The sequence below is a fragment of the Phascolarctos cinereus genome, unplaced genomic scaffold (assembly GCF_003287225.1).
Source record: "Phascolarctos cinereus isolate Bilbo 61053 unplaced genomic scaffold, phaCin_HiC Scaffold_5;HRSCAF=322, whole genome shotgun sequence".
NCBI classification, from domain to species: domain Eukaryota; kingdom Metazoa; phylum Chordata; class Mammalia; order Diprotodontia; family Phascolarctidae; genus Phascolarctos; species Phascolarctos cinereus.
The window spans coordinates 223,586,713-224,163,428 of NW_027555958.1; the positions used below are offsets into that span (position 1 = coordinate 223,586,713).

At 37.8% G+C, this 576,716-nt stretch overlaps 4 protein-coding genes and 1 pseudogene across 6 annotated transcripts in view; all 5 read right to left on the reverse strand.

Annotated features, from left to right (window-relative positions):
* OPN5 (opsin 5) overlaps window positions 1-18,456 on the reverse strand; it is a 66,187-nt gene extending 47,731 nt beyond the window's left edge. Inside the window, exon 1 of the mRNA XM_020993950.2 lies at window positions 18,285-18,456. The gene's annotated coding sequence lies outside the window, so the exon portion shown is untranslated. The remainder of the gene's footprint in view (window positions 1-18,284) is intronic.
* Window positions 18,457-101,131: 82,675 nt separating this feature from the next.
* On the reverse strand, window positions 101,132-119,503 carry ADGRF4 (adhesion G protein-coupled receptor F4). The gene is made up of 8 exons (XM_078156774.1): window positions 119,420-119,503; window positions 117,516-117,570; window positions 113,432-113,583; window positions 108,758-109,021; window positions 105,939-107,315; window positions 102,867-102,908; window positions 102,364-102,423; window positions 101,132-101,224 (listed from the first exon to the last, which is right to left on the reverse strand). The coding sequence occupies exons 1-8, from the start codon at window positions 119,501-119,503 to the stop codon at window positions 101,132-101,134; spliced, it is 2,127 nt and encodes a 708-aa protein (XP_078012900.1).
* A 25,069-nt stretch (window positions 119,504-144,572) lies between these two features.
* On the reverse strand, window positions 144,573-211,549 carry LOC110213481 (adhesion G-protein coupled receptor F2). 3 transcript variants are annotated; one of them, XM_020993841.2, is made up of 11 exons: window positions 211,478-211,549; window positions 202,101-202,247; window positions 186,703-186,802; window positions 172,488-172,530; window positions 170,784-170,932; window positions 158,532-158,759; window positions 154,213-155,574; window positions 150,919-150,960; window positions 148,607-148,666; window positions 147,996-148,060; window positions 144,573-144,956 (listed from the first exon to the last, which is right to left on the reverse strand). In XM_020993841.2, exons 3-10 carry the CDS (start codon window positions 186,772-186,774, stop codon window positions 148,013-148,015), a joined length of 2,004 nt encoding a protein of 667 aa, XP_020849500.1. In that variant the 5' UTR covers window positions 186,775-186,802; window positions 202,101-202,247; window positions 211,478-211,549; the 3' UTR covers window positions 144,573-144,956; window positions 147,996-148,012. The 3 variants fall into 3 exon arrangements, with proteins under 3 accessions (XP_020849500.1, XP_020849502.1, XP_020849498.1); XM_020993843.2 differs by having other exon boundaries at window positions 144,573-144,959; XM_020993839.2 differs by lacking the exon at window positions 144,573-144,956 and adding an exon at window positions 146,543-146,988.
* A 15,970-nt stretch (window positions 211,550-227,519) lies between these two features.
* CD2AP (CD2 associated protein) lies at window positions 227,520-392,907 on the reverse strand. The gene is given in 21 exon segments (XM_020993897.2): window positions 227,520-231,150; window positions 233,876-233,939; window positions 236,878-237,050; window positions 261,726-261,789; window positions 263,820-263,995; window positions 268,885-268,968; window positions 270,825-270,937; window positions 278,882-279,024; window positions 279,486-279,654; window positions 286,766-286,828; window positions 290,805-290,841; window positions 303,824-303,928; window positions 317,854-317,948; window positions 318,257-318,344; window positions 325,980-326,167; window positions 328,928-329,048; window positions 337,819-337,919; window positions 345,953-346,072; window positions 346,075-346,105; window positions 359,404-359,564; window positions 392,244-392,907. Coding segments are annotated over 21 exon segments (2,142 nt in total). The 5' UTR covers window positions 392,248-392,907; the 3' UTR covers window positions 227,520-231,108.
* Window positions 392,908-544,509: 151,602 nt separating this feature from the next.
* On the reverse strand, window positions 544,510-545,433 carry LOC110213609 (transcriptional enhancer factor TEF-3 pseudogene; annotated as a pseudogene).
* Window positions 545,434-576,716: the final 31,283 nt, after the last annotated feature.

A 576,716-nucleotide genomic window follows, 5' to 3' on the forward strand; every position in this document is an offset into this window, starting at 1 on the left:
GATGGAAGGAAGGACAAAAGGGAGGGAGAAGGAAATGGAAGGAGGGACAGAGGGAGGAAGGGAGATTCCTTGCAGATCAAGGCCATAGAATATCAGAATTGGAAGGGACCTTAGAGTTTATCTAGTGCAACTTATTGCTGAACAGAAATTTCCTTTCCAACATCCCCAGCAAATGGCAAAGCATAAAGCATTCAATAAATGTGACCTACCAATGGTGCTTGTAGATCTCCAGTAATGTGAAACTATCTCCAGACCTGGTAGTTCTATATTTAAATGACTCTATTTGTTAGGAAGTTTTCCCTTATATCAAGTCAAAAATCAATCTCTCAGTAACATCTACATATTTTTCCTAGTTCTAGCTCCAAACAAATCAAATTTAATCTCTCTTCCTCCTGGCAACTTTTCAAATACATGAAGATAAGTTGAAAGATCTTCCCTGCCTTAGCCCCCATTCCGTTGCTCACCAATCCCAAGTCTTCTCTTCTCAGAAGAGCACTCCCCTCTTCCTTCAACCAATCATCATGCTATGTTTTCCACCTCCTCCATTAGCTTCTCCACTCTCTTTTGTATATCCTCCAGTTTGCCTACATCCTTTCTAAAAGGTGACACCCAGATATGGACTAGACCTGTGATTTAATTGGCCAAGGAAACAGCTAGATGAGAGACCTTTTACTATGAATTCAAGTCAGCACCTTCTCTTCAATGTGTACTATTAGAGAGCTTTCTAAATGTGCCTAAAATGAAGGAGTTGGACTCAAAGTCTCCAGGTTCCTTCTACATATGATCCCGTAGCATTTAATCGAATCAATTAATCCTTCGATTAACAAATGTGAATAAAACATCTACTCTGTGCTTAGATAGTGTGCTAGGTACAAGAAATAAGAGGACAAAATGAAAGTCTCTGCCCCAAAGGATCCTTTTCTTCTCCAAATATCTTACAATTCCAAACAAGAAGCTAATTGTACTAAATTGATTAGCATAACCCGAGCCACAAGGGGCTAACAATCTAGACAAGAAAAGTAAAAATATACATAAGGAAAAACTACAATGCTACATTAGAACACTTTTAAAGAAAACAATAGAAATTAATAGAGAACATGAAAGCTGTAGGAAGAAAAAAAAATTGAACTTAAAATCAGGGAACCCGGTTTTCTCCACCACTAATTATGCCATATAACTTTGAACACATCTTTTCAACCTTCTGAACCTCAGTTCTCTCTTTATAAAATGAAGTGGTTGCTTAGAGGAGAAATGTGATGTAGTGGATAAAATCATTAGTTACGAGTCAAAGGACCTTGCTTTGAACACCAGCTCTTCCACTGGCTACCTATGTGATTTTGAATAAGTTATATAACCCTTTTGGATCTGAATTTCCTCATCTTCAAAGGAGAGTCAGAATAGGAGACCTCCAAATGACTAGCAGGGGTGGGGAACCTGCAGCCTTGAGGTTCTCAAGTGCAGCCCTTTGATATTTGTTCTGTGAAGTTCGAATTCAGTCAAAGGGCCAAACTTGAGGACCTAGAGGGTTACTTGCGGCCTTGAGACCACAGGTCCCCTACTCCCACAAGTCATTTCTAAAATTCCTTCTGACTTCAACATCCTATGATTCTACAAGTACAAATACTGCACAGATGTCCTGGGGATATGTGTCCTAATTGAATAGAAGTGGCAAGATCCCAGGCGGGCAATGTGAAGCCCATACTGAATCTCAAGTTAGCAATTTGCCTTCCAGATTTCTTTTGAGGTTTGATTGAAAAGTGAAACACAAAATACTTCTTGATGCAAAGTTTGATGCATTGTGTTCCGATGGTGATAAAGAACTCTGCTGGTATCACAGGATGCCTTGAGAGAATTCTTACAAACAAGGAGGGGACAGGCGAAGCAGTGTTGGAGAAACGTTTGACACTATTGAATTTCCTTGATTTAAAAGGTATCACTAGATGGAGCTGTCCAAGCCTCTCAGAGATGAATAAGATGTGATCTATGATTTTGACAGCAGATGGAACCATTGAGTTTTCTAGAAAATCATTTTGCAGCTGGTAGTGGTTAGGCAATTAAATGTTTATTTCATCTGAAAGAAACTATTTGAACTTGCCAACATAGAACCACTGACTCAGACAATGTTAGACCTAGAAATTTTGCCATCGGTGCTTGTGTGTGTGTGTGTGTGTGTGTGTGTGTGTGTGTGTGTGTGTGTGTGTGAATACATACATGTGTATATGTCAAAATCATGCTTTTCTCAGTCACCATCAAGAAAAATGGTCTCCCCTAGTGGATATGGCATATTTTGGCTGGGTGAGACAGGAGTATAGCAGTTGGAGTAGCAAGCTAGTAGGAAAGTGCAGTTTAAGGAAATTTTAAATCTGTCTCTTTCATAAATAATAAATTCTTGGATACCTGTTAAAAGTATAAGACATGGTACCAAAGAGGAGGTTAGCAAAGTTTTAGAGAGGTTGAACTTATAAGATTACAAAATTGAGAACTAGGAGGGGCCTTAGATAATATCATTTAGTATTCTTACAGATGAGAAAAAGAAGGTCCAGGTAGGTCCTAGGTCAGGGGTGGGGAACCTGCAGGCTTGAGGCCACATGTGGCCCTGTAGGCCTTCAAGTGTGGTCCTTTGAGTCCAAGTTTTACAGAACAAATCCTTTTATTAAGGGGATTTGTTCTGTGAGGTTTGGATTCAGTCAAAGGGCCACACTTCAGGACCTAGAGGAATACATGTGGCCTTGAGGTCGCATGCAATAAGTTACAGAGGTCACAGTACTCTAATTCCAAAGGCACGAGCCTTTTCATCTAGCATGCTTTAAACTAAAGTTTAATTAAATTAATTAAATTATATTATCCTCAATTTAAATTAAATAGAACATCATGTAACGGGATGCTGAATTGTACAGTAAAGACAGCAAGTAGAATGGGAATGAAGAAAAGGGAAATATGGACCTGTGCTACAGCAAACGGGGTTGCCTTTACAAAGAACAACTAGATTGCATTGGCTCTTGAGGGGAAGGACTCTGCTTCTAGTCATTCAACAAGTATTTATTGAATGTCTACTATATGCTAAACACTGTGCTAAGCCCTAGGGATACAAAGAAAGGCAAAAAACTGTCTCTGATCTAAGGAACTTACAATTTACCTATAGGGCAGTACTCTGCACAAAAGGCCATCCCTTAAGAGTTCAAAGGTGATCATGTCCAGCCCCTTCATTTTACAGGTGAGGAAACTGAGACCCAGAGAGGGCAAATGACTTCCCTAAGGCCATTCAGGTAGCAAGCATCAGAGTCAGAACTTGTACTCAAGTTCTCTGATTCCAGATCTAATGTTCTTTCTACTGTACCATACTGCTTCCTTAGGACAAAAAAAAAAAAGTTCTATGATGATTAATGATGATAAAGATGATGATGATGATGATGATGATGATGATGATGATGATGATGATGATGATGATGATGATGATGGACTGCAGATAGGGGTTAGGCAATGTTGTAGAGGCTACTCTTATTCAGGTACAGAATCAATTGGCTAACCTCTAAAGTTCCTTCTGAGACTGTGTTTTCTTTTCTTCACATTTGCTTTCCTTCTGTAATCCCTCAGCAGTTCACAGCACACACTCAACTCACACACACACACACACACACACACACACACACACACACACACACATATACACACACCCCAACTGCCCATAGTCTGACTTTAATATCTCACTCATAATTGTCTTTCAAAGAGCAAAAATGTCTTGTGTTCCAAACTGTTTCTGATTTTCTACTCCTTAACTCCTGAACCCTATCTATCAAACTTATTTGTACTCCTCTACCCCATCACCTCAAAATATTGCTCTCAGCTAAGTGGCAAGTGACTAATCTGATAAGCAAATCCCTTGTCATGCTTTAAAGGGCTTATATTTTCACTTTCCTAGAAACATGTTTGCATTTTAATAGAAGTCCTCAGGAGTCAATGCCTTAACCCCAAATGTGGTGTGACAGTAAGAGCCCTGGGATTATAGTCAAAAGAGCTGGCTCGAGGCAGCTCCACAACTTAGACATCTGTGACTTAAAATCTCTAAGCCTCAGTTCTGCCATCTAGAAAAGTTACAATAGCTGCTTCACAAGGTCCTTGTGAGTATTATATGAAACCATATATATATAAAGCACTTTCTACCTTTGAATTTGCATTCCTTCTCCATACTAAGGAAGGATAAAGCTCCTTAATCCAGTATTTAAGGCTGTCTACAATCTGGCATCACTCTACCTGGTGATACTTGATATCTCTATCTTCCATCCATTGCCACTGCTTTTTGGAACTTAAAATGTAAGCTCCTGGAGGGCAGGGACTATTTTTGTCCTTCTCCGTATCCACAATGCCTGGCATGTAGTAAGTTCTTGTTGATGAACTGATTGTTTGATTTGTAAAGAAGAAGCATCTAGCCAATAATGCCAACAAACAATAGGCATTTATGATAGGAGTGTTTTACCTTACACGTGAGGTGCTTGAAAGACCCCTGAAAGGAATGAAGAAGAGAGGCAAGAAAAGGATAAGAATATGTCAGTGTCCCAGACACCTGAAAGACGAGGTGATGTCAGGATCTTCAGGCAGGAAGGAGATCTAGTCAATTCAGTCTGGGACTTGGATGAGACAACCTTGAGGCCACAGCAAGAGAAAGAAGGGATCAATGACTACTCAAGAGGCTCCCAGCAGACTCCACAACCAAATAATACCAGACTCTTTCTACTTTCCCTTGGTCAGCGAAGGCTCCCCTTGTGTCTTGCACATGGCAAAGCAGATTTGCAATGCAGAAGAGGAGCAAGTGTTCTGTGAAGGGCAGTGCCTCACTTAGGAACATATGATTAATTTTCCATCTGATGTCACAGACAAGTAGTTGCCAATTTGTAAGGAAACTGAATGATTCCGGCAAGGTAGATTCATTCCATATAAGGTGGAGGAATGGGGAATCTGAAGAAGGAGCAAGGCTGAGATTAATAGGTAGGGGGAAAGGAGTGTCTACTGAACTGAGATAGTCTATTGAAAGAAAGGCCAGTCCCAGAGAACCAGAGCGGTTTTTTTTCCTTTTTCGTTTTTTGCTTTTTTTCTGGGCTACCTGATTCTCAATGTGACATAGTAGCTAGACGGCCACTCTCAAAGCCAAGGAGACTTGGATTCAAATGAGACCCCTGAAACATGCTGGTTTTGTGACCTAGGACAAGTCATTTCACTCATCTAGGCAGTTGTCACAGACACTAAGTTGCAAAGATGTTGACCACCATTGGCAGAAGGAGTTTCCTCTCCTCAGAGTTCATAATAGCAATGAAATAGCAGGTCCAGTCTCACATTTCTCTATTCCATACAGTCTATGTTTCATGGGCAGCTAGATGGCCATATAGTGCACAGAGTGCTGAGCCTGAAGTCAGGAAGACATCTTTCTGAGTTCAAATCCAGCCTCAGATACTTACTAGCTGTGTAACCCTGGGCAAATCACTTAACCCTGTATATGTAAGATGGGCTGGAGAAAAAAGTGGCAAACCATTTTAGTATCTCTGCCAAGAAAACCCCAAATGAGTCACAAAGAGGCAGACATGACTGCAAACAACTAAATAACAACATGCTTCAAACAAACTAGACTTATCATCTCTCCCCCCTAAACACTCTCTGTACTTTCTCAACTCCATGCTTTTGTTCACCCGGTTCCTTTCACCTGGAAAATTCTCTCCTTTTCTCCGACATATTCAATTCCTATCCAATATAAACACTATTTCTTCTGCAAACTCTGCTCTGATCTTCATAGTCAATAAGTACAGGGCCCCACTCCTCAATACTGACCATCTCACCTAACACTTTGTATTCTTCTTAGGCACTTAACATTTATTATTATAAATTACTGGTTTATGTGTTTGTGACTATAGAGGTGGGAAATTAATCAAAGGTGTTGAAGCGAGACATTGACTCTTCCACCACCACCACCCCCAAGCTCCACGAGAGCAGGGACTATTTTTTTAAATCTAAATATTGTATCTCTTCCAGCACTTAGAACAGTTCTATACATACAATAAGTACTCAATAAATGTTTGGGTTTTTTTACAATCCCATTTTTGTCTGAAATTAGAATTGAGCTAGTGAAAGGATTTCGCTTGTGTCAACATAACTAACTCTTGGCAAGATTGGGGGAGACAGTGAATATAGTACCCTACCCAGTTTTCCTTTTTGTACCCTTTCTTTGCCATGTCCTGTCTCTCCTTACTCTGTAACTGTCCTAGATCTGCTCTCCTAAATATCTAAGCCAATTCTCAAATAAGGATTGACTTAATAGTCAATGCAGCACCTTTCCTAGTGATACCTGAATTAGCAGGGCAGATGAGCTGAGGGAATGGGAAGTCAACAAAGGTTTCCCAAAACCCTAAAGAGGATGCATGAGCCTCTGCCCTGCTCTGAGGCTGCATAAAAGCAGCATATAAAGAGAGTATGAACCTTTAAATTGATTATTAAGCTAGTCAGTCATAATATGGTAGCTATGTTAGGTTTGGAAAGGCAGAAAAGCAAGGGGGCCAGATGGAACTCTTCATGACAGAGCAATGTAGCCTGGCTGGGGAGGGGGAGGGCTTTCGTCATGTGTCTGTGTTCCTCTGTGTTGTGTCCTTAGGTAGGCTTGATCATTGTGCCATAAAAAAAAAGTATGTGTCATACAATTTCAAGCTGGAAAGCACATCAGAGGACATGTAGCCTAACGTCATCATTTTACAGCAGAGTAAAATGAGGACCAGAGAAGGTAAATGGCTTACCCAAGGCGAGGATCTTAATGAAGCTCCTCTGATGACAGAAGCAATGAGCACCGATTAAGCACCTACTACATGCCAGTCACTGTTCTAGGCATAGGGGACATAAGAAGAAGAAGAAGTTCAGTCATTTCAGATTCTTTGTGACCCCATTTGGGATTTCTTGGCAAAGATGCTGGAGTGGTTTGCCATTTCCTTCTCCAACTCATTTTACAAATGAGGAAACTGAGGCAAACAGGATTAATTGATTTGCCCAGGGTCACAGGGCTAGAAAGTGTCTGAGGCCAGATTTGAACTCAGGAAGATGAGTTTCACTTTATCCACTGCACCACCCAGCTGCCCCATGGAGGACATAAAGAGGAGCTCCCTCAAGGAGCTTGCATTCTATTGGAGCCTAACAATATGTCCACAGATAATTAAATATAAAACATATATAAAGTTTGAGGAAAGAGCAGTACTAAATAAGGACATCAGACTTCAGGGCTTTTTCCTCTACACCTTGCTGTTTTGTATTTGTATTTATTTTGTATTTATATTTGTTGAGGCTGAGGAGCATAGTGGATAGAGTGTTGGACAAAAGATCTGAGTTCAAATCCCATCTAAACATGTATTAGCTGTCTGACCCTGGACAAATCATTTAACCTCTTTCTGTAATAACATTTACCTTCCAGGGTTGTTACGAGTATCAGATGAAATAATGTATGCTAAGTGCTTTGCAATCCTTAGAAAATCTAGCTATTAACAGTAATAGCATGCACCAAAGAGCTGGAACAAAGATGACTGTCATTATATCGCTGGAAGCTGGGCTTTTGACACCTTCTAAGCTCTCCTCTTTTTTCCCAATTAATTCCCAAGCAAGAAATCTCAGACTCCTGAAAGTCAATAGATGCAGGCCAATGTCTAACTGTAAAAGAAAGTTTATCACCTATAAAGGAATTTCAAGAAGATAGGAGAGGTTTGTTGTTGTTGGGGTTTTTTTTTTCCAGGGGTGGGGACAGCAAAGCCTTCTTGGTATACCAATCCAATTTGTTAAGCATTTACTAAGCACCTACTATGTATAAAAATATTTCTATGTATTGGGGATAGAAAGACAAAAATCAAAGCAACCTCTCACTTCATGATTTTGCTGGAAAGATATACTATTTTTACTATCTATGTCTAATGCTGCCCCTGACTTGCTTCCCATATACTGAGCCCTTTCAAACATTATGGCTCAGAACCAAGCTATAAATCCAGGGCCCTGGTGCTGCAAGTCTTTTATAAGCCCTTTTAGAAAATCACCAGATGCTCCCATTTTTTTTTTCCAAAGGGCCTTACAAATACTGATTAAAATCATCCAGCCAACCGCTCTGGGGGAAAATAATGTTGCTACAGATAGAGCTGTTTTCGAAAAGCTTCTTTTGAATTATAGTGTTATAGTGAAGACTGTTTTTCTTTTCCCCAGTGGAAAGGATAAATCCTTCTTTATGTCAACGTAAACCTGGAGGAAGAACAACTTGTGGGCACACCAATCACAAGCTAGACTTACACATTCAATGCTGCAGCTCTAGCTAAAACACAAGCCAATTCCCATATAACAAGATTTGTATTTAATCTCACTCTCTTTTCTTAATATGTATAAGACTGTTATTGCTCATGAATAAAGCATCAGATGTAGAGGGTAGAAGAAATTTAAAGGATCTGGAATTAATATGGCACTCTATGGGAGTTCTTGCTTTATGTTGTAACTGAGGATATTTAGCTTTAAGTTAAAATGATCCCTTCGGAACCTTCCATCTCTCCTTCCCTCTGGCCTTCCTTTCCTCTGACTTTGCTTCCTTTGGATAAATATTAGTGAAGCACCCTGTTATAGGTGACAGATACCAAGTTTAAATGAGAAATGGGTCCCTGTCCTCTTTAGATCATACCACATCTTACAGAATAACTATAATCAACAACAAAACATCAAGGCATAAAAGAGGTGAGGTCTGGGGAGAGTTGTAGTAGTTGTTCAGCCATTTCAGTCATGTCCAACTCTTTGTTGACCCCATTTGGGGTTTTCTTGGCAAAAATAATGGAGTGGTTTACCAATTCTTTCTCCAGCTCATTTTTACAGATAAGAAATGAAGGCAAACAGGGTTAAGTGACTTGCTCAGGGCCATATAGCTAAGAAGTATCTGAGATCAGTTTTGAACTAATGAAAATGAGTCTTCTTGATTCTAAGCTTAGCGCTCTATTCACTGTACCACCTAATTGGAAAATCATCATTGACTCATAGGATCAGGTAAGTTTTCACAGAGGAGATATTCTTTGAATTGAGCATTAAGAGATAGGTAGGATTTCAATCATTTAGGCTGAGGTAGGGAGACATTCCATGAACAAGAAACATTATAAGCAAAGTCACACATGGAAAAGAGTAAGACCGGTATGGAGAACAGTGAGAATTAGAATTTCGTGGAACGTAGAGAATGTGTAGAGGAGTAGTATGAGTAAAGACTGGAAAGATAGAGTGACATCATATTACAGAGGATCCTGAACATCAAACTGAGTGCCTTGAATGTTGTATTCAACTGCAATAGGGAACCTACAAATTTTGAGCAGAGTAGCATGAGTAGGTTCCTGAATAAGAAAAATTAATCTGACGGCAATGTGAAAGATAGCTTGTGTTAGAGACATAGAGACTCCCAGACAGATTAAGAGGCTATTGTAATAGCACATGTGGAAACTGATGAAGGCTTGTCTCCTCCATTGCTGGCATTAGGAATAAAGAGAAGACAGATGAGGAAGAGATTGCAGAGGTGGAAACGATAGGACGTGGCAAGTGACTAGATATAAGAAATGGAAAAAAAAGAACAATCAACTCTAAAAGGCTTGGGAACTCTGATTAATACAGTGACCAATCACAACTCCAAAGGAAACATGATTAAAATATGCTATCCACCTCTAGATAGAGGAGTGATGACTAGAATGTAAAGCAAAGAACATTTTTCTTTTCCTTTTTTTCTTTTTTGAAGGGGTGGGTAAGGGGGAAATGGTTAATGTGGGAATCTGTTTTGCATAACTATACATATTTGAATAGGTTTTGTTTTTCTTATCTTCTCAATGGATGGGGAAAGGGGAAGTGGAGGGTAATAATTAGGAATCAAAAACAAAAAATAAAGTTGATTTAAAAAATAGAAGTAAGGGAGAAGGAAGAGACAGAGAACACCATGGTTTCAAGCTAGGCAACTGAGTGAGGACTAATGCTGTGAACACTGAATGAAATCAAAAGGGGCAGCAGAAAGTTATAAACTGATTTTAACTTATTAGGAGAGATATGAGATTTGTTTCTCAAATGCAGTTAAATCATTTATTTGAAACTGGAAGAGACTTTAAAGGTCATTGAATACAATGCCCCCATTTTCCAGGTGAGAAAACAGGTCCAGAGAAGAAAAGTGACTTTCCCAGGGTCATTCAGAGAATAACTGAGGGAAAAATTTAAATTTAGGTCTTTCTGACTAGGTCCATCATTATATTCACTATACTAATCTTCCTGCATTAGATGATTTTTCAAGATATCCCCTGAGTTTGCGATTTGAGCTATAGTGTGTCTCAAGAGTAATTTCTATGGGAACAGCACTGAGTGAGCCCCAGTATCCCCTAATATCTGTCGACTGTCCAGAATGAGGGACACAATAGTTCTTCTGTATTCTGCCCTCATCTGGCCATATCTGGAAGCCACATTTTAGGAAGGAAATTGACATGCTTGAAGGCAACCAGAATGGTAAAGGGTCTGTAGGATATGTCATATTAGCATTGGCTGAAGGAACTAGGGATACATAGCCTAGAGAAAACTCAGGGGAAGGTAGGGTATATGATAATCTCTTCAAGTATTTGAAATACTATTAGTTGAATAGGAATTAGATTTCTTCTGCTTATTCTTGCTATTCTCCACACGTAACACTCTATGTCCCATCTCTGTGTCTTTGCACTGGTGGTCCCCTATACCTGGAATGCCTTACCTCCACCTCTTGGAATTCTGAGTTTTCTTCAAGCTTAGCTCAAACACCATCTTCTAAGCCTTTCTTGATCCCCCATGGTTTGAGTGTGTCTCTCCATCACCAAATTACTTTGTATCTATTTTATATATACATAAATACATGATAGATAGATAGATATGTAGGTACGTAAATAGATAGGCAGATAGATAGACAAAATGTTTATCTCAAGAACAGGGATGGTTTCATTTTTGTATTGTATTTGTAGAGCACAGCATAGCGCATAATGCTTTATTGGAGTTCAATCAATATTTACGAGTTGATTGATTTCTTGGCCTTAGAGTGCTAGACTAGGAGCAACTGGGTAGAAGTAGCTGAGAAGTAGGTTCTTACTTGTTTTAAGGGGCAACTTCCTAGCAATTAGAAATCCCCAAAATAGGAAGAAACACCCTAGGAATTTGGTGTGTCCCTCTTAAGGAAGTCTAAATGGCATTCATTGGGAATGTTGTAGAAGGTATTCCTGTTCTGATATGAGTTGGAGGAGATAGTCTTTAAGGACCCTTCTAATTTTGAGATAATATGAATTCCAGTGTTCCTAAATACAGCATTCTATTCAAAGGTCTGCTAATCCCTGAAAAAAAAATTCCTAAAAATCTCAGCATCCTTTGTATCAGAGTAAGCTGCAAACCAAGTCTAATAGTTTGGAATCTCTCCTGGTTCTGAAATCAAGGCAACAAAAAAAAAAACTAAACTAAAAACTCACTTTTGAGTTATGAGAATTAATCTAAAAACATAATTTTCTGGGATTGGAGAATGAAGTAAAATTAACAAAATCTCATACATGAACCAATTTCTTTAACAAAATTGAATGTTCCTTTGAATTAAATATTTAATAAATGTAGAAAAGAGACAAATAATTAGTCTACTCCCAAGGGGAATTACAATGGTAAGATCAAGTAAGGAAAATAGTCTAGATTCTGTTCCACTTTTTAGTTTTCAAACAATTGCTAGGATGCAGTTTCCTCATTTACAAAATAATGGGATTGAACTAGATGTCTCTTCCAACTCCGACAATCCATGATTCTATAAGATTTACCACTCACTGCCTAGCAAAAAGCTATTTCTTGAGGTGGGTAGGACATGGGAAAGGTTAGTTTGGATGGAGAAGCAGAGGTTGGGAAAACTGTGGGACATGAGGAGCTACCCAGAGCAAGCAAGACCAGTTTTGGGGACCTGGGAGTAACAAGAGGTCACCGTGGACATCATCTAAAAAGGGGGAGAGAAGAACCATCAAGGTAGGTAGATTCTCTGCCTCATAATCATCCCCACCCCCACCTCCAATAAAAATAAATTTTTTACTTACGCCTAGGACTGGCTATTTCTACAGAAGATGAGGGATCTCCTTCCCTATCTCCCTTGAAGCTTGGTGGTATATTCCTCCCCCTTTCCTATGCCCTTTTCTGTGTTGTCTTCTATTAGAACATAAGATTTTTTGAGGCCAGGAACTATCTTACATGCTTGTATTTGTATCCTCAGGGGTTGTACATGGCACATAGTAAGAACTTAATAGACCCTTTATCTAGCTATTTAGCTAGGCATTTTTTATCAGAGAAGTTGGACTCAAATCTCACCTCTGTTTTTATTACCTATATGACCAAAGACATACTATTTCACCTCTCCAGGCCTTACGTCCTTCATTTGTAAAATAAGAGAACTTGTTTCCCTCGTTAGATGACTGCTAAACTGCCCATAAATCTATGATCTCACGATTTATCCCTATTAAACTTGATTTTATTAGACTTGACCTAATGTTGTAGCCTCTCAGATCTTTCGGAATCCTAACTATCATTGCTCCAAGATGTTAGATCTCTTTCCCAAGCCAATGGGAATTGGCTATATCCCTAGACAACTTGAGAATGTTTCCTTGGTTGGGGAAAACCTATCTCTGGAATCAAAGGCAGAAGACACAAGGCTCTTTGGTACCCTAACTGATATCTTGGGGACTTTCATGAGGCATCCCTGGAGAGTCAAGAGCTTCAGTAAGATATAAATAGAAGCCATGAAGCAAATACAGACTTATTAAGCATCTCCTATGTGCAAAGCACTGTGGTAGAGGCCAAGGAAAACAATGGTAAAACATCCCCTCCCCTCAAGGAGCTAACATTCTAATGTGAGAAACAACACACACATATTTAGGCATAAATAAAACATATAGAAAACATATAGAAAACAACCTTGAAGGGAAAACACTAGCAACCAAGATAGTGGGAAGCTCTTGAGCTGAGTCTTAAAATAAGGTAAATATTGAGTCAAGTCTTAAACAAAATCAAGAATTCTGGAATACAGAAATAAGGAGGAAGACCATTCCAAATATGATGGACAATCAGTCAGTCGACAAGTACTTACTTAGTCAATAAATATTTAATAATAGTCAATAAATAAATATTGTTAAATTTGCCTCCTGCTTGCCAGTCACCGTACTAAGCAATGGAGATACAAAGAAAGGCAAGGCAAGCATTGCCCCCAAGAAGTTTACATTCTGATTGGGGAGACAACATGTAAACAACTATGCATGAATGAGATATATACAGGATAAAATGGCAATATCAGTAGAGGAAAAGTACAAGCATTAAGGAGGATTGATAAAGATAAGATTTTACCTGAGGTGTGAAGGAATCCAGTGAAGCTAGGAGGCAGAGATGAGGAAGGAGAGCCTTCCAGGCATGGGAGACAGCCAGTGAAAATACTCTGGTGGAGTGTCCAGTTTGAGGAGCAGCACTGAGGTCAGCGTCACTGGATTGAAGAATAGGGATTGGTAGTGGGGGTGAAGGGGTGGGGATGGGGGAAGAGTAAAGTGACAGACAGTGCAAAGATGTGGAGAGTGGAGGTGGAGTGTCATGTGTGAACGACAACAGTATGTCTTGACCTAAGAGATAGTAATATATAATAAAGCTGGAAAGGTGGGAAGGAAAGAGCTTTTAAATATCTTTAAATGAAAGAAGAATTTATGTTTGCTTTTAGAGGTAATAGATACTGGAGTTTAGGATAGGGACTGTAAGGACAGAGTATCATGGAGCCAGAATGTCATGGAAAATGCTAATGGATGGGCAACTTAGAATGTGTGTGTGTTTGTGTGTGTGTGTTTATAATTGGCTTTGCCTATGGTAGTTCCATTTGGTTAGAAGCTTTTAGTACTTCTAGCACTATTGGACAAGGAAGTGTTTTTAAGTGTGAGTTGGTTAATAAAGTGGGAATATTTCCTATTTAGTATTACTTAATTTACTGAGCTTGATTTATCTTTTTTCGGCCTTCCTTTTATTTTTTTTTAAATTTGGAAACAATCAGCATTAAGTGACCTGCTGAGGGTCACACAGCTACTAAGGGTCTGAGGCTGGATTTGACCTCAGATCCTCCTGACTCCAGGGCTGGTGCTCTGTCCACTGTACCACCTACCTGTCCCCCTTTATGTTTAAAAAAAAAAAACCTTTTATTGATACCTTTGCCTTTATCCCAGATTCATTTATAGAAAATCCTTCCTATTACCACCACCCCTACTACTATTAAATTGTCCCTTTAAGCAAAGAAAAAAAATTAAGCAAAATCATACAAAATAGTAACCACATCATGCTGCCCTAGTAGCCTCCAACTCTTTGAGGTGAATAGTGTGTGTCTTAATCCATTCTTTGTTGGTTTTTAAATTCCTCCCTCTGGCAATTTTCTAGCAATTTTTTAAAAAATTTACAGGGTTTTAATCATTACATATATATATATATATATATATATATATACATATGTGTGTGTGTGTGTGTGTGTACGTGTGTGTATTAACTATACATACATATATATGCATCTATACACATACATATATGTTGTTTTTGGGGGTCTGATCACTTTACACAAATCTTCTGTTTCTTGGGATTCCTCATATTTCCTCAGAATTACAGCACAATAATGTTCTAAGGTATTCAGGGTTCAGCCATTTCCCAATCAATAAGCACCCACTTTGTTTCCAGTTCTTTGCTACTACAAAGAGTGTATAATACACTCTTAAATCATCCAATTTGCAAAACCAGCATTCTTTTCATTTAACCATAGGTATCAAACACATGGTCCCAGGTCACATTCAGCCCACAATACTCCTAAGTGAAGTCTGGACCAGATTAAAAAATAATTGGGAAATATTTGACAACAACAACAACAAAATTTAAATACAATAAAACATAGATAATCTCAATATGTGGTTTTCTAAGTCAATATGAGCCCACAGGGATCTTTATGCACAGTTTAGTGGTCTGTGTTTCTATTTGAGTTTGTTACCACTGCATTAGAACACGTTATCTTCTCTGGACAAAACTTTCTTCAATGCGTTATAAATTATATACATGCAAGCTTGGAATTAGTGCCGTCAAACTAGACTATCCAATTAAAACATTTCCCCAGGTTTTCTGGGTGGAACAATGTGTTACCTCCTAACAATAATTCTGGTCCTCTGTGTTAAAGGCACCCTTGCCAAAAGGGTTACAGAAACCAACGGAGTGGGAAAGATCCTGTATCTGAAGTCAGAAAATCTGGATTCAGGTCCCTGCTTACTTAGCTACCTATATGGCCCTAGTCCAGTCACTTCTTCTCTTTGGCCTTACTTTCCTCATCTAAAAAATAAGGGTGTTGTGGTAAATTACCTTTGAAGTCCTTTTCAGCTCTAAATCCATAGGGATCCTATGATCCCTGGAGTCTAATCAAGCAAAATCAGAAAATAAATTCATTATGACACTCTCTTTGAAGTTGAATGAACACCATTTGAAAAATTGTTTTTAGATACAAGGTACTCTGAACCAGGACTCTGAAGAGGTTGGATAGCCTTTATCTCTCACTTTATTGCAAGGAAAAAAATATGTCATTACACACAAAGAGTACCCATCCACACCATATGCTAGCAACAAGAGGTATAGATGACTTAAGCCATAAATGGAAATGCATGTACTGTAAGGGCAGCGTCATTTTCCCCCCAAGAACCAAATGGGAAAGACAACTACCAATTAAATTTGCCAAATTTTCCTAAATCATGCATAAGGAGGGCAGAGCCATTAGTAAGGAAAACATTCAATACCAATGTATAACTGGTATGTGCTGCTTGAAGAAAATGGGAAGAACAGAACATGGCAAACTTGCAGTCAGAGCTTTGGTATCCTTGGGCTCTTGTTTTTAAGTTAAGCATAATGTAATTCACTACTCTTTCAAACCTTGTTTAACCCCTCAGGAACTTCCAAAGAGAGATTTTTAAATTAAATCCCTTTTCTCTCCAGTTTACTTATCAGACAAAAGGAAGACCTGCTGCTTTAGCTTCCAGCCTTCAGGAAAAGGATATACTTCTCTCTTACATTGTATATAAGTACAAGGTGACAGCTGGAGAATACAATCATAGATTTTGGAAGGATTTTTGAGTTGATCCAATCCAAACCTTCATTTCATGGATGAGGAAATTAAGGTCAGAAAAGGGAAATGATTTGGCCAAAATTTATCTATTCCTTTAGGCCCATCTATGTAAGATTTCCACCACCTTCTTCTTCTTTTTTACCTCTTCTTCTTCCTCCTCCTCCTCCTTTTTTTTCTTCTTCTTCTTCTTCTTCTTCTTCTACTACTACTACTACTACTACTACTACTACTACTACTACTACTATTACTACTACTGATACTACTAATCATTGTTAATAATGAATAATATCTAATTATGTATGTATATATAATATATATGTGTATGTATCTATCATCTCATTTGACCATTCAAGATTACCAAATGCCAGGACAGATAACAAATGATACTAAGCCCCAGAATTAAAACCAAGACTCCAGAACCCCTTATTGCTATGGAAAAAAGCCACTGTATCTAGAGTCTCTGCTTAAGCTAGAAGTAGTCTTTGGTTGGGCATATGCTATGGTAATTATACCTCCTTCATCTCTCAAATTTTGGCTACAAAATGAGGTTGGACAAAGCTGAAACCCTTGAAATAAGTTCCATAACTTTGACCTTACATGGGCCTGGCTCAGCTATGAGACTTTCCACAATATTTATTTTTGGCTCATGCCCTCATCCAGAGTTGTTCCTGGGAAACTCAGAATTTGGCTTGTTTTGACCCTACTCAGGCTTCTATAGAATATATTTTCCATCAAGGATCATAGATTTAGAGCTCGAAGTGGCCTTAAAGGCTATCTAGTCCTCATCATTTTACTGATGAGGAAACTGAGGTCCAGAAAGATAAGTGTCACAGCTAAGGTCACACAGATAGAGAAACAGCATGGCACAGTGGATTGATCTGACCTTGATGCCAAAGACACTTGGGTTCAAATCTTACCTTTTACTTATGCTGTCTGACTCAGGGCATCATGCCACCTCTCAGTACTCAGCCTACTGTGCTCAGTACAGTAGGCAACTCACTACATCTATAAGTGGCAAATAAAGTACTAACAAACATACATTGGTAAAGGAAATTACTGGAAGCACTCAATGCCACTAAAATTGGTTGTCCCATCCCTATCTCTATTCACACAGATAAAAATGGTGGCCAGGATTTGAACCCAGTTCCTCTGACTTGAGAGCCAAGTACTTTTTTTTATTGTCCCACACTGCCCTTCTCAATAGATAATGGATAAAAGTATGCAAGCCAACAATACTGGATATTTCAATGAATATCAGAGCAGTTCCCTTGTTTCACTGTCTTCCAAATTTGAATTCAAATTCCAAAACTGAATGATGCCCTCTGCCCTAGCAGTTTTTCACAGGTGATCAGGATGATGCCCTGGGTAAGGATGGTCATCATGAAATACTTTGAAGGATTTGGAGCCACCAAGTTTCCTTGTTTCTTCTCCTAAGGAATAATAACAACCTTTCTCTGCAAAGATAAAACAAGCTACTGAGCCAGGAACAAACTGACTGTAGAAATTGACAAATATACTTTGGCAGGAAAATGGAAACCCTCCAGGAAGATGACTTCTGACATTTTGATAGCCTGACACTTTGCTATTGCCTTACTCTCAATCTGAAAGGGAAAAAAAAGAAAAAGTCATCACTGCCTTAAAGTTGATTGCTAGAAGCAAATCCACCCCAAATCTAGCATTCAGGCAACAGGAAAAATACTTAATTCATTAGTCAGTGACACACTGTTATTTTGAGTTTCAATCCACAAAAACTATACCTACATAGGATCATACGTAGACTTAGAGCTAGAAAGGAGCTCAGAGGGCATCAAATACAAATTTCTCATTTTATAGTTGAACAGAGAAGTTAAGTAATATGCCCAGGATCACACAGGTAGTGAGTGACAGAGACAGAATATAAACCCAGATCTCTGGATTTTAAAACTAGTGCTTTTCCTACTCCTGAATCCTCTTACAAGGATACAAAGTTAAATATGATATAAGAAAGTAATTTCCAGGCCCTTAGACATGCTTCCTGCCTATATCACAATGTTGGCCATCCATACAAAATTAATCCTCCCAAAATTTTAAATCCAAGCATTCTGTTCCTCTTAGTTTCCTTCAACTCTCCCCCCCAGTTTAAACTTACCAGTATAAAGGGCTCTCAAAACAGAAGTTTCTTTCTCTGGGTTTCTAACTTCATTTGTTCAAGATTCATCAGGTTTGCTTTATTGGGTCTTCATTTCACAGATCAATGTTAGAAGTTGTCTGAGCATCAGCTAGTCCTAGACTTTATCACACCAAAGATTTTCATTTTCTCATCTTTGCTCTCTCCTCCCTTCCCCTGGCAGACTTATGAACAGCCAATCACATCTTCAGAAAAAAAAAATCTAATCTCAATGAATTATGGAAAGGGATGCAATTTTTGGAAAGCGAACGAATCAATGATAAACACACACACACACACACACACACACACACACACACACACACACACCCATGTGTTCATTTCAGCCATCAGAAAATATGTGTAATGCTGCTTATTTTGGCAAAAAAAAAAAAGAAAAACCACTAAATATACTTCTAATGACTCAAAGTGTAAGGGTTTTTTAATCCACGAATTTCAAATAATTGAAAATTGAAGCCTAAGAGTACTTGTGGGGTTTTTTTTAATTTCTTGGGGTTTCTTTAAAGTTCCAAGATACTCTCTTCAATTAGTCAACACAAAGGCTTTTGAAGACTCACTTTCAACATGAAAAAAGACAAGTCCACAAAGATTTTTTAAATTTCAAATCAAATGTCCATTTGTTACTTACACCCAACCCTAACCATTTCTCAGAATCCATTATAAGTTGCTACTTCTCTCCTCAGCACAAGTATTGTACTGTTTTTAGAAGTAAAGTTAGCCAGGCTAAGGGAGAGAAAAATAGGAACTGAAAAGGATTTTGTAATGTTTCCTTAAGAAATATTATTTTCTTTTTCTTCTCTTTAGTTGTGACTATTTATTAATAAATTTAGGAAAACTAATCAAAAGTTAACTGGGTTGTTTCAGGCCTTCCTGAAAAGAGGTGGTATAGCATATGTCTTCTAATATGGACCTAAATCCCCATCCAATGATTATTCTAAGTTCCCAACCTCTCAAAGTAGGCAACAGGAGTCCCTTTTTTCCCTAGTGTTTAAATTAAATCTTTTCTATCAACATCTGTTAAAAGTTCTATAATGAGGCAAAAGATGAGACAATAAGGAAAATGATATGGTAGAACATCTACTTCTTTAGCTCATTGAGAGGTAAAAATATGATTTCTGTCAATTCTCCATCAAACACAAATACAGTATACTACAGTAGAAAGATTAGGAGACATAAGTCCAGGGTTCCAGTCTTGCTGCCACCATTCACTAGACACGTGAACTCAGCAAGTCGATCCACCTCTCTGAGCCTCAGAGTTCTCTTCTGTAAAAGAGACAAGAAATAAAGACAGTGTGTTGATAGAATGCTAAGCTTAAATTCAGGAAAAGCTGAGTTCATATCCTTTCTCTGTTACTCACTCCAGTAGAATAAAAACTCCTTGAAAGGAGCTATCTCACTTTTCTATTAATAGCACCTAGTGCACATTACCTGATATTTAGTATGAACTTAATGACTAACTAGCAGCTATCTGACCTGCGCAAGTCATTTGGTATCTATAAGCCTCAAGTGTCTCCCTAGGATTTTTCCACTAATTCATAAGTTGGCATCTACTTTGGTGGAAAGAATTCCCACATCCTGAATTCCCAACAACTCCACTGAAATCCTAGGTCTTTTGTACATTTAAAATACTAGCAACCTCACAAGATTGTTGCAAGGCTTGAATATGGGTCTAAGTCCTTTACAAATTTTAAAGCCTTACACAAAAATAAAGTTCCTCTTTGACCAATCAAGCTCATTTCAAAAATGTGAATCTTAATCCAAGATCTACTTATAATTTTAAAGTCACCCCAGGACTAGACCCGGTGAGAACAGAAATCACCTGCTGATTTGTGCAGTGAATAGACCTTGAAGACTGCCTAAATCAAGAAATAGCTTGACTCAATAGGATAGGTAAAGAATCTCAATCTCTCTCTCTCTCTCTCTCTCTCTCTCTCTCTCTCTCTCTCTCTCTCTCTCTCTCTCTCTCTCTCCCCCTCTCATCCCCCCCTTTCTCCCCTCCCCCCATCTTGTTGCCTCTGTCTGTCTGTCTGAATAGAAATTAAGTCAAGCCATCCTAGTATTTAGGTTTTTAGTCTTCTCTGTTTCTGCCTATTACTTTGAAAAAAAAAATTATTCTGAGGATACCAAAAATCCTCACATTGAAGATGCCTTGTTGGATTGGCATCCCATCCTCCTTCCAAAAATCAAGCTCAGCAATATCTGGTTAACAGTAAACTCTGAGTGGGGCAGCTAGGTGGTGCAGTGAATAGAGCACCAGCCCTGGATTCAGGAGGACCTGAGTTCAAATCCGGCCTCAGACACATAACACTTACTAGCTGTGTGACCTTGGGCAAGTCACTTAACCCCATTGTCTAGCCAAAAAAACAAACAAAAACAGTAAACTCTGAGCATGTGATTGGATTTGATGAACATTATCATTGCTTTTTACAAAGAAAGAAAACAAGAGCACAAGTGTACTACATATGCACAAGGGCACCATTCATTCATTTAGCACTCACAACATAAAGAACAGTCTGTGTCAGCCACCAGGTGGCACTAGAGGCTTGAACTACACCAGCTCACTCCAAGCTGACTGTACACTCTCCTGCTCCATGTATCTATACACTCCTTATGCTGTTTGATTTCATATTTAAATCTAAGTTTATTAATTAATTCCCTAAAAAAAATTTATTGTAGGTCAGCCCTTACCCATTTGGGGTCCCTAGTTTTGTTTCCTTTCTCAGCATAAAAATTTGATGGATATGTTATAATAAAGATTGCTTTCATGGGTTGAACTAAATGTCTAGTAAGGTCACTTCCAATTCTCAAATTCTGTGATTCTGTGACTGTAATCCTATGATAGCCCCAAAGAATTCATTCATTAAATACTTAGAATAAGTAATTTACTGAAACAAGACTGAAAGTAAATTATAATCACATTAACATCCAAAGCAGCTTAAGTAGTCACTTTAAGAGAATCTGATTTTCCAATTCATCTACCCTCTCTTTTGTCTTACCCTTTGTCTTTGCAATGAAGAAAACTATACCCTAGAGAAAGTTGTCTTTCTAGGTAGGGTTATCCATCATTTTTGGTCTCAGAAATCAAGGAAGGGATGGGGAGTAAAAATATCAGCTTGCCACATTTGGTTAACATTTCAGCAGCCCAACCTTACCAGATGAATTAACATTAACAGGCTGGCCCTAGGAAAGCCTTCCGAAGAACTTGCTAAGTCAATCTCTCTTTTTTTTTTTAAATTACTACCTCCTAATGAAAAATAGATGCACTCTGGATAATAGTGAAATCAGGACCAAGAATAAAAGAGAAAGAGTAAGAGACAACCAGGCCCTATCTCTGGACCTTTAAAAATAAAAATCCCACCACATGTCTCCCAAGGAGTTCAAAGGGAGAAAGAAAGTACACTGAAATATTTATAGCAGCAATTTTTGTAGTAGCAAAAAAAAAAAAGTAAACAAAGCAAGTACTCAACTACTGGGGAATGTCTAAACAAACGAGTTCATGAATGTTAATGGATAATTAATGTGTCATGGGAAAAGACAAATATAAAGAATTCAGAAAAGCAATACAAGTCATGAGATAGTAGAAAAAGAATTGGCTCTGGAGTCAGAGAACTTGGCTTCAAATTTTGCCTCTGATGTTGAGTAAGTTACTCAATCTGTCCTTAACCTCAGTTATCTCAGTTATAAAATGTGGGGGTCAGACTACATGGCCTAAGGTCTCTTCCAGCTGTAAATCTATGATCCTATAATATAGAATAAAGTAAGCAGAAGGGCAGCCAGGTGGCACAGTGGATAGAGTGCCAGGCCTGAATTTAGGAAGACTCATCTTCCTGAGTTCAAATCCAGCCTCAGACACTTACCAGCTGTGTGACCCTGGGCAAGTCACTTAATCCTGTTGCCCTGTTTCCTCATCTATAAAATGAGTTGAAGAAGGAAAGGGCAAACCACTCCAGTATCTTTGCCAAGAAAACTCCAATGGAGTCACACAAAGTCAGAAACAACTGAATAACAACAAAATAAGCAGAACCAAGAAAATATACATCATGAATAAAACAATGTAAAAAACAATAAAAAAAATTGGGATGCTGCTTAATGGCCAGACTCAGCCCAGATGAAAAACTGAGGAAATGTATCTCTTCTCTTTATTGAAGAGGCAGTAGATTATGAATGTGGAGTATTTCATATATTGTCAGGAACAATTGATGTATTGGTTGGTGTTGCTAAACTACTTTTTTTCTTTCATTTTTTTTTAATCTTTGTTATGGAGGTCAGCTACTGTTCCTGATTTTAGAGTAGAGGAAGAAGGAGGAGGTAATTCTGAAAAAAAAAAAGATATAATAAGAAGCATCCTATCCCAAATAATAATTTTTTTAGACTTCTCAGTTTCATCAGGGCCCAACTTCTGATACCTACCTCATTTGGGGAGTTACTCCCTTCCAGTCTTTACAACTCTGTATTTTCAATTTTCCTTAGCACCTACGATCCAAAAGGTACAGAGGAAGGGTATGTACCCATTAAACATCTGGAAGCTCTTTCGGTTGATTGATTTACCTAATAATAACAATAACAATAATAATAATAATTTTCAGTTGATTGCTTTAAGGTATGAAAAGCACTTTACCTAATAATAACAATAACAATAATAATACTAATTTTCAGTTGATTGCTTTAAGGTATGAAAAGCACTTTACCTAATAACAGCAACAACAATAATAATAATAACTTTCAGCGGATTGCTTTAAGGTATGAAAAGCACTTTACCTAATAATAACAATAACAATAATAATAATAATTTTCAGTTGATTGCTTTGAGGTATGAAAAGTACTTTACCTAATAATAGCAACAACAATAATAATAACTTTCAGCTGATTGCTTTAAAGTATGAAAAACACTTTACCTAATAATAACAATAACAATAATAATAATAACTTTCAGTTGATTGCTTTAAGGCATGAAAAGCACTTTACCTAATAATAGCAACAACAACCATAATAATAACTTTCAGCTGATTGCTTTAAGGTATGAAAAACACTTTACCTAATAATAACAATAACAATAATAATAATAACTTTCAGTTGACTGCTTTAAGGTGTGAAAAGTACTTTACCTAACAATAATAACTTTTATATAGTGCTTACAATGTACCAGACACAGGCACCAATTATTTCATTTGATCCTCACAACCCTGGGAGATAGATGTTATTATTATCTTCATTTTACAGATGAAGAAACTGAGGCAGAAAACAGTTAACTGACTTGCCCAGGGTTACATAGGTATAAGTATCTGAGGCCAAATTTGAAAGTAGGTTTTCCTGACTCCAGTTCCGGCACTCTGAATCTCCTAAGCAAATTGGGAGGATCCCTTTCTTTGTGAAGCTTAGTCTGTTTCACAGACTATTGAACTACCCTTCATTTCCTATCCCAAAGAATCATAGAGTTAGGATCATATATTTATAGATTTAAAACTGAAAGAGGCCTCAGAAGTCATCTAGTCCAACCTCTCATTTTACAGATTGGCTCTGGAGGAGAAAGTGAGGCTGATGACCTTGCACAGCCCTCCCTCCCTCAAAACAAAGTCATTTGCAAGTCCCGCCAACATCTACCTGATGTCATGGTCCTCTTGGAGAATGAAGGACAAACAACCTGTGAGTAGTTCGAGTTGCCTAAATAGGGACTCAGCTGGCCAGTTTCAGTTGGGGAACTCAGCTCGTCGTCCCCTGTCCCTCTCCCCCTTACCCTCCTCATCTCCCTCTCCTCTCCCAGGTTTACTGGCTAGATGTCTTTCTCAAAGACTAAGCCTTAAACCCAATTTACTCTGGAGCTCATAGATTGGACAATAGGTCCCTGCCCAAGCTCCACTTAATGGTTAGTTTTGGGGCCCTCCTTGCTCAGAGTGAATGTAAATAGTATTTCTCTTTTCGCCAGCAATGCAGAGGGTCTTATCTTCCCAGTTTGATTTTTTTTTTTCAGTTAAAGAGGCCCTCCCTTGACTCACTTCTTAAAGAGCCCTTTTCACTGAACGGGCGTTACCCCACTCAAAGTAAGAATTTGAAAAGACCTTAGCTTAAAAGGTCAGGGGTCTCCCATTGTATCCTGGGCCATCTCCAGTCATCCTGATGAATATCTGGCCACTGGACCTAGCTGGCTCTGGAGTAGAAAGTGAGGCTGATGACTTTGCATAGCCCTCCCTCACTCAAATCAAAGTGAAGTCATGTCATCAGCTGCCTGATGTCATGGGCCTCTTTGAGAATGAAGGACAAACACAACAACAGCAAAGGTTGCACAGGTATTAAGTAGCTAAATCAAGACTTGAACCCCACTACCCCTCTGTCTTCAAATTCCACACAATTTCTATTGTACCACTCTGCAAATAATAGGTCCAAATGTTAAATCCTACAAATTAAGTTCCTACTGTGTGCTTAGCACTATGTGTTGGATATAAAAGAAGCATCAGTTATCATCCCCTCCCCTGAACTTGGCACATACCATCTCTACACTAACTTGGACCTTACCTCATGACACTTTGTGGCCCCCACCCTGCCCACTGTCCCAACTCTGGGCATAGCCCAGTTGGGCTTGGGAATTCCAGGGTTCCATAATTCTTACTTCTTTGGGAAGCATGAGGAGATATGGAGTCAGGATATCTCAATTCAAAGCCCATCTCTAACACTTAGATCGAAGGTTTTGTTGTGTTTTGTTTTTAGCAAGATGGTAGCAGGGCCAGACTTGTACATTATGACAATTATTTTGGCGTCTTTGTAAAAGGGTAACCAGTTGGGCTTGGGAATTCCAGGGTTCCGTAATTCTTACTTCTTTGGGAAGCATGAGGAGATATGGAGTCAGGATATCTCAATTCAAAGCCCATCTCTAACACTTAGATCGAAGGTTTTGTTGTGTTTTGTTTTTAGCAAGATGGTAGCAGGGCCAGACTTGTACATTATAACAATTATTTTGGCGTCTTTGTAAAAGGGTAACCTGGAGAAGGGGAGACAAGAGTCAAAGAGACCAGTCAGGAGACTCTTAGAATAGTCAAGGCAAGATGGGAGCAGGCCCTGAGCTAAGCAAACCAATTAGACAACACAAGGTAAGATATGATAAAATGTTCAGTTGAAACTATGTCCTGTAGTCAAGTGAAGAGGGAGAACAGTTGTGGGCTGGATTCAGGGAAGGTTTCAAGTGGAAATCAGGATTGGAGATAGAAGCAACCACTATAATTATTAACTAAGACATTCTTGGCAGTTTACAGTGACACAGTGAGACACTTCAACTCCATATCCTTAAATGGTTGTTCCCTTTCATAATTCTTGTAGAGACGTACAGGACTAGGGACAGTGCCTGGAACTGTGATTTCATTGGTATAGTGAATTCTTCGGCAAGAAAACACCAATGTAGACCAGTCCTCTTCCTGAAGTGCAGAGTTGTCAGAAGCACTGAAAGGTTGTGACTTTCCCAGGGTCACACAGAATGTGTCATAAACAGGACTCAAACTCATATCTTCCTGGCTCTCTGTCCGCTACACCATGATTGCCTTTATGGGTGCACATATATTCACAAATTGGATTATCTCTTTTTTTTTCCAAATTCACTCCAAAGATCATAAACTTCAAACCCAGACCTTGTGTGTACTGAACGACTATCTCCTAGCCCATTAGCTCACCACTTATTTTTCTGTGGCTTCACTATCTAACACAAATTATCATTGTTAAAGCCCAAATCAATGAAGTTTTTTAATTGCCCTAGATTTAAAAGCATTAATAACAAACACAAGACAATCAGGAGGAAAGTGGGAAAGAAAGAAGGTTGCTTGTGGCTATCAGATCTGTGACTTTAATGGAATATAGTACATTTTAATTTGGTCTTCTCTCATTCTACAAACGTATCATAAAATAGTGAACCTAAAGATGAACATGTGGTAAGTAACTCAAAACAGAGGGGAAATAAAGAAACCAAGATGTTTCTGTTCTTCAGTTATTTTTCAGTCACATCTGACTCTTTGTGAATCCATTTGGGGTTTTCTTGGCAGAGATGCTGGAGTGGTTTGCCATTTCCTTCTCCAGCTCATTTTACAGATGAGGAACTGAGGCAAAGAGGGTTAAGTGACTTGTCCAGGGTCAAACATCTAGTAAGTGCCTGAGACCAGATTTGAACTCAGGGAGATGAGTCCAGCTGCCTGTCCACATATTCTAAAGCTCACAATCCTAAACTCTGGTCAGGCCAACTAAAATATAATAATGTTGGCTTCATAGGGAAAAAGGAGACAACTGCAACCTCAGTTCCAGTGGCTTCAACTCTGAGACAGTGTCCTTCATCAACCACAGAAGAATAGTCTGGTTCTATCATCTAAGTTCAACTGAGATTGTATTTCCACTCCTGAAGCCAATCACACATCCAGAGCAAGATGATGTACCCCCAAAGTCCATGGAGCTTGATAACCAGAGATAAATCAGTCAGGAATACTACCCACCTTGGAAGCTAGAGGCTACTTGCATGTTATAGAACAGAGGACTCACCAGGGAATGGCTTCTGGTCACTGAACTGGCCCCACCCTCAAACCCCAGGAGCAAAGAGCTTAAATCAGTAGGAGTATGAATAATAAAAGTATAGATTTAGAGCTAGAAGAAACCTCAAAAGTCCAGAAAAATGAAGTGATTTACCCGAGGACACACAGGTAGTAAATGGCAGACCCATGATTGAAACCAGCATCCATCCATCTACTCTAAGTCTGGGAAGGAAGGACGGAAGAAGAAAAGAAGGGAGGGAGGGAAAGAAACAACAATTTATTACATGACTGCTATGTTAAATGCTTTACAAACCTAATCTCATTTAATCCTCACAACAACTCTGGGAGGGAAATCCATCTCCTTGTGGGAGAAGTAAAGTTATTCACTTGAATATTAGCACCCAAGGTAAAGCTTCAATAGCCCAACCCTAGTTTTTCTGCCCAGAACCACTTAAATCCAAAAGACTATCTCTAAAGGGGTGCCTTTTTCTAGGCCAACACACATGTTCTCTATCACCTGTAAATATGCCTGTGGATTATTATGGGTTAATATTTCTTGTTACCCAGTCAAGCAACTTCTTGATTCTCAGTCAAGAGACATAAACAGAAATGTCCCAAAACTACTCAAGGGAGAAAATTTCAGTGTGGCAGTACATTTGCAGCTGATCTTCCACTTGAAGAAGCTTCATGCCCAAATGAGGCAGTGTGGAAGACAGCCTGATGGGGAGAATCCAAAGCAGCTGAAGTGTTACTAGATCTTTACACTAGTTGGAGAGCAATCCCCTGGAAAATTAAAAAATTCTGCATTTCATGGTTAACCGAATAACAAGTCATGTGGAAGCAGAAAAATCGGGGGGAGGGGGGGAAGCTATATTGGCATCCACTTTGAAGAGAATTTCATAAAGATTTTCACAGAAGCTGGTTCCCTGAGGATTTACAAGGAATGAGGCAAGAGGATACTTTCATGCAAAACAGATTTCTCTAAAAGCACAGAGAAGTGCAGGGCTGGGGGTGATGTTTGGTACTTGATTCCTTTGGTAAAAAGGGTAGTTCTTTTCATAATGTGGACTCTTCATTCACTGCCTCAGTATGGTACCAAGAGAGAGTATTTTAAACCTACCTACCCACAGAATTGGTGTGGGGGGGTACTTTTTGAGGAATTCCCTCGCTTCTCTCTTAATCTAGCCAAGATTCGGGTGGTTAACTGTAAAACTGTTGGAAGTGAACTTTAAGAACATGACGAGTTAGTGGGGTACAGTGGAAAGGGTATTAGATCTAGAGACGGAGGATTCAGATTCAAATCCCCCCTTAGTACATATATACAATGTATATATATACACACACACATATATACACACATACATACACATATATATATACGTTTATATACATATATACACATACACATATACATACATATGTATGTATGTATGCATGTATGTGTGTATATGTATATATCAGTTAGGCAATAATCACTTATTAAGTGCCTACTGTTTATTAGGCACTGTGCTAAATACTGGGATACAAAGTTAACTTAGACAAATCATTTGACCCCTCCCCTCTAGGTCACCTCCTCATCCATAAAGTAAGGGCATGGATTAGAAGGCTCCTAAGGTATCTCCCAGTTCAACCTCTATGATCCTATAAACTATGGTAATACGGGGAGAAATAGAACTCAGTTCAACAAATATTCACTAAAAGTTGACTACGTACAACAGGCTACGAAGACAGAATAAGCATCTTTAGAGTATGATGTACTGCCAGGGGTGGGGAACCTGCAGCCTTGAGGCCACACATGACCCTCTAGGTCCTCAAGTGTGGCCCTTTGACTGAATCCTAACTTCACAGAGCAAATCCCCTTAATAAAAGGATTTGTCCTGTAAAACTTGGACTCAGTCCAAAGGACCTAGAAGGCCACATGTGACCTCAAGGCCACAGGTTCCGACCCCTGGAATAAAAAAATAAATAAATAAAATCTATGACCTTAGCCTCCTCAAGCCACAACTCCAACCAAATGGACTAATCAGCCACAAAAGCCGACCACCATATAAGCCTGGTTTCAAATGTTTTCAGTATGTATCATTTGAAATGGACATAGTCCAGTGGAGGAAAGATGAGAAAAGAAGCAAGAACTGGCAAGAAATATATGAAAAGGGAAATAACAGGTTGGGGGAGGGGGAGTACAAAACCTTACTGAAAAAAAAATAACTCCCTGAGAATTAGAATTGGCCAAATCGAAGCTAACAACTCCACAAGACATCAAGACATTATAAAAGAGTATGATATCAAAGATACATAAATAATTAATAAATATATATGTGTATATATATATATATACACACATATGACTAATAACCATTCTCCAATAGATGAATGGTCAAAAAATAAAAACAAACCATTCTCAAACAGAGAACTACAAAATATTCACAACCACATGAGAAAAATCCTCCAAATCATTAATAATAAGAAATGCAAATCTAAACAACCCTAAGGTTCAGCCTCACATGCCACAAATTTCCCACCAGACTGCACTCCTTTGAACTTTTCATCACGCCTCCATGATAGCTACCTAACCTCAAACCCACCCCAATTCACACGGTCAAGATATCACCTTGTGATATCATTGGTCCTCTTCAAAAATAAACGACAAACAACAATGCATTATTACTCCTCACCCTCCATTACATTATAACTTTAATGGGAGGGAATATCTTTCTCCTTATTATTTCTGTGGCTAGTGCTTAGCACAATGTTAGGTACATAGTAGGCATTTAATAAATGCTTATTGAATTATTGAATTGATCAAGTCTATGCCTCTGGAACTTCTGACCCACATTGTAGACCTTCGGATAGTTAAAGATAGTTAAAATATTCCACATTAAGCTTTCTCTTCTCCAAGTTAGACATTCCCAACTCCTTCAAATGATTCTCACATCCCATGATTATAGGGTCCTCCACCAATCTGGTCACATTCATTTAGACACCTTCTAGCTTTATCATTGTTTTTTCTAAACTCAAAACCATGTCCAGATGTTATCTGACCAAGGTAGAAAAGAATTTAATGATTACCCTCTTTCTGGACATTTTGCCTTTCTCATCATAATTTAATATTACATTAGTTTTTGAGGGCTTCTATATGCTACTTTTGACTCATAGAGACGGTAGTCCACTAAAACCTTAGATCTTTTCAAGCCTAATTTCTATCTAGCCATACTTCCACCATCTTGTACTTACTCGGTTATTTTTTTTAACCTAAGTGGAGCACTTTATTCCTTTTAAATGTTGTCTTATCTTATATTTTAAGGATGAGGAAACTTCCTCATTTTATAGATGAAGAAACTGAAAACCAGATAAAACAAGTAATAACCAAATCAATGCAATTAGTTAGTGCAAAACTACAAATTGAACCCCAGGCCAGAAGTCCAGAACTCCAGACTAGCAGGCCAGTGCTTTTTCTACCATATCACACTGCTTCAAAAATATTAAGAGCTTACAAATGTGGAAACACAGACTCAGAGAAGTTGTGACTTGTCCATACTATGTTAAAGCCAGAATTCAAATCCAACATTCCTGATTGCATGTCCAGTGTTCTACCCACTATACAACACTGTCCCCCATGCAACCTCAATTCTTACATCCCCTGTAGACCCTAGTAAAAAAAAAAAAGCTATCCTAAGAAATCTAAGCATCTAAGCCCTAACAGCGATATTTTCAATTCCCATTAAAATTATTTTTGGAATATACCATGAATATCTTTAAATCCCTCTAATCTACTTCATACTTTAGAATAATTTGTATAAACAGCCCCAAATTTAGAGTTAGAAGACATAGTTCTAAGTCCCAGATCTACCACTTACTGGCTTTGTGACCTTTCTAGGCCTCATTTTCCTCATCTGTACAATGGAGAATGTAATAATACTTGCATCACATGTCTTAATCATAGCTTGCTGTGAGGAAAATGTCTTACAAATCATGAAGCACTATATAGGGAGTGTCCAAAGTCTTAATGTCATTTTGAACTTAAAAGAGCACTAAGGCTTTTAGGACACCCTATCTAAATGTGAATTATTACCTTTTGGAGCTATGGATAAGGCACATATTCTTGACCAAACAAGGGAGAGGGGAAATTACAAAAGATAAAATAGATAATTTGGATTTATGTGAAACTGAAAAATTTCTGTGCAAAGTTAATGTAACTTGGATAAGAAGGGAAGTAGTTGAATTGGAGAAAAACTTTGTATCAAATTTTTCAAATATGAACTATATATCCGATTTATAGATAGACAACTAACCGGAATGTATTCTGTTTCGGGAAATGCCAAAAGCAATTCTCCAAAAGATAAGTAGTCAAAGGATATGAATAAATAATTCTCAAAAAGAGAATTGCAAAGTATTAACAACCATATGATTGTTTTTTAATTTTCCAAATGAAAAATAATGAGAAAAATAAAAATCAATATGACCCTAAAATTTCACCTCATACTCAGCAAATTGACAAAAATAACAGAAGAATAACCAATGTTGGAGGAGTTGTGGAAAGATAGGTACTGCACTGTTGTCAGAGCTACGAATTAATACAACCATTTTAGAAACTGATTTGGAATTATACAAATATAGTGGCTAAAATTCCCATACCCTTAGACCCAGAGATTACACTACTTGACATATGCCCTAAGGAGGTCATCGATATAAAAAAAAAAGTCCCCATGCATGCCAAAATATTTATAGCAATACTTTCTATGACAGCAGAGAAATAGGAACAAAGTAGATGCCCACTGGTTGGGAAATGGCTTAATAAAATGTGTTGCATGGATGTAATGGATGTATTGTGTTGTAACAAATAATGAATATGACAAATACAAAGAAACATAGAAAGAATTCTTTGAACCAATACAAAGTGAAGAAAACAGAGCCAAAAAGATACACGACTATAACTATGTAAATTGAAAAAACAATAATCACAAACAAATGAAAATGAATATTACAAAATTGCAAAGAACAAGTATGACTCCAAAGAAGAGACATGAGAAGACACTGCCCTCAACTCCTTTGTAGAGATGGATAGTCCACAGGTATGGAACATTTCATACACTTGAAGATTTTTTTTCAAAATAGTGATCAATGTCACTGATTTTTTTTTCCTCTTCTTCCTCTTTTTCTTGTTTTTCCTTTTTAAAAATGCATTGTTATGTGGCATAGCTTTCTGAGGAAGGATATAGGGGAAATGTAAAAACAAAACATAGTAAAATTTATTCAAAAAATAAAAAGTATAATTTAATTTTACTTTATTCCAATAGTAATTCATTCATCTGCAAAGTCATTTATCCAATAATTTCAATTATCTACAACCAGGAAGGAAACCAAAAGAGCCCTCTGAGAAACCAAAATTTGTTACACACACACACAAAACATTCAATTTAAGTTCGTGCATTTGACTTAGAGGAGAGATCTTCAATACCTCACTCAAATTCTTACTCTTTTTATCTCATACAGATGGAGCATGGTAATAAATGCTGGTTAATTCAAATTCTGATAGGTGAGGCACTAGTTTTACTGTCATACTTTCCTGATCAGTAAAAATTTGCAGTGAAAAGCTTAGTAACATCCTCCAACTAATGGACCCTTATTCACTGAAAACCGTTAGAGACCATTGACCTGTGAATATAATCTAAAGGAAATGAAATTCTTGGAAATTACTATTACTCGTGCTCATTAGCACTCTACATGGAAAGGTCAATGTAAAGCTCATCTTCAGTCAGGGAGACAATAACCCTGAGAGGAGTGTCACCTCAGAATGCTAATGACGTCAAAATCCTTACACCCCTGGGGAATCAATCACAAGATTTTAGAAGCAACTAAGGTCACTTACAGTTCAATGATGAATCAGTACTTTTTGAGAATATTTATGAGGAGTGGTAAAACATGAAGACTTCATGTTTCTATCTAAGCTCATATAAAGGCTTGATCACTAGCCTAAGTTTAAAGCCAGGCTCTCAAATACTCTTTTCATTATTCTTTTCTCCAAATGACTTGGCAAAACATGAAGGAATATATGTCATAGTACTACAGAATGTTGTAGGGAGTGTAAGACTGTTTTGGAGAGCAATGGAGTTAAAGTAGGCCTTTTGTTTCAGTCTAACTCTTCAGTTTACCACCACAGCATGCAAGTGAGGAAGTCAATTAATTGCTCTGAGCTCAATTTCCTTATCTGCAAAATGGATATAACAATAGCTGTCTCAAAGGGGTCATGTGAGGAAAGCATTTTGTAAATTCTGAAGTGCTCCATAAATGTAAGCAATGGTCATCATGATAATGACAAAGGAAGATCTTCTAAGCAAACCTTGTACAATCATAAAATTTTACTGCAAGGTAAGAGGAAGAAAGTGAGCGGTATGGATGAAAATGGAAATAGCTTCTAGGAACTTGTTCCGTCACTTGGATATTTTCTGTGGCAAAGCAAAACAAAACAAAACAAAACAAGCATGTTTTTTAATTCATTCCCCCATAGGGAATGGGTAGGAAAGGGGAAGAAAAAGGAATAAACATTTACTGAGTATCTACTATGGGCCAGGCACAGGGTCAAGCATTTTATAAAAACCATCTTATTTGACTTCCTACTAGGAACTACAAGGAAGAGTATAAGAATCAGTAACACTACAAGCAACCTGAATGGCAGCTAATGCCTAATAGCTAACATTAAAATAGCAGCTCTGTGTGTGTTTGTGTGTGTTATTTTATTTTATCCTCACAATAACCCTTGAATCTAGGTACTATTATGATCCCAATTTAACAGATGAGGAAACCGAAACAGAGAGATTAACTGATTTGTCCAAAGTCACATGGTCAACAGTCATCAAACATGTATTAAGCACCTACCACATGGCCAAGCATTACATTAAGCCCTGGGGATATGAATTGCCAATTAATTTATGAAATTATTATTTGATTTATTAAAACCCAGGGAAAAAAGGAGGATATATGCTGGAAAGGGCATAAAGTTCAACTATCTACTCCGGCTTTCTACCCATGAATTCGTTGGGTGGCTGCGAATAGATTATAATCTAATTCCTGTTGCTCCCATGGAGGCAAGCATGCCTGGTTTTTTGGGATACGCTCTGGAAAAGACCACAATGATGGCAAAGGGGAATTAATTCTTCAATCACAATTTAATAAGGCACAGAGATTACACAGAGATTACAGAGGCAAACTGTACAGGAAGGACATAGGCAAATGGTACATGGTAGATACAGAGGCAGATGGTGAAGAGAGAGGAGATGGTGTGGTGGAGGAAGGCAGGCATCACGGAGAAGAGAATGGCAAAGGGGAGAGGGCCAGAAAGTGGAAAGTCACTTACATAACCTCAGACTGGAGTTGAGAACACTCAGGCATTATGGACCCATAACATATAAAAATGAAACTGCTAGGCAGAGGGAGGAGAGGGTATGGGAATGGAAGAGCAGAAGTTTGGACCCTCATTTTTATAGAGTTGGGAGGAGGGGACAGACTAACTCTTGTCCATTTTACCTCAGGATTAGTTCGTTAACATATCCCCATCATCTCAAAATTATCAGCAACATCTTAGGATTCATTCACTAGCATAACATTTGCTGGTGTTCTCCTGACCTTATTGCTCCTGTCTTGAGCTTGCAGACACTGAGACTTGCATGGGCAGTTAGCAGAACTAAAGGGCCCTTGCAGTAAGCTGGCTTCCCCTAATTTAGCACGTAGTCTCAGGATGTGGCCTAAGTTAATTTATGAGACAGTTTCCAGTGGTTCCTATACTCCCCTAATTTATGACAGTTTACAATTAACTGTCATGCTCATTTATTTTATTGGACAGTCTGTAAATCTCTTTGCAATAGTACTTCCTACTATTGTTACCTTATACTAACTACTTATAAATTTATTTACTACAGTAGCTAAAAAGTCAGGGGAAAAGGGGGCGACAAGAACAAGATATAATTTTAACACAGGCTACAAAGAAAGGAAAAAAAGAAAGAAGGAAGGAAGGAAGGAAGGGAAAAGAAAAGAAGAGATAGTCCTTGCTTACAATCTAATGGGGAAAACAATACATAAAAACAAGCTGAAAGGTAAGTTGTATTGGTGAAAGAGTACATAACATTAGTGAGTCAAAATCAAATAGAGCAATTAGTGTTTGAAATAGGATTCAAACTCAGGTCTTTCTGAATCCAAGTCTAGCCATTCTATCTACTACATCACTTAGTTGCCTTTAGTAAATTTTATGGCACTCAGAATCAGAAATAAATTTTTGAAGATGAAACAGACAATCAGAATATAAAGATACTAGGGGATATTTGTACAGTACTTTTAAGGTTTGCAAGCTACTGTACATATAGCATCTTGTTTATTCTTCACAACAACATTTATGTGGTAGGTACTACAGGTATTTTTACTCCATTTTACAGATCTAAAGAAGCCGAAGTTCAAAGAGATTCAAGTATTCTAAGTTGGTCATACAAATGGTTGAGTCTGAGATAGGAGTCAAACTCCCATCTCCCTGATTCCAGAACTTAGGAAGTCTTCCTGACTCCAAGACCCACACTCTATCCACTCTGTCAACTAGTTGTCCCGTTCTATTTGCTTAGGGCCAAGGAAAGGAGAAAGGCAAGAAACCAGATAGAATTTTCTTTAAATAAAAATGTTAATAGCTAAAATTAAAGGTTAGCTATCAATTATCCTGCTAGAAGTTTCAAGCAGTTGAATATAAACCATAACAAAAGCAAATGAAAAACAAATGAACACCAAGAAAACAGATTGAGAAGGAAAGAATACTTATCACATAGCACGTAGTAGGTATTCAATAAATATCCGGACATGAGGAGGATAATGAGAAGGATGTCACCCTATTACCCACCTTATGGGGAGACCCAGATAAGAGCCATACCTAAACTTGTTTTAGATGTTTCCTTGGAATTTTACTGTGGAGTGGGGGCATGATGATCCAAAGAAAGAAATCAACATATTTGCCTCAGCTCTCCAAGATAAAAAGACCTAGTCCATGTGAGTCTAGAGCAAGGGTGGGGAACCTGCGGCCTCAAGAATACATGTGGCCCTCTAGGTCCTCAAGTCCAGCCCTTTGACTAAATCGAAACTTCACAGAACCAAGCCCCTATATAAAAGGATTTGTTCTGTAAAATTTGAACTCCGTCAAAAGTCTGCACCCAAGGACTTAGAGAGATTCATGGGACCTCAAGGCCACAGGTTCACCACTCCTGGTCTAGAGCCTCAGGGAGCCCTGTGTCACCTAACAATGAAATCATTCTGTGTCTTTTTATGTATTGTAAGCACTAGATGTCGATTCAAAGGACCTAGAAGCAATTCTTACTTCTACTACTACTAGATTCATGACCTTAGAAAAGTCTTTTTAATGCCTCTAAGCCTCATTTTCTTCCTCTGTAAAATATATGTCTTACCTATCTCCCACAGCCTTTGTGAAGAAAGTGCTTTGTGAACCCAGGTACTTAGAGAAGATGTGTAAAGCCTCAAGATTCAAGAGACATTTAACTATTAAATTAACTAATCACATTAACTCTCCAAAGCAAAAGGTAACCACTATAAGTATATAATTTGAAAAAGTAGGTGCTGGATCCCTTTGAATCCAAAATGCTACCAAACACTTTCATAATATATTCTGATCACTCGCGATCCTTCTCATTGTGATGAACACTGTTTTGAGATATTACAAAGCTCTGAGAACTTTACCCTCTGTCCATATCCTTGCTTGTACAGAATGTTGTTTCTCTTGAATTTAGTCATTGCTGTGACTGAGCCTAATTGCCCTTGAATTGATGTCTTCATTTTATGCTTTAAATACTAAATGAGAGGCAGCTAGGTGGCACAGTGGATAGAGCATCAGCCTGGAGTCAGGAGGACCTGAGTTCAAATGTAGCCTCAGACACTTGATACTAGCTATATGACCCTAGGCAAGTCATTTAACCCCAACTGCCTCACCAAAAAAAGAAGGAAAAAAATACTAAATGATACTAAATGAGATTGTTTGAAATCAGAGCTCCAGGATGGCCAGATTGAAATTGTCAGGCAATGATTCTTCGGACAATTGCTTACCATACAACAGGAGTGTCTCTGCACACTTTGGTCATTAAATACAGTGAAGCTTGTTCCTTCCACAGAAATTTGAACTGGTATTACTTTGTGGGGGGAAAAAAGTTCTCATACTTCCCCCTCTCACTGCTATCTTGTAGATAAGCATAGACTCTTACAAAGGACCTTAGGCAAAATCTAGTTCTAGTGTTCTTAACCTAGGGTCTGTGAACTTGGGTTCATATTCATGTATGACATACATACATACGTATATGCATATATATACACATTGTGCACATACATAAAATACACATGCATGTATAGATGCATATACCTACATATATTCACATGTATGTATAAAATATCTATATTATAGAGAGAATGTGTACTCTATATTTATATTCTAAAATATTTTATAAGATTTATTTTCTATATAATTTATGTAAAATGTTATTTATAATATATCATGTGTTGTTGTTTTAGCTGATTAATTGTGCCTGACTCTTCATGACCCCATTTGGCAAAGATACTGGAGTGATTTGCCATTTCCTTCTCCAGCTCATTTTATTGTTGTTGTTATTCAGTCATTTCACTTGTGTTCAACTCTTCATGATCCCATTTGGGGTTTTCTTGGCAAAGATACTGAAGTGGTTTGCCATTTCCTCCTTCAAATCATTTTACAAATGAGGAAACTGAGGCAAATGGGTGAAGTGACTTTCCCAGGGTCACCCAGCTAGTAAGTATCTGAGGCCAGATTTGAACTCAGGTCTTCCTGATTCCAGGCCTGACATTATATTCACCGTACCACCTAGCTGCCAATGTCATGTATGTGTGTGTGTGTGTGTGTGTGTGTGTGTGTGTGTATGGAAAGATGGAGATGTATCTATAGATAGAGATATATAGATATGTATATATATGTATATATATATATATATATATATATATAGAGAGAGAGAGAGAGAGAGAGAGAGAGAGAGAGAGTGATGTATATGTATGTGTGTGTACAACCTCATCTTACAGATGTAGAAACTCTGGTTCAGAGAAAATTAACTTGACTGCATCAGCATGATATAGCATATCGCAATAGAAAGAGCACTGGATTTGGACAGAGGACCTCATTGCCACTTGCTAACTGTATGACCTTGGGCAAGTCATTTTACCTCTTTAGGCCTCAGTTTCCTCATCTGTAAAATAATGAGTTAGATGAGATGAACTCTGAGGTATCTTCAAGCTCTAAATCTGTTATCTTATCAATGGTTTATTGCATTCTCTATATGCCACAAATGAGGAAGGAAAGGAGATCTTTGCTCCTACCCCATCCTTTAGAAATACTTTAAGAAAGCAACATACTAAAAATAACTGATCAATAAACAGACAGGAAATCATTTTGCTTATTTATTTTAACCACTATAAGTAAGTACTGCCTGTGGAGAGAGATTTGGTGGAAAAAATAAAATAGAAGTTACTTTTAAAAATATATTAACAGCTCACAGGTTCATTCAGGTTCAATACACAGAGTTTCATCAGAAAAAAGCCATTACAGAAAATGACATTTTCCATTATATTTACTCTTTTAGTAACTGTCTAGCAAAGAGCAAAAATGTGTGAATGCGGTTCTCCAGTTGACTGATTTATAAAAGCTGCCTTTTTCCAAGGTCACAAGTAGCCTAAACTTTTAATTGCGCAGACTTCACTTAAGAAATAGAGTTTCTAGCGAACAACAACAAAACCTCAATATAAAAATTAATAGCAAGAGCAGCTTGAGAGATCTACATTCATTTCAGTAGGATATGCTCAAGTTGGTATAGCTGGGAAAATAAATTACCAGTAAACCCCAGTAGACCATAGCCCCTGCCCATCCTCAAATTCTCACCACCACCCCCTACAAAAAAAATGCACTAAATGAGATTAGATTGCCAAACTGAAAGCATTAATTTAGAGGTGAGAGGTACCTCAGAGTTCAACAACCTCTTCATTTACCATCATTATTATTATTATTATTATTATTATCATTACCATAATTATTATTAGTGTTAGCATTAACATTAGCATTAGAGTTTACACAGTTTTTTAAGCAGGGGTGTGCTAGAACCCGCTCAGACTAGTTTGCAGCTTGCTAGAGCCGATTGTTAAAAGTTCAGTTTGAGCACTAATACCTCAGAAATCAGCAAATACTATAAATCAGGCCTTTTTTTGTTGATTGCCTAAACTTAAGAAAATTGGGGAGAAAATGTTAGTAATGCAGATTAACCTTTAACTTACCGGGATTTGGGGGAGGAGTGGAAAGCCAGTTGTAAAACATTTACCTGCACATCCTTGATTTTAATGCTTCTAAATCACTTTACAGATATTATCTCATTTGATCCTCCTAATAACCCTGGAGGATAGGTGCCTTTATTATCCAACATTATACAGATAAGGGAATTGTGGCAGAAATTGAGACCTCCTTAGGGTCAACTACTTTGTAAGGGTCTGAAACCAGATTTGAACTCAGGTCTTCCTGACTCCAGGTCCAGTGCTCTCACCATTTTGCCACCAAACTTTCTCTCATTTTATAGATGTGGAAACTGAGGATCAGACAGTTTAGGTGATTTGTCAAAGGTCATCCATGTACAGCTAGAGTTCAAACCCAGGTCTTCTGACAACAGAGCCAGGCCTTATGGAAGAATTCACTAGTAGAACCATGATAGGATTTAATTTTTCTAATCTTTACCTTATTTCCTCATGCTTATTAAATTCATACCTAACACTTCTCATTGGATTGGCCTAATTTTGGCCATTTCACAGCCCCTTGCTGTTAAATTAGCTCTTGGCTCCTGTAAGTACTCAACACTTCTTGTCCTTTTCTTCAGCTGGGAACTGTGACTGACCCTCTCCAGGCTGCACTCCAGACTTTCTCTACAATGCCCCTCAGATCTCTTCATTCTGGAAACTTGATTCCAGTCCCTGAATTCACACCTGTGATACTCTCCTTCCCAGGGCTTCTATCTCTTTGACTAAATAGCTTCTCCCAAAATTTCCATTTAAGGAGAGCCCCCAGACCAGCCTTGTCTTTATTCCTCTCTAGGCTGCAGGCTAGATTTTCTCCATCATGCCCCACACCCCAGACTTGCGCAGAGTAAGGGCTTAATGAATACTTGTTGACTGACTCCATAACTGCTAACCTTTCTAATCCTTCTCTTTCCAATCATCCAAAGTAACTTAATAAAAACTCTACTGATCAATAAGTAGTAGGAGCTCAAGACTAGCTTTCTAATAGTCAGCACTACGTAATCCACTTTCAGTCACTTTTTATATCTCCCCTTAATTTTCCTTTTAACAATTTTACCCTAATCTGGTTTCATCTCCTCACCCCACCCCCTTCAAAATCATTGTTGAAGCTGAATTGAACTTGTCCCTACTGTTGACTAAGTAGCTTATGAGTACAAATGGAAGAAAGAAGAAATACTTATTAGAAGTAATAAGATGCTATCCTATTGCTGCAAAGATGGCACTGCTGTCCTAAGTTCAAAGTGCTAATTTCAGAAGCTAGAGAGGTGATCACTTTCTACCTTCCCATTCCATAATATTTAGCAACAAATGCTTTCTAAATGGACAGTTTTACATTAAGAATTACCGATACAACAATTAAAGAAATCAAGCAGAGTCCAGTAAATAAGTTATGCATACAAGGGTTTTTACTAAAGGAAAGAGCACACCCAACTATATTCCAAGACAATGAAAAGAGACGTAGGAACGGACCTGTGATCAGAAGTCATATTTCCATGGTGATGGTGAGCTTCCACATCTGTAGAGGGTGGGCAGTGGTGAATCTTCAGCAGCAGTATTTAATCAGCAACTGTACAATTTGAGTCTGGATTGTTCTTGAGAGAAGATCTCAACACTAAAATGATCAATAACAAAGATTCATTTTTGATAATGCCTTGAATATGGGGGGAGAGGGAGGAGTTTGGAGAGGAGACTAATGAGGTGCAAATGAATGAATGCATGAGCTCATGATTCCATCATTTGTATAGCTAGACCTTGGCACATTTAACTACTTTGGGAGTCAGCTATTAATTCAGAGTGGGCAGCCTAACTGTTGTACATTCTAATAATTATTCTAGAAATTACCTCATTGAATTCTGATCAAAGCACTGACTAACTATGTCTCCAGAGGCCCTCTGATGAAGCATGTCACCTACTTCTTAACAGAGAGGTGATAGACACCAGCTACAGAGACACATATTTTTGGACATGTCTACTGTATTGATGCATTTAGCTTGATTATGCTTATTTATTATAAAAGTGTGTGTGTTTGTTTCTTACTCAGGTTACTTAGGAGGTTGGTAATGAGGCTAGCAAAAGTAATGCCAAAAAAGGGGGTGTGTCATTATATCAGCTTTTTTTATAAATTTCGACAAAAAAAACACAGAAAGAAGCAATACAGTTTTGCAAGTAATATGTAAAATTTATTATATATTTTTTAAAATTTTGAAATACTCAGTTTCACAAAGAATTATTTTTGTGTTCTGTTGTATTTATCCTTGAAATGTTATTTTCTTTGGTTTTTAAGTTCAAGTTAATTTTTTTTTAATTTAAAAAATAAAAGAAAAAAGGTGATGAATAAATCCTTGGGTGGGGTTGGAGATATTCATTGTACACTGAAATTATTAGGAAAATGTCTACTTAGAGAGATTCTTTTCTTTCACAAATTAAACACTTGTACACATGTATTAATTGTAGTGTATCATAGCTCTTCCAGCAGTTTTCTGAGAAGTATACCAAGCCACTAGCAATCTCTTAACTTTCCTGTTAAATGTCCAAGTTTTTTTTTTATTTTCTTTCTGGTTTTCTCCTCTGTAATATTGGTAAGAATCTATACAGGAAATTTTTTGCCCCTTGTATTAAGATAATAATCAGTCAGTTAACAAGAATATTCTATTACATTCATATATAATTTGTTCAGTTACCTGTTGTTCAGTCACCCAGTCATCTAAGAGGCATACCATCTCTCAACTCCGAAGGTACTCCCTGGCTGTCCCTCCATGTCTGGGATAGTCTCCCATTTCATCTTCACCTCCCAAGTTCCCTGATTTCCTTTAAATTTCAGCTAAAGCCCCAGCTTCAGTAAGAAACATTTGCCAGTGCTCTGAGACTATTCCCAATTTATCCTGCATATTTCATGTTTGTGCATAGTTCCTTGCATGTTGTCTCCCCCATGAGACTATGAGCTTCTTGAGAGCAGGGAATGTTTTTTGCCTTTCTTTGTACTCCCAGCACTTAGCACTTAGTATTTGCTTAATAAATTTACTTCACAAACTGAGGAAACTGATGGCAATTGATGACAGATGAGGAAACTGAGGCAAACAGGGTCAAGTGCTTGAACAGGATCACACAGCTAGTGTCTAAGGCCAGATTTGAACCCAAAAAAATGAGTCTTCCTGATTCCAGGCCTGGCACTCTATCCACTGCACCACCCAGCTGCTCAACAAAAGTTGACAAATTTATGAAATTGACAAACTGAAGAAATTGACACTAAATGACTTGCCCTGGGTCACACAGTCAGTAAGTTTCTGGGGCAGAACTTGAACTCAGATTTTCTTGACTATATCTAGCACTATATCCACTGTGCCACCTAACTGCTTCATTTAAAGGAGTTGCCAATGCTTGGCCAGACATCTTTCTGATATAGTGAATATGGAGGCAGAGGGAAACAGAATCCAGTTCAATTATTAATTACATAATTCTAAAATCTTTTATTGCAAGCAAATTTATTTTATTGCATTTTACAGTTCATGAATAATTAATTTTATTTCAATCACTGGAACTAGGCCTGGCTTGTATAGTACAAAAGATGATTTTTGAAAGGAATAAAATTAGCCCCAGATTACTTTTACTAATAACAACAATTTATATATAACTTGATGTTTACAATATCCCTGGAACAACTCTCACAAAGACAGGTAGTACAAGTATTATTATTCTTATTCTATATATATGAGAAAACTGAAGCTTAAAGAGATTTTTGCCTATGGTGCACAGCTAGCAAATATCAGAACTGGGACTCAAATCCACAGCTTCTGACTCCAAGACAAATTGCCTTAACACTGTACCATGCTTCCTTTCAAATTAAATGTTGAATCAAGCCATTTGTTTTTTTTAAATACAACTTAGTATTAAAAAGTCTTTATGGGGACAATGGACAGAACTTCTTTATGATGTCACCCTACGTGACTGATGTTAAGATTTCACCCTGTCTGGGATTAGCTGTCTATATATAACACTGGAAGTAACAAGTCCTGCAATGTGATATGGACACAACCAACTGATTTAAAATTAAGATATCCCCTAATGACATCAATTCATTTATTAATTCAATAAATGTTTGTTAAATATCTATTATTTTCCCTAGTACAAAACTATATTAGTCACCTGGGATACACATACAAAAATTAAGTGGTTCCTGCCCACAAGGAGCTTATTATTTATTGGGGAAAATAGACAACCTAAAATGCAACCAATAAAATATAACATGTTACTTGAATAATTGTAATATTTTATGCAAATAAAATAAACTATTTAGTTCAAAAAGAAAATCTTAAAGGCTATCTAATCAAACCCCCTCATTTCACTAATGAAAAAAGTAAAGTCCAGAGAACTTAAGTCATTTCAATTCAAATCAGTAAACGTTTATTAAACTCCTACAAATGCCAAGGACTGTGCTAAATGCAAAGGCAATCACTGTCCTAAAGAAGTTTACAATTTAATGGAGGAAAACAACACACAAAGGGAAGCTAAAAGAGGGGAAGGGACCACCAGGTGGTATCTGGCACAGTAGCATTATATTTCCTATGTGACTTGCCGAAGGTCACACAGGTAGTAAGTGGCAGAACTGGAATTTGAAACTAGGATCTCAGACTCCTAATACAGAACATGTCTCACTATATCTCATTGTCTCTAATTCTGAGGAATGAGACTACCTACATATGTGCCTTTTCCAAAGAACTAAAATTATCCCTAGAAGTATTCATTTTAGAAGTCTTTCTAAAGATCGATTTGCATAACTTACTGCCTTTGATGAAAGGACACACTCAAAATCTCAATTAAAGGCCTCCTCTGATATCTCCTCATGCTGCAAATGGGATTCTGGGATCTCAACAATTATATTATTTCCTTTTTCAATAGTATTTTTCCTAATTACATGTCAAAACAATTTTAGCATTCATTTTTACATGATTTTGAGTTCCAAATTTTTCTCCCTCCATCCCTCCCCTCTCCTTTTCTTAAAATTATAGGCAATTTTATACAAGTTATAAAATAAATCAGATTTCCATATCAGTCACAGTTGTGAAAGAAGGAACAGATCAAAAGAAAAGAAAAACATGAAAAAGAATAAAGTAAATGGAAAAATTATGCTTCAATTTGCATTCAGAGTCCATCAGTTCTTTATCTGGATGTGGATAGCATTCTCCTTCAGGAGTCCTTTGTACTTGTCTTGGATCATTGTGTTTTTGAGAAGAGCTGAGTTATCCATAATGTTGCTGATACTGTGTACAATGTTTTCCTGGTTCTATCCATTTCACTTTTCATCAGTTCATACAAGTCTTTCTAAGTTTTTCAGAAATCAGCCTGCTCATCATTTTTTTACATTTTTTTATTTTTTTATAAAAAAATTTTATTAATTTATTTTGATTTATCAACAATCACTTCCATATGCTTTTGAGTTAAAAATTTTTCTCCCCCTTCCTTCCCGCCCCCCTCCCCAAGATGGCACACAATCCGATATAGGCTTTACATTTACATATCCATTAAACATATTTTCACATTAGTGAAGTTGTAAGTAAAAATTAAAACCAATAGGAGGAACCATCAGAAAGATGAAACAAAACTCAGCAGAAGGTAAAACTAAGTGATTAGCAATTTGACTTCCATGGTTCTTTCTTTGGATGTGGACAGCATTTTCCATCACGATGCCTCTGGAGATGTCTTAGATCCTTGTAATACTGAGAAGGGTTCAGTTTAACAATATTAGTCATTGCATAACATGGCTGTTATTGTGTACAAAGTCCTCTTGGTTCTACTCACTTCATTCAACATCAGACCATATAAGTCTTTCCAGGTTTTTCTGAAGTCAGCCTGTTCATCACTTCTTATAGCACAATAGTATTCCATTACATTTATATACCACAACTTGCTCAGCCATTCCCCAGTTGATGGGCATCCTCTCAATTTCCAATTCTTTGCCACCACAAAAAGCTGCTCATCATTTCTTATGGAACAATAGTATTCCATTTCATTCATATATCACAGCTTATACAGCCATTCCTCCAACTGATAAGCATCCCCTCAATTTCCAATATTCTGCCTCCACAAAAAGAGCTACTATAAATATTTTTCACACATATATTGGATCTTTTCCTTTTTTATGATCTTTTTGTGAAACTAACCTTGTAGTGGAATTGCTGGATCAAAAGGTATGCGCAGTTTGGTGGCCCTTTGGGCATAATTCCAAATTGCTCTACAGAATGGTTTAATCAGTTCACAATTCCACCAACATGTTGTACATTAGTGATACCAGTTTTCCCACATCTTCTCCAACACTTATCATTTTTTTATTCATATTAGCCAATCTGATAGGTGTGAGATGGTACCTCAGAGTTGTTTTAATTTCTCTTCTTCATATGCCTACAGGGCACTTCTTCATATGCCTACAGACAGCTTTGATTTCCTCATCTGAAAACTGCCTATTCATAGCCTTTGACCATTTCCCAATTGAGGACTCGTTTATATTCTTATACGTTTGACAGTTCTCTATGTATTTGAAAAATGAGGCCTTTATCAGAGAGATGTAAAGATTGTTTCCTGGCTTTCTGCTTTCTGCCTAATCTTGGTTGCATTGGTTTTGAGTGTGCAAAAGTTTTTTTTTAATTTAATATAATCAACATTATCTATTTTACATTTTATAGTGCTCTCTATCTCTTGTTTGGTCTTCCCTTCTCCATAGATCTAACAGGTAGACTATTTCTTGCTGTTCTAATTTGCTTATGATGGCACCCTTTGTATCTAAATCACCTTTATACCTAAATCTAAATTGACCTTATCTTGGTATATGGTGTGAGATGTTGATCTATAGCTAGTTTATGTCCTATCGTTTTGCAGTTTTCCCAGCAGTTTTTCTCCTTTCTGTTTCTATTCTGTTTTCTCCAAAGGTCCATCATATCTAACTTTTCTAATATTCTGTTTACCACATTAAAGTCTCTCTTTATTATTTGGTTAGATTCATCAAGTTCTGAGAGGGGACAGTTGAGGTCCCACACTAGTATAGTTTTGCTGTCTGTTTCTTCCTGTAATTCATTTAACTTATCCTTTAAGAATTTGGATGCTATACTACTTGGTGCATATATGTTTAGTATTGATATTACTTCATTGTCTATGGTACCTTTTGGTAAGATGTAGTTTTCTTCCTTATCTCTTTTAATTAGGTTTATTTTTGCTTTTGCTTTGTCTGATATCGGGATTGCTGCCCCTACTTTTTTTTTAACTTCAGCTGAAGTATAATAGATTCTGCTCTAGCCCCTTATCTTTACTCTGTGTGTGTGTGTGTGTGTGTGTGTGTCTGCTCCAAGTGTGTTTTTTCTTATAAACAACATATTGTGGGATACTAGTTTTTAATCCACTCTGCTATCCATTTCCATATTATGGGAGAGTTCATCCCATTCATATTCATAGTTATGATTACTAACTATGTATTTCTCTTCATCCTATTTTTCCTCCTGTTTGTCCTCTGTCTCCTTTCACCCTTTCCCTCCTCGACAATATTTTGCTTCTGTCTACTGCCTTCCCTAATCTGCCCTCTCTTCTGTCAATCCCCCCCAACTTACTTAATCTCCTCCCTTTCTATAATATTCTATATTCTACTTGTTTCTAATATTTCTATATTTAGTTGATTGTGTATATTTGAGGCAATACTGATAAGAGTAATATTCAAGCAATGCCCATCACCCACCCTCTCATCTTTCCCTCCTCTGTAAGAGGTTTCTTGCAGCTCTTCATGTGAAATAATTTACCCCATTTTACCTCTCCCTTCCTTCTGCACCCAGCATACTCCTCTTTCTTATCCCTTAATTATTTTTATCTCATGCCGTCAAGTTCACCGTATACCCATCCCCTCTATCTATGTGTTTTCCTTCTAATTATAGTAGTAGTAATGCAATTTTTAATTACAAGTATCATCTTCCCATGTAGGGATGCAAACAGTTTGGTTCCATTGAATCTCTTATGCTTTCTTTTTTCTTTTTTTCCCTTTTTCCCTTCTTAGGCTTCTCTTGGGTCTTGATATTGGAGATCAAGTTTTTTGTTCAGTTCTGGTCTTAAGAAAGCTTGATTGAATGACCGTTTTTCCTCTTGAAGCATTATGCTTGATTTTGCCAGGTAGGTGATTCTTGATTATGGTCCTAGCTCCTTTGCCTTCCAGAATATCATGTTCCATGATCGCAGATCCTTTAATGTTGCAGCTGCTAAGTCCTATGTAATCCTGATTGTGGCTCCCCAATATTTGAATTGTTTCTTTCTGACCATTTGCAGTATTTTTTCCTTGACTTGACAGTTCTGAAACTTGGCTATAATGTTCCTTGAAGTTTTTATTTTATTTTATTATTTTTATTTATTTTATTTTGGGATCTCTTTCCTGAGGTGATTGGTGAATTCTTTCAATGCCTATTTTGCCCTCCAGTTCTAGGATATCAAGGCAGTTTTCCTTGATATTTCATATATAGGGCAAGGCAATTGGGGTTGAGTTAAGTTACTTGCCCAGAGTCACACAGTAGGCGTTATGTGTCTGAGGCTGTGTTTGAACTCAGGTCCTCCTGACTCCAGGGCAGGTGCTCTATCCACTGCGTCACCTAGCTGCCCCTTCCTTGATAATTTCTTGAAACATGCTGTCCAGGTCCTCCTTTTGATCATGGCTTTCAGGTAGTCCAGTGACTCTGTCACTGTTTTCCCTAGATCTACTTACCAAGTCAATTGTTTTTCAATGAGGTATTTTACATTTTCTTCCATTTGCTTCATTCATTTGAATTTGTTTGGTTGATGCTTGATGTCTCATTGAGTCATTAGCTTCCACTTGACCAATTCTAATTTTTAACCAGTTGTTTTTCTCAGTTAGCTTTTATACTTCTTTTTCCATTTAGCCAATTGTACTTTTTTTAAAATTTATTTTCAAATTAAATACTAAAATTTAAATACACAATAAGAAAGGAGAAAGAAATATTATAAATTTAAAATACTAAAACATAAATACAAAATAAAAAAAACATTTAAAAAAAGCAGTTTGTTCCTTCTTACTTATTTAGGATGGGTAATCAGATGACTTTTTTGAGCTTGTCAGAACTATGTCTAAAGTGTAAAGAGGATCCTAATAAAAAGCCTGAAGTATTCTCCTGTAAATGTATGAACTTTTGTCCATGGATTGTGTCTCACCTGTTTTAGGTACTCATCTTCTTTTTTTTTTTTTGCTTCCTTCACTAACACTAAATTGTACTCACTTTCGTACACTATATTGTACACTTAATTGCAATGACACTTCTACCATACTTTCCCTACCAATGCTCTGGCAAGTCCCACCTCCCCAACACTCGTATACCTACTTTTCAGTTTACTTTTATGTGCTTTCTCCCACTAGAATGTAAGCCACTTACAGGCAAGAAATGCCTTTATTTCTGGTTATATGTGTATTCCTAGCACTTAGCATAGTTCCTAGAACACAGTAAGCACTTAATAAATACTTATTGACTTGATTTGACTTGCTCCATATAGTTGAACTTATAGGATAAAGGATCTCCTCCAAAAAGAAATGTTCTCTATATGTTAAAATACAGAATATTGATGTTGTTATTGACAAATAGACAGTAGTTTCTTATGTAGTATAGGAAAAGTAGAGTTAGATAATCAGAATTTGTCCTTCTGTCTCCTTCCAGAAGAGTGGACGCTCAGACAAGTACACATAAGCAAGCCAGTCTGCAGTACAGATATATCCCTACAGTGAATGGAGAAAGATGACTCACCAGGTTAGCACAGAGCTTGATGATATCCTTAAAGCCATCCATTTCCTTTGCTTTGAAATTCCAAATTCACAAAACAGCCATCTGAAAAACTTGTTGCATTGCCTATGTGACCCAGTCAGAGGATATGAATGTATTATTGCAGATATATTTCATTGTGTAAATAATATATCAGAGACAGGCAGCATGATATAGTAGCTAGAAAGGCAGTATTGGAATTAAGAAGATGTGGGTTCTCAACTCACCCTTGACATATACTGTGATGCTGAGCAAACTACCACCTCTCAGTGATCCCAGGCAACTCACTAAGACTTTAAGTTACAGAGAAGGTGACAAACAGCAATGATAGCAAGAGTTTCTTCACTTTGAGTTCCATATACTAATGGAATCACAGGCCCATTTTAAAAATAAATTAAATATTATAACAACTTTCTGGTTTATAAGCCAACCTTTTATGAGGAGGTAATATATTACATGGAGGAGAGGGGAAGAGAGAAACTTTTAAGTTTGACACTGTAATGGAAATTTTATTTTATTTTATTTTTTTCTTCCTGCAACTTTTGGTTAACTGAAAACCTGTCTTCTGTTAATATTAATCTCACCTGACCAAAACCTATCCCATGGGATTTGAAAATGTATTTAAAGCCTGAAACATTCATTACATAAGAAGCCAAAGGAAGTATCTCAACTATCCCTGACTCCTCAGCAACATGTAAATCTTCTTCCTTAATCAACCTATTTGTGAACTCTCTAAATGTAGTTTAATTTGTAACCTGACTTAGTTTACTATAGAGTTTGTTTGACAAGATTTGTTTCCTTAGGGGATATATGAGATCAGGACTCTAACTAAGTTTGTGCATCTTTTATAACATTGAAGCACGTGTGCTATTATTAATCTGTCTTTTCTTTAACTTTTATGGACTAAGGAATATACAAGATTGCAATATGTAAAAGAATTATTTCTCTATGGCTAATATGAAAATAAGTTTTGCATGATTTTACATGTATAATTGATGTCATATCGCTTGCCTTCTCAGTGGGTAGGGGAGGTGTGGAAGCCAGGGAGACGATTTGGAATTCAAATTTTTAAAAGAAAAGAATATTAAAAAGAATTATTTTTCTGCCACTCTGACATAATTTTGCCCATAAGAGGGCTTGTTATAATCCTAATAGCTCTTTGGGCTTATTGTTTTCTCTGAGACCTCTCTGATTTCTCTGATGTTTGACCATAATAATGAAACCTAGGTTTTTACCTCTATAATTTCTGCATTATTGTAAATATATTTGGCAGCAAACACCTACCATATGAACTCAGAGAAGAGATATTTCTCACATAACAACACTAATGGTTACCATCCTGCTTTGGCAAAAGCAAAAAAATTTCATCTGAAGTTCCCCATATCAATAAAATCACAAGTCCAATGAAAATAATAGCTCATATTTAAATAGTTCTTTAAGGTCTTCAAGGCACTTTATTCACATTGTCCCTAAAAGGTGGTTTATGTAATTATTACTATTCTCACTTTACAAATTAAAAAACTAGGTCTCAGAGAGGTTAAATGACTTGCCTAGGATCACACAGCATCTGAGGCAGAATTTAAATCCGGGTCTTCTGATTCTGAGCCCAGAATTCTTCCCACTCTGATTAGTGTTACATTTACTCTTTTTTGCCCCAAGCCCCATGATGCTGTTCCTAGTCCTTCTCCAAATATCAAGTAAAGGATTAACTTCTATCTTTGTCTTTGATTGTACCAGTGTAATTCCCTCCTGTGGGACAACGCATCTGCTACTGAACTGGAAGAAGAAAGGACCCAGTTCTGGGAAGAGAAGCTAGAGGAAAGAGGACACAAACCCTGACACCTCAGGGCTATGTAATTTGGATCTTCTGAGTCACTCTGGTTCACACAGGTAGAAATTTAAAGTTTTAAATTAGAAGAAATCCTGCTGGGCCTGATTCATTGCTCCTAAAATGGGCTGTGGCAAAGTAAGGTGTGAGAATCCTGTAAAATGACTCATGTCCAGCCACAATTACTATTTTTCAATCACCTACCAGGTGGCGGATATTTTTTTTATCAGTCGTGGGCTTCAGTCTGTGCACCCTTTGTTATAGGTTTGCTTGACTTCTGGTAATCTTCCTTAGTTACTGAAAACTATTGATCTTCTTTTCCACACTTTTCAGTTTGTTAATAAGCTCCTTGTTATAAGTGTCCCCACAGGCATCAGAGACCAGCTTGACCTGTTAAATGAACAAAGTTGGCTCCTATTAGCATGTTCTTTATTCTAAGTTGAAACCAGGAAGCTACAAAATGAGCCAAGTCTGAATTTTAATATCTCCAGAACAAAGTTTTTTTTTTTTCCAGTGGCCCAGTTATATGAATTTGGTTGTCCATCTATGGCAGAGGGTCATCTGTACAACATGGAGCCAGGATGAGACCACAGAATGTCTGGACGAAAAGACCAGTGATCAATCAATCAATAAAAAAAATTATTCATTTTATATCTACAATGTGCCAGATACTCTACATGGCAGTGGGCATACAAAGACAAAAATGAAATAGTACTTGCCCTCAAAGAGCTTACATTCTCTTGGGAGATACAATATGTAGACATATAAGTAAATCCAAAATTTATGAAAAATAAAATACAAAGAATTTTAGGGAGGAAGAGGAAAAGGGGTAAGTCAGTATGGCTACTTAGCCTATGATTGCAGCTTCCTGTGAAAGTGGAAGCATAAAATGTAAAGAATTAGCCACCAATCAGACAATCCATCAACTAGCATTTCTTAAGCACCTCCTATGTAGCAGCTAGATGGTTCAGTGAATAGAGCTGTGGGCCTGGATTCAGGAAGACCTGAGTTAAAATCCAACCTCAGACACTCACTAGTTGTGTGACTTTGGGCAAGTGACTTAGCTTCTTTTTGCCTAGGAAGCAGCTAGATGCTCAGTGAATAGAACTCTGGGCCTGGATGCAGGAAAACCTAAGTTCAAATCTGTCCTCAGACTCTTACTAGCTATGTGACCCTGGACAGGTCACCTAACCTCTGTTTGCCTTAATCTACCAGAAAAGGAAATGGCAAACCACTCCAGAAAACCCCATGGAAAGTGTGGTCCATGGGATTGTGAAGAATCTGACATGACTGAATGACTAAACAACTAATGTGGCAGACGCTGTGCTAAGCAAGAAAAAAAAAGGATTATCCGGGTCTAAAGGCTGACATGGGACAATAGAGCTGTGGAGTAAAATAATAACAATAACAACATTTCTATAGCCTATTAACATTTTGCGAAGTACTCAATAAACACCTCACTTGAGCCTCATAACAACCCTATGAGGTAGATATTAGCATTCCTATTTTATAGATGTGAAAATTGAGGTTCAAAGAGTTTAAATAATTTGCCTAGGATCATATAGCTGGTAAGCATCACAGATGGCATTTGAAGCCAGGTCTTCCTGATTCCAAATCCAACATTAGTCTAGCCATCTTGTCGTGCTTCCCCTTTTTTTTTAAACCATACATTCTTTTTATTGTTAAGTCATAAAGAGGTATCAAAATTAAAAGAGCAAAATTACAGGAGACTTAATATAACTACTAGGAGAATTGAAGGAAGAGCCCCACTGTCCACCGTTGGAATTAAAGCTACTTTTGCCTCTGCAGGAAGTGTTTCCTGACACACGTTGACTTTTGGAGGGCACCACTGCGTGAACAACGGGAGGAGAAAGTGGTACACGTGCTGGGTAGCTGTACATCCTGTCATAATAATCTTGTTGACAATCATAATCTAACTAGGTTCAGGGCAGAATTAATGAACATGGGAGGGATAAAGTTGGGTACAACAGTTTCCATCCCTCAAAGGTTAGGCTTATGGTTTATTCTTCTCTTGTATCCCTTCTCTTCTATCCCTCTTGTATCCCTTGGATTCTCTTGTAGTCTAGTAGAATGCTAGCCACAACAAGTGTTTGATAAATATAGGTCTTAGCTATAATTCTGGGTTGATAGTCAAGGATGATATTGCTGATGTTATCAATGCTACTTGAGACATTCATGTAACCTTTGTCTCCTTTCTTTCCTTTACCTCTCAAATTGTTTATTTATTTATTATAGAGCTGGAAGGAACCTTAGAGCTTACCTAGTCCAATTCCTTCATTTTATTTAAATAGCTTTTTTCATCTCAGAGGCTCAAAGGATCATGGATTTAGAGTTGGAAGGAACCAGAGAGCCCATGAAATCCAACCTTCTCATTTTGAAGATGAGACAACTGAAGCCAAGAGAGGTTAAGTGACCTGACCAAGGCCACAGAGCTAGTGTTTGAGGCACTCCCTCCACTAGCATGCCATTCAGTCCTACTATTTATTCTCATCCGTTGGGATTTTCATATGTATCTGGATATGGATATTCATATCTGACCTGAATTTTAATCTTGCCTTAGACCAGGGGTGGGGAACCTGCAGCCTTGAGGCCACATGTGGCCTTCTAGGTCCTCAAGTGCAGCCCTTTGACTGAATCTAAACTTCACCGAACAAATCCCTTTAATAAAAGAATTTGTTCTGTAAAACTTGGACTCAGTCAAAGACCACATTCAAAGACCTAGAAGGCCTAGGAAATAACATCAACTTGTCTAATGCCCTGGAGGGTAACATCACTGGAGTTAAGATAGTGGAGAGAAAAGGATATAATACAAAAGATATGAAAGTAGACACATCAAGATTTGGTGATGGTTTATACATGTGAGGTGAGTGATGATGTGATGTCAAGAATGATCCAAAATTACAGCTGAGAGAATTTTAGTCCCTTTGACAGGAATAGAAAAGCTGGGAAGAGAAGAGGGTTTGGGGGGAAATATATAATGAGTTCTTTTTTAGATGTATTGAATTTGACACACCAGTGAGACATGTTTGTTCCTCTTTCCCCCAGAAGACAATCGGCCCCAGCAATTACTCAAAGGGCATTAGACAAGTTTATGGTGTCTCCTATTCCTTTTTTATGGTAGAAGGACCCACCATCTGTAATCCTTTTCCTTCTTTTGGGATCTTCCCCAATTTGAGTTATTTCAAATTTAATTCATCAATACCTTTAAAATTATATCAGCTTTGTTTGTATTCCACTGGGTCTAACTGCTCTTCTTGCCTTCACCTTCTTGATTTCCATTGCTGCCTCCTTAACCTTAGGTACAGAGATGGTGACTGTGTACAATGTGGCCATCTTGCTATCCTCACTTAGGAGAATGAAGATAACAAGAAAAATGGAAGCTGTGACTTTACTGGCATCGAAAACTCCTAAATAAGGAAACTTTCTCTATTAATTCAGGTCTGCACATTTTCTGCAGCCAACCTAGAGTCTTATAAAGTTGCCTGGAACAGTGGAATCAAACTCAAGTAGATATGGGAACCACTTGTCTGATCATAAGGATCCATGAAGGCCACATATTGAATTAGTTTTAAAATGTAATGTTATCTAGGTTTTACTGTATTTTTTAAATTCATTTTGTTAAATATTTCTCAATTATACTTTAATTTGGTTTGGGCCACACTCAGGAGGGTTGTGGGGAGTGTTTTTGACACTTCTTATCTAGACATGTACAGACTCATACAGCCAATATATTTCAGAGCTGGGACTTGTCTGATTGGCTGTCTAACCACTGCCCCATGTGGCCTCTCATAATCCAAGGGAATAGATCACTATAAAAATGTCAACAAATCTTTTCCATTTCATATCTCTTATCCTCTTCTCAGCCAAGCTTCTTCCAAACTTAATTTTTCCTCAATTGCTTTTAATTATCTTAGAGACAATTATGCTATTCACTGTCTTAGAGAAGTAATTATGCTTATAATCATTGAATCTCAGATGTAAAGTAGGCTTTAGAGATTATCTAGTCCAACCTCATAATTTTATAGATGGTGAAAGTGAAGTGATAAAGTAACTCATCCACGATTAGTAACATGAATGCGGCTTGAATCCAGGTCATATGTCTCTCAATCCAACTTTCCTTACGCTACATGACACTTCCCTCCACTGCTCCACTCTCCCACCATGCCACTCTTGGCTTTAATAATCCACCCTTAATGTTTTGTAAATGAGGTTGCATTTGAAACCAGTGTTACTCATGACTATCATGTCTTTATGTTTGGCAAGGAAATTAAATAATGCTGACTAAGGCAGTTTCTAAGCTATTAAGGCTTCCTCATCGTGACATTTGTATATCAGTTAAACTCTGCAAAAGGGTCATATTCACAGTCAGTGTCTTTATTTTTGTCCATTTCTCACTTTTTTGGAGTTATGCTTATTTAAAAAGTTTAGATTGTATCTGTTGTAATGGCACATAGCATCTTCCTCTTGTTTTCTCGCATTTCTTTTAATTTGTTAAGTTAAAATCTGGTTAAGAAGCTGATACTTAAGGACAGAATTTGAATTTCTCAACCATGACAAAATAAAGGAAAGACTGTTGACCAAGAGTTCACCTATCAAGGCTAGTAAAAGTATATATATTTGCCTGGAATCTTGTGAATCTAAACCAGGTGCCTTGTAGATGAAAAGGTATGGGGAAGGGAAAAGCTACCCACAAAGATCTGCCACAAGAAATAACAGTTACAACATAGAGAGAAGCAAAGACAGGAAAAGGGAGGAGGAACAAGCATTTATTAAGCACCTATTATGTGCCAGGCACTGTGCTAAGCACTTTACAAATATTATCTCATTTAATCAAATAGAATACCAATTGAAAGAACTAGTAATTCACAGAATTGTATCCAAGGAGAGAATCAGAAATAAAACCTCAGATATCTCCACAAAAATGCATAAAATATGGATGAACTAAAGATCCTAAAGAAAAGAAATAAATTTAATCTCATAGTTATCACTGAGACTCGGTGGGATAAGATCTGTGTCTAGAATATGACTATTAAAATGTATATTTAAAAGGAACAGAATTTATAAAAGGAATAATGGGGTAGGATTGTAGCATCATAAATTCAGACCTGGGAGAGACCTTAGAGGCTATCTATGCCAATGTCTTCATTTTACAGATGAGGAAACTGAGGTCCAGAGAGCTTAAGTGGCCTGCCTAGGATTATTTATGAATAAAATATACCCATTTGACAAAATCCAAGGATTAGAAATGATAGGTGTGACAGAAAACATTTGGGTAAGTTTCAATGGAAGGAGCAACAGAAGCAATATTGTTTAGGGGAGTATACTGGAGAACACCTGAATAGAAAAGAGATGAGAAGTTCCAGAAGGAGATCACACACCTGGAATGGAGGAGTTACATTGTAACTAGGAGAGTCTTCAACTATCTGCCATAGAAGTTATGAGAAATTTTTGTTTTGTCTTATTAAATTTTACTATTTAAGGCTCAGAAGCTTTTCTCAGGGTGTTTTCTGGATATTTTCCTGATTGAAGCCTGTCTTCTCTTAATATTAACCTCTACCTGGCTAAAACATGACTCATAAAATGACAGTAATAAGAGAAGACTTTATATTCCTGATACAAAAAGCCAAAAAGGAGTTTGAGCTTCCCAAAGTAGTTTAACTTGCCTTATTTGTAGAAGGATTTCCCTGGCTCTGACCCTTTGGTTGTCATTGTTACATGTAAATCTCCTCCTCTTAATTAACCCATTTTTTTAAATGTAGCCTTGTAACATTATAGCATTTTTGCAAACTCCATGTTTAAATCTGCAACTTAGTTTCTTTCCTAGATAAGTCTAACTCAGTTTATTTAATCTTAATGACGTTGGAGAAACCATGAAATCTTAATTATTTTTTTGACTAGGATTGTGTGACCTTTATAGCCTAGAAGACCATAAAGATTCTCTATGTTAAAAAAAAAAATTTCTCTATCTTTCTTACATAATTTTTCTCCATAAAAAGCTTTGTCTAAACCCCAATCTTGATTCAAGATAAATTTTCTGAATCCTGAACCTGTGTTTAAGCAACCCTAAACCCTAACCCTAAATGTTAACCTCTGGAATTTTTCCATTGTTATAGAGATATTCAGAAGCAGTCACTTATCACCTGAACTCATGAAGGGAAATACTTCTCCCTTAACAAATTTGGTGACCCACAAAGAAACAGGTGGTAAGATTGGGAAAACTGGGACTTTCACTTGAAAATCTCTCCTGTGGGCATGAGACTATGTGTGCCTCAGAGACTTTGAAGATCCAGCTGGCATAAAAATCAGAATCAAAATAGCTAAGTCTGTCTTCTATATGCATTCTGTGTATTTCTATGTCTTGCTGTGAATTTTGTTTTTGTTTTTTGTCTTTTGCATTTGAATAGGCAGCACACTTTTAGTATATCTGGTAGTTGCCCAGACAGTCTGATGAGCATGGTGTTATGATTCTTCAGCCTAAAAACAAGAGCTAGACTGAGAATTTGGGTTTTAAAAGGCAGAACAAGGCATTTTTTCCCCCTCTAAACCTTGTGCCTTTTTTGCCCCAATATTTTTTTCTGTAGGCACATAAACAAGACATCTGTGTGTTGGGCCATTGTCTCTGAGTCTCAGGTAGAACACCTGAAAGTGGTCTAAATTGATCACTTGGAGTTGGTCTGACATTTTAGAAGTGTCTCTGTGGCTTGCCTGATTATAAACACTTCAGTGGTTAATCAGAAATTCCCTTTCTGGTCTGGTTGTGTTGTGTTGCAAAAATACGTCTGCCATATAACTCATTTTCATATTGATAGTAGATCAGACATGACCTGGACATCTCATTCTTTCTGGTCACTATCTCAATTATGTATTTTAAAGTATTGTTGCCACCACAAATTATAATTATTTTCTGTGGGCTGCCACAAAAATTTATTTTAAGGGATTTCCTGAACTGGTTTCAGTAAATTGGTATCAGAGAGTCTTATAAGATAGAAGAATTTGGTTCCAAAATCATTTTTTCTTCTGAGTCCCTCAGATTCTGTTCTAAATATTCCTGCTAATGATGGGGTGTGGCCCAAGCCGAGGTCTTTGCCCCTTGCCCTAAAGGGAATCTGGCTCCCCTTTTGTCTACAGGCCCCAGCCCCTCATCTCCTTTTGAAAGCCTTAGCCTACCTTTTAATTTCATTCAGATACCTTTCAGTTCCTTCATTATCTATTCCCATTGTCTATTCAATCTCTTAGACATTCCAGTCTCTGGGAATTCTCACCCAGACCTTTTTCCCAGACCCGTCCCTGGTCACCCAAAGTATATAAGATCTACCCTGGCTCTCATTTGGGGCTGAGGATCTCAGACCCATAAGGCTGAGAACCGCTCATGCCCGCTCATCCTTACGGGTGTCACCCGGCCTATGTGTTTTACCACTAATAAACTTTTCCTCTGGCTGAAGATCTGAGTTGAATTCTTCCAAGCAGGGCCCAGTACCGTGATCTAGGGGTCCCAGCACCCCAAAACCTCTAGACCTCTTCACTAAAACATTATTCCAAAGTATAGGATCTAGTCATTCCGTTTCTACTCAAGCCACCTTTTTGGGTTGTCTCTTGGCTAATTTAGGCTAAATTGTCTAAAGATCAATTTCAAAATCTTTGTGAAAATGTTTGAACAGTATTAACTTCAGTGGATAGATATCCTTGGCCTTGAGAAGGATCCTTTAGTTTTAACACCCTGCATGAACTTAGATTGGCTATAGAAAATCAATACCTTTAGCAAATGTCCTATTGGCACATTTGGGCAGACCATGAGAATTGAAAAACAGGCTGTCCTAAAATAAGCTTTGATACTCATCTCTACATTTCTAGATAATGTCTACTGACTTTGATAATCAGAAGAAAAATTTTAAAACAGGATCTCCTTATGAAACCACCTCTGCAGGTGAAGAGTTAGGAACTGACCCCCAACTCCCAGAACTGTTCATTCCCCTAACTCTTCCTACGAAAAGATGGAAGAGAGCACTAAATTTGAGTAAGTTTAGGGAGTTTAGATGAGGTGCAAATAGACACCTTGTAAAATGGTGGGAAGGAGTATACCAGTACAACTCATTTGGTATTAGCCTCTTCTAAGTTGCCAGCATTGTGAAAGGGTAATTGTTTTTGGTTTTGGTTATTGTTTTCTCTTTTTTTTTTTTATTAAAATCTTGCATGAGATTAAAGTTGACTAGTGAAATTTCATACCTAAATCAGCTCTCCCTGATGTCTGTAATTACTGCAATTCTGATGCTAAATTCCCCTTCCCAATAAAGGGGGACTTATTTCCAATGGCACTTTGATTAGACTTTTCAGTGGGAGATAAGATTTTAGAATAGGCTGGAAAATCTAAGTGTTCCAAGACTTTCAAAAGACATAATCTCTTCTCTATCTTTCCAATCCCAGCCAGTTGATATTGCAGAGATAAAAGCAGACAAGAGAGAGAATCTTTTTTTTTCCCAGTTTGCAGAAATTTTAGGCATAGTCAACTAATTAGAGACTAAGTTTGTAACTAAAATGTAATATCTTTATCTTAAATTTCCAAATTATGACTTGAATGTTTTTGTAAATGCTAAAATATCCTAGTAAGATTGGTGGGGGGTGGGTTGCAGCCCCCTAGGAGTAAGATTAAATGTAAACAGCATTAGGACCCTTTTTATCACTCTTTTCTCCCGTGAGCCACCCCCCCCATAGACTCATTGTTTTAGTGGAAAAAAGTGATTTCATCACCTAGAGAACACTAAGAAAGCCTTGAAGCAAGGTGGGGGGTGGAGGGGAAGAGGGAGGACTGGTTTCCAGTCTACAACCTTTAAGCATTATCAAATAATTAAAGAATTACTAGTTATTAACTCCTTTCTCCACCTTGGGGGGGGGGGAAGAGGCTAATTTAACTCAGAACTGGAAAATAAGCACAAAATAATTTTGAGAGGATGTTTTATCTTACCACTATATTTTCTTCTATATATGACTTAACAGAACTTAATTTTTTAGGTTAATTAGGGAAAAAAAATTCACTTAATAGAAATTGGAATAGACTACGCAACCTGAAATGTAAACTTTTTGTAACTAATTGATACAATACAAGAAAATTTGTAGAAAAGAGATGCAATAGAGTGTTTGGCTGGGACGGGATTGGGAGATAAAGAAAAGATGAACAAAGAAAGTAGCAAAGGTACATGAAGTTAGATCAGAGTGTAAAAAAAGTGATGCAGTTTGAAGTTTGTGCAGTCTACAAAAAAATAAAATTAAATTAAAAAAAGAGGAGGTTTAGGCAAGTAGAGATAAGAGAATGGAAAGAAAGTCAATGAAAGTCCATTTGTACTGACAATGTCAATAAAGGGTTTGAAAACAGGTTTAGGAGTTATGAAAAAAGCATTGAAGACTTTTTGTTGTTTTGTTTTGTTTTGTTTTTAATCTCATTGAGATCAGAAAGACATGAGAAATTTTCTGTGCCTATAAATTTGTGAATACTATTTGGAAAAATGTTGGTTAGAATCAGTTTTGAGATTTCTCATGATCTCTGAGCTTTATTTCATTAATTTGGATGTTCTTTTTTACATAGAAAAATAGTTAAAATTGTGGAGTACAATTTGACATTGAGAGTATTCTATCAAGTTACAACATTTACCCAATGGAAAATATAGAAATAAATTTGCAGCATGAAATTATTTGAGTATGGCATACTAAAAGTCTGTCCTTTAAGGAACATTAGAAGGGTATATTCTTATCTTTACATGGGGAATATCTATTCATTATATCATTACTAGGTAACAGAGGTTATATTCGCAATTTCCATATTTCAAGAGAGCTTCATAGGCCCCAAAAGAGGGAGAAGAGAATGCAAGACTGCCACTGCAAATCTTTGAAAGTAAGCTAACTGAAAGCAGAGTATCTCATAATTTGAAGTGCTGGCAGCTAATGGCCCTTGGGAAATTTGAGATTTGCATGATACCTTTTGTAATTGTAAATCCAGATTTTATTTGATTGGATTGATCCTAAACTAATTTATAATGTGGTTTCACTTAAAGTGAGACATGTGCTCCTATCAGGATATATGTGATATTTAACCCTCTGTTGGTAGATCAGGTCTTAATGCAAAAATACACTTAATATTTTAGATTAATGCACTATGTTTAAAAATTATAAGAGTAAGAATTAAAAGTGTAATTGCATCAAAATTACTCTCTACTGGTCTCTGAATGCAAAATTGATAGAAGGATAAAGTGATTTTCTATGAAAGATAATTCAGAAACGCATTCAACTGAACTGTTATTATTTGACTAGCAATATGTTTTGTTTTATGTTTAAAAATTCAAATTCTGTTTATGTTGTTGTTAGGCTATTAGTTTTTCTTGGGGAAATCATTGAATAAGAAATGCTTTAATCTGAAAAATGATACCTAGAATGTGATGTAATTATATCCTTAGAAAATTAGCTTTTGATCTGACTGCTGCTGAATTTTGAATTGAAGTGTTAAGAGTATGTGGTCACAGTGTGTGTCGTTGTTGGGTATTTCAGCTGTGTCTAACTCTTCATGACCCCATAACCCCATTCTTGGCAAAGATACTAGAGTCATTTGCCATTTTCTTCTCCAGATCATTTTACAGATGAGGAAACTGAAACAAACAGGGTTAAATGACTTGCCCAAGGTCACACAGCTAGTAAGTATCTGAGGCTGGGTTTGAACTCAGGTGTTCCTGACACCAGGCCTGGAACTCTATCCACTGTGTCACCTAACTACTGGTCATAATGTTTAAAAACTATCAAATATTGAATTGGGTATATTTTGCTTTAAAATAAATCATTATAATAGCTTATCTTTGGGAAAAGTACAAAATACTTCGCAAATTCTCATTTGTACAGTTCTTTGGGGACTTACTAGGTTCCTATTTGGGCAAGGTCAGAAAATCTGAACAGCCCTGGAGAAGAGAAGTTGCTGTAAAAATGTGAAATTCTAAAGAAATGAACTGGCTTAATGAGAAACTAGGACCTCTGGCAAACTAAATAGGGGTGTGGGGGTAACTTACAAGTTGTTGGGGGAGTTTTCATAAGAAATGACTTTTTTTTTAATCTAATGGTTTGTATCATAATCAGGCCACCAATTGTGCAAATTATAAAATTGTGCCGGGAGTAGTATGCATTAAATTATTTCTCAAGAACATGACTCAATAGAGAAAGATTAGAAGGAGAGAGCAGGCATGCAAAATGAAGATGGAACAGCACAGAATGCGGAAAGGGCACAGAAAGAATTTTCCCAGGTGTTGAGGCAAAGTGAAACTATTTATATGGAAAGTATGATGGATTTGGAGTCGGAGGACACAGATGCAAATCCTGGTTCTGCTGTGTACTACCTGTGTGAACTCACTCAACCACTTTATGCTTGTTTCCTCACTTGTAAAATGAAGGGATGGGTTTAGCTGAATTTTAAGATCCTGTTCAGTTTATGAATTCTCAATGCTTAAAAATATTTGGGACAAATATTTGTCCTTCCCTAAAAAAAAAGGGGGGGGGCAGCTAGGTGGCGAAGTGAATAGAGCTCCAGCCTTGGAGTCAGGAGGACCTGAGTTCAAATGTGACCTCAGACACTTGACACTTACTAGCTGTGTGACCCTGGGCAAGTCACTTAACCCCAATTGCCTCACAAAAAGCCAAAACAAACACAAAAAAAGTCAACTTAATCTCAACAGACCCAAGACTCAAAGATTTTATTTTTGCCTTAGTGGTTAACATGCAATACTTATAAGATACAGGTATCTGTTAGCCTGAAAGGTTACAGTGGCCAATGTTTTTCAAGGTTTTAAGTAAACTATCATGTATTCCCTATATGTGTGTAATTACACAATGTGGTTATTTTCTTAATTTCTAATGATTCATTTTATTTTGCTCCAGAATAGATTTAAACTAGGAGGAAAAGGAAGATGAAACCTTGTCTGAACTTATTGTTAACTAATTGGTATTTTAACAACACAAGAAAAATGAAAATGGGGGAACTATGATGAGTAGTTTTTGTTTCCTTTTATTAAATTTTGTCATTTGAAGCTCAGGGTCATTTCTCCTGGATATTTGGCTTACTGAAGCCTGTCTCCTCATATTAATCTCATCTAGGTAAATGTGATACATGGAATGAAAATATTAAGGGAAGGTTTTTTGGTTATTATTTTGTTTTGTTTTTTATTCCTGAAGTGAAAAGCCAAAAGGGAGTTTGAGCTTCCCACAGTAACTTAACTTGCTTTATTCATAGAAGGGTTCCCTTTGCTCTGGCCCTTTGGTAATCTTTGTGATGTGTAAATCCCTCCCACTCTCAATGAGCCCATTATGAATTTATTTTCAATACAGCCTTGGAGAATTATAGTGTAGATTTTTACAAATTCAATGTTTAAATCTGTAACTTAGTTTGTTTACTAGACTGGTCTAACTCAGTTTGCGTAACCTTAATGACATTGGAGGAAGCATGATATCATGATTCTATTTTACTAGACCTACATGACCTTTAGGCCATAAAGATTTCTCCATGTTAAAAAAAAATTATTTCTCTGCTATCTGTATCCAAAGAAAGAACTACTGAGTTTGAATACAGATCAAAGCATACTATTTTATATTTTTTTTCTTCTGTTGTGCTTTGTTTCCTCTTTCTGGTGGTTCCTCCTATTGGTTCTAATTCACTAATTTCACTAATGTGAAAATATGGTTAATAGGAATGTATATGTATAGCCTATATCAGGTTGTGTGCCATCTTGGGGAGAGAGGTGGGAAGGGAGGGGGAGAAAAATTTAAAACTCAAAAGCTTATGGAAGTGATTGTTGATAAAACAAAATAAATTAATTTTTAAAAAATTATTTCTCTGTCTCTCTGATGTAATTTTTCTCTATAAAAAGTTCTGTCCAAACCTCAATCTTAGTTCAGAATTATTTTTCTAAATATTGAATCTATGCTTAAGCATAATCAAACCTAGGTTTTAACCTCTGAAATTTCTGCATTATGACAGTTACTTGGGAGCAGTTACCTATCACATGAACTCGATAGGAAATATTAATATTTTTCCCCTAACAGTGATAGATTTCATCCATATATTTGTTGGAGTTCTCTCTGCCAAAAGCAAGGCAGTTGATAAATTCTTGGTTTGCCTTAATAATGACTTTATCTTTGAAAAGGGGAGGGGAGTGGAGGGTGGCGAAGATGAAAGGGCAAAGAAAAGGAAAACTATTCCTCTGTACTCGATTCTGATCTGTAAGTGTGGAGGATTCAGATAAACCTGTGTATTATGAGTCTGGGGAAAACATCTTCCCAGAAAAAGGTTACCTTAGAGGCCAAGAAAACAGAAGTATTACGTTGGATAAAATTGAGTCCCTTGAGTTGGCAAGAACCAGATAAACCAGATTGATTCTTTCCTGAAGGACACCTCTACCATCTTAGAGATTTCCTGACCAAGTAGAATATTCTAATAAGATTAGCTATAGAGCAAACATTATCCACCAAAACAAGCTGATCTTTGGCAGCACCTGCAGCTCCAATGTGAACTCGTTCTTCCCAAATTTTCCAACATCCTGTATCTCTTACTCAACCACACAAATAAGGTGTCTGAGCAGCCTCACCTGATTGAGCTTTCTCTTTGTCATGTAATGTCACCCTAATACTGTCAAACCCTATTTATGTGAGCATCTCCCTTTTGTCCAGGGCTATTACTATTTACTTGTCAACTACCTATCAGCTGATGCTAATGAAAATTTTTATCTTCTAGTCTTGCTTCCTGATTTATTAATCTCCAGTCAAACAGACCTGATATTAGTTAGACTAGATAAGCTTTGAGTTACTCCCAACTCTGAGATTCATTGATATTGACTTCATCTTAGGGTCTAATTAGTCAACAACTTGACTGAGTCTGTTGATTCTGAATGACTGCACTGTCTTTAATTAATCCTCTTTTAAAAATATCGAGTCTTTTTTCATTTTGTAATATCATTCAGACCTTGGTATATCTAGCCCTTTCCAACTGTCTTCCCATAGAAAGTATTCATGTTGTACTAGCATGAGATAGCTGAGCAATCTCTAAGCCTTTGGCTTCATTTATTTATTGGCTACAAACTTTATTTTCCAAAATAGTTTCTATTGTCCTGATTCTGTGTTCAATATCACTTCTGATTTAACTGAATATCAAGACATATGATTAACTTATTTTGGAGAATCCTGTCAAATTTTCAACAGAATTTGTATATCTCTTCATCCTCTACAATGGATACTACGGCAAAAAGTACATATATTTTTTTCCTGGTGTTCTGTTTGCTTAAACATTGCGAAGCAAGATGGCCTAATTATCACCTGAATTAATGTTTCTAATACTTTGGGATACAGGAGAAAACAAATTTTGCTAACAAGGACAGAGTGAAAACACTGAACTTAGAGTCAGATAACCTCATTCTACCACTTACATAGGGCATGCACTTTATGCATTTTCCTCTCTGGGCTTCAGTCTTCCCATCTGTAAAAGGAGAGGATTAGATAAGCCCTCTAAAGCAATTCCCAGCTCTGAGGCTTTAATCTTTCATTTGTCTCTCTAAGGAGAGTCTATGGGTAATCCTTTCATATTTGTCTGCAACATCTTTGTATCTTTTCTTTTCAGTTACAGAGAGAATATCGATATGGAAGTGGTCCAGTTCCTGCAATGAGTATGTCACCTCCTTGGTAATTGGACAAAGGTCACACATTAAGAATGCCCACACTTAAATTAATGCTTGTAGACAGGCTAAGAACCGTGATATTTGTAATACTCTCTGACCCTTTTCTCATAATTCTACCACAATCACTATGGAAGCATTAGGAAGCCACAAAGAACTAAAGGGAAAACAACTTTTTAACCATTTCATTGATCACCTCTCATGAGTTTGAAAGCTCTCTTGAAATGTCTCTTGAATGTTCTTTTCAACTTTCCCTCATAGTACTGTTAACTATAGTCTCTTACCAAAGCCTATCATGCTTCCTCTGCCCTAGCTGAAAATTCCTACCTATTCTCTTTTTCATACAATAAAAGCAAGGACATTGTCTCCATTAAAAACATATGTTGATATTAAACCTTAGATGAGATTTACCACCCACTTTGGGGGGCATTCTCAAACATCCCAGCTCAGAGAAGACCTGGTTCAGCTGGTAGAAAAGCTACTGTCTGCTTCACACTATCAAATAGTATATAATTATGATAGAAATGTGCCCATTAGTGGCCAGGCCCACCCAGGGGTGCTACCCTGTTGACCCCACCCACAAATCCAGTTTCTTTCTTCATCCCATGGATCACCATGGTCAAAAAAAATAACACCTAGTGGTCAACCTTTTAATGATCAGTCTTTCTATACTTGGCTAGGCTAGTCAAACAACCAAACCATTTTGTTGTTGAATTCATATTAAAAAAAAAAACCATTCCAACTTTGTAAGACTTGCTCAAATTTGTATTCTGTTAACAAGGATTTCTTTCCAGCTGTCAACCTATGTCCTGACACTCATTTAAATAAAATGTGATATTAGGCACAAAAGAAGAATAATAGAACCCATGCTAGAAAATATGATTTGTAATCAAGAAATAAAAGAGTCCAAAGGTTTATAGGCTACTCAGCTGTCTCCTGCAGGTACATCATACTTTCTTGACGAAGACGGTTGAAAGGCGCTGGGCATGCCAAAGTCTGACCAACATCCTAAAGGTGGCACTACGTCTTAACATATAGAAAAGTACTGATTGCAGAAATAGCAGTCATTTCAGAATCAGCTATACTGTGCGGTCAGATCCTTGAATGATTACAGCCTGGATCAAAGTTGATATAACAGAATTGAAGGATTGAAAAGAACCTCAGAGGTCATCTAGCCAACTTGTACAAGAATAGAAAACCTTACTGCTAAAATGTTGAAACTCTTCAAGAACCCAGAGCCATCTCCATATAAGTATGAATCAGTAGAGTAAGACTTGTATAGATGATCCCCTTTATTTTACAAAGGAGAAAACTGAAGCCCAAAGAGATGAAATCACATTCCCAAGGTCCTATAGTTAGTAATTGGCAGATCAAGGATGTGAACTCCTTCAGCTCCAAGGTCAGTGAAGCTAGAGGAAACTATGTAACATGGTGGATAGTGCACTGGGATTGGAATTAGGAAAAGTTTAATTTAGATATAGCCTCAGGCACTGTGCAACTTTAACTTCTTTTTGCCTCTGTTTCCTCAATTGTAAAATGAGGGTGATAATGGCATATACCTCCCAGGGTTGTTGTGAGGATCAAATGAGATAATATTTTAAAGCATTTAACACAGTGCTTGGCACACAGTAGGCACTTAATAAGTGATTGTTTCCTTTCTTCCTTCCTCTTGCCATTATATCATACCAGCTCCCTTGGTAGTCATTACCACTGTATCTATGGCCTACTGTTGTTCAAACTTCCCGGTTTGGATTTCCGTCAAATGAATCAAATGCATTCAACACAGACTTCATTCTCCAGCCAAAAACTTGCACCAAAGTCCACAGGCATGTTTAGTTAGAAAGAAGTAAATCTAAACCTGAACTTGCCTTTCCCTCTCATGGGACAAACATCAAGAGACTATCTTCAGTCTCACAGAAAGAATGATTTCATTAGATATCTGTGCAGTTCGGACCTACTTTTTTTTTTTCCCATGGCATCAGCCAAATGTTTATGAAACCACTAGCATCATTTAATCATCTATCTTCCTACTGAAATACTGATCACGTTAGTCAGCTACTACCCAGCTCCTGGTAGTATGGTGAGAAACTATACCTTCCCAAGGCATGCCAGTGCTGTTTTCTAACCACAGGGAGCAACTCCAAGAGTTTGAAAACAGCTCACAAATTAAGCTTCATCTCCACCTTGGAATATATAGGTGATCGCCCTAGTTTTTTAACTAACTGAAGTCTGGAGGCAGATAGATGGTAGAATGGATAGACTTGGAGTCAGAAAAACCTGAATTCAAATCTGGCCTCAGACATTTAGTAGCTGTGTGGCCCCCAGACAAGTCACAACATTTTAGAGCCTCAGTTTCTCATCTGTAAAATGGGAAAAATATCACTTACCTCTCAGGTTTGTTGTAAGGATCAAATGAGATAATATTTGTAAAGTATTTTGCAAGACTTAAAGTGACATATATCTACATCTATACATCTATGTCTATATAGATATAACATATACATATAATTATTAGTACGTAGCTATTTTAAAAAGACATGGACATCAAATATGGCCATGGAAAACCATAGAACCATCCAATGCAAGACTCACTGATGGCTTCATTCAGTGGGCTTTGGGGATAGGTAATGAGCCTTCTCCCCCTGGCCCCTCCTAGTAATACATTATCATGCTTTCCTTTCTTTATCAGATTAATTTATTTACTCCACCTTCAAACCTAGTCAAATCAGCCTTGTGCCACCATCAGCAAATTCCCATGCCAGTTCTCACTTCTGTGCCTTTACTGTCTTTCCTCCTCGTCTAGAAAGCTCATCCCTTTCTCTGATCAAATCCTACCCATTCTTCAAGAACTACCTTCTGCTGCCTCCTCCATAAAGCTTTCAGTGACTAATCATGGTTTTTGAGAGTTGGAAGGGATCTCAGTGACCATCTAACCTAATTCCAGACCTCAAAGATCTTCCTTTCCTCTTAGCACTTACAGTCTATCCCACATCTGTCAGCATTTAATAATCTGCATTTAACAATATGTGTTTGCTGTTCTTTCCTCAGAATTTTATATCTATCCCAACTAAATAGCTAGCTTATACTTTTGTCCATCCCCCAAAACGCTGGGCACATATTAGATCTCTGTTGATTAAGTGATTGACTGATGTCTTAGCTGTTACCCTGGATGCTTAAGAAATAAAAGAGGGCAAGCTCTAAGATGCATTGATTTCAGTGGAGTGAGACTAAAAGGAGAATGGCAAAATATGGCCCCAGAATCACTTGAGGACTATGGGATTTTGCCTTCATCCTTTCTCTTTGAACAGGTCCTCAGCTTCCCTGCTCCCATACCCTTTATCTCCTAATTAAAAATACCATTGACAATATGCAAGACAAACCTATTTTGGTGTAGGGGAAAGGGCTAGAATCATATGACCATAGATCTAGATGCTGGTAAGGACCTTAGAAGCCATCAAGTCCCAATCTCTTATTTTTCAGATGAGGAAACTGAGGTCTCAGGAAGGTTCAATGACTTATTCATTAAATTCAGGTCCTTTAACATCAGATTCAGTGCTCTTCCCTCTGTACCACACCTAGGGAACCTCTTGTGGGTCCTGAGTGTAGAAAAAGCTGGAAGACTGTTGCTCTAAGCCTTCATTCAGATCACACCTTTATAAGACCACACCTTCATAGAAAGTATAATCAAAGAGCTGTTTTACAGGGAGAGTGTACCTTACACCTGCAACCACCTGATGTGCCAAGTTTGATACTTTCATGTTTTCATCAGATTATGCCTCACCAAACCCCTTTGATTGTTGGTATTTTTCTGGCCTTCTGATTCTGTCAGAACAGAAATTCTAGGGCGGTACACCTGTTACTGGGAAAGGCACTGCCTCAGCAATATGGCAGTTTGGAAGAATGAATGAAAATATGTAACCACTAGGCGGCAGCAAAGAATTTAATTTAATTTAATTTTCTCAAGCCAAAAAAATCTACCTACCTTCAGTTGAATAGAAATTTTATCGGAAGAAATTGATGAATTAGGTATGACCATATAGCTTTTGTAAGCATGGGCTTTGGGAACATTATGAAATGAACAAAATTATTTTTTCTTCTTTGCCTCCCACTCACTGTCTCTATCACCTAGTATCTTTTTCAATCTAACAAACATATAAGTACCTGCTGTGTTCAAGGAGCTCTGTCAGGCACTGGTGATACAAAGACAAAAATGAAAAAAAAATAGTTCTTGCCCTCAAAGAACTTACATTTTACTACTGTCCTTTGACTACCAACCTCTCTCTCCCAGTCTACCTCCCCAAAGATCCCTGCGCTCAAAAAAGATGACTCTCTCCCTTCTGACCCAAGTCAAAACTGTTTCTTTCATGATCTTCAACAAATAATTAGTTCAACTATCACTAATAAGTCAATTCTAATCATTTTTTTTAAACTAATGGGGCACTAAGAGATAATTCCATTATTACTTTTCCCAAGGGCATCTATACTTTAAAAAGGTTGTCCAATGCTTAAATAAATTGAGGTACATGAATGTGTGTAGGAAATTATGAACTTGATAAATACAGAAAAACATTGAAGGACTTACATGAGCTCATATAGAGTGAAGCAGAACTAGAAAAACAATATACTCAATAACTTCAACAGTATGATAGAAAGAACCACAACCACAAAATAATCAAAACTGAATGTTGTGAAAGGTTGGTCCTGAGGAATGAGAAGATATCTCCACACCCTTGACATCCCTCTTTTGTCAGTCAATAAACATTCATTAAGTACCTGCTACATACCACAATCTGTGCTAAGAGCTGGGAATACAAGGAAAGGCAAAAGACAATCCTTACCCTCAAGGTGTTCACAATCTAATCATTTTATTTTGCAGAGGTCCAGGTCCACAGCTGTGGAACATTGCATAAAAAGTCAACTTTTTTCTGTGTATTATTAATTTTAGTGAACTTTTTTTCTCTTCCTCTTTTTCCTTATTTTTTCTTCTAGAAAATTTCTTTGTTATAAGGAATAGCTCTCTCTCAGAGCAAGGAATGAGAGGGATACAGGAGTAAAAAAGAACAATAATGTTCCAAGGAGTCAACAGTTTAGTCAAGGAGTGAATAGCTAATAATGAATTTCCCAGTACGGGGGAAAAACCATAGAGGGAATATTCTTGTAAAACAAGGATTCCTAACCTTTTTTGTGTGTATCACAGACTGCTTTGACAGGGTCTAGTGAAGCCTAAGGACCCCTTCTACTAATACTGTTTTAAAATGAATAAAAGAAAATATATAAGATGACAAAGGAAATCAATTACATTGAAATGTATTGAAATATTAAAAATAAAATCTTAACCCAAGGTTAAGAACTCTAATTTTGTTCAACCCCTTCATTTTGCAGAAGAGGCAAATAGATCTGGAGCCATAGAGTGACCCTCAAATTATAGCATAGCAGCAATTAACTACTCCTTTGGATTCTCTCTGCATGTTAACATATTTTAAGAAAGGTAAGATGCAGTATATTTTTTTTAATTCAACGGAATATGTAAAAAAAAAAGCAACGTCTTGATAAACTTGCTCACTCAGACACATCCCCTCCTCCTCTTTCCTCACTGCCAAAATCTACTTTTCTTTTCATTGTTTGACTTCTTTGATTGAAAGAGAGTGAAGTTAGTTTCATAGTCTCTATATGAAAATGTAGAACTGTTATCAATGGTTGTCCACACACATATCAAAATTATTACTGGTCTTTGGGGGGGAAAATTTCTGGGGGGAGTTTGTTTCTACATACAATCTCTTATTTCCAATTTAGCTCAGTTAAGCAAACATTTGTTAAGCACCCAAGAGTAGGCCGCTGCATTAGGACCTTCCAGTTTGCCAAAAAAGATACAACCTTTCCACAAATACATCTGATACAATGTAGAGTGTGACAAGGACAAATGAAAGATGGAGACAAGCTGTTCTATAAAGATTGGAAGAGGGAAGGAATCCATTCATGTGAGAGAATCATGGATGTTTTCATGGAGATGGCAACTCTTGAACTGATTCTTAGAGGATAAGGCATTCTACAAGAGACAATAAAGGAGGAAGTGGGCTGGGGAAGGTCTGAAGCTTATATAAATTCAGTGTTAATTGAAGGGAGTCAAAAAAGGATACTCTGGAGTATTATCCTCTGAAAATACACATAAGGGTGGGAAATACATGGCATCACCAGGAAGGCCAAAGCCAATGTAATACAGTGGAAAGAGTATTGGCTATATTATACCCTCAAAGAGCTCAAAGAAAAAGGAAAAGGACCCTCATGTACAAATCTATTTATAGTAGCTCCTTTTGTGATGGCGAAGAACTAGAAACTAGGAGAGTACCCACCAATTGAGGAATGTTTAAGCAAATTATGATATGTGAACATAATGGATTATTGTTGTATATTAAGAAATGATGAAAGAGATTATTTTAAAGATACTTGAGAAGACTTGTATGAGCTGATGCAGAGTGAAGTGAGCAGCGCCAGAAGAACAATTTATTCAATAAGATCATAAAGATACAAATCATTTCAAAAGATTTAAGACCTTTGATCAACACAAGAGCCAACCACAAATCCATAGTACTCATGATGAAAAATGCTACCCATCTCCTGACAGAGAGATGATAGACTCAATATGCAGAATGAGAAATAAATTTTTTGGACATGGCTAATGAGAGAATTGGTTTTGTTTGACTATATACATCTGTTACAAGTTTGGGGGGGATGGGGATCATGAGGAGAAAGGAAAATGAGAGAAAGAAAAGAGATTTTAGTTGAAAAAATGAAATAAGATTTTAAAAAAAGAAAAACTACTGACTTTAAAGTTAAAGAATCTGTGTTCAAATCCTGCCTCTATAACTTTGGACAACTCACTTAATCTTTCTTGACTCAGTTTTTTCAACTGCAATATAAAAGGATTGGATTAAATGATGCCTGAGGTCCCTCGTAGCTCTAAATCTATGATCCGTGAGAAAGAAGATTGTATCTAATGGTACCAGTAGCACACCAACACTTTTAGTAGTCTGCTTCCTAATACCATGCTAACATCGCCAGCCTCACATCTACCTTAGTCCTGTTTGAAATTAATCTAGTTTAGAATGCTCTTGTGGTGACTAGGAAATATGCATATTATTTGGAATTATATAGATAAATAATTTAGGCTGGGGAGATTTGGAGTTCATTCTTTCTTTCCCCTCTTAAGTATTTCCTTTACGAAATGGTTTGTCTGTTCATTTTTGGATTCTTGAGTAAAAAGCATTATACCTCCAATAACAGAGTCTCTGCCCTTGGTGTCTTTAGACACAGAGCAGAGTCCTCTTGGCCAGTAAATGCCTTAAGAACAAGGGTGTTTAGAGGCTCAAATGAGATAATGGAGAGGAAGCACTTGACAAAATCTTAAAGCACCATATAAATACCAGTGATTATTGTTTTTATTTTTATTATTATCATTGTTATTAGCCTACAGTCACCTGGACTCCAGATGGTGATGACTTCAATCCTTATGTCTTCTGTTGCACTCCTGCTAAACTGAAGCAATGTTTACAATGCAGTACAGGAGTATGCTAATAAATGTTTAACAACCAACTGTGCAGGGGAAAATGTACTTCTAAGTTTAATCTGCGTTATTAACACTTTCTTAAATCATGACAACAAAACAATAAACCAAGCCTTGCTTCGTAGCAATTGCCATTTCTGAGGTGTAAATGCTCACACTGAAAATTTAGCAGTGGACTCTCAAATGCCCATTAAAGCTGGTTCCAACGCACCTCTGCTTCATAATTAATCTTTTCTTTGGACTAAACTTCCCGGCTCATGGGGCATAGTTCTTTCTAGAGCTCTCGCCTTATCTGATGATGTGCATTCCATCTACTATCTAATTTTAATTTATGAAGACTAGATTATATTTGCTCATTAACTATGAGAGTGTTTATTTATCCAATAACTACCAAATGCTTTGTAGTTGAGTGCCCCAGTTTTTTTTCTACTACAAACCCCTGATATTCTTCCAAGTGAATGAGTAGGTAGGAAAAGGCACTGAGATAATATTAAGCCTAGCCTGCCTGCCTAAACACATTTCTAGCTTTTGACATGCATATATAACATTGAACTTACCTTTACATTATCTACTCCCTTAATATCACTTCTTTAAACTTATCTTCATAAGACATGGTCTTCAGTCCTCTCATCATCCTCATCTCCCTCTATAAGATGTGCTCCATTTTAATAATGTCCTTCATAAAATAATGACAAGAATGGAAGAGGACACAAAAGATGTCATCTGACCAGGGCCAAGTATAATAGTAGTATCATTTCCCTTGTTCTAAACACCATGCCTCTATTAATTCTAGCATAAGCTTACATTAGCTTTTTTTGGATGCCACATAACACAGGTTCATATTGAACTTTCAGTCCACTTTTTATATGTAAACCATTGTACAACCAAGTGTTCACCATCTTGCATTTGTATAACTGAGTACTTTCTTAAGCCAAAGAAAGAAACTTGCATTTATCTAAATTAAATTTTATCTTATTGAAAGCTATCTATCTATCTATTCAAAATATTTTTGGATCCTGCCTCTGACATCCCATATCTCAGCTAGAGATCTCCTATTTGTTCCATTTTCAAGTTCTATAAATAAGTATGCTGTTATCTATGCTTCCATCAGAGTCGAAGGTAAAAATGTTGAACTTTACAAGGCCAAGGACAGATTCCTGGGGCAGTCTGCTACAGATCCTTCTCCAAGCTGATATCAAGGACTACTCTTTCTGTGTAATCACTCAGCCAATTCCAAATTCACTGAATTGTTGTTCTATGATTTCCACCACTACTTCCTATTTTGTCTACTAGGATAGCAAAAAACAAAACAAAATGGTTTATCTGATGATTTGCTGAAATACAGGTTATATTTACAATATTATTATATATAATATCTTATTGATCTACCAATCTAGTATTTGTCAAAAAGAAATGAGTTTTGTCTTATATAACGTGTTCCCAAAGAAGCCATACCAGTTCCTAGTGATTATAACTTCCTTTCCTAAATGTTTGTGAACTATTCCTCTAGAATTTTGACTGGAATGGAAGTTAGGCTCATGGATTTACACGTTAAAGTCTTCATGTTCTTTCTTTTTTGAAAACTGCTACATTCTCCTCTCTCCCCCTTCCTGATGCTTTGGTGAATCAATAAAACTTTGCACTACCCTTTTTCTTTAATTACCTTGATCCCTTATGTTGTTTCTGATCTTATGTGCTGATGGGGTCTACTACAAATTTATGTTAAATAATCTCATTTGAGATCTCACTCCCACAAGGCAATCCTTTTATGCTTCTCTAATCCATGTGCTAACCCACTCACCAAGAAGCTTTTCCAAATTTTTTTATCCTTCCTAGAACCTCCAATGGTTCCCCCTGCTCTAGCAGATTACTCCTTCTACCATCTCCACTCTCACTAAGCTTCAATCTCTCCTCAGCTATAGAATTCTTCCCTACTACATACAAACATGCTCCTCCCAACCTCAAAAACCTTCACTTGATTCGTTTATCCTTACTAGCTGTAATCCTTTATCTCTCCTCCCATTTGTGACTAATTCCTTGATCATCTTGATAATCAAGGGCAGCTAGGTGGTTCAGTGAATAGAGCACTGGGCTTGGAAGACTCATCTTGCTGAATTCAAATCTGACCTTAGATACCTACTAGCTGTGTGACCCAAGGCATGTCACTTAACCCAGTTGCTTCAGTTCCTCATCTGCAAAATGGACTGGAGAAGAAAATGGCAAACCACTTCAACATCTTTGCAAGAAAACACCAAACGGGATCATGAAGAGTCAGACATATCTGAAACAAGGAAACAACAACCTTGATAATCTACAATTGATAGTTTCGTTTCATTTCCTCTCACTATCTGTAATTCTTTAACTCAGACTAACTCTCTGTAGTCTGTCTTCTGACTTCATCATTCACTTGAAACTCCTCTCTCCAAAGTTACCAATGATCTCTTCCTTAACAAATCTAATTGCCTTTTCACAATTTTTCATTCTTCTTGACTTCTCTGCAGTCTTTGAAACTTTCAATCACCCTTTTCTCCTTGATACTCTCTTCTCTTTGGATTTTCACTGTGTTCTTCTCTCCTGGTTCTTTTCTTACCTGCACAACTGCTTTTCTCAGTCTCTTTTATTTCATTTTCAGCCAGGTCTTATCTTTTAACCATAGGTGTCCCCAAGGCCATGTCCTGGGTCCTGTTCTCTTCTCCCTCTATACTATTGCATTTGGTGATTTTATAAGCTTCCATAGATTCTATTATCATCTATACAGTGATAATCAGTTGCCAGAAACTCTCTCTTGATCTCTATCATTGGATCTCCAGCTGCCTATTGGTTATATTGAACCTGATGTTCCATAGACATCTTAAGCTCAGCATGCCCAAAATGGAACTCATTATGTTTCCCCAAAAAGCATCCCATCTTTCTAACTTCCCTATTAGTTTTGAGGTCACTGCCATCTTCCTAGTCATCTAGGTGTCATTTTGTTAGTCACTCAGTCAATAAGCAGTCAATAAATATTTTTAAGCACTTATTATACGCCAGTCACTGTGTTAAGCTCTAGGGATATAAAAAGAGGCAAAAGACTGCCCCCACTCTCAAGGAGTTCACAATCTAATAGGGAAGACAACAAGCCAATAAGCACAAACAAGCTACATAGAAGATAAATAGGATTTATCTAGATTATCTCTAATTTATCTTGTCCATATCTTATTTGTACATAGTTCTTTATATATCATTTCTTCCATTATACTGTGAGTTTCTTGAGAGCAGAGACTCTTAGTCCAACTCTTAGTATAATTTTGGGTATGTAGTAGGTGCTTAAACGCCTGTTGACTTGTCTCTCCATCCTAGCTATAATGTTCCCATTCTCCCCAAGTTTTCAAATATCACCTGAAAATATATAGCTCCACAATTACATCTACCAGGTCTTTCAGTACTATGACATGCACTTTGTCTGGGCCTAGTTACTTGAGTTCATCAAGACCAGCTGGGTGCTTTCTTACAATCTCAACAAGTATCCTAGGTTTCATTTTCCTGTTAGCCATTCCGGTTTTTTTTTTTCCTTTTCCATTGCAACTCTACCTTCTCTCCACTGCCATCCCTTTAACACAGGTTCTATGCCTTACTGAAATTTCTCATGCCAAACATAGCTTAATAATCCATTACTATTGTCCTTAGCATTCATCATTTAGGCTTAGGTGGTTTGGGGACTTTGGTCCATCTGGCACTATTCTTACAGAACTTTTTCATTCTTTCATGTTCATCATCCATCACCTGCCTTTGCTTCTACCTTCTGTACATGTCCAATCCATTTGCCAATGAGTTTCCTACACACACACACACCCACACACACACACCAGTCTCTTTAAACATCTTTCCTATTTCTTCCTCCTGAGAATCCTTTGATTTTGTGTCTTTTTAGGGTTCTCTTATCATATCTGAGGCCAAGTGTTGTTACCTTTCCTGTTCCAGAATCCTTCAAAGTCTGCTGTCTCAAAATCTAAGGCATGTATCAGGTTATCTATCCCTCAGTGTTCCTCTCTTCTCACAAATACAAAATGAAGTAGTCACTTGCTCCCATATTCTTTCAATTTGATATTAACAACCACTTCTTCCTTGTTAGTCAAAATCCAATCAAGTCTTGTTCTCCCTCATTGCTTCCTTTAACTTATGAAAAAATGAAATGATCCTAAAGACAAGTCAAGAATGTTTGAACTGCTCTGCTTTTGATACAGAGAAAGTTTGAGCAGTGACTAACTAGCTTGTTGAAGCCCCACATCACTACTTTATATCTTTATACCAAGTTTGTGAACGCTTATTTCCTTTCTCTGACCTAATGCTCCGTATGTTTATTTGAATGACAATATGGCTTGTGTGTAGATCTTCATTGCTCCTCATCCAAATACTCTCCACCATTCTTCCCCAATATGGCTCCTAGGTTTCTTCAGGTGGCTGTATCTTATTTATTGTACCACCATTTTATCTTTTTTCATTGTTTGTTTTTGAATAAGGTATTCTCCTTTGTCGTGCCCATCCCACTGAATGCTGTAATATCTATGAGTTTGAATTTGCCTCCCCAATTGATAAATGGTCAAAGGATATGAATAAGCAGTTCTCGGATGAGGAAATTAAAGCCATCTATAGTCATATGAAAAAAATGCTCTAAGTCCCTATTGATTAGAGAAATGCAAATCAAAACAACTCTGAGATACCACATCACACCTATCAGATTGGCCAACATGACAAACAGGAAAATGATAAATGTTGGAGAAGATGTGGGAAAATTGGAATACTAATGCATTGTTGGTGGAGTTGTGAAATGATCCAACCGTTTTGGAGAGCAGTTCGAAACTATGCCCAAAGAGCTATAAAAATGTGCATACCCTTTGACCCAGCAATAGCACTTCTAGGCTTGTATCCCAAAGAGATCATAAAAATGGGAAAAGGACCCACATGTACAAAAATATTTATAGCAGCTCTTTTTGTGGTAGAAAAGAACTGGAAATTGAGGGGATGCCTACCAATTGGGGAATGGCTGAACAAGTTGTGGTATATGAATGTAATGGAATACTATTGTGCTATAAGAAATGATGAACAGGTAGACTCCAAAAAAACCTGGAAAGACTTGTATGGACCGTTGCTGAGTGAAGTGAGTAGAACCAGATCGTTGCACACAGTAACAGCCACATTGTGCGATGACTAACTTTGATAGATTTAGCTCTTCTCAGCAATGCAAGGATTTAAGACATCTCCAAAAGTCTCATGATAGAAAATGCTATCCACATCCAGAGAAAGAACTATGGAGTCTGAATGCAGATTGAAGCATAGAATTTGCTATTTTTTCCTTCTGTTGTATTTTGTTTCCTCTTTCTTGTGGTTCCTCCTATTGTCTCTAATTCTTCCTTACAACATGACTAATGTGAAAATACATTTAATAGGAATGTATATGTATAGCCTATATCAGATTGCATGCCGTCTTGGGAAGCAAGGGGGAGAAAAATTTTAAATTCAAAAGCTAATGGAAGTGATTTCTGATAAATCAAAATAAATTAATAAAATTTTTAAAAAAGAATTTGAATTTGCCTCCTTGCATTACCATTTTTATGAGACTGTATTGCATAATGGATAGAGTTCTGAAATCAGGAAGACTTGGCCTAGTGTAATCTCCTCATTTTACAGATGAGAAAATTGAGGCATAGAGAGATAAATTGCCCAAGGTCTCATGCATAGTAAATAATAGAGCCAGCATTCAATCCAGCACTTCTTCTATTATGTACAACACAGCCTCCTCTTAAGGACCTCCTGGAGCTATGAGAATTTTAACTGGACTAGCCTCAGAACAACCTACATGTTAACTAGCGGCATTTTAGTAGAATTCATTGATCTCATTAACCCATTAAGCCTGACTCTCCTATAGCAGAGAACCAGACCCTAAGAGAGAAACACACTTGAATTGGATAAAAAATTCAGTGAATTGATCTAACTCCAATGCTGCCTCATCCAGGAAGCTTTCCATGATTCCTCTTAGGCTGAAAAAAATCTCTCCATCTTCAAACCTCTTTGTTCTTGTTTATCCATTTTTTGCAATGTATTTTGTATTGTAATTATTTTTTTCATATTTTATCTCCCCTACTATACTACAAATTTCAGTATGTGTGTGTGTGTGTATGTGTGTGTGTGTGTGTGTGTGTGTGTGTAGGCAATTGGAGTTAAATGACTTGCTAGTAAGTATCTAAGGTCACATTTGAACTCAGGGCCTCTTGATTCCAGGCCTAGTGTTCTGGCCACTGCAACACCTACCTGCCCCCATACTACAAATTTCTTGAGGAAATTGTATTATACTATACATTATATTATGTCGATACTCACATCCTTTTTCAGCACCTAGAATGATTACTTGAGCATAGCAGATGATGAATAAATGTTGAATTGGACTCTGAAGAACTGAATGAGATGGAAAGAGAAAAAGTTTAAGGGTTGAGGTATCACCTGGCCTCCAAGGACAGCTAGAGTTAGTAAGGGCACTAAGCAGCTTTGAGAAGGAAGGGTACTGAACAGAGGAAAAGGACATTGAAAGGAAGGCTTAACCCTGGACCTTGGCATTAAGAAATGATCCATTTCGGTCTAGACAGTATGACATAATTAGAAAAAATGAGTACATTTCTTCCTGACAAAATGGGAGATTTGAAGTTCCTTCTTCCAGAGAATGGAGACTTTCCCATAGAAAAACTTCAACTCTAAATCAGATGATGTGCCCTTAATTAATTTATTTAGAATGCAAATTCAGATCACAGATTTACAGCAGACAGAGACCCTAAAGATCATCTATTCTCAACCTTCCCCCTCACTTTCCAAATGAAAAAGCTGAGGCTTAGACAGGCTAAGTGACTGATACAAGATCACACAGGTAGGAAGTAGCAGGACCATGAATAGAACCAAGTCCTTTTAGTGAATATTTTGATGTTAATTTCACCCATATTAACTATTAATTTTAGAGACTTACTATGTGACTCTGGACAGGTGCCTCAGTTTCCTCATATGTAAAATGAAAAGACTGGACTAAATAACCATTGAAGTGTCTTTCTGCTTTCAATCTATGTTGGTTTCATATCTGTCACATTATTCCAAGAAATACAACCAGGGATTTGGTAACAAGGACAATTGATTCATAGGGAAGTGTTAACTGAGATGTGGTGGTGTTTGTAGTTATTGTTGCTTGCAAAAAGAAAGGAAGAAAGAAAAGTCATTGGAAAAAATCTTTATATGTGTGTAAAATTCTAGGTACATCTGGCTCTGGCTGTTTCATAAGATGTTTCTGTGGTGCTGTCAGTGTGCCTAGTAATGCAGAATCAAAACAAACCAATACTAACAAGGAATCACTGAGCCATGATGAATGGAATGAAACTCTGGAACTGATGAGTCAAGGTGCACAGGCCTTACACTGTCTATTCAGATCTACTTCTCCCTCTTGCTTTCCAGAACCCCTCCCATCCACACACTTACCAGATGCCACTGTGTAAAAGTACTCACAGAATCACAAAGCTGAAGGGACCTCAGAGAAGATCACCCTCCTTATATTCCAGAGGAGAAAGCTTAAATTAATAGGATCACAGATCTAGAGTTGGAAGATATAATTTAATCCAACCCTTTCATTTTATAGATAAGTAAATTTGGGCCAGGGAAGTTAAACGACTTGCCCAAGGTCTCACAGCTAGTATGTCAGAGATGAGATTGGAACCCAGGACCTTTGACTCCAGAGAAAGAAGGAAAACAGCTCGGCCAAGATTACCTATCTGGTTATTGGCAGAGCCAGGAAACTTCAGGTCTCCTAACTCCTGATCCAGTTCTCTTTCCCTCATACTATGGAAATAAGAACAATCAATTAATAAAACAATTAATAAGCATTTGTTATATGCATGCTATGTGCCACGAACTACACTAGGCACCAGGGATACAAATATGATGAAACAACCCTTTCTCACAAGGAGTTTCCATTCTGAGGAGAAGGTGGGCAAAAAAGCTTCAGTAGGGTCCAAGCCTCCCTAGAATCTAAAGTTCTCTGAGAAAGGAAGAGGAAATGGCAGTACTCATTGGAAAGAACCCCTCCTCACACACATACAACATGAAAAACTATTGTTAAGCTCCACAACCTCATTCTACCCTGACCATCCAACTTTATCTCCTAGTACTCCCTGGTAAACACCTCTGCTCTAGTCAAGCCCACCCCATTCAATTCTATCCTTGAGGCTTTGCTCAAGCCGCCTTTGTAGCTTAGAATGTATACTCCCCTTTACATATCCATTATGGTTCAGCTAAAGACTTTTTCACTCCCCTCTTAAAAGCTTTTCTGACAATTCTGATTGCCAATGCCCTGATACACTCTCTTATACTATTTTTTAAAAATGAATGTAGCAGAGGGTTCCTCATCTGTAATGAACTGGAGGAGGAAATGGCAAACCACTCCAGTATTTTTGCCAAGAAAGTCCCAATGGGGTCACAAAGAGTCAGACATAACTGAAATGATTGAACAACATCAAAAACTGAGGGGTTCAAGTCTGAGCATTAGAAAAAGACTTCTCATTGGTGAAAAATAAAATTACCCTATGTTCTGTGCCTGTGTAAGGATAGAGTTGGCAGGAGACTTCTGGCTCCTGACTATAAGAGAGGACATTCACAGTTCCAAATTCTCTTCAGTGAGAAAGGTCCCTGGAGAGAAAAACTCGGGAGAAATCCACGTGTAGAAGAGCTAAGCATGTCCCAGATTTCCAGCTTACTGCAGTAGAGACTTTGGAGAATTTCCCCTTGGATGAGCTTGGGAACTGTATCTCTTGGTTAAGTTGAGATATCTTGATTGCAATGGGAGCTCTCATTCACTCTGGATGTTGTCTGATATATTCTAACCTGTATAGCTTTTTCTCATAAGTTTGCTAACACCTTGGATAAAATGGGTATATTTGCTATTCACTATTCACTATTTGTGAGGATCTTTATTTAACTAGCATTTGGTGGAAAGGGAGTTGAGCCTTTGGAAAGAACTTGGGAAACCCTTTCTTAGTTAAGGAGTAGCAACCAGGAAAATGGCTTGAACCTGAAAATAATTCCCCCCAGACTAACAATCTTTAGGGGGTCAGTTAGATACAATTTTATTCCAGTGTCTCTTCCTGGAGAAGAACAGAGTAGCCCAGCCTCCTAGCCTCAATCTCCTGCCCCACTCCAGGCATTACTCAAAGTCTCTCTTGGAGATGAATAGACAAGACACCACAGACTCACACCTCCCTCTGAGCTGTATTTAAACAAACTCACATGGACTTACACTTAACCTACATAGGGAACACACACATACACCTTACATTTAAATACCACAAATATGGTATTTCATTGCTATGGACCATCCCTTCCACTGATTTATTTTAAAACTCACATGCCTCACATGTTAGTTCTCAAAATTATTTAGAAAAAAAAAGAGAGAGAGAGAGAGAGAAAGAATAGAATCTGTGAAGTAGAAAGAGTGCTATGACCCCAATTCAAATCCAGAATGCTGGTTACTGCCTCATTACTTTGGGCCAGTCACTTAACCTCTCCAAGTCTCAGTTTCTTCATATGTAAAATGAGGGGTTTAGACTTCCCTTCCATTGCCAGAGCAAAACTAAAATCATCCTACAATCTTGTTTCAGCTCGTGGCAAAACTCTCTTTTTCTGTTAAAGAGGTTGTCAGGGAACATCTAGAAAACAGTACAGTGATTGCAAAGTCTGCATGTCTCCATTAAGAACAAGTCATAACAAACTTTTTTTTTTTGACAGTTACTAGACCTGTAGATCAAGAAATACAGAGGATACCCAGGGGTGTTGTAAGGCTCAAATGAGATGACTATAAAGAACTTTGCAAATCTTAAAGTACCATATAAATGTCTATTATTATTAGTTATCATCATCATCATTATTAGTCTACAATCTCCAGGCCTTCAGGCTTGTGATGACTTAATTCTCTGAGCTTTCTCCTACCCTTATGCTAAGCTCCAGCAGTATTTATAGAACAAAATTTATAGAACAACATAGGGGTGTTTAGTAAACAGGGTCTCAAAAATAAAAACATGTGCACCTAATTTAATGTTTAATCTGGATTATTAATTCTTTCTTAAAGAATTAATCAACAAATTAATAAATAAAGCCCTATTTGTAGTGCTACCTATTTCGGAGATATAAATGCACACAATGAAAATTTAGCAAATAGTTCCCAAACCTAGTTAGAGCTGGCTCCAATACACCCCTGAAGATACAATTTACCTAGATTTTAGAAAAGCATTTGAGCTGAATGTGGTGGCATATGACTGTGAATATCTGCTACCTTAGAGACTGAAGTAGCTGGATCACAGAACTCAGGAGTTCTGAGCTGTAACAGAACTAAAGCTGATTGGGTATGCACTAAGTCCTGAACAAATGTGGTGAACCCCTTGGATCAGAGGGCCACCAGGCTGCTTCCTAAAGAGGGGTAAACTGACATCGGAAATGGAGCAGGTCAAAAGTTCTGTGCAGATCAGAAATGGCGCCAAGCCTATGAGGAAGGAGTCACTATACTGGGAGAGATAGGAAGGCACCATCTCAAAAAACAGAAAAGAGGAAAGTATTTGATCATCTTTCACACTATTGAGGAAAAGGTAGAGAGATGTAGGTGTAGGTGATAGCACAAGTAGGGGGGATACAGACTTTGTGGGATATCTGCCCCAAAGTATACTCATTTCACGTCAGTTTGTTTGGAATTATTTTAAATAGGATTTTTGTTTGTTGGCAATATATAGAAGTGCTGATTATTTGTGTGGGTTTATTTACATCCCTGGTTAAAACTATGAATTATTTCAATCAGTTTTTCAGTTGATTCCCTGGGGTTCTCTAAGTACACCATCATATCATCTGTAAAAAGTGATGGTTTTGTTTCCTCATTGCCTATGCTTACTTTCCATTTGTTTTTCTTCTCTTATTGCTACACAACTAGTATTTCCAATACAATATTAAATAATAATGTTTGATGATGAGCACCTTGCTTCACCCCTGGTCTTACTGGAAAGGCTTCTAGCCTATCCCCATTATGTATAATGCTTGCTATTGGTTTTAGACATATACTATTTATCATTTTAAAGAAAGCTTTACTTATCCCTATGCTTTGTAGTGTTTTTAATAGGAATGGGTACTGTATTTTATCAAAAGGTTTTTTTTCTGAATCTATTAAGGTAATCATATGATTTTTATTGTTTTTGTTATTGATAAGGTCAATTATGCTGATAGTTTTCCTAATATTAAACCAACCCTGCATTCCTGGTAAAAATCCAGTCCAGTCACAGAGTATGATCTTCAAGATTTTTTGCTGTCATCTGTTTGCTAGTATTTTACATTTTTGCATTAATAATCACCGAGGAAATTAGGCTCTAGTTTTCTTTCTCTGTTTTTGATCTCCCTGGTTTTATTAAAATCATATTTTGTCAAAGAAGGAATTCTGTAGAACTCTTTTGTTTATTTTTTCAAACAGTTTACATAATATTGGAATTCATTGTGCTTTAAATGTTTGGTAGAATTCACTTATAAATCCATCTGGTCCTGAATGTCCCCCCTCTTAAGGAGCTCATTTATGACTTGTTCAATTTATTTTTCCTAAGATAAGGTTATTTAAGTATTTTAATTCCTTTTTTGTTAATCTGGGCAATTTGTATTTTTGTAACTATTCAGCAATTTATTTAAATTGTCAGTTTTATTGGCATATAGATGGGCAAAATGGCTTCTAATGATTGCTTTAATTTCATCTTTACTGGTTGTAAATTTACTCTTCACTTTTGATACTGATAATTTTGTTTTCTTCTTTCTTTTTTATAAGCAAGTTAGCCAACAGTTTCTTTGTTTATCTTATGTTTGTTGTGTTGTTGGTATTGTTTTTCCTAAAATCAGCTTTTAATTAGTTCAATGGGTTTTTTTACTTTAAATTTTATTATTTTCTCCTTTGATTTTCAGTATTTCCACTAATGTGTTTAATTGGGGATTTTTAACTTGTATTTTTCTAGTTGTTTTTTTTTTAGTTGCATGCCCAATTCATTGATCTACTCTTTCCGGTTTTTTATTGCTATGTGTTTAGGGAAATACATTTTTCCCCAAGTACTGCATTAGCTGCATCCCACAAATTTTGGTATATTGTGTCATGTCAGTTTGGGAAGAAGTTCTCCAATGGACTGACAAAGATGGACCTCTGTTCTGCCCTGTGCCATTTAATATTTTTATCAGTGATTATCTATAATTTTTAATATAACTGTTGGTGATCTTAACATGAAAGCAGTAAAATTAAGCGGAGAGGGCCAACCTTAGAGTGAGAAAGATAGTGGTTAAAGTCTTGTCTGATAAATACTGACTGTGTAATCCTGGGTAAGTCACTTAACCTCTGATTCCCCCCAGCAGTTCTCTAACATTATAAATCGGAGAGCTGCAGATCAGCAGTTCTACAATTTATTACTGAGAGTTCCCTGCACCAATGAAATAAAAGGTCTAGATAAAAACAACAACAACAAATCTTAACATTGTTCAAACACTCAATACGTTGACTTTCTATTAGGGGAACTAAACCATAAACCTGAGAAAACCTCTTGCCTGTAGGATAGATCCTCTATGAAAGATTTATAGAAAGATGACAAAAAGAATTTTGCAGGTCATCAGGCCTCCTTTCACTATGTTCTTAAGAAAGGTCAATCAAGGTTAATCTTGATTTTGTTTTCTGTACAAATATTTACAGCTGCTCTGAAGACCAAGAAAAGACCCGTTTTCTCTAGTAGTTAAAAACTGGTTTCCCACTCCCTGGGTAGACTGTGGCACCAATTTTTATTTTTGTGCTCAGCACCTAGCACCGTGCCTTGCATGTTTAAAATATTTAATAAATGTTGAATGAAATGAAATCCAATTTTTAAAATATTGGTTTGGAAGGCCCTTAAGGGAAAAAATGGTAAATCACAGAATTTTAGATTTGGAAAGGACTTTGGGGATCATATATTTCAAATAGCTCATTTTCAGATACCTAAGTTCACACTGATAGTAAATGGCAGAAGCACCTCTCATCCATTCCAGTGTTCTTTCCACCATAACACACTTCTTCCTTATATTTTCTGTTGGTTATAATACCAATAGTCAATTAATTAATTTCATTAATGGCGATGATATGTTGCCTGGGGCACTGATAAGGTAAGTGACTTGTCCAGAGTAACACAGATAATGTGGTTCAGAAATAGATAAAGAGCAGGCCTTTCTACCCATAATGGTTTCTCTTTCTTTTTTTTTGTGAGGCAATTGGGGTTAAGTGACTTGCCCAGAGTCACACAGCTAGTAAGTGTTATGTGTCTGAGACCAGATTTGAACTCAGGTCCTCCTGACTCCAGGGCCAGTGCTCTATCCACTGTGCCACCTAGCTGCCCCCCCCATAATGATTTCTTTGACCCTTGGAAAGTCACTGCTCCCAGACTATTCTCTAAGGTAATATATTTTTAAAGAGTTTGCAGATCTGCCATGGTAAAGGGTAATTTGCTCATCAGGAGTTCTCTACCAATCATGGGTTGGTTCAAAAATAATAATACTGACACATATAATGCTTAAAGATTTGCAAGGCCCTTTCTCTAAACAGAAATTCTATGAAGTAAAGTTGTTGGTGAGCTATTTGAAACAAATAATAATTTTGATATAATTTCCTTTTGTGACTGCAATAGTCATGCATGAGTGCTTTTACTCACTAAGATGAATCAAAACACTTGACCTTGACTGGAAAAAAACAGGATTGAGCTGACATTCCCATGTCTGCTTAACTAACTAGTTCAAGCACTGGATTTTCTGCAATAAACACATGGTTCATTACTCTTTTGTGTTATGTTTTTAAATCTGTCATTTTTAATAATGGATATTACTCCAAGGAAATATGTGAAAGTATAGCTTTTAAAGAGCACACTTCAATGACTGTTGGAAATATTGCAGTGGTTCTTGGTGTGGGGAAATCAAAATGTCAAAGATTATTCAAGTCCACAATGAAACTGAATCACTTATACTGAAACCAAAAAACAAACAAGTGAACTCCAAGAACTGACAAACGATTGCTGCAAAACAGTCTAATTAATCTTCAGAAAACAAGGCCATTCAGAAGCATCTGACAGTTGGAGTGATTTTTATTGATTTCTCTATAGCGTGAGTATAGGCCTCTGGGAGTTGAAGGAGTACAAACACAATTGATAATTTTTGCATTGAAGAGAAAATGCTCATCATGGCCAAGACAATACAAAGACTTAGAGTATGGATTTTTTAAAAAGTAACTTTCACCAGCAAAACTCATTTTTCCATTCACACTATACCAAAACCATTGTCAGAAAAAGTTTAAGTGAGCCTGTGAGATCTGGACATCATCAGACTGTAAAATGTGCACCCCAAAAAGTGTTTGGGGGTGTTTTTTTTTTTGCTTCCAGTGGACTTAGAAGTCTTACACTCATTAAGGGAATGAAAACCTCTTTAACAAATATACTGTTATATCAAGAAGCAGAATTTTCCCAAAATTATAAATATTTCTAAATGGACACGAAATACTACAAAATTGCCTTGAATGATGCTACACATCCGATAAGGTTAAGGTATTTATCAAAGATATGGAGATTAAACATACTTTAATATCCTGAGAACTTACCAGATTTAAACCCCATCGAAAATTCATGAGCAATAATCCAGGCTAGATTTGGAAAAATAGACTGTTTATCAAAGTTATGCTTAATGTCAAATGTGATAATAGTGTGGTTTCATTATGAATTAAATCATGTATATCAAAAAAATTTTAACTCAATGCTAAATCATATAAATAAGTGATTGTAGTAAAATTAGGACATATTACAAGTTAAAAAATATTTTAATGTTATTAAAAGTTGTATGCTGTACTGGACAAGTCAACATATTTATTTGAGAGGTTAAGCAAATTGCCCAGGTTCACACAGCCAGTATATGTCAAAAGTTGGACTTGAACCAAGGCCTTACTAACGCTGAAAATGGCTTTCTATCCGCTGTGCCACGCCACTATGTGATTTTTTAAAAAGATGTATATTTTTGGAGGAAAGGCAATCATGGTTAAGTGACTTGCCCAGGGTCATATAGTGAGTAAGAGTCAAATGTATAAGGCTAGATTTGAACTCAGATACTCTTGACTCCCAGGCTGGTGTGTTATCTACTACACCACCTAGCTGCCCCAGTGATTTTAACAATACAATGATGGTAGTGGTTGTGATGGTGGTGATGGTGGTGGTGATGATGATGATGATGATGATGATGATAGTATTGCTACAAAATGTCTGGGTTTGGTTTTGTTTTCAAAGAAATCAAGCCGCTTTCACAAGAATCATCTCATCGGCCCTAATATGATTCCTGTGAGAAAAGGAAGGGTGAATATTGGATCCATTTTACAAAAAGGAAAATGGCGATGGAGAGTAGTGAAGAAGCTTTCTCTGGATCACCCAGTGGGAAGGTGGGACTAGGACCTGACTCTTGGAATTTCTGTTCCAATACTCCTGGAAGTAGAAATGCTGGTGAAGAAAAGTTTTTCCCTACAGAACACTCTGCCTTGAATGTCATCCCTTTCTGTCAAAACAGTCATAGACCACCACCATCATTTGGTTTATTTGAGTTTGGCAGCTATATGGATGGACCACTGGACCTGGAGTCAGGAAGACCTGAGTTCGAATCTGGCCTCAGACACTACCAACTGTGTGGCCTTGGGCAAGTCATTTCACCTCTGTTTCCTCATTGTACAAAGGAAATAATAACAGCACCTGCCTCCTAGGGTTGTTTTAGAGAATAAATGAGTTAATAATTGTAAAGCACTTAACACAGGGCCAGGCATATAATAAATACTATTGAAATATTATTATTATTATTATTATTATTATTATTATTGAAGAACTTTAGCTAAGACAAGTTAAGGGTAAACCGTTACAATTCTTTCATGCCAGTTGCAATTATTCTAAAAATTAGGTGAGAGGGGGCCTAGTTTTGTCTTTCAGTGATGATTTTCCCTCTATCTCCCATCTCTGTAACTATGCATCTTCTAGCCCTGATGTCCGGAATGCACTCCAACCTCTCCTCTGACACTTAGGATGTCTAACTTCCTTCAAAACTCAACTCAAGTCCTACCTTCTACATGAAGCCTTTCCAGATCGTCCCCAGGAGCTAGTACATTCCCCTGCCTCACCCCCCAAATCCCCTGACATCTATCTTGTGTGCATGTATGTGTGTGTGTGTGTGTGTGTATGTGTATATATATATATATATATGTGTGTATATATATATACACATATATATGTATAGATATAGATATAGATATAGATATAGATATAGATATAGATATAGATATAGATATAGATATAGATATAGATATAGATATAGATATAGATATAGATATAGATATAGATATAGATATAGATATAGATATAGTATAGATATTGGTAATTGGGGGTTAAGTGACTTGCCCAGGGTCACATAGCTAGTAAGTGTCAATTGTTTGGTCTGAGGTCACATTTGAACTCAGGTCCTGCTGACTTCAAGGCTGGTGCTCTATCCATTGCGTCATCTACCTGCCCCACCTGTATATATTTTCAATATACATATTAGCTCCTCTGATGGAAAGTAGGCTCCTCAAAGGCAGGAACTGTTTCACTTCTTTTCCTTTGTTTTGTCACTGTGCTTTGCCTAGCCCAGCCTAGCAAATAGTAGGCACTTAATAAATGCTTGTTCATTGACCAATTGATAGATCAATTCCTCTATACTGACTACTTTCCCAGTGACTTCCTCACTCCTTGGCAACTGGCTCTCTCCACCCCTTCCCCCCACTCCCCTTCAAAGAGACTGGGCAGATTGCTGCATCCTGAGGAGCTGGGCTGGGAAGACAAGTACTGCCACAAAGCCACTCCTTCATTGGAGTAACTCTGGATTTCCACCACACCTGTCAAAGGAATGAGTGGGGAAAACAATGACCAGCTATTACCTCACTGCCATCTGCAGGGAAGGGATGAGTTCTCATATAAGGTACACTTTTTGATGTTTGGAGGCCTGTAGTGGGAGCACATTTGGACCCTAAGACAGCAAGTGTGGTTGGAGCATAGCGGTGCATAATAAACGCTTTTTGATTGATTGATAAAGGGTGGGGGGAGGTTTTGAGACAAAAGTTAACCCCTTAGCCAAACAGCCTGAGGATCAAGGCATTTCTTTTCCTTGTTCCTATTGAAATAGTCTTCCTCCCACTTTGGGCAAGCCCAGTTCCCTCAGCTGGAGTGCCACACATTTCTTCTCCCTGGCCCCTACTCCAATAATTAGTCCTTCTCATGCCAAATTACTTTGTATATAATAGATACTTGCTATGCATACATACAAATACGTAATAATTATAATAATAATCTTGTTTAGTCATATCTGACTCTTTGTGACCCAATTTGGGGTTTTCTTGGCCAAGATACTGGAATGGTTTGCCATTTCCTTCTGCAACTCATTTTAAAGATGAGGAAACTAAGGCAAACTGGGTTGTGACTTGCTCAGGGTCACACAGCTAGTAAGTATCTGAGGCTGGATTTGAACTCAGTAAGTTGAGTCTTCTTGACTCCAGACCTGGCACACTATCAACTATCCCACCTAGCTGCCCTTGTGACTCATGAAGAGTTGGAATAACAATAATGATAATAATAATAGCTCCCATTTATTTCGTACCTACTACGTGCCAGGCACTAGGCTAAGCTCTTTAGAGATATTATCTCATTTGATACTTTGGATGTATCAGGTATATCAGACCACAGATTTAGAGGTGGAAGGGACCGCAAGGCCATCTAGCCCAGCCTTCTCATTTGACTGATAGGGACCCCAGCCTCAGAGAGATTAAGTGATTTGTCCAAAGTCACATGGGTTGTAAATAGAAGTGCAACTCAAACCTAGATCCCCTGACTCCAGGTACAATGTTATTTTCATTGCATCATAGAGATTCTTCTTATATATACTGATAAAGACAGAGAATCCCACTCCCTCACTTTCTCACTCTCTTCCACCTAGTTTCATCTTTGTTCCAAACCAAAACTACAGTATCTTTTACAGAAGGTGACTGCCTCTATACCTTTGTACAGGCTGATCCCCATTCCTGGAACGCACTCCCTCCCTCCTCACCTCTGCATCCTATGATCCTTAGCTTCTTTCAAGGCTCATCTCAGGTGTTACCTCTCATAGGAAATCTCACAGGAAACCCCTTGGTTGTTAGTGTTTTCCTCCTTTCTCAAATTCTTTTATACTTATCTGTTTGATAAACAGTCTATTTTTTCCAAATCTAGCCTGGATTATAGCTCATAACTTTTCAATGGGTTTAAATCAGGTAAGTTTTCAGAATATTGAAGTATGTTAAATCTCCATATCTTTGATAAATAACCTTAGCCTTATCTGACATGTGGCATCATTCAAGGCAATTTTACAGTATTTCATGTCCATTTGGAAATATTTGTAATATTGGGAAAATTCTGCTTCTTGATATAATATAGCATAATAATAATTGCATCTCCTGTATAAGGTAAGCCTCTCGGAACAAAACTTGTGTTTTGCTTTGTTTTCATAGCCACAGAGCCTGCCAAATAGTCAGTACTTGCTAAGGATTCGTTGAATGAACTAGTGTTCACAGAAAACAGCTTAGAAAACTCTGGCCAGTCTGTTCCTGCCCCTGGAACCAATCAATCATCAAGCATTTGTTAAGCACCTTCTGTGTGCCAGGAATTCTGTTACATTCTGAGATACAAAGACAAAGATAAAAGACCCTGCCCTCAATGAGCTTACATTCTATAGATCTATGTGAATTAAAGAGCCAGCCCAGAATTTTATGAAAGTGAAATATACACACAGGGAAGGGAGGCTCATTTATTCTTAATACAGAACAAACATCGATGTCATTTTTATACACACTGCATACATTGATTTATACATATGTACATACACACGTAGGCCCCCATGAGCACCTTCTAATATTATTTTCCCCGTTTCACAAGTGAGGAAACCATGATCCCAATAGTGCCTTCTTCAAAGGTTCAAAATTGAACAAAACAACTAGGGCTTTTCAATTATACCATCCTTATAAGAAACCACCTCAGGCTTACTTACCCCAAAGTATGTTCTGTGTCCCTCAACTGATGTTATGCAACCCAGGAGAGCTAAGGACCCATACAGAGGAAGGAAGGCCCTATTTCCTTAAAAGAAATATCAAACTTTGATAAGAGAAGCCAGGCTGAGAGGGTTCTTCCTCTCCTAAGGAGAGCATAGCAACTTTCAGGCAGATTCATAACCTCTACGAAGTCCAAACAGGCTTCAACATGCCATAGACAGGTCATAGGCTCAGGTGAGAATCCTTTAGGCAGCAGTCTTCCTGATCTTATCTCATATTGTTGGCCCTGGTTTCAGTTCAGTGGGGGAAATGGGATCGAAAGCAAAATCATAAGCCCCAGTTTCTCTTCAATCTTCTTTCCAAACACTTCTTCCCTGGAAGCAAATCTGTAAGTCACAGGAAACCAAGATTTGATATTTAAGACAAGCCACTTGACAGTCAAGAAAAGAGTCAGCCTGGAGCAAAAAGATGCTATAGACATTTATTCTTTTATGTCCCCCTACCCCAGTTTCTCCTTTTCATCCATTCCTTCTCTGTATGGCAATTCTCCCATTCCCCCCACCCACCCACTGCTTTAAATATCTAATGGCCTCTCTATCTTCATTCCTATCAAACCTGTTCTGGGGACAGGAAGTGGCATCACTCACACCAAAGTACAGTGATGAATGGCATTGAAAGAGTCCTGGATATTCAGTCATAAAACCAGAGTTCCTATCCTGGTTCTGTCATTTACTATCTCTGTATCCTTGGTTACCTTGACCAAGTCACTTCATAGTAGATCGTCAGCTTCTTGAAGGCAGAGACTATCTTTTGCCTCTTTTCTGTATCCCTAAAGCTTAGCATCGTGCATTTGTTTTTCAATGGTTTTTCAGTCATCTGACTCTTTGTGACCACATTTGGAGTTTTCTTAGCAAAGATTCTGGAGTGGTTTGCCACTTCCTTCTCTAGCTCATTGCACAGATGAGGAAACTGAGGCAAACAGGGTTTTATTTGTCCAGGATCACATGGCTAGTAAGTGTCTAAGGCCAGATTGAACTCAGGAACATGAGTTTTCCTGACTCCAGGCCAGCATTCCATCCACTGTGCCACCTAGCTGCCCATGTCTCAAATAAAAAGGTTCCATTTCTCCAAAATCCTTTCCATCTTAAAATCTGTGATCCACCCAAAACACTCTTATGATTCTCTATACACTAGAAGGTTGGTGAACCAGTGGACAGCAGCTGTGGGACTTGCCTTTAAAGAGGGTCTCATACTTGAGGGTAAAGCATATGACTGGGCATGGTAAGCTTTCCCTATGTTAAGAAATGCATTTCTGAGTTAAGATGTTTTCACTATTTAGGGTCTAGGACTTATTCTGTGAGAAGACAAATTTGGAAGTTACATCTTCAGTGTGATCAGCAGAGATGCTCCAAGCTCTGCCTGCTCGAAAAATATTGCCTTCTGGCTATTATGGCATTAGCCTCCCTACCAATCTCACCTGATATTTCCTTTAAGTTAGATAACAAAGGCTAAGCTAGTATCTCCAGAAGGCCACTTAAAATGAACAGCATATAATCAGGATGTGACAAAAGGACTCTTTCCTATGAATACCATTTAATTTGTTATAGAGGTTCTTAACCTGGGGTTTATAGGTAGCTTTTAGAGGGTTCATGAACTTGTTGGGGGGGGGGCATTACATCTTTATTTTCACTAACTTCTAACTGAAATTTAGTGCTTCAATTATGGATGTAGCCACAGGAGTGTGGTGGTGTTTAACAACCAGCTCTCCAGGTGAAGAGGGAGGAATGTAAACATAATACATTTTTCAGTCTAATCCACATTACTAATATTTTCCCCATAGTTTGCTAAAGTCTAGACAATCAAAAAAACAGTAAGACATTTTTGTAGACTGCTGATTTCCAAAGTGTAAATGTTCACACTGAAAAATTTAACAATCAGCTCTCTCCATTTGAGCTGGCTCCAGCACACTCCTGGACGGAGGCACCAAACATTATTCTGAGAAAGATGATAATACATACTTATAGACCAGCAGACTCCCAAAGGAGTCCATAACCAAAAAACAAACAAACAAAAAAAAAACTTTAAGAACTCTGGGTTTATTAAGTTAGTTAATTGAATCCTTAGAAGACAGAGAAAGGGCTTATATTACAGGATGAGATACAGACAGAGTAAATTTCAATACAGAGGAAAGGAAAAACATAGGCACCATGAGCCTTCAGTTGATGGAGGACAAGAGAATCCCAAAAGCATTCATAATAATAATTATATCTATTGTGTACATGTGCTTTAATGTTTGTAAAACTCTTTACATGTTGTTGTTCTGTCATGTCCAATTCCCATTTGGGTTTTCTTGGAAAAGATATTGGAATAGTTTGTCATTTCCTTCTCCAGCTCATTTTTTACACATGAGGAAACTGAGGCAAATAGACTTAAGTGACTTGCCCAGAGTCACATAACTAGTAAGTGTCTGAGGCTAGATTTGAACTCAGGAAGATGAGTCTTTCTGACTCCAGGCCCGGGTGCTCTAACCATAGAGCCACATAGCTGCCTTCTCTACAATGTGTTATTTCATTGGATCTTCACATCTAAGGTGGAGGTCATTATTATTCTCAATTTATAGATAAGAAAGCAGTCTGAGAGAGGTTCAATATCTTGCCCAGGATGACGCAGCTAGGAAGAGTCCCATGTAGAACGCTAACATATACTTCCAGACCCAAAGTCTTCATTTCCTATGTCACATGGAAGCCTAGAGGGATTTGCACGTGAGTACCAAGTCAAGTATGATAACAGAAGGCACACCCAGGGCGGCCACCTAGGAAGAAGGCTGAAAGGGTGGAGAAGGGAAAAGGTAAAGATAAACTTTTCCTACTCCGAAACTTGTGTCTTGGCTCCACCCAATTGTTAACTAATAACAAATATCACTTTTGAGTTATGTTACTGGGTCAGATCTGAGAGGTAAAAGAATAAGGGGGTAGGATGCCACATATTGTTTAGAGTAGAGAGGCCCTGCTGAATCTCTTTAGGGAAGAGGTTCATTCCTCTCAGCGTTGCCACAAAAGCCAGAACTGAGAATGATTTCTAAAAGATAGTCTTGTTATGGTGGTATTCAAGACCAGCTTTTCAGAACTAAAGGAGGTAAGCATAAAATATTTTTCAGTTTAATTTACAATACTAAGGTTTTCTAGATTTCTATATAATCAACAAAACAATAAATCATCTATGTAGATTTTGCTGATTTTTTAAGGCATAGATGCTGGCACTCAAAGTTTAACAATCAGCTCTCCCCATCTGGGCCCCAGTATACCCCTGGATGGAGACAACGAACATTATTCTTCCATACCCGAAATGATCATTTCTGGGTCCCTATGTACATGTATCAATATCATGTGTATAGAGAGCCCATCCCTGGGTTCTACATACATCCCTTAACTCCAGGATGCTACAAATGCTACCAACTGAGCCCACAAAGCTCTACACCTTGGCATTCTAATCACACTTGAGCTCCTCTCCCCCCACTTTGCCCCATGGCAACTGCCAATCCTGACCCCCATTCTTTTTGCTGTTGTTGTACAGTTGTGTCTGACTCTTCATGACCCCATTTGGGGCTTTCTTGGCAAAGATACTGGAATGGTTTGTCATTTCCTTCTCCAACTCATTTTACAGATGAGGAAACTGAGGCAAAAAGGAGGACATGACTAGGGTCACACAGCTACTAAATGTCTAAGGTCAGATTTGAACTTAGGAAAATGAGTCTTTCTGATTCCAGGCCTGACACTCAATCCACTGTGCCTGATCCATATCTATATTATACCTTTTATGTAGAATCTTCCTCATTCCTGGAGTGCTTTCCCTATTCTGATTCACTTCTACCTTTTGTAATCACTGACTCCATTGAAGGTTTAGCTCAACCACAATCTCCTATAGAAGGCCTTTGCTGATCTCCTCCTCCACTGTAACTCTGAATTTACCTAGTATATGTTTTGTATTTACTTATCAGTGTACTCATTGTTTTCCTGCGGTAGAACGTAAATTGGGATTACTGAGGACGAAAACTGTTATGATTTTTTCTCTTTGTTGTTCAGTTTTTTGTTTTTTTCAGTTTTATTTTTGACTCTTCATGACTCCATTTGGGGTTTTCTTGGCACTGATGCTGGAGTAGCCAAAGAACTAGAGTCTCCAGTACATTTTACAGATGAGGAAACTGAGGCAAAAGGGATTAAGGGACTTGCCTGGGGTCACATAGCTAGTAAGTGTTAGAGGCAGGATTTGAACTCTGCAAGATGAATCTTCCTGACCCCCAGGCCTGGCACCCTATCCACAGTGCCACCTAGCTGCCCATTGTGCAAAAGAGGATAATGTATGCTTAAGAAATGCTTGTTGAATTAAATTAAATTAAATTGGAGAGAGTAGGGAGAGAATCTTTAAAACAGTAAAGGGATGAGCTAGCTTTCAATATGACATTCATTTATCGCCATAAAACTGCTCTGCACTAACCACAATTCTCAAAAATACAACCACCAGGAATCCAAAGAGACAAAATTCTAACTTGAACACAAAAGAGTAAAAGCAGTAACATTCCAACGTGGGAGAGATGGAGGGGGAGGAGTGATAACACCAAACAGCAGCAGAGTATAGGGAGGAGAGCACTGGAATTGGTGTTCAAGGACTTGGGTTCGAATACTCCCCTGCTACTTAATACTGTCATGACCTTGGGCGAGTCACCTTCACTTACCTGAGCCTTGTTTTCTTCATCTATAAAATAAGGATGTTGGACTGGGTAACCCTTTCCAGTTTTAAAGCCTACAAGTTTTAATGCAGTCCAATTTCTCTTTCTACCTAGGCAAGCAGACAGCACAAGAAAGGAGTTGATTCTAGCCAGACTCTTCTATATATAAAATCAGCCCCTAACATAAATGACAATTTCTATCTCAAGGCCAGGTTCTCCCCATCTCTCCCACATCCTTCATGTTCTAGCTTGTTCCTTTGTGGCTTTTTTCCCCCCTTTTAAGTCTGATTTTCAAAGTCATTTTATTCTAATTTTACCTGTGCAAAATTATATGGATCCAGAGGTTTTATTGAAAAGGAAGAGAAGCACCCTTTAGAATAATATACTCATCTCCCATGCCACTAGGGATATCCTTAGATCTTAGCCCAATCCCCCTTCTAGAGAGAACTCTACTTGTCTCAACTTCACCTTAGTCATTTTTTTCTAATTATATCAGAAGGATATATTCCATATCTTACCACCTTGGGAGAAGATAAAAATTAAAATACAAGGGACATAGGAGGAGAAGGAGTCTATGAGTGTGGAATATTGGACACACTGTCAGACAAATACATTATGTTTTGCTTAAATCATCTTTTTGTATTTTTTATGGAGAAGGGCTTATTAAATGGGTGGGGGAGCATGTCTTGAGTTTACTGGGATGTAAAAACAAAAGACAATAAGATTTATTTTTAAAATTAAAGTAAGTTGAGGCTCCAGAGCTCTGTGAACAGAAAATCATATTGCCTATATGAGAACAAAATGAAACCTCACTGTATTCTTCCTCTCACTGTGGTCAAGAGACAACAGAGTGCTGAAGGTTTAATCACCTAAAAACTGCTAATTACTTCAACATATGGGTTGGAACTAGGATGAAATTTTTTTTCAAACATTTATTTATTTCATAAGAATAATAACAACACATTCTTATAGCATATTTATCAGATGTTTTCTTCATAATAAACCCATAAAGTAGATGGTATGAGTATTGTTATCCCCATTTGACATATGGGGAAACTGAGTCAAAGAATCAAAGCTTAGTCTGAAGTCACTCCTGTCACAGGTAGGACTCAGACTCAGTTGTCCTTTTTCCAAGGTCAGTATTTATATCTCTACACCAAGCTATCCCACAAACTGTGCTTGGATTGTAAAATGGGTCACTCAATCATTTAGAAATTTTTCAAGTCTCAAAGTAAATGTTAATTGCTCAAAGGATATGCAGGCTGATTGTCTCGGTAGATAGACTGATGGCTATTACTCATTCATGCATTAATTTTTCATTCATTCATTAATTCAACATGGACATATCAGGAAGCAAAAATTGAGTTCAAATCAAAATCTCCTCATTCCAGGTTTAGCATTCTACCACACCAGAACTTTAAACTCCCAGAAAAAGACCAGCTTTGTCACCCAGTTCCAAGTAACAGGCAAAATCTTAACCAAGTAAGTTATTAAGTGATTTTTTTTTTATTATAGAAAAGGGGAAACTTTCAGTTCAGGTTTTAATACTCACTTCTCATCGTGAACGAGCCACTAATTTAGATCCATTGTTAGGATTATATGTTGAATTCTAAATAAGAGAGAAAATAACAGCAGTGTCATGAATCCCCCCCCCAAAAAAATAGCTTTCATGGTGCTTTACAGTTTACAAAAATCTTCCCTCACTTCAACTCTTTAAGGTTGGTTACTAGCTTTATAATCATGAGTAAGTCAAATCAAGCCTCAGTCTTAGTTCTATTTTCTCCAAAATGGGTGTTATCAACCTCATGTTGTGAATAAAGTGTTTTGTTGAAAGCCCTCTAGACAAAATGAGCCATTACCATTATTAAATTCCTTTTGCAGATAAGGGAACTAAAGCTCACAAAGTGGTACTTATTCAAAATCACATGCACAGCAAATAAGTAGTTGAAATGAGACTTGATCTCAAGTCTTCTGACGCCAAATCCAGTCTTCTTTTCACTATACCTGTCTACTTTCCAAAATGTACCCATTGATACTGAAACCTTCCCTGGTTGATCACTACATCCCAGATGAACAGACTTTTCCTCCTCCAGCTATCCCATCCCATCCCATCCCCCCGCCTCAACCCCATCTCCTTTCTGCCATGCCAGCATTCTTGTTGAAGAGAGGAATATAACTTCCACACTCCAAAGCCAGTCCATTAATATACTTCACTCCTACACCACACCTCTGCCACTTACTAGTTACTAGAGCTTAGGCAAGTCACTTTGCCTTAATTTTCCCATCCATAAAATAGGAATAGTAATTAATACATATGGGATCATAAGATTTAGAACTGAAAGGACTTTTAGAAATCATTTTATCCAACTCTCTCATTTTAAAGATGAGGAAAATGAGGCCAAGAAGGGGGAAATGATTTGACTTAGGTCAAACAATAAATAATGACTAGAGTACAAACCCTAGCCCCAACTCCAAACTAGGGCTCTCCCTGCTATACCCCACTACCTGCATAGGGATATTATCCAAAAGACATCAAGTGCTATGCATAAATGTCAGCAGCTGTTATGAATATCTCCTATTTCTGACTTTGCTGTTAGCAATCTCCCTGTTGTACCCAATCATGGTGATCCTCAGGCTTTGGGACAATAATGTGTCTTTTTTCCCTTACACTTTCATTGTGAATCGCTGGTTTATTGGAAAGAAATAGAGAGATTTTTTTTTAAAGAAAGGAAAGAAAAACTGTATGCACGTATATACATATATATAGTTATACTCATAAATCTGTGTATATATCTATATTGTATACATGTATGTTTACATATGTATATACAGTTGTACATATGGAATAGGGCATTGCCTATGTGAGAGAAAATGGAAATTATATATGTATATGTAGAATGTGTGTATTTTTGTAGAATATATGTATACACACATATACCCAAGAATACTTACACATGTTTTTAAGGGCTTAACATTGCACTAAGACTTTTGGGACACTTTGTGCATACATGTGCATACACATAGGTACATGTCCACACTCATATAAATGCATGTACCTGTATATATACATACACATATGTATACATACATTTCTCTATATTTCTATACATACAAACATATAGTCCGTGGACTATATTAGGTGGACAATTACAGCACTGGGCCTGAAATCAGGAAAACTCAAATTCAAACCCAGCCTCAAACACTTACTTGCTATGTGGCCCTAGGCAAGTCACTTAATCTTTTTTTGTTTCAGTACTATAAAATGATGATAACAATAGTACCTAACTCTCAGGGTTCTTATGAGAATCAAATGAGATAATATTTGTAAAATACTTAGCACAGTATTTAGTATATAGTTAGCACCATATAAATGTTAGCTATTATTATTATATTTGCCTATATATACATGTGTACATATGTACATGTATGCATATGTGTATGTACAGTATAAATGTGTGTTGTATGTATGCACAAACACACAGGATGTCCTCAAAGTCTTAGTGCCATAATAAGCTTTAATAGCTTAGTTTCCACATTGGGAGTTTTCTACCCTGGAGGAATTATAGATCTGGACTAAATACATACAGCACGTCCCTACACCATAGTGTCTCTCCAGATATTTATATCATCGTATGTTTATTACAATAGTCACCATTATTCTTTTTATGACCAATATCTATTAACCATACTTGCAGAGTGGCTAAGTACTATCCTTTCCTTGACTTTCTGCATGGCGACTCCTCTAAGTCCTTCCAGTGCAGTCTAATCAATGGGAGTTCTGCTATTCTAATAGACGCCTCAGCTGTCTAATTCATCTCAGTTCAGTCTAATTCAATAAGTGTCTACTCAACGAATAAACTAGTATTTATTAAGTGCTTACTAGGTACCAGTCACTGTGCTAGTCATTGTAGACACCAAGATATAAAAGCATACACCTATATATAAATGAATATAGGATAAACTAATAGGAGAATTTTGTTGTTATTTAGTCAATTAGTCAAGCCCTGCACATTCTGACCTTTTGGGGGGTTTTCTTGACAAAGATACTAGAGTGGTTTGCTATTTCCTTCTGCAGCTCATTTTGCAGATGAGGAAACTGAGGCAAGCAGGGTTGAATGACTTGCCCAGTGTCACACAGCTAGTCCACGTCAGAGGCTGGATTTGAACTCAAGTCTTCCTGACTCCAAGTCCAGCACTCTATCCACTGTGCCACCTAGCTGCCCCTATAAGGGAAAGCTCTAGAAACCAGAGTGATTAGGAAAGGCTTGATGTAGATGGTGGCACTAATGTTGAGTTTTGAAGGAAACTGTTATTCTAAAAGACAAAGGCAAGGAAAAAGTATTCCAAGCATGGTGATACATTCCAGTTCAAAGGCATGGAGAAAGTCATATGTAAGAAACAGCAAGAAAGTCAATTTGCCTGGACCTTTGAGTAAATAAAGAGGAGTAATAGATAATAAGTCTGCAAAGACAGATTGGAGCCAGGTTCTAAAGAGCTTAAATGCCCAGAAAAGGTATTTGTATATGATCCTAGAGTTAACAATGAGCCACCATCGGAGTTCATTAGGTGATATTGTCAGAACATTGTTTCAGTAAAACCACTTTAGCAGTTGTGTTTAGAGTGGCCTGGAGAGTGAAGAGAATTGAGACAGGGAAACTAGTTAGGAGGCTATTATAATAATAAAAATGATAAGTGATGAGGGCCTGAAATAGTATGGCAGCCATGTAGACAAAGAGAACTTGAGTACATGAGATATTGTAAAGGTAGAAATAGCAGGGTTTGGCTTTGGATTGAAAATAAGAGGATGAGGGATGGAGAACTGAGGGTGCAAACCTAGGGGACTAGAAAGAGGTTCAAAAGAGGGGTGAGTTTCAGGGAAAAGATAAGCTCTATTTCTAATATATTGAGTTTGAGATGCCTATAAGACATCCAAATAGATATTTCTTATTTGCTTTTTTTGGTAAGGTAATTGGGGGTTAAGTGACTTGCCCAGGGTCACATAGCTAGTAAGGGTCAAGTGTCTGAGGCTAGATTTGAACTCTGGTCCTCCTGACTCCAAGGCTGGAGTTCTACCCAGATAGATATTTCTAGTGAGCAGTCTGGAACTGAAACTCGGGAGAGAGACTATGGCTGAGAGTCATATGTGAACAGGGATGAGTACTGGGGTGGGTGGAGGGGAGGATGGGGGTAAGATTCTCTTTGCTGAGCACTGAATGCATTCAGTTTGAGATCCAATCAATTTGGAGTTGGAAGGAATGATTCTGAGAGAAACAGGATTCATGCATAAAAAGATGAAAGAAGTCTTCAAACACTAAAGATTCTGTTCTCCAGCAAAATCTGAGCATTAAACTAGTCTACTTAATACAGTGGCTGCCTTCTATTTTTCTGTCCCACAGGTCCACAGACTCCATGATGTTATGAAGAAAAGACAGGAGGCTTACTTACCTCTTCTGTCCTTGATGTCCCCTTCAGGGAAGACATCCTCACTTTCAAGGCTTCTCTTGTCTAAAACCAAAGGAAAAATCAATTGCTGGCAGTAATAGTCTATTGGAAAGCTTAGGGAAGAGTAAAACCCACAAGACCCAAATATGCCCTGCTTCAACTTGAGTATAAGAACTCTAGATCTCTAATCCAATGATTTGTTCCAAATCCAATTCATCATTTAATAACCCTGTCAAAAGCACAAGTAACCTGCATACACTGGTTACATGTCGTTTCTCACTTTGTCCTTACCTATATTCACATGCAGTTAGTGGTTGTTTGAGTAAAAATCAAAAAGAATTTTCCTCTCTCCCCTAACTCCCTCCCATTCTCCCAATTCCCACCCCCAAACGATATACTCAGGCTTTTGTCCACTCACCCCTGAACTTTAATTAGGTCTCTGTAAGATTTGCTGCAATCCCCAAGCAAGGAAATTAAGTCCACTGTATGAAGTAGACAAAGTTTACCTTTTGATCCAGAATGGTTCCAAACAGTAAGATGAAGAACCCCTAGGACAACAATCAATGTATGTAAGAACAAGGGAAAAGATCTCCCAGACCATGTCCCCTTCTGATGCCTCCCAGAATCATAACTAGGGCAAAGCAACTGGAGCTTTGGTCCAGGGCACAAAAATGTAGAGGGTTCAAATAACTCAAATAACAACATTAAAAGAATGCACAATTTAATTTGTTACATTTACATGTCAGCACCACCTGCAGTCCCTCAACAGCATACAGACAACGGTGTTTAACTCTTAACTAGCAAGAAAAATAGAAAGCCAACAGATAACAAGCATTGTTAATAATACTCATCTGTGAGCTATTATTGCAACTAACTCCCCTCCCACTCAACTAAATTTGTTTTAATTGCCTCTTGTATTATTTTCATATCATGAATTACAGTTGATTTATGGGTATGCATTTAATGCTACTGGCCCCAGGCATCGAAATTTCTGAATTTATGGTTCTGGGGTTAAGATTCATAGGACTCTTTTTTTAAAAAATTATATTCAAGGAAAATAGTAGTCAGATTTTGATATACCATTTGCTAAATTTAAAAAAAGTGGGATTTTTTTTTCCTTTGAGGCTACCTTTATTCCTGTAATAGAGTAACTTCTTCCCTGGCTATAATTGTCTTATTATATTATATCATATATATCATATCATGTTATATTATGATATATCCCATTATATTATGTTATGTTATATATTATGATTTGGTTATATGTTTTAATTTATGTGATTTTATTTTGTATGACTTCATATGTATATGAATTTGAATATTGAATTGAATGTGTATGTGTATATACACATACACACACACACACATATATATATACATATACATATACACAAACACACACACATATAGTTTACAAGATTTTGAGGGAAATGCCAATATTATTAAATGTGGGGGAGGGGGGTATGCATCTGTTTTTTCTCCAAAAGCTGACAATGATTTTTAGTCACTAAGTCAAGAATTAGGAGCTGTATCTTATGTTGAAAGGTTACGCAGGCTCCAATGAGAGTTGACATACTTCATCCTTTCATTCATAGTACCTAGCGGCACTGTGCTAGATGCTGGGAAATAAAGTAATAGTCCTTGCCCTCAAGAAGCTTATATTCTATTGGGAGGAATTAGCATATGTTGTGAGGACAGAGCATATTTCCATTCCATACTTTAGGGACAGACTATACAAAGGTATGGAGATGGTAGATAGAAAGTCATGTTTATATAAAACAAAGTGTGTGAAGGAAAGTAATGTGAAATAAGTTTGGAAAGGTAGGGTGGATACATACTGCAAAAGGCTTTGAAAGCCAAATGGAGTAGTTTATATTTTATCCTATAGACGTAAGGGAGCTAGTGAAGCTTCTGAAGGAGAGGAATGACATGGTCAGAACTGGGCTTTAGAAATGAAAATATGATAACTATGTATAAAATGGATTAGATAGGAGAGAAACCATTAGCTGTAAGTTACCAGCCTCACTTTCTTCTCCAGAGCCATCTGGGTCCAGTGGCCAGATATCAGTCAGGACAACTGGAGATGGCCCAGGATGCAGTGGGAGACCTATGCATTGCACAGGCAAGGGTACAATTATTTAACCTCCCAGGTCCCTTCTAACTGAGAACTGTGAACCATACATTCAAAGTGATAGTGACAGAGATCTGGTGGAAGATGGAAAGATTTTAAAAGATGGAATGAGAAGAAAAGAGAATCAGGTTGAGGAAAATCTTGGAAGAGGATAGTAACACAGAAGGCATTCTGGAAAAATATGGATGTAATGTCTTTTTTTATTTTTTTGCCGAATCACTTGGAAGGAAAATAGATAGCTCTGAAAATAAAAAAAAAACAAAACCCTCTAGTAAATTAATGTTTTAGATAAAGAAGGGAAAATCCAAGATAACAGATAGCTACCGCAATGAATATGGTAGCAAGGGATTTTTAACTCCAAGGGCTAATAAACAATTTACAAGGCTTATAACACCTGAAGTATATTAAGTAAGAGAAGATTGTAGCAAAAGGGAAAAGAATACCTTCAAAATGGTTAAGGAGCAATGAGTAAAGTAATAAACTTTATTTTATCTGGGTGTTGATATATCTTTTGATATTACTCTTGAGGGGACTAAGCTTAATTTAATTAATTTATTATAGCCTTAATTATTAACATTAATTAAATAATTAAATTATACATTTAATTAATTTAAGTAACAGCTTGCAACCGCACTAAGACTTTTGGGATATCTTGTATTACTTTTGTCTAGTTACTAATTCAGAATTTTAGTGCTGATAATACTTTGCCACTTTAGTAAAAGTTATATGTCTTTCAAAGCAGAGTTGGATAAAAAGATACACTCAATTCTTTCTATATCTTATCCATAATTATTAGAGATCCCTTTGTATGGACCCCCAAGCTGTAATTCAGGTATCACTATATCCCTGGTGTCAGCAAACTGAATAACAGGCATAGTACCTAGGAGATAATAAGAATCCTAGAGGGTTGGCTTTATAAATCCAAATCATAACATAACAACAAACCCCCCAGGCTAGTAATAAAAAGCTTTATGCAGCATTCAGCAAAATACATTTGTAAAGATTTCTTGTATAGATTACTCAGAAGGGAATAAGCATTTATGTAACAACTACTATGTAACAGGCACTTTTTAGAATTATTATTATCTCATTTGATGCTCACAACAACCCTGAGAGGAAGATCCTATTAATATCCCTGTATAACAGATGAGGAAACTGGGGCAAACAGAGGTCAGGTGACTTGCCCAGGGTCATACAGTTATTTGAGTTTCTGAGGATAGATTTAAACTCAAGTCTTCCTGACTCCAGGCCCAGAGTTCTACACACTGAGCCACCAGCTGCATCTGTAGCTACAACACTAGAGAGAAATAATGACTACAGTAGAAAATGGAAGGTCAGAACCAAGTGGGAGAAGGAAGGAGATGAACAAAGACACCTAGCAGTTATCAAACACCCATAATTGCAACTCAGAGTAGTAGAAATATATTCCCTGGTTTGTGTTACTTACCTGGAAAGCATTGAGTAAGGCGAAGATAATGTGCAACAATAAGGAGCTGCCGTCTATTAGGGTGGCTATTCCGAAACCCCAAGTCAGTCCCAGCAATGGGGTGAGGATAGCAACATTCTTACTGATCCTCATAATGGTCACCATATCCTGAGACTTGGAACTTCCAATAGAAGGCCTTCGAGTGTTGACAGCCACAACAAAAACCACAATGAGATTTACTGCCACAATGGTCAGTGCTGGGATGACAAAGGCGAGAAGAGCTTTGGAGTTGTCCCAGTTGAGCCAGCAGGCCTGGGGCCGCACATAAGCTTTTCTTGGTTCTGTGACAGCAACCGTAATGGCAGCAATGACCAGAGGGCACCCATAGCCAACCGAAAAGGCTGTGGCCATCATAGCAGACTTCATCATCCGGCGGAACACAATCAGTATTCCATAGAGGATGAGGAGGGCTTTGATCAGCATCCAGAAGAACAGAGAAAGGTAGAAGTAGTGACTAAAAAATGTCACTGCTACACACCAGTTGTAACTTCGTGCCGTGCCATCAAAGAAGGACGCAATGATGAACCACACATTGGCAATCAGCAGTGATGTGGCTATGTTTACAATGCACACATGGCGCATGTATGAGATCTCTGTCACTGTCACCTGGGACCACACTGTGATTTCAATGATCAGGCACAGAATAAGGCTTAAGATGGAGATGCTGAGGCCAATGCAGGTAATGTAATCCAGGGTTTTATTGGCTAAGGTCTTAGGAGACATTAGAATGGAGAAGGACATCAGGAAATTGGTGTAGTTGCAGCGGCACATGGCTTTGTCCATAACATCCACTGTTGTTTCACAGGCCTCCTTGACCCACCTCCTATTCCGGGAGTGCCAGCCTACACATTGAGCTTTGGCATTGTTGGATTTATTGATCTTCTCAAAAGTGAGTAAGACTTGCTTCAGGTTTTCTGGCAGGATCACTGAGAGAACCAGCCCATTCACCTGTCTGGGAAAACTCTCATTCTGCAAATGAGCTTCTTCTAAAATTTCTCCCAGGGTTGAGAAAGCAATGCTAATGGCCTGAGAAGGAGCTGGGAGCTTCTGTAGCTCTTTCCAGGGGATGAACACTACCCCTTGGACATCCTCCTGACCATCAGTCACCCTCATAGAGAAATTAAAACTCTTCCCTTGGGTATTGTGGCTGACTCTAAAGGCTTTGGTCTGAAGGAAGGGCTCATCTGCAATATTCTCAGGCTCATCACCGATGGTGAGATTCTTGGCAAATGAATTCACTGACTGTAACAAAACAGAACTAGTGCTCCTCTCAGGAATGAAGGCCCAATTGGAGATGACTGATCTGTCCAGGACATGGTTAGCCATTGTGCTGAAACTCTGCCAATAGAGACAAGAGATAATTAATAATTATAATAAATCGTACTTGTTCAGCACCTTTTTACACTTTACCCATCAACTTCACAGAGATTATATCTTTGAGTTTCACAATAACCCTGTGAGATGTGTGTTATTGTCATTCATCCCCATTTTATTTATTTATCTATCTATATCTATTTATTTATTTATTTTCCTTTTTGGTGAGGCAATCACGGTTAAGTAGCTTAACTCTGGGTCACACAGTTAGTAAGTGTCAAGTGTCTGAGGCTGGATTGGAACTCAGGTCCTCCTGACTCCAAGGTTGGAGTTCTGTCCACTACACCACCTAGTTGCCCCTTATTCATCCCCATTTTAAAGATAACTTAGCTAACTGAGGCCTGCTGGTTTTATGTGACCTTACCATAATCACATGCCCAGTAAGGATTGAACATTGGACTAAATCTGACTCATTTTAAGTTCATAAGATGACAGCTCTAGAAGTAAAAGATCAGAGGACACCCTGTCCAACTCTGTTATTTTAAAACTAAGGAAACCAAGGCCCAGAGAGGTTGTTATTTGCCCAAGGTCACATAGGTAGAAGGAAGACTCAAACTCAGGTCCTCTGACCCCTAATTCAGCAATCTCTTTCCACTGTCTCTTAGTCCAGGGTTCTTTCCCCCAAATAAGTTCATATTTAAAAGCAAAACAATGGCATACCTCCCTGCTAAACCTGGTCAGTAATTCTTAGTACTGCTCATGGCAATAGAGGAAGATAAGCACAAGTCTCCCACAGTATGGGTGGCAGTTTGCTTCTTTGGAGGGAATACCAACCTTAAGAGATCATGAATCCCTGGAGAATTGGGATAATCCTTTCAACTAGCCAAATTTTACTAGGGAGTGATTCACCGGACTTGAAGACCTTTTGGTCTATGAATCCCCTATTAAAATATAAACATTCTTGGGAGAAGTTATAACTTAAGCAGTCATCAATGAATACCTTATTGGGGCTTTCTTTCCAAATATGACAGAGGACTGAGAGAGCAAGGCCTAATGGAATACAAAATAGAACCCCTCCCCTGGGGGCAGTGAGCAAGCTTGAGTCTAAGTTAGGTGCTAAAAGGAGAAGGATAAAAGGCTACTAAAGGCCAACCTACTTAGTTTTTATTGTTGTTCGGTCCTCTCAGTCCTGACAGACTCTTCATGACCAGATCTCGGTTTTTTGGAAAAGGAACTGGAGTGGTTTGCCATTTTCTTCTCCAGCTCATTTTACAGATGAGGAACTAAGGCAAACAGGGTGATGTAACTTGCCCAGGGTCATGCAGCTGGGAAGTTATCTGAAGCCAGATTTGAACTCAGGAAGTGGAGTCTTCCTGACTCCAGGCCCAGCACTCTATCCACGGTGCCACCTACTTGCCCTTCTGAGAAATACAGCTGATAACATTTTACCATAAAGAAAGCTATACCTGCATCTTCCTCCGGTTGACATTTGCAGACAGTTGCATGGATATGTTTTTCAGCAACTGAACTACGAAGGCAATATTTCCAGATGTAGGTTCTGAAGACTTCACACCATTGATTATACAGGCATAATCATCTGGACACTTCTTCCGGATGCCTTGAGCTGCTGATTCAATGAGCTCTTCATTAGCTGGATTTAGTAACATAGTTGAAGAAAACCGTGAGCCACCAGCTAAGCTCGGTTCATATACTGAAACTCCACTGGTCTCCTATGGGAAAACAAAAACAAAAACCAAAAATAGTCATTGCCTTCTGCAGAAAAGAGATCTTACTGGTATCTGGTTATTATTATCATATACCCACAAAGTATAAAATCATCTTTTTGCTGGGACAGAGAATTAGGCCCAGATTAGGCAATATTTCAATGACTGCCCAAAATTCTTAATTCTCAAAATGAAATTAATTAATTCAAATTAATGTAATAGTTTTTAAACCATGATTCTTTTTAGGTGAAGAAAAGAAAATACGGAGCATGTAAAATATAATACATAATGATAGGCTGTTATGACTTCCAAAAAATTGGGAATTTAACCTGATTCACCTTTTCTCTGAGATTATCTCCAATCTATCCTGAATAGATAGATAGATAGATAGATAGATAGATAGATAGATAGATAGATATCTTGTTTGTACATAGATGTTTGCGTTGTCTCTCCCTTTAGACTATGAGTTTAACAGCCTGGACTCTTTCCTTTTATTTGTTTATTTGGTCTTTGTATTCCCAACACCAAGCACAGTGCCTGGCACATACTTAGAAGTTAAAAGCTTATTCACTTGTTAATTTGCTATCTCACTTCAATACTTTCTAGATATACAATTTCATTGTTGTGGGTGCTCCCTCCACCACTCCATCCTGTTTCAGGGGTTGCTGTAGCCAAAATAAGTCATCATACTGTGGCCAACCCTGTGGTAATGACTCTCTGACATCAAATTTCAAAAAAACAATGTATATTGTTTCTCCATTCACTTGTGGATAGTAGTAGTACCAAAGAACTTTTAAAAATTCTCTATGCCCTTTACATTCCAGCATGGAAAGATGATATTTATAACTCATGAGACCTTTGTCAGTATCAGGGTAGTTGGAGGAAAAAAATTATCTGTATGTATATGTAGATAGATAGATGGAGGGCACAGGGTGAGCTGAAGATTAAGGGGTCATATCTGGAGAATAAAATTAAGGAATGAGAGAGGATAATACTCAGAGAAGAAGAAAGGGAGAGGTAGAATGGGGTAAATTATCTCACAAAAAAAAACCAGAAAAGTCTCTTACAGTGGAAGGGGAAAGAGGGGAAGGTGAGAGGGAATGAGTGAATCTTATTCTCATAGGATTTGGCTTAAGGAGGGAATAACATACACATTCAATTGGGTATGGAAATATGTCTTACCCTACAGGAAAATAGGGAGGAAAGGGGACAAGAGAGCAGGGGGATGTTAGAGAGGAGGGCAGATTGGGAAAGGGGTTAATCAGAAATAAATACTTCTGAGGAGAGACAGGGTCAAAAGAAAGAACAGAATAAATGGGAGGGCAGGATAGGATTAAGGGAAATAGAGTTAGTTTTTCACAACATGTCTACTGTGGACATGTTTTGCATAACTGCACATGTACCACCTATATTGAGTTGCTTGCCTTTTCAATGAGGGTGGGTGGGGAGGGAGGAAGAGAGAAAATTTGAAACCTAAAGTTTTAAAAACATATGTTTAAAAAAATGTTTTCACATGCTACTGGGAAATAAATATAGGAAATGGGGTACAGAAGTCTATCCTGCCCTACATGAAAATAGAAGGGGAAGGGGATAAGAGAAGGGGAGAGAGATAGAAGAGAGGACAGAGTAGGGGAAGGGATATTCAGAATGCATGACATCTTGGGGTGGGGGGCCGGGGGAGATGGGGTGAAAATTTGGAACTCAAAAACTTGTGGAAGGGAATGTTGAAAACTAAAAATAAATAAATTTATATTCCTGAAAAAAAAATTCTCTATGCCCTGTGCCTTGTAATTGCGACATATTCATATCCAGCACCAATCCTCACTGTAATATCAGAAAATGAAGTAGGAGAGTCCGTGCTTCAGCAGGATAAGCAGAGGCTGGGGTGGAGGTGGGGAGTGGGAGGAAGGGGCTGACTGCTGAGAACTGGCTATAAGGATATAAAGTAGGTCTTAACTTTCTGCATCCCTCTGAGGCATCAGTCTCTCGTTCCATGCTCAAATGACTAATAAAGAGATCATACCCTACCAATCCTAGTAAGTCTGTACATATATATAATAATACCTGCATGTATGAAAGGTAGAATTAAATATTAGCTATAACTACTACTACTACTGCTGCTGCTGCTGCTACTACTACTACTACTACTACTATCACTACTGTTGTATTCTCTTGTGTCTACTCAGCTCGCCAATATCAACATACTTCTTAAGCCTCCCTGGAAATATTTTGTCTAGTTCCCTGTAGGTAAAGTTTGGTGGCTTCTGCTAGGAAAGACATGGTCAGACTAATTCAGGCCAACTTGACTAATGGGTAAAGTAGACATGCAACTGCTTTGGGAAGTGGGATCAGGAGTAAAAAAGAAGATCCTCCTGGCCCAAAGTTCCACATTGCCTCCCACCCAACTGGTACCTGAAATAAAGGGACTTCATTCCTTTAGCTGAAGACTTTGATCAATCTATCTATCTATCTATCTATCTATCTATCTATCTGATGGGGTGCTTGGGTACTTGTGTTTGGGTGCTTGTACTTGGACCCCAATTTCTCCCTAGCCTCAGAAACGCTATCCCTGACAGTTTCTCCCCAGCCCAAGGATGTTGTGCTTAGCAATTACTCATGAGTGTGCCCCAGCAAGACTGTTGTTATCTCTTTCCCTGGTGCAGTTCCAAACAGCACCTGAAGGAGTTATTAGTTTAAACTGGCTTTGCACTGGGTCATAAAGACATTTTTACCCACTACTATACTATTCTACTGCCCTACCTCATTATCTACATCCTGGGCTCCTCATTAACTGTATTCTAGACTTAAGACATATGTATACTCCCTACATCTATCTTGTCAAACAAGACATTGATTGGTGGCAGACTGGACAACTCTCAGTTACCCTGAACTCTGGTTGACTTAATGACATAGCAGGCCTAAAACCACACCTCCTTGTGGTTCCCCTTGTGGACTTTTCCTAGTGAACTCTGGGTAAAACGCTTGCACAGTAGGTACAAGAAGTGCATGTTTCTTTAAGAACTAATCACTCCCTAATCCCACCCTGAATCCCCTAGTTAGCATATTTGGCACACGTTTTATTGTATTTTATCCTATATAAACTTTAACTGTACCTCTCTAAGGTTGCAGGAATCCTTAAGAATCCTTGCCCACTGAAAAACGTAACAATAAACTTTGCCACCTTGACTTAAAGAATGCTTGAGTCAGTGAATTCATTCCAGACGACCCGTCATGTAATTCAGTCTTTGAGGGGTCACAACCTCTCAACCTCTCAGCCCACAACATACCTATCCATTTATCTAATGTAATATGTACATTATATATAAATGTAATGCAAATTATCCACGTTTGTATGTGTGTATGTGTATATATATATATGTATACATACATACATACATACATATACACACACACACACATATATACATATGTATGTGTGTGTGGGTATATATGTGGGCATTGTTGTTCAGTCATGTCTGACTCTTTCTTGGCAAAGATACTAGAGTGGCTTGCTGTTTCTTTCTCCAGCTCATTTTACAGGTGAGGAAACTGAGGCAAATAGGGTTAAGTGACTTGCCCAGGATCGCATAGCTAGGAAATATCTGAGGCCAGATTTGAACCCAGGAAGATGAGTCTTCCTGACTCCAAGCCCAGTACTCTATCTACTGAGCCACCTAGCTGCTCCAGGAAGAAACAACTCTTTACACTTCTGCCATTTTCAGATTCTTTTTTGAAAGCAAATTTTGATAGCAAGAGATTAAAGATATTGAATGGCAGAAGGGTGGAGAAGAAGCCTGATCAAGAAGGAAAGAAAGAAGAATGTGGAGATTTAGGGCTAGCTGTAGGATAAGACTGGGAGTATTGGTGTATGACAAACTTTATTTTAAGATTTTTCGTAAAGAATAATTGTATCACTTAACCCTAATTGCTTCACCAAAAAATAATAATAATAATAATAATTGTAACTAACATGTACATAGGACTTTAAGATTTGCAAAGTGCTTTACATATATTTTCTTATTTGGTTCTCACAAGTCCTTTATAACTATAAAAAGTAGGTGCTATTAATATTCACACTTTACAGATAAGAAAGCTGAGGATGAGAGAAGTCAAATTAATTGCCCTTGGTCACATGGCTAATAAATACCTGAGGAAGGATTCAAACTCAGGACATTCTAGCTTAATGTCCAATACCATATTCACTATGCCAAGTAGCCTCCCAGTGCAGTACTAGACTGAGCCCATCAGAAATATCTCTATTATGGCATCAAAGGTTACCTATGCTTCACAAAAGCTTAATAATGAAGCTTGGGGTGTAATTATTCTCCAGACTGATAAGGTCAGCTTCCTCCCACCAACTTCTTACCATTACCTTTCGTTGGCCCATACCCAATAACGTAAGAAACATGCCATCACCTGAAAAAGCGTTTGGACGGTAAGACTTGTGCATGTCTCAATGGATTTTTGCCACCTTTTGTTATTACATGTGAATCCTATTTCTCCACGGAAAGGCTTCTCACAGGACTGTTTGCAGCCGGAGCCATTCATACAGATGCCTTGGCACTGCCCTGAGGAGAAAGAAGAGACGCCCAACCAGCATTACCAAAAGCCAGGCAGCTAGCTATTTTTGCCTGATCTCCAAGGCATTGTAAGATACAAGTCAGAAGACCCCTGTTCAAGTTCAACTGTCGCAGATAGCCAGCTCATAATAGCTCTCACTCACATAGCTTTCTGAGAGTTCTACAGTCTTTTACTACATACATCATCTCACTCAGGCCTCCTAACAACCAACCTTTTCAGGTAGGTGTTAACAGGTATTATTCTCCCCATACTACAGATGAGAAAACTGATTCTCAGAGAGGTTGGGATGTCCATAGGCACATGCTAGTAAGGTCAGAGGTGGAATTTGAACAAAGGTTTTTCTGACTGTAAGGCCAGCACTTTATCTTCTTAATGAAATTGCTCTAGCTGAAAAGGCCCTGCCTTTCTTACTCTGCATACCAACTTGCTAGGTGGCTGAGGACACGCAGAAGCAAGGGAAAAAAATAACAAAGCAAAACAAACACCATGCCATCATGGTACTTCTGCCACTAAAACAGTGGTTCTTTCTACCATCTCAGAGTTAGAAGACACCTCGGAGATCATATAAGAATCCTTTGTACAAAGTCCACAACAATTGGTCATTCAGCTTCTGCCTGAAAACCTCCACAGAGAGGGTATTTACTACCCTATTAATAATGATAATCATAATAGCTAACATTTATGTAATGCTTAGTATGTGCTAGATAATATGCTAAGCACTTTATAACCATCATCTCATTTTATCCTTAAAACAACCCTGGGAGGTAGGTGCTATTATTATCCCCATCTTACAAATGAGGAAACTGAGGCAAACAGAGGTTAAATGAGTTTGCCTAGAAAAGTGTCCAAGGTCAGATTTGAATTCAGGTCTTCCTGATTCTAGGACCAGCACTCTATCCATTGTGCCACCTAGCTGCCCCAATTATTCTACTTCTGGACAGCTCTGATTGTCAGAAAAGTTTTCCTTTGAGCTAGCTGAAACCTGTCTCTATAATTGGCAACCTCTGTGGCTAAGTTATAAGAAAACAACATATATTATGGTCTGCAAAGCACTTTTCCTCAAAACAAACCTGGGAAATAGAACAAGTCTAATCCTTTTATCTGGGAGCGCTTCAAATGCTTACAAACAGTAATGATGCCCCTACCAAGTCTTCTTTTCTGCAGGCTACATTCCCAATTCCAACAACTGATCCAAATACGATACAGTCTCTAGTCTTCTCATAGTCTCAGTCACCCTCCTCAGAGATGGGGATCCTGCAGCCTCGAGGTCACATGTTACCCTCTAGGTCCTCAAATACAGCCCTTTGACTGAATCCAAACTTCACAGAACAAATCCTCTTAATAAAAGGTTTATTCTGTAAAACTTGGACTCAGTCAAAAGGCTGCACCCGAGGACCTAGAAGCCTACAAGTGTCCTCAAGGCCCCAGGTTCTCCCACCTTTGGCCCTGATACCTTATACTCCCCTCAACATATTCTGTGATCTAGTGATTCTAGTCGTCTTGCTGATCCTCTCACAAGACACTAAATCTCCTGACTCCATGCATTTTTACTGGCTATCCCACATGTCTGTAATTCTCTCCTTCTTCATCTTCACATTCTGCCTTCTCTCAGTTCAGTTCAGTTCAGTCTTTTATCAGTCATGTTCAACTCTCCATGACCCCATTTGGGGTTTTCTTGTCAAAGATACTGGAGTGATTTGCCATTTCATTCTCCAGTTCATTTTACAGATGAGGAAACTGAGGCAAATAGTGTTAAGTGACTTGCCTAGGGTCACACAGCTAGTCAGTGTCTAAGACCAGATTTGAACTCAGGAAGATGAGTCTTCTTGATTCCAGGCCTGGCACTCTATCCTCTGGGCCACCTAGCTTCCTTAAAGTCTCAATTAAAAATCCTATTTTCTTCAAGAAGCCTTTTCTAATCCTTCTTAATTTTAGTACCTTCCCTCTTAGAATATCTCCACTTGTGCACAAACATATTTTGTTTGTACACAATTGTTTGCATGTTATCTCTTCTATAGACAGTGAGTTCCTTGAGGGTAAGGACTGGGTTTTGTTTTGTTTTGGTTTTTTGTATCTTTAGTGCTTAGCACAATGACTGGTACTTAATAACCACTTAATAAATACTTCTTGGGGCAGCTAGGTGGCACAGTGGATAGAGTACCAGAACTGGAGTCAGGAGGACCTGAGTTCAAATCCAGCCTCAGACACTTGACACTTACTAGCTGTGTGACCCTGGGCAAGTCATTTATCCCCATCTCCTAGCCAAAAACAAACAAATACTTCTTGACTTGATTTTTTCAGATTTTGACTCTAACATCCAATATACCAATTCTGACTCTGGGCTTTGAGATATCTGTAAATCTGAGAAACAAAGAAAAAAACATGGTCTCTGTATCTCCCTCCAGGTCAGACATGAAAATGTCAAACAGCACTGGTCCAAAGACAGATCATTTGATCAATTCACTAACCTCTCTCCTGGTTGACAATGATCTATATCTATCTATCTATCTATCTATCTATCTATCTATCTATCTATCTATCTATCTATCTATCTATCTGTCTGTCTGTCTGTCTATCCATCTATCTACCTATTTATCCACAAATGCATACGTATACAAACGTGTATATATATATATTATATATATATAATCTGTATATGTGCATACATACATATATATACACATGTGTATGTTTATGCATATGCATGTATATGTATGTACTATAATTATATATAATATGACATAATATATTTTGTAAACATTTGTATAAATTTATATTTTATAAACTATAATTTAAATTTTATAAAGTTATATATAAAATATGTGCACATATATAATTTTACAAAATTAAAATAGTAGCTATTATGTTAACTAATATAAACTATTACCTATTAGGTTGCATGGTACAGTGGAAGCAATGCTGGACTTGGAGTCAATAAGACCAGGGTTCAATTGGTGCCTTAGACGATTACTAGTGTAATGACCCTGGGCTTCACCACACTGTGCCTCAGTGTTATCATCTGTAAATTTGAGGATAATAATTTTCTAAAGGCACTTTGTGCTTATCTCATAAAGTTATTGCGAGAAACACATGAGATAACATGTTTTTGTAAAACAAAGCACTATATAAATGCTAGCTATCATTTTATTATTAGTATTATTAATTACTATTATTATTCCCCTGGGTCTAGACAGCTCACTACTTTAGCATCCTTGGTAATAGTCATTTGTCTCATTCCCTAAAGTATATTTTAACCCATGATGATGATAGTGATGATGACAATAACAGCAACAACTACCACATAGATTCACATAACTAGAGTTTACAAAGTATTTTCATAGACCATTGAAAAAGAAAAAGAGGTTTGAAGCCAAAGGATGAAGGTTCAAGTCTCCATGATGACACTACCAGTGTGACCTCAGGCAAGTCACTTAACTTCCCCTGGGTCTCAGTTTCCTTATCTATAAAATTATTCCTGCAGCCTCTCCTCACTCTAAAAAGATGCTATACACTATTTTATTGTGCCCCTTTCAAGCTCATGTTAAACCTATAAGGTAGGTAGCACAAATATTATTACATTCATTTTATGGGTGAAAGAACTGAGGCTCAGAAAAGTTAGAGTAAATCTGTCAGGGTTATATGGGTAAAAAGTGTCAGAGCCCAAATTAAGACTCACTGACTCCAAACCGTGTTCTCTTTCCACTCAACATGACTTCACTCATTTCACTGACTACTCTGCAAAAGAAGGCAGAATGCTAAGAATAAATATTTTACTAATAAATTCAGGAAAAATACTTTCAATTTGCTCTAAAAACCCAGATACTTTTGTTCCCCAACTGAAGGGTGTCAGGGACCTGCTTTGCTTTCCCACATCCTTCTTGATTTCTGGAATGGTAAAGAATGTTCCCCAATTACATACCTTGGAAGCCCCTGGTCTTTGATTTTTCTTTCAGACCTTGAGTTATGTCACCAACCTGAAAAACACAAATTCCCAAATGTGCTCTTTATTATGTTCTCCTACCTTGCCTCTGTTTGTCACTGAGGTAAGAAAGATTGTTTTTGGTGCTGGGAATACTATATAATATACTTCTTCCACAGGGCTGCTTAGGAAACAACATAGCTTTGGATCATAAAACCATAGGTGTAAAGCTAGAAGGGACCCTGAGAACCACCTAGTTCATTTCCTTCATTTTACAGGTGGGGAAACTGAGAACAAGGTCAACAAATATAATAGACAGAACCAGAATGGACTTTGGAGAGCATCTAGCCCAACTTCCCTCATTTTAGAGATGGGGAAACTGAAGACAGGGAGGACAATAATAACAGAATAATAGTTAGAGCTAGAAGGGACCTCAGAGGGCATCTCGTACAACTCACTTATTTTACAGATTACAAAACTGAGGCGAGGAAGATCAGTAATAATAAGATGAAAGTGACTAAATGATTATATATTTTACATGATTGGACATACATAACCTAGATCAAATTGCTTGCCATTTAACGGAGGGGGAAGAGGAGGGAAAGAGGGAGAAAATTTGAAACTCAAAATTTTATAAAATACAAATGTATAAAATACTTTTACATGTAATTGGGGGAAATTTTTTTAAACCATTTTTTAAAAAAGAGGTTCAAACAAAAAAAAAGATGAAATATCTAAAGCTAGAAGAGACCTCAGAAGGCATCTAGCTTGAGCCCTTCATTTCATAGCTAAGGAAACTGAAACCAAGTAACATTAGAATAATTGCATTGGAACTGGGAGAGAGCTCACAAGGTACCTGGTCCAAACCTCTCATTTCACAGATGAAGAAACGAGCCCCAGAGAGGGTAAATAACTTAACCTGAAGTCATCCAGGTAAGCATCAGAGGTGAGTTTCGAACCCAGATGTTCAGATTCCAGAGGGTATGCCCGCATCATTGCACCATACTACCTCCTTGACTAGGAGTTAGAAGGCCTCCCTCCTAACCATGTGACATTAGACAAGTCTTTGGATAAATTCACCTGTCAGAATCCCAGCTTCCTCACCTATAAAATGTGTATAATAAAACTTGCACCACTGACCCTACAGGAAAGCACTTCCTAAACAATAAATCTCAAAAGTGTAATAAACTATAGGAGATGTGTATATGATCATGATTTACAAACAAATTGCTCCTTCATATGGGCTGGGATCTCTAAGTGTCCAATTAGTACAAATAGCACTTTGGTGGACATTGTCTCCCTGGGAAAGCATAGTCATGATACTATGACCAATGAGCCTCTCCCTGAACAATACAAAGTTAATTTTGCCTACAAAATATCACAGAATATGCCTTCGATTCCTCAGAATGATGAATGAACACAAAGGGTAAAGAGACTTTAGTGGTCAGCCAGGCCTACCCCTCATTATAGAGGAGGAGACTAAGGCCCAGAGAAGTAAATTAACTTGCCAAATGTCACATAGCTTGTAAATATCAACACCACACCTGGAATCCGGATCTCTTGACCCCCTAGTCCACTGGCACTTCCATTATATCACACACTTCCCTGTGGGCTTCTTAGCTGGCAGCATTCCACTTGCTGTTTATTGCATTGCCATGTTGGCCCTCTGTCATATGGTTTGGTTTTTTGTTTTGTTTTGTTTCCCCTCTCTCAGCTCAACTTTCCCTTGTTTACTTCCTGATAATGTTTAAAACTTAAGTGAATTTCTAATCCCCAGAAAACTTTCTGAAAACATGCAATGGATTCATGAGCAACCCTGCCATCTATTTATTGACCCCAGCTTTAGGATTTGCTAGAGGACTGGGCCAGTGAAGAGTTTTCATGGTTCTTGTTTACAAGCTTACTTTCAGATGGAGCTTTGGTCTCTGGTGGCAGCACTCTGTGGCCAAAAATAGCAAACAGCAGAACGTGATCACTGCAGATACCATTTTCAGGCATGAATCTCTTCACCTGGAGGGAAGAAAAGATGAATCCAGGTGAAGGTATTAATATCATTTAATTGGCACAGACAAGTGGTTGTGGTAGAGCTCTGCAGACTGTGCTTATTTTACAAACCTTATAGCTCTAAACAAATGTGAGCTGTCATCTTTTTTTAACCAGAACTATAATTTCTTTGGTATAGAGAACTCCCAAAGAAAAAAAAAAGTTCCCTCTACCAAGGCAGACTGGCACCAGCTCTGAAACTTACAGAATTGCCTGGGTTAATGAGACTTTAAATGACTTACTTGCTCAGGGTCATATAACCTGTATGTATCTGAGATAAGACTTAAACCCAGATAACTTTTACTTCAAGCATAGACACCATTACATTTTAAAACTAAGTCAACATGTATTGGCCAGATCCTTCCGAGTGAGACAATGTGAGATCTCTCAGATGGACTGAGTGTAACAGTTTGTAGACTGTTACAAACTCAACGTCGGTTACGCTAGCCTGAATAGGCCCAAGTTTCAAGTTCCTAGAAAAACACATGATCTGTACTGTTACATTAGTATTAGGTAATGGCTAGTGCTAAATAAGGATAAAATAGCTAGGATTGGTAGTATTATAATGAGATTCCTTGTTTCTGGGGTAGATTTTCACGTTTTAGATTGTAAGGCTGAAATTCCTGTCCAATGGGAGTTTGCAGCCAGTGGTGGGTGGGTGTCTCTGCGTTAGGACTATGTAACCTTTGTTATGACCTTGTGCCTCGCCTCGCTCGGACTGCTGGACAAAGCAGACCCCCGCTTCTCACGAGAACGTAATAAATCTTTCACTTTATACCTAGAAAATCTCCGAGTGTTATTTTTGAGTAACTGTAGCACACACTTCTGTCCGATGGAGTGGCCCCATTTCTATGTGGTTTTGACACAGCTGCATACATCATTCTTCTGAGCTTATGTTCAACGAAATTCAGATAGAAACCACCCTGTGATAAGTTTCTAACCTTGTTTTTTAATCTTTAATGTTCAGAGGACTGACTATTGCACAGGTGGATAAATGTTGGATATAAGATTATTGTTATTTTTGGCTGGAAACTTATGAATTCCTTTTTGATTATTTGGACTTGGGGCCATTTCTCCTGCAAACCTTGGTTAATTTTAGCCTCACCTGACCAAAAGCTGTCCCCATGGAATGTAAATACTTACAGCCTTAAGCATTCTTTGGTAAAAAGCCAGAGGAAGAATCTCAACTTTCCCCACTCCTTGGAAATGTGTAAATCCTCCTTCTCAATCAATCTATTTGTAATCCTCTAAATATAGTTTAATCTGTAAACTGACTTAGTTTGCCTGTGGAGTTTGTTTCCTTAGGAAATGTATGAGGTTATGATTCTGTTTCAGTTTGTTCAACTTTTATGACATTGAAATAAGCATGGGATTATGGATCCATCTTTTAAACTCTTATCGCATAAGAGGAAGGAAGGCATAAGATTGCAATATGCAAATGAATTCTTTCTTTGTCACTCTGACATGATTTTTTCTGTAAGAAACCTTGTTAGAATCCTAATGATTATTCAGGTTTTCTCTGAGGCCTGAACCTATGCTTGAGCACAATAATAACACCTAATTTTTTTTCCTCCATAATTTCTGCACTGTGGTAAATATATATTTGGTAGCAATTACCCACCACATGAACTCGGAGAGGAAATATTTCTCCCATAACCTTTTTGAAAAGTCAGGGAAATGGAAGACGTACACTGAGCCAAGAGAAGTGTGTGAAAAGTTGTTGGGGGGGAAGTGACTGAATCACCCAAATCCTCTACAATTTAGAGAATACTGATTTAAAATGTAGAGCAGATGAGCAGCATACCTCCAAAGAATGGAACCCTATTGGCACTTCCTGGAGAATTTTCAGAGCAGAATAGCTGTGTAAATGCCTGATGTTTTTTCTTAGTATTTGGTTAATGTCTGTGCTCCAAGGAGCTCAAAACAAATTATGCCTATGACCCAACTAATCGCTTTGTCCAATGTTCAAAGTACAAGTTCAAGTACTTCCTTTTTGAGGTGAAGACATTAAGGTACAGAGGCACTCAATCCTGTGCCCCAACGACAGGTATGGTGCTAGAATAGAATTCAAGCATCCTGCCCGAAATCACCACTTCTCCCACTTCTGGTACATTTGAGACACCGTCTTTGTGGAAACTCTTTTCATCAGTACAATTACTACATCACCATGGTTATGTCATCATCATCATCTCCTTCACAGGGGATGATGACACGAATTAAGCACTTTCCATTTCCCTGATTGCCTCAATGGTTAGTGCTAACTTTCATCTCAAATTACTTTGTATTTACTTCTCTGTATGGTTCCTGGATGATAGAGGCTGGTTTTTTGCTTTGTATCAGTGATAGGATCAGTATTTTTCTAAAGCAACTCTTCCCTTCATTTCCAGTTTCTTGGGATAAGGCTTTACCTAAAAGAAGACAAAGTTGACTGACCCCCAGGAGCCTGATTGACCTACAAAGTCCCCTTCCCTGCCGTCCACCTGTTACTATCCTAGATAACATTGGGTAGGCTCTAGACCAAGCTGCCTTCAGGAAAAAAGGAGCCTCATTGGCCCCGGCTTCCCTGATGCAGCATCTTGGTTACCTAGGGACACACAAACTCCCAGCTGCATGGAGTTTGAACCTCTCAGAATTGCTATGTATCTAAAATCACCTAAATTACTCTATCCTGATGACATACTGACGACTAGATGCATTTCCAGAGGGAGACAAGGCTTCTAGAGAAGCTAAGTGCCTCTTAATCCTTGTGCATATTCTTGCTGGGTTAAAGCAAAGTAAACCTCTTTTGTTAAATATTCATTGCCTTATTTCATCCTCCTTTCCTCTCAACATCTAATCTGAACTAAGAGAATGCAGTAACTCCAGAAATATCCCTAGAACCTAGAAAAAATAAATATTTGTTGATTTAAATTGAATGGCCCTAGCCAGTTGGCCATTCACTTTAATTAGTCTTTCAGACACAGGAAGAGATTTGTCTAATCCAGCCTCTTATTTTTATGACAAAAAAAATAGACATATACAAGACCACGATGCAATTAACTACTACATAGACTGTGGCCACTGGTGAGTTTACTGGACTATATACCATACTATGAGTATGAATTGATTAGGACAGTGCTATGTTTAATTGTCATACATATCTAATTAAAGTAGGGTTTTTTGTTTACTTTCAGATTTTCCACCTCTGTAAGACTCCTTATCACCAGGTGGGAGAAAGTACATTGAACTGATCAGTGTATTATAGAAGAGGTCTGAGCAAGGCAAATATGAAAAAAATCCATGAAAACATTGAAATGACGAGCTAGGTCTTGCTCTGAATTTTCACAGAAATTTAGGGAAAGGGTCCAGAATTCATTTCTTCTTGGATAAGGGTTATCAGTGTATGATCTTAAAATACATGGAAGAAAGAGGGAGAGTTAAAAATAAGTTCCTGGAATACATAGTACAATAAAATAACTGACTGAGATCCATATAGCAGCGTAAGATTTGAAAGAAGCGTTATGTTCATTATCTAGCTGACTGATATCTGGAACCAATGAATAATCAGCATTTTTAGTGGCATGAAGTCATAAAATTGTAGATTTAGAACTGGAAGAGAGTCCCACTAATCCAAACTAAACCAACCTCCTCTTTTTACAAATGAGGAAATCGAGGTGCAAAGAAGGGAAATTACTCCCCATCTTGAGAGATCACTCAAACCCTGGAATTCATGCCTGGGAAGAACCCTCAAACCCTTTGACTTGTCCCTCTGATTGGAGGGCTCCTCCCAGAATCTCCATAGGAGAAAGGTGCACAAGCCAGCCATCCCTTCATTTTTATCAGACTATGGTCCCTGGTATCCCCCCCACACACACCTTTTCTGCTTCCGTTTATGTACTGTCTTCCCCCTTTAGAATGCAAGCTTCCTAAGAGCAGAGCCTGTCTTTCTTCTTTTACCTATATTTTGGGAGCTTAGCACAGTATCCAGCGCATAGTAAATATTTAGTAAAAGCTTGTTGAATTTTCCGTGCTCACCTCACACAAGTAGTTGGTAAAAAAAAAAAGTGAGGACGTGAACTCTGACCCCAAATCCATTGTTTTCTCCACTATGACACTATAATCACCTAAAACTATGGCCCGCTCCAGAATTTTCTCTAGGGTCAGGCATATAATGGTATAAAAACCATGCATGTACACAGGTTATGAGATCCATTTTTTAGTTATCTAGATTTTATTCTCCACCTGTTGAATCCTGCCCTTCATCTAAATTCTAACTCACTGTGATGTCCTTGGTCCTCTTTGAGAATGAAAAGACATCAGCAGCAATGACAAGAACAGCTCATGTACTACCTTCTCCATGAAGCCTTCTTTGATCCTACCTATTTTCTTATCAGGTCTCATGTTGCATATTATAGTCTTCATCATAGGCTTTAGAGTTGCACAGGCCCTTAGAGATCATCTAATTCCTTTGTATTATAGATTAGGATACCAAGGCCCGGAGAAGAGTAACCTGTCCAAGGCACACTACGAGGAAATAGAAGAAGCAGGATTCAAACCCAAGACCTCTGACTTCAAATCTAATTCTCTTTCCACTATATGACAATGTCTTATTTCCTCCCATGTTACCAACTGCCTAGTGAACATTTTCTACTGGATGTCAGGAAGGCATTACAAACTAAACGCGTTCAAAAGAATATTCATTATCTTTCCCCAAAAAGCCTGTCACCCTACTTCTGAACTTCTCTATTTCTAGTGAGAGGACCACCATCCTTTCAGCCACCCAGGTTTAGAACATCAGTATCATCATCAACTCCTGACTATATTTCAACCTGCATGCTTCTCCATCACCAAATCTTGATATTTGTATATTTGTACCTCCATAATGCTTCCTGCAATACATCCTCTTCTTTCCACTCATGTAGCCATTACTCTGGTTCAGTCCATCCTCACCTCTCATCAGGACTATTATAATAGCCTCCTACTTGGTCTCCCTAACTCAATCTCTCTGCATTCCAATCCATCCTCCAAAAGTCCCACGAAGTGATTCTCCTAAAGCAAAGCTCTTACTATGTCACCTTCCTACTCAATAAACTCCAATGGTTCCCCATTGCCTCTGAGATTTGGCAGTTTAAAAACTCTTCACAATTTAGCCTCTTCCTACCTTTCTAGATTTATGCATTATTCCCTTTCCTGCACTTTGTGGTCCAACTATACTATTCCTCATACACGTTCCAATTCCCATCTCTGTGCCTCTGCACTGAACTGTCCTCCATGCTTGGAATGCTTTCCTTCCTCACTTCTACCTCTTCCAATGCTTGTTTTCTTTCACAGCTCAGTTCAAGACCATTTTTGCAGGATGCTTCTTCATCCAGGTGCCCAAATCTTGATCTCTGAGGTTATTGTCCATCTGCTTTATTTATTGTATATGTCAACATGTCACACTTGAGAAGTATAATCGAGGGAATTTAATGGAATTGTGGATAGCACAATGAATAATCAGTACAGTTAAGGGAATTTTTGTTCTGCATATTCCCAGTATCTAGCACAGTGTCTGCATAGAATAGGTAACTAATAAATACTTATTGATTTATGATTTTTTGATCTAACAATGGTTATTTTGTAATCATGTTATTATGTAGCAATACAAGTTTATATATTTGCCATATCCTTCCTACTAGATTATAAACTTTTAAAAGAAAGAACTATATCTTAATTACCTTTATATCTCCCTCAGCGTGAGCATGGGGTTTAGAACAACAGCAGGCGTTTAATTTATGGTGTTTGATTCATTGGTCGGATGAATACATAGATTCATGAATGAATAAATGAATGATCGGGTTGAAATAATTTGACTGTCCCCCCAAAATTGGCTGTTTATAAAGTTTTTGCTTCACTACGCACAAACCTACTCAAGGTATACATTAGGGAGACAAAACACACACCAAACCAAGAGGAAGGTTAGGAGAGGAATGGTGACAGGCACCCAAATTCTTCTACAAATGAGAGAACATTCATCTAAATATAAGCAGATGACCAATAGATCTCCAAGAATGGAAATCCTATGTCTTCTGAACTCTGAAGGAAGAGCAGAACCACATCTAAGCATGTTATCTCTCAGGAAAAAGATGTTAGGAGAATGCAGCACAAAACAGACTGTCACGATCAGGTGCAATAGTGCTAGAGGATGAGGATGGTCCATCCCCCAGTGAATTTGGAGTCAATTTTTAAAATGCTCAATGACCTCTAAGCCCTCAAAATTTGTAAGAAAGTAAGGTAGAGGAAAGGTTGCAAGTAGGATAAATGTAGGCCCTGAGAGAAGGGTAGGACGCTTGCCAATAGTGCAATATGATATGGGGCCAACAAGTCAAAGGACAGCCATATGACCTGATCATATGTTAGAGCCTTGGAGCAAACCCTACGGGTTCTACTTTACTTACAGCGCTAGGGATATGTCATCACATAGAATCAACATTATCAGAACTCTGCTTTGGAATTAATAAGCAAAAGTCACTGATGTGGCATAATTTGAGAGAAAGGTTCTCCCTGATCAAAAATATCTTTCCCTCTGGTGTTTAGCTTTATCTTTAGATTGGAACAATGAAAGCTCCTATAAAAATGGAAATGTTTTACTATTAAGCAAAAAGCATTTGTTAAGCACCTGCTATATATTACCAGGCACTGCACTAGTCATTGTAGATGCAAAGACAAAAATAACAGAGTCTCTGACCTCAAGGTGCTCACATTCTGTCAGAGGAGACAGCATGTGCATAAATAACAACAAAATAGATATTAAAAAAAATGTAAAGTGAGGATGGTAGTGCTAGGACCTTGAGGCTTCATGTAGAGGTGATGCTTGAATTGAGCTTTTTTTTTTTTGCTTTGGCATTGAATTGGTTTATCAGAAATTAGTCAACACAATGGGGTTCTGAAGGAATGCGAGAGAGAACAGGTTTGGTAGGGGAAGAAAAGGTCAGGAACAGTCTGGAGCAAAGAGCAGGGAAGCTAGGGAAAGGGACAAAAAGGGACTGAGTACTGGGTGGGAGTGGAAAATATACTGAAAGGAAGAAGAAAGGTATTTAAAGTGGGTGGAGGGCCACCAAGAAAGAGCTTCACAACCTTGCCTCTGGTGGTGACACAAAAAATTAACTGGCTGACTGGGCTTTGACACAATGGAAGCCAGGATGAATGGAAGCTGACACACCTCATTACCAGTAGCCTGCTGTCCAGTCTCCTTCAAGGGCATAAGCACCCAGTCATCTGGAATGGCAGCTTCTTCTCCAAGGGCTGGAATTGAACCAACACCTTTTTCTACAAAGGAATTGGGAACTGTGCCAAGTACCAGCCTCCTTTCTCTTAACTATCTCCACTAAACACACACACACACACGTACACATGTATACACATGCATACACACACACACACACACACACACACACACACACACAAATGAGTACTTCTCCCTCCTATTTTCTGATTACTAGTCTGCACATGGTAATTATGGACAGCTAGACTAAATGCAAGACACTCTGCTTTAAAATAACAATGATTCGCTTCCCGCAGAGAGGGTAAAAGAACATTTCATTGATCCATAGGGATAAAGTCATCATGGGCAAGCACAGACACATCAAGCAGAGGGAAGAGAGGAAAGCTCCAAGGCTGATTCTCCCCTTACAATATTGGGATCATAGCTTTTGAGCTAGAAGGGACCTCAGAGACTGACCAACCCAACACGGTTTTTTTTTAGATGAGGAAACTGAAGCCCAGGGAGATGAAGTGACTTGACTCACAATGGTATTGTCAGAAGTAGAATTTGAAATTAGGTCCCTTGACTTCTGAGTGAGTGTATTTTCCACTGTACAATACTGCCTATTTATTTACAATACTGTTCCTATTTTCTATTAACCCCAATACCACTCCAGTCCTATCTTCTAGCAATGATTATAATGATTCAAATGGAACAGAAGTAAGAACCTGCTTGGTCCCTCAAGTTCAGGGCCTGAGGGAAATTAGGGCTGGCCTAGTAGAAGAGAAGGCTACAAGAAGGTGACAACCATCCCTCCCTATGTTCAGCCCCCAGTTACAGGGCTACACCAGCTTCTAATGCTCTTGCAATGAAGGATGCCATTATAGTGGCTCTAATCAGTGTGGAAAAGTCTAGTGAGCATGTTTGGTAGGCTATCAGATCAGTCCATGACATCTGGCTGTCGACATCACAAGTGTCAAACTTGTGGCCAGCAGAAGTCCCCAATGCTAGACTGAACCAGATTAAAACATAATTGGGAAATGTTGAACAAAATAAATTTTAAAATACAATACAACATAGATAATGTTCATCTGTGATTTTCTAAGCCAATATGCAGTCTACAGGAATCCCTTACTATTTCACAAGTCTAGGTTCATCCTAAGTAAGATCACAAACTGTGCTAATAATCACCTGAGAAATTGAGTGGTATATTGGAGTCAAGTAGACCTGGGTTCAAACCTTGCCTTCAACACATATTAGCTGTCCATCCATAGGTAAATCACTTAAGATGTGTGTGGTGGCTTACACCTGTAATTACAACTGGGGGGGGGAGGTAGAGATATGGGGATGTTGAGGCTGGTGGATTTCTTGAATTCCAAAATTCTGAGCTTCAGTGGATCTTGCCATTCTGGTGTCTACACTAAGTTTAGCACCAATGTGAAGAGTCTCCAGAAACTTGGGAAGGCGAAGAATGAAAACTGGAGGGTGGAAAACCAGGTTGCCTAAGGAAGGGTGAACCACCTGAAAATGGAACAGGTCAAAGCACTCATGCCAATAGTAGTGGGATCAGGCCTATGAATAGCTCTGTAACTTTCCAGCCTAAGTGAAATGGGTAGAGTCAATTTTGTTTAGGTTTTTTTTTTTCCTTAAGTAGGTCACAACCTCTGTGTACTCTTGGGCAACTCTCTAAAAAGTTGTAAGTGTGTATGTATCTATGAAGGAAGTTTCCACACTGGGAGATAATAAACTCATGGGTTCAGATGCTATCAAAATCGCTCCCCCAAAATTAATTAATGATCAGCTACTCCATTTATTTTCTACTTTTCTAATTTTTAAGTGGAAGGACTGAATGATTCAGAGTACCAAACCCCCAAAGTGATTGGTGTCTTAGACAAAGGTATAATATCCCAGCATCTCCCCTTCTACAAGTTTTTTTCTTCCTTCCTTCCTTCTGTGTGGACTTGCCTGCTTTTTCCTATACCTTGAGTTTACTTTCTGTGGCTTCACTGGCATCTAGAATAGGATCAGTGGACCTATGATCTGGGGAGGTAACTTGCTGGTTTCTCTTCCCTATCCTAATGAATTGCATGCACTGTGTGACTCATTCTGAAGCCGGTTCAGTCGTCCTGTCTGAGCATGCCGAACGAGGCTTGGCCCTCAGGGAGACTTCCCCCAAAATAAATGAAAGTGATAGTAGGAGCTATAATGTAGTAAACAAGATGATAATGCATCTTAAAATATAATAATTGCTGTCTCTTGGGTCTCAACATAAAATAACCTGAAGGGAGGGAGGTCCAGAAGGTTTTTGTTGTTGTTGTTACGTTTGTTTTTCTTTCACCATTTACAAACCAAGCAAACGCTTTTACTGAATCATATTTCAATGGTCCCCTGTATCCTTCCATGATGGAGTTTATGGCCCCTACCTTTATAATACAAGCTAAGGTTTTGGGTGTTAATTCATTTCAGCCTCTTTGGTCAACCCTAGTGTCTTCTGGGATTTGCATAAAGTTACCTGGAGGTTAAGAAAGGTGCTTTTTTGTTGCCCATTTGTATGTGTGTGTGTGTACACACACAAGCCTGTTTGTGTCTTTCTTCAACCTAGCTATTCTAGGTGTAATTATAAGCTAACCACAAAAAATGCTGCAAGAAAAAAAGGGAGGGAAGGAGGAAAAGAAAGAAAGGAAAAGGAAAGAAGTGAAAAAGGAAGGAAGGAAGGAAGGAAGGAAGGAAGGAAGGAAGGAAGGAAGGAAGGAAGGAAGGAAGGAAGGAAGGAAAGAAAATGAAGGGATGGAGGGAAGGAGGGAGAAAGAACAAAAGCACAAATGAATGAATTATACAACGATGTTTTTAATGTAACAAAATTTACACATCCAAATGGGTGCAGTTTCATTCCGGTCTTTGGAATTTGTGCATTCACTTCAATTGTTCAAAACTTTTCTGGAGTTTCTCTTTGGGAATCACCTTCAGAGTCATTTTGTGAGCCATACAAGAAAACTAATCTCATTATTTTATATTTCACTCCCTGTTTTTGGATTAACTAGTAGTGCAAGATTATTTATAGGACCTTAGAGGTCACTTAGTCCAACCTTTCCATGTTCTAGAGGAGGAAACTGAGGCTCAGAGAAGTTATATGACTTGTCCAAAGTAACAAAGGTTCTAAGTCACAGAGCATGGATTTGAACACAAGTCCTCTGACTCCAAATCTAGGACTCTTTCTGCTTCACTACACTGCCTTACTCACATCACTTGGGTTCGAAAGACTGTTTCCCAAAACCAAGTCCACCCTCAAAGAAGGACAAGACTTGCCATCACTGGGGAACCATAGGCACTGAAAGCAGTTCTCAAACAGGATCCTAGGATCATAGATTTAGACCTGGAAGGGATCTTAAATACCATCTAATTCGAACTACTCGTTCTAACAGATGAGGAAATTGAGGCCCAAGGAAGGTAAGTGATTCACAAAAGTGATTCACAGAGGTAGTATTGGAGACACAATTTCAATCTTTTTTTTGTTGTTATTCAGTGGATTTTCAGTCATATCTCACTCTCTGTGACCCCATTAGGGGTATTCTTGGGAAAGATACTGGAGTGATTTGCCATTTCCTTCTCCAGCTCATTTTACAGATGAGGCAACTGAGCCAAATAGGGTGAAGTGACTTATCCAGGGTCACACAGCTAGTCAGTGTCCAAAGCTAGATTTGAACTCAGGAAAATGAGCCTTTCTTACTTCTATCCACTGTGCCACCTAGCTGCCCCTCAATCCCTTTGCTTAGGCCAATGAAACAGGAGACACAATCTTTGGAAGTGCTCAGAGGTCTGGCCTCAGAACTTGGGCTCCAAAGATTGTGAGCTATTTGCCACCCAAAGCAGCGAGAGATTCCACTGAAAGAGATATGACAGTGGCTGGATTAAGGCAATGTAGAGAAAGATGAAGGAAGGGTGAATAGAGTTTCTGCTTTTGAATCGAGTTGAGCAAGTCCATCAGCTCCACTGCAACTTTCAGAGTAATACTGGTGTGCATTTAGAAAAAGTAGTGGCTTTGGATTCAGACACCTTACTTCCAGATCCCACCTTTCACACTACACAGGTGACTTTGGACAAGTCATTTAAACTCTGTGACCTCAGTTACCTCATATGTAAAAAGAGGAAGTTGTACTAGATGGCCTTACTGGCCATATGACCCTGGGCAAGTCACTTAACCTCTTTCTGTCTTAGTTTCCTCAACTGTAAAATGGGGATGATAAGAGCACCTACTTTCTAGGGTTGTTATGAGGATTAAATTAGATATTTGTAAAAGCATTTGGCACAGTGCCTGGTGCACAGCAGGCATTTAATATATGTTTGTTTCCTTTCTTCCTTCTTTTGAGGTTCCTTCCAACTCTAATGGTCTTGTGATGCTATGATTAAATGACTCTCAACTAGAAAAGATCCTAGTCTCACCTTCCAGACCAAAAGGAGAGAGGTAAACAGTGACTGGCTAATCCAATTTGTCAAGTAAAAGGAGATGGGGGATGATAGAAAGCCTAACTCCCTGACAAGGCATTTTGAATTTTTACTCCGAAAAGCTAGCAATTGAAGGTTGGAGAAAAAAAAAAATTGAAACAAAAATAAGTGTGAAAAAAGCCTTGGAAAACGTACCACCCTGACCTTGAAGTAGTAGAAGGGAGGGTGCCTGCACAACTGGGTGTTCCAAAGGATGTTCTAATATCCCAGGCATTTCACTAATTATTCATCAGAGACCCATGTTTTCAAAAGTAAAAAAAAAAAATGGCCAAAAAAACCAAGTACTCACAACATCCAGGAGAATCAGCAGGCCAACAGATCACCCAGCAAGATGGTCAGCCCTGAATTCCCTATCACATTCCCGCAACCATCCTGTTCCACCATCATGGGGGTCTGAATCAGCTCTGCCCTCAGTCTGTCACTTTGGAAGGCTGTGACCCATTCTCTCCATTCTCCAAAGGTCGTGTCAGTGGCCCTGGTGTACTCCTTCTGATTTCCAAAGACAATCTGAGAATTGTGGAGCAGCCTGGAGTTTAGAGGCTTGGGCAAGTCTGTGATTCACACCACAATGGGACAATCAAACACGCCTAAGAGAAATTACAGGTTATCCTCCTCTGAAAAGGAATCCATTAAAATGAGTCACTTGTTTGTTCTTTGCATTCGTAGACTTTATCTTTCAGAAGATCACAGGAGACTGTCTACTCCATCTACTGGCTTAATAAAATTAGAACTCCATGGCTTGATAATGTTATATGATGGTAATGGTGGTTGAGAAAGAAATTCTATAAGATTTTCCCTGCTCTGAGACTGAACCTGAAGGGAATTGCCTGGAAATTCTATGAATTCATCTTGATTTAGCCTCTTCCTCAACATTTAAAGCAATTTCATCTTTCAACAAAACATCTTCTAGGTCTGGAATCAACATTGCGGGACCATGGATAGGAGTTTGAAACCACTATCTGTCCAGGTCTAGGAATTAGACCATGTACATAGCCTCTTCCACATCAAAGAGCCTATGAGTCATATTAGGTGCTCCATATTAAGTGCTCAATGCTGCTAGTTGCTCTGATAGGGGACATGATACCTGCCCTCTAGAACCTTATAGTCTGGTCAATCCAGAAGTCAAGACAATTCACAAAAAAGCAGACGATTCTGATTTTAAGTCAGAATATTAGCAAGGAAGCATAGCATAGTGGATAGAGAGCTAACCTTGGAACCAGGAAGATCTGTATTCAAGTCCTGGCTCTTACTGTGAGACTCTGGGCAGGTTATAACATCTCAGTGCTCTAAGCAACTTTCTAAGGCTGTTAAGTTAGGGACAACATGTTGACCTGTGTTGGTAAAAGGAGTTTCCTTGTGTTTTCTGGAAGTTCACAGAAATCATAAATTAAGTCCTTGTCCTATTACCAAGGTGGGTACCACACATCTCCTATCTGGTTCCCTTATTTCCCACCCTTACTCCCATCCTCTCCCAAAAAATAGAACATCATACTTTCATTTTAATAAACATTTATTGAATGTTATAATATAAAATAATTCCTGTTGTTGTTCAGTTATTTTTCAATTGTGTCTGACTCTTTGTGATCGCATTTGGGTTTTCTTGGCAAAGATACTGGAGCGGTTTGCCATTTCCTTCTCCAGCTCATTGCACAGATGAGGAAACTGAGGTAAACATGGTTACATGACTTGCCCAGGGTCACACAGCCAGTAAGTGTCTGAGGCCAGATTTGAACTCAGGAAGACGAGTCTTCCTGACTGTAGGCCTGGCACTCTATACACTGTGCCATCTAGCTGCCCTAAAATAATTCCTACTCTCAAAGAATTTACATTCTTAGTTTCTTATGTCAGTTCAATCAATATGCATAGGAATACTTTATCATGGTGAAATATGATCTCGTTACCTCTTAATAGCTAGCATTTAGATAGTGCTTTAAGGTTTGCAAAGCATGTTACAAATATGAACTCATTTTATCTATACAATCACCCAGGTAGGTGCTATTATTATGTCCATTTTATAAATGAGGAAACTCATTAAGGTTAAGAGACTTGCCCAGGGTCACACAGCTAGTAGGTATCTGAGATTGGATTAGAACTGGGGTCTTCCTGACTCCAGGTGCAGAGTTCCATTATGTCACCCAGGTGCCTCTTCATAACTGTGGAAGGACTACCACCATTAGTTTTGTCTGGTCTCCTGAAAGTGGAGAAAGTAATGCCTGAGGACATGAGGTTTGCTCAACTCCATTTGTTATTTGCATTCTGGTTCATTTTTGAATGTGAAAAAGCATTTTCATTAAATGCCTCCCCCCCAAAAAAGGACTTCAGATGAAATCAGTCATTCAACAAATATTTATTGAGTGCCTCCTACATTCAAGGTGCTGTGGGAGATAAAAATATTAATTAGATACAGTCGCTGCCCTCAAGGAGCTTACAGTCTAATCAAAGTAACAAGACATATGCTAACAGTGAATGATACAGGTGTGCAATTTAGCACTTTTATCAGTGATTAGGATAAAGGCATAAATGCAGGGGGTTTTTGTTTGTTTTGTTTTTGGCTAGGCAATGGGGTTAAGTGACTTGCCCAGGGTGACACAGCTAGTGAGTGTTATGTGTCTGAGGCCGAATTTGAAGTCAGGTCCTCCTAACTCCAGAGCCGGTACTCTATCCACTGAGCCACCTAGCTGTCCCACATACGTGTGGTTTTAACAAATTTGCAGGTGACCCAAAGATGAGTGGCACAGCTGGCATGTTGGATGACCATTAAGATACAAAATATCTCTATGAGCCAGAATAACAGGTTGTATTTAAAGAGGAAATTTTTAAAAGAAAAATGAAAAAATTCTACCCATGGATATCTCATCTGAAAAAAAATCTGAGTGTTATGAGTGGCTTTCAAGCTCAATAGTATTCAAAAGTATGATATGGTAGCTCAAAAAACTAATGCAATATTAAAATGGTGAAATCCTAGATACAGAGCTGGAAGGGACCTAAGAGGCCATCTAAGATTTTAAAAAAAGAAAGAAAACCCATTAAGGCTGAATTGAAAGGCAGAGCATCCAGCATAAGGAAAGTAGTAGTCCCACTGCACTCTCCCCAGTTAGACCAAATCTGGAGGGCTGGGTTCCATTCTGGGTGTTACATTTTAAGAAGGACATTGGTAAGCTTGAGATTATCCACAGGAAAGTGACCAGGATGAGAAAGGGTCTTCCCTTGCCTCCATAAGAGGGAAAATTGAAAGAACTGGAGATGTCTAGCCTGGAGAAGAGAAGACTGCAGGTGGAGAGAAATGACAGCTTCAAGTATTTGAGAAACCACATAGAAGAGGGATCAGGCTGGACCACAGAGAGCAGAGCTAGGAGAAAGGGGTAGAAGATACAGAGAGGTACATTTAGTTCAATAAAGGGAAAAACTTCCCAACAATTAGCACTCTCTGACTGTGGAATAGGTTGTCATGGTGGGTTTCCTCTCACTTAAGGTCGTTTTTTTTTTCATAGAACTTTATCCTTTTAAATTTTATTTATTTTATTTTTAATTTATGGAATAAAACAAGCATTTCCGTGACATGGTATAATAAAATAAAATGATTGCTCATGAAACTACAAGTCTATTATGTATAATTTGCTTTTCCTTTTCAATATATAATAAAATTACCATGTAAATTTCTTTTGGGGGGCAGCTAGGTAACACAGTGGATAGAGCACCAGCCCTGGAGTCAGGAGGACCTGAGTTCAAATCCAGCCTCAGACCAAACACTTGACACTTACTAGGTGTGTGGCCCTAGGCAAGTCACTTAACCCTGATTGCCTTACCAAAAAAAAAAATTTCTTTTTCTTCCTTTTCCCTTCTCTGCCCCTCCTTCCCCCCAGCCTAGAGATGGTTACCATTAGACATATATATATATATATATATATATATATATATATATATATATATATATACATATATATATGGATATATATGGATATATATATCCATATATATGTATATATATGTATAAATGTACACACACATATGTATGTGCATTATGTATGTATATATATACACATATATACATATATACACATATATATGTAAAATCATTCCATACATATTTCTATTTATCAGCTCTTTCTCTGGATGCAGATGGTGTCTTCTTTCATAGGTCCTTTGTAGTTAACTTGGGTATTTATAATAGTCAAAATGACTTATTCACTCAAAGTTGTTCTTAAAGCAATATTGCTTTTACTGTATACAGTGTTCTCTTGGTTCTGCTCATTTTGCTCTTTATTATTTCCTGAAAGTCTTTCCATGGTTTTCTTAAATCACTGAGTTCATCATTTCTTATAGCACAGTTATATTCCATCACAACTATATACTACAACTTGTTCAACCATTCCCCAATTGATGGGCATCCCTGCAATTTCCAATTCTTTGCCACCACAAAGAGAGCTGCTATAAACATTAGAACACATAGATTCTTTTCCTTTTTCCTTAATCATCTTCGGAAATAAACGTAGTAGCAATATTGCTGAGTCAAAGGGTTTAAGCAGTTTTATAACTCTTGGGGCATAATTCTAGATTGCTCTCCAAAATGGCAATCAGTTCACAATTCTATCAACAATAAATTAGTGTCTCAATTTTTCCACATCCCCTCCAAAATTTGTTGCTTTCCCCTTAAATCATTTTAGTCAATCTGATAGATGTGAAATGATATCTCAGGATTGCTTTAATTCGCATTTTTCTAATCAATAATGATTTAGAGTATTTCCTCATATGACTATAAATTTTTTGATTTCTTCAACGGAAAACTGCCTGTTCATATCCTTTAACTACTTATCAATTGGGGAATGACTCGTATCGATTTTATGAAGTTCTTTATATATTTGAGATAGAGACCTTTATCTAAGAAACTATCTATAAATTTTCCCTAAAATTTTCTGCTTTTCTTCTGACCTTGGCTACATTTGTTTAAAACCTTAGGTCTTTTACTGAAGACTGGAGGTTGATTTGTTTGGGACATTATGAAGGGATTTCTTATTCAAATACAGGTTGGATTAGATAGCCTCTGAGGTCCCTTCTAAGGTTCTCTGAGACAATAAACACCATTAATATTAGGAGGAGGGAGATAGTGTCAAAGATTTTGGGCTAGAAGAGACCTCAGAGATCACTTAATTCAACTTCCTCACTTTACAGGTAAGGAAATGGAGGCCCAGAGAGTTTCAACAATTTGGCCAAGCTCATAGAGACAGTACACAGCTCACATTCAAACTCAAGTCCTCTGATTCCAAAAACCCACAGTATTTTCATGTGTGTTAAACTTTTACCTTGTTCTGGTCCCCCTGACCACCACTCCCCTGCCCCTTCTAGTTAGCATAGGAAGTTTAAAAGTAGCCAGTATAAAGGAAGTCATGTACAAACTATCCTAAAGATCAAAGGAGCATAATTTACAAATTGTATTAGTATTAACCAAAATTTAATCCTGGTAACAAGGGCCAAATCAGCAGAGGACATCCAGGTGCTGCTGTCAGGATCTGGTCCTTTGATATACATATATATGTATACAAATCTCAGACAAGTTTCAGATATTCTCAGTAAGATCAGCAGAACACCAAAAGGTGATGATAATTTTGAGATGATGTAGACATGTTAACTTTAAAGCTTCACTGACAATTCTGAAATGATTTGGATATGTTTAATGAGCTAACCCCATGGTGGTACAGATAGAACTCAGTCCATTTCCTTGATGGGACCTCAAAGTCTTGCCCTCTGATCCCTCTAAGGTCTAAGCTGCCAGTGATCTCAATTCTATCGGGTACAGATAGAACTCAGTCCATTTCCTTGATGGGACCTCAAAGTCTTGCCCTCTGATCCCTCTAAGGTCTAAGCTGCCAGTGATCTCAATTCTATCTAATCCATGGTAATGTGATTATCTGTGCCTCTCCCCCTCACCATCTTCTTCCCCATACAGCCTGCCTGCCTTTACTATCCCATCCCTTGTCCCCACACCGACTGCTTCTGTAACACTCCCCCCACCCTTGCTGCTTATCTCTGCCTTTATGGGCTTTTTGTCTCCATACCTCCTGTGCTTAATTCAAATGTGATTGCCACGTTGTTTCCTGATGTTTCCTTTCTGGCCTTTCCTGGTGAGTACCCAAAGAACCAAGTATACCTGTCCCCACTTCACAATCTCATAAATTATAGATTGCATTTGTTATTAAACTGCCTCCCCCAAGATACCACAAGGAACTGGGCTAACTAGGGAAGGCCTCATTGAAGAGATGGAATACATTTCAGGGTTAGATAGATTTTTTGAATAGCATACTTATTCTCCTAGACAGGAAAATTAATTTCAGATCTAGGGGGCAGAATAATGAGAGTAGCATCCAGCAAAAAGACTCTGCTAGCCATTGCCCCTAAACTTGAGCAGACTGAACCATAGCTTGAAGAACACTAAATTGTATGCCTAACCCCGTGAACAGTGCCTGTTTATGTGTGCATAATACCATCACACCACAACTTGCCTAATGCTATTTTAACCACTTGGACTGAGATGCTGAAATCTCAGCAAAGCATTCTCCCCACCTACCTACTCACCCACCTGACCATGAGCCCTCAGGCCTCTCCCACACTGAGCTGATGAGTGACATACATACAGGCAGTGTAATATGGAGGAATGAAGGCTGTAATTGGACTCAGAAGATCCAGGATCAGCACTGATACTACTTATGCAACTTTGGGCAAATGACTCTGAGCTTTGGTTTCCCTTTCTATACCATGGAAGAAATAGTACATTCCCTACCTCACAAGGTTGTACCTCCCATTACAAGGAAAGCATTTTCTTAAAGAACTTTAGAAATGTGTTATTATTGTATGGAAACTTCTTTTGCAGAGTCATTCATTCACCCAACGTCTTACCTAAGCAAACCTCATTTTGCATCACTAGTGGGATTACTTCTATACTGGAGCTCCCAGAGAAATCAGATACCCTGATGCTTAATTATAAGGGCAGGGCCATAACCACACTGGGCCTTTTGAGGCCACTACCCCATTTTAGTACAATTAGGGCTTATGCAAAACATCCCCAAACACATACAAATGCACACACACACACACACACACACACACACACACACACACACCACCATCACCACCCATACTTATGCAAGAGGCAGTTGAGAGAGATATTATACAGTATTCTGAGGATTCAAAATATCTACTGTTATAGCTGCAGAAGGCCCAAGGCTCTCAACCATCTTCTTGTACTGAATCAATGGGTGGAGGAAAATACATCCAAGTATTCTCTAGTATGCCCTTATCCCGTCTTTTCCTAGTCATGCTATCAATTAACATCAGTCTAAGTTATAGACTCAGAGAAAATGGTAGCTTGGCACCTCAGAGGATATAAGTATTAGATTTGGAGTCAAGAAGAACTGAGTTTGAATCCTACCTCAGAGACTTCCTAACTGTGTGACCCTAAGTAGAGGGGTCTTAACCTCTCTCAGCTTCAGTTTCCTCATTGTAAAAAATTGAGATGATAATACTTGAAGGCTTGTTGTGAGAATAAAATGAGATGATATACATAAAGCACTTTGCACACCTTACAGCTATATATAAATATTAGCTATAGAGATTGTTATTGGCTGAATTTTGTTAAAAAATAGTATAGTCATCCAGTGATATTAGTGTGCCTCATTACTGCTTGTAGGGCCTTACAAAATCCCTACATACAGCACCATAAGAGCTTGTTATTTTTTCCCTCCCATTTGGTATCAGTCTCCAAAGTTCCTGATGAATGGCTATAGGTCAGATATATTTGCTCATGGTATAATAGCAATGAAAAGTAAGACACCTCCATAGTGCTCAGAGTTTTAGACTCTGAGTCCCAAGACCTATAGTTCCATTCTTAGCTCAGACAGCGGTTCACTTTTATTCTTAGGCCAACAATTTCCCCTGGCTCTGCCTAGGTTTTCCCATTGGCAAATAGAGACAATGCCTATCCCATCATTGCCTTCCCCATCCTGTGCAAGTTCTTAAAGGTATGGTGAAATGGAGCAGTAATTCTATTATGGAGAGATCTAGCATTCTCCAAGATAGTTGCAGCTATCTCTAAGATACGTTTTCTAAAAACAGCTTGTCTTACTAGTCAATCCCTTTCACCCTTTTTTGATAATCACTTGCCTAGGCTTTTTGCGGGTCCACATGTCTATCACAGGAGAAGATAGCTTCATAGTTGGAAGACTGAAATAGTCTTGTCCAAGTCCCAGTGATTCACAGAGTGGACAGAGGCAACCACTCAGGCAAACACTTTCCCCTTCCCCATTTGTACATAAAATCAGTGACACTGGATAGGTTCAGGATACACATCAAAACTCCTCCCCCTCCCGTTTCCTGATTAACAAACTCTATTTCCTATTCCTACTCAGTTCTCTGACTCACAAAGTGCTCTTTTTTTCTTTAGAGCAGCACCTGCCTATTACCTAATCCTCTCTCTAGGATGGTTCCCATTTTAAAAGGGATTTGCTTACACACAAAGTTAAGGAAATGAGCTGATGCCCACCTGAAAAGTGATCTCTCTCCATCTCCACTCCTCTGAAGATCCTCTTTTAAGGATTAATAGTGCACTGCCAGACTAGTCCAAAGAACATTCTTAGAGGTAGTGTGGCAGGTAGGTGGCTCACTGGGCCTGGAGTCAGCAAGATTTGATTTCAAATCTAGCCTCAGACATTTACTAGATGTGTGACCTTGGGCAAGTTACTCGTCCTTCATTTGCCTTAATCTACGGGAGAAGGAAATGGCAAATTACTCCAGTATCTTTGCCAAGAAAAGGGTCACAAGGGGTCACACAAGAGTTGGGTCACAACGGGGTCACAAAGAGTTGAACACAACTGAATGACTGAACAACGAAGTGTAGTCTAGTGAAAATACACTGTCCTGGGAATTAGGAGACCTGGGTTCTAGTTCCATCTCTTATACACACTTGCTCTGTGACCTCAGGCAAACTCACTTACCTTCCCTGAGGCTCAGTGTCATCACCTGTGAAAATAAAGCAATTGAAATAGGTGATTTTTAAGGGCCCTCCCAGCTCTGACATTCTGCAAATCTACAATTTGCACTTTAAGCACAGAGAATTTGGGGAATGTCACTGCCTTTATTACACAGAAGCATAACATCCAGTGAAAACCAGACTGACCACCTAAGCCATCCAAATTTGAAGAGATTTTAAAAAATTACATGACATTTTCATTCTTCCTAATGAGACAAAGATGGCCTAGTTGGATACAGTACAATTCTCAGGGATTATACATGAGTTGAGGTGTCTAGGGAAGACTTGGCCTCAGCTACTCAACAGAATCTACGTAGGCTGAGATTTCAGGCAAAACTTTTGCTCAGATGAACTGGAATTAACTGCAGAAAGCTCTTAACATCGTTAATAAATGCAACAAAGGTGGCAGGGACAGGCCAATGAGAAGTTTTCCAATATTCTGGTCAAAAGTCATTGTGTGTTCACTGGTTATTTCCTATGACTATTTAAGGAAGCATGACTGATTCCAGCAGAGCAAAATAGAGCAAACTAATTGCTAATAAGAGCAACTAGGTGGTGCAGTGGATAGAGTGCTGGGCCTGGAGTCAGGAAGCTATCTCCCTGAGATCAAATATGGCTTCAGACATTTACTAACTGTGTGGTCCTGGGTGAGTCATTTAGCCCTATTTGCCTCTGTTTCCTCATCTGCAAAATGAGCTGGAAAAGGAATGGCAAACCACTCTAGTATCTCTGCCAAGAGAACCCCAAATGGGGTCATGAAGCATCAGCCATGATTGAAATATAACTAATTGATAACAATTGCTAATAACTGAAAAGATTGAGAAGCTGCAGATAAAAAGAAGGAAAAGAGCAAGCTCACTCAAAAGCAAGCGTGTTTTGATGAATGTTTAACAACCTGTCTCTTCAGGAAAAAGAAAATGTACAAGCAACATACTTTTAAGTTTAATCTGCATTATTAACATTTTTTCTATAACTATATTAAGTCTAGAAAATCAACAAATCAATAAAACAAGCTCTGCTTTGTAGCATTTACCAAATTCTGAAGTGTTAATGCTCACAGTGGTAATACCACCATCACCTTCATGAGCCTGTACCCGGGGGCTTTAGCACATTCCTGCCTCAGTGCAATGAGCCATGACCCTTCAATAGCTGGAAGCCCAGTGGTGTGGTGAAGAGGCAGTTTGTCACAGCAGAGGGCAAAAGAAACTTTCAGGAGAAGCTTCCCAAGAACTGTGCATCTGCTAGAAATACCCCATGACAATGAGCGAACTATTTCAGTGATTGGCCTGATGTGTGCTATGTTAGTCTTCCCATCGATGGCATTCACTAACTACACATGTGTTAATTGCTCATTTATCTCCTTTTTTAGAAAAATGGAAGGACTTAAGGAACACTATGCTATTTTTCAGTTTATAAGAGAAAATTAAAATGGTTTGGGGATCTATTCACGGTCCTGCTGACGACTTTAAATCACTTAGTTTCTTTGGGCCTTAGATTCCTCATTTATACAAAATAAAATGATAATGAGCATTTAGGACTAGATGATCCCTAAAGTCACTTCTGCCTCTGATATTCTACAAATCTATAAGTTTTTAGAAAACAATAAATAATATTTGAAATAATATAGGAAGAAAGAAGATACTGAGGAAGCAGAGAAGAATCAAAACCAGAATCAAGAGTTCAGCAAATATAAGAACACGACATAAAATAGAAAGAAAAAGAAAAAAAATCTGAACTACTAGAACTAGGTAATGAGCATGAGGTGAATCCAGATCTTCTGAAGAAAGTATACTATGGTCTAGGAACACTAAGAGGATTCATGGTTCAAGTAAACCAGCCAGTGATCACAATAAGATTATTGTATCACGATCATCAGTTAAGGGGTACAAGGATAGCGAAGTGGCACAGTGGATAGAGTGTTGGGCCTGGAATCAGTAGGACCTGAGTTCAAATCCGCCCTCAGACACTTACTAGCTGTATGACCCTGGGCAAGTCACTTAACCCTGTTTGCCTAAGTTTCCTCATCTGTAAAATGTGCTCTAGAAGGAAATGGCGAACCACTCTAGTAGCTTTGTCAAGAAAACCCTAAATGGTTAGGGGCAGCTAGGCGGCGCAATGGATAGAGCAAACACCAGCCCTGGAGTCAGGAGGACCTGAGTTCAAATTCAGCCTCAGACATATAACAGTCCTGTGTGACCTTAGGCAAGTCACTTAACCCCAACTGCCTCACCAAAAAAACAAACAAACAAAAAACCCTAAATGGTACCATGAGGAGTCAGACATGCCTGAAAAACAATGGAAATGATTTTCAGACAGTTAATATTGTAGACATATTGTATCTGAACTTTGTGAAAACATTCAATAGCTTTTAACCTGATATTCCTGTAAGACAAATGGAGAAATGTGGGCTCAACGACAGTAAATTTGAGGAGTCTCGACAGTAAATTTGAGGAGTCTCATAGCTGGTTGAGGAGTCTCATAGCTGGTTGAACCCAAATAATACTAATCAATGGACTGATGTCAAACTAGAGAAAGTTCTCTACTGAAGAGCCATAGGGTATTGGCCCTTTCCATGTTTTTATTAACGATTTGATTGAAGAAACCAATGCTCTTTTTATCACATTAGCAATGACAAAAAGCTAGAGGGGTAACTATACCTTTAGGTGAGAGAATAAAGACCTAAAACAATCTCCATGGTGTGAAATGAGCTGCCTTGTGAGTTAGTGAGCTCCTTATTAGCTGTGTGACCCTGAGCAAGTCACTTAACAATTTGCCTCAGTTGCCTCATCTGTCAAGTGGGGATAATAATAGCACCTACTTCCAGGGGTTGCTGTGAGCATCAAATGAGAATAATTGTAAAGCATTTAGCACAGTGCCTCATACATATTACTGCTCAGTCATTCAGTCGCGTCCCCAAAGACCAGAGCACACCAATACTGTCTATGAAGTTTTCTTGGCAAAGATACTGGAGTGTTCTGCCATTTCCTTCTCCAATGGATTAAGGTAAACGGAGGTTAAGTGACTTGCCCAGGGTCACACAGCTAGTAAGTGTCTGAGGCTGGATTAGAATTCGAGTCTTGCTGACTCAAGTCCCAGCGCTCTATCCACTGAGCCATCTAGCTACCTCCACCTAGGACATAGTAAGGGTTTGATAAATTCTTATTTCCTTCCTTATCCATGTGAACTTCCACCCATAATTCCCAGTTATCCTCTCTAGAACCAGAGAGAGAAAGTTTGATCCCTCTTGCACATGACAGATTCCCAAATATTTGAAGACTACTATCCCACCCCCCTCAGCCTTTTTTTCCCCCTCCAAGCTAAAGTTTTCAAATTCCTTCAACTGATCCTTAAAGGACCATTGTTCAAGGCCTTTTAACATCCTGGTTGTCCTTCAGCTTATCACTGTACTTCCTAAAATATGTCACCCAGGATTGAACACAATAAACCAGCTAAAAGTAGAGCAGGATGAATACCTTATCATTATCGGAAATGAAGCCTTTCAATGCAACCCAAGTTCACATTAACTTTTTACCAATGCATACCTTACACTTTGAACTCACGTTGAGCTTGTAGTCCACTAAAATCACTGAGATCTTTTTCAGACTTATTGCTGTCTAGTATTGCCTTCCCCATCTTATACTTATGAAATCTGTTTCTTGAACCCAAGTGTAAAACTGGGTCCAAAGGTGTGCTAAAGTAAGCTCAAACAAACTTGTGAGCACCAAATATTAAATTTTCACTATGGGCACTTACATCTCAGAAATTGGCAAGTGCTACAAATCAGAGTATATTACTGTTGTGTTGATCGTCAAGACTTAAGAAAGTAATAAGGAAAATGTTAATAATGCAGATTAAGCTTAAAAATGACCTGTGTGCATTTTTTTTCAGAGAGCTGGTTGTTAAACATTTACTAGCACACCCCTGCATTTATCCCTATTACATTTGGTCTTATTGGCTTCAGCCCAATGTTCTAGTGTATCAAGATTTTTTTCTTCTGCCTGGACTCTGTCATCTAGTTATGTTAGCTCATACTCCCAGTTTTCTTTCATCTGAAAATTGAGTAAGCATGCCATCTAGCCCTTTTCCCAAAGTACTGATGAAAATGTTTAAATGGCAGAGACAAGCATGGATTCCTGGGACACTCCACTGGAGACTTGACATGGCATCATTAAGTCTTTGAGCCTGTTCATTCAACCAGCTCTGAATCTATCTAATTGGACTATCTAATTGGGGATTCTGTGTTTTCTATCATCTGAGCCCACATCTCCCTATTTTCCCTCCACAAAATCCCTTTCCATTCCAAGATTCTTTGAATGTGGCCAAGATGGCAAATCTGATTCTTTGCAGAAGAGCAGAAAAATCTAAAACAACTGGTAGTCCCACTGTCCATAACAATCCTTTCCAGTATAACATAAAGATATTCAGACACCACGTGTTTTGGACATAAAAATTGTTGATTGGAGGGGGAAACACTTAGCCCTGAAAAGCAGGGACAGAGACAGTGCTCAGCAGCCTGACTCTCCCTCTAGTTACTGCCTCCCCCCCAAAAAAATGCATGTAAATTAGAAGTTTCCTTCATATTTCCAAATGCAAAGAAGGCAAGATGAAGTCTGTTTCCTCTCTCGAAATCTTCTCCTCCAGAAGTAAGAATGCCCTGCTAGGAAAGATGAACAAATAGTCAGTTATGAGCAATAAAATACAAAGTTCTCCACCCAACACCACACTCAACAATAGTTATGGAATTATAGAATCCAAGAATATCAGACTCACAAAGGACCTTGAGGATTATCTCCAGAGCTATAAAATTCAAGGCCAGATAGGGCCAAACTGCCTATGAAACTCTTCCTGCAGTCTCAACCAATTAAAGTATTATTGGGAAATTTTTCACAAAATGAAAAAAAATACAATACAACATAGATAATGTTAATTTGTGGTTTTCTGGGTCAATACAGGGTACAGGGATAGGATAACATTTGATTTTGACACCATTACTTAGTCCAGCCCCATTATTTTATAGGTGAAGAAAGTGAGGCACGATATTGGCGTTGGCACAACTAGATCCTTGAATTCTTGATTCTTCTCAGGTGATGACCATTGGATTGTAGTATCACAGATTTAGAACTGGAAGGGACTTTAAAAGTCCCCTAGTCCAATTCTCTTGTTTTACAGATGGGGAAACTGAGACCCAGAGAAACAAAACAACTTTCCCAAGGTCACATAGGATCTTAATAGCCCAGTTATTTTAACAATCTTCCTTCCTTTCATTTTCACTCTCCCTGAGAAATGCCAAATGATATTAGTTAATTCTATTTGACTGCAAAGCATTGGTACTAAAGATTGCCTTTCTCCAAATTTATTAATGACTCTCTCCAGTAAAGAATAACTCCTTTGCATAATTAGCACTTTCTTTGTCAAAGGTCTAGGTTGCTTAGTGATGCCTAAAAACCTGCCAGACTTTCAAAAGAATGAATACAGGCCAGGTTGACCCTAAGTCAGAGATTTCACTGTCTCCTAGGACTTGTCCTCATACATGGCAGCATGGATTTAGCCATCAAACTACAGTTATTGCTTATTGTTGTTCAGTCATTTCAGTCCTGTCTGACTCTTCATGACTCCATTTGGGGTTTTCTTGGCAAGAATGCTGGAGTGATTTGCCACTTCTCCAGCTCATTTTACAGATGAGAAAACTGAGGCAAACAGGAGTAAATGACTTATCCAGGGTCACACAACTACAAAGTGTATGAGGACAGATTTGAATTCATGAAGATGAATATTCCTGACTCCAGGCCTGGCACTCTATCGACTGAGCTCTCTAGCTGCTATCAGTCATCATCCTACCCACGTCAAAAAGTTTAACAAAATTCATTCAGATAATGCCTCGCACTTGCTATATTCAGAGCACTTTGGTAGACGCTAAGGGACATACAATGGTCATCATCAGCCTTGTTATACTTTGTGACTTTCTGCCACAACAAAAACCTTAAGGACCTGATGTTTCACACTTGATGCTGACACTTACTGTGTGACCTTGGGCAAGTCATTCAGTCATCAGTATCACCACCACTATCATCAACAAGCTTTCATTATTATGTGCCAGGCATTGTGCTAAGCCTCACATATACAAATAAAGGGGGAAATACAATCTCTGTTCTCAAGGAGCTCACGTGGGGAGAAACAACATGCAAACAACTGTAAATACAATGTAAATAGAAGGTGATCTCAAAGGGAAGACACCAGTAGTGGCAGTTTCAAATCTTGTATTCAAATCTTGCCCCCTAAGCATTGTTCCAGTTACTCAGTCGATGAAGGGCCTTGGAAATTGAACTGGGCCCATGGCAGAGAATACCAACTGTTTTCTCTCTGTTATATTTTAGCTATTTCTTCAAAGAGAAGTTTCCATCAAGGTCTTCCAATAAAAAGTCTAGAATCCTGTGCTTGATACTTTTCACCAATTATTTTCTGTATTCCATCTGTCTGATGGAGATGCAGCTCAGCTGAATGCTCGTATAGTCAGGCTGGTTCTCCTGCCAAAGCTTGTTACACAGCATATAAGGACTAGATGTCCCAGCACACTCAGGTGAAATACAGTCTTCTGAGCTTGTATGGTTTCCAGTCATCCAGCAATGGGTTGATTGATGCAAAAGGAGTCACTCTAGGGTCTTTTCTTGGGGTCTCAACTTCTTCATCTGTAAAACGAAGAAGCTGGACTAGGTGACCTTTAAAAATCCCTTCCAGTTCTAAAAGTATGATGCTAAGATCCTAGGGACATCATCTGAGAAGAATGAGATTATAACAATTGACTTTATGTGCTTTGCTAATTGCAACATACCATACATATGCTGTCATGAATGGATTTATAATTTATGAGATGTCACCAACACAGATGCACAGTCTACCTTCAAGTTGCAGCTCTGCCACTTTGCCTGTGTGATCATAGGCAAATCATTTTGTCCCTAAGGGCCCCCATTTTCTCATCTGTAGCATGAGACGGTTGGACTAGAAGACATTTAAGGTGCCATCTAGGTGCAGCTAGGGTGGCACAGTGGGTAGGGTACCGGGTTGGGAGTTGAAAACACTCATCTCCCTGAGTTCAAATATGGTTTCAGACACTTACTACCTGTGTGACCCTGGGTAAGTTACTCAACCCTGTTTGCCTCATTTTCCTTATCTGCAAAAATAGCTGGAGAAGGAAATGGCAAATGACTTTAGGATCTTTGCCAGGAAAATACTAAATGGGGTCACAAAGAGTCAAGACACAACTGAAAAACAACTTAACAAGAAGGTGCTATCTAGTTCTGACCGTATATGAGATTGATGCAGCCTCAAGTTTTGGAGATGGAATGGCTAAATTGGGCTGCTTCCAGCAAATGCTACAGTCCTGGGAGGTTTGGGGCTAGAAAGAAAGGAGAATTCAGTAGATGGACACTTCCCCACACACACACACACACACACAAAACAAAGAAACTAGTCTAATTCCTAGGCTGTTAGGAAAATTCTGGTGTGCCTACCTTGGGATTTGCATAATGTGTATATTGGTGACTTAGAAGTTTATATACATTCCTGCTACTAAGCGAAAATGTTTTCAGTATGGAAATGCCTTTTACATGAGTAAAAATAGTCTTTATGGTATAGCTTTTCAAAGAAATTGCTTATGGGAGATACTCCAGCTTGGGTGTCCTTCCTTTGTACTCACCTCCAGTGGTAAACAAGTTAGTGTGACCCTTTGGTGGGATGATGTGCCGATTCAGAAGAAAAATGCTATTGGGGAAGAAAACACAATTAGAGTCCCCAAGATTATCACTCAAGCAAAAATTAATGGTGAACAATTAATCATCTTAATTATATGTGACTACCAAGGACAGCAATGGCATAGAAAACTGAAATCCTCAGCTAATGGTTTTGGCTTTCACTCACAGCCCTTTCCCTTTATTATCAGAACTGCTGACAAATAACAAAAGGGGCTTATTTAAGTGTTCTCTCCTGCCCCGACCTTGGCTATTCTCTGGAAAGGATATAAATTGTATGAGTGAGGGGCACTTAAAAGTCCCAGATCTCAAAATATCTTACCTCTCCCAACTGGTCTCTCCTTTATGATGCCTCCTTTACTTTTTTTTTTAAATTTACATGGAAGATTTCCCAGAGATTTCCAGTTTTCACGTCTTAGGACATTTTATTTCTTATATCTCATCCAAATCCCTCTTTTAGCCTATTTTTTTTTTACTCAATGGCCAACTGCTTAAACATGATTAAAACTGGAGAAACAATAACTAAGTGTTATAAACATAAACAGGGTGAGATTTCTACCTCTGATAGTCTAGACAGCCATTTTACAGAAGACATTCTGACCTTTAAGGCATCTCTTATCTGTAAATTAAAAAAAAAATCATTAGCACTCTCTCCATTAAATTATTTGGCACATATGTGTATTCGTTGTTCCTCACCCTCATGGGGCACAGGCACAGAGACATTTATAAATCCTCCCCACAGTTTGTCAGTTGGTATTCATTAAAGCGCCATATTCAACACGCTCAGTACTGATGTGAAAAAGAAAACTAGAAAAACCACACCAGGGATACTGTCCCTATTTCATAGGATAAGTAGCAAGGGGCCTGTGAAACAATGGGGTCCTGGCCTGCCATGCAAAAGCAGTGGAACTTTGGGCCTCTGAGAACACTTTTAGTTTTAGATCTTCAATACTAACGATTGGTCTTCTCACTTGCTTCTCGTGGTCCACCAACCCCTGCTTCTTACTTGTTATACAAATTAACCCACCCTTCTGGGCTCCACTCAAGCCCTATTTCCTTAATAAAGGAGGAAACCTGGACCACTTTGGCCTCATCTCACCCTTTCCTAAAGGACAGAATCTCTACACTAGAAGGACCTTCAAAGGTCATATAGTCCAACCTCTACTTGAAGCAAGAATAAAGAAAGGGAAACTATGTCCAATGGAGCTGAAAAGAATGACTGGGACCAGGTTAGATAAAACTTTAAAAGCTAAATAGAGGAGCCTCGTAGTGGGAAACCACTGGAATTTATTGAGTAGGAGAATGACATGATTAATCCATGCTTAAGGAGAAATTACTTTGCTCACTGTATGCACGAAGGACTGGAGTACCAGAGGTCTGAGGGAAGGAACACAATTAGGAAGCCATTACAATAATCTAAGTCAGAGGTGATGAAGGCCTCAACTAAAGTGGCAGTTGCATGGGTGGAGAAAAGAGGTCATATATGAGAGATGTAAAAGTGGAAATGGCAAGATGTGACAGCTGATTGGTTAGGGAGAATGAGAAGTCCGACATAATGCCAAAATTATGGACCTGGGAAACTGGAATGGTGGTGCCTTCCATAGAGATAGGGTAGTTTGGAAGAAGAAATTTGGGTAGAAAGATGAGTTCAGTTTTAGACCTGTTGAGTTTAAAATATCTGCAGGACTTCCAGTTTGAAATGTCAGATAGGCAGTTGATGATGTAGGACTGAAGTTCAGGAAAGAGATTGAGACAGACAGACAGACAGATAGATAGATAGATAGATAAAGATGGATGGATGGATGGATGGATGGATGGATGGATGGATGGATGGATAGATGGATAATCAGTTGGTTGGCCAGGGGAACCAAATGAAAAGACAGATCATAGTATTTCAGATCTAGAGCTAAAAGATTAGATAAATAGATGATAGATAGACATATTAATATATTTATTATATATGCATATATTTATATGTGTGTGCATGTGTGTGTATATATACATGTATACGTACATATATATACATACATACACACACACATATATATAGATAGTTAAATCCACAGGAGCTAACAAGGTTATCAAGAAAGAGAGTATAATAGAGAGAAAAGGGCCTAAGGCAAACACTGAGAAATATCTATGGTTAGGAGACATGATTTAAATGATAAACTAGCAAACGATACTGAGGACAATCTGAAATGCCAGGCAAGAGAGTTTGGATATTCTGTCAATAATAGAGAGTCATGGAGGGTTTTGGGGGTTTTTTTTGTTGGGTTTTTTTTTTAAGGCACAGGAGTGACATGATCAGGCCTATACATAAGACATATTATTTTAACAGTTGTGTGTGGAATAGATTGTAGGAGAGTAAACTGGAGGTAAGGAGGACCATTGTGAAATAGTTTGCATGCAGGATAACAAAGTCATGTATTAGAGTTTTGGCAGTCAGGATGAAAAGAAGAAGAGCAGATATGACAGATTTTATTGAGGTAGAATAGTCAGAACTGCTTGGATGTAGGGAGCGAAGTGGAAGAATAAGTAAAAGGTAACACTGAATCTTCTACTCTGGGTGACTAGAAGGATGAAAGTGACACAAATAGAAAAAGTAAAGTTAGGGAGAAAAAGACTTTTTAAAAAATCTTTTAAATATATATGTATATATATGTACATATATATATTTAAATTTATACCAAAAGTCCCTGTATGCTAGTTAACTCTAACATTAGAGAAGTGCTTTATGCTGTGTTTTCCTTTATCATCATTGTATATATGATAGCATGGACATATTTACAAAAGAATGACTGAAATGAGGAGATAGACAGACTTTCAGTGCCATAAATTTAAAAAAACAAAAACAAAAACTAGCTACAGTACCTTCTGATCCAGGAACGTTCCAAACACTAAGATAAAGAAGCCCTTGGAAACAGGAAAGGAAAAGAAGTATTTATAAAAACAAAACAAAAAAGAAAACAATAAATACAAAATTCAACACTGTCTTCTTTTGGAAAACAAAATCATATTTAGATGAAATATTATTAAATCTTTGAAACGCTCTAAAATGGCACATGCCAGAGATCAAAGTATTCTCAGCTGTCTTTTTAAAGAGAGGCAAAGAACTGGTATGTTGTACCAGTACCACAGTTTGCCCAGTCCCAATTTTGTCTATGTCTGAAAGAATGTTGGATATGGGCTCAACAAAGGCTTGAGTTTGAGAACTTACAAAAGAAATCAAAGCCATGTGGGAACAGGGCAAGTTACATGCTATCCTTGTTTTCCTGCCCGTAGCTTAGCATAGGCCTGATACATAGTAGGCATTGTATAAATGCTGATTTTCCCTTCTTCCTCCTCCCATAGCTACACAGTGAGCACACCTAGTAGGAAAAAAGGAAGGAAGAAGAAAAGAAGGAAGGAAAGATGGATGGAAGGAAGGAGGGAGGGAGAGAGGAAGGAAATAAAGAAAAAAGAAGGGACAAAGGAAGGAAGGGAGGGAGGGAGTAAACAAGCATTTATCAAGCTCTTTTTGCCAGACACCAGGCTAAGCACTTAATAAATATTATTTCATTTGATCATCTCAACAACCTTGGGAGATAAGTGCTATTATTATCTTCATTTTATGGAATCTCAAGCAGACAGAGTTTAAATGACTCGTCCAGGGTTACACACTAATCTGAGGCCAGATTTAAACTCGTCTCCCTGACTCCAGAACCCATTACTCTACCCAATGAGCCACCTAGCTGCCTCTGTGGACCTATCTGCTACTGGAGTTGTCCTGATGATGCTTTAAGCAGGTCTACAAATGATGAGATTGCATCCCCAACATACTTATTGATTTACAAAAAGAGTCATTTTATCCACCTGTACAATAGACTGCTGAACATTAAATATAAACTAATAACAGCAGAATTGTTTCAGGACCATTTCTATGTTAACGCCATCCAAAAAAAATGAAGAGATAACAGTGATAATGATGATGACAATAATAATAGCTTGTATTTATATAGTGATTTATCATTTGGACAATGCTTTATATAAATCATCTAAGTGGAATAATTATAGATAACTTCAAACAAGAGAGATGATATGGCACAGCAAGCACAAGGGCAGACTGGGAGACAAAAAGACCTTTTTTCAAGTGTTGTCTCTGACACACACTAGCTGGATGACCTTGAGCAAGTCACTTAACCACTCATATCAGGCAGCTCTCTAGGACTAGCAGTTACAAGAGAAACATCAATCTGCATTAATAGGAACAGTTTCCACATGAGGGTTCCCTACACCAATGAAATTAACAGTTTCAGACAAAACAAACAAGCAAACAAAAAACAAAAGCAAAAACCAAAGTTCCAATATGGTTCTGGATTCATGAATCAAAATTAAAGTGAACATGAATGGAGATGAAGTAGGTATTAGAGAAGCCTGTTGTGCCCACTTTCAGTCAAAGTATTGCAGATATTCTAGAAGTGATTAGCCATCAAAGTTTGACACTAAAGCCTATAATGATCAGCATGAGTGGAGTGCCACCAATGATTGTCAATACAATAATTAGATGTCCCTGACCTGATCCATTGTCTGAAAGGGTTGAAACTGGAGTTAGCAAAAGATTTGGGTTTAAATCCTACCACTGACATTTACCAGAATGCTCTTGGTTCATTTTCCTCATCTGTAAAATGGGGATAATATTACCTAGAGTACCTATGTCACAGAGCTTAAGAATCAATAAATCAGCAAGTGTTTATTAAGCACTATGCTAGGTGCTAAGAATGCTAAGACAATAAATGAAACAATCCTTGCTTCTAAGCAGCTACACAAAAATAAACAGAATAAATACAAATAAATAGGAAATGGTTGATGATAAGGTAGCTTGGGGGAAATATGATAGCAGCTACGGGATCAGGACTGAGATTTTTGGGGAAAAAAAACTTTGAAAACTTTTAAGTGCTGTAGAAATATCAGTAACTAGTTTTATTATTCTCCACAACATATCTTTTCCAAGAAGCTTTCTACCTGTCACATCACAAATACAAACTTGAAAATATCATTTAAAATTCAACCCAACTGGGCTAGAGCCAGACCTACAAGACAGACCAAACTTACCCACAATTACTCAGATACAACTTTGACCAATAAAAACCTAAGAACAACTTGGGGGCAGCTAGGATGGCACAGTAGATAGAGCACCAGCCCTGAAGTCAGGAGGACCTGAGTTCAAATCCGGCCTCAGACCAAACACTTGACACTTACTAGCTGTGTGAACCTGGGTAAGTCACTTAACCTCAATTGCCAAAAAAAAAAAAACCCAAAAAAAATTTTTAGTAGATGTCACCATCCCAAATATTCATAACCAATAAGCTACATACAATTTCAGAGATCTGGCTGAGATCAAAGTCATGTAGGGAAAAAATGAGGTACATGTCATCTCTATGGTCCTATCTACGACTGTAGTTATGCCAACGATGCTTTCAGTGAATTCTACAGACTACAAGCTTAAATTTTAATTTTTTCATTTAACTACAAAAAGCAGTTATTTTATCCACCAGTGTAGTAGTCCACAGAACACAGAATATAAAAAAATAATAGCAAGATCACAGCTTGTCCCAGGATTGTTTCTTTCTGTACCTCACAAAAATATGAGAATAAAATAATAATAATAATAATAAATAATAATATCAGCCTAAAGTATAGGAATGTTTTTTAATATATGTTTTTTAATATATGTCACCATATCAAATACCCATAGCTTCCAAATACATGGAAGAAAAAGGATGAGATCAGAACCCAACTCTTCCTGACTCTAGGTCTAACATTCTATTGACTAAGCTGTGATACCTCCACACTACTAATAACATTATAAAATATTAACTTTACAATACTTCAATGGGTTTTAAGTAGTGAACTGTCCAGTAGTATATCTGACCCAACAAACTTCCTTCCATAAAACTCCTTAGGATAGTTTAATTAGAGCCAGAAGTTTTGAGTTCATATGATCAACATACAAATGCGGAAACTGAGGCCAAGGTTATGCATATATAGAAAGTGGCAGAACCAGAATTTAAACCCAGGGTCCTCTGACTAAAAATCCAGCCCTCTTTCCACATCACTATAACTCCTTTCATCTCCTGTGCTTTCTCACTCTCCCCACTAAAATATATCAATAGAATTTATACGTACCTGGAAAGCATTAAGTAATGAGAAGATTATATGGAATGCAAGGGAATTCTTTTCTATGACTATGGCTATTCCAAAGCCCCAGGTCAGTCCCAGCAATGGTGTGAGGATGGCAACATTCTTACTTATTCTCACTATGGTAGCCATTTCTTGAGCTATTGGGCTGCCAATGGAAGGTCGCTGAGTCTTTACTATGACCATTCCTATTGTGATCAAGTTCATCACCACGATGGCCAGGGCTGGGACAACAAAGGCAAGTAGGGCTTTGGTATTATCCCAGTTGAGCCAACAGGTCATGGGTCGCACATAGCCTTGGCTCGGTTCAGTGGCAGCAACCGTAATGACAGCAATTATCAAAGGACACCCATATCCTATGGAGAAGGCAGAAGTCATTACAACAGACTTTGGGATGGTATGAAAAACGATCACAATTCCATAAAGGATGAGGAGTGCCATCACGAACATCCAGAAAAAAACAGAGAGGTAAAAGAAGTGAATAAAAAAGGTAACAACCACACAACCATTATGGTGTTGCACTAGATTGCTAAAGAGGGAAGATACAATGAAGCCCATATCTGCCATCAGAAGTGTGGCAGCAATGTTCACAATGCAAATGTGGCGTAAGTATGAGATCTCTGTCTTCGTTACCTGGCGCCAAACCATGGCCTCAATGATTAAGCAAAGAATTAAACTACCAATTGAGATGCCCAGGCCAATATACATGATATAAAGCAGAACTGGGCTCTCAGGGACATGAGGCGACATAAGAATTGAGAAAGAAGTAAATCTCTTGTTTGATTGACAACTACAAAGAGTCTGGTCCATGCCATCCAGGGCCATTTCACAGGCTTCCTCATCCCACTTATTCTCTGTCGGGTGCCAGCCAACACACTGTGTTCTGCCATCTCTAAATTTGGTGATCTTCTCAAAAACCAGTGAGATCCTTTGGAGCTCCTTGGGCAAGATGACAGACAGAATGAGACCATTCACAGTGACATTCTCAAAGAAGCTGGCTTCCAAGATGGCCCCTAGTGTGGGGAAGGCAATGCTGATGGCTTGGGAAGGCAAAGGCAGCTTCTGAAGCTCTTCCTGTGGGAGAAGCACCAGACCGGTGATTTCATTCTCAGTGTCATTCACCTTCATGGAAAAACTCAAACTTTCTTGGCCGCTGTCTTTTGATATGTTGATGCCGAGGATGTGAATGAATTCCTCTGAGATGTCAAGGGAATGCTCATGTAGTAAAAAGTTCTTCACAAAAGAAATCATTGACTGCAACAAGATAGAGCTACTGCTTCTTTCAGGCACAAAGGTCCAGTGTGGGATGCTTCTGCTGTCCAGAATATGATTTGCTATGATGCTGTAGCTCTACAAAGGAACATTATGTGTTAACAAGATAGTGATGATAATGACAGCAACAATAATGGATGTTTCTAAAGCACTTGAATGTTCCCCAAAATGCCTTGCGTCTATTGTCTCAGCTGAGCCCAACAACAAGCCTGGAAAAATAATACAAGTATTATTTATTACACCCATTTTACAGATGAGGAAATTGAAATGCAGAGAAGTGACTTGCACAAAACCAGTTACATATTTGAGCCAAAATTGAAATCTAGTCTTCATTTTATTTTATTTTATATTTGGTGAGGCAAGTGTGGTTAAGTGACTTGCCCAGGGTCACACAGCTAGTAAGTGTGAAGTGTCTGAGACCAGATTTTAATTCAGGGCCTCCTGACTCCAAGGCTGGAGCTCTATCCGCTGCACCCCCTAGCTGCCCCCAAATTTAGTCTTTCTTACTCCAAGTCCAGCACCATATTCTTTACATGTTTCTTCAAGGCCAGTGTTCTCCCCAGTGAACCAGCTAGGTACAAGTAGAGAGCCCTGGACCCAGAATCAGGAAAACCTAAGTTCAAATCCAGCTTACGACATTTACTCACTGTGTGACCCTGGAAATATCACTTGCCTTCTGTCTTCCTCAATTTCCTCACCTGTGAAATAGGGATGATGCAAATAGCACCTACCCCCCAGGGTTGTTGTGAGGATGAAATGAGATAATATTTTTAAAGCATTTTGTGAATGTTAAAGTACCATGTAATTGCTAACTGTTGTTACTGCTATTGTTACTCTACTACCTCTCCCGTGATTGCACAGCTAATGCGTCCCAGGCATGATTTTAACCCAAGTGTTCCTGGCTTCAAATATAGCATTCTACCCACACAATACTCTGCCTCCAGCTATAGGACAACTGTGTAAGTTACAGGATCGCAGACTTAGAACTGGAAGGAGCCTTTGTGGTCATCTAGGTCACCCCTTCATTTTACAAGTAGGGACCAGGTGAATTAACTTCAGAGAATCATAGCATCACAGGCTTAGAATCATAAAGGACTTTGGAGACTTTCTAATTCAGCCATCTCATTTAACGGATAAGGAAACTCAAGCCCAGCAACGTTAAGAGTCTCATCAAAGATCCCAAAGATATTAAGTGTTGGTAGTAGGATTTGAACCCAGGCCATAGGATCATAGATGCAAAGCTAAAATGGACCTCAAAGGTCATCTAGACAATTCCTTCATTACACAGATGAGGAAACTGAAGCCAAGAGAAGAGAGATATAGTGACTTCTTTTTCCATTTGTTTTGTTTTTTACTAGGCAATGGGGTTAAGTGACTTGCCCAGGGTCACACAGCTAGTGTCAAATGTCAAGTGTCTGAGGCCATATTTGAACTCAGGTCCTCCTAACTCCAGAGCTCTATCTACTGCACCACCTAGCTGCCCCCTATGTAGTGACTTCTTAAGATCATATAAGCAGTCAGTGACAGGCTGCATTTGTATTCAGGTCTTCCGACTCCAAAGTTACCTCTCTTTCCACTGTACCATGATGATCTAGGAAGATCCATATACAATTGCCATTTGCTTTGTATATATCTTGTTTTTAATTTTCTCTGTGAATATTGTTTCACCCCAAATAAAATATAAACTCCTCAATGATGGAGGTGTTTCATTTTTACCTTTGCATCCCTAGCACCTAGCACAGAGCCTGGCACACAGTAGGCTCTTAATAAATGCTGGCTGACTTGACTTAGGTGTTTAATAATTGCTTCCTTCATTGACTTGAATTTAAGGGAACACCTGCCAAGGTGACTAACTAACCATCATATACTATTATCATTCTGAAATGTATATAATCATCTTGTACTGTATATGAGCCTCATGTCTTTGAGCCTTAGTTTCCTCTTCTGTAAAACTGGAATATTTATACTTGAACTTCCTTTTTCACAAAGTTATTCTGGAGAAAGTCTTTTAAAAACCTTAAAGCAATATACAGACATACAGAATTGTAATTAGTGATTCTGGCATCCAGGGCAAGGACAACAAAATTTTCAGTATGACAAATTCAGTTAGAAAAGAATACCTTAGGGAGTGACCTTAGACCTCAGTACACAATGATTTATGGGGGAAAGACTCTAGGCATCACCATGTTGGGAAACGGAGATCTTGGAGACACTTATCCCGAAGAACAGATGCCCCAAAACAATTACCAGACCCACTTTCTAATTAAAGGGAAGCCAGACTTGCTTAAGATCACAGAAAAAAAAAATCAACTAGTCATTTCATCAGTCCACAAGCATTAATTAAATGTGTCAGGGCTGCACTCAATCTCAACGTGAGCCTAGAAATCAAATCTTATTACCTATTCACTTCTCTTCTCCCCTGTACCTCACTTCCACCCTTACCACCTCCAACCTTTCTTCAAGTACTCTATCATTTACTAGTTGCATGACTTCAAGCAAGGTCCCTAACCTTTCTAGATCTCAGTTTCCTAATCTATAAAATGGGAACATCTCTAGAGACCTTTTCAATTTAGTTTATGATTCTAGAAATCATCTCCACTCAATTTCAAACTTTAGCTTTTGCTAACTATGGTCTTGAGCTTTGCCAGAGGTCCCTTCCTGCCCTAATGCTCTACAATTCTGATTCTTTTCCACACGGAGAGTCTTTTTGTTTTGTTTTTGCTTGTTTGTTCTTGTGAAGCAATCGGGGTTAAGTGACTTGCCCAGGGTCATGCAAGTAGTAAGTGTTAAGTGTCTGAGGCAGGATTTGAACTCAGATCCTCCTGACTCCAGGGCCAGTGTTCTATCTACTGAACCTTCTATCTACCATTTTGTTCCCACCACATGGAAAATATTTCTCAACCTTAGCAAGTTGTCATGAAGAAGAGGCATATAAGAGGCAACATGGGCCAGTTCTCCTCTCTCTATCTCACAGATACCTCTCATTCCAGTTGTACGACATCCAAATCTTTTGGAAAATATGCAAGGTGACTCACCTGTATCTTAACTTCATCAACATCTTCAGATAACACTCTTGAAATATTATGCAACAGCTCCACAATGACCTCAATGTTTCCTGGTATTTGTGGAGACTTTTGAATGCCTTTAAGTATGCAAGATAAATCCTTTGGACATCTTTGCATCAAAACGTCTGTAATCGTTGCATGTTTTCCTATTTTTGAAGGCACAGCTGCAAAGATGTTGGGAATTATCTTTGATGCATCCTAAGAAACAGGAAGAGGGGGAAAAGCACAACACATACGTTTATGGTTAGATGATTAAAAAACATTCCTGTTTATTGTTGTCATTTTAGCTTCGTTTCTACTGTTCCAGGGGCATACTAAAAAGCTGGGTTACTTGAAGAAAAGAGTGAGATAAGCAAAAGGAAATTCTGAAGAAGGTCTAGGAGAGTTCAACTGGGACATTGATTGAGAAGAATACTAGAGAGAAGAGAGATGGTAGCTCTGCATTGGGACTTTGGCACACATGGACACTAATTTGATGCTGATTGAGCTATCCTATCTAATCACCATGTCTGTGACTCCCTATACCAGAGGTTTCCAAACTTATTTGGCCTCCTGTCCTCTTTTTTAAAAAAAAAATTTTTGTTAATTTATTTTGATTTATCAACAGTCACTTCCATAAGGTTTTGAGTTTTAAATTTTTCTTTCCCTTCCTTCCCCCCTGCCCAAGACAGCACAAAATAAATCTGATATAGGCTATACATACACATTCCTATTAAACATATTTTCACATTAGTCATGTTGTAAGGAAGAATTAGAATCAATAGGAGGAACCACCAGAAAGAGGAAACAAAACAAAACAGAAGGAAAAAAATAGCAAATAGTATGCTTTGATCTGCATTCTAACTCCATAGTTCTTTCTTTGGATGTGAATAGCATTTTCCATCATGAGACCTTTGGAGATGTCTTAAATCCTTTCATTGCTGAGAAGGGCTAAGTCTATCAAAGTTAGCCACAAAGTGGCTGTTATTGTGTGCAACATTCTCCTGGTTCTGCTCACTTCACTCAGCATCAGTTCATGTAAGTCCTCCAGGTTTTTCTGAAGTTTGCCTGCTCATCATTCCATTACATTCATATACTACAACTTGTTCGGCCATTCCCCAATTGATGGGCATCCTCTCAATTTCCAATTCTTTGCCACCACAAAAAGAGCTGCTATAAATATTTTTGTACATGTGGGTCTTTTTCCCATTTTTATGATGTCTTTGGGATACAGGCCTAGAAGTGCTATTGCTGAGGGGCAGCTAGGTGGTACAGCACCAGCCCTGAATTCAGGAGTACCTGAGTTCAAATCCGGCCTCAGACCAACCACTTCACACTTGCTAGCTATGTGACCCTGGGTAAGTCACTTAACCCCAATTGCCTTTAAAAAAAGTGCTATTGCTGGGTCAAAGAGTATGCACATTTTTATAGCCCTTTGGGCATAGTTCCAAATTGCTCTCCAAAATGGTTGAATCATTTCACAACTCCACCAACAATGCATTAGTGTTCCAATTTTCCCACATCTTCTCCAACATTTATCATTTTCCTTTTTTGTCATGGTGGCCAATCTAATAGGAGTGATGTGGTATCTCAGAGTTGTTTTGATTTACATCTCTCTAATCAATAATGATTTAGAGCATTTTTTCATATGACTATAGGTCACTTTAATTTCTTCATCTGAGAACTGCCTGTTCATATCCTTTGACCATTTATCAATTGGGTAATGACTTATATTCTTATAAATTTGACTTAATCCTTTATATATTTTAGAAATGAGGCCCTTATCAGAGACACTGGTTGTAAAAATTCTTTCCCAGTTTTCTACTTCCCTCCTAATCTTGGTTGCATTGGCTTTGTTTGTGCAAAAACTTTTCAATTTAATGCAATCAAAATTATGCATTTTGCATTTTGTAATGTTCTCTATCTCCTGTTTGGTCATGAATTCTGTTCTCCATAAATCTGACAGGTAAACTATTCTTTGTTCTCCCAGTCTGCTTATAGCATCAGTCTTTATATCTAAATCATGAACTCATTTTGACTCTATTTTGGTACATGTTGTGAGATTTTGGTCTATGCCATACTCTTTTTCAGTTTTCCCAGCAGTTTTTGTCAAATAGTGATTCCTTATCCCAGAAGCTGGGGTCTTTGGGTTTATCAAATAGTAGATTACTATAGTCATTGACTACTATGTCTTACATACCTAACCTATTTCACTGATCCACCACTCTATTTCTTATCCAGTACCAAGTAGTTTTGAATGATTGCTGCTTTATAATACAATTGAAGATCTGATATGGCTAGGCCACCTTCCCCTTTGTTTCTTTTCATTAGTTCTCTTGATATTCTGGACGTTTTGCTATTCCAAATGAATCTTGTTATTATTTTTTCTAGCTCTATAATTTGTGGTAGTTTGATTGGTATGGTACTGAATAAGTAAATTAGCTTAAGTAGAATTGTCATTTTTATTATATTAGCTAGACCTACCCATGAGCAACTAATGTTTTTCCAATAATTTAGATCTGACTTTATTTGTGTGAAAAGTGGTTTGTAATTGTGTTCATATAGTTCCAGGGTTTGTTTTGGTAGGTAGACTCCTAAATGTTTTATAATGTCTACGGTAACTTGAAATAGAACTTCTCTTTCTATCTCTTGCTGTTGGGCTTTTTGGTAATATATAGAAATGCCAGTGATTTATGTGGGTGTATTTTATAGCCTGCAACTTTGCTAAAGTTTTTTATTATTTCAAGTAGTTTTTTACTTGATTCTCTAAGTATATCATCATCTCATCTGCAAAGAGTGATAGCTTTGTTTCTTCTTTGCCTATTCTAATACCTTCTATTTCTTTTTCTTCTTTTATTGCTAAAGCTAACATTTCCAGCATGACATTGAACAACAGTGGTGATAATGGACATCCTTGTTTCATCCCTGATCTTATTGGAAATCATTCTAGCTTGTCCCAATTACATATGATGCTTGCTGAAGGTTTTAAGTAGATGCTACTTATTATTTTAAGGAAAACTCCATATATTCCTACGCTCTCTAGTGTTTTTAATAGGAATGGGTGTTGTATTTTGTCAAAAGCTTTTTCTGCATTTATTGAGATGATCATGTGGTTTCTGTTAGTTTTGTTGTCGATTTGATCAATTATGCTGATAGCTTTCCTAATATTGAACCAACCCTGCATTCCTGGTATAAATCCTACCTGGTCATAGTGTATTATTCTTGTAATAAGTTGCTGTAATCTATTAGCTAATATTTTATTTAAAATTTTTGCATCTATATTTATTAGGGAAAGTGGCCTATAATTTTCTTTGCTTGTTGTGACTCTTCCTGGTTTAGACATCAGCACTATATTTATATCATAAAAAGAATTTGGTAAGACTCCTTCTTCACCTATTTTCCCAAATAGTCTATGTAGTATTGGAATTAATTGTTCTTTAAATGTTTGATAGAATTCGCTACCGTCCTCTTTTCAAAAATAAAATTACTCAACACTGCTCCCCAACCCCAGAAATCTACTTTCTTTAACCCTTTAACTTTTTTTAAAATCTGCTTCATTTAAAAAAAAGAAGATGCATCTTAAATTTAATAATTTATTGTAAATTGTGGGAATATTTCCTGCATTGAAATTTTGATGACATAATATTGTATCATGTAACCATATAGTATCATATTGTAAACAAGTCTTTACATGCACATATTCCTGCTGCAGATGAATGCTAGACTTTCTGACAATGCAGGACAGGCTGGCCTGCCAACACTCACTTGTTAACCCCCGTCCTCAGACTTGACCAGTGATTGGTTATAACTTGTATTTTGTGTTTATTTGGAAAAGAACGTAATCATTATGACTTTAACTCTGTTACACAAGAGATGAAACATGTACAAATGGTTTTTCAAAATTTTCTTCTCTTCTCTTCTTTTCCTTATACTTCCACCACCCCATTATTTTTGTTCAACACCCCCTAATTGCACCTGAGGCTACTACCACCCTCCCTAGATCGTTCCAGCAGCCCCCAGGGGGCAGTATCACCCACTTTGGGAACCTTACCTGGCCACCACTGGCTACGTGCATTGTCTCCCTCATTAGGATATAAGTTAAGAGATTTTTCACTATCTCTCATCACCACCTCCTCCCACAGCCAATACGCTGTTAAGGCCTGTCAATTCCATCTTTGCAATGCCCCCTTCTCTCTTCTGATACTACCACCACTGTAGTGCAGACTCTCATCACCTGATGCCTAGACTATTTATTAAAATAGCCTGCTGGTGGGTCTGAAGACCTCAACTCTCCTCCCATTCCAATCCATCTTCCAATTAACCCTTAAAGTGATTTTCCTGAAGGACAGTTCTGATGAGATCACCGCCCCTACTCAATAAACTCCAGGGGCTCTCTGTTGCCCCCAGGACCAAATACAAAATCCTCTGTTTGGTATTCAAAGCTCTTTATAACCTAGCCCCCTCCTACCTTGCCAATCTTCTTATATCTTACTATCTGACATGTACTCTTTGATCCAGAGACATTGGCCTGTTGGCTGTTCCCCAGATAAGACACTCCACCTCACAGCTCCAGACATTCTCTCTGGCTGTTCCCCATTCCAGTAAGTCCCTACTAACATCCCACCTTCTAGAGGAAACCTTCCTCAGCCTTTAATTCCAGTGCCTTCCCTCTGTTAATTATTTCCTATTTATCGTGTACATAGCTTTTCTCATGTATTTTTGTTTGTAAATTGTCTCCCCCATTAGACTGTAAACTCCTTAAGGGCAGGATTATGTCTTTTGCCTCTTTTTGTATCCACAGCACTTAGCACAGTGCCTGGCATACAGTAGTCACTTAATAAGTATTTAATGACTGATTGATTAAGGGCAATGACAGTCTCACTTTTGTATTTGTATCCTCAGGACTTGGAACAATGCCTGGCACACAGTAAGCACTTAATAAAAGCTTTCTCATTCATTTGTTCACAGTCAAAGCATTAGCATTATTCACAGAGCAGAGAAATTCTGCCTACTGTAAAATGCATAGTTAATCAAGCAAGAGGAAATGAAAAAGGGAAGTGTTTAAGAAAACCAAAAATGAAAATCAAAAAGATTTAGATTAGAGAGAAATACAACCATGGCAGAACAAGGAGCAGTTCTCATAAATCTTATGCTGGACAAAATTTAGGTTCTACATGAAGAGAAGGCCATTTTTACATGTAGGCAAAGACTTGTCCAGCAGGACCTGAGGCTTTCCACTGGAAAGACTCAAAGACATGAGAGCTACAAAGGGTACATGGAAACTACCTAGTGATGGGAGCATAAATCTGAGTCTAGAAGGAAGCTTGGAGGTCATCCAGTTCAACTCCCTCATTGAAGAAATAAACTGAGGCCCAGAAAAGTTAAGCAATAAGTGACACCTGCAAGATTTGAACACAAATCCTTTGATTCTAAATCTAACATCCTATCCTCTATACTATAGTCTATACCTCCCCTCATTTTAGAGATGGCAAAACTAAGGCCTAGAAAGGAAAAGGGATTTGTCTAATCTATTGCATCAAGATCACAGCATAATTGCGACTAATATCTGGTTCTCCTGAATTCCACTTCTGTGACTAATGTGTCTAGTGAAGATCTCATTGAAGGTCTTTAAGCAGACGCCAGACTACTATTTGTTATATATGTAAATGGGAATTCCTTTTAGATATAGGTTGAATTAAATTTCAAATTTTTAAATTTTAATTAAATTGAAAAATTAAATTAATTTTTAAATTTAAATTCTTCAGTTCTGTGATTGGAACTCCTGGCTCCCCAAAGGTGTTCCCAACCCTGGAATCATCGTGCCAAAAATTCACCCTTACGGCATAATTCTTTTGTGTTAAACTTAGTCTCTCTGAGGATTCTTACTTCAAAATGTAACCATCTCAGGCAAAATTGACCTAAAAAGTCATTAAAATCTTGATGTGTAACTTAAACTGATTGTTTTCCCTGACTGTTAAGAGGACCTCAGAACAGTATAAGAATATCCTGGGCTTAGCTTGTGTGGGGAAAGTTGGGAAAGGAGAGGGACTGAGGAGATCCATAAGCCAACGGTTTTCTACTTTGCAATTTTGCCCAAGACAGACCCTAGAAATAATAAATCACATTTGTATAGTGTTTTAAGTTTTATGATGGATTTTCTTTATAATATTAAGAAGTTAAAGTCAGCCCACCATAGCACAGAGAGACCCCCACCTCAGAGTCAGAAAGATCTAGATTTCAAATCCCGTCTTTAACATATATACTAGCTATGTGACCCTAAACGAATCATAGCCCCTCAATGAGCCATGTGACTCTCTAACACTACAGATTGTGGAGTAGTTGCCAACCTGTATCGGTAAAAGGGAGCCTCCTCACCAGGAGCACTCTATATCAATAAAACCACAAGTCTGGTCAAAAAAAAAAAACAAACCAAAAAGGTAGCTAATGCAAACTTTTTTTTTAACTTCTTTTTACTGTGATCTCATGTATAGTCAGTTAGATATCACAAAGGACAGAGTGCTAGGCTTGGAGTTAGGAAGACCTGAGTTCAAATCTGTCCTCAGATACTATGTAACCTTGGGTAAGTCAATTAACCTGTCTGCCTCAGTTTCCTCAACTGTAACTACTTCTTTCCAACTACTTTCCAAGGTTGTTGTGAGGATCAAATGAGATAATTTTGTAAAGTGTCTGGAACGTAGTAGTTGCTTTATAAATACTAGCTATTGTTCCTACAATTATCATATGTGTACTCCAACGGTTTATGTAGTTCACAACCCATCCATGGCTTCTCATCCTATGCAACATCTCTCCACCTCTTCTTTTCAGTCCATCCAGCTTACTAGGGGCCTCCCTGTACTTTTCTCTCTCTCTCTCTCTCTGTCTGTCTGTCTGTCTGTCTGTCTGTCTCTCTCTCTCTCTCTCTCTCTCTCTCTCTCTCTCTCTCTCTCTCTCTCTTTTATTTTGGAGGCAATGGGGGTTAAGTGGCTTGCCCAGGGTCACCCAGCTAGCTAGTAAGCATCTGAGGCCAGATTTGAACTCAGATCCTCCTGACTCCAGGGCCTGTGCTGTATCCACAGTACCACCTAGCTGTCCACCTTCCTGTACTTCTCTTGAATTTGTGTGAAACATGAAGACAACATGGAGCCTCTCAGTAATTCCTCACTTTTATTGATTGGATGACCCACCCATGAATGGCCCCCTATATCTCTGTGATGACTTCCTTTATGCCCATATCTCTTACACAGTTTTCAGTTGGTAATTTGTTGCAGTCTATTCACTGCTTCTTAAAGTTCTTCATTGCCCTTCGTTTGGACTTTAATTCTTCAGAGGCTGTAGTATGCCTCATAGACATACAGTATCACTGGAATAACAGTGATGTGGTGCTTGGGTGCTTATGTTTGGGTGCTTGTGCTTGGACCCCAATTTCTCCCTAGCCTCAGAAACTGTCCCTGACAGTTTCTCCCCAGCCCAAGGACCCTGTGCTTAGCAATTACTTGTGAGTGGGCCCCAGCAAGACCCTTATCTCTCTCCCTGGTGGACTTCCAAACAGCACCTGAAGGATTTATTAGTTTAAACTGACTTTGCACTGGGTCATAAAGACATTTTTACCCACTACTATACTATCCTACCACCCTACCTTATTATCTACATCCTGGGCTCCTCATTAACTGTATTCTAGACTTAAGACATATGTATAACTCCCTACATCTATCTTGTCTAACAAGACATTGACTGGTGGCAGACTGGACAACTCTCAGTTACCCCGAACTCTAGTTGACTTAGTGATATAGCAGGCCTAAAACCACACCTCCATGTGGCCCTCCTTGTGGGCTTTTCCCAGTGAACTCTGGGTAAAACGCTTGTACAGTAGGTACAAGAAGTGCATGTTCTTTTAAGAACTGACCACTCCTTAACCACTCGCTAATCCCACCCTGAATCACCTAGTTAGCATATTTGGCACATGCTTTATTGTGTTTTATCCTATATAAACTTTAACTGTACTTCTCTAAGGTTGCAGGATCCTTTAAGAATCCTTGCCCGCTGAAAAGCGTAACAATAAACTTTGCCACCTTGGCTTAAGGAATGCTTGAGTCTGTGAATTCATTCCAGATGACCCATCGTGTAATTCAGTCTTTGAGGGGTCACAACCTCTCAACCTCTCAGCCCGCAACAACAGTGTTATTTAAAAAAAAAAAAAAGAATAGATATGTCTCCAGGAAAAAAAAATTGGGGATCATTGAAAGTATTACAGTTTTCCAAAGGTAATCCAGCCCACTTTCCTTCTCTTCTTCAATTCTGGACCTAAATCATGTCAGTGTGCAATATCTGTCCAATATGTAAGCAATTATTACTTCTCCACACTCCTCCAAAAAAAAACCCTCATTTTTCTCCTTGGATTCCCTTTTTCTGTCAAGAGCACAACCTAGGAGTTATCCTTGATACTTTCCTCTTACTTATCCCTTGTAGCCAATCAATTACCAAATGTAATCATTTTTGTTTCCACATTGTTTTTTGTACCCGTGTCCTTCTTGCTACTTACAGAGCCCCCACTTGTGGTTCAGACTTTCATGATCTATTGCCTAAACTAGTGCATTTGTATACTATTTGGTCTCCATATTTCATCTCTTCCCTGTCCAATCCATCTTCCACACAATGTTGTTCGGTCATTTCATTCATGTCCAACTCTTTTTGATCCTGTTTGGTGTTTTTTTGGCAGATACTGGAGGGATTCACTGTTTCCTTCTCCAGCTCATTTGACAGATGAGGAAACTGAGGTAAACAGGGTTAAAAGTGTTTTGTCCAAAGTCACATAGCTAGCAAAGATACTGGAGGGGTTTGCCTTTTTCTTCTCCATCCACACAGTTATATCCTAAAAAGCACATCTCTGACCAATTCATATCCCTATTCAATAAACTCCAGTACCTCCTTATAACATCTAGAATCAAATACAAATTCCTGTTTGACTTTCACAACCCTTCACAGCCTAGCTCCAACCTACCTCTACAGCCTGGCACATTACTCCCCTACCTGCACTCTTTAGTCGAGTGAAACTGTCCTCCTTTTTTTTTCTCACATATAATAGTTTTATCTCTCATCTCTATGGCTTTGTACACATCTTTCTTAATGCCTAGAATGCCTCTTTTCCTCTCTTGTTCCTTTCAAAATTCCACTAAAATATTTACTATGTAAGACCCTTCCTCATTCTTCCAGATCCTAGTACTTTCTCTCCCATTAAATTTATTCAAATTTGTTTGGTATATGGAGGCAGTTAGGTCATAAAGTGGGTAAAGCTCCAGGCCTGGGGTCAGGAAGACCTGACCTCAAATCTGGCCTCAGACTCTTACCAGCTGTGTGACCCTGGGCAAGCCACTTAACCCTGTTTGCCTCCTTTTCCTCATCTGTAAAATGAGCTGGAGAAGGAGATGGCAAACCACTCCAGTATCTTTGCCAAGAAAACCCCAAATGGGGTCATGAAGAACCAGACACAGCTGAACAACAACAACAAAACTTATAGCATTTGAAATTTCAAAGAGACTTTCACAATTCATGTTATTTGGCATGCTAGACCTAAGAAGGCCTCTCATGAGTACAGGGCAATTCTGGGAGGCAGCTAAGTGGCTCAGTGGATAGAGTTTGGGGCCTGGAACCAGGAAGACCTGAGTTCAAATCTGGCCTCAGACACTTAGTAGCTTTATGATCCTGGCCAAGCCACTTAACCTCTCTTTGCCTTAATCTGCTGGAGAAGGAAATAGCAAACCATTCCGGTATCTTTGCCAAGAAATCCCCAGTGGGATCAGAAAGAGTTGGACTCAGTTGAAACAATTCAACAACAACAAAACTAGAGCATTATCACAGAAAGAAAAAAAAATTATTTTCCACAATCTACTGGACAGAACCTAAATATGCAATTGGACTTGTGATTTCATAAATTTGGAAGTTCCTTTCAATGAGATCATACACAACCAACCCACGCCTACCCATTGGTGCAACTTTTGTGTATGTTGTCCCATAAACTTGCTACAGGGAAAATGGAAGCCCTTCTACGTTTTGTCCAGGCATTTCAAAGTTACCAGTGGAACACTCAGGGTGTCCACCTATACCACCCTTTGTATATAACCAGCTCATTTTCTCTTCTTGTACTTTTCCTTGATGACACTTTGTATTTCTGATCTTTATAATTCCTCAAATTATGTGCTGCCTTTTCAGCATTTGTTCATTCACAATGCTGTGTGATGTTCATTTTTTTGATTCTTCAGAGACTACATCAAATTGGGACCCATAAAAATTTAAAACAACATTTTGGATAGGTGTTGCCATACCAAATGCTCACAATCTCCAAAGTACGCAGAACGAAGAGCTCTTAAAATTCTTCTGCTAGAAAAATAATCAAAACCATGTGGGAACAGGAGGAAGCACATGTTATCCTTTTCATCCTTTCTATGGCTCAAGTCCTCCCAAAGGTGATTTCAATGAGCCTAGAGAAGATGGATTTACATCCCAAAACTTTTAATCAATTACAAAAGATCATTCTATTTGCCTGCACAATTGTCCACAGAACATGAAATATAAAAGAACAATGTCAGGAGAGTGACTTGGGATAAGACCATTTCTCTCTGAACTCCATTGAAAAAGATGAAATGAATGAGAGAATAATAATCACTGACATTTATATGGCGAAAGTTTTCAAAGTACTCTATATACATTGTGTCATTGATTCCAGAGGGGCATTCAAATCTATGTCTCCTACCTCTATGCCCACTGGAATGGCCATTAGAACATGTACTTGAAAGAAGGTATGTAATCTTACTGGGACAGTCAGGAGAGGAACTTGTCTAAGACTATAGCAAATAAAGTGCAGGCGAGTAAGGAAGGGAAGAGAAAGAGGAGGGAACAAATAATTATTAGGTGCCTACTATGTGCCAAGTGGAGGCAGCAAAGTGGCTCAGTGGATAGAGTGTTGGGCCTGGAATCAGGAAGACCTGAGTTCAAATCTGGAATCAGACACTTACTAGCTATATGACCCTGGGCAATTCACTTAACCTCTGTTTGCCTTAATCCACTGGAGAAAGAAATGGCAAAACACTCTGGTATCTTTGCCAAGAAAACCCCAAGAGTAGTATTGGCATGATCATTGGGTCACAGAGAGTCAGACAGGACTGAACAGCTAAGCAACAAATGTGCCAAGCACTATGCTAAGAGCTTAATATCTCATTTGATCCTCCCAGCTCTGGGAGTTAAGTACCATTATTATCACCATTTTACAATGGAAGAGATTGAGGCAGATAGAGGTCACACTGCTACTAAGTATCTGAGGCTGTATTTTAACTGAGATCTTCCCAAGAGCACACTATCTAGTTCATACACCTAGGGGATGTGGCTATCATACAACAAAAAATGAACAACATCTTAGTGAAGAAATCATGTGAGGCAACCATCTTCTTGCCATCACTTCCTGCTTCCCTTTGTGTGTTCTCCCTGACTTTGGACCACCATTACAAACTCCTTTGATTTCAACGCTTGCCTAACCCTTGAGTTTGGTTGGTTACCCTGTGCATTCTTCTTGATTTGGCCAAGCTTTCTGTTAAGTCTTTCTGAGCATGAATTATATCCTAACCTTCCCCCTCAGGAGAGTTCTTTCCCTTATGACCCCTCATCACCGACCAGCTAAACTTCATCTTCTCCCTAGGGGTCAGAGACAGACATTCAACAAAACTAGGTAAAACATTTGTGGGAAAGAGGCGGGTAAAACAAGAAAAGAGAAAATAATGAAAATTTGAGTTTATAATACTTATACAGAATGTTGGTGGAAATACAGGGTGTCCCAAAAGCCTTAGTGGAGTATTAAACTGTATTTTGCTTTGTGGGGGAACAGATTCTTTCCCTGTAGCTCATTCAAAGCCCAGACTGTCTTTTACTGCTAAAACAACACAGGTATCTTTCTGGAGAAATAAAGGAAGGGATATAAGCCCCTTTCATGACTATTATTCTATTCTATTCACCTCCACAAAACTTTGGTTACATGGAGGAGGGAAAATTGTTTGTTATCTAAAAAGTTAACCAAAATTGTTAACCAGGTAAACTGTGTGAAAAGACAAAGGCTAATCTTAAGTATTATGAGTCAAGGCCATTCAGGCTCTTTCCCTCTTATTCAGACAATACCATGTGACTCATTTAGGGAGGGTACTCATCACAGCCAACCTGTAATTAAAAAAAAAACCTATTCCACAAGAGCAAGAATATTACCTCAAAAATAGTGAGGACGTTAAGTGTTCGGCAAGTATCTGTGGATTTCCTCCATTCTTTATTCCTGCATAGAAACCCTATGTTCCCCTCCAGCCCTGAAGCACAGGCCTGAAAGCAGCATGAATTTTCAACACAGGGAACTTCACAATCTGTTGGGACAAGAAAAGGGAAGAGTGTCATCAAGAAGAGACCAAAGATTTAGATCTACTTACAAATAGGGAATAAACATATATATATATAGGCCTACTACCTATCAGGCACTGTGCTAAGCACTTTTACAATTGTTTCTTCAGTTAATCCTCAAAACAACCCGGAAGGTAGAAGCAATTATTATCCCCATTTTATAGGTGAGGAAACTGATGCAGAGAAAGGATAAGTGACTTGTCCAGGGTCACACAGCTAATAAGTATCTCAGGCCAGATTTGAACTTAGGTCTTCCTGACTCCAGTTCTACTGTCTACTTTGCCACTAGCTGCCTAAGTTATGTGACCTTGGATGAGACACTTCATTTCTCTGGGTCTCTAAAATGAGGAGATGGGACTAAGGTCTCTTCCAGCTCTGAAATTCTATATTGGGCTATAAAGAGAGAGTTACAATTCTTACCTGTTGTATTTCATTCATTTGGACTCTGATCATTCATGATGAAGAAATGACTCCTGATGAAGAGTGGATGAGCAAAGGAGGAGGAAGAAGCAGCCTGGGGCCATAAAAGAGGAGTCTGGGTATGCATACTCAAGGATATGACCACCCTTAGGCATCATTGGATATTATATCCACTAAAGTGTGTAGGATACAGCAAGGCACCCCAGTAAAGTACAGAAGATCTATATTCAAAGGAATGGAACTTCCAGACACTTCCAGCTGCCCTTATAGGGTACATTGATTGCTTGGATGGGTAGGAGAATGAAAAAGTTGAGAACTCCACGTAGTCATGGAAGTAGAGTTCCAGCCGGTGTCATGATGGTAAATGTTTATCAGCCAACTCTCAGAAAATATATACGTACAACACACTTTTAAGCTGAATCTATGTTAGTAACATTTTCTCCAATACTTTCTTAAGTCTAGATAATCTACAATATAATAGAGCAAGCCCTGATCTGTATCATTCGAGATCTCCAAGACATAAATACTCATACTAAAAATGCAACAATTGGCTCTCATGAACTGGTTGGCTCCAGCACATCTCTGGTCCTAGCTGAGGGGATGCCCCAAATCATAGAGTTTGGAGCTCAAAGGGACTTCACCAGGTATGACTCCCTCATTTTATAGATAAGGAAACTGAGAGCCAGAGAGACAAAAATGATTCTCTCAGGTCACATAGGTAGTAGCATTGCCAAGATTCTCACCCACACTTTCTAATTTAAAAACCTAGTTCATACCTTCTCCAGCCTGCCTGTCACCCAGAGTCCACCAGATACTTCAAGGGCCAAGCAGGAGCAGATGCTACAGGAAGTACTTCCCTGCCTTCAACCTTCCTGACAGTTCCCCATTCCCTTTTTCCCCTCCTGGCTAGACATTGGCTCTTCCACGAGAGGAAATCCTAAGTGTTTCTCTCTACTCTGACCTTGGGAGCTGGAGGGTACCTCAAGTCTATATGCCCACTCATATCACTTGGATGAACCAGGAGGCATCAACTACAAGCCTTTCAGCAAAATGGACTTACTATCTGCCTTGACAATTAATCAATAATTTCAGTTAGCATACCTTGTGTTCTGCCAGTCACCTGTACCCTGTCTTTATTGACACCCTAAAGGAAAAAAAGAAATCAGAGATAGAGTTAAAATCACATTATTTTAAAAGGCAACTGGATGTTTAACTCTAGGCATAAAGCAAAATTACTTCTAACTGCTGTTAGTTTTATGGAGTGGTCTTCCATGGCACTGAAAAAATGAGACGTGGCCACTGTGACCAGATGCTCTTTCTTTCCTTTCTAAAATCCACTGCTTTCCAACGCAGAATAGTGTGGTGGAATGGACATTGGTCTTGGAGTCATAGAATCCCAGAATCAAAGGAGCCAAAAAGTGGAATGAAACTGAGAAGCCACCTAGTCCAATTCCTTCTACAACTTCCTCTGACAAGTGGTGGCCATGCCTCTGCATCAATGCCTCTAATGAAAATAATATAGCTAATATTAGTAGCTAGTTAGCATTTATATAGTACTTTCAGGTTTGCAAAGTACTTCACAAATATCTTATTTTATCTTCATGACAACCCTGGGAAGTAAGTATCACCATCATTATCATCATTATCATCATCATCATCATCATCATCATCATCATCATCTCCATTTTCCAGATGAAGAAACTGAGACAGAGACTAAGTGACTTGCCACTGGTAGATCATACATCAAGTATGTACGTGTCTGAAGCTAGATTTGAACTCAAGCCATCCTGATTCCAGGTCCAGTACTTTATCCACTGTGACACCTGACTGCCATAATGAAAGGGAACTCATTAACTCCTAGGCAGCATATTCCATTTGGGGTAGCTCTATTTGTTAGAAGTTTTTGTTTTCATTTTTTTCTGGACAGCCAGCTTAAATCTGCCCCTCCACAACTTTCAACCATTGTTTCCAGTTCTGCCCTGTGGGACCAAGTAGAACTAATGTAATTTCTCTCTCACATGAATACATCCTTTTGAGTCTTCCCCTTTGCTCCGGGACCAAGTAGAACTAATATAATTTCTCTCTCACATGAATACATCCTTTTGAGTCTTCTCTTCCCCTTTGCTCCTCTCTTCCCTTTTACCTTCTCTTTATATCCCTAGTTTCTTCAACTAATCTCCCAGCTGATAGTATGGTTGTTGTTCAGTTGTTTTTCAGTCATGTCCAACTCTTTGTGATCCCATCTGGGGTTTTCTTGGCAATGATAATGGAATGATTTGTCATTTCCTTCTCCACCAGCTGATAGTGCCTCCCACTTAAAAATACCTTGTATTTAGTTGATATATATTCTATATATGTGTATATGTTGTACACTTCTATCTGTATGTGTTGTTTCCCCGATAGAGTGTAAGATCCACGAAGACAAGGACCATTTAATCCACTTTTTTTTATACCTAGTATATAGCTTTCAGTACTGTAAGTATTTTAAAAATGCTTAATTGATTAATTGATTGATTGATTAGTTATGGAATATCCTTGATTGTTTTCTTGTCATCTTGGTTACTGAACATGCCTCAGTTCATCTGTATGTTTCCTGATGTATAATGTTGAACACAGTAGCCCAAATGTGGTCCACTGATGGCAGCAGACAGCAGAATTCTTAAGTCCAACATTCTTCCCTTTACATCTCTCATCATGGCCAAGGACAACATTAGCTATTTTGGCCTGTCATATCATACTGTTGACATATGTTGAACTTGCAAAATACTAAGCTCATAGGTTATTTTCAGAATTCTTGTCAAAAATATACTTATCCATAAGAGTTGATACTTGGAAAACAAGTATAGAACTTGACATTCATCCCTATTCATTTTCATTTTATTGGACTTATTCTCCCACTCTATCCTCTTGAAATCCTTTTGGAACCAGACTGCTACCTAATTATATTAACTATACCACTAATACTTTGTGTTACTCTCAACTTTCATACACATACCTTCTATGTTTTTATAGGTCATTGATTAAAATTCTGGACAACATGGGTCCAAGGAGAGGTCCCTAAAGTACCCCTCAAGAGAAAGAACTTCTTCCACATTGACAATGACTGAATAATAGCTACTATTCTGTTCTGGTCTTTCAACTAGTTCCTAAATCACTTATTATGATCTATCTGGACCATTTCTCTCCATCTTTTCAACAAACACAGCACATGAGATTTTTGTCAAATGCTTTACTAAAATTTTAGTATGCTACATATGCAGCAGTTCCTTCATCTACCCATCTACTCACTATGCCAAAAAAAAAAAATCAGATTGGTTTGAGATGACCTATTCATAATGAAGTCATGCTGGCTTTTAATGCTTACCATTTCATATACTGTTCCGTTAATGATGTGTTTTATAGTTTTACCACAATTAGAAGCCAAACTCACTGGTCCATAATTTGCAGGATCTATTTTATTCCCTTTTTGAAAATGGAACAGTATTTGCCTTTCTCCAGTCCTGAGGAACCTCTCCCATTCTCCATAATCTTCCAAAGTTCGATGACACCATCTCAGCAATCACACCTGCCAGTTTTTCAGTCACCTTGGAAAGTGGTCTATAAAATTTTTTTGAACACATACCCCTATTATAAAACATTTTGGAGAACACATTGCAAATAAATGTATATTTATTCATTTATAAATTATGTTCATGTGCTATTGATCTGCTATATTATATACATTAAAACATATATTAAAATGAGCATTTTAAAAGAATAATATGTTGTTTGTCCTTCATGTTCAAAGAGACCAATGACATCATGGGTGATGTTCTGATTTGTACATTAATTGGATTTAAGTGATGTAGAGTTGCACAAAGTCATCAGCCTCACTCTCTCTTCCTGAGGCATTGAAGTCCAGTGGTAAGGCAAAAAACAGGATGACTGGACTGGAGATGGCTAAGTGGATGACCTTGGCATCTTCAATGTCTGATCAAGCTCTAAGTTCTCCACAGCACCTGCTTCAAGACTCCTTCACAGCCATTGGAAGAAATTGTTCTCATCCACCATTCCTCTGATGCTTGGGGTAGTTTTCCTATCTCACTGACAAGTTTGAGGCCTATGGTTACCTTCAACCTGGTTTAGCCCATCTGCTGAGACAGTTTACCAGGGTGTAGCCACTGTTCATGCTACAGCTTTTTGAGAGAGTTGGGTGAAATCAGGTGAACATCAAAGGTAGATAAGGAGCCATGAGAAGGGCTCAGCCACCCCTCACACCTGAGGTGCTAGTCCTCCTAAACACCCGAAACATGCCAAAAGAATAAGATAAAGATGAAATGAATGATAGTTTTTCACTAATTCTATTTTGGCAACCAAAAGGAGGACCTGGGTTTAAATCCCAACTCTGATACTTATTAGTTGTGCAACCCTGGATAAATCCCTCAAGCCTCAGTTTCCTTACCTATAAAATGGGGATTGGGGCAGCTAGGTGGCACAGTGCGATAGAGCACCAGCCCTGAAGTCAGGAGGAACTCAGTTCAAATAGGGCCTCAGACCAAACACTTGACACTTACTAGCTGTGTGACCCTGGGCAAATCACTTAACTCTAATTGCCTAAAAAAAAAAAATGAGGATAAAAATACTTATGGTGTCTAACTCACAAGATTGCTGTGATGGAAATGCTTTGTAAATCTTAAAGCCTCATAGAAATGTAAACAGTTGCTATTATTCAATTCAACTATTTGTTTTCAACAAACTGGTCCACTCTGTGTTTTCAACATACTGTATTCATTCCATCTTCTATATTTTTGCTTATAACATTTTCCCTCCTTTAATACCTTTCATTGACATCTGTTCTTACTGTTTCCACACTTTCTGCTAATTTCTTAACCCTTTGTATTCTGGCTTCTAGCCCCACAACTCAGCTGAAACTCTTCTGTCCAAGGTTCCTAATCTACTCATTAACTTCTGAATCTAATGGGTTTTTTTGATTTACCAGTCTTCATTGTCCTCCATATCTTAACACTACTGATCACCCTCTTCTCCAGGACACTTCATTTTTTCCCCCTCTCCTGTGCTACTGCCCTCTACTAGTTCACCTCCTATAAATCTGTCTACTTTGCCCAATCATCAACTTCTCTCCACCCTGCAAACTCTGCCCTGTGACCTCTTCTCTTCTCTATTTGCTCTCTTCAGGACAGCGGCAGCAGACACAGATTCAAGTATAGTATCTGGCTATATGATTCATATTTCTACATATCTAGCCCTTACCTCTCTCCTAAACATTAGTTTTGTGTTGTCAACTACTTGCTGGACAGCTCTGCCTCAATGTGCTGTCACCATCACAAAATTAATATATCCAAAATGGAGTTCATTATCTTCCCCATCAAACCCACCTCTCCTCCAGACTTCCCATTTCAAATGAATGCATTGAATGTCAGTCTCTGTAACTTCCACATAATCTCTAGCTCTTATCCCCTTCATCCCTCATCAAATCAGGTGCCAGGTCTCTTGATTTTACTTCTATAACAAATCTCACATCCATCCCTGCTCTCCATTCATGAGGACACTATTGTAATAGGCTCTTATTTAGTCATCCTGCTTCCAATCCCTCAAACCAACTTCCGTGCAGCTACCAAAATCATCTTCCTGGGGGCAGCTAGGTGGTGCAGTAGATAGAGCACCAGCCCTGGATTCAGGAGGACCTGAGTTCAAATCCGGCCTCAGATACAACACTTACTAGCTGTGTGACCCTAGGCAAGTCACTTAACCCCATTGCCTAGCCAAAAATAAATAAATAAATGAAACAAAATCATCTTCCTAAGATACAAGACTGCCCAAGCCACTTTGCTCTTCAAAAATCTTCCATGGTTTCCCATTGTCTCCAGGATAAAATGAAAACTTCTTAGCCTGTGGCATTGAAACCTTTCCATAATCTGGTACCTATCTACCTTTTTATATTTATTTCTTATTACTCCCTTCCAAAAATTTGGCGTTCCAGCCAAACTGAGCTACAAGCTCTTTTTCCCAAACTTGGAATCCCATCTTCCATCTTCATGATTAAACAAGTGTTTGGAGTGGACCCTCTGCCTCTCAGACACCTCACCTTCACTCAAGACTATGCTTAGATGTCATCTCCTACACGAAACCTTCCCAGATAGCCCCAGCTGTTAGTGCTCTCTCCTTCCTTCAAATTATCTTCTATTTAATTATCTCTATATGTGATGTAATTTTATTTTTTGTATCCTGAACTTAACAAACACCACATAAATGAAAATTTCCACATATAAAGTAGAACAGAAAAGGAGGATAGTATGTGTGCTCCATTAGGGTATGAACTTCTTGAGGAGAAACTTTTTTTGCCTTCTTAATCCCAACACTTTGCACAATGTCTGTCACATAGCATTTAATAAATAAGTGAATATATACAATTACATATAAATATAATTATATATTAAACACATACTTACATATGAATATAAATATATTAAATATATAAATATAGTATTATATGTAAGTATATTAAACAATTAATACATAAATATATTAAATATAAATATAAAATAAATAAGTCATTAATAAGTGACTGATTAACATACAAATCACTTTTTCTTTTAAGTATATATATATATGTATACATATATATATATATAATCAGTCAACAAACATTTATTAAAAACCTACTGTGTGTCAGGCACTGTGCTAAGTGCTGGGGATATAAAAAAAAAGACAAAACATAGTCCCTGCCCTCAAAGAGCTCACAGTCTAATGGGGGAAACAACAAGCAAATACATACATGAAAACAAGTCATATGGTCGTATGCAGGATAAATAGAAAATAATTAAAAGATAGAGGTACTAGAATTAAGAGGAGTTGAGAAAGACTTCTTATAGAATACAAGATTTTAGGAAGCCAAGGAAATCAGTAAGTAGAGATGAAGTGGGAGAGTGTTCCATGGAATACGAGGACAGCCAGGGAAAATGCCTGTAGTCAAGAGATGGAATGTCTTATTCTTGGAACAGAAAGGAGACCAGTATCACTGGATTGAAGAGTACATGGCAGGAAGTAAGGTATAAGATAACTGGAAAGGTGGAAGGAGCTAGGTTGTGAAGGATTTTCAATGCCAAACAACAAATATTGTTTTTGATGATAGAGGCAATGAGGGGCCATAGGAGTTTATTGAGTAGGAACCTGAACTTTAGGCAAATCAGTTTGGTGGATGAATGGAAGATGAATTGGGATGAGAAAGACTTGAAACAGTCAGACCCACCAGGTGTATGTATGTATGTACATGTGTATGCATGAGCGCATGTATATATATGCACACATATATACATATACATATACATATATATATATATATATATGTATATGCATACATATAGATATTTCTAGTGTCCCAAAAGTCTTAGTCCAGTTTTAAGCTTTAATGACTTCAGAAGTATAAATACTACAAAATAACAAAAAAAAAAAGCTTGAAAGGTTAATTAAATTTCTAAGATATTGCTATATTTCTCATCAAAATTTAACCTAAACACTATCTTAGGCTAGTCGTCACTCTAGTTGATTTCTAAACTTTATGAAAACTTTCATCAGCTGCTGCTCAGAGACTTAAAAGAATTGCATCTGTAATCCTACTCTTGAGATCATCCAAAGAATGAGGTTTTAATGCATACATCAGAGTTCTTAATGTGGCTTCACAAGAAAAAGTCTAATAGAGATAGATCTGGTGAACAAAGTGACCAGGAAAAAGGACATCCTCTACCAAGTGTCTTACATAAAATGTCACAGATGTAATACATAAACATACAAGAAATTTAAATGAATTGCATTTACATTCCTGAAGTTATTAATTCTTTAAACTGTACTAAGGACTTTTGGGATACTTACAAAGCTGTCTTGTTTTTCTGAGTTTCTTTTTGGCCACCCTCTGTTGTCTTCTGTATATTTCTAAAATTCTTCAATGATTCTCTTTTTTTTTTTTTGCCTATCCTCTCAGTCCCTCTTCCTGCTCCAAAATGAAAGGGAAGTGGGGGGAGGGAGGGAAGGAGGAAGGAAGGAAGGAATAGAGGGAGGGAGGAAAACAAAATTTTTGTAACAAATATTTACAGTTAAATCAAATTCCCACATTGACCGTGCCCGAAAATACATATGAAGTATGTGGTATAAAGGATGTCATCAAAGAAATGTAGGATCAAAAAAAATGGACCCATTCCATGGTGGGATCAAGGGATAGCCTGACTGCTTCATTGATAATCTTATTGTATCAAGACAATGGAAAAAAGGCCTACAGAAATAGTGGGTAGACTACCTGTAATGAATTCTAGAAGAGATATCCAGAAGAGTAGCACTAGATACACAGGCATGGAGGGTTATAATCAGCATCACTGGAGAGAATATTTGACATGGTCAGACTTGCACTTTCAGAAAATCCCTTTGGCAGATGAGTGGAAGATGAATTGGAGTAGGGAAACACTTAAGGCTGGGAACTAATTAGGAGGCTATTGCAATTATGGCAGATGAGAGATGACCAGGGCCTAAATCAGGGTAGTAACCCTATAAGTAGAAGGAACAGGACAGGTGCAAGAGATATTATAGATACAGAAATTACAAGACTTGACAAATTGTGAGTAGAGGATGATTTGAGGGTGACTGAAAAGGTAGTGTTGCCCTCTAATAAATATGTCTGCAAGAGGGGTGGGTGTTAAGGGAAAGATAACATAATGAGATCTGTCATATAGATCACTGCAAATCATAATGAGTTCATCATTGCTTTTCCTGGATGACTCTCTCTGTTCCAGAAAAAAAAAAATAATGAAAAGGGAGAGAGTAGCTCTTAACTAGCCACTGCTCTTAACTAGCCACTGGTCTTGAGCAAGGTGACAGAATCCAGGTGTCTGCCACATGTGACACTAGGAAGTGGGAGGAGGGAGGAGAAGAAAGAATTATGTCTTCTTGATTCATGGTCAGGCAGGATTAGGTTATAACCATATTGATGGGCCCACAAATGGTAAAGCTAGAGGTGGGAGAGGGTAAAGTGGGGAGTATTGAATAATTATGGGTGAAATGGATAGTGCAGTTATTTTGGAGACAAGCTTATAATTGACTATTATGAAAGAAAGGTGAGATATAATCCATCTTTCTACTCTCCTATTAGCTGACCATGCACCTCTAGGGGTCATACCACAGCCGCCTGGGGATCAGGTTATGACCCTTTAGGGATACGTGGTCTCTACTTTGGAGAACACTGTTTAATCAGACACCAGTCTGTATTGTTATTTAAACATCTAGCTATGGAATATCCAATATAGTGTGCTTTTTAAAAAAATCAAATTAACCAAAGGTTTATCTATTTTATTGTTTATTTCAAAGTTTTCTTACTTTCAATTTTATTAATATCTCCTTTGATTTTCAGAATTTCTAATTTGGTGTTTAATTGGGGATTTTTATTTTGTTCTTTTTCTAGCTTTCTTAGTTGCATGCCCAATTCATTGATCTGCTCTTTCTCTATTTTATTCACGTAAGCATTTAAACTATTCTTTAATTCTATTTTATTTTATTGTTTATTATATATTTATAAATATAAAAAGGTATCTGTCTATTTTATTCATGTAAGCATTTTAAAAAAATTTATTCATGTAAGCATTGCTTTGGCTGCATCCCACAAATTTTGGCATGCATCTAATAGAGTCTGACATGAGATAGCATCAGGAAAAACAACTGTGTATGCTCTGAGTACTGGGCCCTTTTTGGCCAGATCCCACCCCCATTTTACAAACAATATTTTAAACTTCTTGAGGATAATATCATCCTTTCCAACTTCTTTATCTTACCTTCTGGCCCCCTAAAGGCATAAGGCACAACAGAAGCCAGAGCCACAAAACAGAACCCCTAATATTGTTTGTTACTGTTGAATGAATGAATGAATCCTAATTTCTGTGTATATGATTAGGGTCCACCAGGGGCTGAGGGAGGCATTTATGTATATGGCTACTTCACACTTCACCCTCTCCCCATTTCTCTTGGAGGTAAGACTAAGCATTCCAAATGTTTCTTCTTCCTAATGAGGGCTTGAGGATCTTCCCTAAGCCCTGAAATATTATGTTCAGGATCTGGCATCATATTTCAAAAAGGATAATGTCAAGCTGGACTGCATCACAAAGATGATGACCAAGGCGATGAGGAGACCAGAGACCATGCTAAATGAGGATCTTCTGAAGAACCTGTGATATTTAGTCTGGAGAGAAGGCCTAGATGGAACATGATAGCTTGTCACATGTAAAAATAATTAGACTTGTTCCATCTGATTCCAGAGCAGCAACAAGTATAAGTTGTGTGTTGCTGGGAGGCAGATTTAGGCTTTCTATAAGGAAAAATTTCCTAATAATTAGAGCTTTCCAAATGCAGAATGGGGTATCTTAGGAGGTAGAGGGGTCTTCCTCAATGGAAATTTTTTGATCAGAAGTTGAGTGATCCATGCCAGGGATATTATAGATGTTATACCCTGTTGAAGTACTGGTTGGACTGGATGACCTCTAAGATGCCTTTTAGCTCTCTATTAAGTATTTGGGGTCTGCAACAGATTGACAAAGTTGACTTTTTTTTAAAAGGAAAAAGACAAATGCTGGAGGGGCTATGGGAAAACAGGCACATTAATGCACTGTTGGAGCTATGAATTGGTCCAGCTATTCTAGAAAACAAACTGGAACTATTCCTAAAATTTACTGAACTGTGCATATCCTTAGACCAAGTGATGGATCTGAGAAAAAGGAAAAGCACCTATATGTATAAAATTATTTATAGCAGCTCTTTCTGTTTTAACAAGGAACTGGAAACAAAGGGTGCCCATCAAATTGGGTAATGACTGAACAAATTATGGTATTTGTAATGGAATGGAATATTATTGTAATGAAAGAATTGGCAAAAGAGACAATTTCAGAGTAACCTGGGTCAACAGGTATAAACTGATGCAGAGTCAAAGGAGCAGAACCAGGAGAACAATTTGTATAATAACTGCATCATTGCAAAGACAAAACAATTTGAAAGGTCTACAAATTCAGATCAACGCAATGACCAGTCACAATTCCAAGGCTGATGATTAAGCAAGCTAATTACCTTCTGACAGAAAAGTGATGAAGACAGGGTACAAAATAAGATATATATTTTTGGATGGGCAACATGAAGATTTTTTTTCTTTTTTTGATCCTGTTACAAAGGTTTTGTTTTTCTCTTTTTTTCCAGTGGAGGTAGAGTTAGGAAGGCAAGAAAATAACTTTTTCTTAATTGGAAAATAAAATGAAATTTGAAATTAGTGTAGTTATAACCTAACCATGCCTGACCATGAACTGAGAAGACAAAACTCTGTCATCCTCACCACCCCCCATCCCCACCCCTCCCACACCCATATAGATCACTTCACACATGTAGCAGACACCTGGGTTCTAGGATCCTGCTTGAGAGCAATGGTTAGGAAGAGCTCCCCTTCCCCTTTTCATTTTTTTTTTCTGGGACAGAGAAAGTCATCCAGAATGAACAAACCACATTTTGCCGTGATCTGTATGACAGATCTCATTATATTATCTTTCCTTCAAGACCTACCAAAAAAATAAAATAAGTTTCAGGATCTATCCAGAACTAAGAGGGTATTACATAAATGCTTAATTACAGTTGTACTCACTGTCTTCAGGTTGCTAATTTTAGGCCCCATTTATTTATCCATCTTACTAACATTTTAATGGTGAAAACATTGTGGACATAAAAGGTCAGGAAAGAGCTGGAATTCTGGACCCCACACTGATGACTGCTCTGAAAACACCAAAGCTCCAGCATTCCAAAATGTCAGCTTGGTAAACCTCCACGGGAGCTGCTGGTTTAGATGTGGCAGGAAAAGCAGAGCTTTGGGAGAACAAGAAGGAAGACTGGAAATGGTAGGAGATGGGATCTCAGTAAGATCAGCTATCACAACACTAGTTAAGAACTTGTCAAAGTGTCAACACCTTGAATTATACTTGGAATTGAATTAGCATCTGGGATGGTTTATTTAAACAGGTCCCAGGAAGATCACATTGCATAAATCAGGTTCAGTTGTCAGTGGGTGGAGGAAATATGTTGTTTACATATTGATACATAGGAATAGTATCTCATTTAAGGAAGGGGCCTATACTACACCTTTGCCCAGTATGAATACTAGTTTGCTACAGTGGACCACAAGGAAGTCATTACAGATTCTCCCTCCACAATCTAAGCATTATGTTGCCTGATGCTTGTTGTGCTTACAGACTCTTAAACCTTGTTAAACCAGCTGAGCTGCTTTCAGGTAGGGGAGGGAAACTGGTCAGCATCCAGAATCCCTTCTAGTGGAAGGCAAACAACTAGTCCTACCTGGGAATGAGATCTGAAAATTCTCTATGAAAACAACTTCCCACATTTCTACCTTCTTAATGTGAGGTTTTTAGAGATGATTTTACCTCTCCTCCAACCTCTGTGCCAGGATTGGTGACCATAGGTGTAGTTGGTTGAAAGATAATGGTATTAAAGGTGGAAGCAGGGGCTATACCACAGCCACCAGAAGTCAGGAACCATCTATGGTGCATCAAAAAGAAAAGGATGGCTTGGAGGCCAAGGCTCTGGGTTCTAATCCTTGACTAGAGAATTTCTGGGGAAATCATGAGGAATTGCTTTCTAAAACCACTTTTACCACTAGGTGACTTTGGGCAAGTCACTTCCCCTCAATGAGATACTTGGATTGGGTCATCTAGAAAAGTCCTTCCCAGGTCTAAAATGCTATAACTATTATCTCTAATGTGGTTTGGTTTTGTTACCTAAATGAGAAATTATTATTTCTGTTAATAAAAAAATGTTATAGTTAACTAAAATAACTTTCACTCCTGAAGCAGCTGTCAGTAATTTATTGACTATCTCCTGGATCACCTGCACCCTTATGAATAGTTAAAGAGGTGTGATTATCCCTAATTTGCCTAATGAGGGCCTGGCTAAGAAAGAATACAATAAAACGGCTAATAATAGAAAAAAAATGTGTTCCCTCAACCGAAAACAGAACCAAGGTTGTGAATGGGGGAGCTGGAATGAGGGATACGTGGGAAATAAATGTGATATAAAAACAAAAGGACTATAAAAATATATTTAAAAAATAGAATTCAGGGAATCTGGCTTCTCTGTATACATTCTGGCTTCCATAAGTCTCACTACTTGATGAAAATTACAAGTTTCAAAATACGTTCCTATAAGGGAAAACGCTCATAGTCAACTCTCAATTAACCAAAGATTTATACTCTAGTTTGTGAATCATCTGTGTTTTGAGTTTATCCTTTCACTACATCTTTTAATCATTTGACTGCTTATTATTTCTCCATCAGAAGATGGAGGAAAGAAAGGAGTAGAGATGCGCCTCCCCCAACTAAACACTTCTCAGGTATGTATATATATGTGTGTACATATAGATATACATATGTGTGTGTGTGTGTGTATATATATATATATGTGTGTATATATATATATATATATATATATATATATATGTTATACCGAGAAATTAGCGAGTTGATCATCCAGGCTAATTTTAAATTGTGGACTTTATTAGTGCGTGGCTGCCAGGGGTATTCACATCCAAATCAAGCAGCCCCCATCAGGGGTCGAGCTAGGGTTTATATAGGGAGTATACAGGACAGGGAGGGGGATGGATCTTTGAAGTCTGGCAAGAGGAAGAGGTTTTTCTGGGGGTTGGTCAAGGACACCCTTCTCCCTCTGTGTAGATATGATAATGCTCTGCAAACTTTCTTACAATGGAGTTTTCCAGAGATATGATCTGAGGGCTAGGACCTGAGCAGCCAGATAAGGATCTTACTGAGGCCCATGCATGAAGACTGCTAGGCACAGCGTCCTTGGGCTGGGGAGTGTTTGTTAGAGATAGTGTTTCTGAGACTACGGAGGCATTTTTGGGGCAAAAGCATAAGCACAAGTATCCAAGCATCCCATCATTACAGGTCAGGGATCACACCAACCAGACCAGGTGTCCTGGTTTCTGGTATAAACATAATTATCTAAAGCCATTGTATTGCAAGTTTTCTTATCCATTTGCTTTGGAGGTATGGGCTGTGCTTAAGCTATGCAGGAGTACATTTCACTATTGTTTAGATTTAGGAGGAAAGAGGTCTGGGGCAAGATTAAGCAGCAACTTCTGCTTTCCATTGCCTAAAGGGTCCTATTACCTAAATGGTAAAATAATGTTCTGCATTACATATATATGCATATACTTATACATACACATATATATATATATATATATATACATATATATATATATATATATGTTTCCTTTGGTTTTGGGTATTTGTTTGAAACATGGATTTCATTTATCTACACTGATTTCCTTAGTGTATGGATAGAACTGAGAACTACCTATGGATGCAAAAGCTTAGATTTGATTTAATAATAGTTTACCTATTTGGGGGATATGAAGATGGGGAGGGGTAAAGTGAGGGAAAGGAACAAGCATTTATTAAGCACCTACTATATACAAGGCACTGTGCTAAGTGCTTTACAAATATTATGTCCTTTGATCTAAGCAAGTGCTTTACAGTAACAAAACAACTTCATACACATTTGAATCTCACAACAACCTGAGAGTTAGGTAACAGAAATATAATTATAATCCCCATATCAGCTGCCTGAAGTTTAGCTGATAGGCCATAAGGGTAGATCTTAAGGCTCAGGGTAGTATAATGGCTTATCCGAGATCACAAAGCTAAGGAATGGAGACAAATAGTGAGCATTTATAGAGTACTTTAAGATCTGCAAAGTGTTTTGCACTTGTTATCTCATTTGACTCTCAGAATAATCCTGGCTATAATTACCACCATTTTATAGATGAGGAAACTAAGGCAATGAATAGTTAAGTGAATTGCCCAGGGCCACATAGCTAGTAAATGTCAGGCTGCTTTCCAACCAGGGTCTTCCTGATTCCAAGTCCAACACTCCTAGACAGAAATAGAAATAGTAGCACACTAGCAAATGTTTAACAACCAGATCTTCCCCCCAAAAAAAAAGGTAAGTACATACTTTTGAGTTTAATCTGCATTATTAACATTTTCTCTATCATCTTCTTTTGCCTAGACAATCACAGTATCAAGCCTTTATCTGTAGCATTTGACTATATCTAATGTATAAATGCTTTCACTGAAAATTTAACAATAGGCTGTCAAGAGCTGTCCAGCTGGCTCCATCGCACCATCTAAAAGAACCCAGGTTTTTGACTATTAATCCCATATTCTGCTACTGTATTTCTCACCCTCTCTTCTCCTCTCAGGCTTTGACTGACCTGGCAATGAGTTTTGCAGGATTCTGTGGATTGGAGAAACACCAAGCAGGAAAGAAGAATTGCTAAGGACATTGTTTCCACCCAGCTGACTTTCTTGTTTCTGTTAAAAAAAAAAAAAGTCTCTGAGTCACTGCTTTCTGAGCTCTATGCATCTGTGGAAGGAGAGGTTTGTCAAGAACAGATTCTAAACTTCAATGATCCTCCTATTCCCGCCCTCCAAAAAAAGGAATAGAAAAAAAAAAAAGACAGACCAAGCCTAGTTCTTCAGTTCCTCTGGGAGTCTCACTTCAGGAGGAGGCTATATAGAGTTATGTTGGATCAGAAAAACTGACTTCTGCTGGGGATGAGGCAGCCCCCACCCTCACAGCCCTCTGGTGTTTACTCCTGCATGATATCTAAAGCTGGAAACCCTCCAAGGGCAGCTGTTAAGTTGACTGTACTTCAGCTGCCAACCAATTATTAAAAATACCTCAGATTTGGGGGGTGTAAATGACAGTATGTAGGTGAGGATGGGACAGGGAGTATAGCCATATGTAAGTGTCTATCTGCATATGAGTGTTTAGCTAGACTGTGTCTTCTAGACTAAGGCTTCTTAAGCTCAGGTACAGGAGTCCAAGAATTCAGATGCAGAAAAAATTAAATCTTTATTTTCATTAACTTCTAATTGAAATTTAGCATTTCCTTCGATTACGAATGTAAACAAAAAAACATTATTGTGAGAAAGAGTTTATGGGATTCACCAAATTGCCAAAGGGGTCCATGTCATAATAAAGATTGAAGATCTTTGCCCTAATCCAGAGGTTTCCCAAGTGGGTGATACCACCCCCTTTTGGGGGTGCTAGAACAATCCATGGGGGTGATAGTAGCCTCAGGTGCAATTGGGAGGCATTGAATAAAAATAAAGGGGACAGTGGATGCACAAGGAAAGAAGAAAAGATAAGAAAATTTTGAAAAACCATTCATACATGTTTCATCTGCTGTGTAACAGAGTTTCAGGGATGGGAAACCTATGGCCTTAAGGCCACGTGTGGCCCTCTAGGTCCTCAAGTGTGACCCTCTGCCTGAATCCAAACTTCACAGAACAAATGTTCCCCACTCCTGGTTAAAGTCATAATGATTACATTATTTTACAAACAAACACACAAAATACAAGTTCTATCTGATCAGTGGTCAAGTCTGCTGATAGGTCTTAACAAGAAAGTGTTGGCAGGTGAGCATGTCTCTGATTGTTGGGAAGTCCATCATGCATTGGCAGGAATATGTGCATGTAATGACTTGTTTGCAATACGATACTATGCAGTTACATGATGCAATATTGCATCATCAAAATTTCAATGCAGGAAAAAAACACAAATTTACAATAAATTATTAAATGTAACAGGTATCATTTTTTTAAAAAAATGTATGTATTTTTGAAATGACACAAATTTCAAAAAAAAAATTAAAGTGTTAAAGAAAGTAGATTTATAGGGGGCACTGAGTAATTTTTTTTAAAAGGGGGTGGCAGGCCAAATAAGTTTGGGAACTTCTGCTCTATTCTAAATGGCTTTAAGAGCCCATTTTGAACAAAAGGGAAATGGTAACTGCCATTTAACCATTATCCCAGTTTGTGCCTAATTTACTATTTCCTATAAAAAAGAAACGACTAAAGGAAAAAAGACATGATCGCTATTTTCAAACACTTAAAAGGCCAACATTGGAAATAATAAAAGTAACAATGACTAATTACATTCCTATAGCACTTTCAATGTTGTGTGTGTGTCTGTGTGTGTTTTGGTTTTGTTTTGAGACTAGGTCTCCCTATCTTGCCCAGACTGGAAGGATAGCATCCATTCATGGGCCTAGTCCCAACACTGATTGACTTGAATGCTTTAACCTGCTCTGTTTTTTCCAGCTTGGGCTCCTGGGGATCCATCATATTATTGAAGGACTTAATGCAGAATCCAATCTGCTTTAGACCTACTGTAGCTCAGAACTCCCAAATTCAAGCAATCCTTCAGTAGGGAATACAGGCATGAAACACCATGCAAACCAGTGGCTGGTACTTAGTTTTCCAAAACATTTTGTCCATGGAAACCTATGAAGTTGATTCTGAAAATATTATTATCTTCACTTTACAAATGACCGAACTGAGACTCAAAGAGGTTATATCACTTGCCCACACTCACACAGTGAAGAGTACCAGAGGTGGGGCACAAATCCAGGTCTTCAGATTCTAAGACTAATGCTGGCTGACAGAATCATTGGACTTGCTGTTCTTGACCCATGAAAGTAGAACTAGTAATCAGCAGGTAGAGGTTACAAGGCCATAAATTTTAGCTCAGTAGCACAAATTTTAGCTCAAGAAAGAACTTCTTAATAATTACAGCTATCCAAAAGTAGAATGGGCCATGTTCTCGTGAGATAGTGGCTTCCCCATCACCCATATGGATGCTATTGAGAGTATTGATGCTTTAAGAAGAGGTGGGTAGGGGCAGCTAGATGGCACAATGGATAGAGCATCGGCCCTGGAGTCAGGAGGACCTGAGTTCAAATCTGGCCTCAGATACATAATACTCACTAGCTGTGTGACCCTGGGCAAGTCACTTAACCCTGATTGCCTCGCCTAAAAAGGGGAGAGAGAGAGAGAGAGAGAGAGAGAGAGAGAGAGAGATCTTCAGGGTTCCTTCCAATGCTAAGGTTCTGTGCAAATACCTGGAAGTGTCTCCAAGCAAAGCCATATCCTTACAGATAGGTCAAAAAATTTCCTCAGATAATACTGGAAAAACTGGTAATGTGAATGCTGTACCACTGACAATGATATTTCATAGATCATGGATAGAGAAAGGTGTTGCAGGCTCTTTATTTATTATATCATCTATTATATAAAATGCCCCAACTTTCAAAAAAAATGGAAAAGAATAGAATCCACAAACTTTAGACCAGTGAACTTGATTCTAATGGCTGACACAATTCTAGGGCAAATTCTTAAAAATTATTTTGAAAATTATTAATGATAGTATAGAAAAGGAAGCCATAATCACCTAGAGAAGTGTGACTTCATCAAGATCAGGTCATGACAAACTAACTTAATTTCCTTTTTTGACAGAGTTACTAAATTGATCAATTAGAAGAATGCTGTAAATATGGTTTCCCTTGATTTCAGCAAGTATCTGATAAAGTGTTTCATGCTATTCTTGGAGAAAGGATAAAGAGATAGGTACCCAAGGATAGTATGATTGATTAGCCACAATCAAAGAGCAGTTATTAATGGTTCAATGTCAACTTAGAAAGAGGTCTCCAGTGGAGGACCCCAGGGATTCATCATTTTCCCTGTATTGCTTAATAGTTCTATCAATGACTTAGATAAAGTCATAGGTGATGTACTTATTAAAATTGTAGATAACACAAAGCTAAGAAGGATAGCTATCAAAAAGGATGACAGAGTCAGGATCTGAAATGAAATTAACAAGCTAGACCAGGGGTGGAGAACCTGTGGCCTCGAGGCCATGTGTTAATTTCTAGGTCCTCACGTGCGGTCTTTCGACTGAGTCCAATTTTTACAGAACAAATCCTTTTATTAAGGGGATTTATTCTGTGGAGTTTGGATTCAGTCAAAGGGCCTCACTTGAGGACCTAGAGGGCCACATGTGGCCTTGAGGCCTCAGCTTCCCGCCCCTGGGCTAGACTATTAGACAGAATATGATAAGATGAAAAGTAATCAGAATAAAAGGACAGCTAGTGGATAGAGTGCCAGGCCTGGAGTGAGGAAGACTCATCTTCATGAGTTCAAATCTGGCCTCAGACACTTACTAGCTGTGTGACCCTGGGTAAGTCACTTAACTCTGTTTGCCTCAGTTTTCTCATCTATAAAATCAGCTGCAGAAGGAAATGGCAAACCACTCCAGTATCTCTGGCAAGAAAACCCCAAATGGGATCACAGAGAGTGAAACACAACTGCACAACCACCACAAATCGGAATAAATGTGAAATCTTACTTTGTGCTCTAAAATTTGACTGCACAAGTACAAGAGAGGCAAGGTTAGGCAATGGTTCATGTGGGGGAAAAAATCAGGAATAAGAGTGGTTTAGTGTCCTGTAATCTCAACATGAGTCAAAAGAGTGATTTATCAGCCAAAAAACTAAAGGGATCTTAGGCTTTACCAAGAAAAAAACCTAGTTTCTAGAAATAAGGGAATGCTACTTCCATCACCCTCTACCCTCTCAGAACACATCTGGAGAATCACGTTTACTTATTGGTACCATAGTTTAGAAGAGACACAGAGAAGCTAGAAAGTATCCAGAGAAGGGCAACCTAAATGATGAAGGGTGTCTATTTCATGCTATATGAAGAGTGGTTCAAGGAACAATGGATGTTTTGCTTGGATAAAAATTTGATAGTTTTGTTCAAATTTCTGAAGTATTGTCATGTGGAAGAATTTTTTACTATTTCTTCTTGGCCCTAGGGCGCAGAACCAGTAACAATGGGCAGAAGTTGTAAAAAGATATATTTAGGAACTACAATCAGAGCTATTAAAAAAAAAAAGTAGGATGGGTTGCCTCAAGAGATAGTCAATTCCCCTTCACTGGACATCTTCAAGTACAGACTGAATAACCACTTGTCAGGTATTTTATAGGATTCTTTCCTGAGAAGAAATAGGATTAAATGGCTATTGGGATGCCTTCTAACTTTAAAATTCTATGATTCTTGAAGAACTGAAGCCAAGAACCTAAAAAGAAGACTAAAGAAACCTCTATGATCAATTGCATTCATTGGCTGGCTTCTAATTTTTTTTTAACAGGCTGATTTGGGGAGTGGGAATGACAGTTCCATACCCAGAAGAGGACAGCATTGAGAGTATATCCATAGACAGGTTCTCAGGCACAAATTTTTATCATAATTTCTTGCTTGAGATACCAAACCTTTAAGAAAAAAAAATTATTCACCTTTTAGTTGCAAAAGCACTGTATTGGGAATGAAAAAAAAGCCTGTCTTTAAATATGGCCTTTGTTACTATCTTATATGATCTTGGGCAAATCACTTGCCCTCCCTGGGTTTATTTCCTCATTTATAAAGTAAGGAGGCTTGGATTAATAATAATAATAGCTAACATTTATGTAGTGTCTACTATGTGCCAGGCACTGTTCTAAGTTATTATCATCTCATTTGATATATATCATTTGATCCTCAAAACAACCATGAGGGGCAGCTAAGTGGCACAGTGGATAGAGCTCCGGCCTTGGAGTCAGGAGGAAATGAGTTCAAATCCAGCCTCAGACACATAACACTTACTAGCTGTGTGATCCTGGGCAACGCACTTAACCCTATTGCCTAACCAAAAAAAAAAAAACCAACTGTGAGAGGTAGGTGTTATTATTCCCATTTTACATATGAGGAAACTAAGGCAAACAAAGGTTACAAGTTGCCCAGGGTCACAAAGCTAGTAAGTGTCTGAGGACAAATTTGAAGTCAGTTCTTCCTGACTCCAGTCCAGGTGCTCTTTCCACTGCTCCAGGTTTAGATGGTCCTCTGCATCCCTGAAGTCCTTTCCAATTCTAGATCTAAATAAATCAATCAATTAACCAAGCATTTATCACGTGCCTCCCATGTCAAACAATGCACTGGGAATATACATAAAAATTAAAAAAATACTCCCTTCTCTCAAGGAACTTACATTCTAATAGGAGAGAAAGCACGTCACACACAAAATACATACAGAATAGAGAGAAGGTAGTTTTAGAACAAGGGATTTTAACTTTGTATGCTAGGGATCTCTTTGGCAGTCTGGTAAAGCCCACAGACCCCTTCTCAGAATAATGTTTTTAAATAATTGAAGGAAGGGCCAAACTTCAGTTAGAACTTGGAAAAACTAAGATGTATTTTTTTTTCCCATCCAAGTTTACGGACCCATGAAATCACTCTATAGACTCTTTAGGGGCTTATGGAACCCAGGTTAAGAACCTCAGCTTCAGAGGAAAAGGAAGTAGCAGTAGAGAACAGGGACTGGCAAAGTCTTCCAACAGCAGGTCTCTCAAGTTAAGAGATAAGCCTTGAAAATCAATACCTCCACATTTTCAAAATTGGGTTGTCCCCCCGCATAGAATTCTTTGCCTGATTTAGTCATCTTAAATGTCCTTTCCACCACCTCACCTGAGAAATTGTGTTCAAAAGCTTCACTGTCTTCAATGATGAGAACTGATGATTCTAGATATCTATCTAGATTCTAGATACAACTGATATTCTAGATATATGCTCAAACCCATTGCATTTTGCATATATTCATTCTCCTTCCAGTTTTATATAGTAAATATACTAAATTATATGTATGTTAAATAATTTAAAATTATACTTCTTATAATATTTAATATTACTATGATTATAAAATATATTGTGTGATATTTGTGAATAACATAAAAATTAAACTTAATATTAAAAGTACTCTTGAGATGATCCAGCTTGAGATCACGCACACAACCTTCTGCATTTTTGTTTTCACCTTCACTGCTCTTCACTATTTTAAGAGGTAATATTATTCACAATTTACTACTATCCTTCTGCATAATAATTGGAAAACAAGTTTATCTTTTTAACCAGTGTTGCTCTTGTTTGCCATGCCTTTTCTTTTTGCAAGGAAATCAAGTGCTTGGTTTATAGGCTTTTGGGGTATCCTCATTGTGGTGACTGTTTTCCATTAGTTAAACTTCTCTAAGAAATGGTGATAATCAGACTCAATGTTTTTACTTGCATCCATTTCCTATTTTTCATTCAGTAATTTATTTAAATTAACGCAATGGACTTACAAAAGCACACCAAATTTTCTTTCCTTCATCCTTTTTTCAAATATAGTATATAGTTAACTTTGACTCTAAGCAATCAATAGTGTGTCTGCACATAGACAACTGATTCAAAAATGACTCCTGCCTCGGTAACCAGGAGTTTCTTATCTGTTAAGATGCGGTCAATTTCATTTTTTGTGATGTTCTTCAGTATTTCTCATGTCCAGTACTTTCAGACTCTCTTCTTAAAGAAAGCATTCATGTTATACGGATGTGAAGTATCCATGAAATCTAAAAGCATTTGGCCTCTTTCATTTCTTAGTCCCAAACCACATTTTCTAATATATTTTTCACTATTGACCTCTATACCTAATTTAGCATTGAAGTAGCAGAGTATCAAGAAAGAGGTATACATGATATTGTTTGAAGGATCCTGACATGTTCTTCATGGAATTTCTCTATTTCTTTATCCTCTGAAATGGTTATTGATTGACACATAAGCTCCAATTATGTCCATAGTGATCTTTTTTACTTAGACCCATCATAAGCATGACAAAATGACTAAATAGACCATGAACTGATGTTTCTTGCTGCCTTTGGTCACCCAACTTTCCCCACTCTACTAACACCTTTATTCATTTTTGCTCTGCAGAGAACCCATGAGTCATCTTTCCATTTACCTGAAAGCTCTTCATGTTTTCTAATTTCAGTTATGGTAAGAATATCAACCTGAACATTGTTCAGTTCCTCCAACCTTATTAGTTCTTTGATCATTGGACATCTTGCATTTAGAGAGCCAATGGTTAAATTGATGCTTATATATGACTTTACAAAGCATGATCCTTAATACCTTGTGTTTGCTCCCTTTTCTACCACTCAGTCCTTGGGACCACAAAAGCTTAAAGGGGCTACAAAGGGCTTGTTGCTCAGTCATTTCAGTCATGTCCAATTCTTCATGACTTCATTTGGGTTTTTTTTTTTTGGCAGATAATGGAGTGGTTTGCCATCTTCTTCTCCAGTTCATTTTATAGATGAGGAACTGAGACAAACAGGATTAAGTGACTTACCCACAGTCACCCAGCTAGTAAGTGTCTGAGGCCAGATTTGACTTTGCTAAGAGAGTTTTCCAGGCCTAGCATTCTATCTACTGTGCCACCTAGCTGCCCTACATAGGGCTAAGGGCCAATTAAAATCTTTCTTTCTTTTCTTGCTTTGTCATGACCAAAGAATGCATTGCTGAGTGACACGGTGGTGATGTCCCTGTCTGTACCCACTAGGCTGATCTCAAAAAAAAAAATGAGAGAAAGTTTGTCAGCAACAGAATTGTGCTGGAAATCTTTCCAGCATGGTAGAATCTGCCACAAATTGCCTGTGCTCCAAGCAGATTTCAAGAACCTAACGTCACCTCCCTGTCATAATGAAGCATTGAAGACTTTGTAAAAATTATCTAATAATTTATTAAGTGAGTATTGTCTCCTAGACACTATACCAGCCACTGAGAAGATAAAGATGAAATAAGGCTTAGTCCCTTGCCCTCTAGGAGCTTACATTCTAACAGGGAAACATAAGAGATGTATAAAGATAACTATAATAGTGTAACAGAATGTCATCATTTCAAAGGAGAGATCTAGATAAAAGTGCTTTGAAAAATTTGAAGAGAGAAACATTACATCCAGCTAGGAAGATCAGAAATACTTTTATGGCAAGGGGTGACATTTGAGTTAGACTTCAAAAAGGCAAAAATCTGCATGTTTCTGTAGTTCAGAGTGCCCTAATCATAAGATGACAGAACTTGGAGCTAGAAAGGACACTAGAGATCATCTACTCCAACCCTCTCATTTTACAGAGGAGAAAACCAAGACCCAAAGGGTTGAAATGACTTGTCCAAAATCACACAAGTAGCTGTGATCACACATTCTGTCCTGGTCAAACCCCGTATGAGATAATGTGTTGAGTTCTGGGCAACACATTGTAGGAAGAATATCAACAAGCCGGAGAGCCACCCAAAGAGTGCAACCAGAAGGGCAAGAGAACTAGGAACCTTCCTACATGATAATCGGTTGAAGAAATAGCAGAGAGTTGCAGAAGGGATGATAGCCATCTTCAAATATCTGAAAAGTTGTTATACCAAAGAAGGATTAAAATTATTTTGATTATCTCTGAAGAACAAAGCTGGGCACAATATAGGTGGAAGCTGTAGAGAGGTAGGCTTCAACTTGATACAAAAAAAATTTCTTTTTTTAATTTAATATTTTATTTTCCCTAATTACACATAAGAACAATTTAATTTTTTTTTAAATTTTGAGTTCCAAATTTTCTCCCTCTCTCACCTCCTTCCCTCATTGAGAAGGCAAGCAATTTGACACAAGTTATACACATGTAGTCATGCAAAATACATTTCCATATAAGTCATGCTGTAAAAGAAAATGCAGGCAAAAAAAAAATCCAAAAAAATAAAGTAAAGGAAAAATATCTTCAATCTGCATTCAGGCTTTACCATTTCTTTATCTGGAGATGGGCAGCACCTTTCATCATAAGTCCTTCAGAATTGTCTTGGATCATTGTATTGCTGAGAATTGCTAAATTTTTCACAGTAGCTCATCGCACAACATTGTTGTTATTGTGTACAATGTTTTCCTGGTTCTGCTCATTTCACTTTGTATCAGTTTATATAAATTTTTCCAGTTTTTTCTGAGAGCATCCTGCTTGTCATTTTTTATAGCACAATAGTATTCCATCATAATCACATATAACAGCTTGTCCAGCCATTTCCCAGATGATGGACCTCTCCATCAGTTTCAATTCTTTGCCACCACTAAAAGAGCTACCATAAATATTTTTGTACATATAGGACCTTTTCTTGTTTGTTTGTTTTTTATCTCTTTGAAATATAGACCTAGGAGAGGTATGTGTTGGTCAAAGGGTATGGATGATAGAAAAATTTCTTGACAACTAAAACTATCTCCACAATCCATATGTAGTCAAAGGATATAAATGAACCAGCTGTCTTCAGAGGAAGAAATCCAAACTATCAATAGCCATACGAAAAAATTATTTAAAGCAGAGGTATCAAACATCAGCTTTCCACAGCTAGAACCAGATTACAACATAATTAGAAAACATTTAACAAAATAAATAAAAATGCAATAAAGCACAGATGATGTTATTGTGTGGTTTTCTAAATCAATATGCAGCCTACAAAGATTCTTATGTATGGTTTAGTTGTCCTTCTTTATATTTGTTCTAAAACACAAGATTAGGTTGCTGCAAAAGAAAACAATTCTGAGATTCCACCTTATACCTGTCAGATTGGCAAAGCTGATGAAGAAGGAAAATGAAAAATGCTAGAAAAGCTGTGGGAAAACAGGAACATAAATGCACTGTTAGTAAAAGTGAAGTGGTCTAACCATTCTGGAGAGTATGTTGGAACTGCGCCCACCCAATAAGCTACTACATGTGCATACTCTTTGACCCAGCGGTATCATACTAGGTCTATAACTGAAAAAGATCAAAGTAACAGGACCCAAATGTACAAAAAAAATTTATAGTTGCTTTTTTGTGATGGCAAAGAATTGAAAATTGAGGGTGTGTTCATCAATTAAGGAATGGCTGAACAAGTTATGATATACAAATGTGATAGAATAATACTGTGCTATTAGAAATATGAAGGGGACAGCTTCAGTCAAACCTAGGATGATTTATATGAACTGAAACAAAACAAAGTGACCAGCACTAAAACAAATTAATATAATAAAATAATATAAAGACAAACAACTTTGAAAGACTTAGTAACTCTAATCAAACCAATGACCAATCAAAATTCCAGAGGACTCATGAAGAAAAATGTCATCCACCTCCAGACAGAGAGATTTAGAGTGCAGACTGAAACTTTTTTTTTTTTTGCCATTTGGCCATGCAAGAATTTGTTTTGCTCAGCCATACTTGTTTGTAATGGTGATTTTGTTTTCTTGTTTTCTTGTAAGGTTTGGAAGTAGGGAAGTGGGAGGAAGAAAGGCAGATTTCTACTGATTTAAAAAAGAAAATTTAATTACAACAAAATTAATAATTAGAACCAAGGGACCAAGTAAGCAAGGATAACCCCACCATATTCAAAGTTGTGGTTTCTTCCTGGCACATCACCTCTGGCTTTTGAGTCAGAAATTCTAGCTAGCTGTTTTGCATTAAAGCAGGTCACCCCAGCCAAGTTTCAAGCTGATGGTTTCAAAGACAGATGGCGTTCTGGCATGAAAGGACAGGTGGAACTGGAATACACTTTAGAAAAAGGCAATTAAAGATAAAAAATTGGTATCTTTTGGACACCCCCTCCCCCCAGGCCCAGAACCCCCTATCGTATCATCCCATTAGCCCATAGAAACACCCCCAAGATTTGGGCAACTTGCCCTTCAAGACTTAGAAGGAGATACAGAGCTAAGGAAGTGTTGGGGAATTCTTCATTCTGGCTTGACCTAGAGCAGCTGCTTCAACCAAACCCTCCTTACTTCCTTACCTCAGTAGCAGGGGGGGACTCATAAGCAAGTGCCTTCCTGGAGCTGACAAGAAGACTGTCTCTCCCATTCTCCCAAAGAAGGGCTCAGACATCTACCCTATAAATGGCAACCCTTAAGATTTTATAGTCTTCTAGGAGACAATGAGAAGGAAAGGATTATCAGAAATAGACTGTTTAAGTGTTAAGGTGATACCTTAACCTTAATCCTCTTACACTCCATTTTTTAAAAAATCCTTTAAAAGCAGATTCTAGGAATTTCAGGCACCCCAACAGGGCAGTGGTAAAGATAGCTTGGTTGAAGAGAAGGCAGAGGGCTTTTCAATTTCTTACAGGCTCATAGGCAGCTATCCACTAGATCTATGGGTCACCAGAATAATAATAAAGATAGCTAGCATTTATGTAGTGTTTTAAGGTTTGCAAAGCACTTTAATAATACTATTAATAACAGCACCAGGCATTATGCTTAGTACTTTACAATTATTATCTCACTTGATTCAACAACCCTGGAAGGTTTGGGGGGTTTTCCCTGATTTTATTATCCCCATTTTACACATAAGGAAAACTAAAGCACCCAAAGGTTAGGTGACTTGCTCAGAGTCATATAGCAAATGTCCATGTCTAGATTTGAACTCAGATCTTCTTGACTCTAGGTCTATCATTCTATCCACTATATCACCCTCAAAAGGTATGGGCAAAGCCATCCCTAATAGTATCACTAATTATGCATAAGTCATCTTGTATAAGCCACCTCCCTTCCATAAACATACACACACACACACACACACACACACACACACACACAGAGCCACACAGCCCTGCCTCCACCATTTTTCCTCAGGTGAAAATGGGCTTAGATTCCTCATCTGTAAAATCAGGAGTCTGGTGATATCCAAGGTTTCTCCAGATCTATAGCCTATGATTCCATAATCACAGTTCCTGAGAGACAGCTATAGTTGTGGGACCTTTGGAGAAATGGGGCAGAGTGACTTATATACTGACATTCCTAAATACTGTCTTCGTTTTTTTGTTTGTTGTTTTTTTAAAAAAAAATTTGTAGGCAATTGGGTTTAAGTGACTTGCCCAGGCTCACACAGCTTTTTGTTTGTTTTTAAACTGCAATGGAATGACTAGGGTCTTTTTTGGCCTTTCACACAAACAGATGATAAATTATGGCTTGATATCAATCAAGTATGGAAACCCAACCTACTACAAGACAGGTTTATGATGACACTATATTTGCTTTAAGCAATAGACAGACAATAGGCTTAATCGAGAACAATATTCTCTTGTCACATTCTTTTGAAGTAGTCACCACTTGAGAAATTGACACCATAAGCAATGATGGCCTTCAGTATCACCACACTTGGATGTCACTAATTTAGCTTTTTGGAACATATTCTATATTTGTGAACAGGGAAGGCACTAGATTTCCAACTCTGTATGGCTCATTAAAAAGCAAGGTGTAAACAAAATAGGACTTCATCTATTGCTGAATGGATGAATAAATTGTGGTAAATTAATGTAATGGAATATTATTAACCCATAAAAAATAATGAATATAAGAATTCAGAGAAACACAGAAAAACTTATAGGTACCAATGCAGAATGAAGAAAACAAAACCAAGACTATATTACATAATGACAGCAACAATGTAAATAAAAACAGAACTAAAAGGCTATCAAATTCATATTAATTGTGTTGCCCAATCTTGGTCTCAGAGAACAGATAATGGATGGATGATTGTCTCTTTCCAGCAAAAAGGTAGGGAGCTTTAAGGTGGGATTGATACATATGCTGTCAGATAAGGTCATCTGTTGATTGATTATTGCTTTATTATTTCTTAGAGGAGAGGATTCAATGGGTAGAAATGATGAGAAATTACTAAAATGTAAAAAAAAAAGAAAAAGAGAATAAAAAAATTCTAACTTCTAGAAATGTTGCTTGCTTCATGGAGGATAAAAACTGAGTTCATTAGACACTAACTGCCTTGACTACTGGGGATGCTAAGGTAAACTATGACAAAGATTCTGCCTCCAAGTAGCTCATACTCTAATGGATGAAATGACATAAATAATTATGATAGAAGGCAGAATGTGATAAGTGCACAAAGGTACAATTATGAACTGTGCCAAAGGTAAGGTACAGTCCTGCAGGGGTGGGGAGTCTGCAGCCTCGAGGCCACATGTGACCTTCTAGGCCCTCAAGTGAGGCCCTTTGACAAATCCAAACTTCACAGAACAAATCTCTTAATAAAAGGACTTGGACTCAGTCAAAAGGCCATAGCCAAGGACCTAGAAGGCCACAGGTTCCCCACCCCTGGCTCAGAAATATAATTATTTAGAGAGATAGTGAGTATGGATATAACAAGCAATTGATGAAGAAGATTTTTGACTCAAGTTGGTCTGAAATGGAAAACTTGGCAATCTTCCAAACCTAAATTTTAATGTTTGGACATATTCCACTGAAAAAATGCCCACATTGGTCTTCCATAAACTAAGGGAAAACAAAAGCTACTAAGATGAGATTCTGAGCAAGTCCTTTAATCTGTGCCTCGTTTTCTCCATTCATAAAATAAGACGTTGGATTCAATGGCCTCTAAGGCCATTTCTAGCTCCAAATCTTTGATCCTAGAGAATTTTATCCTTTTCTTAATTCAAACATTTACTGTAAGAGAAGGAAGGGGGTATTTCATTAAACCACTGGGCAACAACTCAGTTTGACAAAAAGGCTAGCCTTCTGATATGGAAAGACTACAAAAGGCGGACAACATGATACTTTGAACAAAGGCAGGGTTATGCTTGGACTTCCACATATTCAGGAGCAAACAAGAGTTTAAGGGATTTATTGAGTGAAATTAACCTGAGATATAGACTCATATAATGGTAGTGCTAGTAGGGGCCTTAGAATTCTTCCAATCCCCTCACTCCACAGATGAGGAAACTTAAGTTCATTTACATCACTTAAGCATTTTGTTTCACATCACACAATGAATTCATGAAGGCTAGAACTAGACTAAACCCAAAACTAGGCTCCAGATCTCTTAACTGAGTAGAATCCAGAACTCTATCCCAGTAAACCACACTGCCTCTAAGTTAGATTCTCCTAAAATAAATAGATTGTGAAGCCAGGCTTATAAACCGAGGGGAATGGAGGTCTCTGGTGTTAACTATCTGTGTGGCTTTGGGTAAATCCAATGACTTCTCTGGGCCTCATTTTCCTAATCTGCAAAATGAGAGCATTAGACTGATAGCTCCCTGTTCTAGATTTATGGTCCTATCCGTTAGGTCCCAACTTCATTTTTGGGGAAAATCTGAATAGAGGAAAGATTTCCTGAAAGCAAGGGTTGGAAGGACCACAGGCTGCTAAGGAGCAATGTGGACTAACTACCCTGCTGATCTTTAAAAGGGAGAGGGGAGAGGGAAGATGGGGGACAGAAAGAGGGAAGGAAGAATGGAGGGGGAGGGAGAGGGAGAGGGAGGGGAAGAAGAAGAGGGAGACAGAGAGAGAGAGAGAGAGAGAGACACACACACACACACACACACACACACACACACAGAGACACAAAGAGACAGAGAGAGACAGAGAGAGACAGATTTTCATCTGTTCTATTTGGGGGTAGTTTGCATAATCTTGTCCAAAGGTTAATCTGTTGATATCCCATCACTTCTCAATGTGTCTTTTAGCCTTAGGATTCTCTGATAATGAGTTAAAATTTGGTGGCCTATTTGGAGCAAAGTAACAAACCATGCTGATTATCTTGTCTATTTGCACTTTGTCACTTGGTGGTCATCAAAAATATTTCACATCCTTCCACAGCCTCAATTCTCTTAGCTGTGGAATTTGGAGGAGGGGAGACAGTAGATGAAAGAAAAGAAAATGGAGTAATAGAACTCTTGAGCTCTAATGAGGGAGGGGAAGGACAGAGGATCTTACAGGATGCTCAGTCCTTAGAAGCTGCTTCAAAGTGTTCCAATTCTCTATTAATGTTTGTGGACAGATATGATTTTATGCATATAATTAAATACCAATTTCTCAAAGTTGTACCATAATGATATCAAATAATTAGCTGCTCATTGTACTCATTTTCATCCAAAAAAGGCATTGAGGCAAGAAAAGTAAAGGGATGCTACTCACAGTCTGGGAAAAGACAGAGAAGTTCAGCAGTCAGTTGCTTCCTTCCCCTTCACCTCTTATCACCTCTTGTTTGGAGTGAACAACCAGAAATTTTGTTTCTTGAAGCCATCTCTCCTGCTCTGAAGGCAGTTCCTGGTCTGATCTGAGCTGTCCAGACAAAAGTACTACACCAGGTCAAGCAGGCACACACATGTGGGCATACACAGCTGTATCTTGATGGACTGGTATTCCTTGGGAATGATTCTAGTAGCAGGGGAATGAGGAAGGCGGGGCCTGGGGTGTCAAATAGTGGGTGACTCACACACTAGGTGATGAACACAGACTCTCACAGAAATTACAGGTTTCCTTCTTTGGCAAGGGGCCCAGAAGTGGTAGTGACAGGATCCATAATATTTGGCAAGCTGTCATCAGCCCTGGCAGAAATTGTCATCAGCCTAAGAAGAGTGGTTAAGTGTCTGAGCAGGAGTCAGAAGTTCCAAATTTCTCCAGAGTGGTTCTGTCTAGCGTTTATGCATTCAATACTTATTAAGCACCTACTCTGTACCAGGCCCTGTGTTAGGTACTGGGAAAGTCCTTGACCTTAAGGAACTGCCTTGATTGAGGACAGAGTGAATGCAGACTTACCTACTATACTATATCTAACTGGTCCCATACACCTAGATGGGACTTTCAGATTCTCATCCCATCCATCTATCCCACCCAGGCCTTTCCCTCTGCCTCACTCCCCACCTCCACCTAGGCCAATGTCCTCCCCATCTTTTCTACTTTTTGCTCAGGACATAGTAAGCAAATCAGTTGGTTCTGGTGAGAACATATCAACTAACTGCCCTGTGGATCAACCCACCATAGCTAAGGCTCTTCCAGACACTCCCTTTGTCTGGCTACCACATCTCCTTATCCTGTTAGAATATAAGCTCCTTGAGGGTAGGACTATAGCACCCTTCTCTGTTTGTATCCCCAGTGCTTAGCACAGTGTCTGGCATAATATACATTAAATGTATATGTAATGCACACTTTTGCATTCAAAATTGTTACTGGAAAAGCAGTCTTAGTATTATTCTTGACTCTTTACTCTCTCTCATCCCACACATTCAACAGGTCGCCAAATCTTGTCATTTCTATCTCCACAGTATATTTTGCAACCATCTCTTCTCTACACTCATAACTGAGACATGGGAAAGACGTTAGCTTAAAAAGGCCAAGGTCTCCCACTGCAACCAGGGCCATTACCAGTTGTCCTAACCTCTGTCTTGCCACAAGAGCCCAATGACTTTGGAAGAGAGTGTAAGACTGACGATTTGCAGAGCTCTGCCTTACTTAAATCCAAATCACTTGCAAATCAATACATCACCCTCTTGATATTATTGGTCCTCTTCAACAATAACGACAAACAATACTTACGTAGCTACAGTCCAAATTCAGGCCCTAATCACCTCACCCCTGAATTTCAACAACCTATTAATGGGTCGCCCTGCTTAACACTCAAGGATGGCTGCAGACCAAAGGAGATTCTTTGGGTTTATGCTGTATTCCTAAAGATCCTTCCTTGTACTCCATGGTTTCTGATGGAGGCAGCTTCAGTAGCCCATACTTAATAGTGAATTTTTTGGTAACATAGTGGAACAAGCACTGGTTATGAATATGAGTTCAAATCTGGCTTTAGGCACTTTCTAGCAGTATGGCCATAGGCCAGTCACTTAAACTCTGTTTGCCTCAGTTTCCTCAACTATAAAATGGGGACAATAATAGCACCAACCTTCCAGAATTGTTTTATGAGGACCAAATGAGATAATATTAGTAAAGTGGTTAGCAACAGTGTCTGGCTAGCTGTAATAATAATAATAATAATAATAATAGTTACAATAATGATTATTATCATTATCAAAGCAAGCTTCTTTACCTGAGGAGCCTGTAAATTTATTTTTAATATATTTTGATAACTATTTCAATGACATTAGTTTCTATTTTAATTTGTGCATTTACAAATATTATTCTGAGGAGAGGTCCATAGATTTCACCAGATTGCCAAAGGGAGTTCTGATACTAGCTGTATGATCTTAGATAAATTACTTTCCCTCTCTGGTCTTCTTTGTCCTAATTTGAAGGATGGGGATGATAACAATATCTTTTCTACTTTCCTCATACGGGCAGCTAGATGGCATAATGGTTAGAATGCCAGTCCTGGAGTCAGAAAGACATGACTTACTAGCTGTGTGATCTTGGGCAAGTCACTTAACCCAATTTGCCTCAGTTTCTTCATCTGTAAAATGATCTGGAGAAGGAAATGGCAAACCACTCCAGTATCTTTGCCAAGGAAATCCCAAATTGGGTCACAAAGAGTTGGACACAATTGAACAATAACAAAAACAACCTTCCTCATAGGATTTTTTTTTGAGGAAAAAGCCAAGTAAATCTTAAAATACCATTGAAACATGACTTGTAGCTTCACTCTGTAGTCAGTTCTGCCCTTAAAAGGATTAGTTTCTAGTAAGCAGTTGAAATCTGCTCCTCTGTTTTCAAGATTCTTGTTCGTCACCTCTCTTTTTAATACCTTGACCCCTTGGAATAAATCTAAATTTCTCTTTAGTTCAGCCTTAATGACTAAATGGACTTTTAGACTCTAAGATATGATCTTCAATAGGTCTACTATTATCTTTTTCTTAGAATGTTATAATCTGTCAGAAAATTAGACACCCTGATTCCTTTAAAAAGCCCATTTATTGCATTTAACTTTGATAGTGAATTCCTTTGGGGAGAGGGGTGGAATATTTCCTCTTAATTGTTCTAATTGCTCTAATTGTATCCACCAGCTCCACTTAAGCCAATCATTTCTTTTCTGTTTTAAGGGATTAACCCGTTCCCTGGACCCTCTGATGATTTTACTACTGACTTTCCCTTTTCCGCTTCTGAAAAATGCTACCGTTTTCTTTGTCTGTTCTTGTCACTACCTTATGTAAGGACTTTTTTTCAATATTCAAATGGAAGCAAAAGAACACCTACCTAGAAGTCAAGTGATATGATTTGTAGCCTTATATTTCCACCAATAACTTGTTGAATTATTTCAGTCAAATTGTTTTCCCTCTCTGGGACTTAGTTTCCTCATCTGACAAATGAGAGGGTTGGCCTAAATTATAACAATAATAGCTACCATTTATATAGAACTTTAAAGTTTGCAAAGCTCTTTACAAATATTATCTCATTTTATTCTCTTGGTAAAGTGGAGGAAAGAACGACTTTCAATTTCCTTCAATTTAACAGGCACTTAGGCAGCTTACCAACTGGGCCTATGGGCCACAAGAATAATAACAGCTAGCATCTACAGAGCACTTTGAGGTTTACAAAGCACCTTGCAAATGTTATCTTATTTGATCCTTACCACAACCCTCGGAATCAGGTGCTATTATTACCCCCATTTTACAAATGAGGAAACTGAGACAGACACAAGTTAAGTGACTTGCCCAGGGTCACATAGCTAGTAAGTGTCTGAGGCAGGATTTGAATTCAGGTCTTCCTGACTCCAGGTCTAAGATTCTATTTGTTGTGCCACCCAGCTGCCTCTAGCTTTTTATATTCTACCTCCTTCCCAGACCTAAAATTCCTATGATTCTGACTTGATTTTCTGCCCATCTTCCTGAGGTAATGTGAACCGCACAAGCTAGTATGGACCGAGATATTACCTAATCCAATTCCTCTTGGCAAATTTCCCCCTATTTAACATACGAGGCCAATGAGGATTTATAATCAGGTCTTCAGATTCCAGACCTAACATTTTTTCTATGGTACCTGTCCACAATCAGTTCTAATGCCAGCATTGCCCAAGGATCACTACATGAGCTTGGCACAATACTGAATAGACTGTTAATCCTCTCACATGCTCACACAAGACACATTTTCTGTCAAAAAGAAGACTTGAGATGGTTTTTATTTAGAAGGGAGGCAATGCTTCTGGGGGCACTCACACTTCGTTGTACATACAACCTCAAGGAGACAGAAAGACTATAAGTCTATAATCAGCTATTCACTGGTTACCAGGGCCTCCCGCAGCTTCAGTTATCCAGCCCCCAAAACAATAATAATCATAGTAGTAATAATAATAATGTAGTGGTGGTGGGTGGTGGTGGTGGTGATAGTAGTGGTATTAGCAGCAGCAGCAGCAGCAGCAGCAGCAGTAGTAGTAGTAGTAGTAGTAGTAGTAGTAGTAGTAGTAGTAGTAGTAATAGTAGTAGTGACGGGGTACTTGTGTTTGGGTGCTTGTACTTGGACCCCAATTTCTCCCTAGGCTCAGAAACACTGTCCCTTGATAATCATTTAAGATCAATTGAGCCCCAGTAAGGGCTAAAAAACCTAAATTAAGCTTTTTCTCTCTGAGTGAACTAAAAACACCCCTTCCTGTGTCAGCAAATTCCAGGACCAGATAGAGCTGATCAGTATTCTTCCTGTTTGCTATCACTGGGCCCAGGATGTCTGGGACCAGATACTCTCTTGAATAATGGGACTTTTCTTATCTTGAGTTTCAATTGAGAACTGACCACTCCTTAACCACTCCCGAATCCCACCCTGAATCCCCTAGTTAGCATATTTGACATATGTTTTATTGCATTTTATCCTATATAAACTTTACGTGTACCTCTCTAAGTTTGCAGGATTCTTTAAGAATCCTTGCCCGCTGAAAATAAATCTTTGCCACCTTGAATTAAAGAATGCTTGAGTCCGTGAATTCATTCCAAACAACCCGTCCTGTACTCTGGTCTTTCAGGGGTCACAACCTCTCAATCTCTTAGCCCGCAACAGTAGTAGTAGTAGTAGTAGTAGTAGTAGTAGTAGTAGTAGTAGTAGTAGTAGTAGTAGTAGTAGTAGTGGTGGTGGTGGTGGTGGTAGTAGTAGTAGTAGTAGTGGCAGTAGTAGTAGTAGTGATGGGGTGTGGCCCAAGCCAAGGTCTTCGCCCCTTGACCCAAAGGGAATCTGGCTCCCCTTTGTCTACAGGCCCCAGCCCCTCATCTCCCTTTGAAAGCCTTAGCCTACCTTTTAATCTTATTCAGATGCGCCTTTGCCCCTGCCCTAAAAAGGAATCTGGCTCCCATTTTAGTTCCTGATCAACTCCCCTCATCAACTCCCCTTATTTCCCTTTGAAAGCCCTAGCCCCACCCTTTTCATCTCATTCAGATGCCTTTCAGTTCCTTCATTATCTATTCCCATTGTCTATTCAATCTCTTAGACAATCCAATTGAATTCTCACCCAGAACCTCCTCTGGTCCCCATTCAGATGCTGAGAATCTCATGCCCAAAAGTCTGAGACTTTCTCATGCACGCTCATCCTCATGGGCATTACCTGGCCTATGTGATTTATCATTAATAAACTTTTCCTCTGGCTGGAAGAAGATTTGAGTTGAATTCTTTCAGACAGGGCCTGGTGTTGCAATCTTGGGGGTCCCAGCACCCCAAAACTCCTAGACCTCTTCAGTAGTAGTGTCAGATTGTGACATATCAGGGATAAAAGCTGGGTTCAAATCCTACCTTTGATATATACTGGCTATGTAACCCTAGGCTTAATATTTAATCTCTCAATTCTCAGAGGCAAGGGTATCCTACCTTTCTGTGTCCTAGACCCCTTTGGCAATGTGATGAAGGCTATGGATCCTTTTTCAGAATATTTTTTTTAAATTCACAGTTAAAGTTGATACTAAATTTCCATTAAAGTTTGCAGGGGTGTGTCGGAGCCAGTTTATCTGGGCTCCTGAGAGCAGATTGTTAAATTTTCAGTGTGAGCATTTACACTCCAGAAATCTACAAATGTTAAAAATTGGGGTTTGGTTTATTGTTTTGTTGATTATCTAAATTTAAGAAAGTTGTGAAGGAAATGCTACTAATGCAGATTAAATTTTAAAGTGTGTCACACAGTTTCAGAGAGATGGTTGTTAAACATCTATTCCCCTGGAGGTTCGTGAAAAGTCAAATGTAATTTTTTTTTCCACCCAAGTTCATAGATCCTTCAAAATTTATCCAGAAACCCCTTAGGAGTCCATGCACTCCAAGTTAAGGACCCCTACTCTAAGACTACAAGTTTCAGAGAAAAGGCTGATCTGTATTGGTGGAGTTAGTTTCAACAAGCAGAAATTTCCCAAACCAATGAAATAATAAGTCTAGTACCTATCTCCTAATAATATCTCACATTTCTATAACTGCAAAACATAATGAATTGTCCTTTATAAATCCTCATTCTTCTGGACCACTCTGCAAGCACCCGATACCCTTTACTCCTATATGGACTCTCCTTGCTGGGTTTTCCTGACACTACTTCCACTCTCTTACCTGTCTGGTTGCTCCTCCTCAGTCTCCTTTGTGGGACCATCACCCATGCCCTGCCCCTAATTATAACCCAAAGCTGTGTCCTGGGGCCTCTTCTTTTCTCTTTCTAGATTTCCCCTCTCTGTGACATCATCAGCTCCCATGGGTTCAATTATCAACTCTATGTAGATGATGTTCCCAGATCTATATTTGCAGCCCTCATCTCTTCCCCCAACTTTAGTCTCACATTGCCAACACCACACTGGAAAACTTTACCTAGATGATCAGTAGACATCTCAAACTCAACATGCCCAAAACATAATTGATTATCTTTCTGCAAAATCCACCCCTAAATTACCCAGGGTTATGTGATATATTGGAAAGAAGTTTGGCTCTGGAGTTACAGGACCTGAATTCAAATTATGCCTCAGAGGCTTACTACTTTTATGACTTTGAATATGTCAATTAATCACCAGGGCCCTCAGTTTCCTCAAGGGTAAAAAACAGGAGGTTGGACCAGCTTCTGGGGAGCTTTCCATCTCGCTCTAGGATTGATCCTATGAGCTATAAAATTTATGTTGGAGGAAAACCATTAGCTGCACTGCCATCTAGTGGTAACTCTACAGATTTAAAGAACACCATTCTCTTGCTCCAATTGTCTCAGCTGGAAAAATCTTTTGTAAATGCAATTACTTTTTACAGAAGCAATTAAGAGGGAGCAGTGTTTTCTTTAGATATTGGGCTATACCATAAAAGATTATGCTAAATTGAATATAATAAGAACTAAAAAAAAAATCCAAGGCAAACACTGGCTAGAAAGAAATGCTTAAAGTGAATGGCAGAGAAAGTAGAATGCAGGTTTTCTGTTTACATTCAATTAATAATGAATATTAACAATAATTACTAACTACATTAATTAATATATTTATAATTAATTGTAATTAGTAATAATTCTATTATTACAAGCTTTCGTGCTAGTACACTACTAAACCAACAAGTTTTAAAGGAAGAATGGTATGATGGAAAGTATGTCTGATTTGGAGTCATGAAGGACCTGGGCCCAAACCTTGCTTCTGATGCTTTTTGTATTGTGTGTCCCTAGACAAGTCACTTAACTGCTGGATCTGTTTCTTCACCTGTGAATGGAGCTAACTCACAAAAAGCCTATCAGATAATTTACATTTAATTTATGCAATCAGATAATTAGTGTAAATGATTTTGTAAACTTTAAAATGTTATAGAAATGTCAGCTATCAATCTGCATCTTGGGCACAGTAACCTAAAGCGATGGAAGGAAGGTAGAGTAGTCCAAGCCCCTTAAGCTGCCACTTGGTGGCTACCTCTATGGACTTGGACAAATACTTTTACTTCCTTGGACCTCAGTTTCCTCATCTATAAAATGGAGTAGATTCTAAATCACCTCTGAGGTCCCTTTCAGCTCTAAATTCTATGCCCCAACTTGCAAGTTGTAATTTGCAAGATGCTTTGCAGTAATAATCTAAATAATTATTAGTTGCTACGTTATTAGTCAGCTATTACATTTATCATGGGAATGAACAGAAAGAAGGATAAAACAAATTAGAAAAGAAAGGTCTTGAAAGGAGACCTGAACAGGGTCAAAGGCAAGTTTTGCCTACTTCATATTTTGGTTAGGGGAAAAGCAGACCCTGACATTCATCCTCCTTGGTCCTCATTTCCTCATCTGTAAAATGAGAGGGTTGGGCTAGACGTCCTCTGAGGTGTCTTTCCAACTCTATCTCTATGGTCCTTTCAGAAGATGTATAGGGAGAGGCACCTTGACATAATGAATAGCGAGCTGATTTCAGACTCAGGAAGACCCAGATTCAAGAGTCACTTCTAATATACACTGGTCATATGACCCTGTGCAATTCTGTACCATATTTTACAACTTATCATCAAAAGAGAGTTGCCTGGGACACTGAAAAGGTGGGATTTGCTTATGGTCACACACAGCTGGGTACATTTCAGGGGGAGGACTTAAACTAACCATAAACATATCTTGAGGGTCTTCTGGATTCCAAGATTCGCCGTCTATCCACAACACGATACTCCCACTCAATGGACATTAATAAAACTTTTTTTTTTTGGTGAGGCAATCAGGGTTAAGTGACTTGCCCAAGGTCACACAGCTAGTAATGTCAAGTGTCTGAGGCCAGATTTGAACTCAGACCCTCCTGATTCCAAGACTGGAGCTCTATTCACTGTACCACCTAGCTGCCCAATTAATAAAACATCTTACAAAGAGGCTTTTATTTTTGAGTCAGTCATCTGCATTAGATGATAATCAATAAAACCTGAGTCCCTTTCAGGCAACAACTATTCCATTTCTTTTGTCTGTATTCCCTAGTACAGTCTTTATGTCCCCAGTGTGCCTATGGCACATAGAGGACACTTATAAATGTTTTGAATAAATAATAATGATGCCAATGTATTAAAATTATACAATCAAGCATATTTTAAAATAATTTAGTAATTTAACCATTTTAGTGTTTTTGTTATTGTCCTCAAGCTATTTTTTCATTCATTTCGGTCATGTCTGACTCTTCTGGACCCCATTTGGGGTTTTCTTAACTTAGCAAAGATACTGGGGTAGTTTACCATTTCTTTCTCCAACTCATTTTATGGATGAGGAAACTGAGGCAAACAGGGTTAAGTGACTTGCCCAGGGTCACACAACTACTAAGTGTCTGAGATCCTATTTGAACGCAGGCCTGGCACTCTATCGACTGTGCCATCTAGCTGCCCACCTCAAACTATTAGCCTATGCTGTATTTCTCATTCCTTTCACAATCAAAATTTTAGAAAAAGCTGGCTACACTATCTACCTCCATTCTATTCTGAATCATTTTTAGTCCTTCTGCCATGTGGTTTCCAACTTCATCCTTCAACTAAAACTGCTCTCCCTAAAGTTACCAATGATCTCTTAACTGCCAAATCAAATGGCCATTTCTAAATCCCTATCATTCTTGACCCTTCTGAAGCACTGACAGTGTTGACCACCCTCTATCCTCCTGGATACTCAATCCTTTCTGAGTTGTCATGGCACTGATCTCCCTTGGGATTCCTCTTACCTCTCTGCTTGCTCCTTCTCAGTCTCCTCTGCAGGATCATTATCTACATCCTGCCCCACACTGTGGGTAAACTCAGAGATTCTACCCTGGTCCCCCCTTTCTTTTCTCATTATACTCTCTCTTTGTGACCTCATCAGCTTCTGAGAGTTCAATTATTACCTCTTTGCAGGTGATTCCCATATTCCATATTTATCTGAGCCTTACACCTTCTTTTGAGCTTCAGTTCTATATCAGTAACTGCCTACTGGAAATCTCCATGATTCTCTCCCCAGCATCTCTTGTATCAGTTCCCTTTTCTTTAACAACATAGCCACTGCCCCAGTAAGGCCCCTCATCACCTCTTGCCCGGACTATTGCACTAGCCTTCTAACTGGTCTCAAATCTCTTCCCTTTGTCAATCCATCCTTCACACAGCTGCCAAAGAGATATTCCTAAAGTGACCATGTCACTCCCCTGTTTCAGTACCTCCCTATTTCCCGAATAAAACTGTTCACAACCTGGCTCCAACCTAACTCCAATCTGATTAATAACCTAATTCTCCTTTATCCACTCTTCAGCCTAACCAAGATATTTCTCACACATAATATGCCATCTTCCATCTCTGGACCCGCAAAAACATAATACACCATCTTCCATCTCTGGACCTTTTCATAAACTGTCCATGTTCCCCCTCCTCACCTCAGCTTTTTAGAATCCCTAGTTTTTTTCAGAGCTCAACTTAAGTACTATCTTCTACATAGACCTTTCTTGATCTCCCACACACTAGTAAGTCCTACTTCCAAAATTGCCTCGCATTTATCTTGTATTTATTATGTATATACTTCTGTCTGCCCATGTTATCTCTTACGAGAGGATGTAAGCTCCTGAAGATATGGACTCTATTTTTTTCTTTGTATTCTAATGCCTGGCTCTCAGTAAGGGCTTAGTAAATGGTTTGTTTTTGTTTTTGGTTTTGTTTTTGTTTATGATTGGTAGTTCAAAGTAAGAGGAAGAAGGGACTATAACTATTTGAGAAATAAAAATTAATTTATTGATGCTATAGAAAACTGAACCATCTTACACCCCCTACTTCTTTTAGCATTTTGATTTTTACTTTCTCATGTCAGTACCAGAGAAATGTAGTTTTTTCCAAGGGAATTACTTTAAGAGGGCCAGTATAATAAATACAAATTAGTGTGTAGATTAAGAGGAAAACAGATTTGCTCACCACTGATAGTATGCTCAGCAGTGGCTAGCAAGCACTGAGTTAGAACTGAATAAATGGTATTTTGCAACGGTGCCTAGGGATCATTTTTATAATTAGAATTATCTGTTCTCACAAATGTGTTCATGAAATAAAGATATAAAATGTTGAATTGACAAGTATAACAAGGTCTAAGACATTATGTTCAACTTTGGCAACCAGCCGAGAAGAGATATTTTCGAAAAGAAAGCATTTTAGTAAAAACAGATTACTCTGTATTACTTGATCTTTACTTATTAAAACCTGCCTTTTCAGAAGAACTCACTCTGAGTCCTCCACAGGTGAGAATCTTTAGCAGCTTCCTGAAGCGTTCAATCTGTTTACAAGTCTTCCCTTATATGGAGACTGCAACTGCCCCTCTTCACCCCTGTTATGTTCAGCCTTTTTCCCCTAAAGGGATCTTGCTTCATGCAGACTCATGGGAACTGACCTGAACAACAGAAGAGTCAAACTTTTCCTTGCATTCTCTGGCTTCTTATTCTTTCACCCCAGAATAGAACTCTAAGGAACATCTCTCACACACAAAGCTTTGACTTGGCTCATGTCTTAGACTTCTCCAAAAGGGGTTAACACAGTCCTATCTACAAAAGTTACTCTGTGTCCCAAGATATCACCTATAGAACAGCTACTTACTTCCTTCACCACAAAATATTGAAAACACAAAAGACTGTTTAAGTATGTACTGGCAAATCCCTAAAATGTGAAACAGTAACTTATCAAAAAGGACTATGGTAGTCCATAGATAGATTCAGAAATACGCAAGGTGCTCAAAAAACTCAAGAAAATCCAATAAACAGATAATAAAGCACATGTTCCCCAACATCTCTATTATGCTATCCCAGAAAGTAAAGGCTCACAAAAGATTTGTAAGACTACTGAACAGAATTCACTTTCAACTCGGATACGCTGCCTAAGCAGAACCTCAAGGTCCAGATCTTCTGAACAACAGGGACACAGTTTGGATTTTCAGGTTCTAGCATGATCCCGAACATTACAATGGTCATTCCTTCTGCAAGAAACAGTGCAGTTGTAGAAAGTACCTCTTGCTGCCAGACAGGCACCTGGATTGCATAATTCCTGGTCTCTCAAGTTGACAAGGTAGCCATCGAGACTAGAACATGCATTCTGGTATTAATGTTTGGTCACCTATGCTCAGGGAATTAAATGCAGAGCCAATAAGACAGGTAAGGACTTGAGATCCAATGTTAGGCTTGCCTAGGCAAGGACATGTACTGACAGCCATGTGCATATAGCCACCATAACTGCCACTATAGAAGAGAAGGAGCAGAGAAATCCCCTCTCCTTCCCTTTCTAGAAGCTAAAGGGAGAGCAGAGTCCCTCCAAACACATGCAATAAGAGGGGAAGAAAGAGCAGAAGATATTTCTCCATTGAAGCCCAATGGTGGAGTCTTCATCTTGCTCAGTCACCAGTTGTCTGCATCACAGCCCTCATAATGGGGACCAATAAGAAGTTCTTCATTCCAAAGTGCAAATACTTCAATCCTGCATTCATGGCTCTTCCCAATAGTGGTAGAGTGTGTACTGTCCAGTATAATGGAAATGCACTGACACCTCGAGGGAGCCAGGTCTCTGAGGGTACAAGTGGATACAAAAAGTATGAGAAGAGGAACGAAGGGGAGTTTGCTCATTAATTGGATCTTCCCAAGGCATGCAGACAGGAAGCACTCAATGATTTTGATTAAGATATGAGAGCTAGAAATTCATAATAAATGTAAGTTATTTGATGAAATGGAACTCAATAGATAATAGCAGTTTGTATTTATAGCTTTATGATTACAAATCCATACACACACACACACACACACACACACACACACACACATATATATATATATGAATACTTTTTGACACTTGCAATATCATTCCTACTTCACAGATATGGAAACAAACTCAGAGAGGTTAAGTATGTTACCTAAGGTAACACAGCCATTAATTAACAGAGACAGCATTCAAACTCACTTAGTTTGTCTGACTCTCTTATTTGCTATTTTTCCCCTAACCCCACATTAATTCTCCAACAATCCATTAACAACAATAACAACTAGTATTTAAATAGTGCGTTAAGGTTTGCAAAGCACTTTTTAAACATGATCTCATTTGATCTTTCCAAGAGCTCTAAGAGGTGTTGTTCAGTCATTTTCCAGTCACGTCTAACTCTCCCTAACTCATTTGGGATTTTCTTGGCAAAGATACTGAAGTGGTTTGCGATTTCCTTCTCATTTTACAGATAGGGAAACTGAGGCAAGTAGGGTTAAGTGACTTGTCCACGGTCACACAGCTAGTAAGTGTCTGAGGTTAGATTTGAACTCAGGAAGATGAGTCTTTCAGACTCAAGGCCCAGCATTCTACCTATTGTGCCACCTAGCTGCATGTATTATTATCCCCATTCTATATATGAGGAAACTGAGTTAGGCAGAGATTAAGTGACTTGTTTGGTGTCACACAGCTAGTAAGTATCTGAGGGAGGATTTGAATTTCCTTAATTCATGTTCATAACTCCTTGTACCACCTCTCCATCTTGCAGTGATATGTCACAGATAAACCCTATGACCCCATTTTCCTTTTCCCTACTATCCTGCCTTTACTGTACGGTATAGTTTTGGTTTCTTTCAGCCCCCTTTTCTAAAAATTATTGATAGCTGAAGATTAAAAGGTTTAGTAGAAGAAAGTTTAAACAATTGATTTTTAAACGTTTGAGGATGTAGCCCATGAATTTTCTTCAATGATTCTACTCCTATATACAGTGGAAAGAGCACCACATCTGGAGTGAGAAGAGCCAGGTTCATTTCCCAATTCTGACCTTTACAATCTGCAGGGCCTTGAGCAATTTGCTTGCCTTTCGTGGGCCTCAGTTTCCTCAATTGTAAAATTAAGGTTTTGGAGTAGATGGCCTCTGAGGTCCCTTTCAACACTTTAGAACTAAAATCCTATGGTCTACCCCAGAGGTGTCAAACACCCTGACCTCCAACACTGCCAACGTGGCCTAAACCACATTAAAATGAAATTGGGAAATATGTAACAACATAAATAAAAATATAATACAACATGGATGATGTTAATGTATGGTTTTCTAAGTCAATCATCTTCCCACGGGATCTTTGGGTATGGTTTAGAGGCCTCCTTTTCTATTTGACTTTGATACCACTGCTCTAAGTCTAGTCATCTCATTTTATAGATGACAAACCAAGGCCAAGGAAGTCAGGCGACTGGCCCCAAATCACACAGATAAGCAAGTAGCAGAGCCTGGAATGGAACCCAAGTCTTCTGAATTCAAATCTGGCTCATTTTTCCACTCTCGCACTGGTTTCCCACATCACCTTCCACTAGATGTTTGACTTAACAAATGCATATTGAATGAATAGTTCTAATTGCCGCATTGATTTCTCAAGAGCCAGAACCAACAAACCTGTATTGCAAATTTGTCTAAACAGTTCATTTATTAGGTAATGGATTTTGTGAGCAATCTTTCAACTATATTTATGCTTCTGAATTCTTTGGTAGCAGCATCAGAGTACAATTTGCTTGTCCATCACAATCATGAAGTACATTCATGTTCAAACAAAGTCAGATTTGCAAATGATACAGCTAAAGCAGTCTAATTGGACTTAGCCCCTTTTTCCATGTGGGAAAGAGAAACATATACAAAAACCTAGGGCTCTGCTTATCTAGCTTACCTCTGACTCGCATAGTCCTAAGACTGCAATGGTAAGAGTACCTGGCTTTGAAATCAACAATGGTAAGAGGTCTGGCTCTGCCACTGTGGGACTTTGGGTAAGCCCCTTAAATCTTTTGGCATTCTATTTCCTGCTCTGTAAAACAAGGGGGTTGAATTAGATTCACCCCAAAGAAATTATCCGGCTCAAAGTCTTTGATCTTATGCTCTTTAATGCTCAGTTCACACAAAATCATAACGAGACATTTTTTTTCAGGAGGCAGGAAAGCTAGAGGTTGGGGAGATAGAGAGGCCCAGGTGCACCTCAGCAAGGAGTTCATACTTTCAGTCATCTAGTAGTTCGTTGTGTAATTAATTATTCTTGCTTACTAGGTCCTGGTTAAGTGTGGCCCTAAGGTGTTTGACATGGGGAAGAGAGATTTCATAGTTAATTAATTCATTGATTCCTTCAATAAGCATTTATTAAAGCATCCACTGGGTGCTGGGGATACAAAGATGAAAACAAGAACAATCACAAGGAGCCTTCATCCTCCAATCCCCTCCCTACCTCTCTCTTCCACCACTACCATTCCTGTCCTCATGCTGTCTCAACCCTAAGCACCTCACCTTAAGATTGATGATGAATGGGATACAGCCCCAGTTAGGAGTTGTCAAAAGGCTGAGACCTCCAATGAGACATGGAGGAGGTATGAAGGAGCTTCCAGCAGCAATGTCCCCAACCTGACCTGGGAGAGCAGGTGCCCAGGTAGTCTCAACTCTTGTGTTTGTATATTATTGAGTAGGTGGTCAATAAAACCGTAACTGGGAATTCTGGTACCTGGGAGCAACATATAAGGGAAGGAGAGAAAGTCTAAGGTATAATAATAATTCCTATAAGTGAGTTATTCTTTTTTGTTTGTTTGTTTTGTTTTGTTTTTAGGCAATTGGGGTTAAGTGACTTGCCCAGAGTCACACAGCTAGTAAATGTCAAGTGTTTGGTCTGAGGCCAGATTTGAACTCAGGTCCTCCTGACTTCAGGGCCGGTGCTCTATCTATTACGCCACCTAGCTGCCCTTAAGTCAGTTATTCTTAACCTTTTTTGTGGCATGGACTCCTTTGGCAGTCTGGGGAAGCCTATAAGAACCTTTCTCAGAATAACGTTTTTAAATAATTAAAGAAAAATTTAATTTTAGTTCGAGGATAGTGAAAACAAAGAAGATAGATTGATAGATCATAGATAGATAGATCTTCCCATCCAAATTCAATGACCCCCTGAAATTTACCTATGGACCCATTGGTGGTCCACAGACTCTAGGTTAAGAATTCCTGCTATAAGTAGTTGAAGTAATTTGGAGAGTTTATAGAAACAGAAAAGTTAAGGTTCTGAAAGGGTATTCAAAGGGCTCAGAGGTTAAGTTGGAGGAGAAGAAGACTAGATCAGGTCATAAATATATTGGGGAGAATGGAGAGTGGCCTGGAAGATCCATAAATGACAAGCAACAAGCATTACCTGATAAAGTAAACTTTAAAAGAGATGGTTACTGAGGGAAGGTCAGAAGGTGGCAGTGAAGAACAAGGAGTAAGCTAATTCTCCCTTTGTGTGTCAGGGAATGTGAGAAAAGGAATAGCCAGCTTTGGAGAGGGTGCCAAGAAATGTGCTATCTTCAGGAAAGAGGCAGGTTTCAGTGAGTACCTGAAGATGGAAGGCAGGGAGAAGATGAGATTTAAGATGAAGGGGGATTTTAATAGTAGAAAAGACTTCCAGAGGACATGATAGAAAGGAAGGGAAGAGAAAGATGGTGAATGAAGAGGGCTAGGGCTGAGCTGACTATGGGGAAAACAGGAGGGGGACTTAACCATCTTCACCCCCAATTCTGCTTGCTACCATTCCCAAGCCATGTTAAGAGAGTGTTGTGATTTGGAGCATGGGATTGTGAGTAGAGCTAGCATGGTGCCTGACCCTTACTAGGAAATTAATAAATAATTATTGACTGATTGATCTGCAAAACTGATCTCCAGTGCTTATTCAGGCGCAGAGAGCCTGGAGTTTTCTTTCTTGGTGCATCTGTAAAGAGGTCTGACTAGTTTGTTTACTCTCACATAGAAAGGAATGTTGCCCTTCACCCTCCCTTGCTGTTGGGTTGGGCAGCGAGCCAGTTGGGCTTCACAGGTACCCAACATTAAGACAAAAGGAGCAAGCAGGCACATGTCTTGACTAGTATCCTTTGTTTAAATATCTATAAAAGACTACTAGGTGAGTTCTTGGACTATGAGCTTGTGTGCCTCTCTACCTGAAATTCAGAAATTAACCGCTAAATTCTAGCAACAAAGAGGGGAATTCAAGAAAGAGACTTCATTGTTTCACTATGATTAGAAAGAAGTTGAAGTGAGGACCAAGTAACCTGGGCTTGATCAAACTCCAGTTCAGTTGTATTACAATGGTGAGCCCATGGAACATGTCCTCTGATTCTTTGGAAATAAATATGGGCACTGACCTCTTGCTGAGGGATAGGTGCTTCCCTTTGCTAATGTAACACATATTCTAAGGCAACTATCCCAACTCCCACTCTCATTGAGAAGTTGGGACCCTAGAGTATGGCTACTATACCCCTTCAGAGCTCTATGGTTAGCCTTGAGGAATTGGGAAGGTACCATTTTAGTTCTGTAGTTCATGAACCATCAGTGTGTTTCTCTCATTGATTATCAGTTGAGAATCCATCAATCAGACTCAATTTGCTTTTAGAAAAGAGTATTTATTTACTAAAGTGGTATTGATGCAGTGTGGGGTGCTGGGAATCCCGAAATGTCAGAGTACAGGGTGAGTCTGCCTGGAAGGAATTCAAGCACTGAAGCCTTCTTTCAGTCAAGTGACAAGGTTTATTGTAACTCCAATAGCAATGGGTGAGATTCTTTGTGAATCTGCAATTTGATGAGGATGAGACTGATGCTTATATATAAAAAGGATAATGAAACAACCTAGACAGGAGTCTGGGGTGGGCCTGGTACAACAGTGAAAGAACTGTCAAGTAAGCTAATTAAGTGATCTAGGTGGGCTGGGGTAGGCCAGATGCCTTGGGGGGAGGCACCAGTGATCTGGCTACTGAAATATATGGGAAAATTCAGGGACTGGGTTGCTTTCAAAGACATGGTCTTTTCCTTTGAGCAGCCTGGGTCCTGTAACTCTGTCATCTCCATGACTAGGGGTTGCATAAATGAGGATCGGTTAATGAGCATCATGAAGGATATTTTCATGTGGAGGAAACTCCCATCTCAAAAAGTTATTATAAGAGCCTAAATGAAAGAAAAGCTTCATTCTTTCACTCTCTCTTGGGTGGTCTTCTCTTGGGGCAGGAACACAACCAGCTCTCTTTTGGATTTCCAGCAAAGATAGGGAGATGTCTCTTCTTTCTCCTCCAGTATCAATGATAGGTCCAAATTGAGCCTATGGCAATGAGGAGAAACGTGTTAAACCATCTAGACTCAAAAATGCTAGAAGAAAGGAGCTTCTGGGTACAGAGCTGTGTGTCAGGGGAATGTGAGAAAAGCAATAGCCAGCTTTGGAGAGGGTGCCAAGAAATGTGCTATCTTCAGGAAAGAGGCAGGTTTCAGTGAGTACCTGAAGATGGAAGGCGGGGAGAAGATGAGATCTAAGATGAGATTTAAAATGAAGGGGGATTTTAATAGTAGAAGAGACTTCCAGAGAACATGATAGAAAGGAAGGGAGCTGTGGGCTTAATAACGAGGAAGACATGTGGTCAGAACCTGAGTTTGGGAAGAAGTGGAGGTGGGGGGTGGGGCTGGTGGCAGATGGAAGTTCTATAATTTAGAATCATTTCACAGAGAAGGAGTCAGAGAAGAGACAGGGAATAAATAGGCAGCAGCCCTCTCATTCCCACACCCACTTCCTGGACTATGGAGGAGGGGGCAGGGTAAAACATCGGGAAAGCAAAAAACGAATCCAGGGAAAGACAACCTGGCGCAGATCCAGGGCAATCAGCTAAATTTGGCTTGGCTTGTCCAATGTTGAAGAACCTGCCATTATCCTCCAGGAAAACAAGTGTTTTAAAACTTTTTTTTTAATGTTTTCAAATTTGCAAGTGAGGAGAGTAGAAAGGCAAGTGAATCCATAGTTTAAAATCCTGTATTTATTATTCTGAGGCAGCAGGTAAAGATATTTTTCATTGAGATCAAGGGAAAATCCTGCATGAGCTTTTGAGGAATTCAGGAAAAAGTGGTGAAGGAAATCACTATGAATTTGAAGTGGGAAGATTGTTGGCTCTGGAGTCAGGGAATCCGGGTTCAAATTCTTCCTCTGATTCTTATTACCTGGGTGAATGTGGTAACGTCACTGAGCTAGAATTACTCTGGGCTTGAGTTTCCTTCTCTATAAAATGAGACACTTGGACCAGATGGCCCTGTCCAGCTTTAAATATATGATCCTATGATCCTTTTGGGCAGCTAGGTGGTGCAGTGAATAGTGCACCAGACCTGGAATCAGGAAGATCTGAGTTCCAATCGAGTCTCAGACACTTAACTCGCTGTGTGACCTGGCAAGTCAATCTCTATTTGCTTCAGTTCCTTATCTGCAAAATGGGGACACACTGGAGAAGGAAATGGCAAACTGAACAACAACAATGGTCCTTACTGGTCCTCTAAATCTGGTAATTAAGAAACTGGTTTAGGGATTTTAAAGTTTCAATTGATTTATAATTTTACTCTAATATCCCACATAGGTAAACATTCTGACTCTGGAGGAGTCCTATGTGAAAGTGACAAGTTCTGTATTTTCAGCCTCATTAATTGGAATTCTTCATAGGAATAATTTAATTTAGTTGTGTAGATTTAAAATTATAATAAACTGGAAACTCTGATGGAATGATTCTAAACGAATAGGTTTTATTATTTGAGGACTCAACTACTAATCAATGACATTGAGAGAGAGAGGGAGACAGAAAGAGACAGACAGACAGAGAGTGCATCTTTGAAAATGTAGTTCATATTGTAATTCAAAATTCTCTTCAGGCTGGGCTTCTGAATAATGAGTTTGGAGGCAGAACCATTCCATGTGAATGATTTGAAGATTTGCATCCTGAATACAGTGGAACTTTGCATCCATTGACTATAGAGAAAACATCCTAGAATGGGAGCTGAAACTAATATCATTAAAAAGATAAATTTGTCTCTTATTTGTCCCTTAAGGGTTGCCCCCCTAGAAAATTAGAGGTGAATCCAAATACATATTATTATAGCAAAGTAGTTCCTTTATTCCTAGTTTGAAGAACCATTTTTATGATTGTACTTGTGCTGGAAGCTATGAAGTTAAAATCTATGGACCTTCCAGATCACTGGACACATTGGCAAGTAGTCCTGTGATGCGCAGGGTAACAAGGGGCCCAATAATGATGGATATTGCCAACCAAGGTCAGTCCAGGACACCATTCATTACCAATTGTGCCAGGTAAAGCAAGGCCTGCTCACATATCAATGAGGATTCACCACAGGGGAGGCTCACATCTTCCACCCAATGCCAGGGTGAGGGGCATCATGGTTCGGTGGCTAGAACAAAGAAAAAGGTACCAAGAAGACCTGAGTCTGAATGCTGCTTCAGACATTTATGAGCTATGTGACACTGGCCAAATGTCCTAACCTCTCTGTGCCTCTTGTTTCCTCATCTCTAATATGGAGATAATAATTACTTCTTCCTTGCAGGATCTTGCGAGGATCAAATAAGAAAACGTACAGTATGTAAAATGCTTGGAAAACCTTAGAGATCTATATAATGTCGTGTATTATTATCAGCTGAGTCAGCTTCTTTATCCTTTTGAGGCTAAAGTATGCCCTCATATGCTTTGATACTCACCTTGTTCCAGAGTCCCTGTTTCTGTAAAGGACATCACCATTCGTGTAATCACTCAGGTTCACTACCTAGGAGTCATCTTCAAGCCCTTCACAATCTGGCTTTAGCCTATTTTTTTAGACTAATTGTGTCACACTGTGCCTCTCTTGGCATGCTATGCTCCAATCAATCTGGCTGTGTTAAAATTATATCTTGTTTTGGTCCCCTGGAATACCACCACCCCCACTCCTAATCAGTATAGTAAATTTATAAGTGAACAGTAGAAAGATGCAATAGCAGACAGTAGGATTGCAAAGGGAGACCTGGAAGTCACATACAAACCATCCCAAAGATAAAAGGAGCATAATTTACAAAGCGTACATATATTAATCAAAATGCACATCCTGGTAATATGTGCTGAATTAGCAGAAAACGTCTAGGTTCAGCTGTCAGGGCCTTTTGGTTCTATGATGTATAAATCTCAGACAAATTTCAGAGCTCCACAGTAAAGACCAACAGATCATGAAATGGACATATTAACTTTAAAATTTTAATGACAACTTTGAGATGATTTGGATTTGTTAATGAGCTAATCCCCCTGGTGGCACTGATAAGAATTCATCTGTTTACCCCCAAAACTCTATAAAAATGAGACCTCAAACTCTGCAGTTTTCCATCTCTATTGGATCCATTCTGCCTAGTACTCCCAAATCTAATCCATAGTTATATCAACTCTGTCTCTCCCCTTCCCCATCCTCTTCCTCATGCTACCTACCTCTGAGGCTGAGATGTAACAAAGTATGGATTGATTCGCTCCTGTTTGTGCTAATTTTGGCCTAACACCACCAAGAAAACAGAGGTTCTCTACCAGCCAGTGACACCATCTATATATGGAACCGCTGGTTACAGCAAATGGAGAAATTTTGAATGCTGTGGATAAGTTCACTTACCTTGGCAATATACTTTCCAGGGATGTCTGCATAGATGATGAAGTTGATGCACACATTGCCAGAGCTGACTCAGTGTTTGGGAGAGAAGAGGTATTAGATTGCCCACCAAACTGAAGGTCTATAGAGCCATTATGATGACCTCATTATTGTAAGCCCATGAAACCTGGACAATTCATCGGTGCCATGCTAGGAAACTGAATTGCTTCCATTTTAATTGTCTTAGGAAGATTCCAAAGATCGCCTGACAAGATAAGGTGCTGGACATTGAGGCCCTTTCTTGAGCTGAAATTCCAAGCATTAAAACTCTGCTGCAGAGGGTGCAACTCCAATGGTCTGGCCACATTGTTCAAATGCCAAAAGTATGTTTGCCTAAAAGAGTATTTTATGGAGAACACACACAAGGCAGGTGCTCACGTGGAGGTCAGCAGAAGTGATCCAAGGACACTCTCAAGGACTCTCTGAAGAACTTTGGAATTGATTATGTGACACTGGCAAAGTGTGCCTGCATCAAAGAAGGTGCTGTGCTCCACGAGCAAAGCAGAATTGCAGTAGCTCAAAAGAAACGTGAGATGTGCAAATTTAGAGCCATCTTCACTCCAAATGCCCATATGGACTGTTTGTGCCCGACCTGTCGTAGAGCCTTCCGAGCTCCTATTGGCCTGATTACCCACAGTCAGACCCATTGTACCTTGACCCCAACATAGTGATATCATTTTGGATCCCCTTTGAGAACAAAGGACAACAACCACGAGAAGACCACTGTTCTCTTTTCACTCCTCTCTTTTTACTATTAGGGACATCCTGTTTTCCAGAGCTAAGGCCCAACAAGGAAGCTGTGCCCTGAGCCTGGCATAACAACAATCTTTGTGCTCACTCCCTGGATGAACTCTACTGCAGATAGATCACAGAACTGGCCAGCCCCAGGTGGCCCCTGAGCTTAGACAAGCGCCTGCAGGAACCACATTCTGGTCATGAAGCTCTGCTATGAATAGACTTTTTTTCACTAGGCAAACTTGATTCATTGCTGCTGTTACTCCTCACTGCTACGGCAGCACCTCATTGCTCGGTTCTTTGTCTAGCCATGACTAAATGTATCAGGCTTAGCCTCACTGCCTTGGGTCTCCTCCTTAAGGAGACCCCAACATGTATCTAGTTTCTTTCCTCCAATAAAGGCTTTTTGCCTATAACCTCTGCCAGTGCTTTGGTTTTGTTTTATTTTATTTTTTGGAGTTAACAGTTGGTGTATAACCTCTGTGGCTCTCTGGTCAGAGTTGATAATGTAATAACCTCTGTGGCTCTTCGGTTTATTTATTTTTATTTTTCAGAGTTAACAGTTGGTATACAATCCTTGCGAGCTCTTTGGTCATTTATTTTCAGGGTTTGACACAGATTTCCTTCACTATCCTGTCCCCTGAACCAACTGTACCTCTTTCACCACTTGTTTCTATATTTTCTATGCTTTTTTGCCCCATACACCTATTGTGGTTACTATAGTGTGATTATAGCTCTGTTTCTTGCTGCCATCCTGGTCTTTCCTGGTGAGGCACAGTTGGTAGAGCACTGAACCTGGAGTCAGAAAGAGCGAAGTTCAAATCTGATCTCAGACACTTATTACTTGTGTGATGCTGGGTAAGTAACATAACCTCTGCTTGCCTTAATCCACTGGAGAAAGAAATGGCAAACCATGCCAGTATCTTTGCCAAGAAAACCCCATGGACAGTTGATCTATGAGGTCATGAAGAGTCAGACACTATTGACTGACTGAACAACAACAACCCAAAGAACTAGACATGCCTGCCCCCACTTCATAATTTCATAAATTAATTATCAATTCATGGGCCAACTTGCTGTTCCTTCTATACTACATTCTATCTCTTACCACCATGTCTTTGCAAAGGCTTTTCCCATTCCTGGAGTAATCTCTCTCTTCACTCTGCCTCTTCCAATTCCTAGCTTCCATGACGTCTCAGCTCAAGCTCTGCCTCCATCTAAAGGCTTTTCTTGACTCGCCCAGTTGTTAGCGATTCCTTCCCCTATCCAAACCACTGTGTGTTTATTTTGTACATATCCTGTTTTTATTTACTGCTTCTAAGAATGTTGTATCCATATAACAAAATGTAAGCAGCTGGGGGTGGGGAGGGGGCTTTGTTACTTTTGTCTGTGTCTCTACAGTGTCACATAGTAAGGACATGTAATTAATGCTTATTGATTATCTGGTTCTCATAGTGGCTATGGCTTCGCCTGACCAAGTCTCTACAATTGAGGGTCTTGAACCTAAATTAGTGATTCTCTGTGAGGTGTCATGTCATATCATGATACCTCATGTTATGATCAAGAATGATTTAAGCATATTAACTAAGGCAGTAAGGTGGTGTTATACATAGAGTGCTAGCCTTGGGAATCAAGAAGACTTGAGTTCCAATCCAGACATATGCTAGCTGTATGAACCAGGGCAAGTCACTTAACCCATCTACCACAGCTTCCTTCTCATCTGTAAAATGAGGGTAATAATAGCACATACCTCCTGGGGTTGTTGTGAAAATCAAATGAGACATACTTTGCAAACCTTCACAGACTATATAAATGCTAGCTCTACCTATCTAGTTCTTTCTAATGCTAGCTCAACTCCACTAACACTAAGAAGCCATAGGTCTCAGGAAGTTGGGGCAATTGCAGAAGCACTGCTAACTTTACCTGTTGACCTCCACTTCCCTAGCTAAAAACTGTAACTTGATCCTTCCATCACTGCTACTGTCATCCTATATCTCTTCCGCCCTTTGCAGTTAACCTTCTTGAAAGGGCCATCTACAATAGCTGCCTCCACTTTCTCTTCTCTCTCTCTCTCTCTCCTTAACCCCTTACAATCTGGCTTCTGACCTCATCATTCTAATGAAACTGCTCTCTCCAAAGTTACCAAAGATCTAATTGCCAAATCCAGCGGGCTTTTCTCAATCCTCATTCTCCTAGACTTCTCTGCAGGCTCCAACACTGTTGATCACCCTCTTCTCCTTGATACTTTCTTCCCTCTAGGTTTTCAGAACACCACTCTCCCCTGGTTCTCCTCCTATCTGATCACCCCTTTTTAGTCTCCTTTTTGTGGATCTTCATCCAGATCAAGCCTTCTAACCATAGGTGTCCTACAGGGTTCTGCCCTGGGCTCTCTTCTCTTCTCCCTCTGTACTACTTCATTTGGTGATCTCATCAGCTCCCATGAATTTAATTACCATCTTTATGCTGATGATTCTCAAATCTACCTTTCCTGTCCAAATCTCTCTTTTGACCTCAAATCTCACTTCTCCAACTGCCTTTCAGATATCTTGAATTGAATACCCAGTAGACAACTGAAATGAAACATGTCCAGAACTGAACTCATTATCTTTGCCCCTAAACGTTCCCTATTACTGTAGAGGGCAACACAAATCCTCCAAGTCTCAGGCTCACAACCTAGGAGTCATCCTGGACTCCTCACTAGCTCTTATCCTCCTCCCCCCCATCCAAGTTGTTTCCAAGGCCTGTTTCACCATCGAAACATCTCTCAAATATACTCCCTTCTCTCCTCTGACACTGCCACCACTCCGGTGCAGGTCCTCATCATGCCATGCCTTGATTATTACAATAACCTGCCAGTGGGTCTGCCTGTCTTCAGTCTCTCCCCATGCCAATCCATCCTCCAGACACAAAGAGATTTTTGTAAAACTCAGGTCTGCTCATATCATACACACACACACACACACACACACAAACTTGATAAACTTCATGGGCTCCCTATTGCCTCCTGGAGCAACACAAAATGGTCTATTAGGCATCCAAAGCCCTTCATAACCTAGTCTTCTCCTACCTTTCCAGTCTTCTTATACCTTACCAACATGTAAGGTATAAGATCTTCGATTCAGTGACGTTGGCATTCTGGCTATCCTACAGATAAGACACTCCCTCTCTCAGCTCTGGGCATTTTCTCTGGTTATCCCCCATACCTGGAAAGCACTCCTGCCTCCACACCAACTACTGGCCTCCCTGGCTTCCTTTAAGTCCTAACTAAAATACCTCCTTCTATGGGGCACTTTCCCCAGCCCTTCTTATTTCCAATACTTTCCTGTGTTAATTATTTTATATTTATCCCATATATAACTTACTTTGTATATATGTGTTTGCATGTTGTCTTCCCCTTTGGACTGTAAGCTCCTTGAGGACAAGGTATACCTTTTGCCTATTTTTTTTTTTTATCCCCAGTGCTCATCTCTGGTGCCACAATACCTAGCCCATAATAGGTACTTAATAAATGTTTATTGATTGATTAAAAATACTCATAGAAGTCCCTTTCAAAAGATGAGTTCATTAAATTGAGTCATTATACTCGGTTATTTTATTCTTACAGCAAAACAAGGCCATTCAATTATTGCAACCTTTCATTTCTGAGTTTAACTGATTATCTTATTCTGTTCATCCATTGTAAGTTTTCATATGGACAAGATTTTTCAAAATAACCTGGTGCACATTTCTTTCTTCTATGATCACAGTGAGAAATATAGAAAGTACATTTCTATGACACCATGCCTACTTTTCTATTTGCACCATCAAATACATCTTAAAAGGTAATACTTTTAATTAAAAAAAGAAATTTTACAGACACAACAAATATTCTTAAAATTGGAAGTGTTCAATTTTTGATGCTTTTAGGAAATTAAATTAAAATGAAATCAATGCATTACACTGTTATTTGGACATGCAGTACATTCTCAGATAATTCAAGATTTTAATGGCTACTATAGATATCATGCAGTTGACTCAAAGCTTTATGCTTATGTGCACACCTTTTAAAAGTATTTAATCAATGCATGAGAATTGTACCTCTCTCTGAATTCAAATTCCACATTCCTACATACAGTATTTCTACATACAGTAATGTGATAATATAGTTCTCATGAATAGGAATTTCTGGTGACATCCTGTTATTTACCAAAACTGTACCGATGAATTGCTATATTGAAAGAATATTTTTCTTCTTTAAATGGAGTCAAATAAGTTGAGGCCACTTAATGCAGTTGATTTTCTTTTCCTTATCTGTTGAAAAAGGAGTTAGGAGTAGGAGAGCTAAAGAATACCAGAGACTTTCACATATATATATAGCAAATCTATTTTTAAACATGTTAGTTTTCTTGATATGTTTCAATCAACATATGAATGACCTTGATATTAAATACAACCTATTCAAGGAAAGAATTTGTAATTTCTCAACGTCTTTTAAGGCATGAGGAGGAAAAACTTCCTTAAATATGCTTTCTGGAGAGAAAGCTAGAAGATCATTTCTGGTATACACAGATCTATTTTTTTTTTCTTTAACACCGTCATTCAAAATAAGGGAAAGGTTCTCAAGAGGTGGAGGATAAATGGGAGGGAGGGAGAGAATGTGGAACTCAAAATTTTAAAAAATGAATGTTAAAAACATTTTACATGCAATTAAGAAATATTTAATGAAATAAAATATTTTTAAAAAGAAAAAAAGAGGGCAAGGGATTGCAAATAAATAAATAAATAAATAAAAATAATCATTCACTTGCTTAGTCTTCTTTTTTTTTTTTTTTGGTGAGGCAACTGGAGTTAAGTGACTTGCCCAGAGTCATACAGCTAAGTGTTAAGTGTCTGAGGCTGAATTTGAACTCAGGTTCTCCTGACCCAGGGCCAGTGCCCTATCCACTGTGCCACCTAGCTGCCCCCTCAGTCATTTTTAAAATGCAACCGGAATACCGATAGTCAATTCTGTTTAGTGGTGATGTCATTAGGACAGAAATATGTGACCTTCATAAAGAAGAAACACAAATATTTAACTCAAGATCAGCTACCCCAAAAGCAATATTATGTATTATTTCAACATTTTCTGTTAATCAGTATTTTTATTATCCTCTACTAAAAACAAAACATTTTAGTTGTACAAAATTAAATTTTAAAGCAAAATCCTGTAGTGAGTTTTAAGTTTAAAGAACAGAAAATAAAAATGGAAACACTCTGGCATATTGCCATTTTATCATCCTGCAAGTCTTGTACTTACATAAACTGAGAATCCATAGGCCATTTTTTATTTTGTTATTTGTTGTTGTTCAGTCAGTTCAGTCGTGTCCAACTCTGTGATCCCATTTGGGGTTCCCTTCGCAAAGATACTGGAATGGCTTGTCTCTTCCTTCTCCAGTTCACTTTGCAGAGGAGGAAACTGAGGCAAACCAGGGTTAAGTGACTTGCCCAGGGTCAAATCATTAGTATTTGAGACCAAATTAGAACTCAAGTCTTCCTGATTCCAGCCCTGGTGCTCTATCCATCATTTTCTATAGTCAACCTTAAATCCTAAACTGCCTCTTTTTGCGAAAAGACATTAGTTACCAGTAAACTGTTTCAATAAATCCTAGGTAGGACTATATCTATATTTGTGGGTTTTGACATATTATAAAGATAACAGGGAGCTAGTTCACTAAGTGGATACAGCACTGGGCCTGGGGTCAGGAACACCTGAGCTCAAATTAGGCCTTAGATACTCACTAACTATGTGACTCTAAACAAGTCACTTAACCTCTCTGTGCCTATTGTGAAAATCAAATGAGATAGTAATTATAAGGTGCTTAGCATATAGCAAGTGCTATATAAATGTTAGATATTATTATTATATGTTTTTAAACTGTGTCAATATTCACAAATTTAAAAGAATTGCTGACCACGTTATTTATGAAAATGTAAGTTTGATAAAGGATAATATTATGTTTAATAACAAATGTGATACTATGGTCTGTGAAGTAAAATACCATTCTTATAAAGTTAGTTTCTACACAACAATTCAAAACAACTCTAAAAAGTTACTTAGTTTAATTAGGTAAATATTTCCTAAATTGAATATTTACATGATGAATTGACTGCTCTGAAATTATGAACTCATGACAAATTTCCTAAATATTTGCACTTTTTTGTTAATAGGTGGGGATGATTAAATTATAAGACCACAGGCTAGGTAATATTTGAATCTACAAAATAAGCAGAGAAATACAGCATAAGGCTGGTGTTTGCATGTTAAATGTGTTGCAGTTTCTAGGCACACTGAATTGAAGGACAGCTTTCTGGCCTCTTAGCTCTGACTGATTTAAGAAAATCTTATTCTTTAAAAAATAGATTTAATGACTGAAATATGGTTTAATAAATTCCTTTTATGATTATATATGTATGTAATTTATATTATGATATATATTTGTCTGCATAAGTGATTAAGGATCTGCTTTATAGCTGACATATTTCTGTTTCATCACCCAAATGATAAATAGCACTGAAGACATATAGGCACAACAGTGTAATCTTGGGTAGGAAAGCTAAAAAAAATACACACACACATATTTATCTTTGTGTATGTCTATGTATATATATATATGTATGTGTGTGTATGTATATATATATGTGTGTATATGTGTGTGTGTGTGTGTGTATACACAAATACCCTATTGTACTTTTTGTATTATGGGAAAAGTAATTACTATACGTTGATGATTATTAAGCTAATGTGTCCCTCCCACAGTCCATTTTAATAGGTTACCTGCAGATAATATCAATCTATTAATAGTATAGACCTCTTTAAAAAATTATACTGTCAGTATTCAATAAAAATCTGTTACCAACTTCCTCTCCTTTTTATACAGATTCAGTAATACTTTTAAGCAAACCAGGAAAAAAAGACTTTGCATAGGAAATAACGTCTCTTTTTCATTTTGGCCAATAAAATAAAATACACTATTTTCATTTTTCCCCTTCTATAAGATATTAAAACTCATGTACTTATTTTTTTTTCTATAGCACACCAAAAATCCTTTGTTACTGGGAAGTAAACAAGTCAGTTTTCAGTTCATATTCTCGTTTATGAATCCCTGGCCAAAGAAGAACACTGAGTCTATCACACCTCCCTCAAACAGACAGGACTAGTTTTTTCAGCTTTTCAATCTCCACCTAAAAAAGAAAAACAGAGCATAAGTAACAGTGGCATCTTGGCTGTATTAAAGCTTCTCTGTCATATCCCTAAGTCTTACATCTTAATCTTTTTACATTTTCAACAATGAAAAAATCAGTCATCAGGTCACATTATCTTAAAACACCTGAAGTTTAATTCCCATGAACATGATAAGAAATAGACACATGAACCAGTACTATGGTAAGGAGGCACTGAAAACTTGTACAAAGATTTCACACTTACAGAAGGTAAATGTTATCCTAGTTCAATAAAGAAAGAAGCTTGGAGTCAACAGTCAGTCAAGAAGCAATAAAAAAGCTCCTACTCTGTGTAATGGAATCAACATGTGATTTCGGATTAATCCCCTGAAACTTTTTGAGTTAGCCATTTCCTGCAGAGAGTGTGAGTTGATTAGGGAAGGAAAAAATATTCACCTTGCTTCACTGAGAGCCCAGTTGAGGTTATATAACTAATTTATACAGAATCTAGTCTACACAGTTTCTTAATTTCCTTCAACTCTATTCTATAAATAGAAGCCAAAGAAAGAGAAAAGTGAAGTGATCAATCGCTGGGGTTTGGTAAGATGTAGTGGCAACATGATGAGGGGCCTACGGTTTTGAGAGGAGAGGGGAGAGCTGAGATGGTTAACCAAAGGCTCAATATATGGAAGGGAGAAAATAGGGTAGGATGATGGCCTGGGTAAGAAATGACTAATGGAAGGAATAGTGAAGATGGTGAAGCCATGGTGAAGATGAAGAAGAGGGTAAGGGGTTGTATAGTTGAGGGAAAGGCCTAGTGATCAAAAGTTATGCACAAATAAAGGAATTGTAGAATTCATGCTGTTGAAGTAGAACCCTGGTAGGTAACATTCACATCAAAGGATAGGATCAAGTCTGTGGGAGTAGAATGAGAAACTGGGAAGAGTCAGTGTATAGGTCACCAGGAAAGAAAGACTATGAATTGGGCACAGAATTCAATGAGGAAGAATGCAAAATGTCTGGGGGTAGGGTGTCAAAATAAGGCTCATTGGTCTGTGGATTGGGTGATAAATCTGAAGTGTGAATGTCACAAAAGGAAAGGTTACTTAACCTAGTAGAGGGAGAGACTGGAAATGAGACTGAAGAATAATGAGTATTCTGATTCCCAGACAGATCAGTGAGATTGGGAGAGGGAGGGCATTATGGGAAAGAAAAATAGCCAAACTGGAAAAGGTAGGGAGGGAAGCAATGTTTTTAGGAGGGAGCGGAGTCTTGGTGAGGGCCAGAAGATGATAAAAGGAAGTCAGGTAACCCTTGTAATAAGACATTGAAGGAATAGCTGAAGAGCAAATATTAGACATTTAAGTGTTTATCTGTAGATGCTATCTCCTCTCACAGATGCCTAGAAATCATGTGTGTGGACTTATACACTGTGTTTATATGTTATTATACATGTATGGTACTTTGTATGTAAAGTTAGAAAATCTTAAGATGGTTGGTGCTAAAACACGTAGCACAATTCAATAGTGTCTTTACCGTGTGAGGAAAATGATCATATGGGTTTTCTGGTTCTCTATTTTAATTTTCAATTCTCTCTCTGTCTCTGTCTCTCTGTGTTAGTCATATAATTATTTATTTATCATCTATAGAGACTTATACTCTAAGCTGCTTAAGAAACAGGCACTAGGACTTATTCAAAATTTCTTTTTTGTTGTTTCACTCATGGCATAGTATGTGTTTGATAAGGTTGTTTAACTGAATAGATATAATAAGTAAAAACTAATTAAGCTTCAGATCTTTTTGTGAGATAATGGAAAAACATGGACTGTGGAATTCACAGCCAAAGGAGATCCATGCTGACATCTGACTTGGGCTTGAAAGGATAGGCAGAAATTTGGGGAGTTTAAGGAAAGGACTTCAGAAAAATATGAAATTTATGTATGAGAAGGCAAATAGTCCAGTTTGGCTGAAGTAGACAGTAAGAGAAGGGGATTCATTATGAAATAAGGCTGCAAAGTTCATTAGACTCCACACTGTGGAAGACTGAATGCCAAGATAAGTTTCTAGAACTTTACTTGGCAAGCAATAGGGAACCACCGAAAGGTTTCTAGCAAAGGAATAATGACCAGATACATGTACAAGGAAGATTAGTTTAGCAACACTGGGAAGGATAAATTGGATGGGAAGAGAGTGGAGGAAAGAACTAAAACCTATTGCAAATGTCCATCACTTTGTAATGAAGGAAAATATGCCAGGACTTAGCACTTGAAAACATGATGAGATAAATGCATAGAAAACAATTTTTTTCATATTCTGTTTCCCAACTAGGATACAATTTGCTGGAGGACAGAACCAAACTTCAATAATATTTTTTTTTCCTCTCCTCCCTCTCCCACGTGATTTTACTGGTATAGTGGATTCCCAATCAAGAAATTCCCTCCACCAATTCTAATAGGCAACTTTATTTACAGTCTTAAGACAGATGCCTGAAGCACTGAGAAGTTAAATGACTTGCTCAGGGTCACATAGTCAGTAAATGTCAAAGATGGGCCTTGAACTGAGGTCTTCCTGACTGACACTAACTTTCTATCCACTATGCCAAGCTGCCTGCTTCTCTCTCCTTTAAAAATTTAAAAACAAAACAAAAACCCATCTTTCAACAGTATAAAGTACGATACTCAGCATGTTTGTTTAGCACTCACTAATATCCTCATTTTGATGACAAAATACTGCAAAATTGAATTACCTCTAGGATACTCCTCATTCCCTTCTCCTCTTCCAATTCCCTTCTTAGTTTTTCCAGTTCCTTCCTAAAAAAAGTAATAATAACTTTATATGTGTGTGTAGAACTGAAAATAGCCATCTGTTGATATGTGCACAGTTTAAATTTCTAGTCCAAATTCTTAAATATTAATTGAAAGTTTTTTTAAAACAAAAAAATCCTAAAAACCTACAATGTGACCAGACTTTTTAATAACAAAATTAAAGAAAAGTAAAAAAAAAAATTCTTAGGAAGCTTTGAATGAAGTTTATAAATTCAGCTAATATGGTCTTCTTCAGTTGATCTGTCAGACCTAACGCATAATTCATTGGGTAAAATCAGTGCTGGGAAAGGTCAGTGATATTCCTACTTGTATACATTCAGCATAGATCAAATATTTTCTGTTTCATAAGATTGTAAATATCTAATAGAATTTAGTGCAAAGTTCAAGAAAACCTCATGCCATCAATCCACCTACCACACTAGGGCAGATTTTTAACTAGGAGAAAGAAACTTTTAGTGGTCTAAACTAAGTACTCCTTTACAGTACTCACATAACTAAAACTGATCATCTTGAAAAGACAAAATATGATAAATTTCTGGTTGAGATCCCCATAAACTTTATAACTCAAATGTACCTAAATATATAACAAAGTAAAAAGGCAAGACTATATTGATCAAAACATAATTGTAGTCTTAACTACATAAAGGAAAAGTCTATACAACTGCCAATTCAACAACCAATTATATACATGTGTATATATATATGTGTGTCCATATATATCTATATATATGTGTGTGTGTGTGTGTGTGTGTGTGTGTGTGTGTCTCTCTCTCTATGTGTGTGGGTGTGTGGGTGTATGTATGTATATATATATAGACACATATACGGATTTACCTTCCCCTCAAGTCTGATACCTCAATTCAGTGTGGATTAAGACTGGGTTTTTGAAAGCCATGCCTTCAGGATATAAACTCTGGCATATTACAACAAGCTTGGAAGCCTTTGAAGACAGAATAGTGATGGACTAGATGCTTGTCCTTCAAAGGCCGGCCCAGCTAAGTTGGAAGAGGCTTATCATCAGGTGAACAATGTTTTCCATTACTGAAACTAATTATGAGCATCTTTTAAGGTACCGAGGTTACAAACTACATTGGTGAAAGACAACTAAAGGCATACAGGTGAAATTACAGATCCTTGAAGTATGATAAGTACATATATATGTTGGCTGTTCCTGAGATAATAAAAACAGACTGAATTTACTGATTTAAAGCTCCTTCTCCTTATCTCACCTAGGCTGAGAGCTCAGCAGCCACTCACAGAAGCTTTGATCTACTTGGTCTCTGACTTGATCCCATTTGCTACTCCTAAGTAGCCTGCTAGCCCTCCATTCATAAGAGCTTACCATATTGGCGCTAGATTTACTACAGACAGCTGATCGGCCTTAATTTTAGGGCAGCTTAGAACTCCTGAACTCAAGAGATGCGCCATCCTCAACCTACCCAGGACCACGACTCCAAGCATGTGTCACCAGGCCTAGCCAAATTTTATCAACAAAAAATGTTGAGAAATCCAAATCTACAAACCAGGGGTTCCTAAACTTTTAAAATTACCATATACTTATATATTTATTTTTGTAATAACGTATAAAATCTAGGATTTCTGCCTCAAAGAGCCAAATAAGCTCAAAAAAGATATACTTTACTTCAAGTAGGAAATATTTCCTATAAGTACCAGCTGTTGTTGTTTAGTCATTTTTCAGTCATGTCTGACTCTTCGTGACCCCATTTGGGGATTTCTTGGCAAAGATACTGGAGCAGTTTGCCATTTCCTTCTCCAGCTCATTTTATAGATAAGGAAACTGAGGCAAACAGGATTAAGTGACTTGGCCAGGGCCACACAGCTAGAAGTGTCTAAGGCTAGATTTGAAATCAGAAAAATGAGTCTTCTTGACTTCAGACTCTATTCACTGTGCAACCTAACTGTCCCATCATTCACCTAGCAAGCATTTATTAGCATTTATTAAACTACTATATGCTTAGCCTGGTTTATGCATTAGCATTGCATAGCTTATACTTCAAATTTTGTGGCTCCTTAAATATGCTATTTTAAAACTACATAGTCCTTCTTCCTTCCATAGTAGAACACATAAAAAATTATCAAGAAAAATCAATGTGACATTTTGGGATAATTTTTACAATGTACACTAGAAGAGAATGTTCTCAACATGCCTTATGAAAAATATAATGAGTAAGAAACTTTTAGTAAGTACAGGGTTTGCATTATTTTAACTGTAAGGGAAAGTAACTCTTCTAAATAAATAACACTTCCTAAATTTTATACTGGAGCAGCTAGGTGGTAGAGTGAATAAGGCACTAGGCTTGGAGTTGGGAAGACTCATCTTCATGAGTTCAAATCCAGACTGAGACATTTACTAACTGCGTGACCCTGGACAAGTCACTTAACCTTGTTTGCTTCGGTTCCTCATCTGTAAAATGAGCTGGAGAAGGAAATGGCAAACCATTCCAGTATCTTTACTAAGGAAATCCCAAAATGGGTCACAAAGAGTTTGACATGACTAAAACAACTGAACAATAATAACAAATTTTATACAGAACACAGCCTGAAGGTATAGATAAATATATCTCCTTTCTAATAAAAGACTATTGAGAACCATTTTCCCAAAAGGACTGTAGTTTTACACAGCAGGAGACAATCATTGTTTAAATTTTCCATTACCTGCAAAAGCACATTTTACTTGTTAATTAGAGAGAGATAACCTACAACAAAATTATGTTGATATGGAGTAGTATTTCAGACAAGTGGTTTGAGTATGCACTGAATTATATGTATATGTTCTCTTACAGGGATAAAATATCCTAACCTATTTTTAGAAGCTATTTAAGTAAGGGCAATAGATTATATGTTTTTCTGGCTCTGACAGAGCAGAAATCTTAATACCCATAGAGAAAAAAGCAAGACTTACCCATGTTCCCTTTTGATTACTTCTACGACATTCAATAAGTCAAAAACCAGTAACCTGAGGTCATCTATCAAGCTTTTCTTCCCCTCGTCAATTTCTCCTTTTGATTTATTATTTGCTGAATTCAAGGAATTTTTTCTAGATGAAGCTGAAGCTGTTGAAGTGTACACAGATGTCTGAAAAGGAAAAATACAAATTTAGCAAAACCTTATCATACAATAACTAGTTTAAAAACCAGGTGGAAAGTAATAAGCTATATGTGAAAAGGAGGAGTTGTCTAAAGAAATGATGGGAAATTTCTGAGGGTGAAGCCATGTACAGGAAGCACTATAGTCGAGTTCTCTCAACACTCCCTTCCAAACAATTTTAAAATGAAGCCTCAAATTGAATTCTGGAGCAGCAAAGCCAGCAAAAGAATGAGGTGAAACATTTTTGAAGATAAGTCAGAAGGGCAAAAAGAGAGGTCTGTGACACTGGTGTAGGGGCTAGTCCAGAGGCCATAAGGCAGCAACACCAGCTCTAGGTCTTGGAGGCAGCATTAGCAACAGCAGCTGTTTCGGGAGCTCCCAAGCCAGACGTGGTAAGGGGATTAGGCAGTTGGTAAGAAAGAGATTACATGGGATATCTGTGCTAGGTCCAGGCACAGGACCAGTGCTGTTTGGCAACTCCATTGCCTGTATCAACTTCTGCATCACAATTCCAGGCCAGAGGAGAATGCTTTGGGTCATAAGGGAGCAGGGGCCTTGAGGAATAACATCACAGGGTACAGGGGAAAGAGGCGCTAAGGAGTAGTATGTTGTGTGCCTTGTAATGGAGCAGGGGCCCTTCCCGGGTAAGGACCAGAGAGCATTCCAGCAGAGCAACGACCACACCTCTCCCCAGATCCGACCACCTTAAAAAACACTGAAAACCTTGAAGCCACAGAACTGGCTCTGAAAACAGAAGTGTGAAAAAGCCTGAAACAGGACAATGCTCCTGCACCTTCACCCCAGAAACAGAGTCCAATTTTAAAATAAAGTTCAAAGTCCAGAAATAGGGTAAAAAAATAAGCAAGCAGCAATAACAAAAAATAGCGTTACCATAAGAAACTACTATAGCAACAGGGAAGATCAAGACACAAACTCAGGAGAAAATGATGTCAAAACAGCTACAAGCAACTCCCTCCCCCTCCCCAAGAAAAATGTGAATTGGATACACGCCCAACAAGAATCCCTGGAAGAGCTAAAAATTATTTTCAAAATAAAATAAAATAAACACATAGACACCTACATTATAAAATAAACCCACATGAATCAATCAGCATTTCTACATATCACCGACAAAACCATGCAAGAAGAGACACTAAGATATACCCCATTTAAAACAATTGTAGACTGTATAAAATACCTGGGAGTAAAGTTGCCAAGACAAACACAGGAACTACATGCACATAATTATGAAACATTTTTAATACAAATAAAGGTATATTTAAATAAATTATTAGAGAAATATTAATTGTTCATGGTGGGTAGAGCCAATATAATAAAAATAAGTTTTACCTAAATCAATCTATTTATTCAATGCCACCCCAACTAAACTACCAAAAAATTATTTTATTGAGCTAGAAAAAGTAATAATAAAATTCGTTTGGAAAAACAAAAGGTCAAGAATATCAAAGGAATTAATAAAAAAAAAAGTAAAGGAAGGAGATTTAACAGTATCAGATCTTAAACTATATTATAAGGCAGTAACTATCAAAACTATCTGGCTAAGAAATAAAAAGGTGGATCAGCAGAACAGAGTAGAAATATAACATATAGTAGTAAATGATTATTGTAACTTTATGTTTGGCAAATGTAAAGATTTAGGCCTTGGGGATAAGAATACACTATTTGGTAAAAAAAAAAAGTTGAGAAAACTGGAAAGCAGTCTGACAAAAATTGGATATAGATCAGTGTCTTGCATCATTTAACAAGATAAGGTCAAAATGGATACATGAGCCAGCTATAAAGGGAGATATCATAAGAAGACTAGAAAAACATGAAACACATCTATCAGACTTATGGAGAAGAGAAGAATTTGTGAATAAACAAGAGATGGATAATTTTAATTACATTAAATTAAAAAGCTTTTAGAAGGAAAGCAGAAAACTTGGAGAAAAAAATTACAGTCTCTTGGACAAAAGTATCATATCTCAAAATATATAGAGAACTTGTCAAGTTTATAAGAATATGAGTCATTCCCCAATTGATAAATGGTCAAAGGATATGAAAAGGCAGGTGCTTTTTTTTTTTAATAAAGAAGTCAAAGCTATGCATAATCATATAAAAATGCTCTATTTATTACAGAAATGCATATTAAAACAACTTTGAGATATCTCACACCTATTAGATTGGCTAAAATGATAGAAGGGGAAAATGACAAATATTGAAGGGGATATGGAAAAATTGGGACATGAATACAATATTAGTAGAACTGTGAAATGACCCAACCATTTTGGAGAGCAATCTGGAATTATGCCCAAAGAGTCATAAAATTGGGGATACCCCTTGACCTAGAAAGACTACTGTTAGGTGTCTTTCCCAAGGTGATCAGGGAAAAAGTAAAAGAACTTATATGATCTAAAATATTTATAGCAGCTCTCTTTGTGACAGCAAAGAATTGGAAATTTAGAGGATGCCTATCAATTGAGGAATGACTAAACAAGTTGTGGTATATAATTGTGATGGAATACTACTATGATGTAAGAAACGATGAACTGGTTGATTTTAGAAAAAAACATGGAAAGATTTTCATGACATAATGAAAAGCGAAATGAGCAGAACCAAGAGAACATTGTATACATTAACAGCAATATTGTTTGAATAATAATTGTGAACAACCAAGTTATTCTAAGTACTATAAATACTCAAATCCACAATAAAGGAAATGTGAAAGAAGATGCTATCCACCTCCAGAGAAATAACTGATAAATAAAAGTACACTTAGTGTTATTTTACATGTGTTTATTAATCTGTGTTAAATGGTGGCCTTCTCCAGTATGGGAAAGAGGGAGACAGAGGAAGACAGTTCAAAACTTAAAGTGTAACAAAAAATAAAGAAAATTAAATTTTAAAAAATCAGATAAGAATGGTAGAGGAAAAATTTGGAAAATAAATGAGGCAAAAAAATTATGAAAAGACAATAGCTTGGTAAAAGAGGCACAAAAAATACTGAAAAAAGACTCCTTAAAAAACAGAACTGGTCAAATAGTAAGAGAAATACAAAACTTCACTGATGAAAAAACTCCTTAAAAAGCAGAATTGGCCAAATGGAAAAAGAAATAAAAAAGCTCACTGAGGAAAATCATTTCTTAAAAATTAGAATTGGGCAAGAGGAAGCTGGTGGCCTTACAAGATATCAAGAAACAATAAAGCAAAAACAAAATAATACAGAAATAGGAAAAAAATGTGAAATAGCTCATTGGAAAAATAACTATCCTGGAAAATAGATCAAGGAGAGATAATCTGAGAATGATTTAACTACCTGAAATCCATGATCAAAGAAAGAGCCGAGACATAATATTTCAAGAAATTATAAAGAAAAATAGCTTTAAATATCCTAGTACCAGAGCATAAAATAGAAATTGAAAAAAATCCATTGATCACCACCTGAAATAGATCCCAAAATGAAAACTCCTAGGAATATTGTAGCCAAATTTCAGAGCTCCCAGGTCAAAGAGAAAATACTTCAAGTAGCCAAAAAGAAAAAAAAAATTAATACCATTAAGTCACAGTCAAGATCACACAGATTTAGCAGCTACCACATTAAAGAAGCAGAGGGCTTGGAATATGATGTTCTAGAAGGCAAAAGAACTAGGATTAGAACCAAGAATAACCTACCCAGCAAAACTAAGTATAATCCTTCAGGGAGGAAAAATGAATATTTAATGAAATAGAGAACTTTTGAGCATTCCTGATGAAAAGACAAGAGTTGAATAGAAAATTTGACTTTGAAATAGAAGACTCAAGAGAAGCAAAAGGAGGTAAACATGAAAGAGAAATTATAATGGACTCAATAAGGTAAAACTGTTTACATTTCTATATGAGAAGATGATACATGTAACTTCTAAGAACTTATTGTTATTAGAGCAGTTAAAAGGGCTGAACATAAACAAAGGACATAGGAGTGAGTCAATTATTTAGGCATGATCTAAAAAAATGCATGGGCTAGAAAGAGGGATCCACTGGGAGAAGGGGGAAGAAAGAGGAAGAATGGGGGAAATTATCTTACATAAAAAAATGCATGCAAAGAAGAGCTTCACAGCAGAGGAGAAAATATTGGGAGGAGGATGAGCAATGCTTGAACCTCACTCTCATCTGAATTGTTTTAAAGAGGGAAGAATATGTATGTATACATATACATACATACACTCAGTTGGGTACAGAAATCTCTCTTACCCAACAGGAAAGGAAGAAAGAAAGGGGAAAAGGTACAAGTGAGAGGGGGGTAGTGGTCATTCTGAGTAGGAACAGGATAAAAGAGAGAGAGAGAGAGAGAGAGAGAGAGAGAGAGAGAGAGAGAGGAAGAGAGATGGATAAACAAAAGAAAATAGGATGGAGGGATATCCATAGTTAGTAATCATAGTAATTCACAGTTAGTAACTGTGAATGTGAATGGGATGAACTCACCCATAAAATGGAAGCAGATAGCAGAATGTATTAGAAAACAGAATCCAACGATATGTTATTCACAAGAAACAAACTTGAAACAAAAAGACACAGACAGTGTTAAAATAAGGGCCTAGAGCAGAATCTATTATGCTTCAGCTGAAGTAAAAAAGGCAGCAGTAGAAATCATGCTCTCAAACAAAGCAAAAGTAAAAATAGACCTAATTAAAAGAGATAATCAGGGAAACTACATCTTACTAAAAAGTACCATAGATAATGAAGTAATGCTAATATGAAACATATGCACCAAATGGCATAGCATCCAAATTCTAAAAGGAAAAGTTAAATGAGTTAGAGGAGGAAATCAACAGTAAAACTATACTCATGTAAGACCTCAACTTTCCTTTCTCAGAGCTAGATAAATTTAACCATAAATTAAATAAGAAAGAATTTAAGGAGATGAATAGAATCTTAGAAAATTTCGATATAATAGATCTCTGAAGAAAAGTGAATGGGAATAGAAAGAGAATACCTTTTTCTGAGCTATACATAGCACCTCCACAGAAACTGACCACAGGCTTAGATTCTTAAAATCTAGCCACTGCTCAGATTCTTAGAATCTGGCCAATACCTCCCATGTGCTCAGATTCCTTAAGAATCTGGCTAATATGGCGGATCTTTAATAAACCTGACCATGTATTATAGCATAAAAAGCTCACAATCAAATGCAGAAATGTAGAAATATTAAATGCATCCTTTTCAGAGCATAATGTAATAAAAATTATATTAAAGGGCTGTGCAAGCATAAATTAAAAATTAATTGGAAGCTAATCTCATTTTAAAAAATGACTGTCAAAGAAAAAAATCACCAATCAATAATTTCATTAAAGAGAATAACAACAATGAGACAACATACCAAAATCTGAGGGATGCAATGAAAGCAGTACTTAGGGGAAAATTTAAATCTCTAAATGCATATATAAATAAAAAATAAAAGACAGAAAGAGCAGATTAATAAAATAGGCATGCAATTAAAAAACCTGATAAAGAACAAATTAAAAATCCCCAATTAAACACCAAAATGGAAATAGTGAAAAATCAAAGGAGAAATTAATAAGATTGAAAGTTTAAAAAATTTAACTAATCAGTAAAACTAGGAACTAGTTTTATGAAAAAAATCCAACAAAATAAACAAAACATTGGTTAATTTGGTTAAAAACAGGAAGAAAAACAAACTACCACAATCCAAAATTAAAAAGGTAAATGCACCACTAATAAAGAAGAAATTAAAGCAATTATTAGGAACATTTTACTCAATTATATGCTAGTAAAACTGACAATTTAAGCGAAATATATAGGTATTTAAAAATATAAATTGCCCAGATTAACAGAAGAGGAAATAGAATACTTAAATAACCCTATTTTCAAAAAAGAAATTGAACAAGCCACGAATGAGCTCCCTCAGAAAAAAATCACTAGGACAAGATGGATTCATAAATGAATTCTATCAAACATTTAAGGAACAATTAATCACAATACTATATAAACTATTTGAAAAATTAGGCGAAAGAGCCTTATTAAATTCATTTTATTACATAAATATGGTTTTGATACCTAAAACAGGGTTAGAGCAAAAATAGAAAAAGGAAACTCCAGATCAATTGTCCCTAATTAATATTTATGCAAAAATTTTAAATAAAATACTAGCAAGGAGATTATAGCATTATATCACAAAGATCATACACTATTACCAGAAGGGATTTATATCAGCAATGTAGGCTGATTCAATAATAGGAAAACTATAATCTCAATAATCATATCAATAGCAAAAATAACAAAAATCATATGACTATATCAATAGATGCAGAAAAAAGCTTTTGATAACATACAACACTCATTCCTATTAAAAACATTTTTTTTTAAAGCAGGAGTAAATGGAGTTTTTTTAAAAAGGATAAGTAGTATTCATCTAAAACATATTTCTATATTGTTGTTAACACGACTAATATAGAAATATGTTTTATGACCTCAAATGTTGTAATTGATGTCATATTACTTGCTTTCTCAATGGATAGGAGAAAAGCTAGAGGAAGAGAGAAAATTTGTGATCTCTGGCTACATTAAGAGAAGCAGAGTGTCCAAAATGAAAATCTTGCTATAATGGACCTCATCAAAGCATACGGAATACTGTTAAGTTCTGTGTACCAAATTTTAGGACTGTTGGCTCTCTTGGTTAATTTTACTTTGATTTTTTCTATTATAAGGGCAGGTTCAATGAGTGGTGGTGAAGTTAGATCTGGAAATAAACGTGATATAAAATCAAAAGGCATCTATAAAACATTAATATAAAGGGAGGAAAAGAAAAATATCTCTGAAAATCTGGATAGTTAATAAATTTTCTAGGACAAAGTTCCTTGCAGACAAGTACGGGATAACATCATTTTAAATGTCATAATTGGGTAGTTTAATATTTTGAGTTATTTCAATTAAAATGTTTTTACAAATTATATTAGCTAGCATGAATGTAGTGTTTTAAGGTTTGCAAAACACTTTACAAATATTATCTCATTTCACTCTTTTTTTTTGGGCAGGGGGTGAGGCAATTGGGGTTAAGTAACTTGCCAAGAGTCATGCAGCTAGTAAGTACTGCCACCTAGCTGCTCCTCATTTCACTCTTACTACAATCCCAGGAGGTAGGTGCTATTATTAGACCCGTTCTACAGAATAGGAAACTCAGGCAGAGGCTAAGTGACCCAAGCTAATAAGTGTCTGAGGCCAGATTTGAACTCAGATCTTTTTAACTCCAGGTCCAACACTCTACCCACAATATCACTTAACTGTCTCATACCTTAAATAAAACTGAGAATAAATTCAGTTAAGTTTGAAGAAGAAATTCAAAGATCATTAAAGGGATTAAAAAGCCGATTACATGAAGAAAAAGGTTTTTTAAGGAAAAAAAAGATATTTTTTATAACATTTAAAATGATGCTACTTACAAACAGCTTTCTAATAATATCACTTGTGAAAAACAGGATATGCTTATCATATGAAAATAATCTTCAGCAGCAGAGATCAAAGGACATTCTTTATATGTGGTATAGCTTAGCTCTCATTCTTGCTTTTATCTTTGCAAATAATTCCCTGCTTCAATCTATTTAAATACAGCTAAGTGGCTCAGTGGATAAAGTGCTGGAACTGGATTTGGAAAGACCTAAGTTCAAATATAGCCTCTGGTACTTACAAGCGGAATGACTCTGGGAATGTCACTGAACCTGTTTTCCTCAGTTTCTCTCATTTGTAAAACAGGTATAATATCTGTAAGCACTATATAAATACTAGCTATTATTATTTAGCAGAGCATTTCCCTATCAGAATTAATAAATTTTATAATTTCCTTGTGTTCTAATTATTTAGACATATAAACCTCCATGATTTAGAAAGAGTACACTAAATATTAGCATCAACTAGCACATAACAATACTACATGGTGAGGGCATATACATTTGCAGTGAGACTACTAATGAATATTCTTCTATTTTATATTTGTAGTATAAACCTAAAGAGGATGAATTGGTTAAATATTTCCTTAAACTGTGGGTCATTATCTCAGTTAGTTTACATTTAAAAGTCCATAGAACTCTTCATCCTATACAATATACTATAATCAATCAAATCATAAACATTTATTAAGTACCTACTGTATGCCAGGTACTATACTGTTAACTAGCTGCATTGGTGCAAATAAGAGGTTAAGGCAGGAAATGAAGTGGTTGAGGGAGATAATAACAATCAAATCATCATGAGAACCAGAATCCATACGATGCTCTGCATGGATCTGGGTTAAAGCCCCTGTTCCACTCAGGTATTAGGTATGAATTATGAATACAGTAGGTTTAATTTAGAACCCTAGAGAATCACTGGGCTGGCTGTTAAGTGATCCTGATTTTTGAGGGAAAGATGATAGTATTTTCATACTACGCACTGTACTGTTTTAGCAATAAGCAGAACACTGCATTTCTCTGCTCAGAGTCTCTTCATTAAATGTTAGGGAGTTGTGACATCACAAATCAGAGCCTAGATTAGGCAAGAGTGGGATCAAGATAAAAATCAACACAGCAAGCTCAGATTAGAACAAATGAATGGCAGAAAGAGAAAAGAAACTTTTGACAATCATTTTACTGTGGTTAGATCTCTTCCTCCTTTCCAGAGATATTTGGGAGTATCACGGGCCAATATCCCATAAAACAGCCCTAAGTGGGAGAGATCTTCCTGGGAGTTTATGAAACAATCCCATTTGAGTAGCAAACCCAGATATTTTTGCCCTGATCCCATCAGTGAGTGCTCCTATATTTTGATCTGTGGATGTTATTCAGTCCTTCAGTCATGTCTGACTCTTCGTGACCCCACATGGGGTTTTCTTGGCAAAGATACTACAGTGGTTTGCCATTTCCTTCTCCAGGATCTGTGGAGAGCCCTCAGGTAAAAGTCACAATTTGATCCATGACTTGGAGACCCACCCAACGGTGTATCCAGATTGTAGAGAGGAATATAGCCAGGTGGAAGGAGGCTCAGAACACCAGGCAAGTTGTTACATTCATGGCTACCTCAGTCTGGCCAAATTGCTTCTGGGCAGCAGACTGGGCTAAATAAGAGTGAGAATGCCTGAAAAGGGGGAAAGAATTTTTTCCAGGATTTTCTAAATACAGTCTAAGGATCTTGGGACTAATCCAGCTGTGCTAATCCAAAATGGAACGAATGAGCTGAGGCATATATAATTTGTCCATTTTGGGCCGACATAATAAATGCCTTTCATAGGTCTGGCTGAGGTATGCCCCACAGGAATGAGGAAATAGGATGGCAAGTCCTATGAGTGGCCAGAAAGGGTCTAATACAGTGGCTCAGCAGCTGACAAAATGTTTCTCCAAAGAGGACACTAGGACGTGGGGCTCCAGGTTACTCAAGTTCACCTTCAGGAATGAATTTGGCTCTACAAACTAAATCCAGTGTGATGAAAGATCCTACCTCTTTCCTCTGAGTTCAAGAGGGCATGGTTGATAACCACCTCAGGTAAGTGAATGATTGGGAAATCATTTATTGACTGCTAAGCATTGTGCAAAGAGCTGGAACCCATAGAGGGTTACGCTCCTCTGGGATAAAAACCAACAGCGGTCATATCCTCAAAAAAGAACACAAGCAGACGTAAGGGAAGAATAGCATCAACGTAAAGAGATGAGAACGTGGCAACTAGTTAATATCATTTGCTAGTTATCTCCTAACCAGGAAGATAACAATATAAAAACCAAAAGTTCACCTAGCTTTCAATGAACCTCCCCGAAATGAGGGATTTCCATTAATGTCTGAAATACAGAAGGAATGAATGGGAACATAAAGCCATTGGTCCTTTACTAGGGATATTACCATTTGTCCACAGTTATTTTGGGATAGTTGCTCCAGCCAATAGCAGAAACAAAATCATGGCCTAAGAATGGACCTTGGCACCTGAAATGAACAATAGCTTCAAACTCTTGCTTCTGGTAGGCCTGGTCCTTGTAATAAAATAAGGAAAAGGACTTAACCATACCTTGAGAATATTTCCCATATTTTTGTTTTGGATTTTTTTTTCTCTGATAATCATAGTTTTATACTTGGTGGTCAGGTAGATTATATAAGGCATATAACGTATCTGAAAGGAAGCCTAAGGGCCATAACAATGTGTATTACTGGTAAGGAGTAAAATAATAGTTTGTTCAGACTTCATCTCACTTACAATGGGATGGGAGATGGACACAACAATAATAGGCAGAGTAACTGAATTAATAGGTGCGACCAATAAAAACGTATGAAACAATATGCACCAACTTGCATGCATATTCATATATATTCATATTCGTACATATTTGGCTAACTCCTATTTGGCATATTCATGTATACATTAGGTTTTCTTCCTTTGCATTGGTGATTTTGCTATAAGTGCCTGAGTAGTTAGTCAACTGTTGAATATGTAAGAAATGTAACCCCAGTCAGATGTCTCATAGAGTGGGCAATGGTTATTCTGCAGTCTTAGCAGAAATGGCCAGCTCAAGGTAGAACGCAGGTTGTGGTATGTACTAGATTCAGAACAAAAGGGATGGAGGGTGATACAAGTTGTTTCCTTTGTTTAGATACCAATAAATTACAGCTAGGTAAATTCCCTGAAAGTGAGCTTGTGTCTCACTCCTTTGAACCCCAAAATGACCTGTTACACTACAAATACTCTGAAAATAATTTGGTTTCCTAGATGATGGCGTGAGAATGTCAAAGAATCTTTGAGCTGGCATGAAATTTAGAATTATCAAAGTCTAATCTCATTTTACAGATGATCAAATGAGTGAAAAGCATTGATTAAACACTTGCTGTGCGCAAAGCACTCACTGATGACACAAAAAGAAAACGACATTCCCGATCTAGAACTTTAACCTAACCTAGTTCCTGATCTAGTTCCAGATTCAGTTGAGAAGTGAGACTGGAAGCTAGATTGCAGAGGCTTAGAAGAGAGCAATAGGAAAGGGAGTATTCTATAGAAGGCTTTTTTCATGGAAGTTGGTTGAGAAAGGGAAGAGACACAATAACTAGCAAGGATGGTAGGATCTAATGAAGTTTTTGTTTGTTAAAGAATGGGGGAGACAGGCATGTTTGTAGACAGCAAGGAAGGAAGGATCCAATCTGTAAGGAGAAATTGGATATTATAAGAATAAGAAAGAGAAAATAGTGGGGACAATCTGCTGGATACGACAGGTGAGGGTGGGATTAAAGGATCTGTATACGTAGAAAGATTGGCCTTGGCAAAAAACCCCCAAAAAAACCCATACACAAACACACACATACACACACACACACACACACACACACACACACACACAAAAGACAACTAAAAAGGAGGAAATCTGTAGGGGGTAATGTCAAGGGATTTTGAGATAAAACAGGAAAGAACAGGGAGCTAAGATATCTAGTAACTAAGCTAGAATCAGAGGTGGGTGTGATATATACTTCAAGTCTAGCATCCTCTACATCATTTTGCCCCACTAAATGAGGATGCTGGATTAGGTTCCCTTCTCTTTTAACTCGAAATTCTAAAATGTCCTAAAATTAGACTAGAGAAATGATGCAATTTGCTCAAAGTCACCCAAACTAGTTAGTAGCAGAGTAGGGATTAGAATCCAGGTCTCTGAATGCCCACCAGTTGCCTGCCGTGTAGAAATTATCTATTTCTTTTCAAGTCAAAGTTATATTATCTTTTACTTGTTTTTTTAATCTATTGGTTTTGAAACAAAAGGCTTTTAGACACATGAAAATGTGAATTTCTTTCCTTGAGATCATATGTGTACAAAAGATGCAGATTTTAAAAAACAAGTTTAATTCCAGGAGTAGTTTGGCTATAGTCAAGGAGATTTAGTGGAGGAATGTGGGCCACACAGTCTCATAGACCAAAGGCTTAACATTTTAAACTTTAAGTGTTTTCCTAACCACAGTATTCTATGTCCAGTCTTAGGTGCAGCAGGTATTTGCTCTTATATGGTATAATTTCAGACACTATAAAATTACTTTTGCCACCCAAAGGAACTATTTCACACAGTTTGCCAATATCTGAAATTCTACAATTAGAACTGATCACATCCTTAATCTTGTTATCACCCACAATTGTACCACCTCCATGTTAAAGAATTCCAAAATAACCTTTTCTGATCCTAATCTACTGGCTTTCCATCTCTTCCTCTGACTTCTCTTACCAAAGACTACTCTTTGCCCACACCATGACCTCCAATCCCTTGGTCCCCTAAATTGTCTCCCAGGCTGTCTCTCCTGTACTAGCCACGTTCTCCTCTTCTTCCCATCTTGACCCCCAACCAATTCAATTCTATACCGTCTTCTTCTCTTGAGTCCCTTAGCTCCCTTATCATTTAACTGATTGTACTCTGCCAATCTTCAGCCTTGAATCAATTCCATCATCTGCCGCCTTCACTCTTATCCACGTGCTGCTAAAGAAAACCACACAATTGTGCTGTACATTACAAATTATGTTGTGGACCTTCACCGCTGCTTAGGCAATCCTACTATCCCTGCTATCTCACTCTTCCACACCCCACAGTAGCCCTTCAGAATCTTTTCGTCTCTCCTCAACCCTCTCATGGCTTCCTTCCCCACTTTCCTCCCAGCTAGGAACCTCAGTTCATATTTTACAGAAAAAAAAAATAAATTGAGGCCATTCATCACGAGCTCCCTCTTCTCTTCACTTCATCTACTTACCAAAGTTAATCCCTCTACTTGCTGAGCTATCCCACCACATTCCATTTCCACCAATGGATTGCCCTCTCTGTCATCCCCACTCTATCATTTATTTTCAATTTCTCTCTATCTACTGGCTTATTCCCTACTACCCACAAACATGTTCATATCAATCAATCAAATAAACATTTATTAAGTACCTACAGTGTCTCTGGCACCGTATTAAGTGCTGGGGATACTAAAAGAGGCAAAAGATAGTTCCTGCCCTCAAGAAGCTAACAATCTAATGGAGGAGGTAACATGCAAAACAAATATAAATAAATAATCTATGTACAGAATAAATAAAAAATAATTAATGAAGGGAAGGCACTAGAATTGAGAGCTTGAAAAGGGTTTCCTATAAAGATGGGATTTTGGTTGGTACTTAAAGGAAGCCATGGAAGTCGGCAGGTGGAGTTGAGGGATGGAGAGAATTCCAAGCATGGGGGCTTCTGTCATGGAAAAGCTTGTTCTTTAAATAGCCAGAAAGCCAGTGTCACTGGAAGAGTTATGTGTTGCGGAGGAAGGTCTAAGAAGACTGGAAAGGAGGAGGCTAGGTTATGAAGGGCTAAGAATACCCAACAGAGGATTTTGTATTGGATCCTGGAGGCAATAAGGAGCCCCTGGAGGGGTGTGTGTGTGTGTGTGTGTGTGTGTGTGTGTGTGTGTGTGTGTGTGTGTGTGGTTGAACCTACAATCTAGGAAAATCACTGATGGATGAACGGATGAATTGGAGTGGGTAGTAATAAGGTAGGCAGACCCAGCAGGTATGAAGTGAAGAGGGCCTGCCCTAGTGTGGTGGCACTGTTAGAGAAGGAGGCATATTTGAGAGATGTTGCAAAGTATGTCTTCCACATCCTATAAAGAACCATCACTTGATCCTGCTATCCCCACTATCATCCTACATTTCTTTTGCCCTTTGTGGCTAACCTCTTTGAAAAAGCTATCTGTAATAGCTGTCTCCACCTTCTCTACCCTCATTCTCTTCTTAACCCCTCACAATCTGGTTTCTGACCTCATCTTTCCACTGAAACTGCTCTCTGCAGTTACCAATGAGCTAACTGCCAAATCCAAAGAGCTTTTCTCAATGCTCATTCTCCCAAGCTTCTCTGCAGCCTCTGACCTTGTTGGTCACCCTCTCCTCCTTGATGCTCTCTTCACTCTAGGTTTTCCAGATACCACTTGGTTCCCAGTTTTCTTCCAACCTTTCTGACCTCCTTCTCAGTCTCCTTTCCTGGATCTTCATCAGATCAAGCTCTCTAACCATAGATGTCCCACAGGGCTCTGTCCTGGGTTCTCTTCTGTTCTCTCTCTACACTTCTTTACTTGGTGATCTCACCAGCTCCCAAGGATGGAAATACCATCTCTATGCTGATGATTCTCAAATCTGCCTATCCTGTCCCAATTTCTCTTGCCAACCTCCAATATTGCATCTCCAAATGCTTTTCTGACATTTCAACTGAGCTAGATGTCCAGTGGGCATCTTAAACTCATCATATGCAAAAACCAAACATTATCTTTTCCCCTTAAGTCCTCTCCATCTCTTAACTTTACTATTACTGTAGAGGGTAACCACTCCCAATCCCACAGGCTTGCAACCCAGGTATCATTCTTGACTCTTCACTGTCTTTCTATATCCAATCTGTTGCCAAGATCTATCAATTCCACCTTTGCAACATCTCTCAAATTGGCTCCTTTCTCTCCACTTACACTGTCAGCATGCTAATGCAAGTCCCTCATCACCTTATGCCGGGACTACTACAATAGCCTGCTGGTGATTCAGCCTGCTTCAAGTCTCTCCCCACTCCAATCTATCCTCTATTTAGCTACTGAAACGAGTTTTCTAAAGCACAGGTCTGACTATGTTACCCCTTACTCAGTATTAACTCCAGTGGCTCTCTATCACCACCAAGATAAAAAACTAAATGCTCTATTTAGCATTCAAAGTCCTCCATAACCTAACCTTCTCCAACCTTTCCAGTTTCCTTATACCACACTCACTACCATATATTCTTTCATCCAGTGACACTGGTCTCCTTGATTGTTTCAAGAACAAGACACTCCATATCTTGGCTCGGGGCATTTTTTTCCTGGCTGTCCCCCATGTCTGAAATGCTCCCCTTTCTCATCTCTATCTATAAGCTTCCTTTACATACCAACAAAAATCCCATCTTCTACAGGAAGCCTTCTCCAACCAATCTTAATTCTAGTGCTTTCCTTCTCTCTCTTTTTTTTTTTTCTATTTATCCTGTACAAAGCTTGGTTGCACCATATGCTTGTTGTCTCCATTAGACAGTGAAATCCTTGAGGCCAGGGACTGCCTTTTCTCTTTTTTGTATTCCCAGAGTTCAGCACAGTGCTTTATTTAGCATGAAGTCTTAAATGTTTATTGACTATTCGACTATTGACTCTTTTAAAACGCAAATAGTCCTGGAAGAGGTTTAATGCAAACCTTTATTAAATGCCGTTTCTGTGCAGGGAATCTGTGCTAGACACCAGGGAAAGCAAAGGATTTAGATAAAACATGGAGTTTATAATTTTGTAATTGTATGATTGTAAATATAATAGTTCTGTAAAACAAGTAAAGTAGTTTAGATCTAGGTACAAAAACCTGAAAAAAAAAACAGAAAAGAGAAAAAAAAAGTCTTCGGCCTCTATATTTATCTCCACTTCTCATGTGGAGAGACACTTTAGTTCATTACTCTAATAGGAAACCATACTTGTAAATTAACCCATTTGCCTGACAATCCTATTTTAACAATAGCTAGCATTTATATAGTACCTACTACATGCTTTCTGGTTTCCAGGTCTGTAACCTTGGAGTCATCCCTGACTATTCCACACATCATATCTGATCAATTGAGTTTTGTTTTTTCTATTCCCACAATATCTTACATGCATCTCCTTCTCTCCACTGACAAAGCCACTACTGAATTCAGGCCATAACCTCTAAACTAGATTCTTACAATAACTTCTTACTGTTCTCTATCTCAACTCTTTCCCTCTAATCCATACTCCACACAGATACTAACATAATTTACTTAAAGTGCAGTTCTGACTATATCACTCCCATTTTAATAAACCCTAGTGGCTCCCAATTACTCTTAGGTCAACAAAAACTTCCATTTAGCATCTAAAATCCTTCACAATCCCTCTTTTAAGTTACCTTTCCAGGCTTATTTTTTTTTAAGGCAATTAGGGTTAAGTGACTTGCCTAGGGTCACACAGCTAGTAAGTGTCAAGTGTTTGATCTGAAGCCAAATTTGAACTCAGGTTCCTCCTGACTTCAGGGGCAGTGCTCTATCCACTGCGCCACCTAGCTGCTCCCCAGACTTATTATATATTACTGTGCCTTCATCTACTTTTTGGTCCAACCAAATGGATCTTCCTGTTTTTCTTCACCTGACATCCCATTCTACTTTGCCAGATTATATTCTATACCTGGAAGGTACTTAATTCTTCAGCTCTGCCTCTTAGAAACTCTAGTTTCTATTAAAGTTCAACTCAAGCACCCCCTTCTACATGAAATCTTTCCTGATCTCTATTGTGTTTGTGCCTCTTCCTGCAAAAAAAAATTAACTTGTAATTTCATACATTTATGTGCATATTTACTAAAAAAAAAGACAAGCTTTAATAATTAATAGCAGCTAACATTTATATACAGCACTTACTAAGTTCCAAGCACTGTGCTAAGCACTTATCAATTATTTCATTTCATCTTCATGACAACTCTGAGCAGCAGGTGCTACCATTATCATCATTTTACAGATAAGAAAATTGAGCAAACACAGGCATAGTGACTAGCCTGGGGTCACAAAAGCTAAGTGTCTGAAGCTAAACTAGAACTCAGATATTCCTAACTCTAGGCCTAGAGCTCTATCCACTACACCACTTATCAACTTAGGGGAATGCATTCATGGGTAAACCCAATGGACTGTTAATAGTGGGCAAGTATTGCAGATAGTGAACTGGCCAGTAACTGAGGGGGCGCTAAATTCAATTTGGGAAATTGTGTAGCATTTTAAAAGAAAATCTGGTGAACAGTGGTTGATAATGAACCTTTTATAAGTTATTTACTTCCTTTCTTGATTAACCAAGTCTCAACATTGTGAGTGACTTACAGAAGCTTTTAAAGGCATGGAATATTGTCTTTTGTTTAAATAAATGAGAGCTCATGCTGTTACAAAACAAAGACTTAACATTCTGCGTTAACATAATAGCTGTACATCATTTCACTGAGTGAATAGATCATCATCATCATCAAAAAGATCTTAATTATTAAAGAAATCCGTAGGAACTGCCTTTTCTTGATTTGGCTGCCAACTCCATTAGAAGTCCTAGGCTGCCCCCTGACTCTTCTAGGACCATTCAGAGCCCTGCTCCCTGTCATGTCCAGCTGGCTTTATGCTCTGGTCAGTCTGTCCAACTGTCTCATCCCAGGCTGTAGAGCTCACCTCATACTGAAATGTCCTGTCTCCTTTCCGGTGTACTCTACATTAAAACCCATTTTTCAAGACTAATATTGTTCTGGGTGTGTGTGTGTGTGTGTGTGTGTGTGTGTGTTGTGGAATATCAATCAGAATCAAAATTACAAGTGATTGAAAAAAACAAGGTTCAAGTGCATGGTAGGTCTATCGATGCGCAGCAAATGATACCAATGATATAAAAAAAGCATAAAAGACATCAAAGATATGCATGTCTGGAAAGTTGGAGGGCTGGTCATCTAGAGGGAATGATGGATAACAGATGTTTGGTCCAAGTGTGGCCGTACTATCCAGATCCCTCTATGGAGGGATTTTATAAGAAAGTCATGGACAATCAAGTATCACAAAGGATGAAAAGACATTGATGGACTACGATCTTCAAGGACAGAGGAGTACTCACGCTGAGATCATGGACCAATGGAAGAAGGGTATATGTGCAATTAAGATTGTAACACTTAAATCCAAAATTAGGTATAAAGCTGTGGGTAACATGTCTTCTAATTCAATAATTCAGCTTCTATGGGCCTAGATACTGTTTAAGGCCTTATGATTGCACTACTTGCAAACTTAGAACCACCAAATATTATTTACCATTTAAAGCTATAAATTATATTGATATTCAATCATTTCCTGAAACAAAAGCAAATATAATGGTGTTAGTAGAAAATATCTCAAATAACAAAGAAACACACATAGTAAGCAGCAGTACTTTCATTTTATTTGAATTTTTTTCTTTCCAGGGAAAACATGCATTTTACAGTATCTGTAAACACATCAATATGTTTACACTGATCTATGAACTCGGTACATTTTGGAATGTTGGAATACTCATCAGACCCAATGGAATATGCAACAACAGCAAAAAAGAGAGGAATACATTAGATTAGGACATTTTATGGTTAAAAATACTCATAGCAGCAGCTTTTGAAAGATGATTTTATTAAATCAAGTCATTGCACTTGGTCATTTTATTGCTACAGCAAAACAAGGCAATTTCATTATTAACACCTTTTATTTCTAATTTTAACTGATTGTCTTATTCTGCTCATTCATTGTAAGTTTTCATGTGGACAAAATGTTTAAAAATAATTTGGAGCACATTTCTTTGTGCTACAATCATAGTGAGAAATATAGAAAATAAATTTGTATGACATCAGGCCTACTTTTCTATTTTCATCATGAGAGAAATTTTAATACTTCTAAAGAAAAAAAATTTACAGACACAACAAATATTTTTAAAATTGGGAGTGTTCGTTTTTGATGCCTTTAGGAAGGAAAGTAAATACTGAATCAATGCATTACATTTCAAAAACTGTGGCATACCTTATATGCAGTACATTCTCAGATAATTCAGCATTTTAATGGCCACTCCAGATATCACACAGCTGACTCAAAGCTTTGTGCTTATGGGCACATTAAAAAAAAAATCAATGCATGAAAACTGCACCCCTTTCAAAATGTAAATTCCACATTCCTACATACAGTACTTCTACAGACAATAATATGATGATATAGTTCTCATGAATAGGAATTTTTAGTGACATCCTGTTATTTACCAAAACTGACTGGTGAACTGCCATACTTAAGGAATATTTTTCTTCTTTAAATGGAGATAGATAAGTTGAGACCATTTACTGCAATTACTTTTCCTTATCTATTCAAGAAGGAAGTTAGGGAAAGGGCAGCTAAGAGATACCAAGGACTTTCCTATATATTTTTTGCGAATCTCATATTTAAAAAAAAGTTTGTTGCCCTGATGCATTACAATCAACATAAGAATGATCTTAACTACTAGCAAACCAAGGAAAGAATATTTAATTTCTCAACTTCTTCCCAAGAAGGAAAAGGAAAAAGTTCCTTAAATATACTTTCTAATGAAGATGATTCCTAGAATACAAGGAGCTTAAAAATTTCCCCTTTAACACTGTCATTAAAACTAGGTTGGGGAGAAGGGGTGTGTCGGGGAAAGGTTTGGGTACAAAATGAATAAAAAATCTCCATTTGCTTGGTCATTTTAAAAATGAACATGGAACACTGGTAGCTAATTTTGATTACTGGTGATTTCACTGGGACAGAAATCTATGACCTTCATAATGAGGGAACACATATTTAACCAAAGATCAGCTATCCCAAATGCAGTATTATACATTATTTCACATCTATATGAATCAGTATATTGATTATCCTGTACTGAAAAAAATGTTTCAGTTGTACAAAATTAAATTGTAAAGCAAAAAACTGTATTGAGTTTTAAGTTGAAATAACAGAAAAAAAAATTAAAACATTCTGGCACACTGCCACCCCAACCTGTAAATTCCATAATTTCATACATTGGAACACTGGCAATTTATTATAATGGAGCTAAGCCCTAAACTGCGGCATTGTTTGTTAAAAGACATTAGTTACCAGTAAAATCCATAAATCCAAAGTAGAGCTATGTCCACATTTGAAGGTTTTGACAAATTACTGAGATACATTTTAAAACTGTGTTGAAGTTAACAAATTTAAAAGGAGCTACTGACCATGTGATTTATGAAAATGCAACTTTGAAAAGGAGTCTTATTTGATATAATAACAAATGTGATACTATGGTCTGTGAAGTAAAATAGCATTCTTTATAAAGTTAGTATCTACCCAACAATTCAAAATAATAACTCCAAAAAGTTATTTAGTTTAATTAGGTAAATAATATTTCTTAAATTGAATATTTACATGATGAGTTGACTGCTCTGAAAGAATGATCTCATGACAAATTTCCTAAAGATTTGCATTTTGTTTTATTAATGGTATTTTAAAAGAGGGAGGATTAAATTACAAGACCATAGACTAGGTAATATTTGAATCTACAAAATAAGCAGAGAAATTCAGCAATAAGGCTGGTGTTTGCATGTTAAATGGGCTGCAGTTTCTAGGCACAATGAAGTGAAAGACAGCTTTCTGGCCTCTTAGCTCTGACAGATTTAAGAAAATCTTACTCATTTAAAAATATATTTAATGATTGAAGTATGGTTTAATAAATTTCTTTTATGAACCCTATAGTGCAAGTGGCATGAAATATTTCAGCTATCAAATTTATTCTATTTCATAAGCTATTTTTAATTTGCACATGTGATTGATTCACCTGTTTCATAGAGAATGCATTCCTATTTTGTTACCCAAATGATAAACAGCACTGCAGACATATAGGCACAACAGTGTAATCTTGGGTAGGAAAGCTAAAAATAAAATATATATATTTATATATATATATATATACATACAAATATCCTATGTCCCTTTTGCATTAGGGGAAAAGTAATTACTACAAGTTACTGATTATTAAGCTAATGTGTCCCTCCCACAGTCTATTTTACAGGTTACCAGGAGATATATCAACCTATTTATAGTATAGACTCTTAAAATTACACTGTCAGTATTCAATAAAAATCTATTACCAACTTTCTCTCCTTTTTATACAGATTCAGTAGTATTTTAAAGCAAACCAGAAAAAAAAAAAGAGGTTTGCGATTCCAGCACAGTAAGAAATAAGGCCTCGTTTTCATATTGGCAAATAAAATAAAATAAAATATACAATTTTCATTTTTCCCCTTCTGTAAGATATGAAAACTCATGTACTCATTTTTTTCCTATAGCACACGAAAAATCTTTTGTTACTTGGAAGTAAACAAATCAGTTTTCAGTTCATATTCTCGTTTATGAATCCCTGGCCAAAGAAGAACACTGAGTCTACGCCACACCTCCCTCAAGTAGACAGGGCTAGTTTTTTCAGCTTTTCTATTTCCACCTAAAAAGGAAAAACAGAGCATAAGCAACAGTGGTATCTTGGCTGTATTAAAGCTTCTCTGTCATATCCCTAAGTCTTATATCTTGATCTTTTTACATTTTCGACAATGAAAACACCAGCATAGACCATAGTACTTATCAGGTCCCATTATCTTAAAACACCTGAAGTTTAATTCCCATGAATATAATAAGAAATATATTTGAACCAGTGCTATGGTAAGAAGGCAGTGAAAACTTGTACAAAGATTTCACACTTAGGGTAAATGTTGTCCTACTTCAATAAAGAAGGAAGCTTGGAGTCAACAGTCAGTCAAGAAGCAATAAAAAAGCTCCTACTCTGTGTGATGGAATAAGCATGTGATCCCCTCTAACTTTCTGAGTTACCACTTCCTACAGAAAGTGTGAGTTGATTAGGGAAGGTAAAAATATTCAGTTCACCTTGCTTCACTGAGAGTCCAGTTGAGGTTATGTAACTAATTTATATAGAACCTAGTCTACACAGTTCCTTAATTTCCTTCAACTCCATTCCATGAATAGAAGCCAAAAAGGCAGAAAAGTGAAGTCATCAATGGCTAGGGTTTGGTAAGATGTGGTGGCAACATGACAAGGGGCCCACAATTTTAAGAGGAGAGGGGAGAGCTAAGATGGTTAACCAAAGGTTCAATATATGGAAGGGAAAAAACAGGGTAGGATGACGGCTTGGATAAGAAATGACAAATGGAAGGAATAGTGAAGATGGTGAAGCCATGGTGAAGATGAAGAAGAGTAAGGGGTTGTATGGCTGAGGGAAAGGCCTAGTGCTCAAAAGTTATGAATGGATAAAAAGAATGGTAGAATTCATGCAGTTGAAGTAGAACCCTGGTAGGTAATATTCAGATCAAAGGACAGGATGAACTGTGTCACAGTAGAACGAAAAACTAGGAAATCAGTGTATAGGTCACCAGAAAAGAAAGACTATGAACCGGGCACAGAATTCAATGAGGAAGAATGCAAAATGTCTGAGGGGTAGGGTGTCAAAATAAGGCTCACTGGTCTGTGGATTGAGTGATAAATTTGAATAGTGTGAATGTCAAAAGAGGAAAGGTTACTTTTGTTAAGTTGGTAGAGAGAGTCTGTGAGCTACACTCTAGAGTAAAGGGTATTCTGACTTCCTGGACATGATCAGAGAGACACAAGGGTATTTGGGGAAAGAAACGTAGCACAGACCAGAAAGGTGGGGAGGGAAGCAATATTGTTAGGAGGAAGCAGAGTCTTGGTGAGTGCCAGAAAATGATGAAAGGAAATTGGATAAGTATTTTAAATAAAGACATTGAAATAAGAGCTAACAGGCAAATGTAAGACATTTAAGTATTTATCTTTACATGCTATCTCCTCTCTTGGGTTTCAATTTTTAAAACACTATTAGGATTCCTAGAAAACACTGCATGTGTGCTGATAGAATGTTTACATGTTATCATATATTACTTTGTAAGTTAGAAAATCTTAAAAGTGGTTGAAGCTAAAACACGTAGCACAACTGTTAAAATTTTAAGGCCTGCTATCTAGGTAGTGTCTTTATTATGTGAGGCAAATGATCATATGGACTTTTTGGTTTTAATTTAATATTCAGTGCTTTTTGTCTTTTTTTTTAAGTAATTCACCATCTTATTATTTAGTATTTTCTTGGCCACTTTAATAAATCACCATATTAGCATCTGGTAGGCAGTGCAGTGTATAGAATACCTTAAAGAGAAGAAGACTACCTCAGACACTTGCTGTGGGACAGTAGGCAAGTGACTTAACCTCCCAGAACCTCAGTTTTATGAACTATGAAATAATGATCCTAACACCTATCTTACCAGGTTGTTGTAAGGATCAAACGAGATAACATATGTAAAACACTTTACAAATCTTAAAGCATTATATAAATGTGAGCGATTCAGTATATTTATACTAGTCAGAAAAGATCACTCCTTCATCTGGATATCTATGGCACTATTATTTCACCTAAGGTATTTATCACACTCTTTACTGAATTACAATCATTTAAATGCGTCATTTTTCACTTATAAAACTAGAAGTCTTATGAGAACAGTGCCCTAAAATCTGCTGAATTGAATTATTTTTACATTAAAAACTTAAAATTTTTTTTAAGTTCATGATTTTAAAAGTCTCATATTAATCAATAAGAACTGAGTGAGGTACCTCTTATGACCAGGGCACTATGCTAAGTATTGAGGATACAAATAAAAAGAATGGAATAATCTCTATTCTTGAAGTTTATATTCTATTAAGGAAGAAAACAAATACCTATAAGTATAAACATAAATATAAAAAGAACAAAATATTAGCAGTTGGGGGATCAGGAAAGGATTATATCACTTATTAATATATTTATATTTTCCTCACAACTGACTTTGCTAAAAACAGCTGCTCAGGTAAAGGAAAAATGGATGTTAAGAAAATTAATACATATGAAGCAAGTACCTAAGGACCCCATGAACCTGCTAATGCTTTTACTCCACAGTCCATGTTTTTCGATTGTTTCACAAAAAGATCTGAAGCTAAATTAGTTTTTACTTACTTATATCTATTCAGTTAAATAAACTTATCAAGCACATATTATGCCCTGAGTGAAACAACAAAAAAGAAATTTTAGGTTAAGTCCCAGTGCCTGTTTCTTAAGCAGTTTACAGTATAGCATATAGTTTCTATAGATGATAAACAGAAAATTATATGACTAACAAAAAATAATACACAAGTGTGTAACAGGTACAACCAAAGGACCATGTGAGATCCATGCTGATATCTGAGTTGGGCTTGAAAGGACAGATAGAAATGTGGGGAGTTTAAGGAAAGGACTTCAGAAAAATATGAGATTTATGTATAAGAAGGCAAATAGTCCAGTTTGGCTGAAGTAGACAGTATGAGAAGGGGATTCATTATGAAATAAGGCTGCAAAGTTGATTAGACTCCTGTGAATGCTAAGATAAGTTTCTAGAACTTTACTTGGCAAGAAACAGGGAACCACTGAAAGGTTTTTAGCAAAAGAATAATGACCAGATACATGTACAAGGAAGACTAGTTTAGCAACACCGGGAAGGATAAATTGTATGGGAAGAGAGTGGAGAAAAGAACTAAAACCTATTGCAAATTTCCATCACTTTGAAATGAAGGAAAATATGCCAGGACTTAGCACTTAAAAACATGATGAGATAAATATACAGAGAACAATTTTTCCCCCATACATATATTCTGTTTCCTAACTAGGATATAATTTACTGGAAGACAGAACCACCTTAATGACATTTTTTTCTCTTCTCTCCTCCTCCCACATGATTTTACTAGTATAGTGGTTTCCCAATCAAAAAATTGCCTCCACCAATTCAAACAGGCAACTATTTTTCAATTTATAGTCTTGAGAGATGTCTGAAGCATTTGGAAATAACTTGTCCAGGGTCACACAGCCAATAAGTATCAAAGGTGGGCTCTCTATCCACTATGCCAAATTGCCTCTGCCTCTCTCCCTTTAAAATTTTAAAAACAAGACAAGAACCCCTCTCTAAACGGTACAATTACCACATTCTACACAATGTAGATACTCATTATGTTTAGCACCCACTAATATTTTCATTTTGATGCTTTATGATGACAAAATACTGCAGAACTGAATTACCTCTAGGTTACTTCTAATTGCCTTCTCCTCTTCCAATTCTTTTCTTAGTTTTTCCAGTTCCTTCCTAAAAAACAAAAATAATTTTTTAGGTGTATGTAGAAGTAGAAATGGCCATATGGTTGATATGCACACATTTTAAATTTCTAGTTCAAATAGTTAAACATCAGCAAAATTACCACCAAAAAAAACCCCTAAAAAATGTGAACAAACTTTTTAATAACAAAATTAAATTTTAAAAAATAAAAAAAAAAGTCTTAGGAAGCTTTAAATGAAGTCTACAAATTCAACTAATATAGTCTTCTTGGACTGACCTGCCAGACTTAACTCTGTAAATATTAGTAGGATTTAATGCAGAGTTTAATAAAACCTCATGCTGTCAATCCATCCACCATGCTAAGGCAGATTTTTAACTAAGAGGAAGTTACTTCTGGAGGTCTAAAATAAGTACTTCTTTACAGTAGTAATACATCTAACATTAATCATTTTTTAAAGAGAAAAATACAACTCAAATGGACTTAAATACAGTACAGTAAAAAGAACATGTTGCTCAAAACATAATTGTAGCTTCAACTAAGTTGCATAAAGGAAAATCTCATACAACTACCAATCCTTACACATTTATGGATTCACCCTGCCACCTTCCACTCAAGTTTTAATACCTCAGTTCAGTGTAAGCTAACACTGGGTTTTTGAAAGCTATGTTATCAGCACACAAACTTGGCACATTACAACAAACTGGAAAGTCTTTGAAGGCAGAATAGTGATGGACTCGATGTTTGTCTTACCAGGGCCTGCCTAGCTCAGATGGAAGAGGCTCATCATCAGGTGGGAACTTTTTTCAGTTACCAAAACTAATTATAAATATCTTTTAAAGTGTTGGGATGACAAACTGTTGGTAGAGGACAAATATCCATACAGATGAAACTACAGATCCCTGAAGTATGATGAGTACATACATATATGTTGGTTGTTTATTAGATAATAAAAACGGCCTGAATTTACTGATTTAAAGCTGGCTCTCCTTATCTCACCTAGGCTGAGAGCTCAGCAGCCACTCACAGGCCTGTCCCTCCTGCTGGTTTGCACAGACGCTTTGATCTACTGCTATTCCTAAGTAGCCTAGTGGTCACTGATTCATGTGAGCTTACCACATCTAGTACCACATTGGTACTAGATTTACTGTAGACACCTGATTGGCTTTAACCTAGGGAAACTCAGAACTCCTGAACCCAAGAGATCCACCATCCTCAACTTGCCACACGTGTCATCAGGCCTGGCCAGATTTTATCAAGAACAAAGATTTTTGCCTCAAGAAGCCAAATAGGTAAAAAATTATATATACTTTTGCTACTCTAGGTAAGAAATATTTCCTATGAGTATTAGCCAGCAAGGAGCAAGCATTTATTAAACTACTGCATGTCTAGCCCAGTTTACAAATTGGTAGTGCATGGTTTATACTACAAATGTTGTGGCTTTTTAAACACGCTGTTTTTCAACTACACAGTCTTTCCTTTGAGAGTAGGACAATTAAAAATTATCACGAAGAATCAATATTACATTTTGAGGTAGTTTTACAATGCACATCAGAAGAGAAAGCTCTCAATATGTCTTATGAAAAGTAATGAGTAAGAAACTTCAGCAAGTATAGGAGTTGCATTATTTTAACTCCAGAGGAAAGTAAGACCTCTAAATCTATAATTAACATTTACTAAATGTTATATAGAGAACACAGTCTAAACTGATGGATAAACATGTCTCCTGTCTATAAAAAGACTATGGAAAACTATTTTCCCAAAAGGATTATAGCTATCCACAGAAATAAGTTATCATTGTTTAAATTTTCTATTCCCTACAAAAGCACATTTAATCACTGATTCTTTGATACATTTGTATCAAACCTACAGATAATCAAAACAAGTTTTGTTTTAAAGTTCTGTTGCTATAAAGTAGCATTAGAAAGAAATGAATATGTAATGAATTATATGTATATGTTCTCTTAAAATTAGGAGAATAGATCATTAATTCTCTAATATCCCTTCTAGCTCTGATACACCATGAATTAAGTAATACTCAAAGCGAAAAAGCAAGACTTACCCATGTTCCTTTTTGATTGCTTCTACAACACACAACAACTCAACAACTTGTGTTCTGAGGTCATCTAGGATGATTTTCTTCCCATCATCAATTTCTCCTTTTGTTTTGGCATCTACTGAATTGAGGAAAGTTGTTCTAGGAGATGCAGCTGAAGATGCTGTGCTGTACACAGATGCCTGAAAAGGAAAAAGATATACAGCAAAACCATATTGTACAGTAACGAGTTTAAAAACAATGTAGAAAGCAGTAAGCTAACTCTGAAAGGAGGGAGTTGTTTAAAGAAATGATGGGGGTCCACAGGAAGCTTACTGATAAAACTAAGATATTAAAAAGCTGTTTACAGATGGAAATAAGAGCAAGTAACAAAAGGAACACAAAAATTATACCACGACCTTGTATGAATAGTAACGGGAGTGTTAAAGCTCAGAATTCAATTCAACAAACATATTAAGGGCTTACTGTACATATTATATTATATTAAGTGACAGTGATTCAAAGATAGTTTCTGCCCTCAGTAAGCCTATGATTGGGATGATAGATATATGCAGCAAAGTAAATGCAAAAATATATCAATTTCAAGAGGGAGAAAGGACTAACAACTGGGGAAGATCAGGAAAGATGAATTGAAGAAGTCATACCTAAACTGTGTTTTGAAGGAAGCTAGGGATTCATAGACATAAAAGTGAGAAGAAAGAGAGCATTCCAGAATGGAGGGAAAAGGTGGCTGTTGGGAGCCTATGTAAATAAAGGCAAGGAGGGAAGAGATGGGTTATTGTACCTGCGGAATGCTAAAATATCAATTTGACTGGAAAAGAGAGTTGTGTTCATAGGAATAATATAAAAGAAAACACGAAGTCAAATTGTAGAGGGTTTTAAATGGAAGGCAGAATGAGCTGAGGCTGGTAAAGATAATAACAAGTTTTTGTTTGGGGGTGGGGTAGTTGTTTTGTTTTCTTTTGTTTTCAACCATGGAAAAAAATTAACTGTCTAATTTTTAAAAAGGGAGAGGACTCCTGCTGAAGGTGAATGAGAAGAAAAAAAGATAATGAAGAGAACTCTAGAAGAAAAGGCTAATTACATTTTCTTTTATGACAGTTAGAAATAGTTTACGTTGATTTCAGCAAAGCATTGGCTAAGTCCATCATGGTATTTTTATAGATGAGATAGGAGATATCAGCTAGGCAACAGTACAACTGGATGATTTGCGAAACGGCTGAATGATTGGTTAACACAAAGATTAGTCATTACTAGATCCATGTTAACATGCAAAATGGTCTCTAGAGGAATGTCCTAGTTATTTATCCTTGGCGTTGTAGAGTTTAACATTTTTGTCACTGGTTTGGATAAGTACAAAATAATATCTTTATTAATTTAGTCACCCAGCTAGGAGAGATAAGTAACACACTGGACAGTCAGTACAAACAGGATCCAAAAAGAACCCAAAGGAGAATGCTGAACTGACTCTAATAATACAACATTTATAGTGGGGAAATGCCAAGCCCTATAATAGATTTCAAATAATCACCTTCACAAATACGAAATAAGGAAGGTATGGATACAGAGCTATTTGTATGAAAAAGATAAGAGGGTTTTAGTATATGGTAAGCTCAATGAGTCAACAGTACAACATGGCAATTCAAAAAAGCTCCTGTGAGCAGTGGTTATATTAAGAAAAGCACAGTGACCAAAATTAAAATCTTGTTATAATATGGCCTCATGAGAGCACATGTGGAATCCTGTTAAGTTCTATGTACTAAATTTTAGGACTGTTGGCTCTGTTGGCTGATTTTACCTTGATTTTTTTCTATTATAAGAGAAGGTTCAATGAGTGGTAGCGCAGTTAGATCTGGAAATGACTGCAATGTAAAATCAAAAAGCATCTATAAAACACTGTTATAAAGGAGGAAAAGGAAAATATCTCTGAAAAGCTGGATAGTTAATACATTTTCTACGATAAAGTTCCTTGCAAATAATTGTAGGATAACATTGTTATAAATGAGTAATTTAATATTCTGAGTTATTTCAGTAAAAATATTTTCACAAATGGAAGGTATGTATTCTGGCTAATAATATTTGCTAGCATTAATATGATGCTTTAAGGCTTCAGTTTCTTTTATTTTTTCCACTTAATAGTATTTTATTTTTTTCCAATTACACATAAAGATAGTTTTCAACATTTACTTTTATAAGATTCCGAGTTCCAAATTTTTTTCTCCCTCTTTCCCTCTCCTTCTCCTCCCAAAGATGGCAAGCAATCTGATATAAGCTATACATGTTCAATCATATTAAACATAGTTCCATATTGTGCTTTAAGGTTTGCAAAGCATTATCTCATTTCAACTTTACTACAATTCTGGGAGGTAGGTACAATTATTAGATCCATTTTACATTAGAGGAAACTGAGGCAGACAAAGGTTACGTGGCTTGTCTAAAGTCACATAGCTAGTAAGTGTCTAAGGTCAGATTTGAACTCAGATCTCAGTTAACTCCAGGTCCAGCACTCTTTCACTTAGCTGTCTCTTAACTGATTATAATACTTAAGACAGAGAATAAATAGTGTGGGCTGGAAGAAGAAAATCAAAGACCATTAAAGGGACTAAAAAGCTAATTACATGAAGAAAAGGTTTCTGTTTTTTAAAAAGATGTTTTTATAGCACTCAAAATGATTCTCCTCACAAAAAAAACTTTCTAGTAATATCATCAATTATGAAAAACAAGATATACCTATCATGAAAAAATTTTTCAGCAGCAGAGGTCAAAGGTCACCCTTTATAGATCATATAGCTCAGTCCTCATTCTTGCTTTTCTCTTTGCAAATGACTCCCTGCTTTGATTTATTTAGATACAGCTAAGTGGCTCAGTGGATAAAGTGCTGGAACTGGATTTGGAAAGACTTAAGTTCAAACACAGCCTCTGAGACTTACTAGCTGAATGACCCTGGGAATGTCACTGATCCTCTGTCTTCCCCGGTTTCCCCATTTGTAAAATAGGGATAGTAACAGTACCTACACCCCACAGAGCTATTGTGAGGATCAAATGAGATAACATTTGTAAGCACTATATAAACACCAGATATTATTATTATTGTTATTATTTATCAGAACATTTCCCTATCAGAATTAGTAAGTTTTACAATTTCCTTATGTTCTTGTATCTGAACATGTAAACCTCCATGATTTAGAAAGTATACAAAATATTCATAATATCAATTAGTGAATAACAATACTATATAATGAAGGCATATACATATGTAGTGTGACTACTAATTAATACTATTCTATCTTTGCAGTATTATGAGAATGAACTGGTAATATATTTCCTTAGACCTTTAGTTATTAAGTCACTTAATTTATATTTAAGCTACTTCACCCTATACAATGCACTACAGGGCAATCAATCAATAAACTGATCAACCATAAACATTTATTAAGTGCCTACTATGTGTCAGGAGCTGTGCTTAGAGGTCAGGGATACGAAAAGTGGCAAAAGACAGTCACTATTCTTCAAGGAGCTTACAATCTAATGGAGACAACATGTAAATAAATATATCCAAAGCAAGTTATACATATGATAAATATGAAATAATTAATAGAGGGAAAACATTAGAATTAAGAGGGGTGGGGGAAAGCTTCTAATAAAAGACGGGATTTTAGTTGGCATATAAAGAAAGTTAGGGAAGTCAGTTGGATTGGAGGAGGGAGAGCATATCAGACATGGGAGACAGTCAGAGAAAATACCCAGAGCTGCAAGGTAGTTTCCTGTTCATGGAACAACCAGGAAGCCAGTGTCACTGGATCAAAAAGTAGATGTGAAGACTGGAAAGGTAGGGGGCTAGTCTATGAAAGGCTCTGAATGCCAATTACAGTATTTTGTATTTGCTCCTCTGGACAATAGGAGCCACTGGAGTTTACTGAGTAAACACGATCAGCCTTGTGTTTTATGAAAATCTCTTAGTAGCTGAATGGAGGATGGACTGGAATGGCGAGAAACTTTAGGCAGGGGCCAGCCTACCAGGTGGCTACTGCAATAATCCAGGCATGAGGTGATAAAGGCCTATACTAAAGTGGTGGCAGTGCTAGAGGAGAGAAGGGAGTGTATTCAAGAGATATCACAAAGGCAAAATCCACAAGCCTTGACAATAGCTTGGATATTGGTGGTGCGGGGGTGAGAAGAAGAGAAATAGTGAAGAATTCAGAATGACTTCTAGGTTGGGAGCCTCAGGGTAGTTTATGCTATCCTCTACAAGAGGTTTAGTGGGAAAGATGATGAGTTCCATTTTGGACATCTTGAGTTTACATATCTATTTGGCATGGAGTTCAAGATGTCTGAAAGGCAGTTAAAGACATGAGATGAAGTCAGCTGAGTTTGAATCAGGATAGGTAAATGAGAATCATTACATAGAGATGGTAATTAAATCCATAAGAACTAATGAGATCACCAAGTGTTGTAGTATAAAGGGAGAAAAGAAGAGGGCCGGCCTAGGAAAAAATCCTGAGAAATACCTACAGTTAGATGTTGTGATCTGGAAGAGAATCCAAAAAAAGAGACAGAGAAAGAGTAGTTAGAGAGGCAGGAGGAGAACCAGAAGAGAGTGGTGTCCTAAAAGCCTAGAGAGGATAGGGACCAAAGAGGTAGCAAGGTACAGGTACAGGTACAGGTACAGATTAGCCTTGGTATCAAGATAATCTGGTTTCAAGTCCTGTTTCTGATACATAATAGCTCTGTGACTCTCAACACTCAATCACATTCTCAGTACTCCAGGTAACCTCAAGACTAGAGGCTACAGCTGTCAACATGCACTGGAAGAGAGTTTCTTACTTGAAGCCCCCTCCTACACTGATGAAATCATAGATGGGGACACCCCTCACCAAAGGTAAGATATAGGAGCGTAAAAACAGGGGCTGATGAGGAAGATGAGAGGGAATAATTTTCTTTAAAAGGTTAAGGCTCTATTTTTCAGCCTTCAGATTCTATAATTGTCCTGACTTACCCTGCTACCAAATCCCAGAAACTATGACAATGTTGATCTAGCATAACGACTACCTTTTAAACAATAGCAGCTTACCTTTTTAACTTCATTTGTCTTTAATTTGGCACTTTCTTCCTCACCTTTCTGAAACTTCAAGGTTTTTTCTGGACTTTGAATTGGCTACAGAATTAAAAGGAAACTTGATTATAGGAGCATAAAAGGAGAGAAAAGGTCAACAGGCCCTCGAACAACTCCACCATTCCCCCAAGAAGAACATTTGTTCTCAACTTAATTGTTACAATCTTATTTCATTGGTGTTAAATGAATAAACTAGCTATACTAAACCAATTACGTATCTATCTTGAAGCTAAAAATAAACTGGTTCCTGATTACAATGAGGTTTTCCAACTACACAAAAGCAAATACAGTGATAAAGAACATATGTGTGTGTGTGTGTGTGTGTGTGTGTGTGTGTGTGTGTGTACACAAACAAACAAGATAGCAGCCTAAAAATAGGTTAGTATAAAGCCAGCCGGACATGAGATGTTTCCCGAAGGAGCAGGACTCTAAATGGTCCTAGAAGAGGCAGGGGGCAGCCTGGGACTTTTAATGGACTTAGCAGCCAAATCAAGAAAAGGCAGTTTATACAGATTTCTTTAATGATTAAGATCTTTTTGATGATGATGATGATGACAATGATGATGACAATGATGATGTATTCACTCAGTGAAATGATGTGCAGCTATTATGTTAACCCAAGTGTAGTGGAGAGAATAATGGACTAAAAATTGGGAGATGTAGATTTGAATCCAATTTTCAATACTTTCTAGATGTCTAATGTTGTGCAAGTCATTTTACTATTACCCTCAGTTTTCTTATCTGTAAAATGGGGTAACAGTAGCACCACTTACCTCATAGGGTTGTTTAGTAAAGTGATTATATCATGTATTAAAATGTATAAAGGAGCTATAAAAATGTAAGCTATTATTATATGAAATGGGTAGGTTATTTTCAAATGATCATAAGATTCAGAACTATAAGGAAACAGCAAAGAAATGGCACCTTAACATTAAAGCTACACCCCACATACATATTATGGAAGTTTTTAGGAATAGTGCTTCTCTCTCACTTTGTTCTGAGGGAACAAAGTTGAAGTGACTGTTTTTAAAGCTCAAAACAAAATGGGTATTATGCATATTACCAGAAGTTCTGAATCAGAAAGAATACTCTTATAAATGTACAGAGCAGACTTCTTATTCCTTTTTCCCAGTCCTGAGACTTTCTGATGTTATAAGAATTATGGATATATTCACCTTTAGGAAAGCTTCCCCAACTCTGAGTTCATTCTACACTATTGGAAATGGAATGACAATCATGATGATCATGATGACAATAATGCCACATAAATGCTGCTGGAGAAGTCTCTCGAAAATGAATTGATATTTCAATACTTTTATTCAACTACACAAAGCAGCTGCCAAACCTATGTGCACAGTCTGCCAAACCTATGTGCATGATGTTTAATATAAAGGAAAAACAGAATGACGGCAACATGAAAAATAAGAAAAATGAAATAACAAGATTCATCTATTTGGTGCTTTAAGGCTTACAAAGTGCCTTACACATATTATATTATTGAATCCTCACAATAAACTTGTGAAAGTAAGTAGTGCATGCATTATTTCCATTTTAACAATAAGGAAACTGAGGAAAAAGTAACTAAAAAGTTTGGCAACTTAACCTAAGTCATAATTACTTCATAAGATTTATATTCAAATTTCGATATCCTGACTCCAAAACTAGTGCTTTACTCATTATACTACAGCTAGATCACTTCTTATTTTTGCTTTGCTTCCTTCTACCCACAAGTTTCTGGGACCCATTGCTCACATGGGTATAACTGGCTCAGGGATTTTTTTTGGGGTGGGGGGTAAATGCTGAGGGCAAGACTACAGCAGAAGGAATTCTTTCTGATCGCTTTTGTCCCTTTCACATTTTCTAAGCAACCTGCTGTTTAAACTCAGTAAATAACTCACACTATGACCTCCATTGAAGCGACCAGGTAACCTCCTTCCAGGCATCTTTGGTCTATTTGCAGTAAGATGCAAAAGGTTTTCGGAGGAAGCTATGTCATCAAAATTTACCATATCTAGAGGATGAAAATAAATATGTAGATCATTTATCTTACTAGACACAAAATCAAATTAGTAAACAGCAAATGAAATGTTTTCCAAAACTATAAACTAAAAGTATATTACATGTAATGACTCACAAAGTTGTACTATATTTTTCATATACATTTGGAAAACAAAATAATCTCTAAAAACAAGTTTAATCTCTGATATAATTAAACCCAAACACAGATTTTTCTAATTAAGATAGCATAAAGTTCATGTACAGAAGCAGTCTTCAAAAAAGTACTTTTTGGGAAAAAGATAGATACAGAACAAGTCATGTAAATATGGAACCATAGCTACTTAGAAATAGTAGCATAAAAAAATCTGGAACATATTAAATCCTTATTTTGTAAAAACAAAAGACAAATACAAAAACAAAAATACACGCAAAAAAATCATGGGCTATTTTTTAAAGTGAAGCATTAACTACTATATATCTCAAAACAAAGGAAAATATGGATACATGAAACCCATTTAAGATACCAAGTCATAACTTTATGATGACACTTATGAATTCAGTTATGTATAACAGTATACTTTCACATAAAATTGTTTGTCAGTACAAAGAAAAAGCCTAAGTTGTTCTGTTCTGCTCAGTCTGATACAGCTAGGGTTATAACTAAACTCTCAACTCAGATTATAAGTTCATTGAGCAATTGCTTAAAAGTATTATTAGTTTTACTTACTGCTCTATTTGCTGTATTACTATCCCCAAGGGTCTGAAATCCCAAGACAAGGAGAATATGGAAAAGGCAATATAGAGAACATCATCTTATTTGTCATTGTTAAAGCTGGTGAAGCTTAACCTCATTCTGTAGGTGCCTTTTTTCCCTATGGTTCACCCCTGATAAGGAAGACTTTACTCATGCTTCATGCTAAAGTTGGGAGAAGATCCTGAGGGAACACTGGGTCATTCTAGTATGGATTACTTTGTATATCCTTCTAGACTTTCCCTACCCACATGACTCAGAGCTAAGCTGTCTCATAATGCAATAGATAGCTTTGGATTCTCTCAGATCTAGATCTATGCCCTCTCTCCTTAGCCCCACCCCAAACCCCAGGTAACATTTACCACAAACTTTGGTAATTTTTTTTTATTAGTTGCTTCATTTGTTCTATATATTTAATTTCATTTTTCTAAAGTATTCTAATAATTTATTACATTTTAACCCAATATCCACGGCCCACTTCAGCTCTCAACATTTTTTGTGTGTCTGGGAGGAATGGAGAATGTAGAAGGGTTGAGGGAAGCACCCTATCTAACAATGCCAGTTTTATAGTAACAGTAATACTTTTCATTTGAATAATATTTATCACTTTTCCAACCTCATATTCTGATTATTTTGTGTTTTCCATCTTGGGTACCTCACTCTGCTACATTAATATTACAAAATAGGCACTTTAATATCTCCTTATATTTTTGATAACTGTCTGCATTCAGATGTAAGAAATCACATGCCATAAGACTATACATACTGTAAAAAAACAAATAATAATTTATAAGGGTATTTATCATCAAATTTTTTTTAATCTCCAATCAAGATGTACATACAAGCATTTATATTTATAAATTTCATTGCCAAATAGAGATGCTACATGTAAAAAGAAAGTATTTTCTCTATTTTGAATGTAGAAGTCTGCTTTTGCTGCTGCTAAACATTTTTTGTTAAGTAAAACCACAGTAACTACTACAATCAGTCATTTTGGATTTGTAGGTATTATTTTTTAATGTATATTTAAGCGATTAACAGAAACAAAAAAGAAAAAAAATTAATGATAAACGATAAAGTAGGGAAAAATGGAAGGACAAACAAAACATAAGATGAATTTAACATTGCATACCATACTCATGAAAAAACATTTTCACATAACCAACAACTAATAATAACAATAATACTCTTGAGCTCTCTCTATAGCTGAACAGTCTTAACTTAGCAACTTCCTTGTTCTTAGGTTAGTTTTTTTTTTAAAGTACACCCTAAACTCATGAAATACTTAATGAGAGCACACTATCATATACTTAAATCCTTAAACATATCATTTAAATAAAATCCTTTTTAAAAAATCCTTTAAAATATTTAAATCTTTGAATTTTGTTTATGAGTAACAACAGCTTGAATTAGGTTGCCCATTAATATAGCTAATATCAATCATTCAATTACTTTCAAATAACCTAAATTTCTGTTTGGCTGCTCAGGAAGACAAGGCAAGAAGTAAGTCAAAACACAACAAACAATGTTTAAGGAACACTGACTAGAAACTTTCTATGATTTCAAGATTGTAAATTCTACCGAGTATACCATTTTTTTTAATAGAATAGCATCTTACCAAAATGGAGAAGGGTAGGGTAATTTCCTGACACGTAAGAAGGGAAACATGGCAAACAGGATAGGAAACAAAATCTGGAAAGAAAAGTCAAGGATAGGAATGTCTAGAAAAAAGATTCTGAACCCAAAAATTATTTTACAAAGCAGGAAAAAGAAACATTGGTAGAAGGAACAGCATAGCTTCAATATTCAGCATATTGATTATATATGGTTATTACATATTAGGCTTAAATAAGAACTGTTTTTTTATTTGAGCTCTATCCTTTTAATTATTAAATGAGCCTGCTTCAATAAACTATAGCTACAGGTTCAGAAGTATATAAATTTAGAAAGAGAATAAAGATGGCCTCAAAACACTGATTTTGTTTAAGAATACAATCTGATACAAATGTTTGATGGCTATAACTAGATTATGTATGATCAATTTCTTGGCATATGATACCAATAAGCATTGACTCTGAGATTTCACAACATTAGAAAGTATGACTAATGCTATATATTTCTTTTTTCTTAAAGGTTACAGATGTCAAGAGATCTAAAAACCTGAACAGAAAAATGGACTATGTCAGTTATATATTTTCAATGAAAATATGCTCATGTCCCATTTGATAATCTCAATAATAGAAAACTCACAAATATAAAGTCAAAAGAAACAGGAAATTTAGTGTTACAATGTCTGCTCATGCATATCTGTCATGGTTTAAGTCCTGTGAGGTTATATACAGTGTTCCTTTTTACGTATTAAAAAATTTACATGGTGCCTACTGTCTTAGTAATACGATCATATGGGGGGGATTACAGTAAATGAACAAATAAGATTGAACAGGAGATTGATTTATTTTCCTTACCACAGAAATACTGTAAATAAAATGTCTGTCCTTTCAAAGCTATCTTTTAAATTTGGAAGACTTTTTTCGAGGGAAAAACTATGAAGTACTGCCAATTATGAAAAAATATATCCAATGCAACCAATACCAGCATCATCATTTTAACTTCTAAGGATTAATATTAGATTTTCCTTCTGATTTTAAGGTCACTAGAAAGCAATACTACTATTCAGTAAAAAATATAACCTCTTAGTAATATCTGAGCTGTGACATCTCTCTAACAAACTTCCAAAAATGATATATTCTATATGTTTGAAAAGGAAGTGGGAACTGCGTGTTTAAATAGATTTATGTGTTCTCAGCATCATATAAAATGGGAATAAATAAGAGAGGGATCTGTGATTTCATCAGTGTGAGGAATTCTAGGTGTGGAAAGCCATCTATAATTGGAGAGTTGACTGGGACACAGGGAATTTTAGCAAGCATAGCTAAACTAGCTAGCAAGCATCAGACACAGGATGTGAACCCAGATCTTCAAGACCAGTATACTACATACTAAGCCAAGCTGTCTCTATATACTTCACAATACCCAAAGAAAAATACTGTAATTCGGGGGGGGGGGGATGAGAAAAACTAAGCATGGTACTTTTCCTAGGATGAAATGAAGAAAAAAAAGCATCATGGAGTAGTGGACTTTGCTTAGAGTCAGTGAAACCTGGGTCCTTGGTATGCCACTAAACTTTTGCCTGAAGACAAACTCCCTAGGATTTTACCTATAAAGTCACAGATTTCCTTTGGTACAGGGAGTTCACACAAATAGGTTGTTATCTGGGAAATCAAAAAGTGTGTGTGTGTGTGTGTGTGTGTGTGTGTGTGTGTGTTCTTTCATATAGTTGCTAACAGTATTCAATTTCACTTTTAAGAACTCTTTGTTCACATCCTTTGACCGTTTTTCTACTGGGGATTGGTCTTTGGTCATATAACTGTCACTTTTTATAATCCTGTACACCAGACTTTTACCTGAGAAATTTGATAAAAATATATCTTTCACATATAACTGTTTGCCTTCTTATTCTTGAAGTAATTTTTTTTAATATAGAAGCTTTTCAATTTTATGTAATCAAAATTATCTGTCTTTTGTACCTTTGTTTGGTTAAGAATACATCTTCTATCTACAATTGGGAAAAGTACATTGTCTGCTTCTTTTCTAACTTTTTTATACTATGATCCTTAATATTAAGGTCACATATACATTTAGAACTTACTGTGGAATAGGGCATAAGGGGTTGATGTAAGCCTAATTTCTGTTGGAGAACTCTCCAGTTTTCCCAGTAGTATTGAATCAAATAAGGAATCTTTTTCCTAAGTAATTTATACTTTCTAGTTCCTCAAACACTGGATTATCTGGTTCCATTGTTTCTGATTCCCCATGTTCTATTCTGTTTTGTTACACTTCTTTATTTTTTTTTAACCAATAGCTTAATAATTAAGCTTGAAGTCTGGAAGTGCTATTCTATATTCATCCCTGTCTTCATTTCCTTTTAGCTTTTCTAAATAAATTCTGTAAAGTATTCCATTGATAGTTTGGTAAAGCATTAAAATTTTAGTCATTTTAGTTGTGTCTATCTCTTTGTGACCTGATTAGGGGTTTTCTTGGCAAAGATTCTGGAGTGGTTTGCCATTTCCTTCTCCAGCTCATTTTACAGAAGAGGAACTGAGGTAAACAGAGTTCACACAGCTAGTAAGTGTCTGAGGACAGGTTTGAACTCAGAAAGAAAATTTTTCCTGATTTCAGGTTCAGAACTCAATCCGCTGTACCATCTAGCTGACCATAAACTAAGTTGTTATTTATTTTTTCTATTATGTTAATGTATGTTTTTAGAGATACAATTTTTCCCTGAAGACTGCTTTAGTTGCATCGCAGAAATTTTATTTCTTGTTTCATTATTGTAATTTTCCTTTCCATATGGGTTATTTCTATGATACGTTCTTTAACTCATTAATTATTATAGGCTTTCATTGCTGACTAAGGCTCCATTTGGGTATGTACATGGGACGGTGCTTTTCAAAATGTCAACATGTCACAAAAAGGGCAAAATAAATAGAAATTAAGAGCATTACTAAATAAAACTGCCATTAAGTTCCCCTCTAGTTTTAAATATAATAACCCTATAACCTAAATGAAAAACAGAAACAAGCAGAACCTAAGATACTTGGAAAAGGTAAAATTACACTTAAGCAGTTTTTGTATCCCATTATGCCTGTACATGTGCGTGCATGTGTTTTGTGTGCAATAACTATTTGTAGACTTAATTGTATGTTAATCAACTCTCCAATATTTACATGTATTATAAGAGTTGTTTCCTTAATTCCATGGCCTTAAGTTATGGGGTGACTGAACTAAAGCAAATCAACTTACTTTAATAATTACAATTGCTGCGTTTTGTTATCAGTAAACCCCTATCTGCATTCTGTATTGTGGCCACATTAATTAAAGTAAGGATTTAGTCATCTGCTATTCTATATCGCTTGCATATTTATTTCTATTCTAAATTTTAGTTAGTGAAGAGATGCCCCAGTAAAGTTCAAATGGCTTAATAACCACTCAAAATGGTACCCTTATTATCCATCTAGATATTAAGGTAGAGTGGGAAAGGATTTCTTAAAAAGTTAAGAATAAAGTTTTTTCTCCTACTACTTATTAATTTGGTTCATACGGTATTAAGTATATGTTTTATTTCTGCTAGAAATTTCTCAAAAACAAATCACACTATATTATACATTAATATTAAAAAAAAGGTTTAAAGGCAAAAATGTAATGACAAGAGATGTCTGAAAAGCTAAGGTCATTTAAAGAGACAGAAATACAGACAGAGAGGAAAATGAATTACTGCCTTGAAAAACAGATGTTCACATTCTCAACAGAGAGGTAATCGAATTAAAAAGCAAAGGCACTGTAGATTAAGTATATTGTGAAATATTTTGGTAGAATCAATCAGGAAATCTTACATGGGCCCTGAACACTTTCCCCAAACAAGTGTCATCAGAATCTGAGAAGAGTAATAGAAAAAAAATTGTAAATTAGAAATAAGGATGCGCTCAACGACAACATTAACGCACTTCCAAGAACCAGAAGCAAATAAAATCCCTTAACCTATTATTACCTACTTCCTTGACTTTTAAAGGCAGATTATGACTTTGGTACCAAAACTCTAAAAACAAATTTTTCAATGCACTTCAAAATTATAAATGATTAAGGTTTGCTTACATAAAAAAAACCATAAAAGCCAAGGTAAAAATATTTATAAAAAGGAAAAAAAATGAAAGCAGCTCTTTTTATTTAAATCAATAGCTAGTAGGCAAGGAAATTATTTTGTTAGAAAACACCCCAAGTTTCAGTCTCTAAAATCTGGGTGTCCTAGGTAATTCTCTAAAGATTATAAATTGCAGAGACCAGGCCAATCTTTATTGGTAGATGCAGTTTCCTTATTCAAGTTCCCTACATTAGCGAAATCATGTAAAGTCCCTGTTCTTAATATGTCTTGTCTAGTGCTTGTTGGGAAAGATTCAAACTTGGTAGTATTCAAAAGTTTCAAACATTTAACACATTATAGGGCATAGTTAATATAAGGGACAAGGATATTGTTTGAGAATAGTCTAAGAATTTAGAAAGTCAAAAAGAAACGATGATAGTACAGCATGATATTAACTTAAAAAGGAAAATTAAAGTGCAAAAATTCCCAAACAAAACAGTAATATATCATGATAGTTTTTTTAAAAAACATATAATACTAAGACCCCTAAAAACATAAAGGCTGGTAAAGGAGTAGTGGAAAAGCACTGAGTAGGGTTGTAGGCTATTCTAAATCACTACTGTATGACGCTAATTAAGTCACTAAATCAACCTGTACCTTTCCTGTATTATGCGAAAAATAAAAGCATCATCACTTTAAATTGTAATGAAGAAAAAAGTCTATTATCTGTAAAAATGTTTTAAAAAGTAAATAGCAGTATACAAGTGCAAAGTGCTATAAAAAGTGGCAATAGTGATATTACCAACAGAATTATAAAGTAATCTTCACAAGATACTGTATACTAGTGAAACACAAATCCCAGAGTTCACTTTTCAATTCTGCACCTCACAACTAAAAGGAATGGAAGGGAATCGGAAAAGGTACAGAGCATAATCACAAAGATGAACAAGGGTTGAAGATCTGTGTCTAAAATGAATAGAGTATCAGTCAGCTTATCAGAAAAGGTTATGAAACGTTATTCAAATATATAAAAAGCCTTTACACAGAGTCTATTTAATCAAAGCTAGAGTGCAAAAATAAAAAAGAAAACTACCTTAAAATAAAGCAGAGAGGAATCAAAATAGTATTTCTTAAACCTAATATTGCTGTTCAGCAATGAAAGAAATAAAAGCTGTGGAATTTCTGTGGGCGAATTTTAAAACAGCATGAATTCTATTCTGTCTCGGACAGTTTGGGAGGTTTAAGACAGATGTTCTCTCAAAATCTCTTGCAGCCTTATGATTAATTAGAAATATAGTATATCATTTAAAATCATTGAGATCAATCACCTGCAGTTTAGTTTAACTTGTTCAATCAGACCACATATAATAAGAATATGTGTAAAGCCTTCATTCCACTTTACTTTTTATACTAACGTCACATGTAAAGATCTACATGTTAGGACTTTAATGAGAATATACATTCACAGATTTAAAAATTATAACAGATTATTGTATTTCTTAACTTACCTATCTCTTTAGAGCTCCTTATTACAAATGAATCTAGGTCTACTGATTTTGGTCTAGAAGGTACTTGTTCAGAATCTAACTTTGGTTTCAATACTGGCTCATTTTCTGTCTTTGACGGGAAGACAGGAACTTCCCCATTGAACCTAAAATAAAAAACCAAAGAGACAGAGTGATCATTTAACATGTGCAAAATTAAAAAAAAAAAAAAATTAAACAAATACTATTTTCATAAAGTTAATATGAACCTTTAAAAAGTAAATAATATGGAACTGTTGAGTAATGATTTGGTTTTTTTGATGCCTAAGTTTAAAAATAAGAAAAAATAATTTAAAGATACTGGCAATTTATAAAAATTTTTAAAAATTGAGATTTAATTTTATTCTTTCTATTCTATAAAACCAACAAGTATAAATCTGGTACATAATATCACAAAAGCAATAACATTTCCATTATAATTTGGGAGATAAGCACAGAAAGATTAGCATTTTGCCAAAAAATAAACAGAAAACAAGGTCAGTACGGTTACTTTTAAAAACATAATATTCTTAGTGATGCAATTAATTTTTTGATGGCAGAAAAATTAATATAAAATGAAGTGACTTACTTAGAGATAGGAGGTGGTGGTGGAGGAATTGGTTTTTCCGGTCGCTTTGGATACATCATCCCTGAGGATCTTAATAAATTGTTGGCTTTGTTAGGAGGAGTAGGTTTCTTGGGTGGTACCTGGGGAGCCGCTGGCTTTGAAGGTTTCTGTTCTAAAGCTGATTTTTCATCTACACAAAATTTTTTTTAAAAAAGAAAGCATAATCAAAACTATTTAGGTTTTCTGAGAGCGTGCGTGCACGCGCGTGTGTCTGTGTATGTTTATGTCATTGGTCTTCTAAATAAAGGACAAATAATATATGTTTATCTATATATCTAAATTATCTATATGAGTATGTAGGTGTTCATATATACACATACATATAACTTATGTGATATACAAATTATACACAATTTACCCATTTTATATATACACATACATACACACATATAATTTTTCTTGGGACAACAGTCCAAATTCTTTAGACTGATCATGAATTTAATTTGGGAGGCTCTGCAATGTCTTAAGTGCTTGATATTATACTATCAAAATGATTTCGTCTGCTAAGAGGAGTATCTGGAAGACCTCACCTTATTGTGCTTTATGTGCAGTTATCCCCAATTAGAATGTGAGCTCTCCCACAATAAGAATTAGCTATTTATATACCCAGAACTCAACAAACTTGGCACACTGGCACTCCAGTCTTATGTTCTGACATACTCCTTATCAAAATTTAACTATGGAACATTTTTTGTCATCTGCAAATAAAAAATAATGCTAAATAAATATGAATCAAATATCTAATCCCTACCGTGAAGTGTTGATTTCATTCCTGAAACAAATATATGTCAATGTGATTAAAATCTTAACTCATTTTACAACTATAGAAACACTAGAGGCAGCATGATACAGTAGATAGTTAACCTTGAAACCAGTAAGAACAGGATTCAAATCTCACTTGTGACACCTACTGGTTGTATGACATTGGTCAAAGTTACTAAACTGCTGGGTGGCCTAAGAGAGGGCCAGTAGTTCTAAGCCTGTAAGTGGCAAATCTCTTTAGTGGCTGTAAAGAGAATGTGTTAGAGTTGGGACAGACTTGAGGCAGGAAATGCAGATGATTTATTGATCTAGGTAAGAGGTGATCACAATCTGAACTTCAGTGGTAGCTGCAGGAGTGGGTAAATGGAAACATACAGCAGATATTCTGGAACAGAAATGCCTACAAAGCCTTTGGTGACTGGATATGTCGAGTGAGAATAAGAAGTTTGGAATGACGCCAAGGTTATGATCCTGAGTGACTAGAAAGAAGGTGGTGCCTTCAACAACAATTGGGAAGTTTAAAAGAAGGGTAGGTTTTAAGGGAAAAGGAGAATGAATTGTTTTGAATAGGATGGGTTTGAGATGACTCTGAAAAGGCAGTTATATGATGTGGGACTGGAAATCAGAAGAGAACCTAGGACTGGTTATCAGGGTCTAGAAGTTATCTGCCTCTTCTTGTTGTTCAGTCATTTTTCAGGCATGTGCTAATTTTCATCACCCTATTTCGGGTTTTCTTGGCAAGGATACTATGGTTGTTTGCCATTTCTTTCTCCGGCTCATTTTACAGATAAGGACTGAGGTTAAGTGACATGGCCAGGATCATACATCTATTTAGTGTCTAAGGCCAGATCTGAACTCAGGAAGACCAGTCTTCCTGACTCCAGGCCCAGCACTCTAACCACTGTGCCGTCTAGTTGCAACACCTTATCTGCTTAGAAATAATCGAAGCTATGGGAGGTGATAAGATCAGCAAGCACAACCCCTTCCACATCACGGAGATCCCCATAATCTGAAAAATCAGAATAAAATTTTTTGGCCCTCTATTTGTACCAGAAGTCTGAATTTTTTAATGGGGTTTTGATATTATTATACAAAAATATACATATATTTTATGCATTTCTGATTTTCTAAACTTTTCTAAACTTCTAAACTTTGTGGTTTCTGCAGAACTCCTCAAAAAATTCCCATTTAATTTCTTATTGCAGATACACAATACATTGAAACTGTGATGGAGAAAGTCACTATGCGTAAAGTATAACTATATAGTAAGAACAACATCTACTACATGGAGGTAAGGCTGGTTTCTCCCTCAAAAGGCAAGGAAACCATTTTAGAGACTTAGCTGCTTCACAGATAAGGCCTGAATCATTGATGTAGTTTACTGTGCACCTAAGATATAAAAAATCCAGCTTATTAGGAGTTAAGTGTTCCTCAGGCTTCATGGAATCCTATTGGCTAATTGAGACAACACATGACTATGATTCCTGACCAGGTCTAACTTCCAATGGAGACAAAAAGAACTGACTCTATCTGAATCCATGCTATAACTTTACTGAATATCCCTTTCATGATATCAATTCCTTTAAATAACGTTACTTGTTTTGGAAATTTTCATTTAATTCTAATCCTGAGCCTTAACCATTAGACTAGCCTGAATCTGGCCTGACCAAGAATATTCATAGTAGCCAGGATGACTGGTATGGAAGGACTGAAGTGGAGAAAGACCCAGGAGGAGAAGAGGGAATCCTGGTGATTAGTACTACAGGGAGCCTGGCACTGTGCTTCTCATTGTAGACAGCACATGGTGTTGATAGAATAGGGAGAGTAAAGATGCTACTAACATTCCCTGGATGTTGGTAACAGTCCTGGACAGCTAATATCGTCATCATATAAAGAACAAAAATGAACTGTCAACAGGAGCTGAACATGCTCTGGTCTTTACAAGTCATACCATTAGGGCAAAGGGGCAAATAATGGACATAAGTTGTTGGCTGAAATTGCATAATTTTGTATTTAGATGTGATATCTCCAGGCTGTATTTGTAAGCCTGGCCCTCTCTAAAAACTTATCAATTTGGAGACTGTCTGACTGTGCTGAATGGTCTGTATAAGACTTTATATGGCATTTAGGAGGGAATTTTACATGAACTTTATTGAAAGTCTTTAGTAAAATATAAAGGCAGAAGTACTTTGAAGGGACAATGACTGAGGTTCCAGAATTGGGGATATGGACAAAGGTGTCAAATGTACCATTTGGCTTACTGAAGATAGATCACTAAGGAGATGAGGTATAGCTAAGTCAGTTTATAAGGAAAGACAGCTTCCACTCTCACTCCAGAAGGTGTGACATGTCAATAACAACTAACATTTATATAGCACTTCAACAAATTTGCAAAGTGCTTTAAAATATTAGCTCATTTAAACCCACAACAACCCTTAGGAGGCAGATGCTGTTATTGGATGCTATTATTACACCCATTTTACAGAAGAGGAAACTGAACCAGACAGAAGTTAATTGCTATTAAAGTGTCTGAGGTCAAATTTAAACTCGAGTCTTCCTAACTCCAGGTCCAGTTCTCTATACACTTACTGTACTACTTAGCTGCCTACTACACTCTGTCACTGGAATCTCCTATGAGAGACTGAGAGAAAGTAATTCTCTTCTCCAATATGCAGCAGTTAAAGTAGCTTCAAACTTATAAGCTGCCTAGGCAAATTAGGCCTTTAGTTCTCTGGCTACCTCTTCTTTGTTCCTTTGCTTGAGCAGAGGTAAATGAATGGTAATCTTACAATGGATGTTTCTAACCTTGAAGTAAGAACTTGTGAGCTGGGACAATGGGAGATCCTCAGGTGATACTGGCTACACTACACAGCTATTTTAGCTATATGAGATGATGATCACAACAGAAAAAGGAAACTAAGCCCTGGCCTGGCTTGACCAAAACTAGTTACCTCAAGGGACATATTCAAGTAGTGCACATATACCGTGTGGCCAATGGGGAAAGGCAACTGACACCTGGCAGCTTAAAGTGGACTACAGGGAGAAAGGTTGTCACACTGACTGCTAAGGCCATTTCTGATGATGGTTTGCCCTGCAGCAACCTCATGGGCAATGGTTGAGGGGGGCAATATCAAAAAAGTACTTGTAGTGATACAAGCAGGCTAATCATAACCCGCTGATTTATTATATCCTCAATAGAAATGATAAAACCTCCACACTGCTGGAGTTAGGACCACAGGATATAATTTCTGCACCTTCCCTTTAGCCATGGTTGAATTGTTGGGAAATGCCTTGCTTTCTAACAAGAAGGAGGAGATGAAATCATCTCTATATAACTAGACAGAGGCTGTGGCAGAAGAAGTGGCAAATATGTCAGTAGAAGCCTGTAAAGGGGCAAAGATATGTTATCACTCTCCTTTTTCCAATGGGACTCCCAGGGGAAATGAGGAGCAGACTGAGAAGGAGGAGTTTCTGGCCAGTAAGCTAGAGAGGTACAAAGTGTGTCTTGGTAATGACCCTGGCCCTAGATACACAAGCAAAAGGGTAATGACCTCTTGGTAACTATAGCTGACCCCATGATAATGATCAGTGAGTATGCAGGAAACTGTGCTGTGACTCTGACATTTCACATGAACCAAATGACGAGGCAGAAATATTTAGTTCTTTCCAAACTGGGGGGGGCAAACACAAGGAATTCTGGTCATGATCTTCCATATTCACTTAAGCCATATCTTCAGGAGCCTATATGGAAGGGGGATAGGAGGGAGGAGAAGGCAGAAAGCTATTTCTGTTTTTTTTTCTTCTACCTATACCAATTCTTCTCTAGTGTTGCCTATACTAGTTTTGTTATATTTTGTCTTGGTATGATTCTGTTTTGGTTTTTCTTTTCTACCTCCAATGCTTCCCATTCCAGGTTTCTTGCTTGCCCAAGGCCATGGTTGCCTAGAAAAGGCCCTAAGACCATTTAAGAAACAGAAAGTCTCCTAGGAGACTTTTAGGACCTTATCATCTAGGGGGTAGGATGTGATAAGAGGCACACACCTTCATGTAGGTTAGGATAGTTTTTCCCTTAAAAAAATCAAGAAGGCCATTTTAGAGACATAGGTCCAGAGAAATAAAGCTGAATTATTGATGTAGGTTCCCCATTGCCTAAGGTCATAAAAAGATGACACACCCTAGAAGTGATGAACTCCTTCTGTCATGGAGGAATACACCCTTCTAATCTCACTATCCCTTTATGACAAGGGCAGCTGTGTCCACCTAAACTAGCTGTGTCTTTGCTGAATATCTTTCCCACACTATCATTAAGAAAACTTAAAAAAAAAAGTATGTGGCCTAGGAATATCTCACTTTGTTCCAGTCATAAGCCTAAAATACTGTACTCGCTAACCTACGTGAAACTTAAGCCCAGAGCAACAAGGGAGAGAGTACGTACCAGACAGAGGCCTGGTAGATATCTAGGTTAGTGGGCATGCCATGGACAAAGATCCAGCAGCGAAGAAATAAAAGGGAGAACCAAGAGAGAAGCTTGCCATAAAAAATATAGAGAGGAGATAGTATTCAAAAGGACAGGTGATCGGCGGTGTCAAACACTACAGAGAGATCGGGAGATCAGTAGTAACTTGTGAGAAAGTACTTCCAGTTGAATAAAATTAGGGTCAAAGACACTACAGACGTTCTAAAAGAAAGAGTAGGGGAAGTTTAACTAAGAAGAGGAAGAGATATAAGATGACAATGACTAGGATGGTAAGATCTAATGAGGGCTTTTTCAAGGAATGGAGGAAAATAGAGTGTGTTGCAGGCAGCAAGGAAAAGAACCAGAACATAAGGAAAGAAATGACAGTACGTGCAATCTGAAAAAGACAGAAAGGGATAGGATCAAGGATTAAGCCATCTCCTCATCAGAGATTAAGGTAAGGAAGAGAGAGAGAGAAAATGATTTTAATGAGAAGAGGTGGAGAAAGAAGAACTCAGGATGAAAGGCTTCAATTTTTTCGGTGAGGTATTACAAAAGGTATTCTGGGGACAGGGTGGGAAGGGAGGGTGTGCTATGGGAGGCATAAGAAGGTTTGATACTGCTATGGTGCATAGAATAGAGATGAAATTAGGGAACAGAAGAACTATCTCATTTAAGGCAAGGCCCAACTAAGATGCAGTACCATAATTTTGTAGTGGACTCAAGCAGGGCAGGTTTGCGACTTCTTCCAGTTCCATTCAACAGCATCCAAATTCAAACAGCAGTAAAGGAGGCAAAGTAATCCAGAGTTAGGGTTCAGACAAGAGAACAAGAAATTCAAGAGCAAAGGATAGAATCAGTGTTGAACTGGTTCAACATAGGGAATCAAAGGGAGTATAGTCAAAGCAAGGGTGATGGCCCAGGAAAGCACTGAAGAGTGGAGAAACTGTAGATCACAGTGAAGATGAAGAACAAATTCAGGAGTACTAAGGCCAAGGGAGAGATGAAAAGATGACCAGAAAAAGGAATTTCAGAGTTTTTAACACAGAAGTGAATACTTGTAGATGACAGCAAGATCAAGGGTACAACCATCCTTGTGTGTAGTTGAAGTAGAATAGAGAAGCAGATCATGACAGTTGAGCAGACTAAGGAACTGGGAAGTTATAACTTGAGGGAACATCGATATGTATGATGAAGTTGCCTAATATGAAGAGAAGAGTTTTAGAGTAAAAGGGAGATTATGAGACATACACTAAGAAAGGAAGAGAAATATGCTGGGCACCAACATACACCAGGTCCAAAGACATGGACTGGGTCCTGCTGAATAATGGCAATAGTGGGAGCACCTGGGAAATGGCAACAGGAATAAAGGAGTATTTCAACTTCCCCGAGACCAGAGATTTAGGGTGTATGAAAGAAGGTATAAATAATAAACAGAAAGCACGGTGAGAGATATTGTGCCACCCAGGGGGATCCAAGTCTCACTGACTGCCAGAAGACAGGAAGACCAAGAAAGGAAGAGGTCCTTAAAGAACAAGAAATTTATTAATTGTAGAGCGAACACAGTACAACAGGCAGGCTGATATGGAATGTGATAATAACCTGGGGAATCAGGGTGGGTATTAGCATTAAAATGGATGGAACTTAGAGAGCCAACAGCTGAGGCTGGGAAATGGGTTTTTTTATCAGAGATTTGGAATCACAAGGATAGGAAGAATAAAAGGAATATGCTAACCACTGGGAAATGAATCTAGGCAGAGTTTTAGTGGCTAGGAAGAATGGTTAGGCAAGTAACACAGGTGGCAACAACAGTCTAAGTTGTCTGACTATTTTTTTTTTGCTATAACAATCATCAAAAAAGAGATTCTACCAAATCATAGGAGGTATCACAACTTAGATCAGTGTTTTATTCTCTTAAATTAGTTTAAGCTTTCCTAATCATCACAAAAATTCCCACATTAATTATATTAAAACATTCTTGAAGAAGTAATTTTGCCAAAAAAACAAACAAACAAAATCTTACCCTTTTCTTCAAGCCTAGAAGAAAAATACTTCTTCTCTAAAACTGTAGGATCAGGCTTGGGAGCTAAAAGAAAAAACAAAAGCACCTGACATTTTGCTGGCTTTTATAACTGTAAAACATAATAACAATTCTTTCTATACTTTGTAATGAAAAATGAAAGTTGAACTTTTAAGTAACGAAGGATAGACAGAGGGTATAAGGTAATATCACTGGACCAACAAGCCAGAATACCTGGGTTCTATCTAGTATTGGCTCTATCATTTAACAAGTCATTTTCCTCTCTGGGTCTTAATATCCTAATACATATAATAAAATCATTGGACTAGCTGATCACTAAACCCTCTTCTAGTTTTTTAGCACTCTGTTTCTATGAAAGTGATTTTGAATTCAAAACTTGTTCTTCGAAAGTGACTTTCACTATTCATATATATTATTAGAGGTTCACATAGAGGGAACATAAGGAATGATATTTCTTAAACAGTATATCCCATCGAGAAATAAACTATATACAACAATTATAAGAAACATTCATTTGAAGGCAGAACTTAATTAGGGCACACAAGAACCTTCTGAAGAGTTCATCTCTATGCACTCAGTTTTTTTAACTGTAAATTAATGGGTTAACTTTGGTCTTATTAATCATTGCTATAAAGAAGATCAGATGTAGCTGCCCTGAGACAATGTGATTGAAAAGGTAGAATAACCAATATTCATATAATGTATCAAAGATTTCCAGAATATGGCTTGCATTCAAAACCAACTATGGCAATCATTTCTATTTCCTTAGACTCTAGAAGCCTAGTTTATAAAACCATTTCTCCCCTTTTTAACTAGTTCATAGTATTACAGGATTAGGTGACTCAAAGACCATCTAGTCTAAATACCTTGTTTTAGAAACAAAGTACCTAATTTTATACTGTAAATTAATAAGTTAGCATTCTGACTTATACATGAATTTCTATTAAGTTTGGTAATTGTGCTTAGTTCTACAGAGCCTCGTCAGCTCTGGATAAACAACTACTAAAATCAAGTTTTTAAGCACACAAACTGAGGATGGGATCTAAAATTTATGCCAGCTATATTAAGAAAAAATACATAGGGAGGAAGAGTCTAAATAAACAGCCAAGTGGTCTTGATCTGTCTCTTTTTCTTTGCCAGTTCTTAACTATAAACTCTAGGCCCTCTATCTTAAATTCAGGTGCTTTCTCTACAATGTCACCAAATAGCTTGTTTGTTGCATGAGAAAACAAATCCTAAAGATTGAGAAAAATAGAAACTAAAGAGAATGACGTGTGTGTTTTAAGGCAGGCTCATCTTTAGTTGTAACTTCATGTTCCTCTTCACCTTATATGACTCGGAGCTGAGATTTCCTATCTTCTGCCTGTGCGTCATATCATTAGTTCTTTCCCTTTTCTATTCTGACTTTCCTTATTTCCTGGATTTCTCTTTTCTGACTGGCATCCTCCCCAATACTTGTTAACTACCCAGGTCTTACTTTCTCTATACCTTCTCTGTTCTTGGCTTTATTCAAGCCTATCTTCCCATACCTCCCATGCCCCTCATGAGAACCAACAAGCCCATCCAAGTTTATCATTAGCTTAGGCTTCATCACCAATGCTACAAGGATGATAGCTAGTGGAGACAGATCCAGGCTAAAAGTAGTGATGGAACAAAGAACACAAAGACTGGACTACATATAATTGGCAAATGGAAGTCTTAGTGCAAGGCTGAAGGAAAAGACTTGAGAGTCTAGAAGATCTATGTTTAAGCTTGATGAGGATTTCCAAGTTCCTACGCTGCAACATTTACTCCTCATTCCCATTAACTCTTAAGAAATGGGATACAACAAGAGTTCCTCTTCCACAAAGAAATGTCTTGGCATTTGGGGAGCAGAAAGACTACCATCCCTTCTGACCTTGCAAGGCACTCATGGCAAAATAAAGTAAATCAACTAAATTACCTTAAAAGTTTTTGTTGTGTTTAGTCATTTTCAGTTGTGTCCAATTCTTTGTGACCCCATTTGGAGTTTTCTTGGCAAAGATACTGGAGTGGTTTGCCATTTCCTTTTCCAGCTCATTTTACAGATGAAGAATTAAGGCAAACAGGGTTAACTGACATGTCCAGGGTCACAGAGCTATTAAGTATCTTAGGCCAGATTTGAACTCAGGTCTTCCAGATACAGCATTCTATCCACTGTGCCATGCAGCTGGCCCAAAAGTCCTATCTACCTCTTTATTTCTATGATTCCATATCTAGTAGGCTAGCCTATTCAACACAATATGATTTTAAGGATGAGGAAAAGGTTCCAGTTCCAAAGGAATCATCCTCCACCTATTGGCTATCTGAAATTTCTGTAAAAGGAAATATATCTTATCGCTGAACATTTACAGATCATAGTAACTTAGAACTGGAGGTCACACAGTCCAATCCACTGATTTCACAGAGAAGGAAACAGAGGCCCAGAGGTGAACTGATTTGTCAAAAATCATGTAGGTTATATGGCACAGCACATAGAACACAGGACCTGAAATCAGGAAATGTGTGTTAGATATCTAGTTCTTAAAGACACTTAAAAGACGCGTGACCATGGAGAAGGCACTTAACCTCCCAAAATCTCAGTTTTCTCCTCTGTAAAACGGTGGTAACAGTATCACCAACTTTATGGGATTGTCATGAGAAAAGTGCTTTATATACCCTTAAAGCACTCTGTATGTTTTATAAGTATTACTAAGTAGCAGAGCTGAAATTGAAACCTAGGTCCATTAGCCAAATTCAGTGTTCTCTCTACTATAATATTTGCTACTGTTCATCCTTCATTCTCAAAGAGGACCATGACATCAGGGAGGTGATGCCATGACATGCAAGTGAATTGGATTTAAGTGAGGGAGGGCTGTTCACAGTCACCAGCCTCACTTTTTCCTCCAGGGCCATCTGAGTCCAGTGGCCACATATGAATCAAGACAACTGGAGATGGCCCAAGATGCAATGGGAGACCCTTGCCCTTTTAAGCTAAGATCTTTTAACAGGTCTCAGTTTGACTGAGGCACCACCCATTTGCAGTGATCAAGGTTTAATTTTTTAAAAATGAGGCAAAGAATGGCCTCTTTAATAATAATAATAATAATTAAAAAAAAGCAGATCTGGGAGGGGACCCTCAGGGTTTCTGGCCACAACAGAAACAATTATTATTTATGTTCATTCTGAAACCATCAGGGCCCAAACAGTGACCAAGTAGGGTTTAGTCTGGGACCAGAATGATTTAGGGTTAAGGCTGGTCTTTAAGAGAAACAAAACAAAACAAGACAAAAAAAGGTTCAGTGATTAAAATTTACATTCCCTGTGGGCAGAGCACAGGTAGGTAAGGGTATGTGATACTCTATGTGAAGAGGGAAGAAAGAAAAGAAGGAAAAGAGAAATACACACAAATACCATGGCTTATGTTACCTGGACAAGTTTGGAAATTTAAAGCACAATATTTTCTTGTTTTGTTAGAAGAGGTAGAATGTCTAAAGGGGAGTGGGGAGGGGGGTAGGAGAGGATGGACAAGATGTCATTGAGAAAGAAATATGAGCACAAAGGCAGGGCTAGAGACCACAGAAAAAAAATTTCATTTTCATGATAACATTGTTCCTGGACAAATAGAAGATAAGCCTAGTACTAGTTCGTATTCTGTTTGGTATCTTCTTTGTAACTATTAAAGACCTAAACATTAAAGATATAAGACAAAGTATTATAAGCTAAATGCCATGAGGCAAAGAACATGCACCACTAGACTTCAGAAGCATCACCGTCCATCACCAAGAAACAACACCTGCAGTGAAGAAAGCCTGATGGTGGCAGAGGATCAGACAAATTTTGAAAGTATCTAACTAAAACTCTTAAATTTTCTACATATTTTTTGACTATTCATTGATTCTGCTAGAGAACATGCCATTTTAATGGCAAGAACAGAAATAATAACATTTTTATTAAATTCATATCCTATCCCTTTGATGTTTCATACTATGTAAGCTGAACAGAATAATATGTTTTTACATACCTGGACCCTTGGAAGGGAGTGGTGGCTTCTTTGGTTTCTGTTAAAATAAATTAGTAAAAAACATATTAGTTCATGGCCTTTTAAATAAAAAGTCTGAATAACTCTACCTATTGTCAGAACTATATTAGCAAAGGGGGGGGAGACACAAAAAGGGAAGATAAGATGGTGATGAAAGGAGAGACAAGCTTGCTCAACTGGAGAGCTCCTAAAAATTAACAACAACAACAAAAAAGGCACAGTGAGAGCCTGCCACCTGGACAATTTTATCCCTGGTCAAAAATCAGTTAACGCTTTCAAAAGTTATTATTAGGGATTATAAACAAAGAAACATAAGAAAGAGCAGAATCGAAATGAGACCTTGTTACTTTCAGGTCAACAACCATGAGAATAGTGGAGCAAAAATGCTATTACTCACAGCATTCTGAGTTTTTAAAATTCCCAAGTACTACTTCATCTATTGAGAAGATAACAGCATTTCTTAAAATATCAATGAGATTTCAGCTAGGGTAAGAATCCTAATAATAACTGGCAGCATCTTACCTCTAGCATGAAGTAAATATAATCTATACTTAAAAATATGTAGGTTTCATAATATCATAGCAATAATTAAATTAAAAATGGAACTAAAGTTTTGATTCAAAATAAATGCTTCAAGAATGCTTTATAAAAAGTTTAAAGCAAAAGGCCAGATTTCTGTTAGGTCTTCACAAATCTCCTGAAGCCCTTAAGTAGCAGACCTATTTTCATAGGTGCTTCACTAAACTAAAAAAAAAAACAAAAACAAAAACAAAAAACAACCTACAAAAATCATGGACAAAAATCCCTTTGCTCCATGCCAATTCTGGCCCATTTGACAATTCCTTCTCTCCTTACCCTTCAAAAAAGTTTTATGAGCATTTCCTGTTGTCCTCCAGAATACAGATTTCAGTATCTGGCATTTCACTCAAGTGGGATGATGGTCTGACTAAAGAAGTGAAATTAATCATCTATCTCAGTTTTTATTTCTGTTTCTCAGACACTGACATATCAGTGAATTTTAAAAGGAGAGAAAATTCGTGAGATATATGATACATTAAGAAACAACAAGGCATAGAGGATGGACGGCTTGCCTTGGAGTCAAGAAGAGCTGGGCCCCATCATCAAAACTGTTGGTACTGGCTAAGAAACAGGGAGGTGGATCAGTGGAATAGGTTAAATATGCAAGACACAGTAGTCAATGACTATAGTAATCTATTATTTGATAAACCCAAAGACCCCAGCTTCTGGGATAAGAACCCACTCTTTGAAAAAAACTGCTGGGAAAACTAGAAAAGAGTATGGCAGAAACTAGGCAGAGACCCAAATCTCACACCATATACCAAAATAAAGTCAAAATGGGTTCATGACTTAAGATATAAAGGCTGATACCATAAGCAAACTGGGAGAGGCAAGGAATAGTTTACCTATCAGATCTATGGAGAACAGAAGAATTCATGACCAAACAGGAGATAGAGAACATTATGAAAAGCAAAATGGATAATTTTGATTACATTAAATTGAAAAGTTTTTGCACAAAGCCAATGCAACTAAGATTAGAAGGAAGGTAGAAAATTGGGAAAGAATTTTTACAACCAGTCTCTCTGATAAAGGCCTCATTTCTAAAATATATAGAGAATTAAGACAAATTTATAAGAACACAAGCCATTCCCCAATTGATAAATGGTCAAAGGATATGAACAGACAGTTCTCAGATGAAGAAATTAAAGCCATCTATAGTCATATGAAAAAATGCTCTAAATCATTATTGATTAGAGAAATGCAAATCAAAACAACTCTGAGGTACTACATCACACCTATCAGATTGGCCAACATGACAAAACAGGAAAATGATAAATGTTGGTGAAGATGTGGGAAAATTGGAACACTAATACATTGTTGGTGGAGTTGTGAAATGATCCAACCATTTTGGAGAACAATTTGAACTATGCCCAAAGGGCTACAAAAATGTGCATACCCTTTGATCCAGCAATAGCACTTCTAGGGCTATATCCCAAAGAGATCAAACAAATGGGAAAAGGACCCACATGTACAAAAATCTTCATAGCAGCTCTTTTTGTGGTGGCAAAGAATTGGAAATTGAGAGGATGCCATCAATTGGGGAATGGCTGAGCAAGTTGTGGTATATGAATGTAATGGAATACTATTGTGCTACAAGAAATGATGAACAGGCTGACTTCAGAAAAACCTGGAAAGACTTATATAGTCTGATGCTGAGTGAAGTGAGCAGAACCAAGAGGACTCTGTACACAATAACAGCCACGTTATGCAATGACTAAGATTGTTAAACTGAACCCTTCTCAGCATTACAAAGATCTAAGACATCTCCAGAGGCCTGGGGATGGAAAATGCTGTCCACATCCAAAGAAAGAACTATGGAAGTCGAATCGCTATCACCTATTTTTACCTCCTGTTCAGTTTTGTTTCATCTTTCTGATGGTTCCTCCTATTGGTTTTAATTTTTACTTACAACTTCACTAATGTGAAAATATATATCAGGGGTATGTAAATGTAAAGCCTATATCAGATTGTGTGCCGTCTTGGGGAGGGTGGGGGGGGGAAGGAAGGAGGAGAAAAATTTTCAACTCAAAAGCATATGGAAGTGATTGTTGATAAATTAAAATAAATTAATAAAATTTAAAAAAAAAGAAGAGCTGGGCCCCAAATCTAGCTTTTGATACATACTGGCTGTATAACCCGGGGATAGCTACATAACTCTCAGTGCCACAGGCAACTAAGACTCTTAAATTGCAGCTCAACGGCAGAGTTGTGATTTTTAGAGGTAAATGAGCTTCCCTACAGGGAGTCTTCTACAACCAATGAAATTATGTGTCAAGTTAAAAAACATAAGAGAGAGAGAGAACGAGAATAATTGAACTGATTCAGGCATTAAGATAGGGAAGGGAGGAGATGTAGCCAGCGCAGAGTGATGATCTGGAAAAGAATTGAGAGCTGAAGAAATTGTGAGTCACAGTAAAAATTAAGAAAAGGGTTAGGGATCATAAGGTAAACATGGAATGATAAAAAGTTATGATCACTTATAGAAATACCAGAGTATATGACTATGTAAGGATAGCACCTGTGAGTGATGTTAAGATCAAGGGTATGACCATACCAATGGGTAGCTAAGATAGAATAAAGAAATAGATCATGGGAACTGGGAAGTTAAGGTATTTGAGGGAGTATCAGTATGCAGGTGTAATGTCCTAATGAAGGGAAGAATTTGAGTAAAAAGACTGAGCCAGACGTTAAAGTAATGGTGGAAGAGAAATGTCCTAGAGGTAAGGTAGATAATGGACATCAGAATATATATCATTGACACGAATAGCATCAATATCAGCAGAGAAATTACTGAATGATGGTGATAGCGGGAGAAAATGGAAGTTGCAATGGAGATCAAGGGATATTTTTGAGTCCCCCTCTAGGACCAGTGAATCGAGATTATGAAAGTGCAACCACAACTAAAATAACCACCAGGAGGGATCTAGGTATCAGTCAATGTTAGAAAATTGAAAGAATGAGAAAGGAAAAGGGTCAAGATGAAAGCAAGTTTGTTAATTATGAAGCTAGAAATCCAGAGAACTTAGGAATAGGGGTATATAGATATGGAGCCTGATATTTGTGGGGGAGGATTAAGAAGGACAGGAATGAGAAAATGGGTAGTTGCATATAGGGAAAAGGATGAAGAAGTCAAGGGTGCAATGAGTCCAAGTACAACAATCATTTGAAACTACAACAGTGTATTACTGTGCAGGAAATTTCTTTCCCCACCATACCTATTATTGCTTACAAAAATACCCAGGCAATTCCTTGGACAAAGTGAGGTAGTCGAAAATTTGATGTGTGTGTCATATTCCAAATCTTGCTCTCCTTCCCCCACTCACTGATAATCACTGCCACCCTATGGTCTAAAACTTAATCTACCATAAAGATTGCAAAATGCCTCATAAGTAGATGGCCATATAAATGAATTTGTCAACGTGTTGTCTTAATCATGCATTTGCATTTTAAATGTTTAAGCCTTATGAATGGTCTACCCCATTAGAATATGACAGCAGAGACGCTTTTACTATTTTATTTGTACCTCCTGTACTTTGAATATAGTAAACACTTACATGCTTCATTTATTCCATGTGGAATTTTTAAAGTTTTATAGCTCTTTCCTAAACTTTGCAGTCTTCTTATACCTTATGCTTCTAAGTATTGTATAATCACGTAGCTAGGTGGTACAGTGGACTAAGAGGTCTGGAGTCAGAAAGACTCATCTTCATGAGTTCAAATCTGGCCTCACCTAACCCTGGGCAACCCTGTTTGCCTCAGTTTCCTCATCTGTGAAATGAGCTGGAGAAGGAAATGGCAAACCACTCCAGTATCTTTGCCAAGAAGACTTCAAATAGGGTCACAAAAAGTCAGACATAACTTAAAATGACCAAACCATGATCTAGCTATTCTAACCCCTACTTGAAGTTCCTCAAGAATAATATTCCAATGTTTTACATGATTGAACAAATATAACCTATATCTGACTGCTTACCTTCTCAAGGAGCGGGTATGGAAGAAGGGATAGAATTTGAAACTTTTAAAAAATTGTTTTAACATGTAATTGAGGAAAAAATTATATAGTGTGTGTGTTTACATACATACATACATATACATACATATACACACAAACATACATACATATATATTTATTTATTTATTCATTCATTCATTTTGAGAGAATGATATTCCATCTTCCCAACTCCTTGTCATTTTACTGCCTTTCCCCTATTCATGAAATGCTCTCCCTCCTCACCTTTCTTTGTTTCTCAAGTTTCTCTGGGTTACTTTAAGACTTAGCTGAAGTCCAATTTTCCACAGAAGAACTTTCCTGGTCCTTCTATCTCCACTACTGGTGCCATCCCACTGAGATTACCTTTCATCTACTTTGTATATCTCTTGTCTGTATGTAGTTGTTTGCATGTTATCTTCCCAATTAGAACGAGAGCTCCTTTAAGGCAGAGACCAATGATCTTGCCATTCTTTATATACTCAGAGCTTAGCACAATGCCTCAGATAAAGTTAAGTACTTAATAAATATTTCGAAACTGATGAAATACTAGTTAATTAAGGCATCTGTATGAGACAGCACAAATAAGTTGATTTAAAAATCAAACAAGGTGGTAAAAATGTTGGCCAAGTTGATAGCTATTTGTAAAGTGCCTTGTAAACATTAAAATGCCATATAAATGCTAGCTATAATCATTACTCAAGTTTGGATTTGCCACTGAACCACCACAAAAGTAAATCCTAAAGTCAATTCTGCAGAGTACCACAGGAGGATACTATTGCTCATTTTCCTCTTTTAATGATTTTGTGTACTTATACATCTGATAAAATCTAAGCTTCTTGATTTCAGGAACTGTTTTACTTTTTGTCTTTTAGCTTACCTAGATCTTATCTATTTAGTTTTTCCTTGTAATTCATTATCCATGCTCAACCCCTTACCTGTGAGTATATCATCATAACTCTGCTCTAATCCCTCTTCTCTATATTCCCTTTGCTAGTAATCTCATTACCACCCATAGGGTTAAATTATCATCTCTATGCAGATGATTCCTAGATTAATAATGCAGTTAAGGTCTCTCTCTTCTTCTAACTAAATGTCCTATAGATATCTAAAACTTAACATATCTAAAAAATAATTCATTATCTTCCCCACAAAATCTGTCATTCTTTTTCAAGATTTCAAGATTTCGGCCAAGGGAACCACTATCCTCAAATTGAATTTTGAGTGGCAAAGCCAATAGAATGTCAGGGTAAGACATTTTTCCAGCCTAAGACATCATAAGAGACTGTAGGAAAGATTGTGACACTGGGGCAGGGGCTGGCCTGGAACTCACTCAGCAGAAGCACCAGAGACTGAAGCACTCAGGCCAGAGACGAATGGGGGTCAGACAACTGGTGACAAAGAAATTACAGGGACCCTTCATTGGCATTAGGTTTAGCTGGTGTTGTTTTGGCACCTTTATTGACCACAGATCTGGGTTATATTTCCAGAAAGGAGAGGAGGGCTTATGGTTCATCACAAGGGAATAGGGGCATTGGTTGCAGTTCGAAGGCAGAGAGAATACTAGGACTTGTGGGCACAGGAAAACAGGGTACCTGGTAAGAGTTCTTGGGCCAAGAGGAGTGCTAGAGCTTGCAGGTAGAAAGAAGCAAAGGCCCTTGGATAAAAACCAGAGCACAGACCAGGAAAGCAATGACCACACCTCTATTCAGATCAAACCATCTTGGAAACACCAAAAACTTGAAGACTCCTAGATCTAGCTCTGAAAATAGCAGCACGAAAAATCCTGAATCTTCACACAGTACCTCCTAACTCCAAAATGGACAGAGCCCAACATTAACATAAAGTTTAAAGTCAAGAAATAGGCTGGAAAAATAAGCAAAAAACAAACAAACAAACAAACTTCACCATAAAAAGCTACTAAGGTGGCAGAGAGGGCCAAGATACAAACTCAGAAGATGACAACAAAGATGACTACAAAGTCTCAAAAGGCAGGGGCAGGAGAATGTAAAATGGAAACATGTCCAATAAGAATTCCCAGAAACAATGAATGGTAGAGGAAAAATTGAAAAACAAAATTATGAAAAGAATGAACAGCTTGGTAAAAGAGGCCCTAAAAAAAGAGTGCTGACCTAATGGTAAAAGAGACACAAAAATTCACTAAATAAAATAACTCTTTAAAAAAGAGAATAGGCCAAATGGAAAAAGAGATACAAAAACTCACATAAGAAAAGAACTCATTAAAAGTCAGAATTGGGCATATGTAGAAAAAGAGGTATAAAGCTCACTGAAGAAAATAATGCCTTAAAATTTAAAGTTATTAAAATTCTAAATCAGATTAAATAAAAACTAGAAAATTAAAAATTATAATTCAGCAAGTAGAAGCTAAAGACTCCATGAGACATCAAAAAATAATAAAATACCCCAACTGATAAAAGGTCAAAGGATATGAACAGGCAGTTTTCAGAAGAAGTAATTAAAACCACATATAGTCATATGAAAAAATGCTCTGAATCACTATTGATCAGAGAAATGCAAATGAAAAGATCTCTGAGGTACCACATCACACCCATCAGATTAGGAACATGACAAAAGAGGAAAATGATAAATGTTGGAGTTGTAAACTGATCCAACCATTTTGGAGAACAACTTAGAACTATGCCCAAAAGGTTATAAAAACTGTGCATACCTTTTGATTCAGCAATACCACTACTAGGTCTATATCCCAAAGAGACCATAAAAAAGGGAAAAGGACCCACATGTACAAAAATATTTATTGTAGCTCTTTTTGTGATGGCAAACAAATGAAATTGAGGGGATACCCATCAGCTGGGGAATGCCTGAACAAGTTGTAGTATGTGAATATAAAGTAACACTATTGTGTCATAAGAAATGGTAAGCAGGCAAACTTCAGAAAAACCTGGAAAGGCTTGCAGGAACTGATGTTGAATGAAACGAGTAGAACCAGGAGAACATTGTACACAGTAAAAACAACACTGTGCAATGACAAATTTTGTTACACTTAGCACTCCTGAGCAATGAATGCAATAATCTAAGACAATTCCAAAAGACTCATGATGGAAAATGCTATCCACATTCAGATAAAGAACTATGGAATCTGAACGCAGATCAAGGCATACTATTTTCTCTTTCTTTTGTTGTTTTTTTTTGTTTTTTCTTCCTCATGGATTTTCTTTTTGATCTGACTTTTCTTTCACAACATGAGTAATGTGGAATTATGTTTAATATGATTATGCATGTATAGCCTATATCAGATGGCATACCATCTTGGGGAGGGGGCAGTGGGGGGGGGAAGGAAAATTTAGTACTCAAAATCTTATAAAAGTTAATGTTGAAAACTAAAAACAAACAAACAAATAAATAAAAGGGGGGAAGGAACAATAAAGTCAAAAGAAGAAAAAAAGAAGAAAATGTCAACTATCTCACTGGAAAAACAAGTGACCTGAAAAATAGATCCAAGAGAGATAATTTAATAATTACTGGATTACCTGAAAGCCATGATCAATAAAAGAGCCTAGACATTAAATTTCAAGAAATTAAGAAGGAAAACTACCCTAGAATTCTAGATCCAAAGGATAAAATAGAAATTGAAAGAATCCATTGCTATCACTTCCTGAAAGAGATCCCAAAATGAAAACTCCCAGAAATATCATAGTCAAATTCCAGAATTCCCAGGTCAAGGAAAAAATATACAATTCAAGTACTGTGAGCCACAGTCAGGATCACACAAGATTTAGCAACTTCCACATTAAAGAAATAGAGGGCTTAGAATATGATATTCTGGAAGAGAAAGAAGCAAGATAATAACCAAAAATAATCTATCCAGCAAAACTGAGTATAATCATCCAAGGGAAAAAGTTGACATTTAATGAAATAGAGGATTTTCAGGCATTCCTGATGAAAAGAACAAAGCTGAATAGAAAATCTGACATTCAAACAAGACTCAAGAGAAGCATAAAAAGGTAAATATGAAAGAGTAATCATAAGGGTATCAATACAGTGAAATTGTTTACATTTCTAATTGGGAAGATGATACACGTAACTCCTAAGAACGTTATCATTATTGAGGAAGTTAAAAGGAGTTCATATAGAGAGCATGAATGTGAGTCAGTTATGTTGGAATGATCTACAAAAATATGAAAGGGTGAGAAAGAGGGGTGTACTAGAAGAAGGCAGAAAGGAGAGGTAGAATGAGGAAAAGTTTCTCTCATAAAAGAGGGACACAAGAAAAAGCTTTTACAATAGAGGGTAAAATCAGGAGGAGAGTGGCAAGCAATGGTTAAACCTCACTCATCAAAACTGTTTGAAAGAAGGAAGAATATATATACACACACCCAGTTGTGTACAGAAATGTAACTTACCCAATAGAGAAATAGGAGGGGAATGGGATAAGAAAAAGGAAGCAGAGTGTAAAGATAATAAAAAGGAAGAAAGATTAAGGGAGGAAGCAGTAGAAACAAAATAGACTTTTGAGGAGGGACAGAATAGGAAGAGAAAAAGAAACAGAAGAAAAAGGAGTGGAGAGAAATATACAATAATCATAACTGTGAATGCGAATGTGAATGTGAACGGGATAAGCTCACCCATAAAAAAAAAAAGCATAGAGCAGAATGGATTAGAAATGAGAACCAATAATAATGTTGCTTACAAGAGACACATCTGAAAGAAAAAGACGCACAGAGTTAAAATAAAGGGCTGGAACAGAATCTAATATACCAGATGAACTAAAAAAAGGTAAGGGCAGTAATCATGATCTCAAAGAAGCAAAAATAGATCTAATTAAAAGGAAAAATCAGGGAAACTATGTTTTGCTTTAAAAAAAAAGTACCATAAACAATGAAATAGTACCAAATCTTTTTTATTATAGCAAGTTTCTCTGATAAGGGCTTCATTTCTCAGATATATACTGAATATAGAACAGAGTCAAATTTATAAAAATAAGAGCCATTCTCCAATTGATAAATGGTCAAAGAATTTAAACAGGCAGTTTTCAGAAGAAGAAATGAAAGCTATCTATAGCTATATATAAAAGTTTTAAATATATATGTATGTATGTATGTATGTATGTATGTATATAGTTATATATTAAAAATGTTCTAAATCACTATTGATTCAATAAGGCAAATTAAAACAACTCTGAGGTACCACCCATAGCTAGAAGAAATGATAAATACTAGAAGGAATGAGAGGAAAACAAATACATTAATGAATTGTTGGTAGAGTAGTGAACTGGTCCAACCACTCTGGATAACAATTTGGAACAAGGCCCCAACAGCTATACAACTGTGCATACCCTTTGACCTACCAACACAACTACTAGGTCTGGACCCCAAAAAGATTAAAGAAAAAGGAAAAGAAAACACATACAAAAATATTTATAGCAGCTCTTTTCATGATGGCAAAGAACTAGAAATCAAGGGGATGCTCAACAGGAAAATGGCTTAATAAGTTGCGGCATAAGATTGCAATGGTGCACTACTGTGTTGTGGGAAATGCCAAGGGAGGTGGTTTCAGAAAAACCTGGTAAGACCTATGTGAACTGATGCAAAATGAAGTGAAATCATTGTGAACAGTAAACAGCGATGCTGTAATAATGATAAACTGCGAAACACTTGGCTACTCTGATCAACACAACGATCCAAGACAATTTCAAAGGGCTCGGAAAAATCGCTATCCACCTCCAATGAGAGATCTGATGAATTCTTGAGTGCAAACTGAAATAGAATTTTCTCACTTTCTTGATTTTTCTTCCTTTTTATTTTTTTGCAATATGGCTAATATGGAAATATTTTTTACATGATTTCGCACATATAATTGATATAATATTGCTTGCCTTCTAAGTAGGTAGGTGTGGGCATGAGAGGGAGGAACTCAAAATTTAAATACTCAAAATTGGAACTCAAAGTTCAAAAAGACTTTAAAACCAAGTAAATAATAAATTTGAAAAAAAAATTAGATGAACTGTTGGTAGAGTTGTGAACTGGTCCAACCACTCTGAAGATCAATTTGGAACTTCGTCCAAAGATCTCTAAAACTGCATATACTATGACCCAGAAATATCACTACTAGGCCTACACTCTGAAGTTATTAAAAGAAAAAGGAAAAGAAACTAAATATAAAAAATTTATGGTGGCAAAGAATTGGAAACTGAGGGGATTGCCCATCAATCAGGAAAAGGCTGAATAAGTTGCAGGATTTGATTGTAATAAGACTCTTATTGTGCTGTGAGAAATGACAAGGAGGGAAGTGTCAGAGAAACCTGGCAAGACTTATCAGACCTGATACAAAATCAAGAGAGAAGTACTGGGAGATCATTGTGAATAGTTACAGCAATGCTGTTAAAAGATCAACTGTGAAAGACATGGTGATAATCCAAGACAATTCCGAAGGACTCATGATGAAAAATGCTATCCACCTCCAGCGAGAAAACTGATGAACTGATTACAAATTGAAGTAAAATTTTTTCACTTTATTTTTCTTCCCTTTTTTTTTGGGGGGGGCACACCAATATGGAAATGTTCTGCATAATTTCATATGTATAATTGATATCACATTGTTTGGCTTCTCAATGGGTGGAGAAACGAGAGACAGGGAGAGAATTTGGAACTAAATTTTTTAAAAATAATATTAAAAATAAATCTTTTTTTCTTAAAGAGGGAAATTTTTTAAAAAAGAAAAATATCACCTAAATTCCTAGTGGAACTGGAAGTCATCAGCATACTGTCTCTTAGTAGTAGAAAGAAGATTACTGCTAGGGAGGGGAAAAGAAGTAGTTTATTTTAAAAAGGATTTAATAAAGAAAATGCCATAGAAGATTTGGTTTTTTAAAATAGTACAACTAGTGGGGAAAAAAAAGACCTAATTACTAATACAAAGCATGTTGTCAGCACAACTCTGAAACTGCTATGTAACATAAAAGTTTGAAGTTTTATGATAAGCATTTTCCTTGCAATTTCACTATATAATTAGTATTTACTAAAAATTCATAAATACTTTTGAATTTTTAGACTTTTAAATTGAGACTTTATGACAACACTTTTAAGTATTTCGAGAAATAATATGATGCATAGACTATTAGTTCATAGAAAATAAGAAAAATAAGCTTAAAAATAGAGTATCAGATTAATCAATCAACAAATATTTATTATGCACCTATATGTGCCTGACACTATGCTAGGCACTGAGAATATAATGCAATGAATAAAATAATCCCTACTTGTCATGAGCTTACATTCTAATGGAATGGAGGAAAACAAGCACATATAAATATAAAGTTAATAAATATATACAAAGTAGACAAAAAAATAAAAGATGGTTTTGGGAGAGCACTGGAAATTGGCAGGATCAAGAAAGACTTCATGTAGATGATGGATGCCTGAGCTGCAACCCAAGGGAACAGACTTTTAAACTGGGGTAACAAGGGTAAGGAGGTAATACACTTTAGGCATCAGGGAGAGTCAATGCAAAGGCTTGGAGACGGGATATAAAATGCTGCGTATAATGTCCTGAGAAAACCAGTTAGGCTGGACTGAAGAGTGTGGGAGGGGGATTAATGTCCAATGAAGATAAAAAAGGGTGGGACCAGGTTGCAGAAAGCTTCAAAAGCTAAAACTGAAGCCTTTATGTTTTATCCTAGAGGCAATGGGAAACCACTGCACAGGAATTAAAACTAGGAAAGACAAGAATCTCCTTACTTTACAGAAGAAATCTGAAGGAAGAAGATTTTAAAGGACCTTCCCCCAGCGTAACAGTCTGGATTCAAATGTAGGTCATTAGACTGCAAACTGAGTACTCTTTCCAGTATACTCTTATGTACACTTGGAGAGGGAGAGAAAGAGAGAGAGAGAGAAAGAGAGAAGGAGGGAGAGGGGAGAGAGAAGGAGAGACAGAGAGAGGGAGGGAGGAGGGGAGAGAAAGAGAGTGTGTGTGTGTGTGTGTGTGTGTGTGTGTGTGTGTGTGTGTGTGTGTGTATAAAAGCACTTAAGACTCAAATAACTTTTTCAGACAAGTTAGGGATGATGCTATGAAGCACATTCAACTGATGCATTTTTTTTTAAATTTAGGCAATTGGGGTTAAGTTACTTGCCCAGGGTCACACAGCTAATAAGTGTCAAGTGTTTCATCTGAGGCTGGATTTGCATTCAGGTCCTCCTGACTTCAGGACCGGTACTCTATCCACTGCACCACCCTAGCTGCCCCGAACTGATGCATTTTTACAAATACTGACTGTGACTAACCTTTTATAAAAAACATAATTTAAACAAATATATAAACCTGGCAGCTTCACATTATTCATTCAATATGACAATGCAACATTCAATGACAATGCAACAACATACTCTTTTAAAAATGCTGGCAAAAAAATCCATGCTTTAATTGAAGAATTATAATCAACCAAGCACACTTTACTTACTGGAAAGTCCTTATCTTGTTCGTGTATCTGAATAGCAAAGTTGTCTGGAAACACTCCTTCTTTACCATTAAGTTCACCTTTCCACCATCCTACTTCTCCAGTGTCCTAAAATTAAAGTAAAGGTTACTTATTACTCAGAACAATAGTAACTGATCAAAGTGAAAAAGAATATACAGCTTAATAATTCAGTTCTTTTATTCAATTTTATCAAGTTTTTACAAATAATTGAACACATCTTACACAGAAAATGATCAAATCTGAGATCTTGCTAAAAAATATCACTATTACTATAGATGGTATTTATAGCATAACTTAAGAGTTGTTTGTGTCTATTGTTTTTAAATAGGGCAAATGATGATAAATAATAAATTCACCAGACTAAAAGAAACCATTGCCTGTTTAAGTATCAAGAGAAAAGAGTTACTCTACGAACAAATAGTTTGATCAATTTTCTATTATTTAAATTACTAAAATATTTCCCAAGACCAATGTTCACAAAAATTTTTTTCATATGTAGGAATTAGTGCTAGTAAGTAGCTTTAACAATTTATAAGACTTGTCTTCCTCTAAAGTCCCTTAAAGTTCTAAAAAATCCTAGAATAAAGGTCATAAAGAAATTCCAAAAGTTCTCCTCAAGTCCTCCATTTTTCCCATACCTAACACATTCCAGGCACATGGGAAAAGTTATTTTAAAACAAATAGAAATATTTGAAAGATAGTTTAAATGCCTGTGCATCTGAAAACTCTTACTTCCAACATACCATATATCAATGGCATTCTTGTTCACTACACATAATCCATTCTTCTAGGCAAAGTGATATTTTAAAATGGCTTAGCATAGGAAAGTAAATGAGAAATAAAAATATATAAGAACATATGAAAAATGAGAGGAAACATTGTAACAAATTAAATAGGCAAATATTCAACAAAATCATTTAAGACTAGTCTTAAAAGTCCATTAATTTGTTACTTTAAGATACAAAAAGTGTCACACAAACATTACTCGACTGGAACCTCAAAAAAAAAAAAGACCTTGAAACAATTACTGCGAGTCCTCATTTTACAGGTGAAGAAGCTATGGATGTTACCTTAACAAGGTTAAGTTACTTGTTCACAGTCATAAAGCTAGTTAAGTGTTGGGGGTAACATTCTGATCCAAGTCTCTCTTGACTTCAAGTCCAGTACCCTCCCTTTCTACTACACCTTGCTGTTGTTCATTTCTGTATAGAAGGCGACACAACTTGTATGTGGTACATATAAAGGTACACAACCCTAAGTACACAATGCTAAGTCCAGGAGGGGAGATATGTAATATTAAAGAGAGATTTTTATTTGTAATTGCTACTCATAAAATGTGAGTAGGATGACATAAAAAAAATCTAATCCAATAAAGACAAATCTAGATATTATATCTTCAGTTCCCCAATTCATAATCAAAATCACGGGAATGGCTAGAAGAAGCCAATAAGTAAAGCCTAGGATTTTCTGACTGGACTATTCCAATAATACATTTAAGAGCTTTTGATGATAGCAGGTAAGAAAAGAATATCAATATTACATAATAACAAGTAAGAAAAAAAGATCTAAGAAAACACATGTTAAACTTCTAAAGAATTGGATCACTCAGTTCTTTTATAAAATAAAATAACCCATTCTTTCGATGCTGTGTGCATCACTAAGAACTATTAATAGTTAATTATCTAGATGACAGGAAACTAATTCAAAAATATGTGAGAGTATTACAGCACAACTCCTTTGCAACAAAATGCAAATATACTTTATGTGGCAATGACCTAATTCATATTTGAATTATCTACTTGCCTAAAATCTTGTTTTAAAAATTATTTTAAAAGAATTTTATTGGCAAATAATAAGTAAGCACAAAAATTATAACTAGCTATAAATAGCAAAGACTTTAAATGGCTCAAATTTGCTCCTTTTTAATGATGCATCTTACATACATACCTTCTGGTGGTACATTCTCTGCCATGGAGTAGATCCTAAAGAATGGCATGATTATTTTACACTATTGAGTTTATGCTCTCACTCAGTACATGCACAAAATTATGTACCTTGGTTCAAAGTTAACCACCGAACTCTAAAACACACACATATAGAAATTAACAGAGGCAACAATGTACCCACAGGAGATGGGTAAGAAGAGATGCCCATTAAGTTCAATGCAAAAGAAAAGTCTAGTAAACAAGAAGGCAACAGCACTAATGATATTAATAGACAAGTGCATAGTGTGAGAGAAATAATTCTATTGAAAACTAAATTCTACTGCAAAAGAAGTTTAAATCTTAGGTAAAACTAATCCATAATGATGGTAGTATAAAGGTTACCTCCTACTAGGGCAAGATGAAAGCAGAATATTCTGGAGACAGTGCAAATGAAGGAATGAGAAAGGTAGGTAACTATTTAGTGTATGAAAATACTATAAGGGATTATTAAAAGAATATCACTATAAGGCAGAATATGTTCTTACATAAAAATAGGAAGTTTTTGTTTATAGTAGAATATTATCTTCCTTTGACAGTGGTATTAGAGGGTACAGTGGTAAAGTGTTGGGAGGTGGCAAAAATAGGGAATAAGAACTTATGGTGAAGTCAAAGGCAAATTGGACAACGGATACAAATGAGTATGAACAAAAGGGACTGAAAAATAAAGAGAATAAGACACAAAAAGACTAAAAGAGATACAAAACTAATAAATGATATAACTGATAAAAGTAAATCTATAGGACAATTTCCTTTGGAAATGTAATGACTCCCCCAGCAAACTCAACAATATATGAAGTGGTCTTACAACAACCTAAACAGGTAAATTTCACATTATTTAAAAATTCACTTCAATGACACTGGCATTCAACTCTTTTGTATATGACTTTCTAGGAGTGCTTGTCTTAAAGCAAGGCAAGAATGACATATAAGGTCCATGTTTACTTTGATTCAAAAGGAAAATAACTGCCTCCAGGCACCAAGTATGGATTAGTTAGGAAGCTTAGCTCTGCTCTAGATAGCTGCTTTGTATCAATCATGAGATAAGGCAGTCAAAATCCAGAACACAGATGAAGTCTACAATATAAGGAAACTCTACAATATGAGGAAACTAAAAAAAAAAAGTAATTGTTCCATTATAACCTAAGTTTGTTTATACACAGTTTGTTCAATTCATTAATTCATTCTATCTTCTTTTTTAAAGCTAGAAAGGGTGAGAGAGAGTGGGTCTCCCTTTCTCATCCAAATTGAGAGGTATAGGGTCTTCTCATGGACCCAATCCAATCTGGTCAGCATTGAAGGTCTGACTGTTTCTAACCTGAATTGGTTCATCTTTCCTAGAGGAGCTTGGTGCCTGAAGTGGAGCCACAGTGGAGACTGAATTTATGAAGCACTCCTCCACTCCTACTCCAGGGGCTTACCATACTAATGCTGTGCAGAGACTCTGAATCATTTTAGCCTACTGCAGATCATAATCTCTAAGTTTAAGCTACCCACCAGTTTCAGTCTCTCTGGTAATAGGGATAACAGCCACTACTTCTTTTAAAGTATTGTGAATTTCAGAAAGACTCACATTTAAAACTGAGAAATTATCCAAAGCCAAATACAAATAGTATTTTCATCATTAATGATTTTGGATTAAGCCCACCACAGATATCAGATTCTATCAATAAAAGCCCATTTGGGATTTCTTGACAAAGATACTTAAGTGCTTTGCCATTTCCTTTTCCAATTCATTTTACAGATGAGGAATGGAGGTAAACAGGATGATTAAGTGACTTGCCCAGGGTCACACAGCTAGTAAGCATCTGAGGCCAGATTTTAACTCATGAAGATGAGTCTTCCTTAATTCCAAGCCCAGTGCTCACTGCACCACCTAGCTGCCCTAATTTCATATCTCTACCTAATTTCCAAGAAAGCTATGTCCAATATTATTAGTCAATTCAATATTTAGGTGTTTCTGATATGTATGGCACTGCACTATAAACGGTAAGCAACAGAGATACAATTAAGTTAACAAAGACCTTTGTAACAAACAGTTAATAAGATAATATAGAACAGTTCAACACGTATAGTAGCATGTAATAGCAGCAAGGGAGAGAGTCCACAGTACTCTCAGAAACTTGAGATTAGAAAAAGCACTTTCAGCTGGAATGTACAAGGAACATGAAGGAGACAGCACCTGAGTTGGGCCTTGAAGGAAGGGCAGCGTTTCAATCAGCTAAAAGAGGAGGGGAGTCTATTCCAGGAATGTGTGAGCAAAAGTGAGACAAGAACTAGCAACAAGAATAGTCCAGTCAGTGTGGAATGTTGGAACAGGAAGAGCAGCAGTGCAAGTTAAGGTTGGAGAATTATACTAGAGTTTGTAACCAGCTTTGAATGGCAGAATTAGGAATCTGTATGGAGCAAGCAAACTAAGTAAGAGGTGCATGTTTAGTTGGGAACTACTGGGGCACTGAAGTAAATTGGTTGCACTCTATGGAAAAGGCACAAATATGAGACAAAACGAGACAAAATGCTGACTAATGAAAAGAAGGGAGAAAGCAGGAAGTTTAAGAGTCAAAAATGACTGCAAGGTTTAGCATCTGGGTCATTGGAAGGACTGTGGTACCACTAATATTAATAAAGAAGTCAGGGGCAGCTAGGTGGCGCAGTGGATAGAGCACTAGCCCTGAATTCAGGAGGACCTGAGTTCAAATCCGATCTCAGACACATAACACTTACTAGTTGTGTGACCCTGGGCAAGTCACTTAACCCCAGGCAAGTCACTTAACCCCATTGCCTAGGGCCACCCCCCAAAAAAAAAGTCAGAAAGGCAAGTTGTAGGGATAAATTAGTTTGTTTTGGGATATGGAAAGTTTAAAGTAATAGTAGTGGGACATTGAGTTGAAGATATGGGCAGCTGAAATGCAGAATGAGAATTCAAGGTAGAAGTGAAAAGTGGACACTGAAGGAATCATCCATATAAAAGCAATCACTAAAATCATAGCAATGGATGAGATTGCTAAGGCCTAAAGGACAGAAAGAAAGAGGAAGGGATGGGGGAGAGGAAAAGGAAAAAAGGGAGAGAAAGGGAGAATTTATGAAGCACTTCCTATGTTTCCAGGTACTGGCTAAGCAATGGGAATTCAAATAACAAGCAAACAGTCCCTGCCCTCAAGTAGCTTATATTCTACAGAAGAAAAAAATGTAAAGAGGAACATGAAGGAGAATCTGTGACCAGATCCAAGAATGGAATCCAAAATTCCTGAGAAAAAAATGAGGATATTGGTTGGAGTATAGGCTACATGGTTTGGAATTGGCATAGGAAGTGAGGCAGAGAACTGGTTTCAGGCAACAAAAGGTGGAAAATTCACTGGTTTCAGGAATGGGGCCCAAAGTTCTCACGGGAAGAAAGCAAGAAAGATGTCCTGGTTGGAGGTCCTATGGTTTGGAACTCAAAGAACCATAAGGGTGAAATGTCACCAAAGCCAAAGGACAAAAGCTTCAAAAAGAGGCGAGAGTGGGCCTGTCAGGAGTCAAATGGTAAATGGTTAAAAGAAGATGAGGAGGGGTTAGGGCTTCTGTTTGATCACCTGAACTAGTGTTATAAAGGTCCATAGTGAACTTGGAGTTCAACTGATAAGTGATAAGGAAATAAACCTGTGACAGTGAGTCTTCTCTTCTAGAAAGTTAGTATTGATATACTGAAGGAGAAGATGACAGCCTTAGGCAGAAAGTCAAAAGAAGGTTTTTGTTCTTTTTATTGATAAATCCTGAACATAACTGTAATTGCAAGGAAAAGAACTAGTAGAGAGTCTGGACTTGCATTAGAGATGATGCAATTGAAGAAACAATGTCATGAAAGACATGACAAAGGGAGATGATGTTAAGATATAGATGGAGAAGTTTAGCCATGAGGGAAGAAGGAACAGATGGAGACAAAAAAGGTTCGGAGGGGCAATAAGAAAAGAGTACAAAAGGCCATATATTTTAGACCTTGAAGGGAACTTGGAGGTCAACTAGTCCAATTCACTTCTTTTAAAGATGAGGAAATTAAGGTCCAAAGGGAATCTAAACAAATCGATCAAGGTCATTAAAATATTAATTGGCAGAATTGGGATCTGAACCCAATTTTTTTCATTTCAAATCCAGTAACCCTTCAACTGTACTATGTTGACTCATCACTGAGTTAACCTGGTGAGTCGGTCTCAAACTTCTCAGTAAAGCAGGAGATGAGATAATCTCCTAAAAGCAAGGGGCTGAGGAAAAAGGTTTAAGAAAGCAACAACTGGGGAGGGAGATGCCAAAGAAAATTAACTGAAGATTGCCACCAAGCAGAGAAGTCCCAATTAAGAGAAAAGAACATATATTTGTACAAAATTAGTTAGAATGGCTCAATAACTTCCTCTTGGTATCACAGATTCAGAAATGAAAGGGTATTCTGAGGTCACCTAATCCAAAACTCCCCATTTTAGAGATTAGAAAACAAAAATTTTACAGAACCAAGAGAACTTTGTACACAAGAACAGCCACATTGTGATATGACTAATATTGGTAAACTTAACCCTTCTCAGCATTACAAGGATCTAAGACAACAAAAATTTACAGAACCAAGAGAACTTTGTACACAAGAACAGCCACATTGTGAGATGACTAATATTGGTAAACTTAACCCTTCTCAGCATTACAAGGATCTAAGACATCTCCAGAGGCCTCGTGATGGAAAATGCTATCCACATCCAAAGAAAGAACTATGGAAGTTGAATTGCTATCATTTTTTTTCCCTCTTCTGTTGAGTTTTGTTTCCTCTTTCTGATGGTTCCTCCTATTGGTTTTAATTTTTACTTACAACTTCACTAATGTGAAAATATGTTTAATAGAAAACAAAAATTTTAGAGAGAGTATTTAACTTGCTCAAGGGCACACAAACAGTGACTGCTAGAAACTTATTCAAACTTAGGTCATCTGATTCTAAACACAGCACTAATTCTCAGTTACACCACACACAGAGAGAATAAGGAGAATAGGAAGAAATCAAGGCACCAAAGACTATGAACAAGGTCAAGAACAGATACAGGATGAGAACATGAGTAGGGGAGATGAAAGGACAGGAGAGACAGCAGTCAGAAAAGGGAATTTCAAAAGTCAAGATCTGGAAAGTAGAAAAGCTTCTAGTGATGTTGAGTGTGAAGGTGTGACCATGAAACCATGCTGACTGGGTCCACTACAAATTTATTTTACATAACCTCAACTGAGCCCTTGCACAGCAAGGCAATCCTTTTACACTTAGCCAATTAACTCATTATCCCAACTTACCACAATGGCTCTTCCTTTTCATTTTTCCTCAAAACCCCCATGGTATCCTCCCTCTTGCATCATTCTCAGATGAAAACCTTGCCTCAGGGGCAGCTAGGTGGCACAGTGGATAGAACACCGGCCCTGGATTCAGAAGGACCTGAGTTCAAATCCGACCTCAGACACATAACACTTACTACCTGTGTGACCCTGGGCAAGTCACTTAACCCCACTGCCTCATTAAAAAAACAAAACAAAAAACAAACGAAAACCTTGCCTCATATTTTACTGAAAAAAATTACAGCTCCCTCTTCTCCCTCACCTTTTATCTATCACATGCCTTCTGACACTATCTTCTTCAGACCTGTTTCACATAATGAAGTAGCCCTTCTTTTTGCTATGGTTAACCTCTCCACCTGCACAAGCGATTCCATTCCTTTGCTTCCTTCCCCAGCAAATTGTCCTATCATCCCCATTCTCTTATTTCTCTTCAATCTCTGTCTATTGGCTGTTTCCTTACTGCCAACAAACATGCCTATGTCTCTCTCATCCTCAAAAAAACCCTCATTTGAGCAATCCAGCCCACTTGTTTTTGCCTAATTTCTCTCCTCCATTTTATTACTAAATTTCTTGAGAAGGCTAGCTACAAGTGCCTCCAAATCCTATCTTCTTGCTCTCTTCTTTACTTTTAACAGTGAGGCTTCCAACCTCTTCGTACAACCGAAACTGCTCTCTCCAAAGTTAGTAAAGAACTCTCAACTGTCAAAGACTTTTTCTCAATCTTCATACTCTTCACTCTTTCTTACTCAATCTGCTCATCTAATCTGTTAACAAAGACCTATCGATTCTACCGTCTTAATATCCTCGAATCTCTTCCATTCTCTTCTCTTATACTGCCAATACCCTGGTACAGGCCCTCATCACCTCACACCCAGATTACTGCAATAGTTTGCCAGTTGGTGTACCTGCCACAAGTCTTTTCCCATTCTGGTCCATCCTCCACCATTCAACTGTCAAAGTGATCTTCTTTAAAGCCCAGGTCTGATTGCCACTTGTTTCCTCTTTAATAAACTCCAGTAGCTCCATATTACCTCCACAATCAAATATAAAATGCTGCTTGGCATTTTATATTTCATAACTTGTTTCCCTTGCCTTTTCAGGCTTTTTATACCTTATTCACCCCACGTACTCTGAAACCAAGTGACACAGATCTCCTTGCTATTCCTTGAACAAGACATGCATTTTTCCAACATCAGGCATTTTTACTGACTGTCCCCTATGCCTAGAATGCCCTCCCTCCTCATCTCCAACTCCTGAGCTTCTTTCAATTTCCAGTTAAAATCTCATCTTCAACAGAAAGCTTTTCCCAATTCCCCTTAATTCTAGTGCTTTCTGTTCCCTATGTTGATTATTTCCAATTTATTTTGTATATAGCTTATTTGTATATAGTTTACATGTTATTTTCCCCATTAGCTTCTTGAGAGCAAGGACTCTCTTTTTAACTTTATCATTATTATTATTATTTTAATCTCCAGAGCTTAGCACATAAGTGCTTAATAAATATTTATTGGCTGACTACCTTCGCTGATAAAAGTAGATTGAGCATGGCAGACTATAAAGAGTACAAGTAAACGAATTAATGAATCAACAAGTATTTTAACCCACTACTACATGCCCTGCACTCAAGCTTACATTCTACCAAGAGAGATCAAATCAACAAACAAATTTATCTAAGCACCTACTAAGTGCCAGGAATTCTGTTAAGTAAGCCCTGAAGATACAAATAAAGGTTTAAAAAAACAAAAGCTCTCAAGGCACTCACAATCTAGTGGAGAGAGCCAACATCCAACCAACTCTGTGCCAACAAGATATATACAGGATAAATTAGAGATAACCACAAAAGAAATGCTTTAAAAGGGAGATCAAGAAAAGATTCTTACAGAAGGTAGGATTTTAACTGGGACTTGAAGGTAGTTGTTTAATCTTTCGAAAGTCAGAAAATAGTGATAGTAATGAAAAAGAAAAAACTCAAAGGAAAAATTATAAGATATGCAGAAGTAAGGATATTTGCTGACAATATAATGGTATACTCAGAAAATCCTATTGTTGTTCGTCCTTCATTCTCCAAGAGGACCATGATATTAAGAAAGTGGTGCCATGACTTGCATGTGAATTAGATTTAAGTGAGGGAGGGCTGTGCAAAGTCACCAGCCTCACTCTCTCCTTTAGAGCCATCTGGGTCCAGTGGCAAGGTATAGACCAGGACAACTGGAGATGGCCCTGAATGGAGGGGGAGATCTTGGCCTTTTTAAGTTAAGATCCTTCCCTTAAACAAACAAAAGACCTAGGTAAATGATGGGGTAAAAGGGGGATAAAAGACAAGTACTTCCGGACCTCAAACTACAGTTATCAAAATTATTTGGTATTGGTTAAAAAACAAAAAAGTCAATGGAATAGACAAGCTACCAGATTTCTCAGATAATGATTTGGTACATACATACAGGCAAACACATACGCATATATATATAAATGTGTATGTGTATATGTATGTGTGTGTGACAGTAGGTAGGTGTACATACCCATACCCACACCAAAAGCTATTCTTCAAACAGATAAGTCATCAAAGGTTATGAGCAAACAGTTCAAAGAGAAGAATTGCAAACTATCAATAAGTATATGAAAGAATGTTCCAAATCACTTATAAGAAATGCTAATCAAAGCAGCCCTGAGGTTTTACCTGAGACTGAAAATTGGCAAAGATAAGAAAAAATGGATATAATCCATGCTGGAGGAGCTATGGGAAGATAGGTATATTAATGTATTGTTGGTGAATCAGCATAACCATTATAGAAAGAATGCAGGATTAAGAAAATGGAGAAACTAAAATGTCTATATCTTTTAATCCAGATATTTCACTAAAAGTCTAATACCCACCACAAGGAGGACACTGGGAAAAAAAATCAAACTGTATAAGTCAGATCTATAATATTCTTTATGTGATCATTATTGGCACTGCATAGCAAGAAAAGACCACTGGGAAACCTCCTTTGCATAATTTAACTAAACAACTGATGAAAAGTCTAAGAACAATAAATAAAGCAGCACTGAGCAAAGAGAGCCCATTTACCTATGGTGGCTAATAAATCATTTTCCTGCAACAAAATGAACCAGGAGGAAGGGTTCCAACAAGGATCTCTTGGTTTAGGTAACTGATTTACTGCTATAACTTGTTGGATCTTCTAAAGGACAGTCACGATTTCCCTTGATGCATTAATGTAGGAACAAATACTGACTGATCATGGCACAGGACCTTCCTTGAGAAGCTGAAATAAGATCTAGAACACTACAATTTTCTAAGACTATTTGTGCTACAGAATTTACCTCAATTTGAAAGTAAGAGGGTCTCACTTATGACTTTGGCAAGTTTCTGAGTTTCAGGTAAGGGGTTGCTAATAGCCTGCTCCAATGCAGAGATGTTAATAAAAGACATCAGGAATGAGAGGAACTTCATTCCCTTTTCATATTGTTTTACAGGATTCTGGATGGTAATCACATCTCCATAAGCAACCACCACACCCCAAAATTTCTGGTAGATTTTCCCCCCGCTACTAATCCTACTTACAGTGTGATTAAAAACTGAAACAGGCAGGGGCAAATAGGTGATTCCATTTGTTCCAGACCAGTTAGGGAGGAGTAAGCCGTATTGCCACAAAAATTGTCTTGGGACTATTAGTCTCCAAGGGGTATCAAAAGGGGAAGAGAAGCACTCTGCAGATCATCTAAGGAGATACAACAATCCTGTCTGGGTTGTGGTAGGGCTGTAACTGACAGACCAAAGGTTGTTTTTACAAGTGCCAGCTGATTTGACATTATATGTCAGGTTGCCAAGGAAAATATAATTGAGGATGGTTTTGTTATCAGAGTTGGTGCTATAAACATGTACAGTTGCACACAAGAAATGATCACCTTTGGCAATATTGGAAAACTAAGTCAAGTACAATTCTCTACCTATCCCAGGTTTATAGTAACATTAATCCCTTGTTCTTTAATGCATAACTGGAATGTTCATCCTACTCTTATAGGCAGTGGTAGAATCACTGAATGTCATAAGTAATCTATTTTCTTCTAGTTCAGCAAAGGTGATAGCCTGGGGACTCTCCATTTGAGAGATTTCTCTGGGTATATGATAAAACACCCAGCCAACAAGAAGTAGGAAAAGAAGCCCTCAAGTTGAAGAGTATCATTTCCTACCCCTAGCCCTGATAACTTGGAGACCACCTTTGGCAATCTTGCTAATGGGGAGGATTATCCATGGGTCAGGGTCTTCCTGATTTACATGATGGCAAACTCAGCATCCATGGGGCCCAACAGCTTTGATGTGCTATGAAGCCTGCCCTACCTCACCATGAAGACTACCAACAACCTTACACAAAAATATTTACAGCAGCTTTTTTTGTGATAGGAAAGAATTAGAAACAAGGTTGATGACCTATCAATTGGAATATGGCTAAATAAACTGCAGTATACCAATATCTTTATTACTGTATTGTAAAGACATGATGACTATTATGAATACAGAGCATGAAAAAATTTATATAAAATGAGGAAGAGTAAAGTAAGCAGAATCAATATGTACATTGACTGTAATAATTAAATGCAAAAGAAAAACTACAAAACACTAAAAAATGAATGCAGCAAAATTACAAAGAGATGAGATGACACCCCTGCCCCCACTGCTTTGCAGGTTCATTGCACATGTTTTAAAATTTACTGGTTTTGCAGATTTTTCCCTCTCTTCTTCCTTTTTTCTTCTTTTGAAAAATATTATTTGTTATATAGGAAAAGCTCTCTGGGAGGAGGAAAGGGGAAGGATATTTGACGATGTCAAAAAATTTATTTTAAAATATACAGAAGAGAGGGGAAGGAAGTTCAGAGAGAGATAAAGACCAGTAGGGCAGTTGCTATTATTGCATAAGATTTAATATAAACTTAAAAAACAAATGTAAAGATTTACTAAGTTCTTATATATAACTTCCTTGGGTTTTTTATATTGAAATATTAGTACTTGTTGGTGTTTGTTAATAAAAGTTCATAATAAGAAATAAAAGGGTCACTAATATAGATACTGAAAATCTATGGGAATAAATGCAGAGGGATGGGAAAGAGAAAGTGTGTAAATAAAATGCCTAAGTCACTATGGAAGATGGAAGAATTGTGTTTCAAGTCCATAGAGGGCAACAAAAAGATCAGGAAAAGCCTGGAATAAACAAACCTAAAAGAGCAAAGGCTTTAAGTAAAGATGGCTGAAGAAGGATTTTAAAATGGTAATAAGGAAGGAGTATGCTAAAACTCTGTCCAGGCCATTCCAGTGTGATCTTTGCAGTTTCTGTTCTGTTCTGCTGTGTTTTGGGGTTTTTTTTTAACCAATTCCCAATTATCATTAATCTAGACTCCTTCCATGTCCCACAGTTTACTTAAAGTAGAAAAAGGAGCACCCAACATTGGAGATGATTACCACATACGTAGATTTTTCAGGAAAAAACTAGGTTCTACAGTTAAGTGTAAGGACATGGAAGGTGTCTAACCTGACCAACAAGGTAGAATTTGTTAAAAAAAAAAATAGAATGGTGACTGCAAAGGGTATAATTAAAGGTATAAGCAGAGGAGGGCAGGACTGAGGAGGACTTAAAAGTTAGGATTAACAAAGGACTAATCTGATTGGAGGAAAAAACAGAGGTGGGATCTGTGCCTAAGATATTACAGATTGTTAGGTGGTATAATAACCAGGAAGGGCAAGATATCTAGTATGGTCAAAGAAGCATTTGGAGTCAGAAGATACTTTAGCTCCACTCCTGGCTTTGCCATTATCCACTTTTATAAACTTGAACAAATCAGTTAAATTTTTTGTGCCTCAGATTTCTAAAATGTAAAATGAGTGGAGCAAGACTGATGAAATTTATAAGGGAAAGAGTACACAAGCATCACAGAGTCAGAGCCAGAAGACCCTTAGAGATCATCTAGTCCAACTCCATCCTACTCTCTATCTGATAAAATACAAACTCCCTGGCCAGCGTTTGACATCCTCCATATTCTAGCTCCAGTCTACTTTCCTAATCTCATTTCATAGCATTCTTTTTCACATACTTTAGCTTTCAGCCAAACTGGACTTGTTTCATAAACTTGACAAACCATCTTTCTCCTCTATCCTTGTGCATTCATAAAGGCCATCCTGGTAGCTGAAATTTAGTCACTCCTCATATCTGTCTTTTAGAAACTTTTCTAAAGATGGCTCAATACAAGTGTCATCATCTCCATGAAGCCTTCCCTGCTTGCCACACCTCCATGTATTTTCTACCTCATCCAAATTGTTCTAAAACATACTGTCTGCATCACTACCTTGTCACCCTCACATTCTATCACGTATTATACTTCTTTCTATAAATGCAATATCCTACCAAGTACAAGGTAAGGTACCTCAGGGTAAAGACTCTCTTTTTCTCCCCAACAATTATCACTGAACTCTGAACAAAGCCAATCCTTAATAAATAACTGCTGAATGGAATGTTTTCAAGTTCCTTAATATTTCATTTGTACACAAATATCTATGGCTCTAAAATACCAAAAAAAAGAACCATGAGCATGTGAAATTATGCCATCTCTAAAGTCAAATTTTTAAAATTAGAGGAAAACCTGTTCTGTTGTGAAAACTAGACTAGTTACACCTAAATAACTGATGTAACTGAAATGTCATACCTTACTTATCAAATGGATGATTTCCCCTTCTTTAAAAGAAAGTTCATCGTCATTAGCACCTTCGTAGGCAAATAACGTCCTACAATATTCCTTAGCTGAAAAAGAAAATTGGCAGGGAGGGGAACATCAGGCTCATGGTTCATTATATGAATTCATTCATTCAACAAATATTTGTTGAGTGCCTGTTATGTGAAAGGCACAGCAGTAAGTGCTATGAACAAAGAAGTTGATAATATGTCTACATTTCCATAATTATTTAACTTTTTTCTTAAATGATATCTAATTACTCTAGTCATATGTATCCAATATGTCAAATACTGATGAGCAAGAGCTACAATATTAATTATATTTCCACAGTTTATGGAAAATTTAAGGCCAAGAAAAATTAACATATCAGCCTTACCTTTATATCTGCCTTCAATTTCTGCCTTTGCTACTTCTATACTCTGATACTGTGTTGATCTGAATCCTAGTGTATGTGTAATTAAGGGCTAGAGAACACAAAATATATTAATGATTTAATATAATGAAGCCAATATAATTAGACTATAAAACTTTAAAAGAACTGGTATTTTTTCTCTATGTGGAAATTTATAAAAAGAATAAGCAAATAAAAGAGACTTCTAGACAATCTCTTAGAATAGGTAGTTCCAATCGTTCAAAAGCACTGCTCAAAAATAAGATATAAACTAAATTATAGTATAGACATATAACAACTGTTCAGAGGTGACTAAGAGTATATCTACACTACAAAACTTACTAAATCTTTAAAACCAAAAAAAACCCCTTTAATAGATGACTTAAGTGAACTAGAAGAAATTATTTATAATTTCATTGCTGTGAAAATATTTTCCATTCAGATGGCATTAGGTTATTGTTAATTTCCCATGATTACTGTATATTTTTGTGGTATTGGTTAACAACCAGTTAATGATCTCTTATGTTCCTAAGGGTAGGAAGAGTTGGATATGATATCTTGAGGAATATGTTTTGTTTTAGATATAAGTTGGAATCTCTTCCTAGGGAGAAAGTGTGGTGAAGGGAAGGGGAGGGGAGGGAACAAGGGAATGGGAAAAGGAGGAAGGAAAGAAGGAACAAAGGAAAGAAGGGATTTATTAAGCACCTGCTATTTGCTGGGCACTGTGCTAAGTACTTTACAAATATTATCTCATTTGATCCTTATAACACTCTGTGAGGTAGGTGTGCTCAATATCAAAAGGCCCTAGCGGATTCTATCTTTTCTCTATCAATGAGAAATGAATTAGGGAATGATCTAAGGTCAGAATTAAACCAGACTTTAGTCTACGAAAAAAATTTGATAGAGTTCTTGACCTACTGGTATGTTCAAACCTTTTCAATACCTTACATTTAACCTTACTGAACTCTTTTTATTTGGCATTTGATGCATTTTCCCACTTTACCAGATTTACTTTGCATTCTACTCCCATTCCAAGAACTTCATCATTCATCTATTTATTCTCTCCATCAATCTCACTAACACCTGCACTAGAAAAAGAGGAGGGGAAAAAAGTCTATAAAGAGAATCAATCTGAGAGTTCAAAACATAAACTAAGTTCAGTCTGTATACTTTAATTGGGTAATGATAGAAAGGATAAATGCAGCTTTCTGTCAGTTTCTAAAAGTAAAATTAGCTCTATTTCCTGAATTTATAATTTTGTGTAATTAAATATATCCCATAAATGAATTTATTTCCAAAGGATTCAATTAAAATATCACCATATTTAGATAATAATACTAAATTCTTAAGATAACATTTCTGAAGGTGATCATTATTTACGCAAGAACGACTGAAAAAAGGAACATTATCCTTCTATATGATATACATAAAATGAATTGGACATACAATTTAAAATTTAAAGAATTCTGTTGCAACCTTTTAAAAACATCAGTAGGCAAGGCAGAGAGAAATCATTTTGAAATGATCTTGAGGATCACAGCACAGCCAGGCTTGTCCCAATTCATCTTAACAGAGCAAGTCAGCATTCAAGGGCCATGCCAACACAAATGTCCACCCTGACTCTTCTAATCACCTGCCTTCATATGCAGAACTTACTATCTTCATCTTCCAACAGCTAGCAAGTTTTCACCACATTCTATGCTTCCTACCCCTATAAAACCCAACTCCTGTCCAAAAAAAATAAAAAATCACCATCACCAATCTCAACTGTCTACTCATTCTTCCCATACACTCTGAACTCCACCCCTGTAAGAGACCACTCCAGATCTGCCCTCCCCTTCAACTATGCCCTCTAGAAGGCCTGCTCCAGTCAAAATCAACAAACCCATTAATTTTAATCTTCTATTAATAATTAATGCAGCTTTCTCCATTAATAATCCTTCCATTTTTTTGGAACTCACTGAGACCTAGTTTACTCCTGATGACATTGTATCCCTGGGCACCCTTCCCAGTACTGGTTTCATTTTCACTCACAAATCCACAGTCATGGATTCTGTTTTCTAATACAATCTCCTTCTGTCTTCAATTATCTGGTTTAGTTCAACCCATTAAACTTCATAGTCACAAATGTTATTTCCCTTAGTCATATCATATGTTTTCTTCTCTTTACCCTGTCTTCATTTTTACACATAAGAATGTAGAGAAAAAAAAGGAATGTGACAAAAACTAATAATCCATTATTGAAATGATCTGCTCCCACTGTCTTGCTTGCAGTACTTTCGTTTAACCTAGAAGTTCTGGATTTTGACTATGACATTCTTAAGTATTTTCAATTTGGAATTTCTCTCAAAATGTGACTATTGGATTCCATTTTTACTCTGAACTCTGATTCCAAAGGATCTGGAAATACCACATCTAGGTTTTTTTGTTTCATTATGGTTTTCAGGGAGTCTGATGTTCTTAAATTGTCTCTATTTGATCTGTTTTCCAAGTCAACTGTTCTTGATTGCAACTATATGACATTTTCTCATGCTTTTCAATATCTGATATTGTTCTAAAATTTCTTCTTGTTTCCAGTCACTTAATTCTATTTGCTCCACTCTGTTTTTCAAGTAGTGCACTACTTGAGGATAAGCTTTTCTGATTTCTATTCTATACTATTTATACTCATTCCAATTTTATCCTCAGGATTCTTATTTCATTTATAATTTCATGTTCTATCTGTTGCTTCATTTCTTGCTTCATTCAGTGACTACTCCTGAGGTCCTTGTAGCTTAGCCATTTTTTTTTTCCTCTGAGGTTCTTTGTTTATACTTGTAGAGTCATTCTCTTCTGGGTTTGCCTCCTGGTCATTTCTTTTTTTAAAAAATTAATTTATTTTAAAATTAAATACACAAAAATACGAAAACTTCAATATAACATAAGAACAGAAAAAGAAGCATTGCCATGTGCACAGCAGAACATAAGAGGATTCAAAATACACAGCAACAAATTTCCATTTCAAGAAAGCATATATGATAAATACTAAACACTGTGTTGAGCTATCCATCTTTTCTTTGCTTTGTTGTTTTCTTTTGTTCTCTGCTGTTCACATTTCTTTGTTCCCCCACTCCCTTCCTTGCCCTCTCCCCCAAGAAGGCTACAATTAAGCATGGATATGTATGCGTGTGTGTGTGTATGTATGTATAGATACATCTATATATGTGTGTGTGTGTATACACATGCATATATGTACTGACTATAAATACATATACACTTGCATACACACAATACATATTTAGATAAGATATACTTAAGATGATAAAATCATACTCACATATAGACATATACATTCATATGCATCTATGTAAGACCATATTATACTTGTTTGTCCTGTTTCTATGAGAGTGGATAACATCTTCCTGCATAGGTCCAAATCTTCCTATATTTTTCTAAGTCTACCAACTCATCTTTCCTATACCACAGCACTATTTCAGCTATACAGTCTAGTTATTTTAAATACTCTAAAACAATATTGATTAATATGGCTGACATACAGTATAGTTCCCCTATTTTTCTCTTTTGATTAAATCTATTTTAGCTAACTTGGTCTAAGATTATAATTACTACCCCTGCTTTTTTTTCCTAATAAATTCTATTCCTGATCTTTTTTTATGTTTGTGTTTATCACTTATTTCCTATCCCTCCTGACTCCTCTACTTTACTTCTACCTGCTACCTTGCCCTCCTATTACTTAATCTATGCCCCCAAAGATCCCTCCCTTATCCTCTCCCTCTCCTCTCTCCCTATCCTCTTACCCCTTTTATTTATTTCTGAATTTAGAAGGCTTTTATGCCCTTTTAAATATATATGTGTGTGTGTGTGTGTGTGTGTGTGTGTGTGTGTGTGTATGTGTGTGTGTGTGATCACACTCAGCTCTATCCAAATCTTCTTTCAAACTACCCAATTACTAATAACAACCTTAGACATACAATTTGCATTTCCTCGTTTTAAAAAGTAACAGTCTATCTTTGATGTTTACCTTATATTTCTCTTGGATCTTCTACGTCAAATTTTCTATTGATTTTAGGTCTTTCTGCAACAAAATCCTGAAAGTCTGGCAATTTACTGAATGTCCATTTTTTTTTTTGTTTAGGATTATGCTTAACTTCACTGGGTATATTTTTGGCCTTAAGCCCAGGTCTTTGCGCTTCAATATATAGTGTTCCAAGACCCACTGCCTTTTAGTGTAGTCATTGCTAGGTCTTGTGTGATTCTAATTGTGGCTCTGACATATTTGAATTGTTTTTTTCTTGTTACTCATAACATTTTCTCCTTGAGCTGGGGGTTTCAGAATCTAGCTATGATATTCCTGTAGGTTTTCCTCACAGGATCTCTTTCAAGTGGTGATGGGTGGATTTTTTTCTATTTCTACTTTCCCCTCTGGTTATAACACTCCAGGACAATTTTCTTCAGTTATTTCTTGTATTATTGTATCAAGATCCTTTTTTTAAAAATCATACTTTTCAGGTAGTCTAATTATTCTTATGCATTCTTTTCTTCATCTGTTGTCCAGATCAGTTTATTTTTCCAATGAGATGTTTCACTTTCTTTTCTATTTTTTCATTCTTTATATTTTGTTTTGTTATTTCTGGGTCTCTTACAATTTCACTGGCTTCCCCTTGCCCAATTCTATGACTATCCTTTTCAAAGAGTAATTTTCTTCCTTAAGATTCTGGATCTCCTTTTCTAGTTAGTTGACTTTCCTTTCATAATCTTCTTGTTTTTCTTAGATTGTTCTTATTTTCAATTTTTCCTTAATCTCTCTCATTCTGAAGTTCTTCAATGAATTCTTTTCGGGCAGGTGACCATTCGATATGGTCTTTGGGGTAGAAGAGGCTATTTTTGCTTCAATATCCTCCTCTGAGGATGAACCCTTCTCCCATAATAACTTCTATGCAGTCTTCTACATAGTAACTTCTATGTAGTCTTCCAATCACATAGTCTTCTCTACTCCCGTAGTAACTTTCTATGGTTGGGTTCTTTCTCCTTTGCCTGCTCTTTTTTTTTTTTTAAATTTACAGCAGCTTGTTATTGTAATCACTTCTAGTCCTGGGATATGGGAGATGGTGTCTCTGGCCTCAGATCCTCCAGTCAGTTCCCCACTCTGGCCTGGAACTGAAAGCAAGAATTCTGCCCTCCTAGGAGTATCCACAGCCAACAGCATTCCCTGCCTACTGCTTCTGCATTCACCTGCCAGTGCTGGTTAGTTCCTTCCCACCCAGGGCCACTTCTCTGCAGCACAGCTGGGCTTGGTGTCCCTTGTCAGCAGAGGTTCCCTCAATCTTCCCCTGCTCAGACACCTGACTCCCCACGTTGTCCAATACGTGAAATTCCTGTAGCTCCAAAGCTTGCTGCTTGCTATTTCAAAGGACCTAGCCTAGAGGTGTTCATACTTCACAGAGACCAAACCTCAAATCTTCTCTGGTTGTCCGAGGAGGACCACTGTTTTGCCCCAACTTTTACTTATTTTTACCTGCTCTAAGTTCACCCTGAGAGGCTATTTTGTCTTATTTGTGGAGGAAATCTGGAGAGCATGGAATTTTCTGACCTACTCCACCATCTTCCCAGAATACTCCCTTGGTCGTTTCTTAACCCACAGAACTTCTTCACTGGGTCCGACATTTTCTTGTTTCATGTTTCTAGCCTCAATTTATGATTTGGCACTTTGTACTCTGGCCAGTCTCTACTTCTACTCGTGAATTTTTGGATAGAATATTTAAGCCTTGTTTGGTCCTGTCCACAATATCTGAGTTTCCTACAAGAGATTAAACTTTCCTTGGCTTTTCTATCAGCTTCTCTCCTCCACCTTCCACAGGGACTCCAGACACGGCAATATATGATTAACCATCCTAAAACATTCTCAGACAGAAAACTATGGATTTCTGATCTCCTTAGTTAGTGAACTGGCAGGATTCAAGCCTGTTTGCCTTAATGTGTGCTAACTTCCCTGGCAGAGACCTCTCTCTAGCATATACAGGCTATCTTCTTTAAGTTTTGGACTGCATGAAGGAAATCAGTGTTGTTTCTTTGTTTCTCCGTTTTAAATTTCTTGAATCATTAATGGATCTGATGTCTTTTTTAGATCTTTGCTACTGCAGATATAAGAGATCTAGGCTCCTTTATTAACTTTCATGTCACCATCTTACCTGAAAGTAGGTCCCTAACTAATACTTTAAATGGTCCTTTGAGACACCTAAGTCTTCTATCTAGTAGGTCAGCAACAAAAATATGACACATGGTTAAAGATTTGTGAACCTTCATTTCTTCTCTTTGGGTGGGGGAAATAATTAACATCGGCACTAATGACTACCTAAGATGATCATAAAATATTAAGATCATTCTTACTAATCAAATGACGATGTACAATAAAATGTCCAATTCAACAAACATTTATTAAATGCCTTTTATATGCAATTCACATGCATTGTGCCTTGCTAGAGTAAGAACACAATTTGAAAAAACAATCCTTGCTCTCAAAGAGCTTGAATTCTACAACTTCCAATCAAAACTACTACAACAAAGCAAATAACATGGTCAATTTAGAAAGTATCCAAAAAACTCACAGGATGACAAACTCCATCTAAATCTACTTAATGCCATGGATCACAAGGGTGTCAAACCCTTAGAAGGAAACACCAGAATTGATTTTTACTTGCAAAAAAAAAAAAAAGAAAGAAAGAAGCAGCTACAGACATAACTAAAAGATCAACTAAACAAAAAGTCCACTGAATTAATAGCCATTTAAAAATCCACTAAGAACTACCTGTTAACATTTCAGAATGAAAAGAGAAAATGAATACTTCAAAAACTCCAAGTGCTATAGTCCACCTGATGGGTTTTGTAAAAGTTATTAAACTTGTGGTTAACTGTTTGTTCCCAAGAGTTAATCAAATTTAAAGATTTTTATTCTTTTAAAAACATTTTTACTATGATTTGTTTGTCTGGCATTACAATTTATTATTTCTTATGGTCACATTTCTCAAGGTATCTAGGTGGTACAGTGGATAGAGCACCAGGCCTAGGCAGAAATATTCATCTTCCAGAGTTCAAATTTAGCTTCAGACACTTCCTGACTGTGTGACCCTGGGCAAGTCATTTAAGCCTGTTTGCCTCAGTTTCCTCTTTCATAAAATGGACTGGAGAAGATATGGCACAGCAATCCAGTATCTTTGCCAAGAAAACCTCAAATGGGGTCACAAAGAGTCAGAAATGACTGAAACAACTGAACAACAGCAGAGGGTCATCCTTGTGAAAAACATCCCAATATGTTTCTTTTATTGTAAAATCACAAACAATTCTGACAGTGATCAATTATCTGATTGTAAAGCATATTGTTAAAATCATCTCTTGAACAGTAAGGGCAATTCATGGCAGAAATGAAAGCATTTTCCCCTATTTTATTATTTTATCCATTTTATAGACTAGTTATACAAAGAAACTCCCACTGCTTAATAATATCACATTTTAGTAGAAAAGAAAGAGGAATTAGAAAATATGCAACTTGAGCTAATTCAAATTATTTTGGAGAAAATATATCTCAGATTTTTTGGGTAAAATGATCACTAGCTTATTCATCACCTCAAAAAATCAAATGAAACAAAAGTAAAGTGAATTTTACATTTTCATGTGTTCTGTGTGTATAACAAATTTAAGTTCAGTTCTGTACCTTGTCTGGTCTTCTTTCATCTACTTCATTACTGGACATTCTCGTCCGCAGCTTCACTGAACCTTCTTTAAAAATATCTCCAAATCCAACTCCCCGAATTTTCTTTGGCTGTGCAACTGATCCAGCTGCAGTTTCACTCTCATTTCCTAGAGAGGCTAAAGGTGAGGTAGGGCTAGTAAAAACAACTTCTGAAAGAAAAAAAATGTTTTAAGAAAATTTAGCATAAAAAACATAATATACACCAAAAAATCTTGAATTTCACTCCACATGTAAAGCTTATCTGAATATTCTAAGCTACACTGATCTCTCTACCAACTCTGAATTTCAACATAATTAACTGTATATACCACATATTTTAACAATGATCTACTACTTAAAGTATAACTTAACTGGTTTATTTGTCTCTCTGTGTCTTGCTTCCCAAACTGAAAGAAATAAGCAAAACTGTAACGATTTCTCAGATATGGTTATGTGCTTTCCTTAACCTCTCCAACAAAGTTAAATCAAAATTTCATTACTTTAGGTCAAAGACTTGCAGAACAATGAATAAGTAATAAAGAGAATATGTTTCCATAATGTAAAACAATTTAGAAATAGTTCCATGAGTTATTTCTTCTGATCCTTAGGATAGCCTTGCAAGGAAGATATCCCCATTTCATAAAGGTTAATTGCCTTCTCAAGGTCACATGGCTAATAAGTGATAAAGTCAGAATAGAATTGAGATTTTTGTCTCCCAGTTAAGTGCTCATTTAAAAAAAATTTTAAGATAAAATAAGGTCCTTGAGTAAAAATATTGGTTAATCCATAGCCAATAAATAACTTTATAATACTAAATCTTTGGTCCAATTCATCTTTATGTCATTTTAAAGGAAGGGTTTAAAATAATCATAGTTCAGATTTTGGGAGGACAATGCAATAGACTCAAATAACTATATACATTTTCATGCCAAATACTAAGAAATTTTAATGCTCTAGAGTGAATACGGTGGTTCAAAAAAAAGGGAAGGGGGGAAAGAGAAAGCAGAAGAAGGAAACAACGCAAATGTGGCATATATGTTCTGTACATAACAAATACAATCTTCCAATATGTAATGTGCTATAATTGATTTCACTGATATATGTTTTATATATATAATATTATTTATCTACAAGACAAAATAATTTAATATATAATGTACATACATATATATGTGTATAAATATGTATGTATACATATATAACAAACACACAAGGGAGAAAATGTGTTCTTTTTTTTTTTGTTTGAAAGCACTTTCTGTTTTGATTGCTATAGTTTGCACATGACCATTATCCAGCAGAGTTTATGATGTTTAAGGCAAAAGGGAGACTTCTACAATCCTTCTATTCAAAAATCAAAAGACCAAGATCTTCAAATTAAAACTTAAACTACATATTTAATCATTTAATTTCTCCATAATTGCTCTACATAAAGTATTCATTCAACTGGCATCTAAGAATTAGAGCTTATTTCCAACCACTGAATCCAAACCTATAAACACAAAGTCCAGATTTAGACTGAGAGGTCTAGGGAGAAAGCATAGCACAGGATAAAAGTTACAGTCTGTGGGGTCAGTGGACCTGAGTTTAAATCCTGCCTCTGATAATTTCTATCTATGTGACCTTGGACAAGTCATTTAAACCTCCCTGGGCCTCCATTTGAGGGAGATAAAAGTATGACAAATACATGGTAAAGTCCTTCTAGCTCTATATTTATAAGCCTTCATTTTTATACTGGCAATTCTTCAAAGTTACTAAAAATTAAGCTAAGCTAAGAGTTAGAATTCAAAAGTCTTAGCATTTAAAATTGTAACATTAACATAAAAACTTTAATGTCTTTGCAAAGAAACTAAAGGAAAAGTTACACCCAGATATTGTTTTACTCAAGATTTCAGGCTCCCCACTTAATTTTAGAGTCTAGCTCATATCGTCATCAATAAAAACCATTATATCTAAAACTTAAACTCAAATCAGTCTTAGGGAAAAGTTGAAAAAACTAGTGTTAAAATAAAATGATAAGCAACATCAAGGCCTATCACAAACAAAATAGTTGGAAGTATTTCATAATTCAAGGTATGGTATTATAATGGTTATTACCTGTACTTTTTAAATTCTTTATAGTTTGTAAACTGTATATATGTATACGTTGAATGATATATCTTTCCTTGGTATTACTACCTCAATCATTTCCTATTTCCAAAGGATGAATGAGACCCTAGCTTTCAGCCCTACTCCTCCCCTAATCTTAATGAAGAACTGACTAGCTGATTTCATCAGTCATTAGTGATTAATAAACATTACATTCTAGGTTGATGTTTCCAGGGAAGTCTCAGTTATAAATTAAACCAGCATCATCAATAATCCTTGAGAGACCACCTTATTTATACATATCTTTGGTCAGAGAACTTCTTTATCACTGTTTCCTACATAGCTAGTCCTTAATGGATTAGCATAGAACAACGGAAAGAGTATTGACTGAATAGTCATAATCTTAAAAAAATTCCATTCTATCACTTTCCTAATTCAGTTTCTCTTCCCTGGTTGTTTGATTCTCCACTCTTTATTCAAGAGTGGAGGGGAGGGGAAGGGAGAGGGAAAAGAAGGAAAGAGATGTGAATTTATTAAGCTCCTACTATATGACAGGTACTATGCTAAGCAACTTTACAAACATTATCTCATTTGATTCTATCATTGGGATCCTTCCATAATTTCATTAAGTCTGAAATTATGTGTGAATTAGCTAAAAGGTTCAAATGGTCATCAAGCAAGACGACTAGTAAATTACTGATATCAGAAGGAGTTCTTAAAAATTATAGGACAGTACACACTGTTTCCCCATCAGTTAAGATTTTTTAAAAATGCTACACCTCTTTATTGATCACTTGATCAATCAATAAAATACTATGCTACATTCCAATTTCAATATGATTTACCTGATTCCTCTTGAGCTTCATGGGCTTCTCCATCGTCAGCTATCTCTAATTCTTTCACAAAATTTGAGGGAAATAGTCCTGATCTGTTGTTCAAAGTTCCACTCCACCAGCCTTCTTCTACCTAAGAGAGTTCATAATTCATTTTTTTGCTTTTTTAAAAAATAAAAATACTAAAAATATTAACAGAGCAAAGATTAATCATAAAGCATTTATTAAGTGCTTATTATATGCCAATCACTATACTAAGCCCTACGGATAAAAAAATTGTCCCTACTCTTTAATTGAAAGAAAAAAATATACATAAATCAGTATATACAAAACAAGTAAGAGTAAATGTAAGGTAACATTAGAGGGGAAAGTACTATCAACTGGAGGGAAAAGTTCTGTAGGAGTACTACAGAAGTTGGCACTTGAGGGAGCTAGGTGGCACAGTGGATAGAGCACCGGCCTTTAAGTCAGGAGGACCTGAGTTCAAATCTGGCCTCAGACCAAACACTTGGGAAAGCCACTTAACCCCAACTGCCTTAAAAAACCCCAAAAAACAAAACAAAAACAAAAACAAAACAGAAGGTGGCACTTGACCTGAGTCTTAAAAGCCATAGATCCTAAGAGGCAAAGGTGAGGAGAGAAGAGTATTAGAAATATAAGTGCTGGTGCAAAGAAGATGAAGCATCTCATGTGAAGAACAGCAAGCAGGCCAGTATGGCTGTACCACAGAGTATATAAAGTAGATTAAGAGACTGATTAAAAAGCCTGTAAATACAGAAGAAGCCAGGTTGTAAAGAACTTTAAATGCCAAAGATAGGAGCTTCTGACTATTGTTACAGGTAATAGGGAATCATTGGTTATAGCAATCACTAAATAGGAAGGGGTTGATATGGTCAGGCCTATACTTCAGGAAAATCACTTTGGCAGATAAGTGGAGTAGGAATTTAAAGTAAAAAGAGACAAGGCAGGGAATTGAATTAGAAGGCTATTACAATAGTAAACACAAAAAGTAATGAGAGTCTAAACTAGAATGGTGGCTATATGAGAGGAGGGGACATGCTTGAAGGATATTGCAGAGGAAGAAACTGAAATTATAAGATGTGGCAATTGATTGGTTATGGTTGAGGAAGAGAAGACAGATGGGCAGGAGAGAGGAAAAGAGGGAGGGGGAGGAGGGAGAGAGGGGGAGTGGGGGAGAGGGGGAGGGAGAGGGAGAGAGAGAGAGAGAGAGAGAGAGAGAGAGAGAGAGAGAGAGAGAGAGAGAGTGTGTGAGAGAGAGAGAGACAGAAAGTACGCCTAAAAGATAAAGCAACTTCAACTGTCTCCATGATCTAGGACAACCAGAAACCAAAAAGATTTAAATTTTTTTTAAAAAAGCCTACTTTGAGCTCACTCAACATACTCTTTTCCACCACTCATACTACAGGCAACAAGGCTGCACCAGCCAACCCCAAGACCTGACCCATGGACTTGCAACAAAACCCAGTCCCAAACACTGGTCCTTCCTCTTTCCAGTGCCAAGGAGACCCTGCTCCAGGATGTGGGAGTTTGTTGACTCTTCAGTGGCCAAGCATCATGGCAGCATTCTGTGCTGCAACAGATTTCTGAAGGAGAATGGAAGAACAGAGGGAACAGGGCAGGACACATATCTGGGCTTAAAGGAGAACTCAACCCTACACTCTAACCCTCCACCCCTTTGTCCCAGAGCCTTGGAGACCTAAACTCTACATAGCAAAAATCACCTCTGGTTGCATGGCACCTGTGTGATACATCTGAACTGGCAAGCCAGAGAAATGAAGAAGAGAGGAACTAGAAATCTATCCTGTCCTACAGAAAAACAGAAGAGGAAGGGGAGATAGAAGTAGAGGGCAGATTAGGGGAAAGGGTATTCAGAATGCACGCTGTCTTGGGGTTGGGGCATGGACAAAATGGGGAGAAAATCTGGAACTCAAAATCTTGTGTATGTGAATGTTGAAAACTAAAAATTAATGAACCTTTAAAAAAAATTAATGCAGCAAAACAAAAGAAAATGATCTAACACTTGATGAGAAAGATGACCCTACAGAATCTGAGCAGATCATGGAATCACAACACACTGTTCCAGAGTGCTTTAAAAGAAAAATGAGAGGGGTAGCTAGGTGGTGCAGTGGATAGAGCACTGGCCCTGGGCAAGAGGGAGGGAATGAGAGTGGGAGGGAAGAAGGAAGGAAGGAAGGAAGGAGCAAATTTTACAGCCTGAACAGCAAAAATAATTGACAAAACAAAAAAATTTGAACATACAATGACAAGTCTCACCAAAGGAGAGGACAATAAATTAGGAATGTAAATACGTGAAGTGAAAGACAATCCAGAAAAAGAAAAGGCAAAAAAAAATTTATTAAAGAAATATGCTCTCTATCCAAGTAAAACATACCAATCTTGAGGACAAGATGCATAGAAACAACCTAAGAACTGTAGGTTTCCCAGAAGAACACAACAAGCCAAAAAACCTGAACACTATAATATAAGAAATAATACACAAAATTCTGAATCCAGAAGATGAAATACCAAATGAAAGAATTAATAAATTGCCTCTAGAAAAATACCCAAGGATAAAAACTCACTATTTAACAAATACTACTGGGAAAACTGGAAAACAGTATGGCAGAAACTAGGCATAGACCAACATCTTACACCATATACCATGATAAAGTCAAAATGGGTACACGATTTACATATAAAGGCTAATATTAAAAGTAAACTACGGAAAGCAAGGAATAGTTTACCTGTCAGATTTATGGAGAACAGAAGAATTTATTACGAAGAGATAGAGAATATTATGGAATGCAAACTGGATAATTTTGATTACATTAAATTTAAAAGTTTTGAGCTTCTAAACACATCTTAATTTTTATTATTATCTGTTTCCCCAGCACCTAGCACAATGTACCTCATACAACAGGTGCTTAACATTCATTGAACATCGCAAAATGCTACTTTTCAAGTTAATAAATGCATAGAAAAGAGTATGTAAATTTACAAACAAACATTTAAAAGTTTAAAAAGCCAAATAAAATTAGTTTCCAATAATAAGCTGACAACACAGCTGGAGTTCAAATTAACTGTCTTTTACATTTAACAAAAAAATTATAATACAGTAAGAGACTGGAAGCAGTGAGGAAAAATTACTACCATACTGTAACAATCTAGGTAAGAGGCAATGAATGCCTGAACTAGTAGTGGCCAAAAATTAAGAAAAAGGGATGAATTCAAGACATGTTGTGATATTTGCACTGAAAGACATGGCAACTGATTGGGTATGAAGGGAGTAGGATAAAGAAAAAATTCAAAGATAACTCTAAGGTTGTGAACCTGTGTGAAAAGGATTGTGGACCCCTTGACAAAAATGGAGTAGAGGGTTTTAGAGAAAAGATAAAGAGTTTTGTTTTGGATATGTTGAGTTCAAGTTGCCTACCAGATATCCAAAACGTGCAAACAATCAGGTACCAACCAGCACTGGTAGAAGAAGGTCCTCAACAGGAGGCAACTGAATGATATAGTGGAAAATACACTATGCGTGGAGTCACAAGTACCTAGGTTCAAACCTTGGCTTTTTACTTACTACCTGTGTGAATTTGGGCAATTCATTTTCCTTCTCTGGGCCTAAATTTTCTCCTATGTAAAATGAGAGTGCCAGGGAGAGATGAGTTACAAAAGGTCCTTCCACTGGTGAATTCTATGATAGTTAAGAGTCAAGAGAGACTTGTTTGATGCTGAGCAAATCACCTTGACCTTGTATCTTTATGTGTAAAATAAGGGGAAGAAAGGACACTAAAAGTAACTCACTTACAAAGTACATTAACATTTACAATGCACTTTACAACACTGTGAAATGGGTACTAAAAGTATTATTTTATCCCCACTTTAGACAGGAGGAAACCAAAACCAGCAGAAAAGAAGTGATTTGACCATGGTCACCCAGTAATTATTGGTTATAAAGGAACTTAGGTCTCTTGATTATAAAATCCAATGTTCCTTCCATCTCTAAAAGCACTGTGATATTTCATAAAATTTCATCTACCTCTAAAATATGACTAGATAATTTCTAAGGCAGCTGGAAACTAGGAAATTCTTACATGCAAAACTGAATAAATAGTCTTGATAGTAAAAATAAAAAAGAATTCAGAGAAGGGAAAAATTAATAAGAACTGGAGTAGTCAGATAATGTAACAGCAGAAATGGAACTTGAACTAAGTCTTGAGGTCTGGGAAGAATTTTTATTGGTAAAGAAGAGGAGGGCATTCCAAATTATGAGATTACACCTTACAATCATGATGAAACCTGGATATGTTACTTCAACAGAGAGGAACAAAGACATATGTAGGTAAAACAGTAAGAGCAAAGGAAGAGGCCAGAAGTGGCATAGTGTATGAAGGGCAAGTACAATGAGAAAATCAATTAGAATGGAGTAGACTCGAGATGTTAAAGATAAAAGGAAATATAGTTGAATAGATAAAATTGAGACTTTGAGTAAAGAAAACCCTGAAAGGCAAAAAAAGAAATCTACAGTAAGAAATACAAAATACTGACATGAGGCAAACAGTATTTTAGGAAGCTTTCTTTAATTATATATAATAGACTGAGGGTGAAGACACTAGGTAGAAGATTTGCTGTCATAAAGGTCCAATAGGCCTGGAATGTCTACAACATGCAAATGTCAGAGACATCTCAAGGAGGTAAATAATTTAATTGTAGCTGAAGAGAACCACACAGACCATCTACTCTACCCCTTCACCTTACTAAGGCCCAAAGAGTTAAAGTGATTCAAATCCACATCTTCCAGCTCCAAATTCAACATTCTTTCAATTGTATCATCCTATATCTTAACATAATCTCATATGAACTGAATTTACAGTCAAAGAGGCTGGGTTCTAGTCCTAGCACTGTTTCCTATATTATTATAGGCAAATCACTTCCCTTCTCTGGACCTGCATTTCCTCCTCCGTAAAATAAAAAGACTGAACTAGATGATAAGTATCTTCCAGTCCTATAAATCCTATGTAGTGATCCAAAAACAAGAAAAATTTCTTGCATGCAAATAACTAGAAAATGTTAAAAAGATTGCTAAGCAGCTCTCTAGGATCAATAATAGGAATGTTAATAAATAATAAAAGTAATTACATTATTTTGCTAATAGTAGAAAGGTATTCTAATAATTAGCTATATTATTTGACTTGCTACTTCTTGATGATGTTTCACTCCTATGACCACTAATTAGTGAACAATAATTAGTTAATTTTTTTTGTTTCTTTTTTTTTTTTTAACCATTTTCAATTTACCAGAGTACAACAGGCTTTTATTATGTTTTTAGATTATGACATGGGATCTAGGGCTGGAAGAGACCTCAATTATACTCTAATCAATTAGTGAGCAAGCTGTACTCAATTTTTTTCCAGGTAGGTAAATATTCTGTCTTCCCACTTAAGTCTTTTTTGTATACTATCCTCAAAGTGGGGGGTGGGGAGAGATAAGAGTAAATGCATCCTGAGAAAGATGAAAACTTGTGGAAAATCCCTAAAATTGAAGTACTCCACCTGCAAAGTTGTAAAAAAAATTATACAAATCTTTGAGAAACTGGTACAAAGCCTCAGATCCATGAACAAGTCCAGGAGGCATAAGATTACAAGGTAAAATGGAAAAGAATAATCAAATCAAGACTAAGCATATACTATTATCAAGTCAGAATTATTTTAAGTTGTCGCCATTAAATTAGAATTACAAAAGTAACAAATTATCCATTAGGCTTTAGTTTTATTTAAAACTTGACCAAAAAAGAGATAGAAAGGATCATGGAAAACAAAACAGGTAATTCTGATTTGTTGTTGTTGTTCAGTTATTGCCAATCACGTCCGACTTTTCATGATTCCATTCTTGGCAAAAATACTAGAGTAGTTAGCCATTTCCTTTGCTCATTTTACAGAAACTGAGGCAAAGAGGGTCACACAGCTACTAAGTGTCTTTAGTCATATTTGAACTCAAGTCTTCCTGACTCCAGGCCTGGTGTTCTATCCATTGCATCACCTACCTACCCAAATTCTGATTAGATAAAATTAAAGTTTTTGTACAAATGAAAAAAATGAAGGTAAAATTACAAGGGAAGCAGGTAAGTGGGGGGAAAATCTTTGCAGCAACTTTCTTTGATAAAGGTCTCATTTCCAATACATACAAGAAATTGGTTCAAATCTATAAAAATTAGAGCTATTGCCCAAATGGTTAATGAAAATGAATAAGTAGTTTTCAAAGGGAGAAGTTCAAGATAATCAAGGCATATGGGGAAAAAACTGCTCCAAACCACTGTTAAGGAAATGCAAATTAAAATAATTCCGAGGTTCCAACTCATAGTCAACAGATTGTCAAAAATGAGGAAAAGAAAAAGAAAAAGAAAATGTTGCAGAGGCTTGAAGGAATGGGGAAGAGCACATTAATGCACTGCTGATGAAGCTTTGAATTGGTTCAGCCATTCTGAAAAACAATTTGGAAATATGCCCAAAAGGTACTAGATAAGACATACTCTTTGACCCTACAATATTACTACCAGGCCTATAATTCTAAGATATCACAGAAAAAGAGGCCTCATATGTATAAAAATATTTATAGTAGGTCTTTTTGTGATGGCAAGGAATGGGAAACTAAGAGATGTCCATAAATTAGAGAAAGGCTGAACAATTATAGTATATAAATATACTATGCTCAACCACAATTGAAGAGGACTAATAAGGAAGCATGCTGCCCGCATTCTGACAGAGAGGTGATGAACTCAGGGTACAGAATGAGGCATGTTTTGGCCGTAGCCAATGCTGGAATCTATTTTGCTTGACTATGCATATATGTTACAAAGAGTTTTTTTTTTTCCTTCATTTGGAAGGAGGTGGGAGAGAAAACAGATTTCTGTTAAGTTTTTAAAAATGCAATAAAATTTAAAATAAAAAAATTTTTTTAATGTTCCCTGTTCATCTTCTTTAGGGAAAAAAATAGGGAGAGAAAGAGACTAGAAGTGTGATTTCTTTGATAACGGAAACTCCAGAGATGCCAATTCTCTTTACCACTGCAGTGATAAATTCTCTTCAATTTACTGTTTTAGAAAACTGTCTAAAGCACTGAGAGGTTAAGTGACTTGCAAAGAATGTGTCTGAGGTAGGTTTCAAACCCAGGTCTTCCTGGATCATAAGCCAGCAATCTATCTACAATATTATGCTGCTTCATAGAAAATTTGATAACACCATTTAATATCGGCTGTTTTACTAAAGAGATATTTTTAAAAATAATTTTAATTCTGGAAAATTCACAATTCTTATACAAATCTCATATTACACCCTTACTTTCAGATTAATAGCTGGTACTATTTGATCAAGGAACTTTTTGGGCATTTGGTAGTAATGTAATTATATTGTATATGATATATTATATTTATTTCAAAGATTAATATAGAAAACCTCTTCAAAATTTAAGCAAGCAAATCTAAACAGAGAAATAAATTGACAACAATTATATGGATCTGACTCCCCACCAGAATACAGGGTAACTTTTTATTCTTCAAATTTATACTTGGAGATAAGAATCCTTATTACAGACAACTACCAAGAAAATTTATAAAATAATGCTCTCTTTAAAAACAAGAAAATCCTAGATTAAAGGTAGAGAGAAGTTGGGAATATTTAAAAACCAATTCTAAGCGGTAATGATGCCTGGTGGGAAGGAGGGTAGGAGGAAAGGGTTTAGTTGGCATAAATGCTTTCAAGAATATCCAAAATGCCGAAAGCCAAGAAATTCTTAACTTGGGATCCATGACCTAGTATTTTAAATATTTTGATAACCATATTACAACACAGTTGCATTCCTCTGTAATATTACATATTTTATGTATTTAAAAAATAGTATTCTTCGAAGTCTAGAGGCTTCATTCACCAGAATGCCAAAAGAAATACGACAAAAACAAAAAAAAGTTAAGAATCTATGCCACAGGCCAAACTCACTCAATCTGAATAATGAAATTTACTCAAATTTCAAAAACTGCCAGTGTGGGAATTTGCTTTGCTTGACTATGAATATCTGTTCAAAAAAGGGGGAGAGGGTTGTTTTGAATTAGAAGAGCAGGTGGGAGAAAGGGAAACTAACATTCCAGTGGCCTAGAAAAGAAGAAAAGAGTCACTGAAACATTTTTTAAAATGCACATAAGAGAACAAAAGAAGGACTAAAAGGAAACAGAATACAGGAAAACTCTAAAAGTCACTTATTGAATTTATTGTCTACTTAAAAGGAAAACAGATTTTAGGTTTCATATATAATCCTTTTTCTGTTTAACTTTATATGTGGAAATGATCATTTTATTTGGTGTTAATTATAGAAATCTAAAAAATTAGTTTCTACCACTGAATTCTATTAAGAGGAAAAAAGCATCTTATTTTCCCCCCTCAGGCTTTTGTTAAACTCAGAATCAAAGAGCTTATACATGTTTACTTTGATTAAAAATTTCAATAGAAAATTTCAACAAAGAAAAATTTTTATGTAATTAACACTATAACAGAGTTATAATCCAAAGTCCACAAAAAGATTGCACATATCAAATTCAGTAAAAAGAATATATTCAGATCTAGATATGCATAAGTGATCATTTATGAATACTTTTAAACCAGAGTACTATTTTAGTTGCACAAATAAGTAAACTTTATAATATACTGAAGCCTACTGGACTTACTATCATTAAAAACATACATATACTTGAATCCTTATACAAAGGAAGTAGGCAGCAATAAAGTTACTTCGTGATTTTTCAAAAAAGAAACCGCATATTTTTCCTTTAAAAACAAAGCACTAAAAAAGGTAGATCAAATGCATTATTTATCTCTAACATCTATTTTGCTTACCTCTTCATTGATATCGATAACATCTCCCAGCCTGAGCTCTAATTCATCTTCATTTTGTGGAATATACTCATAGAGAACTTTACACTGCCTCTTCTTTGCTTCTAAAGAAAAAGACATGAGAGAAAATTTAGTTTTAAAGTAGCATTAAAATAACAGCAATATCTTCCTGTTTATATATTTAAATTTAACAAAGTTTTTTTTATAAAACTGATCCTTTTTAAGCACACAAAGGAGCTAACCACATTTAATTTATGGCCTACATTCTACACCCAAAGCCCAACCTAGTTAGTCCAATTTCAGTGCAAACTAGCAAGTTAGACACACCCTTCCGGGCAATGACAATTTCTATTTGTACATCAGAATACACCAATTACATGGAAGCAAACATTGCATTGCCATTACAAGGCTAGAAAAACAGACTTTTAAAGGCTATATTGGCACAACAGATGAGTCATAGAAAAGTACTCCAGTTCAATAATTGTCTGATTATTTCCTGATCAAAGTCTAAGAACAGTTATTTTTAAGTGCCAGCTATTTTTGAAAAACTTCCTGCAAAACTCTAGAAGATAACAACATGAGAAAATCTGATCTCTTTACTCTTTCCCCTTAGCCTCTATAACCAATCAGTTGCCAAATTTCTCTCTAACCTGTCTTCCACACAGCTGTCAAATTAATAGCCTTAACACGTTCAAAAAGCTTTAGTGAAGCCCGATTACCTTTGTAAGAATTCCTTACCCAGCTTGCATTTAAGGTATTACACAGTCTGGCTGTTACCTAACCTTCCAAATGTATTTCATATCACTCCCCTTCATGTACTTTCTATATTCCAGAAAAGGTAGTCTATTAGCTCTTCTCAAAACTCGAACTTTCATCTTCCACCTCTGATTTTGTAATGGCTGTTTTCTGATAGCACTCCTGCACCTCCTTAGACTCTATCTTCTATGTGTACTTTTAAGCAGAGTACTATTTTAGTTGCTCAAATAAGTAAACTTCATAAATATACCAAAGACTATTGAAGTTACTATTATTAAAACCTTACACACACCTGAATCTTTATACAAAGGAATATCAGCAATTAAGCTACGGAGTGATTTTTTAAGAACAGCACATTTGTTTTATACCTTTAAACTCTTAAGAGTCTAGGGTATTACTGAAATCAAAGCCAGAGGAGGGTATACAAAGTTCACCGACAGTTTTCAAATTTGAGTGGGACAACTTTAAAATATAATTTTAGAAAATAATCTCACACTTTTGTTCAGAATATGGATTTTCCGTAGAAGGAAAAGGCAGGGAGACCAATTAGGAGGCTGAATAATCCAGACTTGGATAATGAAGATTTGGTCTCAGGTAGAAGCAATACTATCAGAAAGAAATTATTTTTAAGGTAAGACAAGATAGGACTTGGTGACTGGTTACATAAATTTTTTTTCTCAACAGCAAAAAAAGAATTATGATTTTGAGCCTGTGAGACTAAAAGGACAATGAAGCCACTGATAAACTGTTAAGTTAACTGGAAAGGGGAGGTGACTCTGGAGAGGAAAAGGTAGTAAAAATCAATGATGATACGTGGGGTTTTTTTTTTTGTCTGTGTTTCCTTTTGCAACATGGCCAATATACAAATTTGTTTTGCAAGGCTACACATGTATAATCTAAATAAAACTGCTTGGCACTCAGACGCTTAAAATGTAACCAAAGGCTCAGATTCTTAAGATCTGGCCCACTTGCATTAGTGATACACATGCTTATATTCCTTAAGAGTCTGGCCAATATGGCGGACGTTCTAATAAATCTTGTCTTTGGCTGAAAGAAGGTTTGGGTCGAATTCACTCAGGAACGACTCACATGTTGCGATTTTGGGGTCCCAGCACCCTAAATCTCTAAACCTCAACTTTCTGGTGGCCTGTAACAGGGAAGCTGCCTAACCCCAAGCTCTTCTCCAGCCAAGACTGGAAGGCATGTGTTAGAAAAATCTGAAACAAAAATCTACTACAGAGAGTGAGTGATTTTATTTTGAGTTGTCTGATGGATCATAATAATCCATCAATAATCAATAATCCACCATCTGAGAGAAATGCCACTAGCTATTCTGAAAGAATGTGACACTGGTGGGAAGAAGGTGGTCCAGATCCCTGGCCTTCTGTTCACCCCAGTTCACTGCCCACTACCATCCAGATCTTCCTTAGATCCCTCCTCCAATCACCCCAAACTACTTGGCCACTCCTAGATGCCTTCCACAGTCTTTCTGTATCTTGTCTCCATTAAAGTGCTCAGATTCTTAAGATCTGGCCCATTTGTATTAGTGATATAAATGCTTAGATTCCTTAAGAGTCTGGCCAATATGGCAGATGTTCTAATAAACCTTGTCTCTGGCTGAAAAAATAAAATAAAATAAAATTGCTTGGCTTCTCAATGGGGATGGGAGGGGTGAGAGGGAAGGAGAGAATCTGAAACTCAGAATTTTTTAAAACATATATGGAAAAAATTTTACATGTAACTTGAAAAAAATATATTAAAAAAATTACCTCTTGTTTAAAAAATATTTATGCAGCACAGTAGAGTAAGGGTCTGCTTGGAAGTCAGCAAAATGAAGAATAAGTCCTGATTCCCCCACTATTCAATGTATAACCATAGGCAAGTCATTTAACCTCTCTGTGCCCCCATGAAATTTTTTAGAACTATCTATTTTCTTAATCGAGGTCGAAACATGTTACAGTCACAGGATAGATCAATTCTTCTATTTGCACACATGTCTTTAAAAAAAATCTATGTGAACCTTCTTGACCTCTCTGCAGCCTTTAGCACTATCAATTACCCTTTTCTTGATACTTTCTTCTCTCCAGGTTTTCCTGACACTGCTCCGAGTTCTCTTCCTACCTGTCTGACCTCTTCTCCTAAGTGTCTTTTGCTGCATCTTTATTCAAGTTATGGCTGCTATCTGTAAGTATCCCTCAGGGCTCTGTCCTCTACCCTCTTATCTTCTCTATCTACAATATTTTATTGGTGAACTCATCAGCTCCAATAGATTCAATTCAGTGATTAAGGCTAGGTAAGAATTGAGGCAGAGAATGGCCTCTGTACCTAGTTAAAAAAAAAAAACTATCTGGGAGGGATAGACCTCAGGGTTCCTGGCCAAAATAGAAACAACTGCTATTTATATTTTCCCTGAGCCAACCAGGGCCCAAACAAAGACCAAGTGGGGCTTGGCCTGGGATGCACTGTTGACCAATCGATGAGAGCCAAAGTGATTTGGGTTTAAAGCATGGTCCTTAAGGGGAAAAAAAAAGGTGGAAGGAAAGGAAGAAAGGCACTGTGCAACCCAATTGGCCAGTTCCAATTGGGTCCCCAGTAGGGCATCAACTATTTCTACTCACAGTGGTTATTGTTTGTGATTCCACAACATGTAAGTGAAATGGATTTAAGTGACAGAGGGCTGTGCAAAGTCAAACTGAGACCTGTTAAAAGACCTTAACTTAAAAAGGCCAAGGTCTCCCACTGCATTCAGGGCCATCTCCAGTTGTCCCAACCTATCTCGCCAGTGGACCCAGAAGGCTCTGGAAGACAAAGTGAGGCTGGTGACTTTCAACAGCCCTCCCTCACTTAAATCCAAGTCACTTGCATGTCACTGCATCCTCCCTAAGGTCACAGTCCTCTTCAAGAAAGAAGGACAAACAACAACAACAACAGATTCAATTTTTATCTCTATTCGGATGATTTTCTGATCTATTTATAAAGCCCTAACCTCTCTTTTCACCTCCAATCTCACAGCTTCACTTGCCTACTGGACATCTCAGGATAGATGTCCAACAGACATTAGAACATAACACATCTAAAACTGAACTCAAAATTTTTCTGCAAAAACCCTTCCCACATTCCAATTTCCCTATTACTATTCAAGGCACCATCATCCTCCCAGTAATTCAGGCTCACATCAAAGAGTCATCTTTGACTTTTCACCCCTTATATCCAATCTGTTACCAAGTCCTGTCAATTCTACCTTTGCAACTTCTCTTATATATAAAACTTTCCTTTTAACCTGTGTTGTCACATTTTTATGCAAGTGGCTCTCACCTCACACCTGACTACTACAATAGCCTGCTGGTTGGTCTGCCTGCCTCAAGTTTCTCCCTACTCCCAGTCTATCCTCCATTCGGCTGTCAAAGTGATCTTCCTAAAAAATGAAAAGTCTGACCATATCACCCCCAAATCATTAAACTCCAGAGGCCCCCTTATTACCTCCAGGATCAAATATAAAATCTTCTGTTTGGCTTTTTATAACCTGGTCCCTTCCTAACTTCCAAGTCTTCTTAAATCTCAGTCCTCTCCTTTCACATATTCTGTGATTCAGTGACACTAGCCTCTTTGCTATTGCTCCCAAAAGTTACTCCCACCTGCCAACTCCATTCATTTGCACTGGCTGGCCTTCAAGCCTGCAGCTCATTCCCTCATCTACACCTTTTGGCTTCCCTAGTTTTCTTCAAGTCTGAGCTAAACTCCTACCTTCTGCAAAAAGCCCTTCCCAGTCTTCCTTATTGTCCATGCCTTCCCTCTGAGATTTTCTCCAGTTTATCTTTTATATACCTTATTTGTACATACTTGTTTGCATGTTGTCTCCTCAATTAGATGCTTGAGCTCCTTGTGATCAGGGGCACCTTTTGCCTTTCTTTGTATCCCTAGAGCTTACTACAATGCCTGGTACACAGCAAACATTTAACAAATACTTCTTGAATGACTTTGATAGGCATATAAAAAGAAGGATAGTTAAATTAATTGTGATAAATTTCTAATTCACTTGGAGAAGGGCTATCTACAAATCTGAGATCTTTTTGACCTCCCTCTTTTAGTCACATTTCAGAGAAAGCAACACCACACAATGTACACATTTGATTACACTGCTTGGTATTCTTTCAAAGCTGTTTACAGCTGCCATGCCAGGTCTAAAGAAGCCATAATCAAAAAAGCATCAATTTATTATCTCTTATGACTGGAAATATCAAAAGACTTAATAAAGGAGCTACTCACTGTCAATGGGACAAAGGATAAAGGCGCAGGAAAGAGGAAGAGGAAACAATCAATACCCCAAGGGAATATCATGAAATAAGGCTGAAAAGAAGGTTGATGCCAGATCATGAAAAACTCTAAATGCTAGGACAACATTTTACTCAGTACACCAAGAGAAGCCCTGAAGGTTTTGTAGAAACAATCAGACCTGTGCATTAGGAAGAATACTTTTGTAATAATGTAAATAATAGTTTGGAGAAGAAAGATATTCATATGTAGGAAGACCAGCTAGAAGGTTATTATGTAAATTCAAGAAAAATAAGATAAGAGCCTGAACTAGGGTGGTGGCAGTACAAACAGAAAAGAGAGAACGGGGCAGCAAGATGGTGCACTGGCCCTGGAGTCAGGAGGCCCTGAGTTCAAACACAGCCTCAGACACATAACACTCACTAGTAATGTGACTTTGGGCAAGTCACTTAACCCCAATCACCTTGCAAGAGAGAGAGAGAGAGAGAGAGAGAGAGAACAGATTTAAGAAGTACTGCCAAAGTACAATTTAGTGCCTTTAGCATTTGATTGGGCATGCAAGTTCAAGGAAAAGAATGACTCCAAGCTTTCAAGCCTACATGATTGGGAGAACTGCAGTGTCATCAACACTAGTGGGAAATATAAGGATGGGTTCTAGATAGAAGATGATGAGTACGGTTTCAGATATACTGACTTTCAGGGACACTCAGCAGAAGACATCCTAGCAGGAAAGTAGAAATAAGAGAATGGAACTAGGGGAAAAGTTAGGGGTTAGAGATAAAAATTTCATGAGTTATCTATATATGGATTATAATTGAAGCCATTAGTTAGAGTAAATGTGATTGCCAAAAGAAAATTTTTCATACAGAGAGGGAAAATAGCTCATAACAAACCTTAGAGAACACAAATGAGGGAAAGTGAGTAGTAGTCAAAGATAAGAGGAAAGAACATCAAGTAGGAAGGAGTATTCACACAACAGCGTCAAATGCTGCAGAGAGTCAAGGGACTGAGAAAAGGCCAATGAATCTGACAATTAATAAATAGCTGGCAACTGACAGAGAACATATTTTGCAAAGTAGTGGGACAGAAGCAAGAATGCACTGGGGAGTTGATGAGTGAGTAGGTGGTACAGGCAAAGAAACAGTAAGCATAAATTCCTCTTTTTTTGGAATTTCAACACAAAAAAGAACATGAAAGTGTTGAAGAAGGAAAGGATAGTAGGATCTGTAGAAGGTGTTTTCAAGATAGAGGAGACAAACATATTTATAGGCAGAAGGAAAGGAACCAAGAGAGATAAAAAGACTGAAGATAAGGGAAGTCTGTCAGTGGGAAGAAAAAGTGGTACTGAGAAAACAGAAGTTTTGCAGATACAGAAAACATGACTTCTATCTAATGAGCAAAGCAGAAAAATAAATCAATGGCTTAGAGAAAGGGTAAAAATTCTAAAAAATCTAAGATTTCCAAGGATCTGTGAATTTGGTTAGAAAAAAAATGCATCTATTTTCACTATCCCTAACTGAAATTTAGCATCATTTCCCTCAATTTATGAATGTAGGCAACCACAGGAGTAGCAACTTTGGCACCAATAGAAATCACAGATATCACATTACAACCTTTGCAGATCTCAAAATACCATTTACACTCATCACTATTTTGAGATTATTCTAACTGCATAAACCAAGCTTTGGAAGCTTTAATTACATTTGCATCAACATATATTTTACAAACTGGGAATTTCAACATTTTTAATCATCCAATAAGAAACTGACATTGATTTAATGTATAATATGACACGTGTTGTACTGTCAAAGGCCACCAGTTTAATATTCATATTAAAGCTAAACAACAGCTTTCATACTGATGTCTTTAAAAATAAAATTTAATTTTAACATGTCTTTATTTTAAATGTATTTTCTTGTTATTTAATAAACCAAGAAAGCATATATAACTATATCACAATTTTTAAAACTACCTTGGTAACTGTATTTCAATTTAATTAACTTCTTTTGTAATCATATGTGTTTTATTTTACATTTAAAAACATTTTGAGAATGGGTCCATTCTTAGTCAAATGCCAAAACTGCCAAATATGTCTATCTCATAAAAATGGTTAAAGTACCCTTTTAGAGTAATGAGGAGATGAGGGTCACTAATTTGGGGGCTTGATGAGAGAAGAAACAGTTTGAGCCTGGTTCCACCACCTAACATGTGCCCTTTAACAAATCATTTAACCCTTTCTGAGCTATCACTTAAAGAAAATGAAGACACTACCCCCATCACCTTGCTAATATGTCAAAGGCCTGTGAAAAGAATCAAAAAAAGTCTGTGATGACACTTAATACACTGTAAAGCAAAAACTCCAATATAATCATTAAGTACCGAATACATGGAAAAACACAAACTAGTCAGAGCCTGAGGCAGATGCAAAGATAAATATGCACCCGCACTCAAGAAACTTACAACAGATGGAAAGAGAATTTTTTTTTCTGGTTTAGACCTGTAACCTGTGATTTTATCAGTATAGGAAATTCCCTCCATCCACAAAGGTTCTGTAACTCTTCTCCAATTTATAATCTTTGATAGTGACCTGGGGCACTGAAAGGTTGTCATTCGTTCACAAATAACATGACTCACAGGCAGGATTTGAACAGCAATGTTTCTGACTCAAGAACAATCCTCTATCTGAATGAGCTGCAGCCTCTCACCTTCATTCTTAAAATAGCAGTTTAAATGGTAAAAGTATTATCATTATTCCCATTTTACAGATAAGGAAACTAGGGGTTCAGAAACTTGCCCCAAGTCATAGCAGTGGTGTCAGGAACTCAAAATCCTAAACCTAGTGTTCTTAGCAGTACATTAAACCAAACGTAATAATGACAGAACTGAATCTGAGTGCCTAAAAAAACATAAAAACTAAGAACTAGGAGATAAGAAGATGAGGAGGTCACTTCTAGCTGGATGAATCAGATAATGAGTAACTATTTTAAATGACAGCCCTGAACCACAAATGATCCATGCATCATTCCTAAATATAAAAGAACGATTTGAATGATGCTCTCTTGAATCATTCAGACATTATTTAAAAAGGAGGAAAAAAGTTTTTACATACTCTTCTTAACATTTTTGGTTAGGGGATGTGGCTGAATTCCTCCTGCTGGAAGTCCGTAAGTGCTTATGCGTTGTACAAGATTGGCTACATTTCCAGGCTTATCTCGTTTAAAAGGAAAATTTCCTCCTTGGGTTCAATCTCTCTCTTAATTTCCTACAAAGAGGGGAAATAAAAAGAATAAAGCAAAGTAAGTCCTAGAGATTTTAAATTATTAAATTCTCTAATACAAAATCAAATCACAATATTTGTTAATGAGAGTTATGCGAAAAATATTTTTACATGGCAAAACTATGCAGAAGAGACCAACAGCACATTAAGGAATGCCTATTTCTAATACAAGTTCCCAGAATTTCAGGGAGAGGTAAGAGATTATTACAATGGGTAAAGGATTATGTAAGAGGTAAATAGCTGCAGATCAGTGCCTAGATGAAAAATGTTAACAGTATCCATATAACCTCTGATACCCTATCTTATTCTCCTCTCTTTCTCCATCTTTATATTTCTTCCACTTCATCTTCTTCAATTAATCTTCCACTTTACATATGACCCTAAATATACCCAGTTGTAATACAGAAACCACCACGCTAATTTGCAGGGCAGCAAGCAGATATTGACATTTTGGCTTCCACATTGCTACAACATAAAGTGAGATCAATTTCATTTGCTTACTTTATTATCCATGATAGCTGATGTTCCTAAGTATCATTTAATTTCTTAACAGGAGAATACTTTTATAGATACTAGGAACTGTGGTGCTTCAAAAGCAACACCTGAAGATTTAAAATCTATGCTCAACTTGAAAAACAAATTTTGTACCAAATTAAGCCACATTTTGAAAGATATTTCTAACAAAAGAATTGAGGCGTTATTTTGCTGGGTTTCAGTTTTATCTAAACAGAAGCCAAAAAATTATAGGCGCAAAATGTGATCTGTTATAGTGAAAAGATCACTAGAGAGGTTGTAAGCAGACTCAGTTTCTAATCCTTGTGGGCAAGTCACTTTCTGGGCCTCTTTTCTTACTATAACATGAGAGTATTAGATTAGATGACCTCTATGAACCCTTTCAGAAAAAGCACATTTCCATTTAAACTTCCTCTATAAAAACTCTTAAGAGACACACTGGATACCACTATTTGCAATATAGTGCAGTTAATAACTTAAATTGTATTTTAAATACTTTTTAATAGAAATCTTTTTAAAATAAAGAATATACTAAATATAAATTTAACTATCTACGGACAATTCAGGGTCATGTTTATGCAAACAGAGTACTGTGGTGTACAGTAGATGCCCATGCAGTGCTACATACCCAGTGCACAGAAAGACCAATATCTCTGCCCTTTCCCCGCCTCAATTCAAGTGGGCTAATTTTTCCTTAAAAAGTATTAAGACCATGTTCAAGTTCCTTGGCAGACCAAAGGAGCAGGCTGCTGACATCAATCCCTGGTTGCCTGTGTACAAAGCAACCACAACAAACTCAAAGTATGTTCCAATGCAATGATGATCAAGACTATCAAATACAAACAGCATTAAGCTCCTCCTTCCATTCCAAGACTAAACAAGATTTCCAGAAATCTGAAGGTACCTATTAGAGAGGTAAAGAACCAGGGAACCAAAAACAGTCCCTGAAATCAATAGGATCTAAGTCCTGGCAGTTTCATAAAGCGGGCTTGCCCATAAAGACATCATCTGAAACAACTCAAGATTTAAGTTCATGTTTCTCTCTGAACCACAAGAAGAAATACAGTCAGCCTGTGTTTTAAGAGAATCTTCCTGGAGGCCTGAGACCAGTACAATCTCTTACATTCAACTGGAGCTTACCAGGACCCCAAAAAGGAACTGAGCCAACTTGTGGTGGGGACTGTGCCGAGACTGAGACAAGGCTGAGGCCTGCACTCATTCTAGGTCACTAGGAGACTGAGAAAGAACTGAAGCACAAATGGACCTGTGATTTCCTTCATTTAGGCAGCTTTTGAAAAAGAAACTCCCTCTACCAATGCAGGTCCTTCTCTGCACTTATAATCTTAGAGTGGCACACAGCACTAAAAAGTTAGTGACAGCATAAATAAATGAGAGGATGTGAATCCCAGTCTTCTCAACTCCTACCTTAGCTCTCAATTCTCCAAGCCACAATGCTTTTTAAATTCCTCTTAAAGAAGTCAAAGATTTCATTAAAGTTTCTTATCTACCATGACACACTGTTACAGAATCATATTTGACTTGCAATCTACTAAAACATCCAGCTCTTTTCCAGGTAAAACGCTACTCTAGCTATGCCTGGCCTATCTTATGTTTGATGATTGGCTTTTGTTTGTTTGTTTTTAAATAACATAAACATGTGGCCTCGAGGCTCCCCACCCCTTTTCTAGCCTAAAGGTCAGCAAACTTTTTCTGTAAATAGCCCTGAAGTAAATATTCTAGGCTTTGTAGGCCAAGAGCCAAAGTCTAGGATATTATATAAGTAGTCAGTTAAGCTATAATGCATATTTCAAAAATGTAAAGTTGTCCCAATGTGATTTATATATTAGGGAACACTTCAAGCATAACTCGAATTTCAAGTTTGCTTCTGCTCCATTTCTTCCTCAAGAAACTGCTTGAATGCAGAAAAACTACCACTTAACAATAACTCACAAGCTGCAACCCTTCTCACATTCACTTCCACAAGAAAACTTCAGGTGTTTGCAAAGGTAAAGTGTCATATTTATTGTAGTTTTCCTGATGCAGTAGTAGCTCTGGGCAGAGAAGGGCTGCTCTTAACTACCACTACCCCATCACCCACTTTGGAGGGAGGCTCCTGCCCTGAGCCTGGAATTGTAGCTTTCTCAACAAGCCGGGAAAACTTCCAAGAGACTTTGCTAGCCTAACCATGAGAATCCTCATAAAGACCAAGCATCCAGAGACCATGGATGCCACCAGTACACTGCCACTACTTATTGTAGTAATTATGCATTTCTTAACCATTTAATACGTGGGAAAATGTGCTATTTTTGTTAGGTTCCATCTTTTTTTTAAATGTGCCATTAATGAAGTTTTTGAGCAGTGTAACCCTAGCTGCATTTTCCCTATAAACTCTGGTTTTCGAGTGATTTTGCACAGTGAAGTACTTTGGGGAAATACGTGTTTCCCACTATAGGAGAACTAACAAAAGAAAAAATAAATGTCCACAAAATTTTTATTGATTGAATTCAAGATATAATATTTTAGTATAATTTTATAATAATGTAGGTCTACTAATAAGAATGGAAGTCTTTTGTAAGGGGATGACATTTCACTTAACTGGAGTTCAAAATTTATGTTCTTTGTCATCAAATTTAACCACAAAGATTCCTTTGTTAATATTGATTTATAATGAGATTTTATGTATTTTATTTCATTTGAAAATATCATTTCACGCAGATAGGTACTACCCAAATACTGATATCAATCCACAAGTATATGATTTTGAGTATGTTCATTGCTAGGAAGGCATCTATTATTCAATCATATCACTCATGCCCAACTCTTAGTGACCCCATTTGGGATTATCTTGATAAAGATACTACAGAGTTTGCCATTTGCTTCTCCAGCTCATTTTATATATGTGGAACTGAGACAAACACAGTTAACTGACTTGCCCAGAGTCACACTGCTAGTAAGTGTCTGAAGCTGTTATTTAAACTTAGGAAGGTGAGTCTTCCTGACTTCAGGGCCAACATTTATCTATTAAGCCACCTAGCAAGGCATTTATATAATTATAATAAATTTATCTCTTGATATTTGTTCTCTTAGCATGTTATTACATTGCACATTAATCACTTCGAACTGAAGGACAGGTGAAAGTTCCTTAACTGGACAGCTAAACTGATTTTGGAATGTGGAAATTTCTTTTGCACTTGCATCAATGTCCAAAACATTCTGCTGGAACTGTAGTTTGAGCTCATCTGCTAAACATTTGTGTGGGAATACAGATCTTGCTTCTTGTTTTAATTTTAGACACCATGGAAACTATATATAGCAACTTGACATTACTTGTGATTCAAACTACTAGCAGGGCTTTGCTGCAGTGTATAATCAATGTTTTGCCTAGTAATTTTAGAAATCCAAGAAATACTATTAAGTCTACAGCAAAAAATAACTTCCAAAGCCATTAGTGTTAACCAACAGTAGTTGAGGAGAGTTCTTGTTCAAAAAAATTTTGATCTCAGCCCTGAGCTCAAAACCAAAAATTCATTAATAAAACTTTTTTCCCCCTTCTTCTTCTCTTCTTGTGACATGATGAGTATGCACTGGTAATAAAAATTGCCACAGTACAACAATATGAATGGCATTGGAAATGCTGCTGAATTATATGTACATTGCTCAGTCACTATAAACTATTCAATGCAGTGCAAAAGCAGCCATAAACAAAATGTGAAAGAATAAATAAAATTTACTTGTGGAAACTGAAATTTTAATTTTACACGATATTCATGTCATTGATCTTCCTGAAGAGCATGAGTTTAAAAAAAAGGAGGAAGGGGACTCCTAAACATTCTATTTCAAGAAATGATAGATGAAAACTTCCTACATCTATGAGACAGGAAATAAAGTACAGATTAAAAAAAATCATCTCTAGAAATGTCATATTCAAAAACCAAAGAAACCTAGAAAGGGAAAATTTATTGGAGAAAAGGGAAAGAAGTCTAGGATAATGTATTGCTAACATTTCTAACAGATGAAGATATTCTTCTGCAAATGAGTATCTTCAAACAGATACAATTTATCCAGCCCTAACCTCTCTGGACCTCCAGTCTTGAATCTTCAATGTCTTAAAATGTCCCAAAGATATCATAAACTCAGTAGTTCTAAAACTGAACTCAAAATTTTTCTGCAAAAACCCTTCCCACATTCCAATTTCCCTATTACTATTCAAGGCACCATCATCCTCCCAGTAATTCAGGCTCACATCAAAGAGTCATCTTTGACTTTTCACCCCTTATATCCAATCTGTTACCAAGTCCTGTCAATTCTACCTTTGCAACTTCTCTTATATATAAAACTTTCCTTTTAACCTGTGTTGTCACATTTTTATGCAAGTGGCTCTCACCTCACACCTGACTACTACAATAGCCTGCTGGTTGGTCTGCCTGCCTCAAGTTTCTCCCTACTCCCAGTCTATCCTCCATTCGGCTGTCAAAGTGATCTTCCTAAAAAATGAAAAGTCTGACCATATCACCCCCAAATCATTAAACTCCAGAGGCCCCCTTATTACCTCCAGGATCAAATATAAAATCTTCTGTTTGGCTTTTTATAACCTGGTCCCTTCCTAACTTCCAAGTCTTCTTAAATCTCAGTCCCCTCCTTTCACATATTCTGTGATTCAGTGACACTAGCCTCTTTGCTATTGCTCCCAAAAGTTACTCCCACCTGCCAACTCCATTCATTTGCACTGGCTGGCCTTCAAGCCTGCAGCTCATTCCCTCATCTACACCTTTTGGCTTCCCTAGTTTTCTTCAAGTCTGAGCTAAACTCCTACCTTCTGCAAAAAGCCCTTCCCAGTCTTCCTTATTGTCCATGCCTTCCCTCTGAGATTTTCTCCAGTTTATCTTTTATATACCTTATTTGTACATACTTGTTTGCATGTCGTCTCCCTCAATTAGATGCTTGAGCTCCTTGTGATCAGGGGCACTTTTTGCCTTTCTTTGTATCTCTAGAGCTTACTACAATGCCTGGTACACAGCAAACATTTAACAAGTACTTGTTGAATGACTTTTATGGGCATATAAAAAGAAGGATAGTTAAATTAATTGTGATAAATTTCTAATTCACTTGGAGAAGGGCTATCCATAAATCTATGAGATGCTTTTGAACTATTTTAGTCACACTACAGGGAAAGCAATACCACACAACGTACATGTTGATTTCGTGATTTTCTTTCAAGAAAGAGTGGGATGGAGCTGACATGAAATGAACCACACTCTTAACTGAAATTGACAAAGAAGGGTTAAACAACTATATAAACAAGTTTAGTGTAGAAACTCAAAAGGGAAACAACTAGGAACAAGATGTTAAAAGTGAGGGCAATAACAGGTGGGAATAGCTACAAGAAAAAAAATAAACTTCTTGATCTTGAAAGAGAAATTATAAAGGAAGGAAAAGAAGTAAAGTAAAAACTATTTTCTAAGGGGGTTCCCACCAACTGGAGTATGACTGAACAAATTTTAGTATATGAATGGTATAGTAAATAGTAAGAAATGGTGCACACACAGATAAAAAAAGATTACAGTGAAATGATGTACAGTGAAGTCAAGAGAACAATTTATAGAAGCACAACATTGTCAAGACAGGCAACTCTGAAAAACTTATGAACTCTGAGCAATGCATTGACTGGCCAAATACATCTCCAGAGGACCTATGATGAAACCTGTTACCAACTTCCTCACAGAAGTGATAAGACTCAAAGATCAGAAAGGGTTATACATTTAGCACACATCCACTCTATGGATTCATTTTTGCTGTGTTTATTTGCTACAAGGATTGTTTTCTCTCTGGTAGAAAGGGACTTGTGATTTAATTGGTATAGGGAATTCCAGATGAGGAAACTCCTTCTACCAATTTAAGTCAGCACCTTCTCTACAATTTACTCTCTTAGAGAACTGCCCCAGCTCAGAAAAGTTGAATAACTTGCTCAAGATCACACAGCAAGTTCTATGCGTCAGAAAGCAGGACATGAACACAAGCATACTTACCTCTGAGAATATCTCACTATCCACCTACGTCATATTGCCAGCTACAGCATTTTTATTTTTATCTATGATTCTATTTCATTAAAAACACAAGTTACAAATATATCCAAAATCTAACCACTGAACAGTGTTCTCTTTTTAATCTTTCTGTTATACAACTTAAAGAAGAAGAGATATTAAAAGGTATATCTAAATTATCAAACCCTTAGCTAAAAAGTACTAAAGCTTCTCATATTATAGATAAATAAAAAATAGGACAATGAGGGAAATTTTTAAAAATTAGAAGTACAGGGTTATCAGGATCAAATCTCTGCAAGAAGTGCAGCTACTACTTTCCAGAAGCCTAGATCAGAAAATATTAGTTCAGGCACCTTGTTTTATTGTGCTTTACTTGGCCTCAAAAATAACCACATGTTTTACAAATTGAAGGTTTGTGGCAACACTGTGCAAAGCAAGTCTATTGGTACCATTTCTCTAACAGCATGTGCTCTCGTAGTTTCTTTACTGTTGTTCAGTCGTTTTCAGTCATGTCCAACTCTTCATGACCCCTTTTTGCGGTTTTCTTGGCAGAGATACTGGAGTGGTTTGCAGTTTCCACCTCCAGCTCATTTTACAGATGAGGAAACTGAGGTAAACAGGGTTAAATGACTTGTCCAGGATCACACAGGATTTTGAGGCTAGATTTTGAAACCAGATCTTCCTGACTCCAGATCCAGCACTCTACTCACTGCTCCACTTAATTGTCCCATCATGTGTCTGTGTCACATTTTGGTATTTCTCACCCTATTTCAAAGTTTTTCATCATTATTATATCTGCTACGGTGATCTTTGATGTTACAATAACAATTGTTTTGGGACTCCACAAAACATATCCATATAAGACAGTGAACTTCTTACGTTATATGTTCTGACTGCTCTATTGGTGGGACGTCCACATCTCTCTTCCTCTTCTTGGGTCTCCCAATTCCCCTAGACACACCAATATTGCAATTAGGCCAATTAATAACTCTACAATGGCCTCTAAGTGTCCAAGTGAAAGAGTCAATCGATGCAGCATACTTCATTGTTGTCTTATTTTAAGAAATTGCCATGGCCACCCAACTTTCAGCAACTACCACCTTCATCAGTCAGTAGTCATCAACATCAAGGCAAGACTCTCTACTAGCAAAAAAGATTACAATTCACTAAAGGCTCAGATGATGATTAACATTTTTGAGCAAATTTTTTAAATTAAGGCATGTACATTTTTGAAGACGCAATTCTGCTGCACACTTAATAGACTACAATATAGTGTAAACATAATTTTTATATATACTGGAAAGCCAAAAGATTACATGTGGTCAAGTAAAAATGTTCTATATTTATTAGTAAAAAGTACATACAACCAGTTGGATCTTGTCTTTTCTTGGTGGTAAATTAATATAACCCTTAATATAAATTAAGGGAGGGGAGGAGCCAAGATGATAAAGCAAAAGCAGTGACTTGCTTGAGCTCTCACCCAAACCCCTCCAAATACCTGTAAAAAATAGCTCTAAACAAAGTCTAAAGCAGCAGAACCCACAAAAAGACAGAGTGAAACAAATTTACAGCCCAAGACAGCCTGAATGGTTGATCAGAAAGGTATATCAGGATGAGCAGGAAGAGGAGCGCAGTTTGGCATGGGCGCGCAGAAAAGGCAGGCCTCAGCAAACCTGAAACAGGACTCAGAGGACTGAATCCCAGGCAGCTGTGGAGGTTTCCAGATTTCTCAACCCACGAATGCCAAAGAGAGCTTAGAAGGTCAGTGAGAGAAGTCTGTCTGCTGTGAGAGACAGAAGTGTGGTTCCAGCCCCAGTCCCTGCACTCGGCCCCCAGGGCTGCTGCTGCTTCTTGCGCTTCCAGCCCACAGACTGAGGGGGAATCTACTGGCTGATCAAAGGGGGATTGCAGGGATCTCTCTGCTGGTGAAGGATTCTCTTGCTTTGCCCATGCTTGGATCTGGGTCACAGTTCTGGGTGGTGGTCCTGGGGCAAGGAGGAGCTCTGGGATGATGGAACTTGTAACGGCATTAGAGAGAAAATTCTTCTCACAGTTCCAAGACTGAAAAGAGTGCTGGTAGTCACTCATACACCAGGGCACAGGCCAGGAAAAGAGTAAACATCTCGTCCTTGATCATACCACCTTGGAAGAAATGAAAATTTATAGGTCCCTAGAAGTATCTCTGAAAAGAGCTGCACAAAACCCCTGAAGCTTGAAACAGTGCATTCTTCACACTGGAAGCAGACCTCTACTTTAACAAAGAGTTTATAACTCAAGTAATTGGCCAGGATCATGAACAAGCAGCACAAAAAGAGTCAGACCACAGAATCTTACCTTGGTGACAAAGAAGATCAAAACATACAACCAGAAGAAGACAACAAAATCAAAGCTCCTACATCCAAAGCCTCCAAGAAAAATATGAATTGGTCCCAGGCCATGGGAAGAGCTCAAAAAGGATTTTGAAAAGCAAGCAAGAGAAGTAGAGGGAAAACTGAGAGTGATGCTAAAGGAGATCCAAAAAAATACTGAAGAGAACAACACCTTAAAAAATAGCCTAACCCAAACGGCAAAAGAGGTCCAAATAGCCAATGAGGAGAAGAATGCCCTAAAAAGCAAAACTGGACAAATGGAAAAGTCCAAAAGCTTACTGAAGAAAATACTTCCTTAAAAATTAGAATGGAGAAATTGGAAGCTAGTGACTTTATGAGAAATTAAGACACTGTAAAACAAATCCAAAAGAATGAAAAAACATAACATAATGTGAAATATCTCACTGGAGAAACAACTGACCTGGAAAATAGATCCAGGAGAGAGAATTTTAAAATTATTGGACTATCTGAAAGCCATGATCAAAAAAAAGGCCTAGACATCATCTTTCAAGAAATTATCAAGAAAAACTGCCCTGATATTTTAGAACCAGAGGGCAAAATAGAAATGGAAAGAATCCACTGATCACCTCCTGAAAGAGACTCCCAAAGGAAAATTCCTAAGAATATTGAAGCCAAATTCCAGAATTCCCAGTTCAAGGAGAAAATACTTCAAGCAGCCAGAAAGAAACAATTCGAGTACTGTGGAAACACAATCAGGATAACACAAGTTTTAGCAGCTTCTATATTAAGGGATCACAGGGCATGGAATATAATATTCTGGAGGGCAAAGGAGACAGGATTACAACCAAGAATCACCTACCCAGCAAAACTGAGTGTAATGCTTCAGGGGAAAAAATGGACATTCAGTGAAATAGGGGACTTTCTAGCATTCTTGATGAAAAGACCAGAACTGAATAGAAAATCTGACTTTCAAATACAAGACTCAAGTAAAACATGAAGAGGTAAACAGGAAAGAGAAATCATAAGACACTTATTAAGGCTGAACTGTTTACATTCTGCATGGAAAGATGAGATTTGTAACCCATGAGTCCTTTGTCAGTATTAGGGTAGTTGGAGGGAAAAAATTATATGTATGCATGGATGGATAGATAGATAGATAGATAGACAGACAGACAGACAGACAGACAGACAGACAGATAGATAGATAGATAGATAGATAGATAGATAGATAGATAGATAGAGGGCACAGGGTGAGCTGAAGATGAAAGGGTGACATCTGGAAAATAAAATTAAGGGGTGAGAAAGGATTATACTGGGAGAAGGAGAAAGGGAGAGGTAGAAAGGGGTAAATTATCTCACATAAAACAGACAAGAAAATGCTTTTACAGTGGAGGGGAAACGGGAAGGTGAGAGGGAATGAGTGAATCTTATTCTCATAGGGATTTGGCTTAAGGAGGGAATAACATACACACTCAATAGGGTATGGAAATCTATCTTACCCTACAGGAAAATGGGGGGGGGAAGGGGACAAGAAAGCAGGGATATGATAGAGGGGAGGGTAGATTAGAGGAGGAGATAATCAGAAACAAACACTTCTGAGAAGGGACAGGGTCAAAACAGTATAGAACAAATGCGGGGCAGGAGGATGAAGGAAATGTATTTAGTTTTTCACAACATGTCTACTATGCAAGTGTTTTGCGTGACTACACTTGTATAACCTGTATTGAGTTGCTTGCCTTTTCAATGAGGGTGGGTGGGGAGGGAGGAAGGGAGAAAATTTGGAACCCAAAGTTTTAAAAAAACATGTTAAAAAAATTGTTTTCACACACAACTGGGAAATAAGAAATACAAGGAAATGGGGTATAGAAATCTATCCTGCCCTATAGGAAAACAGAAGGGGAAAGGGATAAGAGAAGGGGGGGAGAGATAGAAGGGAGGGCAGATTAGAGGAAGGGGTATACAGAATGCATGCTATCTTGGGGTGGGAGGAGGGATGACATGGGGAGAAAATCTCGAACTCAAAATCTTGTAGAAGTGAATGTTGAAAACTAAAAATAAATTTCTTTTAAAAATGTTTAAAAAGAATATAAAAGGGTAAAAAATACATACATATATATAAAATAAGGGAGGTTACATACTTAAGTTTCAACTATCTGAATACCCACAGAATCAACATTTAATTTTGGCTTTGGCACCTGTTGTTGCCTTTTGAATAAGAGCAGTTACAGACATACCTCAGAGACATAATGCAAGTTCTCTTTCGGACCACAGCAATAAAGTGAATATCACAATAAGGTGAATCACAGAGCATGTTTTTCTGGTATATACTACTCCAAACTAAGAAGCTAGAAGCCAGAGCTACCCAATTTAATCAGAATTTATTTAGCACTTACTACATACCTCAAATTATACCCTGGGTGGGAGGTAGAGACTACTACCTTGGGGAGCCCTGCAGCCCAGCAGTCTACAGTGTAAGTCCCTTTTTTCTAGTCCTACTCACTACACTCAGAAGTTTTGTCCCTGGGACTAGTTGCAGGGTATCCTGAACACACTGCCCTACTGTTGACGTGATATCCTTTTTATGGAAGTGGAACTGAGGCAAGGTATTAGACACTCAGAGGAAGAAGCTCTATATTAATAAGTTCAAATTTTGGCTCTGTCACTGTGTGATCCTGACAAGTCATTTACCACACTAAGCCTCAGTTTCCTCATCCATAAAATGAAGGAGTTACATTGAATGGCCTCTAATGTTCCTTCCAGTCCTAAATTTATGATTCTAAGATCCTTCCATAACACTACAAAGAAGTGATCTTCTAGTGTTTGCCTGAATATCCCCAATAACACAGAAATTGACAAGGCACCCAACATTCCATTTCTGGAGTGCTCTAATTTTTATAAAATCATGGTTGATAATATACCAAAATATGTCACCTAGCAATTTCTACTACCAACACTTTTTCCAAAACTACTTCAAAAGTACCACAATAAAATCTAGGCATACCATTTCTTAATCTAGCAATATAGTAATCCTATCAAGAGGAAATGATAAAGTCTACCAGGCCTGGAGAAGGCTCATGCTGGCTCCTATGGACTTATTTTGCATTCTAAACGTTCACAAGTGATCCATTTAATAACCAACTGCAGAGGTGCTATAGAAATAGCACTGTGCTAGGAATCAAAAATACCCAAGTTCAAATTTGGCCTCAGAATAAAAGTATACATAGCATGGCTTTTATACACACGCGCGCGCGCACACACACACACACACACAATCTGGGTCAAATGGTAGCCTTCTGTAGTGGGAAGAAAGAAAAGGAGACATTTTGAAATTTAAAACGTAACAAAAATAAATAAATTTGATTGGGTTTTTTTTTTTAATCTGGCCTCAGACTTAGTAGCTGTATGACTGGGCAAATCACTTAACCTGTTTTGTTTTCCCCTCAACTGTAAAATAGGGACGATAAGAGCCCCTAAAATCCAAGAGTTGTTGTGAGGATCAAATGAGGTAACATTTTTAAATGGCTTAGGACAGTGCCTGGAATACAGTAGTCACTATAATTAATAATACTGAAACATTTCTGAATTTCATCAGCAGGTTCACTGGTCTATACTAGATTCTTATTTGAAAATCAAGACTTGAATATTTCAGTAGAAAAGAAATATGAAATACTGCAGTATTTGGGTTATATAAAATTATTTCAACTAACACCTTTTTTACAATTATTGTGAGCAACAAGAGTTCTTGTAGAAATACTGCTTTTTAATACAATGCTGATAAGTGTAAAAACTATCCCAAGGTTAAAAACAAAACAAAACAGATCAGCTCCCCTATAATGCAAAAAGCATATGACCAGGTACTTTCTCATCAAAAATAATAACAATATATAAAATCATGTCAATAGGAAATTTGGTGTAGTGAAGAGAGTGCTGAACTTGAGTTTGAATCCTGCCTCAAACACTTACGTAGCTAAGTGACACTGGGTAAATCATTTAACCTTTCTCAGCCTCAGTTCCCTCATCTGTAAAATGAGGATAATAGTATTTACCTTAACAGGGTTCTTATGAGGATCAAATGAAATAATATATGTAAAACACTGCAAAACTTAAAAGAGTTATAGAAACATTAGTCATCATTAAAGAATAATTGCTACATGGATAGAGACCAAAGAAAACATTTGTCACATGATATTATTCTTTATAAAGACATCATCATAGCAGATATACTAAGCATTGTTACTACTATTCATCACAAGAAAAAAACTCAGCTAAGTTAATAACCTACTCTGGTCTGACCTGTATTTTAAAAGATAACACCACAGAACTTTTTCTAGTATATTTTCTTAACATAAAGCTCCAAATTCCCAGAAGACATGGAAAAGGGTTATCAAAGACTACTTACCTTAACAAAATTATCAGGAAACATGCCCCTTTTTCCATTTAGTTCTCCTTCTAACCATCCTTCCTCTTCTAGTTTTTTCACATTTCTGATGACATCCCCAACTCGAATGGTCAATTCATCATCATGTACTGCATCATAGTCATATTCCACAATATAGTCAACTGAAAGAAGGAAAAAAGCAAATAACAACAACCAGCGATGATTTATAAAATAAGCAAAACACTAGATGCTAGATGAACTTACTACTTAATCACTAAGAAAATAAAATTTATTCCAATCATCTTAGAATTAGTAGCCCAACAAAAAGATCCTTTTGGAGGAATTTGAAGTCTCTAACCTATCAGAAATCCCTAATCTTTTTCTATTAGGGAAAATAAGTTTTGATTTTTATAAGCTTTTATTATTTTTTACTCGGCATGCGTGTGTTTGGTGAGGAAATGAGGGAATAAGTCTTTATGGTCCCCGTTAGCTCTGCTATGTGTTTTTTAAGAAATTGTTTTAATTTTCTTATAATTTACTAAAAAGAATATCGATCAACACAATTAGTGACTGCTCAAACTCTTTATGTCATTGTTAATAAAGTAAAGAACACAAATTACTTAAGAAAGAACTCTATTTGACAACTGATGAGAAAAACTGAAAAGTATATTGGCAGAAATTAGTTTTATCATATGCAACAATAAAGTTAAGATGGATATACAAACTTAACATAAAATGTTAACACCATAAAAAATTAGAAGAGAACTTTATCAGGTACACAGAGAAGAGAGCTGACCTGGAAGCCAAGAAGACCTGGAAGCAAGTCCAGCCTTTGATATATACTAGCTATGTGACCCTGGGCAAATTACTTAACCTCTCAGAACTCCAGGCAACTCTAAAAGTTGACAAAAAGAAAGACGCAGTTTCTCACCAGAGTTCTTATATCAAGGAAACGTAGCCTCTCTCTCAATCCAAAAACATTTGAGAAAATAACACAAATATTTAAGACCTATAACCATTCTCACAGATAAAGTGGTCAGAAGCTGTAATGTGTTTTATTTCATGTTTCTTTGTTTTTCTACTTCATTCTATAAATAAACAGTTCTCCAAAAAAGAATTATTGGTCTATTATGAAAGAATACTGCAAATCACTGCTAAGGGAAAAGTAAATCAAAACAATTCTAAGAGTTTACTTCACAGCCAGCAAACTGGAAAAGATAACAAAAGATGAAATTAGTCAGTGCTGGAGGAGCCATAAGATGTACACCTTAATACATAGCTTGTGAAAATGAATTGGTTTAACCACTCCGAAAAGCAATTTGTAAATGTGTTGGTTTCTTTTAAAGTAACAAAATAACCTTTGCCACTTCTACATATACACACTAAGGAGCTCAAAACCAGACAGGTCCTACATATAGTAGCGAATGGGATGTCCCAGTGAAGACTTCTCAGTGTAATTAAGGTAGTGAGTTCAGAAAGTAGGATAAGGTTAAGAACAGATTAGTGTCAGATCTTCTCTTTTTAGTGCCAAATATTAGCAGTTAAAATTTGTCTCATTGTTAAGCCCTGGCCTGCCTTCTGATCTTATCTTGATGCGCCTTTTGTCCCAAGTTCCGGAGAACCCCTAAACGTTCAAGTCCCCTTATCTCCCTTTGACAGGGTTTTATTCAGATGTCTTTCTGTTCCCAACATTATCTATTCAATCCCTGAGACCTCCCAAAAACAATTGTAAATTATCTTCCTAACTGCACATTTTTTATTGCTTCTTTGATATTATCTCAACAACTAAAAAATATAGATGTATACTATATCCTTTGTCCTATGTTGGAGTCTGGCATGTAAGATTGTTAGCTGAATTAATGGACAGCTGTGGGGGAGGAGGAATTTTTTTTATTATTTAAGCCAGCTTATGTGTCTATGTCCCTTGTCTCCTCTCATCAGAGCTTACTGATGGAGGGACACCCAAATCTCGAGATTTGAAATAATAATAATAATAATTATGGCTATAATAAATTAATTTTCTGTTTCTTCTTGGACACCTCTGTGTTTTGTTTTATTTTTAATTTGAGTGGCATCCCACACAGTAGGTAGAGTGGCAAAGAAATTCAGTAGACTCAAGTTCAAATACTACCATATTATGCCTATGGACCCTGGAAAAGTTGTAGCCCCAGTTCCCTTATCAGTAAAATTATAAATAAAAATAGCACCTGCGTCACAATTGTTATGTGAGGGTCAAATAAGGTAACATACATTAAAGTCCTTTGTAAAAAATCTTTTTCCCCCCACTTAATAATATTGTATTTTTTTCCAACTACATACAAAGAAAGTTTTCAACATTTAATTTTACAAGATTTTTGAGTTCAAATTTTTTTTTCTCCCTCCCTCTCCTCCCCCTGCCCTTTGCAAATCAAAGAATTATGAAAATACTGAGCAAATTGGTTCACGAATGTAATGTAATATTTCCAGGCCAGAAGAACAAAACACAATTCAGAAAAGCATGGAATGGCAAATGAACTGATTGAACTATTAAAGTAAAGCTATCAGAACCAGGAAAACCACAAACATATTACACAGCTACAAAAATGCACATGGAAAGAACAAAAAAACACCTACAACCAGGGTAGCCATTGGGATGTCCAGCAACCTGTGTGATGCATGTATAAATACAATGACCAAGTTTTGCATTAGAGATAGTTTAGAAAATACAATCCCTTCTCCTCTTTGTAAAGGTAGAAGTCTATGGTGTGAAATACCACCTATACTGTCAGTCACAAGTGATACGTAACTGACTTGCTAAATGGCCTTTTTTATCTTCTAAAAGAAAAAAATCCTTTTTACAAGTAATAGTATTCTGGGGAGGGAAAGGGAAGGAATATATTTGGCAATAAAATAAAAGGTATCTATAAAAATGGGATTACCTGACCAAAAAAATGAAATTCCAGTGCATAAAATGTAAAAACTTTTATTCATATACTCTAAATCTTCATAAGTTCCATATAAAGTTGGTTTTTGTTTGTTTGTTAAGAACAGATTAGTGTCATTCATTCCTATTCAATTATTCTCTTATATATGGGGTTCTCATGTCATGAGTCTCAGTCATGATCCTCTGGCAGTTTGGTGAAGCCTATGGACCATTTCTCAGAAAAATGTTTTTATATGCACAAAGTAAAACACATGGGATTACATAGGAAACTAATTATGTTGAAATTAAAAATGTATTTTTCCTCCAAGATCACTTAAGATTCCATGGACCCTAGATTATAGACAAGCTGAAGGAAAAGAAAAAGGACAACTTTACCTGGCAAAGCTGAAGGTAGAAAGGGAAAAGAATTAGATTAACTAGATATAAGAAAAAAACATTATGGTCATAATCATCATGTGCTATTACCTTCTGTTTCTTTTTTTCAAGAAAATTTTATCATATACATTTACATTATGTCTCCCATACTTATCTATTTTAATTTCATTGTAATATTTCATTAACCAGTATGTCACAATTTATTTGATCATTCCCCTACTGCAGGACCTTGTAAGTAAGGATTTTGTTATTTTTTAGATAGTAGGTCCCAGGATCTATGGCCAAAATAGATACTATTTCCCATGAATTATGGTTGAAAATAACTTCTGCGCAATCGCAGTGGAAATATAGGGGGTGACATAATGTAATAGTTACTACATTTGCACTGTGCTAGGTTATGACAATATTGCTAAAGTTAACCTGTGAGCTTAATGTTGGCAAATTGCCTTCTTTGTGTGCTTCTCAATAAATCAAGAGAATGCTGGTCAATAAATGAGGATTTTGGGAATGTGATAGTGTAATGCTGTGTCTGCCTCAACCAGCCCCCTTTAAGGGTTTGGGGGATTTAGAGGAGTACACCAGCTGGAATGCTTTGCTGTCTCGACTGGCCCCCATCAAGACATAGGGGTTGCTGCACCCCCCCCCGAGGCCCCCCACACCCCTGCCACCCCCTGCCACTCCTGAGAGAAGGATCATCAGGGAATGCTGTAGAAGTTGGTGGTCCCATTATCAGCAACCCTCTTGAGATGACTAGATTAAAGTAAGCTTATTTAACCCCTATGAAGCTGTCTTCCTGTCCTTCTGGCTGCCCAGACCAAGAGTGAACCTGTTAGAGGCTAGAGCCTAAAATACTGTAGTGCCTCCTGTGTTGTTACTTATGATACATACCTTTACACTGTCATTGCAAAAATCTAGAAGTAAGCAATACTGCTATGAAAATCTTTGAAAAGACAGCTCTTATGATTTTGATAATATAGTTTATTTTCCTATTACCTCAAAAAAATTCTAAAAGTTTACAATTCACCCAGCAATTAACACGTTTCCATACCTCATACAACAATAACGTTAATTGTTTTAACTGTTTTTAATTATTATTGCTAATTTGATAAGAGTGAAGTGGAAGCTTAAAGTTGTTTTAATTTGCATCTGTTTGGCAGGGAGGACAACAAAAATCAGAGGGATAAGGAAAGACTTCGTGTCAGTGGTGGTGCTTAGGCCCCATCTTGAATGAAGTCGGCTTCTATTCAATAGAGATGAAGATGAAACACAGGCTTTACAGGCACAGGGGTGAGGGACAGTGCAAAGTCACAGATAACAAGAGTCAGAGTGCAGTGTATAAGAGAAGAGAGAAGCCAGTTTGGCAGGATCACTTTTATGGGGAGTAATGTACAATGTACAGTAATACTGGAAAGACTGATTGGGGAGACAAGTTATGAAGGGTTTGATATACTTCATAAGCCTAATAAGAGTTTATATTTCATCCCAGAGACACAGGGAGCCAATGTAGTTTACTTTAAAAGGGAGTGACATGATCAAGTCTGGGCAGTTGTAAAAATGATGGACTGGAAGGGGGAAGTACTTGAGGCAGGAAGACCAATCAGGAGAACATTTTAATATCCAGGTAAGAGGTAATGCTGTGATTGCAGAGAAGGTGTCAGTTGTAAGAGATGTTGCAGAGGTAGAAAAAGCAGTATTTGGCAACCGAGAGGGTATGTGAGGCGAGGGAGAATGAGAAGTCAAAGATTATGGTTATGAACTGAATTACTGTAAGGATAGTGGTGCCTTTGACAAAACAGGAAAATTTGGAAGAAGAATAGGTTGAAAAGGGAGGAGGAGAAGAGAATGAATTCTGTTTTGGATATGATAAGCATAAGATATCTGTGGGGCACATCTACTTTAAAATAATGTAATAGGCAATTTATGGTTCTGGATAGGAGCTCAAGGGGTCTTGATCGATGGATATTTGCATAAAGATAACAAATTTACTGGAGCTAATGAGGTCACCAAGAGAATATAGAGAAAGGGGAGATATATATTGGTAGTCTCCCTAGAAGGATAAGTAACTCCTATCATCTCAAAGAAAAGGGCCTATAGGAAAGAATGGGTGAGGTAACAAAGTAAAAGACTAAAAACCAAGGGGAGGGAAAAAGGACAATCTCAATGCAGTGGTAGGAGGGGTTTCTACTATAGAATATTCCCACAGGGGAGAGACATATTCTATAATGAGACCTTAGTACAATCCTTCCCCAATAAATGAAGAAGCCTGACCACCCCAAAAGAATCAACACCAGTCCCTGAAAACCTTAACCAGATGCAGGCTCCTTTCCCTCTTGAAAATGTCTGGTTTTTCAACAAACACCTCAAACAAATCCGATTGTTAAAGATGACAAAAAGGAAATATGACAATTGTTGGAGGGGTCCTGGGAGAAAAGGAATACTAATTCCTTGTTGGTGCAGCAATGAATCCGTCCAACCATTCTGGAAAGCAATTTAAAACCATACCCAAAGACACTAAAATGAAGACAAAGAACAGGATCTATATCCACAAAAATACATATCATTTTTTCAACCAAGAACTAGAAACAAGATGCCTATCAAGTGGGGAATGGATGAACAAATTATAGTACACGAATGTAATAAAACAGCATTGTGTCCTAAAAAAATGACAAAAAGATTGGAGTAAGAAAAACTTCAGAAAAATAATACTGATGCACACTGAACTGAGCAGACCAAGATAATAATTTATACAGTGACTATGATAATAAAAAGAAAACAACTCCGAAAGGCTCAAGGACTCTGATGAATGCAAATACTTTCAAGTATAGCCAGTTCTTATTTATTCCTTCCTGGATCTAGTGTGGCCCTACCTGCTCCATGGCTCTGCAAGTGCCCCCACCCCCTCTAGACAGAGCAGTTCCAGTATCTGACCCTAACTGGCTAGAGAGTTAATTCTGCATAATGCAAATTTATGTAAAGCAAAAACTGCCTTATGCTGTTTTATTTGCTCCTCTTAATACTATAAGGTATTCTAGATAGGACATTGATAAACTTATTTTACGTTGAGGAAAACGGAAATCAGAGATTCAATGACTCTTAGAGGAAACGTACTTTACATGCTCCTAATTCCCTCCTTACAAGGGTTCTAGTTTCATGAAAACAAGAGAAGTGAAAAGTTTATTAGCATTGGCAAGAGTACAACCTAGACTAAATTACAAACTTCAATAATGAAAAGATGTCATACAACTGAAATAAGTAATATGTTCAAGGGAAATTCCAAAGCAAAATTTGTAACTAATTTTAAGTTTCAAAAATTCATAGACAGATATGGCAGTTTCCAGTCTGAAAATGATATGTACATTTGGGGATCAAACTACCCCCATCTTAGGAACAGGCAATGCTAATCACTAAAGATTGAGCAGTGAAAAGACAGGTGGCCTCATTTCAATGTGCTGTTTCATCAGCCATCAAGCTTTGAACTTTTTAATCTTACTATGATCCCATAGAGAACCCTGGACTTTTGTCAGAAACACTTTATGAGGGCAGCTAGGTGGTGCAGTGGATAGAGCATCGGCCCTGAAGTCAGGGGGACCTGAGTTCAAATGTGACCTCAGACCAAACAATTGACACTTATTAGCTGTGTGACCCTGGGCAAGTCACTTAACCCCAACTGCCATGCTATACATATTTGTAACAGATTTTGTATTACCTGCCTTCTCAGTAAGTGGGGAAGGGAAGAGGGAGAGAGAACTCAGAAATGAAAATAAAATAAAATTTAATTAAAAAAAATAAAAGATTCTTGGATGACAGACATATAATCTGCTGCCAAACCATAAGGATATTATTTGAAGAGGGAAAATGACATGTCAAAAAAAAAAAAGGACAATTTGTTCAATAACAGCAATAGTGTTAAAGATAATCAATCAGTTGTCTCTATATCCAATTTTCAGTTGGTGAAATGTGGTATATGAATGAGTATTATAAAGTGCTTTTTTGAAAGCTACCAAGGATTTCTTAATTGCCAAATTTAATGGTCTTTTCTCAATCCTCATCATTTCTGAACTCTCTGCAATATGCAACATGTTTGATCACCCTCTCTTTACTCTTGGATAGGATACTCTTTCCCTGTCTGACTGTTCTTTCTCAGTCTTCTCTGCTGGATCATAATTCACATCCCATTCCTTAACTGTGGATATACTCTAAGTGTCTATCACGAATCCTCTTCTCTCCTGGTAACCTCATATGGTTCTACAAGCTAAATTATCTCTACGTAGATGACAGCTAAATCCCATATACACACCCCTAGTTTCTCTTCTGCACTAGTCCCACATTACCAATTGCCTATTAAATACTTCAAATTATGTGCTCTTGAAGCATCTTAAACTCAGAATTTCTCCAAAAAAACTCATTCTCCAAACCCCCAAGCCCAATCCCTCTTACTCATCTTCCTTATTTCTACTAAGGGTATCATCATCCTTTTAGACATTCAGATGCACAGCACTGGATTCATCTACAACTCCTCACTCTGCCTAACCCACAAAAAGAGTTTTGGTGTCAATTCTAATTCCACATCTCTCATATGTATCCCATTCTTTCTACTAACACAGACAGCATCCTAGTTTAGGCCCTCATTGACTCCTTCCTTAACTACTAATTAATCTACCTGCCTCAAATCTACTCCCTTTCCAATCGATTCTCCACAAAGCTGCCAAAATGATATATTCCTAAAACACATTAACTCTTAGCCTAGAATCCTTTCTTTCATAATCTCTGCCTACCTGTTTTCCTGGCTTACTATGCAATATATCCCATTCTTTTATACAATTTGTCATTGAGCTTGTAAGATTTTGACACACATTCTTTAATTCACTATGAAAGCAAACATTTATCATTTTGGATATACTATATTTTTGACAGTCACTTATTTCCAAGTTTAACACTACAGATTTTTCAATGGGGCTTAAAAATCAGGCAAGCTATCACGCCACTGAAGCATCCCTTGGATAAATATCTTAATCTTTCATTACATGTAGCATGGTGCTTCATTCCATATCCATATGGGGATTTCTGTTCATGACTTCTTTTCTCTCCAGGCCCCACTCCTAACTTTCTAGACTTCTTTCTTCACTTAGCCACACAGCAGCCTTATCAACCTGGAACTTCACCCTGCCCCTTCCTATAATTGATCAGTTCCTCCCAGAACCTACATTTTATGGAAATTGATCTGGCTAACTATATTCACTCCTGCATTGCATTCTAGATTTATGATCCCATGATATTCCTATCAAGTGATCAAAAAGATAACTACTATCACCAAGTCACCAACATATGTTTATGTTTTGTTTGTGTTTTTAAATCTGATCAGGTCTGTTACTCTTATTTCCATAAAAAACAAAGTAACAATACCATTATTTATTCCAAGTAGGCTACATATGACCCTCAAATTAACCAGAGCTCAAAGCAGAAATGATGACCAAAATAGCTAGGAGTCAGAAATTACAAAAAAAAAAAATGTAATCAGTAAGAATTCACTACTCTGAGGAGAAAAGAAAAGTTGAACCACAAGTTATTAAAGCTCTAGAGACATAAAGCCCTGGAAAAAAGCTTCTGATATAGATGACAGTCACAAAATCTCTGAAAACCATTAAAATTATGTTCACAAGAGTAATAGAGGGCTTAAAGCTCCATAGAAAGTTCCTATTTCAGACATACGGCTCACCTTTCCAATTCTGTTTTATTTATAACTTGGAAGATCATTCTGTGTCCTAAGTGGGGAAAGTTGTTACAATACAGATCAAACACCAAATCAAGTGCAAATAAACTTCAAAGATGATGAGGTCCAAATTCTTTTAAATTTTACAATTATTTATCCAGTTAAAACTTGAAACTCTGTCCTAAACAACTTCATTAATATTTACAATATGCAGGCTTTTAATAAGTCTTTTAAGACTTGGTCACATGTTATAAAGGAACATTCCTCCACAACAGAGGTAACACCATCCCATGATGCCATCTCTTTAAGTCTACCTCTTACATTTATCCTTTTACACTTTAAGCTGATACAAAAAAAAAAACAGATGTCTAGAAGATACACTGAATTATCACTTGCAAATTTCACTGTAAAGCAATCAAACAAGTACTATTACTGCAGACCTCAAATCAAAGACTAAATGTTTTTGTTGTCACCATATGCCATAATGAGATAATGTTCTTTTTTATTCTTATATGTATATTCAAATGTTCTAAATATATTCATAATTCTATATATTCAAATCTCTATTTGGTTCATCTTCACAACTCTGAAGTAAACGAACTTCTATGGTGAAAAATGCTCATAAAAATATGAACTAAATCTAAATATTGTGTCCTATAAACTTTTATTGAAATTAAAATAAAACCTAGATCAAAACATTCTCTTTCTCTAGCCATAGAATAAAAAGTATTAATAGAGAAGTTGATAGCTCAACTTCCACCTGAATTCCCCCCCAAAACGTTTATCTTTTATTGTCAGTTACAAAATGAATCTAATAGTCCCAAAATATTCAGTTGTTTGAGAACGAACAGCACTACTGTTAATCAAAATTCCAAGTCCCACAGACATGAACATAACTATGATTATTGCAAAAATAACAATAATACAATAATAAGATAATGCAGGAATTTCAGCAACTCAGGTGAAAGGAAATCAGAAAAGTAATAATGGAAATGAACATTTCATTAACATTTACAAAACTGAATATAACATTTTTAGACTTTAAGACATTTTCAAGAAGTTCTATGAAAAAAGCATCTTAAGGGGCCCATGATACAGTTGCTATAGGCACAAAAAGTAAAAAATTTAGCACTGAACCTATCTTAGTGAGAAGAACAATGAACTTAAGAGTCAAAAGATTTTGAGGTATTAGTCTTTGCTCTAATTTCTACTCTAGCAAGTGATTTAACCTCTGAGCCCCAGTTTGCACTTGAGTAAAATGGGGAGAATACTTACACTATAATTCACAAAGCTTTGTAAAACCAAAAGTGATATCATAATATTACAACTACCCATAACATTCATCCTCCCTTCTAACACTGTGCTTTGACCATAAATGGAATTCATAAATGTTTGATGAATTGAATTCAATATAAATAAGTCTACACCTGAGGTCCTTTTACCTAAAACAAGGCCAGAATTGCTACCAACATCTTTGGGCTTGTTAAATATTTAAGCTCTTTGATAAGCAGCATTTCTTGCACATTCTCAAACAATGTATACTTTTCTGGTAGTTAGGCACTGCTGTAGAATCTAGCCAGTTCATTCTTAACATGGTAACATTCTATAACCATTTATTAAGCACCTACTCTATGCCTGGCACTGGGGCTACAAATGCAAAAATAAAAGAGTCTGACCAGATGATAAAAAGTTATCCTGTACAAACTGGTCATGCTAAAAATATATATATATATATATATATATATGTATATATAAAGAAATAAAAACAAAAACAAACCAAAAAAAACCTAATTTTTTTACAGGTCCTGTAATTTCAGTGGTATGGGAATTCTGGCGAGGAAAATACCTTCTGCCAATACAAATATACAACTATTTTTGCAAACTAAAAGTTGCCAGCAGCACTGAAAATTGAAGTGTATTCCCCAGTAACTCATAGGAAATATCTGCATCTGAAGTACACCTGAATCCAGGTCTTCCTGACTCCTATATCAACTCCCTCCTGACATACTGATTATATGAGCCTTAATCAAAATTAATTCCAAAAAATTTACATAATTTTAAACAGAAAAGTGGCTAATAATAACGAATATTTATAAAATTTTTGAAATTCTGGAAATGTCATAGCAACATAGATTAGAACTAAGAAAGGAAAAAAAAAAGAACTAAGATAGACCACGGAAGCCATCTAATTTTGCAGATGAAGAAACTGAAACCCAATATGTCAAGACCAGGATAAAAATCCAGGTCTTCTAACTACAGTACCCTTGAAAAGATGTGGATTTAGAGGTTTTATAGGGCTAGGTAGAGACTTGAGTTTTTCATCCTTAGGTAAATGAGCGTATTCTCAGCATGGTTTAAGACTGACAATATTGATAAATCAAAATAAATTAATAAAAATGTTTTTAAATAGACTGACAATATACAAATTGTTCTTTAAAAGTTGTATAAATTATAGGTATTTATAATTGCCTCCAGGACACAAGACTTTTATTTTCAATACTATAGCAAACTAAAGATCATAAAGTACAGCTAAAATTTGTTCAAAGACTCTAAAGAGGGGTAAAACACACACACACACACACACACACAACAGGGCTAATAATAACACTCAAGATACTGGTCTGCTTTTTTAAATCTGGTAGGCAAATTTTCTTTCACCATACCAGTATAACAGTTAAAATAAAATCAACTTTTTAACATATGATTCAATTTCCTTCTCTTTTATCAGTGAAGTTTCAAGACCAAAAAGACATAATCCAGGCAGCACATGGGGGAAAAAAAACTGTACTGACTTGAATCATAAGATTAACAAGAGTTGTATGGAATATAGGTCAACTCAAACATAAACAGGAATCCCCTCTATGACATGCACAGCAAGTAGCCAAAAAGCATCAATTAACAAGTAGAGAAAGCATCTTTTCACAGAGCAGGATATTTTTATGTCACTGTAGAAGATGGAGCACTAGATATGGGATAGCTGAGTTCAAATGCTAGGTGAGCTATTTAACATATCTGGGCCTTGGGCAAGTTACTTTACTGTCTCAGAGCTTCAATTACCTCATTTGTAGAATAAGACAGTTGGACCTAATATTCCCCAAAGTCCCTTGAAGCTCAATAAATCTAGGATCCTTTTTATGAACTCATACTGATTACTAAACTTATTTGAAAAGGCAATCCTGCGGATGTTCCTATCCAAGCTTTGAAAATGCAGTCTTCGGGGGCAGCTAGGTGGCACAGTGGATGGAGCACTGGCCCTGGAGTCAGGAGGACCTGAGTTCAAATCTGGCCTCAGACACATAATACTTTCTAGCTGTGTGACTCTGGGCAAGTTACTTAATCCCAACTGCCTCACTAAAAAAAAAAAAAAAAGAAAGAAAAAAAAGAAAATGCAGTCTTCTTATATTTCATATTCAAAATCATAGACCAATATCCCTAATGAACAATAATAATATATATTAAATAAAATTTTATCAGAGGCTAGAACAAGTTGTTTAAAAGATTATACATTATAACTTGGTTACTTTTATATCTGGTATATATTTATAGCAAGAATTCAGAGTTGGTTAACTCCAAGGAAAACTATGACCATAAGATGACCACATTAACAAGAAAACTAATTAAAAACATGACTGCTGAACAAGAATTACTGAAAAATCCAATATCTGTTTCTGTATTTAAAAAACACACACACACACACTGGAAAATAGGAATCAATGAACGGTTCTTAATTTTTTCCTTGATATTTCCTTAATACTAGCAATATCTAATTAAACATTATATGTAATAAAGAAAGGCTAGAAGATTTTCCAATAAGATCAGAGTATAAGCAAGGTTATCCATCATCAACACTATAATTAATATAGTTCTAGAATACAGTTAGGTGGTAGAGTAACTCCCTCCTCAGACACTACCTTAATGATCCAAGGAAAGAAATTTAACCTCTCAGCCTTGATTCCCTCACCTGTAAAATGGGGATAATAAGATCATCTACTTCACAGAGGCGTTCTGAAGATCAAATTAGATAAAAGCACTTTGCAAATCTTAAAGTGTTATATAAATGTTAGCTATTATTCTAGAAATGCTAGCTATAACAATAGCAACAAAAAAAGGAAATTGTAGAAAATACACAAAAAGAAGAAATAAAAATACCACTTTGGACAGATGATATGGTCTATCTAGAGAACCTGAGTCAAATAAGACTTTTCAGCACAGCTGAATAATATAAAATACACCCACAGAAATCATCAGCATTTCTGTATATTATCAACAAAATCCAACAGGAAGGAGAAATTCTATTCAAAATAACTAGACAATATATAAAATACTTAGTAATCTACATCAAGATACACAGCAACTGTACATATATATTTATGTTGCATTTTTATGCAACTACAAAACACTTTTTACAGAAATGAAGACCTAAGTAACTGGAGAAACATTAATTGCCCGTAGGCATGTCATTCCAATGTAATAAAAATAATACCGCCTATTCAGTATTGTACCAACTACAAAAGGATTACTTTATTGAGTCAGAAAAATATTAACAAAATTAAGCTAAAGGAACAAAAAGGTCAAGAATTTTATGGGAAATTTTTTTTTTGGCTAGGCATGGGGTTAAGTGACTTGCCCATGGTCACACAGCTAGTGTTATGTCTCTGAGGCCACATCTGAACTCAGGTCCTCCTGAATGCAGGGCCGGTGCTCTATCCACTGAACCACCTACTTGCCCCATGGGAAATAATTTTTAAAAAGTGGGAAGGGAGCCTAACAACACCAGAACTCAAGCTAGATTTATAAAGCAGTCAGTAATCATCAAAACTATTTAGTTCTGCTTTAAAAACTAAAGATATGATCAGTGGAATAGATTGTGCACATAACATACAAAAGCAAATGAACACAGCAGCAATGTTTAATAAATCCAAAGACCCCAACTACTGGGATAAGAACTCACTATTCAACAAAAACTGCCAGGAAAACTGAAAAGCAATCTGGAAGACATTAAGCAGATGTGTCTTATCATCTACAAAGATGAGCTCCAAATGGATACATGACAGACAGTTATCACAAACAAATTAGGAGCAAGGAAAATACCTTTCATAAACATAGAGGGGGGAAGAATTCTTAACCAAAAAGGGGATGAAGAGGATAAAATGGATGTCTGATTATCTAAAACTTAAAAGTTTTTGCACAAACAAAACCCAGGCAGTTAAAATGAGAAGAGAAACAGTAACTGGGGGGGGGGGGGGGAAATATCTGAAATAAACTTCTCTGCTAAAGGTTCCATTCCAAGATACATAAGGGAATGAATCAAATTTACAAGAACAAGAGCCATTACCCAACAGATAAACAGTCCAAGGATATAATAAGCAATTTTCAAAGGAAGAAATCTAAGTTAACAACCATCTGAAAAAATGTACCAAATCACTAACAACTAAAGAAATGCAAATGAAAGCAACCCCTAGGTTCCACCTGACAATCATGAAACAGTAAAGAAGACAAAAAAGGCAAATGACAATTGCTGGAAGGTTTACTGGAAAACAGGAATGCTAATAAGTACTGTTCATGAAGCTGTGTGATCAATCTAGCCATTCTGGAAAGCAGTTTACCCAAAATGTCACTCAACTGTGCATAACCCTTTGATCCAGTGATATCAGTTACAAGGTCTCTATCTCAAAGAAACAGGTATAAAAATACTTATATCAGCAGTTCCTTCTGTTATAGCAAAGAACTAGAAGAGAGTACTCAACAGTTGCGGAATGCCACACCCCCCAAAAAAACTATGGTATAAGAATGGATTACTATTACATCATAAAAAATTACATAAAGGATGGTTTTGGAGAAGCTTGGGAAGACTTGCAAGAACTAATACTGAGTGAAGCGAGAGGAACCAAGAGAACAACCTATACAACAATAGGACTGTAACAACTTTGAAACACTTAAGAGCTCTTCAATGTAATGATTAACCATGATTCCAGAGGACAGATTATAAAGCATGCTACCCACCTACTGACAGAGAGGTGATGGACTCTATTTGCATAAAATTTACATAAAATTTCTGGATACAATGTGGGAGGCTGTTTTGCTTGATTACATATTTGTTACAACAGTGGTTTTTAGTTTGTGTTTTATTTCTCAATAGAGAAGGGGAATGAGAATGGACTGAAGGATAGAGTTGCAGCAAAAAAAAGAGGGTCATTAAACATGTATATGAAAACACAGACAAGAACAGAAGGAGACTAGAAGGAATCATAGTCCAGCAGTACAGCTTTGAAATTTACAAGCTAAGTTTCATACTTTAAAAGAAAAGCAAGTTGTACATTCATAGTTTCATAGATTCATAGTTCCATGCAGAATTATCTTTCTGTTCTCCTTTGTAAATTCAAGTACTCAGCCGATGAGTAAGTTAAGAATTTTTTTTAAATGGGAAAAAAGCACAATAAATGAATGGCTATAATAAATAGGGTAATAAGTTTTGATGTACATAGTTATATATATCCACTGAAGTTCTCAAGCAATCCTTCCACAAAAATCTTTCTTCCAATGTCTCATCATGGCATGGAAGTCACAGGATTCCCAGAAGAACATCATCATAATACTTCACGATTGTAAAAAACTTCAAAAATCCATGCAGTTCCAACAAATACCTAATCAATATCCCAGGTAGAACATAGCAAACAAGTCATCAGCCAGCCTTCACTTGAAGGTCTCCAGTAAAGGCGAATCCACTACTCCCTACATTCTACTCTTGGATCACTCTACTTGTTAACAAGCTTATCCTCAGCTATAAAACTGTGCATACCTTTTGACCCAGCAATACCACCTCTAGGTCTGTATCCCAAGGAGATCATAAAAATGGGAAAAGGACCCATATGTATAAAAATATTTATAGCAGCTCTTTTCTCGGTGATAAAGAATTGGAAACTGAGGAAATGCCCACCAAGTGGGGAATGGCTGAACAAGTTGTGGTATATGAATGTAATAGAAATGATAAGCTATAAGAAATGATAAGCAAGCAGACTTCAGAAAAACCTGAAAAGACTTATATGAATGGATGCTGAGTGAAGTGAACAGAACCAGGAGAATATTGTATACAGAAACAGCCATGCTGTGAGATGACTAACATTGATAGACTCAGCCCTTCTCAGTAATGCAAGAATCTAAGAGATCTTCAAAGGTGTCACAATGGAAAATGCCATCCACATATGAAGAAAAGAACTATGGAGTATGAATGCAGATCAAAGCATACTATTTGCTGTTTTTTTCCCTTCTGTTTTGTTTTGTTTCCTCTTTCTTGTGCCTCCTCCTATTGATTCTAATTCTTCCTTACAACATCACTAATGTGAAAATATGCTTAATAGGAATATTTAAAAAAATGTTAGTTACATTTGGTATAAGCAATACAGTTGGATGTGGTAGGAAAGAGTGTTATCGATCTATTCTACAAAATACTTCATGCTTTGTTGCTTTAAATATTATAAATGAATATAAATTTTGTCATAAATTTTTTTTATTTTTAATTTTTTATTATTTTTAGGCAATTGGGGTCAAGTGACTTGCCCAGGGTCACACAGCTAGTAAGTGTCAAGTGTTTGGTCTGAGGTCACATTTGAACTCAGGTCCTCCTGAATTCAAGACTGGTGCTCTATCCACTGCACCACCTAGCTGCCCCAAACTATAGGGTTTTTGTGTGTGTGTGTGTGTGTGTGTGTGTGTGTGTGTGTGTGTGTGTGTGTGTGTGTGTGGCTAGGCAATGGGGTTAAGTGACTTGCCCAGGGTCACACAGCTAGTAAGTGCATAAATTTTTTTAAAAAGCTTATTCTCTAAATATATATCTGTACAACTCTCACCTAATACTTTACTCTGAAAAGAAAGCCATTCACCATGAGCTCTTAGGATAAAGAAATGGCCCTGCTCCTTAGCAAGTCTCTATCAAATTGCCCCCACAATCATTCACTCTGTTTTTCAATTTCTCTCTTTCCACTAGCTCCTTCCCTGCTGTCCACAAACATGCTCAGGTCACCTTCATTCTCAAGAGACCCTCATTCTACCATACCATCCCCTCAAACTTCCATCCTATATTTCTCCTTTCTTTCGAGGCTTTTCCTGGGCCCTTTTCTCCTCTCTACATTCATCAACTCTAATGAGTTTAATTATCTCTGAACAGAGAACTCTAAGACCTACGTACTCAAACACTCATCTATCTCCTGAGCTCCAGGTCCACATCACGAACTGTCACTTGACATTTTGGACTGATGTCTTTAAGGCATCGCAAACTCAACACATTCAAAAACAGAACTCATACTTATTCTCTCCCCCACCAGCCCATCTCTCTTTTGAACATTCCTGTTTTTGTCAAGGATACCAATCTCCTTTTAGGCACCCAGATCTACAATCTCAACATTACCCTCAATTCCCCACTCTTTCAACATACATTATCAAATCAGATGCCAGGTACTGTCAATTCTATCTTTAGAACATTTCTTGCATCTACCCTTTTCTCTCCACTAACACAAGCATCACTCTAGTCCAGGCCTTTATCACCTTTTGCCTGAAAACTACTATACCCTCCTAATTGGTCTTCCTGTCTCCAATCCCTCCCCCCTCCAATGTGTCCTTCACACAGCTAACAAACTGATTTTACAGGTTAACCTATATTACTCCCTTGTTCAATGAAGTCTAGTGGTTCCCTATTACCTCTAAGATGAAATACAAACTCCTCTGTTTGGCATTTAAAGCCTCTCAAAACTTGGTTCCAACTAACCTTTTCCACCTATTCTCACACTCAACAGTTCATCCTGTTCAGACTGGTCTTCTTGTTCCCCACACATAACACTATGTCTCCCATCCCCAGGCTTTTGCACAGGCTGTCCCCCATTACTGGAATGTACTATTCTTCTTCATCCTGCAGCATCTAGAACCCTACGTTCACTTCAAGTGCCACTTTTTACATGCAAAGAGGCCTCTCCTGAATCCACCCAAGCAGCAGGTCCTCCCCTCACCCCAAACTAGCTTGTATCTGTCTTGTATATATCCACCCCCAAAATAAAATAGAAATCTGATTACAGAGCAGGAACTATTTCATTCCTGTCTTTGTATCTCCAGTGCCTAACACACAATAAGCACTTAAGAAATATGATGATTTTAATTCTGCTCTTCAGAGCCAACTAAAATAAAACTAATCTTTCTTCCATGTGACAACCCTTTATAAATACTTGAAAGCAGTTATCATCTCCACCTTAAATTTTCTCTTCTCCAGGCAACTAACTAAACTGGTCCAACTAACCCCTGCTTATAGATGATTTCCAATCTTCTCATCATGCTAGTCATCCTCCTCTGGACATGCTGCTGCTTGTCAATAGTCCACCGAAAACAAATCAATCAGAACTAAGCATATTTAATGCAAGCAAGACAAATCCTAGATTTCCCAGCATATCCTTGACGTTTCTACATGTAATTAAGGCAAATTCTCCTTATGTGTGTACTACCTGCACTGTGATTCTCAAAACCATAACCTGCCACTGCAGAACAACAATTGGCAGCTCAATCCCCAGCAGTACTCTGATCTATTACATACTGAGGCCCTTCCTGAAGAGGAAAAAGGTGGATGCTCTCAGTGTCCACTTGTCCGACAAGGAATGAGAAAATGAAGCCACAGCAACTATCAGATAAGAGATCATGCAACAAGAGTCAAAGGACAAACAAAAGAACAGTAGTGGTAGCAGATAATTCCCCACTCACGGCAACTAATCTGTCTGATTAAAAGCAACAAATAACAGGAGCAATAAAGAAGTCTGTTGTCTTCCCAGGGCATGGGTATATCTAAGAAGCAGTAAGAGAATCTCCCAATATTTGTCAAAATTGATAACTATTCATTTCAAGCGACTCATGTCAGCACAAATGATATAATCAAAAGAAACCTAGAAAGTATTGCCAATAGGTACATCATTTAGACATAAAGGGTGATGCCATAAGCAAATTAGGAGAGCAAGGAATAGTTTACCTGTCAGATCTATGGAGAAGGAAAGAATTTTTGACCAAACAAGAGATAAAGAATATTATGAAATGCAAAATGGATAATTTTGATTATATTAAATTTAAAAGGTTTTACATAAATAAAACAAGATTAGAAGCAAGGCAGAAAGCTGGGAAACAATTTTTACAGCAAGTATCTCTGATAAAAACCTCATTTCTCAAATATAGAAAGAACCAGTCAAATTTATAAGAATACAAGTTATTCCCCAATTGATAAATGGTTAAAGGATATGAAAAGGCAGTTTTCAGATGAAGAAATCAATGCTATATATAGTCATATGAAAAAATGGTCTAAATCACTATTGATTAGAGAAATGCAAATTAAAACAACTCTGAGGTACCACCTCACATCTATCAGATTAGCTAATATGACTGAAAAGGAAAACGAGAGATACTGGAAAGGATATGGGAAAACGGGGACACTAATACACTGTTAGTAGAATTGTAAACTGATCCAAACACTCTGGAGAACTATTTGGAATTATGCCCAATGGGCAACTATGCATACCCTTTGAGCTAGCATTATCACTACTAGATCTGAATCCCAAAGAAATCATAAAAAAGGGAAAAGGACCTACACAAAAATATTTATAGCAGCTTTTTTCAGTGGTGGCCAAGAATTGGAAATTGAGGGGATGCCCATCAATTGCAGAATGGCTGAATAAGTTGTGGTATGTCAATGTAATGGAATACTATTAGGCAATAAGAAATGACGAGCAGGAAAATTTCAGAAAAATCTGGAAAGACTTACATGAACTGATGCTGAGTGACATGAGCAGACCAGGAGAACACTGCACACAGTAACAGCAACACTGTGCGATAACTAACTTTGATAGACCTAGCTCTTTTCAGCAATGCAAGGATCTAAGACAATTCCAAAAGACGCATGATGGAAAATGCTATCCACATCCAGACAAAAAATTGGTGGAATCCGAATGCAGATCGAAACATATTATTTTCACTTTCTTTATTTTTTCATGTTTTTTTCTTTTTGTTCTGTTTCTTCTTTCACAACATTACTAATGTGGAAATACATTTTATACATGATTGCACATAGATAACCTAAATCAAACTGCTTACTATGGGGGGGGCATATTTGGAACTCAAAATTCTATTAAAAAATGATTATTGGGGCAGCTAGTGGCGCAGTGGATAGAGCACTGGCACTGGATTCAGGAGGACCTGAGTTCAAATCCAGCCTCAGACACATAACACTTATTAGCTGTGTGACCCTGGGCAAGTCACTTAACCCCACTGGCTAACCAAGAAAATAAAAATAAAATAAAATAAAAAAACGATTGTTAAAAATTGTCTTTACATGTAATTGGAAAACATAAAACACTATTTTGAAAAAGAAAGTATTACAAAGATTGCAATGTCTTGGACGAGAAAACAAAGACTACAGAGACATGGATTGTATTTTCCCTGACTGATGAACAGTGAGGCAGTGAAGACAATGGATACAGAACAGAAAAATTGATTTGGGGAGGCAAACAGCTAAATGAAAATTTGGTCATTTTAGCTTCTGGATTATGACTTAAAATACAAGGAATTCTTAGGGTTTTTTTCCCCCACCCTTATCACTTTCTCACCAGTTTTTGTTCCTTGTGAAAGCATTTTCCTAGTAAAGTGCAAATCTAATTAAAAGAACTTTAAACTAAAAGACTGATTGTAATTCTGCTCTTTGGAGCCAATTAAAATAAAACTAATCTCTCTTCTATGTGACAACCCTTCAAATACTTGAAAATAGTCATCATTCCCCGCACTCCCCAAATCTTTTCTTCTCCAGGCTTTAAACTAAAAATAATAAGGATAGGGGAAAAAAAAAACAAATACTGTCTATATATTATACAAAACAAGCTAGACACTATAATGAGTAGCTACAATGAAATAAGAAAAATAGCAGATAAAAAAGGAAACAAAAGCCAAGAAAAGAGGCCAGTAGTAAAACTAGAGCCTCAAATGTCTATAAACAGGTGCCCAAAGTCTAGGCAAAATGCAAGATCTAGAGGTCCTAAAGCAAAGAAACAAATTTGACCTCATAGTAACCAATGAAAGTTCATGAGATGGAATCCATACTTGGTTATGGTTTATCTTATTCAAAAGAACTAGATAAGTAAAAGTGGATGGGAGGAGGGTCATAACTGTATATTACAAAGGTGTGTTAATGTGAAGAAATCAAGAAATTAGAGGGGGAAGCATGATGAAGAAGAGTATTTGAATGAAGACCAATGGAGGGGGGTGGAAAATTGGTTTTAACCACTGGAATACACTAGAGACTACCGGGAATGAAAGAAGAAACAGATGAGAAGCTTGGAAAACAATCAGAAGCTTGGCACTGTAGCATGATATAGCAGTGATGACAGACTTTCATTATTAAGACATGCCGGAGATCTCTCTCTGCCAAAGCTAATAAATTCTTGATTTGCCTTAATAATAATTTTATATTTCAAAGAAAGGAGGAATAAACAAATCCTATTCTAGTTATGATACTCATTATCAGGGAAGAACTGGTTACTAGAGTCAAAATAATGGGAATATTAAGGAGAAGTTATCACTCTTTCTTAAACTTGTGATAGAGGAAAGGAAAGACAAGGATAGTGGCTTTCCAAAGTCTTGACATGTGCCCTAGATTTTAGATCAGATTTCAAAGCTATAATAAAAAGTAGGACCCCAAGTTACCCAGAAAAGGGAAAATCTCAAGAACAAAATGTTGAGAACAAAGGCAAAATGGAATCAGAGGGAAAAAAAAGGAATTATCTGAAGGGACTTCAGCATCTCCAACAAGTTAGCACCTAGAATCAGCCATCTGGACTTTGAGACTCATGGCAGACCACCTAGCTCCTGCACACTACTCCAACAAACCCTGAAGTTCTCATCACACTGAAATCCAGTGAGAAACTACAAGTCAGTAATTTTTCTACCTGAGAAATACACAAAGAGCCAGCCAGGCAATAGAAAAGGGGGCCCTGGCAACAAAACCAGGATCTATACCTTCCAGTCCAACCAAGTGGTAAAAGTAGACTGGAGCCTGCAAAAGCAAAACATCAGGAGTACTTTTTCCACTGCAAAAGCCCTAGGGTGGAGAACTTGGAAGTGCTACAGTGCTGAGATAGCAAGCACCTACAGCCTCATACCAGGACAGCCCAGGCCCAGGTGCTCTGAGGTTTCTGAGACACCAGAGAGGGCCCTGAAGATCCAGCTCTGAAACTCAGAAATCCAGAGAGACCTAATCTCGGGATGTGGAAGTCAGTGCAAGAACCAAAGAGATTTACCCTGCATGGTCAGCCAACCTACCTAGAAACTCATTAAGGGATATACTAGCACAAAACCCCAATTCAGGAACTAAACCTGGAGAGATGAATAAATTAAAGATGAAAACATCAAACACTATCAGATCTAGAGATCCTCCAGGAGGAGGAGCAAGCAACTCCTTGACAGCTGTAAACACAGACTCAAAGGAAAAAACATTTTCCACAAAGACGATGTGAATTCCTAGAAGCAATGAAGAGATAAAAAAATGAAGTAAAAGTCTTGGAGGAAAAAACTGGAAGTAGAATAAACAGCTTAGAAGACAAAGTAGTAAATCTTACACAAAAAGGGGAGTCCTTAAAAACAAGAATAGACCAAACAGAAATCAATAATTCCATGAGATAACAAGAATAGAACAAAATGAAAAGATTAAAAAACTAGAAGAAGATATCTAGTAATAAAAACAACTCACTCAGAAAACTGGTTAAGAAGAGATAATAAAAAATTATTGGGCACCCTGAAAATATTGATACAGTAAAAATCTTGGATATTATATTACAAGAAATCATAAATGAAGACTGCCCAGATTTATTAGGATCAGAAGGCAGAGTAAAGAAAGAATTACATAGGGTACCTCATGAAATAAATTCCCAAATGAAAACTCTCAGAAATGTCAGTAAAAATGCAGAACTCCCATGTCAAAGAGAAAAGATTACAAGAATCCAGAACTAAGCAGTTCAAGTACCAAGGAATTACAGTCAGGATCGCACAAGACTTGGCAGCTTCAACTTTCAATGAGAGATCTTAGAATGAAATATTTAGAAAGGCAAAAGAGATGAGCTTACAACCAAGAACAAGCTACCCAGCAAAACTCGGTATGATCCTATGTGGGAACACATGGACATGTGATGCAACAGAAGATTTTCCAGAATTTCTGATGAAAAAACCAAAGCTGAGCAGGAAGTCTGGAATACAAACACATGAATTCAGAGAAATCTAGAAAGGTAAATTTATTGCTGAGCAGGAAGTCTGGAATACGAACACACGAATTCAGAGAAATCTAGAAAGGTAAATTTATTGGAATAATTAAAAGGAGCTGTATGATGTAGTGCTAATATTTTTTGGGGGGGAGAGGGGAATTTTTAAGTAGCCCTTAGAACCTTCATGTCTTCAGAGGATATTGGAGTTAAGGGGAAAAAACAGATTCTAGGGATAGACTGTTTCTAGTCTTAGAGTTTGAACAGAGATAAGAACAAAGATAAAGAAAAGAGGAGGGGATGAGGCTTGATTTTTCTCATAATTAGGGTACATGAAAAGTCTACATATAAATGGACAAAGGGGACTGAACTCAGACACACAAAGTCTTGAAACAGAAATATATCAAACCCAAATGAGAAACACTAGAAACAGAGAGGTTATTAAGAGGGGGGAAGATATTGGGGAAGGAAGAATAACAAGAAAAACAAATTTCCTGATCCTGAAGTGGGGATTAAAAGTCAAAGAACTAGAATCTAAGGTGTTTTAAATGGCCTCTTAGACAATGAGGAAATGGTTGAAGAAATAGTGATATATGAATGTATTGGAATATGAGTCCATGATAGCAAATGCTGAGAGATGATTTCATAGAATCCTGGGTAGTATGAACTGATGTAGGGTGAAATGAACAGAATCAGAAGAATTTAAAACAGTATATTAATAATATAAAGAGAAACAACTTTGAAACTAATAAATACAGTTGAACAACCAAGTCTCCAGAAGACCTGAAAATATTCCAGGGGTGTCACCCTCCTTCAGACAGAAGTGGTGGACTCAAGATGGAGAAAGGATCATACATTTTTGGACATGGCCACAGTGTGTATTAATTTTATGTTACAAAGACCCTTCCCACACCCCTCCAATTTTTGTGTTTTTGATGGCAAAGTTAGTGAGAGGCAGGTTAGCAATAATGACGCCTTAAAGGACCATTGCGATATTTTTAATTCTAGTAAGGGAATAGATGGAAATTCAAATAGGAGCACAACAAGCAAAACTGTTTTGAAATGAAACTATAGAAATATATACTTAAAGGAAGTAGGATGAAGTAGAGTTCATGGTTTTGTATGGAATCCTTTTTTTTTTTGGCACGTTTTGCTTCATATATGGAAATGTTCTTTATGGGATTTAAACCTAGAAAAATTTTTTTAAAAACCTGCAACTACACAAAAAATACCCTCTGATTCCTTATGGAACCTTTACGGAGTAAGATTTATAATAAATTATACATTACTAGGGCTTGTTAGTGCTTAGGATGTTTGTTCTACTTTTTAATACTAAAAGCATAAGGGCCAAACATAAAGTAGGACTGTGAAGAAAAGGATAAGACAAAGAGAGAGGAAGAATTTTAAAATATAACTGTCTCAGCATTGAATGATTATGCATGATAATGAAGTCATTCAATAAACATTTATCAAGCACCTACTACACACCAGACACTGTGCTAAGTGCTGGAGATATAAATACAAAAAAGAAAGTAGCTGTACTCAAGGAGCTTACAATCTAAAGCGGGAAGCTAGCACTCAAAAGGAAACTGAAGAAAGACAGGGAAAGGTACTTAGTGAGGTGGCATGATGGAAGAGGCAACTAGGTGGTACAATGGATAGAGCACTAGACTTGGAATTAGGAAGACTCATCTTCAAGAGTGCAAATCTGGCCTCAGACACTTACTAGCTGTGTACAGACTCTACCACGAGTGGGTTCAGAACCTGCAGCCTCAGAGTTTGGATTTAATCAAAGGGCCGCACTAGAGGCCTCAAGGCAGCAGGTTCCCCACCCCTGTGTCTAGGCTAGTCACTTAACCCTGTTTGCCTCAGTTCCTCATCTGTAAAATAAGCTGAAAAAGGAAATGGCAAACTATTCCAGTCTCTTCACCAAGAAAATCCCAAATGGGGTCATGAAGAGTCAAAAATAACAACAACAAAATGACAGAAGAGGAGGCATAATAGAGAAGTTCAAAAGAGTGCAGCCAGGTGGTAAATGAAGAGATGGCTGGCCTGTGTACCCTCATTAAATGAAGGTTTTGGCAAGAGCTCTGCTATCCAACTTCCAGAGGGACCACGGATCAGAGAATACTGATAAGGTATAAGTAGAACGAGGAGAACAACTTATACAATTACTACAATGATTCAAAGAAAACGATTTTTAAGGACTTAAGACCTTTGATCAATGCAATGGCCAATTATAACTCCAAAACACAGATAATCAATGTGCAAATTTGCTTCACTTCACTAGTTACTTCATAGAAAGGAGTATTTCAGGTGAGGGTAGGAATTGTGGAAGTTGAATAACGGTAACGCAAAAAGAAAAAACAAAAAAGCACATATCAAAGAAATATTTAAAAACAAAGACTAAAGTTGTTTCATATACAATCCTTTTGTTCTGTTCTTTGTGTATTAAAACAGCCCATGCTCCTCAATGTTTAAATTCATAATAAAAAAGAAAAAATGTTTAAAAAGAAAAGACTATAGAACTTTCATCATAGAAATTTCCTGAACCAGCCTGCCCTGTTCTGAGCATACAACCTTGTTTCAAATCTGGTATAGCTTTACATATATATCTCCTATCAAATGATCCTACTCTCTTCATTGAGAAAAAATGATGCCAGACACTCAAAAACCTCAATCACATCCATATAGATATCACTGCTTCTCTCTCCAATCCATAAGATTTCTAAAAGTGTTAAGAAGCTCTTTCAAAACTTGCATTACCAACGAACCTCACTGGCCTTGACCTACCCTCTTAAAAGATCTTATCATCTTCTGGCCCCTACTTCTTAGGCAACAGGACATATTTTTGACAGACAATGCAAATGGACAATGGGGCCCAGAACTGAAGAGGAGAATGGGCAGCACTGACTTTTGAAAATTTTTAAGTTGTTTTAATAACCTCAAGCTCTCCCTGAAACAGAGGTCTTATCTTTTAAACACCAATATTTTCCAAAGGATATTACATGGCTGCAAGTCACAGACAACTCCAAGACCCAGAGAACGAAAGTTGAAGATCACCCCAGGAACAATGGAAAGGGGCACTGGTGGGCACCAGAAGGCAGAAACACATTACAAACAAGGAAATGTAAAGAATTGTAAAGGATGTCATCAAAAAAATGTATGAGCAAAAAAGAGGACAGACCAGGTCACATGACAAGAACTAGTGCTATCCATCCATTCAAATGACAGCCTTCATGCTTCACTGGTATTTTTACAATATCAAAAAAAAAAAGTCACCCACATTTGGCAGACAGCCTCATGTGATGAGCTTATAAGAGGACATGAGTAAGCATTTAAAAGGACACAGGTATGAGTTCTGAACTAAAAGACCAGGAAAGATCTCCTGCAGAAGGTGGGATTTGAACAGAGACTTGTAGGAAACCAAGGAACTGTTATGTTCAAGGGTCAGCAACAAGTCTGGTGTCACTGAATCATAGAATTCATGGAGGGGAATAAAAAAACAAGAAGGTGAATAAAGAGTAAGAAGCCTTCAAATTATAGACTCAACAATTCTTCCAAATCTTTTCCTCACTCCTCCAACCTTCTTTGGCTACCAGAACCTTGTCTAATATTTTACTGAAGAAACTTAGGCCATTCACTGAGAGCTCCCTCTTCTCCCCTCTTGCCTCCTCTCACGTCCCACAGATGCCTTCTAACACTATCTCCTCCTTCACACATTTCACAAACAGAAGTAGCCCATCTCCTTGTTAATCCCTCTAACATGCACAAGTGATTTCGTTACAACCTGTCTCCTCCAACAGACTGCCTCCTCTACCATCCCCACTCTTCTTTACCTTCAATATCTCCAGTCTACTGACTGCTTCCCTACTGCCTACAAATATGCCCATGTCCCCACCATCTTCAAAAAATCATTTGATCCAGCCGGCCACACTAAATGATAGTCCCATATCTCTTCTGCCTTTTGTGGCTAATGTTCTTAAGTTCATAGGTGCCTCCACTTCCTCTCATTCTCTCTCTTCAACTTTACAGCCTGGCTTCCGTCATTATACAACTGAAACTGCTCTCTCCAAAGTTACTAGAGATCTCTTAATTGCCAAATCTAATGATCTTATCTCAATCCTCACCCTTCTTGCTCTCTCTGAAGCCTGAACTATCTTTCCTTCTATATTCTCCCCAAACCCTTACCTGCTACTGTTGAGAACACCAGTGCCCTCCCTGTTATTGTAATTCTGGTGTCATCCTTGACTCTTCATTCTCCTTCACATAACCCCCGCATCCAGTCTATTGCCAATGCCTGTCACTTTCACCTTCACTTACATCTCTCAATACAATTCCACTTTCCTCTTTCCCTTCTGAAACTGCTACCACCCTGCTCCAAGGGGCTGGCCCTCATCATCTCATGCCTGGATCACTGCAATAGCCTTGCTAGTTGGTCTGCCTGACACAAGTTTCTCCCCTCTCTGAAGCATTCTCCACTCAGTCACCAAAGCAATCCTCCGAAAGCCCAGGTCTTACCATATCAACCTCCTAAACCCCTCAATAAAATCCAGTGGCTCCCTATCACCTCCAGGAGAAAACATAAAATCCTCTATTTGGCATCCAAAGCCCTTCATAACCTACCCACATTTTCCAATCATCTTACACCCCACCAGTTATACTGGGCTTCCTTGCTGTTCTTCGAATAAAATTTCCATCTCCAATTCTGGGTATTTTCACTGGCTGCCCCCCTCATCTCTACCTCCTGGCCTCCTTCAAGTCCCAGCTAAAATTCCACATTTTACAGTTAGCTTTTCCTGACCCCTCTTAATTCTAGTGTGTTTTCTCTATTGATTATTTCCAACCTATCTTGGATGTAGTTTGTTTTTACAGTTATTTATATATTATCTCCCCACCATCAGAGTATCAGAGCTCCTCAAGAACCAACTTTCACACTTCTATGTATTTACAGCACAGAGCCTAGAAAGATAGCTTATTAAAGGTTTACTGACAGTAAGGGCTTTAAATGCTAAACAGAGCAATTTATATTTAATCCTGGAGGCAAAAGAATGCCATAAGAATTCACTGAGTAAGGGGGAGAGTGGTGGTTTAAAATGGTCAGACCTGTGCCCCAAGAAAATCACTTTGACAGACTGGACTTTTAAAATAGACTTTAAGCAGGAAGGCCTACAAGAAGGCCACTGGAACAATCCAGGTATGAGGTGATGAGAGCCTGCACTAAGATAGCGGCTTTGAAAGTGGAGAGATGGGTATGAATATGAAATGTTGTACAGATAGAAACAATAGGACCTGACAAAAAAAACTGGATACATGGAGTGAGCTCAAAAGAGAAGTCAAGAATGACCCGAAGCGCAGTGGACAGAGCACTGGCCTTGGAGTATGGAGGACCTGAGTTCAAATCTGGCTTCAAACACATATCACTTACTAGCTGTGCGACTCTGGGCAAGTTGCTAAACCCCAAATGCCTTGCAAAAAAAAAAAATGACCACGAAGGCTAGAAATGACACCAGGCTGACTGAGAAGATGGTAGTGCCCTCCACAGTAATAGAGAAGTTGAGAAAATGGGAGAATCCAAAGGCAAAGACAATGAGTTTGGGATCCTTTAAGCTGGAGATGTCTACAAATTAATCAGCTGGAGGTGTCCAAGAGACAACTGGAAATATGAGTCTAAAGCTCAGGAGAGAAGCTAAGGCTGGATACAGAGATCTGGGAATTATCTACAAAAAGATAAATGAGTCATGGAAGATCATAAGCTCATAAAGTGAGATACCCCACAAGAATCTCTTTCTTCCATGCTAGTTTTATGTTGTCTATCAGAAACACACCAACTACAGAGTTCCTCCAACTGTGAAAAGAATTGTTTGCATTTTGTGATTTAATATTGATAAAAATATTTGGTGTTTTAGATGCTAAAGAATATTTTTACGATTTTAAAATTTTTCTTTCTGTGAAAAGTTCGCCTTCAATTCAATGTTGTATATATTCAGTTCAATGTATTATTAATTTACTTACTTAACTTTTTTTCATAAAGAGCTAAGGTAAATTGCAGTCCAATCCCATTTCAAGTGACAGCAATTTAGATGAGAGGTAGTGTAGTGTAAAACTGTTTAAAATTTGACATAACTATAAAAATCCTACTTCTCTACTGCTGCTTAATTAAAAAGCATTTAGTAAGTATCTACTATATGCCATTCTAGGAGCTGTAAGTGCTACAGATGCTCTTCTGCATGCTTCAAAACTTGTACAAAAACAAAATCAGAGTCCCTCTCCTCAAAGAGGGACTCCCACTTTCTAGAAAGGGAGAATATGTACACATTGAAGAATATAAAAGAATAGATAAATGTAAAATAAATATAAGGTAATGGAAAGATGGTGGTACCCACTACATAAATAGTAATATAGACTAAATGATTTTTCATCAATTTATTTGAGACCTTATGTCTGGTAGGAAGTTGAAAACTAAAATTCCTATTTTTCTAGTATTCTTTTCTGCAAACTTTTTTGTCCTGTCATTTTTGCTTGCTATCAGCAAAATACCTAAAATGCACTGATATAACTGTTACCTTATTTCCCAATTAATTTCTGGAAATCAACTTTTGTCATTACTAAAAAAAATCACATGAAACCAACAATCAATATACTACTATCAAGAAGTCATTCTTTTTTTCCATTGATAAGAACTGAAACAGAAAACTATTGATTTTCTTTGGGGAAAATAAGGAAGAAAGTACCTAATACTTGACATTCAGCAGTAAAATGTCCCCAACAACTTTAGCGTAGGAAGAATTTAAGATTTTTGCATTTAAGTTATAAAATAGATGAAGAAAATTTAAAATATTTTAAGTTAAAGTTTTTGGTACTAACAATTTTTAATTGACTAAAATAATTACATTAAGTTACATGTTTTCAAAGTAAAGACAATTTCATCATAGATATCAAGCTGGAAGGAATCTCAGAGACCATCTGATCCAAACCTCACATTTAGAAAAGAAAAAACTAAAGTCCAAGGAGGTTGGGAGATTTGTCCAAGTTCAAACACATATTATTAAAAAGCAAATACTCACTACCTTAAATACAGGTTATTACATTTGGGAAGTTTAACACAACTTCATATAGGAACATAAAATTATAACTACACATTTCTTTGTAAACTGGCCAAAACTGAGCTTGAATTTTCCAAACCTTTTAATTTGGTAAGTACTGTTATAACTTCAAAATATTTTTTTTCTTATACAACAGTCAAATTCATGATACAGTATCACCTCATCTACTATCTCAGCTCTCCTTCAATCTCACCAATCCAGAATAGATCAAGAATATGAAACTAAGTAGAAAATATCTCTAAACAATTAAAACATTTTTCATAAATTCCATGCACTAAATAAGGTTTATTCTCACATTAAAGCTCTGCTCAGACCCTCACTCAAAACCTATTTACTCTTACTTGACACATTATTTGAATAAAGACTTGCAGAAGAAAGTTACATGACTTCCAAGCCAAAAACAAATTAGAAAGGCAGAGGTTCTCCTACTATGAGCAACAGCGACAACACCAGAAGTGACAGCCTATAAGCAAGAGAAGAGATAGCAAAACTATTCAAAAACAAAACTAAACAAAGAGAAGTCTGAGGAATAAGAGTCAACTAACTTCCCCACAAACCTTAATATGTCCTAGGGTCATCACCATATTATAACACAGTAATTAAATGCTCATTAATTAAGACCCTAAGTCACCTTTAAAAATTCAAACTACGTTCTGTGGATTTTGTTTAAGAAATCAAAGGAATACAGAATACATTTTTGAAAAATTTCCATTCAAAAAAAGTTTTTTAAGTGCTTGACCTCAATATTTGGTTGATATTAAAAGTTACTTATATTTCTAAAGCAAAAGAACAAGCCAAAAATTAACATGAAAATAAACAAAGAAAACTTCTATTCAGGCATGCAAAGAAAGTCTGTAATTGCTATGCTTAAAACATCTAACAAAAAAGGAGGTGGGTGGACAGGACGCCAAAACAACATTACTTTATATTCTTCGCTTGACAACGTCACTCATTATCTCCAAAATTTACTGGTTTGGATCAATACCTTTATCAAGCACAAAGGATAGTTTATTGGTGTTCTGCACCCTTTAAAACCAAAAAGCAACTAACTCATCTCTTCTGAACACTTAACAGCTAAGTCTGTTATCTTCACATCATTCAAACTGAAGACTCAGTTTATTCCTCAGATTTTATTTTATACTTTGTATCACAGCAATAAAAAAAAGGAACATTCTCTTACCTCTTAAAAACTTCTTAGGTACTTCAGTGAGTTGTGGATGTTCTTACTATGTATAAAACTTTTTTTCTCATAAAATACTTACATGATTTAAAGGAAAAAGCAATCTAATCCAGCCTACCCAAACACCTTGACACCTGTAGCCCCTAGGAAACTAGAAAATATTATGAAAAACACATTAGAACTAGAACTTTTTCTTTCTAGTAAGGAAGCTCAATTCCAAACAGGAGATCTCTTCTCAAAAGTTTCAAAATTTAAATCACATCTCATCCCAATAGAATCCTCAAGAGGATATCTGATAATTGCCAACAATTGGCTAAAGTCAAAAAAACCGACGTAAACGCCTATGTCCTACAGGCATCACTTCCATGGAGAAGCAAAATTCTGAATAATTAAGGGACATTTTGCCAGTCAATATACATTTTCCAAAAATATTTTCTAAAGCGAGATTTCTTAAACTGAGGGGTCTGTGACTTGGATCTTTCTTTTTTAATGTTTTGATAACTATATTTCAATATAATTTCAACAATTTCCTTTGTAATCCTATGTACTTTACATTTTGTGAACGGATCCAGAAGCTTCACCAAACTGCCTTGACACCCACTTCTAAGAGATTGCTGGATCTGTTAGTGGAATTATCTCAAATGAGGGACCATGGAATGATCCCTAGGTTTTTTTTTCTTTCGATCGCCCTCCCTTATACTACGTGGACTGGGAAGGGAGGAGGTAAAGGGGCGGAGAGTAGTGTAGGTGCAGGGCGGGGGAAGGAAGAGAAGGAAAAGCAAAATCCTTAAAGGGTTCGGGGTTTGTTTCATTTGGGTGGTGGGAGGGCAGAACAGGGGTCAGCCACGCTCAACCATTCCCAAACCCCACTAGATACGCCTAGGGAAAAAAGGTTAGATTTCCAATGGGGGGGGCAGAATAAAAAATTAAAGGAAACGAGGCCAAATCCCTAGCACCAAAAATTCCTATTTGAGGAGCACGATTTGTAAGGCACAGAAAGATCAAGGAGACTGAATGAAACCAGTAAAAGTGGGAGAAGCCAAGGAGTCATTTAAATGCTTCTCATTCCAAGAAAGGATAAAGACGAGTCAGTGGGGGCAGGGGGAGAATGCCTCCTTATCCCAAATCAGTGCCGAATGCCCGGGTCCCTCACTCCGACAACAGGGTCTGACGGGGGGGGCGGGGTATAACTCCCTCTCCTGTCTCTCACCCCCCCCAGCAGAGCAGGGGACTAGGGCGGAGAAGCGTGTCCCCCCCCCCCGAGCCGTCCCCGAGGAGGGGGGAAGGGCAGGGAATGGTCTCTCACCCATGCTGGGGGCTCCGGCGCGGGGGAAGCCCGATCGTAGCGGCTCCTCCTTCTCTTCTTCGGGTAGTGGCTTCGTGCGGCAAGAGCCGGGCTTCAGCCCCAGCGGGCGGTCGGAGTGCGGGGGCTCAGGCGGGGCGAGGCGGCAAGTCCATCCGCCCGCGTCTCCCTCCAGCTGGTCCAGTCAGTTGAAGAATCTGGGAAGGAAGAGGCGGCGGCGGCGGCGGCGCCGGAGGAGGAGGTGGTGGTGGTGGTGGTGGTGGTGGTGGTGGTGGTGGTACTGGCGGTGGTGATGGTGGAGGTGGTGGCGGTAGTGGTGGTGTGATGGGGTGGTGGTGTGTTGAAGGTGGCGGTGTGGTGGTGGATCCTGCTATTCCACACCCTGAGCCGGGGCAGCGGCGGCGGCAACCAAACGCCTTGCCGTCCCTCCCCCCACCCAGCCAGCTCCTTTCGCCCTCCCGGCCCCCTCTGGCGGGTAGGTGGGGAGGTAGCCGGTCCCGAGCCCGAGGCTGCTGCCGCTGCCGCCGCCGCCGCCGGCGTCAGCCAACCCCTCCCCTCTCCGACTGCGGTGGAGAGGAGCGCGCGCTCAAGCTCTGCTGACTTGAGAGCCGGGACGCGGCCGCCGGGAGAAGGGGGTCGAGAACTTGTGGAAGGTGGGGGAAGTCTCGCGAGAACTCTTTTTTTCCCTCCCCCCCTCTCCCCGAAACCCCAACCCCCACTCCACCTCTTCAGTTACTACTACCGCCCTCTCGGCAGTTGCCAGGTGAAGTGACGTCACGTCCCCGAGGTTCCGGAGCCGCGTCCGTGAGGTGGGGGGAGGGTCCGCGAGCGGCATGCAGGGAGGTTGGCCATTGGAGGGGCGGGGGCGACGTGACAATCGATGACGTCCGGGCTGAGAGCCCCCTGCCCAGCCGCGGCCGGGCTCTGAAAGTCTCAGGATCTTTTGAGAGGAGAGGGGAGTGGGGATGGTGAAGATGGCCGGGATTGTTTCTCCCACCACGCCCCATGTAGTGTGATCCGGCCCGGGGGAGTTGCTGCGGGCAGGAAAACTGACCCTTCCCTGCCCCAGTTTGGCGATATTGCCTTCCTAAGGGAGGACGGAAGGTGACCCACAAAGCAAGCAAGAGGATAAGATTGGGGTGCGAGGCAGGCCGGGCTGGCTCCCCTGAGAACTCTGGAGCCCCGGCTTCTGCCGGGGGGAGCCTTGTTAGACCCGGGGCCGCCTGATATTTTGTCCTAGGACACGCACTGTGGGCACCAGTCAGGCTTTCGTGGCATTTAAAATAAATTACTGGAACCTCTTGTGCCATTCGACCCAGACTCCTCTCTTCCAGCCAATACTGTAGAAGAGAGGCAGCATTTGGGGTCAGAAGACCTGGATTCAAACCCTGCCCTTGTGCCAAATATTCGATTCAATTCAATAAACTTTTATTAAGTGCCTACTGTGGGACAGACATAGTGCTATATATTGATATGTGTATATTATGTATATATTATACTCATACATGAACTGTGTGTGTACACATATCCATACATATGCTTAATATAAAATCTTAGTCTAATCTCTCCGAGCCTCAGTTTCCTCATCTGCAAAATGATGGAGTTGGTTTTGGATGACCTCTGCAGTCTGTAAAATGAAGGAGTTAGATTCGAGACCTCAGTTGTTGACTTCTAACTCAAATCTATGATTCTATAACTGCTTAGGACCTTCCCTCTGAGATTTCCCTCCCATTTAAGCTTAAAATATTTTCTATATACATTGTAGTTTTTGCTCCTTGAAGGCAGGGGCTGTTATCTTTTATTTTTTTGTATCCCAGGTCTTGGCACAGTGCCTGGCCCATAATAAGCTCCTAATAAATACTTGTTGATGATGATGGTGATTTCTTTAAAGTTGTGCTTGGATTAAGATATTTAGATTAACACAGTGATCTTAAAAATAAAAATAGCCCTAGACTCAAATTTAGAATAAAATTCGGTGAACTCATTTTATCTCTCAAGATGGAAATATGATTATTGTGATTATTAAACAACCATTTTAATAAATGTGGCAGGCACTGCCCTAGGTAAGAATACAAAGACAGAAGGAAAACAGTCCTTCCCTCAAGGGGCTTACATTCAATGGGGAGATAACATGGGCATATGTAAAGATATATGTATGTATACATATGTGTGTATGTTAATATATGTGAATAACAAATACAATATAGTTTTTTGAAGCACTAGCAGCTCTGGGTAATCAGGTAGGGTTTCATACAGAAGACAGTGCTTGAATTGAGTTTGAAGGAAACATGGGATTTCAAGAGGCAGACATAAAGAGGGAATTTTACAGCACTGCAAAAACAGGAAAATAGGAGATAGAGTGTCTAGTTTGAGAAACAGTAAGAATGTCCATTTGGCTGGACTATATATGTGTAAAAAGGAATAATGTATTTTAAGTCTTGAAAAATAAATTGAGACTAGGTTATGAAGGACTTTAAATAACTGGGAGGCATTGTGTGATAAGCAAAATAGCCCTTCATAGAACTATAGAAACAGGTCACTTTCAGATTTCTTTTGGGGGGGGGGGCTGTTCATACCAGCTCCATTAACCTTTGACACTAAACATTATTTTTTCAGGCACCTAAGCTTAGTTTAAGATAAAAATTGAGAAAGGTAAAAAGATTTTTCAGCACCAGATATGTAGACAGTCATTCAAATATTCATTAAACATCTACACTCTACTTGCCAGGCACTGTGCTAGGCACTGTGGATACAAATGAAGAGAATGAAACATCCCTATTTTCAAGGAGTTTACATGGAAAGTACCAATTGAAAGAATGAAATAATCTTCCCACTGTATAATTCATTTATTCGACAAATATTTATTAAGCATTGTAGAATTAAAACAATCTACTTTTACATTTTAGCCAAATCTGTCAGACACATTATTAATTAAATGTATAAAGACCTTTTGGGAGATTCCAACCAGCCAAGTTCTTCTGGCTAACTCAAAAGAAGATCTCTTTCCAGTCATTGTAAAACAAAACATGAAATTCCACAGCTATAGCAAAACAAAAGTCCATACTTTCTGTTTTTAGAATTACTAAATAAAAAGATCAATGTCAAAGTCTTCCTGGAACTAGCTTCTTCTAAGGACTCACTCTTTCAATTTGGTCAATAATAAGAGGGCCAACTTTATTTGGTTAACAAAAAAAAAAGTCATTCTCACGTTTAGCTTGTCCACTATAGACTCTATTGATCTAACTACTAGGTCTGCCTCCTTTGGGTAAGCTTCACCAGACTGCCCAACAGAGCCTAAGATCACACACACACACACACACACACCACACACACAGAGAAAGAGAGAGAGAGAGAGAGAGATTGAGAGATTATGGATCCTAGAGCTGAATGTTCTCTAAGGTCCCGAATTTCAATTCTAAATCTGTGATCCTCCTTTCCTTAGTTTGGTCATTCTTGGCATTCCTCACCCTTGACCCACTGGCTGTGGGCTGGGAAAGTTTAACCTGTGCTCCAAACTCCAGTCCTGCACCATCATCACCACTACCACCCTATCTCTTAACCTATCCTTTACACATTCTAGTAGAAAGGAATGTTTTTCTCTCTAGACCCCAAAACTAGCTCACCTGAGTTTTCAAACCATGTTACCTACTTTACCTTAAATGAAGATCTCTACACACTGGCCCTTCTAGAAGCTTCTTGCCCTTTCAACTCACCCTGGGATGTTCTGCTGAGACCCAAAAGCAAATTCTGCTATCTAAATCTCTTTAGCCAATTCTTTCCCATATGATCTCACTTGCTGCTTTCATAAATGCTAGTGTGTCCCAGTCTAGGCTCTAGTTATGAACTCGTGTTCTTAGGTAGAGAGCTGATAGAGTTTGAATACCATTTCTGTGTTCTCAGCTAGGAATCCAGGCAATTTCCTATCTAAGTGTGAGAGCCACTAACACAGAGGAGAAGAGAGAGGGGATTCTGAAGATTATAAATTTTTTATTGTTACAGTAATAAAATTGTATGTACATGTTAAAGGAGTATCAAAATATTCTCACACACAGTGGATAGAGCTCTGGCCTTGGAGTCAGGAGGACCTGAGTTCAAAACCAGTCTCAGACACATAACACTAGCTGTGTGGCTCTGGGCAAGTCACTTAACCCCAGTTGCCTCACCAAAAAAAAAAAAGCAGGAAAATATTCTCACCTAACTTGCCACCTTTCTACCTAATAATCTAGTAGGGTCAAAATGTATCCTTCATTAGGATAGGGACTGCTTTTTTCCCTTTCTTTGTATCCCCAAATGCTTAGAACATTGCCTGAAACATAGTAATCTCTTAATAAATGTTTGTAGACTAGTTGACCTAAAGAGTGCCAGGGAGTGACAAAAGATATGCATAAGAAGATAGCTTAGGACCAAGTGGTAGGGACCCTGACTAACACGGCCAGAAGGAAGATGCATGTCATGTGAAAGCTAGGAAAGAACCTGAGGAGTAATCTGAAATGTAGAAGAATGAAAATAAGTATGATGCCACAGAGGCCAAAGGAGGACGAAGTCTTAAGGAAGAGATGATCAGTTATAATGATGCAGTTTTGGGGTTACTTAAGAACCCCAGCATCATGGTTTGAGGTTTCTGGGAACCCTGAAATGTCAGAGTGCAGGGTGGGTCTGCCTGGAAAGAATCCAAGCGCTCAAGCCTTCTTTCAGTCAAAGTGGCAAGGTTTTATTGTAACACCAATAGGAGCCAGTGAGATTCTTAATGAATCTGCAACTTAATGGAGGTGAGACTGATGCTTATATACAAAAGGACAGTGAAAGGATATGGATGCTGGATGGAATTAAGGAGAGGTAAGTAGTCTGGGGTAGGCCAGGTCCAACACTGAAAGGACTATCAAGTAGGCTAATTAGGTGATCTAGATGGGATTAAGGAGTGGTCAGTATATGCAAGTAGTCTGAGGTGACCAAGAGCTACAGTGAAAGTAAGGTCAAATAAACTAATTAGGTGGTCTAGGTGGGCAGGGGTGGGCCAGATGCCTTGGGCAGAGGCCAGTGATCTGGGCTGCTGAAACGTATGGGAAAATTTAGGTCCTGGGTTGCTTTCAAAGACATGGTCTTTTCCTTTTACGGGCCAGGTCCCATCACCCTATCAATAATAATAGCTAAAATTTCTGAAATAGTAATGAGGTAGAATAAGCATTTTGTATTATAAGCATTAGTTATTATAACCCCCTCTCTGGGGCTCTCAAGCTTTTGACTTATACTCTTAACCTTTTCTCTTGTTCCTTCTTCCAGAATGCACCAAGGTGGGAGAAGCATTGTTTTTTAATTTTTTTTTCTGTCCCATCCCCCAATCAGGATCACTTGCATGCAGCCTGAAAGGGAATTCAAAGACTCCATTTCTTAAATTTCTGTTGGGCTTCTTGAATCTCAAACTTGCTTATAGAAGAAGAGAGATTTTGAATTTCCTAAACAAGTTGATTCTGGAATCTAGCCTTCTAGCTTTCAAGGAGATATCCTTAACAGTACCAATTGCCTCATGAGTATCTTCAAGTTCAAGAATTCCTGAGTCCTACAATTTCTAGAGACAGATTTCTTCATTCATCCTTGCTCCTTAAAGAAGGAAGAAGACAGTCTTTCTGATTCCTGTGTAACATTTTAATTGTAGAATGTAGCCAGCGAGTTACTCAGAGAGTACAGTCAACTACATTTAGCACCTACCATATTCTAGGCACTGTGTTAAGCACTAGGGATAGGGATACAAAGAGAGGTAAAAGCCAGTCCCTGCTCTCAAGGGTCATACATTCTGATGGAAGGAAAGAATACATATTTATATAGTGCCCACTATGTACAAGGCAATGTGCTAAGCACTTTTTATAAATATTATAGCATTTGATCCTCACAACCCTGTGAGTTAGATGTTATCATTATCCTCATTTTACAATTGAGGTTGTTGTTGTTATTGTTGTGTATGTGTCATTTTGATGGGGTGATGGGAGCTGGACCCTGAATTTTCTCACACAACTCAGGCCCTGGCATCTTGCCCTAAGCATCTGGCCCATCCCAACCCACCTAGATAATCAATAGTCCTTCAGGCTTTGTCCCCCACACCACCAGCTGCCTGGTGAGACAACATGCAAACAACCATGTGTGAAAAATATGTGTGTTCATAATAAATTGGAGCTTATCAACAGAGAGAAGGCACTGGTATTAAGGGATATCAGGAAAGGCTTCTTGAAGAAGGTAGGGCTCTAGCTGAGATTTGAAGGAAGCTAAGAGGCAGAGGGTGGTCTGATGAGATGGGGTTTGCTTGCTCAGCAAGCTCCAATGCATGTGTATTTTTTTTTGAGAGGAAAGGGGGTCTAAACCACAGGGAGGGTATTATAAGTCCTAGAGCATACTGCGTAGAATTCTGTGGGAAAAAAACACCCAACAGAATGACAGAGGGCTGCCCAGATATCATCTCCAAGTAGAATTCCCTGCTGGGGCAGAACTCATAGACTACTTAGATGCTTTATTATTCTGTACTTATTCATGGGCTACTGAGAGTTCTTACCATTTTAAAACACTTTCTCTTGGGCTATCTATATGCAGTCACCATATTGGAATCCTGTACAATATTTGAGGACCCTGGCACACATATTTAGGCTGCCCTTGACACAAGCTATATATATTTAAGGCCTTTTTTTTTTACTTTCCTGGGTTAATCCAGGTGGGGACCACAAACCAAAAAAAAGTTGAATTGACCCCTTGGGGTCCATCTTCTAGGATTGGACTCAATCTATGTGAGCCCAGAGTCCTTGGGGGAACTTCACCATGGGTTTTACTTTTACAGATCATTATTGCTTTGGCATCAAAAGACAAGTACATTCACTCTAAGTGTTGCATTAGTCTAAAGAAGCCAAATCCATCCCATGTTTCTAATGAAAGCTTTTAAGTCTAAATCGGAATGTTACTCTATCAAAAAATAAGGCTGTCTTCTTTAAGTTAAAACTGTTTTAAACAAACTAAAGGACCATGCTGGAAAATGAATTATCAAATCAACCTCACAATTTTGTTTTTAAAGTGTTCCTCTAATATTTCCATTTTTAATAGCTGTTATAGTGGAATTTTAATTTGTTAATGTTGGGTTTTTTATCCCTTTCAATTTATTTCATGGTACTTAAATACTTACTTTCATCTGCTGTTTTCTTATCGTTATCTTATTTTATCTGGCCAGTATATTACATATTTAAATCTAAACATCAGTATTTAACATTTAATTCTACAAAACATTATGTGAAAAACAAATGTAGGAAACAACTTTATTTATCACAATTCATGGCCTCTAAAGGCATTGAAGCTGAAATTCAGCTTCCTTAACTGAAGGCTAGTCAGCTCTAAAGAAAATCTTCTTGTTCTTCTTGTACCTTCAGTAGATTTGGCAAGACATATAACCTCTAATCATTTCCTATTATTGAACTTTAAAAAAAAACTAGTTTAATTAAAAATCTGACCCTGACCAAATGACTCATCCATTTATCAGCTACCAGGACTTTTTTTGGTTTTGTTTTTGTTATGTAATTATTTATAGCATGCAGACTCAGAAACTGTAGCATCATGGATAGGCTCTCTGTTCCCTGAGAAGCAAAACTAAATGAGTCTTGTAGTCTCTTCTCATTAGTTTTAATCCAGAAGCACTTTTCTCTTAAATCAAGTCTTTTTTGGAGTGTCATCTCTTTCATATTATCTTGCTGTTTTTTACTCCTTTCTACCCAGGAAAAAAAGACATCCAAATTCAGCATAATATCAGTATATATAATAAAACTCATGTGTAATACATAAGAAATTTTGAGCTTCTTTTGAATCTTTTCAACCATATTCATACTCAGGAAAGTTCACAAAAATAAAAAATTAGATAAAAGAGAACAATTACAAATGTTTAGTAAGTATAAGACACTGCTGCAGGGTCTTTTTGGACCTATGATGTGTAAATCCCAGATAAATTCCAGACTTTCACAGTAAAGACCAGCAGATGACTAAATGGTATTGATAATTTTGAGATGATATGGACATGTTAATTTTAAAGTTTTACTGATAATTTTGAAATGATTTGGATATGTTAATGAACTGACATTGAGGTGGCACAGATAGAGTCTGTTTCTCCCCTCAAAAAAACCCATAAAAATGAGCCCTCAAACTCCTGCCCCCCAACCTTTTTTCATCTCTATCAGGTCTATGCTATCTGGTGCTCCCAATTCTATTTAATGGATGGTTATGTGAGTATTACTCTCTGCGTTTTCCCCTCCCCATTCTCTTCCCCATCACTGCCTGCCTTCCTTCATGATCCCATGTCCTATCCCCATGCCATCTGCTTCTGGACCCTTTTCACCACGTCTGTACTTTATATACTGTTTGCCCCACACCCTCTGTGGTTATTAAAGTGTGATTCCAGCCCCATTTCCCACTGCCATCATGGTATTTCCCACTAAGTATCTAAAGAACTGAGAGTGCCTGCCCCCATTTCATAATTTCATAAATTAATTATCAGTTCAGTACTCTATATTCCATCAACACTGGCCTTCTCACTTTTTCTTTAACAAAGCACACATTCCATCTACCAACTCCTTGCCTTTCAATTGTCTTGCATGCCTGGAACACTCTCCCTCCTTACCTCCATCTCTTAGAATTTCTAGCTTCTTGAAAGACTGAGTTCAAATCTCACATTCTTCAGAAGACCTTTCGAGGTTTCACCTCACCGTATTAGCATCTTCCCTCAGAAACTGCTTTCCACCTACTCTCTACTGATCTTGTATGTACCTAGTTATTTATGTATTGTTTCTCCCATTAGAATGTGAGCTCTTTGAGGACAGGGGCAATGTTTTTGCCATTTTTTTTTATCCTTAGCACTTGACACAGTGCTTGACACATAGTAGATGCTTAATAAGTGCTAATTGACTCTGAAATAAACAACTGCCATTTTTTCCTTAGATGAGTCACATATATTGGATATGAACTTCTTGCCGTCTTTCTTTAATACTGAGAGCAACAAATGAGGTATAAGAATACCAAATTTTGGGCTCAGAGTCCCAAGAAAGTATCCCACTTTTCAATACACATCCATTCTTATAATTGCCAAGCCAATTTTTTAAAGCTTATTTAATTTTTCACTTGTGCTTGCTTTCTTCCCTGATCACAATAGCTGCTTATAGCCTGGACCCCACAACCATCAACTTGGGGACTGACCCTTGTAGAGACTCAATCCAGCAATTTGCCTCTGCAGGTGTTGCAGTCCTTGACTGAACAGCTACAGATACTAAAGACCCAGAGAAGAAAGTTCTCACCACCAAAGTCCTTGGCACTATCAAATGGTTCAATATCAGAAATATATATGGTTTTTTATGAATGGAAGTAATACTAAAGAAGATGAAGTATCATCTGCCTTGCTGCTACATCCTAAGATCCAGTGGGCCTTTCCGTCTGCCTTGTAACTGAAACTTCCCATATATGTTATCTCTTCCTATTGGAATGTGACTTCTTGAGGGCAGGGACTTTCTTACTTTTCTATTGGTATCTCCAGTGCTTAGCAGAGTTTTGCACATAGTAGGCCTTTAATAAGTGTGCTTTCATTTATTCATTCCAACTAGATTATGAACTCCTTGAAGTAATTTAATAAAGCCTGGAAGTGTTGAGGAAATTGAGAGGATTAGGACAGTAAGTAGGAATTGAGTGAAACATACTGACTCTATCTTGTGACTCAATTCTGGAGCTAGCTCAATTCCCCTTCTGTTCAATAGGTCTAGTCCAGATTTTTTCTTGTGGAAAAAAAAACAAACTTTATTCAATTGAGGGAATTGGGAGAAAACCTTATTGTATTGTATTATTATTTGGCTGAGAAATTGGACTACCTCTATCTGCTCCTTAACTAAGAACCTATATTATGCTGACCAGAAACTAGATCAGATTCAAACAGTTGTATATCTCAAGCAACCTATATGTCCTATCTGAAAACTGTCCCCATACTAATCAATCAGTTATTGTTTCCATGTTTCTTTGATTGTTCATAGATAACTTGGGAGGAGTAGGACACCTCTTTTTCTGAATTGAGAGAATTTCACCTGTTTACTTTTTCCCTTGCAAATTGGAATGTTCCTAATTTTTCATCCAATTCAGATTACCTAATATTTTATTGTTTCCTTTTAATTAATTGACCTTATCTAATTGTTTTTAATGTATAAAATTCTATCTCCCCCTGTATTTGGGGTCCAGCCCTACACCCAGGAAGGAGCCTGGTCCCAATTTGTTAGTCAATTGGAATGTGTTGCTTAGTAAATTGGTATGCTAGGAAGCTTGGATCTTTGTTTCCTTGGTCATTTCATCTTTTATCCACCCCAGTATTATTTCACAGTGTGCTTGCTTGAATTCAGTACCCATAACTGTTTAATAAAACTGCCATAATATAAAAATAAAGTTCCATTCACAAATATTTCCCTACAGCATTTGAGGACCACTACCTAACAGAGAAGTATATGGATTTATCTGCCTCTGAGGGTTGCTATTACCCTACCCAGAGTTGGACCAGGAGGAAGGACATCACAGATTCCTGACCTTTGGAAATAGATGCCTGATCCTGCTCAGGAACTTGGTTTTGATGTTTCTCTCCACTATGAGATCACAGTACTCTGCCCTGACACATTGGGGTGGGGCAGGGAGTAGGCATAAACTTTGTTCCTCACTACCATTTCAGGTCTTTCTTCTACCATCACAAAGCAGCCTCTGCTCCTTTGAGGTTCATTTCATCTATCTATATCACCCTATCCATCTTCTTTTTTTTAGTCATCTACCACTCGCCAGATCTTTCTTATCTCCTTTCTCAAGAAGTTTGGGCCCTGACCCAACATTTCCCTCTACCCCTACTTCTGACATCATACTCTGGGACATCAATGAATACAATGATACCTTCTTAAACACCCTGGCCTTCAAAACACATAACTATTTCACTTAACACATAAAAATCATTACACCCTTCATTTCACCATCGCTTATGTTGCTCAATATCAATGATTCAGAACTCAGAAATTCCTCCTTCCTGTCACAATGTCCTATCCTTCCATCTCCCTCTGCCTCATTCTCTCATACCTGCTCTATGTCTTCAACATACTATCAGATCTCTCCTTCCCTGCTCTCCAAATCCATCACCCCTGCTCTGGCCTTGCTTTGTTCCCTTAGAGACCTGTGCTATAGGAAAATCACTTTGGCAGCTGTATGGAGAATGAATTAGAAAGTAAGAGACTTGAGGCAGGGAAACCAATTAGGAGGATTTTGAAATTATCCATCCAAGAGATGATAAAGGCCTGAAATAGGTGATGGTTATATGAATAAAGAGAAGTATAGGAACTATATACTGTTTTCTACCCCTTATGTCCGTTGCCCTCTTGTCTTGCTACTGCTTGTGACTTGCCAACTCCCAGCCCTAGGTTACCACCATCTGATTTCTTTCTTCCTATTCACATTCTATTGAATGTTGCTGAAGGAAGTCATACGCAAGGGAAGATTTCACATAAGTGTAGGTCTTTTCTCTCCCCACAGAAATCTGTTCTGCTGCATACTGGTCTTCTGAATAACGGAAGGAGAAAAGGAAGTACAAGAGAATGAACTCATCTTTCAGCTTGATCTTATAGACCACTGAGAAAGAAAGCTCTAACAAGAGACTGTCCTCTTGATTCCTTTTCCAACAATCACACGGAGTTCCCTCTGCCCCCTCAGCAAAACTGCAGTTTATATGACACACCGCATTGGGAAATGTCCCACAGATACTTCCAAACAATGGGTTTTGACCTGTAATGTCATCAAGCTGATTGGGTAACTCATAAAATTGACCAAGGACTTCTCTGATCACTCCCTGTTTATATGATTTCAAATGGGCTCTCATTAGTGCAGGGAAATCCCCTGATTCTTCCCTAAAAGCCTCTGTTGAATTTCTGACAGCAGCTGTTCCAAGCTTTCTCCTCTCAAGTTTCCTATATTACTTCTGCAAACTGGAGGCCATTGTGTCTTGTGCTTTTGGCTCTGTTTGCTTCACTCTGCATCAATTTATGTAAATATTCACTAATTTATCTGAGTATTCATATTCATAATTTCACATAGCAATAATATTCCATTATACTTATATGTTACAATTTGTTCAGCTTTTCCCCCACTCAAGACACCCAATATGCTTCTAATTTATTGATATCTTTTAAAATTCTGCTATAAGCAATTTGATATATATGAAACTTTTCCTCTGTCTGAACCTTTTTGGGTACATATGCCCATTTCTTATTGTGTCAAAGGGTATAAATAGTTTAGTCATTTCTAACAGTTTTAATAAAATTTTTCCAGAAAGGTTGGACCATGTCACAGCTATGCCAACAATGCATTAATGTGCCTGTCTTTTTACAACCCCACAAATACTGGTTTTCTGTCTGCTTTAGGACCTGCTTTCCTGATTGGTGAGTCCCTCACCAGGATCATCATTTTATGAGGAGCTCCAGAGATGCTAACTTCATCTCCGACTCACCTTATTCTCTGGTCTGTTCCACTTCCTCATCAGCAGCCCATATGGGTACCATCCTTTATCTCTATCTTCTGCTTTCCAGCTCTTTTTATATTTTGTCTTTCCTAATAGAATATAAACTCTTTGAGAGCAGGGACTGTTTTGTTTTCTTATTTTTGTCTTCTCAAGGCTTGGAACAGTGCCTGGCACATAATAAGTGTTTAATAAATACTTATATATCAATTATCTATCTTTTATCACTTTTGCCAATTTGTTGGGTTGAGTTAAAACCTCAGAGCTGTTTTAATTTTCATTTAAGAGCATTTTATGTGATTGTTGATAGTTTACCTTTCTTTTTCTGAAAACTGTTTATATCCTTTGACTGGCTATTGAATAATAGTTCTTTCCCTTGTAGGATTATATCAGTTCCCTCTAATATCTTAGATATTGGCCCTTTATCAGAAATATTTAATGTGAAGAATTTTCCCCCAAAGAATAACTTTTCTGCTTATTCTATTTATATCTATTATTGCAAAAGCATTTAAACTTTATATGATAGGAAATATCTGTTATGTCTTTTCTGATCTTGATGGGTTATTAATTTCCCCCAGAAATGTAACTCTGAAAAAAACTTCATTTTATTCCCTTCTGGTTTTGTTTTTTTATATTCCATTTGGGGGCTTTTTGGTTGTTTTTAAATTGTTAATGATGTAGTATTCTATGATCAAGTCTCATTCATTTGTAGTTTATTTGGTATCTGGTATAAGATGTTAGCCTAAGATTAATTTTTCCCATACTGCTTTCCAGTTTTCTCAGCAATTCTTATCAATTGGTAATGCTTTCACCATTGAATTTTATTTATTTATTGAACACTACTATATTTGTTTCTGGGTTTCACTTAACTAGTCTTCTTTTTGGATAATTAATTTATTTATTTTTAATTTTCAACATTCACTTCCATAAGATTTTGAGTTTTAAATTTTCTCACTGTCCCACTTCTCCATCCCCCAAAACAGTATACAATCTGATATAGGCTTTATATATACATTCATGTTAAGCATATTTTCCCATTAGTCGTGATGTAAAGAACAATTAGAACTAATGGGAGAAGCCATGACAATGAAGCAATAAAACAAAACAACAAAGGAAAAGGAGAGCAAATAGTATGCTTCCATCTGCATTCATACTCCATAGTTCTTTCTCTGGATTTGGATAGCATTTTCCATCGTAAGTCTTTTGGAGTTGTCTTAAATTCTTGCATTGCTGTGAAGAACCAAAGTCAAAGTCAGTCATCCCACAATGTGGCTGTTACTGTGTACAATGTTCTCCTGATTCTGCTCATTTCACTCTGCATCAGTTCATGTAAGTCTTTCCAGGTGTTTTTGAAGTCTGCCTGCTCATCATTTCTTATAGCATGATAGTATTCCATTACATTCATATACCAGAACTTGTTCAGACATTCCCCAATTGATGGGCATCCCTTCAATTTCCAATTCTTGGCCACCACAAAAAGAGCTACTACAAATATTTTTGTACATGTGAGTCCTTTTCCCATTTTTATGATCTTTTTGGGATATAGGCCTCAAAGTGGTATTGCCGGGTCAAAGGATATGCACAATTTTATAGCCCTTTGGGCATAGTCCCAAATTGCTCTCCAAAATGTTTGGATCATTTCACAACTCCACCAATAATGTATTAGTGTTCCAGTTTTCCCACATCTTCTCCAACATTTATCATTTTCCTGTTTTGTCATGTTAGCCAATCTGATAAGTGTGATGTGGTACCTCAGAGTCGTTTTGATTTGCATTTTTCTAATCAATAGTGATTTAGGACATTTTTTCATATGACTATAGACAGCTTTAGTTTCTTCCTCTGAAAACTGCCTATTCATATCCTTTGACCATTTATCAATTGAAGAATGACTTGTATTCTTATAAATTTGATTCACTTCTCCATATATTTTTAGAATGAGGCCTTTATCAGAGACATTGGTTATAAAAATTCTTTCCCAGTTTTCTGCTTGCCTCCTAATCTGGGATGCATTGGCTTTATTGGTGCAAAAATTTTTCAATTTAATTCAATCACAATTATCCATTTTGCATTCCATAATGTTCTCTGTCTCTTGTTTGGTTATAAATTCTTCTCCTCTCCAAGGATCTGAAAGGTAAACTGTTCCTTGCTCTTCTAGCTTGCTTATAGTATCAGTCTTTATATCTAAATTGTGTACCTATTTTGACTTTATCTTGGTATAAGGTGTAAGATGTTGGCCTATGCCCCCAGTTTCTGCCATACATTTTTTTCCCAGTTTTCCTGGCAGTTTTTGCTACATAGTAATTTCTTATCCCAGAAGCTGGAGTCTTTGGATTTATCAAATAATAGATTAATATAGTTAGTCATTGACTACTATGTCTTATGTACCTAACCTATTCCACTGATCCACCACTCTATTTCTTAGCCAGTACCAAGTAGTTTTGATGATTGCAGCTTTATAGTACAATTTAAGATCTGGTACAGCTAGACCACAGTCCCTTGCATTCCTTTTCATTAGTTCCCTTGATATTCTGGGCTTTTTGTTCTTCCAGATGGGTTTTGTTATTGCTTTTTCTAGCTCTATGAAATTTTTTTTGTAGTTTGATTGGTATGATGCTGAATAAGTAAATTAATTTAGGCAGAATTGTCATTTTTATTATATTAGCTTGGCCTACCCATAAGCAACTGATATTTTCCTAGTTATTTAGATCTGACTTTATTTGTATGAAAAGTGTTTTGTAATTGTGTTCATATAGTTCTTCGTTTTGTTTTGGCAGGTAGATTCCCAAATATTTTATAATGTCTACAGTTATTTTAAATGGAATTTCTCTTTCTATCTCTTGCTGCTGGGCTTTGTTTCTAATATATAGAAATGCCAATGATTTGTGTGGGTTTAAATTGACTTTTATGTGATGGTAAAAAATCTAATTAACTGGTGAAAATGGATTGTACTGGGAGAAGAGGAAAGAAGGAGGCAGACAAGGATAAATTACATCACATGAAAAGGCACAAAAACCAAATACAGTAGAGGGAAAGAAAGAAGGGAGATGAGCATTATTTGAACTTTACTCTCATCAGATTTAGTTCAAAAAGAGAATATCATAATCAGGTATAGAAATCTAACTTACCATAGTAGGAGGGGAAAGGGAAAAGAAAAGGGAGGGGGTTAATAGAAGGGAGGGAAGATGTAGAAAGGGCAAAGAGGAAGAAAAGGGAGGGAGCTCATAGAAGGGAGGGCAGACTTAGGGAGGTAGTGGTTGAAAGCAATACTCTACTGAGGAGGGAAAGGTAGAAAGGAGAGAAAAAAGCATAAATGGGGGGGATAGGATGGAGAGGAAGACATAGATAGTAATCATAACTGTGAATGTAAATGGGATGAACTCTTCCATAAAACAGAATCAGATAGCAGAGTGGATTAAGAACCATAATCCTACAATATATTGTTTATAAAAAAACACATTTGAAGCAGAGGGATACAGAGTAAAGGTAAAAGGCTAGAGCAGAATAGATTATGCTTCAGCTGACGTAAAAAACATAGGAGTAACAATCCTGATCTCAAACAAAGCAAAAACAAAAATAGACCTAATAAAAAGAGATAAGGAAGGAAGCTACCTTCTGGTAAAAGGTGCCACAGGTAATGAAGTAGTAACATTACTAAACATATATGCACCAAGTGGTATAGCAGCCAAATTCTTAAAGGAGAAGTTAAGGTAGATACAGGAAGAAATAGACAGCAAAACTGTACTAATGGGGGAATCTCAACCTCCCCCTCTCAGAGACAGATAAATCTAACCACAAAATAAACAAGAAAGACATTAAGGAGATCAATAGATTCTTAGAAAAGTTAAATATGGTTGACCTCTGGAGAAAACTGAATGGGGACAGAAAGGAATATACTTTTTTCTCAGCAGTACATGGCACATACACAAAAACTGACCATGTACTAGTGCATAAAAATCTCACAGTCCAATGCAGAAAGGCAGAAATATTAAATGCATCCTTTTCAGATCGTGATGCAATAAAAATTACATGTAATAAGGGGCCATGGAAAGATAGACTAAAAATTAATTGGAAACTAAATAATCTAATCCTAAAGAATGAGTGGGTCAAACAACAATCATAGAAGCAATCAATAACTTCATCCAAGAGAATGACAATAATGAGACAACATAGCAGTGAAAGTGGTCCTTAGGGGAAGTTTTATATCTCTAAATGCTTACATGAATAAAATACAAGGAAAAAAAGATCAATGAATTGGGCATGCAACTGAAAAAGCTAGAAAAATAACAAATTGAAAACCCCCAATTAAATACCAAATTAGAAATTCTGACAACCCAAGGAGAGATTAATAAAATTGAAATTAAGAAAGCTATTGAACTAATAAATAAAACTAAGAGCTGGTTTTATGAAAAAAAACTTATCTTGAGAATAATACACTATGACCAGGTAGGATTTATACCAGGAATGCAGGGGTGGTTCAATATTAGGAAAACTATCAGCATAATTGACCATATCAACAACAAAACAAGCAGCAATTATAAGAGTATCTCAATAGGTGCAGAAAAAGCATTTGACAAAATATAACAGCCATTCCTATTAAAAACACTAGAGAGCGTAGGAATAAATGGAGTCTTCCTTAAAATGATAGACAGCATCTATCAAAAACCATCAGCAAGTATTACATATAATGGGGATAAGAGAGAAGTATTTCCAACAAGATTGGGAGTGAAGCAAGGATGTTCATTATCACCACTGTTATTCAATATTGTGTTAGAAAGTTAGCTGTAGCACTTAGAGAAGAAAAAAAATTGAAGGAATTAAAATAGGCAAAGAAGAAACAAAGCTATCACTCTTTGCAGATGATATTATGGTATATTTAGAGAATCCTAGAGAATCAAGTAAAAAATACTTGAAATAAAAAACAAATTTAGCAAAGTTGCAGGATATAAAATAAACCCACCCTTAACTAGTCTTCATCCCTATTGTGACTCTGAACTGTAAGTGTACCTTAAGGCACTGTCCTGGGCCCTTTTCACTTCTTTATTTACATTCTTTCAATTTGATGACTTCTTCAGCTTCCACAGGTTTAGTGGTCGTCTCTATACAGATGACTACTATATCTACATATCCAAATCCAGTCTGTCTCCTGAGTTCCAGTTATGAATCACCAATTACATATTAGGTGTTTCAAACCTGATGTCTTAAAGACATTTCAAATTCGACCTGTCCAAAACAGAACTCCTTATCTCACCACTACCACTACCACAAATCATCCTTTTGCCAAACTTCCCTATTTCTGTTAAGGATACCACTTACTTCCAGGCTTTCAATTTTTTCAACAGCATCATCTTTACCTGTTTATTCTCCCTGACTTTACATATCCAATTCATAGCTAAATCTTGCCATTTCTACCTTTACAGCATCTCTCATATCAATTCTGTTCCCTCTACCCATACTCCCACCACCCATTTCAGGGCTGTATTGCCTCTTACCTAGATTATTGCAAAACCTTTCTAATTTGTCTCCCTATTTCAAATCTTTCCCACTCCTATCCATCCTTCACACTTGCCAAAGTGCTATCCTAAAGCACAAAAGTCTCACCATGTCGCTGTCTTATTCAAACAACAACAACAACAAAAATCCAATGGCTCTCAGCTGTCTCAAGGATACGGCGTAAACTCCATAGCCTTCAAAGCCGTTGACAACCTGGCCCCAACCAACCTTTCCAGCATTATATATTACTTCTCTTCTCACATTCATTGTCTAACAACCCTGGCCGTCTTGATATTTCTCACACACAACACTCAAGTCTTTCCTTTGCATTAGATCATCTTCCATTCCAGGAATGCACTCTCTCCTCCACTACTTTGAATACCTTACTTTCTTCAAGACTCAAAACACTTTTTCATGAAACTTCTCTACTTACATGTGTGTTGTATTTTGTGTTAGTTATCTGTATATGTTCCATATTCTAGTTTTAGACTATAAGCTCATAAGAACAGAAACCAAATTTTATCAAAATGTTTTTTTTTCTTCTCAGCACTTAACTCAATGTTCTTCATATATTTGGAAGGTAATCAATATCTATTGCATTGGATCAAACACAGTGTATGATTATCTTATTGTAATAGCAATATTAAATAAAAATTTAAGTATTTCAAGGAGTTTTTATTACCGATAATAAATAATTATTTATTTTTTAACAGTATAACTAGATTGTCTTTAAAAATAAATACTATATAAAATACACATGTCTATCTTAAGCAGGATTTTCTCCAAAATTTAAGGAGAGCTAAAGAAGTGTAAGGAGCAGCTAGGTGGTACAGTGGTAGAATGCTAGGCCTGGAGTCAAGAAGACTCGTCTTTCTGAGTTCAAATGTGGTTTCAGATACTTACTAGCTGTGTGACCCTGGGCAAGTCACTTACCATGTATGCCTTAGTTCTTCACCTATAAAATGAGCTGGAGAAGGAAATGGTAAACCACTCCAGTATCTCTGCCAAGAAAACCCCAAATCCGGTCACAAAGAGTGAGATATCACTGAAATGACTGAACAACAACAAAGAAGTATAAATTACCAGTTAAATCAGTCAGTCAATCAGTTAGCATGTATTAAGTGCCTACTATGTGGCAGGTATTATGCTAAGTGCTAGGGATATAGAGAAAGGCAAAAGAGAGTCCCTGCTCTCAAGGAGCTTACAGTCTAATAGAGGAGACAACATACAAATAATTACTTGTGAGAGGAAGCAATGACATGAGTTTGAAATGGGTGCTTCACGTACACGAATGACAGGAAATGTAGATGTGTTGCTCCTATTCTGCACCCTTCCATCATTACTAGTTACATACCAAAGTGTCATAATGCACTGGTTTAGAAATAGTACTTTCACCATCACATCTAATGTGTAGCAGATTCTAAAATCAGGAGATAGTAGGACTAGGGAGATGTACTAAGGTCTACAGAAACTCTTGCAGTGAAAAAATGAAATATGTTTGTAAACGTTGGAAAACTGTACTTTCTACATAGAATCACAATGTTATTTGGTCATTTAGTTGTGTCCAACTCTACATGACCTCCTAAGAGGTTTTCTTGGCAAAAAATACTGCAGTGGTTTGCCATTTCCTTCTGCAGTGGATTAAGGCAAACAGAGGTCAAGTGATCTGCCCAGTGCCACATAGCTAGTGAGTGTCTGAGGCCAGATTTGAAGTCAGGATTTCCTGACTCCAGGCCCAGCACTGAACCATCTAGTTGCCTCCAAGGGTTACATTACCTAGCCCTTGTAAGCTCTCCTGAGCTCTAGTCCCACATTACCAACCACTTAGTTATTTCAAACTACATGTTCCATTGGCATCTCAAATTTAACATCTCTAGAGTAGAACTCATCATCATTGCTGCCAAGCCTATACCTTTCTTCTGAACTTTCCCTTTTCTGTCAAGGTTACCACAATACTTTCAGTAAACCTCATTTGTAGCCTAGAATTCATTATTTTTTTAAAATAGTTACTTATTTTTAGTTTTTAACATTCACCTTTACAAGATTTTGAGTTTTAAATTTTCTTCCTTCCTTCCCCTCCCCGCTCCCCAAGAAGGTGTGCAATCTGATATAGGCCATACATGTATAATCATATTAAATATATTTCCACATTAGTCATGTTGTAAAAAAGAATTAGAACCAAAAGGAAAAGCCACAAGAAATAAAGAACAAACAAACAAAAAAGGAAAAATAGCATGCTTCTATCTGCATTCACACTCCATAGTTCTTTCTCTGGATGTGGATAGCATTTTCCATCATGAATCTTTTGGAGTTGTCTTAAATCATTGCTTTGCTGAGAAGAGATAAGTCTGTCAAAGCTTTGTTGCTATTACTGTGTACAATGTTTTCCTGGTTCTGCCTAGCTGTCATTCTTCCCTTTGCCTTTCAACACATATCCATTCAGCTGCCAAATCTTTTTGATTCTTCCTCCGTGACATCTCTCACATCGAAATCCTTTTCTCCACTCACATGAAAACCACTCTAATTCAAGTTCTTATTACCTCTTACATAGATTATCGCAACATCCTCTTAATTGATCTCCATGTCTCAAGTCTCTCCCCATCTCTAATCCATCCTTCACATAGCTGCCATAGTAATATTGCTAAAGCATAGTTCTGATCATGTCAGTCCTCAGAGTTCTCTAGGGCATTTAGGATCAAAAACAAAATTCTCTAGCATATAAGGCTGTTTATTACCAGCTCCAACTTATTTTTATGGGCTTATTACACATTATTCCCCTTTGTGAACTTTACAGTCAAGCAAACTGGCTTTCTTGTTAGTCCTCATAAATGACATTCCACATCTCATCTCTACAAAGGTACAGGCTGTTTCCCATGCCTGGAATGCACTCTCTTCTCACCTCTGCTTCCTGAACGTGTAAGGGTTGATGAGGGCTTGAAATAGGGTGGTGACCCTATGAGTAGAGAGGAGCCAGATATGAGAGATATCATAGAGGAAGAATCAATGAGTGTCTCCTCTTCATGAGGCCTTTCAATCTCTCCCCATTACCTTGTATCTATTTTTTTATGTATGTGTGTGTGTTATATGTGTGTGTATATACACACACACACATTCATTTTGTACCTGTTGTCTCCCCTAGTGAAATGTAAGCTCCTTGAGGACAGGAGATTTTTCATATTTACATCTTTAACATCCATCCCAGTGCCTGGAATTTAGAAAGCACTTGATAAATGCTTAAAGGAGGCCATATAGTGAACAAGCTGCTGAAAAAAAAGGAAATCAGCTTTGTTACTGACTTTGAAGTGATATTAGACAAACAACTTACTCCCTTTTTACCTCCATTTTCCCCTTTTGCAAATAAAAAAAGAAATATAATCATATTTTCTAATCTTAAATGGCCGCTCTGAAGGTTAATGAAATTTATCTGGTCGGAGATAGAGTTTGTCTAAAGAAAGGCAAACATAGAAGATAATTTTGTTAACAAAATTAATTAAAAGGTCATTATCCCCCTCAAAAAGAATTCATGTAATCACTCAACTAATTTTGTACTCTACTAGACTAAAATAACTCATTGTTATAAGACAACAGAAGAGATGTAGGGAATCTTCCTATAGAATTAAATATATTTAGGAAAAAAGAATAAGCATTTATGAAGCACCAATGGTCAGATGTTGGTCAGACACCATACCAAGTGCTTTACAGATATCTTATTTGATCGTCACAACTCTGGGAGGTAGGTGCTATTATCACCCCCATTTTACAGTTGAGGAAGCTGAGACGCATTGAAGTTAAGTAATTTGCTTGGGGTTACACAGCTAGTAAGTGTCACAACAACAACAACAATACCAAGTGTCTGAAGTCACATTTGAACTCATATCTTCCTGACTCTAGGCCCTGTGCTCTATCCATTGCACCATGTAGCTGCCAGAAGAGAACTGCACTTGCTTATTTCTATTGTTTGGCCCTGATTTCACTGCTAATTCTATGCAAGACAGAAATCTACTTAAATTAGACAATTCTAAGGGTTGATAACATCTCGGAATTTTCCTCAATATTATCCCTATATGCTTTCAATTCCTATCTCTGAAAAAGTCATTTCTGAAGTTTCTTTTTGCCTTCAACTTATTCAAACAAAATTCCATTTTAATGATAGTGTGATTTGTTAGCTTGCATGACATCAAAATGCCCCTAAGGCCATTTCTTTCATAATATTTCCCCAAAAAAATAATAAAATATGCTGGTATCTTTACATAACTATAGATCTAGAAATCATCTATAATATGATGACAATTGAGCCATATGAGCTCATGAGGGGCAGCTAGGTGTCATAGTGGATAGAGTACCAGGCCCGGAATCAGGAAAACTCATCTTCCTGGGTTCAAATCTGGCCTCAGATGCTTCCTAGCTATGTGACCCTGAATGAGTCACTTAACCCTGTTTGCCTCATCTGTAAAATGAACTGGAGAAGGAAATGGCAAACCACTCCATTATCTCTGTCAAAAAAAAACCCAAATAGGGTCTCGGAGAATCAAACATGATTGAAAACAACAGAACAACAAGAGCTTATGAGATCACCAAGTGAGATGGTCTAGGACAGAGCCCTGGGGTACTTCCATAGTTAGGGAATGAGATATGGATAAGCAAAGAAACTTAGAAGCAAAGAAGACAAAAAAAGAGTAGTAAGACAGATAAGATGAAAACTAAGAGGAACAGTGTTAGGAAACCCAGAGAGGAGAAAATAATCCACTGTGTTCAGAAGCTAATGCTGCAAAGAGATCAATAAGGATAAGAACTAAGAAAAAGGCATTGGATTTGAATACATGGCTGATAATTTTATTAATGTTGATTGTTGGAGAAAGCAGTACAGTATAATGAATGGTGCAATTTCTATTTTCTTTGTAGCTGAAATGCTTACATCTTCAGAATATTCAGATGAATGACAATAGAACTGTAGGGAGATCCTCTGTTCATTCTCTGTTCTCTTCTTTTAAATTCATATTGGAAAAAAATCAAGAATTCCCAGGGTTTTAGAGTTACACACCTCTTAATCATTTCAAGCATCTAAAAGCATTCATTAGGGCATTATTTAGTACATTATGGCCTTACTTTTACATAGTACCTGGCCATAATGCTAGTGTGTTGAAAAAGTATCAGTATTGGAGTTGATGGATAACTATGAACTCTAGTGGATAAATGAAAATGGAGAAATGCGTATATGTGTTATGTATATGTACTTCACTGTGACAATTTAAACCACTAATCCAAATGTGCAGAGAAAAATGTAAACCCATGCAGAAATTTATCTAATTATAATACTATATTATTTTCTCTAAAAGGATCATAGACCTGGTAGTTAATATTGACATAAAGACTGACATTCTTGCCCTTAACCATTCTGTATATCAGAGGGGAAATCATTCTATAATTATTTTAAAATTGTTCTGTTATATTCAGACTTTTTTTTAAATGCTGAGAAAGGGGCTTGGCTCTTTTAAGAAAGAAATAGTCTGTAGTAAAAAGAGGAATGAGCCAAAGCCATCACTTCCATTTAGTAGACAGCATAGTTAATAGGGGCAGGAAGAGTTAGTGAAAAGTAAGCATAGTGACCTTTCTGATGGGAGGGAAAACTGTTAGGGGAGAAATTTAGCGTATAGAGCATAGGGCATGGGTGTGAAGAAGAAGAGGCTTTTTTTTTGTTTTTCAGACTAACCATGGAAGAAGGACTTATATGGTCTGATCCTGAGTGAAATAAGCAGAACCAAGAGGACTCTGTACACAATAACAGCCATGTTATGCAATGATTAATATTGTTAAACTGAATCCTTCTCAGCATTACAAGGATCTAAGACATCTCCAGAGGCTTCAGGATGGAAAATGCTGTCCACATCCAAAGAAAGAACTATGGAAGTCGAATCGCTATCACTTATTTTTACCTTGTGTTGAGTTTTGTTTCATCTTTCTGATGGTTCCTCCTATTGGTTTTAATTTTTACTTACAACTTCTCTAATGTGAAAATATGTTTAATGGGTATGTAAATGTAAAGCCTATATCAGATTGTGTGCTGTCTTGGGGAGGGGGGGGAAGGGGGAGAAAAATTTTCAACTCAAAAGCATATGGAAGTGATTGTTGATAAATCAAAATAAATTAATAAAATTTTAAAAAAACTAACCATGGAAAATATAAGAGATACAAGGGCTTTAAACAGAGAGAGGCAGGTATAAAGAAACGCTTAAAAAAACCCAAACATTGTCTGTTGTATTTGACCTCAGTGTTACTGTCTTTGTGTGTTATCCTCTTTATTGTTACAGTCATTTGGTTCTGCTTTCTTCAAACAGCATCAGTTCATATAAGTTTAAGGGATGGGGGGAGGGTGTTCCATAACCCCACTTCAGTTAAGGTAATCAATAATGATGGTTTGGGTTGTATCCTAAAGAGATCATAAAAAAGGGAAAAGGACTTACATGTACCAAAAAATGTATAGCAGTTCTTTTTGTGGTGGCAAAGAATTGGAAACTGAGGGGATGCCCATCAATTGGGGAATGGCTGAAGAAGTTGTGGTATATGAATATTGTTCTATAAGAAATGATAAGCAGGCAGATTTCAGAAAAACCTGGAAAAACTTACATGAACTGGTGCTGAGTGAAGTGAGCAGAACTGAGAGAACATTCATTGTACACAGTAACGGCAACATTGTTCAAGGATCACCTTTAATAGACTTAGCTCTTCCCAGCAATACAATGATCTAAGACAATTCCATGATGGAAAATGCTTATCCACATGCAGAGAAAGAACTATGGAGTCTGAATGCAGATCAAAGCAAACTGTTTTCTCTTTTGTTTATATTTTTTTGTTTTCTCTTTCTCGTGGTTTTCCCCTTTTGTTCTTATTCTTCTTTCACAACATGACTAATGTAAAAATATATTTAATATGATTGTACATGTATAGCCTGTATCAGATTGCTTGTCATCTTGGGGAGGGGGGAGGGAAAGGATTGGAACTCAAAATCTTGTAAAAGTGAATGTAGAAAATTAAAAATAAATAACTTTAAATTTTAAAAAAATTATGGTTGGTTTGTTTGGAAGCAGTTGGGGTTAAGTGACTTGCCCAGGGTTACACAACTAATAAGTGGCTGAAGCTGGATTTGAATTCAGGTCCTCCTGACTTCAACCCAAGTGCTCAATCCACTGTGCCACCTAGCTGCCCCGATGAAGTTTTAAATGAGTACCATAAAGGTTTCCACCAAGTGATTCTGTATGAGATGTGAACCTCTTATTGAAACAAGGACAGAAATGGCAGACCACAAGCCCCAACAGGGGGCTTTAAAGAGCTGAAGGAATTTCAGCTGATGTCAGAAGCAACTTAGTAGTGAAATTAAGTTTGGAAACTGAGGTTCTCAGCTCAAGAGTTGGAGCCAGTATCCTGAAAGCAAATCTTCTGGAGAGAAGGAAAAAATTTCATCCCCCCCCCGCTCCCCTGCATTGACTGTGTGCCATCTGAGAGACTGAAACAGTAGGTGACAATGCATCCATCTGGGAGCAGAGAGAGACACAATGAGAATAGGAGTAGACATAAAGAAATATAACCACTTCTTCCCTTAGACCTGTGTGTAAATGAGGGAGAGTGTGCCCCAGACTTTTGGAGGGATGTTTTGTACTAATTGTTCTTGATACGTCCTTTCTCAATAAATATTTCTAAGTACCTTTTCCAAAAAGCTAATTAAATCTGACTGATAATCAGTGGTAAACACACTCGAAACTAGAGTTTCATGAGTAATAATACTAGTAATCCCTGTGACACTCAAGGTTATCCCTAGAACCCTCAGGATAGTGCTATTTAGCCACTCTCTGGGGCCCCAGCCTGCCAATGTGAGTACAGTTTGAGGGAATAAGTCCAGAAAGGGTGCTACACAAGTCTTCCCATATTCGTTATTTTCATGGTACAATAATATTCTTTAATATTCATATACTAGTCCATTTACCCCTTCCCAAAACAAGGAGTACCCATTATTGTTTCTAGTTGTTACTACTACAAAATGTACTGCCATGAATATTTTGATCTTACGTGGGACCTTTCCTTTTGTCTTTGACCTTCTTGAGATTAGGGTCCAACAGTGGTATTTCTGGGTAAAGGGGTATGAACAATTTAGTTATTTTTGCTTATATAATTCAAAATTGCCAAATGATTGAACCAATTATCAGCTCCATCCAAAGTGTAAGATTGTGCTTGTCTTCTCATAAACTTGAATAGAATATTCTTCTGGTAGGGACTTTGGATCCCTGGGAGTGGCAGGATACAAGAGAAGATAAAGTTCTAGACATAATAATTAAGGTAAGTTGCTAATTAAAGGCTTTTAATGCCCCCAACAAGGGAACTAGTCAGAAGTAGCATGTTTTTGAATAGCTACAACACTGCTCTGAAGTCCCAACCCCTAAAACACAATCAAAATAAATATAACCTGGAAAATTTCTGATGCAAAGAAGAATCAGGATGAGTAAAAGATATTTTCTACAGGGTTCTCCTAAGATAAATCTTAGATAAGTTAAACAGTAATTGATATTACTTCTGGGACTCAAATACCCCTCACATTGGTGGAATAGAACCTGAGAATAATCATGGTATGAGGAATGTATCATGGTTTGTATATATCATACCTTGGCTGCATTTGAATAGTTTTATCATTAGAGACTCCTTTACCTTTAATTTAAAAACAATTACCTTTCAGTAAATTAATCCCCTCTCCCCCTAGTCACCACCAGAGAAGGTATAAAGTACAGTGATTCATACAAGATGAGTAACTAACAGAGGAAAACAAAAATGTAAGCAACTTCATACTCTGGCTACCTTCCTGAACGTTTATTTAATCAATCAATGAACATTTATTAAATTCCTACTGTATGCCAGGCACTGTGCTCTGAATACAGAAAGAGGCCAAAGACAGTCCCTCCTCTCAAGGAACTTACAATCTAGCAAGGGAGAAAACATGCATGCAAACAAATATATACAAAGCAAGTTATGTATAGGATAAATAGGAAATAATTAGAAAAGGGAAAGAACTGGAATTAAGAGGGGTTGGAGAAGGCTTTCTATAGACAGTGGAATTTTATTTGGGACTTAAAAGAAGCCAGGGAGGTCAGAGTGGAAGAGGCAGAGCATTCCAGTCATAGGGGACAGATGGAGTTCTGATTTGCAGGACAGCCAGGAGGTTTGTACCATTGGATCAATGAGTACATATTGGGGAGTAAGATATATGAAGACTGGCCTGGTAGGGGGTGGCTAGGAGTAAAGGGCTTTGAATGGCAAACAAAACATTTTGTACTTCCTCCTGAAAGCAAGAGGAAGCCACTGGAGTTTTTGAGTGGGGGGGGGGTGGGAGTGGTTTCGTGATCATGCATGTATAAGACCCACAGAAAGGAAACTCTCCAGATTCCCAAACAATACAGCCATATCCTTTGGAAGCTTACATGCTTACTTGGGTCTTACCCTCATTCTGCAAAAAGCCAAACCTGCCCGGTGGAAATAGGGTTACAGTCAGTTTAATAATTCGCACCCTCCATATACAAAAGAGGGGGGGAAATTAAATTCATTCCAATAGAAATTGCCCTGCCTTTTACTTAAATATCCAGCTAAATGTTTTCCTCACATACCAGCTGAGGCACTCTAATTACTAGCTAAGAGGCTGCCCTTCCTATGACTTTTCCCCAGGGAGCATGGTTACAGCTCCTTTTATATCTCTAGTGAAATGTCTTAAGAAGGAGGGACGGGCCTTTTGTTTTTTGTTTTGCTTTGTTTTTTAACTGACACATTTCTTATGTGTGACCCTCTGGGCCATGCCCCTTCCACTTAATTAGATAACATCACTACCTCCACTTCTGTTGGCCATCCAAAAATATCCTAAATCTCATGCTCCTCTCTAGATCCAAGTCATATAGGAGTGGGTCATTCTCATGGCCTGTATTAGAAATGTGGTGGAATATGCCTGTTTGAGGAAACTATGACTCATTCAGGTTTGCGGTCATCCTATCTCATAAGTCTCAGGTTTCACTTGCTAAGAAATAGTAAATGATTCTAAATGTCCATCATCTAAAGCCTAGAACAACCTCTATACAGGCAAAAGAATATGATCCTGCCAAACCTGGTTTCCAGGTTCCAATAATGAAGCTTTTGTTTTTTTGTTAATTCCTCAGTTGCCTTCCCTGTTCCTATAGTGCCTATCTTAATGCACCTATCTTAATGTGTGCTAAGTGGCCCAGATTCCTGTCTGTAGATTTTCATCACAATTCTAGCATTTGCTAAATCTCTGGTATGTCTTCTAAGACATATATACATGGGGAGAATCCATGAGCTACCTGAAAAGATGAGCTTCCAAAGGCAGAGTGCATAGTGTCATTTTTGGCAGACTCTGCTATTGGAAAGACCAAGGCCCTGTCCTACTCTCTCTTTCTCTCTCTCTCTCTCTCTCTCTCTCTCTCTCTCTCTCTCTCTCTCTCTCTCTCAATAGCTCAGAAACTATTTGATAACTTAACATGCTTTATGTATCCCTTGACATGTAAGTGGTAGGCAGTAGTAAACTGCAGCTAAACTAATGTTTTTTTAAATTGTCCCAAACTTTGACTGGAAACTGCATCCATATATCTATATGGGGAGCTGATACAAACAATTTCTTTTAGAAAATACCACATGGTCTGTAGTACAGATTATTCCAAATTACTTTATTCAAATACCCCATTTCCAAGAAAAGATTCACTCCCTGAGGACCATAACGTTCTCTTGAAAATGTGGCAAATCAATTATAAAAATCAACACAGCCCTACCCCTTGATACCATAGCTGTGAAGGTATCATTAATGACTTTAAGACCTCACCCCCAATCCCTTTTGTTTTTCTCTAACCCTGGTCAATGCCTCAGTCATAGCACCAATAATAATACCAGCAGGATGAAGTCTTGGTTCTCACCTCCTCCAGAGTATTATGGTGAACTCACAGGACCTCTCTTTAATACTGCAACTATGATCATACCCTGGAAAACCCACGTCCCGGATTGTTCCCTTTATTTTATTATTCTTGTGCTTGCCCCAGAGGCAAATTATAGTTCTCTCTGGACCTCCTCTTGCTCAGGTTCCAAACTCCAAGATAGGCATATGGGGAAAACCACATGAAAAATAATTCCCACTAAGTATGACATACAGGGAACAGCTAGTTCTCTTTAAAATAAAATGAGTCTTTGTGGCTAAATAAAACTATACTGGCTGCTTAGGTCCCTCTAACTCAAGGATCCTTAACCTGGGGTCCAAGGACCCTCAAGCACAGATTTCAGGAGGTCTATTTACTTGCATGGGAAAAAATTACATCTTTATTTTCATTAATCTCTAAATGAAATGTAACATTTTCTTCACTTATTTAAAACCATTCTTCTGAGAAGGGCTCACCAGACTGCCCTAGGCTTTGCTAGACTGCCAAAAGGGTCCATGACACAAAAAAGGTAAAAAGCCCTGTTAGAAGGAGCCTGCCAGTTTCCATATCCTGGTGCTGTGATGCTCTAAGTAAGTGATATCAAGCTTAAATAGGAACTGGGGCCAGTGAACCATACATAAGGATCACCAAGGTCTACATAAGGACTTAGAAAACCACACATATTCACATATTTCTTTTTTTGTTGATACATAAGCAGCTAAAATCAAATAGCAACTGCATTTTAATCTGGTTCAGCTGCTGCATGTGAGGCATATGGCCTGGAGCTGCATGTTTTACCTATCTGTTCTAAGTGATTCTCCCTGACAATCCTTGATAGCTAGCAAGCAGTACATATTCTACTCTAGTATGGTTTCTCTCTATTAAAGTCACCTGATGGGAATAATACGCTACTGGGAACTAGATGGCTTCATACTCTGATTCATCCTTTTCTGGCAATATTTCATTAGTAGTGCTGGCCTAATAGTTACCCCAGAAGCATCTCTCTGTCTCTCTCTGTCTCTCTGTCTCTGTCTGTCTGTCTCTCTCTCTCTCTCTTTCTTTGTTTCTCTCTGTCTCTGTCTCTCTGTCCCTCTGTCTCTGTCTCTCAGAAAACTAAGGTTTTGATGTCACAGCAAGGATTCACTAGAAGGCCCTCTTAGGGACTAGAAAAAAACATTCTCCTAGCCTACCCCCAACTGATAGTTAATATCTACTACATTTTTTCCTTTATAATCATGTGAGGAGTCCTGTCCATTTTTGAATATTTGGGAATTCAATTCAATTTAACATGCATTTATTAAGCACCTATTATATGCCAGGTTAAATGTTACTACAGAGGAAAAAAATATTATCTATGTTTTCAAGCAGCTTACATTCTTTTGGGGGCTAATAGCACATTTACACATAAGTGAATTTTGAAATATAAAAAAAGTTAATGTGAAGTAACACTTTGCATACATTTTAAAATTACTTCATCTGAAAGGAACTAAATATTCTCTGTTCCTAGAAAACATTCCAGGGTCTTAACTCCTGCTGAAGAAGTCCAGAGCATATGGAATGTACATATATTGGGTCCCTTGCTGGCCCTTCTAGATGGAGTATAAATAGAAGTTTACATGTTTGTGGTGAGACATACTTTTTTGGGCTTAAAATATGTTATGTCAAAGCAACAGGATAGTTATATCACTAAACTTGAATCTATATTAATAGCCTCTATTCATAATGAGAGAAAATCAAAATTATTTTTATTGAGGAAGTCCATCAGAATCTCATTAATCAGATGATGGAAAGTCGCTAGTGCATTAACTCATCCAAAGAGTATAACTAGATATTCTTAATGTCCAGACTATATCTTCAAGTCTATTATCTAATCATCCCCAGTCCTGATTTTAAGAAAGTTGTAAGCTTCTTGCAAGTACAGCTTGGAATTGTGTTAAAATTGTATCTTGTTCTGGTCTCCCTGACAACCTCCACCTCTCTTCTAGTCAGTATACTAAGCAAGTTTATAAGAAGGCCATATAAAGGGACAAGAGCAGGAAATAAGATTGCAGATGGGAACCTGGAAATCAAGTATGAACTATCCCAAAGATAAGCAACATGATTTATAAATTGTATCATATATTAACCAAAATTTATGTCCTGGTAGTATATGCTGGTAGTACTGAATTAGCAGAAACCATCTAGGCGCTGCTGTCAGGATTCTGGTCCTATGATTTATAAACTCCAGACAAATTCCAGATGCTCTACAAAAAAAAAATGCTGATAACATTGAGATAACTTTAAAGTTTTACTCATAATTTTGAGATGTTAGTGAATTAGCTTAAGGTGGCACAGATGAGAGTTAGCCTGTTTGCCCAAAACCCTATAAAAATGAGATCTCAAACTCTTCCCCCAGCTCAGCCCAGAGCATTCTTCCATCTACATTGTGTCCATGCTGCCTAGAGCTCCCAACTCCAATCCATGGTTATGTGCATGATACTCTCTGCTTCTCTCCCTCTCCAGTCTCTTTCCCATGCTGTCTCCCTTCACCATGCCATTCCCCTGTCCCACCATCTGCCTCTGTACCCCTTTTGATGCTTGCTTCTGTACCAACTATGGTTATTAGAGTGTGATTGCTGCTCTATTTCCCACTGTCAATCGTGGTCTTTCCCAGTGAGTACCCAAAGAACCCAGCATGCCTGCCCCCATTTTATAATTTCATAAATTAATTATCAATTTAGGTATGTAGTGGCATTTTCCTTGAACTCTAGCCAATAACTCATTTAAAATGAATAGGAGTGAGTATTTGGTTATGAATGGTCATTTCATTTAGACCTTAATAATCACTGAAGGAGTACAATTTATCTTCCTTATATATGGGGGGAGAGAGAGAGAGACAGAGACAGAGACAAAGAGTGAGAATCTGCTGTAGCTGACTGGAAAGACCAGATGAGCCCATGCTTTACATTCATAAGTATGTGTTCTCAGAAGATCACTATATCTCCCTTTAGTTTAGCACATAGATTTACGTATATGGGAGCAGAGATGCCGGATTTGAGGTCTATAAGACAATTGTAATCCCTGTGCAAAGGTTCCTAACTTAAGCATTCTATAAATCTTGCTCTTTAGTGGTCATGTCCTGTAACCTCTTTTTTTTTTTTGTTAAGAGAAATGGCAATAGCCAAGATGGAAGCCATGGTGAGAGTAGCATCTTAACTTCTCACCCCTGTGTAAGTTTTTCCATAAAAGGTTTTAAAATCATCATTGAGACTTTAGTGGCTTATGTCTCTAAAGGCTCAAATTGTTGATATCACTTCTTAATCTCCTGAATACAAAATAGAGTTCCATGGGGAACTCTGGGAGTGCTCTGATGCTTGGCTGGCAGACCACAATTGGTAACTCAGAGGCTGGGGACCTTCTCTCATGTGAATCAATTCATGTTGTTCTCAAAGAATATCTTTGTTGAATATGCTTCCCTTGATGTGGCTATGTGGTTCTCTTTTTGTTAACTACTGAATGACCATTAAGTGTTTTGTTTCATTCCAATATCAAACTTAGACTACCAGGGTCTGGCCTGAGTCAGGCCCAGACCATAAGAGAAAACATAAGCACTTCCTGGGTATACTCAACTGGTTCCTACACTGGAAGACTCTAATGGTCAGAATTTCATTAAATTCTGGGATTTTATTATCTTAACCTTGGGATCCCAAATGCTACTCAGCTATAGCTGTAGCTGAGGTGCCATAGACCTCAAATTCATCACCTCTACTCCCATATGGGTAAATCCATGTACTAAACCGGCCTAGATGTTAGAAGATGACAACAAGGATTGGAAAAGGTTAGTATAAAAAAAAAGAAAAGAAAAAAAGATAGTATAAAGTAATTATTTGTTGCTTAGCTATTTTTCAATCATGTCCAATTCTCTGTGACTTCATTTGGGTTTTTCTTGGCAAAAGTCCTATAGTGGTTTGCTTTTTCTTTTTCCAACTCATTTTACAGATGAGGAAACTGAGGCAAATGGGGTTAAATGACTTATTCAGGCTCACACAGCCAGTAAATGTCTAAGATTTGAACTCAGGAAGATTAGTCTTCCTGACTTCAGACCTGGCACTCTATGCATTGCACTACCTAGCTGCTCCAATTGTATATACTCCAATAGAGAAAAGGTCATTGAGGGATAGGGACAAAGGAAAGATCTGGAAAGACAAGACCTTGAGGGAAGTTGGTGATGGAAATACAGATTTGGAGGCCATCTAATGTTATAAAGTACCCCACCTTAACAAATAAATAAATGAAAAAAAGCATTTATTAAGCACTTACAGTATGCAAAAAACAAAGTGCAAAGCTCTGGGATATAAATAGAAAAAGGAAGATGGTCCCTGCTCTTAAGGAGCTCATATTTCTGTGGGGAAAAACAACAAAGATGGAAGGTTGCAGTGGCAAGGTAGATGGAAAGGTCCCGTGGTCCTTAGGGGATAATGGTAAAAGAGATGGTAATGCCTCTTCTTTAATGTCATTCCCACTGATAAAATCAGAACCATTTGACAGTGCCAAATATTTTAGTGGCCATAATTTTATTTTTCTGTGTCTTCTGTGGTTGTAGCACCTTGCAGTAGCAGTTGCTAGACAGCATCTTCACAGTGGGTTGTTTCCCAGGATGATGACTATCAGTTCTGGGCTGGAAGCATTACTATTCCCAAAGCTCTCTGTGTTACTTAGTTGTCTCCATAAAGATCTCAGGAGAGACAATAGTCAAGGTGGTGGTGGTGGTGTTGGTAGTGGTGGTTTGATTTCCTGAACATATGCTGACTTTCTGTTACTTCAACTAGGTTGGCTTGCCTGCACTGTGGGTAAAAGTTTATGGGCAGTTAGTGTTAACTTTGTTGAGACGATGGGTGTGTCTATTTGATATATAGTGAGTGTCTTTCACTAAAACATGGGCAACCCCACTCAGTAGGAAAAAGTATTGTAGCCCTGAGGAAATTCATTCTTAGGAATGTGCTTGGAATGTAGCTCCAACTAAAATGGGGTTGAGGCCCCTTTGGGCACATGCCACTGATTTGAAATAGCTTCTGGCCTGCCCTTATTATTCTTTGTCCCTGGGACAGAGCCACACTTCACCTGCACCTTAAATATTAAAGTATTAACCTTAGCCATTATCTCCTACAACTCCAGCTACCAAAAACTAGATCCACACCAAGATTTTCTAATACTACATACTGGAATGAAGATAACTGAGTTGTAGGGCTAGTCCTGAGAGTACCAGCTTCTCTTCAGCTATAGGGGCTACCTGCAGGTAAGAGATAAAAGCAGAGAAGTGCAAACCTTACTTCTGGTGCTAATAAAGCTGAAAGTCTAGTGCTAATAAAGAACCGATTATTTTGGAAGAAAGGAGAATTAGTGAACAAGATTTTGAAGCTGTTTGACTTGAAAGGTCTATTTTTTTCTGAATAACAAACTTTTCCTGTGCTTCTTCATATTATTCTCTGTCATATGTGTATTCCTGAGGAAGCCTTGCATAAAAGGCTGTGCTTCAAGCTGCCTGAAGTTTTTGAGCACATGGAAAATAGAAAAGTTTGCCAATGATGAATCTGTGTCACAAGGTCAGTGACAGCTATATCGTTGAAGACACTTTCTGAAACATTCCCTATTTTCTTTTCTTTGCTTTGCTTTTTTTCTTTTGGCTAAGCAATGGGGTTAAGCGACTTGCGTAGGCTCACACAGCTAGTAAGTGTTATGTGTTTGAGTCCGGATTTGAACTCAGGTCTTTCTGAATCCAGGGCTGGTGCGCTATCCACTTTGCCACCTACCTGCCCCAGCATTCCCTGTTTTCTAAGACATGTTATGGGAATATGACTTAGAAACCTGACAGGCTGGTGTGTGAGGTCACCTTGCCTAAAGACAAAATCAGTAATATTGATTTTCCTTTTGTTCAGGATCATAGACATCAACATAAGAGTGATATATTCTTCTGTGAAGAGACACATGGAACTCAACCCTCTTTCTGTAGGTGTAGTCTGACCAACTAAGTTATAACTAGGTAAAGCAACTCCTTGTTCTGGAAGCTCACTGTAGGAACAGAAGTGATGCTGAAAGAGTTTGTTTCAGAAGATTGGTACAATGGGATTGGAAATGGAGAGGTGCCTACATGAGTGGCAAATTCCCTCCATAGGTCTTGCCACCACAGGAGCAATTGATGGTATCAGATATTTCTGTGGCATTATTCTAGTATTTAGAAAGGTTACTGGTATTCATGGTGGTAGATGCAGTCATCTTTTGTTGTTAGGAGCATAGAACAAAAGAGCAGAGAGTGTTTAACTTGAAGCACAGAGGTCATTTGGCCAGAGTTTGAGGAGAAATAAATGTTGTAGAAAAAACTGTAACATGTGGAGGTTTTCAGTGTTGCCATTTTGATCATAAGTGAATGAGGGGTGGGTATGAGGAAGCTCTGGAACGTGTGCCTGTGTTGGGCCAGGCTACACCTCACTTCATGAAATAGTGAAGTGGCTCAGTGAATAGAGTTCTGGACCTGGATTCAGGAAGACCTGAATTCAAGTTCAACCTCAGACACCTATTAGCTGTATGACCCTGGGCAAGTCACTTAACTTCTGTCTACCTCAATTTCCTCATCTCTAAAATGAGGATAAAATAATAATAAAATGAGGATAACCTCCAAAGGTTGTTCGAGGAAGAAATAGAATGATATTTGTTAAGTGTTTTACAAATATTAAAGTGATGCTGCTACTGCTACTGCTGCTGCTATTGCAATTGATCCACATGCTGAGTGTGTACCAGTGTGGAAAGCAAATGTTGATGAAGTTGTCAGATCAGATCCAGTCTGTTATAGTCTAGATATGGCGTCCTGACCCACAGTTTAAGAAGAGCTGAAGGGGTCATGAGTGCAAAAAGTTTAAGAAGCCCTGGCCTAGATTAATCATATCAGTTAAGCATATTTTCAACTCACATCTCCAGAGCTGAGTGTCACTGGCAATTGCACTGAACAATTGTAACTTCTGCTACAAGTAATGATCAACTGCAGCTTCTAATACTTTACTAAAGCAGCTATCCTACTTTCTGCCACCTTTATGGAAATGCTGGTGTAACTGGCGGCTTCTTTTGTCAGATGCAGAAGGTATGGTTGGAAAAAAATACATACATGTATTTGCTTTCCTGAGGATAGTGGTGGGAGATAGCAATTATGGATTTTGCTTTTCCATTTGTCTCAAGTTGCAAGTAGGAATCTCTAAAGGGTGTTTCTTGAATAAAGGATAAATGTGAGGAGATAAAAGGAGAAAAGCCTGGATCCTAATTTAGTCATTGGTTATTAATATAATAGCAAAATAATAATTTCTCTCATTCACCTCTTTGATTTTTTTTGAGAGTCAGTCTCCTCAATGAATCACTAAATGATATGAGAAGTGCTTCATCAAGGCTTATGATGGGAAACAATGCGAAGGGAAGAGGGAGAGAGGTTGACCGATGGATTTTTTTAAGTGAGTCATGGAAAATATTGAAAGGAAAAGCAATTAGATTATCTAAAACCTTCTAATGTGATTTCTATTAGATGATACAGACTTTTCTCTCCCTCTGATCTCTCTACCTGGAGAAATAATATAGGTCTGAAGAAAATCCAGGAACAGTAATAAATCATTTTAATGCAATATTTAAAGGTTACAAGTGAGTTGCTCAATCTTTCCATGACTCAGGGTCCATCTAATAGTGACATTTGGGACCTTGATCTGCCATCCCAATAGAATACCTAAATATTATGATGCTGGAAAAAAATATAAACAGGATGGCTGCATTTTTTCAATTTTTTGGACAGCGATACATGCATAGAGACATATTCACTTATGAAGACTGTCTTTATAGGTGGTGTAGGCAGTGTGATTTTGAGTAGAGGATCTTAAGCTTAAGAGAATGAAACAACCTTGGGGATCATTTGCTCCAGTCTCTTCTTTTTACAGATAAGTAAAAAAAAAATTTTTCAAGGCCACTCAGAAAACAAGAAACAAGGTCAAGATTTCAATCCAGACTTCCTGACAACAAACCTAGCAGTCTTTCTACTACAGTGACATAAAAGTTTCCCTTCTCCAAAAGTTAATTTCCCCATACAGACTTGTTGATATCTGAAATATAATTACTTAGAGACTCATTTCTTTGCCTTAAAATTTTGTCCCTTGTTGAAAAGCACCAGCAGCTAGGAGTAATAATGATGATATTAATAGCTAGCATTTATATCATGACTATTAAGTACCAGTCACTGTACCAAGCACTTTACAAATATTTCCTCATTTGATCCTCACAACAACCCTGGAATATAGGTTTATTTTTGTCTCTATTTTACAGATGAGGAAACTGACTAGGGGTGGAGCCAAGATGGAAGAGTAAGTCAGGAACTTGTCTGCAAACATCTGTAATACCTCAAAATGAATTTTGGAGTGGTAGAACCAACAAAAGGACAGGAAAAAACAATTTTCCAGCCCAAGACAACTTAGTAGGTTGCCAGGAAAGTTCTATCTCACTCAGTAAAAGGAGACAAAAAGAAATCGAACAAGCCACCCATGGGCTCCCTAAGAAAAAATTCCTAGAGCCAGATAGAGTCACAAGTAAATTCTACCAAATAATTAAAGCACAATCAATTCCAATATTATATAAACTATTTGGAAAAATAGGCAAAAGAGTCCTACCCAATTCCTTTTATGACACAAATATGGTGCTGATACCAAAACCAGGAAGAGCAGATGAGGAAACTGAGGCAGACAGCAGTTAAGTGACTTGCCCAGGGTCACACAGCTAGTTATTGTCTGATGCTGCATTCTAATTCAAGTTTTCCTGATTTCAGGCCCAGTACTCTTTCCACTATACCACCTAGTCACCTCAAGTGTCATATTTTAAGCCTTTTCAGTTGTTTACATTTCATTATAAATGATGTTGTTAGATCATTTGCTGAGATATTTTGATAAAGAATAACATAAAAATAATGACAGAGCCTTGGGCACATGAGAGAAAAGGTGCCCAAAGATGAGGAAGGAAGGAAGAAGAATATCAGATGGACAGTACTGTCAACAAATTTCATTCACTCGACAGTTTTACATAGGGCCAGCCCTGGTTCACAGAACATTCAATAGCTTGATGGTCATAAAACAAATCTACTAGTGAGAAAAGTATGACCTCTGTTTTTATCTCAATAAAGGGCTTGGTTCCAAAGGCAGTAAAATGTAACTTAGACATCCTGTAGCTCCCAAGAAAATGGATCAATCATGTTTAGAGTGTTACTGTTTTATATAGAGCCACATTCATCTTTCAAACCATCTGTAATCCTAGTCAGCTGATGGGCTAAAAATCCCAACTATCATTTAGAATACCTCCTCCTTTAGTGTGGGAATGGCAACTGGATGATGGATAATAATGGTCTAGAACAAAAGACCTAATGTATGGGACAGAAGATTGTTTGAAAAACTAAAGTACTATGTATGTGTATGGTGCAATTATATTAGCAGCCACAGTAACTGTATACTCTCTGTCTCTGTCTGTAATTGTCTTTCTGTCTCTGACTTTCTGTCTCACTCTCTCTCTCTCCCTGCCCTTCTCTCTGTCCTTGTCTTTCCTCTCTTTCTCTCTCTCCTTTGGTCAGTTAGAGCCAAAAATCATGGATACATAACATGATTTATTAATACAGAGCCAGGCACACAACAAAATCAATAAAACTGGTGCTTACCCTAAAACTCACTGCCCAGCCATAACTATGTAGACAGTCCTCCCTTGAATTTTATTTGCATTTTTGTGGATCAAGGAAAGCTGTGGCTGTGTGTAAATAAATGCCAATGAAGATATATATATATATATATATATATATATATATATATATACATATATATATATATGTATATATATGTGTGTGTGTGTGTGTGTGTGTGTGTGTGTGTATATATATGTATGCATGTATGTATGTCAGGTGATGAAGAGAGGGGAAAGGGAAAAAAATATAATCAGATTAGCTGTGACTATAGGAAGAGATTATTAACTGTATAGTAACATATACTCCCTTCAGGATCAGAAAGCTTCCTTGACAACACAGTTCAGATGCTACCTCCTACCCTCTGACTCTGTATTTTAGGGATTAACTTTCCTAAAAAGGAAACAAAGTTGTCCCTAAGACCTGATTGGCCATGGCTTCCCCAATGAAATTTCCTGTCACCTAACAGCATTAAAAGCCATTAAAAAGTCCCAGCAGTCAAGGCCCCTCAGGCTTGGTGGATTTCTGAAGACCATGTCAGTCATCATGTCCTTCAACCTATCTTATTGTTATGACTTGATGCATTCTGTATGAAGATGCAGAGCGACCTTTCCAGAGAAGCTAGATACCGCTGTATCCTTGGTGCTTATCCCTGCTGTGTTAGGGCAAAATAAATGTCCTTTTGTAAATAAACTGTTTAATTATAAATGTGAGTGCCTCATTTTGTCCCACATCAGACCTGAGTTAAGTAAGAGAACACTGGTGTCAGAACTGACAGCCTCCACCTCATTTGGGAGATTCTTGCTTCTTAGTTCACAATACCCCCACCCATAGATTCAAAGACTTAGCATTTTGTAATCATGTTACTTGTTACTGTTGTTTAGTCAATTAGTTATGCCTGTTGTGAGCCCATTTGGGGTCTTCTTGGCAAAGATACCAGAGCAGTTTGCCATTTCCTTCTCTGATTGCTTATTATACATGGCATAAAGTAAAGGAATATAGAACAAATGCCCTGATGTGACTAAGCCCACCTCCAACCATCTGCTAAGCCCCTCCCCCTTGTCCTTTATCATCTTTGGGTGTGGCTGGAGGGAGTACTGAACTATTCTTACAAAGTTTGTGGAAAGGAAAAAGGGAATGGAGTTTCATCTCAGGTTCACGGATTATGAATAGGGGGAAGTGTTAAGGGTATTCAGTCTCCCCCTCCAGCTAACCAACTAAACAATAATTTGGATGTCTCTTTCTTTTTGATTCCTATACCCACCTCTGCTTCAGGATCAGAATTTCTACTCTTAGAGTTGGCCTGTAGTTATTCTGCTCTCTGGGCTGCATAGTTTTGGGGCAGTCAGCTGGTCATTTTCCTGTCTCCACTGGTGCTGGCCACTAGCTGTATCCCCTCCCCTCATCCTCATTACTGCTTGAAGGTTCCATTCCAAAGAGAATAGGAGTGAAGAAACCAACCCTTGACACTACAATTTGTTTTTTGTGTCCCTCTCTATCCTATCACCCAGCTGCCTGCCCCTGGTTACACTTGGGAAAATATAATTTCCACTATCTTCTCTTTGTCCTAAGAGGATTGTGACCATCTTTCTTCAAGTGGTGTGTCATCAGTTCTGTTGCATTTATCTCCCTCTGTAGAATTTTTCTGGGCCCTTGGTCTCTACAGATGAATTATTACAGAAGCAACAGCTAGACCCATTTGGTTGCCTAATTGACAAGATGATCTTTGATCTTCCTCAATTATCTTCTCTAGTGATGCTCCCAATTACATTATTATTCTTTTTTGAGTAATCTTCCTGAAACCTTCGTATGAACTTCTTTTATGATGCATATGCTCATGGGATAAGGTAGCACATTAGGTCAGTATCACCTGTGGTGAGAATGGCATTATATAGGATGTTTTTCCTCTTTGCCAGGAGGGATAAAACACAATTATATTGTAGACCTCTTGTTAGAGAATAATATCTTTTTAAAAAAATAATATTTTATTTTTTCCAATTATATGTAAAACAATTTTAACAGTTAAAATTTTGAGTTCCAACTCCCTCTCCCCCAAAAAAGGCAAAACAATTTGATTATGAATTATACCTGTGCAGTTATACAAAACAAATATTTCCATATTAGCCATGTTGTGAAAGAAAACACAAACCAAAAACAAAACAAAACCAAAAAATGAGAAAAAATGAAGGGGGAAAAAGTATGCTTCAATCTGCATTCAGATTCCATCAGTTCTTTCTCTGTAGGTAGATAGCATTTTTTATCATAAATTCTTCAGAATTGTCTTAGATCATTGTACTGCTGAGAATAGCTAAGTCATTCATAGTTGATCATTGTACAATATTGCTGTTACTGTGTACAATTAGAGAGCAATCTTTGATACATGTAGTTACTAATGCAAACTTTTCCTTCTTTTGTTAAGGTTCAATGCTACTGATAGCTACAATCCATGAAAAAAGTGAGGCAATACAGCATTGTCAATGAAGGACAGAAGCCAGAAAGACCCTGGTTCAATTCTTGCTTCTGATTCATACCAGCTCTGTGACCATGGGCAAATCACAGCCTCTAAGTTATGTAGGCAGCTCCATAAGGCTGTATTCATAGGAAAATTGTTGATCTTCTTGGATGAAGACAGTTTTCACACCAAGAATTTCCTACATCCTTGAAGTCCAGACCAAACCACCCCTCAAAAAAACAAACAACAAACAAACCCCAAAACAACAGCAAAAAGAAAGACTAATTGGATCCAGAGAGTTGGGTTTTATATGTGTTAATTTACTGCAGCCCTAGAAAATATCGGGAATACCATTGAAAATACTGGAAAACAGTAACTTTTTAAAAATAAACTTACTCTCCTCTGACTTCTATAATTATGTCATTATACTGAGTGTTTTTTTTTTCTTGAAGTGTTTCACTGCTTTCTCTAAAAGTATTACTCCTATATCAGAAAAAAAGAACTGACTGATAGCATTCATGTTCAGGCAGTAACTTCAGGTGTGGCACAGTTCAATACAGAGCACCATGCTTGAAACAGCAATGTTATCCTTGGGAATAAAGCTTCAATTCTTGGTGATAGGCTGGTTTTTCAAAGTGACTGAAAGCAGCAGCTAGGAAAGCCAAGAATTCGCATTTGTAATTCCACCCACTCAAAGACTTCTTTGAAGGGTTTCAAGTATTGGAGTACTTTCTATCTTCCCAGTATCTGGAGAAATTAACATAGCAGATAACTTGCGAGTGTGGTACATCTGGGAAAAATCATATCGTGACTGAGAAGCATTGAAATGATGTTTTATTTTCCATTGTGCCCAAACCTAACCTCATCTACTTTATTCTTCTTCTATTAGATGCAGAATGGGTGAATTATTGTGTGTAACATAGTCTTGGAGAGTAACAGGAAAGCTTGTGAAGATGTTGGGAACATATGGCATTTCTTTTTTTTAAGTCCAAATTTTTCTTGAGCAGGTATTAGTCTTACAACAATTTGAACATCCTCATTGGCAGTTGTCTATACTATCTTGGTTAATGCAACAGGAGTCCAAGTCAGCCTCTATGAAAATGTGATTTTTCAGGTTCTATCTGAAACTGCTTAGACTTCATGCAGCTATTACCTGTGTTAGGATAAATCACCTGCCACTCTTGGCTTCAGTTTCCTCATCTGTAAAATGAGGGAGAAGAGTTAGCTTAGATATCTGAGGGATCTTGTAGCCCTAACATTTTTATGATTCCCTTTTCTTCCCTTTAAATTCTTTCTCACTTCCAATTCTGACCCCTTCTGAAACACACATGCACGCACACGCACACACACACATACACACATACACACTCACATATACACACATATACATGTATATCCTACTACCACCACTACCACCACCATGATCACTACCAAGAAATTAATTTGCAATAGTTGCATCTTCAGGATCAATTCTACTTTAGATAACAAAATGCCTCCCCCTCCCCCCAATAATCCAGAATTCTTCCCTATCAGTATCATCAGTGCCTAGAAAAGAATGCTCTTCACTTCTGGCCTTATTTTGTATTTCTCTCCTTCAGGAACTCTAAATTTTAACTATCCTGCACTACTAGCAGTTGTCCATGTTGGATACTCCATTTATGTTTTTATCCATTTGAATCTTCCACATCTAAGGCGAGGAATGCATTCCCTCCTCATCTCTGCCTCTCTGAATTCTTGTCTTCCTTTAAGTCTTAGGTCGGGTTCTGTCCCTTCTTTGAAGTCTTCCTTGATTCCTACAATTGTTAGTGCTTCCTCCTGCCTCAGATTACTTTGCATTATGCTTATGTAACATTGGCTTATGGCAATAAGGCAGATTTGTAAAATATTCACACACATTCATAGTAATTCTGTTCTTAGAAGGATAATTATGAAATGACTGGTGCTTATGCCCCAGTTACAGAGCACAACACTTGAACAATGGGCTTGAGGTTGAACTCCCAGCCCTGAGCTATGAAAGATTCTTCTCCTCTGTGGTTCTCATTGTGTGCTCATTCCACAAACAAAGGGACATCAGAAAGGGTCAACCACAGGTATTTATGGAAAATAATATTAAATCTGGTGAACATATTCTTTAACAGAAACTTTTTAAAAACACAAATAAATAGAAGTATGTTAGGGGCAAGGTAAGGACTGTTCATTCCTCTCCACTAGCTTATTTCTCTTAGTATTCCTACTAATGGAGTGAGCACCAGCCAGTGATAACCACACACATTTACATGCCTCCCAGCTTGTCCATTTACAAGTCATCTCTAATAGTCTTGAAGAAGAGAACTGAAGAAGCAGCAGCTTCTGTCTGTTGTCATGGAATGGCCACAGCCTTTCCCTTTTCTTCTCATTCTCCTCATTCTCTTTCAGAGTCCTAAAGCTGGACCAGAAGGATTATTCTGACATCAGCATTTAAGGTTAGAACAGCCTGAGTTGAATGTCTTTGTATTGTAAATAAAAACTAGTTACTTCTGCAAGCAGATAGATTAAGTGTTTAGTTCTGTCAATGAAACACTAGCACTACTGGCCAATTTCCTAGGAATTCATGTAGTAAGATATCAGCAATTTCAGATATAGACCTTCCACCAAGTTCTGGTTTATGGGTATCTCCAAGGTCAGGAAGAGGGAAGAAGGGAGTTGGGGTCATGGGTAGTATGAATTTTGGTCGTAAGGCAGAGCAGTCTTTGCAGATAGAAATAATCATGTGATCATTTACCCAATGTGATTTGAAAAATACTGGAAGGGTCTAGTTTCCCATAAATCTCTCCCATACCACTATATATGCTATAGCTTCTATAGCTTCATTCTCTTTTCCAACCTGGTCTCAAATTCCCAAAATCAGAGTCAGTGCTTTGAATTCATTATCAAAGGTGGGAACAGCATCTCTGGAAGATTCATGTTGAAATGTACATTTTTCACTTGGCTGGGGACACCAGTTCTTGGATAACTTCCATTAAGCCTTCAACATGGACTAGTATGTGAATATGGTCTGTTGTAGCGGGTAGAGTTTCAGCCGTGGAGTCAGGAAGAACCAGATCCAAAGCTTATCTCTGATGCTTATTAACTGCAACATAGACAAGTCACTTAACCTTTGTGTTTCTCAGGAAATTCCCTAGGACTTACTAAGTCATAGATTGGTTGTAGTCTGCCTTGATCTATGGTGTTCCTCCCCATCCTTTTATTTGCCTATGATTTGTTTACCAAATTATCTAATCACTTGGACTACAGAGAAAGCTTGACCCTATGGAGGAAGGAATAAAAGTAAAGAAGCTTGAATGGGGATGTGAGGGACAGGATGTTCAGAATCATAGCAACAACAGCCTTTAAGTGGAATTGGGGAAGCATAGGATACCATCCAAGGAGGGTAACCCAGAGTGAAGTATCCCAGTGTTATTCCTGAGGCTTGGGCAGCTGGGACTAGGGGGAAAAGTAAGAAGTTGTTGGGTGAAGGAGAGCAGGATCTGGAATATGCATCATCTGATTGGGAATCTTGGGGTATGTCATAATGTAACTGAGTTCTACAAAGAAGGGATACTTGCATGGAAGCTGCCTGGCCTGGGCTATTAAATGGAGAATTTGAGAAAAAAGAAGCAAATGGGAAAGGGCCCCTAAAATGAACTTTTGCCTTCCTCACAGTTTGAATACTGCTGCTTGCCAGAAATCAGAGCACCAGCCTTAAGGTTATTTGAACTTTATGGGAAGAATCATCTGGATTTATTTCCAGGAATAAGGTGTGAATCCAGGGAAATTCTGCCATCAGACTGACTTGCCTTGAAACTGATGCTCTTCTCTTTTTCAAATCTATCTTCAATCTACAAGTAATTGCAACAAAAATGTAAGTAACATTACTTTCCAACTGGTGAGTGTGAATTTGAAGTCTTGGAACAAAGCTACTGAAACTGGTTAAGTTTATACCTACCTCTCCAAACTGCCATCATAAGCATCATATCACCTGGCTAGGGAAATTGGCAGGCTCCATCTAAAAGGAATTACTAACTTTTGTGTTTCACGGATTAGTTTGGCCATCTGATTAAGCCAATGGAATCCTTCTGAGGATAACATTTTAAATGCATAAAATAAAATGTATTTGCAAAGGAAACCAATTATATTTTTTCTTAGTACATTTTTAATTAATTAATTTAATTACTTAATTAAACTTAATTAAATTAAATTAATTAAGATTAATTAATTAATTTTTAGTTTTCAACAATCACTTCCATAAACTTTTGAGTTTTACATTTTTCTCCCACTCTCTCCCCAACTCCCTCCACATGATGGCATGCAATCTGATATAGGCACTACATATATATGCCTATTAAACATATTTTCCCATTAGTTATGTTGTAAGGAAGAATTAGAACCAATAGGAAGAACCATAAGAAAGAGGAAACAAAACAAAACAGAAAGAAAAAAAAGAACAAATAGTATGCTTCAATCTGCATTCCAACTCCATAGTTCTTTCTCTGGATGTGGATAGCATTTTACATCACGAGACTTTTGGAGATGTCTTAGATTCTTGCATTGCTGAGAAGAGCTAAGTCTATCAAAGTCAGTCATTACACAATGTGACTGTTACTGTGTACAACATTCTCTTGCTCACTTCACTCAGCATCAGTCTATACAAGTCTTTCCAGGTTTCTCTGAAGTCTGCTTGCTCATCATTTCTTATAGCACAATAGGATTCCATTACATTCATATACCACAACTTGTTCAGCCATTCCCCAATTGATAGGTATCCCCTCAATTTCCAATTCTTGGCCACCATAAAAAGAGCTTCCATAAATATTTTTGTACACATGGGTCCTTTTTCCCATTTTTATGATCTCTTTGGGATATAGCTCTGGAAGTGCTATTGCTGGGTACGCACATTTTTATAGCCCTTTGGGCATAGTTCGAAATTGCTCTCCAAAATGGTTGGATCATTTCACAACTCCACCAACAATGTATTAGTGGGAAACCAATTATATTGAAACACAGTTGTACACACACACACACACACACACACACACACCACACAAAGTTCATGGACTACTGGTTAAAAATCTCTTCTTTAAGCTCTTACTTATTGTTGACATCTGTAGCCTAGAGACTAATGACACCAGAGGAGATTTACTGGTGAGAAATAACATTAAAAGTAATATTTCTTATCAGCCCTAAGAAGTTTTACAAACTATTTCAGTAATTTCCATTGGCTTGTTAAGTCACTGGCCCTGAAGTAGATTTAATTTGGTTCTTGGGATTCTATTGTTAGAACTGACAGTGATGGTTGAGAGAGAAAGTTATCTACCCATCAATACTGGTGGGGAAAATTAATTTTCATTCATTAAATTTGTGCCAGTCTCCTGTAATTCTTAGAACTGAAAGGTGCAGTGCTTCCCATGTTACTTAGCTTAAAAGTCACTCATTGACTGAGTAGACAACTGATACCTAAATCACTCTGGGCAGCAGAAATCCAAAGTGAGATTGGTTTTTGTGTTGTTGTTAGGAAAGCAATTGCTATAATTGCTAAATTCATCTTGGCATTGTATGGATCCAGAGTTAAAAAATGTAAAATAGGGCTATCTGCCAAGTGGCACACTTACTAATCCTCACTGGCTTCACTTCAAGGCCAGGAAGCATTCTTTTCAATCATTGCTGCTGTCAAAGCTTTGTGAAAAAACAACAGTGGACGGTGTGGAGGTGGGGACTATAAGGGGGTGGGGGGACTGAACATGATGCAATGTGACATCATCCTGAAATCTAGGTCCTTGTTTGCAATTTGTTTTTTGCAGGGGCATAATTAACTTGTAAAAACAATCTCTTTTGAAATAAGTTTACTCAAACTTTTGTTCAAATCTGATTTTTGAATGAGGTATTGTGTTTTCAGTTACTTTTCTTTCCTCATTAAATAAAAAACTTTTACTTACATCCTTTGTTGTTATGTCACCTATGTTTCCCAACAGGTCAGCTAGGTGGAATAGTGGATAGACCACTGGGCTTGGAATTAGGGAGAGTCATCTTCATGAATTCAAATCTGACCTTACTAGCTGTGTGCCCCTGGGCGAGTCACTTAACCCTATTTGCCTCAGGTTCTCCTCTGTAACATGAGCTGGAGAAGGATATGACAAACCATTCTGCTCTGTTTGCTAAGAAAATCTCAAATTGGGTTTCTGAGGGGTGGGACATGAGTAGACAACAATGAATAACAACATATTTCCCAACATATCTTCCTCTTCCTCCCTCTTTTATAACAAAGAATGAAAAAAGGAAGAAATGTTTTGCAGATTTAGCAAATACATAAAATAAATCTGATATTATGTACAATGTTCCAACCAATATTCCCTTCTTCTCCCCTCCATCCTCACCCCACTTCCTGCAAAGGTGCATTCACTTATCTTTTCTTTTGAGTCAAACTTGGTCAAAATAATTTCACAGCATTCAATTTCATTTGCTTTGGGGCTACTCTTTCCTTGACAGATGTTGGGTTTTTCTATAAAGGTCCAGGAATCCTGAACTTCAATTTGTAGAGAGCTATTCTGTACTTGGTCTGATTCAAGTCAGTCTCCAGTAGTTTATATTTGATACTGGAACAAAATGAGACACTCATTATTCAACAGTTAGCAAAAGAAGATTAACTTAGCCATCGTGGAGGCTATATAACAGGAAAGGTTTTAAGGACACTTCTAGTTGATTCAGCTGGGTGAAGTTTCCTTACCTCAGTACCCACAGTTTTCCACCACCCAGGAATCAGAGAGAGGACTTGTAGCTCTTTGGGACTGTTTCGTACTCAGGAGGTCAAGAAGTTTTGTCAACAGCATGAACTAGTAGTCTCAAGGGTGGTCTCAGTATCTTTTAAGAAAAAACTACCATAATTTTGAATGGGAACAAGGATTAATCCTAATTATTAGCATATTGCTCCTATCATAAGAGCACACCCAAAATGAATTAGGAAAGTAAAAAAAAAAAGATTTCTATGAATAAATAGATGTTTCTTGCTCTCAAGGCCCTGACTATAAACAAAGAAGGTTTTACATTTAGAAAATGAGATTTATCCTATAGTAAAGTAAATAAAGAAATCTTAAATAAAACAGCCAAATAAAAAATAAACAATGATCAAAAAGACCAGAAGTTGCAAGAAAATGCAAAAGCAGTAGGATTTGGATTATATATAACTCTACATGAAAATATTCTTTGAAACCTTGGTGTATCTATTAATTCACGGGTATGGGTACTTCCTTTATTGATGAATATTAAACCTAGCAGTGCCATTTCATTCTTGGTGATTTTTGTCCTTGTTCTACCATTAATCACCTGAAGAATATACTCTCAATGCCTTGAAGGCCTTCTTCTGTGTATTTTAATGTGGGTACCAGTGAAACATTCAAGCTGTCCTTCCATTACCCTTCTCTCTCACATGTGATCATGACATCTCATTTCTTTCTTATTCTTTTTTTTAAAATGAGTTTTTGTTGGTCTTTTTTTATATCACCATAGTTATCCCCAGTATCCCTTCTCCTTCCCCTCCCAGAGAGCCATGTCATATAACAAATAGCATTTTTTTTCAAGACAAAAGCAGCAAAGATGACAAAACATGAAAGTCAATGATGAAGGGGTGTAGGAGACAGGCACATTGATACACTGTGGTATAGTTGTGAGTTGGTCAAAGCATTCTAGGAAAAAAAATTGAAATTATGTTGTAATAGTGACTGAAGTGGTCATACTCTTTGAGTGAGTTGCACCACTAATACAAATAGCTAGCATTTATATAGCACGTTAAAGTTTGCAAAGTGCTTTATAAATATTATCTCATTTTATCCTCATAACAACTCTCAGAGGTAGATGCTGTTATTATCCTCACTTTACATATGGGGAAACTGAGGCAAATAGTTTATAAAAGGTCTGCCTGACTTAAGTCTCGCCCCATTCCAATCTATCCCCATTCAGCCATCAAAATGATTTTCTGAAAGCACTGATCTTAACATGTTACCCGTCTCCCTCCCTCCCAATTCAATAAACTTGTGAATCCATGTCACCTCCAGGACTGAATACAAAATCTTCTGGAGTTCAAAGCCCTTATAATGTATTCTTCCATGCCTCCCCCAACTTTCTAGTCTTTTTACACCTTACTTCGCACCATCTTTTATTCGTTCCATTAACGAAGGCCTTACTTTTCCATGAACAAGACACATTCTCTATCAGCTGTGGGCATTTTCTTTGACTGTCCCCTATACTCTTCCTCTTTATCTCCATCTATTGCTTTCCCTACCTTCCTTTAAGTCTTGACTAAAATCCCATCTTCTGTAGGAAGTGTTTACCAACACTTCTTGTTATTAGTGCTTTCCCTTTATTAATTATTTCCTACTTATCCTGTATATATTTGTTCATTTGTTGTCCTCTCCATTAGATTGTGAGCTCCTTCAGGCAGGGACTGTCTTTTGCCTCCTTTTGTATCCCCAGAACTTAGCACAGTGACTAGCACATAGTAGACGCTTAATAAAAGTTTGTTGACTGATTGACTAACTTGTTTAGCCATGAATTCTTTCCCTATTCATAAATCTGAAAAGTAATTTTTTCCTTTGTCCTCTAATTTGTTTATTATGTGACCATTTGTTCTAGGTTATACATCCATTTGGAGTTTAGCTTGGTGTGTGATACAAGATATTGACCTAAATCTAATTTGTAGCAGACAACTGTACAATTTTTCCTGCAATTTTTGTCAATTAGTAAATTCCTTTTCCCTTTATAGGAACTTTGAATTTATCAAACAATATGCTACTGCATTCATTTCTTTAGGTTTTATGCCTAATCTGTTCTGCTCTTGGCTTCTCCCTCCCTCCTTCCCTCTCTCCCTCCCTCCCTCTCTCTCTCTCTCTCTCTCTCTCTCTCTCTCTCTCTCTCTCTCTCTCTCTCTCTCTCTCTGTCTCTCTCTCTCTCTCTCTCAAATTTAGGACCAAGTCATTGTTAATGATTACTGCTTTATAGTACAATTTGAAATCTGGTATTGATAGGCTCCTTTCCTTTCCCTTTTTACATTATTATCCTAGAGATTCTTGACCTTTTGTTTTTCTATGCAAATTTCATTATTTTTCTAGCTATATGAAACATTCTTTTGGGATTTTGGTTGGTACAGCAGTGAATAAATAAGTTAATTTAGGTAGTATTGTCATTTGTATTATATTGGCATGACCAACCCATGTGTGATTAATGTTGCTGAAATGACTTAGATCTTTGTTTATTTCTGAAAAGTTACATTGATAGAGTTCCTGGATAAATTTTGGTAGAACTCCAAAATATTTTATACTTTCTATAGTTAATGTTGAATGGAATTTCTCTTTCTAGCTCTTCCTGTTGGCTTTTGTTGGTTATATATAGAAATATTTATGATTTATATGGAGTTATTTTATGTCCTACAACTGCTGATGAACTATTCAAATTAATTTTTGATTGGCTCCCTAGGGTTCTTTAAGTTAACCATCAACCCATCTGCAAAAGTGATAATTTTGTTTCTTCTCTGCCTGTGCTTATTACCTCAATTTCTTTTTCTTGACTTACTTGACTTAGGCTGCATGTCTAGTACTGTCTTAGATAGTAATGGTGATAATGGATGGCGATGCTTTGCCCTGATCTTATTGAAAAATTCTTTTTCATTATATATATATATATATATATATATATATACATATATATATATATATATACATATATATATATACACATATATATATGTTATATACATATGTGCATAAAATGTTTGCTTTTTAAAATATTGTTTATTTTAATAAAGATCAATTTATGCCTGTAATTTCTAAAGTTTGAATAGAAATGAATGTTGCATTTTTCAAAAGCCTTTATAGCACTATTTATATAATCATATTGTTTTATTATTTTATTATTAACATAGTTTATTATATTTATAGTCTTCCTTATGTTGGACCAACCCTATATTCCTGGTATGAACTTAACCTGGCTGTAGTATGTAGTCTTTCTAACATGTTGCTGTAGCTTCTTTGCTAATATTTTCTTGAAACATTTTGCATCAATGTTCATTAAGGATATTGATCTATAGGGTTTTTTTCACTTCTGTTTTGAGTCTCCCTGGTTTAAGTATCAAAAAATTTTGAAAGGGTATTTTCTTTTCTTGTCTTTGCAAGTAATTTATGTGGTATTAGAATTAATTATTTTTTGAATGTTTGATAGAATTCCCTTGAAAATCCATCTGACCCTAGAATTTTTTTTCCTTTGCAAGTTCGTTTATGCATTGTTCAATTTTACCCCCAATACCAGTTAAATGGTATATTTATTCTTTTTTATCTGTCCAGTTTACATTTTTGCAAGTATTCATGGTATCCATTTTGCTAGTATATAATTAGTTAGATTCGTTTCTGATAGTCTTATGTTTCCCTTTCAGTTGTTGTAATTTTTCCTTTTCCGTTCTCAATACCAAGAATTTGGTTTACCTCTCTCTTTTTAAAATCAGGCTAGCTAACTGCTTATCTATTTTATTAGTTGTTTTCTTAAACCCAGATCCTCATTTTACTTCTCAATTCTATAGCCTTTTTTCTTTCAACTTTATGGATCTTCTTTACTTTAATAATTTTTACTTTATCATTTAGTTATAGATGTTTGATTTATTGTTGTTTAGGTTTTAATTACATGTCTAATTCTTTGATTTGTTCTTTTTCTTTTTAATTGATGAAAGCATTTAGAGATATAAAACTCAGAACTGCTTTAGCTATATCGTATAAGTTTTTGTGGGATGTCTCATTATTATCATTCTCTTTGAAAATATTTTTTATTTCTATAATTTGTTCTTTGACCCATAAATTCTATTCCTATGTTCCTATGATCTTAAGTCTTCTTAAACCTCAATTTGGAGATAATAATAGCTGATGCTTTTGAAACACTTTTAATTTATTATGTTTCATCTGATAGTCATGATAACCTTGTAAGGTCATTATTTCCTATATAATTATCCCTGTTTTACAGGTAACAAACTAACTTAGGGAGATGAAATGGCTTATCTGAGGCTGATCGGCAAGTAAGTGATAGACCAAGTTTAAATTGATGATTTTGGGATCCACATTCAGTGTTTTTTTCATTAAACCATAGCAGCATCTCTATCTACTCCCAACAGAGTTCTTGTGAGATTCAAATCTGATCACTTATGTAATAGCATTTTGTATGTTTCATTTATCTGACAGTATCTTGGTAGCTAAAGCTCTAGACTTGGAGTTAGGAAGAACTGAATTCAAATATGGCCTCAGATACTAGTTGTGTGATCATGGTTAAGTCACTTAGCCTCTAGCTGCCTCAGTTTCCTCATCTGTTAAATGGGGATTAATAATAGTCCCCCCCTTTCAGGATTGTTGTGAAGGTAATGAGATAATATTTGTGATGCACTTTAAAAACCTTAAGGAGATATATAAATGCTAGTTATTGTTATGATGATGATGATTATCTAGAAAGTACAATTAAAACAAAAACATCATTGTCACAGGTCTTGTTTTACCCCCATGTGTATGTAGTCTCTAACAATTCCAGTCAGCTCAGCCTTTGACCTTGTTCTCCTTCCCAGAAAAGCATGGCTAATTAGGAAGACTATTTTCAAGAAGAGTCTACCCATTTATTTAAATTGTTGGCATGTGATAAAGCTGCTCTATTAAAAAAATTCTCTTTTGTGTGTTTCCTTTCTCCACCTGCACCACCCCGTCTACATTTTCCACATATACAATTTACAGTAACAATGAGAAAATGGGAAGGTGGCCAAAAGCATTTCCTGTAAATTACATAATAAGACTATTTACACCACTTGCTGCCTTTGCTGTCTGCCTGGGCCCTGAGGAAAGGGGCTCATGAGAGTTTGGGTGGGTGGCACTTTGCTGAGCTTGCTTCCAAAGCAAAAAAAAAAAATCAGTTTTTCAGAATCTAGGGAATTTAAATGAAGCTGATGATGGCAGCGAAGTAATACTAAAGATTGCAAGTCAAGATTTAGATTTGTTTTCTTTTTTAGGGAGGAGTGAGTGGGGGTGGCACATTCAATTATTGCCGAGCAAAATTTCTGTTCAAGGAAGCTGGAGAAGGTCCTTTCTCCATTTTCCCCTTACAAAACACATGATTCTTGAAGAGATACCCCAGTTACTCAGTTACACAGTGTAAGAATTAATTATTCACCTCACTCTGATCAGCACAGGGAAAGTGCAAAAGTCTTCCTTTTCTTTCTCCATAAGACTAAATGCTACCCAAATCCCCTGTATCCTAGTCTCTGTAATTAGAAAGGGAAGGAAAGCCCCATGAATATATTGATTGCCTCCCAATTGATAAAAATTCCAAACTACCAAATTAAGTCACTGTTTTCAAATATCACCCTGTACTGGAAATCGAGTGATATTTGGAGTCACAGGACCTTGGTACAAATCCTTATTGTTACTTATTTGTGGCCTTGATAAGTCATTTAACCTCTCTAGGCCTCAGTCTATAGAATGTCTATAGAATGAAGAGGTTGGACAGATCCTTTTCAGATTTAAAATGAATGACCCAGTGATGCTTTTCTAAAATCATGGTAGGTGAAACAGTTGTTAGAAGCCTGCTGATGGATGAGCAAAAGCAGGTCTAATTTTCAAAAGGGAGAAAAAGATACATTAAAAATTTTTTTTTGGTCTAGACCTTTGATTCCATCAAAACATTCGGGGAGCTCCTGAAATATACTCCATTGGTACAGACAGGCAGTTCATCTGTAATTTATAGTGCTTGAGAGTTGTTAGGGGACAGAACACTTAAAGGTTAAATGATTTACAGATTGGCAACTCATAGTTAATTTACAGGTTTGGAGAGGTTCAGGACTGGGAAGTTTAGTGACTTGCCTAAGGTCACATATAGCTAATAGAGGTCAGAGGCAGGATTAAACGATACCTCTTCCTAATTCTGAGGCCAGCTTTTTTCTGATGGGAAAGGAATAAACATTTATATAGTGCTTATTAAGTGCCACACACTGTGTTAAGTGTTGGATATGAAGTCATTTGATCCTTGCAATAATCCTGCAAGGTAAGTTCTAATATTATTATTACCATTTTACAGTTCAGGAAACTAGGGCAAATAGAAGTTAAATGACTTGCTCAGAGTCACACAACCAATAAATATTTGAGGCCAGATATGAACTCAGGTCTGCCTAGTACTCTATCTCCATCACCATTAGCTGCCTCAATTACATTCCCTCTACTTCACTACATTGCCTCTCATCCTCTAAACCCCAAAGCAAAAAGCAATGTCCATCTCTAGGAAAATTCTAGACTGGGCTATTAAATAGAAGGTTTGAAATCATTTACAAAAGAATGTGGTAATTATGAGGAGCCAGCAGGCTGTACTAAAAACAAGTCATGCCAAACTAACTTGACTTCCTTTTTTGATAAGATTATTAAATTGTTAGGCCAAACCCCTTTGAGTCACCAGGGATCTCATTTAAGAGGTTCTGAAATGTTTGAGGACCTGATACAATCAGCACAATGTTAGATGAGGGAAATGTTGTTATTCTGTTGTTTCAGTGGCATCCAATTCTTCATGACCCCATTTGGGGTTTTCTTGGCAAAGATACTGGAGTGGTTTGCCATTTCCTTCTCCAGCTCATTTTACAGATGAGGAAACTGAGGCAAACAGCAACCCTTTAAGTTACTTGCCCAGAGTCACATAGCTAGTAAGTGTCTGAGGCTAGATTTGAACCCAGGATGAAGAATCTTCTTGATTCCAGGCCCAGCACTCTACCCACTGTGCCACCTAGCTGCTCAAATATTGTTGGCAAAAGATTATCTTAGTGTCAGCTAAACATTTGACAAAATTTCTCAGATAGCCTTGTGAGTAAATACTGAAATGTGGGCCAGATGTTAGCTAGGTGAACCTACAGCTGGTTGAAGAACCCTTCTCAAAGGGCCTTGATGAACAGTTCCATGGCAGCCTGGAGAGAGGTCCTCAGTGGGAAAACAGGAGTTCTCCTTAACATTTTTAATCATTGATTTGTATAATGATCTAGAAGGCAGGATTAATCAAAATTCCTCTTGACACAACATGAGAAATGATAAAATCAAGATTCTAAATAATTCTCTACAAGTGAGACTGGTATGGTTTTTGTGTGAATCTTTTTTGTGTCTAGACTTATGATTTCCTCATCAAAAGGAACTCCAGTAAGGAAACTCTCCACTAATACAGACTGGCAACTTGTCTGTAATTTAGTCTAGAGAGTTGCCTGGGGCATTGAGAGATTAAGTGATTTGCCCAGGGTCAAGTTGTTGTTTGTCCTTTATTTTTGAAGAGGACCAAGGACATCAAGGATGATGTCTTGATTTGCTGGTGAATTGGATTTAAGTGAGGTAAAGTTGCATAGTCATCAGCCTCAATCTCTGTTCTTGAGTCATCAAAGTCCATTGGTGAGACAAAAGTCAGGATTCCTGGACTGGAGATGGCCCAGGATTCAGTGGATGATCTTGGCATCTTTGATGTCTGACCAAGCTCTAAGTGTTCCAGAGCACCTACTTCAGCCACCTTTATGGCTGTTGGAACTAATTGTTCTCATCTGCCCATTCCACGGGGAAAGTCTTCACTTGCTTGGGGTAGACATTTCTCTAAGTCACTGATGGGTCTGACCCCAGTCAACTACTCTCAACATGATTTTGCCTTGTCTGCCAAGACAGTTTACTAGGGTATGACAGCTACACATGTTACAGCTTCTTGGAGTCATAGATGAAAGTTTGGTGAATCAAGTGGACAGCAAAGGTATGGATGAGCAGCCCTGGAGGAGGGCTCAGCTAGCCTTAACACCAGAGGTGCTAGTCTTCCTGAACACCATAGCTAGTATGTGTCAGAGAGAAGATTTGAACCCAGGTCTTCCAGGCTCTTAGGCTAATCTTCCACTCACTCCAAACATGCTACCCTTCTAAAATGATATATTGAAACAAAAAAGATGGATAAAATAGGAGCAATGAAAAGTCTAAATTCAAGTTAAAAATCAATTGTAAAACAAAAGGAATGAAGAACACAGTTTAAGAATAGTTTATATGAGCAGTTTAGTAGTCTAAAGATGACTAAATGGTACAATGGATAAAAATTCTGGGCCTGGAGTCAGGAAGACCTGAGTTCAAATCTGCCTTCAGACACTTACTAGCTGGGTGACATTGGACAAGTCACTTAATCCTGTTTACCTCAGTTTCCTCATCCATAAATGAGCTGGAGAAGGAATGGCAAACCACTCCAGTATCTTTGCCAAGAAAACTCCAAATAGGGTCATGAGGAGTCAGACACATGACAAAACAACAACAAAAACAACAATATGAAAAAGCCTGGAGATTTTAATTAACCATATATTTAATGTAAGCTAATGATATGATACAGTGCTAATGACAAGTCAGTCTTAGGCAATTTTACTAGAAGAACAGTGCTTAGATAATGAAACATAATAGTCCCCATGTTCTCGGTATGGATCAGGTCAAATCTATAGTAGTGTATTCAAACCAAGATGCCACATTTTAGAGAGTGACATAGCTCATCTGTAGTCTCAGCAGAGGAGAGTGATGAGAAGATGAGGTATATGTAAATGATGTTATATGAAGAATGACAGAAAGAACTGGAGATAAGTTAGAGAAGAACAGTTTTATGGGGTGGGGTGAAGGGGTGAGTGGAATGGGAAAGCCATCTTCAAATACTTGAAAGGCTGTCATATAAAAAGCCTGGCACACAAGTTAGCCTTTAATAAATGCTGACTGAAGCAGAGGAGATAATATATTCGTTCTGTGTTTCATTGGAGGGATGGACTAGGACAAATGGGTAAAAAGTTATAGAGAGGCAGATTCAGGCCCAATATAACAGACTTTGTAAAAACTAAAACTGTAAGAAAGAAAGAAACAGATCTGAAGCTGCCCATCAACCCAGTGGACTACTTCATAATGATGGGAATTCCTAGTCACTGGAAATGCTCAAATAGAGACTGATTTGTTAGGGGTGATTATACACATGCACGCACACACACAAACACATATGTATGGTATGTGTGTATGCATGCATGTGTGCGTGAATGTGTGTGTATGTGTGGTTGGACCAGATGACCTCTAACATCCTCTAAGAGGTAAGTCTGATGATACAATGGATATAGTGCCATGCCTGGATTCAGAAAGACCTGAGTTCAAATGTGGCCTCTGACACTTACTAGTTGTTTGATCCTGGGACAAGCCACTTAATATCTGTTTACCTCAGTTTCCTCAACTATAAAATAGGACTAATAATCAAATGAGTTAATATTTGTAAAACTCTTAGCACAGTGCCTAGCATATATAAATGCTATTCCCCCCCCACACCAAGGTTCCTTTTAATGCTGATTCTATGAACTTCTTAATCCCAAGGAAGGTAGATATTGTCATGTTTTATAAATAGAATTTGCTGGTCTAAGTTTCTAGGGATGGTGCTGACAATACAAGGAGAATTTGAATGTAAAAGTCAATTATTTTTAAAGACTATTACAGTATGGCATAGTATACAGTACTTTTATATAATATTGACATAATGGAAAGGAGAGTCAGACTTAAAGTCAGAAAGACCTGACTTCAAGTCCTTTCTCTGACACATACTGGTGGCGAGATCATGGGCAAGCCCCTTCACTTTCCAGTGCCCTCAGCAGCCATCTAAGTAAGACTTTAGGTTACAGATGGGTAAATCTACATTAGTGGGAAGAGTTTCTGTATTGGGAGTTCCTCACCCATCTTGCCTAACAACTTCTTCTCCCCACCCCACGCCCCAAGACCAAAACCACAACATTATAATATAGATACATAGATAAGCCAAACAGACAACAGAACATGTAGGTGGTGGTTCAGTGGACAGGACATTGAGCTTGGAGTCAGGAAGTTTTGTTGTTGAGTTTTTTCAATTGTATCTGACTCTTTGTGACCCCATTTGGGGGTTTTCTTGGCAAAGATACTGGAGTGGTTTGCCATTTCCTTCTCCAGCTCATTTTACAGGTGAGGAAACTGAGGCAAACAGGGTTAAGTGACTTACCCAGGGTCACACAGCTAGTAAGTATCTAAAGCCAGATTTGAACTCAGGTTTTCCTGCAGGCCCAGTGCTCTATCCACTGTGCCACCTAGCTGCCTTAGGAGTCAGGAAGACCTGAGTTCAAATCTGGACTGAGATACTTACCATTTCTGTGACTCTCGGCTTGTCTCTCAACCTCTCTGAGCTTCAGTTTCCTCAACTATAAAATGGGGATAATAATAGTACCTATCTTCCAGGGTTGTTATGAGCATCAAATGAGATAATACTTGTCAAAAGCACTTAGCACAGCGTCTGGCACGTAACAGGTGTTTAATAAATGCTTGTTCCTTTCCCTGCTTTCTACATTTAAGCATTCTGTATATATAATCAAGCAATTTCCATGTCATTGGCAGATGGCCCACTGGAATGCTTTGTTGTTCTAGTTACTACAAGTTTCTATAGAAAATAAACCAATTTAAGAAATTATTCCCTGGGATAGTCATATGACTTTGATAGGCTTTGTACTGTCTAGTATAACATAATATTATAATACAGAAATTAGAGGTCTTGGAGCTTCTTAAGTTACATGTAAAAGAAGCAAAGTCTTCAACTATCTTAGCCTCTGGAATCTCAACCATCTGAAGATAGAACCAGAAACTAAAAATGAAAATAGACACTTTCAAAGAGATTCATAATCTCCCCCTCCCTTGGGGGGGAAGGGGTGTGAAGATAAGTCTGTGATATGTCTTTCTTTTCTTTCTGAGACAGACAGTTTAAGATAGATCCTAGGCAATTGTTAGTGTCACTTTACCATTCCATTGAAGTATTCCAAGTGTTTTATCACTTTTCTTTCTCTTCTCTCATGCTTACTTTCCCAGGCAGTTCCTTTTCTCTTCTCTTCTATATATTTGGGCTGTCAGCAGTATGCCCAGGAATTACCACACTGTTGGTAGGCTTCAGGACTAAAGGGCTTGTGGGCCCTTTTACTGTATTCAGGGGTAGCCCTGACCATCCCACTTCCTTCTTTTATTGGTGTAAATATTCTTTGTCATTCAGAAAAGCTTGGCCTCAGCTCTCTGCAGACTGAGATTATGATTACTAGCAATCTGTTCATTAACCAGTTTGTAAATGATTAGCTAACCAGTAAACACTTATCTTGCAACTTCTTAATTTTATAGATGAAACAACTGATGTTCAGAGAGGCTAAATGATTTGCCTCATTCATACATTGCAGAGCCTAGATTCAAAGTTAGATCTAATGAACTTTCCACTCCTTGTCTTTGTAAAGAGCTCAGGGTAACACGATGAAATCCCATTCATTCACTGAACACATATTTCTTTCTTTCTTTCTTTCTTTCTTTCTTTCTTTCTTTCTTTCTTTCTTTCTTTCTTTTTTTAGGCAATTGGGGTTAAGTGACTTGCCCAGGATCACACAGCTAGTAAGTGTCAAGTGTTTGATCTGAGGTGGATTTGAACTCAGGTCCTCCTGACTTCAGAGCCAGTGCTCTATCCTGAACACATATTTCTTATGTGCCCACTATATGCCATTTCTTTTTAATTCTTTATTTTTATTGATTAATTTCTTTAATCAACAAAAATTCATTTTTTCTCCCATCTCCCCTATCTTCATAGAGAAAGAAAAGCAAAACTCCCATTACAAAGAATAGTCAAGCGAAAGCAGTTTCTCCCTAAAATATATTCTGATCTGTACTTTGAGCCCATCTGTCACCTCCTCTGTCAGGAGATGGGTAGTATGTTTCATCATAAGTTCTCTGAAATCATGGTTGACCATTGCATTGATCAGAATTCTTAAGTCTTTCAAAAGTGTTTGTCTTTAAAATATCATTTTTTTGTTGTTGTTCAGTCATATCAGTTGTGTCTGACTCTTCATGATCCCATGGACCATAGCATACAGGCCCTTCTATTGCCCACTTTCTTCCAGAGTTAGTCCAAGTTTATATTCATTGCTTCTATGACACTATCTACCTATTTCATCCTCTGCTGTTCCCTTTTCTTTTGCCTTTAACCTTTCCCAACATCAGGGTCTTTTCCAATGAGTCCCATCTTCTCATTACGTGGCCAAAGTGGTTAAGCTTCAACTTCAGTATTTGACCTTCCAGTGAATAGCCTGAATTAATTTCTTTAACTACTGACTGATTTGATCTCCTTGCTATCCAAGGGACTCTCAAATATCTTCTCCAGAGCCATAATTTGAAAGTGTCGATTCTGCAGCTCTCAGCTTTCCTTATAGTCTAACTCTAACAGCCATACATTGCTACTGGAAAAACCATAGCTTTGATTACGTAGACCTTTATTACCAAGGTAATGTCTGTATTTTTTAATATGCTGTCTGGGTTTGTCATAGCTTTACTTCCAAGGAGGAAGTGTCTTTTAATTTCATTGCTACAGTTTCTGTTTACAGTCATCTTTGAGCCTGAGAACACAAAATCTGATATGGCTTCCATTTCTTCTCCCTCTATTTGCCAGTAAGTGATGGGACCAGCTGCCAAATCTGTTGTGGTTTTTTTTTGTTGTTTTTTTTTGATGTTAAGCTTCAAGCCAACTTTTACACTCTTTTCTTTCATCCTCGTCAAGAGGCTTCTTAATTCCTCTTCACTTTCTATCATTAGTGTAGTATCATCTGCAGATCCGAAATTGTTGATATTTCTCCCCTTTTCTGGCTTTTGATTCATCTAGTCTGGTATATTTCCTAATGTACTCTGCATATAAGTGACAATCTGCAGCCTTGTTGTACTCCTTTTCCAATCTTAAACCAATCAGTTGTTCCATGTTTGGCTCTGTTGCTTTTTGGCCTGAATACAGGTTCTTTAGGAGACAAGTAAGATGATCTGGTACTCCCATCTCTTTGAGGGCTTACCACGTTTTGTTGTGATCCACACAGTCAAAGACTTTAGTGAAGACAATGAAGCAAAAGTAGATGTTTTTCTGGAACTTCCCTGTTTTCTCCATAATCCAGTCAATGTTGGCAATTTGGCCTCTAGTTCCTCCACCTCTTCAAAAACCAGCCTGCTCTTCTAATAATTCTTAGTTCACATATTGCTGAAGCCTAGATTGATGAATCTTAAGCACGACTCTGCTGATATATGAAATGAGGAAATTGTTTGTAATTTGAACATCCTTGCCTTTCTTTAGGGTTGGGACATAAACTGATCTGTTTCCAATTCAGTGGCCATTGTGGAGTTTTCTAAACTTGTTGGCAAATTGAGTGCAACACTTTAACAGCATCATCTTTTAATATTGTAAATGGCTTAGCTGGAATTCCATCAACCACACTAGCCTTATTGCTGGCAATGCTTCCTCAGGTCCATTTGACTTCATTCTCCAAGATGTCTGGCTACCTTAATCTACCCTTTAAGTCCTCCTTCTCTCTTCTTCCCTTTCTCTCTTATTTCCAGGTTGAGTGAAATGAATTACTTTATCCAACTCTCTCTCTCTCTCTCTCTCTCTCTCTCTCTCTCTCTCTCTCTCTCTCTCTCTGTATTCTTTCTTCTTTTGATCACTTTGAATGAGAGTGAGGTTCAAAGGTCAGTCAACCCCCCATCCCCTCCTCTGTTTTTATAAACTTCTACTTGTGATCCCCAAGATAATTTTTCCTAACCTTCCTCTCCCTTTCCTTCCCTATATATTTCTCTTCTCCTCTCTTTCCATTCTTTTTATAAGATCAGAAAGACATAACAGAACTGTTCCCAGGCTCTGTCTAATTAGACTCCCTTTCTGACCTCTGATGATGATAGATTTTAGAGGGGACACATGTATCATTTCACCACATTAGAATGTAAGCAGTTTTATCCTTGCTTAGACTTCTATCATTGTTCGTTCGTGTTCACCTTTCTGTGTTTTGTTACCTCATATATTTCAACTTCAAAGTTTCTACACAGTTCTGGTCTTTTCATCAGGATTTCTCAGAAATCCTTTGTTTCATTAAAAGTCCACTTCCTCCCTGCTGTAGCATTACCCTTAGTTTTTCTGGTTAAGTTATTCTTGGCTATAAACCTATATCCTATGCCTTTTGGAATATTATATTCTAAGCTTTCCAATTCTTTATAGTGGTGGCTACTAAATCATGTGTGATCCTGACTACAGTACCTCAATATTTGAATTCTTTTCTTTCTTGATGCTTACAATACTTTTTATTTTCCCTGAAAGCTCTGAATGTTGGCTCTGGTGTTCCTGAGAGTTTTTATTTTGGATTTTCTTCTAGGATATGACAGGTAGTTTCCTTCTACTTCTATACTTGCCCTCTGCTTCTAGTTGTTGTTTAGTTGTTTTCCATCATGTTTGACTCTTTGTGACCCCTTTTGGGGGTTTTCTTGGTGGAGATACTGCAGTGGTTTGCCATTTCCTTCTCCAGCTCATTTTACAGGTGAGGAAATTGAGGCAAATAGGCTTAAGTAACTTGTCCAAGGTCACACAACTAATAAGTGTCTGAGGTCAGATTTGAACTCATGAAGTTGACTCTTCCTAATTTTAGGCCCAGTGATCTATCCACTGAACTGATGGCTTCTGGTTTTAGAACCAGATCTAGGCATTTTCTTCTGAGATTTCTTGAAATGAGATGTGTAGGCTCTTTTTCTTAAGTTTTGATTTTCAGGTGGTCTAGTGATTCTTAATTTTTTCTCCATCCATTTTCTAGGTCAGTTATTTTTACTATCAGACACCTTATATTTTCTTCTATTTTTGCAGTCTTTTGACTTTTTAAAAATGATTTCTTGTTTCATTAAATCATTGGCTTCTACTCGATCCATGACAATTTTCAGGGAGTTTGTTGCTTGGTGGTGGTTTTCTACCTCTTCTACGCTACTGAGCACTCCCTCTCCTCTTGGGGCCTGAACCACACAGCTGCTGCTTGCTTCTGAACTCCATCCTTTCAGTCTGCAATAGTGCCTAAGGGCACAAGTCCTCTTCTAATTCTGCCCTGGATCTGCTACTCAAAACTGAGTAGTCAGTGACTATTTACAGCCAATTTACAAGTCTAGGCCCCTCTATGCTGGATCTGGGACTTCCTCTTGGCTGGTACACAGCTTTTCTGTCCCTAAGTGGGAGTACACTACTGGAACAGGTGTGTGTATGCACTCCTGCTCCTACTCCTTTCTCCAGTATCCACAGACCTCTCTGTCTGTTTCTCTATGAGGACCTGGGCTGGAAAAAAAATGGCTCCTTGTGATTTGTGGATTCAGTTTGGTGCATTTTTCTAAGACTGTTCGGAGAGGTTTTGAGTGGTATCTAGGGAGTTCATTGTACTTCTTCCTGCTATTCTACCATCCAAGCTCTGTCCCCCACCCCCACCCAAAATATATTAATATACTTGCTTTCCCATAGCTCCTCTAACATTTTCCATTTTCCCTTTTTGTCAATTTAGCCAACTGATGGGTGTGAGGTGGTACCTCAGAGTTGTTTTAGTTTCATTTCTCTAGTTATTAGTGAGGGGGCAGCTAGGTGGCACAGTGGATAGATCACTAGGCCTGGAGTCAGGCCTCAGGCACTTATTAACTGTGTGACCTTGAGCAAGTCACTTAACCTTATTTGCCTCAGTTGGAGAAGGAAATGACAACCCACTCAAGTATCTTTGTCAAGAAAACCCCAGATGGGGCCATGAAGAGTTGGACTAAACAACAGCAAATTATTTTGTTTGGAGAACATTTTTCATATACTTTTTGATAGCCTAGATTTCTTCTTTTGAAAAAAGTCTCATCATGTCCTTTGACCATTTTTATCAATTGAAAAATGGCTCTTATTCTTACAAATTTGAATCAGCTCCTTATATATCTTAGAAATGAGATCTTTATTAGAGAAACTTATAGCAAAGATTACCATATGCCATTTCAAGGAATAATTCATATGCTAATGAAGTTCATTTAATGGAATTTTAATTGTCTTGGAAAAGAAAAAGCAAGGCAAGAAGGTTCCTCAAGTGTGGGTAAAACAATGGTAATATGTTTTCTTGGAAAAGCTGTATATAGGGAAACATTTTAAAAAGAAATTCAAGCAGCTTTTTCAAGAGATTTCTTATTATGCACTATAAATGTTCTATTACAAAATACAGAAATGTTCATTATTTAGGTGCAGCCACTATAATAGTCTACCCAACATTCACTGCGATGAAGTCTATAAGGAGCCATGTTTTCAGTGAACCTTTCAAATGAGATTGAAAATCCCCTTTTTAAAAGAACACTTGTTGAAACAATATTTATTAAAAATGAGATGATCTTATAGGGAGCTAGGTAAAGATATCCCCTTTAGCTCATGTAATGAAATCAATGCTTTGTGAGTGGCACTTTATCTTATAATTCTTTTTTTTTATGTATCCCTAGCACTTAGCATTTGTTCTTATTATAACTTTGAAGTAAATATTCCTTTGTAAAAACTAATCTGACTAAGTAGTTAAAGGGAAATGAGGAGCAAGGGACCCATAAAATTGGGGTAACCCCATCAGTAATATGTTTTGTGCATAGCAAGTGATTAATAAATACTATTTCATTCATTTGTTCATTATAATTATTGGGGGGGAGGACGACAGATAAATGAAAATACCATTTTGCAAAATGCAACTGGGAAGTCTTAAGAAAAGAAAACCACAACCAACTGATGTAACAAAATATCAGCAAATCTGGCAAATTTAACCAGAGGTCACAGACATATTGGGCAAGGCATTGTACTTTGGATATCATAGTTCCTTTTCTGACCTTTAAAAAACTAACATTTTTTACTCTAAAAATAGCAAAACAGGAAGGCTTACTAAAACTAAATAACACTTCATGTGTTGCATTTTCATTTACCTTCTCCTCCTTTTTGTCCCCTTGCTATTATCATTCTAAAACAGAAATATGTGTGTGGAAGAGTGATGAGGGTAGGGAGGGTGGTTGCAGGAGGGTCCTGGTCCACCAACATCTTTGACAATTTTCTTGGTCAGTCTCACTATTTTCTAAAAAAACATTCAGAATTACACAGCCAGCAGTGTCAAAGTAAGTTGGATCACAAGTTTACAACTATTTCTTCTCTCTTTTGATTCAGTTCAATTCACCCAAATCAATCAATTAAGCATTTAGTAAGCATTTACTATGTATCAGACATTATGCTAAGTTCTGGAGGAGGCACTGTTTAATAAACATCTAATATGCTCAAGGCCATTTTATTTTCCTAATTTAGTATTTTATTTTCCCCAATTACAGGTAAAAACAATTTTTAACATTCATTTTTAAAATTGAATTCCAAATTCTATCCCTCCCCCCCACTCCCTGCATTGAGAATGCAAGCAATTTGATATAGGTTATATATGTGTAGTCATGCAAAATATATTTCTACATTATCATGTTGTAAAAGAAAACATAGACTAAAATTAAAAAAAAAACAACAAGAAAAATAAAGAAAGTAAAAAAAAGTGCTTCAATCTGTATTCAGATTCCATCAGTTCTTTCTCTGGAGATGGATAGCAGTTTTCATCATAAGTCTCAAGGCCATTTTAAAATAGAAACTCCTTTAAGAGAGGCAGAGGGCCTTTGTGTGGGTCTGAGTATAAGAAGGAGATGATGTAATTGAAAGTAATTGAAAGAGTTCCTTTTAAATTTCAGATTTGTGACTTTGAGCACCTGTGGTGTAGGCGGAAGGAACATGGCACTACTGGGTCCCTAGTCTAGTATCTATACATTGCATCTTCTAGGAATGGGAGTGAGGCAATATTCCTGCAGTTTTAAATCAGGGTAATCGAGTTGGGCAGCTAGGTGGTGAGTGGATAGAGTCCTGGGCTTGAAGTCAGGAAGACTTCTTCCTAAGTTCAAATCTAGCCTCAGACCCTTACTAGCTGCGTGACCCTGGGCAAGGGCCCTAACCTTATTTGCCTCAGTTCCTCATCTGTAAAATGAGCCAGAGAAGGAAATGGTAAACCACTCCAGTATCTTTGCCAAGAAAACCCCAAATGGGGCCACAAAGAGTCAGAAATGTCTGAACAGCAACAAATTAAGTAGGGAAGGGAGTGGGATGAGAGTGGAGGCAGAGACGTTGTGAGGCTCAAATGAGATAATGGATGTAAAGAACTTTGCAAACCTCAAAGCACCGTATAAATTCCAATTATTATTATTGTGACTGGGCTTTGAGCAAGCCCAGATCACCTGACATAGAGAGACCTGCTCTTGGGAGAAAACATTCTGTGTGCCACTACCACGTGAGTGGGAGTAACCTTTTTCATTGGTTGCATAGCCAGAATAGGCTATGTCTTTAAAACTACCAGACTACCAGGCACTCTTTTCAGTAGTGTTTAGGGTGGTGAAGATCCTGTTCACCTATAGTGTGGGCACCAGGAATTGAGATGGTGAAGGGGGAAGAGCTGTCCACTTTACTCCGTGTGGCTCTGAGAATCAGGCTTGGGGTTTTGGTTTATTTCATTTGTCCTATTCAATCCTAGATACAATCAGTGGAGTCCCTAGACCCACATTGTAGCCATGATGACCTTGGAGACTGAATTTCAGGCTGGATGGTGTAGCCAGCCCAGTAGAGAAGTCCTGAGAAGCTAGACTGCGGGGACTTGAGGCCAGAGGGGATTTGGACTTAGAACTTGGTGAGACTGATGCTATCTAAACAGGACTTCGCTTAATATATGAATTTGATCCCCTCCCCTCTTCACAGACTGAGGAGGCATAGGGGGTATTTATACCTGCCCAAAGTGACGGGGTGGGGAATATGTATATCTTTGTTGTTATTGTACCTTTGAAATAGTCCTTGGTGAAAGTAATCTGACTGTTAAGTGATTAAATGGAACTGGGATACAGAGGACCCCTAAAATGGAGGGGGGGAATGCCATTAGCAGGGGCTTGAGCCAATAACAGAGACTAGATATCCCCAACCTTCTTTAAGCGTACTAAAGAACCCTGGAGGAGAAGGTGAGATGTACAGACCTAACTTTGGCGACGGGGTGAGGGAAGGGAGAAGCTGGATAATCATTGTTACATTATTATTATTGGCCTACATTTACCAGGCTTCCCATGTGGTGATGACTTCATTCCCTAAGACTTCTACCTCACTCCTGCTGAGCTCAAACAATGTTTATAGAGCAGTACAGGGGTATGCTGGTAAATGTTTAACAACGGGGCTCTCCAGAAAATAAAAGGTGTATGCAATATATTTTAAAGTTTAAGCTGCATTATTAATATTTTCCCATAACTGTTTTAAAACTAGATAATCACCAAAACACTAAATCAAGCCCTGATTTCTAAGGACTGCTGATTTCCAAGGTGTAAATGTTGACACTGAAAAATGAAACAATTGGCAAGCCAGTTAGATTTCATTCCAGCACACCCCTGGGAGAAGGCCTCTTTCCTCTCCCGCCCCCATCCACTGAGCAATTACTTGGAAGCTACTTTAGCTTAATAATTTGTTTTCGATGTTAAGACAATGCACAGAAGGAGAGGCAATATGGTGTAGTGGAAAGAACATTGAACTAAGAGTTAGAAGACCGCTGTTTCAGGAGTTCTTAAGCTTGTGGGTGTCATGGTCCTTTCTGGCAGTCTGGTGAAGCCTATAGACCCATTCTCAGAAGAATATTTTTAAATAATTGAAGGAAAAGCCAATTTTCTGTTAGAGGTGAGAGAAAATAAAGATGGAATTTTTGTCCTATCTAAGTTCATGGACTCCTTGAAATCTGTCCATGGACCCTTTGAGGATCTATGGACCCCAGTTTAAGAACTCTTAAAATCAAAATCCTCTATCTGCTACTTAATAATCTGCACAACCTTGATTTTATCTTTTGTGGACCTTGGTGTATTCATTCATAAAATAAACAAGTTGGACCAGATGTCTGAGATTCTTTCCAGATATAAAAATTCTACTATTTTATGAGTTAAAACCTTGCTTATTTGTGTAGTTCCCTCCTAAACCGCATTGAAATAAAGTTTTTCTTTCTCATTTGACAGAATAGGACACTGTCATAATTAACAGACCATACCTGTTATACTTTTTAACTATTTTCCTGAAAATACGTCTAATAATAAACCAGAATGTATAGAGGAATTAAGGTAGGTAATTTCTTACTCCAATGTTTTATCCCATATTCTTGACAGGTATTGCTATAGCTTTCCAAGTATGTATTTACATTCCTCAACTATGAACCACATAAGTTCAGACCTGAATTTGATAGCTCCAATTGCCAAGAAACTCCTGTGAGTGGGTGCAAAATGTGGGAAAGGCTGAGTGACTTGGCCTCCAGATTTTCCATAGTGCCTCATCCTTTCCTGCACTATTGTCCCAAACTCACCAATGAGGTCTCATTAAGTCATAGAATTCTTATGATGGGAGTGGGAGATTGTGAGATTTCTTATAATTCCTCTCTTTTTTTTTTACTTCTTCCCCTAAATTCCTTTAAGTAGAAATTACAATTTCAGAGGTGTTAGGGAGGCAGCAGATGGCATAGAGTTAACTTTTGCTTCCAACTTAGCTCCCCATATCTTCAAATTAGCTCCCTTAATCTTCAAATGTCTGAGATTACTCTGGAGAACTTCCCTGCAAAACAAAGAACTATGGAGATAGTCCCTGTCCTATAATCTGATGTATTCAGAAAAATCCCATGATGCGCCATTGCAGGTACCACCAACAATATTCCACAATCCCTTATAAATACTATGGCATTCTTAGGTATCTCTGTAGCTGGAAGAAAATTTCCTTATTAAAGTATTATGTATATTGATGTTTAATCATTTCAGTCATGTATGACTCTTCATGACCCCATTTAAGGTTTTCTTGGAAAAGATAATGGAATGGTTTGCCATTCCCTTCTCCAGCTCATTTTACAGATGAGGAACTGAGGCAAATAGGGTTAAGTAATTTGTCCAGGGTCACATTGTTGGTAAGTGTCTGAGTCCAGAGTCTTCCTGATTCCAAGCCAGTGGGCTCTATCTACTGTGTCATCTAGCTGCCCATTATGTATATAAATGGCTTTTGCATTTTAGAAGACAGATATGATGGAAATGATTGAGAGAGAGAAAATATTAAGGGCATAATGTGGTGGGTAGAGCATGGGACTTGAAATCAGGAAGACGGCTTAAAAATTCCACCTCAGATGCTTGCTAGCTCTATCACCCCTCACAAATCATTTAACCTCTCCATGCTTCTGTTTCATTACCTATAAAATGAGGGCATTGGACTCTATGGATTCTAAGTCCCACTTTGAGCTCTGAGTCTATGATTCTATGAACTCTGCTGAGGGAACATTGGTTTTAGAATTACATTAACTTGATTCCTAACCATTCCCAGAAACCATCTCTGCCAAGCACTTAATCTCTGTGTTGAGCAGAGAGGAATGGAAGCCAAGAATAATATTGGCTTAAGAAATAAACTCCTTTGCAAAATCTTATAGAAGAGGATAGTAGAATATTATAAGTAGTATTTCCCTATAAAAAAGAAACAGTAGATGGAAAACGAGTTCACAGAAAGCTTGGTAAAACAAACAAAACAACAACAACAACAATAACAGCAACAACTTAGCTAGGCCATCCTAAGGGAATTTAAGAAGGAGACTGGAAAAAAGACAATGAACAGATAAAATTGGGAGAGACCTATAAAAATTTTCTTAACAAATTTCTTTATCTACAAGTGATAGTGGAGCCACCACATTTGGACTCTAAGATAATAGCCCCTGGGATACAACATGAAGATGGGACTAAAGAAAACAAAGATCAGGGTAAAAAAAATAACAATTGGACTAGACCAGTCACACAGAGGAAGTCTGTACAGAAACATAGTTTTGAAGAAACTGATGGAAAATTTCTCAAGATACCTGAAAGAAGAGGAAGATAAAAAATTTTGTTGCCATTTAAAAAAAGAGACGACTTAAGAACTAGTAACAAATACCAATTCATTTGCCTATTTTACTTTCTCTGTAAAATCTTTATGAGAACAATCTGCGTTAAAGATGTAGAATAATTTTCACCAAGGATGTCCCTGGCTGGTAAAAGAAGGGAACAGCCAGGTTTATATAAATGATATTCTCCAAACCAATCCAATAAATATTTATTAAGTGCCTACCGTGTTCAAGATAGTATGCTAGGTGATACAAACACAAATGAAAAATGAAAAAAAAAAAACAAACCAGTTCCTGGGTCCTCAAGGGGTTTACTTGGGGTTTATCTACTGGGGAGATACAACATGAAAATAGATAAGTTACATAATAATTTGAGATAGGAGAGAATAATAACTGGAATCAGAAAAACTAATAGGATGTGATACGTGAACTGGGTCTTCAAGGAAGTTAGGGATTCTAAGAGGGGGAGGGGAGAAAGGAAGACACTCCAGACATGGGGGATAATCCATGAAGAAGCACTAAGGACGGAGATGAAATTCTGAGATCCATGAACAGCAGATAGATCAGTTAGACTGGAATGTAGATTTCATGAAGGAGTGCAACATGAAATAATCTTTGAAGGGTGGTTAGAGGCCTCCAGGTAGACTGGAGAGAGATGTGAAAGGCTTTAAATGTCAAGTGAAAGAGCTCATATTTTCTACAGTAGACAACTACATCTTTACAGTCATGGAATGGATTGAAACTTGTAGAAAATGTAAGCTCCCATTATGATGATTACTTATTAACTCTAAAAAAGCATTTAATGCAGATAAAAAAAACTGCCCCTTCTAAAAAAATGTAGCTCATTAGTGTCATTTGCAGGGCCCCTGCTTTCCATTCATATTTTCAGGTTGGGTTTTTTTAGAAAATGACAACTTCAGGTTCAGGGTGCCCTATGGGTATACTCTACTAGAACTATAGGATTTGAGGCCTCCCCCACATTGATATATTCACCTTCAACAGATAGTCCAAGAACTATAGATGTACATAGGGTATGAGCCAAGTGGGCTGATGCACTCTGCAGAAGCAATCCCGTTGGCCACAATAAAAGAAAACTAAAGATAAAAGAAAACTTCCATTTCCTGTGTGTGTTGGTGTGGGGATGGGGGGTGTGGCCAGGAGCCAGTGGTAACATTCTTCCAGAATATACTGGGATGCCCAGGCAGAGGACTTAATTAGCTTAGAACAAATTTTATTGGAGTATCATAGTAAGAGGACTGATATTGGATGAGCATTGCCCCTCAGATTTATGGTACACTTCCCCGTAAGTATAACCGTCCGTGATGATAATGAACAAGTATGTATAGCTCATGAATGAAGACACTTCACATGGTGAACAAGTGTGGAGGGACAACTTATACCTTGGTGCTGATGTTCTTGTCTCTTTTCTGGATTTGGCATTCCTGCTAGGTTGAGCTGCTTGGCTTAACAGTCTTTAGCAGCTTCAGCTTCTGGTCCCAAGATAGGTTCTTTCAGGGACAACCAGAACCTTTACCCTAGGACCACCAGGAATCCTCCCTAAGTCTTGGAGTCTTAGCAGCATCCTTGGCTCTAGGCGCACCTTTATGTCTTCTGATCCCCTGAAGAGTTTTAAAATCTCATAGGCTATCCATGTCTAGGGGGTAAGTCAATTGTCTCTTCCAGTCGCCAGTATCTTTCCTGACTTTTTCATGGGAAAATGGGCCATTCAAAGCCTCATATCCTTACATCAAAATCATATGATATTCCTTAAAAGATGTAACAAGAGATAATTTTAAGGACTTGAGTATTAATATCAAGTGAGGCACAAGGTAGGGAGACATAATCTTGCCAAAGGTATTTGCCACTGTGAAGTAGGGAGTCCACCACAGAGTACCGATGAGTGAAGGGTGCTGTGAGATGAAGAGCACAGGCCCCTTAGATTATAAATCTTTGTCCTGGGCTAGCTCTGACTCAGGCTGCTCTGGTGATTCAGACTCAGGAATGGAAAGAAATAAGATATTTGCTGACCATAAAACATTTAGTAAAAAGGAAGTTTACTTAAGAATAGCGTGAAAAGAATTCTCAGGAAGCACTGGTTTCAGTAGACAACAGCCTGACCTTGTCTCCATATAAAATTGATTCCTCTAGTAGTCAAGTACAAGAGTCAATGACCTTTTTATTCTCTAGGTAACTAGGAAGTCATGTCAATGGATAGACCCCTAGTTTCATGGACCAACCAAGTCTTAGGGACAGTTTCCCTGTCTTTCAGGGGGAAATGAGCTTGGTATGCATGGCCAGTACTCCAACAGATATTGTCCCTATCACAACCTCCTATTTTGTTGTTGTACTTCTAGAAACTTAGCACTAGTGCAAACGGTTCTGGGTAGGTTAGGTATTTAAATCCTGGGGGACTCTAAGAAAGCGCCTTATCTCTAGGCTTGCGCTACTCATTTGTGTAATTTTTGATAATACACCATCTGTTAATATTGTACCTTTTTCTGAAGGCTCTCATAGGAAGCATTAGAAGTTTGACTTTGAATACGTCATTGATTAAATGAATATTTCTATAGATTTGTTCATCTATGCTCCTCCTTATGCACTCCACCTGCCATTTGATGCTATTCCTCCATTCATATTATTTTATTTCCCCAAGAGTAAAAAAAGAATTTTGCTTTACTCAATCATTTTGAGAGATTCTTGATGTCAAGAGCCTTCTGAACTGAGTCTATCCAATATGGTCAATAAAAGAAATGTGCCTTGGTCTTACAGCAGGCAAAGTACTAGTGGTTTTCTTCCTAGATACTCCTGTTTTTGGAGTATTTATTGTTCTATTTTCCTCAAACTTCAGAAGGTTATAGAACCTCTAAAATGAGACCCATAATCACTGAAAAGTCTATACAGGAAAAATGAAGTGGATGAAGAATGCCTGTTTTCCAAACTAGGATAGATATGCAGTTGAATGCACAACTCATAAAGCTGGTCCTACACTACGTACACCATGGACAGACATCAAAGATGGACAAAGTACTGCGTCCAGAATTAAATAGGAGGAGGCTGGACTTCCTTTGGGAAATTGCAGCGATAATGATCCCAAGATTCTTCCTGAAACAAAGGTCTATTATTACAATGTCAATATTTTTCAGGGAATACCCTCGGCTCCAAAGACTTAAAACGTCGGGTCATCCAGAGGGCAATGGAAAGGTACATGGTAGATGATAACGCATTGATAATGTACAGCTGAGCAGGAGAAGTGGTAAAAAGGACATAAAACATATGGATTACAGCATTGTAGCTAGAAGGATACTTACAGATAAACTAGTCCAACCTCATTTTATAGATGAGAAAACTGAAGTCTGAGAGGTTAAGTAAATCACCCAAGGTCACAGAAGTAATAAGTGGCAATGGCAGGATTTGAACCATGGTCCTTGTACTCTAAACCCACCATACCATTCTCTCTCTCTGTCTCTTTTTCTGTCTCTCTTTCTGTCTCTGTCTCTGTCTCTCTCTCTCTCTCTCTCTCTCTCTCTCTCTTTGACAGTGGTGGTGATTACACAATGAGGTGAGTTGCTCATACCTGCAGACTGAGGGATAACCTAGAAATAATCATTATGTTCTGCTGGTATCCATGAAATGTCAAGAGACATAGGGGAAAGCATCTTTCACATTGGGGGGAGGGAGAGTATTTAGGGGAGGAAAGGGCAAAGAGTCACCCATGATCAAAAGGTATGGATGGGTTGTAAGGTGGAAGAATTACCCACATTGAAGAGATCACAAATTCATTAAACGATCAAATGTCATTCCCTATCCATGACTCATTCTCTCTCACCTCTGAGCCAGAGCACATGCCATTCCTCCCACCCTTTCCCCTACACTAAAGTATGTCCCTCCCTTCCTTTTAAACCTCCCTTTTTAAAGAACTTCCTTAGATTAACTACACCTGGTACCATTCTCAGCAACACTGCAATTATTAGGGATTGCAACTATTGGGTGTCTTGCTCATTTATCTGTGTCCATAGACATATATGTTTATCCCTTTCCCTTCTATTAAATCGCAAATTCCTTTGGAGGGTGAAAAAGATCTCTTTTCTTTTTTCTTTTTTTTTTCTTCTTATTTCCCTATTTTGCCTCCTCTGCAGCCAGTAGTTATTCAGTAAATACTGGGGATTGACTCACACAGGTACACAATTCTTTCATTTTTAGATAAAATACAAACAAGAGACTGAAATGCAAATGAGCAGCTGGATCTAATATTTAACTAGATAAATAAGTAAAGGTGTTAGAATCATTGAAAAGTCATGCTTCTATGATTTAGTATTGCACTAGGGTTCTTATTTTAAATAGTGACTTTGACACTATAACATTCAGAAATAAGAGGGAAGTCACTTAAATTTTTAGCTGAGGTTTGGAGTTTTCTCCTATTAAAAAAAATGATAGTGATAATGCTGATCTCTCTTTCTGACAGGTGATCTAAGTATTCTTCAATTAGTTACTGACGAGACATATTTTAACAACTGTGATCCCAAGACCCTAGGTAGGAAGACTGAGAATTTTATAGAATGAGGAAGTCTGCAGAAAGGAGGCGATGTCAGCAGAAACAGAGCATGTGTAAACAAATCTCCTAGGGCATGGCAGTGTAGGGACCCTCCCTTGAAAAGGGACTTGCAGTGCAGACTTCTGCTTTATTTCTCCATCATGGCCTGATTAAGATAAAATATATATCCAGTAGGTTTAGTGTAAAATTCTATTTATCTCCTAAAGTCATCTTACCGTGGCTGATGTTCCTCTGAATAATGAGCTAAAATCTCGCTAAAATAATTCATTGGGATGGGTATTGTGGGTAATAGGGTAGTATCAAGGTCTAAGTCATCTAACTAATCTAAGCCTCAGTTTCCTCATCTGTAAAATGAGGGGGGTGGGCTGAGTAGCCTTTAAAGTCCCTTCCCAGGTCTAACTTCTGAGCCTCCAGCTTCTTCCAGGAAGAGAGCTAGCTCTTTGAATAGGATTCAAAAGGAACCTGTATCATACCAATTAAAATGCATTAGAATGAATTGTGCTACACAACGACCCTACAAAACTTGGATGGATTTTTGCTCTCATTGATGTGGGTGCAGGTTGAAATCCACATATACCTTCTCATCTGTACAATACTTGTCCAGATCCTGCTATCAGTCCTCCAACAGGAACCACCCAATATCTCAGAACCATTTGTCTAACCCTTTTGCCTTCCCAAATTTTCTCTTTTTTTGTAAACTGGCAAACATCAACAACATGAATATAGCCAAAAAAAATAGGAGAAGATTGTATGAAACTATGAATCTCTATTATGTACAGTTTGTTTATATATATATGTGTGTGTGTGCATGTGTGTGTGTTTACACACACATAAAATTGTGCATAATCATACATCTCTGGCTCTTTTGACAATACCATGATGGAGAACTTGGGTTATCCATCTGTTATCCTTATTCTTGCTTACTTGACTGACCTGCCTCTTTCTCTTGTCATACATCTCTATGATACAAATCTTTTACACAGATTCTTAGAGGTAATTCTTTCTTGGTAATTATGCTGCAGCCTATTTATAGCTATTATTCATCCCTTCATCATCCTTTGGGTAACCTGCACATTTGATTCTTTGGAGATTGCAATGTTCCATCACTTGCTGCCAAATGGCATCACCAGAACAAAATTAATGTTAAAAATATTATTTGCTGCTGCTTCTGCTATTGCTACTGACGCTGCTACTGCTCCTTCTGCTGCTGCTGTTGTTTTAGAGAGAAGCTTGAGATCATTAACAGCATTGCACATTTTTCCTAAAAGCAATTCAGCTCCCTCTCCTCTTTCTTTTCAACTTTGGGCCCACCTCACTGTCCATTTGCAGTGTCTGTCCAAGAAATATGTACTAATGGATCAGCTCTACAGGCTGTCCATCCAACTTCATCAAAGTCTGGATGATCAGCATTCTGTGAATTATGAATACAAACAGGGTCAAAATGTATAATACTATTAAAAAATTTTATTGAAATTGTGATTTCATTGGCGTAGGGAACTATTAAAATTAATAATAGTATATGCTAACCACAAACTTCCTGTTGTAGGCACAAAATGAACATCTCTATGCAAATCTAAATTGAGCCAATAAATGAAACAAAAAAATATATATATATATATATATATGGCAGATGAGGATATGAGAAAAACACCAAGGCAATGGAGTGCAATGAACTGCCCTGGAAAGGAGCAGTTTCTTGTCATTGAACTTTTGATAATCAGAGTTAGCTAGACTTAGCATAGTGCCTGGCATAAAACAGGCACTTAATAAATGACTTGATTGTTGTTAAGAAGCAAAACTGAAAGTGAGTTGTGAGTTGAAAGTGAGTCTAACTGTACCCATGTATAATAAAATTAATCTCTTCTTTTCATGAGTTTCTTTTTTTGTATTTAATATTTTTATTAATTTATTCTGATTTATCAACAATCACTTCCATAAGCTTTTGAGTTTAAATTTTTCTTCCCTTCCTTCTCCCTCCCTCCCCAAGACAGCACACGTATACATTCCTATTAAACATATTTTCACATTAGTCATGTTGTAAGGAAGAATTCGAACTAATAGGAGGAACCATCAGAAAGAGGAAACAAAACAAAACAGAAGAAAAAAATAGCAAATAGTATGCTTCGATCTGCATTCGAACTCCATTGTTCTTTATTTGGATGTGGATAGCATTTTCCATCATGAGACCTTTGGAGATGTCTTAGATCCTTGCATTGCTGAGAAGGGCTAAGTCTATCAAAGCTAGTCATTGCACAATGTGGCTGTTACTGTGTACAATGTTCTCTTGGTTTTGCTCACTTCCCTCAGCATCAGTCTATACAAGTCTTTCCAGATTTTACTGAAGTCTGCCTGATCATAATTTCTTACAGCACAACAGTATTGCATTACATTCATGTACCACAACTTGTTCAGCCATTCCCCAATGGATGGGCATCATCTCAATTTCCAATTCTTGGCCACCACAAAAACAGCTGCTATAAATATTTTTATACATGTGAGTCCTTTTCCTATTTTTATGATCTCTTTGGGATACAGCCCTAGAAGGGCTATTGCTGGGATAAGGACCTATTTGTATAAAAGTATTTATAGTAGCTCTTTTTGTGGTGGCTAAGAATCAGAAATTGAAGGAATGCCCATCAATTGGGGAATGGCTAAACAAGCTGTGGTATATGATTGTAATGGAATGTTACTGTGCTATAAGAAATGATAAGCAGGATGATTTCAGAAAAAACCTGGAAAGATTTACATGAACTGATACAAAGTGAAGTGAACAGAACCAGGAGAACATTGTACACAACAACAACAATATTGTTTGATGAAGAACTGTGAATAACTTATCTATTCTCAGCAATATAATGATCCATGACAATCCCGAAGGACTGATGATGAAGCATACTATCTGCCTCCAGAAAAATAACTGATATTGTTTGAATACAGACTGAAACATGCTATTTTTCACTTTCTTTCTTTCTTTCATTTTTTTCTTCTATTCGAGTCTTCCTGTACAAAATGACTAATGTGGAAATGTTTTACATAATTGTACATGTATAACCAATATCTGATTGCTTACTGTCTCAGGAAACGGGGAAGCGAAGGAAGGATAGATTTTGGAATTCAAAACTTTAAATAAAAATGTAAAAAAAAAAAAGACGGGTCTCCCCATCTCTCCCAGACTAGAAGTGCAGCAGCCACTCCTGATAATCATGGGAACTTTGACCTGCTCCATTTCTCACCTGGATGAACTGGTAGTCATCCCTTCCTAGGCAGCCTAGTGACCCTTCTAGCCCAGGAGCTTGCCATACTGGTGCCAAACTTAGAGTGGACATTCAATGGGCTTAGCCCCCATTAGCTCAGCACTGATGAGATCCAGAGATCCACCAGGCTCAGTCTCCCAGGTAGCTGGAATTGCAATATGGACCACCATTCTCAGCTACTTTAATATTTCTTACACATCATTGTTATTGATTGCTTCTTCAGTCAGGAAAATCCCTGGAGATTGCCTAGTCCAATTTTGTGATTTAGGAGATGCAGAAACAGGCTGAGATGTGAAATGACTTGTCTTAGGTCTTACTGATTCTGAGATCAGTTGCCTATCCAACTGTACTATAACTGTCTCTCATTAGTGTATATGTATGTGTGTACATGTATGTATGTGTATGTCTTTATATGCATATTTTGAGACTATCTATTGTTCTATATAGGTATATACATGTCTCTATAGATATAAACTTACACATACATATATAAAGAGACATCATTGTCTCCATATCTATAGACACATATGCCTATAGTCTCTCTATATACATATATTGACATATATACAGACACATATAGAAAGACATGTGGTCTCTATATACATTTATACAGAGAGATACATAGACATCCATATACATGTACAGAGATATACATAAATATTAAAATTTATTTTGAAGGGCAGCTAGGTGGCACAGCAGATAGAGTACAGGCCTGGATTCAGGAAGACCTGAGTTCAGATCTGGCCTCAGACACTTGACACTTACTAGCTGCGTGACCCTGGGCAAGTCACTTAACCCCAATTGCCTTACCAAAAAGCAAAAAAAAAAATTAATTTTGATCATAGATCCAGAAAAGACTTCAAAGACCATATATATAGTCTAACCCCCTCATTTTACAGATGAGGAAATAGGCCCAAGGAAACTCAGTGACTCCCATAATGTTACAATTCCTGAATATCAAAGGTGGGATTTAAACAGATACTCACTGATTCCAGAGAAAATGCTTTCCCCACTATACCAGCACACATCCTGAGTAAGAAACAGAAAGTACCTTGGGAGAAATTTTGTTAGAGATAATTCATCAAGTGGTTATCACCCAGATAATCAGAGTCGACTACAAGTATGAACTGACCACAATCCAACCCTGAGCATTCGTAAGGCATCATTAATTGCTCTCTGTCTCTCAACGAGTTTGGTTTTTCTGGAATTCTTAGCAGAGGGTCTGCTTGACTTTAAAAGTCAAAAATAAACTTATAAGCATAGGATTTTCTTTGAATGATTATCCAGGTTTAGGGTTCATGGCAATTACTCTGAATCCCTCAGAAAGAGAGAGAATTTCTGGGAAGACAAGGGGGAGTCTAGCCATAGTAAAGTCAAATGAACATTTTATTCAAGATAACTTATAAGAGTTAAGGTAAATTGATTGTACACTATCATATTTTTCCTATAAGTTGGTCTAAATATAATACCCCTCCACCTGATCCATATAAAACCTAAGTATAGTCTATTATGATTTTTTTTTCACCAATCAGTTGCTAGTTGTGGCTATTTCTCCATTCACAACATCTCAGTTCATTGCTTCTAGCCAAGATTATTGCAACAGCCTACTAAATTGTTCTTATTTTCTGAGTCTCTTACCACTACAATCAACCCTGCATTCTGCTGACAGAGTAATATTCCTTAAGCCCAGATGTTACTGGGAAACTTCCCTACTCAATCAACTCCAGTGATTCATATTGCCTTACTACTACTACTACTATCACTACTACTACTACTACTACTACTACTACTACTACCACCACCACCACTACTACTACATTTAAATAACATCTACTGTGTGCTAGGCACTGTGCTTTACAATTATCTCATTTGATCCTTACAACAACTCTGGGAAATAGGTGCTATTATTATCTCCATTTAACAGTTGAAGAAATTGAGGTAAATAGAGGGGAAGTGGCTTGTTCAGGGTAACATAGCTAGTAAGTGTCTGAGGTTTTAACTCAAATCTTTCTGACTTTAAGGCCCAGCCCTCTATTTACTGTATTAAAATATAAGATGCTCTATTTAGCTTTTAAAGCCCTACAAAACCCAGGCCCAACTAGCTTCCCAGATTATTGGACATTTGTTACTCGCCTTCGTGCAAAGCTAGTCAAATTGGCCTTTTCTCTGTCTCAAGACATTTCCCCTCTTTCTGTCTTTGCACTGGCTGTCCCACGTGCCTGTAATGCTCTCCCTCCTTAACTCTGCTTTCCTTTAATATGCAGGTCAAACAACATTTTCTGTATAAAGCCCTTCTAATGACACCCCCTTCCCACAATTCCTAATGCCCTTCCTCTCAAACTATCTTGCATTTAATTATTTTTTGTGCCTGTTTTTGTCGTTCATTCATTTCATCCATGTCTGTCTCTTTGCGACCACATTTTGGGGTTTTCTTGGCAAAGTTTCTAGAGTAGTTTGCCATTTCCTTTTCCAGTTCATTTGACAGATGAGGAACTGAGCCAAACAGGGTTAAAGGACTTGCCCAGGTTTACACAGCTAGTTGGTGTCTGAAGTCAGATTTGAACTCAGGAAGATGAGTCTTCTTAACTCCTGGCCTAGTACTCTATCCACTGCACCCTCTAACTGTCCCCTGTGTGCTACATACATGCATACACACATGTGTACATGCACACATGTATATATGTGTGCATGTGTATGTATATATGTTTGCTTGTTTAGTCATTAAGCTTTGTCTGTATGTATTGTAATCCTGTTGCTTTTAGGATATTTTCTTTTACTCTAGCAAAATATGTACATATTTTTATTTATACTTTTCTTACCCATTAGAATACATTCCATTCCAGATTATTCCATTCTTTTAATACTTATATCCCTAGTGTCTAGCACAGCGCCTGACACATAGTAGGCATTCAATAAATACTTATTGATTGATTAGTAGATTGATACATGCATAAAATATATAGATATAGATATATACACAAATATATTCAAATAAATGCACTTTTGGTGTCCCTATATTTTGGCCAATATCATATTTCATTCTCTAAGGGGGATGGGGTGATAGAGAAAGGTAGGGATTGACTCACAATTCAGAAAATTGGTGTTTCAGCCACCCACAGCTGTTTTCCTGGCAACTCTGAATATTTTAGATCTGATGTTATGATTAAGTGGGTGTCTAACCCGATACCTAGAGGTTATTCTCTTGGAACGATTTCCTAAGCACATTTAGGTGTTCAAGTGGTGAAAGACAGGAGTCAAATAATTTCATCTGCCTACAGTCTGAGTAGATAAATAGAACAGGGAAAGAGACAAAATCAATGATCATAGCCTCTTGGAGCTGGAAGGGACCTTAGAGATTAACATCCTCATTTTTGCAGCAAAGGAAACCAGGAAACAGAGAGGGGAAGTGATTCACTGCTCAGGGTCATACAGCTTATTAGTGGCACAGTAACTACTAACAACCCTGACCAGAGCCCCTGCTACCCAGGCCAGTGTTCTTTACAATACACTGAATATTACAGAAGGAATAGATTTCAGGGCAATTTGGATTTCCAACACAATGACAAGCCATTTAAAAAGCTCAAAAGCAGGAAATATTGAACTCATCATTGAAATTATGTCTTCATGCTGAAACCAGCTAGAAAATCATCCAGATCTTAGGGATATTCCACCATAGGAGAATACATTTAAAATTGGAATAAACCTTAAGGATCATCTAATCTAACCCCTTCATATTACAGATGAGGAAAATGAGACCAAGAGAAATGAAATTGGCTTGTCCAAAGTTACACATGTTGTCAGTGGTAGAACTATGATTCTCTGAATATGAATGAAAAACATGGGCATGGGATTTGCAGTCAAAGGACTTGGATTCACATCTTAGCTCTGTCACTACTTACCTGCGGGACTAGCCCTGGGTGAGTCTTTTATTATCTCAAATGAAGTATCACTTGTAAAACACTTTGTAAGCCTTAAAACACTATAAAAATGCTATTACTATTATCATTACTATTGCTGCTGCTGCTGCTACTACTACTACTACTACTACTACTACTACTACTACTACCACCACCACTACTACCACTACTACCACCACTACCACCACTACTACTACTACTACTACTACTACTACTACTACTACTACTACTACTACTACTACTACTACTACTACTACTACTACTACACAACAAAACTTCCCTCAGTTTCCTTATCTGTAAAAAGAGGGGAAGAGACTTAACAATCCTTCTAGCTCTAAACCTATAACCATTATTCAAATCCAGAGCTCTTTCCATAGCACACGAACTTGGTATCTTGGCATTGAAGCTAAATACACAATAGGCATTCAAGTTCTTTGGTTTGTTTGGTTTTGTCTTTCTTCAGTCTGAACTATCACTATGTGACCTTAGGCAAGTCATTTAATCTTCCTAGCATCAGTTTCCTAATTTGTAAAATGATGTTTGACCAGAATCATAGGTTTAGATTGGGAAGGGACAACAGAGGTCTTCTTGTCTCAGTCCCTCATTTTTACAAATGAAAAAACTGAACCCCAGAAAAATAGAGTGACTTGCCCAAGGTCTCACAGCTGGTAAGCATCAGAGTTGATATTAGAATTCAGTGCTTGTACTCCAAGCTAGGCACTCCAATTACAGGGCACTTTCTACTGTCCCATACTGGATAACTTCTAGGGGGTCTCTCCTCCTTTAAATCTATGAAACTGTGAAACTTTGTAATAAAGTAGAATCTTTGTTCTGTTGCCAAAGGGAATTTCTCATTGTTCAGAAACAATTTAATGCCTCACCAGCTTTGGAGTCCTTCTGGTCATTTCTTAGAAGGAATTAAAAAAAACCAAAACACAAGGAAAAGGAAACTGGAGATCCCCGCCTCTCCTCTGGAAACCCAGCTGAGGATGGGTTGAGGTTTTTTTGGGTTTTTTTTTTTAGTCTCCCTAAAATATCTCAGAATCTTTCTGTTTTTGTTTTTCCTTGCAGGAAGAATGGGTAATGTTAAAGGGAATCAAGATAACTGCTTCAATGAAACCAGAAAGGTGGTGAAGGACCCTGAAATAGTGTCTAATAATCCAGTGGAGCTCTGAATGCTATTTCCTTCTGGCTTCCTGGGCTGGTGTATTTTTAAAATGCTATCACCTCCTAGTGGTTTGTTGCAGTAGCAAATTAGACAGCTACACCTTTCAGGTTGAAAGCAAGTATTAGAATCCTTTCTTTCTCAGGCAGGGAGACTATGCTTTCAAAACTTTTTTTTTCTTTTCAGGATTTTAAATATCACCCTCATTTTCTCCACCTCCATTTCCCCAAATCGTCTTATCACTACTCTGCAAGAGTTAATGGACTGTGTTCTTCATTGTCTAAAAATAATATACATTTGAAGAACAGGCCAGCTTTTTAGCCAACAGCCCTCTTCACCCTCTTCCTCGGTCTTATTTTGTATGCTCATTCATGTATTGCTCCATTTGCCATATTGGTACCCCTAAGATGATAAAAGAACCAGAAGGAACTGCAGAATTTGACTGGATACTCAAGGGGAGGATTTATGAAGAGACACAAATAAAAAGTGGATAAAGAGCATGTTTGACTCAGAGTCAGAAAGACTTGGGTTCAACTTTGGCCTCTCATACTTCCTAGCTGTGTGGTTGCAGGTGTTGCTTTATCTTTCTGAACCTCAGTTTCCTCATCTTTAAGATGGGATAATAATATCCTTTGTATCTAGTGCATAGGGAAGTACCCAAAGGAGATGATGGATATAAAGCATTTTGCCAACTGTAAAGCGCGATATAAATATCTCTTATTATGTACATGGCCGGAAGAGTTGCAATCATCCTTGGTGGAGGGAGCAACCACAGGTCCTAAGTATCAAAGTCAATTTCTAGCCAACGCCTTGTTTTTCTTCACGTAGAAGACACAACAGTTTTAAATTGCTCACACCCTTTGACCCAGTGATCCTACTACTAAGTCAAACCATAAAGAGGCCTCTGAAAGAAAAACCTGTGCGCACAACAACAAAAACATACTCATAGCTTTATACCATTGTGATTGACCACTGGCTAAGAGCTGCTCCGTCCTTTGGGCATGCAGTCTGTCCTAAGGACTGCCTCCCTATTATCCAGTTCCCTTTCCCACCAAAACAAAACAAAACAAAAATAAGAAAGAATGTCCAATGATTGGGAATAGCTTAACAAATTGTGGTTATCAAAATCACACCTTAAGTCAGGACTACTACAAAGAATAAAAATAAAATAAGATTTCTATGAAATGGTAGGGAGTTTATAAAGCAGAATCAGAATACTTGTGCACTGCTCATGACTATAAATAATGACAATGATTATAGCAAAAAAACAAGAACAATACACAAAAGAAAAAGGTCAGAGATGTAAATAAGCAGGAAGTTTTCTTTTTTAAAGTTAGAGTTGTTTTATGTGTGCACACATTTTATTTGTAACGGAATGTTTTTATTGCTAGATACTAAGCTTAGAATAGAAACTTTTTACTTAAATAAATATAGATATTTGAAATTTGGTAATTCTGTGATTAGTGTTCAGAAATGTTTTCTTTCTGAAATAACAGACCAATTCTAAATTTTAAAAAATAAGACTTTTTTTTCATTTAAAAATGTATGCTTTTGGTCTATTTGCCTTTGCAATCTAATGGGTTTCATGACCTCATTACACCCAATTTTCACTGATGAAGAGACTGATTATTTAGTTTATAAGCTCTTAATATCCCTTGTCTCTCCTTGCCCTTTAGCCTTCATGGGCTTTAATTGCTGGGAGAAATAAATTAAAATGAGTCATTTGTAATTAAAAATCTACTTAGTGCAGAATTCCCATTGCTTCTACCAGGACTATGCTGAAGTTCACCCTTTTTCTACCTGCTAAAAAAAAAAGAGAATGAGTTATCAAATAAATTCATTGCTGATATTCTACTTACTCTTTGTTTGATTTTAGGCAATTCACTGAATCCTTGAGACATAGTTGCTCAGCTGCAAAATGGGAGGAGTGGGGGAGGGGAGGAGAAGACTAGATCATTTCTGAGGTTCCTTTAAGTTTTGAATCTATGCTGTTAGGATCTAGGATTCCAAGATTCAGCTCAATTCAATTCAAGATTTGTGAAGTTCCTATTATGTGCTAGAAACTGGAGATACAAAGTCAAAACTCCAAACAGTCTCTTTCCTCAAAGATTTCAAGATGAGTATTTAAGTTACTCCAGAGAATAAACTATTCTCAGGTATCTCAGCAGTACTAATTTGCCTGTAAACAACTCAGGCACTAATAACTGAGTCTCAAAGCCTTAGGGTTCTTTTCTTGGCTACATTTTTCTAGTAGTTAATAGACTTGGAAGGTTTTTTTTTCATTTTTAAAATTTATAATTTGGATTTTTCATCAATTTAATACATATTAAATTGATATTAATGCATATTAAATACATATTAATACATATTAAAATACAATTAAGCTGAAATTAGTGGTATTTTCCTGTATTGTTAGTAAGTTTACCCAGACACAAGCTGGTTGTGTGACCAAACCACTTAGTATTACCAGCCAGTTCTCTTGAGACTATACATTGTAGAGTAGGTATTAATTTGCATTGATAAAGAGTCACCTCACTGAATGGAATCATAGGTCCAATAAAAAGTGCATATATAGATATGACTATGCACTGAAAAATATTGCTGATTGAAGACCACACAGATTTTATATGATGCATATTTTGGTGGGGAATTATGGCCTATATGTGGTTCAACACTGGAGTAAGAGAACCTGAGTTCACAGCTCTCATCTCTTCCAGATGGAAGAGTTGTATGTTGTATGTGGTAAGTCACTTAATTTCCCTGAGACTCAGTTTCCTCATATGTAAAATGAGGGGGTTGGATTAGATGACTTCTGAGGTCCTTTCCAACTCTAAGTCTATGATTGTATAAGGATCTATAGTTTTGTATGACCAGGGAAATCCTGGAACGAGAACTCCTTCTACCTGAAGCTTATGGACTTAGTACCTAAGTCCTAAAGAATTGGGTAGGGTAAGTGACCTGCTCAGAGTCACAGAGCTAGTAAGTGTCAGAGGCAGAATTTGAACTTAGGTCTTCCTGCCACCAAACCCAGTGTCCTGTACACTAACACCCTACTGGCTTCATGTTCTCACTAATTCTCTCTTTCTCTCTCCTACTGAACCTCTCTTTCCATTAATGCTGAAAGATCTTGATGGACTTTCTCTAGCAATGCTAATTTGCACCTTCTCAGCAATTTATGGTTTCAGAGAGTTGTCCAGAGGGCATTGAAGCAGTTAAGACTTAGCAGAGCTCGTATTAGTCAAGAGGCTCACATAACACAGGTGGCAGAGGCAGATTGAACCCTGGTCTTCCTGACAGGATGCCAGCTCTCTACAGTACAAGGTTGCTTCTCTTTCTTGGACCAATACAGTATACCAAATCTGCACAAACCTGCAAGTGATGAGCACCCAACTTGTGCATATGCATCACAGGTTTGCACATTGCTGCATATTCTCCCCCTATCCAGTGAAACTACCCCATGAACTTTATTGTCTTGGCCTTCTTTAGGGATTGGAAATGAGAAGTTAAGAAGAGCTAAGTTAGATCTAACCACAGCTCTCATAATTACTTACTTCTCCAATTCTATTGAATGCTGAGCGTGGGTCCTGAGCTGTACAAATCACGGGTCCAGACCAACAAATCTTCTCTTAAACACCCCCACACACCACAATACAGCACAAGCAGAAGTGATGGGATACCACAAGCATTGCACCTCTTGGCCTCAGCCACTCTCTTCCGCTGCATCTGCTCCCCACAACCTTCACTGATTTGCCTAATGTGTCATCTCCATTCTGTGTTCTCTCACTCCCAAGAATGTGTTTCCACATACCATCAGATCATAACACACCAGACCCCTTTCTTCTTTCCAATATCCCTAAATATTCTGGAAGAAATGGTGATATAACCAGCCATTCCTCAGTTCAGTTGTTCCTCTTAGAGAGGAACATTCAAAGGAAACTTTCCCTATGGGTTTCATACCTCTGTTCCATCTTCCATCCTTGAAATGTTGATACCAGGACAATATTGCCCCCCCTCCAAAAAAAAGCTCATCCTCACACATTTTGTTCCCAAAGGAATTGTTGACTCTTCTACCTCACTGTGCCACTCAGGTGAAGAACCAGAGAGGAGTTCCATAGATACTTATTCACTATTTTCTTCTAGTCTAGTGAATCTAAATAGGAAAACAACACCACACAACACAAAGCAAAAAACCAAAAAATTAATCCAACAAGCTCTGATAGGTTATCCCAGTGCTTCTCTGACCATTGTTTGGATCTTTCCTTCTGCAGTTCTTCCATAAATTTCTTTCAGAAGGTAGCCAAGGGGGTCAGCTATGTGGTACAGTGGATAGAGTACCAGCTCTGAAGTCAGGAGGACCTGCGTTCAAATCCAGCCTCAGACCAAACACTTGACACTCACTAGCTGTATGACACCAGGCAAGTCACTTAACCCCAGTTGCCTAAAAAAAGAAAAAAAAAGGTCATTACAGTTATTTCTTTCGGCTAGGCAATGGGGTTAATGGCTAGCCCAAGGTCACACAGCTAGTTAAGTGTCAAGTGTCTCAGTCTGGATTTGAACTCAGGTCCTCCTGACTCCAGGGCCAGTGCTCTATCCACTGAACCACCTAGCTGCCCTACATTATATTTATTTCCCCTGAACTCTTATTCTTAGGGCCACTTCATTCAAAGTAGATCTAAAAGATAAGGAGCTAAACTGTCTCATAGGTATGCCAGGGGCATGTGGGCAAATGTTAAAAAACCAGTTGTCTGAAAAGGCAGGTCATGCTTCTAAATTTAATGTGCATTATTAACATATTCTTTATCACTTTTTTTTTTTTTGCTTTTTGGTGAGGCGATCAGGGTTAAGTGACTTCCCCAGGTCACATAGCTAGTAAGTGTTAAATGTCTGAGGCTGGATTTGTACTCAGGTCCTCCTGACTGCAGGGCCAGAGCTCTATCTACCTTGTTGCCCCTATCACTTTCTTAAGGATTAGATCCAAACCACCAGGTCCTCTCCCACTTAATAAAAGGATTTGTTCTGTGAAGTTTGGATTCCATCAAAGGGCCTCACTTGAGGACCTAGAGGGCCACATATGGCCTTGAGGCTGCAGGTTCCCCTCTCTTGGTAAACAATCAAAGAAACACCAAGTCAAACTCTGATTTATAGAATTTGCTGATTTCCAAGTTGCAAATGATCACAATGAGCCTTTTTGAGCACTCTCCAGCATACCTCTGAGAGTGAACATCCCTGAGTTTGTCAAACAAGGTACCTATTACCAATTTCTCAACTGTGGTGGGATTATGGGACCTGAACCCCTAAAAGGAAAAGACCATGTCTTTGCAACCCAGCCCTGGAACAAGTCTCTGGTGTTCACCTGAGGCATCTGGCCCATCCCAGTCTACCTAGATACTCAATAATCCTTTTAACTGTCCTTTCATTGTGACTCTACCACTTAACTCCTTTCATCTATCTACACCTGGCCTACTCCTTAATCCTGTCCAGATCTTCCCACAGTCTTTTTTGTATAAAATATCAATCTTACCCCCATTAAATTGCAAAGACTCACTATGAATCTTGCCTGCTTCTATTGTCAACACAATAAACTCCAATACTCTGACTGAAAGAAGGCTTGAGTGGTCAAATTCTTTTGAGGCAGATCAGCCCCATCCTTCTGCATTTCAGGGTTCTCAGTCCCCCAATCTGCATCCACTATACAATTACAACAGCCTTCTAACTGAACTCTTTGCCTTTAATATCCCTCCTTTCCATTCCACAGTCCACATACATGTTCAAGTTTTGTTACTAAAGCATAGGTCTGACCATGGCACTCCCCTGCCTCTACAGGGTTTCTTAACTTTTTTGTGTGTCATGGACCACTTTGGTCCATATGGTCAGAAGCTCTAGACCTCTCCTCAGCATAATGTTTTTAAACACATAAAATGAAACACATGGGATTACAAAGGAAATGAATTACATCAAAATTATTGTCAAAAATATGTATTTTTAAAAAATATAGACCTTAGGAAAAGAACCTCAGATCTAGGATCAAATGAGAATTTCTTTGGTATTTAAAGTCCTTCACCATTTGGTCTACCTATTCAAACTATTACAATTACTTCCCTTTGTGCTTTTGATTGCACAGCCGAACAGGCCTACTTCACAAGAGGCATTCAATCTCTTGGTCCTGTGCCTTGGCCCAAGACTGTCCTCTGCCTCTTACAATCTATAGCTTCCTTGAAAGTTTAGCTCAAAAGCCACCTCCTACATTCGACTTTTCCCTGATTCTTCTAGTTGCTAGTGCCTCCATGCCCTTGGAATTACCTTATATTAAACTTATATTTATTTGTTATATATTTTGAATCAGATCATATTTTGTATCCCTTGATAGAATGTATACCTCTTGAGGGGAAGAGCTATTTCTTTGTATCCCCTGGTATATGATAGGTGCTTAATAAATGCTTATTGGTTGAATGATTGATTGATTGGCAATTTATATTTGGACTAACGGTGTGATCAGAAGGAATCTGTAACTCGTTGCTGGGAATTATAAGGTCCAGGGTTTAAAAATCTCTTTATTTTCTGGCTTAAAAGAAGACACCTGGATTCTTATATGTGCTTCTGCATTTAATCTCTTGGGATATGTTGTTTTGGTTGAAAGAAATCCAGCCTGACACAGATAAGTAGTTGAAAAGGGAGGAATATTTTAATTGGCAAATGATATTTTAGAATTACTAAGAAAATAGTTTTGACCCCAAGGACTCTATGAAAAAGTCTTAGGGACTCCCAGGAGTTTTTGGGCCACACATTGAGAGTTGCTGCTCTAGAGGACAGAGCCTACACAGCCCCCTAATTTTGATTCATGGAGACCCTCAAAAGGCTGAGGCAACTTGTCCCCTCTGGGGCAGAGGTGTTCACAACAGCTGTCAGCAGACCTTCACCAACTCAATTCATTTGTTTGGGAATCCATTCTCGTATTGATTCCAATTTCCTTCTGGTTCTTGCCTCACCATTCCTAGCTTCAGACCTCTATCTCACCTGTTCACTTTACCTATGCTGGATTGTGTCCCGTTTAATTTTGGTTTTCGAATTTTCTGGTTCAGTCTTGGATCTGCCAGGATACACTCTGCTCTATTCACACAACATGTTATCATCTGCCCTCATCCATAGCCAAGCTTCAGTTCCTGTTTATCCTGCCCTAACTTGAATTCTTATTTGTGCAGAACTTATTTCTTAACTGACCAAGCCCTGCCTCTAACTATACCTGCCTGCCTTGTACCTGGATGACTTTAATCTGGATTATCTGGTGACTACCAGTTTTAGCTGTAAAGAAATGCCACAACTGCCTCCAGCTGCCACCCTACCTTTGCTTTGACTTCGTAAACATCCCAGCCTTCATAGATGGCCTCAGTACCCAGCCACTGCCCAAAGCAGACATTGGCCTCAGAACCCAATCAACATTTTATAAAATGTTTCTGTGGGAAAATGTTTTTTAGCTTTAAACAATAAACTTAAAAACAAACATTTGGACCGAAGTCTTCCTCTGCCCTTTTCTGCCCCCTGATAATGTCCTCCATCACACCTCACCTACATTCTCTTTTTTAACTCTTTAATGAATTTATTATGTGATGTATATTTTGTAACCAACAGGTGTCACTGTGAGGCAAAGGTCTTAGTTGCCTTAAAGAAACTGAAAATGAAACAGCGCTCAGGTTTCTCTCTCCCACCGTAGAAATTTCGATCAGCTCCTAATGCAGAATATTCACTCTTTGAAACCACTTCTGTCTTTGGAAGCCCTGGGTCATGAACTTTTTTTGGTTTATACGCTATTCCTGACCTTCCTCTTCAGAAGCAGGAATTTCCCAGCGGGGACCCACACGTCCAGAGGCCTTGATTGGTTGTAACAAAAGTTCCAGTTCTTGCCTAAGGTAAAGAAAAACCCCATTTATTTTAGTTCTGCTTTTAGGGAAGTTTATAAAAAGTAATTAATAAAAAATAATTACTGTAAGATCATCTCACATATTCAGCTCTAGAATCATACAGTTAGGGAAAAACCCAAATATTTTGGACAGATATTTAAATCTCTGACCTTATTAAATTCAGGTTACTCACTGATAGAAATTAAATTCAGTTACTGAGTTTCTCCATTTTGCTATCCTTGACACTGAATTAACATATATAAATACGCATCACAAAGCAGTTATGATTGACCAAAGATATTTTTATATGAAAAAAAAAATCAGGAGATAGAAACAACTTTTTAAAATGGTAAGAAACATGATATAGATGCACCTGTGTTGAAGCAGGCATTGGTAGAAAAGATTGGGAGAGAGTTAAATCTTTTTGCAACTTCTCCACTTTTCAAAGGACCGCTGAAACTGATTGCCTCTGGTTAGGTTCCATAAGGCAAATGCTTAGCTGATGAAACCATACTACCACATTTTGTACCTAGTGCCTGAATTCACAGTGCAAAATACCTCCAGTGTGACTTCATCATCCTCACACTGCTACTGCTTTATTTGTTTTAAAATTTTGCTCTATCACCTAAGCTTTATTAAAAAATTTTGGCATGACCAAACTCCACCCCTCTCCCCACCTACCTACTCATAATAATCTTTCAATCTCTCTTAGAAAAGGAAGAGAACACTGTCTCTTTAGAACTACAAATCCCAGAAATCCATTTAGGATTCAGACTTCTGGCCTACCCACAGAGAAATATGAAAATCTGGTTAAATTGTATTTGTGTTTGTGTCTTATTCCTTTCCTAGATTGTAAGCTCCACCAGGACAAGGGCTATGTTTTTTCTTCTTCTTCAGACTAGGTCTCCCTAATTTATCAAGGCTGGAAGGGCAGGAGTTTCTTATAAGCAGCTTGGGAGTTTGTCTCTCCTGAGGCAACCTGGTAGGCTCTTGCACTCAAGAGCTCACCACATGGGTGTTTAGTATATATATTTAATTGGTTTAACCTATTGCAGCTTGAAACTTCCAAGATCTAGAAGTCCACCAGCCTCAACCTCCTCAGTAGCAGGGATTATAGGAGTCTGACTCCATTTCAGGCAAGGACCACGTCTCATATGAACTTTTTATTTCTTACAGCACCTAGCACAAGACACTGAACACAGAAGGCTATTAATAAATAGTTATTGAATTAATGAATTAATTAATCCCAAAATTATTAACATCCCTTTGCATTGAAATATTTACAACCAGAGGCATGTGTAGAGTTTGGGCTTGCCTACATATCCGGTCAATGCTCTCCACATGTCTTTGTTTACTACCCAAATATTTCTTTTTATATATTTCCATTCTGATGGCATTTTAAAAAAATTTATTTTTAATTTGTGGAATAAAATAAGCATTTCCATAACATAGTACAATAAATAATCATGATTGCACATGAAACTACAAATTTACTACGCACAACTTGCTATTCCTTTCAAATATGCAACAAAATTATCATGTAAATTTTTTCTTTCCTTCCTTCCCTAGAGATGACTACCATTAGACACAAATAGGGATATATGTAAAATTATTCTCCACATACTTCTATCTATCAATTCTTTCTCTGGATGCAGATAGCATCTTTCTTCATATGTCCGTTATAATTAATTTGGGTATTTATAATAGAATAACTTATTGACTCAAAGTTGTTCTTAAAACAATATTGCTGTTACTGTATATAATTTTCTCTTGGTTCTGTTCATTTTACTCTCCATTATTTTGTGTGTTTTTCCATGTTTTTCTAAAATCACTGAGCTTACCATTTCTTGTAGCACAGTAGTATTCCCACACAATCATATGCCACAAATTATTCAGCCATTCACCAATTGATGAACATCCCTGAAATTTCTAGTTCTTTGCCACCATAAAGAGAGCAATTATAAACATTTTAGAACATTTATGTTCTTTTCCTTTTTCCTTAATTATCTTCAGAAGTAGACCAAGTCAGTGGTATTGCTGGGTAAAAGGGTATAGGTAGCTTAATAACTCTTTGGGCATAATTCCAGATTGCTGTCCAAAATGGTTGGATCAGTTCACAATTCCACTAACAATGAATTAATGTCCCAATTTTTCCACATCCTCTCTAATATTTGTCACTCTCCCATTCTATCATTTTAGCCAATCTGGTAGAAGTAAAATGATATCTCATGGTTGTTTTAAATTTCATTTCTCTAATCAATAATGAATTAGAGCATTTTTTTGTGTGACTATAAATTGTTTTGATTTCTTCATCAGACAACTACCTGTTTATAACCTTTGACCATTTATCAATTGGGAAATTGCTTGGATTCTTATAGATTTGACAACATTATTTATATGTTTTAGATATGAGATCTTTATCTGATAAACTGTCTATAAAATTCCCCCCCCTTCCAATTTTCTGCTATTCTTCTGATCTTGGCTACATTTGTTTTATTTGTACAAAACCTGTCTAATTTATTGTAATCAAAATTATCCATTTTATACCCAACTTTGATCTGTATCTCATTAATTCATAAGTTTTTCACCTATCCATAGGTCTGATAAATAATATGTTCCATATTCTTCTAATTTTCTTGTAAAATCTCTCTTTATGTCTAGGTCAGGTACTTCATTTTCTTATCTTGGTAAATGGTGTAAGTTATTGATCTGTGCCCAGCTTCCAACACACTGCTTTTTAGTTTTGTCAATGATTTTTAACAAAATAATGAATTCTTATCCCAAAATCTTAAGTTTTTTATACTTATCAAATACAAGGTGATTGTGTTTATTTGCTACTGTAAATTTTATACCTACTCTATTCCACTGAGCTACCTTTCTATTTCTTAGCCAGTACCAGATAGTTTTGATAATTACTGCCTTATAGTTTAAGATCTGGTACTGCTAAAACTTCTTCCTTTACATTTTTTTAATTATTCCCTTTGATATCCTATACTTTTTGTTTTTCCAAATGAATTTTGTTATTTTTTTCTAATTCAGTAAAAAAAAATGGTACTTTAATTGGGATGGCATTGAATATATAAATTAGTTTGGGTAAAATCATTTTTATTATATTGGCCCTGCCTAATAATGAATAATTTATATTTCTCCAATTATTTAAATATGATTTTATTTCTATGAAAAGTTTTTTATAATTTTGTTATATATAGTTCCTGGGTTGTTTTGGTAGATATGCTCCCAGGTATTTTATACTGTCCAGAGGTATTTTAATTGGGTATTTTTTATTTACTACTTCTTCCTACAGAATTTTGTTTGTAACATATAAGAATGGGGATGATTTATTTGAATTTACTTTATATCCTGCTACTTTGCTAAAATTATTAATTGTTCCAACTAACTTTTTAGTTGAATCTTTGGGATTTTCCAAGCATATCATCATATTGTCTGCACAAAGAGATAGTTTTATTACCTCATTCCTATTCTGATGCCTTTTATTTCTTTTTCTTCTCTTATTGCTATTGCTAGGATTTCCAATAACATATTGAATAATGGTGGTGACAGTGGGCGTCCTTGTTTCACACCTGACCTTACTGGGAAGGCTTCTAGTTGATCCCCATTATAAATAATTATTGCTGATGGTTTTAGATAAATGCTTTTTATCAATTTAAGGAAGAATCCATTTAATTTTAATCAGTTTCATTTTCATGATTACTGAATATTTACCAGATCTTTTTACATGCTCTTTGATTTAGAGTTGAAAGGGACTTTAGAGGCCATCAAGTCCAAACCCCTCATTTCACAGATGAGGAAACTCAGGTTAAGTGACTTGCTCAAGCTCAGACAGGGAGTAAACTTCTTGGGTGGATTTGAATCCAAGCCTTCTTACATCAGAATCATTACTCTTTCTATTTACCATCATCTCTGATACATTTAAAAAAATCTTAGAAATACAAGGAAACTACTGATCATTAAATTGTATTTGGTAAGTCACTTACTCCTCACAAACTTGGTTTCTTCATCAGTAAAATAGGGATAATTCTTACCCTCGCTACCTCATATGGTTATGATGAGGCAAGTGCTTTGTAAACTTTAATACTATCCATAACTGTGAGTTATTATTGTAATAAGGGCTACCCTCTTCCCCCATATGTAGTATGGTGGTATCATATGGGGATTAAAGGGAGGTAGAGACATCTCTAGTCACTTCTCCCCCCAATCCTTCTCCAAGGGAGCCTTTGATTTCTGCCAGGAGGGGAAGCAGGAGGTTGAGACCAGAAGCTTGGCCATTTTGCTCTCCTCAGAGAGAGGGGGGGTACTGTACCAGAATGATATTTATCTGCTCCCTGACACATTATTAGCAAGGGATGTGGTTTTTAAGTTCCAGCTAACTTCTGACCATTGTTTCATTAATTAGGAGCAAGATCCTAAGCTTTATATTCATGGCTTGACTCCTTTTCCATCAAATATCAGTTCCACAATGAACATACATAGTGGATAGCATAGAGACTCATTTATCCAAATCCATAGCAAACAGAAATCAGAGAAAGTATATATAGGAAAATATATACCAGGCAACACAGAGTGAAAGAGCTTTCCCATTGTGAGCAAGGTGACTCAATGAGAGAGAGAGAGAGAGAGACAGAGGAGAGAGAGAGAGAGAGAAGAGAGAGAGAGAGAGAGAGAGAGAGAGAGAGAGAGAGAGAGAGATGGGGAGGAGGAAGGGAGGGGCAGAGAGAGAGGGATAGAAAGAAACAGGCAGAAAGTCAGAGAGAGACAGAGACACACACACAGAGATAGAGACAGAGAGACAGAGTCATACACAGAGACACACATACAGAGACAGAGACGAAGAGACAGAAAGAGACTGAGAGAGACTGAGACAGCTAGATCTCATCGAAAGGGAAGTTCCACAAAGTCTCTTGTGTATCAAGCTAAGGATAGGGATGTGTAAGAGGCTGCCAGTTCCTCTCAAGGTATCTTCTTCCCAGAATCTTTTCCTTCAGTAACCTCCAGTGAGGTTGGCATTTTCATCTTCTCTCTCGAAGCTGGAAGCCAAAAGTATCCAAAGCTCGAAGAGACCAAAGAGACCTGAAAAAACTCCTGAGCTCAAAGAGTGAGGCTGTTCTATCTCCTTCTCTTGCCAACTCTGCTCACCCCTCAGGAAGGTGCAGGGCATTGGTCTTCATCAATGAAGGGAAAGTCCCATACAAGTGGAGTTTGGGGGGTTAGGTTACATTATCATTATTAGCATTTTAATCATTTATAGAATCCCTTCACTTCATTTTCTTGATCTTCCCACTACCCCCAAAGTAGTATGGTTCTGTAGCAAGAAAACAGCTACTCACAGCAGAAAGTGACATTAACAGCAGTTATTGTTTCAAATTAACGAAGTTTGGGCACTGCCATTCATTTCCTGCCTTGTATGAAACCAGGAGGACTCCATAGAGTCAGCTGTCATCGATCAGGCTTTTCAGCCTGATTCCTGGCCAAGATGATCCCAAAGGTGCCTTCCCTATTGTGATTCCTCTCCATTTTAACCCCTTCTTTTTTCTGCAGTTCTAGTCTACAGCTACCCAAAGCTGGTTTGCTTCTTTGTGCCCCCCCATTGGCAGGCTGAGGAGGCAGTCAGCAGTCATTTATCTTCAGACAGGGAGCACTGGAAAGGGTTGGAGTGGGCAGAGATAGTGCTGAATGTTCTATTAAAGCTCACTTTGCAAAAAACTGCTCTTTGCTTTGTCAATTAATCGTGTTCTTTTTGCCTTCCCTAGCAATTTCATTGCTGTCTAATGATGCAAAATAGGGAATTAAATTGGGGCCATTTAGAAAGCAAGAATTAACTAGCAAACAGTACAGTGTCTGAATTCATCACCTTTAGCCCAGAAACTGCCTCCAAGAATTGATTGATCTTTCTGTCTCCAGATGTCAAATGCCAGTGACAATGAGATCTCCAAGTAGATTGCTCTCCCTTTTGTATCATCTGTGCTAACACTCAAATCAAGGAGAAGGATGGAGATCGGACCCATAGTTTTATTGATCTAGGGCACTCCCAAATGAGGTAACTCTGTACCATTACAGATGGGCTCTTACTTGTAATTTTATAACTTTAGAGAGCTGCCAGGGCACTTCTAGGTTTGACTAGATTTAAAACATAATTTTAGATAGTTGCCGTGGTACTTATAGATTGCCTGGTTTGCCAACAGTCTGAAAGCCAGTATGGATTGCCAAGGCCTATCAATTTTACCTTTGTAACATCTCTCCAATATGCCCCCTTTTCTCCTCTGCATACTCCCACCACCCTGACACAGGCCCTCATCACCTCACACTTGGATTATTACAATAGCCTGTTGCCTGCCCTGAGTCTCTCCCGACTCCTGTCCATCCTCCATTCAGTACCAAAGATGTTCCTATAGTGCTAATATGGCCATGTCACTCCTCCTACTCAATAAACTCTAAGTGGTTCCTTATCATCTTCAGAATCAAATACTAGGGTGGCTAGGGGGCACAATGGATAAGAACTCCAAGCCTAGAGTCAGGAAGAAATGAGTTCAAATCCAGTCTCAGACACTTCCTAACTGTGTGACTCTGGTCAAGTCACTTAATCCTGTTTGCCTCAGTTTCCTCATCTGTAAAAATGAGCTGAAAAAGAAAATGGCAAACCACTCCAATATCTTTTTCAAGAAAACTCCGAATAGGGTCACATAGTCAGACATAATTGAAATGATGGAACAAATCAACTATGGACCTGCAATGTATTTTTTTTTTGTTCATTTAGAAATTAAGATTCATGGTTCCAAGATTTCATCCCTAGGACTCCTTCTTCTACCAACGAAAATTGTTAACTTTTTTTTCTAATCCTTTAGTAAATGGTTTTCATGGAATATTGTGTCTGAAAAAGAAATCATTAACTGGTGGCCAACCCATTATATAACTCTACTTCAACACTTCAGTGGCTGCCTGCTGTATCTAAGATTAAATATAAGATTCTCTGACATTTATATCTCTTCCTAATCTGCTCCCTTCCTACCTTTCCAAATTTTTAACATATTAATCCCCTCCAGTCTTACATATAAACTCTACAATCCTGTCATACTGGCTGTACTTCAGAAATGTAATTTCTTCTCTCTATATTTTTGAATGGCTGTGCGCCATGGCTGGAATGTACACCTTCCTCACATCTGCCTCTCAGTAATCTTTGATTCTTGGAAGATTCAGCTCAAATCCCACTTTCTACATGAAGCTTTTCCTTAGCCTCTTCCCCCCAGCTACTATTGACTTCCCTCCTGAAGCTACTTTGTATTGATTTTGTATCTCTCTCTCTCTCTCTCTCTCACACACACACACACACACACACACACACACACACACATGTGCAAGTGCCCTTATGCAACTCCCTTCTTTCCCCTCCCCCTTTACAATGTAAACTTCTTGAGGGTTTTGAATCCCTAGTGCTTAGCACAGTGCCTGGTGTTTAAGGAATGTTTGCTTGCTGTTGAATGATCAATTGGTAAATAACAGACCTTTGCAGGCTTAGATAGGCAGGTCCTGGGAAGGGCAATTGAATATATAATCCAGACCAGTCCTCTCTAGACCCTTTCTTGGTACAACCTGAGATTAGATTTTGCTGGCATACCCTTTTGTGAGCCTAAGTTTGCTCCATCCCACAATTTGGGGCCAAAATAGTGAAAGAGTGTTTTTAAAATTAAATTTTATTTCAATGGACAGAAATCTTTCCCCCCCCTTCCTTACTGCTTCCTTTCTCCCATTGGAAAAGAAAAGCAAAACACTTGTGAAATATATATATATATATAGTCAACCAATACACACGTTGTTGTTCAGTTGTATATGACTCTTTGTGACCCCATTTGGGGTTTTCTTGGCAAAGATACCAGAGTGGTTTACCATTTCCTCCTCCAGCTTTGTCTTTATTTATTTATTTATTTACAGATGAGGAAACTAAGGCAAACAGGGTTAAGTTACTTGCCCAGGGTCACACAGCTAGGAAGTACCTGAGGCCAGATTTGAATTCATTAAGTCTTCCCTGATTTAGGGCTCAGCACTCTATCCACTGTGCCACCCAGCTGCCCCAAAACATACATTGGCTATGTCCAAAATATATATCTTATTCTTCACCCTGAGTCTATCACCTTTCTGTCAAGTTATGGGTGCCATGCTTTATCTGAAATTGTGGGTTGTTTTTGCACTGATTTGAGTTCTTAACTCCTTCAAAGTTGTTTGACTTTAGAGGGCTGTTGTTATTATACAAATTGCTATTCTAGTTCTACTTGCTTCACTCTGCATTAATTCAGACAAGTCTTCCCAGGTTTCTTTGAAACTATATCTTTTAACATTTCTTGTGGCGCAATAGTATTGCATTATTTTCATATACCATAATTTGTTTATACATTTCTCAATATATAAACACCCTCTTAGTTTCCAGTTCTTTGCCATCTCAAAAAGAATTTATATACATGACATATGAACACACACATATACAATATATATATGCATATGTATATATATGCATGTGTATATATGCATGCATATATATTAGACATCTGTATCTATTTCTTCTTTTTTTGCTCTCTCTCTCTCTCAAGAGTATGTTTTTGTGAGGCAGCTAGGTGGCACAATGGATAGAGCACCCTGAAGTCGGGAGGACCTGAATTCCAAATCTGGCCTCAGACCAAACACTTGACACTTACTAGCTGTGTGACCCTGGACAAGTCACTTAACCCCAATTGCCTAAAAAGAGAAAACAAACAAACAAAAAAGTATGTTTTTACCATCCTTTCCCCATCCTTCAAAGTGTTGAAAGCCTACAGTGTGGTACAGAGGAATGAGTGCCTACTCTTGAGTCAGAGGACCTAAGTTCAAACTGTTCTTCTAAAGCCTGCTATCTTTGTGATCTTGGCTAAGTCACTTAACTTTCCTGGGCCTCAGTTTCTTCATCTGTGTGTGTGTGTGTGTGTGTGTGTGTGTGTGTGTGTGTGTGTACAGAGAGAGAGAGTCAAGAAAGATAGTCTGACCCTTGGCATTTGATACACAATCTATTCACATATCAGGTAACTGAAAATTAAAGTAGAAGTTTTTCGGGTCCTTGTTAAAGAGAAGCAAAACAAAATAATACCACACTGAGCTATGTATAACATTCAAATCCCTGTTTAGGTTCAAAACTTTTAAAGGTTTGAGAAGTTTTTTAAAAGTGTATTTGTTTCCATTTTGGTGATTCTGATATCTATATCTAATCTACACCTATCTTTTTTCCTCACATTGTCAAACCTCTGATTCATTACTCCTTTAAACTGAAAAACTAGTAAACTTTTAAGCTTTGAAAAAAATGTTGTATAGGTTCATGACTAACAAATTAATTGAAACCTTTAAAATAACAATTTTTGGATTATTCTGTATCTTATCTGATTTAGGCTGCTTAGTAGATCAAAATATTTGTTTTAAGGAAGACAACAAGTTTGGGAAGTTTCAGCAGATGTATTTAAATGGCTATGGGATATTTTAAGATTAATAAAAACAAAACAACAAACCCCTTAGGGTCTAAAAACAAATTTTGAAAAGAATTATCATTCACATAGTCATGGATCAATGTTTGACCCTTGTGGTAAAATATATTTCTGAAGCACATTTATGAAAACTCAGGCTTTGCACCTTTTTTTTGTGTCAGGATTTCTGCCAAAAGGGATTTTGTTTTTCTCTCAAGGATTGCCAATATGTGCCCTTCATGGTACAAAGTCCCCACAGCTCTTGGCCTGACTCCTACCTTCACAGCAGCTATTCTCCCCCTGGTTCCTGAGGCTTCCTTCATTTATGCAGTTTGTATGAAAGAAACTGTGGCAGAGACTGTAAAAATTTCTGCCAGGCCCCTATGGCAGCAGCTCAGAGATAAACACTGCATGCCTCTATCACAGAATGTTTTGTATTGATCTAGCATCTTTTATGTAGGAGTCCAAAGCATTTTACAAAAACTCCCTCTCATTAAACCCAACACTAGTCATCAGTTCCTTTCATCCTAATTCCTCATAATTAGTTTCAAACCTGAATTCAATTTGACAAGGATTTATTAAATAATGACTATGTGCAAGTAGCAGAGGATGTAAAGAGAAAAAAAAATGAAACAGACCCTGGCCTTAATGAGCTTACCTTCTATTGGGGGCGGGGGGGGGCGGCAGGGAACTACCTGTTCCCACATAAATCAATACAAACTAAAGTCAAAATAAAACCAAACCAATTACTTTCAAAGAGACAGGCAAGGTGAAAGCACTACTGACTAAGGGGAACAGGAAGTCTTTTTGTAGGAGGGGTAATTGAACTGAGCCTTGAAGGGACCTATAGATTTCAAGACAGAGTCTGGAAGGAGACTCTTCCAGAGGGTAAGCCTGAACAAAGGCATACGGAATAGAAAGTACATCAGTTTAGCTGGATTGTAGAGTGTGTAAGTGGGAGTAATATGAAATCAGTCTGGAAAAATAGGTTGGAGCCAGATTATGAAGGACATTAAATGCCAAACAAAGATGTCTTCAGCTAGAATGCTGGACCTGGATGCAGGAAGACCTGAGTTCAAATTTGGCCTAAATTTTTGCCTAAATTTTTTCAACTATAAAATGAGGATAATAATAATAATAGTATCTACTTCCTAGGGTTGTGGTGAGGATAAAATGAGATAATATCTATATAGTGCTTTGGAAACCTTGAAGTGGTATATTTTTGTTGTTAGGTTGTTTCAGTGTCTGATTTTTGTGACCCCATTTGAGGGGTTTTCTTGGCAAAGGTACTAGAGTGGTTTGCCATTTCCTTCTCTAGCTCATTTTACAGATGGGGAAACTGAAGCAAACAGGGTTAAGTGACTTGGCCAGCATCACACAGCTAGTAGGTGTCTAAGGTCAAATTTGAACTCAGGTCTTCCTGACTCTAGGCCCAGCACTCTGTCGGCTGTGTCACCTAGCTACCCTTTTAGGTAATATTAGCTAGCATTTATATAGCACTCTGACTCTTTACAATTATTGCCTCATTTGCTCCTCACAACTACTCTGGGAGGAAACTGCTCTTGTTTTGATTTTACAGATGAGGAAACAAAGGTTAAGTGAGTTGTCCAGAGTTATACAGCTAGCAAGCATCTGAGGCCAGATTTGAACTCAGGTCTTCATGACTCCAAGTCCAGCCATCTATTCACTGTGTCACTAGCTGCCTCTGGTGGGAAACATAATGAGAAAGTTAGTACCATTAAGAGAGAGAGGACTTTAAGCCTAGAAAATTTTTGATATGCAGAGATGTCAAGCTTGTAGCCTACTGGCTTCAAGGGCAACAACATTTCCAAGTGTGTGTGTGGAACCAGATTAAAATGTAATTGGGAAATGTTTAACAAAATAAATAAAAATAGGATTTTGTTTTTTAGTTGTTTCTTTTTTTTCATGACTCCATTTGGGGTTGTCGTGACAAAGATACTGGAATAGTTTGCCATTTCCTTCTCCAGCTCATTTATAGATGAGGAAACTGAGGCAGAGTTAAGTGACTTGCCCAAGGTCACACAGCTAATAAGTGTCTGAAGTTGGATTTGAACTCAGATTTTCCCAACTCCAAGCCTGGAGCTGTATCCACTGCACCACCTAGTTGCCCCCAAAAGTGCTATATAAATGTGAGCTATTATTACTTAATCTAGAGGTAGTAGAGCCTCTGAAGGTTCGTAAGTAGTACTTTAGAAGTTTCAGTTTGTCAAGTGTGTAGAGGAGAGATTAAGACAGGATTGAGATGAGGAGTCTAATTAGAAGGTGAGTGTAGCGGTCCAGATGAGAGGTGATGAGGGCTGAACTAGGGCGGAGTCTGTTTGAGTAAGAAGGAAAGGACTGATATGGGAGCCGTTGTGGAAGCAGAATCAAGAAAGCCTGGCAACTAATTAGATACGGGTGGTGAGGGAGGGGAAGGTGGCAAAGATGACTCACTCATGGCTGTGGATCTGGGTACTGGAAGGATGGCGGTACACTCAACAGAAATAGGAATGTTAGGGAAAGGGGTGGATTTGGAGATAAAGTACTAAACTCTGTTTCAGGCATGTTGGGTTTGAGACACAAGTAGGATATTTAAGAGGAGATATCCAGAAGACAGTTGGTAATGTGGGACTGGAATTCAGGTGAGAGATGTGAGCTACACATGTACATTGGGGATTCATCTATATAGAGATGATAATTGAACACATGGGAGTCGATGAGATCATCCCACTCAAGAGTGTTGGGGTTACTCTTAAGGCTGAGATTCTCACAACATAAAAAAGGATACTACTGAAAAAGAAAAGAAGCTTTCTAAAGAGATTGATGGGCATAGACAGGGAATTCATGACCCAACTTAAAACTTAAAAAAAAAAATAAAGAACAGAAGATGAAATATAGGTCAATAAATGAGGATGAGTACAAAGGCAGCTTGGTCCTGCAAGAATAATGTCAGGAACTCTAATGCCAAGAGAGAGAGCTAGGACTCTTAATGTGAATTAGCTGTTTAAAGTGCGAAAATTAAGAGATCATGAGAAGTTTGCACAAATCTTTAAAAAAAAAAACCCTTCAGTTATAGGCCTTGCCATGCACTTAACCTTTGGCAGGGACTGTACTGATCACACCCTTGCCAGATCTCTTACTGATTAGACCACTAAATTTAGATCTCAAGCCATTTCACTGAAATGGTGAGAGGATGCCTATTATACTGCTCTACAGACCATACAGCCAGAAAGAGGAAATGGATAATGGATTACATAAACAGATCACAAACCTGCTACTGAGGTATGATATAACAGGGGTGGGATGAAGGGAACAAGCATTTTATTTAGCACATAGTGTTTTGTTTTGTTTTGTTTTTGGCTAGGCAATGGAGTTAAGTGACTTGCCTAGGGTCACACAGCTAGTAAGTTTTTGGGGTTTTTTTGGGGGGTTTTTGCACATGGTATTTTATAAATATTATCTCATTTGATCCTTACAATAATGGTTCTGGAAGGTAAGTTCTATTATTATCCCCAATTTTCAGTTGGGAAAACTGAAGCAGAAGTTAAATGACTTGGCCAGGGTCTCATGGCTAGTAAGTGGCTGAGGCTGGATTGACCTCAGCCTCCAGGCCCAGTATTCTATCCACTGCACCATGTAGCTGCCTCTTTGTGGGGGTTATTGCTTCAATTATCAAGACAGCTTCTAGAGTGCTCATTTTGCTAAAAGCAGAGTAAGTGAAAATTTTATTTTCATTAATATACAATTTATTAATAAATGAAACTGAAAAGAAAGGATAAAAACAGAACTGTTTATGGTATTTTGGCTATGAGGAAGATTACCTCCAGAATCACTTTGAACCCTCATAAAACCCAGTCCATGACTCCTCTTCACTTGTCTGGAAGCATTTAGCTCAATTTAGCTACTGGTTAAAGTCTCTTAAGAATCTTCTTAATATTTCTCCTTGAGGTAAAAGCTAATAAATTCTGGACTTGCCTCAATATTAATTTTATCCAATAAAAGAGACCTGGTCTATTCTAGGCTAACTTTCATTAATTAGGGAGAAGTGATTGCTGAAATGGAAATCATAAAAATCTTGGGGAAAAAAATGACCAAACCATCTTACCAATGCAGTTGGCACCCTCCTTGACACTTACAGTTTTAGCTGCCTAGAGCAGTGTTATCTAAGTCAAATAGAAGAGATCCTTGTGGGCTGCATATTAACTTAGAAAACCAAAAATTGACATTACGTTGGATTGTATTTTTATTTTATTTTGTTAAACATTTCCCAATTACATTTTAATCCATTTCAGGCCTTACTCAGGAGTTTTGCAGGTGAGCCATGAGTTTGACACTCCTGACCTAAAGCATTGAAGGATCACATAGTGTAGAGGGCCGGCTTTTGAGAGTTGGAGGGCTTAGGCCATCCAGGTCTTACCTGTAGATTGTACTAAGCCTGACAGCTGTGAAACTCAGGATGTCAGCTCACCACCCCGCTGTTCTGAGTCCTGAGAACAGGATGCAGGAAGGGAGGAAACGGATGGGGTACAGGACAGGACGCAGGAAAGAATGTAACAGACAAGGTACAAGAAGTAAGGAAATCACCTAATTAGATTTGTACTTTTCATGAATAATAATGTTACTATTGCTTGATCCAGTACTCTATAAGCCTGGGCCCTCAGATCAATAAACAGAGTTTGTTCTTCACTGCTCTCACCTGGCCCGTGATTCTTTCTCTCTTCACACTCTGCCGGCATCAGACCACAGTCAGGGACGCAGGCGCTCCCGGCAACCTAGACAGTGTGTGTTAGAAGTATGACGTGAATACAGGGCTCTTGACTCAGAGGCCAGCTCTCAGTCAGTGGGTTGAGATATCGTGCTGCCTCTCCTGCTGGAGAGATAGGAGAGGCAAATGGGACCTAGTCTGATATGCACCCTAGCATTTAGGATGATAAATTTCAAAGAATTAAGGTAGGGGTAGAATATTTGAAATTCTGCCCCTTGTATTCCCTAACTTCCTTCAATAGTTAAAAATCCCACCTTCTACAGGAAGCCTTTCATGAATCCCCCTTGATGCTACTGTCTTCCCTCTCTTAATTATCCCTAATTCATCCCATCTATTTCTTGTCTGTACATACTTGTTTTCATGTTGTCTCTGCTATTTGAACTCTTTGTGAGCAGGCTCTGTCTTTGGCCTTTCTTTGTATTCCCAAACAGTGCTGGCACATAGTAGGTGCTTAAATGAGTGCTTATTGACCCACTGTTGACTTGCTATGAGAGGAAGTTGGCTCAGGAGGGCTGGTGGTGCTCTGAAAGATGAAATTCTCACAACACAAATCAAAAAAGATACTATTGAAAAAGAAAAGAAGTTTTCTAAAGAAATTGATGTGATACACAGAGAACTCATGATTCAACTTAAGACTTAAAAAAAATGAACAGAAGATGGAGGTACAGAAAACAAGTGAGGATGACTACAAAGGCAGTCCTATATGAATAAATGTCAGGAACTATAATGCCAAGAATATCCTGAAGCTTACAATAATTGCTAAGACTGGAAACCTTTTTTTGTTTGTTTGTTTTTGCTTTTTGGTGAGGCATTCAGGATTAAGTGACTTGCCCAGGGTCACACAGCTAGTAAATGTCAAGTGTCCGAGGCCAGATTTGAACTCAGATCTTCTTGACTCCAAAGCTGGAGTTCTAACCACTGTACAACCTAGCTACCCCTCTTTTTTTTTTTCTTTCAAAGAAGGTATTTTATGGGCTTTCAAGGAATAGGCCCAGTACTTAGGACAGATAGGACAATGATAACAGACTCTGGAGAGAAGACTAAATTACTCAGTTCACTTAATTTCTGCTTTCAATGATCTTCAAATTGGGAAAAACAAAACAAAAAATGATTAATAGAGAATTAAAACCCAAACTGAGGAGAGCTACTCTCATACCACAAAAGAGTTCCTAGCTTCTTATAATAAGTTCAAATGACCAGGTCTGGTCAAATCACATGCCAGAGTTCTAGAATAATTCCTGGATTGGATTGCTATCTTTCACCATTCTTTGAACAGTTGTAGAGAACAGGAGAAGTACCATAAGATTAGAGATGGACAAATATCCTCATTTTTAAAGAGGGGAAGAAGATATATCCTTCAAACTGTAGGCTGTTGAGCTTGACATCAATTCCTGGTAATATGTGGAATGTATTCTCTTTTTTAAAAAATAAATTTTATCTTTTTTTTATATTATCTATATGTTCTACTGTATTCTTCCCAATGCACCTCCCCCTCTGCCCTGCCATTACTGTCTTTCAGAGGGCAATCTCCTATAATAAAGAAGGGAAAAAAATCAATAAAACTAATTTACAATTTGAAAAAAATTCTGACAATATATGCATGGTTCCTTACATCTTCAAAGCAAGGGAAGGAAGCTTCTCATACTTCTTCTTCAAAGCCAAGGTTGGTCATTGCAGTTTTAAAGGATTCTAGAATTCATTCATTAAAAAAAAAAAACTCTTACAAAGGGATAATTACTTTAAAGATACAACAATAACAAAAGTACAAATTTTTTCAACTCGCACATTTCAAGGGCACACTCTCCTCTATGCCACTTTGATTCTTGTGGGGGAAAATGGGCTCAAACTTAACACGGTTTCTATATAACATTGGTCTCATCTAGTTCATGTTCAAAGGTGGTATCACTGCTTGATGAATCCTTGTCTGCTAGTCTGGGTCCTGAATATCACTCCCAAAGCTTACTCCTTACTCTTTGGGGCATCACTGTCAGGCTAGCTACAAAATTCAGATACTTTGACACTGGGATATAAGTAGGATTGCTCTGCTGACCTATCAAAACTTGATGTCTTTCACCTAAAATGGAAGAGAACAGATGACATAGGCAAGAGGACCGAAGTGTATTTTCATGTTGCCACGTATTGGCCTCAGGAGGAGAAGGCCCATCATATCTTCTCCTATAGTATTATCTCTGATGGATGCTGTCAGTGAAGGAGGCAAACCAACGGTGAGAGGCCAAAGACTCAGAATGTATTTTTGAAGGGATAGTCTATTAACATTTGGAAAGGCAAGTGGTGATTACCCGCATGGAGTCATCAATAACAGTCCTGTCTGGATAACTTCATTTTCTACTACAGATGGAGTTGCTATACTGATAGAACAGAGCAATGCCAGATAAAAAGTATATACCTGGATTTTAGTAAGACATTTTATAAAGTTTTGTGGACATCATAGTTTTGTGGATAAGATGGTGAAATAGAGCCTAGGTGATAGTATAGATGAGCCCAATAGCTAAAACTGAAAAATGGTAATTAATGGGTTAAAATAGAAGTTATTTTTTATTGGTATGCTATGCAAGGGATAGATGTCTTACTTACCAAATTTGTAGATGACATGATGCTGGGAAGGATAATTAACATGCTGGATGATAGAATTCCCACTTGAAGGTAATGAATAAATGAAGATTTAGCACATTATGTCTAAAATTATGTCTCACTTTCAGATGGATGTCAAACAAAGATGATGTATCGTGGCACGCTGGAAAGAGTGGTACCATTATTAGGGAACCCAGATTCTTAGTGGTAACTATGCTACTAATTAACTGTATGACCCTGGACACATCACTTAATCTTTCCAATGTCTTTTAAGGTCCCTTCCAGCTCTAAACCTATGACCTGATTATTTTTAATATCTTAATTAATTAATCTTAATATTAATGGGCATCTTACTTCCTCTTTCTGGGCTTCAGTTGTATTATCTATAAAATGAGAAAGTTGTACTGGATGATTTCCAAGTTACTTTCCACCTCTAATATTCCATGGATCTATGAAGATTGTATTTCTACATCTCCTTCATGACCTTCATTCAAATAGAATTCAGTCTCCTTTACTCTCCACTAACTCCCTCCTGTTGGGTTGTTCCCCTTCTGCTAATACGTATTCCCCATCTGTGAGACTGTGAAGCCCCAGGTTAATGTCTCATAGGCAGGGAAAGAAAGCATGCTTTGCCAAAGTCTCTGAGGAAAAATTTGTTTTTTATTAGAAATCCCTATCATTATAAATTATAAAAACATTTTCCTGAAGCTGTATAAAGGAAATAAATGTAAGTTAAGAGCACCAGACCTTGTTATCAAAATAAGAAAGTAATTTTATCTAGTTGTCCTTTGTTTCCAGCATCACCTTTCCGCAATTAAAAAAAATAGACACTAATCAGAATAATATGATTAAATAAAGGTTAAATTAATATCTTGCTAGACATCTTAGGTGTCTTTGTAAAGAGATTGTGTAAGGCTGAATTTGCTGATGTTAAGTGAATCTATTGCCTAGAACTGAAACTCTAGGTTTATGCAAATTACTTTCATTCCAGGGACTTCACATAAATCAATCTCTTTTTGATTCTTATCTCCAACCAGTGTTTTCCTTAAAAACAGTAAAATTTGGTTCATTTTATTATCCCCTAGGAAACACTAAAATATAGTTTTTGTCTAGGTCTTAGCAGAAAATGTAAAAGCATCTTCAACTCTCTGCCAAGCACTCACTCTGACATAGCAAACACAGGACAAACTGTATTTCATGAAATAACTAGTACAAAACAGGAAGGACTCATGCCTTAACCCTCAAACAGTCATAATCTCTCATTCACTGGACTATAGTCTATCACCTTCCCCAGGAACCCAGATTATTCTTTAGACTTATAGTACTACCTTAGGGTCAAGGCCATTCTGATAGGGGAAGGCACTCAGATGTTACCATCTTTGCCACTCTGATGGCTGTGACATAGATCCTCAGAATTATCTTAATTTGCATTTCTCTAATGATTAGTGTTTTGGAACATGGTTTCACATGATTGTTTTTATTTTGAGAGCTTCTTGTTCATATTCTATGACTATGTATTGGGGAGAATGATTCTTGTTCTTCTATATTTGTATTACTATTCCATCTGTATCTTGGATATTGGGCCTTTATCAGAGCAATTTGCTACAAAGATTCCTCTCTGCCCCCCAAGTTAGCTGTTTTTACTACATTTTTCATTATTTTATTTTGTTTGTGCTAACATTTTTCAATTTTATGTAATCCAAATGGTTATTTCCCCCCTTTCCTAATTCTATATCCTGTTTGGTCAATAACTCTTCCTCTATAAATAATTCATATAGAGAGGCATTTCCTTCTCTGTGCTCATTTAAAATATGACTTTTTATACCTAAGCCATGTATCCATTTTGAATTTATTGTGGCATATGATGTAAGTTGTTGGTTTAAACCTGATTTCTTCCACATGGCATTCCAATTTTCTCAGAATTTTTTTTGTTAAATATTAAATATCTTTGGGTTTGTTGAATACTGTTACTATTGTATATAAGGCAATCATGCAATCAGAAGAAGAGGGGAAAAAAGCAGAAAAATGAGTTCATGTCTAATATGGCTATCAAATACTGTATACCTTGACTCTTTAATTTAATAATAATAGTACATTTATAGTTCCTGTAACACTTTACAGCCATATAAAGTTTAGGAATGGCATTGTTCAGTCAAGAGCAAGAGACCTCTCAAGTATGGGATAGGGGCTTGAAAATGACCATGAAATGTTTCCTATCTTAATAATTGTTGTGTGTGGTCTATCTCATACTCCTAGGTCTATTTTGAATGGAGCCAGCACCCAGATGGCATCGGCTTTATGAGCTCAGGATTGGCGGGAAGTCTGAGTTTGTAGGTTGAGCACCATCTGGTGCACAGAGGTGATACTGCAACCTTTGGGAAAACCAGTGCCAGTAGTATCAAATACCCTGTGAGGAAGGTACTTAACTGTTGGTCTGAGGGTACTGCCACCTTGTGGTCAACTTATGTATCACATGCCCTGGCTGTTAAATTGATTTCTTTATTGAGTGACAGCCTGATTTTCCAAGAGTTATAGAAAGCAGGGACTAAGCCAGGTGTGGATTATTACTTCTGAAGTAACACAAAGTGTTCATATAGCCCACACTCTCTGTCACACCTTTTCCCCTTCTTTCCCTCCAGGGAATAGTCCAGTGTGATACAGAGTAGAGATGTATCCTGGAGGGGCCTGAAGAAAGGGTTACCCCAGAAGCAGTAATTTCTACCCCAGAGGGCCACACAACCTTATGTGGACCTAGGACAGAAAAAAACCACATGGCTAAACTCGGAGAGTTTTTGAACCTCGGTCTTCTGGATGGAAAAAGGAAGATTTCCTGGACAATGTGATCCCAGACTCCCATCTTCTCAAAAAGAAGGGACATTTTCTGGGCAGTGTGAGCCTTGGGGGGCAGGGGTCGTCTATGAAGAAACTATAGGTTGGAGAGTTTAGGCTTCTAACCTTTTATGAAAAGATAAGTTACTGGGTAGCATTTGCCTGTTCAGGAGAAAAGAAGTTGGCACACATATGTGGCTGAAATTGGGTAATCAATAGAGGAGTCTAAACCATGATATGGAGCTGAACTGATAATTTATGAAATTATGAAATGCCTATGAAATAGGCACGCCCAGTTCTTTGAATACTCGCTGGGAAAGAACGCAACTGGCAATAGGGAATGGAGTGGCGATAACACTTTAATTAGGCACAGGGGGTACTGAGACAAGAGGTGAAAGGGGTACAAAGACAGATGGCATGGTGAAGGTACAGGGGATAGAAGGGTGAAGGGAGGCAGGCAGTGATGTAGAAGAGGAGAGGGAGGAGGAGAGGCACAGATAATTACTTATGTATGTGGTTTAGAGTTTGGGAGCACTGAACAGCACAGACCCAATGGAGATGGAAAAGTATTGGTGGGTAGCTGGGGGCAGGAGGTTGAGGTTTCATTTTTATGGTTCTTTAGGAGAAAACAGACTAACTCTTATCTGTACCATGTTGGGGTTTGTTCACTAACATATCCAAATCATCTCAAAGTTATTAGCACTTTTTCGATGTTCTGCCAGTTTGGAACTGTGAAAGTCTGAGGTTTACAAATCGCATGTGCTGCTGTCAGTGCATAGATGATTTCTGCTGATTCAGCACATGTTACCAGGATGTGAATTTTGGTTAATATATGATACAATTTGTAAAGTATGCTCCTTTGGTCTTTGGGGACTTCCCAATTATTTCCTCTTTGTAATCTTACTTCCTCCTAAGTGCTCCTTTATTCTGGCTACTTGTAAACTTGCTATACTGACTAGACGGAGAGGGAGTAGTCAGGGGGATCAGAACAAGTCGCAATTTTAACACAGGGACAAAAAGATCTGGGCTTTGTTCCTATTCATACTATGAGTTATTTGGTCAATACAGGTCAGGTGGGAAGAAGGTTGCCTGTTGCATCCCCAAGTTCATTTCCTTATGGGGGACTCCAGCTCTCCCTATGTATTAGCATAAGGCTGGATGATTTATAGGTTCCTGAGATAGAATAGGACTCACCAGCTTGTCGGATGGGGGGGTGCTCTGTGAGTGATACCTAGCTTATTTCTCTTCTGTGAGTCTAAAACACAAGGTGAAGTTCTAAATTTGAGAGACTTTAGGGCTCAGTATGGGGAAGTGGGGAGGAATGGGAGCCACTGGAAAGTGAAGTGAATTGCATTAATTATTTATGAGCTACTGTGATTCTTTTATGCATTTTATGTATTTCTGTGGAGTGGAACAAAGGTCGTCTTGTACTCAATATACATTATTGTCTTAAATACTTAAATAGGACTTAGAGACCTTTTAACCCACATAGGATAGGAGGTGCAATGCAATCTTGGGCAGTCCCAAAGATTGAACCTAATCCATTGATGCCTGGAGGTTGAATCTTAGGCCACTGGTTACATCGTGGGCACAGTGAGTTAGGATACTTGTCTAGAATTGTGTTTCATTCTGTCTGTTTGTTTTCCCCAGTAGTACTACTTGTCCTAGAATGACATGAGAAAAAAGAGTTCAAGAGAAATTCCTCAATATGTACCATAAGCATTACCTCATTTGATTCACATAACCCCAAGGTGTAGACAATAGGGGTATGGAGCGAAGATATGCAGCTACAATCCTCAGCTTGTTTGAGATGCAGAGGGGCAATGTAATTGGTGAATGCTCCCTGGGATAGAACTGGATTTTATTTGATAGTGTGAGAAATGATTCTCTCTTATATTTAATAACTAATTATTGTATTGTGACCAAGGTTTTTTCCCTTTTCCACTTCCTCATCTAGAAATCAATCTGTGTGAAAAATCTTTCTGAAAGATTTACCCAGTCTTAGAACTAATCAGACATTAAAAGAAATTTTTAAGTTTAGGCTAATGGGTGCATTCCTGCTCATTGTGTTTACTCAAACAGGTCTGGGAAAGTGTTGATTCTTCCTTTTATCAGACGGGTGAAATGGAAATTGATAAGTCTCTTTGACCAAGATTTGGCTGATCCAAGTCATATGTGTGTGTGTGTCTATGTGTGTATGTCCAAGTCATGTAATATAGCTCAGCCCCTCATTGTAATATTCGTTTTCTCATTGTTAACCAGAGTTGCTTGCCACCCCTCAGGAACACCTACTCTTCCAAGAGCATATAAAGTGTGAGCCCATCACCATAAAGGGTCTTTGGTCTAAGAGAGATGTCCAAATGACCATCCTTTTATTAATAAACATAATGGCATTATTAATAAAATGATTAAATTACCCAGAAACTATTTCTCACAGACTTTTTAAATGCCACAATAGACTTGTGGAGAAATGCAATGCAGGATATTCTCCCTTCATTGTGGGTCTTTGAAGATGAAATCAAGAGGAATTTGGGAGGCTACCATGATGGTTAGGGCTGTGTCTTCACCCTGTATACTGTGCTAGATTTATGACACTACCGCAGTGCTGTGTTAAGGGTGAGCCTCTGGAGCATTTTGTGGGGATTTTGTTTCGGTGTGGGATGGAAGGAATAGATCAATGCATAGTAAAGCTTCTGATCCTGGGAGAAATGGTCCCCAAATCCTAGAATTAGCATCGTGCTGTGTAACCGTCACCTCTGAATATTACTGCAGTGTCTTCAGTGTTTTGTAATGTCGTTGTGAGTTAACTGCATGCATTCATTTCTGTTTCATAGAAAGATAGTCTAAAAATGAGATTGGTTTACCTAGCATCAAGAACATAAGAAAGAGACACATGCCATGGAAAGGGATTTCAACATGGCACAGTAGAAAGGATACTAGATTTGGAGTCCCAGAACCTGGGATTGCCACTTGAAATCAGTGTGACATTGGGCAAGTCATTCAAACTCTTATGACTTTAGTTTCCTCATATATAAAATGATGGGATTGGGCTAAAGGACCTAATAAGATTTTTTTCTCCATAGCTTTAAATATAATATTGTATGATCCTTTGGGAAAGACCAAGATTGCAATAAAATGGAATGTACAGCTTACTAGAGGAAATTAATGATTCTGCATCTAATTACCTTTTATCTAATCCAATTAAATGGTTTTAATGATGTATTGTTCAGAGGCTTTTGATTGCTAGTTTTAAAGAAAAAGGCTAAGAATTGGGTGCCAAGCCAAGAAATTTTGATTGGTAGACACACAGTTACCTCCAGAGAGACCAGGGAATCTTAACCTTTGTGTGTGTGTGTGTGTGTGTGTGTGTGTGTGTGTGTGTGTGTATCATGGACCTCTTTGTCTGTCTGGTGAAGTTTTTGGATCTATTCTGAGAGTAATATTTTTATACAAATAAAATGAAATTTATCAGGTTACCAAGGAAACTAATTATATTGAAATACAGTTAGCAAAAAAATAAATAAATAAAAAGTTATTTTAAAGTGCATGGACTCCAGGTTAAGGACTACTGCTTTAAACCTATGCCAACACTCTGGTAGCCTATACAGCCAGTCGGTGATAACCAGCTACCCTGATGATCTATGATAAAAATGAAACAGGCAGTTTGGTCGATACCAACAGCTTTCCCTGGTGGTTGGGCCACATCCTGTTATTCCCAATTTTCAGATGAAGAAATGGAGGCTCAATATGATTCAGTGACTCACCCAAAGTTAGTAGCTGGTTAGGTCTTCTGTGCCAAGTCTTATCCTCTTCCCACTACACCAGGCTGCTGGTCCTTCAATGTCTACGTTCCATGTGAGGGGGTGGGGGAGGGTACTGCTTAAATGACCTCAAATTATTTCTGCATAAATGGATGAAAGAGTTCAAAGCTAACATTACCACCAATTTAGAGATATGAAGAATCAATGTGGTTCCCACTGAGCAGGATCCAGTTTTTGGCATTCACTTTTCTGGCAGGCAAAGCTTGGAAATAAGGTTGGTTGTTTCAAATTGTGTCACGAGGACAGCCTTATTGTGTCACAGATGATTATCTTCAAACTCTTCCAGTGGTCCTAAGAGACCCAGCATTAAACTGCAGAGAGCTCTTACAAGGGCATTTATCAACCTCATTTTTCCCATCTGATAACACAAGGCCGACTCATTATTTATATTCTCAACCTGGTTCCCCAGTGTATTGTTACCAGGTCCTCCCCCTTTAGTTTTAAATCTAATTTTCCTATGAAGACCTAACTATTTCTTGTTTATATTTTTCTCTAATATCAGTCTTGGGCCAGACGTTCTGTCATGCTTTTAGCTCCTATGGCCATAGCAGTGATAGATTTTTTTGGGTTTTTTTTGGGGGAGGAGGGGTTGTTTTTTGTTGTTGTTTTTTTTTTTAATACACAGGCTATTTAAACATGACATTTCCGTGAGGCACATTTTCTCCCATAGATCCCGAGGACTCAACCTAATTATCATAAAGGTACTCTGTCTGTGGTCTTACAGGGAACTCTGGAACAAAAACTCTCTATAAATTTGAGCATAAATAATAGATTATTATGAATAAGCATTGGTCGGGCACCAACAATGTGTTAGATGTTGCCCAGGATGCCTCAGTAACAAAGGGATACAGAGCACAGTCAGCTGTAACTTTCACTAGGTTTCCCAGCTGTCTAAAGCAGGGCTTCTTTTTTCTGTTCTTCTGGGCTACCCAGTTCCTCTCTTTTGAACCTTCTGTTGTGTTCAGTTCGAACCAATCTGTCCACCAGGGGTCCCCACTCCAGAGCATCAGCCAATAGCCATGGGAGCAAGGACTGCACATAGAAGAGTGTAATAATAGCAAATGATAATAGCCTACATTAACATTATCTTATTTGATCATTCAAGTATAATGCCTCTCCCTAACTCCTCAATTTTCTCCAACCTTTTATTTTATTCTAGGTGGGCTTTTAGGATCTGGATCATTACATAAAGTATTATTACTCCCGTAATCAAATGAGAAAATTCTGATGTTTGCCTTAAAAAATGCTGAGAGAAGCAGATTGTTGGATAGAACTGGTCTTGGCATCAAGAAAAACTTAGGTTCAAGGGCCTTCTTTGACACGTGTTGACTAAATGACTCTTAGCAAGTCCAACAAAAATAACACATTTTTAAACAGTTTATTCTAAGCTTGGTAACCATCAACAAAAACAAACTTAAAAAAAAAACCCTAACAAACAAATCCCAAGGAGATCACATATAAAATAATCATTGTTTTGTTTGGTTGTTATGGGAGGATGTGAGGAGGCATGGGTGGGTTACATTGGAGTTGGATATAAAACAACACTTCAATAATTCAAAGATCTATGATCTCACTGGTCTGTGTCTCCACCAACAAAGATTATAACCTCTCTGTACTTTGGGAAGTGATCTTTGAGAGTGCCATGGTAAAAAAACAAAAACCAACCAAACAAACAAAAACAATTCCAAAACCATCACCCTGACTGAGGCTGACAAAATAATTTGTCTTTTATTAATTTTTAACAAAATAGCAACACAATTGACCTATTTCTTTACATGTGCTCTTTGGATATTGTTTTTCTTCAGTGTCTTTAAAAAGGTAATTTATTGGTATTACATACATAGTCCCAGTAAGTATTTTAATTTTTTTTTATTATATATCATTTCATTTTCTTTTCCTGTTTCCTACTTCTTCATATTTTGCAGGTTCTTCTTTTTCTCAGGAGGAGGCCACCTGGAGTGGGCCTGAAGTTAGCTCATGCATGGCATCCTCCTGCTGTTGAACCTACCTTCAAGCACCTGTGACTTTTTTTTTTTAAAGACTAGGTCTCCCTATCTTGTCCACACTGAAGTGTTGTTATTCAGTTGTTTCAGTCATGACCAAATTCTTGTGACACCATTCGGGCTTTTCTTAGCAAAGATACTAGAGTAGTTTGCCATTTCTTTCTCCAAGTGGAAGTGTAGGGGCTATGCATGGCCAAATGCTACCTCTGTTCTGCTCAGAAGCACTAAACTGCTCCATTTCTGACCTGGGCTGGTTCACCCTTTCTTAGGCAACCTACTGGCTTACCATATTGATATTAATTTAATGCAGACCCTGATCAGCTTCACCTACTTCAGCTCAGAACTCCCAAGCTTAAAAAATCCACCAGTCTCAGACTCCTTGAAAATTGTGCTTACAGGCATATGCCATCCCATCAGCTAAGCTGACTTTGAGAGACTGAGCAGCTAGAGTTCATGAAGAGAACAGTAGGACAGAGGACTTGATGAAGGTTTTTTTTTAAATAAACTTGTTGACTATTTAAAACAATGATCATTTATAGGGCATGACTTAGAAATAGTTGAAACAATTTTTTTTTAAATAATAGGTTTGTATATAGGATATGGGAGCAGCTAGGTAATGCAGTGGAGTTTGCTGGAACTGAAATCAGGAAGACTCACTCACCTTCATAAGTTCAAATCTGGCCTCAGACACATACTAGCTGTATGATCCTGGGCAAGTCACTTAGCTCTGTTTGCCTCAGTTTCCTCATCTGTAAAATAAGCCAGAGAAGGAAATGGCAAACCACTTCAGTATCCTTGCTAAGAAAATCCCAAATGGGGTCATGAAAAGTCAGTCACGACTGAAATGACTAAAGAACAACAATTGTATATGGGATAATAGGGTTTAGAATTATGATGGGCCTTATAGATCATCAAATCCAACACTCTCATTTTACTGATGAGGAAATTAAGATTCTGAGATGAGAAGTAACTTGCTCAAGGCCACATTGGTAAGAGGCAGAGTGAGAATTTAAACCAATGTCTTCTGATTTGAAATTTTATCCTCTTTCACTGAACTCTCCCTCTGTCTTTCTGTGTGTGTATACTATTTTTTAAAACTAGGCCTATGATTTCATTGGCATAAGGAGCTCTTGGTGAAGAATTTTCTTTACCAGTGCAGATTGGCATCTGTGCGGCAACTTACAGTGTTAGTTACTTGGGGGCACTAAGAAACTAAGTGACTTTTTCAGGGTCAAACACAGTGGGGGCAGTGGTAGGACTAGAATCCAGATTTTCCTGGCTCTGAGGCCCTCCTTGAACTTTCTTTTCTTCAATATTCTGATGACTGTATTTCAGTACATGTTCCATGTATATTCAATATATATTAAATATATAATTGGTTTCCTTTGTAATCTTATGTATTTTATTTTATGCATTTAAAACTATCATAGGCTTCATCAGACTACAAAAGGAATCCTTGTCACAAAAAAAGGTTAAGAATCCCTGCCTTAGCTAAAGGCTTTGGGAATCTCAGGAACAGAATGCTCACCAGTTTGGAGGCTCAGAGATGACACTTGCTCAAGGTCCCATAGGTAGCACATAGAAGAGGCCTGAAATAAACCCAGATCCTCTGACTTCAGATCCAGTGCTCTTCCCATTGTGCTTTGCTTCCTCTCTGTTGCATGACTGCTACCTTCTGGAATAAGTGTCTAGATTACATAAAGACAAATCCCAAGAAAACACCTCATAGAACAGTGGGAGGGAGGAAGCACAGAGCTCAGAATTTTATTGTTTAGTCATATCTAAATCTATATGACCTCGTGGACTTTCGTCCAAATAAGCTTTTGTTGTTGTTGAGGCAATAGGAATTAAGTGACTTGCCCAAGGTCACACAGCTAGTAAGTGCTGAGGCTGGATTTGAACTCATGTCCTCCTGACTCCAGGGCTGGTGGTCTATTTACTGTGCCACCTAGCTGATCCATTCCATGGAATTTTCTCAGCAAAGATACTGGAGCGGTTTGCCATTTCCTTCTCCAGTATGCCCTCACTTTACTGACGAGCAACTGAGGCAAATAGGGGTTAAGTGACTTGCTGGATTTGAACTCAGATCTTCCCAGCTCCAAGTCCTGTGCTCTATCCACCTCACTTCTCCCAAGCTGAGAATAACCATGCCCAGGACCTCAGCTTTTGCAGGCATCTTTGAGTTTCTTAAGATTATCAATAGAAAGATTGAACAAATAAACTTCCAGTAAAATAGAGATACCTTTTGGCTCAATGAAACAGAGATTAGAAATGAGATATTTTAAAAATCTTTACTCCTTTGCTTAATCACATCTGTGCCTTTGAACATCTACCCAAGTCCCTCCCCAGGCTCTCTGGCTTTTCAGGACACAGAATGAGAATGTAATTTCACAGGAGAACAGAAACATTGCCAGCAAAAATGGGTTTCATCTGCTAAATTCACCAGAGCCAAGATCTGTCCTGTGACTTCCAGAGAGGAGGCAGTGGGGTAGAGCAGGAAAGAACAATGGAATAGGAATCAGACATTGGGCTCTGCTACTATCTAGCTGTATGACTTCAAGCAAGTCTCTTCACTTTTCTTGGTCTCAGTCTCCTGCCTGGACAGTGAACCGTTTGGACAAAATGATCTCTCACATTCTTTCCAGCTTAAAAAATCTAGGATTTTAGATTGAGGCATCGGGGTGCAGTAATAGTCATTTGTACAGTGCTTTGAGGTTTACAAAGTACTCTCTCTGACAACAAGCCTATGAACTACGTAATACACGTGTAAAGGAGAAAGAACACAGAACACTAGTCAGTCCAATAAACATTTATTAAGCACCTACTATTTGTCAAGCACTGTGCTAAACACAGGTGATACATAGAAAGACAAAAGACAATCTCTGCTCTCAAGGAGCTCGTAGTTGCATGGAGGAAATCCAGGTATCAATCAATCAATAAGCATTTTTTAATTAATTTTATTTTGATTTATCAACAATCACTTCCATATGCTTTTGAGTTTAAAATTTTTCTCCCCCTTCCTCCCCACCACCCTCCCCCAGACAGTGCACAATCTGATATAGGCTTTACGTATACATTCCTATTAAACGTATTTTCACATTAGTGATGTTGTAAGTAAGAATTAGAACCAATAGGAGGAACCACCAGAAAGAGGAAACAAAACACAATAGAAGAAAAAGAATAGCAAATAATATGCTTCAATCCACATTCAAACTCCACAGTTCTTTCTTTGAATGTGGATAGCATTTTCCATCACGAGGCCTTTGGAGATGTCTTGCTGGAAAGGGTTAAGTTTATCAATATTAGTCATCGTACAACTTGACTGTTTTTTGTGTACAATGTTCTCCTGGTTCTGCTCACTTCACTTAGCATCAGACCATACAAGTCTTCCAGGTTTTTCTGAAGTCAGCCTGTTCATCATTTCTTATAGCACAATAGGATTCTATTACATTCATATACCACAATTTGTTCAACCATTCCCCAATTGATGGGCATCCTCTCAATTTCCAATTCTCTGCCACCACAAAAGAGAGCTGCTATAAATATTTTTTGTACATGTGGGTCTTTTCCCCATTTGTATGATCTCTTTGGTATATAGCCTAGAAGTGCTATTGCTGGGTCAAAGGGTATGCACATTTCTATAGCCCTTTGGGCATAGTTCCAAATTGCTCTCCAAAATGGTTGGATCATTTCACAAGTCCACCAAGAATGCATTAGTGTTCCAATTTTCCCACATCTTCTCCAACATTTATCATTTTCTTGTTTTGTCATCTTGGCCAATCTGATAGATGTGATGTGGTACCTCAGAGTTCTTTTGATTTGCAGTTCTCTAATAAATAGTGATTTAGAGCATTTTTTCATATGACTATAGATGGTTTTAATTTCTTCATCTGAGAACTGCCTGTTCATATCCTTTGACCATTTATCAATTGGGGAATGACTTGTATCCTTATAAATTTGACTTAATTCTCTGTGTATTTTAGAAATGGGTCCCTTATCAGAGAGACTGGTTGTAAAAATTCTTTCCCAGTTTTCTACTTTCCTTCTAATCTCGGTTTCATTGGCTTTGTGCAAAAACTTTTCAATTTAATGTAATCAAAGTTATCCATTTTGAATAAGCATTTATTTTGCTACCGTTGTTGTTTAGTCATTTTCAGTTTTGTCTGACTCTTTGTGACCCTATTTTGGGGTTTTTCTTGGCAAAGATACTAGAGTGGTTTGCCATTTCCTTGTCCAGCTCATTTTACAGATGAGGAAATTGAGACAATCAGGGGTTAAGTGACTTGCTCAGGGTCATACAGCGAGTAAAGGTCTGATGCCAAATTTGAACTCAGAAAGATGAGTCTTCCTGACTTCCTGACTCCAGACCCAATGCTCCTGTATCACCTAGTTGCCTCAAGCATTTATTAAGCACTTACTACACATAGTAGTAGTATAGTAGTAGTGCAAGGCACTATATATTCCTTGGGACACAAAGGAAGCCAACTAACAAAAACAAAAACAACCCATTTTCCCTGCCCTGTAGGAACTCAAATTCTAATTCAAACTATGCATCCTTGAGGATATCATTTAATACATTTATTTAAAGTTATGCTGACTCAGTGACCCTATTGTTCCCAGACTTGCTTGGTTATCAGTATTGAGGGAGGCTCTGTTGGGGGCATGGCCCACCCAGTTTGCTTTACCTGTTATCCAACAGTAGCAGGTCATCCCCTACTTGTTAACCAGCAGGTACCAGCAATTGGGGAAGGACTTCAGATGCAATGGTTCATCACCTTTTATTGACAGGGACCTATCTGAATTGTCTTTACCTCATTATAACAGTTATCCATAAAAGCTGGCTTAATCTTGAATCCCCTTCTGATCTCTAGTGATCAGCCTAACAATGCATTGTTACCTTGATGTATTTTTATTTATTTATTTATTTGCTTTTTGGTGAGGCAATCAGGGTTAAGTGATTTGCCCAGGGTCACACAGCTAGTAAGTGTCAAGTGTCCGAGGCCAGATTTGAACTCAGGTCCTCCTGACTTCAAGGCCAGAGCTCTATCCACTGTGCCACCTAGCTGCCCCCCTTGATGTATTTTTAAATAAACTCTTTGTGATTCTTTTTTTTCCTGAGGTTTGTCTCATTAATCAGGGCAACAGCCCAGACAAAGAATTTTCCTTTGAACACTTCCAGGTCTCAATTTTTTCATATGTAAAATGGGGCAATAATACCTCCTTTACTGACTTTTTCAGGTTGTTGTGAAAATCAGGTAGACAGCATGGTAGAGTGGAAAGACCATTGACTTTGGAGTCAGAGGACCTAGATGTAAATCTTGCCTCTAACCCGTTTGATTCCTATGTGATGATGGACAAGTCATTTAATCTTACTCCTCAATTTCCTTATCCATCAAATGAGAGGGTTAGATTAGGTGACCTCTAAATTTCCTTTTCTGCTCTTGTCCTCAGATGGAAAGAGATGAAGGCACGTGCATTCCTTCTGTAAATGGAAGGCATCACCATTATTTCTCAGTACCTTCTGAAGTTTATTTTTTTGTAGCTTTCCATACTGATCAGAAACTCTTAGTCAAGCATTTTTACTTTGTTCCTGGGACGGAGGTTCAGACTCATTTCCAAGATTCATCATTCTTTTCATAATGTTATAAGAGTTGCAAGGCCTAAAAATGAGGCCATACTGTTTCTCAGGCAGATTTTTTCAAGTTGCTGCACTCTTTTTTTTTTTAAAGCTACCTAGACTATGAGAGAGAGAGAGAGAGAGAGATTTTGTCTCTGTTACCAAGAGGTGGCTTGAATCAAGACAGTATTTGAAATGGAATACATTAAAACTGGTACAATAAGTTTTAAAGTTTCTTTTCTAAATAGAAGTGAAGTTATGTCATGAAAAGGGTGACAGATTTGGTGTCAGAAGACCTTGACTGGAGTCTGGACTGTGCCGGGGACAAGTGGATCTCAGTTTCCTTAATTTTAAATGAGGATAAGTATACTTGCTCTACCTACCTCATGGTGGATGTTGTGATGAAAGTGATTAAAGTTCTATACTGACTATTATAAGGGGATCACAAGGATAGGAATGATATTTGGCTCTTGGAAGTTCCAGGCTTTCCATGGACCCTGCCAACCTTACTATCTAAAGGAAATAAAGGAATCTTTTCTAGTGGGCACACATGGACCAGAAGTGAGGAGTGAGGAATGCCCATTGGGTGCCTGCATTAAGTCTGGCATTAATGTGATGAGCCCACACGACTAGGATGAGAAGGGGATCACCAAAGTGTCTAAACAGCCCAGGTAAGCAGTCCATGGAGCAGGTCAAAGCTTCTGGGCTGATCACTGCTGGAGTCAGACTGTGAGTAGTCCCTATATTTCAGGTTTGGAAAGAAAGGAAGAAAGAAAGAAAGGGAGGGAGGAAGAAACAAAGAAAGCAAACCTGTCCTCAAAGACATTTTTCTGGAGGATTTTGGAAGAGATTAGATTCTAATACCCTCTACAACAACAGCAACAATAGCTACCATTTATATAGAATTTACTACGGGCCAGGTCCTGTGCTGAGCGCTTTTCAAATATGATCTTGTTCGATCCTCCCAACCCTGAAAAGTAGGTGCTATTATTATCCCATCTTATAGTTAAGAAAACTAAGGCAGACGGAGATTAAGTGGCTTGCCCAGGGTCACAAATTAGTGTTTATCTGAGGCCTTATTTGAACTCAGGTCTTCCTGACCCTAGGCCCAGCTCTCTATCCATTTCACCACCTCACTGACATATTTCTATAAGCATTGCAGGACAGCTTGGTTCAGGAAGAAAGAGTTTAGAGGAATTCATACTTACTGATCAAAACCTTCCTTTGACAAGGCAAGGTGAAGGTATATCTAAAAAGATTCCTTGGAGGCCTGGCATTCTGATGGAACAAAATTTTCTAGTATCCCTTGCAGTTCAACAGTCTATATGTGAGTCTTTTAAAGTACAGTATCTTTGTCACCCTAAGAGAATTGGATTTTGCATAATAGGACCTGGATTCAGATCCTGGTTTTTGTCTCCCCCATTAGAACATGAGAACGGGGACTTTGCTTTTGCCTCTCTTTTTATTCTCAGAGCTTAGTACAGGGCATAGCACATAGTAAGTGTTTGATCAATGCTTATTGATTAGCTGACTGCCCTATTACGTACTACCTGTGTGACCCCAGGCAAGTCACTTAAACTCTCTGGTCTTGAGATTCCTCATCTTCAAAATAAGAGGATTAGACCAGATGGTACTTCCCCATTCCCTTTTCCCGCCTCCAACACATCATAGCTGTCACTTTAGTTCACATTGCCTACCACCATTTCCCACTGTCCTGGTAACTTACTTGCTTTCTCCTTGAATGTCATATCTTACCTTTTCTCCCTAGTAACTTCATTGGTGTTTCTGAATTTTTTTAAAAAAGTGGCATGCTATACCCTGATAAAAAATGGCTCTACCACAGCAGCTAAGCATCCAGGGAGCAAAATAACTAACAACGTTTTTTCATTTATCCAGCTCACTACCCACAGGGATTAATAAGTATTAGGTTGGGAAGAATGACTGTGTGTGTGTGTGTGTGTGTGTGTGCGCGCGCGCACGCCCATGCTCTTGTATGTGTGTGAATATGTTCCTTCCCTAGGGCCACAGCTGCTTTGTTGACTCCATCGATAGGAAAAACAATCAGGTTGGTCAGGTTGATTGGTGTCACAATAGTGTTGCTAATGAAAACAATTACAACTGGGAACAGTGTGTCATGTAAGTCTCCCCTCCAAAATCATCACAGTGGGGTTCTAGAGAAAGTTCAATATTTTTCCCCTCTGTTGCTTATTAAACATTTTAATCCTATTCAGTTTTTTTCCTCCTCCTGTCACTTCTAGGCTATGTGTTTATCTCTCAAAAAGAAGACATTTTCCATTGTATAGGCAGCGTGTTTATGCTGGCCATGTGATGCCCATCACAAGGCTGATGTTTATGGATCTCAACCTTCAGGGACTCCACAGAGGGATTGCTTTGTCAGGGTTCCCAGCTCATCCTTTCCATACAAATGAATTCACAAGAAGCTTGTCACAAGGGCATGGGGGCCGGCTCGTTTTCTAGCAGTTCCATCCTGGAAAGATTTGGGACCTGAAGGCACTTGGAAACCAGGAAATTATATATTTTCTTCTATGTTATGATTAAAGTCCTGCTGGATTCTTCCATTTGTCCCTTCCTCCCTTCCCTCTGTTCTCCCTTCAAGGTCCATGGTAAGCTGACTTAGGCTGTAGCCTGGTATAGTGGAAAGAGTTCTAGCTTCAGAGTCAGGAAAACCTAAGTTTGAACCCCTACTCTGACACTTAGAGCTTTGTGACCACAGGCAAGCCACCCAACCTTTTTCAGCCTCAATTTCCCCATTTATAAAATGAAGCTAATACCTATACTCCAAACCTCACAGGGTTGCTCTGATTGTCAAATGAGATAATACATGAAAACAGCTTTGCAAATATTAAAGTGCTAAATAAATGCCATTTGTTGTTGTTATTCACATCATTGAGAGGCAGTGCAGTGTGATGGATAGAGAACTGACCTCAGTGTCAAAAAGACCTGGAGTCTTTCTTGCAAATTCTACCTCAGACGTAACCTGCGTGAATCTGAGTAAATTACTTAGCCTGAGAGAGGGGAGGGGGAGTAGTGACAATAGTGAGACAAGAAGTCTTGACTCACTAGAGGACAGAACATCAACAAATACACGCGTATATATGCATATATGTACATATAGATATCTATACCTATTTATTTATCTATCTATCTATCCTCATCCACCTATCCTCATCCATCTAAGGTAGTTCAAAGTCAGAGAGGTTTCTTACCACGCATACACAACAAAATCTAGAATTTGGAAGGGAGTATTGAAGTAGAGGCCAACATCTTGAAACATCTCCACTTAGTAGTTTTTTGGTCATTCTCTACCCCTCTTCTATCCATATGGATTCCAAGCTAGAGAGCCTCTTGGGAATAAGAGGGGAAAACCCAGGGGCCCTCAGTATCAGCCCCTGGGGGCGTGTTAAAATGGCAGTCCTTGAAATGATTCTAAAGGGTTACAGGTTGGCAGTCAGAATTAAATGGGAATTATTAAAACTTTTGCCCCTTGATGACTGTACCCCCTAAACTCTGACCTTCTAGAAGTCCCCCTTTTTCTCATCTCCCTCCTACTTTCTGTAGATCAAGTAGATTTTTATACCCAACTGAGAGTGTATGTTATTCCTTCTTTGAGCCAATTCCTATGAAAGTAAAGTTCAAGCATTTCCTGCCATGCCCCCATCTTCCCCTCCACTGAAGAAGCTCTTTCATGCCTCCTATATGTGAGATTATTTACCCCATTTGACCTCTTTCTCATGCCTTAATTTTATTTTTTTACTTTTTGGATGTCATCCTACCATAGTTAACTCACACTTCTGCCCTCTGTCTATGTATACTCTTTCTAACTGCCCTAATAATAATAAAGGTCTTAGGAGTCACAAGTATCATCTTCCCTTATAAGAATGTAAACAGTTTAACATATCAAGTCCCTTATAGTTTTTCTTTCCTGTTTACCTTTTCATGCTTCTCTTGAGTCTTGTATTTGAAAGTCAAATTTTCTATTCAGCTCTGGTCTTTTCATCAGGAATGCTCAAAAGTCTTCAATTTCATTAAATATCCATTTTCGCCCTGAGGAGTTATATTCAGTTTTGCTGAGTAGGTGATTTCTTGGTTGTAATCCTAGTTCCTTTTCCCTCCAGAGTATTATAATTCCAAGCCCTCAGATCCTTTACCTGGAAGCTGCTAAATCTTGTGTAATCCTGACTGTAGTTCCACAATATTTTAATTGTTTCCTTCTGGCTGCTTGTAATATTTTCTCCTTGACCTGGGAACTCTGGAATTTGGCTATAATTTGACTATATAATTCTTGAGAGTTTTCATTTTGAGATCTCTTTCAGGAGGTAATTGATGGATTCTTTGAATTTCCATTTTACCCTCTGGTTCTAGGATATCAGGGCAGGTCTTTCTTAAAAGATAATTCTTAAGTGATCTCTCCTGGATCTCTTTTTTAGGTGAGTTTTTTTATAATGAGATGTTTCACATTGTATTCTATTTTTTTTTCATTCTTTTGTTTTTTGTTTTATTGTTTCTTGATTTCTAATGGAGTCATTAGCTTCCAGTTGCTTACTTCTAATTTTTAAGGAATTATTTTCTTCTGTGAGCTTTTGTACCTGCTTTTCCATTTGGTCAATTTGGCTTTTTAAGGAATTCTTCTCTGCAGTGGATTTTTGTGCCTCTCTTGCCATTTGGTCTATTGTGTTTTTTAAGGTGTTATTTTCTTCAGTATATATATATATGCCTCCTTTACCAAGTTATTGACTCTTTTTTTCATGATTTCTTTGCCTCACTCTCATTTCTTTCCCCAATTTTTCCTCTACTTTTCTTATTTGAGTTTGAAAATCATTTTTAGCTTCTCCAGAGCCTGAGACCAATTCCCATTTTTCTTTGGGGCTTTGCATGTAGCTGCTCTGATTTCATTGTCTTCTTTTGAGTTTGTGTTTTGTTCTTTCCTGTCAGCATAGTAACTTTCTATGGTCAGGGTTTTTTTTTTTGTCATTCCTCTTTTTTTCCAACTTATTTCTTGACTTTTAAGTTTATATTAAAGTTAGATTTTGCTCCTGTGGTAGAGTGGGCATTGTTCCATGCTCCAGGGTTTTCTGTGTCAGTGTTTTCAGAGAGTTCTTGGGCTCTGTAAGTTTTTAGTTCTTCCAAGGTGGTATGTATGATCTAAGGAGAGATTTGTTTACCATTCTCCTGGCCTGTGCTCTTGTCTGCAAGTGACCACAAGCACTCTTTTCTGCCATGGAACTGTGATCAGGGTCCCCATTCCTGCTGGTGCTTCTCCTTGCTATGAGGTTGTAACTCGGAACCATGTATGGGCAATGCAACAGAGCCCTGCTTCCAGTGCCAGGAAAAAGTTCCCTGTGATGTTCTTCTGACCAGTTGTCCAACCCCCTTACTGGAAGCTGCAGCCACCAGTGCTAATTCAGTCACCTCCAAGGCCTACCGATGGCTTGCCCAGCTTGGTGTCCAATGGACTGTGCTCCACTCTCACCCCAGTGAGGCAGACCTTTCCTGCCAACCTTCCAAGTTGACGTGGGCTGGAAAATTGTTTCACCCTATCCTTTCGTTGGTTTTGCCATTCCAGAATTCATTTTGAAGCATTATTTTAACATTGTTTGGAGGTGAATTTGGGAGAGCTCAGCTGAATTCCTGCCTTTACTGCACCATATTTAGACCTTCCAACTCTAAATCAGAGGAGCTCAGGATAGGAATGTTGCTCATGGTGAGCAATAAGGAGTAAGGTTCAAAGATAAAACAAATGCCTGAATGTTCTATTTAGCTGATTGACTATTTTGTGTTCCAAAAGAGTTTGGGCCCTGGAGGGGAAGAATATCCTTCTGGGAAAAAAAAAAGGAATGTAGTCAAGGTTCTGAGAACAGAAAGATCTCTCTTTTAGGCAAGAAAGGACCTGAGAGTTTTTCCTTGGTCTGATACTGGATGTGTAAAGAGTCTGATTTCCTAAAATTGCTGATGCTTATGTCTCCAGGCTCCAAAATAAAAGAAATGGTAGAGCCCATTGTTTTTCTTATGGGAAAGAAGAAGCAGAAGATTAGACGTAAAGCCAGAATTGGAAGCAGAGAGAAAGTTCCACGTAGTGGTTTAAGGCTTTCAAAGCACCTTAGACATTTTTTTTTATTTGAACCTCCCAACAATGCTGTGAGGTAATTGCAATTGTTATCCCCACTTTTGAGAGAAGTTAAGTGACTTGCCCAGGGTCACACAGCTAGTAAGAGTTTAAGGCAGGATTTGAACTCATGTCTTCTTCACTTCAAAGCCAGGGTACTATTTACTATATAATTCAGCTACCACAACTACATGCCCAATGGGGCAGCTCTTAAAATGACTGGAGACCAGTAGAGCCCTGCCCTACAAAGACTGCAAGCCATGCAAAACCAATGGGCATCAGGCCTATAAGGACTACTGCAATATTCTCACCAGAAGACATTAGTGATAAGAGTGTCAGAGATGTGTCACCCCTCCATGAGTGTGTTTTCTATCATGTGTCCTGGGCACCTGTGTTCTCTTTGTGTGTGCTACATGTGTGCATCCAGGCATGTACCCTGGTCACATATGTTCACTCCATATCTGATCCCTATGCCTAACGTCTTTTTTCCCCCCTTGATTCTGTTATATTTGTGGGAGAATGTACAGCAGGCTTATGGAGTAAATATTTTATTGCAAATTTTCTTATTATGTTTCATTAATGCTTTTACTTTGAACTAATTTTGTCATCTGGCTGCCTAGTAAAAGTAAACACATTGGTTGAGTATTCTTGAGCTATGGTTTTGAGTGGATAAAGACCCAAGAGCACCTTCAACCAGGGTAGATTTTTTGATAGCCTCATATGGCAGGGCTTCTCCAGTTGCTACATCTACTCAGACATTGTATCCTGCCAGTAGAATGTAACCTCTATGACAGGTGAGATTCTGTTTTGTTTTGTCTTTGTATCGCCACAGCAAAGTGCAGTGCTTTGCTCATAGCAAGTCCGAAATAAATGCTTGCTGAATTAGATTAGACTAGATCAGATAGAGAACCTAGAGGTTTTTTTCTTCTCTGAGAAACTGTGTGTGGAAGGCATGTTGCTGCAGTGGGTCATGGAAGATCAAAGCAGAAGAATGGTAGGAAGAAGGTGAGAGAGAAAACAAGAGAGGCAGTGGTATCTTTACCCCACCTCTCCTTTCAGGTCCTAAATATCAGGCACTGGGTAAAGACAGAACTTATGGGGGATGCTGGTCAGAGAAGACTTCATATTTGGAGTTGTAAGGGACTGAGGATTTACTAGATATTGATTTTGTTTTCTTTCATTAAAACTATCTTTTATAAAATTGTAAACTAGGTTCTTGCCAATGGGGTCTTAATATTTTAGGAAGTACCTTGGTGTATGGTTTGTTCAGAGAAGACTAGTACCTCTGGTGTGAAGGTTGCTGAGCCTTTTTCAGGGCTGCTTTCCACCTTTCGTGTCCACCTGTTCCACCTAACTCTCACCTGTGGCTCCAAGAAGTTGTAGCCTGTGCAGCGGCCACGCCCTGGTAAGCTGTTTTGGCAGACAGGCTAACCAGGCTGAGAGTAATTGAAAGGTCTCAAACCTGTTGGTGAGTTGGGGTGGTGTCTGCCCCCAAAATGTGAAGACTTCCCCTGCTGGAATGGTCAGATGAGAACAATTTGTTCCAAAGGCCATGAAGGCAGCTGAAGCAGGTACTATGGAGCACTTAGAGCTTGGTTAGACATCAAAGATGTCAAGATTATCCACTGCATCTTGAGCTGTCACCCAGTCACCTTGACTCTGTCCTGCCATTGGACTATGATGACTCTGGAGCAGTGAGGCCAATGACTTTGTGCAACTCTGCCTCACTTAAATCCAATTTACACATGAATCAAAAGACATCACCCACACCATTTTACAATTTTATCAATCTCAAAGTCACTGTGGTGACAGGCAAGTGACAAAGCCGCAGGTGCGGGTGCAATAGTCACAACTGCACACAGGAAGCCCAGGCCATAGGGTCGTCTTCTCACTGGAAGCAGCAGGGGATTTGGCATCCTCTTGGGAGTTTGAGAAGCCTTTTAAGGATCGCACTGCTCACCTCCTGGTGTGATGAAGGGGCTAGAAAAGGGGCCCTAAAAGTCTGTTTATCCAACCCTGACCTGATCACCATGTGGTCAAAACACAAAAGAATGTACAAAAATGTCTGCAAAGACGATCCACTCACCATCAGCACATAGAATGTGTGTACACTTACAGACAACACAAAATCCAGTAGACCTGAAAGATGAACAGCTTTTGTTGCAAGAGAACTCAACAGGTATTGCATCCAAATAGCAGCCCTGAATGAAACAAGGCTGGCAAACGAAGGCCCGATTACTGAAGTTGGAGCTGGATATGTGTTTTTCTGGAGTGGCCACAGTGAAGTGGAGCAACATGAAGGTGGTATAGGTTTTGCAATCAAAACTAATCTAGTCAACAAACATGTATGCCTACCAAAAAGAGCGAATGACAGGTTCATAGCAGTGTGATTGCCATTTGCAGGAAAAAATCACACCACTATTATCAGTGCCTATGTTTCCACCATGACTAACCCTGATGAGATAAAAGAAAAATTTTAGCAAGACCTGAAGACTCTTATCATCAATGTGCCAAAAGAGGACAAGCTTATAATTCTGTGTGACTTCAGTGCAAGAGTAGGCTCAGACTACCAGATCTGGCAGGCAGTCCTAGGGAAGAATGGAGTTGGAAACAGCAACACCAATGGTCACTTAGTACTGAAGACTTGTACATTCACGACCTTCTCATCACCAACGCTGTCTTCCATTTACCTAAACACAATAAGACTTCATGGATGCAACCTCATAGCAAACACTGACATTCGATAGACTATGGGATTGTAAGGAGAAGAGACGGGATGTGAGAGTGACAAAGGCAAAGTGTGTCACAGAATGTTGGACTGATCATGGATTTATCCTGTCTAAGCTAAATATTTGCATTCAACAAAAGCAGTAGCCTCAAGGCAAAATGACTACCAGAAGAATTAATATCAACAGATTAGAACAATTCTCTGAGAGGGAACAGTTTGTTGCTAACTTGGAGGGAAAATTGAGCCAACACACAGTTGGCAACAGTAGAGCAGCAAAGGAGTGAGCAGTTTTCAGAGATTTGGTGTACAACACTGCATTTGCTCATCTGGGTCAGAACACTTGCAAACATCAAGAATGGTTTGATGAAAATGATGGGGAAATTCAGAAGCTGCTAAATGAAAAATGAGAACTCCACAAGGTTTACTACTAGGATAGTTCATCCGTCTCTAAGAAGGCAGCATTTAATTCCATCAACAGCAATGTACAAACAAAGCTCAGAGAGATTCAGGAATCTTGGCTCAGTAAGAAGGCAAAAGAAATTCAGTTTTATGGTGATAATAATAATCCAAAGAGCTTTTATGATGCCTTGAAGGCTATTTATGGGCCAAAGTCCTATGTTGCATCTCAACTACTCAGTGCTGATGGAGCCACATTGATTAGTGATAAGGATATGATCGTAGAGAGATGGGCTGAACACTTCCATAGTGTTCTCAACAGACCATCCTCAATCAATGCTGAAGACTGCCCATTTACCTCAAGTTGAAGTCAATCCCTCCCTAGCTGTATTTCTAACTGAAAAAGAGGTTTTGCATGCCATTAGGCTCCTTTTGTGTGTCAAGCACCTGGTGCTGATTCTATTCCAGCTGAGATTTACAAGGTGAGGGGTCCACTGCTCATACAAAAGTTGACTGAAATTTTCTAGGTTACATGGCAAGAGGAGGTTATCCCCCAGGAGTTCAAGGATGCCTCCATTTTCTGTCTCTATAAAGGTAAAGGAAATAGATTGACCTGTGACAATCACAGAGGGATCTCTCTCTTAGTCATTGCTGTTAAGATTCTCACCAGAGCCCTCCTTCATAGGCTGATCCTTCACCTGGAAGATGGTCATCTACCTGGGAGCCAGTGTAACTTCAGAAAGGGCTGAGCAACAGTCCATATGGTATCTGCTGCCTGACAACTTCAGGAGAAATGCCAGGAACAGAACAGAGGTTTCTACACAACATTTGTAGATCTGACCAAAGGCCTTTGATACTGTCAGTTGTGAGGGCTTATGGAAAATTTTGTCAAAATTTGTTTGCCTGGACAAGTTCACCAGCGTTGTCAATCAATTTCATGACGACATATATAGGTTACTCAGGCTTCCTGATTGAAGGCATATAAGCCAAGAGAAGTGAGAAAATCCACAAAAGATACCTGGACCCTTTGTGGACCTGGAAATCTCTGCCATAAGAGTTACATGATTAACAGAGGAAATTTGACTTTTATAGAAAATACTGAAGATGAAATGCTTATAGAAACATCATTTCCACCAAGGACCTAAATTCTTCAACATACTGATAGATCTGTGATCTTGTCAAAGTGGGAAATTCTTCCTTGGGGGCAGGCAGAAACTCACCTATATTGCCTCATTTTGTAGATCCAACACTTAAAAATAAAAACAGGTTCAGAAAATATAACATTTATAGCATTGTCTTTTATTTAATGGATGTATAGATTGCCTCTTTTCCAAAGGGCCAGTCCAGTGGAGTTTGACAGGTTGTTAGTTTTCTTGAGAGAGGACTTTTAGACTTAGTTCATGGACTTGGGAAGAAATGATACAGAAAATTAAGAATTTTCAGGTACTCCCAGAATACATACATACAAACACACATGTATGTATGTATGTGTATGTATATATATATATATATATATATATATATATATATATATATATATATATATATATATATATATATATATATATATATATCTGTGTGTGTGTGTGTGTGTGTGTGTCTAATATACACACATAATACTCTGGAGGCTGCACAATTATATTTTGGAGGGTTCTTAAGTCTTTCTTGCCTTCATTGTTTCATTTTAGATATTTCTCTGACTAAGGCTGAATTTGGATTCAGGTCTTCTAAATCCAGGCCTAGTGTTCTATCCACAGCCATAAAAATAAAACAGCAGAAAGAAGAGTCCATCAGTATTACAAAGTGCTTTGAAAAGACTAAGGAAGGAAAGCTTGATCACTTTTGACTGTCCAGAGGTGGGAATGGGCACTGTACATAGAGACATCAGTGAAATCTAGCCTGAACTGAATGCTCAACACATGCTGGGAAATAATGGGAAGTAATGTTGGTTACAAAGGGTAGAGAGATTGAGAAAGGCCTTGAAAGCCAAGCAAAGGACATCATACATGAGGTGTTAGCATTGCAACTGGAAGGCACTAAAAGTTTTGGAGGAGAGGAGGGATGTGATGAAAATGTTATTCTAGGACAGGAAAGGTAATGTTTTGAGTCAGAGCTGGAGAATGGGCCATGGTGACAGGAATGACCATGGCCTGGTCTACCATTATGTCTGTAGCAAATGGTTTAGCTGTCATATTATTCTCTACTGCTGCAATCTAAGGAATGTAGTTTAACTTCTTGGGCTGATTTCAATTATTACCCCCACACACACACACACACACTATTTCTGGGCTTGTGGAGAAGAATCTATAGTAGTCAGATTATCAACCAGACTCCTCTTCCTCCTATATCCACCATGTGCCTCTTCCTATAGCTTCTAACCCAATATTGGATTTACTATTAGAGGCAGTCAGCTGCTATTAATTTTCCCTGGAGGACTGGTGGGAGCAGGTGTGTGAAATAGTGTAAAGAGGTTTTTCCCACTTACCCTATTCTATTCCCCTCAGGTAGAGGCAGCTAGGTGGAGAAATGGACAAATCCCTGAGTCTGGTGCAGTCAGGGACACCTGAATTCACCTCTAGCTTCAGACACTTAATAGCTGTGTGACCCTGGGCAAGTCATTTAACCTTGGTTTCCTTAACTGTAAAAAGATGATAACAGTGCCTGCCTCCTACAGTTGTTGTGAGAATCAATTGAGATAATATTTACAAAGTGCTTAAGTAATTCTTGTTTCTTTCTTTCCCAGATGCTAGTAGTATCTTCCTCTTTCATATTACCTTCCATCTATTCTGGGAATATGTAGTGTGTACATAGTTATTTACATGTCATCTGCCCCATTAGACTATAAGATCCTTGAGGGCAGGGAATGCTTTCTTTATATTCCCAGCACTCAGCACAGTGCTTGGCACTTAAAAAAATAAATGTTTATTGACTGAAAGACTGATACTCATTTGTTTGAATAGAGGAGCCTTTAAGCTGTGATAGAGGGCTCCTGATATTGATCAGTGCCTCCCCTGATAAATCTCACCTTATATAAGAAAGATGAAAAGTGATTTCTTCCTTTACTCTGCACCTCACCTTTCAGCTCCAAACAGGAGCATTTAGGACACCAAATCCATGTGGCGAATATACCAATAGAGCTCTTGAAACTTATGAAAACTCTTCTCCCCAGTCTGGACACATTCAGACATGAATGCCTACATATGTGCACATTTGCTGTCCGCTTCACCCCCACCAACAATTAAATTTATTTCTCCAAAATCTATCCCATCTCCATCCTTCTGTTTAGAGTCAGTCCTGGAAAAAAAATGTGAAGTAGACAAATTTTATCTTTGGCATCCTTCTCCTCATTTCTGCCCCTGCCTTGGCACTCCATTAAAGCATATCCTTCTTCCCTGATCTCTGCCATCCTCATGTTTCCTGGGGTACCTCACCATGCCAGCTCACCTATGCTTGATCTCTCTAGGAAGGGTCTCATTTTCCATATATTTTTCATCTTTCTCTAAGGATCCTTCCACAACAAAGTTTGGCTGACTTCTGCTCCATTTCCCTAAGATCCTGCTTCCTCCTTTTCAAAGTCATAGCTAGCTAATTTGGAACTAATCTGATTATTATGTTAATGGTCCCCATCCTTTTCTTAAATTCAATAGATTTTTTTTAAATGATGCAGCACTTATCATGAGAATTTCAGATACTGTTTCAAGTCAATAGAATAAATTTGTTGGTGGGAAAAGCATCATATCACCTCCACTTCTGAGTGCTCCAGTGTCACACAGACCACCTTTCAGGAAGCTATTTTATGTATCTGCTTCAGAAAGTCATTACATTTTGACTACTGATCTATTTTTAAAAGTTATTTTGTAACATTACTTTTTGTAGTAGCAAAGAACTAGAAATATGTTGATGAGATACCAGAAGTACAATTAGACAATATAAAAGATTTTTACTCTTAAGAAATGACAGAACTGATTCATGATCTATCTTAACCAAATAAGAGAGAAAGCAAGATACAAGGTCTCCTTCTTAGAAGTCATAAAGCTAGAGGTGCAGTTAGGTGGGGCAGGGGATAGATTACTAGGCCTGGAGTCAGGAAGACTTACTTTCCTGAGTTCAGATTGGGCTTCAGATACTTCTTAGCTGTGTGACCCTGGGCAAGTCACTTCACTTGTTTACTAGATAGATAGATAGATAGATAGATAGATAGATAGATAGATAGATAGATATAAATATAGATAGATAACTATAAATACAGATATATCTATATTCACATATACACATATATACTTTGTAAACCTTAAAATGCTATACAAATGTAAGTTATTAGTAGTAGTAATATCATTATCATTACATTTCTACCTGAAGTACATTTACAGTGTTCCTTGCTGGAATTATTATCTTGGTTCCACTCCTTTCTCCAAGAAATGAAAACTACATCAATGTGTATATTTTCTTCTATACCTGTAACACTCTTTTTTATTTTTGACCCTTAACTCTCAGGGAACACCAGGTTGGGAAAGACTCAGGGTAAAGTAACGTATATAATAGCTACTAGAAACTTGAACTCAAAGTGAAAGTAGAAAGGGTAGAGTAGCAATAGGTTCTCTATTGGGACCTGCCTTTCAGTGGGGTGTGTGTGTGTGTGTGTGTGTGTGTGTGTGTGTGTGTATTCTATATAAAAACTGCATTCTCTTTATTCTTCATACTTTAATTTCAGAATAAAATAAACAAACAATGCACAATACACAATATCCTACCCCCACCCAGATCAGGGGAGAAGTAATAGGGACCTTTGTAGCCTTCCTCTTATACATTGGAAAACAGAAGAAAAAACAAAACCATTAGACATTGGCAGATGAGGCCATATAGCGCAGGGCCCCATTGGCAGAGAATCGTACTGGGACTTGGGTTTGATGCAGAGGTTTAATCCATCTCTTCTGTGTAGGATACATCTTTACCTTCTTCAAGTGGGGTTATCTCATCAGGAACAGCAATACTGAGTTTTTCTGTTATCTCATCCTCATCAGGGCCAAGATCTAACTTGATCATGTAGTAAATTCAAGTTTGAGTGAATCTGGAATCCTCAAGGGAGAAGTCCAAAGAGAACAGGTCTATCTTGAAAAGTATCACCACAAAGTCTTTTACATTCCTGCCATTCTTGTCAGCCTCAGCCTTCTGCCTAGGAGTCTCCAGAATAGAGTGATAAACTATCTTCAGGTTTTTCTTAGCCATCGTGTAACCAGCCCACTGTGGAGTCATCATTCAATGCCTGTGTCTTCATGATATGTTTCTTGTTCCATGTTCCATAGAAAAGCAGTGGTTTCAGGACTTAGAAAGACTCAGTGGGCAGCTAGTTCAAATAAGAGCTGTGGAACTGAGTCCAGAATGCCATTGGCTGAATCAGAAAGGTTTGCTAATTCCTTTATTGGGGAAGTTTCATTGACTATTGCATTGCGAATACCTGCTCCAGAAGCGACTGAGGCTGCTTCTAGGTACCTTGAACTGTGTCCTGAGTTCAGAGATTGCTTATATACTGATAATGAATATCCTGGAATTAGGAGAAGATGTGGACATACAGCCACACCACAGATGTTTTATTATGTATTGCCTTATCTCCTTTATTGATTCTATGCAAAATGTTAAAACAAAAAAACAAAAAAACAGTGGTAGGGTAGAAAGAGTGCTGAGCCTGAAGTCAAGAAGACTCATCTTCCTGAGTTCAAATCTGGCCTCAGACACTTACTAGTTGTGTGGCCCTGGGCAAGTCATTTCACTCTACCTCAGTTCCTTCATCTGTAAAATGAACTGGAGAAGGAAATGGCAAACCACGCTAGTATCTTTGCCAAGAAAACCCTAAATGGGGTCATGAAGAGTTGAACATGACTGAAAATGATAGAACAATAAAAACAACAAAAATGTAAAAATCAATGTACAATATCAATGCATGTCTATTCCATCATATGCATGACTAACTCCATTATGACAAGTAATGTGGCTAGAGCTCAGGGAAATAGAAAATATTTAGAAAGTAGGTGAGATTTTTTAGCAGCTGGGGGTTCAGAGATGTTTAGATGAGGTAATTCCATATTAATCATATCCCCTGTGCTAAGGTAGGTGTAGACTAACCTAACAAGTACCTTCAACATCATTTGAAGATTGTTGGCCTGATAAGTACAAATAAGATTTTAAGGACTTAATCAACTTCCCCCTTTGACCTTATGCAAATCCAAGTAAATTCTTTGTGTCACATACTAGGACTTGGTAACAGTCTGGTCTCAGTAGAATGATGGTCACTCCCAAGAGCCATTGTATTTTGCCAGTAGTGGACCTACTGACATGATATTCACCATACCACACAAATTAGTGTCTGGCTTTGAAGTGGACTGTCATTGAAATTTCTAAAACTGTATAATGAAGCTCAGTTTCAAGTATAGACTAACAGCAATCTACTGCCCAGTACTAAGCTGAGTTCTTCCTATCACAGACGGGAAGTGGAATTACCCTACTATGAATTCAGCACATACCATTGGCTAGAGAAGAACTATATGACTATAGATGCCCTATCCTATCTATCATGTGAGTCTAAAGCCATGGTTGTAATAATAAAAGGAGTTAGGATAAACCTTGTCATGAAAGACCAAGAAAGTATCCTCGGAAGTAGGAAACTTCAAACTGTGCTGTAAGATATGATGAGCTAATCGATTGATTTTAGAAAAACATGAAACAATGAAAAATGAAATGAAGAAAACCAAGAGAACGTTGTGTACAGTAACAGCAATATTGTTTGAAGAACAATTATGAATAACCAACTTATTCTGAGTATTAGAAGTACTCAAATAAACTTCAAAGGACCTATGAAGAAAGATGCTACCCATCTTCAGGGAAAGAATTGATAAATAGAAGCACATATACTTATAAATCTGTGCCAGTATGGGGTGGGGAGGAAAGGAGGAAGGCAATTTGGAACTTAAAATGTAACCAAAAAAATTAAATTAAATTAAAAAAGAAACTTCCTTCTTTTTTCCAGATTTTAAACAATTAATTTATTTCTAGTTTTCACATTCACTTTCATCAGGTTTTGTGTTTCAAATGTTCTCCCCATTTCTCCCCTCCCTTTACCCCAATACAGCATGCAATTTGATATAGGCTCTATATATACATTTGTATTAAACTTATTTTCACATTAGTCATGTTATAAAGAAGAATTAGAAGCAATGAAAGAAACCACAAGAAAAGAGAAACAAAAAAAGAAAGAGAGAGAAAGAGCAAATATATTTCAATATGCATTCAAACTCCATAGTTCTTTTTCTGAATGTGGATAGCATTTTCCATCATGAGTCTTTTGGAGTTGTCTTAGATCCTTGCATTATTAAGAAGAAATAAGTCTTTCAAAGTTAGTCATTATATAATGTAGCTGTTACTGTGTGCGATGTTCTCCTTGTTCTACTCACTTCACTCAGCATCAGTTAATAGAAGCCTTTTCAGGTTTTTCTAAAGTCTCCCTGCTCATCATTTCTTATAGTACAATAGTATTCCATTACATTCATATACCACAACTTGTTCAGCCACTCCTCAACTGATGGACATCACTTCAATTTCCAACTCTTGGCCGCTAAAAAAGAGCTGCAATAAATATTTTTGTACATGTGGGTCCTTTTCCCATTTGTATGATCTCTTTGGGATGCAGACCTAGAACTGGTATTGCCAAGTCAAAGGGTATGCACAATTTTATAGCCCTTTGGGCATAATTCCAAGTTGCTCTCCAGAATGGTCGGATCAGTTCACAATTCCACCAACAATATATTAGTGTTCCAATTTTCCCACATCTTTTGCAGCATTTATCATTTTCCTGTTTTGTCATGTTAGCCAATCTGATAGGTATGATGTGATATTTCGGAGTTGTTTTGATTTACATTTCTCTAATCAATAGTGATTTAGGACTTTTTTTTCATATGACTATAGACAGCTTTAATTTCTTCATCTGAAAACTGCCTGTTCATATCCTTGGCCATTTATCTATTGGGGAATGACTTGTATTCTTATAAATTTGACTCAGTTTTCTATATATTTTAGAAATGAGGCCTTTATCAGAGACACTGGTTGTAAAAATTCTTTCCCAGTTTTCTGCTTCCCTCTTACTCTTAGTTGCATTGGCTTTGTTTGTGCAAAATCTTTTCAATTTAATGTAATCAAAATTATCCGTTTTGTTTCTCATAATGTTCTCTATCTCTTGTTTGTCATAAATTCTTTCGTTCTCCATAAATCTGACAAGTAAACTATTCCTTGCTCTCTCAATTTGTTTATAGTATCAGCCTTTATATCTAAATTGTGTACCCATTTTGACTTTATTTTGGTATAGAGTGTAAGATGTTGGTCTGTGTCTAGTTTCTGCCATACTATTTTCCAGTTTTCCCAGAGGTTTTTGTCAGATAATGAGTTCTTATCCCAGAAGCTGGAGTCTTTGGGTTTATCAAACAGAAGATTACCATAGTCATTGACATAACCATAGGTTATGTACCTAACCTATTCCACTGATCCATCACTCTATTTCTTAGCCAGTACCAAGTAGTTTTGATGATTGCTGCTTTATAATACAATTTGAGATCTGGTATGGCTAGGCTACCTACCTTCCCTAGTTTTTCTTTTCGTTAATTCCCTGATATTCTGGATCTTTTGTTCTTCCAGATGAATTTTGTTATTATTTTTTCTAGCTCAAGAAACTTCTTTCAAAGAGTGTACCACAAGTGCTTTGAAACTGTATTCTGTTGGCCTCAGTTGTCCTTGGGAGGCTGGTGGCAAGAACAGCTGTACAATGGAGAGCTACAAGAAGGAAAACAATCTAAGAATTGATGGTATATCTCTTTTTCCTTAGAGGACACTGCTATTGAAGCAATGGCAGAAGTTAGAGCACTGAAATGGAATTATAACCCTCTTTATCAATGAAAGCAGCAGATAGAGATCTGATAAATTTTACAGATTTAAATATATGAAAGAATATACATGAATAAACACATTTTCAGTCAGTATAAAGATATGATCTCTGTTCAAATCACGAGAGAGAAAATATTCTCACCAATGGGAATCTGCCTTTAGCAGGAACAACAAAAAAGCCAGTGTGGCTGGCTTGCTTTATATATCTGTGGTTCTGGGGCTTCAGTCCTCTAGACCAGGGGTGTGAAACTCATTGCAAAAGCCGATAAAACCCCAGAGTTTGGCTCAAACTAGATTCAAATGTAATTGGGAAATGTGTATGGAAAATACAATATAACATAGACAATATTAGTTTGTTGTATTCTAAGTCAGCAAGATGGCACAGTGAAAAGGGTGCTGTGCCTGGAGTTAGGAATACATCTTCATGAGTTCAAATCTGGCCTCAAATACTTACTGGCTTTGTGAACACAGACAAGTCACAGTTTGCCTCAGTTTTCTCATCTGTAAAATGAGCTTGAGAAGGACATGGCAAACCACTCCAGTATCTTTGCCAAAAACAAAACAAAACAAAAAAACCCAAATGGGGTCATAAAGAGTCAGACACAACTGAAATGACTAAAAAATAAAAATCAATATGCAGGATTTATTTCTATTTGAGTTTGACGCTTCTGCTACCCCTTGCCCTCCCAACCTTCACCCTACCCCCCCTCTCTTTGCAATTTTGTTTTTCCAGATCCTTTCTTGAAAGGAAGTCCTTTCTCCATTCTTGCTGCGCTGTATCTCAACAGTCTCTCAGTTAATCTGGAGTCACCGCTATAAAATGCAGACCCTTCAGGGCACTAAACACTGAGTGGCTCAAGTATCACACAAACAATTTATAACTAAATAAATATCCATATATTAAGTATATGTAATTTAAAAAAAACAAATTTTACTGTGTATGGGATAAATGTGTATGGGGTGCTGTGATGGGGTATATGAGCAAAAAATGTTGGAGATCATTGCTGTAGTCTACAAGGTACTCATGTCTCACTCACAAGGGCATCATGCAAGATTTTGTGAAATATCTTCCTAAAAATTAAGATATACTTAATATATTTTAAATCATTTTTATTTTTGTCTTTACATCACTTTCATTTCTAAATATGTACCTCCTCTGTCCTACCTAGTATACTATTTCTTGTAACAAAGGTCAAATAAGAGGAAAAAAAATAAGTTTAGCAAAGCCAACTATTGGCTCCTAGGTCTCGTAACTGTTTTGCCAAAATACTTCAAAAATGATAGTTTCTAGAATATGTTTCTTAAAGTTAATCTCTAGAATTTACTGGGGGTGGTGGTCCATGGTAAGTTCACTGTTAACATAGTTTTAAGCATCCATATTTTAAAAATTAGATCATCTGATACTCTTTAGCATTCTGGAGCTTCTCTCATTCTTCATGAATTTTCAAATACTACATTTATTTTCTAAAAACCAATCTTGGTATTGAAGAACAGGTAATGAAACACACTTCCCTCCCTAAAGCAGAGAGAGGGACTACTGGACCAGAATATTGTATTATATATTTTCACCCAGTTACTGCATTGGTTGTCCTTGCTTAACTGTTTGTTACAAAGAAGGATTCAGTTTTAGGAGTAGGAGTCGGTAGATCATCAGAAATGACAGTGATGTAAAGCATCAACAAAACTAATTTTAGAAAAATTATATTAGTTTGACTAAATTTGAATTGGGAAAAGATTTGAGAAAATGCACCTTCCTCCTTTCTTTGCAAAGGTGCAGAGGCTATGGGTATATTGTGCCCACTATCAGACAATTGATGTGATGGTTGGTTTTGAACTATATTTCTTTGTGGTTTTTTTTTTTGGCAATTGGGTTTAAGTGACTTGCCCAGGGTCACACAGCTAGTAAGTGTCAAGTGTTTGGTCTGAGGCCAGATTTGAACTCTGGTCCTCCTGACTTCAGGGCTGGTGCTCTATCCACTGCGCCACCTAGCTGCCCCTGAACTATATTTCTTCCTCTTTCTTTTAAATTCTCTGTTACCAGATATGGCTAACTGGATAGAGAAGGGAGAGGAATATACAGGGGGTCTTAGTGCAGTTTAAATGCAAGCTTAAAACCTGCATTTGAAAATGAAATTGAGGTTAAAAAAAGGTACTAATAAAGTAAGGTTAGGATTTATTTTAAAATCACATTAACCTCATGATCATGTTCATAAATTTAGAGCTAAAAGCGATCTTAGAGACCATCCAATCCAACTCTTATTTTGCAGATGAGGAAACAGAGGGAAGAGAAGTTAAGTTGTCCTGTAGGTAGGTAGGAGAGATAGAATTTGAATCCAGGACCTCTGACTCCAAATCCTGTGCTCTTTCCACAATACTTTGTTTATGACTAATCTGGGCCTTTAATTTTTTGGAAGTAATAATACTATTACTTGCAACTAGGTGGCACAGTGGATAGAGTGCTGGACCTGGAGTCAGGAAGATTCATCTTCCTGAGCTCAAATCTGGCCTCAGATACTTTGTAGCTTTGTGACTCTGGGCAAGTCACTTAATCCTGTTTGCCTCAGTTTCCTCATGTGTAAAATGAGCTAGAGAAGGAAATGGCAAACCATTCCAGTATGGGTCACAAAGAGTTGGACATGACTGAAATGAATGAATAACAAAAACAATACAGCTGTATTTCTTTAAAGATATTCCATAAGACATTTCGCTTAGATCAATTTTTTCTTTCCACTCGCTGGCACTATTCCTCATTAGTGAAGTTTTACTGTAAATGCTATTTGAAAGACAATACGCAAGCAGTTAGCCAAAAATACGTTGTTTTGAAGCATCCAAGTATAATATTTATTCTATTCAGAAACTTTATTCACATCCTTGGTGCACAGAATATCCCTGCAGAATCAGAGAGGATCTCCATACCTACTGTTGCCAAGCCTTCTCTCCTAGGACTGCACCCACTTGAACTCTCTCAGAGATGCAGTGATAGCTTAGGACACTAATGGACCCGTAGTGAATATAAAAGTCCTGTGGCACAGACCAAGAACTGAAGCAGGACCTTCTCAAGAGATGAGACACCCATAAGCATCATGCCATTTTTCAATTTGATTGGATTCTTATTATATGAAAGCACCAGTGACTTTGATGATTGTCGTACGTTGGCACTATTAAAGTTTTGCCTCAAAGAAGCATTACTATGTTCAAAAGAGAAGGGATCTGAAACACCTTGCTTTCAGCCTCTTGAAAACTGAGACTACAATGTGGCAGGAAATAGATTGATATATTTTAGAGGGCAAATGTCTAGCTGGCAGCTGTTCAGCATTGGCCACAATTTCACATTCTCCTTACAACATAATTTGAAAACACTTTTGAAACTTAGCACGCACGTGTGTACACACACACACACACACACACACACACACACACACACACACATTGCAAAGTCCATGATCTTTAATGTAATTTAGATTTTAGTGGGGCAGCTAAGTGGGAAAGTGGATAGTGCAGTAAGCCTGGAGTCAGAAGGACCAGAAAAACTAGAGTTCAAACATGACCACGTTAGCTGTATGATCCTGGGCAGGTCACCTGACCCCTGCCTAAAACTGGAGAAGGAATTGTTAAACCATGAAGATACTAAAGGGACACTTGCTTCTGTTCTCCCCATTAGAATATTAGCACTATTATTAAAGTACAGCCTCTTCCTAAGACTCAAATAAATTTACCTTTCTAGGTTTCTCTTGATCCTTTGTATTTGCATTTTAAAGTTTCTATTCAGCTCTGGACCTGTCATCAGAAATGCCCAAAATTCCTGAAACTCTTCTATTCCATTAAAGATAGATTTCCCTCCATGTAGTATAATACTTAGCTTTGCAGGGTTTTTCTTGGTTGTAGACACATATCTTTCATTTTTTGAAACTATGCATCTATATTAGCCTAAGGCTAATTTCTGTGAATTTTTCAATTTTCAATTTTAATTTTCAAATCTTTCAATTTTCCCAGCAGTTATTGTCAAATAGAGAGTCTTTGCCCTCAGTAGTCTGTGGTCTACATGGTACTGCTATATTTGCTAACTTCTGATTCTTATTTACTCATCATCCATTACACTAATCTATTTTTCTATTTTTTAAAAAAACAAACCCCAAATAGTTTTGAGGGTTACTGTGTCATAATATAGTTTTAGATCTGGTATTTCCTTTTTCCTTTTTTCATTGTTACTTTCCCTTAGATTCTCGATTTTTTGTTCCTTAAATCATGAACTTCTTTTCAAAAAATATTTTGATAATTGTGTTTCAATATAATTGATTCCTTTTGTAAACTTATTTTATTTTTTTAATTTATTTTTAATGTATTTAAAAAACATCATTCTGTCTCTAGATTTTTACCAGACTAGCAAAGACATCCATGACATGACCCAGGTTAAGAACACCTTCTCTAGGGGCATCTAGGTGGTGCAGTGGATAGAGCACCAGCCCTGGAGTCGGGAGGACCTCAGACATTAGCTGTGTGACCCTGGGCAAGTCACTCGCCTAGCCAAGAAAAAAAAAAGAACACCTTCTCTAGATTAACTTTGTCATTGTCTATAAAATAATCCTTTGGTATGATTGATAAAGTACTAAAGATGTAAATTAATTTAAGTAGTATTGTAAATGTATCTGTGATTGAATCAATGTGAATGTTCCCTTCAGGAATGCAGATAGCAATTTATGCAGACCTTTTGTGACTCTTGTCTGCAATCTCCCTAAACTAGCCACACACTGGATCCACCCAACATGCTGGAGGCCTTATTTGCTTACTCTTAATATTTTGATGACATCAGTAGAACACATGGGCCACTCACCCTATCCCTCATTTTTGCTGCATGACAGGCCCATCTTTTTTTTTAATTATTCATTCCCTAAAGACATCTTTTACTCAGATTCATTTTTGAAGTTCCTTATGCCTTATGTATTGCATCCTATTCATACCCAGCATGTGCCTTTCCTTCACCCCTTGGATTATACTCATTTGTAATTCTTTGGAGAATGTAGTGTTCCATGATTCTTATTTATATAGCAATAACAGGAGAATATTGGTATTAAAAGATGACCTCTCAGGTCATTAAAAGAGGTTTTTTTCCCCCCTAATTTCCCAGAGGCAATCCAGCCAACTATCCTCTTGTTGAACTCTCAAATCAACTCTTTATCTATTTATACTAAGATGGGCTGAATATTTCCATAATACTCTCACAGACCATCATCAACCAATGCTGAAGCTACTGACCATACACTTCAGATTGAAGTCAATCCTTTTCTAGCTGAATTTCCAACTGAAGAAGAGCTTTTGAATGCCATCAGGCTCCTCTCATGGAGCAAAGTGCTTGGTGCTGATTCTATTCCAGAAGAGATCTATAAGGCGCGGGATCCACTGCTTATACAAAAGTTGACTGAATCTTCTGGCACTAGAAGATTATCCCCAGAAGATCAAGGATGTCTCCATTGTCCATCTCTTTAAAGGATTGTGCTATGACAACCACAGTGGGGGTCTCTCTTTTAGTCATTGTTGGCAAGGCTCTTGTTAGAGTCCTCTTTAATAGGCTGATCCTTCACCTGGAAGATGGCCATCCACTCAAGAGCCAGTGTGGCTTCAGAAAGGGCTGAGAAATGGTCAGCATGGTGTTTGCTGCCCAACAACTCCAAGAGAAATGCCAGGAGCAGAACAGAGGTCTGCACACAACATTTGTTGATCTAACCAAAGTCTTTGATATTGTCAGTCTTAAAGGCTTGTGGAAGATCATGGCAAAATTTGGTTGCCCAGAGAAGTTCACCAGCATTGTACACCAGTTTCATGATGGCATGCTTTGTGGGTTCTGGATAATGGATTATGCTCTTGAGCTTTCTCTGCAGGGTTGTGTTCTTGCTCCCATGCTTTTTATTATAATGCTTTGAGGAATGTGGTCAGATGCCTTCAGTGAGGACAAAAATGGCATCCAGGTCAGCTTACACAGATGGTAAATTATTTAACTTGAAAAGGTTACAAGGCAAGACTAAAATGGAGGGAGAGTTGGTGGGTAACTTTTTGTTCTCAGATGATTGTGCACTCAATGCAGCCTCTGCAGCTAAGATGCAACAAAGTATGGATCTGTGCCACTTGAGTTAATTTTGGCCTGACAATCAACACCAAGGAAACAGAGATTCTCTACCAGTCAGCACCTGTACCATCCATACATAGAACTATCAGTTACAGCAAATGGAGAAATTCTGAATGCTGTGGTTAAGTTCACTTACCTTGTCAACATACTTTCCAGGGATATACATATAGATGATGAGGCTGGCCCATGCATTCCAGAGCTAGCTCAGCATTTGGGAGGCTCCAAAAGAAAGTGTGGAAGAGAAGAGGTATACAAACTGGAGGTCTATAGAGCTAGTGTGCTGACTTCATTGTTGTATGCCTGTGAAACCTGGACAGTATACCAGTACCATGACAGGAAATAGAACTGCTTCCATTTGAGTTGTCTTCAGAAGATTCTGAAGATTATCTAGCAAGATAAGGTACCAGACACTGAGATCCTTTCTCATGTTGAACTGCCAAGCATTCAAACTGTATTGCACAAAGTGCCACTCTGATGAACTGGCTATGTTGTTTGAATGCCAAACATATGTTTGCCTAAAAGATTATTTTATAGAGAACTCACAAGGAAAGCACTCACATGGAGGTCAGAAGAAACAATACAGGGATACTCTTAGGGTTTCTCTGATGAAATTTGGAATTGCTTATCAGACATAGGAGGCACTGACACAGGATTGTCTGGAATAGAGAGGCCATATCAAAAAAAGGTGCTGCAAAGCAGAATTGTAGTAGCTTAAAAGAAATTTGAGATGTGAAAATTTAAAACATCCCAAATGTTCATAGAGACTATTGGTGCTCAACCTATGTTAGAGACTTCCAAACTCATATCGGTCTAATCAGTCATAGCTGGACGCACTGTACACTGACCCTGACATCACAACGTCATTTTGGTCCCCTTCGAGTAAGAAGGACAATGATGGTAACAATTGATAATGTCTGCCTTTGACACCTATATCTATATCTATCCAATTCTTCATTTATGTATCTGTATCTATGTATCTGTGTGAATGAGCTCTATTAAGGCAGACAGAGATTAAATGACTTGCCCAGGTTCACACAGCTAGTAAGTGTCTGAGGCCAGATTTGAATTCAGGTCTTCCTGACTCCAGGCCTAGCACTCTATCTGCTATGCCATCTAGCTGCTGTTCTAGTAAGAACTTAATAGATGCTTGCTGACTGACTAGCCAACTGAATAACTGGAGAGAATGCCGGACTTGAGACCTGAATTCAAGTTCAAATCCTTCCTCAGATACTTGCTAGCTGGGTGACCCCAAGTCACTTAATAGCTCCTTGACTCAGTTTTCTCATGTATAAAATGAGGGTGTTAGACTCCCACAATGGCCTCCAAGATCATTTCCAGATCTAAATCTACATTCCTATGAATCAGCAGAGAGAGGAAGAACTGTCAGGGTACCAAAGATTTATGTGATTTGTATATTAAGAAAACCTGTAAAAGAAATATATAAAGTACATCATCATAGCTATGTATATATAAGAATAGCTCATATTGCTTCAACTGAGATAATGTTTGTAAAAAAGTGCTTAGCACCGTGTCTAGAACATAGGAGGTGTTATATGAATGTTGGCTATTATTATTATCATTCACTGACATCAGGTTTGCATAGCCCTTTCCTCAAAACAACCCTAAGAGCTTAGTTGGTGCGTATTCCTTTCCCCATTTGACAGATCAGGAAACTGAAGGTCAGAGAGAAAAAATGACTTACACACATGAGCTTGCAAATGTCAGAACCAGCATTTGAACCAGGTCTTCTAACCAAGTCCGATGTTATATTCTCTACATAATGTTGTTGTTGTTCAATTGTTTCAGTCACATTTGACTCTTTGTGACCCCATTTGGGGTTTTCTTGGCAAAGATACTGGAGTAGTTTGCCATCTCCTTCTCCAGCTCAGATGAAGAAACTGAGGCAAACTGGGTGAGGTGGCTTGCCCGGAGCCATATAGCTAGGAAGTATCTGAGACCAGATTTAAACTCAGGTCCTCTTGACTCCCAGACCAGCACTCTATCTACTGCACTACCTAGCTGCCCTTCTCTGCACAATACTGCTTCCCAAATATGTTGTGTGTATAAACTGGAGGGTATGGAATTTCATCTCAAGTCTATCACAGAAAAGAAGCTATGTATTTCTCCTGTGAAATCCCCTTTGCCTCTGGACCCTTTCAGTTATGACTGCTTTGCTCTTCAGGCCAGGGACAGGAGCACGAATGTTAATAAACACAAGCTATAACCTACCATTAATGGAGTTAATTATAAGGGCACCTCCAGAAACTTTGGTTTTGATGTGCAGTCAATTATCCTCCCCCACTTTTCCTATCTCCTAACTCATTTTATGTAGGAAGTGGAACACAGGGAAGACATCACCCTTGGAGGGCCTTGCATCTGTTCTGGAGCATCTTGTTATTACTATGTGATAATAATAATAATGCAGGGCAAAGACTAGTCCATTTACTATTTAAGTAAACCCCGTAACGTTTATTTTTGTATTAAGTTATACCTTGCTGCATCCTAGTGACGGAAGCTGTTCTGCTTGGAAAGATAAGAAACTGGAGGTGCAGAGAAGCTAATTGACTCGCCCAGTGTCTTAGGAACAAAGGTTGTAGAACTGGAGTGACCTTCAAGGTTGCCTAGCCCAATCCTTTCATTTTCCATGTGAGAAAACTGAGAGGTAAAGAATTTAAAATAAGAGCTCAATGTCAGAAGTATAGGGTGACTAGATCATATAAGCTCTCAGCTCTCATTCCAGGGACATTAGCTAACTGATCAAATGTTCACGTGGACTACTTGTGCCCACAAATGGTAGAACCTTTCAAGCTTGTATTGGTCTGATCGGCTGCACACTGTACCTTGACTCTGCCGTAGTGATGTCATTTTGGTCCTCTGAGAACAAAGGACGATAACCAACCAACCAACCAACTGTTGACACTGGATCCCATATATTGCAATTAGTTTAAGAAAAGGTGTTTTACTCTTTTACCCCCTTGATCCGATTTAAAAGATCACAATCCCCCCCAAAAAAACAATTTAGATTGGCAGAGATTCTCTGACATGATAGTTCTTTCCTTCTATACTTGAGAACCATTGGTCCATAGTTAAAAGCTAAACATCACATTATCAGTCACTCAGCCCTTCACAGCTTTTCATCAGGGCTGGTAATCAAAGAGCAGATGTGTGCCTATATGACACTGTCTGTATTACAGAGCCAGCATGTCATAGTGGATGGAGAGCTAGCCTGAAAGTCAGGAAAAACTGGGTTAAAGTCCTACCTGTGACATACACTGGCTGGACAATGTCACTTGCCGCTGGACTTGGATGACTCTAAAGAGAGAGGGAAGCTGATGGCTGTGCAGCTCTGCCTCCCTTAAATCCAATTCATGTGCAAGTCAAGGCATCACCTCATGTTATCATTGATCCTCTTCAAGACTGAAGGACAAACAACAACGCTTTCAGTGTTTTCGGTAACTCTCTAAAAATATACGTTGCAGAGAGAATGGTGACCTCCATTGTTAAAGGAGCTTCTTCATCGAGGACTTCCCTACACCAGCAGAATCACAGGTACAATCCCTATCCCTATATCACAACATATGGTGATGGCAACATGCTACTGTGGAAAAGCATGAAACTTGGAGTCAAACTTCAAGACCAAACTGCATTATTTACTAGCCCTGTAATTGTGATTCCTCAGTTTTCTCATCAATAAAATAGGCATGATATTATTTATACTTCTAGTATCATAGGGTTATTATGAGGGATATCACTCTGGGAAATGTAAAGCTTGGAAACAAAGCATACTTTGTAAACTGCAAAGCATCTTGCAGACAAAACAGATCTGGAAAGATCATCTTCAAACACTGACTGTTACCTAGATACAAGCTAGGGCTGGCATCCAGCAAGATTGTGAAAGAGAGATCAGCTCTCTTTCTGGTGCGTGTCCCTACTTCCTCTTTCAGGGATCTATTTTGTATCCCATTTTCTCTCTGTTTGCTAAATTAAATTGAATTGACCTGCATTCAAGATAAGGTCTTAGCTAATAAAAGCTCATGAAGCCTTATATGTAGAGGGATGTGGGGTGGTGTAAAGAACTCTGAACTCAGAGTCAGAGAACTTGGATTTAATCTCTTGCATTTAACCTCAGTTTTCCTCGGTTTCTTCAACTGTAAAATGATGATAATAGTAGTACCCACCTCATAGGATTGTTGCAAAGATCAAATGAGATAATATTTGTGAAAAGTGCTTGGTACATAGTTTTGTTATTGTTCAATTATTTCAGTTGTGTCTGATTCTCCGTGACTCCATTTTAGGGTTTTCTCTGCAAAGATACTTGGAGTGGTTTGCAATTTCCTTCTCCAGCTCATTTTACACATGAAGAATCTGAGGCAAACAGGGTAAAGTGACTTGCCCAGAGTCACACAGCTAGTAACTGTCTGAGGTCAGATTTGAACTGAGGAAATGAGTCTTCCCGACTCCAAGCCCAGTGCTCTATCCACTGCACCACCTGGCTGCTTATTTGAGGTCTGAGGGGGGAAAGTCATTATTGATTGAGGGATCAAGAAAGGCTTCATACAGGAAGAGGTGATTTTTTTGAGTTGGGCTGGTAAAGAATAAGTGCTTAATAAATGCTCGTTCCTCTCCTTTCCTTCTCCATGGTCCTTTTCCCTGGTGATTCACCCTTAGCCAATTCAGTTCAACAACAATTTATTAGGTGCCTATTCTATGTAGAGGTGTGGGATCTACAAAGTCTCAATAAGAGATAATCCCTGACCTCATGTGGCTTAAAGTCAAGAAGAAGGGTATGACATGTACAGAAATAACTATTACATATATATATATATATATATATATATATATATATATATATATACACACACACACATACATATGTATATATAAAAATATATGCACATTTTTTATGATATATACATTGCATATATATGTGCCTACCTATATACATGTACACACATATATGTGAAAGATAATCTACATACATACATGTATATATATACATACACATTTAAAATAAAGGCGTAACTAAAGTACAAGTAAAGTTTTATTGGGAGGAAGCATTTATTAAGCCCCAACTGTGTGCCAGGCACTGTGGTAAGTACAAATATAATCTCATCTTATCCTAACAACAATCCAGGGAGGCAGTTGTTATCATAATTCTCATTTTACATTTCAAGAAACTTAGGCAGACAGAGGTTAAGTGAATTTCCCAGTTCGCAGTAAGTGATCTCACTCAGCCTAATAAGTATCTGAGGCAAGATTTGAACTTAGATCTCCCTGACTCCAAGCCAGCAGTATACTCACTGTGTCTATTTGAAGTCTGAAAGAGAAAGGTCATTATTGACTATGGGATCAGGAAAGGCTTCATACAGAAAGAGGTGATCATTTGATTTGGGCTTTAAAGGATGTATAGAAATTCAGCAGATGGGAGCAGGAGCAGAAAGGGTATTTCTGGCATATCAAATAATAGCAAAAATATAGAGCTGAGAAAGTTCAGGGTATGAGGGAATTTCAAATATTCCAATTTGACTGGAACATAGTGTATTTGGAAAGTGGTAACCTAAAATAAGGCCAGAAAGATAGGATGATACTAAATAGTAGGCTGAAAATGCAAGGTCAAGAGGTTTTAGCCCTATTCAGTAAGCAATAGGTAGCCCTTACATACACAGTTCTGAGTAAATTAATAACATGACCAGATCAATGCATAAGGAAGATTATTCTGGTGTGAATGATGGTTCAGAGGAGGCAAAGAATATCAACTATTTGATTACTCTTTCTAATAATATACTACATGCTCTTTGAATCTACTAAAAAACTGTCAATAGCTCCCTATTGTCTTCAGAATAAAGTCCAGGTGCCATATTGTGATATTCAAGCGTCTCTATGATTTGGCTCCCACCTAGCTCTTCAATTTTACTGATTTTTTTTGAAAATATGTAATATCTTGAGTGTATTTGAGGTTAGGGGATTTTGCTTGTTCTTGGGAAGGGGGAGAATGTTCTCTTCTTGACTCTGAACTTCAGGCATAGACCAGATCTCCCTGCTTTCCCTGTATACAAACAGCCTAGCTTTTCTTGTCCTCCATCCCCAAGTCTCTTATTCTTTCACCAGCCTGTAGATGTGATGTTGAGCTCCACACTCACTTGTAGACACTTCAGACACATATGCAATACACAGTAAGGTCTCCTGGGTATCTCTGTTGGTCACCACCTGCAGAATAGTGAAGTTCTCCAATAAGCCGTTCATCATGCATTTCTCTGGCTGGTGCTTTAGCTTACGGATGAAGCTGATCATATATTCAGAGAGGAGATTGGTGAATTCGGTAGGAGTAGTGGCCATTCTCATAGTGGGCTGTTCTCTGTCTCTACTTTCTCCACATCCTGTTTGCCAAAGAAGCAGACTTTGGTGGAGTAGGTGATGATCGTGTTTTCAGGGCTCTCATGCTGACTGAAGACACCCAAAAAAAGAGCTGCCTTCATCTTCAATGTTGGTGTTGAGGTCAGCCCAGAACTTGAAGAGGAAGAAGGCATTCAAAGGTCCTTATTCAAAGAGCTCCTTGAATCCTCCCTTCTTATCAGGGAATTTGTCATAGATCTGGTGGATGTCCACTGCTTCAAGGTAGGGGTCACTATAGCTAGGACTGGCCTGGCCAATGTGTACAAATAGGTGCTTGTTCTATGTGTCTGGGTCTTGTTGCTACTCCAAGAAGGCAGAGAACTCCAACATCCAGAGCTTGGAGCTGGCCATACTTCGGCCTTGCCATGGAGGGGTTGATGGCAACAGGGTGGACCCATCAGGAGATTCAAACCCTGGCAGAGGAAGCGGAGGCTGAACAGCATAGATTTGTTGAGAGAAAGGTTTCACACCATGGGACCATCCGGCTTGGCCTGGTGAAGCTCCTTGCCAAAACCCTGAGACTGCTGGGTAGGCTGATCACCGGTTAAGGGCCACTTTATTGTGGAAGGCTGTAGCAGAGATGATCTAAGCAGATGACATGGTAGCCATATTCCACAGGGCTTTGCCCTTAGCTGCCTGATCCTTTAATTTGGCTTGGATCTTCTGGGCTTTACAATGGGCCAGAACCTGGATGTGGCTAGATACCTGCTTCCTGGTTTGACTTTTCTGGTTCAGAGCTTAACATAGCAAACAATCGGATCATCACTGCCTGTCCCAGGATGGGGGATGAGAGAGGGATGATGAGCTAAGTGAGTTCTGAGGGGCGCTCAGAGATGCACCGACTCAGCTCCAGCTCTTCAATAATGCTGAACAGGGAAAGGGGCAAGAAGAGCCTGGAAGTGTTGTACTGAGAAATCAGCGAGTGAGACCCAGACATGATTTAAGATGTGGACTTTATTAGCGTGTGGCTGCAAGGGGTATGCACATCCAAATCAAGCAGCCCCGATCAGGGGTCCAGCTAGGGTTTATATAGAAAAGAGCATGGGAAAGAAATGCGAGGAACACTGATGAGGTAATCCAAAGATGCAGGTGTCTTTGGGGGCTATGGATGGGAAAGTACAGGGAGTATACAGGACAGGGAGGGGGATGGATCTTTGAAGTCTGGCAAGAGGAAGAGTTCTTGGGCTGGTCAAGGACACCCCTCTCCCTCTGTCTTGACATAAGAATGCTCTGCAATAAAGGAAAGCTTTCTCACAACTAAGGAATTGGGAGGCTTCCAGAGACATGATCTGAGGGCTGGGGCCTGAGCAGCCCAGCTCTGTGTAGCTGTACCAGGGAGCGAGATAAGGGTCATGCTGAGGCCCATGCATGAATAACTGCTAGGCACAGTGTCCTTGGGCTGGGGAATGGTTGTCAGAGACAGTGTTTCTGAGACTAGGGAGAAATTGGGGCACAAGTACAAGCACAAGCACCCAAGCACCCCATTATTATGGGTCAGAGATCACACAAACCAGACCAGGTGTCCTGGTCTCTGGTATAAACATAATTATCTAAAGCAATTATATTGCAAGCTTTCTTATCCATTTGCGCTGGAGCTTTGGGCTGTGCTTAAGCTATGCAAGAGGACATTTCACTATTGTTTAGATTTAGGAGGGAAAGAGGTCTGGGGCAAGATTAAGCAGCAACTCCTGCTTTCCATGGCCTAAAGGGCCCTACTACCTAAATGGTAAAATAATGTTCTGCATTACAGAAGGAGATTGCTAGCTGGTGGAGATTGTGGGTGGGGGTGGCAGGGGACCAGGCTGGGGTGCTACAGTCTTGGGAGGCTACTGTCCCTCGCCACCCCCCTAGCCTCAAGTTTCAATCTTATTGCTTTCTACTCCCCTAAAATCCTCCACTTTCTCACCTATAAAATGGTAACAATATCATTCATACTATCCAATGCACAGGGTTTTTGTAAGGAAAGTTCTTTGTAAACCTTGAAGTATTGCAGAAATGTGAGTAGTTATCACATGATTATCATAATTATTGTTATTATTTGTATCTAGCCAAACTGGTCTATTCGTTGTTCCTAAACATGTTATGTACATTCCTGTCTTAGTATCTTAGCTCATAACTTCCTTGTGCCTTTGCCCTGGTTGTCCCCAATGCCAGGAATATTCCCCCTCCTCACCTCTGCCTCACAGACCCCTCCCACCCCCATACCTTCAAATCACTGCTTGTGTGCCACCTACATGAGGCCTTTCCTGATTTAGTTGTTCATACTCTCACCCTTTCAAAATCATTTTGTATTACTTTCTATTTACTTCTCTGTGTGCATGTCTTGTCTCCTCAGTAAAGTGTAAACTTTTGAAGGAAGATAATTTTTCACTTTTGTCCCTATATCTCCAGATGCTGCCTTGCACTTTTAGACATGTAACAACTGCTTGTTGAATTGGATTACAATGTTGCAATGTTATTCAACATTATGTGCGTGCATGTGTTTGTGTGTGTGTGTGTGTGTGTGTGTGTGTGTGTTAGAAAAGGTCAACAGGGCTGGGTCTTCAAAATTATCTGGCCTACAAGGAGGACACTAAGGTGGTGAAGGTAGTTGCTGAAGAAATGTTGCTTTCTTCATCATTCTATCCTAATGCTGGAGCTCTGTGGGCCAAGTCATTAACTAGCCACTGAAGTGAAAATTCACCCCCTACTTTCCCCAGGACTGATGGTAATCAACTCTGCAGTTCTGAATGTCCATTTTCCTGGCTTGTCTCCAGTCTTACAGATGTGGTCTTTCAGTCACTGTCACCGTGAGCGTAGTATGCTAGTAGATAATACTGAGGACCAAAACAAGACAGAAGAGAAAACACTGGCCACATCAGAGAGGCGGTGTTTTGTTTGGAGGGAACCATTTGGATGATGGAAAGACAGAAGATCAAGGAGTCTCTTTTGATTGTTTTTATTCAGTCTGTCTGTTCCCTTCACCAGAGTCAATAGATGAAACCACAGAGGAGCCTGGCATCGTTATTGGAGGGAGCCCAATTGGGAAAAGCCTCTCTTTCACTCAGCAAGTTGGCAAAAACAACACGAAGAAGTTCTGGTCTGTGAATTGGCATCTTACTGTGCCATACCATTGGATTTAGTAGAAATAATTAAACTTCTCTGCAAAGTAATAGTGAATTCCTACACAGGGACCAACCCTTTTCAGTTCAATTCTTTTCCACAGATATTTTTAAAACTATTGTTGTTCATCCTTCGTTTCTGAAGAATACCAATGACATCACAGGTGATATCTTGACTTCAGAATGAATTGGATTTAAGTGAGGTAGAGTTACACAAATTTGACAGCTTTATTCTGTCTTCTCGAATCATTGAAGTCCAGTTGCAAGACAAAAATCAAGATGACTCGTGGTGGCCCAGGATGCAGTGGATGACCTTCGTGTCTTCAATGCCTGACAAAGCTCTACTCACTCCATAGTGCCTGCTTCAATTGCCTTCATGGCCCTTGGAACAGATTGTTCTCATCCACCCATTCCACTGCGGGAAGACTTCATATGCTTGGGGTAGACATCCCCCTAACTCACCAATGGGTTTGAGTCCTGTTGGTTACCCTCAATTTAGTTTAACCCATCTTCCAAGACAATTTACCAGGATATGGCTGCTATACATGTTACAGCTTCTTGGAGCCACAAGTGAGAGCTGGGTGGCATCTACCAAAGGTAGATGAACAGCTCTGAAAAGGGCTCAGCAGCCCTCACAACAGAGGTGTTAGTCTTCCCTGAACACCCTATATACCCCAGCTGGGTGGCACAGTGGATAGAGTACCAGGCCTGGAGTCAGAAAGACCCATCTTCCTGAATTCAAATCTGGCCTCTGACATTTATTAGCTGTGTGACCCTGAGGAAGTCACTTAACCCGGTTTGCCTCAGTTTCTTCATCTGTAAAATAAGCTGAAGAAGGAAATGGCAAATCACCCCAGTATCTTTGATTTGTAAAGCATCTATTGTGCAAGGCATTGTGCTCGGTTCTAAAAACATAGACCAAAATGAAATAGTCTCTAATCTCAAGGAGATTACAATTAACTGGGGTTACATAAATTAGGGGTAACCCTGATGCTTGTTGCTGCAGAAATGAGGTGGTCCTTTCTACTCCCCCTAATTTCCTGAAAAAAATAGAACTGAATCTTGGGCCTCATCTCTCTCTACTCTCTCCTCTTCCTCTCTCATATCTGATGCTGAGTTTTAAACAGCTACAATCTGTTCCAACATTTATCTTACTTTTAACCTATAGGAAATATAAGGTCCTCACATTGACAGGTTCCCTTTCTCTGCTAATTTGTGGAGTTAATATTAGGTAGAAAGTTATTTATTAATATAAGAACAATAGATCAGAGCTCCTAGTTAGGAAAATTTCTAATATTCCAACAGAAGTTTGACTCTCTACCCTAATTTCAATATGGTTTATTTCCATCTAATACTTGGTTTCTTTATATTTGAGGCAAAAATCAGCATGCAGAGAACACTTACACTTGGGTAAAAAAAACTGAGCAGAGTATATTTTAATGCCTATTTCTGGAAAACTATAGGGACAGAAAGTTGGGGAAAGAGTAGACCTTTTACAGCTGCCTTCAGTCTTTGAAGAAGTGATTAACCGTTGCAGCTCCAAGTTCTCTGTTCCAAGATGCTGGGAGGGACTTGGTGGTCCACCTCAATCTCTCCCTTGTCTGCTACGGTTCTGCTCTTTTTGCAGTTTCTCCTTTTGCCTGTTGCCTCATATCAAGATTTTTTTTTCCAGCTCTACTCATTGTCTCCATCTACTCCTGCTGCTCAAATCATGTAATCTCCACTTCTTCCTTTCACTCTGCTGTCTTTAAAACTAGGTGTTGCTTTAAAAATTCTAGGCGGTGACTCAAATATGTCTCTTAATCCAAAGACCATGGGTATTCAAAATTATTCTCCTACTGAGAAGGAATCTTTATCCCTCTGAATTACCAATTTCATGATGCCAGTCAGTTCTCAAATATCCATTACACAAATGCAAGATATTTGAAAAATAATTTCAATTGGGAAATTGAATACATGGTCAGGGTAAGGACTGGGGAGCAGTAAAGCTCTTATGTAGAAGGTGATATCTGAGTTGTGCTTTGAAAGGAGCTGGTGATTCTATGAAGTGGTGAGAAAGGAACATGCTCCAGATGTAGAGGACCACTTGGGCAAATAGAATGCTGTGCATAGGGAGTATCATTCTTCAGATTACAAATTTTTGTTCCCAACACCTAGCCCAGTGCCCTGTGTGTAGAAAACATTGAATAAATGTTGAGTTGAGAAATGAGAGCTGATGCCTTCTCATTTTCTCAAGTTAATTGAACCCCTTGAAGCATCTGTCAAAAATTAGAACCTTTCAGGGGAATTATACCCATGTACACATGAACAAGGATGCTGGAGTCAGATCAAACTGACTTAACAGAGCTAATTGTTAAATTTTTGGGTGTAAGCACTTACGCCTTGGAAATCAACAAATGCTGTAAATGAGGGCTTATTTTGCTTTGTTGATTTCTAGACTTAAGAAAGTGATGGAGAACATTGTAATGATGCCAGATTAAAGATGAAAGTGTGTCATGCATAATTTTTAAGAGATTCAGTTGTCAAACATTTACCAGCACACCCGTATTTGAACTATTCTTGGCTACCTACTGTTAGGCTGTGAAGGAGCTGCCCAATTCCCCCTTACAATGGCCCCTCCCTGACTTAATAATTTTCTCTTGTACCCTGTCTTTCTCGTGTGAACTCTCAGTCACCAGTTGATAATAATTTCATCTTCCCTCACAGGTGTCTCCCTGTCCCCCACCTTGGTATAGATATAGCCATTTCACTTTACTGCAGATTAGAGAAAATTCATCTTTAAAATGTTTTAAATTCTTTTTTTATTATAATAAAATCAACAAATATATATATGATAAAATTGAAAAAAATAAGCATGAATGTTTCCTTATATGAAAGAGAATAGAAAATGAAGATTATAAATGAAATTATGAATCTCTATTACAGCTTTTAAAAAATATATGTATTAGATATAACAGTAGTTTGAATGCTACCCAAGCAAGTAAATCCTTGGAGAAACTACCATAGTCAACCAAATCCATCAAACTTCTTCAACCCATTCTTTTCCACTGCCTTTGGAATAATCTTGCTGATGTGAAGAGATAATACTTCCTTGATCAAAGCCCTAGATTCCTACCCATCTTTTAGAGAACAACTCAAATGTCAACGCCCTTCTCATCTCTCCAGAGAATCACACAGTGCTTTGTACCTCCAGCATTAGAGGGCCGCTAGGTGGTGCAGTGGCTAGTGTGTCAGTCCAAGAGTCAGGAAGACTCGTCTTCCAGAGTTCAAATCTGATCTCAGAGGCTTCCTATGTGTCACCCTGAGCAAGTCACTTAACCCTGTTTGCCTCAGTTTCCTCATCTGTAATATTAGCTGGAGAAGGAAATACCAAACCACTCCAGTATCTTTGCCAAGAAAACCCTGTCAATCTGAAATAAAGGATACTACCAAAGTAGTAAAAACTAGGGTCTCTAATGAAGACAAGGGGATTACAACCTGGGGCCACACAACACTACAGTACTGGAGTCCCTACGAGGGGCAGAAGGGGGCGAGTTTAAATAAACTTCAGCAGGGAGGGAGTCCTAAGGGAGACACAGCCTCTGGAAGCTGTCCATGCAAGTTGTTTTACATAACAACTGAAAGTCCATAGAGAAGGCTAGGGGAGACTGGGGAGTGGAAACATCTGGTAGGAACCGGGGCTCCTTTCTTTTTTCAGCTGGTTTCAAGAGTTCTCCTTTTAACTGGTTTCGATTGCCCTTGGGCAATTCGCAGCTCTGGGATCAGGTAAGTTCAGTTCATAGTCAGCTGAATTCAACAACCCCAGATGGGGTCACAAAGAGTTTGACATGACTGAACAAAAACAACAACAGTGTTGTAATACCCCTCTTCAACTTTGACTCAGTGGTGGAGGCAGGGAGGAAAGTGACCAGAAGATCAGAGATGAAAGAGCAGAATGGCAGAGGGTTCTTTTGTTGATTTGAATACCCTTGTCTTCTTCCAGAAGACGTGAGCCAGTCTCATTGAGGCAGAAACCGGAAAGAGGAGTGGACCCTCCTAGAGGTAATAAATAAGACAGCACTTGGGAACTATATTTTATTGCATCGATCAATCAGCAAATATTTATAAAGCATTTACTCTGTGCCAGTTACTCTACCAAGCACTAAGGATACAAAAAGAGGCAAAAGACAGTTCCTGCCCTCCAGGAGTTCATAATCTAAATGGGGGAAACAACATGCAAATAAATGTATACAAAGCAAGCTACATACAGAGTAGGGATAAAATAGGAAATAATTAAAAGAGAAAATACTGGAATCAAGAGGGGTTAGAAAGGCTTCCTGTAAAAGGTGGAATTTTAATTGGAACTTAAAAGAAGCCAGGAAGATCAGCAGGTGGAATGGAGGAAGGAAAGCATTCCAGGCATGGGAGATATCCAGAGAAAATGCCAGGAGCCAAGAGATGGAGCGTCTTGTTTGGGGAAAATCTAGGATGCCGGTGCGATTGGATTAAAGAGTATGTGTTAGGGAGTAAGGGGTAAGAAAAGGTGTAAGAAAGGTGGGAGGGGCTTTCAATAGCTAATAGGGCATTTTACATTTTTCTGCCTTGAGGCAATAAGAAGTCAATGGAGTTTATTGAGTAGTGGTGGGGTGGGGTGACATGATTGGACCTATGTTTTAGGAAAATCACTTTATTGGCTGAATGGAAAGTGGATTGGAGTGAGGAGAGACCATAGGGAGGCAGACCTACCAACAGGCTATTGCAGTAATCAAGATGTGAGGTGTTGAAGGCCTGTACTAGAGTGGTGGCAGTGTCAGAGGAGAAAAGAGGGTATGTTTGAGGTATGTTGCAAGGATGAAATCAACATGCCTTGGCAACCACTTGTATTTGGTGAGTGAGACTCAGTGAGGAATCCGGGATGACTCCCAGGTTAGGAGACTGAGGAACTAGGAAGATGGAATTGCCTTCCCGTAATAGGAAACATGTGTGAATGGTGTGATTTAGGGGGAAAGATGACAAGTTCTGTTTTGGACATATTGAGTTTAAGATGTCAACTAGACAGCCAATTCACAATGTCTGCAAGGCAACTGGAGATGTGAGACTGGAGCTTAGTAGATTTGAGAATGATTAGCACGGAGATGGTAATCAAATCCATGGGAAGATTTGAGGGAGAAGAGAGAAAAGCCCAGGATAGAACCCTGAGGGACACCTGTAATGAGAGAGTGTGACCTGGAGGAGGATCCAGTAAAGGAGGTTGAGAAGGAGCAGTTCGATAGGTAGGAGGAGAACCAGGACAGAGTAGAAAACCTAGAGACAAGAGAGTATCAAGGAGAGGAGAGTAATCAGCAGTGTCAAAGGCTGCAGAGAGATCAAGGAGAAGGAAGATTGAGAAACGGTTATTGGATTTGGCAATGGTCATTACTAACTTTGGAGAAAACAGTTTTAGTGATGCAATAATAGGATTAGAAGCAAGACTGTAAGTGGTTAAGAGAGTGAGAGGAGACAAAGTAGAAGCATCTGTTATAGACGGCCTTTTTGAGGAGTTTAGCTACATAGTGATAATCATTTAAGATCAATTGAGCCCCAATAAGGGCCAAAACCTGAATTAATCTTTTCTTCTTGAGTGAACTGAGAATGCCCCTTCCTGTGTCAACAGCTAAAGCTGATCAAGAGCATTCTTAAGTTTATGACCATTAAGGCGCCTTTAACTACCTGTAATAATGGGAATTTTTCTCATCTTGGTGGTAAAGGAAACACAAACATCCTGGATCTGACATTTGCCTATCTTGTTCAGCTCCTTTCTCATACTCTGGTTAAACATTTGGAGATCATAAACTGAGTAACACAGACATCTTGAGTCAGAGTTTAAATGTCCTCCTAAAATTGTTTGGTTCAGTCAGAGTTAAAGCTCTGGCTCCACATAACATGTCACTAATTTAAGGGAATAAAACAATGTGGATTTACTTTTCACCTAGCTTGTTGTCTCTTTAACCAACTTTCAGGGCGACAATAGGATGAGAGATGGAAGAATTAAGTCAAAGTTTGGATCCTCCCCCCCCACCAGGAAAGGCATGCTTATAGATAGTAGGAAATGAGCCAGCAGACAGGGAGAGATTGAAGATAAATAAAAGAGTGGGGATGATGGAGCAGGCAATGTGTTGGAGGAGATGGGATGGAATGTGATTAATTGAACAAAGTAGAGGGGTTACTCACTGCAGGTGTTTGTCCTTTGCTCTGGAAGAGGACCATGACATTAGGAAGGTGATGCCACTTTACATCTGCATTCCTTTGGGCAGAGCACCCCAAGTAAGGGCTTTATACCCTATGGGAGAGGAGAGGAGAGGAGCTGTGTTGCCCAAGTGGAACTAACAGCTCATGCTACTCACAGATTGTTGTTTGTCCTTCATTCTCAAAGATGACCGTGACATCAGGAAGGTGATGTCATGACTTGCAAGTGAATTGGATTTAAGTGAGGGAAGGCTGTGCAAAGTTACCAGCCTGACTTTCTCTTCTGGAGCCATCTGGGCCCAGTGGCAAGATATAGATCAGGATAACTGGAGATGGCCCCCAGAGGGGTTAGTTAGCTTTAATAAGGAGTAAGGCCACTTCAACATGTGTAATTGGCATAAAGGAAGGATGAAATGGTAGATGGCACCTGAGTGATAGGAGATGAGGAAAGGAGGGGGGGAAGGAGGAGTTCACAGCAAATGACCTCTTTTTTTTCCTGTAAAATATGAGGCAACATTCTCAGTTGAGGGGGAGAGGAGCAGCCATGAGAAGTTTGAGAGGAATGAAAAGGTTTGGCAGAGCTGCTGTGGAGAGTGGGATAGTGAATTGATAAGGGAGGGGCAGTAGGATTGCCTGGCAGCAGTGAGGGCCCACATGAGGTTGTGTGACATAAATTTGTAATAGTTTAGTTCTTTATTCAGCAACATGTGCATATGTAGCCACAAAGGTGAAGAATGGTGAGAGTGATTCAAAGCTGAGGCTTGGTTGGGATTGATCCCTATGGTTGGTAGGGATTCAAGAGACGAGGACAGTGTAGAGTTGAAGTGGTACACCAGAGAGTCTAGATAGGGAGAAATGGAGAGAGTGGCTAGTGCAAGGGAGATGGCCTGGGAGAGAATTGAATGGTCAAGGAACTGGAAGTCATGGTAAAAATTTAGAGTAGGTTTATGTAAGGGAAGGCAGAGGAGAGGTGAAAAGCCAATAAATTATGGTCACATAAAGAGATTTCAGAATTTTTGAACATAGAGGTGATACATTTGTGGGTAATGGAAAGATCAAGAGTATGACCATCTTTGTGTGTGACTGAGGTACGGAGGTGAAGTTCATGGGAGGTGAGGGGGTTGAGGAACTGAGTGGTTAGGGTTTTGGAGGGGGAATCAACATGCATGTCTGAAGTACAGTAGCATGAAGGCAAGAGTTGGGGAGGAAAGAAAAGTTGGAAGCCAGGAATCAAACTCATTGAGAAAGGAAGGGGAGTGAGCAGGTAATTCTTCTCTCCCACACTCAGCTCCCTTTCAACTCCCTTTTATATATTGTCTCCTCCCTTTAGAATTAAATTCCCTAAGGGCAGGGACTATCTTCCTTTTTATTTGTATTCCTCCCCCCCCCCAGCACAGTACCTGTACGTAAAAAATATTGAACAAATCTCTTTCCTTCTTCCTTCCTTCCTTCCTTCCTTCCTTCCTTCCTTCCTTCCTTCCTTCCTTCCTTCCTTCCTTCCTTCCTTCCTTCCTTCCTCCCTTCCTTCCTTCCTTTTTCAATCAATACAATTACCTAATCAATAGAATTAGGTTAGTAACTAGCTATGCCACCTGGTGGTTAAATTGTTTAGTCATATGTCATCTTCCCCCTCTGGACTGTATTTTGCCAGGGTGGTCAGATTGCTGGATGTATAGTCAAGGACATCAGTATTCAAATCCTACCTCTAACACTTGTTAGCTGTGTGACTCTGGGCAAACCACTTGACCTCTCTGTGAAGAAAATAGTATCTATAATACCTCACCAAAAGGGCTGTTTTGAGTATCAAATGAGATAATATCTATAAAATACCTTGAAAATTTTAAATCCCTATATAAATGTCAGTTATCGTTGTTATCTAACTTTTCATCAACCCTCAGGGTTTAACACAGTGTGCTGAACACAGTGAGTGTTTACTAAATGTTTAACTGAATAGCCTGATGTTATTACTTGGTCACCAGATTTAGAGCTGGAAGTGACTTCAGGGATTACCTGGTTCATACCTTCATTATACCGATGAGAAACCTGGGCCCAAAGAGAGGATTCAGGTTGCTCAAGGTTGCTCAAGATTACTCAGGTAGCAAGGAGAGCCAGGATTAAATCTGGGTGCTAGAGCCCTAAATTCAATCCCATCTCCATTGTCTAATACTGCCTCTCAGTCCCATATTCCTTGATGACTTTCTATGGCAAATCTCTATAAGATGGCTTCCAGCCTTTTTATGTGTAGACCCACAGGGGCCAAACTTCATAGATAAGATGTGGCATTTAAGGTCAGGAGGCTTCCAAGAGGCCCAGGCAATGAAGACAGGGCGAGTTAAGGAGGAGGCTGTTTCATCTTTCATTTTTGTTTTTGGTGTTGGAACTTCTCTTCCTTCAAGAAGCCTCTAGGGCAGCAGACAAGTGCCATTTAAATACCTGATAGATAGGAAGACAGATATTCACAAATACTGTTTTCATCTCCACTAGGACTTCAGTAAATGCTTCTCCCTCCAGTTCCCTAATCTCCAGCTGTGCTCTAGAAATTGTGGGAACCTGAGGGAAAGTGCTTGTGCCCACCAAGGCATTCACACCCACAAACCCTCTTGTGTTGAGGGCTGCTGGGCTAGCTGAAAAACATTAACACTTATTTCTCTGTTCCTCAAGCTCAATTCTTAATGTACAAAGGCAAGGAATGTCCTAGTGATATCTTTATGAGGCAAGGGTAGGAAATACTGAAATTGATTTTTAAGCAAATATTTTGTTGTTCAGTCATTTCCAACTTTAGTGACCCAATCTGGGGTTTTCTTGGCAAAGCTACTGGAGTGGTTTGCCATTTCCTTCTCCAGTGGATTAAGGCAAACAGAGTTTAAGTGACCTTCCCAGGGTCACACAGCTAGTAAGTGTCTGAGGTCATATTTGAACTTAGGCCTTCTTGACTCAGGCTAGTGTTCTATTCACTCTTCTAACCCAGCTGTCCTTAAGCAAACATACCGTAACTTATATAGGCAGTTCTCATACTTAGGGTGGATTATTGTCTTGGAAATGACTCAAGTCAAAATGTCATAATCGAATCTTATTTTCTCAGAGACAATGTTCTAATTCAGGGTCTAGGTTCCAAAATAAAGGTCTAATGTCTAATTTATTACAGCCAAGGGGGCCAGGGAGAGGGAAGGGTCTTTCCCATAGGAAACGCTAACATTGGACTAGAGTGGATCATATTTAATCCTGGCAGTGGCGGTGACCCCTAAAAGAGGAGTCACTTGGTTTTCTTTCCCCCTCTCTCTTCTCTCTGATTCATTGCCCCCATACCAGAGTTCTGGAGAAAAGCTCACATGTAGGACATCCCTAAAAGTGATTAAGAGGATCCATTCTAGAAAAGTTACTCAACGTATAAAGGGGATATCAGATATAGGCCAATTATTGATTTTCTCTACCACAAAAGAAAGTCTTAAAATACAAGAGATTCATGAGCACATTTTAATGAATACTTACAACACACAAAAATAGTCCATTACTATCATCATAATCTTCCTAGAGGGTAAAGGCACTTAGTGTCTCTGAACAGATATGTCAATTTCACCTTTGACCTGTTCAGCTTGTGTAAGTCCAGATCTTGTATCCAGACAGCATATGGTTTGGATTTTTTCAGTCTTTTCAGATAAAGCATCTTCCTAGTTGTTGTTGTTTTTTCTTCTCAGTTAACTCAGTTCTGTTCTGCAACAAGTACCAACATAAGGGCACAGGGATTCTCAAACTCACAAAATAGTAGTCACCAAGACTGAAAATGGCCACCTTTGAAAATTGCTGTTTGACCACCTGTGCTTAGGGAAAGAAACACAAAGCAAAACAGACAGCAAGAGGACTTCAGGCCCAGCCTCAGGCTCACTTAGGCAAGTTCATGTTTTTGTTGCTATGTAATAAACACATGGTTGCTAGAGGTGGTTGGTAAGGGTCTCTCACCTGTTAGAAATCCAAGGGGGAGAAAGCATAGGATCTCTCCTAAGTACTCAGAAAAGAGAAAGAGGTAGAACTTTCATGCAGTTAGTATAAGAAACTTGCAGGGCAGCCTTTCCTTGCCTAGGTACCAATCATTTCTAACATAACTTCCATTTAAGGGAACCAAATGACCAAGCAGGAGCTACCGGTGATCTACGTCCTTCAGCAAGGGGCCAGAGCTAATGGTGTACTGCAAGGAGACATAACACATGTCCAGCTCTAATTGAGAGACTCCCCAGTCCAGCAGATAGGAGGCTCTCCTGATTACTCCCATTATATAAAAATGATTGCAGACATATTTCATCAACAGCTATCTCAACTCTTATGGTTAGGAAGATTAAGTAGCTTCTTGTTGCTGCTACAAAAAAAATACGTATATATTCCCCTGTTTGGCATTTAAAGCCCTTCACAGTCTATAACCTACCTATTTTTCCAGACTGATTTTTACCTTAATCTCCATGACATGGGTAACTAGGCAGCACAGTGGATGGAGTGCCAGGCCTGGAGTTAGGAAGACCCATCATCCTAAGTTCAAATCTGGTTTCAGGTACTTCCTAGCTCTGTGACCTGGGCAAGTCATTTAACTCTGTTTGCCTCAGTTTCCTCATGTGTAAAATGCACTGGAGAAAGAAATGGCAAACCGTTACAGTATCTTTGCCAAGAAAATCCTAAATGGGGTCACAAAGAGTCAGATACTACGGAAAGATGACTGAACCACTCCATCACATACCCTATATTCCAGCTAAACTGTCCCACTAGCTGATCATTGTACATTACATTTGATCTCCAGATTCCATGCCTTTGTACAAGCTGTGTCCTATGTCTGGAATGACTTCTCTCCCCATTGCCACTGCTTGGATTCTCTAACTTCCTCCAAGACTCAGCTGAAGTGCCATCTCCTCCCTACTACACTTACCAGTGCTCTTCCCCACTCCCCTAAATCATTTGTCTTTACTTGTCACGTATTTCATATTTATTTATATGTGCACATGTTATTTTCCCTCAATAGAAGTCAAGTCAACTAGCATTTATTTATTTATTCATTCATTCATTCATTTATTTATTTAGCTTTTAGGCAATTGGGGTTAAGCGACTTGCCCAGGGTCACACAGCTAGTAAGTGTCAAGTGTTTGGTCTGAGGCTGGATTTGAACTCAGGTCCTCCTGACTTCAGGGCTGGTGCTCTATCCACTGAGCCACCTAGCTGCCCCCTCAACTAGCATTTATTAAGTGCTACTATGTAGGAACAGTGCTAAGTCCTGGGGATACAAAGAAAGGCAAAAAAGGACCTCACAATCTAATGGGAGAAACAGCATGCAAACTACTGTGTACAAACAAGATAATATGTTGGAAAATTGGGGGAAATCTCAGAAGGAAGGCACTAAGATTAAAAAGAAAGGCTTCCTGAACAGATGGGGCTTTAGCTGAGACTTGATGGAATCCTGACAAGCTAGGAGGTAGAGATGAGGAGGGAGAGCATTCTAAAGCATGGGAAACAATGAAAACACTCCAGTCCAGTGTACAGAGTCTAGTGTCATGAGTAAGAAACAGAAAGGAGACCAGTGTCACTCAATAACTGAGCATATAAGAGAAGGGAGGGGACTAAGGTATAAGAAGACTGGAAAGGTGGGAAGGTTCAAGATTATGAAAGACTTTAAAAGCCAGATGATTTGATATTTGATCCTTGACATAGAAAGCAACTGGAACTTATTGAGTGGAGTTAGAGGTGCAGTGTGTGGTATGGTAACCTTAGGAAGCATATTTTAGGAAGACCAGTTTGACAGCTGAGGGGATGATGGACTGGGGTAGGGGGAGACCTGAAATAGGGAGGCTAACCAGCAGTACTATTTCAGTAGTCTAAGTGTAAGGTGCTGAGGCATATTCCAGGGTAATGTCAGTGCCAGAGGAAAGAAATAGGCATATATGAGAGGTGTTATGAAGGTAGAAATGACTGGACTTGACAACTGATTGGATTTGGGGGGTAAGAGAAAGTGAGGAATAGAGGATAATACTTAAATTGTGATGACTGGGTGGGTGGTGGTGCCCTCAACAATAACAGGGAAATTAGGAAGGGGGAAGGGTTTTAGGGGAAAGAAAATGAGCTCAGTTTTAGACATGTTGAGCTTAAAATGTCTACATGACTCAAGATGTCCAGCAGGCAGTTGGATTTGTGAGATAGTAAGTCAGCTGGGAGGTCAGGACTGGACAAGTAAATCTGAAAGTCATCTGCATAGAAATGACAATTGAACCCTTGGGAGCTAATGAGATCATGAAATGAAACTGCAGAGAGGACGAAGAGGAGGGCCCAGCTCAGAGTCCTGCAGACCCCCCCACTTTTAACTGACGTGATGTAGATGAAGATCCAGCAAAGGAGACAGAGAAGGAGTGGTCAGAAAAATAGGAAGAGAACCAAGAGGGAGCAATGCTAGACAGAAGAGAGTTACCAAGGAGAAGAGGGTGACTGACCAAATGGAAGCCTGCACAGAAGTCAAGAAGGATGGGAAATACAAGAGCAATGAAGGCAGGGACCATATTACTTTCTGTGTTCAGGCTTTCAAGGCCTGGCATATAGTACATGCTTTATAGGTGTTTCTTAAATTGAATTGAAAAATAAATAACCTACTTCTATGCTACATAGCATGACATTTTCTAAATTTTATGTACCTCAAGCCAATATAGTAACCAATTACATACCATTTAATTTATTATTATATAGTATCATGTGATCAAATTCTTATTTTGTTTTTCTCAATCAGCCACCAAGAATTTATTAAGTGTCTGCCATGTGCCAGGTGCTGTATTTGGTATATAAATAGAAAGAATAAAACAGACCCTACCAATAGCTAACATGCTAATGGTGAAAGTAACAAGTATATTCAGAATAAAAAGAATAAATACAAATAACTACAAAATCATGAAATGCAAGGTCGTTTGGGGAGACATTAGCAGTTAGGTTCTATAGGAAGTGCTAATGTAGAGGGGGGCCACTTGAACTTCATCTTGTGGGGAAGGTTAGGCAGGGCAGCATTCCTGGAATGTGGGACAGCCAGTGGGATGGCACAGTGATAGAGGAGAGAATGTTGTCTGTGAGAAACAGAGACACCAGATTGGCTGGTTTGCAGAGTGGGGGAGGGGGAGAAATGTCTAATAAGGCTGGAAAGATAGATTGGGGACAAAGTTGTGAAGGGTTTTGAAAGCTAAACAGAGAAGTCTCTGTTTTATCCTATAGATTATCCTAGAGCCACTAGATGTGATTGAGTAGGAGGCTCATATGATCAGATCTGTGCTTAAGGAAAATTACTTTGCCAGTAGTATATTGTTGTTATTCAGTCATTTTACACACACCATTCCTCACCCCACCCCCCCAAATTTGGAATTTTCTTGGCAGAGATACTAGAGTGGTTTGCCATATCCTTTTCCAGTTCATTTGACAGATGAGGAAACTGAGGCAACCAGGGTTAAATGACTTATCCAGGGTCACTCAGCTAGAAAATGTCTGAGGCTAGATTTGAACTCAGGAAGTTGAGTCTTCCCAACTCTAGGCCTGGTACTCTATCCCATGCACCACCTAGCTGCCTTTCAGTAGTATATAGCTTGGGTTTAAGTAGTGAAAGACTTGAGGTAGGGAAACCAGTCAGGAAGATATAAAAATAATCCAGGCAAGAGCTGATGAGGGCCTGATAGCCATGGGAATGGAGAGGAGGGATCAGAGGCATTAGATGCTGCGAAGGTAGAAATGGCAAGATTTAGTATTTGATGGGTATGTGGGCTGAGAGAGAGGGAATGAGAAGTTGATTATAATGCCAGGGGAGGAACCTGGAACCTGGGAGACTGGATTAGGTGTGACCATGGAATCCGTGCTGCTTAACAACAACGGAAAATATAGCAGAACTTATACACCCAGGTGATTATTGTCTCTCTTACAACAGTCATCTTGGGTGGACACGTACTTATTCCACTGAAAAAATGTTTGGAATTCCTCTTTGGGAATGCCTTTCTACACCTGCAAAAGATTCTTTTGATTAGACACACATCTTTTTAATCTTCTGGGGTATTTGCATATATACACAATATACATATGTAATATGTATATATATGTATATATATGTATGTATATATATATATGTATGTATATATCTTCTGGCATATTCGAATGTATATATGTACATAATATGTGTATATGTACATATCTCATCTGAGGCGATGCATATATACATCTACAAATTCATAATATGTATGTTGTTGTTATTCAGGTGTGTCCAACTCTTCATTACCCTATTTGGGATTTTCTGAGGCTAGATTTGAACTCAAGAAGATTAGTCTTCCTGAGTTCAGACCTAGCACTCTGTCTACTGCACCATCTAGCTGGCCCCATAATATGTATGCAAATACATATATCTTCTAGGGTATATATATATATATATGCATGTATACATATAGATCCAAGACATAGATGTATATCTATATACACACATTTATACCTATATATGTACATACACACATACATACATATATATCCATACATTATATGCACACACATACATATACCACAGAAAAGAAAAAATGTTGTATGCATACAATCAAAAATAAAATTTTGTAGGTATTGAAGGTCATTCCCAAAGAAGAATTACAAACATTTTTCAAAGAAATATGTGTACTGACCCAAGAAGACAATTGTGAGATACTTTGCAAATAACCAAAAGCCATTTGAAGGAAATCTGGGGGGCAGCTAGGTGGCACAGCAGATAGAGCACTGGCCCTGGAGTCAGGAGGACCTAAGTTCAAATGAGGCCTCAGACACATAACACTTACTAGCTGTGTGACCCTGGGCCAGTCACTTAACCCCATTGCCTAGCCGAAAAAATAAAATAAAATAAAATTAAAAAAAGGAAATCTGATGAATAACTGGGTGATTAAGCTTAGGAATACTATTTGGGGTTCAAAAGATTATGATACAGAACAGTAACAATTGTATTTTGGAATCAGAGGAGCAAGGTTCCTATCCTAACTTTGCCACTTACTACTTATGTGACTTGAAGTGAGTTGCTTCAACTTTTGGACCTCAGTTTCTTCATCTGTAAAATGGAGGCATTGTATAAATAATCTTCCTTCATGAGGACCCCTAGGTGGTGCAGCAGATAGAGTGTTAGGTCTGAAGTCAGGAAAGTCATCTTCCTAAGTTCAAATCTGGCCTCAGACACTAACTGTGTAGCCCTGGGCAAGTCGCTTAATTCTGTTTGCTTCAGTTTCCTTATCTGTCAAATGAATTAAAGAAAGAAATGGCAAACTATTCCAGTATCTTTGTCAAGAAAACTGCAGATGGGGTCACAAAGAGTCAGACACAACTGAAACAACAGAACAACAACAAAATTCTTCATGCTCTGGTCTTTCTGTCACATCACCTTGCTGTGATACTTAGGACTTAAGATTTGCAAGGACGAAAGGTTGAGAAGTTTACCCTCAACTGCCATGATGAAGGAATGAGGATTCCGACATGCTTAAAGGTATGAAATAAGAAGGGAACTTAGAGTCATTCAGTCCAATGCCATAGGAACAGAGATCCTTGGTTTCTTGCACAAATTCAGGATGTTATTGGGCTTTTGATAGAAAACCAATTGCTTTAGCATTGCTGTCTAGAAATTGGATGAGCTTTGCTTCAGGGATTAGGTTCATGGAACCATTGTTCTGGATTTTGTGACAGGAAGTCATGACATACATTTTTAAAAAATGAATATCAAAGTTCTCACCTTGTACCTGATAACAAAAATCATAGGTATAGAGCAGCAAGGGACCTTAGAAGTCATTTAATCTAATCTACTCATTTTACAAATGAAGAAATTGAGGCAAAGAGAGGTTAAGTGGCTTGTCCAATGTCATACAGGTAGTAAATAGCTGAGTCAGAATTCAAACTCGGGTCCTGTCACTCTTTGTTTGGTATTCTTTCCATGGCACCATCTTTTTAGCAGAGGCAGGTGGTAGCACAGTGGATATAGAGCTGGGCCTGGAGTCAGGAAGGCCTGAATTTAAATCTGGCCTCAGAAAGTCACTAGCTGTGTGATCCTGGTCAAGACACATAACATCTGTTTTATCAACGGAAAACAATAGCAGCTACCTCATCCTACTGTGCAGAGTCATTTTGAGGATCAAATGTGTTAATATTTGTAAAAAATGCTTAGCACTGTGTTTGGAATAGAGGCTGATATGATATGATACTATATGACATAATGCTATTATTATGTTGTGTTGTATTATAGATCATAATATTATATAATACAATGTAATACAATACAATATGGCATGATATGATATATATGATACAGTATAATATAATATAAGTGCCTATTCCCTAACCTCCTTCTGCTTTTCAGCTTTTAACCCCAAATAGGTAAAGGAAGATAATTGAACAAGCATTTATTAAGTACCAACTGTATTCAAGATATTGTGTCAGGCATTGGAAATATAAGGGTAGAAATGGGGGAAAAAAGTCTCTGTGCTATTGGTAATCTTCAATTAATCCCATATATATCTCGTCTATATAGAGTTATTTGCAATTTGTCTTCTGCATTTGAATGTGAGCTCCTTGGGGGTAGGGACTGTCCCTAGCACTTAGCTCAGTGCTCAGCATATAGTAAGTGCTTAATAAATTCTTATATATTAACTGACTGCCCTCAAGGAGCTTATATTCTACTAATCCGTACAAATAAGTAAACCAATTAAGCGATCTGTAGCAGGTGAAAACCTAAGGTTAGGGGAAAGGACTAGATGTCAGACTTCTCTCCTAGCTTACTCTCTGACTTTGGGTAGCTCCCTGTCCTATGGTCTCTGTCTTATCTCTGTTTGCTCCACTGATCCATGTGATGGACATATGAGTACCACTCCTCCCCATAAGGAGTGTAACTCTGATGTCAGGAAACTTCATTAGCTACTGTTTGCCTAACACAGGATGGAATACAGACTGGTGGAAAGCATCATTTAATTATCCATCTGCTTACATGCCAAGTGCCTCTCACCTCACTTTCAGACAGAGATTGGCATCAAACAGGACAAGCAAGTGAGGAAACGTATGACTCAGTAGAAACAAACAAGAGAAAGAAACCAAGAAGTTGACATGTCAATGATGAATCAGCAGAGCATTGGCCCCAAAGGTATGGTTCTCTCTCTTTTCCTTAATAGCAAAGAACACCAAGCTCTCTTTAATGGACAGGTAGAAGGAATGGGCACTTGTGGAAACAGAAATCTTTGTATTTACATACCCAGAGGAACTACCTATCACAAATTAGACTGATCAAATAAAAGTCTAAGGGAAAATTTGTTGTTCAGTCATTTTTCAGTCATGTCTAACTCTTTGTGACCCTGTTTGGGATTTTCTTGGCAAGGATACTAAAGGGGTTTGCCATTTCCTTCTTCAGCTCCTTTTACAGATGAGGAGACTGAGGCAAACAGGTTTAAATAACTTGCTCAGGATCACACATTTAGGAAGTATCTGAGACTAGATTTGAATTCAGGAAGACTCATCTTCCTGACTCCAGGTCTGGCACTCTATCTTCTGTGCCACCCAGATGCCCAAAAAGAAAATTTACATAGAACTAATCAGACTAATTTGATTCCAAGGAGATTTGCTCATTTAATTAGACCTAGATAGAGAAGAAATTTTTTGGCCTCAATAAAGGATATTTCATATACCACTTGAATAATTTCCTTAAAAAATATCCACTTGTCATTCCTTGCACACAGCATTCCAGCCCTGACCCTGAGCCCTTGCATTGGCCATCCATCATGCCTGGAATGCTGTTCTTCCTCATCTCCACCTTTCAGAATCTCTAGCTTTCTTTGAGACTCAGCCTAAAGCCACCAGGTGGTTTCTCTTTGTCTTTCCCATCCTGACCTTTACCCCACCCCTCCCCCCAGCAGATAGCTCCTTCCCTTTAAGGATACCTTTCATCTGCTCTGTGTATGTTTTATACGTACTTATTAATTTAAGGAAGGAATATTTATTTATTAAAACCTATCATGTGTCAGGCACTGCACTAAGCCTTTTAGAAAGATGTCATTTAAATGTTATTTTTTCCCATTAGAATGTAACTATTTGGAGTCAGGGGCTATTTAAAAGACAAACAAACCTTTCTTCATATTCCCAGCACTTAAGATATTATTTGCCACATAGTTAAGTTCTTTTTGATGGATTAATTTAAATAGAAGAACTGCTTTTTAGGCAAAAGGATCCACATGTACTAAAATATTTATAGCAGCTCTTTTTTGTGATGGCAAAGAATTGGAGATTGAGGAGATGCCCATCAATTGGGGAATAGCTGAACAAGTTGTGGTATATGAATGTAATGGAATACTATTGTTCCATAAAAAATGGGTGAGCAGGCGGACTTCAGGAAAACCTGGAAAGATTTACGTGAACTGATGCTGAGTGAGGTGAACGGAACCAGAACTCTGTATCCATTAACACCAACATTATGCGATGACTGACTTTGTTAGATTTAGCTCTTCTGAGCAATGTAATGATGTAAGACAATTCCAAAAGACTCATGAAGGAAAATGCTATCCACATCCAGAGAAAGAACTATGGAATCTGAATGCAGATCAAAGCATACTATTTTCTTTTTCTTTTGTTTTTTGTTTTTTTTCTCATGGTTTTTCCCTTTTCTTCTGATTCTTTCGCAGCATGACTAATGTGGAAATATGTTTTTAAAAAAAGAACTACTTTTTAATAGAAAACTTTCCTATAAAATTACTCAGCTGCAGCTTAATGTCTCTTTCTTGGAGTGCATTACTGAGAATGAAACACAGATCCAGTGCAATGGAAAGAAGAGGGACTCTGGAATTGGAGGAATTAATTTTAAATTCACCTTCTGGAACTTATTTACTTTGGAGTCTGCCCCCCTGGGAAGCAAGTGTCTGATAGTTGAATTGTTGCCTCATCTTGTTCCAAATCAGGATTTCATGCACTAACTGGCCATCTCTATGCCATGCTTTCTGAGTGTGGAACAATCCCTCCTCCTGCTTGTGTTTATATCCCCAGCACTTAGCACATGCTTGTCATGTAACAAGCACTTAATAAGTTTTCCTTCCTTCCTTCCTTCCTTCCTTCCTTCCTTCCTTCCTTCCTTCCTTCCTTCCTTCCTTCCTTCCTTCCTTCCTTTCCTCCCTCCTTCCTTCATTCCTTCCTTTCCTCCCTCCTTCCTTCCTTCCTTCCTGTCTATCATCTATCTATCTGTCTGTCTGTCTGTCTATCTATCAATCTATCATCTACCTACCTATCTATTTATCTCCTCTGTAACTTTGGACAAATTATTTAACCTCCACTGATCTTTATTTCCCCCCTCATCTTTAGACTGTGGGCAGGCAGGGTTAGGGGTTGGATCAGACTGCATCCGAGGTCTATAATCCTATGATTTGAAGCAAATTTCAGGCCAGCTTTGTACCTGCTGTGCTTCAATCCATCTGGTGCTGCACTGTTTTTAATGTGTTAAGTTCTTCTCTGGTAAGAATAAAACCTTCTATAATTCCCTGGAGAAGAAACTGTTAAGGGCAGCTAGGTGGCACAATAGATAGAGCACCAGGCCTGGAGTCTGGAAGACTCATCTTCCTGAGTTCAAATCTGGTCTCAGACACTTACTGGCTATGTGACCCTGGGTAAGTCACTTCACCCTGTTTGCCTCAGTTTCTTCATCTGTAAAATGAACTGGAGAAGGAAATGGCAATCCACTCCAGTATCTCTGCCAAGAAAACCCCAAATGGCATCATGGAGAATTGGACATGACTGAAAACCAACTGAACAACCATAAAAATGAAAGTGGGGCTGGGGCTGCAAAAATCCAGAAATTATAACTGGGAGGGGAAGAAATTTGAGGTAGGCATTATCATAAGACCATTGATTTAGGACTGGAAGGGATCTTTTCACCCTAAAAGTTTCATTCTCACCTGGAACTTTACCCATTGGAAGTACCTTCGTACTCTGTGGTCCTTCCTGATGATTTGCTGGTTCCCCCCTGAGCCTCCATTCTAAGGAAGTTGCCCAGGTCAGCCCTGTCTTCCTCTCCTTCCAGACTATCTTTTACCTTCATTTTCCAGTTATTCTCCTTTCATCTTTCTTTTATGTTTTTTTTCTTCCATTAGAATGTAAGCTCTTAGAGGGCAGGGATGGTCTTTCTGCTTGTATTTGTATCCCTAGAGCTTAGCACAGTACCTTACACACAGTCAGAGATGAATAAATGCTTGTTGGCCGGACTTGACAATAGAGGCCATGTGGTTCAATCCTCTCATTTTGTGTGAGGAAGCTGAGGACCTGAGAGGTTCAGTGAATGACTTGCCCAGGGTCACACAGCTAGTAAGTTTCTGAGGAAGATGTAGGAGGAATCCTGTCAGGAAAAAGGGGGACAAAGAACAGAATGCTCTATGAATCAGGCCTTTACTCTTGCCCAGGGAACAGATCCAAAGCAATATTAATATTAGGAGACAATGCAGAATATAAATCAATGGCAAGAGAAAGATAATGGACTGAAGGAACACTACATTATTTACGGTAAAACACCACTGAATGTCAGGGCCAGGGAGTGAAAACAAAGATCTTGGAAAATCCCTACTGAAAAAGCAGTTTTATCCTAAAAGAAAAAAAACAAAACCATCCTAAAACCCCACCTCAATCCACAGAGAAATTATGGTGAATTCTCACTGTGTTTATAATCAGGAGACCAGTAGGGGCAAACCAGTCTTTTCATTCTCTCCTGCAGAAGTCTGATCACTCCTCACTTTTCCTAATTCCTCAAAAACAAAAGAAGTTGAATACTCTGCATTGTATCTGTCTCCTATTAAATGATCCAAATAAAAGGATTCCTTTGCCCCATATGGCAAGATCGCACCAGCCCCTCTGAAGGGGTTCTACTTCTCTTGTTCTTTTTGGAACAACAAAAGAATTGAAACTGAATCCTGATAAATTATGAAGACCAAATTATAAAGACTAAATAATAAAGACCTTAGTTCCAAGGAAGATTCATGAGGATCCAGTGTCCCCAGTTGATCCTTCAATTCATGGCAGAAATAGGGGACCATGGGTGTGGAATATTGCATATAATATCAGACTTTTTTTGGATATATTGGTTAATTTTGTGGAACCTTTAAAAAAAACTTTCATCCTCTTTAAAATTTTTCACTACATGGGATGGACATATGGGAGAGGTTGGGGGAGGTATACAATGGGAAAGGTAAATGATGTAAAAATTAACATCAATAAAATTATTTTTTAAAAAATCACAATCTCAGATAGTTCTTTAGTGATAAGTCACCAAGGGAAAAGATGTCAGCACGTAGGGTCTGTGCTCATCTTTCCAACTCTCACTAGACTAGCAGTTGGGTCCGCAGAAGGAAGCTGATTAGTTCTCCCCTCAGAGTTCTAGGGGTAACTCTGAGATATTGAGATTTCTAATCTTACTACTCATGATTCCTTCCCACTCCCATGCTTTCAAATCTCAATGGACCAATTAACAAAGGAATATTGACTGGGAAGATATAACAAGAATCAAAGTACAATAAAAACTTCCAAACTGGAAGATTCCCTTTTCCTTCTACATACTCAGTCTTTGGGGAGTGTGGACTCAAAACTTAAATTGGTTGCTATAAAACATCATTAAGAGTACTAGAGGAGGAGGTGCAGGGGGCCCTTCCTGGCCTTCCTTTTTGGAGTCCTCACCAATTTCAATCCTAGGTATAGTTCAGGGGTGGGGAATCTGCAGCCTCAAGGCCATATTTGGCCTTCTCAGTCCTTGGGTGCGGCCTTTTGACTGAGTCAAGTTTTACAGAATACACCTTTTATTATTTGTTCTGTGAAGTCTGCCATAGTTGATGGATGAGTCACTCCCTTGCTTAGCAGGACTGAGTCAAGCAGGTCACTTCTCTGAGCTGCAGTGTGGTCTCCATATTAGATTCAATTACTGCAACGGAGCATTCAAGGGCACCAGTTCTCAGTGAGACCTTGAGTAACTCTGAAGGATCTCCTGTTCTCCCTAGTCATTTGGTCATTCCCATCTCAAGAAACATTTTCATTTAAGATTAGGAAAGGAAAATACACCCGGAATAGAGGTATTGTATGTTTTGTTGATATTGTTGTCGTTTCTGATGCTTCTGATTTTTTTTTTCGTGATTGTTTAGGGTTTTCTTGGCAAAGATACTTGAGTGGTTTGCCATTTCCTTCTCCAGTTCCTTTTACAGATGAGAAAGCTGAGGCAAACAGGCTGAAGTGACTTGCCCCAGTCACACGGTTAGTAAGTGTCTGAGGCCAGATTTGAACTCAGGAAGACGAGTCTTCCTGATTCCAACCCAGCACTCTATCCACTATACCATCTATTGTTCTCTCCTAATTCCACTCCTAACTCTCCAGAATATTTAACCTCTGAGCCAGCAGGCCCTCTCACCCTAGAGATGCTTCCTACCTCTATATCCTCCTCCTCCAATTGATGAGTTTCTGTTCCAGACTACCATTTAAGAGTATGCCCAAGACTAATGGGAAAATATGCTTAATATGAATGTATAAGTAGAGCCTATATCAGATTATACACCATCTTGGGGGTGGGTGGGAGAGAGGAATGGGAGGAAGAGAAAATTTAAAACTCAAAATCTCATGGAAGTGAATGTTGAAAACTAAAAATAAATAATCAAAAAAGATTTTAAAAAGAGTATGCCCAGACTATCTCTGCTGACTTCTCTCTCAGCTCTGCTCCTGATTCTCAGGACTTTTCTACCTTTTCCCCTCACTTAGAGAGCACCCCCTTCCATATCTCTTATATATATATATATATATTGTTTTCCCCCAAATAGACAATAAACTCCTTGAAGATTTTGGTTGTTGTTTTTTCCCCCACTTATATTTGTTTTACTAGTGCTTGGCACAGTGCCTACTAGAAAGAACTTAATAAATACTTTATCTACCTTCCTACCTACCAACTGACCTCCATCCATCCATCCATCCATCCATCCATCCATCCATCCGTCCATCTGTCCGTCCGTCTGTCTATCTATCTATCTATCTATCTATCTATCTATCTATCTATCTATCTTCATCAAATAAGAGGTGACATAGTGGATAGTGCTGGGCCTGCAGTCAGCAAGACCTCAGTTCAAATATGGCTTTTACTAGCTGTGTGACCTTGGGCAAGTCATTTAATATCTGTTTCAGTTTCCTCAACTGTAGAATGAGAGTAATAATAGCACTTACCTCCCAAGGTTATTATGAGGATCAAATGAGATTATATTTATAAGCATTTAGCGTAGTGCCCAGCACATATTAGGCTCCACCATCATCATCTCTCTATGTGTTCATGAGCACATTGTGGCCAGATAGGGGAACAAACTAGAACATGCTGTCCCTTCCCCCACCTGAAGATTTTCAGCAGATCTTCCTCCTTGAAATCTGTCATACAAAAATATTGTTTGATCAGACCTCTTATTTGCACAATCCTTTGTTTGCACACTCAGTTCTCATCAAGTAGCCAATTAAAAAAAGCTTTTCTTGACTAGATAGTAAGCTTATAAGAAACAGTTGAGTGCTCTGACTAGTGGTGGGGGGAGGGTGTCCATGACACATGCCTGGAAGCAGTCTCACCTTTCCTCCAAAGGGAATAGAAACAGGCAGGGCACATTGCACATGCTGTAAGGAGTGGGTCCTCATTGTCCAGTTCCCCTATTACATTCCCATGACTCAAGCAGATGTCAGACATCTTTAAGCTTGTTTTGTTTTTGATGCTGTGGTTCTTTAATCAAAAAAAAAATTTTCAACATTTTATTTTCATACAAATGAAAACTGCCTATAATTTCCACATGGAGATGATAGATACCCAACTTATGGCAAAACTGCATGAAACCTGTAAGAATCATATTTGGGCTACATCAGAAAGGAAATACATGATAGATTTTTAATCACCTAAATTCTAATTTAATTTGCCGGGATTTATTAAGCATTTACTATGTGCCCCACGCTATGAAGAGATGCTTGAAAAGAGGAGGCCAAGTGGTGCAAAGGGATGATGTCATGTGTTTTGCTGTCTGACAGACTGGAGGAGTGCAGATAGGTGAAAGAAAGGGGGAGAGTATTAGATAGAAGTTGTGAAGATCTGAATTCAAATCCTGACTCAGACAATTTGTTAGTTGTGTGACCCTGGGGAAGTCTCTTAACTTTCTTGTGCCTCAGTTTCCTCATCAGTAAAATGAGGGAGTCCAACTCAATGGCTTTTAAGCTTCCTTACAGCTCTCATTTTATGATCCATTGGTCCTATGTTCCTGAGAAAGGGAAGAGAGGGAGGGATAGTCTGGAGTAGGCAAAGGGTAGCTAAAGTCTATTCTGCTCAGAAATGTCCCCATTCTACCAACTGGAGAAGTTTGGGGAGTCAAAGAAATCCTCTATTATAGTTAGCATTTATATAGCATCTACTATGTGCTAGGCACTATGCTATGTGCTTTACTAATATCATCTTGTTTTATTCCCACAACAACTCTGAGAGGTAGGTCCCATTATTATCATCCCTATTTTACAGCTGAGGATGCTGAGGCACAAATAGCAATGATGATGATGATGATGGTGTTAAATTAGTCAAGCAACAGCTAGGTACCCCAGGTAAACTGTATTTGTTGGCACCTTATTGAGTAAAAGGGTCCATGGTTTTGGTCAAACACAGTCCTATTCCAGAAGGAGGAAACTATAAGAGAAAGAATGAAGGAATATATGAAATAGCATTTATGAATGCTTTTTGTGCTAAGTGCTAGAAAGACAAATATAAAAAAGATAGTCACTGATGTCCTTATATTATAATGGAGAGAGGGGTTGGAGCTAGAGAAAAAGAAAAAGGAAGGGGAGGGGGAGAAAGAGAAAGAGAGAGACAGAGAGAGAAAAAGACACAGAGAAAGACAGAAAGAGAAAGAGAGAAGAGGTTTAATAAGATCTTTGACTCCCTAGAGTGGCATAGTGCCCAGGAATAAGGTGAAAGTTCTATTGTACTCTGTCCTAGTCATAATCCTAGAAGGCAGGGCTCCTCAAACTCTCTTTTGTTCATGGCGCATCATTCTTTGTCGTAAGGAATCTTTGCCCAGTAGGGGAGAGTCAGGAGACTGAAACATGTGCATGTGAATGCAAGTTCCATACCTTTGGGTGACAGTTGTACACTCATTTGCATTTGAAGCATACTTAACAGAAATTGCTGGCCCACCCTTTGAGGTCTTCCATCCCTAGGGATGTTTAGTCCGGAGAAAAGAATATTTAAAGGGGATAGGATATCTTCCTTCACATATTTTAAATGGTGTCAGATGAAAGAGGGATTAGATTAGCTTTGTCGCCAAAGGGCAAAATCGTGGGTAGAAGTTGCAAAAAGGCAAACTTAGAATTGATGTGAAAAAAAGTGCATTAACAGCAGAGATATGGAAAAATGAAACAGGCTGCCTCAAAAGGGAATGGATTGCCCCTTATTTGCATGTTTTAACGGCAACATTGATAATCACTTCTCAGGCTTGTTCCCAAGAGATCCCATCTAACCCCAGATTTAGGATTCATGTGTGTGCTGCTTCTCCTCAGAGAACCTAAACTCCTTGAGGGCAGAGACTTTTAAATTTTTGACTTTGTTTGTCCATTGCTCAGCACAGGACCTGGCATACAGCAAACAGTCCATAAATGCTTATTGATTGAGAAGAGATTTGAACTTGTAATGTGTGGACACCAGGAAAAGATCCGTAAGAAGATGGTGTCAGAGATTGAAGGAAGTGGGCTCAAAACAGAGATTCAAAAGGAGAACCAAACAATGGGGTGAGCATGGGCAAGGTGGGGGCTTCAGGCTGTAAGGGTTTGGTGACAGGAGACATACAAGATATACAGGAGATATACACGCAGTAGTGTGCTGGTAAATGTTTAACAAATGGTTCTCCAGAAAAATATGCCTAAGACACACTTTCATTTTAATCTGCATTATTGATGTTTTAATTTAGTACTTTAATTTTAGTTTAAATTTTAATTTCTCTCTCACTTTCTCCAGCCTAGACAATCTACAAAACAATAAACCAAGCCCTGAGCTGTAGCATTCACCCATTTCAGAGATGTAATTGTTCATATTGAAAATTTAACCACTGATAAGCTGGCTCCAGCACGTCACAGCAATTTGTCATATCTAGAGATTACATAGATGCATTACAGCTTTTCCATCCCTTCCAATCCCCAGTTAGCTGGGGGAATGCCTGACTACTGTTGCTGCTCTCATTAGACTCCATGGAAACTATGGGGCAGTTGACCTTGTTTACAGTTTGTTAGCCAGACCAATCTTCAACACCTGCCTTCATTAACCTCTATATAATTCATCAAACAATGAATAACCCAGAAAGATGGAGGCTGCTTCTTTTTATTCAGACAAGAAAAATTCACAGACTATTAAATTTGGATAGGATTTTGGAGATCATCTAGTCTAATGTTTCTCAATCTGAGCTCTTCTGGGGCCTGACAAATCTGAGTTGTACCAAGGACTGCTAAATTTGCATATGAATATTACATAATACAAATTACATACAAATTTAATAAAATTTAGTAAATTCTTTCCCAAAAGTTTAAAAGTGAATACACATACCTTGCATCCACTGCTTTTATCCCTGAAACAAAACACAAAACTACACTAAGAAATTATTTTTAGGAAGATTCATAAATGTCATATAAGAAGTGGCTAATAATATAAATTATATGAATATTGGAGATAATCAGTGTGATTGTTACTCTTTCTCATTCAATGATTTTTCTGTCCTTGGAGATATAGATGTCACTCCAAGGTCAAGGAGAAGAATCAGATGTCAACAGATTTCTTTGCTTTGATTTTTTGGTCCCCTCCCCACCCCTGACAAATGTGAAAAGCAATTAAATGTGAAGACTTCATAAGTGATGTTTCAATTAATAAGCACTTTTAAAAGAGTTCCACCGACATTTCATTTCAAGAGCTCTTCATTTAGAAAACAGATTGTTTTATTTTTACTTCTGAAGGTGCTGATCTTTTTTAAATGCTGGAAAGCCATCCATAGCTGTACTGAACAATGCTGACTCTCAGTCTTAAGGATATGGAGGTAAGATGGGACAGAAGAGGGAGGAACCGGTGATTGTACAGTGGTTGTACAAGAACTCCTTAAAAACATAAAAATATCAGATAGGCTGCCCTCGTCCCAAGTGCTCCAGTGGAAAAAGAGCTTCCGGCCTCTTAGCTTACTGAGCCAGAAAAACTTCAAAATGTTTTCCCATACGCTTGGACCATTTCTTTCTTTGACCTATGCAGTTCCCTTTTTTCTTTTGGTTTAATTATTGTCTCTGAATTTAGCCCTGGAAATCACAAGAACTACATAAATAATAATTGCTTGCCATCTTGAATATTTTAATCTTTATTATTCACAAATAAAGTTATAGCTCTTGTTCATGCGATCTGTCAGCAACTTTTCATTTTAGGGAATGTCTATTTTGTAGATGGTGTAGTAGATAGAGTAGTGGACCTGGAGTCAGGAAGATCAAATCTGGCCTCAGACACTTATTGGCTGTGTGATCCTGGGCAAGCTGCTTAACCTTGTTTGCCTCAGTCTCCTCATACATAAAATGAACTAGAGAAGGAAATGGCAAACCACTCCAGTATCTTTGCCAAGAAAACCCCAAATGGGGCCATGAAGAGTTGGACACAGCTGAAATGACTAAACAACAACTGTTTTGTAAAACAGGATTTTAGGCAAGTATTGAAGGTCAAGCAGATGAACCAAATCGGTACCACATAATGCAAGATGTGCGATGTATCTTTACTTTGAATATGTTTTGCATTTTATTGCAAAATTGCCTCAAGATGCTGTTAAGAATTAAATGTGGATATATTTTTACATGCATTTTTATCTAGGTATTGCAGTGGATGGAGTGCCAGATTTGGAGTCAGAAGATCTCAGTTCAGCTCTGGCCTCAGACACTTGTTCTATAATCCTGGGCAAGTTATTTAACCAGCTGTGCCTTGGTGGCCTCATCTGTAAAATAGGGATAATCATAGCATCTACCTCCAAGGGTTATTGTGAGGGTAAAATGAGATATTTATAAAGTGCTTTCAAACCTTAAGGCTCTATATAAATACTTGCTATTATTTTTTTTGCCATCAAGATATTGAATTATCAATATTTCTTAGTCATATACACAGCAGGGAATGTATGGGTTTATAACTTTTTTTATCCCTTGGTGATCAAATTCATTAGCAGTTCAGCATGTATTTTCTGGATTATTGAAATAGCTATTTCATTCGTTTCCCTGCTCAAGTCTCTCCCGTCTCCAATCTATGTTCCATGCAGCTTTCAAAGCAATTTCATTAAGTACAAGTCTGACAACATCACTCCTTTTTAAAATAAATTCCAATGACTTATTGTCTCTACATTGGATAGCTCTTCTGTTTAGCTTTTAAAGTTGTTCAAAACCTAATCCCAACTTACTTTTCTAACCTAATTACGTTACTCCCCTTCCTATACTCTATGGGCAAGCCTAACAGGGCTTTTTTCTGTTATACAAACACCCCCCCACACACACACACAGAGCACCTCTAGCTCCGATCTCCTCACTTGTACTGGCTGCCAACAA

Bases quoted from the DNA above. Each gene is read 5' to 3' on its own strand.
- ADGRF4 (XM_078156774.1), bottom strand. From the start codon at position 119,503: ATGGTATCTGCAGTGATCACGTTCTGCTGTTTGCTATTTTTGGCCACA. The intron at 107,316-108,757 runs GTATAGCTTTCT...CTCTATTGGCAG, and splicing joins TCAACCGGAGGAAGATGCAG to AGTTTCAGCACAATGGCTAA. The intron at 102,424-102,866 runs GTAAACTTTGTC...CTTTGGTTTTAG, and splicing joins GAACCATTCTGGATCAAAAG to ACAAGAGAAGCCTTGAAAGT.
- LOC110213481 (XM_020993841.2), bottom strand. From the start codon at position 186,774: ATGTCCTTAGCAATTCTTCTTTCCTGCTTGGTGTTTCTCCAATCCACA. The intron at 150,961-154,212 runs GTACGTATAAAT...CCTGTTTCCAAG, and splicing joins CATTACTTAATGCTTTCCAG to GGCTTCTTTATCTTAGTGTT. The intron at 148,667-150,918 runs GTACTGTAGCTA...TTTAATTTACAG, and splicing joins GAACGTTCCTGGATCAGAAG to ATAAGAGATGCCTTAAAGGT.